The 576716-nt window shown below is 45.0% G+C and overlaps 1 protein-coding gene across 1 annotated transcript; it reads left to right on the top strand.

The window, feature by feature from the left end:
* The first annotated feature begins 101125 nt into the window (after positions 1 to 101125).
* On the top strand, positions 101126 to 466798 carry TAGAP (T cell activation RhoGTPase activating protein). Its single transcript, XM_073671362.1, has 14 exons — positions 101126 to 101282; positions 192652 to 192734; positions 318995 to 319165; positions 368511 to 368669; positions 454115 to 454156; positions 456101 to 456185; positions 456279 to 456332; positions 457856 to 457922; positions 458209 to 458369; positions 458909 to 459070; positions 459429 to 459538; positions 462394 to 462589; positions 463072 to 463186; positions 465174 to 466798. Exons 1-14 carry the CDS (start codon positions 101211 to 101213, stop codon positions 466430 to 466432), a joined length of 2736 nt encoding a protein of 911 aa, XP_073527463.1. The 5' UTR covers positions 101126 to 101210; the 3' UTR covers positions 466433 to 466798.
* Positions 466799 to 576716: the final 109918 nt, after the last annotated feature.

Genomic DNA, 576716 nt, shown 5'->3' with positions numbered 1-576716 from the left:
TTTTTCTTTACAGCAAAAAATGCAAAAAAGCAGGATAATACAGAGATTTGACCCGTGGAACTGCAAAACCACACTTGTATTTCTCGTGCCTACATCAGACTATTTTCAACAGATATATTTGTGTCTGAACAATCAGGAGACACTACTGTTTTTCTTTAAGGCAAAAAATGCAAAAAAGCAGGATAATACAGAGAATTGACCCGTGGAACTGCAAAACCACAGTTCTAGTAATCTGGCATACACCAGACTATCTTCAACAGATATATTTGTGTCTGAACAATCAGGAGACACTACTGTTTTTCTTTACGGCAAAAAATGCCAAAAGAAGGATAATACAGAGATTGGACCCGTACAACTGCAAAACCACAGTTGTAGAAATCTCGACTATACCAGACTATTTTCAACAGATATATTTGTGTCTGAACAATCAGGAGACACTACTATTTTTCTTTACGGCAAAAAATGCCAAAAGAAGGATAATACAGAGATTTGACCCGTGGAACTGCAAAACCACACTTGTATTTCTCGGGCCTACACCACACTATTTTCAACAGATATATTTGTGTCTGAACAGTCAGAAGACACTACTGTTTTTCTTTACGGCAAAAAATGCAAAAAAGCAGGATAACACAGAGATTTGACTCGTGGAACTGCAAAGCCACACTTGTATTTCTCGGGCCTACACCAGACTATTTTCAACAGATATATTTGTGTCTGAACAATCAGGAGACACTACTGTTTTTCTTTACAGCAAAAAATGCAAAAAAGCAGGATAATACAGAGATTTGACCCGTGGAACTGCAAAACCACACTTGTATTTCTCGCGCCTACACCATACTATTTTCAACAGATATTGTGTCTGAACAATCAGGAGACAGTACTGTTTGCTTTACGGCAAAAAATGCAAAAAAGCAGGATAATACAGAGATTTGACCCGTGGAACAGCAAAATCACACTTGTATTTCTCGGGCCTACACCAGACTATTTTCAACAGATATATTTGTGTCTGAACAATCAGGAGACACTACTGTTTTTCTTTACGGCAAAAAATGCAAAAAAGTAGGATAATACAGAGATTTGACCCGTGGAACTGCAAAACCACAGTTGTAGAAATCTCGCCTATACCAGACTATTTTCAACAGATATATTTGTGTCTGAACAATCAGGAGACACTACTATTTTTCTTTACGGCAAAAAATGCCAAAAGAAGGATAATACAGAGATTTGACCCGTGGAACTGCAAAACCACACTTGTATTTCTCGGGCCTACACCACACTATTTTCAACAGATATATTTGTGTCTGAACAGTCAGGAGACACTACTGTTTTTCTTTACGGCAAAAAATGCAAAAAAGCTGGATAATACAGAGATTTGACTCGTGAAACTGCAAAGCCACACTTGTATTTCTCGGGCCTACACCAGACTATTTTCAACAGATATATTTGTGTCTGAACAATCAGGAGACACTACTGTTTTTCTTTACGGAAAAAATGCAAAAAAGCAGGATAATACAGAGATTTGACCCGTGGAACTGCAAAACCACACTTGTATTTCTCGGACCTACACCAGACTGTTTTCAACAGATATATTTGTGTCTGAACAATCAGGAGACACTACTGTTTTTCTTTACGGCAAAAAATGCCAAAAGCAGGATAATACAGAGATTTGATCCATGGAACTGCAAAACCACAGTTCTGGTAATCTGGCCTACACCAGACTATTTTCAACAGATATATTTGTGTCTGAACAATCAGGAGATACTACTGTTTTTCTTTACGGCAGAAAATGCAAAAAAGCAGGATAATACAGAGATTTGACCCGTGGAATCTGCAAAACCACACTTGTATTTCTCGGGCCTACATCAGGCTATTTTCAACAGATATATTTGTGTCTGAACAATAAGGAGACACTACTGTTTTTCTATACAGCAAAAAATGCAAAAAAGCAGGATAATACAGAGAATTGACCCGAGGAACTGCAAATCACTCTTGTATTTCTCGTGCCTACACCAAACTATTTTCAACAGATATATTTGTGTCTGAACAATCACGTAACACTACTGTTTTTCTTTACGGCAAAAAATGCCAAAAGAAGGATAATACAGAGATTTGACCCGTGAACTGCAAAACCACAGTTCTAGTAATCTCGCCTACACCAGACTATTTTCAACAGATATATTTGAGTCTGAACAATCAGGAGACACTACTGTTTTTCTTTACGGCAAAAAATGGAAAAAAAGCAGGATAATACAGAGATTTGACCCGTGGAACTGCAAAACCACAGTTGTATTTCTCGGGCCTACACCAGACTATTTTCAACAGATATATTTGTGTCTGAACAAACAGGATACACTACAGTTTTTCTCTACGGCAAAAAATGCAAAAAAGCAGGATAATACAGAGATTTGACCCGTGGAACTGCAAAACCACACTTGTATTTCTCGCGCCTACATCAGACTATTTTCAACAGATATAATTGTGTCTGAACAATCAGGAGACACCACTGTTTTTCTTTACGGCAAGAAATGCCAAAAGAAGGATAATACAGAGATTTGACACGTGGAACTGCAAAACCACACTTGTATTTCTCGAGCCTACACCAGACTATTTTCAACAGATATATTTATGTCTGAATAATCAGGAGACACTACTGTTTTTCTTTGCGGCAAAAAATGCAAAAAAGCAGGATAATACAGAGATTTGACCTGTGGAACTGCAAAACCACAGTTCTAGTAATCTGGCAAACACCTGACTATTTTCAATAGATATATTTGTGTCTGAATAATCAGGAGACACTACTGTTTTTCTTTACAGCAAAAAAAGGCCAAAATAAGGATAATACAGAGATTGGAACCGTGGAACTGCAAAACCACAGTTCTAGAAATCTCGCCTACACCAGACTATTTTCAACAGATATATTTGTGTCTGAACAATCAGGAGACACTACTGTTTTCTTTACAGCAAAAAAGCAGGATAATACAGAGATTTGACCCGTGGAACTGCAAAACCACACTTGTATTTCTCGGGCCTACACCAGACTATTTCCAACAGATATATTTGTGTCTGAACAATCAGGAGACACTACTGTTTTTCTTTACGGCAAAAAATGACAAAAGAAGGATAATACAAAGATTTGACCCATGGAACTTCCAAACCACAGTTCTAGTAATCTGGCCTACACCAGACTATTTTCAACAGATATATTTGTGTCTGAACCATCAGGAGACACTACTGTTTTTCTTTACGGCAAAAAATGCAAAAAAGCAGGATAACACAGAGATTTGACCCGTGGAACTGCAAAACCACAGTTTTAGTAATCTGGCATACACCAGACTATTTTCAACAGATATATTTGTGTCTGAACAATCAGGAGACACTACTGTTTTTCTTTACGGCAAGAAATGCCAAAAGAAGGATAATACAGAGATTTGACACGTGGAACTGCAAAACCACACTTGTATTTCTCGGGCCTACACCAGATTATTTTCAACAGATATATTTTTGTCTGAACAATCAGGAGACACTACTGTTTTTCTTTTCGGCAAAAAATGCAAAAAAGCAGGATAATACAGAGATTTGACCCTTGGAACTGCAAAACCACAGTTCTAGTAATCTGGCATACACCAGACTATTTTCAACAGATATATTTGTGTCTGAACAATCAGGAGACACTACTGTTTCTCTTTACGGCAAAAAATGCCAAAAGAAGGATAATACAGAGATTTCACCCGTGGAACTGCAAAACCACAGTTCTAGAAATCTCGCCTATACCAGACTATTTTCAAAAGATATATTTGTGTCTGAACAATCAGGAGACACTACTATTTTTCTTTACGGCAAAAAATGCCAAAAGAAGGATAATACAGAGATTTGACCCGTGGAACTGCAAAACCACACTTGCATTTCTCGGGCCTACACCACACTATTTTCAACAGATATATTTGTGTCTGAACAGTCAGGAGACACTACTGTTTTTCTTTACGGCAAAAAATGCAAAAAAGCAGGATAATACAGAGATTTGACTCGTGGAACTGCAAAGCCACACTTGTATTTCTCGGGCCTACACCAGACTATTTTCAACAGATATATTTGTGTCTGAACAATCAGGAGACACTACTATTTTTCTTTACGGCAAAAAATGCAAAAAAGCAGGATAATACAGAGATTTGACCCGTGGAACTGCAAAACCACACTTGTATTTCTCGCGCCTACACTAGACTATTTTCAACAGATATTGTGTCTGAACAATCAGGAGACAGTACTGTTTTGCTTTACGGCAAAAAATGCAAAAAAGCAGGATAATACAGAGATTTGACCCGTGGAACAGCAAAATCACACTTGTATTTCTCGGGCCTACACCAGACTATTTTCAACAGATATATTTGTGTCTGAACATTCAGGAGACACTACTGTTTTTCTTTACGGCAAAAAATGCAAAAAAGCAGGATAATACAGAGATTTGACCCGTGGAACTGCAAAACCACACTTGTATTTCTCGGGCCTACACCAGACTATTTTCAACAGATATATTTGTGTCTGAACAATCAGGAGACACTACTGTTTTTCTTTACGGCAAAAAATGCCAAAAGCAGGATAATACAGAGATTTGATCCATGGAACTGCAAAACCACAGTTCTGGTAATCTGGCCTACACCAGACTATTTTCAACAGATATATTTGTGTCTGAACAATCAGGAGATACTACTGTATTTCTTTACGGCAGAAAATGCAAAAAAGCAGGATAATACAGAGATTTGACCCGTGGAATCTGCAGAAGCACACTTGTATTTCTCGGGCCTACATCAGGATATTTTCAACAGATATATTTGTGTCTGAACAATCAGGAGACACTACTGTTTTTCTATACAGCAAAAAATGCAAAAAAGCAGGATAATACAGAGAATTGACCCGAGGAACTGCAAATCACTCTTGTATTTCTCGTGCCTACACCAAACTATTTTCAACAGATATATTTGTGTCTGAACAATCAGGTAACACTACTGTTTTTCTTTACGGCAAAAAATGCCAAAAGAAGGATAATACAGAGATTTGTCCCGTGGAACTGCAAAACCACAGGTTAGTAATCTCGCCTACACCAGACTATTTTCAACAGATATATTTGAGTCTGAACAATCAGGAGACACTACTGTTTTTCTTTACGGCAAAAAATGCAAAAAAGCAGGATAATACAGAGATTTGACCCGTGGAACTGCAAAACCACAGTTGTATTTCTCGGGCCTACACCAGACTATTTTCAACAGATATATTTGTGTCTGAACAAACAGGAGACACTACAGTTTTTCTTTACGGCAAAAAATGCAAAAAAGCAGGATAATACAGAGATTTGACCCGTGGAACTGCAAAACCACACTTGTATTTCTCGAGCCTACATCAGACTATTTTCAACAGATATATTTGTGTCTGAAGAATCAGGAGACACCACTGTTTTTCTTTACGGCAAGAAACGCCAAAAGAAGGATAATACAGAGATTTGACACGTGGAACTGAAAAACCACACTTGTATTTCTCGGGCCTACACCAGACTATTTTCAACAGATATATTTATGTCTGAATAATCAGGAGACACTACTGTTTTTCTTTACGGCAAAAAATGCAAAAAAGCAGGATAATACAGAGATTGGACCCGTGGAACTGCAAAACCACAGTTCTAGAAATCTCGCCTATACCAGACTATTTTCAACAGATATATTTGTGTCTGAACAATCAGGAGACACTACTGTTTTCTTTACAGCAAAAAAGCAGGATAATACAGAGATTTGACCCGTGGAATTGCAAAACCACACTTGTATTTCTCGGGCCTGCACCAGACTATTTTCAACAGATATATTTGTGTCTGAACAATCAGGAGACACTACTGTTTTTCTTTACGGCAAAAAATGCAGAAAAGCAGGATAATACAGAGATTTGACCCATGGAACTGCAAAACCACAGTTCTAGTAATCTGCCATACACCAGACTATTTTCAACAGATATATTTGTGTCTGAACAATCAGGAGACACTACTGTTTTTCTTACGGCAAAAAATGCAAAAAAGCAGGATAATACAGAGATTTGACCCGTGGAACTGCAAAGCCACACTTGTATTTCTCGGGCCTACACCAGACTATTTTCAACAGATATATTTGTGTCTGAACAATCAGGAGACACTACTGTTTTTCTTTACGGCAAAAATGCAAAAAAGCAGGATAATACAGAGATTTGACCCGCGGAACTGCAAAACCACACTTGTATTTCTCGGGCCTACACCAGACTATTTTCAACAGATATATTTGTGTCTGAACAATCAGGAGACACTACTGCTTTTCTTTACGGCAAAAATTGCCAAAAGCAGGATAATACAGAGATCTGATCCGTGGAACTGCAAAACCACAGTTCTGGTAATATGGCCTACACCAGACGATTTTCAACAGATATATTTGTGTCTGAACAAGCAGGAGATACTACTGTTTTTCTATACAGCAAAAAATGCAAAAAAGCAGGATAATACAGAGAATTGACCCGTGGAATCTGCAAAACCACACTTGTATTTCTCGGGCCTACATCAGACTATTTTCAACAGATATATTTGTGTCTGAACAATAAGGAGACACTACTGTTTTTCTATACAGCAAAAAATGCAAAAAAGCAGGATAATACAGAGAATTGACCCATGGAACTGCAAATCAATCTTGTATTTCTCGTGCCTACACCAAACTATTTTCGACAGTTATATTTGTGTCTGAACAATCAGGTAACACTACTGTTTTTCTTTACGGCAAAAAGTGCCAAAAGCAGGATAATACAGAGATTTGATCCGTGGAACTGCAAAACCACAGTTCTGGTAATATGGCCTACACCAGACGATTTTCAACAGATATATTTGTGTCTGAACAATAAGGAGACACTACTGTTTTTCTATACAGCAAAAAATGCAAAAAAGCAGGATAATACAGAGAATTGACCCGTGGAACTGCAAATCACTCTTGTATTTCTCGTCCCTACACCAAACTATTTTCGACAGTTATATTTGTGTCTGAACAATCAGGTAACACTACTGTTTTTCTTTGCGGCAAAAAATGCCAAAAGCAGGATAACACAGAGATTTGACCCGTGGAACTGCAAAACCACAGTTCTAGTAATCTGGCCTACACCAGACCATTTTCAACAGATATATTTGTGTATGAACAATCAGGAGACACTACTGTTTTTCTTTACTGCAAAAAATGCCAAAAGAAGGATAATACAGAGATTTGACCCGTGGAACTGCAAAACCACACTTGTATTTCTCGGGCCTACACCAGACTATTTTCAACAGATATATTTGTGTCTGAAGAAACAGGAGACACTACAGTTTTTCTTTACGGCAAAAAATGCAAAAAATCAGGATAATACAGAGATTTGACCCGTGGAACTGCAAAACCACACTTTTATTTCTCGCGCCTACATCAGACTATTTTCAACAGATATAATTGTGTCTCAACAATCAGGAGACACTACTGTTCTTCTTTATGGCAAGAAATGACAAAAGAAGGATAATACAGAGATTTGACACGTGGAACTGCAAAACCACACTTGTATTGCTCGGGCCTACACCAGACTATTTTCAACAGATATATTTGTGTCTGAACAATCAGGAGACACTACTGTTTTTCTTTACGGCAAAATATGAAGAAAAGCAGGATAATACAGAGATTTGACCCGTGGAACTACAAAACCACAGTTCTAGTAATCTGCCATACACCAGACTATTTTCAACAGATATATTTTTGTCTGAACAATCAGGAGACACTACTGTTTTTCTTTACGGCAAAAAATGACAAAAGAAGGATAATACAAAGATTTGACCCATGGAACTTCAAAACCACAGTTCTAGTATTCTGGCCTACACCAGACTATTTTCAACAGATATATTTGTGTCTGAACAATCAGGACACACTACTGTTTTTCTTTACGGCAAAAAATGCAAAAAAAGCAGGATAATACAGAGATTTGACCCGTGGAACTGCAAAACCACACTTGTTTTTCTCGGACCTACACCAGACCATTTTCAACAGATATATTTGTGTCTGAACAATCAGGAGACACTACTGTTTTTCTTTACGGCAAAAAATGCAAAAAAGCAGGATAACACAGAGATTTGACCCGTGGAACTGCAAAACCACAGTTCTAGTAATCTGGCATACACCAGACTATTTTCAACAGATATATTTGTGTCTGAACAATCAGGAGACACTACTGTTTTTCTTTACGGCAAAAAATGCAAAAAAAGCAGGATAATACAGAGATTTGACCCGTGGAACTGCAAAACCACACTTGTATTTCTCGGACCTACACCAGACCATTTTCAACAGATATATTTGTGTCTGAACAATCAGGAGACACTACTGTTTTTCTTTACGGCAAAAAATGCCAAAAGCAATATAATACAGAGATTTGATCCATGGAACTGCAAAACCACAGTTCTGGTAATCTGGCCTACACCAGACTATTTTCAACAGATATATTTGTGTCTGAACAATCAGGAGATACTACTGTTTTTCTTTACGGCAGAAAATGCAAAAAAGCAGGATAATACAGAGATTTGACCCATGGAATCTGCAAAACCACACTTGTATTTCTTGGGCCTACATCAGGCTATTTTCAACAGATATATTTGTGTCTGAACAATAACGAGACACTACTGTTTTTCTATACAGCAAACAATGCAAAAAAGCAGGATAATACAGAGAATTGACCCGAGGAACTGCAAATCACTCTTGTATTTTTCGTGCCTACACCAAACTATTTTCAACAGATATATTTGTGTCTGAACAATCACGTAACACTACTGTTTTTCTTTACGGCAAAAAATGCCAAAAGAAGGATAATACAGAGATTTGACCCGTGAACTGCAAAACCACAGTTCTAGTAATCTCGCCTACACCAGACTATTTTCAACAGATATATTTGAGTCTGAACAATCAGGAGACACCACTGTTTTTCTTTACGGCAAAAAATGGAAAAAAAGCAGGATAATACAGAGATTTGACCCGTGGAACTGCAAAACCACAGTTGTATTTCTCGGGCCTACACCAGACTATTTTCAACAGATATATTTGTGTCTGAACAAACAGGAGACACTACAGTTTTTCTCTACGGCAAAAAATGCAAAAAAGCAGGATAATACAGAGATTTGACCCGTGGAACTGCAAAACCACACTTGTATTTCTCGCGCCTACATCAGACTATTTTCAACAGATATAATTGTGTCTGAACAATCAGGAGACACCACTGTTTTTCTTTACGGCAAGAAATGCCAAAAGAAGGATAATACAGAGATTTGACACGTGGAACTGCAAAACCACACTTGTATTTCTCGAGCCTACACCAGACTATTTTCAACAGATATATTTATGTCTGAATAATCAGGAGACACTACTGTTTTTCTTTGCGGCAAAAAATGCAAAAAAGCAGGATAATACAGAGATTTGACCTGTGGAACTGCAAAACCACAGTTCTAGTAATCTGGCATACACCTGACTATTTTCAACAGATATATTTGTGTCTGAACAATCAGGAGACACTACTGTTTTTCTTTACGGCAAAAAATGCCAAAAGAAGGATAATACAGAGATTGGAACCGTGGAACTGCAAAACCACAGTTCTAGAAATCTCGCCTACACCAGACTATTTTCAACAGATATATTTGTGTCTGAACAATCAGGAGACACTACTGTTTTCTTTACAGCAAAAAAGCAGGATAATACAGAGATTTGACCCGTGGAACTGCAAAACCACACTTGTATTTCTCGGGCCTACACCAGACTATTTCCAAGAGATATATTTGTGTCTGAACAATCAGGAGACACTACTGTTTTTCTTTACGGCAAAAAATGTAGAAAAGCAGGATAATACAGAGATTTGACCCATGGAACTGCAAAACCACAGTTCTAGTAATCTGGCCTACACCAGAATATTTTCAACAGATATATTTGTGTATGAACAATCAGGAGACACTACTGTTTTTCTTTACTGCAAAAAATGCCAAAAGAAGGATAATACAGAGATTTGACCCGTGGAAGTGCAAAACCACACTTGTATTTCTCGGGCCTACACCAGACTATTTTCAACAGATATATTTGTGTCTGAAGAAACAGGAGACACTACAGTTTTTCTTTACGGCAAAAAATGCAAAAAAGCAGGATAATACAGAGATTTGACCCGTGGAACTGCAAAACCACTCTTGTATTTCTCGCACCTACATCAGACTATTTTCAACAGATATATTTGTGTCTGAACAATAAGGAGACACTACTGTTTATCTATACAGCAAAAAATGCAAAAAAGCAGGATAATACAGAGAATTGACCCGTGGAACTGCAAATCACTCTTGTATTTCTCGTGCCTACACCAAACTATTTTCGACAGTTATATTTGTGTCTGAACAATCAGGTAACACTACTGTTTTTCTTTACGGCAAAAAGTGCCAAAAGCAGGATAATACAGAGATTTGATCCGTGGAACTGCAAAACCACAGTTCTGGTAATATGGCCTACACCAGACGATTTTCAACAGATATATTTGTGTCTGAACAAGCAGGAGATACTACTGTTTTTCTATACAGCAAAAAATGCAAAAAAGCAGGATAATACAGAAAATTGACCCGTGGAATCTGGAAAACCACACTTGTATTTCTCGGGCCTACATCAGACTACTTTCAACAGATATATTTGTGTCTGAACAATAAGGAGACACTACTGTTTTTCTATACAGCAAAAAATGCAAAAAAGCAGGATAATACAGAGAATTGACCCGTGGAACTGCAAATCACTCTTGTATTTCTCGTCCCTACACCAAACTATTTTCGACAGTTATATTTGTGTCTGAACAATCAGGTAACACTACTGTTTTTCTTTGCGGCAAAAAATGCCAAAAGCAGGATAACACAGAGATTTGACCCGTGGAACTGCAAAACCACAGTTCTAGTAATCTGGCCTACACCAGAATATTTTCAACAGATATATTTGTGTATGAACAATCAGGAGACACTACTGTTTTTCTTTACTGCAAAAAATGCCAAAAGAAGGATAATACAGAGATTTGACCCGTGGAACTGCAAAACCACACTTGTATTTCTCGGGCCTACACCAGACTATTTTCAACAGATATATTTGTGTCTGAAGAAACAGGAGACACCACAGTTTTTCTTTACGGCAAAAAATGCAAAAAATCAGGATAATACAGAGATTTGACCCGTGGAACTGCAAAACCACACTTTTATTTCTCGCGCCTACATCAGACTATTTTCAACAGATATAATTGTGTCTCAACAATCAGGAGACACTACTGTTTTTCTTTATGGCAAGAAATGACAAAAGAAGGATAATACAGAGATTTGACACGTGGAACTGCAAAACCACACTTGTATTGCTCGGGCCTACACCAGACTATTTTCAACAGATATATTTGTGTCTGAACAATCAGGAGACACTACTGTTTTTCTTTACGGCAAAATATGAAGAAAAGCAGGATAATACAGAGATTTGACCCGTGGAACTACAAAACCACAGTTCTAGTAATCTGCCATACACCAGACTATTTTCAACAGATATATTTTTGTCTGAACAATCAGGAGACACTACTGTTTTTCTTTACGGCAAAAAATGACAAAAGAAAGATAATACAAACATTTGACCCATGGAACTTCAAAACCACAGTTCTAGTATTCTGGCCTACACCAGACTATTTTCAACAGATATATTTGTGTCTGAACAATCAGGACACACTACTGTTTTTCTTTACGGCAAAAAATGCAAAAAAAGCAGGATAATACAGAGATTTGACCCGTGGAACTGCAAAACCACACTTGTATTTCTCGGACCTACACCAGACCATTTTCAACAGATATATTTGTGTCTGAACAATCAGGAGACACTACTGTTTTTCTTTACGGCAAAAAATGCAAAAAAGCAGGATAACACAGAGATTTGACCCGTGGAACTGCAAAACCACAGTTCTAGTAATCTGGCATACACCAGACTATTTTCAACAGATATATTTGTGTCTGAACAATCAGGAGACACTACTGTTTTTCTTTACAGCAAAAAATGCCAAAAGAAGGATAATACAGAGATTGGAACCGTGGAACTGCAAAACCACCTTTCTAGAAATCTCGCCTACACCAGACTATTTTCAACAGATATATTTGTGTCTGAACAATCAGGACACACTACTGTTTTTCTTTACGGCAAAAAATGCAAAAAAAGCAGGATAATACAGAGATTTGACCCGTGGAACTGCAAAACCACACTTGTATTTCTCGGACCTACACCAGACCATTTTCAACAGATATATTTGTGTCTGAACAATCAGGAGACACTACTGTTTTTCTTTACGGCAAAAAATGCCAAAAGCAATATAATACAGAGATTTGATCCATGGAACTGCAAAACCACAGTTCTGGTAATCTGGCCTACACCAGACTATTTTCAACAGATATATTTGTGTCTGAACAATCAGGAGATACTACTGTTTTTCTTTACGGCAGAAAATGCAAAAAAGCAGGATAATACAGAGATTTGACCCATGGAATCTGCAAAACCACACTTGTATTTCTTGGGCCTACATCAGGCTATTTTCAACAGATATATTTGTGTCTGAACAATAACGAGACACTACTGTTTTTCTATACAGCAAACAATGCAAAAAAGCAGGATAATACAGAGAATTGACCCGAGGAACTGCAAATCACTCTTGTATTTCTCGTGCCTACACCAAACTATTTTCAACAGATATATTTGTGTCTGAACAATCACGTAACACTACTGTTTTTCTTTACGGCAAAAAATGCCAAAAGAAGGATAATACAGAGATTTGACCCGTGAACTGCAAAACCACAGTTCTAGTAATCTCGCCTACACCAGACTATTTTCAACAGATATATTTGAGTCTGAACAATCAGGAGACACCACTGTTTTTCTTTACGGCAAAAAATGGAAAAAAAGCAGGATAATACAGAGATTTGACCCGTGGAACTGCAAAACCACAGTTGTATTTCTCGGGCCTACACCAGACTATTTTCAACAGATATATTTGTGTCTGAACAAACAGGAGACACTACAGTTTTTCTCTACGGCAAAAAATGCAAAAAAGCAGGATAATACAGAGATTTGACCCGTGGAACTGCAAAACCACACTTGTATTTCTCGCGCCTACATCAGACTATTTTCAACAGATATAATTGTGTCTGAACAATCAGGAGACACCACTGTTTTTCTTTACGGCAAGAAATGCCAAAAGAAGGATAATACAGAGATTTGACACGTGGAACTGCAAAACCACACTTGTATTTCTCGAGCCTACACCAGACTATTTTCAACAGATATATTTATGTCTGAATAATCAGGAGACACTACTGTTTTTCTTTGCGGCAAAAAATGCAAAAAAGCAGGATAATACAGAGATTTGACCTGTGGAACTGCAAAACCACAGTTCTAGTAATCTGGCATACACCTGACTATTTTCAACAGATATATTTGTGTCTGAACAATCAGGAGACACTACTGTTTTTCTTTACGGCAAAAAATGCCAAAAGAAGGATAATACAGAGATTGGAACCGTGGAACTGCAAAACCACAGTTCTAGAAATCTCGCCTACACCAGACTATTTTCAACAGATATATTTGTGTCTGAACAATCAGGAGACACTACTGTTTTCTTTACAGCAAAAAAGCAGGATAATACAGAGATTTGACCCGTGGAACTGCAAAACCACACTTGTATTTCTCGGGCCTACACCAGACTATTTCCAAGAGATATATTTGTGTCTGAACAATCAGGAGACACTACTGTTTTTCTTTACGGCAAAAAATGTAGAAAAGCAGGATAATACAGAGATTTGACCCATGGAACTGCAAAACCACAGTTCTAGTAATCTGGCCTACACCAGAATATTTTCAACAGATATATTTGTGTATGAACAATCAGGAGACACTACTGTTTTTCTTTACTGCAAAAAATGCCAAAAGAAGGATAATACAGAGATTTGACCCGTGGAACTGCAAAACCACACTTGTATTTCTCGGGCCTACACCAGACTATTTTCAACAGATATATTTGTGTCTGAAGAAACAGGAGACACTACAGTTTTTCTTTACGGCAAAAAATGCAAAAAAGCAGGATAATACAGAGATTTGACCCGTGGAACTGCAAAACCACTCTTGTATTTCTCGCACCTACATCAGACTATTTTCAACAGATATATTTGTGTCTGAACAATAAGGAGACACTACTGTTTTTCTATACAGCAAAAAATGCAAAAAAGCAGGATAATACAGAGAATTGACCCGTGGAACTGCAAATCACTCTTGTATTTCTCGTGCCTACACCAAACTATTTTCGACAGTTATATTTGTGTCTGAACAATCAGGTAACACTACTGTTTTTCTTTACGGCAAAAAGTGCCAAAAGCAGGATAATACAGAGATTTGATCCGTGGAACTGCAAAACCACAGTTCTGGTAATATGGCCTACACCAGACGATTTTCAACAGATATATTTGTGTCTGAACAAGCAGGAGATACTACTGTTTTTCTATACAGCAAAAAAAGCAGGATAATACAGAAAATTGACCCGTGGAATCTGGAAAACCAAACTTGTATTTCTCGGGCCTACATCAGACTATTTTCAACAGATATATTTGTGTCTGAACAATAAGGAGACACTACTGTTTTTCTATACAGCAAAAAATGCAAAAAAGCAGGATAATACAGAGAATTGACCCGTGGAACTGCAAATCACTCTTGTATTTCTCGTCCCTACACCAAACTATTTTCGACAGTTATATTTGTGTCTGAACAATCAGGTAACACTACTGTTTTTCTTTGCGGCAAAAAATGCCAAAAGCAGGATAACACAGAGATTTGACCCGTGGAACTGCAAAACCACAGTTCTAGTAATCTGGCCTACACCAGAATATTTTCAACAGATATATTTGTGTATGAACAATCAGGAGACACTACTGTTTTTCTTTACTGCAAAAAATGCCAAAAGAAGGATAATACAGAGATTTGACCCGTGGAACTGCAAAACCACACTTGTATTTCTCGGGCCTACACCAGACTATTTTCAACAGATATATTTGTGTCTGAAGAAACAGGAGACACTACAGTTTTTCTTTACGGCAAAAAATGCAAAAAATCAGGATAATACAGAGATTTGACCCGTGGAACTGCAAAACCACACTTTTATTTCTCGCGCCTACATCAGACTATTTTCAACAGATATAATTGTGTCTCAACAATCAGGAGACACTACTGTTTTTCTTTATGGCAAGAAATGACAAAAGAAGGATAATACAGAGATTTGACACGTGGAACTGCAAAACCACACTTGTATTGCTCGGGCCTACACCAGACTATTTTCAACAGATATATTTGTGTCTGAACAATCAGGAGACACTACTGTTTTTCTTTACGGCAAAATATGAAGAAAAGCAGGATAATACAGAGATTTGACCCGTGGAACTACAAAACCACAGTTCTAGTAATCTGCCATACACCAGACTATTTTCAACAGATATATTTTTGTCTGAACAATCAGGAGACACTACTGTTTTTCTTTACGGCAAAAAATGACAAAAGAAGGATAATACAAACATTTGACCCATGGAACTTCAAAACCACAGTTCTAGGATTCTGGCCTACACCAGACTATTTTCAACAGATATATTTGTGTCTGAACAATCAGGACACACTACTGTTTTTCTTTACGGCAAAAAATGCAAAAAAAGCAGGATAATACAGAGATTTGACCCGTGGAACTGCAAAACCACACTTGTATTTCTCGGACCTACACCAGACCATTTTCAACAGATATATTTGTGTCTGAACAATCAGGAGACACTACTGTTTTTCTTTACGGCAAAAAATGCAAAAAAGCAGGATAACACAGAGATTTGACCCGTGGAACTGCAAAACCACAGTTCTAGTAATCTGGCATACACCAGACTATTTTCAACAGATATATTTGTGTCTGAACAATCAGGAGACACTACTGTTTTTCTTTACAGCAAAAAATGCCAAAAGAAGGATAATACAGAGAATGGAACCGTGGAACTGCAAAACCACCTTTCTAGAAATCTCGCCTACACCAGACTATTTTCAACAGATATATTTGTGTCTGAACAATCAGGACACACTACTGTTTTTCTTTACGGCAAAAAATGCAAAAAAAGCAGGATAATACAGAGATTTGACCCGTGGAACTGCAAAACCACACTTGTATTTCTCGGACCTACACCAGACCATTTTCAACAGATATATTTGTGTCCGAACAATCAGGAGACACTACTGTTTTTCTTTACGGCAAAAAATGCCAAAAGCAATATAATACAGAGATTTGATCCATGGAACTGCAAAACCACAGTTCTGGTAATCTGGCCTACACCAGACTATTTTCAACAGATATATTTGTGTCTGAACAATCAGGAGATACTACTGTTTTTCTTTACGGCAGAAAATGCAAAAAAGCAGGATAATACAGAGATTTGACCCATGGAATCTGCAAAACCACACTTGTATTTCTTGGGCCTACATCAGGCTATTTTCAACAGATATATTTGTGTCTGAACAATAACGAGACACTACTGTTTTTCTATACAGCAAAAAATGCAAAAAAGCAGGATAATACAGAGAATTGACCCGAGGAACTGCAAATCACTCTTGTATTTCTCGTGCCTACACCAAACTATTTTCAACAGATATATTTGTGTCTGAACAATCACGTAACACTACTGTTTTTCTTTACGGCAAAAAATGCCAAAAGAAGGATAATACAGAGATTTGACCCGTGAACTGCAAAACCACAGTTCTAGTAATCTCGCCTACACCAGACTATTTTCAACAGATATATTTGAGTCTGAACAATCAGGAGACACCACTGTTTTTCTTTACGGCAAAAAATGGAAAAAAAGCAGGATAATACAGAGATTTGACCCGTGGAACTGCAAAACCACAGTTGTATTTCTCGGGCCTACACCAGACTATTTTCAACAGATATATTTGTGTCTGCACAAACAGGAGACACTACAGTTTTTCTCTACGGCAAAAAATGCAAAAAAGCAGGATAATACAGAGATTTGACCCGTGGAACTGCAAAACCACACTTGTTTTTCTCGCGCCTACATCAGACTATTTTCAACAGATATAATTGTGTCTGAACAATCAGGAGACACCACTGTTTTTCTTTACGGCAAGAAATGCCAAAAGAAGGATAATACAGAGATTGGAACCGTGGAACTGCAAAACCACAGTTCTAGAAATCTCGCCTACACCAGACTATTTTCAACAGATATATTTGTGTCTGAACAATCAGGAGACACTACTGTTTTCTTTACAGCAAAAAAGCAGGATAATACAGAGATTTGACCCGTGGAACTGCAAAACCACACTTGTATTTCTCGGGCCTACACCAGACTATTTCCAAGAGATATATTTGTGTCTGAACAATCAGGAGACACTACTGTTTTTCTTTACGGCAAAAAATGTAGAAAAGCAGGATAATACAGAGATTTGACCCATGGAACTGCAAAACCACAGTTCTAGTAATCTGGCCTACACCAGAATATTTTCAACAGATATATTTGTGTATGAACAATCAGGAGACACTACTGTTTTTCTTTACTGCAAAAAATGCCAAAAGAAGGATAATACAGAGATTTGACCCGTGGAACTGCAAAACCACACTTGTATTTCTCGGGCCTACACCAGACTATTTTCAACAGATATATTTGTGTCTGAAGAAACAGGAGACACTACAGTTTTTCTTTACGGCAAAAAATGCAAAAAAGCAGGATAATACAGAGATTTGACCCGTGGAACTGCAAAACCACTCTTGTATTTCTCGCACCTACATCAGACTATTTTCAAGAGATATATTTGTGTCTCAACAATCAGGAGACACTACTGTTTTTCTTTATGGCAAGAAATGCCAAAAGAAGGATAATACAGAGATTTGACACGTTGAACTGCAAAACCACACTTGTATTTCTCGGGCCTACACCAGACTATTTTCAACAGATATATTTGTGTCTGAACAATCAGGAGACACTACTGTTTTTCTTTTCGGCAAAAAATGAAGAAAATCAGGATAATACAGAGATTTGACCCGTGGAACTACAAAACCACAGTTCTAGTAATCTGCCATACACCAGACTATTTTCAACAGATATATTTGTGTCTGAACAATCAGGAGACACTACTGTTTTTCTTTACGGCAAAAAATGACAAAAGAAGGATAATACAAAGACTTGACCCATGGAACTTCAAAACCACAGTTCTAGTAATCTGGCCTACACCAGACTATTTTCAACAGATATATTTGTGTCTGAACAATCAGGAGACACTACTGTTTTTCTTTACGGCAAAAAATGCAAAAAAGCAGGATAATACAGAGATTTGACTCGTGGAACTGCAAAACCACACTTGTATTTCTCGGGCCTACACCAGACCATTTTCAACAGATATATTTGTGTCTGAACAATCAGTAGACACTACTGTTTTTCTTTACGGCAAAAAATGCAAAAAAGCAGGATAACACAGAGATTTGACCCGTGGAACTGCAAAACCACAGTTCTAGTAATCTGGCATACACCAGACTATTTTCAACAGATATATTTGTGTCTGAACAATGAGGAGACACTACTGTTTTTCTTTACGGCAAGAAATGCCAAAAGAAGGATAATACAGAGATTTGACACGTGGAACTGCAAAACCACACTTGTATTTCTCGGGCCTACACCAGATTATTTTCAACAGATATATTTGTGTCTGAACAATCAGGAGACACTACTGTTTTTCTTTACGGCAAAAAATGCAAAAAAGCAGGATAATACAGAGATTTGACCCTTGGAACTGCAAAACCACAGTTCTAGTAATCTGGCATACACCAGACTATTTTCAACAGATATATTTGTGTCTGAACAATCAGGAGACACTACTGTTTCTCTTTACGGCAAAAAATGCCAAAAGAAGGATAATACAGAGATTGGACCCGTGGAACTGCAAAACCACAGTTCTAGAAATCTCGCCTATACCAGACTATTTTCAATAGATATATTTGTGTCTGAACAATCAGGAGACACTACTATTTTTCTTAACGGCAAAAAATGCCAAAAGAAGGATAATACAGAGATTTGACCCGTGGAACTGCAAAACCACACTTGCATTTCTCGGGCCTACACCACACTATTTTCAACAGATATATTTGTGTCTGAACAGTCAGGAGACACTACTGTTTTTCTTTCCGGCAAAAAATGCAAAAAAGCAGGATAATACAGAGATTTGACTCGTGGAACTGCAAAGCCACACTTGTATTTCTCGGGCCTACACCAGACTATTTTCAACAGATATATTTGTGTCTGAACAATCAGGAGACACTACTGTTTTTCTTTACGGCAAAAAATGCAAAAAAGCAGGATAATACAGAGATTTGACCCGTGGAACTGCAAAACCACACTTGTATTTCTCGCGCCTACACCAGACTATTTTCAACAGATATTGTGTCTGAACAATCAGGAGACAGTACTGTTTTGCTTTACGGCAAAAAATGCAAAAAAGCAGGATAATACAGAGATTTGACCAGTGGAACAGCAAAATCACACTTGTATTTCTCGGGCCTACACCAGACTATTTTCAACAGATATATTTGTGTCTGAACATTCTGGAGACACTACTGTTTTTCTTTACGGCAAAAAATGCAAAAAAGCAGGATAATACAGAGATTTGACCCGTGGAACTGCAAAACCACACTTGTATTTCTCGGGCGTACACCAGACTATTTTCAACAGATATATTTGTGTCTGAACAATCAGGAGACACTACTGTTTTTCTTTACGGCAAAAAATGCCAAAAGCAGGATAATACAGAGATTTGATCCATAGAACTGCAAAACCACAGTTCTGGTAATCTGGCCTACACCAGACTATTTTCAACAGATATATTTGTGTCTGAACAATCAGGAGATACTACTGTATTTCTTTACGGCAGAAAATGCAAAAAAGCAGGATAATACAGAGATTTGACCCGTGGAATCTACAAAACCACACTTGTATTTCTCGGGCCTACATCAGGATATTTTCAACAGATATATTTGTGTCTGAACAATAAGGAGACACTACTGTTTTTCTATACAGCAAAAAATGCAAAAAAGCAGGATAATACAGAGAATTGACCCGAGGAACTGCAAATCACTCTTGTATTTCTCGTGCCTACACCAAACTATTTTCAACAGATATATTTGTGTCTGAACAATCAGGTAACACTACTGTTTTTCTTTACGGCAAAAAATGCCAAAAGAAGGATAATACAGAGATTTGACCCGTGGAACTGCAAAACCACAGTTTAGTAATCTCGCCTACACCAGACTATTTTCAACAGATATATTTGAGTCTGAACAATCAGGAGACACTACTGTTTTTCTTTACGGCAAAAAATGCAAAAAAGCAGGATAATACAGAGATTTGACCTTTGGAACTGCAAAACCACAGTTCTAGTAATCTGGCATACACCATACTATTTTCAACAGATATATTTGTGTCTGAACAATCAGGAGACACTACTGTTTCTCTTTACGGCAAAAAATGCCAAAAGAAGGATAATACAGAGATTGGACCCGTGGAACTGCAAAACCACAGTTCTAGAAATCTCGCCTATACCAGACTATTTTCAATAGATATATTTGTGTCTGAACAATCAGGAGACACTACTATTTTTCTTTACGGCAAAAAATGCCAAAAGAAGGATAATACAGAGATTTGACCCGTGGAACTGCAAAACCACACTTGTATTTCTCGGGCCTACACCACACTATTTTCAACAGATATATTTGTGTCTGAACAGTCAGGAGACACTACTGTTTTTCTTTACGGCAGAAAATGCAAAAAAGCAGGATAATACAGAGATTTGACTCGTGGAACTGCAAAGCCACACTTGTATTTCTCGGGCCTACACCAGACTATTTTCAACAGATATATTTGTGTCTGAACAATCAGGAGACACTACTGTTTTTCTTTACGGCAAAAAATGCAAAAAAGCAGGATAATACAGAGATTTGACCCGTGGAACTGCAAAACCACACTTGTATTTCTCGCGCCTACACCAGACTATTTTCAACAGATATATTTGTGTCTGAACAATCAGGAGACAGTACTGTTTTGCTTTACGGCAAAAAATGCAAAAAAGCAGGATAATACAGAGATTTGACCCGTGGAACAGCAAAATCACACTTGTATTTCTCGGGCCTACACCAGACTATTTTCAACAGATATATTTGTGTCTGAACATTCAGGAGACACTACTGTTTTTCTTTACGGCAAAAAATGCAAAAAAGCAAGATAATACAGAGATTTGACCCGTGGAACTGCAAAACCACACTTGTATTTCTCGGGCCTACACCAGACTATTTTCAACAGATATATTTGTGTCTGAACAATCAGGAGACACTACTGTTTTTCTTTATGGCAAAAAATGCCAAAAGCAGGATAATACAGAGATTTGATCCATAGAACTGCAAAACCACAGTTCTGGTAATCTGGCCTACACCAGACTATTTTCAACAGATATATTTGTGTCTGAACAATCAGGAGATACTACTGTATTTCTTTACGGCAGAAAATGCAAAAAAGCAGGATAATACAGAGATTTGACCCGTGGAATCTGCAAAACCACACTTGTATTTCTCGGGCCTACATCAGGATATTTTCAACAGATATATTTGTGTCTGAACAATAAGGAGACACTACTGTTTTTCTATACAGCAAAAAATGCAAAAAAGCAGGATAATACAGAGAATTGACCCGAGGAACTGCAAATCACTCTTGTATTTCTCGTGCCTACACCAAACTATTTTCAACAGATATATTTGTGTCTGAACAATGAGGTAACACTACTGTTTTTCTTTACGGCAAAAAATGCCAAAAGAAGGATAATACAGAGATTTGACCCGTGGAACTGCAAAACCACAGTTTAGTAATCTCGCCTACACCAGACTATTTTCAACAGATATATTTGAGTCTGAACAATCAGGAGACAATACTGTTTTTCTTTACGGCAAAAAATGCAAAAAAGCAGGATAATACAGAGATTTGACCCGTGGAACTGCAAAACCACAGTTGTATTTCTCGGGCCTACACCAGACTATTTTCAACAGATATATTTGTGTCTGAACAAACAGGAGACACTACAGTTTTTCTTTACGGCAAAAAATGCAAAAAAGCAGGATAATACAGAGATTTGACCCGTGAAACTGCAAAACCACACTTGTATTTATCGCGCCTACATCAGACTATTTTCAACAGATATATTTGTGTCTGAACAATCATGAGACACCACTGTTTTTCTTTACGGCAAGAAACGCCAAAAGAAGGATAATACAGAGATTTGACACGTGGAACTGAAAAACCACACTTGTATTTCTCGGGCCTACACCAGACTATTTTCAACAGATATATTTATGTCTGAATAATCATTAGACACTACTGTTTTTCTTTACGGCAAAAAATGCAAAAAAGCAGGATAATACAGAGATTGGACCTGTGGAACTGCAAAACCACAGTTCTAGAAATCTCGCCTATACCAGACTATTTTCAACAGATATATTTGTGTCTGAACAATCAGGAGACACTACTGTTTTCTTTACAGCAAAAAAGCAGGATAATACAGAGATTTGACCCGTGGAATTGCAAAACCACACTTGTATTTCTCGGGCCTGCACCAGACTATTTTCAACAGATATATTTGTGTCTGAACAATCAGGAGACACTACTGTTTTTCTTTACGGCAAAAAATGCAGAAAAGCAGGATAATACAGAGATTTGACCCATGGAACTGCAAAACCACAGTTCTAGTAATCTGCCATACACCAGACTATTTTCAACAGATATATTTGTGTCTGAACAATCAGGAGACACTACTTTTTTTCTTACGGCAAAAAATGCAAAAAAGCAGGATAACACAGAGATTTGACCTATGGAACTGCAAAGCCACACTTGTATTTCTCGGGCCTACACCAGACTATTTTCAACAGATATATTTGTGTCTGAACAATCAGGAGACACTACTGTTTTTCTTTACGGCAAAAAATGCAAAAAAGCAGGATAATACAGAGATTTGACCCGCTGAACTGCAAAACCACACTTGTATTTCTCGGGCCTACACCAGACTATTTTCAATACATATATTTGTGTCTGAACAATCCGGAGACACTACTGTTTTTCTTTACAGCAAAAAATGCAGAAAAGCAGGATAATACAGAGATTTGACCCGTGGAACTGCAAAACCACACTTGTATTTCTCGTTCCTACGCCAGACTATTTTCAACAGATATATTGTGTCTGGACAATCAGGAGGCACTACTGCTTTGCTTTACGGCAAAAAATGCAAAAAAGCAGGATCATGCCGAGATTTGACCCGTGGAACAGAAAAATCACACTTGTATTTCTCGGGCCTACACCAGACGATTTTCAACAGATATATTTGTGTCTGAACAATCAGGAGACACTACTGTTTCTCTTTACGGCAAAAAATGCAAAAAAGCAGGATAATACAGAGATTTGACCCGTGGAACTGCAAAACCACACTTGTATTTCTCGGGCCTACACCAGACTATTTTCAACAGATATATTTGTGTCTGAACAATCAGGAGACACTACTGCTTTTCTTTATGGCAAAAATTGCCAAAAGCAGGATAATACAGAGATCTGATCCGTGGAACTGCAAAACCACAGTTCTGGTAATATGGCCTACACCAGACGATTTTCAACAGATATATTTGTGTCTGAACAAGCAGGAGATACTACTGTTTTTCTATACAGCAAAAAATGCAAAAAAGCAGGATAATACAGAGAATTGACCCGTGGAATCTGCAAAACCACACTTGTATTTCTCGGGCCTACATCAGACTATTTTCAACAGATATAGTTGTGTCTGAACAATAAGGAGACACTACTGTTTTTCTATACAGCAAAAAATGCAAAAAAGCAGGATAATACAGAGAATTGACCCGTGGAACTGCAAATCACTCTTGTATTTCTCGTGCCTACACCAAACTATTTTCGACAGTTATATTTGTGTCTGAACAATCAGGTAACACTACTGTTTTTCTTTACGGCAAAAAGTGCCAAAAGCAGGATAATACAGAGATTTGATCCGTGGAACTGCAAAACCACAGTTCTGGTAATATGGCCTACACCAGACGATTTTCAACAGATATATTTGAGTCTGAACAATCAGGAGACACTACTGTTTCTCTTTACGGCAAAAAATGCAAAAAAGCAGGATAATACAGAGATTTGACCCGTGGAACTGCAAAACCACACTTGTATTTCTCGGGCCTACACCAGACTATTTTCAACAGATATATTTGTGTCTGAACAATCAGGAGACACTACTGCTTTTCCTTACGGCAAAAATTGCCAAAAGCAGGATAATACAGAGATCTGATCCGTGGAACTGCAAAACCACAGTTCTGGTAATATGGCCTACACCAGACGATTTTCAACAGATATATTTGTGTCTGAACAAGCAGGAGATACTACTGTTTTTCTATACAGCAAAAAATGCAAAAAAGCAGGATAATACAGAGAATTGACCCGTGGAATCTGCAAAACCACACTTGTATTTCTCGGGCCTACATCAGACTATTTTCAACAGATATATTTGTGTCTGAACAATAAGGAGACACTACTGTTTTTCTATACAGCAAAAAATGCAAAAAAGCAGGATAATACAGAGAATTGACCTGTGGAACTGCAAATCACTCTAGTATTTCTCGTGCCTACACCAAACTATTTTCGACAGTTATATTTGTGTCTGAACAATCAGGTAACACTACTGTTTTTCTTTACGGCAAAAAGTGCCAAAAGCAGGATAATACAGAGATTTGACCCGTGGAACTGCAAAACCACAGTTCTGGTAATATGGCCTACACCAGACTATTTTCAACAGATATATTTGTGTCTGAACAAGCAGGAGATACTACTGTTTTTCTATACAGCAAAAAATGCAAAAAAGCAGGATAATACAGAGATTTGACTCGTGGAACTGCAAAGTCACACTTGTATTTCTCGGGCCTACACCAGACTATTTTCAACAGATATATTTGTGTCTGAACAATCAGGAGACACTACTGTTTTTCTTTACGGCAAAAAATGCAAAAAAGCAGGATAATACAGAGATTTGACCCGTGGAACTGCAAAACCACACTTGTATTTCTCGCGCCTACACCAGACTATTTTCAACAGATATTGTGTCTGAACAATCAGGAGACAGTACTGTTTTGCTTTACGGCAAAAAATGCAAAAAAGCAGGATAATACAGAGATTTGACCCGTGGAACAGCAAAATCACACTTGTATTTCTCGGGCCTACACCAGACTATTTTCAACAGATATATTTGTGTCTGAACAATCAGGAGACACTACTGTTTTTCTTTACGGCAAAAAATGCCAAAAGCAGGATAATACAGAGATTTGATCCATGGAACTGCAAAACCAGAGTTCTGGTAATCTGGCCTACACCAGACTATTTTCAACAGATATATTTGTGTCTGAACAATCAGGAGATACTACTGTATTTCTTTACGGCAGAAAATGCAAAAAAGCAGGATAATACAGAGATTTGACCCGTGGAATCTGAAAACCACACTTGTTTTTCTCGGGCCTACATCAGGCTATTTTCAACAGATATATTTGTGTCTGAACAATAAGGAGACACTACTGTTTTTCTATACAGCAAAAAATGCAAAAAAGCAGGATAATACAGAGAATTGACCCATGGAACTGCAAATCACTCTTGTACTTCTCGTCCCTACACCAAACTATTTTCGACAGTTATATTTGTGTCTGAACAATCAGGTGACACTACTGTTTTTCTTTGCGGCAAAAAATGCCAAAAGCAGGATAATACAGAGATTTGACCCGTGGAACTGCAAAACCACAGTTCTAGTAATCTGGCCTACACCAGAATATTTTCAACAGATATATTTGTGTATGAACAATCAGGAGACACTACTGTTTTTCTTTACAGCAAAAAATGCCAAAAGAAGGATAATACAGAGATTGGAACCGTGGAACTGCAAAACCACCTTTCTAGAAATCTCGCCTACACCAGACTATTTTCAACAGATATATTTGTGTCTGAATAATCAGGAGACACTACTATTTTTCTTTACGGCAAAAAATGCCAAAAGAAGGATAATACAGAGATTTGACCCGTGGAACTGCAAAACCACACTTGTATTTCTCGGGCCTACACCACACTATTTTCAACAGATATATTTGTGTCTGAACAGTCAGGAGACACTACTGTTTTTCTTTACGGCAAAAAATGCAAAAAAGCAGGATAATACAGAGATTTGACTCGTGGAACTGCAAAGCCACACTTGTATTTCTCGGGCCTACACCAGACTATTTTCAACAGATATATTTGTGTCTGAACAATCAGGAGACACTACTGTTTTTCTTTACGGCAAAAAATGCAAAAAAGCAGGATAATACAGAGATTTGATCCGTGGAACTGCAAAACCACACTTGTATTTCTCGCGCCTACACCAGACTATTTTCAACAGATATTGTGTCTGAACAATCAGGAGACAGTACTGTTTTGCTTTACGGCAAAAAATGCAAAAAAGCAGGATAATACAGAGATTTGACCCGTGGAACAGCAAAATCACACTTGTATTTCTCGGGCCTACACCAGACTATTTTCAACAGATATATTTGTGTCTGAACAATCAGGAGACACTACTGTTTTTCTTTACGGCAAAAAATGCAAAAAAGCAGGATAATACAGAGATTTGACCCGTGGAACTGCAAAACCACACTTGTATTTCTCGGGCCTACACCAGACTATTTTCAACAGATATATTTGTGTCTGAACAATCAGGAGACACTACTGTTTTTCTTTACGGCAAAAAATGCCAAAAGCAGGATAATACAGAGATTTGATCCATGGAACTGCAAAACCACAGTTCTGGTAATCTGGCCTACACCAGACTATTTTCAACAGATATATTTGTGTCTGAACAATCAGGAGATACTACTGTATTTCTTTACGGCAGAAAATGCAAAAAAGCAGGATAATACAGAGATTTGACCCGTGGAATCTGAAAACCACACTTGTATTTCTCGGGCCTACATCAGGCTATTTTCAACAGATATATTTGTGTCTGAACAATAAGGAGACACTACTGTTTTTCTATACAGCAAAAAATGCAAAAAAGCAGGATAATACAGAGAATTGACCCGTGGAACTGCAAATCACTCTTGTATTTCTCGTCCCTACACCAAACTATTTTCGACAGTTATATTTGTGTCTGAACAATCAGGTAACACTACTGTTTTTCTTTGCGGCAAAAAATGCGAAAAGCAGGATAATACAGAGATTTAACCCGTGGAACTGCAAAACCACAGTTCTAGTAATCTGGCCTACACCAGAATATTTTCAACAGATATATTTGTGTATGAACAATCAGGAGACACTACTGTTTTTCTTTACTGCAAAAAATGCCAAAAGAAGGATAATACAGAGATTTGACCCGTGGAACTGCAAAACCACACTTGTATTTCTCGGGCCTACACCAGACTATTTTCAACAGATATATTTGTGTCTGAAGAAACAGGAGACACTACAGTTTTTCTTTACGGCAAAAAATGCAAAAAATCAGTATAATACAGAGATTTGACCCGTGGAACTGCAAAACCACACTTGTATTTCCCGCGCCTACATCAGACTATTTTCAACAGATATAATTGTGTCTCAACAATCAGGAGACACTACTGTTTTTCTTTATGGCAAGAAATGCCAAAAGAAGGATAATACAGAGATTTGACACGTGGAACTGCAAAACCACACTTGTATTTCTCGGGCCTACACCGGACTATTTTCAACAGATATATTTGTGTCTGAACAATCAGGAGACACTACTGTTTTTCTTTACGGCAAAATATGAAGAAAAGCAGGATAATACAGAGATTTGACCCGTGGAACTACGAAACCACAGTTCTAGTAATCTGCCATACACCAGACTATTTTCAACAGATATATTTTTGTCTGAACAATCAGGAGACACTACTGTTTTTCTTTACGGCAAAAAATGACAAAAGAAGGATAATACAAAGATTTGACCCATGGAACTTCAAAACCACAGTTCTAGTATTCTGGCCTACACCAGACTATTTTCAACAGATATATTTGTGTCTGAACAATCAGGACACACTACTGTTTTTCTTTACGGCAAAAAATGCAAAAAAAGCAGGATAATACAGAGATTTGACCCGTGGAACTGCAAAACCACACTTGTATTTCTCGGACCTACACCAGACCATTTTCAACAGATATATTTGTGTCTGAACAATCAGGAGACACTACTGTTTTTCTTTACGGCAAAAAATGCAAAAAAGCAGGATAACACAGAGATTTGACCCGTGGAACTGCAAAACCACAGTTCTAGTAATCTGGCATACACCAGACTATTTTCAACAGATATATTTGTGTCTGAACAATCAGGAGACACTACTGTTTTTCTTTACAGCAAAAAATGCCAAAAGAAGGATAATACAGAGATTGGAACCGTGGAACTGCAAAACCACCTTTCTAGAAATCTCGCCTACACCAGACTATTTTCAACAGATATATTTGTGTCTGAACAATCAGGAGACACTACTATTTTTCTTTACGGCAAAAAATGCCAAAAGAAGGATAATACAGAGATTTGACCCATGGAACTGTAAAACCACACTTGTATTTCTCGGGCCTACACCACACTATTTTCAACAGATATATTTGTGTCTGAAAAGTCAGGAGACACTACTGTTTTTCTTTACGGCAAAAAATGCAAAAAAGCAGGATAATACAGAGATTTGACTCGTGGAACTGCAAAGCCACACTTGTATTTCTCGGGCCTACACCAGACTATTTTCAACAGATATATTTGTGTCTGAACAATCAGGAGACACTACTGTTTTTCTTTACGGCAAAAAATGACAAAAGAAGGATAATACAAAGATTTGACCCATGGAACTTCAAAACCACAGTTCTAGTATTCTGGCCTACACCAGATTATTTTCAACAGATATATTTGTGTCTGAACAATCAGGACACACTACTGTTTTTCTTTACGGCAAAAAATGCAAAAAAAGCAGGATAATACAGAGATTTGACCCGTGGAACTGCAAAACCACACTTGTATTTCTCGGACCTACACCAGACCATTTTCAACAGATATATTTGTGTCTGAACAATCAGGAGACACTACTGTTTTTCTTTACGGCAAAAAATGCAAAAAAGCAGGATAACACAGAGATTTGACCCGTGGAACTGCAAAACCACAGTTCTAGTAATCTGGCATACACCAGACTATTTTCAACAGATATATTTGTGTCTGAACAATCAGGAGACACTACTGTTTTTCTTTACAGCAAAAAATGCCAAAAGAAGGATAATACAGAGATTGGAACCGTGGAACTGCAAAACCACCTTTCTAGAAATCTCGCCTACACCAGACTATTTTCAACAGATATATTTGTGTCTGAACAATCAGGAGACACTACTATTTTTCTTTACGGCAAAAAATGCCAAAAGAAGGATAATACAGAGATTTGACCCGTGGAACTACAAAACCACACTTGTATTTCTCGGGCCTACACCACACTATTTTCAACAGATATATTTGTGTCTGAACAGTCAGGAGACACTACTGTTTTTCTTTACGGCAAAAAATGCAAAAAAGTAGGATAATACAGAGATTTGACTCGTGGAACTGCTAAGTCACACTTGTATTTCTCGGGCCTACACCAGACTATTTTCAACAGATATATTTGTGTCTGAACAATCAGGAGACACTACTGTTTTTCTTTACGGCAAAAAATGCAAAAAAGCAGGATAATACAGAGATTTGACCCGTGGAACTGCAAAACCACACTTGTATTTCTCGCGCCTACACCAGACTATTTTCAACAGATATTGTGTCTGAACAATCAGGAGACAGTACTGTTTTGCTTTACGGCAAAAAATGCAAAAAAGCAGGATAATACAGAGATTTGACCCGTGGAACAGCAAAATCACACTTGTATTTTTCGGGCCTACACCAGACTATTTTCAACAGATATATTTGTGTCTGAACAATCAGGAGACACTACTGTTTTTCTTTACGGCAAAAAATGCCAAAAGCAGGATAATACAGAGATTTGATCCATGGAACTGCAAAACCACAGTTCTGGTAATCTGGCCTACACCAGACTATTTTCAACAGATATATTTGTGTCTGAACAATCAGGAGATACTACTGTATTTCTTTACGGCAGAAAATGCAAAAAAGCAGGATAATACAGAGATTTGACCCGTGGAATCTGAAAACCACACTTGTATTTCTCGGGCCTACATCAGGCTATTTTCAACAGATATATTTGTGTCTGAACAATAAGGAGACACTACTGTTTTTCTATACAGCAAAAAATGCAAAAAAGCAGGATAATACAGAGAATTGACCCGTGGAACTGCAAATCACTCTTGTATTTCTCGTCCCTACACCAAACTATTTTCGACAGTTATATTTGTGTCTGAACAATCAGGTAACACTACTGTTTTTCTTTGCGGCAAAAAATGCCAAAAGCAGGATAATACAGAGATTTGACCCGTGGAACTGCAAAACCACAGTTCTAGTAATCTGGCCTACACCAGAATATTTTCAACAGATATATTTGTGTATGAACAATCAGGAGACACTACTGTTTTTCTTTACTGCAAAAAATGCCAAAAGAAGGATAATACAGAGATTTGACCCGTGGAACTGCAAAACCACACTTGTATTTCTCGGGCCTACACCAGACTATTTTCAACAGATATATTTGTGTCTGAACAATCAGGAGACACTACTGTTTTTCTTTACGGCAAAATATGAAGAAAAGCAGGATAATACAGAGATTTGACCCGTGGAACTACGAAACCACAGTTCTAGTAATCTGCCATACACCAGACTATTTTCAACAGATATATTTTTGTCTGAACAATCAGGAGACACTACTGTTTTTCTTTACGGCAAAAAATGACAAAAGAAGGATAATACAAAGATTTGACCCATGGAACTTCAAAACCACAGTTCTAGTATTCTGGCCTACACCAGACTATTTTCAACAGATATATTTGTGTCTGAACAATCAGGACACACTACTGTTTTTCTTTACGGCAAAAAATGCAAAAAAAGCAGGATAATACAGAGATTTGACCCGTGGATCTGCAAAACCACACTTGTATTTCTCGGACCTACACCAGACCATTTTCAACAGATATATTTGTGTCTGAACAATCAGGAGACACTACTGTTTTTCTTTACGGCAAAAAATGCAAAAAAGCAGGATAACACAGAGATTTGACCCGTGGAACTGCAAAACCACAGTTCTAGTAATCTGGCATACACCAGACTATTTTCAACAGATATATTTGTGTCTGAACAATCAGGAGACACTACTGTTTTTCTTTACAGCAAAAAATGCCAAAAGAAGGATAATACAGAGATTGGAACCGTGGAACTGCAAAACCACCTTTCTAGAAATCTCGCCTACACCAGACTATTTTCAACAGATATATTTGTGTCTGAACAATCAGGAGACACTACTATTTTTCTTTACGGCAAAAAATGCCAAAAGAAGGATAATACAGAGATTTGACCCATGGAACTGCAAAACCACACTTGTATTTCTCGGGCCTACACCACACTATTTTCAACAGATATATTTGTGTCTGAACAGTCAGGAGACACTACTGTTTTTCTTTACGGCAAAAAATGCAAAAAAGCAGGATAATACAGAGATTTGACTCGTGGAACTGCAAAGTCACACTTGTATTTCTCGGGCCTACACCAGACTATTTTCAACAGATATATTTGTGTCTGAACAATCAGGAGACACTACTGTTTTTCTTTACGGCAAAAAATGCAAAAAAGCAGGATAATACAGAGATTTGACCCGTGGAACTGCAAAACCACACTTGTATTTCTCGCGCCTACACCAGACTATTTTCAACAGATATTGTGTCTGAACAATCAGGAGACAGTACTGTTTTGCTTTACGGCAAAAAATGCAAAAAAGCAGGAAAATACAGAGATTTGACCCGTGGAACAGCAAAATCACACTTGTATTTCTCGGGCCTACACCAGACTATTTTCAACAGATATCTTTGTGTCTGAACAATCAGGAGACACTACTGTTTTTCTTTACGGCAAAAAATGACAAAAGCAGGATAATACAGAGATTTGATCCATGGAACTGCAAAACCAGAGTTCTGGTAATCTGGCCTACACCAGACTATTTTCAACAGATATATTTGTGTCTGAACAATCAGGAGATACTACTGTATTTCTTTACGGCAGAAAATGCAAAAAAGCAGGATAATACAGAGATTTGACCCGTGGAATCTGAAAACCACACTTGTATTTCTCAGGCCTACACCAAACTATTTTCGACAGTTATATTTGTGTCTGAACAATCAGGTAACACTACTGTTTTTCTTTGTGGCAAAAAATGCCAAAAGCAGGATAATACAGAGATTTGACCCGTGGAACTGCAAAACCACAGTTCTAGTAATCTGGCCTACACCAGAATATTTTCAACAGATATATTTGTGTATGAACAATCAGGAGACACTACTGTTTTTCTTTACTGCAAAAAATGCCAAAAGAAGGATAATACAGAGATTTGACCCGTGGAACTGCAAAACCACACTTGTATTTCTCGGGCCTACACCAGACTATTTTCAACAGATATATTTGTGTCTGAAGAAACAGGAGACACTACTGTTTTTCTTTACGGCAAAAAATGCAAAAAATCAGGATAATACAGAGATTTGACCCGTGGAACTGCAAAACCACACTTGTATTTCCCGCGCCTACATCAGACTATTTTCAACAGATATAATTGTGTCTCAACAATCAGGAGACACTACTGTTTTTCTTTATGGCAAGAAATGCCAAAAGAAGGATAATACAGAGATTTGACACGTGGAACTGCAAAACCACACTTGTATTTCTCGGGCCTACACCAGACTATTTTCAACAGATATATTTGTGTCTGAACAATCAGGAGACACTACTGTTTTTCTTTACGGCAAAATATGAAGAAAAGCAGGATAATACAGAGATTTGACCCGTGGAACTACAAAACCACAGTTCTAGTAATCTGCCATACACCAGACTATTTTCAACAGATATATTTTTGTCTGAACAATCAGGAGACACTACTGTTTTTCTTTACGGCAAAAAATGACAAAAGAAGGATAATACAAAGATTTGACCCATGGAACTTCAGAACCACAGTTCTAGTATTCTGGCCTACACCAGACTATTTTCAACAGATATATTTGTGTCTGAACAATCAGGACACACTACTGTTTTTCTTTACGGCAAAAAATGCAAAAAAAGCAGGATAATACAGAGATTTGACCCGTGGAACTGCAAAACCACACTTGTATTTCTCGGACCTACACCAGACCATTTTCAACAGATATATTTGTGTCTGAACAATAAGGAGACACTACTGTTTTTCTTTACGGCAAAAAATGCAAAAAAGCAGGATAACACAGAGATTTGACCCGTGTAACTGCAAAACCACAGTTCTAGTAATCTGGCATACACCAGACTATTTTCAACAGATATATTTGTGTCTGAACAATCAGGAGACACTACTGTTTTTCTTTACAGCAAAAAATGCCAAAAGAAGGATAATACAGAGATTGGAACCGTGGAACTGCAAAACCACCTTTCTAGAAATCTCGCCTACACCAGACTATTTTCAACAGATATATTTGTGTCTGAACAATCAGGAGACACTACTATTTTTCTTTACGGCAAAAAATGCCAAAAGAAGGATAATACAGAGATTTGACCCGTGGAACTGCAAAACCACACTTGTATTTCTCGGGCCTACACCACACTATTTTCAACAGATATATTTGTGTCTGAACAGTCAGGAGACACTACTGTTTTTCTTTACGGCAAAAAATGCAAAAAAGCAGGATAATACAGAGATTTGACTCGTGGAACTGCAAAGCCACACTTGTATTTCTCGGGCCTACACCAGACTATTTTCAACAGATATATTTGTGTCTGAACAATCAGGAGACACTACTGTTTTTCTTTACGGCAAAAAATGCAAAAAAGCAGGATAATACAGAGATTTGATCCGTGGAACTGCAAAACCACACTTGTATTTCTCGCGCCTACACCAGACTATTTTCAACAGATATTGTGTCTGAACAATCAGGAGACAGTACTGTTTTGCTTTACGGCAAAAAATGCAAAAAAGCAGGATAATACAGAGATTTGACCCGTGGAACAGCAAAATCACACTTGTATTTCTCGGGCCTACACCAGACTATTTTCAACAGATATATTTGTGTCTGAACAATCAGGAGACACTACTGTTTTTCTTTACGGCAAAAAATGCAAAAAAGCAGGATAATACAGAGATTTGACCCGTGGAACTGCAAAACCACACTTGTATTTCTCGGGCCTACACCAGACTATTTTCAACAGATATATTTGTGTCTAAACAATCAGGAGACACTACTGTTTTTCTTTACGGCAAAAAATGCCAAAAGCAGGATAATACAGAGATTTGATCCATGGAACTGCAAAACCACAGTTCTGGTAATCTGGCCTACACCAGACTATTTTCAACAGATATATTTGTGTCTGAACAATCAGGAGATACTACTGTATTTCTTTACGGCAGAAAATGCAAAAAAGCAGGATAATACAGAGATTTGACCCGTGGAATCTGAAAACCACACTTGTATTTCTCGGGCCTACATCAGGCTATTTTCAACAGATATATTTGTGTCTGAAGAATAAGGAGACACTACTGTTTTTCTATACAGCAAAAAATGCAAAAAATCAGGATAATACAGAGAATTGACCCGTGGAACTGCAAATCACTCTTGTATTTCTCGTCCCTACACCAAACTATTTTCGACAGTTATATTTGTGTCTGAACAATCAGGTAACACTACTGTTTTTCTTTGCGGCAAAAAATGCCAAAAGCAGGATAATACAGAGATTTGACCCGTGGAACTGCAAAACCACAGTTCTAGTAATCTGGCCTACACCAGAATATTTTCAACAGATATATTTGTGTATGAACAATCAGGAGACACTACTGTTTTTCTTTACTGCAAAAAATGCCAAAAGAAGGATAATACAGAGATTTGACCCGTGGAACTGCAAAACCACACTTGTATTTCTCGGGCCTACACCAGACTATTTTCAACAGATATATTTGTGTCTGAAGAAACAGGAGACACTACAGTTTTTCTTTACGGCAAAAAATGCAAAAAATCAGTATAATACAGAGATTTGACCCGTGGAACTGCAAAACCACACTTGTATTTCCCGCGCCTACATCAGACTATTTTCAACAGATATAATTGTGTCTCAACAATCAGGAGACACTACTGTTTCTCTTTATGGCAAGAAATGCCAAAAGAAGGATAATACAGAGATTTGACACGTGGAACTGCAAAACCACACTTGTATTTCTCGGGCCTACACCAGACTATTTTCAACAGATATATTTGTGTCTGAACAATCAGGAGACACTACTGTTTTTCTTTACGGCAAAATATGAAGAAAAGCAGGATAATACAGAGATTTGACCCGTGGAACTACGAAACCACAGTTCTAGTAATCTGCCATACACCAGACTATTTTCAACAGATATATTTTTGTCTGAACAATCAGGAGACACTACTGTTTTTCTTTACGGCAAAAAATGACAAAAGAAGGATAATACAAAGATTTGACCCATGGAACTTCAAAACCACAGTTCTAGTATTCTGGCCTACACCAGACTATTTTCAACAGATATATTTGTGTCTGAACAATCAGGACACACTACTGTTTTTCTTTACGGCAAAAAATGCAAAAAAAGCAGGATAATACAGAGATTTGACCCGTGGAACTGCAAAACCACACTTGTATTTCTCGGACCTACACCAGACGATTTTCAACAGATATATTTGTGTCTGAACAATCAGGAGACACTACTGTTTTTCTTTACGGCAAAAAATGCAAAAAAGCAGGATAACACAGAGATTTGACCCGTGGAACTGCAAAACCACAGTTCTAGTAATCTGGCATACACCAGACTATTTTCAACAGATATATTTGTGTCTGAACAATCAGGAGACACTACTGTTTTTCTTTACAGCAAAAAATGCCAAAAGAAGGATAATACAGAGATTGGAACCGTGGAACTGCAAAACCACCTTTCTAGAAATCTCGCCTACACCAGACTATTTTCAACAGATATATTTGTGTCTGAACAATCAGGAGACACTACTATTTTTCTTTACGGCAAAAAATGCCAAAAGAAGGATAATACAGAGATTTGACCCGTGGAACTGCAAAACCACACTTGTATTTCTCGGGCCTACACCACACTATTTTCAACAGATATATTTGTGTCTGAACAGTCAGGAGACACTACTGTTTTTCTTTACGGCAAAAAATGCAAAAAAGCAGGATAATACAGAGATTTGACTCGTGGAACTGCAAAGCCACACTTGTATTTCTCGGGCCTACACCAGACTATTTTCAACAGATATATTTGTGTCTGAACAATCAGGAGACACTACTGTTTTTCTTTACGGCAAAAAATGCAAAAAAGCAGGATAATACAGAGATTTGACTCGTGGAACTGCAAAGCCACACTTGTATTTCTCGGGCCTACACCAGACTATTTTCAACTGATATATTTGTGTCTGAACAATCAGGAGACACTACTGTTTTTCTTTACGGCAAAAAATGCAAAAAAGCAGGATAATACAGAGATTTGATCCGTGGAACTGCAAAACCACACTTGTATTTCTCGCGCCTACACCAGACTATTTTCAACAGATATTGTGTCTGAACAATCAGGAGACAGTACTGTTTTGCTTTACGGCAAAAAATGCAAAAAAGCAGGATAATACAGAGATTTGACCCGTGGAACAGCAAAATCACACTTGTATTTCTCGGGCCTACACCAGACTATTTTCAACAGATATATTTGTGTCTGAACAATCAGGAGACACTACTGTTTTTCTTTACGGCAAAAAATGCAAAAAAGCAGGATAATACAGAGATTTGACCCGTGGAACTGCAAAACCACACTTGTATTTCTCGGGCCTACACCAGACTATTTTCAACAGATATATTTGTGTCTGAACAATCAGGAGACACTACTGTTTTTCTTTACGGCAAAAAATGCCAAAAGCAGGATAATACAGAGATTTGATCCATGGAACTGCAAAACCACAGTTCTGGTAATCTGGCCTACACCAGACTATTTTCAACAGATATATTTGTGTCTGAACAATCAGGAGATACTACTGTATTTCTTTACGGCAGAAAATGCAAAAAAGCAGGATAATACAGAGATTTGACTCGTGGAATCTGCAAAACCACACTTGTATTTCTCGGGCCTACATCAGGCTATTTTCAACAGATATATTTGTGTCTGAACAATCAGGAGACACTACTGTTTTTCTTTACGGCAAAAAATACAAAAAAGCAGGATAATACAGAGATTTGACCCGTGGAACTGCAAAACCACACTTGTATCTCTCGGGCCTACACCAGACTATTTTCAACAGATATATTTGTGTCTGAACAATCAGGAGACACTACTGTTTTTCTTTACGGCAAAAAATGCCAAAAGAAGGATAATAAAGAGATTGGAACCGTGGAACTGCAAAACCACAGTTCTAGAAATCTCGCCTACACCAGACTATTTTCAACAGATATATTTGTGTCTGAACAATCAGGAGACACTACTGTTTTTCTTTACAGCAAAAAATGCAAAAAAGCAGGATAATACAGAGATTTGACCCGTGGAACTGCAAAACCACACTTGTATTTCTCAGGCCTACACCAGACTATTTTCAACAGATATATTTGTGTCTGAAGAATCAGGAGACACTACTGTTTTCTTTACAGCAAAAAATCAGGATAATACAGAGATTTGACCCGTGGAACTGCAAAACCACACTTGTATTTCTCGGGCCTACACCAGACTATTTTCAACAGATATATTTGTGTCTGAACAATCAGGAGACACTACTGTTTTTCTTTACGGCAAAAAATGCAGAAAAGCAGGATAATACAGAGATTTGACCCGTGGAACTGCAAAACTACAGTTCTAGTAATCTGCCATACACCAGACTATTTTCAACAGATATATTTGTGTATGAGCAATCAGGAGACACTACTGTTTTTCTTACGGCAAAAATGCAAAAAAGCAGGATAATACAGAGATTTGACCCGTGGAACTGCAAAGCCACACTTGTATTTCTCGGGCCTACACCAGACTATTTTAAACAGATATATTTGTGTCTGAACAATCCGGAGACACTACTGTTTTTCTTTACAGCAAAAAATGCAGAAAAGCAGGATAATACAGAGATTTGACCCCTGGAACTGCAAAATCACACTTGTATTTCTCGCGCCTACATCAGACTATTTTCAACAGATATATTTGTGTCTGAACAATCAGGAGACACTACTGTTTTTCTTTACGGTAAGAAATGCCAAAAGAAGGATAATACAGAGATTTGACACATGGAACTGCAAAACCACACTTGTATTTCTCAGGCCTACACCAGACTATTTTCAACAGATATATTTATGTCTGAATAATCAGGAGACACTACTGTTTTTCTTTACGGCAAAAAATGCAAAAAAGCAGGATAATACAGAGATTTGAACCTTGGAACTGCAAAACCACAGTTCTAGTAATCTGGCATACACCTGACTATTTTCAACAGATATATTTGTGTCTGAACAATCAGGAGACACTACTGTTTTTCTTTACGGCAAAAAATGCCAAAAGAAGGATAATACAGAGATTGGAACCGTGGAACTGCAAAACCACAGTTCTAGAAATCTCGCCTACACCAAACTATTTTCAACAGATATATTTGTGTCTGAACAATCAGGAGACACTACTGTTTTTCTTTACAGCAAAAAATGCAAAAAAGCAGGATAATACAGAGATTTGACCCGTGGAACTGCAAAACCACACTTGTATTTCTCAGGCCTACACCAGACTATTTTCAACAGATATATTTGTGTCTGAACAATCAGGAGACACTACTGTTTTCTTTACAGCAAAAAAGCAGGATAATACAGAGATTTGACCGGTGGAACTGCAAAACCACACTTGTATTTCACGGGCCTACACCAGACTATTTTCATCAGATATATTTGTGTCTGAACAATCAGGAGACACTACTGTTTTTCTTTTTTACGGCAAAATATGCAGAAAAGCAGGATAATACAGAGATTTGACCCGTGGAATTGCAAAACCACAGTTCTAGTAATCTGCCATACACCAGACTATTTTCAACAGATATATTTGTGTCTGAACAATCAGGAGACACTACTGTTTTTCTTACGGCAAAAAATGCAGAAAAGCAGGATAATACAGAGATTTAACCCGTGGAACTTCAAAACCACACTTGTATTTCTCGCGCCTACATCAGACTATTTTCAACAGATATATTTGTGTCTGAACAATCAGGAGACACTACTGTTTTTCTTTACGGTAAGAAATGCCAAAAGAAGGATAATACAAAGATTTGACACCTGGAACTGCAAAACCACACTTGTATTTCTCGGGCCTACACCAGACTATTTTCAACAGATGTATTTATGTCTGAATAATCAGGAGACACTACTGTTTTTCTTTACGGCAAAAAATGCAAAAAAGCAGGATAATACAGAGATTTGACCCGTGCAACTGCAAAACCACAGTTCTAGTAATCTGGCATACACCTGACTATTTTCAACAGATATATTTGTGTCTGAACAATCAGGAGACACTACTGTTTTTCTTTACGGCAAAAAATGCCAAAAGAAGGATAATACAGAGATTGGAACCGTGGAACTGAAAAACCACAGTTCTAGAAATCTCACCTACACCAGACTATTTTCAACAGATATATTTGTGTCTGAACAATCAGGAGACACTACTGATTTTCTTTACAGCAAAAAATGCAAAAAAGCAGGATAATACAGAGATTTGACCCGTGGAACTGCAAAACCACACTTGTATTTCTCAGGCCTACAATAGACTATTTTCAACAGATATATTTGTGTCTGAACAATCAGGAGACACTACTGTTTTCTTTACAGCAAAAAAGTAGGATAATACAGAGATTTGACCCTTGGAACTGCAAAACCACACTTGTATTTCACAGGCCTACACCAGACTATTTTCATCAGATATATTTGTGTCTGAACAATCAGGAGACACTACTGTTTTTCTTTACGGCAAAAAATGCAGAAAAGCAGGATAATACAGAGATTTGACCCGTGGAACTGCAAAACCACAGTTCTAGTAATCTGCCATACACCAGACTATTTTCAACAGATATATTTGTGTCTGAACAATCAGGAGACACTACTGTTTTTCTTACGGCAAAAAATGCAAAAAAGCAGGATAATACAGAGATTTGACCCGTGGAACTGCAAAGCCACACTTGTATTTCTCGGGCCTACACCAGACTATTTTCAACAGATATATTTGTGTCTGAACAATCAGGAGACACTACTGTTTTTCTTTACGGCAAAAAATGCAAAAAAGCAGGATAATACAGAGATTTGACCCGCGGAACTGCGAAACCACACTTGTATTTCTCGGGCCTACACCAGACTATTTTCAACAGATATATTTGTGTCTGAACAATCCGGAGACACTACTGTTTCGCTTTACAGCAAAAAATGCAGAAAAGCAGGATAATACAGAGATTTGACCCGTGGAACTGCAAAACCACACTTGTATTTCTCGTTCCTACACCAGACTATTTTCAACAGCTATATTTGTGACTGAACTATCAGGAGACACTACTGTTTTTCTTTACAGCAAAAAATGCCAAAAGAAGGATAATACAGAGATTTGACCCGTGGAACTGCAAAACCTCACTTGTATTTCTCGGGCCTACACCAGACTATTTTCAACAGATATATTGTGTCTGGACAATCAGGAGGCACTACTGTTTTGCTTTACGGCAAAAAATGCAAAAAAGCAGGATCATGCCGAGATTTGACCAGTATAACAGCAAAATCACACTTGTATTTCTCGGGCCTACACCAGACGATTTTCAACAGATATATTTGTGTCTGAACAATCAGGAGACACTACTGTTTTTCTTTACGGCAAAAAATGCAAAAAAGCAGGATAATACAGAGATTTGACTCGTGGAACTGCAGAACCACACTTGTATTTCTCGGGCCTACACCAGACTATTTTCAACAGATATATTTGTGTCTGAACAATCAGGAGACACAACTGTTTTTCTTTACGGCAAAAAGTGCCAAAAGCAGGATAATACAGAGATTTGATCCGTGGAACTGCAAAACCACAGTTCTGGTAATATGGCCTACACCAGACGATTTTCAACAGATATATTTGTGTCTGAACAAGCAGGAGATACTACTGTTTTTCTATACAGCAAAAAATGCAAAAAAGCAGGATAATACAGAGAATTGACCCGTGGAATCTGCAAAACCACACTTGTATTTCTCGGGCCTACATCAGACTATTTTCAACAGATATATTTGTGTCTGAACAATAAGGAGACACTACTGTTTTTCTATACAGCAAAAAATGCAAAAAAGCAGGATAATACAGAGAATTGACCCGTGGAACTGCAAATCACTCTTGTATTTCTCGGTCCTACATCAGACTATTTTCAACAGATATATTTGTGTCTGAACAATAAGGAGACACTACTGTTTTTCTATACAGCAAAAAATGCAAAAAAGCAGGATAATACAGAGATTTGACCCGTGGAACTGCAAAACCACAGTTCTAGTAATCTGGCCTACACAGAAATATTTTCAACAGATATATTTGTGTATGAACAATCAGGAGACACTACTGTTTTTCTTTACTGCAAAAAATGCCAAAAGAAGGATAATACAGAGATTTGACCCGTGGAACTGCAAAACCACACTTGTATTTCTCGGGCCTACACCAGACTATTTTCAACAGATAAATTTGTGTCTGAAGAATCAATAGACACTACAGTTTTTCTTTACGGCAAAAAATGCAAAAAGCAGGATAATACAGAGATTTGACCCGTGGAACTGCAAAACCACACTTGTATTTCTCGCGCCTACATCAGACTATTTTCAACAGATATATTTGTGTCTCAACAATCAGGAGACACTACTGTTTTTCTTTATGGCAAGAAATGCCAAAAGAAGGATAATACAGAGATTTGACACGTGGAACTGCAAAACCACACTTGTATTTCTCGGGCCTACACCAGACTATTTTCAACAGATATATTTGTGTCTAAACAATCAGGAGACACTACTGTTTATCTTTACAGCAAAAAATGCAGAAAAGCAGGATAATACAGAGATTTGACCCGTGGAACTGCAAAACCACACTTGTATTTCTCGGGCCTACACCAGACTATTTTCAACAGATATATTTGTGTCTGAACAATCAGGAGACACTACTGTTTTTCTTTACAACAAAAAATGCAAAAAAAGCAGGATAATACAGAGATTTGACCCGTGGAATCTGCAAAACCACACTTGTATCTCTCGGGCCTACACCAGACTATTTTCAACAGATATATTTGTGTCTAAGCAATCAGGAGACACTACTGTTTTTCCTTACAGCAAAAAATGCAAAAAAGCAGGATAATACAGAGTTTTGACCCGCAGAACTTCAAATCACACTTGTATTTCTCGGGCCTACACCAGACTATTTTCAACAGATATATTTGTGTCTGAACAATCAGGAGACACTACTGTGTTTCTTTACGGCAAAAAATGCCAAAAGAAGGATAATACAGAGATTTGACCCGTGGAACTGCAAAACCACAATTCTAGTAATTTTCCCTACACCAGACTATTTTCAACAGATATATTTGTGTCTGAACAATCAGGAGACACTACTGTTTTTCTTTATGGCAAAAAATGCAAAAAAGCAGGATAATACAGAGATTTGACCCGTGGAACTGCAAAACCACACTTGTATTTCTCGGGCCTACATCAGACTATTTTCAACAGATATATTTGTGTCTGAACAACAAGGAGACACTACTGCTTTTCTATACAGCAAAAAATGCAAAAAAGCAGGATAATACAGAGATTTGACCCGTGGAACCGCAAATAACTCTTGTATTTCTCGGGCCTACATCAAACTTTTTTCAACAGATATATTTGTGTCTGAACAATCAGGAGACACTACTGTTTTTCTTTACGGCAAAAAATGCCAAAAGCAGGATAATACAGAGATTTGGAGCGTGGAACTGCAAAACCACAGTTCTAGTAATCTGCCATACACCAGACTATTTTCAACAGATATATTTTTGTCTGAACAATCAGGAGACACTACTGTTTTTCTTTACGGCAAAAAATGACAAAAGAAGGATAATACAAAGATTTGACCCATGGAACTTCAAAACCACAGTTCTAGTATTCTGGCCTACACCAGACTATTTTCAACAGATATATTTGTGTCTGAACAATCAGGACACACTACTGTTTTTCTTTACGGCAAAAAATGCAAAAAAAGCAGGATAATACAGAGATTTGACCCGTGGAACTGCAAAACCACACTTGTATTTCTCGGACCTACACCAGACCATTTTCAACAGATATATTTGTGTCTGAACAATCAGGAGACACTACTGTTTTTCTTTACGGCAAAAAATGCAAAAAAGCAGGATAACACAGAGATTTGACCCGTGAAACTGCAAAACCACAGTTCTAGTAATCTGGCATACACCAGACTATTTTTAACAGATATATTTGTGTCTGAACAATCAGGAGACACTACTGTTTTTCTTTACAGCAAAAAATGCCAAAAGAAGGATAATACAGAGATTGGAACCGTGGAACTGCAAAACCACCTTTCTAGAAATCTCGCCTACACCAGACTATTTTCAACAGATATATTTGTGTCTGAACAATCAGGAGACACTACTATTTTTCTTTACGGCAAAAAATGCCAAAAGAAGGATAATACAGAGATTTGACCGGTGGAACTGCAAAACCACACTTGTATTTCTCGGGCCTACACCACACTATTTTCAACAGATATATTTGTGTCTGAACAGTCAGGAGACACTACTGTTTTTCTTTACGGCAAAAAAATGCAAAAAAGCAGGATAATACAGAGATTTGACTCGTGGAACTGCAAAGCCACACTTGTATTTCTCGGGCCTACACCAGACTATTTTCAACAGATATATTTGTGTCTGAACAATCAGGAGACACTACTGTTTTTCTTTACGGCAAAAAATGCAAAAAAGCAGGATAATACAGAGATTTGATCCGTGGAACTGCAAAACCACACTTGTATTTCTCGCGCCTACACCAGACTATTTTCAACAGATATTGTGTCTGAACAATCAGGAGACAGTACTGTTTTGCTTTACGGCAAAAAATGCAAAAAAGCAGGATAATACAGAGATTTGACCCGTGGAACAGCAAAATCACACTTGTATTTCTCGGGCCTACACCAGACTATTTTCAACAGATATATTTGTGTCTGAACAATCAGGAGACACTACTGTTTTTCTTTACGGCAAAAAATGCAAAAAAGCAGGATAATACAGAGATTTGACCCGTGGAACTGCAAAACCACACTTGTATTTCTCGGGCCTACACCAGACTATTTTCAACAGATATATTTGTGTCTGAACAATCAGGAGACACTACTGTTTTTCTTTACGGCAAAAAATGCCAAAAGCAGGATAATACAGAGATTTGATCCATGGAACTGCAAAACCACAGTTCTGGTAATCTGGCCTACACCAGACTATTTTCAACAGATATATTTGTGTCTGAACAATCAGGAGATACTACTGTATTTCTTTACGGCAGAAAATGCAAAAAAGCAGGATAATACAGAGATTTGAATCGTGGAATCTGCAAAACCACACTTGTATTTCTCGGGCCTACATCAGGCTATTTTCAACAGATATATTTGTGTCTGAACAATCAGGAGACACTACTGTTTTTCTTTACGGCAAAAAATACAAAAAAGCAGGATAATACAGAGATTTGACCCGTGGAACTGCAAAACCACACTTGTATCTCTCGGGCCTACACCAGACTATTTTCAACAGATATATTTGTGTCTAAACAATCAGGAGACACTACTGTTTTTCTTTACAGCAAAAAAGCAGGATAATACAGAGATTTGACCTGTGGAACTGCAAAACCACACTTGTATTTCTTGGGCCTACACCAGACTATTTTCAACAGATATATTTGTGTCTGAACAATCAGGAGACACTACTGTTTTTCTTTACAGCAAAAAATGCAAAAAAGCAGGATAATACAGAGATTTGACCCGTGGAACGGCAAAACCACACTTGTATTTCTCAGGCCTACACCAGACTATTTTCAACAGATATATTTGTGTCTGAAGAATCAGGAGACACTACTGTTTTCTTTACAGCAAAAAATCAGGATAATACAGAGATTTGACCCGTGGAACTGCAAAACCACACTTGTATTTCTCGGGCCTACACCAGACTATTTTCAACAGATATATTTGTGTCTGAACAATCAGGAGACACTACTGTTTTTCTTTACGGCAAAAAATGCAGAAAAGCAGGATAATACAGAGATTTGACCCGTGGAACTGCAAAACCACAGTTCTAGTAATCTGCCATACACCAGACTATTTTCAACAGATATATTTGTGTCTGAACAATCAGGAGACACTACTGTTTTTCTTACGGCAAAAAATGCAAAAAAGCAGGATAATACAGAGATTTGACCCGTGGAACTGCAAAGCCACACTTGTATTTCTCGGGCCTACACCAGACTATTTTCAACAGATATATTTGTGTCTGAACAATCCGGAGACACTACTGTTTTTCTTTACAGCAAAAAATGCGGAAAAGCAGGATAATACAGAGATTTGACCCCTGGAACTGCAAAATCACACTTGTATTTCTCGCGCCTACATCAGACTATTTTCAACAGATATATTTGTGTCTGAACAATCAGGAGACACTACTGTTTTTCTTTACGGTAAGAAATGCCAAAAGAAGGATAATACAGAGATTTGACACGTGGAACTGCAAAACCACACTTGTATTTCTCAGGCCTACACCAGACTATTTTCAACAGATACATTTATGTCTGAATAATCAGGAGACACTACTGTTTTTCTTTACGGCAAAAAATGCAAAAAAGCAGGATAATACAGCGATTTGAACCTTGGAACTGCAAAACCACAGTTCTAGTAATCTGGCATACACCTGATTATTTTCAACAGATATATTTGTGTCTGAACAATCAGGAGACACTACTGTTTTTCTTTACGGCAAAAAATGCCAAAAGAAGGATAATACAGAGATTGGAACCGTGGAACTGCAAAACCACAGTTCTAGAAATCTCGCCTACACCAAACTATTTTCAACAGATATATTTGTGTCTGAACAATCAGGAGACACTACTGTTTTTCTTTACAGCAAAAAATGCAAAAAAGCAGGATAATACAGAGATTTGACCCGTGGAATTGCAAAACCACACTTGTATTTCTCAGGCCTACACCAGACTATTTTCAACAGATATATTTGTGTCTGAACAATCAGGAGACACTACTCTTTTCTTTACAGCAAAAAAGCAGGATAATACAGAGATTTGACCCGTGGAACTGCAAAACCACACTTGTATTTCACGGGCCTACACCAGACTATTTTCATCAGATATATTTGTGTCTGAACAATCAGGAGACACTACTGTTTTTCTTTTTTACGGCAAAATATGCAGAAAAGCAGGATAATACAGAGATTTGACCCGTGGAACTGCAAAACCACAGTTCTAGTAATCTGCCATACACCAGACTATTTTCAACAGATATATTTGTGTCTGAACAATCAGGAGACACTACTGTTTTTCTTACGGCAAAAAATGCAGAAAAGCAGGATAATACAGAGATTTAACCCGTGGAACTTCAAAACCACACTTGTATTTCTCGCGCCTACATCAGACTATTTTCAACAGAGATATTTGTGTCTGAACAATCAGGAGACACTACTGTTTTTCTTTACGGTAAGAAATGCCAAAAGAAGGAAAATACAAAGATTTGACACCTGGAACTGCAAAACCACACTTGTATTTCTCGGGCCTACACCAGACTATTTTCAACAGATGAATTTATGTCTGAATAATCAGGAGACACTACTGTTTTTCTTTACGGCAAAAAATGCAAAAAAGCAGGATAATACAGAGATTTGACCCGTGCAACTGCAAAACCACAGTTCTAGTAATCTGGCATACACCTGACTATTTTCAACAGATATATTTGTGTCTGAACAATCAGGAGACACTACTGTTTTTCTTTACGGCAAAAAATGCCAAAAGAAGGGTAATACAGAGATTGGAACCGTGGAACTGAAAAACCACAGTTCTAGAAATCTCACCTACACCAGAATATTTTCAATAGATATATTTGTGTCTGAACAATCAGGAGACACTACTGTTTTCTTTACAGCAAAAAAGTAGGATAATACAGAGATTTGACCCTTGGGACTGCAAAACCACACTTGTATTTCACGGGCCTACACCAGACTATTTTCATCAGATATATTTGTGTCTGAACAATCAGGAGACACTACTGTTTTTCTTTACGGCAAAAAATGCAGAAAAGCAGGATAATACAGAGATTTGACCCGTGGAACTGCAAAACCACAGTTCTAGTAATCTGCCATACACCAGACTATTTTCAACAGATATATTTGTGTCTGAACAATCAGGAGACACTACTGTTTTTCTTACGGCAAAAAATGCAAAAAAGCAGGATAATACAGAGATTTGACCCGTGGAACTGCAAAGCCACACTTGTATTTCTCGGGCCTACACCAGACTATTTTCAACAGATATATTTGTGTCTGAACAATCAGGAGACACTACTGTTTTTCTTTACGTCAAAAAATGCAAAAAAGCAGGATAATACAGAGATTTGACCCGCGGAACTGCGAAACCACACTTGTATTTCTCGGGCCTACACCAGAATATTTTCAACAGATATCCTGAACAATCCGGAGACACTACTGTTTCGCTTTACAGCAAAAAATGCAGAAAAGCAGGATAATACAGAGATTTGACCCGTGGAACTGCAAAACCACACTTGTATTTCTCGTTCCTACACCAGACTATTTTCAACAGATATATTTGTGTCTGAACAATCAGGAGACACAACTGTTTTTCTTTACGGCAAAAAGTGCCAAAAGCAGGATAATACAGAGATTTGATCCGTGGAACTGCAAAACCACAGTTCTGGTAATATGGCCTACACCAGACGATTTTCAACAGATATATTTGTGTCTGAACAAGCAGGAGATACTACTGTTTTTCTATACAGCAAAAAATGCAAAAAAGCAGGATAATACAGAGAATTGACCCGTGGAATCTGCAAAACCACACTTGTATTTCTCGGGCCTACATCAGACTATTTTCAACAGATATATTTGTGTCTGAACAATAAGGAGACACTACTGTTTTTCTATACAGCAAAAAATGCAAAAAAGCAGGATAATACAGAGAATTGACCCGTGGAACTGCAAATCACTCTTGTATTTCTCGGGCCTACATCAGACTATTTTCAACAGATATATTTGTGTCTGAACAATAAGGAGACACTACTGTTTTTCTATACAGCAAAAAATGCAAAAAAGCAGGATAATACAGAGATTTGACCCGTGGAACTGCAAAACCACAGTTCTAGTAATCTGGCCTACACAGGAATATTTTCAACAGATATATTTGTGTATGAACAATCAGGAGACACTACTGTTTTTCTTTACTGCAAAAAATGCCAAAAGAAGGATAATACAGAGATTTGACCCGTGGAACTGCAAAACCACACTTGTATTTCTCGGGCCTACACCAGACTATTTTCAACAGATAAATTTGTGTCTGAAGAATCAATAGACACTACAGTTTTTCTTTACGGCAAAAAATGCAAAAAGCAGGATAATACAGAGATTTGACCCGTGGAACTGCAAAACCACACTTGTATTTCTGGCGCCTACATCAGACTATTTTCAACAGATATATTTGTGTCTGAACAATCAGGAGACACTACTGTTTTTCTTTATGGCAAGAAATGCCAAAAGAAGGATAATACAGAGATTTGACACGTGGAACTGCAAAACCACACTTGTATTTCTCGGGCCTACACCAGACTATTTTCAACAGATATATTTGTGTCTAAACAATCAGGAGACACTACTGTTTTTCTTTACAGCAAAAAAGCAGGATAATACAGAGATTTAACCCGTGGAACTGCAAAACCACACTTTTATTTCTCGGGCCTACGCTAGACAATTTTCAACAGATATATTTGTGTCTGAACAATCAGGAGACACTACTGTTTATCTTTACAGCAAAAAATGCAGAAAAGCAGGATAATACAGAGATTTGACCCGTGAACTGCAAAACCACACTTGTATTTCTCGGGCCTACACCAGACTATTTTCAACAGATATATTTGTGTCTGAACAATCAGGAGACACTACTGTTTTTCTTTACAACAAAAAATGCAAAAAAAGCAGGATAATACAGAGATTTGACCCGTGGAACTGCAAAACCACACTTGTATCTCTCGGGCCTACACCAGACTATTTTCAACAGATATATTTGTGTCTAAACAATCAGGAGACACTACTGTTTTTCCTTACAGCAAAAAATGCAAAAAAGCAGGATAATACAGAGTTTTGACCCGCGGAACTTCAAATCACACTTGTATTTCTCGGGCCTACACCAGACTATTTTCAACAGATATATTTGTGTCTGAACAATCAGGAGACACTACTGTTTTTCTTTACGGTAAGAAATGCCAAAAGAAGGATAATACAAAGATTTGGAGCGTGGAACTGCAAAACCACACTTGTATCTCTCGGGCCTACACCAGACTATTTTCAACAGATATATTTGTGTCTGAACAATCAGGAGACACTACTGTTTTTCTTTACGGCAGAAAATGCAAAAAAGCAGGATAATACAGAGATTTGACCCGTGGAACTGCAAAACCACACTTATATTTCTCGGGCCTACACCAGACTATTTTCAACAGATATATTTGTGTCTGAACAATCAGGAGACACTACTGTTTTTCTTTACGACAAAAAATACAAAAAAGCAGGATAATACAGAGATTTGACCCGTGGAACTGCAAAACCACACTTGTATCTCTCAGGCCTACACCAGACTATTTTCAACAGATATATTTGTGTCTAAACAATCAGGAGACACTACTGTTTTTCTTTACAGCAAAAAATGCCAAAAAAAGCAGGATAATACAGAGATTTGACCCGTGGATCTTCAAATCACACTTGTATTTCTCAGGCCTACACCAGACTACTTTCAACAGATTTATTTGTGTCTGAACAATCAGGAGACACTACTGTTTTCTTTACGGCAAAAAATGCCAAAAGAAGGATAATAGAGAGATTTGACCCGTGGAACTGCAAAACCACAGATCTAGTAATCTCGCCTACACCAGACTATTTTCAACAGATATATTTGTGTCTGAACAATCAGGAGACACTACTGTTTTTCTTTACGGCAAAAAATGCCAAAAGAAGGATAATACAGAGATTTGACCCGTGGAACTGCAAAACCACACTTGTATCTCTCGGGCCTACACCAGACTATTTTCAACAGATATATTTGTGTCTGAACAATCAGGAGACACTACTCTTTTTCTTTACAGCAAAAAATGCAAAAAAGCAGGATAATACAGAGATTTGACCCGTGGAAATTCAAATCACACTTGTATTTCTCGGGCCTACACCAGACTATTTTCAACAGATATATTTGTGTCTGAACAATGAGGAGACACTACTGTTTTTCTTTACAGCAAAAAAGCAGGATAATGCAGAGGTTTGTCCCGTGGAACTGCAAAACCACACTTGTAATTGTCGGGCCTACACCAGACTATTTTCAACAGATATATTTGTGTGTGAACAATCAGGAGACACTACAATTTTTCTTTACAGCAAAAAATGCCAAAATAAGGATTATACAGAGATTTGACCCGTGGAACTGCAAAAGCACAGTTCTATTAATCTGGCATACACCAGACTATTTTCAACAGATATATTTGTGTCTGAACAATCAGGAGACACTACTGTTTTTCTTTACGGCAAAAATTGCCAAAAGAAGGATAATACAAAGATTTCACCCATGGAACTGCAAAACCACAGTTCTAGTAATCTGGCCTACACCAGTCTATTTTCAACAGATATATTTGTGTCTGAACAATCAGGAGACACTACTGTCTTTCTTTACGGCAGAAAATGCAAAAAAGCAGGATAATACAGAGATTTGACCCGTGGAACTGCAAAACCACACTTGCATTTCTCGTGCCTGCACCAGACTATTTTCAACAGATATATTTGTGTCTGAACAATCAGGAGACTCTACTGTTTTTCTTTACGACAAAAAATGCAAAAAAGCAGGATAATAGAGAGATTTGACCCGTGGAACGGCAAAACCACACTTATATTTCTCAGGCCTACACCAGACTATTTTCAACAGATATATTTGTGTCTGAACAATCAGGAGACACTACTGTTTTTCTTTACGGCAAAAAATACAAAAAAGCAGGATAATACAGAGATTTGACCCGTGGAACTGCAAAACCACACTTGTATCTCTCGGGCCTACACCAGACTATTTTCAACAAATATATTTGTGTCTAAACAATCAGGAGACACTACTGTTTTTCTTTACAGCAAAAAATGCAAAAAAGCAGGATAATACAGAGATTTGACCCGTGGAGCTTCAAATCACACTTGTATTTCTCAGGCCTACACCAGACTATTTTCAACAGATATATTTGTGTCTGAACAATCAGGAGACACTACTGTTTTTCTTTACGGCAAAAAATGCCAAAAGAAGGATAATAGAGAGATTTGACCCGTGGAACTGCAAAACCACAGTTCTAGTAATCTCGCCTACACCAGACTATTTTCAACAGATATATTTGTGTCTGAACAATCAGGAGACACTACTGTTTTTCTTTACGGCAAAAAATGCCAAAAGAAGGATAATACAGAGATTTGACCCGTGGAACTGTAAAACCACAGTTCTAGTAATCTCGCCTACACCAGACTATTTTCAACAGATATATTTGTGTCTGAACAATCAGGAGACACTACTGTTTTTCTTTACGGCAAAAAGTGCAAAAAAGCAGGATAATACAGAGATTTGACCCGTGGAACTGCAAAACCACACTTGTATTTCTCGGGCCTACACCAGACTATTTTCAACAGATATATTTGTGTCTGAACAATCAGGAGACACTACTGTTTTTCTTTACGGCAAAAAATGCCAAAAGAAGGATAATAAAGAGATTGGAACCGTGGAACTGCAAAACCACAGTTCTAGAAATCTCGCCTACACCAGACTATTTTCAACAGATATATTTGTGTCTGAACAATCAGGAGACACTACTGTTTTTCTTTACAGCAAAAAATGCAAAAAAGCAGGATAATACAGAGATTTGACCCGTGGAACTGCAAAACCACACTTGTATTTCTCAGGCCTACACCAGACTATTTTCAACAGATATATTTGTGTCTGAAGAATCAGGAGACACTACTGTTTTTTTACAGCAAAAAATCAGGATAATACAGAGATTTGACCCGTGGAACTGCAAAACCACACTTGTATTTCTCGGGCCTACACCAGACTATTTTCAACAGATATATTTGTGTCTGAACAATCAGGAGACACTACTGTTTTTCTTTACGGCAAAAAATGCAGAAAAGCAGGATAATACAGAGATTTGACCCGTGGAACTGCAAAACCACAGTTCTAGTAATCTGCCATACACCAGACTATTTTCAACAGATATATTTGTGTCTGAACAATCAGGAGACACTACTGTTTTTCTTACGGCAAAAAATGCAAAAAAGCAGGATAATACAGAGATTTGACCCGTGGAACTGCAAAGCCACACTTGTATTTCTCGGGCCTACACCAGACTATTTTCAACAGATATATTTGTGTCTGAACAATCCGGAGACACTACTGTTTTTCTTTACAGCAAAAAATGCAGAAAAGCAGGATAATACAGAGATTTGACCCCTGGAACTGCAAAATCACACTTGTATTTCTCGCGCCTACATCAGACTATTTTCAACAGATATATTTGTGTCTGAACAATCAGGAGACACTACTGTTTTCTTTACAGCAAAAAAGTAGGATAATACAGAGATTTGACCCTTGGAACTGCAAAACCACACTTGTATTTCACGGGCCTACACCAGACTATTTTCATCAGATATATTTGTGTCTGAACAATCAGGAGACACTACTGTTTTTCTTTACGGCAAAAAATGCAGAAAAGCAGGATAATACAGAGATTTGACCCGTGGAACTGCAAAACCACAGTTCTAGTAATCTGCCATACACCAGACTATTTTCAACAGATATATTTGTGTCTGAACAATCAGGAGACACTACTGTTTTTCTTACGGCAAAAAATGCAAAAATGCAGGATAATACAGAGATTTGACCCGTGGAACTGCAAAGCCACACTTGTATTTCTCGGGCCTACACCAGACTATTTTCAACAGATATATTTGTGTCTGAACAATCAGGAGACACTACTGTTTTTCTTTACGGCAAAAAATGCAAAAAAGCAGGATAATACAGAGATTTGACCCGCGGAACTGCGAAACCACACTTGTATTTCTCGGGCCTACACCAGACTATTTTCAACAGATATATTTGTGTCTGAACAATCCGGAGACACTACTGTTTCGCTTTACAGCAAAAAATGCAGAAAAGCAGGATAATACAGAGATTTGACCCGTGGAACTGCAAAACCACACTTGTATTTCTCGTTCCTACACCAGACTATTTTCAACAGCTATATTTGTGACTGAACTATCAGGAGACACTACTGTTTTTCTTTACAGCAAAAAATGCCAAAAGAAGGATAATACAGAGATTTGACCCGTGGAACTGCAAAACCTCACTTGTATTTCTCGGGCCTACACCAGACTATTTTCAACAGATATATTGTGTCTGGACAATCAGGAGGCACTACTGTTTTGCTTTACGGCAAAAAATGCAAAAAAGCAGGATCATGCCGAGATTTGACCCGTATAACAGCAAAATCACACTTGTATTTCTCGGGCCTACACCAGACGATTTTCAACAGATATATTTGTGTCTGAACAATCAGGAGACACTACTGTTTTTCTTTACGGCAAAAAATGCAAAAAAGCAGGATAATACAGAGATTTGACCCGTGGAACTGCAGAACCACACTTGTATTTCTCGGGCCTACACCAGACTATTTTCAACAGATATATTTGTGTCTGAACAATCAGGAGACACAACTGTTTTTCTTTACGGCAAAAAGTGCCAAAAGCAGGATAATACAGAGATTTGATCCGTGGAACTGCAAAACCACAGTTCTGGTAATATGGCCTACACCAGACGATTTTCAACAGATATATTTGTGTCTGAACAAGCAGGAGATACTACTGTTTTTCTATACAGCAAAAAATGCAAAAAAGCAGGATAATACAGAGAATTGACCCGTGGAATCTGCAAAACCACACTTGTATTTCTCGGGCCTACATCAGACTATTTTCAACAGATATATTTGTGTCTGAACAATAAGGAGACACTACTGTTTTTCTATACAGCAAAAAATGCAAAAAAGCAGGATAATACAGAGAATTGACCCGTGGAACTGCAAATCACTCTTGTATTTCTCGGGCCTACATCAGACTATTTTCAACAGATATATTTGTGTCTGAACAATAAGGAGACACTACTGTTTTTCTATACAGCAAAAAATGCAAAAAAGCAGGATAATACAGAGATTTGAGCCGTGGAACTGCAAAACCACAGTTCTAGTAATCTGGCCTACACAGGAATATTTTCAACAGATATATTTGTGTATGAACAATCAGGAGACACTACTGTTTTTCTTTACTGCAAAAAATGCCAATAGAAGGATAATACAGAGATTTGACCCGTGGAACTGCAAAACCACACTTGTATTTCTCGGGCCTACACCAGACTACTTTCAACAGATAAATTTGTGTCTGAAGAATCAATAGACACTACAGTTTTTTCTTTACGGCAAAAAATGCAAAAAGCAGGATAATACAGAGATTTGACCCGTGGAACTGCAAAACCACACTTGTATTTCTCGCGCCTACATCAGACTATTTTCAACAGATATATTTGTGTCTCAACAATCAGGAGACACTGCTGTTTTTCTTTATGGCAAGAAATGCCAAAAGAAGGATAATACAGAGATTTGACACGTGGAACTGCAAAACCACACTTGTATTTCTCGGGCCTACACCAGACTATTTTCAACAGATATATTTGTGTCTAAACAATCAGGAGACACTACTGTTTTTCTTTACAGCAAAAAAGCAGGATAATACAGAGATTTAACCCGTGGAACTGCAAAACCACACTTTTATTATTCGGGCCTACGCTAGACAATTTTCAACAGATATATTTGTGTCTGAACAATCAGGAGACACTACTGTTTATCTTTACAGCAAAAAATGCAGAAAAGCAGGATAATACAGAGATTTGACCCATGGAACTGCAAAACCAGACTTGTATTTCTCGGGCCTACACCAGACTATTTTCAACAGATATATTTGTGTCTGAACAATCAGGAGACACTACTGTTTTTCTTTACAACAAAAAATGCAAAAAAAGCAGGATAATACAGAGATTTGACCCGTGGAACTGCAAAACCACACTTGTATCTCTCGGGCCTACACCAGACTATTTTCAACAGATATATTTGTGTCTAAACAATCAGGAGACACTACTGTTTTTCCTTACAGCAAAAAATGCAAAAAAGCAGGATAATACAGAGTTTTGACCCGCGGAACTTCAAATCACACTTGTATTTCTCGGGCCTACACCAGACTATTTTCAACAGATATATTTGTGTCTGAACAATCAGGAGACACTACTGTGTTTCTTTACGGCAAAAAATGCCAAAAGAAGGATAATACAGAGATTTGACCCGTGGAACTGCAAAACCACAATTCTAGTAATTTCCCCTACACCAGACTATTTTCAACAGATATATTTGTGTCTGAACAATCAGGAGACACTACTGTTTTTCTTTATGGCAAAAAATGCAAAAAAGCAGGATAATACAGAGATTTGACCCGTGGAACTGCAAAACCACACTTGTATTTCTCGGGCCTACATCAGACTATTTTCAACAGATATATTTGTGTCTGAACAATAAGGAGACACTACTGCTTTTCTATACAGCAAAAAATGCAAAAAAGCAGGATAATACAGAGATTTGACCCGTGGAACCGCAAATAACTCTTGTATTTCTCGGGCCTACATCAAACTTTTTTCAACAGATATATTTGTGTCTGAACAATCAGGAGACACTACTGTTTTTCTTTACGGCAAAAAATGCCAAAAGCAGGATAATACAGAGATTTGGAGCGTGGAACTGCAAAACCACAGTTCTAGTAATCTGGCGTACACCAGAATATTTTCAACAGATATATTTGAGTCTGAACAATTAGGAGACACTACTGTTTTTCTTTACGGCAAAAATTGCCAAAAGAAGGATAATACAAAGATTTGGCCCGTGGAACTGCAAAACCACACTTGTATCTCTCGGGCCTACACCAGACTATTTTCAACAGATATATTTGTGTCTGAACATTCAGGAGACACTACTGTTTTTCTTTACGGCAGAAAATGCAAAAAAGCAGGATAATACAGAGATTTGATCCGGGGAACTGCAAAACCACATTGTATCTCTCAGGCCTACACCAGACTATTTTCAACAGATATATTTGTGTCTAAACAATCAGGAGACACTACTGTTTTTCTTTACAGCAAAAAATGCCAAAAAAAGCAGGATAATACAGAGATTTGACCCGTGGATCTTCAAATCACACTTGTATTTCTCAGGCCTACACCAGACTACTTTCAACAGATTTATTTGTGTCTGAACAATCAGGAGACACTACTGTTTTCTTTACGGCAAAAAATGCCAAAAGAAGGATAATAGAGAGATTTGACCCGTGGAACTGCAAAACCACAGATCTAGTAATCTCGCCTACACCAGACTATTTTCAACAGATATATTTGTGTCTGAACAATCAGGAGACACTACTGTTTTTCTTTACGGCAAAAAATGCCAAAAGAAGGATAATACAGAGATTTGACCCGTGGAACTGCAAAACCACACTTGTATCTCTCGGGCCTACACCAGACTATTTTCAACAGATATATTTGTGTCTGAACAATCAGGAGACACTACTCTTTTTCTTTACAGCAAAAAATGCAAAAAAGCAGGATAATACAGAGATTTGACCCGTGGAACTTCAAATCACACTTGTATTTCTCGGGCCTACACCAGACTATTTTCAACAGATATATTTGTGTCTGAACAATGAGGAGTCACTACTGTTTTTCTTTACAGCAAAAAAGCAGGATAATGCAGAGGTTTGTCCCGTGGAACTGCAAAACCACACTTGTAATTGTGGGGCCTACACCAGACTATTTTCAACAGATATATTTGTGTGTGAACAATCAGGAGACACTACAATTTTTCTTTACAGCAAAAAATGCCAAAATAAGGATTATACAGAGATTTGACCCGTGGAACTGCAAAAGCACAGTTCTATTAATCTGGCATACACCAGACTATTTTCAACAGATATATTTGTGTCTGAACAATCAGGAGACACTACTGTTTTTCTTTACGGCAAAAATTGCCAAAAGAAGGATAATACAAAGATTTCACCCATGGAACTGCAAAACCACAGTTCTAGTAATCTGGCCTACACCAGTCTATTTTCAACAGATATATTTGTGTCTGAACAATCAGGAGACACTACTGTCTTTCTTTACGGCAGAAAATGCAAAAAAGCAGGATAATACAGAGATTTGACCCGTGGAACTGCAAAACCACACTTGCATTTCTCGGGCCTGCACCAGACTATTTTCAACAGATATATTTGTGTCTGAACAATCAGGAGACTCTACTGTTTTTCTTTACGACAAAAAATGCAAAAAAGCAGGATAATAGAGAGATTTGACCCGTGGAACGGCAAAACCACACTTATATTTCTCAGGCCTACACCAGACTATTTTCAACAGATATATTTGTGTCTGAACAATCAGGAGACACTACTGTTTTTCTTTACGGCAAAAAATACAAAAAAGCAGGATAATACAGAGATTTGACCCGTGGAACTGCAAAACCACACTTGTATCTCTCGGGCCTACACCAGACTATTTTCAACAAATATATTTGTGTCTAAACAATCAGGAGACACTACTGTTTTTCTTTACAGCAAAAAATGCAAAAAAGCAGGATAATACAGAGATTTGACCCGTGGAGCTTGAAATCACACTTGTATTTCTCAGGCCTACACCAGACTATTTTCAACAGATATATATGTGTCTGAACAATCAGGAGACACTACTGTTTTTCTTTACGGCAAAAAATGCCAAAAGAAGGATAATAGAGAGATTTGACCCGTGGAACTGCAAAACCACAGTTCTAGTAATCTCGCCTACACCAGACTATTTTCAACAGATATATTTGTGTCTGAACAATCAGGAGACACTACTGTTTTTCTTTACGGCAAAAAATGCCAAAAGAAGGATAATACAGAGATTTGACCCGTGGAACTGTAAAACCACAGTTCTAGTAATCTCGCCTACACCAGACTATTTTCAACAGATATATTTGTGTCTGAGCAATCAGGAGACACTACTGTTTTTCTTTACGGCAAAAAGTGCAAAAAAGCAGGATAATACAGAGATTTGACCCGTGGAACTGCAAAACCACACTTGTATTTCTCGGGCCTACACCAGACTATTTTCAACAGATATATTTGTGTCTGAACAATCAGGAGACACTACTGTTTTTCTTTACGGCAAAAAATGCCAAAAGAAGGATAATAGAGAGATTTGACCCGTGGAACTGCAAAACCACAGTTCTAGTAATCTCGCCTACACCAGACTATTTTCAACAGATATATTTGTGTCTGAACAATCAGGAGACAGTACTGTTTTTCTTTACTGCAAAAAATGCCAAAAGAAGGATAATACAGAGATTTGACCCGTGGAACTGCAAAACCACAGTTCTAGTAATCTCGCCTACACCAGACTATTTTCAACAGATATATTTGTGTCTGAACAATCAGGAGACACTACTGTTTTTCTTTACAGCAAAAAATTCCAAAAGAAGGATAATACAGAGATTTGACCCGTGGAACTGCAAAACCACAGTTCTAGTAATCTCGCCTACACCAGACTATTTTCAACAGATATATTTGTGTCTGAACAATCAGGTGACACTACTGTTTTTCTTTACAGCAAAAAGTGCAAAAAAGCAGGATATTGCAGAGATTTGACCCGTGGAACTGCAAAACCACACTTGTATTTCTCGGGCCTACACCAGACTATTTTCAACAGATATATTTGTGTCTGAACAATCAGGAGACACTACTGTTTTTCTTTACAGTAAAAAATGCAAAATAGCAGGATAATGCAGAGGTTTGACCCTTGGAACTGCAAAACCACACTTGTAATTCTCGGGCCTATACCAGTCTATTTTCAACAGATATATTTGTGTCTGAACAATCAGGAGACACTACTGTTTTTCTTTACTGCAAAAAATGCCAAAAGAAGGATAATACAGAGATTTGACCCGTGGCACTGCAAAAGCACAGTTCTATTAATCTGGCATACACCAGACTATTTTCAACAGATATATTTGTGTCTGAACAATCAGGAGACACTACTGTTTTTCTTTACGGCAAAAATTGCCAAAAGAAGGATAATACAAAGATTTCACCCATGGAACTGCAAAACCACAGTTCTAGTAATCTGGCCTACACTAGACTATTTTCAACAGATATATTTGTGTCTTAACAATCAGGAGACACTACTGTTTTTCTTTTCGACAAAAAATGCAAAAAAGCAGGATAATACAGAGATTTGACCCGTGGAACTGCCGAACCACACTTGTATTTCTCGGGCCTACACCAGACTATTTTCAACAGATATATTTGTGTCTGAACAATCAGGAGACACTACTGTTTTTCTTTCCGACAAAAAATGCAAAAAAGCAGGATAATACAGAGATTTGACCCGTGGAACTGCAAAACCACACTTATATTTTTCGGGCCTACACCAGACTACTTTCAACAGATATATTTGTGTCTGAAAAATCAGGAGACACTACTGTTTTTCTTTACGGCAAAAAATACAAAAAAGCAGGATAATACAGAGATTTGACCCGTGGAACTGCAAAACCACACTTGTAATTCTCGGGCCTACACCAGACTATTTTCAACAGATATATTTGTGTCTGAACAATCAGGAGACACTACTGTTTTTCTTTACGGCAAAAAATGCCAAAAGAAGGATAATAGAGAGATTTGACCCGTGGAACGGCAAAACCACAGTTCTAGTAATCTCGCCTACAACAGACTATTTTCAACAGATATATTTGTGTCTGAACAATCAGGAGACACTACTGTTTTTCTTTACGGCAAAAAATGCCAAAAGAAGGATAATACAGAGAATTGACCAGTGGAACTGCAAAACCACACTTGTATTTCTCGGGCCTACACCAGACTATTTTCAACAGATATATTTGTGTCTGAACAATCAGGAGACACTACTGTTTTTCTTTCCGGCAAAAACTGCAAAAAAGCAGGATAATACAGAGATTTGACCCGTGGAACTGCAAAACCACAGTTCTAGTACTCTGGCATACACCAGACTATTTTCAACAGATATATTTGTGTCTGAAAAATCAGGAGACACTACTGTTTTTCTTTACGGCAAAAAATGCCAATAGAAGAATAATACAGAGATTGGACCCGTGGAACTGCAAAATCAGAGTTCTAGAAATCTCGTCTACACCAGAATATTTTCAACAGATATATTTGTGTCTGAACAATCAGGAGACACTACTGTTTTTCTTTACAGCAAAAAATGCCAAAACAAGGATAATACAGAGATTTGACCCGTGGAACTGCAAAAGCACAGTTCTATTAATCTGGCATACACCAGACTATTTTCAACAGATATATTTGTGTCTGAACAATCAGGAGACACTACTGTTTTTCTTTACGGCAAAAAATGCCAAAAGAAAGATAATACAGAGATTTGACCCGTGGAACTGTAAAACCACAGTTCTAGTAATCTCGCCTACACCAGACTATTTTCAACAGATATATTTGTGTCTGCGCAATCAGGAGACACTACTGTTTTTCTTTACGGCAAAAAGTGCAAAAAAGCAGGATAATACAGAGATTTGACCCGTGGAACTGCAAAACCACACTTGTATTTCTCGGGCCTACACCAGACTATTTTCAACAGATATATTTGTGTCTGAACAATCAGGAGACACTACTGTTTTTCTTTACTGCAAAAAATGCCAAAAGAAGGATAATAGAGAGATTTGACCCGTGGAACTGCAAAACCACAGTTCTAGTAATCTCGCCTACACCAGACTATTTTCAACAGATATATTTGTGTCTGAACAATCAGGAGACACTACTGTTTTTCTTTACAGCAAAAAATGCCAAAAGAAGGATAATACAGAGATTTGACCAGTGGATCTGCAAAACCACAGTTCTAGTAATCTCGCCTACACCAGACTATTTTCAACAGATATATTTGTGTCTGAACAATCAGGTGACACTACTGTTTTTCTTTACAGCAAAAAGTGCAAAAAGCAGGATAATGCAGAGATTTGACCTGTGAAACTATAAAACCACACTTGTATTTCTCGGGCCTACACCAGACTATTTTCAACAGATATATTTGTGTCTGAACAATCAGGAGACACTACTGTTTTTCTTTACAGTAAAAAATGCAAAATAGCAGGATAATGCAGAGGTTTGACCCTTGGAACTGCAAAACCACACTTGTAATTCTCGGCCTACACCAGTCTATTTTCAACAGATATATTTGTGTCTGAACAATCAGGAGAAACTACTGTTTTTCATTACTGCAAAAAATGCCAAAAGAAGGATAATACAGAGATTTGACCCGTGGAACTGCAAAAGCACAGTTCTATTAATCTGGCATACACCAGACTATTTTCAACAGATATATTCGTGTCTGAACAATCAGGAGACACTACTGTTTTTCTTTACGGCAAAAATTGCCAAAAGAAGGATAATACAAAGATTTCACCCATGGAACGGCAAAACCACAGTTCTAGTAATCTGGCCTACACCAGACTATTTTCAACAGATATATTTGTGTCTGAACAATCAGGAGACACTACTGTTTTTCTTTTCGACAAAAAATGAAAAAAAAACAGGATAATTCAGAGATTTGACCCGTGGAACTGCCGAACCACACTTGTATTTCTCGGGCCTACACCAGACTATTTTCAACAGATATATTTGTGTCTGAACAATCAGGAGACACTACTGTTTTTCTTTCCGACAAAAAATGCAAAAAAGCAGGATAATACAGAGATTTGACCCGTGGAACTGCAAAACCACACTTATATTTTTCGGGCCTACACCAGACTATTTTCAACAGATATATTTGTGTCTGAAAAATCAGGAGACACTACTGTTTTTCTTTACGGCAAAAAATACAAAAAAGCAGGATAATACAGAGATTTGACCCGTGGAACTGCAAAACCACACTTGTATCTCTCGGGCCTACACCAGACTATTTTCAACAGATATATTTGAGTCTAAACAATCAGGAGACACTACTGTTTTTCTTTACAGCAAAAAAACAAAAAAGCAGGATAATACAGAGATTTGACCCGTCGAACTTCAAATCACACTTATATTTCTCAGGCCTACACCAGACTATTTTCAACAGATATATTTGTGTCTGAACAATCAGGAGACACTACTGTTTTTCTTTACGGCAAAAAATGCCAAAAGAAGGATAATAGAGAGATTTGACCCGTGGAACTGCAAAACCACAGTTCTAGTAATCTCGCCTACACCAGACTATTTTCAACAGATATATTTGTGTCTGAACAATCAGGAGACACTACTGTTTTTCCTTACGGCAAAAAATGCCAACAGAAGGATAATACAGAGATTTGACCCGTGGAACTGTAAAACCACAGTTCTAGTAATCTCGCCTACACCAGAGTATTTTCAACAGATATATTTGTGTCTGAGCAATCAGGAGACACAACTGTTTTTCTTTACGGCAAAAAGTGCAAAAAAGCAGGATAATACAGAGATTTGACCCGTGGAACTGCAAAACCACACTTGTATTTCTCGGGCCTACACCAGACTATTTTCAACAGATATATTTGTGTCTGAACAATCAGGAGACACTACTGTTTTTCTTTATGGCAAAAAATGCCAAAAGAAGGATAATAGAGAGATTTGACCCGTGGAACTGCAAAACCACAGTTCTAGTAATCTCGCCTACACCAGACTATTTTCAACAGATATATTTGTGTCTGAACAATCAGGAGACAGTACTGTTTTTCTTTACTGCAAAAAATGCCAAAAGAAGGATAATACAGAGATTTGACCCGTGGAACTGCAAAACCACAGTTTTAGTAATCTCGCCTACACCAGACTATTTTCAACAGATATATTTGTGTCTGAACAATCAGGAGACACTACTGTTTTTCTTTACAGCAAAAAATGCCAAAAGAAGGATAATACAGAGATTTGACACGTGGAACTGCAAAAGCACAGTTCTATTAATCTGGCATACACCAGACTATTTTCAACAGATATATTTGTGTCTGAACAATCAGGAGACACTACTGTTTTTCTTTACGGCAAAAATTGCCAAAAGAAGGATAATACAAAGATTTCACCCATGGAACTGCAAAACCACAGTTCTAGTAATCTGGCCTACACCAGACTATTTTCAACAGATATATTTGTGTCTGAACAATCAGGAGACACTACTGTTTTTCTTTTCGACAAAAAATGCAAAAAAGCAGGATAATACAGAGATTTGACCCGTGGAACTGCCGAACCACACTTGTATTTCTCGGGCCTACACCAGACTATTTTCAACAGATATATTTGTGTCTGAACAATCAGGAGACACTACTGTTTATCTTTCCGACAAAAAATGCAAAAAAGCAGGATAATACAGAGATTTGACCCGTGGAACTGCAAAACCACACTTATATTTTTCGGGCCTACACCAGACTATTTTCAACAGATATATTTGTGTCTGAAAAATCAGGAGACACTACTGTTTTTCTTTACGGCAAAAAATACAAAAAAGCAGGATAATACAGAGATTTGACCCGTGGAACTGCAAAACCACACTTGTATCTCTCGGGCCTACACCAGACTATTTTCAACAGATATATTTGTGTCTGAACAATCAGGAGACACTACTGTTTTTCTTTACGGCAAAAAATGCCAAAAGAAGGATAATAGAGAGATTTGACACGTGGAACGGCAAAACCACAGTTCTAGTAATCTCGCCTACAACAGACTATTTTCAACAGATATATTTGTGTCTGAACAATCAGGAGACACTACTGTTTTTCTTTACGGCAAAAAATGCCAAAAGAAGGATAATATAGAGAATTGACCAGTGGAACTGCAAAACCACACTTTTATTTCTCGGGCCTACACCAGACTATTTTCAACAGATATATTTGTGTCTGAACAATCAGGAGACACTACTGTTTTTCTTTACGGCAAAAACTGCAAAAAAGCAGGATAATACAGAGATTTGACCCGTGGAACTGCAAAACCACAGTTCTAGTACTCTGGCATACACCAGACTATTTTCAACAGATATATTTGTGTCTGAAAAATCAGGAGACACTACTGTTTTTCTTTACGGCAAAAAATGCCAATAGAAGGATAATACAGAGATTGGACCCGTGGAACTGCAAAATCAGAGTTCTAGAAATCTCGTCTACACCAGAATATTTTCAACAGATATATTTGTGTCTGAACAATCAGGAGACACTACTGTTTTTCTTTACAGCAAAAAATGCCAAAAGAAGGATAATACAGAGATTTGACCCGTGGAACTGCAAAACCACACTTGTATTTCTCGGGCCTACACCAGACTATTTTCAACAGATATATTTGTGTCTGAACAATCAGGAGACACTACTGTTTTTCTTTACAGTAAAAAATACAAAAAAGCAGGATAATACAGAGATTTGACCCGTGGAACTGCAAAACCACACTTGTATTTCTCGGGCCTACACCAGACTATTTTCAAGAGATATATTTGTGTCTGAACAATCAGGAGACACTACTGTTTTTCTTTACGGCAAAAAATGCAAAAAAGCAGGATAACACAGAGATTTGACCCGTGGAACTGCAAAACCACACTTGTATTTCTCGGGCCTACACCAGACTATTTTCAACAGATATATTTGTGTCTGAACAATCAGGAGACACTACTGTTTTTCTTTATAGGAAAAAATGCAAAAAAGCAGGATAATACAGAGATTTGACCCGTGGAACTGCAAAACCACACTTGTAATTCTCGGGCCTACACCAGACTATTTTCAACAGATATATTTGTGTCTGAACAATCAGGAGACACTACTGTTTTTCTTTACGGCAAAAAATGCCAAAAGAAGGATAATACAGAGATTTGACCCGTGGAACTGCAAAACCACAGTTCTATTAATCTGGCATACAGAGGACTATTTTCAACAGATATATTTGTGTCTGAACAATCAGGAGACACTACTGTTTTACTTTACGGCAAAAATTGCCAAAAGAAGGATAATACAAAGATTTCACCCATGGAACTGCAAAACCACAGTTCTAGTAATCTGGCCTACACGAGACTATTTTCAACAGATATATTTGTGTCTGAACAATCAGGAGACACTACTGTTTTTCTTTTCGGCAAAAAATGCAAAAAAGCAGGATAATACAGGGATTTGACCCGTGGAACTGCATAACCACACTTGTATTTCTCGGGCCTACACCATACTATTTTCAACAGATATATTTGTGTCTGAACAATCAGGAGACACTACTGTTTTCTTTCCGACAAAAAATGCAAAAAAGCAGGATAATACAGAGATTTGACCCGTGGAACTGCAAAACCACACTTATATTTCTCGGGCCTACACCAGACTATTTTCAACAGATATATTTGTGTCTGAAAAATCAGGAGACACTACTGTTTTTCTTTACGGCTAAAAATACAAAAAAGCAGGATAATACAGAGATTTGACCCGTGGAACTGCAAAACAACACTTGTATCTCTCTGGCCTACACCAGACTATTTTCAACAGATATATTTGAGTCTAAACAATCAGGAGACACTACTGTTTTTCTTTACAGCAAAAAAAGCAAAAAAGGAGGATAATACAGAGATTTGACCGGCGGAACTTCAAATCACACTTGTATTTCTCGGGCCTACACCAGACTATTTTCAACAGATATATTTGTGTCTGAACAATCAGGAGACACTACTGTTTTTCCTTACGGCAAAAAATGCCAAAAGAAGGATAATACAGAGATTTGACCCGTGGAACTGCAAAACCACACTTGTATTTCTCGGGCCTACACCAGACTATTTTCAACAGATATATTTGTGTCTGAATAATCAAGAGATACTACTGTTTTCATTTACGGCAAAAAATACAAAAAAGCAGGATAATACAGAGATTTGACGCATGGAACTGCAAAACCACACTTGTATCTCTCGGGCCTACACCATACCATTTTCAACAGATATATTTGCGTCTAAACAATCAGGAGACACTACTGTTTTTCTTTACGGCAAAAAATGCAAAAAAGCAGGATAATACAGAGATTTGACCTGCGGAACTTCAAATCACACTTGTATTTCTCGGAAGTACACCACACTATTTTCAACAGATATATTTCTGTCTGAACAATCAGGAGACACTACTGTTTTTCTTTACGGCAAAAAATGCCAAAAGAAGGATAATACAGAGATTTGACCCGTGGAACTGCAAAACCACACTTGTATTTCTCGGGCCTACACCAGACTATTTTCAACAGATATATTTGTGTCTGAACAATCAGGAGACACTACTGTTTTTCTTTACGGCAAAAAATGCAAAAAAGCAGGATAATACAGAGATTTGACCAGTGGAACTGCAAAACCACACTTGTATTTCTCGGCCTACACCAGACTATTTTCAACAGATATATTTGTGTCTGAATAATCAAGAGATACTACTGTTTTCATTTACGGCAAAAAATGCAAAAAAGCAGGATAATACAGAGATTTGACCCGTGGAACTGCAAAACCACACTTGTATTTCTCGGGCCTACACCAGACTATTTTCAACAGATATATTTGTGTCTGAACAATCAGGAGACACTACTGTTTTTCTTTATGGCAAAAAATGCAAAAAAGCAGGATAATACAGAGATTTGACCCGTGGAACTGCAAAACCACACTTGTATTTCTCGGGCCTACACCAGACTATTTTCAACAGATATATTTGTGTCTGAACAATCAGGAGACACTACTGTTTTTCTTTACAGCAAATATGCAAAAAAGCAGGATAATACAGAGATTTGACCCGTGGAACTGCAAAACCACACTTGTATTTCTCAGGCCTACACCAGACTATTTTCAACAGATATATTTGTGTCTGAACAATCAGGAGACACTACTGTTTTTCTTTACGGCAAAAAATGCCAAAAGAAGGATAATACAGAGATTTGACCCGTGGAACTGCAAAACCACACTTGTATTTCTCGGGCCTACACCAGACTATTTTCAACAGATATATTTGTGTCTGAACAATCAGGAGACACTACTGTTTTTCTTTACGGCAAAAAATGCCAAAAGAAGGATAATACAGAGATTTGACCCGTGGAACTGCAAAACCACAGTTCTAGTAATCTGGCATACACCAGACTATTTTCAACAGATATATTTGTGTCTGAACAATCAGGAGACCCTACTGTTTTTCTTTACGGCAAAAATTGCCAAAAGAAGGAAAATACAAAGATTTGACCCGTGGAACTGCAAAACCACAGTTCTAGTAATCTGGCCTACACCAGACTATTTTCAACAGATATATTTGTGTCTGAACAATCATGAGACACTACGGTTTTTCTTTACGGCAAAAATGCAAAAAAGCAGGATAATACAGAGATTTGACCCATGGAACTGCAAAACCACACTTGTATTTCTGGAGCCTACACCAGACTATTTTCAACAGATATATTTGTGTCTGAACAAACAGGAGACACTACTGTTTTTCTTTACGACAAAAAAATCAAAAAAGCAGGATAATACAGGGATTTGACCCTTGGAACTGCAAAACCACACTTATATTTCTCGGGCCTACACCAGACTATTTTCAACAGATATATTCGTGTCTGAACAATGAGGAGACTCTACTGTTTTTCTTTACAGCAAAAAATACAAAAAAGCAGGATAATATAGAGATTTGACCCGTGGAACTGCAAAACCACACTTGTATCTCTCGGGCCTACACCAGACTATTTTCAACAGATATATTTGTGTCTAAACAATCAGGAGACACTACTGTTTTTCTTTACAGCAAAAAATGCAAAAAAGCAGGATAATACAAAGATTTGACCCGTGGAACTTCAAATCACACTTGTATTTCTCGGGCCTACACCAGACTATTTTCAACAGATATATTTGTGTCTGAAAAATCAGGAGACACTACTGTTTTTCTTAACGGCAAAAAATGCCAAAAGAAGGATAATACAGAGATTTGACCCGTGGAACTGCAAAACCACAGTTCTAGTAATCTCGCCTACACCAGACTATTTTCAACAGATATATTTGTGTCTGAACAATCAGGAGACACTACTGTTTTCTTTACAGAAAAAAATGCAAAAAAGCAGGATAATGCAGAGATTTGACCCGTGGAACTGCAAAACCTCACTTGTATTTCTCGGGCCTACACCAGACTATTTTCAACAGATATATTTGTGTCTGAACAATCAGGAGACACTACTGTTTTTCTTTACGGCAAAAAATGCCAAAAGAAGGATAATACAGAGATTTGACCTGTGGAACTGCAAAACCACAGTTCTAGTAATCTGGTATACACCAGACTATTTTCAACAGATATATTTGTGTCTGAACAATCAGGAGACACTACTGTCTTTCTTTACAGCAAAAAGTGCAAAAAAGCAGGAAAATACAGAGATTTGACCCGTGGAACTGCAAAACCACACTTATATTTCTCGGGCCTACACCAGACTATTTTCAACAGATATATTTGTATCTGAACAATCAGGAGACACTACTCTTTTTCTTTACGGCAAAATATACAAAAAAGCAGGATAATACAGAGATTTGACCCATGGAACTGCAAAACCACACTTGTATCTCTCGGGCCTACACCAGACCATTTTCAACAGATATATTTGCGTCGAAACAATCAGGAGACACTACTGTTTTTCTTTACGGCAAAAAATGCAAAAAAGCAGGATAATACAGAGATTTGACCCGCGGAACTTCAAATCACACTTGTATTTCTCGGACCTACACCACACTATTTTCAACAGATATATTTCTGTCTGAACAATCAGGAGACACTACTGTTTTTCTTTACGGCAAAAAATGCCAAAAGAAGGATAATACAGAGATTTGACCAGTGGAACTGCAAAACCACACTTGTATTTCTCGGGCCTACACCAGACTATTTTCAACAGATATATTTGTGTCTGAATAATCAAGAGATACTACTGTTTTCATTTACGGCAAAAAATGCAAAAAAGCAGGATAATACAGAGATTTGACCCGTGGAACTGCAAAACCACACTTGTATTTCTCGGGCCTACACCTGACTATTTTCAACAGATATATTTGTGTCTGAACAATCAGGAGACACTACTGTTTTTCTTTATGGCAAAAAATGCAAAAAAGCAGGATAATACAGAGATTTGACCCGTGGAACTGCAAAACCACACTTGTATTTCTCGGGCCTACACCAGACTATTTTCAACAGATATATTTGTGTCTGAACAATCAGGAGACACTACTGTTTTTCTTTACAGCAAATATGCAAAAAAGCAGGATAATACAGAGATTTGACCCGTGGAACTGCAAAACCACACTTGTATTTCTCGGGCCTACACCAGACTATTTTCAACAGATATATTTGTGTCTGAACAATCAGGAGACACTACTGTTTTTCTTTACGGCAAAAAATGCCAAAAGAAGGATAATACAGAGATTTGACCAGTGGAACTGTAAAACCACACTTGTATTTCTCGGGTCTACACCAGACTATTTTCAACAGATATATTTGTGTCTGAACAATCAGGAGACACTACTGTTTTTCTTTACGGCAAAAAATGCAAAAAAGCAGGATAATACAGAGATTTGACCCGTGGAACTGCAAAATCACACTTGTATTTCTCGGGCCTACACCAGACTATTTTCAACAGATATATTTGTGTCTGTACAATCAAAAGATACTACTGTTTTCATTTACGGCAAAAAATGCAAAAAAGCAGGATAATGCAGAGATTTGACCCGTGGAACTGCAAAACCACACTTGTATTTCTCGGGTCTACACCAGACTATTTTCAACAGATATATTTGTGTCTGAACAATCAGGAGACACTACTGTTTTTCTTTATGGCAAAAAATGCAAAAAAGCAGGATAATACAGAGATTTGACCCGTGGAACTGCAAAACCACACTTGTATTTCTCGGGCCTACACCAGACTATTTTCAACAGATATATTTGTGTCTGAACAATCAGGAGACACTACTGTTTTTCTTTACGGCAAAAATTGCCAAAAGAAGGATAATACAAAGATTTGACCCATGGAACTGCAAAACCACAGTTCTAGCAATCTGGCCTACACCAGACTATTTTCAACAGATATATTTGTGTCTGAACAATCAGGAGACACTACTGTTTTTCTTTACGACAAAAAATGCAGAAAAGCAGGATAATACAGAGATTTGACCCGTGGAACTGCAGAACCACACTTGTATTTCTCGGTCCTACACCAGACTATTTTCAACAGATATATTTGTGTCTGAAGAATCAGGAGACACTACTGTTTTTCTTTACGACAAAAAATGCAAAAAAGCAGGATAATACAGCGATTTGACCCGTGGAACTACAAAACCACACTTATATTTCTCGGACCTACACTAGACTATTTTCAACAGATATATTTGTGTCTGAACAATCAGGAGACACTACTCTTTTTCTTTACGGCAAATAATGCAAAAAAGCAGGATAATACAGAGATTTGACCCATGGAACTGCAAAACCACACTTGTATCTCTCGGGCCTACACCAGACCATTTTCAACAGATATATTTGCGTCTAAACAATCAGGAGACACTACTGTTTTTCTTTACAGCAAAAAATGCAAAAAAGCAGGATAATACAGAGATTTGACCCGCGGAACTTCAAATCACACTTGTATTTCTCGCGTCTACACCAGACTATTTTCAACAGATATATTTCTGTCTGAATAATCACGAGACACTACTGTTTTCATTACGGCAAAAAATGCCAAAAGAAGGATAATACAGAGATTTGACCAGTGGAACTGCAAAACCACACTTGTATTTCTCGGGTCTACACCAGACTATTTTCAACAGATATATTTGTGTCTGAACAATCAAGAGATACTACTGTTTTCATTTACGGCAAAAAGTGCAAAAAAGCAGGATAATGCAGAGATTTGACCCGTGGAACTGCAAAACCACACTTGTATTTCTCGGGCCTACACCAGACTATTTTCAACAGATATATTTGTGTCTGAACAATCAAGAGACACTACTGTTTTTCTTTACAGCAAAAAATGCAAAAAAGCAGGATAATACAGAGATTTGACCCGTGGAACTGCAAAACCACACTTATGTTTCTCGGGCCTACACCAGACTATTTTCAACAGATATATTTGTGTCTGAACAATCAGGAGACACTACTGTTTTTCTTTACGGCAAAAAATACAAAAAAGCAGGATAATACAGAGATTTGACCCATGGAACTGCAAAACCACACTTGTATCTCTCGGGCCTACACCAGTCCATTTTCAACAGATATATTTGCGTCTAAACAATCAGGAGACACTACTGTTTTTCTTTACAGCAAAAAATGCAAAAAAGCAGGATAATACAGAGATTTGACCCGCGGAACTTCAAATCACACTTGTATTTCTCGGGCCTACACCAGACTATTTTCAACAGATATATTTCTGTCTGAACAATCAGGAGACACTACTGTTTTTCTATATGGCAAAAAATGCCAAAAGAAGGATAATACAGAGATTTGACCAGTGGAACTGCAAAACCACACTTGCATTTCTCGGGCCTACACCAGACTATTTTCAACAGATATATTTGTGTCTGAACAATCAAGAGATACTACTGTTTTCATTTACGGCAAAAAATGCAAAAAAGCAGGATAATACAGAGATTTGACCCGTGGAACTGCAAAACCACACTTGTATTTCTCGGGCCTACACCAGACTATTTTCAACAGATATATTTATGTCTGAACAATCAGGAGACACTACTGTTTTTCTTTACAGCAAAAAATGCAAAAAAGCAGGATAATACAGAGATTTGACCCGCGGAACTTCAAATCACACTTGTATTTCTCGCTTCTACACCAGACTATTTTCAACAGATATATTTCTGTCTGAATAATCAGGAGACACTACTGTTTTTCTTTACGGCAAAAAATGCCAAAAGAAGGATAATACAGAGATTTGACCAGTGGAACTGCAAAACCACACTTGTATTTCTCGGGTCTATACCAGACTATTTTCAACAGATATATTTGTGTCTGAACAATCAAGAGATACTACTGTTTTCATTTACGGCAAAAAGTGCAAAAAAGCAGGATAATGCAGAGATTTGACCCGTGGAACTGCAAAACCACACTTGTATTTCTCGGGCCTACACCAGACTATTTTCAACAGATATATTTGTGTCTGAACAATCAGGAGACACTACTGTTTTTCTTTATGGCAAAAAATACAAAAAAGCAGGATAATACAGAGATTTGACCCATGGAACTGCAAAACCACACTTGTATCTCTCGGGCCTACACCAGACCATTTTCAACAGATATATTTGCGTCTAAACAATCAGGAGACACTACTGTTTTTCTTTACAGCAAAAAATGCAAAAAAGCAGGATAATACAGAGATTTGACCCGTGGAACTGCAAAACCACACTTGTATTTCTCGGGCCTACACCAGACTATTTTCAACAGATATATTTGTGTCTGAACAATCAGGAGACACTACTGTTTTTCTTTATGGCAAAAAATGCAAAAAAGCAGGATAATACAGAGATTTGACCCGTGGAACTGCAAAACCACACTTGTATTTCTCGGGCCTACACCAGACTATTTTCAACAGATATATTTGTGTCTGAACAATCAGGAGACACTACTGTTTTTCTTTACGGCAAAAAATGCAAAAAGAAGGATAATACAGAGATTTGACCCGTGGAACTGTAAAACCACACTTGTATTTCTCGGGTCTACACCAGACTATTTTCAACAGATATATTTGTGTCTGAACAATCAGGAGACACTACTGTTTTTCTTTACGGCAAAAAATGCAAAAAAGCAGGATAATACAGAGATTTGACCCGTGGAACTGCAAAACCACACTTGTATTTCTCGGGCCTACACCAGACTATTTTCAACAGATATATTTGTGTCTGAACAATCAGGAGACACTACTGTTTTTATTTATGGCAAAAAATGCAAAAAAGCAGGATAATACAGAGATTTGACCCGTGGAACTGCAAAACCACACTTGTATTTCTCGGGCCTACACCAGACTATTTCCAACAGATATATTTGTGTCTGAACAATCAGGAGACACTACTGTTTTTCTTTACAGCAAATATGCAAAAAAGCAGGATAATACAGAGATTTGACCCGTGGAACTGCAAAACCACACTTGTATTTCTCGGGCCTACACCAGACTATTTCCAACAGATATATTTGTGTCTGAGCAATCAGGAGACACTACTGTTTTTCTTTACAGCAAATATGCAAAAAAGCAGGATAATACAGAGATTTGACCCGTGGAACTGCAAAACCACACTTGAATTTCTCGGGCCTACACCAGACTATTTTCAACAGATATATTTGTGTCTGAACAATCAGGAGACACTACTGTTTTTCTTTACGGCAAAAAATGCCAAAAGAAGGATAATACAGAGATTTGACCCGTGGAACTGCAAAATCACACTTGTATTTCTCGGGCCTACACCAGACTATTTTCAACAGATATATTTGTGTCTGAACAATCAGGAGACACTACTGTTTTTCTTTACAGCAAAAAATGCAAAAAAGCAGGATAATACAGAGATTTGACCCGTGGAACTGCAAAACCACACTTATGTTTCTCGGGCCTACACCAGACTATTTTCAACAGATATATTTGTGTCTGAACAATCAGGAGACACTACTGTTTTTCTTTACGGCAAAAAATACAAAAAAGCAGGATAATACAGAGATTTGACCCATGGAACTGCAAAACCACACTTGTATCTCTCGGGCCTACACCAGTCCATTTTCAACAGATATATTTGCGTCTAAACAATCAGGAGACACTACTGTTTTTCTTTACAGCAAAAAATGCAAAAAAGCAGGATAATACAGAGATTTGACCCGCGGAACTTCAAATCACACTTGTATTTCTCGGGCCTACACCAGACTATTTTCAACAGATATATTTCTGTCTGAACAATCAGGAGACACTACTGTTTTTCTTTATGGCAAAAAATGCCAAAAGAAGGATGATACAGAGATTTGACCAGTGGAACTGCAAAACCACACTTGCATTTCTCGGGCCTACACCAGACTATTTTCAACAGATATATTTGTGTCTGAACAATCAAGAGATACTACTGTTTTCATTTACGGCAAAAAATGCAAAAAAGCAGGATAATACAGAGATTTGACCCGTGGAACTGCAAAACTACACTTGTATTTCTCGGGCCTACACCAGACTATTTTCAACAGATATATTTGTGTCTGAACAATCAGGAGACACTACTGTTTTTCTTTACAGCAAAAAATGCAAAAAAGCAGGATAATACAGAGATTTGACCCGCGGAACTTCAAATCACACTTGTATTTCTCGCGTCTACACCAGACTATTTTCAACAGATATATTTCTGTCTGAATAATCAGGAGACACTGCTGTTTTTCTTTACGGCAAAAAATGCCAAAAGAAGGATAATACAGAGATTTGACCAGTGGAACTGCAAAACCACACTTGTATTTCTCGGGTCTATACCAGACTATTTTCAACAGATATATTTGTGTCTGAACAATCAAGAGATACTACTGTTTTCATTTACGGCAAAAAGTGCAAAAAAGCAGGATAATGCAGAGATTTGACCCGTGGAACTGCAAAACCACACTTGTATTTCTCGGGCCTACACCAGACTATTTTCAACAGATATATTTGTGTCTGAACAATCAGGAGACACTACTGTTTTTCTTTATGGCAAAAAATACAAAAAAGCAGGATAATACAGAGATTTGACCCGTGGAACTGCAAAACCACACTTGTATCTCTCGGGCCTACACCAGACCATTTTCAACAGATATATTTGCGTCTAAACAATCAGGAGACGCTACTGTTTTTCTTTACAGCAAAAAATGCAAAAAAGCAGGATAATACAGAGATTTGACCCGTGGAACTGCAAAACCACACTTGTATTTCTCGGGCCTACACCAGACTATTTTCAACAGATATATTTGTGTCTGAACAATCAGGAGACACTACTGTTTTTCTTTATGGCAAAAAATGCAAAAAAGCAGGATAATACAGAGATTTGACCCGTGGAACTGCAAAACCACACTTGTATTTCTCGGGCCTACACCAGACTATTTTCAAGAGATATATTTGTGTCTGAACAATCAGGAGACACTACTGTTTTTCTTTACGGCAAAAAATGCCAAAAGAAGGATAATACAGAGATTTGACCCGTGGAACTGTAAAACCACACTTGTATTTCTCGGGTCTACACCAGACTATTTTCAACAGATATATTTGTGTCTGAACAATCAGGAGACACTACTGTTTTTCTTTACGGCAAAAAATGCAAAAAAGCAGGATAATACAGAGATTTGACCCGTGGAACTGCAAAACCACACTTGTATTTCTCGGGCCTACACCAGACTATTTTCAACAGATATATTTGTGTCTGAACAATCAGGAGACACTACTGTTTTTCTTTATGGCAAAAAATGCAAAAAAGCAGGATAATACAGAGATTTGACCCGTGGAACTGCAAAACCACACTTGTATTTCTCGGGCCTACACCAGACTATTTCCAACAGATATATTTGTGTCTGAACAATCAGGAGACACTACTGTTTTTCTTTACAGCAAATATGCAAAAAAGCAGGATAATACAGAGATTTGACCCGTGGAACTGCAAAACCACACTTGTATTTCTCGGGCCTACACCAGACTATTTCCAACAGATATATTTGTGTCTGAGCAATCAGGAGACACTACTGTTTTTCTTTACAGCAAATATGCAAAAAAGCAGGATAATACAGAGATTTGACCCGTGGAACTGCAAAACCACACTTGTATTTCTCGGGCCTACACCAGACTATTTTCAACAGATATATTTGTGTCTGAACAATCAGGAGACACTACTGTTTTTCTTTACGGCAAAAAATGCCAAAAGAAGGATAATACAGAGATTTGACCCGTGGAACTGCAAAACCACAGTTCTAGTAATCTGGCCTACACCAGACTATTTTCAACAGATATATTTGTGTCTGAAAAATCAGGGAGCGAATGTGTCCAAGATGGCGGGGCCCGTTTTAAATACTCGAGGTGACGCTGTGCGGCCAGCCAATCACTGTAATGCCCACAAACAACATGGCTGCGGCATTACAGTGACTGGCTGGCAATCCCTGCATGTTCATTGGCTCTGTAAAGAGCGCCAAACATGCAGGGCGTAGACCCGAGCTCCCTCCCAAGTAACCCGGAAATGCTCGGTGCTCGCCGAACATCCCGAGTAGCGTGATGCTCGGGCGAGTACTGAGCAGTGTCGAGCATGTTCACTCAACACTATTTCTGTGTGCTAACTAAGTAATGGAGAGCAGGATCCCTCTCTGTGTGCTTTTCTGTGTATGGGAGAAATCATATTAGGTAGTTTTCTCCCACCAACTCAGAGTAAATTGCAACGAACTGTGTCATACTGATGCGGCACACAGTTGCTACACATATGAAACACACGGACACGTGGACACAGGTATCTCCGATACTGCTTTTTCCAGTACCAGAAATATCAGGACGTGTGAAAGAGACCTAAGAGATAGAGCCTGCAAAAAACTGCTGAAAGTGCAGAATAAAAGTCATATAATGGCCAGAGCAAGTAGTATCCTCAGTAGATGCTCATTTACATTTTTACATTTTCTCCTGATATCTAAAAAATATAAAATATTAATATAAACACATCATTTAAAAATGTATGTTCATCAAAAAAGACACAACTATTTAAATAACTTAATGAGAAGAATACTATATAGAGATCAAACTCACATCTACAAAAAAAAAGTGCCAAATGGTGCCTAGTCATTATCTGAGGAAAATTACCTGTCTTGAATTGTCTGTACACAAGTAGGTGGGGAAAAATGTGTGAGGAACAAGCAATGACTACAAAGCAGCCGTATGGGTTTTAACTTGACATTACAAGACTACAGAATGAAAAACGAACCTGGTTACAGCGTAGATATAAATCGGTTGTCATATACTGCTGACCTATTTTCGGGATAGCTCATAAATATCAAATCATTATGGGTCTAAAACCCGGCACCCCCGCAATCAGCTGTTTTCTGGTCTCACAGCAGCTGGAAGTAAACCGCACATCTCCATACATTTGTGTAGTAACTGTTCTTGGGAAATTTTACCTTAGTGGGAATCTGTCAGTAGTATCAACCCTCCTAAATTGTCTATATGGACATGCAGGTCATAGGAAGCTGAATAAAATGATTCCTTGATATCTGTGATCTGATGTTTTATTCCAGAGAAATCCATGTTTTTCTTATATGTTAATGAGCTGTTCAGGGATATGGGCCAGACACTGATCTCCATGAGAATCTGCCTCCAGAGATCATTTTTAATAAAAGGGGGAGTTACCAGTGTGAGACATGCAACTAACACAAAACAGCGGAACTGAACTTTGTTTCATAACAAACATGTTAGCAGCTGCAGCTCTCACAACTCTGCCCTATTACAACCCTGTCTGCCTGTGAGATGGAAGCTGAATCCCTGAGAGGAACCTGCAGATGTGTCAGGTATAGTCACACACAGCTCTGCAGTGAGATCAGGAGAGCAGAGAGCGACCATTACACATCACACTGGTAACTCCACCTTATGTGTATAATAAGTTCTAGAGGCTGATTCTCAAGCAGATCAGTGTCCGGCCCATATTACTGAACAGCTCATTTACATATAAGAAAAACATGGATTTCTCTGGAATAAAACATCGGATTACAGATATCAAAATATCATTTTATTCAGCTTCCTATGTCCTACATGCTCATATAGACGGCTTAGGACCGTTGATCCTACTGATAGATTCCCTTTAATGGGAGCTGAGCACCCACTGTCTTTAATATAGGTCATCAATATCTAAGCCATGGACAAGCCCTTTAATGGTAGCTCTTTGGGCTGCAAACAATTGAAGTATTTAGCTTTATATTGTCAGTGGTATTTCCTGTGCATATAAACTTTCTATCCAAAAGTAATATTTCCACCAAGCATATTGGTATTAGCTTCCCAAAGTATCTATTTTATATAAAGTGGATATTTTTAAATGTAGACTGCGTCTAGATCTATGTGTAGATTTATCAGAATACAGTAGAGGAATCTGATTTGCAATAGATTAAATTGGTATGTAATAATATCAACAAAGATTGAGATTCATGTTAGTGTTCATGATCACTCCTCCTTAATTTATTCAAGTGACTTCTATTTAAAGGGAATTTGATTTTTGCTATGTAATCTGAGAGCACCATGATGTAGTGGTAGAGACCCTGATTCCAGCTATGTGTATTTTACTGGGCTGTGTTTTGCTGTTTCAATACAATCAGCAGGAGATTATTACTACAGGAGAAGCAGCCTCATGCCTGGTAGTCCATCCACACCCTCAGCACTAATTAACTTTCTGGCACTATACAATGTACAGAGAAAACTGCTAATCAGTGGTGTGGTTGGGGTTATACACAGCTCATTATTTCAAGCTCTGCTAGATCTACAGCACAGAAAACTGTGATTCTATCACAACTTTTGCACTCAGTAAATTAAGTGATACATTGCTGGAATCAGGGTCTCTGTCCCTACCTTATGGTGCTGTCAGATTACATACAAAACATACTGACAGATTCCCTTTAAAATTGTTAATCTAAGGCCATGGCCCCACTATCAGTATCTGGTCAGTATTCGATCAGTATTTTTTCTCAGGAGTGGGAGCCAAAACCAGGTGAGGAACAATCAGCGAAAAGGTATAATAGTGTGGCGCCCCTGAGGGTTCAGTCACCACAGAGGTACTGCACCTCACCCAGAGGTGTGGCATCTCCTTCTCTCAGGTAAGGAGGGAGTACTGCCCCGGGACCCCAACACCTACACTCAACACTACACTACTCCAGGCCGGCTGGAAGGGCATTATGCACTTCTTCTGCTGCCCTGTCCCTGGCTGGAGTCGGGGGAACCAAAGAGAGGGGGAACCAGTAGTGGGGGTGGGTGGAGGACGTAGAACAGGGGAGCACTTAGAGAATAGATATAAAAAGGGAAGCCATCTTAGTTAGGGAGTTCAGTTCAGTTCAGTCAGTGAGTAGTAAGGAGAGGAGAGGAGGGGAGCAGAGTCTCTTCAGGAGCTCTGCTCCATAGTGGGGCCTAGTAAGAGAGGTCCAGGAGTCAGAGGGGAGTCAGGGAGGAAGGGTCCGGTAACAGAAGGGATCCCAGGGGGTACGGTGAGTGCAGGACGGCACCCATACGCCCGAATTTGCCAAGAGTCAGAGGGATCAGGCCGCAAGAAGGGAACCAGTCCCTGGACCAGCCGTGTTACTCCAGGTCTCGGCTGGAAAAACCGGAGGCTTCTGCACTTCCATGGTGCAGTTGCCACAACCTCACCTTAGCCGCCGTGAAGGGCACCAAGTAGATCCGAGAACTCCAGGTTGCCCAGAGGGATCTCAGAGTACCCGATCGGGACTGTGTGTGGGGGAGCGCAGGGCAGGAGGGAGAAGACCCAGCACGGGAAGTCGGTCAAGGAAGGAACATAAAGAAAGGGGGTTCTGTTAAGTGCTTCTAATATACCTGAAGGAGTGCTGAACCCCTGCCTGGCAAACGCAGTGCGACGCGGGAGTCTGACACCTGGACAGTGTACCTAAGGAATTTTAAAGAACTGTGAGTAAACTCGGATGACTGCACTCCACTGTCTCTGTCAGTTATTTCCACCATGCTACCGCTCCTGCACTGCAACGCCCAGCATCACCATCTGCACCTACACTGCCCCGGGGGGGCTCGCTCCACCTGTGGGGAGCAGAAACATCCGAGCTGCCATCCCATCACCCACGGAGGTTTGCAGCAGCGCCGGTACTCATTACCGGGAACCACAGGTGGCGTCACGAGACAAAAACTGTTAACAAACCCCCTTTTAAAGAGTGACCCCAGAGGACGGGCCCGGGAGCCGACTGCCGTGACATCCTACAAAGAAGGTAAAGGCCCGGATACCGAGTCCCCCATATCCCCCTGGGCGAGTCAATAGAAACAAGTCACCAATTCTGCATTGATCACCCACTCCTGGTTTTGGCTCCCACTCCTGAGAAAAAATAGTGACCGAATACTGACCAAATTCTGATAGTGGGGCCATGGCCTAAAAGTGTTACACCATACCCCTATGTCTGCCTCCTTTTGTGCAAGTCCACACTGGCTTACTATGGCAATCAGGCGAGTATCTCTGATGTCATTAACCAAGGCCTTTTATGGCCAGTTTAAGCAGGTGTCTGCCTCCTGAGTATTGAAGTAGTATTGTACTCTGAAATCATATGTGTTCCTAGAGTCAAACTACACATTCCACTTGGTTCTGTTCAAGCCATGTGTCTGATCGGTTTAGCTTCTCCAGAATGCTTTCCAGCAACCAGCTTCTATTTCCAAGCTCAGTCCAGCTATTCTTGGTGCTGTTCACACCTTTAACTTAGTTGTTATCAAGGTACCTGATAAAAAACTCATCTCTGCTTCTTGATTCTGTTCACAACTTCAACTCTGTTGCAACAAAGCACCTGATAACAAACTGATTAGCAGCTATTTCTGGTGCTGCAGCATTTTCATTTCCCATGTATCGAGTTACCTAATAATAAACTTGTCTCAGATATCCTAGTGTAGTTGCATCTCCAACTGCAGTTCTTTGGTAGCTCACATATTTGGCTCTGCTGCATCTAGTGCTCCTTTTTTCACATATCCACCTGCTGTTCTGCATATCCATCTGTACTTGTCCTTGCTGTTCCACGTGCCCAGCGGCATACCGCCAATGGCGGCAGGCCACTCCACTGCTATGGGGCCCGTGAGCCGAGGGGCCCCGAAGCAGCGGGGGAACAAGGAGGATAGGACAGGAAGAGGATAGGTGAGTATTGGGGGGAGAGAGGTTGCGGCAGTGGAGTGGGGCACACGTAGTAGCGGCTGCTGCAGCTGCCACGTGTGCCCGCTGCTAAAGGAACATGAATATTCCCTCTCCTCTTCTCCCATGGGCGTACAGAAGAGGGAATATTCATTCTCTTTAATAGCTCCTGCTGTCAGTGCCCGCTACTAAAAAGAATGAATATTCACGCTTCTCTACACCCATAGTCCCTGTGTGGAGAAGAGTGAATGTGCCGGCAGCAGCAGCTCACCTCGGCGTCTGAGAGCGCACGCTGTTCAGATGCCGACATGAGCAGCTGGCAGACAGGACACAGCAGCGCTGGAGCAGAGGTGAGGAAGGAGGGTGAGTATAAGTGTTTATTTTTTTTTATGTGTAAAGTGATTGGGACACACATACCAAGATTGGGGGATGAGGAGGCCACACATACCAGGAATGGGGGATGAGGTGGCCATGCATACCAGGATTGGGGAATGAGGGGGGCCACACATACCAGGATTGGGGATGAAGGGGCCATGCATGCCAGGATTGGGGGATGACGGGGCATCACATACCAGGATTGGGGGATGAGGAGGCCATACATACCAGGATTGGGAGATGAGGGGGCCATGCATACCAGGATTGGGGGGATGAGGGGGCCATGCATACCAGGACTGGGGGGATGAGGGGGCCATGCATACCAGGATTGGGGGAGGAGGAGGCCATGCATACCAGGATTGGGGGGCTGAGGGGGACATGCATACCAGGATTGGGGTTGAGGGGGCCATTCATACCAGGATTTGGGATGAGGGGGCCATGCATACCAGGATTGTGGGATGAAGAGGCCATGCATACCAGGATTGGGGGATGAGGGGGCCATGCATACCAGGATTGGGGGAGGAGGAGGCCATGCATACCAGGATTGGGGGAAGAGGGGGCAAAGCATACCAGGATTAGGGATGAGGGGGCCATGCGTACCAGTATTGTGTGATGAGGGGGCCATGCATACCAGTATTGGGGATGAGGGGTGCCATGCGTACCAGGATTAGGGGATGAGAGGTGCCATACGTACCAGGATTGGGGGATGAGGGGTGCCATATATACCAGGATTGGTGGATGATGTGGCCATACGTAACAGGATTGGGGGATGAGGGATGCCATACGTACCAGGATTGGTGGATGAGGGGTACCATACATGCCCAAATGGGTAAATATACCAGTAGCTGCTGCATTTCCCACCCTAGGCTTATACTCGAGTCAATACGTTTTCCCAGTTTTTCTGTGGTAAAATTAGGGGCCTCAGCTTATACTTGGGTTGGCTTATTTAAAATATACGGTATGTTTAAATCAGTGAGTATGTGGTGCCCATAATACTGCAGGACTGTGGGGTGCATTATACTATATGGGGGCTGCATTTTACCCTATGGGGTGTGTAATATAATGTATGGAGCACTATGGGGAGTGCATTATATTCTATGGAAACCATGGGAAGTTCATTATAATATATGGAGGATTATGGAAGGTGCATTATACTATATGGAGGATTATGGGGGGCACATTATACTATATGGAGGATTATGGGTGGCGTATTATACCATATGGAAGGCTATGTGGGGCCATTATAATATTTTGAGGGCTATGTTGGGGGCCATTATACTGTATGAAAGCAATAATACAGTGTGAAGGTTTGTTTGGGGGCCATCATACTGTTTGGAGGGCTAGTGCGGGCCATTATACTGTATGGAGGGCTGTGTGCGAGTCACAGTTGGGGGATTATACTGTGTTAGGGTCACCATACTTTGCCTTGGGAGTTGAAGTGGGGTACAATAGGGTCATTATACTGTGGATGTGGGGGCTAATGTGGAGGAATGCACCATGGGGGTATCAAACTGTGTTTAGGGGGCACTTTTATTGGCATCATACTATATGGGGCAATGAAAGAGGAATCTAGGACTTCAGCAGGAGGAAAATTACTCTGTAAAGGCTGGAAAGTAGTGAGATCTGCTCCTCTGTGACACAAACAAATATTTTTTTTTTTATTTTTTTTTGGGGGGGGGGGGGCAATTCGAGCTTCTGCTATGGGGCCCCATGATTTCTATGTACGCCCCTGCACGTGCCGTTTGCGAAGTAAAACTTTTCAGCATTATTAGCTCTGGACTGTGCTGCTCACCCTGATTTATGGCTTAGAGAATCTCCTTAACCAGACAAGCTCATAACTAAAAGGCTGCAAAGGATTACATTTATATGAGAAATGTAACCATGAAAATGATTGAATCCTGATATAGCAACCTGTACCGTGTCCTCACTTGCTCCAAAAAAATCAGAAAGCAGAATTGTTTGTCATGCAGACATTCATCCAGATTTGTGGACACAATAAAGGACAGCATGCATGGCCAAATGAGATAATGAGGAGAGAGTAGGAACTGGCGAATAAAAGGACTGAGAACAAAGCTTGCAGCATTAACCCACTATATTCTTACAATGCACTAAAATGACATCTGTACAAAGACTTGTACCCAAAAGGTCCAGCAGTAACCCATCATGTACCGATTTTACTTTGTAGCCAATCACCAGCCACCAGGCCCATCATACTGTATATAGGGGACCTATACAGGGGGCACTCAGGTGATTATTAAATGTTAAGTGGGGATTTTTTGTCCTAGAATAGGGGTCTCAAACATGCGGCACGAGGGCCGCATGGTGCCCATGAGCCCGCAGGCATTGGAGCCCCCGTAATGATTGCAGCCTGGTCCTGAGGGCCGTCAAAGTCAGTGATTATTATCAGTTGAATGTTCTACAAGTTAGGGACCAGGGTGGGCCATTACTACAAGATGGGGACCAGGATTGGAACATTACTACAAGATGGGGACCAGGATGGGCCATTACTACAAGATGGGGACCAGGATGGGCACATTACTACAAGATGGGCACAAGGATGGGCACATTACTACAAGATGGGGACCAGGATGGGCACATTACTACAAGATGGGGACCAGGATGGGGCACATTACTACAAGATGGGGACCAGGATGGGCACATTACTACAAGATGGGGACCAGGATGGGCACATTACTACAAGATGGGGACCGGGATGGGCACGTTACTACAAGATGGGGACCAGGATGGGCACATTACTACATGATGGGGACCAAGATGGGGATCATTAGTACAAGATGGGGACCAGGATGGGCACATTACTACAAGATGGGGACCAGGATGGGCACATTACTACAAGAAGGGCACAAGGATGGGTACATTACTACAAGATGGGGTCCGGGATGGGCACATTACTACAAGATGGGGATCGGGATGGGCACGTTACTACAAGATGGGGACCGGGATGGGCACATTACTACATGATGGGGACCAAGATGGGGAACATTAGTACTAGATGGGGACCAGGATGGGCACATTACTACAAGATGGGGACCAGGATGGGCACATTACTATAAGATGGGGACCAGAATGGGAACATTACTACAAGATGGGGACCAGGATGGGCACATTACTACAAGATGGGCACCAGGATGGGCACATTACTACAAGATGGGGACCAGGATGGGAACATTACTACATTACTACAAGATGGGGACCAGGATGGGCACATTACTACAACATGGGGATCAGGATGGGCACATTACTACAAGATGGAGACCAGGATGGGAACATTACTACATTACTACAAGATGGGGACCAGGATGGGCACATTACTACAACATGGGGATCAGGATGGGCACATTACTACAAGATGGGGACCAGGATGGGCACATTACTACAAGGGACCAGGATGGGCACATTACTACAAGATGGGCACAGGATGGGCACATTACTACAAGATGGGGACCAGGATGGGAACATTACTACATTACTACAAGACGGGGACCAGGATGGGCACATTACTACAACATGGGGATCAGGATGGGCACATTACTACAAGATGGGGACCAGGATGGGCACTTTACTACAAGATGGGGACCAGGATTGGCACATTACTTCAAGATGGGGACCAGGATGGGCACATTACCATAAGATGGGGACCAGGATGGGCACATTACTACAAGATGGGGACCAAGATGGGTGACATTACTACAAGATGGGCACATTACTACAGGATGGGCACATTACTACAAGATGGGGACCAGGATTTGTGGACACAATAAACGACAGCATGCATGGCCAAATGAGATAATGAGGAGAGAGTAGGAACTGGCGAATAAAAGGACTGAGAACAAAGCTTGCAGCATTAACCCACTATATTCTTACAATGCACTAAAATGACATCTGTACAAAGACTTGTACCCAAAAGGTCCAGCAGTAACCCATCATGTACCGATTTTACTTTGTAGCCAATCACCAGCCACCAGGCCCATCATACTGTATATAGGGGACCTATACAGGGGGCACTCAGGTGATTATTAAATGTTAAGTGGGGATTTTTTGTCCTAGAATAGGGGTCTCAAACATGCGGCACGAGGGCCGCATGGTGCCCATGAGCCCGCAGGCATTGGAACCCCCGTAATGATTGCAGCCTGGTCCTGAGGGCCGTCAAAGTCAGTGATTATTATCAGTTGAATGTTCTACAAGTTAGGGACCAGGGTGGGCCATTACTACAAGATGGGGAACAGGATTGGAACATTACTACAAGATGGGGACCAGGATGGGCCATTACTACAAGATGGGGACCAGGATGGGCACATTACTACAAGATGGGCACAAGGATGGGTACATTACTACAAGATGGGGACCAGGATGGGCACATTACTACAAGATGGGGACCAGGATGGGGCACATTACTACAAGATGGGGACCAGGATGGGCACATTACTACAAGATGGGGACTAGGATGGGCACGTTACTACAAGATGGGGACCGGGATGGGCACATTACTACATGATGGGGAGCAAGATGGGGATCATTAGTACAAGATGGGGACCAGGATGGGCACATTACTACAAGATGGGCACAAGGATGGGTACATTACTACAAGATGGGGACCAGGATGGGCACATTACTACAAGATGGGGACCAGGATGGGCACGTTACTACAAGATGGGGACCGGGATGGCCACATTACTACAAGATGGGGACCGGGATGGGCACGTTACTACAAGATGGGGACCGGGATGGGCACATTACTACATGATGGGGACCAAGATGGGGATCATTAGTACAAGATGGGGACCAGGATGGGCACATTACTACAAGATGGGGACCAGGATGGGCACATTACTACAAGAAGGGCACAAGGATGGGTACATTACTACAAGATGGGGTCCGGGATGGGCACATTACTACAAGATGGGGACCGGGATGGGCACGTTACTACAAGATGGGGACCGGGATGGGCACATTACTACATGATGGGGACCAAGATGGGGAACATTCGTACTAGATGGGGACCAGGATGGGCACATTACTACAAGATGGGGACCAGGATGGGCACATTACTATAAGATGGGGACCAGAATGGGAACATTACTACAAGATGGGGACCAGGATGGGCACATTACTACAAGATGGGCACCAGGATGGGCACATTACTACAAGATGGGGACCAGGATAGGAACATTACTACATTACTACAAGATGGGGACCAGGATGGGCACATTACTACAACATGGGGATCAGGATGGGCACATTACTACAAGATGGGGACCAGGACGGGAACATTGCTACATTACTACAAGATGGTGACCAGGATGGGCACATTATTACAACATGGGGATCAGGATGGGCACATTACTACAAGATGGGAACCAGGATGGGCACATTACTACAAGATGGGGACCAGGATGGGCACATTACTACAACATGGGGATCAGGATGGGCACATTACTACAAGATGGGGACCAGGATGGGAACATTACTACATTACTACAAGATGGGGACCAGGATGGGCACATTACTACAACATGGGGATCAGGATGGGCACATTACTACAAGATGGGGACCAGGATGGGCACATTACTACAAGATGGGGACCAGGATGGGCACATTACTACAAGATGGGCACAGGATGGGCACATTACTACAAGATGGGGACCAGGATGGGAACATTACTACATTACTACAAGACGGGGACCAGGATGGGCACATTACTACAACATGGGGATCAGGATGGGCACATTACTGCAAGATGGGGACCAGGATGGGCACATTACTACAAGATGGGGACCAGGATGGGCACTTTACTACAAGATGGGGACCAGGATTGGCACATTACTTCAAGATGGGGACCAGGATGGGCACATTACTATAAGATGGGGACCAGGATGGGCACATTACTACAAGATGGGGACCAAGATGGGTGACATTACTACAAGATGGGCACATTACTACAGGATGGGCACATTACTACAAGATGGGGACCAGGATGGGCACATTACTACAAGATGGGGACAGGGATGGGCACATTACTACAAGATGGGGACTGGGATGGGCACATTACTAGAAGATGGGGACTGGGATGGGCACATTACTACAAAATGGGGACCGGGATGGGCACATTACTACATGATGGGGACCAAGATGGGGGACATTAGTACAAGATGGGGACCAGGATGGGCACATTACTATAAGATGGGGACCAGGATGGGAACATTACTACAAGATGGGGACCAGGATGGGCACATTATTACAAAATGGGGACCAGGATGGGTACATTGCTACAAGATAGGGACCAGAATGGGCACATTGCTACAAGATGGTGACCAGGATGGGCACTTTACTACAAGATGGGAACCAGGATGGGCACATTACTTCAAGACGGGGACCAGGATGGGCACATTAGTACAAGATGGAGACCAGGATGGGCACATTACTACAAGATGGGGATCTAGATGGGGGACATTACTACAAGATGGGGACATTACTACAAGATGAGGACCAGGATGGGCACATTACTACAAGATGGGGCCCAGGATGGGCACATTACTACAAGATGGAGACAGGAACGGGCACATTACTACAAGATGGGGACCGGGATGGGCACATTACTACAAAATGGGCACCAAGATGGGAGACATTACTACAAGATGGGGACATTACTATAACAAGTTGGTCAGAATTACTATATGGTGCTAATTGAAGAAAAAAATCACTGTTTGTGGCCAATTAGGGGACACAAAAAGGAAATAAAAATTTTAAAACTGTAATACTGTAAACTTTTAAAAACGATAAAACTGTACCATAGCCCATAAAATGAATGGCATTTAAAAGAATGAAATAAAAAAGCCACAAATGTTCAAACAAGGATCCCAAAGGTGTATAAGAAAAACAATATGGTATCATTAAAAATTTCATATCATCCTGCAAAGAATGCGGCCCTTTAAATTCACATTTTTCTATGTGTGGCCCATATACTTAGCTGAGTTTGAGACCCCTGCTCTACTGTATATAGTGTAATGCACTGCCCATAGGCAGACTCTATATAGTATAATGCACTGCCCATAGGCATTCTCTATATAGTATAATGCATTGCCCATAGGCAGACTCTATATAGTATAATGCACCCCCATAGGCAGACTCTATATAGTATAATGCACCCCCATAAAAAAAATTCAATACTCACCTCTCCTCCTCGTTCCCCCGCTGCTCCGTGTGCCAGCACATCTCAGGACAGTGGGCGCCAAGTGATGATGTCATCGCTCACGCTGACAGTGTCTGCGTTAGTGATATCAGATTGATGGGAGAGGGAGCATCACACTCTCTCTTTCATCATTGAACTTGCGGTGACGGGTTGGGGGCTCGGTGCAGGCACTGGGAGCCCCCTACCCTCCTGCTCAAGGGCCACATAGCAGTCGGGTGGCAGTGCAGGGACATCGGGTCTCCCTGCTTTGCCCCAGAGTGTAACTGTATCGGCGATATAACCCCCATATGGTGACAATATAGTAGTAGATACCAGTCCTGCAGAACATCTTAACAAATTACAGTGCTGTTATATATAGTGACTTACAGCTGATGTTCCTTTTGATGCAGTTCTTCACTTTTCCCATGTTCTCCATCTGGCTAAGACCGCCATGACAACTTCTTCCAGCAATGACTTGTCTGCAGAGTTTAAACATTTGGCTCACATTTCCAGTACCGTCTCCATCTATTCCCAACCTGCACAAACACCTCACCCTGCTGCCACTCCTATGCTAGGCCTGCTGCTGCCATATTTGTTTCAGTTAATGGACCTGTGCCCTTTAGATGTGTAAAATTGTAGCCTAAAAAATATCAATGCCCTGTGCAAGTGCTCTAGAAGACAGTAACAACATTTTGCCCCCTTGAAAGTAGTAATGTACCCTTGATGGTCACAATAAACTCAATGCCCCTATAGCAATAAAGCATATTAAATACCCATTTAACTTTAAATAATGTCTACTGAGTCCCCCATGTACAGTAATATTGACCTATGTGTCACACCATTTGCAGTAATAATGTCCCCTGAGTCCCCCCATGCACAGTTCCTCTATACACAGTATGATGGGCCTACAGCTCCCCTATACACAGTATAATGGACTCACAGCTATCCTATACACAGTATAATGTGCCCATAGCTGCACTCTACACAGTCTAATGCCCGGACAGCTCCTCTATACACAATATAATGGTCCCACAGCTCCCCTATACACTGTACTGTGTCCCTACAGCTTTCTTACAGACAGTATGATGGTCCCAAAGCTCCTTTATACACTATGTGATGGGCCCACAACTCCTGCCTATACAGTATGATGTCCCCACAGCTCCGTATTCACAGTATGAAGGGTCCACAGCTCCCCTATACACAGTGTGATGTCTCCACAGCTCTTCCATACACTGTATAATTGGCCCACAGCTCCATCAGTTTTTATGAGTTTCATCAGTTTTTCTTGTATACAAAAGAACCGCTGGAGGTTTTTCAGGCTTCTCCTGGCAAACAGTCAGTGAAAAACGGACAAGGTTAAGAGGCAAATCAGATCACGGACACATAGACTTGAATGTGCCATATTGATCTATGACTCAGATCAAAACTGGAAAACCTGTCAGTTTTTGATAATTGATAAAGATGCCAGTACAGCATTGAAACGCGTAGTGGATAACAAAGAACCTTCGAAGAATACAGCAGTAAGCAACTTATTTCCACCAGTGCAGCCAATTTTTAAATGTGTTTTTTTCCTGTTGTGGTAATTTGCATCTGGCGGATTGTTCCCCCTCCCATGGGACAGCGACAACTGGCTATTTGAACCTTTATAGGTCTTTATATGTCTTCTTCACACAACCACCCACAGTGAGAAGAGCTATTGATTTTATTATCTCTTTTATTAGAGTTTACCCTATTGTGCGCTTTTCGCTTCACAGTCACTGTTTCCTCAGATCCTAGCTGGATATGGTTGATTTTTTTTCTTACATTGAGGGTCCCAAAAACATGGACATGTGAACAACCCCATAGACTACAATGGGTACGGGTCTATCTGTGAAAAACAACTTGTTTTGCACTTAAAGAGTAACCGTGATGTTTATTTCCTAAATCAATAGTACACATGAAAAAAAGCAACTTTGTACTATATCTTATCAGAGAATTCTGCTTCTTTCTCTTTTAGGACTGATCAGTCATTTTCAAAATTCATAATTCACGGGTAAAATCTGTATTCAGTGAAGGCAGGCTTTCCCATTACTGAGACAGGAGATGGCAGCTGCTACTGATGAGATTTTATATGGATGGGAGGGGGAGGAGCCCTGACTCTAGCCCCTCCCTCTTCTGCCCCCTTCACCTCCTCCCCTCTAGATAGAATCTTATAATAGCAACCATCATCTCCTATCTCAGTGATGTAAAAATCTGTCTTCACTGAATACAGAATTTACTCATGAATTGAGAATTTTGAAAATGAATGATCAATCCAGGAGGAGAAAGAAACAGATTTCTCTCATATGCTATATTACAAAGTTGCTTATTTTCATGTGTACTATTGATTTAGGAAATAAAAATGTAAATGAAGTTTACTCTTTAATGCTAGGATCTTGTATGTAAAAATGCATGTTTTCTGCTACAAAATCTTTTTGAAAAAACCAATGGGAGCATGCCCTTATGGAACAAAAACAGATGCTGATTGTGAAAGTTTATAGAATAACTAAACTTTTAATGAGGTGTTATATTTTATAGGCACTTTCCATGTCTGCAGTTCGGTGCCAGTCCAAGTCCTAAGACCTCCACAGATAGGTAAAAAAATCGATAAAAATTGTGAAGCGGGGGCACACAGCCTCTGCTTCAGCGTGCACAGAGCGGAGTATGGATGCAATAAAAAGATGACTTTCTATTATATCTATACTCATGAGCTGCACACTTTTCATCCATATTTTGAGCGATCGGAGGTGATCACAAAAAGTGGACCCCCACAGATCTACAGACATGGAAAGTGCCTATAATTTATGAAAAAAAAAAATGTAATGTTTAGTTACTCTGTCTTTACCCATGGCAAATGTCATCTACCTAAGTTTAAGTGGAGGTCAGGTCTATCCCTTGCAGCCTCTCCAAAGCAACACACAATAAAAGAACATTATATAAGCTTGGTGAATTTGCCGCTTGAAATGTCTATGATGGACACTTTGGCTTATAATCTTTAACTGATCAAAGTGGATGGTTGACTTACCACTGAAATGGAATTCAAATAATTGAATATTAAATTGCTATAAATAGAAACTTAAACCAAGTCTCCTGCTTTACACCTTGCCATGGACACACAGAAGAACATAATGGACAGTAAATAATGTGTTATGTAAATATTTAATCAACAGCTCCTAAATATATTATTTTAGAATCTAAAGATGTTTAATTGTAAAGTAGAAGCAATTAAATGAATTCTTAATACATTTATGAACAATAAAAACTCTCAATGTAACTGACAAAATATATAATAGTTGTAACTATGGTTGCTATGACTAAGGACATAGCAAGATCCCTACTGAAATGTGGTTAAATTGTCCTTACTGGTAGACAGATTAACATGTCACTGCACCCAGCCCCAGTAAGCAGAATGAAAATCTCAACTGTATTATTATTTATAATGCATCATCAACGTTTATATTTGCACCTCCTCATAGCAATATATTAGGGTAACACATTGCATACATGTTTCTACTTTTATAGGTGGCAGTGCCCAGTATTGCAACTTATTGTCTTTCACTAGAAGAATACTTGCCTTGAAAACAATGAAAGGGGCATGTCACTCATTGAAATGCTGCAATCCTTTAAGATTAATTATAACAATACAGCCCAAGATACGGGTGATCCAAGGGTTAACAAAGTGATATATGCTAAAAATGTCTTAAAATTATTCATTTTATTCAAACAATTTTTTAAAAACAATTATTAAACATAAAATAGCAGGGAGAGTCCGTATCAACAAACCACATGCAAACCAATTCAAAAATATTGTAGTTATAGGCTATGGGTAATATCCCAGTACTATTTAGGCTAAGGTGCAATATGGCAGAGGTATATTTCAAATCAAATATGCAATCTTGATTTTAATAAACAAAGTGTCAATGTAAACCAAATAAAGTGCATAATGCTTTTGTAAACCTTAGTTCCAATTGTTAAATAAAGTATATACACCTTGATCCACCTCCACCCAATATATGGTTGATATCCAGGTAGGCATAAATAGATCTAATGAAAGCCGCTCAATGTAAAGTGCTTAGTACGGTTTTGCTGAGGCATTTATATTTATACCTCCTGATCCATGGCATAGCCCAAGGTCTAATAAACTTACTATTTAATGCTGGTTGGAGTCCATATATATGTAGAGAGATGACCCCGACAACGCTGTTTCGCCAGTGCTTTTTTTCAAGGGGCCTTTTTCCAACGCCCCTTGGAAAAAGTACTGGCGAAACGGAAGGGACTTGGTTACTGCGGAGTAAGAACACGCTGAATCAAGCTGCAACTGTGACCTCCTCTGTATTTGCTTTTCCCCTCTATGATGTGGTCATGTTTTGATTGATCAGTGTCGTAGAAGAGAAAAAGCAAACACCCACAGAGAAGTTCTGTGGTATACACCCAGTTTAAATTAAAAATCCACTAAATGGCCCTCTAAGTGTATGTTCACCTTTCTGTTTGGTGTGGAAAATCATTGTATGAGACCCAAGCAGAAAGTGTGAAATGAATTTGGAGGCAGCTTAGTAGCACGTGTCAGTTGGCATGTTAAAGTCAACCAAGATGATGGTGGCAATGTCTAAAGAGAGAAAGTGTAGCGGTCAAATATTAAAATGTCAACAGCGACTGGTAGTGAGTAGATGACATCCATTTGAAGAGTAAAGGGAGAATAAATGCGAACAGATTGTGCGTCAAAGGAAGGAGATTTAATAGAGGGTATAGTTAGAAAGATGCAATAGTGTTGAATAAGCACTTATCTGATAGACTAGTTATTCAACACCTCCCAAAAAGAATGCTCTATCTAAAACGATTGATTTACTCACATGAAGAAAGATATACCTAAAATGATTGATTTACTCACATGAAGAAAGATATGCCTAAAATGAATGATTTAAAAATAAACTTCATAACTGCTTGTAATAGTGCTCACACAATCGTAAAACATTTTGAGCCATAATTGCCATATTCTGAAGGGGGACAATTTATTATGTCTCCGTCTCGAAATATACAAGAATAACATATAGAAGGACCTCCACCCTTAAGAAACCACCTAGCCTTGAGTCAACTAAAACAACATAGAAACAGCGAACAAAAATAATAGAAGAAAACACACTTCTGAACCGGTTTGACATCTTGAAAAATGGAAATATGCTGGATGTAAGTTGAGGACATTAACCCCTGAATATCTAAATTAAACGTAGGAATTCGATATTCATAGGCTATGTTCACATGTTGTATTTTTGCTACGTTTTTTGCTTTTTAATGTAAATTAAAAGCTGTTTTTTACTGTACCATCAAAAGCTATGAGATTTTTCTCATGCACATGCTTGTTTTTTTTTCCTGAATGAATTGGAAAATTGCTACTTTCTTGAAAACGGCAGCATGTCAATTCTTTCAGCATTTTTGCAGCATTTTTTCACCCATGGAAAGCAATGAGTAAGTTAAAAAATGCAGCAAAAATGCTGCTAGCAGTTTTTACAGTGTTTTTGGTGAAAAAATGCAGGAAAACAGGATGTGAATCCAATTATTTTTGTGACTGAAGTTTAAACCATAATGTCTTGATATCCTCTCATGACAATTGATGTTAATATTAGTACAGTTTAATTAAATTAGTGATGTGTTAAAGTAAACAATGCCCAACCAATTCAATGCCCCACCAATGTAATAAGTGTTTGCAATGACACACAGCTCTGCTCTACTCTACTCACCTCTCTCTACACTAACTACAATGAGATGAGACTTGCAAGAACTGTATTCTTCCATCCCCTCCCCCACATTATGTCTCCTGCTTATGATTGATTAATGTCATGCAGAGAAAAAAGTAACTTCTTCCAGAGAAGAACTCTGCTTATACCCCCCCCCCTGGTCTTGGTTAAAATTACAGGAATTTGTATTCAGCTCCCTGATTTAGTGCTTTGTAGGACCCCCTTTTGCTGTATTTAGTGCTGTATCTCTTTTGAGGTATGTTTCTACCAGCTTTGCACATCTAGAGGTTGAAATCTCTGCCCATTCTATTTTGCAACCTAGCTCTAGCTCACAAAGTTCTCCTTTGGTCTCATCTGATCATAGTGTAAAAGTGGTGCACTGTACTATTATCTTACCACCCCTGAAGACACCAATTGCGCTTTACTGTGTATTACAATGTGAATAGTGTCATGTGGTTTTACATATATTTTGATATGTGAAGTGTGGTTTTAGGCATACCTAATGTGATATGGTAATGTGTAATGTATAGAGTGTGATAAGCATTGTTAGTATTGTAGGCATAGTGTGCAGCATGGCTATAGGGAATGTAAATTATAAGATAAGTAATATACTACTCTGGAGCTCTCTACCCCAACTTATCAGACTCTCGCCGACCATGGAAACCTTCAAAAGGAGCCTGAAGACCTACATCTTCTGACAAGCCTACAACCTGCAGTAACCCTCATTACAAACGAGAAGGTATACAAACCTCATAGAGGAGGTGATCATCATAGAAAGCTCCTCTATCGGGAATCCTGGTGGATTTACCTGCTCCAGACACAGAGACCACTTGGTATGAACGTGAATCATGACCTCACATATCACTACGTATAACTACTCAATGTTAGCTGGGTTATTCTATGTGTCTTTTCTTTATTAATGGACATTATAATCACGTGTGTACTTTTTTTTAGTGTGGGTGTCCCGTTTCTGACTTTTTAAATATGTGTTTCATGTGTTTTTATTGGATGTACTTACCTGTGATTTGATTGGCATAAACTTGTCAGATGTTCTTGACAGGAAGCACTATATAATAGCGACCTGTGGGCATTGTAAATAGCAATGATTAAGGACCGGACGGTTTGAAACGCGTCTGCCCAGTTCTCTCCCCACCTGGGGCTATGACAATTATGCTTATATCTATCATATTTTTTAAACATGTTTAAATAAATGTCTTCATTTCATGGTATTTCCAAAGCTGGATTTTTTTCCTGAAAAAATAAAAAAGTTACAGCTCTCAGAATATGGCGACGAAAAAAATGACTTTTTATTAAAAAAACATTTCTACTGTATTATAGCAGCAAAACATAAAAAAAACAATATAAATCTGGTATCACTGTAATTGCACCCGACCCGAAGAATAAATCCGTCTTATAACCTATACTGCACGGTGAACTGCAGAAATATAAAAATAAGAATTATTCTGGTACTGCTGTCTATTTGTTCATTCTACCTCCCAAAAATTGGAATAAGTCTCGGCTCACATTTATCATGCGCTCTCTGCTGAGCGCTAACGTCGGGTTTACCGTGTAAATTCCCCAAAACCACGATTCAGAGAAAAGTCCGGACGTAACCTCTCACTTAGAAGGCAGTTGGAGTCACTTTGGACTGGTCTGTGTTCCAGCGGTGTCCCATCATTTTAGGTGTTATTTTAGCGCACAAGTTTGGTCGACCACAGATCTGTGCACACCTAAAAAGATGAACACCACCGGAGCAGACACCAAACAAATTTCAAATAGTCTCCATCTGCCTCAATGTGGTGGGTGGTTCCATCGGGGGTTTCGTCTAAATTGCATTTTTGTGAAATTTATACAGAAACCCCGACGTAAGTGTTCAGCGTAGAACACAAGAAGGTGATTCAGCCTTATTCTGGAAGCGATCAAAATTATTATGTACCCCAAAATGTTACCAATAAAAACCCTAATTTATCCTGCACAAAACCAGCTCCCACTCAGGTCCATCATCTGTCACTGGAACAATAGGGGGTCACACATTACTGGTAGAACAAAGGCTTTGGAAAAACAACATGGCTCCCACCCTCTCAAATAAGATCAAGTGAATTCTGCTCTCCCAGAACCAAATGCCCCTCTCCTTCTGAGCCCCACTGTGCCTACACCACAGTACGTGGCCACATGTTTGGCATTATTTTAGTGGGGAGAGAGTGCTTAACAATTTACGGGGTGTCTGTCGGCAGAAGCACAAGCTTATATGGGGGTGTTTCAATATGCATGGGGGCACAATGTATGGGCAACAAGCTGGCATATTTGCAATTCTCCAGAAAAAAAACTGGCGTGGATGTTACATAATAGTCACTGCAGCCGTAGATGAATTCATTGAAATGTGTAATTTCTACAATGGGGTCACTTTTGGTGTTTTTCTGCTGTTCTGGCACCTTAGGGGCTCTGCAAATGTTGCCCTCAAACTATTGTACCAAAATCTATGCTCCTTCCTTCTCAGCCCTGACGTGTGGCCTAATAGTAATTTCTGACGACATATGGGGCATCACCACGTTCAGGAGAAATTGCACAATAAATTATGGGGTCCAGTTTCACTTATTAACCCTTGTGTACCTGATAAGTTTGCAGCAAATACAAAAATTACATTTTTATCACAAAAATGTCATATATCCACGTCTCAACGTTCACCTGGGCGTAGAACGGGTTCAATAGCTAGTATAATATAATGAGCTGACTACAATGTATAATTATAATGTGCAGTGCTATATAAAGGATGCAATTCACTGCAGCAATTACTGCCTTGCTTATCACTGTAGCTGACAATCAATAATAAGGTCCCCTACCTCTATGATATAAGGGACCTTGGCTAGAGTTTTCCTAAACCTATATAATACCCTGTTAACTGCATGTTGGGGCCTTAGTGGCTCAATTATATAGCAAATAATAAATGAATTACTGTAGCATGCAACAGTTATCCAATATACTATATATTCAATCTAAATATTGAATATATGATAAATAATTATAAGCACAATAATTCTCATTTTATATATTACAAATACAAGCTATATTGCATTCACATTCCCTCTTTCTTTTCCATATAATATACTTTTCTTTTAGTGGTGTACACTTATATGAATGAAACATCATTTCTGAGATTAGACTACCATAATAGGGATATCATTTTACACTAGGTAGCAGAGCTGGAAAACGATATATTTAAGGGTCTACCGCTTTGTAAAGAAACATGGTGAGTGACTGGTAAAAATGTATATATGGAACCATTAAGTTATCCATACCATCCTGACCATAGTGATGAATTTATCACTGTGTATAGTACATTTACAACTGTTTTAGAATACTTACTGTTATATTACGTGATGATTATGAACTTTGTGTTGTAGAAATGCATCTTTTGGTTGTAATTTGAATCCATTTAAGACTGTCATATCCATAAATATGTTTTCTTTTTTACTATGGGTGCATGCAATAGAAATATTGTTATCATATAAACCACAATGAATGATAAAATAATCCATGTCTGTAGTTTATATAAATTCATTAACAGGACTTACTGGGACATGTAAAATGAGAACTGCAATCACAATAACCTGCTGAAATACCTCATGGATGCATTAAGTTGTTTTTTTTCAAAGACATAAAAAAAAATGTCCTCTATTTTTACAGACTGTCCAGGGATTTATAGGAGATTGCCAACCCTGCATTAGGACTAGATGAAGGTCTCACAGAAGTTTTATTGTACGATAGGAAATGCACAGACACTTCTATCAATTTCAATTCTCCCTTTGTTTGTCATGGGAAATATTGATCAAACATACTTGAACTTGTCCGATCAATGAAATTCTTCACTTTGGAATGATCACTAATTCTTTGCGTATGGTATTATCAAGAGGTCCAAGTAACACATTTATTGGCTGTTAGTAGATGATAAACTCAGTTTTAGTTAAGTTTCCATTGAGTGTGCAAATAAAATCAATGTTGTCCATGTATGGTATGCCTGGCACTTAGAAATTATGCTGATGCAAATATTGAAGAATAACCAAATGGTCCAAAAGACTTTTCAGTGCAGTAATACCAGTTATCAGGTTCCTTCCATTATGTAAGATACTAAATCCGAGATCGGGATAAAAAAAGTAAGGACAAATGTCTATAACCAAATATTAACATGTCAGGGAACAAACAGAAATTTACAAACACAAAAGGCAATATAATTTACAGTTGAGTTAAAAGTTATATCTCCTGTTCTGCACTTCTGGACTGCTCAATTAGTTGCAGGACTTCATTTTTTATGAGCACACTTAAAGGGAATCTGCCAACAGGTTTTTGCTATCCTACCTGTGATCAGTATGACGTAGGGACAGAGATACTAATTCCAGAGATGTGTCACTTATTGGGCCTCTTGCTGCAGTTTTGATAAAATGACTGATTTATCAGCTTTAGAGCTTTCAGTTCTATGTATACCCTCCACGCCACTGATTGGCAGCTTTCTGTGTACAATACACATAGACAGAAAGCTGCTAATCAGTGATGGGAGCACAGTTAAAAAGAGCTCATGAATATGGAGGACTCCATGGCAGCAAGTTTTCTAGTCCTCCAGTGATAATGTCATGCTGATATAACTTTTTTTTTTTATCAAATCTATCACAAACAGCCCAGTAAGTGACATATATCTGCAATCATGATCTCTATCTCTACACAATACTAGTCTCCAATTAAGGGCTCAGGCAGATGTCTCTAGATCTCAGTCCAAGCACAGACTGCAATGCACAATTTCACTCATCTTACACACTGAAACCTGATCTAAGCTATCATGGGGGCAGGTTCTTCTTTCCTTTGATTGTTGCTGCTTGCTTATGATTGGTCAGCATCATACAAGGGAAAGCAAAGCGAAACGCGCGTCGAAGTGAGGGGAGGCAGCACAGAGAATCCACACACGGTCTATGTTTGATCAGACAGGTAAACACCTCTCTGTATCCATCATCTCGGGTATACAGCCAGGTTAGCTGCATGATATACACAAAGGCATATGGCTTATCAATTTGTTTTAGTAGCGTATGCGGCGGGTTTGATGATTTAGTGAGCCAGTATAGCTGCATTGACTTACATTATAGGCATTTGCCTGATTAACCATTTCACTGATTTATGCTACCAGTTTGTTGAATGCAGTGGGCAATTGTGGCCTTATTTGTTTCTCTTGCAGCACTATGTTAAGACTAATGGCACTGCGTTTTTTCAATAGGAGTTTGGGAACAAAAAATATTGGATAACTTTGAGTCAATCAAATATATATAGAGAATTTATATAAATATACCCTTTTGAGGGTTCACAGTCGCATAATTTGATTATTCACAGTTATATATTTGCTGTATGCTAATTAGATCTAATTATATCAATACTGTCAGACTGTATTTCCATTAGAATTTTGAATTATTTGATTTTATTATATTGATACATGACTCAGTTAGCTTTCTACACCATTGATTTATATCAGAAGAAAAACTTATTTTGAGGTTTCTTCTTAAAAAAAATACCATGTACAAATTCAGATAAGTATTTCATTATATTATTAATTAAGTCTTTCTCTCTCTGTTGGCTTCCCAGTTTGTTTGAATGGCGGCACCTTTTAATCTTTTTTTGCAGTTAATTATTTTAAAATATGTTATTTAATAAAGAATTAATTTTAATATTAAGCATTTCAATAGTTTTTCTGTGATTTAATTATTGTAAAACTGGTATGTTACAGGGGAAAGAAGTATATAGCCCCATTGAAAATTTTCTCGTGTTATCTCATTAGGTGCCAATAATATTTTGGTCTTCAATGAGTTCATTTGGAGATGCCCTGCGGCTGCCATCTATATGGAGTGATGTTTTGATTGTCTAACAATCAACATATAGTAACTGAATTTCTGACTGACAAATGTATCCTAGTGAACAGTAGGCTAGTTATTGAACACGTTCTTATAGCTGCCTGTTATTCTGATGTATTCTGTGGGAAACATGGAATTCAGAAAATTAGAGCGTATAAGGTGAAAATTAACATGTAGGAAATAAATATACTATCAGGCAAGGGGCATTAGAGGAATGTATCACACGTCTCAGCTGTTGAAGGCTGTGACCATCAGACCAGAACTTAGCCCCTCCTATGTGGGTTTGTATATAGGATTGGAATGGTTAATCAAGTGGCTCGGCTATTCAGTTTCTGCTTAGGCATGTGTTTGTAAAGCAAGCTCTTTACCCACTTGGATCACTATTGCCATGTCCCTTCCACACCCTTGGAACAAGGCGCGCAGAGGAAGCTATGATGGAATTTTACACAACAAAACCCAAGTGAGTACATCTAGTTTCTGTTATTTCTGACATATGTAGCTATTATGCTACACTGAGTTGAGCTGTTTCTTTTGCTAACTTGAGAGCTATTAGCTGAGATTGAATTCTGCCATAATATTTAGTCTCTGCACCATTTTATGTCTATATTATTAATCATGATAATAATAATTTTATTTATGTAGTGTCATTATATTTTGCAGCACTTTACAATTCTATTCTTTCTGTTCCATCATATATTACTTACAGTGGTACTCTGTACTTGCTCCAACATGTACCAAGTAGCAGAGAATCAGATGCTATTTGAGGTTTTAGCGCTTCCATTTTCTGGGCACCAGTGCTAGATACATTCATTACATTGCTGCTTTGATATTAAATAGGACTTGATCCTTTTCTTCAGTTCTATTCTTCATAATAAATGCACAGTGCAGCAATGCTTCAGGCTGTATTCTGTAATAGAGGCAATAAAATATATGTGACAACTTCAAGCAATACTTCATGTGCACACATTCATAGTTAATATTTAACTTACTAAGTAAAAAGTATTTTTTTAAAATATTGTATTTCTTAATATTTGACTTCTAACTGGCCACTAATGTATGAAAATAATTCTGTTAACAATTTTACTGCTGTTGAAAGTTAATGTGTTTTTTTTCTCATTATTCGACACAAGTTCACTTTCTCTAGACTCCCTTTCAGCTGTCTTTTATTCGTGAATTTGCAATACAGAACTGTTACAATGTACTTGGGATGTATCTTATATCTACTTGTGTAGATTTAAATAGTTACTAAAAATGTGGAATTGGATATAGCTTTAACTTTGTTGCATGCAAGTTGAAACATTATTAATTTTGAATAGGAAGACTCTCTGGGTCTTTTCTTTTTGAAAGGTTATTTAACAGAAATGAAGCGTTTCCCCCTGCACTGCATATTCTGTATTATTACAGTGCACAGTGAATATGTTTTATCTGACACTGTCAGTGACAACCTAGTGTTACTATTCCACCCCTCAGTGCTGAGCTGTCTGTGCAGTGATTGACAGCTCAGCTGTCCAGTCTGGTGCAGGGGTGTGCTGAGCTGTCTTTGTTTTTATTGACAGCTCAGCCTTCCAGTCTGACACTGGGAGGTACTGAGCTCTAGTTAAGTTCTCCCGGTTTCCTTGGTTTTTCAGCTATTTAACTGAGCTGGCAGTCCCAGATAGCTGTCAGTCGTAGCATCAGCTAACTGTGGTTGGTTTACTCTGTGCTTTGTATTCTGCTTCTTGATGTATCGCTATCTGACCTTGGACATTGTTCTGACCCTGAGTTTGTTTAACCCCTTTGCTCTGATCTGCTATCCTCCTGGTATTTTGACCTTGGACCGTTACCTGGCTACGACTGTCTCCTACCCTCCTAGCTATTGACTTTGGACTCCTCGATTATTCCGACTCAGGGCTTGTCCGTGAGAAGCGAATCAGCGTCACACCTAGTTTTGGAAGCGAACTGCAGGTTGAAGAAATTACCTATGTATGTGGGCACACTTGAATGTACTCACGCGTCAGTGCCATACATGTAAGCTTATGTGCTAATACCATTGTATGCAGAAAAATTAGATAAAAGCACTTACGCCTTTTAAACCGATTACTTTCCTGTTATCCATGTAAAGAAGGGAAACATAATCTTATGTAATTATGACAAACTATCATAAATGGTAGTTAAACAACTCATCTTACTTAGTTCTGATTAGACTGTATGCCATTTAATACAACCCCAATTCCCCAAAAGTTGGGACACTGTGTACGATGTAAGGAAAACAAGAATGTAATGATTTGGAAATCTCGTATAGCCATATTTGCTTCACAACAGAACATGGAACACATATCGCGACTTGAAAATTTGTAAGTTAGACATTTTTTTCTTTTCAATTAATAAAAATTAACACATTTAGAAATTGATGTTAGGAACACATCTCAGAAAAGTTGGGACTAGATCATATCTACTTTTGTTTTTTCTATTGGTGAATGGTCTTTACTCCAGGCAGCCAAGTTCATTCCCCAAACTCTTCTTCTGTGAAGCCATGTTGTTGTGATGGATGCAATATGTTGTTTCACATTGTTTTGCTGAAATATGCAAGGTCTTTCCTGAAATAGACATCTGGATGGAGTATATACTGTACTTAAACCTCTAAATAATGTTCAGCATTAATAGGGCCTTTCGATGTGTGAGCTGCCCATGTTATAGGTACTAACGCAACCCCATACCATCCATCAGAGTTTCAGGCTTTTGAACTTTTCGCTGATAACAAGCTGGATGGTTCCTCTCTTTCTCACGTTCTGACGCTTTGACTTACACTATATTAAAAACATTTAAATAGGTTTAGAAAACATAACATTTTGTGGGTGTGCTTCTGCACCTGCTTGTGATAATTCTTTTTCAACAATAAATCATACCACTCAACTTTAGAAGAACAGAAAGAGTGACAAATCATGCAGCATGCACAGCGCTGTGGCCCTTGCCACACCCCAAGTCACACCCATTTACTATTTCTTTCTAACCTGGCAGGAGATGTCAGATGGGGCAGTGGCAGTGAGGGACATTATGCAGATGCTCGTGATTGCAGGGCGCAGACCCAAATCTGGGACTTTCACACTGTATCCTGGACGGTTGGGACTAGAGATGAGTAGATCAATTCACAGGACTCTAGTCTAGTGTCCATGTCAGTGGTACTTGGCGGCTGGATGAGAGGCCTGAGAATCTCTTAAATTCCTGCGTCCCCGGTGAGGCTGTTGAGTAAACGTGATCTGGGCGTCATACTCATCTCTAGTTGAGATTAATTTTTTCTTCATTTATTCATAGTTGAAGCAGCTAGAACTTTCTCATTTTTATGTAAGCTTCACTCTGCAACATGTGGCTGTTATTGTGTCTGCAAGGCCATGTTCACACATTGCATAATACTGTGCAGGTTTCCTGCAGGAGTCTGCACCTAACTATGCAATAACAATCTTTGATTATGCTGCATTTTTTATGCCTTTTCCCCATCATTTTATGCATTTTTGGTTCAGATGAGAAGCGACATTTTTAAGTATTTTTTATAGTATATAAAAGTTTTGATTCTGCACTCAAAAATGTAACCTGGAGCAGGAATGAATGTGTCGCATGGAGTTATTTCTTTCTACCTCAATTAACCACTTCGCACCAGAGCCTGTTTTTGCCTTCGTGACTGGGCCAATTTTTTCAATTCTGACCACTGTCACTTTATGAAGTAATTACTCTGGAACGCTTCAACGGATCCCCCTGATTCTAAAATTGTTTTTTCGTGACATATTGTACTTCATGATAGTGGTAAAATTTCTTCGATATCATTTGCGTTTATTTGTGAAAAAATCGGAAATTTGGCAAAAATTTGGAAAATTTTGCAATTTTCAAACTTTGAATTTTCATGCCCTTAAATCAGAGAGATATGTCACACAAAAGAGTTAATAAATAACATTTCCCACATGTCTACTTTACATCAGCACAATTTTGGAACCAAAATTTTTTTTTGTTAGGGAGCTATAAAGGTTAAAAGGGACCACATCATATTTGAAGTCACTTTGAAGGGTCTTTATGACAGAAAATACCCAAAAGTGACACCATTCTAAAAACTGCACCCCTCAAGGTGCTCAAAATCACATTCAAGAACTTTATTAACCCTTCAGGTGCTTCACAGGATTTTTTGGAATGTGGAAGAAAAAAATTAACATTTAACTTTTTTCACAAAAATTGTTACTTTAGACCCAATTTTTTTTATTCTCACAGGGGTAACAGGAAAAAATGTACCCCAAATTTTTTGTGCAATTTCTCTTGAGTGCATTGATACCCCATATGTGAGGGAAAACCACTGTTTTGGCGCACTGCAGGGTTTGGAAGGGAAGGAGCGCCATTAGACTTTTTGAATGTAAAATCTGTCTGAATAATTAGCAGACGCCATGTTGCGTTTGGAGAGCCCCTGATGTTCCTAAACAGTGGAAACCCCCAACAAGTGACACCATTTTGGAAACTAGACACCTTAGGGAACTTATCTAGATGTGTGGTGAGCACCTTGAACCCCAAGGTGCTTCACAGAAGTTTATAATAATGAGCTGTAAAAATAAAATTTTCACATTTTTCCCACAAAAACGTTTTTCATCCCTTAATTTTGCATTATCATAAGGGTAATAGGATGAATTGCACCATGAAGTTTGTTGTGCAATTTCTCCTGAACACGCCGATACCCCATATGTGGAGGCAAACCACTGTTTGGGCACACGGCAGGGTTTGAAAGGGAAGGAGCGCCATTTGACTTTTTGAATGTAAAATTTGTTTGAATAATTAGCGGACACCATGTTGCATTTGGGGAGCCCTGATGTGCCTAAACAGTGGAAACCCCCCACAAGTGACACCATTTTGGAAACTAGACCCCTTAGGGAACTTATCTAGATGTGTGGTGAGCACCTTGAACCCCAAGGTGCTTCACAGAAGTTTATAATAATGAGCTGTAAAAATAAAAGTTTCACATTTTTCCCACAAAAAATGTTTTTCATTCCCTAATTTCGCATTATCATAAGGGTAACAGGATAAATTGCACCATGAAATTTGTTGTGCAATTTCTCCTGAGTACGCCGATACCGCATGTGTAGGGGAAAACCACTGCTTTGGTGTACGGCAGGGTTCGGAAAAGAAAGGAGCGCTATTTTGGCTGGGATAGGTTGCAGACACCATGTCACATTTGAAGAGTCGCTGACATGCCGAAACAGCAGAAACCCCCACAAGTGACCCCATTTTGTAAACTACACCTCTCAAGGAATTCATCTAGGGAAGTAGTGAGTATTTATTAATTTTTAAATTTATACCATTGGGCAGTGAAAAAAGCATAATTATATTTTTACCACAAAAAAATGTTTTACCCTCAGATTTTACATTTTCACACAGGGCAATGGGTTAAAAATGGTGCCGAAATGTGTCACACAATTTCTTCTAAAAGTTTCAATACCCCATATGTGGCTGTATTGTACCGCTCAGCCATACGGCGAGATCTGGGGGGGACGGAGCGCTATTTGACAATTGGAGAACAAATTATTGTAGAATAGGCATTTGAATTTGGGAGCACAACATTTTCTGAATTTCTTTTCGGGGGCAAGGGCTATTTCGCTTTTCCAGAGCCTTTCTGCTACCAGTAACTTGGAAGTCCCTTATATTTTTAACAGATGACGGACCTGAGTGGGGACTAGCTTTTTTTGAGGACTGAGTTGAAGCTTTTATTGGGAACATTTTACGTAACATTTATCCGGCGCTCTAGGCTGAGCACTTACATCGGGGTTTCTATCTAAATTTCCAAGTGATGTAATTCAGATGAAACCCCTGCAGGATCCATTCACTGTAATGAGGCAGCAGAGTTACTCTGGACTCCGTCTGGCCTCTGTTTAGCGGTGTCCTTTTTTTCAGAAGTGCACAAAACTGTGGCCAACCGCACTTTTATGCACGCCTAAAAAAACTGACACCGTGGGATCACAGGCCAGACGGCATCCACAGTGGCCTATATCTGCCTCATTACAGGGAATCTTCCGTCATGGGTTCTGGCTGAATCACATATTTCAGAGATTTACACGGAGCGCAGGATAAATGTGAGCAGAGCCTTACTGCGATCTTTGGGAGACATAATAAACAAATCAGTAGCAGGTGAAGAATTGGTTTTATTTATTTTTTATGCCGTTCCTCGTGTGATATAACTGATTAGATTACTTTATTCTTCGGGTCGGTGCGATTACAGAGATACCAGATTTATATCGGGTTTTTATGACTGACAGCTGTCACACACTAAGAGACGCTTTTTTTTGCAAAATCTAGTTTTTGCATCGCCATATTTTGAGAGCTATAATTTTTCCATATTTCAGCTGACAGAGTCATGTGATGGTTTATTTTTTGCGGGACGAGTTGACATTTTTATTGGTACCACTTTTGGGTATGTGACATTTTTTGATCGCTTTCTATTCCGTTTTTTGGGAGGTAAAATTAACAAAAACCAACAATTCAGGAATTGTTTTTTGAGGTTTTTTTTTATGCCGTTCTGCGTGTGGTAAAAGTGATCAGGCAGTGTTATTCTTCGGGTCAGTACGTTTACAGCGATACTACACTTACTGTATATTTTTTTTATGTTTTGGCGCTTTTACACAATAAAACAATTTTATAGAAAAAATATTTTTTTTGCATTGCTTTATTCTGAGCGCTATAACTTTTTAATTTTTCGGCTGATGGAGCTGTATGGTGGCTTTTTTTTTGCAGAACAAGATGACGTTTTCAGCGGTACCATTTTTATTTCCATTTTGCTTTTTGATCGCATTTTTTTCCACTTTTTGTTTGGCGATATGATGAAAAAGCATATTTTTTTTCTCCGTTTTTTATTTATTTTTATTACGGTGTGCACAGAAGGAGTTAATTAGTGTAACAGTTTTATAGATCAGGTTGTTTCGGACACGGCGATACCAAATATGTGTACTTTTTTTGGTTTTGCATAAATATACGGATTTATTGGTTTAATATTTTATTTATTTATTTTTATTTATTTTGTGATTTTTTTTAACAGTTTAAAAACATTTTTTTAAAACTTTTTTTTTACATTTTTACTTAGTCCCTGTATGGGACATTAATTTTTATTTTTCTGATCACTGATCTCATGTAATGTAATAGACATGTATTACATTACATGAGATCTTCGCTGACTGTTTCACAGTCAGTGTGTCCTGCCAGGCTTCAGCTGCAGGCTGAGCCAGGCAGGACACCATATATGGCAGATCTGGGGGCGGTCATGTGACCTCCAGCTGCCATAGCAACGCCAGGTCCTGGAAGGTATCAGGGGTCGTCGGAGGGGTAAGTAAGACGACCCCCTCTCCTCTGTCTATCTTCTATATGCCGCGATCACTATAGATCGCGGCATATAGAACATAGCAAAGGGTTAACATCATTGGGACCTGATCCAATCAGGTCCCGATGATGTCCCCTGTCAGAGCTAACGCTCTGCACCGGAATCGCAGCGCTTGCAGGACCCTGGGGGTCCTGAGCGCTGTGAGACCACCCACCGTTTTTAAACGTCGGCGCTGCACAGAGCCCAGCAAGCGCCGACGTTTATCTACAGTGGGCCGTCGCGAAGTGGTTAAGGTAGGGGTGGGGAACCTGCAGCCTGTGGGCTGTTTGCAGCCCACAATGACATTTTCACTGACCCCCAGGGCAGATTCCTGGGGACCGCGGTGCTTAGGTTGGCAGTCATGTTTTTACGGCCCTTTAATTACTTCTTGTACTGCAAGCATGCACACTCAGTGTTCACTACTGAAGGCTGCAGTACATGCATTCAAGGATTAGATACCAACACTGGCCAGCTCCACAGAAAAGACAGCAGCATCAGCCCTTTTGTCTCCTGGGATGTACATGCTGCAGCCCCAATGTCTCCTTGTCTCCTGTGATGTACATGCTCCAGCCCCACTGTCTCCTGGGATGTACATGCTCCAGCCCCACTGTCTCCTGTGATGTACATGCTCCAGCCCCATTGTCTCCTGTGATGTACATGCTGCAGCCCCACTGTCTCCTGTGATGTACATGCTCCAGCCCCACTGTCTCCTGTGATGTACATGCTCCAGCCCCACTGTCTCCTGTGATGTACATGCTCCAGCCCCATTGTCTCCTGTGATGTACATGCTCCAGCCCCACTGTCTCTTGTTGTATATACTCCAACCCCAGAGTGTCCTATTTAATGTTTTTGTCTCAGTTTCTCCTTTGTGATGTATATACTGCAGACCTCCCACTGCTTGCGTTCTAGAAATGTAAAGTGAGCAGTGATAAATTTCCCACTTTGAGGAGACCTGCAGTGTAATATATACTCTACAAAGCTTTAGAAAACTTATCATCACAAAGCATTGACTGTGCTTCAGACCAACACAAATCTGAAAAAGCAGTTGCAAATAGTAGCATGATCAATACCACCTAACATCACAGCCTCACCAAAGAGAAGCAGTTTCGGTCATCGAATTAGGAGTTAATTAATTAATTGTTTGATCAAGTATAGAAATTATATTGACAATTTTGTGCGGCCTCTGAATGATGTTATAAATATCCAAATGGCATATAAAAGATTCCCCACCCTTGAATTAAGGAATATGCTCTTCAGACCTTGTGGGGGCATTACAACCCTGGAGCAGACCTCAATCAGGGGACAATAAAACTTTCATGGTTCTTATATATGAACTGGTCCAATATTTACTGCCACAACTGTTTCTCCCTGCTCCACATTGATAGTTCTGCTTCACTTGTGTTTTTTACTGCACTATTCTATGTCCTGTTGTGTATAAATATGTGACTTCAGATTTTTGTGTTATATTATGCCTGATGAAGAGACCTGCATAGTCTCGAAAGTTTGCTATTTATTACCATCTTTTCAGTTAGCCATTAAAAGATATCAACCACTGAGGACTCTCCAATTGTAATATTTTTCGATCTGTTGGCTAACACGGTACAAAGATATATTTTTCCTGTAATTTCATAAAAACTCCTGCCCTTGGTATATATAAAGACGCTGTTGCACTGTGCATTTCTGTTTTTTTTTTTCTCTATAGGTTTTTATGTGGAGCTTGAAAAAAATTCATGTAAAATAAAAAACGCTGCATTTCTAGTGCAGAATCAAATCTTTTCTGTACTATTCAAAAAGCGTTAATGATGTAGGTTGTGATTTCAATTCCTTGGAAGACCAGATCTGAAGAAGAGAAAATGACAGTTTTGTATTAATTTTTCAGTAATTTTTCAAGGACAAAAAATCTGACTTTCTCTTTACCTCTAGAACATAGATACATATAAATACACTATTATGTACAGATGTATCTGTATGTGCCAGTATAATCTGTCTGTTAGCTCAGAGCTTCAAGTATTAGAAATAACATAAGTGATAGACCCAAAGGAGTAGAATTATTGAGTGAACATATAAATCCTTTAAAACCAATAATTTTATTAGATTTTTAAAAAACACCAAAACCCATGTGTTTTAAAAAATTAGATAGAGCTAACCATAAATGTTATATAACACATTCCATAATCGAATTATTAATATGAAGGACGGACTTAAATTACCCTGATAAGCCCTTCAAAGATCCTGCCTATCGTGGGGGTTGGCACCCTAATAAATGAATTTGGCGCCCCCACACCACGGTGGCTGTCCCTAACTATCCCTGTAATGCCCTACATACTGTAAGTGAGCTATTACAGAAGAATAAGGTGACTGCTTAATCTAATACAATGATTTTCCTGGCATAGGTATAATAAAGTATTACAATAAACCCAGATATATAGAGTAAATTGATAGGACTTATCTCTGATTATGCAATCGCCTTAAGCGATATATATACCTTACATTATAGTATACCTTTATGTATACCTTTAAGGATACAAAATCCTCCAATGCTTGTCAGTGTAGGCTGTCATTCATTTCTTTAGCTACTGTCTGCAGTGATAGAGGCTGTGTGTTATATTTCTGGGGAGACCCGATCACAAGAAAAATAGAAAATGTTTATTTAATTAATGAAAGTGTGTGCAGAGAGATGCTGATGTATTAGTGGTGAAGGAAGTAGCTTCCCTCTGGCACTAAAAGGGTTAAGAAGTATTTTCCCAACAGTTAGATCTCTCTGGGCTGCAGTTTGGTCCATTTAAGGGGTTAACTGTGATAATCCAGCCCAGTAGAAAGAGAGGGAACCCAGTGCTATGGCTGAGCACAGGATGTGAATAAATGCTTTGTTCCTGATGTGCTTCCTTGTGGGCTGTAGTATTAGTAACCAGTTACAAGATGCCACTGTCTAGAATACAGATGACAGGTGAAGTTTGCCAGTAGCATTGCAGGCATTTAGGGCAGTGAGAGAGTTAACTGTGTGTGAGGACAGCCCACAGAGGGTGGGCACTTTAGGAAATCTCTGGTTAGTTTTCCAGGAGCAGGAAGTGAACAGTTTAGTGTACAGTGCTTGAGAAGAGACAGGCTCCATATACTGGCTGCTAGGGTAAACATGGGCTCTGTATCTCAGACAGTGGATCACCAAAGAGAAGAGTCCCTCCACAAGGGTCCCCTTAGCCGGTCTGGGAACCTCGAGAGAGTCATTGAAGACCTGGGGGCACATTCTGTCTGCAGGCTGAAGAAGAAGTTAGAACTCTGTTAAATATTAATTATGGATATTCATTTTATTCTGAATTCTGAATTCTGTACCATACAGATTGCATCAGCCATCGTGTTAGGGTGTTTAGATGACATGCGCTATTTGTGTATTTTTGGTTCAGCACCATAATTAGAAGAACAGGTGCCATATGACCGGCCTATAAAAGCCCATGTTAGAGACAGGGGGGGGCTCTTGCCATTCCACAGGACACAGGACGAGGGTGTGTGTGTAAACTACTGCTGATGTAGGCCCAAGGAACACATGGTGTCATCCTGACACACGTGCTGGACACAGATAGATAATCTACCATCCAGGATCCCAGGGAAAGATGGGTGAATCTCAACAATTAAGCTAATTATGGACTAATGGACAATCACTTTGTGACTAATCATTGTATGTACCTTCTGCAATCATTCTTTTTAATGGATAACTCAATAATAAATAGATACATTTTTTTTATAAGAATATCTTGATATTGATACTTTGAGAAGTCTTCAATAGAGAAAAAAATACAGAAAGAAGTATTTTTTTTACAGACTCAAGTCTAGGATGTGGGGAGAACTAGGATCCGGATATATTGATGAAAGGTGCCCCAGCGAGGTAGTCGTGGGTGAGTTGTAGCCCCTGCTTTCTTTGACACCCTACAGACAATTTGTGTCCTCCCTCTGATGTGTGGCTGGGTATGTGACATTCTTCACTTACTTCAAACCATCCGATCATGGCTGTCTCCAGGCATTTCTCTTCTGGGACCAGGGCAGCAATAAATTCAGAGGACACAGAGTTCTTAACCATAACTGGGATTTTACTTAGGGGAGAGGAGTATATACAGTATTTACAGTCAGGTACATTTGATAAAGCCCAACAGGTTTTCATCTCCCATACAGGTGCTAGAAACATCTTTAGCCCTGGTGCCCTCTTTAGGTGAAGCATCTCTCTAACTCTATTCTCTAGCTGAAGAAAAGTTTCCTCACCAGCGGCAGTGTATCCAGATCCTACATCTCCCTCACGGCTTAGCCTGGAGTCCTATCTTCCTCTGCTACCTGCAGACTAGAAGTGCTTCGGGGTCCTCAATACCTCTGTTAAGTTTCTCCGGCCGGCTAATGGGACTCCTGCTTGAAGAGATATTTACACTGCTTATCCACTGTCTGAGGGTAGGGAGCCCATGTCTACCATAGCAGCCAATTTCCCTGACTGTCCTTCGGTAAGGCTTCCTGTCACAACTCTGATAGGACTCCAACTGACACTTTCTGGAAAATTCTCCAGACATTACCTAGGATGCCCCACCCCCTGTGGCAGTTAATTCCTCACTGCCATTCTAGTAGCAGGCTCTCACTAACAGCTGCGCCCGACAGTGGCATCTTGTGGCCGATTAAAAGTACTACAGCCCCACAAGGAAATATCAGGGACAAGCTTTATACACACTTTATGCTTGATCATGGCACTAAGTTCCCCCTCTACTCTACTGGCTGGATCATCACAGCTAACCCCTTAACTGGACCTAACGACAGCTCAGAGAGATCTAACTATAGGAACATTCTCTTTTAACCCTTTCAGTGCCAAATGAAGGCTCCTTCCTTTCTCACTACTACACTGTCACTGGTGAGGAAGATTCTCTACGGCTAGAGAACAAGGCAACAGAGATGCTTCATCTAAATTGGGAACCAGGGCTGAAGTTGTATCAAGTACCTGTGGGAAAGATGACAACCAGTTGGTCCTTATCCATTATATCTGCCTGTAAATATTGTAAATATTCCTACTTCCCAAGTAAAGTCCTAGTTATGGTTATGAACCTTGTGTCCTCTGAATTTATTGCTGCCCTGGTTCCAGAAGAGAAATGCCTGTAGACAGATGCGACCGGCTGGTCAGAAGTAAGTGGAAAGCACCACATACACCACAACACATCAGAGGGAGGACACATTTTGCCTGTAGGGCGTCAGAGCGAGTATGGGCTACAGCTCACCCACGACTACCTCGCTGGGGCACCTTACACTGGCCCCACCCCCAAGGACGAGGAGCTACAGAGCAATGAAGACGTTGCACAGAGAAAAGAGAGACTGGACATTGGGACAAAGCCCTGACCTGCCTGAATAGCTGGACTGACCACTCAAATTGGAACAGTCCCGCTGAATCTGAGAAGGCTGGGAGCTATGGATAAATGCGTTAAAGACAGGTGCTCTTTTAAAGCAGTCCATTGTGACATATCCTATAATGGACATCTCATTACTAATCTACTTTTAATTTCATACATCCAAACATGCCTTATTACATTGGTTTAAGTAACACATGCAATAATCAAAATCTAATACTTTTGATACTTAACCTTGTTGATAGACATTTGGAACTACAGCATTCGAACATGTGATTGTACTCTTTCGTACTACTTAATTTTACACTGTATTATTGTAAGTTAAGTCTGTTATTTTTCAGAAGTCTCATGACAGAATTTTAGTCAGTTTGCACTCATCCATCGTTTTCTGTGAAGTATAAATAATTTAGTCAGGTGGTTATAAATTCCAAAGGCTTAGAAGACTCTTCCAGCTTGATACATACTTATTTTTGCAATATTAGAATTGATTTATAGCCTAATGAGAGAGTTAATAGTATTCAAAATGTAAGTTTACACTTAAACAAATTACTTAAAAAATGTGGTCTAAGAACTGTAAAATATTACTATGCTTATTTTATTAATAACATTGTTTGAATTTTTTTTATCTTCATCTGTAGCATGTGTAAAGCTACTGAGAAAAAATAAATCCCAATATTATAGATGGGTCTGCATTTAGAACCTTAAAAATTTAAAGGGGTTGTCCCCCTTTCAGATAATGTTTGGCCCCAGCAGCAGTTTGGTAAAAAAAAAAAAAAAAAAACCTTGCTGTAATTACCTTTCTTGAATCCACCCCTGCTGTCTGTGTCTGGCACTGGCTGCAGCGCTGATGTCATGTCGACAGCCTGGTAGTCAATCATTGAGCTCAGCAATTCTGAAGGGAGCATTCCATCTACACTGGTAGAGCCGCTGAGCTAACTGATTAGCTGCCGCGCTTTCAATTTGATCTTAGTGCCAAAGTCAATGCCAGACACCAGAAGCAATTGCAGAGACTCGCAGTGACCGCAACCTCTACCCCCTGATGATGTCTACTTTGAGTATCCCAGCAAATGTAGCGCCCCGAGGGTTCGGTTGCTACAGGGGTATTGCACCTCACCCAGAGGTGTGATATTCCACTCCCAGGTAAGGATGGAGTGTGGACCAGGGCTCAGTTAGCTGCATACACACACTCACCCCATTTCCGGGGGACAGCTCGACAGTGCTCCCATTTATGCAGGCACAACTGACCATGTCCCTGGCTGGAGTGGGGAGGGGGGAGAGAACCCAGTGATGTAGGAGCAGAAGGGGACGGTTTCTGGAGCATAGGAAGGAGCTCATTGGGTGCAGGTCACCTGAGCTCAGACACAGAGAAGCAGATAAAAGGGGAGCCATCTTAGTCATGGAGTTCAGAAGAAGAGTAGTGAAGTACAGTCAGTGAGAGCTGACAGGGAGCCGAGGCTCAGCCTGAGCTCAGCTCCACGAGGCAGGCCTAGAGAGAAGGCCGGGGCCAGAGAGGAGAAGAGAAGGAAGGAAAGAGGAGAGACAGAGGAGTAGAAAGGCTCCAGAAACAGGAAGGCAGAAGGGACCCTAAGAGAGCAGAACGGACAGCAACCGTTGCAAACCCGAGTTATATCGGGTGAAGGGTCAGGCTGTGGAAGGGTACCGGATTCCCAAGTTGGTGGAGGTAAATCATCCCTCAGCCAAGAACCGGAGGTCGTGATCATTTATTGGTGTGACCGACCGCCAAACCTGCTAGGAAGGCACCATATAGGATAGCGGGAAGCGGAGGCCAACGCTTGCCCGACACGGTCCGTGGTAGCTGGACAGAAGTTTGGTCACTGGTGGGGCACGAGAGGCCAGAGAAAGGACAGAAAGGTGTCCTGTGCCATACTCCTGAATTGCCTGGGGGTTGACTGAGCTCCTCACCTGGTGGACGCAGCACGGCTTGGGCAGTCATTGCTGACAGAAGTGACATGGATAACAACTGTGAGTAAAAACCCTGGATTGCACCATTGGACTCTGTGTGATTTATGCTGCGCCTGCACCATCACCCCCAGCATCCACCTACACTGCCCTGAGGCTACACTCTTCCCGTGGGGCGTTATCCTAACCCTGTGCTGCACACCAACACCAGCCTCAGTGGTTTGCCTTGCAGCGGCGGTTATCCCTGACCGCAATCCACGGGTGGCGTAGTCGGACATTCATAACACTGATAAATAGACTGCCAGCATTTGGTCTGACCACCCTGAGCCACGGGATCGGGTTGCCACTACTACCCCCATCAGCACCGTACACCAGAAGGCCCGGTTCCGGGTACCCCACGGCCCAGGAGGTGAGTCACAAGCACTAGGGATTCTCAAACGAAATGTCATCAATCTGGAAGTAGGAAAAAAAACAATTAAGCAGTTAGAAAGAGTTAACAGGGAACGATAGGGACTTTTTCAATAAAGTATGTCAGAAAAGCTATTATATTATTACGTTAAATAGACATACATTTAGGATTAAAATCAATGTTAGTTTCGGAAGACCCCTTTAAGACTGGACAGAATTTTAAAGCTTAGGAGCTGGGGTGGCCAGTAAAGCAGTCACTTTTATTTTAGTGTTGCATCACTGACAACCTTAATAAAGACAACTCAAAAAATAATGAGAAACTGGGCAACTTCTTGAAGTAAAGAGACCAAACAAACATATTTCTCAGTTGTATACAGTACAGACCAAAAGTTTGGACACACCTTCTCATTTAAAGATTTTTCTGTATTTTCATGACTATGAAAATTGTACATTCACACTGAAGGCATCAAAACTATGAATTAACACATGTGGAATTATATACTTAACAAAAAAGTGTGAAACAACTGAAAATGTGTCTTATATTCTAGGTTCTTCAAAGTAGCCACCTTTTGCTTTGATGACTGCTTTGCACACTCTTGGCATTCTCCTGATGAGCTTCAAGAGGTAGTCACCGGAAATGGTCTTCCAACAATCTTGAAGGAGTTCCCAGAGATGCTTAGCACTTGTTGGCCCTTTTGCCTTCACTGTGCGGTACAGCTCACCCCAAACCATCTCGATTGGGTTCAGGTCTGGTGAATGTGGAGGCCAGGTCATCTGGCGTAGCACCCTATCACTCTCCTTCTTGGTCAAATAGCCCTTACACAGCCTGGAGGTGTGTTTGGGGTTATTGTCCTGTTGAAAAATAAATGATGGTCCAACTAAACGCAAACCGGATGGAATAGCATGCCGCTGCAAGATGCTGCGTGTTACGGATCCGGGTGGTGGAACCTCTGTGCTGCGGTGCAAGGAGAGGCCAGAGGGGCGTGACTAAGTATCAAATCGGTCCGACCAAGGTTACACGGCGGCTCAATCGACTCCGTGAACCAGGGAGGAACTGAGCAGAGGGACCAGGTGCCACTCTGGGACCAACCTTGTATGAGAGCAGGTGACTCCCACGGGTCAGAAGGCAGGAACTGACCGGTACAGCGGATGAGCTTCGGATGGAAGGCTGACGGGTGGTCCAGGTAGACAAGCAGGCTGATTAGGCAGATAGTCAGGCGAGTGTTCCGGGTAGGCAAGCTGGCGGCACAACCGGTAGCTGGCTGGTGCTTCCAGGTAAATGGGCAGGCAGGCACGGCAGGTAACAGGTGGGTGCTTCCAGGTAAGCAGGCAGGCAGAGTCCATAGACAGACTGTTGAACTGGACGGTAGACAGACTGTCGGGCAGAAGAGAAGTCAGGCTAGCGGACTGAGCAGAAGATCAGACTGGCGAACAGGACTGACTTGCAGAGGACCTGGGGGCTGAAGCAAAGTAAGAATCACAAAGCAACAACCTTGCACAGGCACCTCCATATTGGAGGAGGTGCCTCTTATAGGGAAAGCCCTCCGGTGATTGGCCGGGGACGTTTTACGACGGTGCGCGTGGCCCCTAAGTACAGAGCCAGGGAACCTGCGTGCACCAGCAGCAGCTGCATGGAGGCCGGAAGACGCTGGAGCAGGACCGCGACGGTAAGGGGGACGGTGTCTCTGCCTGGCAGGGGGCAGAGACGCCGATGCTACACTGTGGTAGCCATGCTGCTTCAGTATGCCTTCAATTTTGAATAAATCCCCAACAGTGTCACCAGCTAAGCACCCCCACACCATCACACCTCCTCCTCCATGCTTCACGGTGGGAACCAGGCATGTAGAGTCCAGCCGTTCACCTTTTCTGCATCGCACAAAGACACGGTGGTTGGAACCAAAGATCTCAAATTTGGACTCATCAGACCAAAGCACAGATTTCCACTGGTCTAATGTTCATTCCTTGTGTTCTTTAGCCCAAACAAGTCTCTTCTGCTTGTTGCCTGTCCTTAGCAGTGGTTTCCTAGCAGCTATTTTACCATGAAGGCCAGCTGCACAAAGTCTCCTCTTAACAGTTGTTGAAGAGATGTGTCTGCTGCTAGAACTCTGTGTGGCATTGACCTGGTCTCTAATCTGAGCTGCTGTTAACCCGCAATTTCTGAGGCTGGTGACTCGGATAAACTTATCCTCAGAAGCAGAGGCGACTCTTGGTCTTCCTTTCCTGGGGCGGTCCTCATGTGAGCCAGTTTCTTTGTAGCGCTTGATGGTTTTTGCAACTGCACTTGGGGACACTTTCAAAGTTTTCCCAATTTTTCGCACTGACTGACCTTCATTTCTTAAAGTAATGATGGCCACTCGTTTTTCTTTACTTAGCTGCTTTTTTCTTGCCATAATACAAATTCTAACAGTCGATTCAGTACGACTATCAGCTGTGTATCCACCAGACTTCTGCACAACACCACTGATGGTCCCAACCCCATTTATAAGGCAAGAAATCCCACTTATTAAACCTGACAGGGCACACCTGTGAAGTGAAAACCATTTCTGGTGACTACCTCTTGAAGCTCATAAAGAGAATGCCAAGAGTGTGCAAAGCAGTCATCAAAACAAAAGGTGGCTACTTTGAAGAACCTAGAATATAAGACATATTTTCAGTTGTTTCACACTTTTTTGTTAAGTATATAATTCCACATGTGTTAATTCATAGTTTTGATGCCTTCAGTGTGAATGTACAATTTTCATAGTCATGAAAATACAGAAAAATCTTTAAATGAGGTGTGTCCAAACTTTTGGTCTGTACTGTATATTTAAATCCCTCTATAATTTGGTGATTAAAGCTCTGACCCTTTGGCCAGTCTGGGATTGTCATCACTATTTTGACAGCTTTGCGAGACTTCCTTCTTCTGATCTGGGATCAGTGGCACACTAATAGAAGCAGACAACGTGAAAGGTGTGATTCCCGAATTGGGAGTCTGGTGCTGAAAAGCGCAGGGCCTTCCTTCTCATCCAGTGTCTCAATTGCAACAGCATCCTTTTATGGAACTCGTGGATTCGTTAGCGGCCTGTGGAAGCAGCATACTGTGTCGGTGCTATGGGGACTGTTATACTGTGTGGGAGTCATCATGCTGTGTTCAGAGCTCTGGGGGCTATCATAATTAGAAGGCCATCTTACTGTGTTGTAGTTTGTGGTGGCATCATATTGTGTGTGCATGAGGCAGTGGGGTGGGTTGTGGGTCTAAATCAAATTTTGTGTGGAGGTGGGGAGCTGTGGAGCCATCATACTGTGTGGAGGGGCTATGGTGATATCATACTGTGCGTGAGGCTTTGAGACCCATCATACTGTTTGGGGAATTATTCTGTGGGAAAGCCTTCATACTCTGTGGGTACTGTGGAGGCATTATACAGTGGTGGGGCCTGTGAGAGCATCATACTGTGTGGGGGGCTATGGGAACATCAAACTGTGTGAGCAGCTGTGGGGGCAATCATAGTTGGGGAGCCATCATACTGTGTGGGTGTTATGCGCTGTGCAGTGGGACCCACCAAGACTGACACCAAACCAGCAAAGGCGCAGCCACAGACGCACTTGTCACAAGCTGCCCAGCTAGGCGAGCCCTTGAGGGCTGGGAATACTTTTCACCTAGCTCCCAGTAAATGGAAGTGGGACTTTGACAGAGCCTTTCCCAGGCCCACTGTCACAGGACAGCTGGTGTCTGGTGACACGGCTGGTGCCCATCATACTGAGTGAGGGGCTGTGGGAGCCTTCATATTGTGAGTGGTGGCCAACATACTGTGTTGTAGTTTGTGGTGGCATCATTCTGTGTATGAGGCAGTGGGGCAGGTTGTGGGTCCAATCATACTATGTGTGGGGGTGGAGGTTATGGGGCCATCATACTGTAAGGAGGGTTGTGGGGCCATCATATTGTGTGGGGGGCTATGATGATATCATACTGTGTGTGAGTCTGTGAGACCCATCATAGCGTGTGGGAGTATCATTTTGTGAAAGAGCCATCAGACTGTGACAGGCCTGTGGGAGCATCAAACTTTGTGGGGGGCTGTGGGGTTATCATACTGTGTGTGTGAGGTGGGTGGCTGTGGGGACATCATAATGTATGAGGGGCTGTGAGGGCCATCATACCATGTAGGAGCCTTCATACTGTGTGAGGGGTTCATGAGAGCTTTCGTATGGCATGTGGTGGCATCATACTGGGTAGGAGGCAATGGGGTGGGTTGGTGGACTCATCATGGCAACATAGAACCCAACAACTTACTCTATATGTTAAGTAAATAATGCACTCAGATGTCAGTGGAGCAAAATAGCCATGGAGCTTTATTAAGGGTTATTTTATTTCCATTAAAATATGAATACCAAATATATTAAACTTTCTTTAATAAATAAATAAATAATAAATATCAACCATTCACTTATAACAAGATAACCTTAATTCGCTCATGACAAGAGCAATCTTGCCCAAACAGGTAGACATTAAGAATGTCTGCCCCCTCACCCCCAAACCTCCAAGACATTGCCCCACCAACGTCTGGAGCCTTCAGAAATGTCAGCTCGGCACGCAAAAAATAAGACCTCATCCGGCCCCAGATCCCGATAAATGGAGACGTTACTGGTCTCGGAGTAAAAAATAAAAATAAAAAAGAACCTATACATGTTTGGTATCTACAAACTCGTAATGACCTGGGAAATCATAATGGCAGGTCAGTTTTAGCATTTAGTGAGCATGATAAAAAACAAAAAACAGTTGTGGAATTGCACTTTTTTTACAATTTCACCGCACTTGGAATTTTTTTCCCATTTTCCAATGCAAGATATGGTAAAAGCAATGGTGGCATTCCAAAGTACAACTCATCCCGCAAAAAATAAGCCCTCACATGGCCATATTGATGGAAAAATAAAAAAGTTATTTCTCTGGGAAGAATGGGAGCAAAAAACGAAAACGCAAAAACAGAAAAACCCAAGGTGGTAAAGGGGTTAAAAGTTATATTTAGAGCATTTGATTGCTGACTAGATTCTCTAGGACCCTTGAAACATTGCATTTGGCATGCCTAAAAAGTAAATATTAATTTTTAAGCTGCAGTTTGAATAAGATAAAATGATGGAAAGTGTACTGCACCCAGGGTTATTCTAGTTAACAGAACAGTATGTACTTTTGTAATTCCTTCCCCAAAGATTCCTATTTTATGACACAAAATGCCTTTTTTTAATCTTGGTGACTAGGTATTAAACATTAAAGTATCAGGTAGCCGGTTTGCTGAAAGAACACTTTAGGTAATAACACTGAATTCATTTCAATGAAATAATGATTTTATTATTTCAGATACGGAGACAAAGAAATATGTAATCATCCTATTTAATGTAAGTTACCTTAAAACTACAAACCTGATCTAATATGGAGTTATATTAATAAAGGGTTATGAAGAAATGTGACACAATCAATATTAGGAACTATTAAAATTTTCTTTTAGCTTCATTTTCCTCAGTTCCCACATTGTGTTTTAAACATACAGTACAGACCAAAAGTTTGGACACACCTTCTCATTTAAAGATTTTTCTGCATTTTCATGACTATGAAAATTGTACATTCACACTGAAGGCATCAAAACTATGAATTAACACATGTGGAATTATATACTCAACAAAAAAGTGTGAAACAACTGAAAATATGTCTTATATTCTAGGTTCTTCAAAGTAGCCACCTTTTGCTTTGATGACTGCTTTGCACACTCTTGGCATTCTCCTGATGAGCTTCAAGAGGTAGTCACCGGAAATGGTTTTCACTTCACAGGTGTGCCCTGTCAGGTTTAATAAGTGGGATTTCTTGCCTTATAAATGGGGTTGGGACCATCAGTTGTGTTGTGCAGAAGTCTGGTGGATACACAGCTGATAGTCCTACTGAATCGACTGTTAGAATTTGTATTATGGCAAGAAAAAAGCAGCTAAGTAAAGAAAAACGAGTGGCCATCATTACTTTAAGAAATGAAGGTCAGTCAGTGCGAAAAATTGGGAAAACTTTGAAAGTGTCCCCAAGTGCAGTTGCAAAAACCATCAAGCGCTACAGAGAAACTGGCTCACATGAGGACCGCCCCAGAAAAGGAAGACCAAGAGTCACCTCTGCTTCTGAGGATAAGTTTATCCGAGTCACCAGCCTCAGAAATCGCAGGTTAACAGCAGCTCAGATTAGAGACCAGGTCAATGGCACACAGAGTTCTAGCAGCAGACACATCTCTACAACAACTGTTAAGAGGAGACTTTGTGCAGCAGGTCTTCATGGTAAAATAGCTGCTAGGAAACCACAGCATGCAACAACAGAAGAGACTTATTTGGGCTAAAGAACACAAGGAATGGACATTAGACCAGTGGAAATCTGTGCTTTGGTCTGATGAGTCCAAATTTGAGATCTTTGGTTCCAACCACCATGTGTTTGTGCGACGTAGAAAAGGTGAACGGATGGATTCTACATGCCTGGTTCCCACTGTGAAGCATGGAGGAGGAGGTGTGATGGTGTGGGGGTGCTTTGCTGGTGACACTGTTGGGGATTTATTCAAAATTGAAGGCATACTGAACCAGCATGGCTATCACAGCATCTTTCAGCGGCATGCTATTCCATCCGGTTTGTGTTTAGTTGAACCATCATTTATTTTTCAACAGGACAATGACCCCAAACACACCTCCAGGCTGTGTAAGGGCTATTTGACCAAGAGGGAGAGTGATGGGGTGCTATGCCAGATGACCTGGCCTCCACAGTCACCAGACCTGAACCCAATCGAGATGGTTTGTGGTGAGCTGGACCGCAGAGTGAAGGCAAAAGGGCCAACAAGTGCTAAGCAGCTCTGGGAACTCCTTCAAGATTGTTGGAAGACCATTTCCAGTGACTACCTCTTGAAGCTCATCAAGATAATGCCAAGAGTGTGCAAAGCAGTCATCAAAGCAAAAGGTGGCTCCTTTGAAGAACCTAGAATATAAGACATATTTTCAGTTGTTTCACACTTTTTTGTTAAGTATATAATTCCACATGTGTTAATTCATAGTTTTGATGCCTTCAGTGTGAATGTACAATTTTCATAGTCATGAAAAGACAGAAAAATCTTTAAATGTGAAGGTGTGTCCAAACTTTTGGTCTGTACTGTATATAACTTGATACACTGACTGATTTTCATGTCTCTTTAAAACATGAATATTAAAATGTTTGGTTATAATATAAATAATTAGTAAACTTTTATTTATTTTGCAGGAGGATATAATAAGGATTTAAAGAGAACATGTCATTATAATAATGTCCTAGCAGTATGAATTAGAGTCTGTCTGCACGATTGCAAATTGGTATGTCTAGCTTCAGATTAAAGGGGTTGTCCCGGCTTAACCTGCAAATCTGCAGTCACCCTACGTGACTACAGACTTGGGAATGCTCACATTGCGTGTACTTCTCACTTTGAGGTTTCTTCGTTGCCCGCGCTGGGAATGGAAAGTCATGTGACCGCAAGTATGCGATATGCATATTACCGGCCACATTCTGACTAGATGGGCAAATGTATTGCGCAAGGTCAGAAACAGTCTAGTCAGAATTATGCATATCGCATACTTGTAGTCACATGACCTCCTGCTCCTGGAGCCGGCAAAGGAGTATCCTCACAGTATGCAGTGCCAGGATGTGAGGATTCACAAGTCTACAGCCACATACTTGTTTTTAAGCATGTTTTACCTCACAGAAAGCAGCAGCAGTGAAACCATGCTGTTCTCTATATACTCTCTTTTTCTTCCTTTCCTGGCCAGGAGCTGTGGTATGACCAGACCATGTTCCTACATGGTGAGACACAGCCAGTACCCAGCACATACAGGTGCATCTTACTAAATTAGAATATCATCAAAAAGCTACCATAATTTATTTCAGTTCTTCAATACAAAAAGTGAAACTCATATATTATATAGAGTCATTACAAACAGAGTGATCCATTTCAAGTGTTTATTTCTGTTAATGTTGATGATTATGGCTTACAGCCAATGAAAACACAAAAGTCATTATCTCAGTAAATTAGAATACTTTATAACAACAGCTTGAAAATAGTTTTTAAAATCTGAAATGTTGGCCTACTGAAATGTATGTTCAGTAAATGTACTCAATACTTGGTTGGGGCTCCTTTTGCATTAATTATTACATCAATGCGGCGTGGCATGGAGGCGATCAGCTTGTGGCACTGCTGGCAGTGTGGACAGGTGCCAAGTCCTGCTGGAAAATGAAATTTCCATCTCCATAAAGATTGTTGGCAGAGGAAAGCATGAAGTGCTCTAAAATTTCCTTGTAGACGGCTGCGCTAACTTTGGTCTTGATAAAACATAGTGGACCTACACCAGCAGATGACATGTCTCCCCAAGCCATCACTGATTGTGGAAGCGTCACACTAGACCTCAAGCAGCTTGGATTGTAGCCTCTCCACTCTTCCTCCAGACTCTGGGACATTGATTTCAAAATGAAAATTGGAACTCTGGGACCTTGTGGAGTGTGCCAATGACTGCCTTCTGGACATCTGTCAAGTCAGCAGTCTTCCCCATGATTGTGGAGCCTACTGAAACAGACTAAGGGACCTTTTTAAATGCTTAGGAAACCTTTGCAGGTGTTTCTTGTTAATTATTTTAATTTACTGAGATAATGACTTTTGTGTTTTCATTGGCTGCAAGCCATAATCATCAACATTAACAGAAATAAACACTTGAAATAGATCACTCTGTTTGTAATGACTCTATATAATTGACGCGCCCCCTGGGGCCGTGGAGTACTCAGCGCCTGGCCGGTCGGTTCTTTTAGGATAGTCACGGTGGCGTGGCCCCGGGTTGTCAATAACAGAGGGGAATAAAGTTTTGGGGATAAAGTTTCGTGACGCCACCCGTGGTATGCGGCTATAGGTGGCCGCCGCTGCTGTTCAGATCCACTGGGGCCGTTGGTGCCGCAGCAGAGATGGTTCAGCTCTCCACGGGTAACAGCTAGGCCCCAGGGCAGTTAAAGAGGTAGCTTTGTTGTTTGTGTAGTGCAAGGCAGGTGACGCAGCAATTAATGCAAGGACACAGCGGGGTGCAGTCTTCAAGTTTTTACTCACAGTTCTTATGATGTTCCAGGTTACAACAGCCAGCAGGTTATAACAGCCCACCAAGTCCTGTGTCCTTCAGGGAAGTGATCCAGCCAACTCTCAGATAACTTGGGTGCACTTGATCAGGACCCCCTTCTTGTGTACCTTTCCCGGGTCGTCTCTCTCTGCGCTGGCTCTCGCCCTCCTGTCCTGCGCCTCACACACAGTGTCCCGAGCCAGTGGCCGCGGGCCTTGTCGGGCGACGTCCTCTCTGTGCCCTTGGTCCTATATGGCCACCTTTTCAGTGAATGTGTGTGGTTTTGGCTACGGAACTTAGAGACACCGCAGCCTCTGGTTTGCTAGCTGAGTCTTGCAGTCCTCCACTAGTCTGGGGCCGGTCCCCTACTGTGACCTGATCCCTTCTTCCGACTTCGGTCGGCGTGAATTCGGGCACACGGGTGGACTCCGCACTTCCTGTGCCACTAAGATCCCTTCTCTGTCTCTGGAGCCCTTCTCTGAATCCCGCGCTCCTCTCGTTCTCTCTCCTACTGGGCCAGTCTGACTGGGCCCTCACTCTGTCTGGACCCTACTCTTCAACTGTCCTCACTCACTGGGCCCCTCTGACTGGGCCCTCATTCTGTCTGGACCCTACTCCTCAACGGTCCTCACTCACTGGGCCCCACTGAATGGGTCCTCACTCTGTCTGGACCCTACTCTTCAATGGTCCTCACTCACTGGTCACTTCTAGATGTTTCTCCCTGTCTTTTTATACTGTCTGTCATGCGACCCACATCACTAACTGTCACTCTCTGCCTTCAGTCCTTCCTTGTGTGCTCCCCTAAACTACTTCCTCCACCCACCTCCTCTACCTAGTTCCCTTCTCCAGACAGGGACAGGGACTGTGCTCTCCCTCAGGATAAATCTCGCCCTTCCTTACTGGAGTGATGTGGTGTTGGATGTGGGTGTATGGGTCCCGGGTAGTGCTCCCTCTTTATCCGAGAGTGGGGTACCACACCTCTGGCTGAGATGCAGTTGTGGCACCCCAGGGGTCCGATTGCCACAGTGGCATTGCCTCCCTCACAGGGGGTGATGCCATACCTAGAAGCAAGGAGGGGTCCCCTAATCAGGTGTACAAGCATCCAACACTTTCCTGGCTCCAGACCAGATAGGGGAGCTCCTCCCCTTCAAACTGGAAATGTGGAGGCGGGGTTAGAAAGAGTTAATTGAAGGAGAGTTGGAGACAGGAGAGTGACGAGGAAGGACCTGGGGAAGGGAGCTGTGAAGAAGCTCGCCCCAGAGAGAAGCGCAAGGGAATCGGACACCGGAGTCCGTGGTTGTGCGGGAACTGAAGGCCTGGCAGCTAAATCCGGAGGGCAGGAGACTGCAGGACTCCTGGCCCCACCAGACACCCGGCGGCTCAGCAGCAGAACTGAAATAAATTCACTTTTTGATGATATTCTAATTTAGTGAGATGCACCTGTAGCAGGGGCACATTTATAAATTTTATCTCAACACAGGAATATTTTTTTTTAACACATCCAATTTTAGATCTTGTTTTTATTCCAAGATCTATTTATTAAATGTACTTTGTTTGTGGGAAAACTCATACCTCCCAACTATTGAAGAACAGAAAGAGAGACAAATCATGCAGCAAGTTTTAGTCACCCCTCGGGCCATACCCCAATCCCACTCACTTACCATTTCTTCCTCCACTAGCAGGAGGAGATGTCAGAGGGGTGGTGGCAGTGAGGGACATTCAGCAGACGCCCGAGACTGCAGGGCGTAGACCCAAGTCCGGGACTTTCCGCTGTATTCAGGGAACTCCAGTCCAGCGTCTAGGTCAGTGCTACCTGGAAGCTGGACAGGAGGCCGTGAATCTCTTACCTCCCAGCGTCCCCGGAGCAAGTTTTGATTAGCCAGGGCTGGTGTGACGTCTTCTGTGCTTCCTGCTCATCTCTAGTTGGGACCTGTTGATTTATGTTTTGTTCATTCAGTCAGAGCCGCCAGAACTTTCTTATCTTTATGTAGCCTCAATATATGACATCTGGCCTTTTTGTGTCTGTAAGGCCGTGTTCACACATTGCAGAAATACTGTGTTTTTTGTTCTCTGCAGAATCCGCACCAAACTACTCAATATTAATCTTCTCCCCCTTATTTGATGTGTTTCTTGTGCAGATGTGAAGCCGCCTTTTTAATGTGTTTTTTATAATACAGAAAAGCTTTGATTCTGCACTTAATAAAGTAACTGCAGTATTTTACATGTGTTTTTTTAGACTTCACATAGAAAAAAGAGAGAAAAAAAAACCCACCAAAATCAAACAGTTCAGCAGCATCTTTAGATGCACAGGGGGCGCAGTTCTCATGAAATCACATCCACTTTGTTTGGACAGTTAAACAGCAGAATTTCTGTGCAAAAAAAAAAGCAGCAGAAAATATGAAACATTTACGCTACATGTGAACAAGGTGTAAATTTTTAAGCAAATGTGATTTCATGAAATCTCCACCCTCTGTCCATGTTATTTGCTGATATGTGATGTTTAGTGGGTTTTTTTTAATTAATTTTTTTTTGATTAACAAGTGTTTTTCATTATTATTTTTTAGTAATTTTATAGGATGAAAAAATCTTATTCTCCCTCTAGAATAAAAATACATAGAAATCCACTGCTGTGTACAATATATCAGTATAATCTGCCTGTGGAGTCAGGGTCTGCAATATAGATCAAGTACACAAAATTCTCCATAGTGCTTCATCAGAGCTTGTGGCTCAGTAGCCTGCTTCTTTCTGTGACGATAAGTTTGTGGGTTCGAGACCTGGGGAGGCTTGTAAAAATAGAGAAAGTTATATTTTTGTAATGTCTTATTATTTTTACTACTTTTATAGGAACAAAAAAGATCTTTTTCTTCACCTCAGTATATAGGGACCATAGAAATTCATTGTTATATATGCAATGTATCTCTATGGACATGTATAATCTGCTTTTGGGTTGACTGCCTGAAATAGAGGTCAAGATTACCAAATTCTCTGTTGTGATTCATTATAAGCTGTAGCTCATTGGTAGAGCTGCAGTTTGTGAGCATAGAGACTGATGTTTAAGTCCTGGTGAGACCTGATTACAGGAGAAGCTGTAAATATTTAATTTATGCGGAGGAGTTATGGAGCGATGAAGATGTTGGAGATAGGTGAGTATCACATGTGGGGATTGGCTAACAAACAGGTAATCCCCACATGTGTTGCATTTGTCTACTGCTGGAAAACATACAGCTGCAGGGAGGCAAACATATTAGCCGAGCACTCCAAAAATACTTGGATAAGACCGAGCATGCATGCTTGGATAACACGTTATCCGAGTATGTTTGCTCAACACTGGTGAGAATTAAAAATTGGGACAAAAGCTAAGATGTGATGAGTTGTGTGACTGGGACCTCAAAGAGGGATACTCCTGCTGAATCTGGGATGGTTGGGAGCTATAGGAGAACTCCTTTGACAGTAAAAAAAGTATTTGTATCCAAGATCTCACGTGACAAGATGGTGCCAAATATTGGTAAATTGAAGACCACTAAACTATGTAAATTTGGTTCACTAGCTTGTTGTAGGACATTGTCTACAGGCACTATATCTAAAAGGTAAAATATAGGGATAAGTTGATTAGTATTGAGAGTCTGACCATGCAGTCTCTGGAGAAAAAAAAAAAAAAAAGCAACAAATGGAAGGCTTCAGAAGTCTTGGTGTCAGTCAGACTCTCAGACATTGATATGTATTTATTTATTTTACTCACTAATATAGCACCAACAATTTCACAGCACTCTACATTATCTGCACTGTCATCAATGGGGCTCATAATCTAGATTCCCTATCGGTATGTCTTTAAAGTGTGGGAGAAAACACATACAAACACAGAGAGAACATACAAACTCCTTGAGTGGGATTTGAACCCAGGACCCCAGCTCAGAAGAGCTGCAGTGCTAACCACTGAGCCACTGTGCTGCCCATGCTGCATCCTAGCAATATGCCATCAATGTCAATGGTGAGATAGTAAATAGATAGCAGGCTTTCGAGAAGCTGGTATTCCTATAGTGGCATGTAAAAGTTTGGGCACCCCTGGTTAAAATTATTGTTATTGTGAACAGTTAACCAAGTTGAAGATAATAATAATAAATAATAATATTTATAGTGCCAACATTCTGCAGCACTTTACAATTTTAGAGGGGACTTGAATAGGCAATACAGAATAATAATCTTTATTTTTATATAGTGCCAACATATTCCACAGTGCTTTACATAGATTATCATGGCTGTCCCCATTACAATCTAAACTTCCTATCAGTATGTTTTTGCAGTGTGGGAGGAAACTAGAGGAAACCCATGCAAACATGGGGAGAACATACAAACTCCTTGCAGATGTTGTCTTTGGTGGGATTTGAACCCAGGACCCCAGTGCTGCAAGGCTGCAGTGCTAACCACTGAGCCACCGTACTGCCCATAATAATAGGCATAACTCAAATATCAAAAATGAGTGAGGGCCCTGCTCACAAGCTTACAACCTATGAGGACGTAGGGGAGACACGAAAGGTAAAATGTGCTTATATTGTACAATATAGCCATAATATACTAAATAGGGTATGCATGACTCGCCCCCTGGGCCGTGGGGTACTTGGAACCGGGCCTTCTAGTGTACGGTGCTGATGGGGGTAGTAGTGGCAACCCGGTCCCGTGGCTCAGGGTGGTCAGACCAAATGCTGTGGCAGTCTATTTATATGGTTTGCAATGTCCGACTACACCACCCGTGGATTGCGGTCAGAGTGAACCGCCGCTGCAGGGCAGACCGCTGAGGCTGGTGTTGTGGGTGCAGCAGAGAATAGTGTAACTCCCCACGGGAGGAGTGTAGCCTCAGGGCAGCGAGCGTAGATGGTGGGGGTTGTGGTGCAGGGCGTCCCAGTACCGTTAGTGCTGGCGCGGTAAGAAACACAGAGACAACGTGTTGCAGTCCAGGGTCTTTTACTCACAGTTGTTATCCTAGTCACTTCTGCAGGGAATGACTGCCCAAGCCGTGCTGCGTCCACCAGGTGAGGAGCTCGGTCAACCCCCAGGCAATTCAGGAGTATGGCACAGGACCCCCTTCTGTCCTTTCTCCGGCCTCTTGTGCCCCACCAGTGACCACACTTCTGTCCAGCTGCCTCGGGCCTTCTCTTGGTGAAACCTGTCGCCGGTTTCCCTGACCCTATGTGGTGCTTTCCTAGTGGGTGTAGCAGGGGGTTGCACCAATAGATGATCACGACCTCCGGTCTATGGCTGAGGGATGATTTACCTCCACCAACTTGGGAATCCGGTACCCTTATTCTGCCCGACCCCTCACCTGTTATCTCGTGGGTTCTTAGGGTCCCTTCTGCCTTATTGTCTCTGGAGCCTTTCTACTCCTCTTTCTCTCCACCTTTCTTCCTTCTCCTCCTTCTCTCTTCCCTCAGGCTCCGGCCTCTGTGCTAGACCTGCCCAGGGAGCAGAGCCCATGCAGCTGCTCTGCTCCCTGCCTTCTCTTCTCACAGAACACTGAACTCCCTCCTAAGATGGCCCCCACCTTTTTATCTGCTTCACTGTGTCTGAGCTCAGGTGACCTGCAACCAATGAGCTCCTTCCTATGCTCCAGAAACCGTCCCCTTCTGCTCCTACATCACTGGGTTCTCTCCCCCCTCCCCACTCCAGCTAGGGACATGGTCAGTCGTGCCTGCATATATATACATGGAAGCACCGTCGAGCTGTCCCCCGGAAATGGGGTGTGTGTGGTGTGTGTAGCTAACTGAGCCCTGGCCCATACTCCATCCTTACCTGGGAGTGGAATATCACACCTCTGGTTGAGGTGCAATACCCCTGTAGCAACCGAACCCTTGGGACGCTACATGCACACAACGCTGCATGAACTGGTCATCAGCCAGTATGTGCACAGTACAGATATAGATGGTTATTAAGTGAATAGAGGGTGTGAACAGATGCTACGAGGGTCATGACTTTGAAGAAAAATTTGAATGGGATAGTTAGGTAAGTGAGGTGGGGCAATAGGCCAGTCTAAAGAAATGCATTTGTAGGCCACGCTTAAAACTGAGGGTATTGGGAATTAATCGAATTGTCCAGAGTAGAGCATGAAATGATCCCTGAGAGGCCTAAAGTTAAAGATGATAATTGCAAAAATGAAAATTATAAAAAGGAAAATGGTCAGATGCAAAAGTTTGGGCATCCTGCATGCTTAGTACCTAGTAGCACCCCCTTTTGAAAGTATCTCAGCTTGTTATCGCTTTTTGTGGCCAGTCAAGAGTCTTTCAAATCTTGCTTGAGGAATTTTCATCCATTCTTCCTTGGAAAATTCTTCCAGTTCTGTGAGATTTCTGGGTTGTCTTGCATGCACTGCTATTTTAAGGTCTATCCACAGATTTTCAATGATGTTCATGTGGCGCCCCTGCGGGTTCAGTCGCTACAGAGGTACTGCATCTCATCCAGAGGTGTGGTATCCCACTCTCAGGTAAGGATGGAGTACTGCCCGGAACCCACACACTTGCATCCATTACACTCCACTTCAGAGGGAAGGGTGAGATTGCTCCTAAGGGAGAGCACAGTCCCTGGTCCCTAGCTGGAGGGTGGAACCATGTAGTGGGTGTGGGTGGAGGAAGAAGCACAGGGGAGAACTTCAGTAGCAGTATATAAAGGGGAACCATCTTGGGAGAGTGGGTCCAGTCAGAGAAGACAGTCTGAGGAGAAGGAGTGGAAGCAGGAGCTCTGTAGGAGCTCTGCTCAGAGGAGCGGGCCTAGAGTGAGAGGCCCAGGAGGACTGGCAGGACGAGGAAGGGAGCAGAGGAAGGCTCCAGGAGTGAGGGGATCCCAGAGGCACGGCGAGTGCAGAAGCTACCCGTGCGCCCGAATCTGCAGGAACGTGGAGGGATCAGGCCGCAAAGGGGACCAGCCCCTAGCTAGTGGAGAACTACAAGGCTCAGCTAGAAGCCGGAGGCTTCTGTACTTTCAGGGTGCAGTTGCTCACAGCCGCAACTATATTTCCGAAAAGGTAGCCAAATAGGATTCAGGTTGCCCGCCAAGATCCGAGGTTACCGGCTTTGGACACTGGTAGCGAGGCGCAGGGCAGGAGGGTGAGAGCCAGCGCAGGAAGACGACCGAGGAAGGAACACAGAATGGGGTCCCATTATGTACTCCAGAAACACCTGGGAGTTTGCTGAACCCCTGCCTTGGTAAACACAGGACGACGTGGGAGGTTACCCTGGTCCTGGTAACCTGGAGTTCAACAACTGTGAGTAAAACTTAAAGACTGCACCCCACTGTGTCCTAGAGTTATTATCTGCACCATCACCTGCACTACACTGCACAGCAACATCTACCTCATCAATCACCACTGCACCGCCCTGGAGCTTAGCTCTACCTTTGGAGAACTGAACCAACTCTGCTGCATCACCATCAGCTCCAGAGGATCTGCACCGCAGTGGCGGCTCCATATAGCCGCATACCACAGGTGGCGTCACGAACATTAAACTATAAAAACTATAATCTCCTTTTATTGACCGCCCTGGGTCACTGACCGGGTCACTGCCACTGTGACATCCCCTGCACCGACTGGCCCGGCAACGAGTACTCCACGGCCCAGGGGGCGCGTCATTCAGATCAAGGGACTGTGTGAGGGCCATTGTAAAAACTTCAGCTTGCACCTTTTGAGGTAGTCTATTGTGGATTTTGACGTGTGTTTAGAATCATTATCCATTTGTAGAAACCATCATCTTTTCAACTTCAGATTTTTTTACAACTGTTGTTATGTTTGCATCAAGAATTGTTTGAAATTTTATTGAATCCATTCTTCCCTCCACTCGTGAAATGTTCCCAGTGTCATTGGTTTTCAACACAACCCAAAAGCATGATTGATCTACTCCATGCTTAATTGTTGGTGATATGTTCTTTTCCTGAAATTCTGTGCCCTTTTTCTCCACCCATACCTCTGATCATTGTGGCCAAAGAGTTCAATTTTAGCTTCATCGGTCCACAGGACTTGTTTCCAAAATGCATCAGGCTTGATTAGATGTTCTTTTGCATACTTCTGACGCTGAATTCTATGGTGAGGATGCAGGTGAGGTTTTCTTCAGATGACTCTTCCATGAAGGCCATATTTGTGCAAGAGTCTCTGAACAGTAGAAAAATGTAACACAACTCCAGAGTCTGCTAAATCTTTCTGAAGGTCTTTTGCAATCAATTGGGGGGGGTTCTGATTTGCCTCTCTAGCAATCCTATGAGCAGCTCTTACTGAAATTGTGCGTGGTCTTCCAGACCTTATCTTGAACTCCATTATTCCTGTTAACTACCATTTCTTAATTACATTTCGAACTGAGGAAAGGGCAACTTGAAAGCGCTTTGCTATCTTCTTATAGCCTTCTCCTGCTTTGTGGGCCTCCACCATTTTCAGAGTGCTAGGCAGCTGCTTAGAAGAACCCATAGCTGCTGTTTTTGCCACAAGGTTAGAGGAGACTGGGTATTTATAGAGCTGGGAAATTTGCATCACCTGGCCTTTTCTAACGATGATAGTGAACAAGCCATAACCCTAACAGGCTAATTAGGTCTGAAACCTTGGTCAAACTTACCTGAGAACACAAATCTCCAGGGGTGCACAAACTTTTGCATCCGCCCATTTTCCTCTTTGTAATTTTTAAAATGAAAAAAATTACAATATGTACCCTAAGAGGCACTTTTTTCCTCCAAAATTTTGGAGGAAAGTGGGGAGTGTGTCTTATAGTCCGAACATATGTTCTGTGGCTGTGGGTGGCGTGTGGGCTGGGGGGGGAGCGGTAGCGGCGGAGGAGCGGTGCACAGGAGGCAGCAGCCACCTGCTGCAGCCTACGCTATGCCCATGGGCGTGGAGAGCAATGAATATTAATTTTCCTTAATAGAGCGCACACTATAGCAGCAGTGTGGCTCTTGCTGCGGCCGGTGGTCTGTGTGCTCGCTATTAAAGCTCATGAATATTCGCTGTGACGCACCCCCTGGGCCATATTCTTTAGGGGAATACCCGGAGCCGGATCAGATGGGGGTTGTAGTCTCCGAGTGGCTGTGACCCGGTCCGTGCCCAGGGTGTCAAGCTCAGGGTACGTGGCAGTCCTACAGATGTTACAAAGTTCTTTATGTCGACTACGCCACCCGTTGGATTGCGGTCACTACGGCCGCCGCTGCAGCAGGGTCCGCTGAGGCTGATGGTATTGGTGCAGCTTTAGATAGTATAACCCCCAACGGGAGGGGTATGGCCTCAGGGGGTCAGGTGCAGAGGATGGGGGTTGTGGTGGTGCAGGGATGATGGTAATTAAAGACAGAGTCGGGTTGTGCAGTTCAGGGTGTTTACTTACTGCAGATATTCCGGTCACTCCGGCCTTGAGTGACCACCCGAGCCGTGCTGCGTCCACCAGGTCCTGGATTCAGCCAACCCCCAAGCAAGTCCGGAGCGTGTCCCTGAGCCCTCCTTCTTGTCCTTTCTTCTGGCCGTCCCCACCAGGGATCCACCTAGGTCCAGCTCCCTCGGGCCTTCTGTTGGGAGACCCTTGGCCTTGGGTTCCCTGACCCTACACGTGGTTTGCCTTCAGGGTGGATTTGGTGGGTGGCCGTGGCAGATCCTGCCCACGGCCTCCGGTCTCTGGCTGAGGTATGCTTTAGCCCCCACCAGTTTGGGATCCGGTACCCTGTTGCCAACTCTTCACCCTAGGGTTGTACTTGGGTTCTCAGAGTTCCTTCTGTCTCCCCCTCTCTGGGTCTTTCTTGCTCCACTCTCACTCTCTCTGGGGCTGCTCTGCTCTCTTCTGCTCTCTTCCTCTCCTCTGCAAAGACTGGCTGACTGACTGACCCTGATCTTAGATGGTGCCCACCTTATATACTCCCTCTATGTGTGAGCTCAGGTGACCAGCACCCAATGAGCTCCTATCTTTACCCAGGCTGCTCCCCCTATCTGCCCCTACACTACTGGGATGTACCACCCCCCTCCCACTCCAGCCAGGAACAGACTCGGTCGTACCTGCACATTTCTAAGTGGGAGTACCGTTGGTCTGTTCCTCGGAAATGGGATGTGTGTAGTGCATGCAGCTTTCTGAGCTCAGTTCCACACTCCATCCTTACCCGGGAGTGGTATATCACACCTCTGGTTGAGGTGCAATACCCCTGTAGCAGCCGAATCCTCAGGGTGCTACATTCCCCCCTGGTAAATCACAGCACGTCCTCGGGCTGTAAGATATAAAACATCATCCAAACATACAATTTTTGCATAAACATATAAAACCTCATATAAAACATTATATATATATATATATCAATAAAACTTTTCATATAAAACATTCTTGTTTCTGGTTCCTCCTCCGGACACTGTGCAACGTGTGCCCGGGAAAAGTGCAACAGTTTCTCTTAGAAAAAATGGTTTTCCTATAAAACCGGTAGGGGGCGCTTTAGGAAGCGCAACTATTTACAAGGGGTAGTAGGGCCGCTCTCAGTCCTCGGCCAGCTAATGGGAATAGGGATGACCGCTCTCAGTCCTCGGTCAGTGGGATTAAGGGAATAGGGACACACGGGGTTAACAGTTCAGTTCTCTGGTCCCAACGGGGACTTTATTTTAACTAGCAGCAGTAACAGTTCTTATACCCTGACGGGCAACTTTATACAGTCTCTTCACTACCGTACTCAACGACGGCGTCCTCCTGCTCTTTCTTTGTGGACAGTTTCAGTTTCAGACCCGTCCGGGCACGTATGCTGGGCAAATAGATCTTCTCCCAGATGCGGCACTCTTGGTTTTATGGGCGCGGTAGTGGTGGCGCCCGGGTTGCCCAGGCCTTGCGGCCAGGCCTGGGGCACCTGGAAAGTGAAGGGCACCGTAAGGACGGCGGCGCCCTGGGCTACTTGGCCCTGCGACCAGGCCGGTGGCTCCGCGGAGGTAGGGGGCGCTGTTGGTATTGCGGCGCCCGGGGGTACTAGGCCTTGCGACCAGGCCGATGGTACTTCCTGCTTGGTCACGCTCGGGGTCGAGACGTGTGACGTCACAGGGGTCGCGACTCCCGTTTGAGGCCTAGTCTGTGGCGGTGACGCTGCGGTTACGGGCACGGCAGGGGGTACTTTGGGCTCTGCGACGGAGAGCTGGGGCAGGTGCGCGGTTTCCCGGTTTGGGGTAGAGACGTCCCCTTTACCTGCCTCCTTTCGTTCGGCTCCCTTCTCGGCGCCGTCTCCGGCCTTCAGTCCTCCTGCGCCATCCTCAGAGGCGGTCTGTCTCCTCGTCTCGGGTGGCGTGCTCCGCTGACGGGTTCTTGTCTGCTGGGCCATCTCACGGCTCCACTCCGCCAACGTCTCTCGCTGCACCCGGGCCATCCTCCGTGCGAGGCCCTCCAGCGCAGTCTGTGCACACTCCCGATCTCGGGGGAGCTGTGCCAAGACCTCCACTAAGCCTAGTGGGGTCGTTGCTTCTAGCAGGCTCCTGACCAACGGGTCGGTGCTGCTCTGCTCTCCTCCCGTTGTCTCCAGCAGGCCTTCTGGAGTGGCGACCGGCAACAGGCTCCTGACCACTGGGTCGGTGCTGCCTGGAGTGGCGGCCCGCATCAGGCTCCTGACCGCTGGGTCGGTGCTGCCTGGCTCTCCCTCCAGACGTCTTGTCTCCGGGTGCGCTCTCTCCAGACTGCTCCAGGCGACACCCATCTTTGTTCTCTTGTTCTCAGTCCTCCCACTTCGAGGGCGGTTCCGGGGCCACTTGGTGATTGTCAGCTCCAGGGGCAGTTCTTTCACGCTGACAGACACCTCTAGCATCACAGTCTCTGTTGGTGGGGGCGGTTTCCACTTTTGGCGCCATTTTCGGTCCTGGCCCACGATGGGAGGTGGCCTCTTGCCACCCTCTGGCACGCCCATAATGGCGTCCGCTCCCCCAAGGCGGGAAATCTTCGGAAATGGCGGGAATCGTCTCCCAGTGGCGGGAAACTCTGCAGATGGCGGGAAAAAGCTGTTAATGGCGGACAACCGGCGGGAATCGATCTGTGATGGAGTCCGATGGCGGGGACCCTCCGGAACCGGCAGGAGACTTCTTTTTGAGGTAAACTCGTTCTTTTCTTCAGGCACGCAGTACCCGGGTGTTGCGGGCACGTTATCCTGCCGACTACGCCAAAGTTGACGCACCCCCTGGGCCATATTCTTTAGGGGAATACCCGGAGCCGGATCAGATGGGGGTTGTAGTCTCCGAGTGGCTGTGACCCGGTCCGTGCCCAGGGTGTCAAGCTCAGGGTACGTGGCAGTCCTACAGATGTTACAAAGTTCTTTATGTCGACTACGCCACCCGTTGGATTGCGGTCACTACGGCCGCCGCTGCAGCAGGGTCCGCTGAGGCTGATGGTGTTGGTGCAGCTTTAGATAGTATAACCCCCAACGGGAGGGGTATGGCCTCAGGGGGTCAGGTGCAGAGGATGGGGGTTGTGGTGGTGCAGGGATGATGGTAATTAAAGACAGAGTTGGGTTGTGCAGTTCAGGGTGTTTACTTACTGCAGATATTCCGGTCACTCCGGCCTTGAGTGACCACCCGAGCCGTGCTGCGTCCACCAGGTCCTGGATTCAGCCAACCCCCAAGCAAGTCCGGAGCGTGTCCCTGAGCCCTCCTTCTTGTCCTTTCTTCTGGCCGTCCCCACCAGGGATCCACCTAGGTCCAGCTCCCTCGGGCCTTCTGTTGGGAGACCCTTGGCCTTGGGTTCCCTGACCCTACACGTGGTTTGCCTTCAGGGTGGATTTGGTGGGTGGCCGTGGCAGATCCTGCCCACGGCCTCCGGTCTCTGGCTGAGGTATGCTTTAGCCCCCACCAGTTTGGGATCCGGTACCCTGTTGCCAACTCTTCACCCTAGGGTTGTACTTGGGTTCTCAGAGTTCCTTCTGTCTCCCCCTCTCTGGGTCTTTCTTGCTCCACTCTCACTCTCTCTGGGGCTGCTCTGCTCTCTTCTGCTCTCTTCCTCTCCTCTGCAAAGACTGGCTGACTGACTGACCCTGATCTTAGATGGTGCCCACCTTATATACTCCCTCTATGTGTGAGCTCAGGTGACCAGCACCCAATGAGCTCCTATCTTTACCCAGGCTGCTCCCCCTATCTGCCCCTACACTACTGGGATGTACCACCCCCCTCCCACTCCAGCCAGGAACAGACTCGGTCGTACCTGCACATTTCTAAGTGGGAGTACCGTTGGTCTGTTCCTCGGAAATGGGATGTGTGTAGTGCATGCAGCTTTCTGAGCTCAGTTCCACACTCCATCCTTACCCGGGAGTGGTATATCACACCTCTGGTTGAGGTGCAATACCCCTGTAGCAGCCGAATCCTCAGGGTGCTACAGCTGCAACCCACTCCCATGGGTTGTAGTGAATATTCATGGTCTTTAATAACGGACACACTGACCGCCGAGCGCAGCAGGAGCTGCCCTGCGGCTACAGTGTGCGCGCTATTGAAGAGAGTGAATGGTCACTGCTCCCCACACACACAGTCCCGGCATGGGGAGCAGTGACTATTCTGGCACAGAACTTCACTGTGTGAGGGCGCATGGCAGGGACGCGATGTGCGCCCCGCCATGCGCAGCTCACATAGAGTGTTGGCAGCAGAGCGGGACGCAGTGCTGGAGGAGGGAGGAGGTGAGTATGATTGTTAATTTTTTTTTGTGGGAAGCGTGATGGGGGCTCAAGGGGTGCCAAGCATACCAGGATGGAGGGGTGCCAAGCATACCAGAATCAAGGGGTGCCATGCATACCAGGATGGGGGGATCAAGGGGTGCCATGCATGCTAGGATGGGGGATCAAGGGGTGCCATGCATGCCAGGATGGGGGATCAAGCGGTGCCATGTATACCAAGATGGGGATGAGGGCCATGTATACCAGGATGGGGATGAGGGCCATGTATTCCAGGATAGGGATGAGGGCCATGTATACCAGGATGGGGATGAGAGCCACTTATACCAGGAAGGGGGGCCATACATACCAGGATGGAGGATATTAACAGAATTGGGGGATATTACCCCAATATCAGTGTCAGCAGCTTACCCCCTCCCCCATAACAGTGCATCATGACCACATTTTTTGCTTACATTTTTTTGTCTATTTTCCTCCTCTAAAACCTAGGTGCGTCTTATGGTCCGTTGCGTCTTATAGTCCGAAAAATAAGGTATATATTTTTTTGCCTAAAATGCAAAGGAAATGTGTAATCTTTAAATTTAAGCCTTTTAGAGATCATTTAATCTTCTACTTGATTAACTGTTAAATGTTAAACTTTTAAATGCCACTGTATGTTACCCATTACTGTTTCTTATATAGCACTAACGTGTTCGACTCATAACTCTCACATTGGCTCTCTTCCCAATTATCTTCCTTATTTTTGTTATTATTATTTATTACACATATATATATGCACCATTATGGTTTTTGAATATTTAAAAAAACAGAAACACCTAGAGGATGTTGTCATAGACTGCTGTGATCTGTCTGAAGAATATAGAGTCTTGATTTATTGGGGACCTCAGCATGTTCTTTTTATGGTTATTAACTTTCACAGAGTAATTACAGAAAATCTATAAGTTGTGTGAAATCAGAGCAACAGCTTTATTTGGCTTGGTGGTTCTATTGTTCCTACTTAGGCAGTCAATGGCTCCATTGTTGACATACTTCGTTTGTGACAGAGCAGAGATTGTAAGATGAGAAAAGCCTCATGCTCCAGTAGGCACATCAGGGGAAGGAAATTAACTTGTTGCCCCCAAATAAAAAACTTTTTTTTCCAGCCAAAGCTAGTCAAATCCTCTTAAAATTAGCTCTTGTCACTGTTCCCCTCTGATGATAGAATAAATGAGAGTGTAAAGCTAAGGATTACTTTTTACATTTCAATGTGACTCTTTATTAATTTCCTTGTTGGTGATGTGCCCTGCATTGCTATTGAATTTGTCAAGACAATGTAAGATTCATGTAATGGTCTCAGTCCATTTCTGTACAAAAAACAGGAATCTAGGGGTAATATTTCTCCTTGCAGAGAGCGACGTGCTAAGCACATCAGGTGAGGAGACTTTTAAAACAGCAATGATCCTCTGGGAAATATGCAAATTGTCTATTCAGAGAGGAAGAGGACTAGAACTCTAATGCCACCTACAGGAAGCAGCAATCCTAAAAGTCAATAGTGACCCTTTAACGAGCCTTATCATATGACTTAGGATAAAAGCCAAGAATCTTGACTTTTATCCTAAGTCATGTGATAAGGCTCGTTAAAGGGTCACTATTGCTTTTAGGATTGCTACTTCCTGCAGGTGGCATTAGAGTTCTAGTCCTCTTCCTCTCTGAATAGACAATTTGTACAAAAACATTCAGCATTTTTCAGTATCAGCAAAGTGAATGTGATTTCTGAAATCGCAGGCACATGCTGATTATTTCTTACTTATGAATTTAAATATTCAAAGCGTTTTTTTTTCAATTCTGAGACACATAAATACTTGCAGGATTTTTGCAGCGTGTTTTATTCCTTCAAATGAATTAGGAAAAAATGCATCACAAATTCATCAAAAGGCACAAATTTAATGCAGAGATTTCCCTGTTAACACTCTGAATTTTGCCGCAGAAAAATCTGCTGCAAATACTCAGCGTGTGCACAAGTCTTTACTGTGGATGGATAAAATCTGTGTATCCACATTCTTTTGAGGGATACATTGGAGTATACACGATTTTGTCAAGGGAGGAGTATCAAAGTTATGGTTCTTTAACCCCTTCATGACATTTGTGTACCTATACATCATGGTCGGATAGGGGATCCTGACCAATGATGTATACATGATGTATATATATGAGGTACGTCATGGTGATCGTACGTGACACAGGAGCTGTGCCAGAGTGGTTGCCGCCGGAAGCTCGGCTTACGTGATAGCCAAGACCTGGCTCCCACAACCAGGGGCGGTGCCCACAACGCCCCCGACGGTTAAACCCCCAAAATGCCGGGATCGATATAGATTGCAACATTTAGGAGGCTAGGAAAGGAAAAGGGCCTTCTGTACAGCTCTCCCACTACGTCATTGTGAGGGCCCGATGGTCATCATCGTTCAACGCAAGTTCGTCATGATGACCTCTGGGACTGCCAGCGACAGTGGCCTGCTTAGACGATGCCAGGAGCATAGTCTAAGAAGCTTCTGTCAGTGCAGCACTGGTGCATTGCAATGCACTATACCAGTTATCCAGTGAGTAATGAAAGTTAAAGTCCCATAGAGGGACTAACAAAAAAAAATAAAAATAAGTTAAAAAAAATTGTAAATATCTAAAAAAAAAAATAATCACAAAATACTAATATATATATATATATATATTATACCTATAAATACATATATTTATGTAAAAAAAAGTACACATATTTGATATGACCGCGTCTGGATCAACCTCATCTATAAAACTGTCACACTAGTCAATCCCTTCATTGATCAACGTAAAAAAAAAATTTAAAACGTGGCAAAAAATGCTTTTTCATTATATTACAGAACAAAAAGTGAAATTAAGCGATTTAACCAAATTATTATTTCAATAAAATAGTTTTTATTGTATAAAAGCGGCAAAACATTAAAAAAAGATATAAATGTGGTATTGCTGTAATCGTACTGACCCATTTTTTTTTAAACGTGCATGAAAGTGCTGTTGGGCCACAGTTTTGTGCGCCTCTGAAAAGAAGGACACCACTGAACAGGGGCCAGACAGAGTCCAGAGTAACTTTGCTGTCTCATTATAGTGAATGGATCCATTAGGGGTTTCATCTGAATCACATTTTTCAGACATTTAGATAGAAACCCCCATGCAAGTGCTCAGCGTAGAGCGCAGGATAAATGTGATCCAAAATGTAAAATGTTCCCAATAAAAGCCTCAACTCAATTCACAAAAAAATCAAGTCCCCATCAGGTCCGTCATCTGTCAATGGAAATATAGGGGGCTTCCATATTATTGGTAGCACAAAGGCTCTAGAAAAGCGCCAAAGAAATACAGCAATTTTTCACCCCCCAAATCCAAATGCCCCCCTCCCTTCTGAGCCCTAGTGTGCCTAAATCACATTTAGCGACCACATGTACGTATTGGGCAGTACAACGTTCATAGCACTTCAATGTAGTGGGAAATACAATGGCAGATTTGCAATTTTCACTTAGCAACATCCTTTGCTGCTGATTTCTGTAAAACACCCATAAAGTCAAAATCATCACTAGTCCTGTGGATAAATTCACTGAGGGGTGAAATTTCTAAAATGGGGTCACTTGAGGGGGGATGCTGCAGTTTTGGCACTTAGAGGCTCTTCAAACTATTGAAGGAAAATCTGTGCTCTAAAAGCCAAATAGAGCTCCGTCCCTCCCGAGTCTCGCCATGTAATACATAAGGGGTATTTCCACGTTCAGCAGAAATCTGACACATTTTAGTGCAATTTTTACCAATTTCCAAGTGTAAAAATGTAAAATCTGGGGCTAAAATTTTTTTTTGTGTTAAAAATTTAATTATTTTTTCTTCATTGTCCAATTGTATAAAATTCTGTGAAACACCTATGGTTACAATATGATCACTGCACCTGTTGATGAATTCATTGAGAGGTGTATTTTGTAAAATGGGGTCACTTACAGGGGATTTCTGCTGTTTGGGCACTTCAGGGGCTCTCCCAATGGGTCATGGCACCCGCAAACAATAACCTTAAAATCTGCACTATAATATGGCGCTCCTTCCCTACTGAGCTTTACACTGTGCTGAAAAAGTAGTTTCCGATTACATGTAGAGTATTGGTGCGCTTAGCAGAAATTGCACAACATAATATGAGGTCCATTTTTTCCTATTAGCCCTTATAAAAATTAAAAATTTGGGGCTAAAACAACATTTTAGTAGCAAAAATGGAATTATTCTTTCTTTACCACCCAATGGTATAAAATTATGTGAGGCACATGTGGTGTGAACATGCTCACTGCACCCCTAGATGAATTTATTGAGGGATGTATTTTATAAAATGGGGTCACTTCTGGGGGGTTCCACTGTTCTGGCACCTCAAGGGCTTTTCCAATGTGACATGGTACCCTCAAACCATTCTAGTAAAATTCGAACTTCAATATGGTGCTTCTTCCCTACTGAGCTTTGCACTGTGCCTCAAAAGTAGTTTTTGACCACATATGAGGTATCGGTGTACTCAGGAGAAATTCCACAAGACATTATATGGTCCATTTTCTCCTGTTACCCTTGTGAAAATACAAAATTTGGGGCTAAAACAACGTTTGTAGGAAAAAGTATGTTTCCATTGTTTAAACACATCATGTGCTCTGCAAACACAGATAGCGTCCGCTATCTATACCAGCCAATTTTGCATTCTAAAAGTCAAGCGGTGCTCCTTCCCTTCTGAGCCCTGCTGTATGCCCAAACAGTAGTTTTCCCCCACATATGGGGTATCAGTATACTCAGGAGAAATTCCACAACAAATTGTATGGTCCATTTGGGGCTAAAGCAACATATTTGTGGGAAAAAGTACAATTTTCATTTTTTCTTTCACCATGCTTTAATTCCTGTGAAGCACCTGAAGGCTTAATACATTTCTTGAATGTGGTTTTGAGCACTTTGACAGGTGCAGTTTTTAAAATGGTGTCATTTTGGAGTATTTTCTGTCATATAGGTGCCTCCAAGTCACCTCAAATGTGATGTGGTCCCTAAAAAAATTGGTTTGGTAAATTTTGCGAGAAAAATGAGAAATTGCTGATAAATTTTAACCCTTCTAGCTTCCTAATAAAAATGTTAAAAAAAATCTACTAATATAAAGTAGACATGCGGGAAATGTTATGTATTAACTACACTGCTCAAAAAATAAAGGGAACACTTAAACAACAGAATATAACTCCAAGTAAATCAAACTTCTGTGAAATGAAACTGTCCACTTAGGAAGCAACACTGATTGACAATCAATTTCACATGCTGTTGTGCAAATGGAACAGACAGTAGATGGAAATTATTGGCAATTATCAAGATACACTCAATAAAGGAGTGGTTCTGCAGGTGGGGACCACAGACCACATCTCAGTACCAATGCTTTCTGGCTGATGTTTTGGGCACTTTTAAATGTTGGTTGTGCTTTCACACTCGTGATAGCATGAGACGGACTCTACAACCCACAGAAGTTGCTCAGGTAGTGCAGATCATGCAGGATGGCACATCAATGCGAGCTGTGGCAAGAACGTTTGCTGTGTCTGTCAGCGTAGTGTCCAGAGGCTGGAGGCGCTACCAGGAGACAGGCCAGTACACCAGGAGACGTGGAGGGGGCCATAGGAGGGCAACAACCCAGCAGCAGGACCGCTACCTCCGCCTTTGTGCAAAGAGGAAGAGGAGGAGCACTGCCAGAGACCTGCAAAATGACCTCCAGCAGGCCATAAATGTGCATGTGTCTGCACAAACGGTTAGAAACCGACTCCATGAGGGTGGTATGAGGGCCCGACATCCACAGATGGGGGTTGTGCTCACAGCCCAACACTGTGCAGGATGCTTGGCATTTGCCACAGAACACCAGGATTGGCAAAGTCGCCACTGGCGCCCTGTACTCTTCACAGATGAAAGCAGGTTCACACTGAGCACATGTGACGGACATGACAGAGTCTGGTGACGCCGTGGAGAGCGATCTGCTGCCTGCAACATCCTTCAGCATGACCGGTTTGGCAGTGGGTCAGTAATGGTATGGGGTGGCATTTCTTTGGAGGGCTGCACAGCCCTTCATGTGCTCGCCAGAGGTAGCCTGACTGCCATTAGGTACCGAGATGAGATCCTCAGATCCCTGGTGCAGTTGGCCTTGGGTTCCTCCTAATGCAGGACAATGCCAGACCTCATGTGGCTGGAGTGTGTCAGCAGTTCCTACAAGATGAAGGCATTGAAGCTATGGACTTGCCCCCCCCGTTCCCCAGACCTGAATCCGATTGAGCACATCTGGGACATCATGTCTCGCTACATCCACCAACGTCACGTTGCACCACAGACTGTCCAGGAGTTGGCGGATGCTTTAGTCCAGGTCTGGGAGGAGATCCCACAAGAGACAATCCACAACCTAGGGGTTAAAAGAAAGATACATGAATGCCCACACTTTGTTGATAGTTCGTGCTCACTTTACAAAGTGAATAATTTCACCGTATAGCGTGTATGTAGATTATGTTGCTATACTGTAGAAATAATGCCACTATGGCACACTTAGATAACATACTAGTATGCCTGTAAATCTCGAGTAACGAGCTAATCAGTAATAGTAAGCCCTTGAGGGCAGAGTCCTCTCCTTTGTGTAGCTGTCTGATAGAAAGTTTACTTAAATTGTTTTTATATGTATGTAGCTGCTTTTCACATGTATAGCATCCTGGAATTAAGGATGCTTTAAAAATAATAATAATAATAATAATAATAATAATAATAATAATAAAGTAATACAGAATTAAATGTATATATACAAAATACTGAATTAACATGTGCTGTCAGCAGAGAGTCAGGAACATCCAGATAAAGTAAGGTGCATAAAATGTTTACTCTAGAACAACAAATTGCAAGTCCCCAGCCAGTCCAAAGCCTCTTCTGGTTCGGCAATCTCCACCCCCAGGTTTGCTCTTAATAAATTAACAATATCCATCGGGCGTATGCGCAAGCCAAATAAACGGATGGACAAGCTCTATTATTTTCCACAAGGAAAAAGGAAACTGATGGATATGCTCGTTTTATTACGAACTATCACTCTCGATGGCGTGAGATGACTGATGTTATCATTAAATATTGGCCTATTCTTCATCAAGATTCGGTTTTAGCTAAATTGTTACGGGGCCACCCCTTGATTACCGCCAAAAGCAGTAAAACTTTAGGTGATTTATTGGTACACAGCCATCATGTTTCTCCTAATTCCACATTGATCTTTGGTTCTAGGGGTCCCAAATGGGGTTAATGGAGCTGCGGAAATTGCAAGGCTTGCAGATATATTGAAAGAACTGATGTATTTTTTGACTCTGGGCATGGACACCAGTTTAAAATTCTACAGTTTATAAATTGTCGTACTTTCATGGTAATTTACTAAGCCACCTTCCTATGTGGATTATATTATGTGGGGATGACAACCCGTGAATTACGGGTCTGAACTCTGGAGCATATTAAGGGCATCAGAGCTGCATTCAAAATTTCAAATGATGATGTGGGCTCTTTATCCAAATTAAAACCCATGGCAAGACATTTTTGGCAGTACCATCCCAATCAGGGACATCTTTTGAGGATAAAAGGTATCGATCGGTTATATCCTGGCAATCCTGGCAATAGGAGGGGAGATTACAGAAAAAAACTTGCACAAGTCGAGTGCAAGTGGATTACCCTTCTTAAATGTATGACCCCTAGAGGTCTTAATGAGCAATGGGGTTTCTCAAGTTTTTTCAAAGAAATATAGCAACACAGCATCTTCTTCTGGTTATCTATATTTTAACTATTAAAAATTGCTCTTTTTTTCGGATTTGGGTCATATATACAGTACAGACCAAAGTTTGGACACACCTCATTTAAAGATTTTTCTGTATTTTCATAACTATGAAAATTGTACATTCACACTGAAGGCATCAAAACTATGAATTAACACATGTGGAATTATATACTTAACAAAAAAGTGTGAATCAACTGAAAATATGTCTTATATTCTAGATTCTTCAAAGAAGCCACCTTTTGCTTTGATGACTGCTTTGCACACTCTTGGCATTCTCTTGATGAGCTTCAAGAGGTAGTCACCGGAAATGGTCTTCCAACAATCTTGAAGGAGTTCCCAGAGATGCTTAGCACTTGTTGGCTCTTTTGCCTTCACTCTGCGGTCCAGCTTACCCCAAACCATCTCGATTGGGTTCAGGCCTGGTGACTGTGGAGGCCAGGTCATCTGGCGTAGCACCCCATCACTCTCTCTCACCATCAAACCCCCTCCTCCATGCTTCACGGTGGGAACCAGGCATGTAGAGTCCATCCGTTCACCTTTTCTGTGTCGCACAAAGACACAGTGGTTGGAACCAAAGATCTCAAATTTGGAATCATCAGACCAAAGCACAGATTTCCACTGGTCTAATGTCCATTCCTTGTGTTCTTTAGCCCAAACAAGTCTCTTCTGCTTGTTGCCTGTCCTTAGCAGTGGTTTCCTAGCAGCTATTTTACCATGAAGGCCTGCTGCACAAAATCTCCTCTTAACAGTTGTTGAAGAGATGTGTCTGCTGCTAGAACTCTGTGTGGCATTGACCTGGTCTCTAATCTGAGCTGCTGTTAACCTGCGATTTCTAAGGCTGGTGACTCAGATAAACTTATCCTCAGAAGCAGAGGTGACTCTTGGTCTTCCTTTCCTGGGGCGGTCCTTATGTGAGCCAGTTTCTTTGTAGCGCTTGATGGTTTTTGCAACTGCACTTGGGGACACTTTCAAAGTTTTCCCAATTTTTCACACTGACTGACCTTCATTTCTTAAAGTAATGATGGCCACTCGTTTTTCTTTACTTAGCTGCTTTTTTCTTGCCATAATACAAATTCTAACAGTCTATTCAGTAGGACTATCAGCTGTGTATCCACCAGACTTCTGCACAACAGAGCTGATGGTCCCAACCCCATTTATAAGGCAAGAAATCCCACTTATTAAACCTGACAGGGCACACCTGTGAAGTGAAAACCATTTCCGGTGACTGCCTCTTGAAGCTCATCAAGAGAATGCCAAGAGTGTGCAAAGCAGTCATCAAAGCAAAAGGTGGCTACTTTGAAGAACCTAGAATATAAGACATATTTTCAGTTGTTTCAAACTTTTTTGTTAAGTATATAATTCCACATGTGTTAATTCATAGTTTTGATGCCTTCAGTGTGAATGTACAATTTTCATAGTCATGAAAATACAGAAAAATCTTTAAATGAGGTGTGTCCAAACTTTTGGTCTGTACTGTATATTCATGGTTCATAGACGTATTTATGGTTACTAAAGCACTTTCTGTTATTTTATATTATCATGATTTAGCAATTAATTTATTATAATATTATGCATTGTTCATAAATATATTATATTGCATTTACTTTTGCACATTGCACTTTAATAAGTATTTATGTAATATCACTATGAGCTGGTTTTTGTGTGTTGGCCTATATTTTTGATATCATGGATACACCCAGATCTGCTCTTTTTATATTTTGTGTTTTTATCATTTGTGTTTTTATTTGTGTTGTGTAGTTCTATACTAAAAAACTGATTTCTTATCTATAATAGTTTGGTCTCAGAATACATTTTTTGGTGTCTTGCTCTTAATAAACCCTCACAGTTATATGATCAAATTTTGTCTGCCTGAAGCAACAACTTGAGTGTGCTCTATGAATTAATATGTAGTAAGTAGGTTTGGACCTGTTAATCCTCCGCCGAGCATCAAGCTTATTGTTACTGCTTAGGCTATGTGCCCACGATGCAGAAATGCTCCGGATTTTTCCTGAGCGTTTCTGCATCTCCCTGGCAGAAAAAACGCATGCGGATTGTACATGCGGATTGTACATGCGGATTGTACATGCGTTTTTCCTGCCAGGGACAAGCGGAAGTTAAGCGTTCTTCACATGCATTTCCGCATGCAGGTTGTCAAGCTCTTTCCAAGCGATTTTAGCATCACTTGGAAAGTGCTTAACAACTTGGTCACACTATATAAATCCATGCAAACGGCATGGATTTATATAATGTGACCGTAAAGAATGATAAAAAATAAAAAAATAAATATATACTTACCTTCTGAGTCTTTATCCGATGCGTCTCGACTTGCCGGCAGCTCGCGGTACACTAAAGGACCTGCCGACGTCAGTGGTCGCGTGACCCGTCACATGACTAAATTACGTCACGGCAGATCCTTTTCAGACCATCGCGAGTTGCCGGCAAGCCAGGACTCATCGCTAAGGACACCGGGGGCCATAAGAAGGTAAGTATAATATTTATTTTTTATTTATTCTTTTTTTTACAGGTACTATGGTACCCGGGTCCGGAGGAGAGTCTCCTCTTCTCCAGACCCGGGTATCATCCGCACATTGAAACGCATGGATTCCGCATGTACAGATGCAGTGATGCGGTCCAATGCAAGTCAAGGCGGCGAAAACGCCGCGTTTACGCAAAATAATTGGTAGTGCTTCGGATTTTTCTGCAGTGATAATCCACAGCGGAAATTTCTGCAGCATGTGCATAGCACATGTGGATTATCATTGGGGAACATGGCAGGCCTTCTACCAAGCGTTTTTTAAGCGTTTCTGCAGCGGAATTGCTGCTGCGAAACCGCTAAAAAAACGCATAGTGGGCACACAGCCTTAGGCTGCGTTCACATATTGCGTATTTTCGCGCGCCTTTTTGCGCGCGCTTTTTGAAAATACGCAATGTGCTTTGTGTCTGCCGGCAAAGTGAATGGGAAATTCACTTTGCCGTTCAGACACCGTGTAATTTTACACAGCGGGAAAGCGCAGCTGCGTAAAGAATTGGCATGTCAATTCTTTACGCAGCTGCGTCCTGCGCTTTCTCTCTATTGTGCCCGTTATAAGCGATGGAATTACGCCGCAGTGTTCACACACTGCGTAATTCCATTGCTTTTTTACGGAGGCGCAGGATGGATACTCACCTACTCCAATCCGGCGCTTCCAGCATCTGCCGGTGAGCCGATCAGCTGTTAGCTAACCGGCTTGTAACCGGCCGGTCAGCTGATTACAAGCCGGTCAGCTGACAGTCTGCTGATCGCTTCACGGCAGATGCTGCAAGCGCGGGACGGAGCAGATGCGTCTCTCATCCATCGGGTAGGTGTGTATCCATAGTCTGTACATACACTGCTAGGGACACAGACACGACACATAGACACACACGACACACAGACACAGACAGTACACATGTCACACTGAAATGAAGTGTGACATTACACATGTCGCCCTTCATTTTCACACTGCGTTTTTTGCTGCGCTTTTTTACGCAGTGTGTGAATGGAGGTGCCTTTTTTACCTGCTTAAAAAAAAACGCAGGCAAAAAAAGCAGGAAAATACGCAGCATAAATAAACGCAGGGAAATACGCAATGCGTGAACGCAGCCTTATTGAGATTTTATACTTTGAATACACCACGGCAGCAATATTGCCTATATGCATATATAAAGAACAACAAGAGAACTTTCCAGAACTTTCATATTTGTTGCAGATTGCCTCTGTGAAATACAAGAAGACATATGACACTTTTTTTAATTAGTTTTATTTTTAGTATTACTCTTGTGATTCTAATAATGGTATTACTAAAATCCCTATGCCTAAATCTGTTGATCCAGAAGAAGGCAAAAACCCCAGGACACCTTCAGCCAAATTGTGTCACAGGGGAAAAATTCCTTCTTGGCCACGAGAAAGTCCCTGATCAGTCCTAGAACCCTGGATCAAACCTAATTATATTACTAGTTATGTAATTACTATTTCCATACTAAATGTACTATTATAGTTGTAACATTTTGTCTAATTCAACTGTAACCCACAACGTTATGTGTATCAAGGAAATCATCCAGCCCTTTTTTGAAAGCTGTTTTAGTGTCTGCCATTACTACCTTTTGTGGTAGGGCATTCCACAGTCAGACTGCTCTGATTGTAAAGTACCCTTTCTTGTTTAGGTGCCAGAGTTGCCCTTTCTTCCACCCGTAATGAGTGCCCCCTGGTCCTTAGTATGGTCTTTGGAAGGAGTAAGTCATGTGCTAGTCCTTTGTACTGACCACACATATATTTATACATGTAAATGAGATCCCCTCTGAGGCGTCGTTTTTCTAAGCTAGACAAGCTCAACTTTTTCAACATCTCATCAGCCTTCCATCCCTTGTAATAATCTAGTTGCCTGCCTTTGAACTGACTCTAACTTCTGATTATCCTTTTTAAAATGTGGAGCCCAAAACTGGATCCCATATTCCAGATGTGGCCTAACCAGTGATTTATAAAGGGGCAATCGTACGTTGGGGTCGCAGAATTTTATTTCTCTTTTTATACATCCTAAAATCTTGTTTGCTTTTGCTGCTGCTGCTTGACATTGAGTACTGCTGCTCAGCTTACTTGTAACCAGAATACCCAAGTCCTTCTCCTGTTCTGTAGTCCCGAGTATACTCCCATTTAATGTATATGCAGCAATAGGATTACTCCATTTTAAGTGCATTACCCTACATTTATCTACATTGAACATCATCTGCCAAGTGTTTGCCCATTCAGTCATCTTATCCAGATCGTTCTGCAATACCATTATGTCAAAAGCAGATATTAATGTCCTACATAGTTTGGTGTCGTCAGCAAAGACTGACACTTTACTCTAAATCCCATCCCCAAGGTCATTAATAAAGAGGTTAAAAAGAATCAGTTCTAGCACAGATCCCTGCGGTACCCCACTGCTGACTATATCCCATTTATGATGACTCTTTGTTTCCTATCATTTAGCCAATTACAACATTTCTGCTGGTGGAGAGTGACATACCGGCTGTGGCATGCCAATGTAAGGAGGTTTATTCGGCGTGCAATGCTCCTCTGGGAAATTTAATGTGCATATTGCCTCTTCAGTGAGGAAGAGGACTTGTGTTCTATAGCACCACCTGTTGGATGTAGCAGTCCTCCACAAGGAGAAACGTTACCGATTAGCGACTACAATTTTTTTTTTCACATGCGGACTTTCCTCATTGATGCAACTCTAAGGGGAAAGTTCACATGCGGACCCGTAAGAGAAATTGACATGCTGCGGTCCTGAAAGACGCGCCGCATGTCAGTTTCCGCGGGTGCACAGAGATGCATAGTGGACATGGGATGTCCAGAAATCCCATCCACTATGCTGTAACATCTGGACATTGCGGGTTTGACGCTGCATAAACACGCAGCGCCAAACCCGCAACATTTCCTGATCGTGGGCACATACCCCTTAGACCTCAGTCCAGAGCCTCTCACCTAGCCAAATCTGTTCTCATCCATTGCACTGATGAGGGGCAATACCCCAAAACACTGTGTCTGAAAATTGAGATTCTGATTTGGCTTTTATCCTAAGTCATATGTTACACGCACTCCGCTAGGTTCAGATAGGGGCGAGACACTTCCTGTCTTATGTGCTTGTGTTACTGCTAATAATTGCTGAATGCTTTTAAAGCAACAGCACTACTTCTGCATGTCACACTCTTCCCTCCTTTTTGAATGTCGTCCTCGACATTCGTCTTAATTGGTCAATCTGACCAATTCTGAGACAGTGGTGAAAGTTGGATAGCTTTATATGCAAATTGGCATTGACAAATTGGTATAACGTTCAAAACATTGATAACAACCTATTCTTATGACCTTTTTCTTGTAGGACGCCTGTAAGAAATAAACAATTATCACAATTAAAACAATCAGCATCTCTTCAGCTGGCGCTTTTTGTACGTCTTCAACCAGCTATCTCTATCTATGCTTTAACAGTTCCTTTGCCCCGCACTGGCAACCTCCTGTCTTTTAACCCAAACGACCGTGACCATTGGCATTCCTTGGCATAATGTCATTCCTCACCACATCTTAGACAGTGGACACACACCGTACTCTGATTTGATGAATGGTATGCTTCACAAGTCGGGTATCTTCTGTTTTGGAACCCACTCCTGGGTCTGAGAGATACAAGTTCTGGCCTGGAACGAATCAACTTTTTCACCTCAATCAACTCAGCTCGCAGTTCTCCTATTACTTCCTCCCAGTCAGCGCTAGCGGTTCTCTCTTTTGTTGGAGATTTAAGGTTCCCTCTCGGAGGCGGCACGGGAGGGTCTCCGTGATGATCTTCAGACTGGCCACTGGGGGTCTCCAACTTCAGGTGACTCATTTTGATGATTTTAGGAGCAGAGCCTTTCTTTAACTTCTCTTTGCTCTCTGACTCCGAACTGACTGCCTCCTTCATTTTTTCAATTAGGACTTCGTCCAGAATGACAGGATCTTCTAGGTACTGTTTCAGCTGCAACTTGATGTCTTTGCTGATTAACCCTGTTCCCAATGATCTCAAGAACTTCTTCTGGACTAGTCCAGCATCAAACTTCTCTTCCACATCTCTGGATGCAAACAGTCTATCCTTCAGTTCTATTGCTCTGAGCAAGAAACTTTGGGGTGATTCATTATTTTTCTGTGAGAGGATAATGAGTCGGTGGAACAATTCTGAAGTACTCTCTTCTTTATAGTGCCCTTTTAAAATCATCTTCAGCTGTTGCAAGGTCAATTGACTCTTCATTTCTAGCATACTACAGAAGTTCAGTCCTGGGATGATCGCTTTCACTATCCCCTCAACAATCTCTTCTGGCTGGTAGCCTTTCTGTAAGCCTGCATCGATCCGGTGCAACACGTTCATATAAGACAGTCTCTCTTTCTGTTCACACTCTCCAATCTGTCCCAGGATCTTGAATTATTTCCTTATGGTGATTTGTGGTGTTAGAGAGGACTGTCTCCCTGATTTATCTAACCCAAGCAGGTTAAAGGTCCTGTCTGAGTCTGTCACCCGTCCAGAGGTTTTGGTTGATTCCTGCAGGGCTGTTGTTAGGGCTTTGAATTGTTCTTTCAATTCCTGTAGTTCAATCTGTGGACTGAGATTCCCGCTTTTGGAAATTGTTGTCGCCCCTGCATCCTCCAACTTCAAGCTGGTTAGAAACTGTGTTAGTTCTTGGATGAAAGTCCCCATGACATCGTCAGCTTCTTTCTCCCCCAGCTCATCCATTTTTGCATTAATGGCAGCTAACAGTTGCCTGCGGTTGTGTGCTTTAGAAATCTGTTCTTCTGACATCTTTATATGTTCTGCTACTGTTCTCAATTCTTCACAGGTTAACTGAAGAAGCAGCTCACTAATTCGGTCCATTTGTATTTTCATATCCATTGCTGCTAGTGAGTTTTCTTTAGGGCTGGCCCCTTTAACTGGTGTAGCAGAGTTGAGTTGAGGTGCTGTGCTGCTGTGTTTTTCCAGACACTTTTCCTCTTCTCCCTCTACACGCTAATTCCCGCTCAGGACTCTCAGTACGGGCCACCAATGTTACACGCATGCCACTAGGTTGAGATAGGGGTGAGACAGGTTACATGAATTCTTTGGAATCCTGGGGGAACCGTTACTCAGGGCGACCATAGACCATGTGCTACAGCTTCTCTCAGGCACACAGGGATATTGACCCTCAGGCACAGACATGTAGGTTATTTCACTTCCTGACCAGACACACTTGAAACGAGTACTCATAAACGGTAGAACAGTAGCATTTAATAAGAAGCCGCACAGCCAGTGCAAGTTAAGTCTTATGAGCAACAGGCTCCAGTGACAAACAGTACAGTTGTAAGGGGGAAGACCGGGGTGTAAGTGCTTTCAGAGCAAAGGATCCAGAACTGCCGGGGCCGTACCTCTTGTTGCAGGGGGAAGACAGACTGCAAGCAGAGGAGTCATGTGACAGGGAAGCAGGGGGTGTGTCGAGAGAGGGAGCTGGGAGGTCAGGTGAGAGAAAGACTCCTGGTGTGACTAGAGAGAGGAAGAGATGAGTATCAAAAGCTAGATCCAGATCAGCAGAGCAGTGTGAGAGGGTCCAGGCTCCTGGCTCCAGGACTGGGAGCAAGAGCCGAGTGCAGTGGACCGGAGGAGTCAAGCCGACTAGAGAAGAGACGCAGGGTCGGTGGAGCCGGGCACGTGAGGTGCCGTGTTATGGACTAGGGGCTCAGCGGGTAAAACCGGAGACCGCCCGCTGCCGCCAGAAGACAAAGTATTGTTTGGGCGGGGACGCCTGAAAAATCAACACCGGCCTCAGCGTGCATCTGCCTTGTGAGGAGCGAGAGTCAGCTAAGTGAAAAAAACTGTTGATTATGACCGGTTCGACTCTGCTAAATCCAGTTAAACTGTGAACTGTCAGTGATAGACTTTTACCTGCTTTTCCCTTGTCTTTCCCCCATATTTTCCCCTGATATTCCCTGCGTGGAGATTTACCCTGTTATTATAAACTTCCCCTGCTTATTAACCCCATATTGGCTGCTCTGTGTTTCTGTGTCGCTGCATCTAAAGTGCCCGTATTACACAGTTTCCTTAGCAGCACAGCAGTTCACAGTCTTCCCAGTAGTACAGGACAGCACAGTTCTAATGCAAAGGCACATTAATTAATACAGCATTCCTTACGGCACAGTGAGATGGAGGAGGGGGGGAGGGTTTTCTGATCCCTGTGACACCATTTCTTACAGTCCTTAACTTTCTGCTTGACAATACTCTGCACTGCTAGTTCAGGAACTTTACCTGACCCCTGCTTAGCTTCACTCCTGACTTGAATCCTTTTCACTTGCAGGGGCTTCTGTCAGATGCAGAACACACAAACCAACTTTCTCTGCTAAAACACTCCCCTTCTCCTGTAACTGTGTTAACTCGTCTAGTTGCTGGATGCTTCTGGAGCACAACACTTCCTGTCTCATGTGCTCATGTGCTTGTGTTACTGCTAATAGTTACTGAATGCTTTTAAAGCAACAGCACTACTTCTGCATGTCACACATATTGCAAGAATCGTTAAAGGGTTGATAATGACTTGTAGGATTGCTGCTTGCAACAGTTGGCACTATGGAGTTCAAATATCAAAACCAAAGAGGAAAATAAAAGGATAGCCTTGGAGGACTGTATGTACAAATAATGAACCAAATGGGAAAACCCATATAATTATCCCTCTCTAAACAGACTATAAAATTTAACTTTTAATCTTTATATTAAAATGTGAATGTAGAGGGTATTAAAATATTATCCCTAATCAGTCAAAATGATAAATAGACTAAAATCTATGACATTCTGATGGTACCGTGGGGTGTCATCACTAGAGCTGAAAGGGATAAATAAATCTCAGCACATGTTCCCCCTCCTCGCTATAGAGTTCAAGTCCTCTTCCTCTCTGAAGAGGCAATTTGCATATTAACCCCTTTACAGCTCAGGGCGTACTAATATGTACCTGCGCCCTGGGCTTTAAGAGTCAGGTATGTATTAGTACGCCCTATTGATTTCACCCGCACACACACTGTGAGGGGGGGATCACCTCCGGGTGTCAGCTGATTGTCACAGCTGATACCCGGTGCTATATGCAGGGAATGGTCCCGCACTGCTCCCGGCACATTAACCCCCGCAATTCTGCGATCGAAGTTGATCGCAGCATTGCATAGGTAAGCACTGCATACTCACCTCTTCCACGCCGTCCCTCGCTGTCTGAGGCCGGGTTCCGTGGTTGTCATGGAGGCCCAGATGTCGTCATGACAACATATGGATCACCAGACAGCAGGAAGATACTTTGGTCATGCGCAGTGCATGACCAAAGTATCTTCTGCCTCTGCAGCGCTGCCAGCCTGTATGGCACAGGATCAGAGTAAAAAAAAAGTGAAAGTCCCATAGTGGGACAAAGTCTAAAAGTAAAAAAAAGTGTTTAAAAAAAATAATTTTTTGTAAAAATATAAAAAAAAAATAAAAAAAATAATTCCCCCAAAATGAAAGTATAATATACCCATCAATAAATATTATTATGAAAAAAAAAACAAAACAATAAAAGTACACACATTTGGTATCGCCGCGCCCGGAACGACCTGACCTATAAAACTATCCCACTAGTTAACCCCTTTAGTGAACACGGTAAAAAAAAAAAAAAACAAGCAAAAAACGATGCTTTCTCATCGTACCGCCAAACAAAAAATGGAATAAAACGCGATCAAAAAGACGAATATAAATAAACTATACCGCTGAAAACGTCATCTGGTCCTGCAAAAAACAAGCTGCCAGAGAGCTCCATCAGCCGAAAAATAAAAAGTTACAGCTCTCAGAATAAAGCGACGCAAAAACATTATTTTTTTCTATAAAATAGCTTTTATTGTGTAAAAGCACCAAAACATAGAAAAACAATATAAATGTGGTACCGCTGTAAACGTACTGACCCAAAGAATAAAGCTGCCTTATCAATTTTATTACACGCGGAACGGCATAAATTTAAAAAAAAAAAAAACAATTCCTGAATCGTTGTTTTTTGTTTATTCTGCCTCCCAAAAATCGGAATAGAAAGCGATCAAAAATGTCACGTGCCTGAAAATGGTACCAATAAAAACATCAACTTGTCCCACAAAAAAACAAGCCGTCACATGACTCTGTCGGCCGAAATATGGAAAAATTATAGCTCTCAAAATATAGAGATGCAAAAACTAGTCTTTGCAAAAAAAGCCTCTTTTAGTGTGTGACAGCTGTCAATCATAAAAACCCGATATGAATCTGGCATCGCTGTAATCGCACCGACCCTAAGAATAAAGTCGTCTAATCACTTATACCACACGAGGAAAAATAAACTCTAGGGTTAGGGTTGTGCTAGGATTAGGGTTAGGGTTGTGCTAGGATTAGGGTTGTACTAGGGTTAGGGTTGTACTTGGGTTAGAGTTGTACTAGGGTTAGGGTTGTGCTAGGGTTAGGGTTGTGCTAGGATTAGGGTTAGGATTGTGCTACGATTAGGTTTAGGGTTGTGCTAGGGTTAGGGTTTTACTAGGGTTAGGGTTGTGCTAGGGTTAGGGTTAGGGCTGTGCTAGGATTAGGGTTGTGCCAGGGTTAGGGTTAGGGTTGTGCTAGGGTTAGGGTTGTGCTAGGATTAGGGTTAGGGTTGTGCTAGAATTAGGGTTGTGCTAGGGTAAAAAAAATGCATCTTTTAGTATGTGACAGCTGTCAATAATAAAAACCCGCTATAAATCTGGTTTCACATGACTCTGTCGGCCGAAATATGGAAAAATTATAGCTCTCAAAATATAGCGATGCAAAAACTAGTCTTTGCAAAAAAAGCCTCTTTTAGTGTGTGACAGCTGTCAATCATAAAAACCCAATATGAATCTGGCATCGCTGTAATCGCACCAACCCGAAGAATAAAGTCGTCTAATCACTTATACCACACGAGGAGAAATAAACTCTAGGGTTAGGGTTGTGCTAGGAATAGGGTTAGGGTTGTGCTAGGATTAGGGTTGTACTAGGGTTAGGGTTGTACTAGGGTTAGGGTTGTGCTAGGGTTAGGGTTGTGCTAGGATTAGGGTTAGGATTGTGCTGCGATTAGGTTTAGGGTTGTGCTAGGGTTAGGGTTTTACTAGGGTTAGGGTTGTGCTAGGGTTAGGGTTAGGGCTGTGCTAGGATTAGGGTTGTGCCAGGGTTAGGGTTAGGGTTGTGCTAGGGTTAGGGTTGTGCTAGGATTAGGGTTAGGGTTGTGCTAGGATTAGGGTTGTGCTAGGGTTAAAAAAATGCATCTTTTAGTATGTGACAGCTGTCAATAATAAAAAACCCCTATAAATCTGGTATCGCTGTAATCACACCAACGTGAAGAAAAAGTCGTCTAATCACTTATACCGCACAAGGAACGGCGTAAAAACTAAAGTCTAGGGTTAGGGTTGTGCTAGGGTTAGGATTAGGGTTGTGCTACGGTTAGGGTTGGGATTTTTTCAAAATTAAAAAAAAAATTAAGACAATATGGCGACTAGTGTTGAGCGCAAGTGCTCGCTACTTCAGTTTGCATCGGGTGCTCAGGTATGCACTGAGTATCGCAGGTGCTCAAGTGACATGCTCAAGTCTCCGCCCCATATGCTTCGCGGCCAAATAAACGGTGCGAGGATCCATGCATGCACGAGCGATCCCTGCATATTTTTTTTTGGGTGTCTAATATCCGTGAAACATGCGAGCAGGGACTCGAGCATGTCACTCAAGCACGCGCGATACATGGTGCATACCTGAGAACCCGATGCAAACTCAAGTAGCGAGCACTTACGCTCAAGACTAATGACAACTTATTCAATATGATGACCTAATGTTATCAATTTTTGTGTCGTACCTCTGGGTTCAAAATGTTCACTATACCCCTTGATAAAATTCTTGAGGGGTGTAGTTTTCAAAATGGGGTCACTTATGCGGGGTTTCCACTATTTAGGCACATCAGGGGCTCTCCAAACGCGACATGGTGTACGCTCTCAGTTCCAGCCAATTTTGCGTTCAAAAAGTCACACAGTGCTCCTTCCCTTCTGAACTCTGCTGTGCACCCAAACACTGTATTTTCCCCACATATGGGGTATTGGCATACTCAGAAGAAATTGCACAAAAGTTTTTGGGGTCCATTTTCTCCTCTTACCCTTGTGAAAATAAAAAAATTGGGGCTAAAACATAATTTTTGTGGAAAAAGTTTGATTTTTTATTTTCACGGCTCCATGTTATAAACTTCTGTAAAGCATCTGGGGGTTCAAGGTGCTCACTACACATCTAGATAAGTTCCCTGAGGGGTCTAGTTTCCAAAATGGTGTCACTTGTGGGGGGTTTCCACTGTTTAGGTGCATCAAGGGCTCCACAAACGCAACATGGTGTCTCATAATTATTCAAGCAAATTTTACATTCAAAAAGTCAAATGGCGCTCCTTTCCTTCCAAACCCTGCTGTGCGCTCAAACAGTGGTTTTCCGCCATATATGGGGTATCTGCTTTCTCAGGAGAAATTGCACAACAAACTGCATGGTGCAATTTCTCCTGTTACCCTTAGGAAAATGCAAAATTGGGGGCTGAAAAACATTTTTCAAATTTTTTTTTTATTTTTATGGCTCAATTTTATAAACTTCTGTGAAGCACCTGGGGGTTCAAGGTGCTCACCACACATCTAGATAAGTTCCCTGAGGGGTCTAGTTTCCAAAATGGTGTCACTTGTGGGGGGTTTCTACTGTTTAGGCACATCAGGGGCTCCCCAAATGCAACATGGCGTAATTATTCAAGCAAATTTTACAATCAAAAAGTCAAATGGCGCGCCTTCCCTTCCGAACCCTGCCGTGTGCCCAAACAGTGTTTTTTTCCCAAATATGGGGTATCTGCATGCTCAGGAGAAATTGCCCAGCAAATTTTGGGGTCCATTTTTCCTGTTTCCCCTGCCAAAATAAAAAATTTGGGGTCTAAAGTAACATTTTTGTGAAAAAAGTTAAATGTTAATTTTTTTCTTCCACATTCTAAAAATTCCTGTGAAGCACCTGAAGGGTTAATAAACTTCGTGAATGTGGTTTTGAGCAGCTTGAGGGGTGCATTTTTTAGAATGGTATCACATTTGGGTATTTTCTGTCATAAAGACCCCTCAAAGTGACTTCAAATGTGTTGTGGTCCCTAAAAAAATGGTTTTGTATATTTTGTTGGAAAAATGAGAAATCGCTGGTCAACTTTTAACCCTTATAGCTCCCTAATAAAAAAAAAAAATTTGGTTCCAAAATTGTGCTGATGTAAAGTAGACATGTGGGAAATGTTATTTATGAACTATTTTGTGTGACATATCTCTCTGATTTAAGGGCATAAAAATTAAACTTTTTAAAATTGCTAAATTTTCGCCAAATTTCAGTTTTTTTCACAAAAAAACGCAAATCATATCAAAGAAATTTTACCACTAAATGGGGTTAAATTTCCCAGGGTAGCATTGCACGGTGAATAAGCCTCCTTACATTGGCATGCCAGAGCCGGTATGTCACTCTCCATAAGGAGAAACTTTACCCCTTAGACCTCAGTCCAGAGCCTCTCACCTAGCAAGATCAGTTCTCATACTTTGCACTGATGGGGGCAATACCCTGGAACACCATGTTTGCAGAGTGAGATTCTGATTTGGCTTTTATCCTAAGTCCTATTGTAAGACTTGTTAAAGGGTTGATAATGACTTGTAGGATTGCTGCTTCCAACAGGTGTTGCTATAAAGTTCAAGTCATTTTCGTCTCTGAAGAGGCAATTTGCATATGGACACTGGTGACATCATGAGTTTGGAGAATTATTAAAATAGGTGTAGGAAAAAATAGCCATTGGTTCCAGCAAAGAATTTTCTTATGTAGAGATGAGCCCCAACGCTGAAATAGATATCATTTTTTGGGGCAGGGCTGGTCCCTCCTCTCCGCGTTCTCGCCTCATAATGTACACTCACTATATTGCCGGCTCGTCACTTCTCATTAGAGCTGGAGAAGAAGCACACTGTCACTGTGCATTGAAAGTAATATCGCACAGTAAGAAGGGAACTCATACTGAGCAAACAACAGCATTAACAACACGTGGTCAATAGAACTGGGACTAGCCCAGCCACTGAAACGAATGTCACTGTTGACTCTTTGTTTGAAGGTGATGACAGAGGCTGAGGCAGTGACCACAGTCTCTCCCCATGATGAAGTCTTGCTGAGTATTCCAGCATGCACTGGGGATTTTCAAACTGAATGTTATCAAACCGGAAGTACGGAAGTAGGTATAAAAAAAAAATAGTTAGAGAGTGTAGAATCAGACAAGCATATATAAACAATAAATATTTTATTGAAATACACCAAATTTTTTGGGGGAAAATTGATAATTAAAATCAAGAAACAATGAAAGTAAGGGGAGGCTGATAAAAGACACAAATAATGACGATAATATACAAAGTAACCACCAGATGGCACAATACCAAGATGTAATAATAATCACAGGTATGTATAATTAAAAATGTATATCCACAGAATTAATAGCAATATAATTCAAGAAATTAAACCTATGAAGATTGGTGCAATGTCATGCACACAATTAGAGCAATGTATTTTAAATATTTGAATAAATTGTGAGGAAATGCAGAGGCATTATAATAAGACATACCCATAAGTAAAAATGGAATGTGTCACCACATCGGCCTCCATCGCAGAACCCCTACACACGTTTGAGTACTACTTCATCTGGCAAACAAATAAAGTAGCACTCTGTAGCACTATAGTATGCAAACATGAAATATATGAAATTTGAATTGCATTACTGCTCTTGAAAATAGAAATAAATTAGAATTCTTAGCGCATAAATTGGCCAATTCATATGTACTCGGCAGCCACAGTAAGACAACTCTCATTACTGTGAACTTGCCTAGTGTGAATCCTCTTTTAGACTGAAGTCTCCATGTATATGGGAAGGTAGGATCCTGTTATAATTAAAAAAGCCTGAGGCTTAGGGGTGGAGTGCTCAGTCAGAAAACCTAAGTACACAAATATCAAAAGACTGACCGTCTCTTCCAAAACAGAAAACTGGTGTGTACAGGTGCTTACTAAGAGTAGCCATCTCCATATACAACTAGCAAATAAAGTAGTACTCTGTAGCGCTATACCATGGTTGCCGGGTACACATGAATTGTCCAATTTATGTGCTAAGAATTCTCATTCATTTCTATTTTCTAGAGCAGTAATGCAATTCAAATTTCCTATATTTCATGTTCACATACTTAGCATTGCACAGTGCTACTTTATTGTTGGTTATATATGGAGATGACTACTCTTAGTAAGCACCTGTACACACCAGTTTTCTATTTTGGAAATGAAGGTCAGTCTTTTGATATTTATTTTCTTCATCTAGCAGTCAGAGGTGGAGGGGTATAGTTGTCTTAAATAGTAGCGAGAATATGCCGATTAGTCAGACAAAAATGTACAATTACCCTGAGGCAGCTGAGTGGCGTCTAATCGGAAGACGCACATGACATGCACATGATCAAGTGATCACACACCTTATGTAATGCTGGGCGGCCTTTGAAAATAAAGCAAGCTTGCAAGGAAGTTGTCATATTGAAAAAGAAATAGTGGCTCTAAGAGAAAAGAATGAGGTACCGTATTTTTTGGGCTATAAGACACTCTTTTTTCCTCCAAAATTTTGGAGGAAAGTGGGGGGTGTATCTTATAGTCCGAACATATTTTGAGGCTGTGGGTGGTGGGGTGACTGGGGGGAGCGGCAGCGGAGGAGGAGCGGGGCACAGGTGGCAGCAGCTGCCTGCTGCAGCCTATGCTGTGCCCACTACTAAAGAAAATGAATATTCCTTGCTGCAGGGAAGCAGGGAATATTCATTTTCCTTAATAGCGCGCACACTGTAGCCGCAGCGCGGCTCCTGCTGCGGCCGGCGGTCTGTGTGCCCGCTATGAAAACTCATGAATATTCGCTACAACCCACTCCCATGGGTTGTAGTGAATATTCATGGTCTTTAATAGTGGGCACACTGACACCTGGCGTGAGGAGCAGTGACTATTCCGGCACAGCACTTCACTCACACAGTGACACGGCTCACACAGTGAGAGTGTCGGCAGCAGAGCGGGACAGCGCTGGAGGAGAGAGGAGGTGAGTATGATTGTTAATTTTTTTCTTTGCCATGCATACCAGGATGGTGGAATCAAGGGTTGCCATGCATACCAGGATGGAGGGGTGCCAAGCATACCAGGATCAAGGGGTGCCATGCATACCAGGATACGGGAATCAAGGGGTGTCATACATACTAGGATGGGGGATCAAGGGGTGCCATACATACGAGGATAGGATAGGGGATCAAACGGTGCCATGCATACCAGGATCAAGGGGTGCCATGCATACAAGGATCAAGGGGTGCCATGCATACCAGGATCAAGGGGTGCCATGCATAGCAGAATGGGGGATCACGGGGTGCCATGCATGCCAGGATCAAGGGGTGACATGCTTACCAGGATCAAGGGGTGCTAAGCATACCAGGATCAAGGGGTGCCATGCATACTAGAATCAAGGGGTGCCCTCCATACCAGGATGGGGGATCAAGGGGTGCCATGCATACCAGGATAGGGGATCAAGGGGTTCCATGCATGCCAGGATGGGGGATCAAGGCGCACCATGCATGCCAGGATGGGGGATCAAGGGGTGCCATGTATGCCAGGATGGCGGATCAAGCGGTGCCACACATACCAGGATGGGGATGAGGGCCACATATACCAGGATGGGGATGAGGGCCATGTACACCAGGATGGGGATGAGGGCCACGTATACCAGGATGGGGATGAGGGCCACGTATACCAGGATGGGGATGAGAGCCAAATATACCAGCATGAGGATGAGGGCCATGGATACCAGGGTGGGGATGAGGGCCACTTATACCAGGATGGGGATGAGGGCCACATATACCAGGAAGAAGGGGACATACATACCAGGATGGAGGATATCAACAGAATTGGGCGACATTACCCCAATACCAGTGTCAGCAGCAGACCCCTTCCCCCTTAACACTGCATCATGACCAGATTTTTTGCTTACATTTTTTTCTATTTTCCTCCTCTAAAACCTAGGTGCGTCTTATGGTCCAGTGCGTCTTATAGTCCAAAAAATACGGTAATTAACTCCTTCAAGCCATGGCCATTTTCCATTTTCTTTTTAGTTTTTTCCTCCCCTTCTTCCAAAAGCCATAACTTTTTTATTTTTTTGTTATTATAGCTGTATGAGGGCTTGTTTTTTGCCGGACAAGTTGTACTTTTGAATGACACCATTAATTTTATCATGTGCTATACTGGAAATTGTTAAAAGAATTCCAAGTGTATTGAAATTGCAAAAGAAGTGTAATTTGACAAATGATTTTATTTTTTTACCATGTTAAATATACATTGAAACCGACCTGGCAATATGATTCTCCAGGTCTATATGAGCATGCAGACACCAAAATTCAGTTTTTTTTAATTTAAGTGGTGAAAAAATCTGTGAAAAATAAAACCTTTTTTTGTGTCACCATTTTCCAAGATCCGTAACACTTTAAATTTTTGGGATATGGGGCTGTGAGAGGGCTTATTTTTTATGCCCTGAGTAGATGTTTTTACTGATACCATTTTGAGGTAGATACAATGTTGGATCGCTTTTTATTGCATTTATGAAATTAGAGAATTATCAAGAGATTTCAGAGCGCAATGTCCTACCCAGTGTAAGAAAACTTGGTTTGAGTAGAAGATCATAGGTCCTCCAGCAAGACAATGACCCAAAGCACACATCCAAAATGCATAATGTGCAATCCAAAATGGTTGAAAAAGAAAAAATGGACTGTTTTAAAATGGCCTGCAATAAGTCCTGACCTCAATCCCATTCAAAATCTTTGGGTTGAGCTGAAATCTGCCATTGGGAAAAGAAGCCTGCAAATGACGCGCCCAGGGGATGGGGACGACTCGGCGCCTGGGCCTTGCTGTTAGTTTTGGGGGATGCCGTGGTGGCTGGCTCCCGAGGCCGTACCCTGGGGTCACTCTTAAAAGCAAGGAATAATGGGGAAAAGGTGTATGGGAAAGGGGAAAGTTTGTGACGCCACCCGTGGTGTCTGGTGAGGATCACCAGAGCTGCTACAGTCCTCTGAGGTGGAGCGGGGCCTCAGGGCAGCGTAGGAAGAGGGATGCCGGACAGAGGGGACCCAGCCAGGTTGGAAGAAGAATAGGCACACTCACAACAGTTCACTTCAGTACCTTTACTGGTGGTGTTTCAGGCACAATCCAGGGCACTGTAGGGTGAAGGGTGCATTTCAGGACTCTCCCCAGTGAGCGGGTGTGGGGCCTCCTATTTCTTGCCTTTTCCTGATAAGTTTATGACCTGCCTGAAGCTAGGCCTAACTTGGTCTCTGTCTTGCACTGGCTGACCTGGTGGTAGGGCCTTCTGTTGGAGATCACTCTCCCTGGTCTCTTGGGCCTCTATAACTCCTGACCCTGGTATGACAGTCAGCTTTTGGTGTTCCTGGGACATGTAGTTCGCCAGGGGTTCCGGTTGTTTCTGCTGGTCCTAGAGATCCTAGCAGACACGGACCCGGTGTCTGGTATATGGTCTTGGGGTGAGCTGGCTAAGCTCCTCTGCCCCCTATGTAGCTCGCTTACTCCATTTGCCTTCGGCCACGCTCGGGGCCCTCACTAGGCTTCACACTGGCAGTTGGCCTCGCTACTCTTTACAGCTCTTATGGCGTCGGCACACCTTAGGCTCACTAACCTGAGCTCCCTGAGTCTGGGCTGGACTGACAACCTCTCTGGCTGCAGCAGACTGACTTTAGACTGTGTCTCCAGGCTGTATATTCCAGACTTAGACTGTAACTGAACTCTTTACAGATTTGACTTCCGACCAGACTGCTCCAGACTGCACTGCCTAGCTCCACCTTCCCTATTTATATCCCTATCCGGGCTCCCTCTGCTGGTCTGAGGTGGAAGGTGGAGGTGTGTCAATGGTATGAGGGCCTCTTGTGGAGGAATCCGTCCATGCACCCCTCTAGGATCCGTGGCACCAATGCGCAGCAGGGCGCCATACAAACATTCAAAAGCTTGAACAAACTGGAAAGGAAGAGTGAGTGAGAATTACAGCTGAGAAGTGCAAGAAGGTTATAGATGGCTACAAGAAACGTTTGGAGGCTGTCATGAATGCCAAAGGATGTGCAACCAAGCGTTAATTAGGGGTGCCTTTATTGCTGCACATTCTGTTAATTTTGTTTCTTTGAAATTGCAACACAGAAATTGAAAAACAATGTTTTATTGTTGTATTACTTTGGACCACTAATTAAAAATCCTGAGGATATAACTTTGGTACATTTCCATTTATTTCTGAAGTTATTGTATGAAAAAAAATGAAGGGGTGCCAATAATGGTGAGGAGTACTGTATCTAGTATGACTATCCTGCAATTGCCACAAGATTTAGTTAATCATCTATCACTGTGAAATGCTAATTCATACTGAAATTAGCATTGCACTATTGTACACACATAATAATAATGACAGTAAGAGCTAGTAATTACATTCAGCAGCAGTTACACATGTTTTGCTGCTACCTACGCTGCTAGGAACATTGTGTAGGTGACAAGCTTAATGCAAAGACCTAAGGAAGACACTCAGTCACTATCTGGTAATTTCTAATTAAAGATAATGGTAAATGTAAAACTGATGTGACCACTGACATCACTGCCTATTAACAACTTGTTTTAAAATTTTTCCCATGATTAATGATTACTGTAATTAAGAACTGGTAAACCAACATCTAATGGGAAGTGTCATTCAAAGAGCTGTTTCCGTAAAATCTGGACATCACCTGCAAATGAAAGTTATATGAATTAAGAGAAGCGCCCCTTTTAATGAATTTGACATAAGCCACTCTATTACCCTCTTCACTTTGAATGTGCCAGTTTTAGCAAATCTAGGCAATTGAGTTTGCTATTTCTGTCTATATTGATGCTTTCACTTTTGGAATAGAAGTTATAGTAACTACCCATATTCTAGTCATACAGAACAAGTAAATCCCCACTTTGACCCCTCAACGCAAAATCACGTACATGTACTGCAGGGGATGTGGTGCCTAACCTATTTATATAGACAGATCCATCACAGTTAAATAGACTGGTTTACTCTGCTTTTCTGGCTCTAGTTTTTTCTCTGTTGTCACAGAGAAGATCAGTGGTAGCTGTCATGTGACATGCAGAAGTAGCGCTGTTGCTTTAAAAGCATCCAGCAACTAGAGGGGTTAACACAGTCACAGGAGACAGGGAGGGTTTTAGCAGAGCCCCAGGGGGATTGTGGGAAAGTTGTTTACTGTCTGGCTGGAGCCGAAGAGAAAGGTGGTATGTGTGTTCTGTATCTCACAGAAGTGCACCCCTGCAAGTGAAAAGGATTCAAGTCAGGAGTGAAGCTAAGCACAGGTCAGATAGAGTTCCTGAACTAGCAGTGCAGAGTATTATCAGGCAGAAAGATAAGGACTGGATGAAATGGTGTCACAGGGATCATCTCCCTCAGCAAACCCTCCCCCCCTTCTCCATCTCACTGTGCTGTAAAGAGTGCCGTGTTCATTAAAGTGTCTTTGCTTCAGAACTGTGCTGTCCTGTACTACTGGGAAGACTGTGAACTGCTGTGCTGCTAAGGAAACAGTACCGTTTCTCACTGGAGCCTGTTGCTCATAAGACTTAACTTACACTGGCTGTGCGGCTTCTTATTAAATGCTACTGATCTACCGTTTATGAGGACTCTTGTCAAGTGTGTCTGGTCAGCAAGTGAAACAACCTACATGTCTGTGCCTGAGGGTCAATACCCCTGTGTACCTGAGAGAAGCTGCAGCACATGGTCTATGGTCGCCCTGAGTAATGGTTCCCCCAGGATTCCAAAGAATTCATGTAACCTGTCTCGCCACTATCTGAATCTAGCGGCGTGCGTGTAACAGTGAGATAATGCAGGATGGTGTTATGCACCCTCCTGGATCAGTCACGATTGGTTTTATCACTGATATTGGCCTTTTAACCTTTTGGATTCCACTGTCAATAGCGCCTGTGACATCTAGATGATTAACCCAATCAGTATCCTGCAATTGTAGGGTCTCAATGATTACCATGGCAACCTGAAGCCGGCTATGTTGGCTTAATATGTCTCTGCCATAAGCAGAATCTAACCGGCGAAGTGTCAGTGTAAAACTGACAGCTCTCATGCACTGCAGTACAGTTGTTCAACACTGTATCAGACCAGCAATCAACATGTACAGTATTCAAATCCCATACTAGGACTAAGTAAAAATGTAAAAAAAAATAGTTTGTAACAATGTAAAAAAGAGCACAAAAAAATAAAATAAAAATGTTTTGCCACTAATAACGCAGGTTTCATGTAAAAAAAAAATAAATAAAAAAAAATGTACACATAATAATGGTAATGGCAAAACAAAAAAGGTATGGCTCTCGTAATATGTAAAAAAAATTATTTTAGTGTGTAAAACATAAAAAAAAACTTATGCTTATCTTTTATCGTTGCATTTGTACTGACCCAAAGAATAAAGCTGCCCTATCAATTATACCGCACATTGAACAAGGTAAAATAATAAAAATAAAAAAAGTAGAAGCAATTCTTGAACTACTGTTTATATGTTCATTTTACCTCCCAAAAATCAGTATAAGGCTCAGTTCACATTTACTCTGTGCTCTCTGCTGAGTGCTTATGACGCGCCCCCTGGGCCGTGTACGCACGTGTGTGGGGTTACCCGGAGCTGGGTATATATGAGTCCCCACAGCCTCGGACTCTTGTGTCCGGTTCTTGGCGTCTTCTGCCAGGACGAACTCTGCTTAGCTCAAGTCCCAGGTCTTCAGCTCCTGCTCCTACAGAGCTCCTAGCTGTTTCTTTCCCTGTGTCTGGAACAAGCTCCAGGCTCTGACTCTCTCTCACAGCTCTAACCCCGCCCCAGATCCAGTTTATATAGGGCAGGTTCCTCCCCTATCTGGTCTGGGACAGGAGGTGTTGCATGTTCCAAGGCTCCTGACCAGGGAACCTCCCACTTGCTCTCAGACATAATATTTCTATCACTGTGGCAACCAGACCCCTGGGGTGCCACATTCTCCCCTAGTGAAATTTAGTACTCCGGGACTAAACACATTTTTAAGAAAAACACAAATACAAGGGTATAAACAATAACAGGAAAAAGTACATTTTGTCTTGATGGTCACGGCATTTCCGTAACCGGGTGTCCATATCACCCAAGGTGAAGTCTTAGAACAGAGTAGGGGACCTGTCCAAAGCAAACCCCAAACGTTGGCCCTGGGCGTGGCTGCAAGGCGAAGCGAACTACTTTGGACCACACGGGGCCACGCCAGACAGGTTTTCCTTCCGTGGCCGTATTCGCGAGTGGCACAAGGTGTAACTATTTACAATATAGTTCTGGTTACTCAGCGTCCATAACCTGTCAGTCCAAATAAACCTGCAGGGTAACTAGAGAAACATAATTAATAAACAGGCAACAAGAACATAAACCATTTTCAGCGTTGGCAATTTACAAGCAAATTCACATCACATCTTAGATTCTCCAGCGAGCGGGCATTTGTCCTCTAGTGCTCCTGGTGGACCTACGTAACCCACTATCTGGCTCTGCACTACAGGGTGTAGAAGGTGTTGCGGGTAGGCCTCGCAGCTTTCTGCGTAATCTTTGGCTTACTAAGGGCACGGCAGGCTCACTACTAGCAGAGGGTTGATTCTCCTGGGCTGCTGGTATGGATTCTTCTGCCTCCTGGGCCGGCTGCTCTTCTGACACTCCCTGTACTTCTGTAGGCCCTTGAGGGGCTGGCTGGAGAAAGGTGAAGATGGGTACCACGACTGCGTTGTTGATTTGAGTCCAGGACCGGGGAAAGTCTCCGAGTACGGTACTGATCATTTCTTCCCTTTCCTCTGCGGGTTGAGGGTTCTCTTGATCTTCGTCAGGGCTTTGCAGCTGCTCGTGACACTTTTTCAGGTGGTCTCTGGAGACAATGGCTGTGGTCTCTCCTCCATCCTTACTGATTACACAAACTTTTGGATTATCATGACTTGAAGGCAGTACTGTGTACGGGTCCTTCTCCCACTGGTCGTCCAACTTGTGGAGCCGCCTCTTTCTCTCCAGGTACCAGGGGAACAGCGGGAGCATGCTGGTTATAAGCCTTCTCTTGCCTTTCTCTTGCCTGAGACAGACTTTGCTCGACGCTCTCCTGTACTTTCCGATACTGCTGCTGCCGTTCTGTATCCCAGTCTGCCTCTGGCGAGGTGTCCTCAGGTGTCAGGACTCCCATATCCAGGTCAATAGGCAGCTTACCAGGTCTTGCTCTCATTAGGTAAGCCGGGGTACAGTTGGTGGAACCTACGGGGATGTGATTATACAAGTCCACCAGATGAGGCAGTTTTTCAGGCCACAGACTGCGTTCTTCCAGGGGCAACGTTTTCAGCAAGTCCATCACCACCTGGTTCATTTTCTCACATAGTCCGTTGGTCTGAGGGTGATAGGGTGTTGTTCTTATCTTCCTGCAGCCATACAGATTGCAGAACTCTTGGAAGACCTACGCTTCGAAGGCTGGTCCTTGGAGTAGTGATCTATGATGGTGAGGGCGTAGACGTACCTAGATTTGCTTGGAGCCAGTTTCACATGGTCCAGGGCTACCAGTTCCAGTGGCTGCCTGGTGATGATGGGCTGCAGGGGAGTCTTCTGGCTGGCACGGTCTCTTCTTCTTAGGCTGCACGGGCCACAGTCTCTGCACCACCTCTCGATGGCTCCTCTCATGCCTACCCAGTAGAACCGTCCACGCAACAAGAACTCCAGCTTCTTCCATCCGAAGTGTCCTGCTCCGTTGTGGTATGCCTCCAGAACCATAGCCGCGTCTCGTCTTGGGACCACTACCTGCCAGGTCAGCTCATGTGTTCTAGAGTTGACCATTCTCCGGCACAGCTTCTCCTAGTAAAGAAACAGTTTACTTTTCTCCTTCCACAGTTGCTTGGTCTCCTCCGGAGCGTCTGGGTCAAGATGGGCATCAGCCTGTGTCAGCATTTCCTTCACCAGACTGACTGCGGGATCACTGTATTGTGTCTCCACTCAGCTGTAGTGGGGTAAGGGATTGAACGTGGCAGAGCGCCTGTCCCTCACACGGTGGGAATACAGGGTAATCCCATGACGGTGGAACGCAGGGAGTTTGACTTCTTCCAGTTCTTCTGGATCTTCCCCAACGTCCGGTAAGTTTGGCATTCTGGACAGGGCATCCGCGTTGGCATTTGAGCGTCCCGCCCGGTATTTGATGGTGAATTCATAGTTGGACAGGCTGGCCATCCATCTCTGCTCCAGGGCACCAAGTTTTGCAGTGTCCAGGTGTGTCAACGGGTTGTTATCCGTGTACACGGTGAACTTGGAAGAGGCAAGGTAATGCTTGAAACGTTCGGTCACTGCCCACACCACTGCCAGGAACTCTAGCTTGAATGAGCTATAATTCTCAGGGTTTCTCTCTGTGGGCCGTAGTTTTCGGCTGGCTTAAGCGATTACCCGTTCTTTCCCCTGCTGGATCTGGGACAGTACGGCTCCTAGCCCGATGTTGCTCGCGTCCATGTGGAGGATAAAGGGCTGGCAGTAGTCAGGGTACGCCAGGATTTCATCCCCCGTGAGGGCCATCTTCAGCTGGCGGAAGGACTCTTCTTCCAGCTTTTCCCGCCTGAAGGGCGGCTTCTGGTTTTTGGCCTTCCTGGATTGACCTATCAGGAGGTCCTGCATAGGGGCTGCCATTCTGGTGAAACCGGGAATGAATCTTCGGTAGTAGCCTACCAACCCGAGGAACTGCCGCACTTCCTTTATGCTGGAGGGTCTTGGCCAGTCCTTAATCACGGTGATGTTATCGGGGTCGGGAGCCACTCCGTCAGCACTCACCACGTGTCCCAGGTACTGCACCTTTGGTTTCAGGAGGTGACACTTGGAGGGTTTCACCTTTAGGCCGTAGCTTTCCAGGGCGTCAAACACTTCTGCCAGGTGTTTCAGATGGTCCTCGTAGGTTTTGCAATAGACGATGATATCGTCCAGGTATAACAGGACCGTCTCGAAATTCCGGTGTCCCAGACAGCATTCCATCAACCGCTGGAAGGTTCCTGGGGCGTTGCAGAGCCCGAATGGCATACTGTTGAATTCGCTGAGACCCATCGGGGTGGTGAATGCAGTCTTCTCCTTGTCTGCCTCTGCTACAGGAACCTGCCAGTACCCGCTAGTAAGATCCAAAGTGGAGAAGAAGTTAGCAGATTTTAATGCAGCTAAAGATTCTTCTATTCTAGGTAACGGGTACGCATCTTTGTGTGTGATACGGTTGACCTTTCTGTAGTCTACACACATTCTCATTGTGTTGTCCTTCTTTTTCACTAGAACTAGTGGAGCTGCCCAGGGGCTACAGCTGTCCCTGATTACCCCAGCCTCCTTCATGTCCCGCAACATCCCCTTTGCATGCTGATAGTGTGCAGGGGGTAGAGGTCGGTATCTTTCCTTTATGGGTGGATGGTCTCCCGTGGGGATGTGATGTTCTACCCCCTTTACTCGCCCGAAGTCTAGCGGGTGTTTACTAAAGACTCTTTCGTACTCCTGAACCACCCGGTAGACTCCCTGTTTTTGGTGTGAGGGAGTGGAGTCAGTACCCAAATGCTGTTGCTGACACCAGTCCTCCATTTGTTTCTTAGAGCCGTTACCTTCCTCTGGTTGAGATGGAGGCAAGGGTTCCACAGCCCTTGCAGAATTTTGGTTTATGGTGAACAATTTGGCTAGCGTGGCATACCGGGGCAGGTATACTTCTCTCTCCCCGATATTTATGATGCGGACAGGTACCCTCCCATGGCGTACATCGACCACCCCCCGTGCTGTCAAAATGGTGGGCCTACTGTCTGAGTAAACGGGTTCCACCATTGTTTGGTAGTCTCTACCTCTTAGACCAATAGCTGCCCGGCACCAGATCATCATCTCACTTTTCGGGGGCATGGCAATAGGGAACGGGTCACACATTCTCACGCTACCAATCTCACCACCAGATAGTTCCACTTGTTGCCGTTTCATCAGTGCCCGGATCTCTTTTAGGAGAACGCGCTGCTGGCTGGAACTGGCGTTCTTGGCAACCTGCTGTAAAATGAGAATTACCTCTGCAAGACAATTTTCAATCACTTTAGTCCCCAAGGTTATTTTAGGGTGACTCTCATGACGGTCAATGTCCACAACAATCAGTCCTTGTGCCGCCAGTTAGACTTTACCGATCTTAATGGTTACCTCTTTGTATCCCACCTGCGGCACGGGCTGACCATTGCTGTCGATGATACTCAGGTCGTCATCTGGGTAGCGGGTTATGTCAGAGTCATTCCAATACCGCTTAAAGAGCACATAAGGGATGGTAGTTACCTGTGACCCGGTGTCTAGTAGGGCACTCATTGGAATGCCATCCAGTACCACAGGCAACACTGGACGTCCCCCTACATATTTATCATGCCAGTTTGAGGGGCCTGATGATCTTATGCCTGGGGGTTGGCCCTCTGCCCCAGGTTGTGCCCGTTTAAATGACAGTACCTTGCCATATGTCCGGTTGATTGCAGCGGCGGCAGATGGGTTGTCCGTCCTCGTATCTGTCGCTGGGTCTTCCTCTGGACATTGGGATCCTCCTCTGTCGGCACCACGGGACGTCCTCCGGTCCGGACGCCAGCTGGATCTTTCCTGGGGAAGAGACCTGTAAAGATTGCACAGTTCTGGTTAGCGCGGCTACGCTTTTAGTCAGCTCTTGGACCTGATGGTGCAGGTCTGTAGCCGGGTTGTTATCCAAAGCCTGCGCACCAGCTCCTACAGACTCTGTAGACAAGGGCGCCGCCTCCTGATGATAGGTAATAGCAGGGCGCCGGTGGGTTACAGCGCTACCCGGTGCCGGTTCTCGGAGCACCCAGATGGCCCTGTCTTTGAACTTTGCAAAGTCTAAATCAGGGTTCTGCAAGGCCATTGCACGTAACTGGGTTCAGTGGGAATTGGACAGCAGACCCTCAATGAATTGCTCAGTTAACAGTTCATCTGCATTCCGCACACTGTCAGGGTCTGCCTGTTTAATGGCTCCCAGGGCCTTTTGCAAACTCAGAGCATAGTCTCTTATACTGTCTTGGGCCCGCTGCTTGCACCCATAAAATCTCATTTTGATCTCGGCTGAGGTGCGGGTATCAAAAGTGTCCTTCATACGGGCCAAGATCTCTTTTACGGTCTCCTTGTCCCGGACTGACCAGGACTTTACTTCACGCTGGGCTGCGCCGGTTAACTGGCCTATCAATATGCTCACTTTCTGTCCCTCCGTCAGGGGGTATACTTTAAATAGGCTGTACAGTCTCTCTTTAAAGTTGCTTAGGGTATGCGACTCCCCTGAGTATTGGGGCAGCCAGGCCGCTCCGGGGATGTTTGGCATTGTGAATGGCATTACTGCGGCAGTGGCAACGCTGGTGGTAGAGGGTCCCTCCGTGTCCGTCATCTTCCTCCCCCCTAGTTAAGTGTGGCCCACCTTCCGTCGATCCTCTTCTGTAGGCCGTGGCTCCGCTGCTGCTGCTCCAGACGAGGACCTTGTGCCATGTCCTGATGACGTCAGCGTCACTCTCTCTCCCTTCCAGGACCTTGCGCAGCGTCGGTGCGTGGGGCGGAGCTTCGGGTCTCGCGCGGTTTGAACGTCCTCGCCCCTCTTCTTCCCGCGCGGCGTCCCGAAGATGGCGCCCGATGGCGGGAAAGCGGCCGAGGATGGCGGGAAACGGCTGAAGATGGCGGGAAACGACTGAAGATGGCGGGAAACGGCTCCAGACGGCAGGAAACTTCACTTAGGTAAGTGCAAAGTCTTTTTCAGGCATGCAATACCCGTTTGTGGCGGGTTGGCCACAATCCTGCCGACTACGCCAAAAAGCTGACGCGCCCCCTGGGCCGTGTACGCACGTGTGTGGGGTTACCCGGAGCCGGGTCTCTGAGGGTTGTAGTCTCCGTGGCGGTGACCCGGTCCCGTGGCTCAGGGTGGTCAAACTAGTGGCAGTCTCTTCCAGGGTTTTTATGGTTTAATGTCCGACTACGCCACCCGTGGATTGCGGTCAGGGTGTACTGCCGCTGCGAGGCAGACCGCTGAGGCTGGTGTGGTGTGCGCAGCAAAGGGATGGGATAACTCCCCACGGGAAGAGTATAGCCTCAGGGCAGGGAATGCGGATGATGGGAGTGATGATGCACGGGCGCAGCAGGAACGACTCAGAGTCTTTGCAGTGCAGTTCAGTGTCTTTACTGGTGATAATAAGGCAGACCCTCCCGGGAGTACTGGCTAGCATAAGAGGCCTGGTCAGTCTGTGAGCAAACAGGAGTTCCCCTGACCAGGTGGAGTTGTAGGCCTCCCCGTCTGACTGCACTCTTCCTGGCTACCTTGCTGTAAGCGAGTGGAAGTAGCCCACGTCCCTGAGTATACTGTGTGGTGCTCACCCGTATGGCTGGTGACTTGGGGCCTTCTCATAGCCCCCGCTCCTCGATGGCGGTGCTGGTCCCTTGCTCGTGACTGAGCCTCCGGGCTTCTATGGCCAGAGGACCTGAAATCCCCTGCCGGCGGGTTTCTGCTGCTGGGTATATATGAGTCCCCACAGCTTCGGACTCCTGTGTCCGGTTCTTGGCGTCTTCTGCCAGGACGAACTCTGCTTAGCTCAAGTCCCTGGTCTTCAGCTCCTGCTCCTACAGAGCTCCTAGCTGTTTGTTTCCCTGTGTCTGGAACAAGCTCTAGGCTCTGACTCTCTCTCACTGCTCTAACCCCGCCCCAGGTCCAGTTTATATAGGGCAGGATCCTCCCCTATCTGGTCTGGGACAGGAGGTGTTGCATGTTCCAAGGCTCCTGACCAGGGAACCTCCCACTTGCTCTCAGACGTAATATTTCTATCACTTTGGCAACCAGACCCCTGGGGTGCCACACTTACATCGAGGTTTTTGTCAAATTCCCTCCCAATATATGATTCAGAGCAAACCTACAACAAAAGAATTCACTATAATGAGGCAGTTGGAGTCATTTTATATTCCATTTGACCTATGTTTTGGTGGTGTCCCCTCATTTTAAGCAGTTTTTTAACACAAAAAAAGTGTGATCTAAAGCATTTTTGTGCACGACTGAAAAGAAGGGACACTGCTGGAACAGAGGCCCGACAGAGTCCAATGTAGCATCTGTCTCATTACACTAAATGACTCTGTGAGTGACTCTGTGAGACATGTCGTCTGAATCACGTTTTTTGGGGGATCTAGACTAAAACCCTGAAATAAAGGGGTTGGCGCTTTATCTTTACTTTATCAGATGTGTTGGGGACATGATTTTGAGTACAATTACTTAATTGTTTTTCTGTACTTAGCAGAGGTTTTGTAACGTGGCACAGGGCGGTAGTCATCATCCATACCTTGGCATGCTTGTTGAAAATTGGGGTCCTGGCTGGGTGTATGGACTTGTGTTACTTTGGTGATACGCCTCTGCAAAGCGCAAGGTCTGCTGTATTCGGCTGACCAGAACCAGCTGTTAAGGAATTAAGTGAGGGAGACCACTATTCAAAAATAAACTTCTTTTCACTGAAGAACAACATAGTAGAAACTATATACAGCAGATAGTAGGCATGAATCTCCATGGACGTTTCTTTCGTAACACATAACATTACACACATTTACATAACGTAAAACACAACATTCCCACTATCTTGGGAGCTTCCATTATCCTCAACGTCACAAAAGTCCAGGCAGTAAGACTCATAGACTCCATTCATTTGCAATGTGTCTCTCTTTCTTCGCAGGAGTGTGTGTGTCCCAATATGGCAACCACTTGGTATAGGCGCTTTGTAATTACAGCGTCGTATACATTTTCTTCCTTTTTCTCCCCTTCACTATATTCTCCCGTTGCCTCTCATCTCTAAGACTCCGCACCGTCCCGTTAGACTTTCTCCTCTAGGCCTCAGTCCGTGTTCTTTCTTTCTATTCTTGTCGAACCCCATGCCTGAAATGTGGTCTCTCACTGTTTATTTATTCTCCTCAGAATCTTACTATCTGTCTCTCTGGTCTCCCTCTTGCCAAACACCCAGTACATTCGGATTTGTCAACCTTCAGACCTGAGGTCTGCTACAGCTGCAAGCTATGCCCTGTCTATCTCACTACCAGGAAGTCATGTCCTGTGTCCCCATGTAGCCCTTCCCATTATGGAATAGTCTCAACTATTAACTTTGTCTATCCCTACTACCTGTTGCTGGGCAGTATACAATCACATGACAATGCAGATTACTAAACATGCAATACAATATATAAACTAAAGGGAAGACATTTTAAAATTATATATTTATTAAGATATAAAGTTAAAAACATACCAAACAATTGTGCAAAAAAAAACAAAACAACCCAACCGACAGACTAACAGACTAAATATTGTACCCTAATTACCAATCAAACAGAAAAAAAACCCAACCAATAACCTAGGTTATGATCATTGTTCAGCATCCCATCTGCTGTTAGTAGTTATATTGTCCGAGGTCAGCCTATACTCTCCCAGGTATACCTAAACAAGTAGTATATTGGTTAGATGATTTTCAGTATGACATATATCTATAACCATCCACTCAAAGGAAGATGCCTAGTACCCAATTTCAAATATAACTATCCATTGAGATGAAAAATGCATAATGCCCAAAAAATGCTTAATGCCCAACGCGTTTCGCCACCAACTGTCGTAGCGGCTCTTCAGGGGCAACACAAGTTAACAATTCAATATATGGTTATGTACAACACATTACAGATAACAGTTTCTGTTTACTCCACTCCACCATATATATATATATATATATATATATATATATATATATATATATATATATATATATATATACAGTACAGACCAAAAGTTTGGACACACCTTCTCATTTAAAGATTTTTCTGTATTTTTGTGACTATGAAAATTGTACATTCACACTAAAGGCATCAAAACTATGAATTAACACATGAAGAATTATATACTTAACAAAAAAGTGTGAAACAACTGAAAATATGTCTTATATTCTAGGTTCTTCAAAGTAGCCACCTTTTGCTTTGATGACTGCTTTGCACACTCTTTGCATTCTCTTGATGAGCTTCAAGAGGTAGTCACTGGAAATGGTCTTCCAACAATCTTGAAGGAGTTCCCAGAGATGCTTAGCACTTGTTGGCCCTTTTGCCTTCACTCTGCGGTCCAGCTCACCCCAAACCATCTCGATTGGGTTCAGGTCTAGTGACTGTGGAGACCAGGTCATCTGGCGTAGCACCCCATCACTCTCGTTCTTGGTCAAATAGCCCTTACACAGCCTGGAGGTGTGCTTGGGGTCATTGTCTTGTTGAAAAATAAATGATGGTCAAACTAAATGCAAACCGAATGGAATAGCATGCCGCTGCAAGATGCTGTGGTAGCCATGCTGGTTCAGTATGCCTTCAATTTTGAATAAATCCCCAACAGTGTCGCCAGCAAAGCACTCCCACACCATCACACCTTCTCCTCCATGCTTCATGGTGGGAACCAGGCATGTAGAGTCCATCCATTCACCTTTTCTGCGTCGCACAAAGACACAGTGGTTGGAACCAAAGATCTCAAATTTGGACTCATCAGACCAAAGCACAGATTTCCGCTGGTCTAATGTCCATTCCTTGTGTTCTTTAGCCCAAACAAGTCTCTTCTGCTTGTTGCCTGTCCTTAGCAGTGGTTTCCTAGCAGCTATTGTACCATGAAGGCCAGCTGCACAAAGTCTCCTCTTAACAGTTGTTGAAGAGATGTGTCTGCTGCTAGAACTCTGTGTGGCATTGACCAGGTCTCTAATCTGAGCTGATGTTAACCTGCAATTTCTGAGGCTGGTGACTCGGATAAACTTATCCTCAGAAGCAGAGGTGACTCTTGGCCTTCTTTTCCTGCGGCGGTCCTCATGTGAGCCAGTTTCTTTGTAGCGCTTGATGGTTTTTGCAACTGCACTTGGGGACACTTTCAAAGTTTTCCCAATTTTTCGCACTGACTGACCTTCATTTCTTAAAGTAATGATAGCCACTCATTTTTCTTTACTTAGCTGCTTTTTTCTTGCTATAATACAAATTCTAACAGTCTATTCAGTAGGACTATCAGCTGTGTTTCCACCAGACTTCTGCACAACACAACTGATGGTCCCAACCCCATTTATAAGGCAAGAAATCCCACTTATTAAACCTGACAGGGCACACGTGTGAAGTTAAAACCATTTCCAGTGACTACCACTTGAAGCTCATCAAGAGAATGCCAAGAGTGTGCAAAGCAGTCATCAAAGCAAAAGGTGGCTACTTTGAAGAACCTAGAATATAAGACATATTTTCAGTTGTTTCACACTTTTTTGTTAATTATATTATTCCACATGTGTTAATTCAAAGTTTTGATGCCTTCAGTGTGAATGTACAATTTTCATATTCATGAAAATACAGAAAAATCTTTAAATGAGAAGGTGTGTCCAAACTTTTGGTCTGTACTGTATATATAAATATATATATAATGTTTATCAATAAGTGTGCACAAAATCATGCCCCCGGCACATCTATAGAAATAATTATGCAGATTATGTGACCAACCACATCAACTGTGGCCAGCAATAGACAACAATAACACTGAGGCTATAGAGGGCAATTTTTTTTAAGCAAAAATGATTTATAGTCCCAATTGCATACATTTAAGTAAAAAGAAAAAATTGTCCCCAGATCCAAAGGTGGACAAACTAATTAAGTGCAAAACAAAGAACACAGGATACATATGAACATAGCCTTAATTGTAAATCAAATTGTTATGTACCCCAAAATTGATATGGACCCCATATAGACCTGACCCTCACTCAGGTCCATCATCTGTCAACACACAAATAGGGGTTTCACTGGTAGAATAAAGGCTATTGAAAAGAAACTTGACGCCTCACCCCCCCTGAAAAAAAAACGATCCAGCAGAATTTGAGCTTCCAAATCTAAATGCCTCCCTCCCCTTCCTGCTGAGCAGTACAATGTGTCTAAACCACAGTTAGCATCCATGTTTGTGATTACTGTAGCCAGAAGAACCCATTTAACAATTTATGGGGCACGTGTCTGTAAGGAGATAGACATATTGCCCTGTTCCCCCTTGAAGTCATCAGTGCTGTGTACAATGTAAAGTTTAATGTTTATAATGTCATGCATTATTGTGAGGATGATATGTAATGTGAATTGTGTTGTGATGCATTTTAGTGTTCTGCACTGTACTGTTAGGAAGCTTAGTTCTGCCCAGCAACAGACAGTGAGTAGGGTAAGACATAGTTAAGTGTTGGGACTGGCCCAGAAAGGGATGGGCTATGTAGCAGGATCAGAGAGGACTACCTAGTAGTGACCCAGACAGAGCCTAGTTGGCAGCTAGAGCAGACGTTTGGTTTGAGTATTCAGCAAGGCCGTTTGCAGTGGGTGTTTTGTGGCATGAGAGAAAGGAGATTGGGACAGAGGCAGCGTGATCCTGAGGGACAGACCAAGGCAGAGATAGAGTTACAGAGACGCAGAGAGAAGGCTCGTGCCAGCTCAGAGGACTGACCAGAGAGCAGAGTGACCAAGTGAAAAGGGTCCAGAGAAGGTACACCTAGCAGCAAGGACTTGAGTAGCTTACAGCTCTTAAAGGCAATGGGCCAGGACGGAATAGAACGTAAGTTGAAATCAGTATCCCGGGTGGGAGTTTCCTAAGCATCAGAGAGCTTGAAGGCAAGTCCGGCCATGTTGGTAAACGCTCTCCTGTATGAGGAGATTCAGAAGCGGAACCACGGGAAGGGCAAATTACTTTCACGGACTGTACTGTGGTGTTAAGCTGGGTGGTGGTAAAGGAACTGTGATCAGTGGAGGCAGGAATGTATCAGGCCAGGGAAGTAATGAGACTGTGTATTGAGATGTTCTGTATTAATGAAAAAATGTGCGAGAAGCTGTGTACCCGCTATTCTGTGTACATAGTTGCCCCACAATGGCTGTTTAGTAAAGTGACGCGCCCCCAGGGCAATGGGGTACTCGGCAGCCGGGCCTATGGATGCTGGTGGGGGGGGTATGTCACAGTGGCTGTGTAATAGTGGGGAAGGACATAGCCTTCCCTTGGCACTGAAGTAGTTAAAGGAAGTGTTCCTGTAGTTAGACCTCTCTGAACTGTTGGTAGGCCAAGCTAAGGGGTTAGCTTCAGTGGTTCAGTCAGTAGAGTAGAGGGGGAACTTAGAGCCCTGATCAGGCCTTGAGTGTTATAGAGCTTGTTCCTGGCATAATTCCTTGTGGGCTGCAGTACCTGTAATCAGCCACAAGATGCCACTGTCCTAGGTGCAGATGTCAGGTTGAGTCTGCTAGCAGTGTTCCAGATAGTGATGGGGTTAATGCTGTGTGATGGCAGCCCACAGAGGGTGGGCACTTTGGGAAAGTCCCTGCTTAGTTTCCAGAAGTAGGAAGTGATGAGTAGTAAGAGATAGGACAGTGAACTGTACGGGCAGCCTGACTATATGGTGGCTGCTAGGGTAGACGGGAGCTCCATACCCTCAGACAGTGTGATCACCAGTGTAAAAGTCTCCCTAAGCAAGAGTCCTGTTAGCCGGCCGGAGAAAGTCAACGGCGATATTGAGGACCCGGGGCACTTCTAGTCTGCAGGTAGCAGAGGAAGATAAATAGGACTCCAGGCTAAGACGTGGGGGAGATATCAGATCCGGAACACTGTTGGTATTGCAGAAGAGTCTCTTGGGCTAGAGATTAGAGTCACAGAGATGCTTCATTTAAAGAAGGAACCAGGGCTGAAGATGTTGCCAGCGCCTGTGAAGGAGATAATAGCCTGTCGGGCCTTATCCATTATATCTGCCTGTAAATACTGTACATATTCCTCTTCCCCAAGTAAAGTCCAAGTTATGGTTAAGAACCTCGTGTCCTCTGAATTTATTGCTGCCCTGGTCCCAGAAGAGAAATGCCTGGAGACAGCTGCGATCGGATGGTTTGAAGTAAGTGGAGAGCCCCACATACACAGCCACACATCAAAGGGAGGACATGAATTGTCTGTACGGTGCCAGAGCGAGAGGGGGCTACAACTCGCCCACGACTACCTCGCTGGGGCACCTTACAGCTGGCCCGGTCCGTGGCCCAGGGTGGTCAACCAAAAAGGGGAATTGTAACTTGGATAGAAAATAAAGATAAAGTAAATAGTTTGTGACGCCACCTGTGGTATCTGGTAAGGTTTACCAGCGCTGCTGCAGACCTCCGGGGGGTGATGGGATGGCAGCTGAGGTGTTTCTGCTCCCCACAGGTGGAGCGGGCCCCCGGGGCAGTGTGGAGTTTGGTGGGTGGTGATGCTGGGACTTGTAGTGCAGGCGGATGGTGCAGCAGGAGTAATTGACAGAGACAGGGGATTTGCTTCAATACCTTTACTGGTGCGGATGTCAGGTACGGTCCAGGGTACTCAGTAGGATGGGTGCACTTCAAGACTTCTCCCCAGTGAGCGGGTATAAGGCCTCTTGGTCTGTGTCTGCCTCTCTGTATGCTCCTAGCCAGCCTGCAACTGGGCCTAGCTTATGTGTCGTGCTGTTCCTTCACCTGTCGCTCGGTAGTAGGACCTTCTGCTGGCAACCACTATCCCTGGTAACGCTGGGGCCTTTGTGGTTCCTGGTCCTGTGTGGGTCTAGCTTCAGGTCTGCCAGGGACTTGTAGTCCTCCTGGAATGCCGGTGGTCCCTACTGGGTATAAAGGGACCCTGTAGGCGCGGACCCGGTGTCCGGTTTGTATACTGGGGTGAGCCTATGATGCTCCTCTGCCCCCTCAAATCCTCTCTCCTTTCTCCTCTCCTCCTTGCCGTCGGCACAACATGCGAGTACCTTACCCACAGCTACCGCCCTGCCCCACGTTACATGTCTCCAAAAGCACTAGGCTGGGCACAATGTGTAGGCACTAGGCACTAGGCTGGCCTAGTTGCAAGTTTCACTCTGACACATCGAATCCATGCATTTTTTCTGGAAAACATCATGAGACCAAAATCTATAGATGAGTTAATTGTAATTTACAAAATGGCATTACTTTGGGGCTTTTCTGCTGCTCATGGGGCTCTGCAAAGAGCACTCACAATCTATTCCAGCAAAATCTGCTCTCCAAAAGTCCGATAGTGCTCCTTCCCTTCTGAGCTCTGCTGTGTGGCAAACGGTAGTTTCTGACCACATATAAGGAATCACTGCAATCAGGAGATATTGAGTAGCCAATTGTGGTATCCATTTTTATGAAAATGAAAAATTGTTAACTACGTAATAATATATTTTAGTGGTAAAAATTTATTTTTTATATTTCCACGGCCCATTGTTATACAATTCTGTGAGGCATCTGTGAGTTCAAAATACTTACTACATACTTGGCTGAATTCCTTTATCGGCATAGTTTCTAAATGCTCTGCTCCCGCGACATGGTATCAGCAAACTATTCTATCCAAAATTGCACTTCAAAAGTCACACCTGCCGTGATGCCAAAAAGTAGTATCCAGCCACTTATGAGGGTATCACTGTGTACAGGAAAAATTGCATAACAAATTGCAGAGTCCACTTTTTCTAATTATCTCTTGTCAGGATGAAAAAATTAGACACAGCAAGAGGGAAAAAAACATAATTTTTAATTTTTATAAAATTCTGTGAAGTACCTGAGGGTTAAAAATGCTCATCACACCACAAGTTGAATTTTTTGAGGGTTTAGTTTCCAAAATGGGGTCACTTGTGGAGGGTTTATGCTGTTTTAGCACCTCAGGGGCTCTGCAAATGCGACATGTCCACAATTTATTCCAGCTAAACTATCTCTCCCAAAATCAAATGGCGCCCCTTCTCCTCCGAGGCATGCCATGTGACAATATCGTTTTTGACCCCATATGCCAAATTTTGGAGAAATTGCATAATACATTTTTGTGGTTCATTTTCTCCTATTACCCCTTGTGAAGATTAAACATTTAAGGCTAAAGCAATATTTTATTGAAAGAAGTATAATTTTTTTTATTCAACTTGTATTAATTCCTGCGAAGCACTTAAATGATTAATAAACGTTCTGCAGTTTTGAAAATAGCAGCACTTTTGGAGTTTTCCAATAAATAGGCCCCTTAAAGTCACTATAAACCTGAGCAAGTCCATATAAAAATAGGATTTGTAAGTTGCCTTGAAAAACATGTAAATTTGCTGCTAAATTTTAACTCTCCTAACATCCTAACAAAATAAACAAAATAAAAGATTGCCAGAAAAATAATGCTGCCGAAAAGTATATGACGCGCCCCTGGGGCCGTGGAGTACTCGGCGCCGGGCCGGTAGGTTCTTTTGGGATAGTCACAGTGGCGTGACCCGGTCCATGGCCCCGGGTGGTCAATAACAGAGGGGAATAAAGTTTTGGGTATAAAGTTTTGTGATGCCACCTGTATGCGGCTATAGGTGGCCACCACTGCTGTTCAGATCCACTGGGGCCTTTGATGACGCAGCAGAGATGGTTCAGCTCTCCACGAGTAGAGCTAGGCACCAGGGCAGTTAAAGAGGTAGCTTTGTTGTTGGTGTAGTGCAAGACAGATGACACAGAAATTAAATCAAGGACACAGCGGGGTGCAGTCTTCAAGTTTTTACTCACAGTTCTTATGATGTTCCAGGTTACAACTGCCAACAGGTTATAACAGCCCACCGAGTCCTGTGTCCTCCGGGGAAGTGATCCAGCCAACTCTCAGATAACTTGGGTGCACTTGTTCGGGACCCCCTTCTTGTGTACCTTTTCCAGGTCGTCGCTCTCTGTGCTGGCTCTCGCCCTCCTGCTCTGCGACTCACACACAGTGTCCCGAGTCAGTGGCCACGGGCCTTGTCGGGCGACGTCCTCTCTGTCCCCTTGGTCCTATATGGCCACCTTTTCAATGAATGTGTGTCGTTTTGGCTACGGCACTTAGAGATACCGCAGCCTCCGGTTTGCTAGCTGAGTCTTGCAGTCCTCCACTAGTCTGGGGCCGGTCCCCTACTGCGACCTGATCCCTTCTCCCGACTACAGTTGGTGTGAATTCAGGCGCACGGGTGGACTCCGAGCTACCCGTGCCCCTAGGATCCCTTCTCTGTTTCTGGAGCCCTTCTCTGACTCCCTCGCTCCTCTTGTTCTCTCTCCTACTGGGCCCCTCTGACTGGGCCCTCACTCTGTCTGGACCCTACTCCTCAACGGTCCTCACTCACTGGGCGCTTCTAGATGTTTCTACCTGTCTTTTTATACCGTCTGTCATGTGACCCACGTCACTAACTGTCACTCTACGTGGTCCCCTCTACCTTCAGTCCTTCCTTGTGTGCTCCCCTAAACTACTTCCTCCACCCACCTCCTCTACCTAGTTTCCTCCTCCAGACAGGGACAGGGACTGTGCTCTCCCTCAGGAGCAATCTCGCCCTTCCCTACTGGAGTGATGTGGTGTTGGATGTGGGTGTGTGGGTCCCGGGTAGTGCTCCCTCCTTACCTGAGAGTGGGGTTCCACACCTCTGGCTGAGATGCAGTACCTCTGTGGCGACTGCATCCGCAGGGACGCCACATATGCATGACAAGGAAGATCGTCTGCCTTTTCCTAGCGTGGTCAATAGTGACCTGACCACAGACAAGATAAAGATCCCCAGTTCACATCAGGACTACAAGATCCCAGGTACTTTCAGCAGCATCACATCTAATGTAGTGAACTTAATTATATGTACCAAATGTCCAACTGGGGGTCTGTATGTTGGGAAAACAGCTCAAAAACATAGAACAAGGATGAATTCTCATCGCCACACAATAAAAAAAAAAAGAAAAGATCTACCTGTGCCAAAACATTTTTGTTTCACTGATCACAGCATCAAGAACATGAAATTACTGGTATTAAAAGGTAATTTCAAATCTCAGACAGAAGAGTCTGGGAATATAAACTTATTACATCCTTTGACACACTCAATGCTGGCATGAATGTGTTGCATGGATTTATGTCATTCTACATCAACTAAGGAATGTGCGCTTCAGACCTGTGGGGTCATCACAAAACTTGACCAGACTTCATTCACAGAACAATATAACTTTCACACTCCTTATCTATGAACTGCTCCAATTTTTACAGCCATAACAGTTTATCCCTCTCCTATTTTCAAAGTTCTGTTTCACGTCACTTGACTCATCTATTGCATTATTTCTGTGCCTTATTGTGTATAAATATATGTGACTCTTCAGATTTCATGTTATACTATGCCTGATGAAGAGATCTGAGTAGTCTTGAAAGCTTGCAATTTGTTACCATCTTTTCAGTTAGCCATTAAAAGGTATCAACCACTGAGGACTCTCAAATCTAAATATTTTTCTATCCACTGGTTAACACGGTACAAAGATATATATTTTCCTTGCACGTAATTCACATAATTGAGGTGCTGATGCACGATGTATTGACCTTCCCAAGCCGCCTGAAGCTTGTTCTGGGTCATTGGGGCCAAGACCCACACCTTCTGATCCACTTCATACACCCGCTCCCAGGCTTTCCAATAGTACCACAGCTTCTGGCTGTTCTCATGCACCAGCAGCATCTACACTTGAATTTTGTCATGGAGCTGCATGACATGCTCAATAACAGAAACTTTAGACGTGTTCAGTTCCCCTTCCAAAGATTCCCTTACCAGGCCAAGGGGCCCCGGTACTTCTTTGCCATACAGGAGCTCGAACGGGGAGAACCCAATTAAGGCTTGTGGTACCTCTCAGCAGGTGTGGGAGGTACCGCTCCAAGTTGCACCCATGGGACTCCACCAGAATCTTAAGCATCTGATAAAGGGTACCATTGAATCATTCACACAAACCATTGGTCAGTAGGTGATAAGAGCTTAAGAGTGCCCTGATCTGTAGGCATCTCCCTGGGAAATCTTACTCAAGAAAATATGGCCCAAAGGGCATCTGCCACCTTATCTGCCTTAATTGAAGACTAAGTCACTGCCTCCGGGTACTGGGTAGCATAGTAAGGATGAAACGTTTTCTAGAGCTGCTTGGGATGGCCAGTGGCCCAACAATGTCCACAGCAACCCTCTGGAATGGCTTCTCTATCACTGGCAAAGGGATCAGGGGAGCTTTGGAAGCAGGCCCCGTTTGTCCCTTTCTTTGACATGTGATAGAGGAGCGGCAGTTGTCAGCAGCATCTGTCCCCATTTTGGGCCAATAGAAGTGATGGGACAGCCAGGCCTTGGATTTGTTGACCACCACGTGTCCAGCTAGCGGAATCTCATGGGTGATCCGCAGCAACTCCTCCCTAAACCTATAGGGCACGAACAGCTGTCTTTGTTACAGGGAACAGTCTCCCAGTACAACCTTCCCTGGTCCCAGAATACCCTCTCCTTGTTGGAGAAGGTGGGCTTCTTTCCGAACATTAATTCTTCCTCCTTTTAGGGGACACTCAGCAACATCACCCCACAGCGTGACATGGCTGAGATCTTCTGTACAACGGAACACATTATCATCATGCATAACATTGACATCCATATTATCAACTTTTGGATTACATGACTTACTGGATCTGGGAGGATTGTCAGGTACGTATTGAACGACCAACAATCCCAGATTGGTCCCCAATAAAACATTTGTTGGGAGGTTCTCAGGCACCCCCACTTCCATCAACCATTTTCCGGCACCCTAGTCTAGGAAAATCTGGGCCATGAGCAAAGGTCAGTGAACACTCCCAAACCCGGTGACAGTCCTGTTCTTCTCAGAGATAAGGTCTTTAGGGGACACTAATTCAGAGCGGATGAGGGTTCGTGCTGCGTCAGTCTTCTGGAGCTCCACAGTGATGGTGTCACCCACAGAAACTGGCGGTAAGTTGTCACAGGCCCTTCCAACCGCCAACAGCCCCACCCAAAAAATCCAGCTGCGTTGAGCCCCTGGGCCTAAGATCTAATATGTCCAGGTCAGTTGCAGGTATAGGACCGGCGAGAATCCAGATGCAGGCCGGGTGCTGGAAGATGGGTCAAGACCTCCCAAGGTTCGACTGACAAACTGACAAGGGCAGTGGTGGTAGTTGTGGGTTTACCCTCTTTCCAGCTGGCGATGGCTGACTTCAGCACCACAGGTGTATGGCTGGCCTCATAGGTATCAGCGATCTGTGCTGCCATGACTTACTTCTTTGGTACATCATGAACTGTCACACTTCCACATGGCAAAGATGCAGAAATTGGTCCTTCACCATTAGGTCCTTAAATACCTCGAAGGTGGCAATCGATAGTCTCTAGACTCACTGCTCAAAGTTGGCTCTGTGTCCATCCACCCCTTCACCGTAGCTGTTGTGAGGTCCATGTTGGGGCGTTCGGAACCTTTTGCAGTACACTTCAGGGGTCAGCTGATATTTCCTTATTAGGGCCTATTTGATAGCCTCAGAGTCTCCATCTTTTCTTAAGGGAGTGCAGTGAACACCTCCAGAGCTTTCTTCGTAACCCAGGGGTTAAGTCTACAGGCCTTTTCAAACCCCCTCAAAAATTTGTCCAGATCTTCGTCCTTTTTCATAATAGGAAAATGTTAAGGACGGGGTTTAAAAATATTGCCATTAATGGGCCCACTGCTCAGTGGGGTAGATTGTTCCCTTTGGAGTTGGACTAACTTCAGCTGGTGCTCTCTGTCAGCCTGTCGCACGCAGCCTGTCTCTCAGCTTGATGTTCTGTTCTCTATTGGAATTGCTGAATGAACCTCAGTTATCCCTCATGATCGCCTGCGTCAAGTTCCAGTAGGACCATCTGCAGGTGGGTGTCCACGCTATCCTGGTTGCTGATGTAGTTTGCATCCGTAGGTGGGACCTCTGCAGTACCACCATCCAGAACTTGGCTCACAATCCCTTCATCATTGCGTGGGTGACGGATTTGCTCCATATCCATTGCAACAGCTCAGCGATCAGTTGCTGCCCGTTTTTGCAAGTGGCATACCAGGATGGGGATGGGGGTGCCATGCATACTAGGATGGGGATGGGGACCAGGTATAACAGGAAGGGGGGGCATGTATATCAGGATGGGGGCATATATATACCAGGATGGGGGATATTAGTACAGAATTGGGGGACATTAGCCCTATAACAGTGTCAGCTGCTGACCCCCTCTACAATAACAGTGCATCATGACCACATTTTTTGCTTTAATTTTTTTTAATTTTCTTCCTCTAAAACCTAGGTGCGTCTTATGGTCCGGTGCATCTTATAGTCCGTAAAATACGGTATATACAGTGGGGAAATAAAGTATTTGATACTCTGTCAACTTTGCAAGTTTTCCCACCTAAAAAGTATGGAGAGATCTGTCATTTTTATTGTAGGTACACTTCAACTGTGAGTGACAGAATCTAAAAATAAAAAAACAGAAAATCACATTGTATGATTTTTAAATAATTAAATTGCATTTTGTTGCATGAAATAAGTATTTGATCACCTACCAACCAGCAAGACCTGTTAGTTTTTCATAGAGAAGCCCTCAAACTCTGCACTCATTACCTGTATTAATTGCACCTGTTTGAACCCATTACGTATATAATAGACGACTGTCCACACACTCAATCAATCACACTCCTACCTCTCCACTATGGCCCAAGACCAAAGAGCTCTCTAAGGACACAAAGGACAAAATTGTAGACCTGCACAAGGCTGGAATGGGCTACAGGACAATACACAATAAGCTTGGTGTGAAGGCAACAACTGTTGGCACAATTATTAGAAAATGGAAGAAACACAAGATGACTGTCAACCTTTCTCGGTCTGGGGCTCAATGCAAGATCTCTCCTCGTGGGGTAAGGATGATTCTGAGAAAGGTCATAAATCAGCCCAGAACTACTCAGGAGGATCTGATCAATGACTTAAAGAGAGCTGGGACCACAATCTCAAACATTAACGTTAGTAACACACTATGCGGTCATGGATTAAGGTCCCCCTGCTCATGCCAGCACATGTCCAGGCCCATTTGAAGTACGCCAATGACCATCTGGATGATACAGTGGAGGCATAGGAGAAGGTCATGTGCAAAGCAGTCATCAAAGCAAAAGGTGGCTACTTTGAAGAACCTAGAATATAAGACATATTTTCAGTTGATTCACACTTTTTTGTTAACTATATAATTCCACATGTGTTAATTCATAGTTTTGATGCCTTCAGTGTGAATGTACAATTTTCATACTCATGAAAATACAGAAAAATCTTTAAATGAGGTGTGTCCAAACTTTTGGTCTGTACTGTATGTAACAGGGAAACTGTCAGGTTGGATAATGCTATTAAACTACATATAGGGTCAATCTTCATGTTAATAGCGTAAGCAAGGTACCTGGCCACTTTACTAAAAGCATCGCTTTCCGTAGAAAATGAACTTTATTCCTCACAGGAGTCACTAACATTCAGTCATATAAGCATGGCTACAGTAGCCAAGCCCCAACTCTGCAATGCATCAGTGCATAGCCGGCTGTCTGTCAAAGTCCCGGGGTTTGCTTACAAAGTCATGCCTGTATGACTAAAATCCAGCAGCTCCTGGGAGGAATAAACTTAATTTTCTTCTAGGTGCTGTACTTTCATTACAGCAGCCAGGAACCTTCATTACGCTATTAACTTGAGGGTTAACCCAATTTCTGCAGGTAAATAGAGTTTTCTGACGTGACAGGATCCCTTTAAAAATCAAGTAATATACCAATTAATATGTATCCACATATCCTGAAGGTATCCCTATTAAGACTCTTCTCTCTATACTTTGCCCAGGGCATATTGAGACAAAGTTTAGATGTGCCTTGGTCTGAGGGCAGAGAGGAATGCTGAGGAGACAGGTAAGAGCAGATAGGAATTCTGAGAAGACAACCTGAGGGCAGAGAGGAATGCTGAGGAGAAGTACCAAGGGCCGAAATGAGCGCTGAGGAGACAGCCTGAGGGTAGAGCGGAACCTTGAGGAGACATCCTGAGAGCAGATAGGAATGCTGAGGAGACAGCCTAAGGGAAGAGTGGAACTCCCACATAATATAGTGTCTCCCATTTGTTCCCCTGTTAGCATACCTACTTAGTAAAATGCCCCTATTTGTGCTCTCACTTTTTAAAATTCCCCATATGCACCACCACTTAGTAATATTTAAGGTAAAATAGTTTAATAATTGTTTAACGAGTTAAATCAGACCTAGATCTAAACATAAACTTAAATTTAGCTCTGGCCAAGGCGAAAGTAAGCAGAATTATTCTAATTGCCATATATGTCAAAGTGCACCCCAGTTAGATAGGGCAAAACACAGATAAGCTATGCCAGCTATGCTATTTTAGTTCACTTCTGCTGCAAAATGTATTTACCATATTTATTTTCTTCATTTGTGTTCTAGCTGCTTTCTTTCAAATCGATCGCCCTTTCACATATTCTGTGAACTCTATCCACATCAGTCCCTCTCTCCATCCCTATCTCATTTACAGCTCAGATGCTCTTCTCACATTCTTAAAACACATACGTAAATCCATCCTCTCCAAATGTGCAACACAGGAGCCACACTTACAAATCACTGAATCATCTGCTCATACTCTTTATTCCACTCCTAGACTCAGGAGATATCTCCCTTAACCATGGCCCTTCTCCTACTATTAAATTCAACTCCTTTACTGCTGCACACAGAACTCTGCCTATTTCATGTCATCTCCTGTCTCCTTCCAATTTGGCATTCCTGTTGTCTGACCACGGCCCATTTCCTGACTATTCCTTTGCTTTGATTTTGCTCTTTGACTGCCCTCTGGGTTCTGACATGGCTACCTGACGACTCCTGCCAGGCTTTACCATTGGCCAGCAGTTGACTCCATGGTCTTAACCAGGGGTCCTTGTGCAAGCCCAGGAACCTGTACATGTGTTAAAGGCCAGAGCAATCCCATGGATCTGGTAAATGTACTGGCTTGCGATAAGTCTGTCTGTGGTAGCCATTTTTAGAGCGGCCAGGCAATCACAGAACACCATAACACCTCTCCTGTGACAACTTAACTTCAATACATTATATTAAAACGATGGAAAGTATCCTTGATGAAGTTGCAGCAACTACATGCAGAATGTCATCCGGCACAAATGACTGTCACCCTGGCATACGCTGCATACATGTCTTCTCCAGCGGTGCACCAGGTGTGCCGAAACTGTATGGAGAAAATTACTTTAGATAGTAGTTTCATCCATTATAGGTTTATGCTCAAAATATATAATTATGCTGTTCATCTTGCCGATCAAGTCTACTTCACCACCCTCTTCACCTCCTTATCCAACAATCTAAATCAACTTTTTGACATTTTTCACTCTCTCCTAAGTCCTAAAGTGTAGGCCCCTAATACCAACCTTAGTGCTGACAATCTGGCCACTTATTTATAAGATAAAATTTACCACATATAACAGAAAATTCTCTCCCAATCACCTAATAACATGGATCCACTTCCCTCCCGTACTTCATCAAGTTCACTTTTCACCTTTGAACCAGTCTCCAGTCACAGAAGAAGTTAACAAGCTCCTTGCTCCTTGCACTACTACCTGCATTAGTGACCGCATTTCCTCACACCTCCTTCAATCTCGCTTCCCTTGGACATGTGAATAGCACCATAGGCTATAATGGGTACATGTTCTATTCGTGGAAATCATAGATAGTACATTTATGTGAATGAGGCCTTTGATGTACTGCAACAACGTGCAACAGACTCATGTTTTTTTGTTTTTTTACTTTTAGCACAAGTCTCTGACTCAGCGAAGATGCTCAGCGCCTTCCCTTGTGTTTCCTAAGGCTCTCAGCAAACCATGGTCCACAGGAAGGTACATGTGATATGCTGTGTGTTGTGCCATAAGCCTTTATGTACTATGTTTTACTTTATTTAAATTATTTTCAATTTAAAAAGGAATCCCATTTTTTGTAGCATTAAAGGAGTTTTTCACTTTCAGCTAAGTGGCTCCAAATACTAGCAGGCATGTAGTAAAATAATAAAACCAGTTGATATTCACTCTCCTCCGCTCCATCACTGGTTCTCTGATGCTGCTTTGGTCCCTTTTATTTTGGCTGCAGCGATGACGTCACATCGACTGCGCCCATCATCACTGCAGCCAATCACTGAGCTCATCTACATAGGCACAGTCACTGAGCTCTGCAATGATGCTGCAGCTAAAACACAGTGCTCTGAAAGTGGAAAACCAAGAATTGCCCAGCAAATATCAGTTTTTGTAGGTTAGATTAAACTAGTACAGTATATGAAATAACTAATCGAAAAGAGGTCAGTTCTTTTTTTTACATAAGGAGCTGTTTAAGTTGAAGGAAGTGACAAATATGATTTCACAGTGATAAATATAAGGTTATGCACATGGAAGAGAAAATACATGCCATTATTACTTACTGCATCGGAAAACACTATGGAAAATTGCTTAAAGGGGTTGTCCATTACTGCAAACCCCTAATTAGCTCCACTGTGAAGTATAAAATGAAAACACTGTATACTTACCTCCCAGACCGGCATCGAGGAAGACCGCTCTGACGGTAGAGTGAAGGCAGATGCTGATTGGCTGATGTGGTCACTTGACATTTATAGGAGGATCGGATTTTGGGAGGTAAATATACAGTGTTTTTATTTTATATGGCAGAGTAGAGATATGAATAAAGGGTTGTCCAGTAGTGAGCACCCAGTTTAATGAAGGAATTTTACTTGACAGCAAACAGTCTATCTATTTATCTATCTATCTATCTATCTATCCATTTATCTATCTATCACAACAGCTCTACCACTTTAGAAAAAAAAATGGTCAGTCTACATATTAAAATTGCATACAGTTTTGGAATGATATACGGTAGTATAGCTTAAGTGGGTTCAAAGGTGGGCAATCAAAATAATGGGTGACTATAGTAATTTAGTAATTAGAGATATAATCCAAATTGGGGTTTATTTAATTTAGAGAAAAGACAGATGAGAAATAACCTAAAGATTATGTATAAATATATCCAAGGTCAATACAGAGAACTCTCTAATCCAACGCAGACACTGTCAGGACCCTATGAAGGGTGTTTGTTTGGTGCCCACTAGTAGTGATGAGCGAGTATGTTTTGTTAACCCTTTCGCCAAGTATGCTCGGGCGAGCACCGAGTAGTTACAGCTGCTCGGTGTTATGTTTGAATCACTCCTGTGTGCATGATTTGCGACTGTTTGACATCTTTAAAACATGTGAGGAATGTCTATTTCTTAACAGAACATACTCGCTCATCACTACCCACTAGTGATGAGAGAGCATGCTCGCTACTGCTCAGTGCTCGCCCCAGCATCTCACTGCACGAGATGCTCGGCGCTCGCCGAGTATTTCCGGGTTGCTCGGGTCCCCTCCCTGCATCTTTGGCGCTCTTTAGAGAGCTAATGAACATGCAGGGATTGCCTGCCATGCACTGTAATGCCGTAGCCATGTTGATTGTTGGCATTACAGTGATTGGCTGGCTGCACAGCGTCATCAGGTCTATATCAGACCTGGCGCCGCCATGCTCGTCACAGTCACTCCGGATCAGACAGTGTAGGGAGAGCTGCTGCTGTGTCAGGGAGAGATTTGATCGTGTATTAGGTAGTGTAGGGAGAAAAACGTACATTACACATACAGTACAGACCAAAAGTTTGGACACACCTTCTCATTTATAGATTTTTCTGTATTTTCATGATTATGAAAATTGTACATTCACACTGAAGGCATCAAAATTATGAATTAACACATGTGGAATTATATACTTAACAAAAAAGTGTGAAACAACTGAAAATATGTCTTATATTCTAGGTTCTTCAAAGTAGCCACCTTTTGCTTTGATGACTGCTTTGCACACTCTTGGCATTCTCTTGATGAGCTTCAAGAGGTAGTCACCAGAAATGGTCTTCCAACAATCTTGAAGGAGTTCCCAGAGATGCTTAGCACTTGTTGGCCCTTTTGCCTTCACTCTGCGGTCCAGCTCACCCCAAACCATCTGGATTGGGTTCAGGTCTGGTGACTGTGGAGGCCAGGTCATCTGGCGTAGCACCCCATCACTCTCTCCTTCTTGGTCAAATAGCCCTTACACAGCCTGGAGGTGTGTTTGGGGTCATTGTCCTGTTGAAAAATAAATGATGGTCCAGCTAAACGCAAACCGGATGGAATAGCATGCCGCTGCAAGACGCTGTGGTAGCCATGCTGGTTCAGTATGCCTTCAATTTTGAATAAATCCCCAACAGTGTCACCAGCAAAGCACCCCCACACCATCACACCTCCTCCTCCATTTTTCACGGTGGGAACCAGGCATGTAGAGTCCATTCGTTCACCTTTTCTGCGTTGCACAAAGACACGGTGGTTGGAACCAAAGATCTCAAATTTGGACTCATCAGACCAAAGCACAGATTTCCACTGGTCTAATGTCCATTCCTTGTGTTCTTTAGCCCAAACAAGTCTCTTCTGCTTGTTGCCTGTCCTTAGCAGTGGTTTCCTAGCAGCTATTTTACCCTGAAGGCCTGCTGCACAAAGTCTCCTCTTAACAGTTGTTGTAGAGATGTGTCTGCTGCTAGAACTCTGTGTGGCATTGACCTGGTCTCTAATCTGAGCTGCTGTTAACCTGCAATTTCTTAGGCTGGTGACTCGGATAAACTTATCCTCAGAAGCAGAGGTGACTCTTGGTCTTCCTTTCCTGGGGCGGTCCACATGTGAGCCAGTTTCTTTGTCACGCTTGAAGGTTTTTGCAACTGCACTTGGGGACACTTTCAAAGTTTGCCCAATTTTTCGGACTGACTGACCTTCATTTCTTAAAGTAATGATGGCCACTCGTTTTTCTTTACTTAGCTGCTTTTTTCTTGCCATAATACAAATTTTAACAGTCTATTCAGTAGGACTATCAGCTGTGTATCCACCTGACTTCTGCACAACACAACTGATGGTCCCAGCCCCATTTATAAGGCAAGAAATCCCACTTATTAAACCAGACAGGGCACACCTGTGAAGTGAAAACAATTTCTGGTGACTACCTCTTGAAGCTCATCAAGAGAATGCCAAGAGTGTGCAAAGCAGTCATCAAAGCAAAAGGTGGCTACTTTGAAGAACCTAGAATATAAGACATATTTTCAGTTGTTTCACACTTTTTTGTTAAGTATATAATTCCACATGTGTTAATTCATAGTTTTGATGCCTTCAGTGTGAATGTACAATTTTCATAGTCATGAAAATACAGAAAAATCTTTAAATGAGAAGGTGTGTCCAAACTTTTGGTCTGTACTGTATCCATCTTAACAAACAGTCCTTCTGCGGACTAATCCATCTGCAGAGATATCAGGCAGGCAGGGTGTATAGGCAGGCAGTGTATATTGCAGACTGCAGTGCATATAGCACAAGAGGCTCCATTCCAATTCTGCCTTCTGCTGCTGTTAGATATTTCTATACTAAGGCCCAGGTCTCAGGGGCCAGGAATACTTTTCTTTGGATCTTAATCCTCATTATTTGCTTAAAAAGCAATCCAGAGAACACAGTTTTTCTGCGCCATTTGCTTGTTTTGGGAGAGGTGCTGCTGCGTCAGGGACAGATTTGCTTGTGTATTAGGTAGTGTAGGGAGAAAAACCGTACATTACACATATCCATCTTAACAAACAGTCCTTCTGAGGACTAATCCATCTGCAGAGATATCAGACAGGCAGGGTGTATAGGCAGGCAGTGTATATAGCAGACTGCAGTACATATAGCACAAGAGGCTCCATTCCAATTCTGCCTTCTGCTGCTGTTAGATATTTCTATACAAAGGCCCAGGTCTCAGGGGCCAGGAATACTTTGCTTTGGATCTTAATCCTCATTATTTGCTTAAAAAGCAATCCAGAGAACACAGTTTTTCTGCGCCATTTGCTTGTTGGTACTGCAGAATACAGTCAGGTCCTTTCCATATTAGAGCACTAGAAATCCAGCTATTGAAAACGGTGTTTTCTCTCGTCAAACGGATTACATATATGTTGTCAGAAAATACTGCCATTTCTGGCCTCCATTAAAAATTCCCTTTAGTGTTTCATTGAAGCAATAAACCACAGTTTGCTTTTCAAACTACTTACCTATAGGCCAGGTATTGAAAACTCCGTTTTCTCCATCACACGGATCACATATACGTTGTCAGACAATACTGCCATTTCTGGCCTCCATTAAAAATTTCCTTTAGTGTGTCAGTGAAGCAATTCACCGCAGTTTTCTGTTCACACTACTTACCTACAGGCCAGGTATTTAAAACTCTGTTTTCTCCATCACACGGATCACATATACGTTGTCAGACAATACTGCCATTTCTGGCCTCCATTAAAAATTTCCTTTAGTGTGTCAGTGAAGCAATTCACCGCAGTTTTCTGTTCACACTACTTACCTACAGGCCAGGTATTTAAAACTCTGTTTTCTCCATCACACGGATCACATATAAGTTCGCTCCAAACTCAGTCATTTGTAGAGAGCGTGGAAGATACTGTCCTCTATTTAAAATGGGCAAGGCACGTGGCAAGGGACAGGGAACTGGACGTGATGCTAATGGTGCATGTGTAGCACCCCGAGGGCTCTGCTGCTACAGGGGTATTGCACCTCGACCCAGAGGTGTGATATTCCACTCCCGGATAAGGATGGTGTGTGGACTAGGGCTCGTTAGGCTGCATGCACCACACACACCCCATTTCCGAGGGACAGCTCAACGGTGCTCCCACAGAAGTGCAGGCACGACAGCTTCTGTCCCTGGCTGGAGTGGGGAGGGGGAGGAAAACCCAGTGGTGTAGGAGCAGATAGGGGAGGGTTTCTGGGCATAGGCAGGAGCCCATTGGTTGCTAGTCACATGGGCTCATGGCTAGAGGGAGGTATAAAAGGTGGGCACCATCTTAGATAGAGGAGTCTGTTCAGAGAGTTGAGAGAGGAGTGCAGTCCGAGGAGGAGTGACAAGGAGCAGAGCTGCTGCATGGGCTCTGCTCCCAAGGCAGGCCTTGTCAGGAGGCCGGGGCCTGAGAGAGAGAGAGAGAGAAGAAGGAACAGAAAGGAAAGTAAGAAAGGAACAAGAACATCAAGAAAGGCCCAGAGACACGAGGACAGAGGGAACCCTAAGGACCCAGGAGATTGCGGGTGACGGGTTGGCAGAGCAGGGTACCGGAACCCAAATTGGTGGAAGCAACAAATTCCTCAGCCAAAGACCGGAGGTTGCGACCACATCTTGGTGCGACCCCTCACTACATCCACCAGGAAAGCATACAATATAGGGTCAGGGAAACCGGAGATAGGTTTCGCCAATAGAAGGCCCGAGGAAGCTGGACAAAGGTGGGTCACTGGTGAGGACGGCCAGAGTAGGGAAGAGAAGGGAGCCCTGTGCCACGCTCTGGAATTGCCTGGGAGTTGGTCGAGTCCCCTGCCTGGTGGACGCAGCACGGCTTGGGCAGTCATCGCCTGCAGGATTGACACGAATAACAACTGTGAGTAAAGCATTGGAAACTGCAACCCCACGTCTCTGTGTTTCATCGCCGCACCAGCACCATCAGTACTGGGACGCTCACACCATCACTCCCATCATCTCCACACTAACTGCCCTGAGGCTATACTCCTCCCGTGGGGAGTCTTCCCATTCTAAGCTGCACACATAATACCAGCCTCAGCGATCTGCCCTGCAGCAGCGTTCCCCATTGACCGCAATCCACGGGTGGCGTAGTCGGACATTTGTTATTACACTAAGACTGCCACTGAATTGACCACCCTGGGCACGGACCGGGTCGCCGCCACACGGAGACTACCACCCCCAGCATCCCACCAGAGGCCCGGTTCCGGGTATCCCCTACACAACACTGGCCCAGGGGGCGCGTCACATGCAGAGGCCGAGGACAAAGCCGTGGGCAAGCCGAAATTGTGCCACAACAAACACCCACATCTTCTCGTCTGACCTTCCTGTCACAATTTCTAGGGGACCGCAGCACACCACTATTGAACCCAGAGCAGTGTCAAAAGGTTGTTGGTTGGATAGCGGATAATGCTTCCAGTCACTTAGCCACCACCACCACCCTGTCTTCCACACGGTAAAGTCTCAGTAGCCGTGAGTCTGGACCGCATATTCCTCACCCTGATCGAAGGCGACGGTGGGAAAGTGTCACAAGAGGTGGACGATGATGAGACACAATAGCCAGAAAGTCAGGAGGAGGACCAGGGTGTGGAAGTGGAAGACAAGGTGGTGGATGATATAGTAACTGACCCAACCTGGCAGGAGGATATGCAGAGCAAGGACAGCAGCACACAGGGGGAGGGAGGCAGAGCACTCTAACAGGCAGGAAGAAGAAGTGTGGTGACCGCAGATAGAAGGCAGGCAACCATTACCCGTAACACCAACACGAAGGAAGTTGCCAGTACAACTGTTAGGTCTTCCCGAGTCTGGTTGTTGTTTAAAGACTCTGCCGATAATCCCAAAAAGGCCATTTGCACCACCTGCCAGGCCAGCATCAGCAGGGGTGGTAAAACGACCAGCCTGACCACCACCAGCATGATCAGGCACATGGCAGCAAAGCACCCGACTTTGTGGGCCGAACCCCAGGGTCCAGGAACAGTGTCTGCAGGTGGCACCATTGCTTCTTCCGCTGTTGTGCATGCAAGCCAATCCCCTGTCCATGATGCATGCGAAGATGCCTCCTGCCCTGCAGCTGTCATTGTACACTCTCATGTAGCAGCATCAGGAAGCACGTCCATGTCCTTGTCCCAGTGCAGCGTTCAGTTGTCCATACCCCAGTCCTGGGAACGCAAGCGCAAATATGCAGCCAACGCCCCACAGGCCACACTACTAAATTCTCACATTTCACGACTGCTTGCGCTCAAAATGTTGCCTTTTAGGCTCGTGGAGATGGAAGCATTCCGCAACCTGATGGCGGCAGCCGTCCCTTGGTACTCGGTCCCCAGCCGCCACTATTTCTCCCGTTGTGCCGTCCCCGCATTACACAAGCACGTGTCCCAAAACATTAGCCGTGCTCTCAACAGCGCAGTTACCGGTAAAGTCCACCTAACCACGGACACGTGGACAAGTGCTTGTGGGCAGAGACGGTACATCTCGCTAACGGCACACTGAGTTAACATAGTGGAAGCCGGGACCCAGTCAGACCTTGGGACGGAACACGTCCGCCAAGGATTGCAGGCCCTAGGTCAATCAGGGTTGCCCCCATGGTCTACAGCTCCTGTACCTCATCCTCCTCAGCCTCCTCCTCCTCTTCAGTCTCCATCTCCAAAATGACCACATCAGTCACAAGCTGGAAGCACTGCAGCACTGCCTCGGCCAAGTGGCAACAGGCTGTGCTGAAGCTAATATGCTTAGGTGAAAAACCACACAATGCTGAACAGTTGTGGACAGCTCTAAAAGAACCTACAGGCAGGCATGGTCGTGTGTGACAATGGCCGGACCCTGGTGGCGGCTCTGAGGCGAGGCGAGCTCACACACGTACCATGCCTGGCCCATGTGCTTAACCTCGTGGTTCAGTGGTTTCTCAAATCCTACCCGGAGCTGCTGGATCTGCTTGTTAAAGTACGCCGCCTGTGTGCCCATTTTAGAAAGTCAGCTACAGCTTCCGCCCCATTTGCATTGTTTCAGCAGCGTTTGCAGCTTCCGGCTCACAGACTAGTGTGTGATGTCCCCACGCGTTGGATCTCTACACTGCAGATGTTGGGAAGGATTTGTGAGCAGAAGAGGGCAGTTGTTGAGTACCAGCATCAACAAGGCCGTCGGTATTCAGTTCAGACTCCACACATAAGACCTCAGGAGTGGACATGGATGTCAGACTTATGTACCGTCCTCCAAAACTTTGAGGACTCCACCAAGATGATGAGCGGCGATGACACCATAATTAGCGTCACCATCCCGTTTCTCTGTCTTCTGAAATGCTCTCTGCTCACAATCAAAGAGGATGCATTGCAGGCGGAGCACGATGAGATGGATCAAGGAGCCATACAGGGTGATTACAAACAGCCAAGCCTCATCTCATCCCAACGTGGATTGGGTGACAATGAGGAAGAGGAGGAAGGACAGGAGCTAGTTTCATGCACTATAGACGGTACTACCTGCACAGCTGTCATACCATCTGTTCAGCGTGGATGGCCAGAGGACAGAGAGGAGGACGAGAAGGAGAGCTTGGTCAGTCATCCTCTTTGTGAGGACACGCAAGTCTTGCCTGTTAGTAGTCTGCCACGCATGGCTAAGTTTATGTTATGCTGCCTTTCCCATGACCCTCGCGTTCTCAAAATTTTGGGTGACAGTCATTACTGGTTGGTGACACTTCTAGACCCACGCTACAAGGAGAACTTTATATCTCTTATTCCTGAGGCGGACAGGTGTACAAAAATGGGGCAGTACCAGAAGACCCTTGTTGCGGAACTATTAAAAAAATTCCCATCTGAAAACGCTGGCGGCAGAGGGCACACTTTGTTGGACAACCAAGGAGTACAGGCGAGAGAGATACAACTTCAATCCAGCAGAGGCAGGGGAACACTGTCAAAGTTCTGGGAGAGTTTTCTCAGACCCTCCCATAGCACAGGCCCTGAGGTGCGGGGTACTCTCACAAGGAGTGCAAAGTTTGGGAAGATGCTGAGGGAGTACCTTGCCAACCGTACCAAAGTCCTCCGTGATTCCTCTGTGCCTTATAATTATTGGGTATCCAAGCTGGATACGTGGAATGAACTGGTTTTCTATGCCTTGGAGGTCCTGGCCTGGCCTGCCACCAGCGTTTTATCAGAGCGGGTTTTTAGTGCCACTGGTGGAATTATAACTGATAAGCGCATCCGCCTGTCAACTGAAAATGCTGACAGGCTGACTCTTATAAAAATGAACAAGGGCTGGATTGGCCAGACTTCTCAACACCACCGAATGATAGCAGCGTAACATAAACTCAAATCCAGTGTCTTTTCTTGGGAGGTGTATTCCCATGCACCTTTTCACACCCACACATGGGTATACGCTTCCTGATTTTGTCTATTTGCTCTTGTCCTCCTGACTCGCCCCCTGGGCTGTGGGGCACTCGGATCTGGGCAATAGGGGAACGATGGGGGTAGTAGTGGCAACCCGGTTCCGTGGCTCAGGGTGGTCAGGCCAGTGGTAGTCTGCTAAGTGCTGTTGATTATGTCCGACTACGCCACCCGTGGATTGCGGCTATTAGGAACCGCCACTGCATGCAGACCGCTGGGGCTGATGAGGTGTGCAGCTAGGGTAGTGTGACTCCCCACGGGAAGAGTGCGGCCCCAGGGCAGTATAATGGATGGTGGGAGTGATGGTGGTGAGAGTCCCAGTGCTGATAGTGCTGGAGGAGCAAGGAGCACGCAGACAACAGGTTGCAGTCGAGGGTCTTTACTAGAACAGGTAAATTGACCCACAAACAGTCCCGGCTAGGAGGGGACCTGGATGTCTGAGAGCAACGGGGAAATTGGCCCTGGTCAGGGTGAGGGTGTAGGCCTACCGTGCTTTCTGTGCTCCTTCTGGCTATCTCCTCTTTATAGGGTAACAGCCCACATTTCCGAGCTCTCCGTGTATTCTCGCCTATATGGCCTGCGACGTGGGTTCCTTTCTGCTCCCAGCCTTGTACGGCTTTGCTGGTCCCTTCTGTTGTGGCAGGGCCTCCAGGCTTCTTAGGCCAAGGAATATACAGTCCCCTGCGGACTGGTTATCTGCTGTAGGATGTGGAATCCTCCCAGCTTCAGACACCAAAGTCTGGTAGATTAAGTCCTCTATCTGCCAAGATAGGAGGTACTGCATGCTAATGTTCCCCTAACTAGAGAACCTCCCCCTTGCTCTCAGACACAGCTTTATTACATTTTGTGGCATCCAGGCCAGGGTGACACACTCCTCCTTCTCCTGATCCTCCACCACCATATCACCAGGGTGACCGTGGTCCATGATGCAACACCCACATAATTTTTTTACAGGGTGTTTATGATGCCTGTAAAAAAAATTTTTTATGCTGTATGTTTTTGTATATCCCCCAGGGGTAAATGTTTGTCAGCCCGTACACTTAGTGCATGGCCATTACAAGTATAGGAGGCCCGCTCCTTTCTAATGGGAACATTTTTTATGAGGCCCTTCTGCACGTCTCTTCCAAGGGGCATTGAAGTGCCTCCAAATTTTTGGCAGCCCTTGCATTCACTGCACAGGCCAACACTATGGGAGACTCTCTCCTTTCTAATGGGAATTTGTCGTTACTGTGGCCCTGCTCAGTGTGTCTTTAAATTCTTAGTGGGGTTTTTCCTAAAATTGGTTAGCGGTTGGACTCACTGCATACCCTATAACTGCATAGCAGACCCTCTCCTTTCTAATGGGAACATGTTGTACCCTGTTACTGTGGCCCTGCTCCGTGTGTCTTTAAATTCTTAGTGGGGTTTTTACTAAAATTGGTCAGCCGTTGGACTCACTGCATACCCTATAACTGTATAGCAGACCCTCTCCTTTCTAATGGACTGTATAGCAGACCCTCTCCTTTCTATTGGGAACATGTCGCACTGTAGAGGACATATTGATACTCATGCTAGAGCAACTCCATTTTGTCTTCTCACTTTAAAATCATGTTATTATCACTTCTTGCATAACATACATTCTTTCTTTCTCTTCCCATAGAACTTCTCTCACACTAACTTTTTCTCAAGAGAACATTTTGTCAGACACTGTTGTCTAACTTGTTTAGGCTAGGTTTGACCTTGTAAAATTTCCATAGTGCTTCAAACTAACAATGATAATATGACCATATATGTGTTTTCCGTAATAATTATACTAACATCAGTTAGCCTATAGTATTGTAGTATGGCTGTAGAGTTGATTGGCTATTTGATATACTCAAAACAATATAAAATGCTAAGCAAAATAAACGGGATCAGAGATTCTTTGAATCCTCCCAATACAGAACATTGTTTCCGTTTGGTTTTCTGTGGATTGCAATCAACATAATAATTTAATAATTTGACACTCACTTGGTCAACCGTGAAGGGTTATTGCCCTCCCTTAACAGTACCTTGTTTCTGTGGTCCTGCTCTATGTGTGTTTAAATTCTTAGTGGTGTTTTTGCTAAAATTAGTCAGCCGTTGGACTCACTGCATACCCTATAACTGTATAGCAGACCCTCTCCTTTCTAATGGGAACATGTCGTACCTTGTTACTGTGGCCCTGCTCCGTGTGTCTTTAAATTCTTAGTGGGGTTTTTCCTAAAATTGGTCAGCCGTTGGACTCACTGCATACCCTATAACTGCATAGCAGACCCTCTCCTTTCTAATGGGAACATGTCGTATCTTGCTACTTTGGCCCTGCTCCATGTATCTTTAAATTTTTAGTGGGGTTTTTCCTAAAATTGGTCAGCCGTTGGACTCACCGCATACACTATAACTGTATAGCAGACCCTCTCCTTTCTGATGGGAACATGTCGTACCTTGTTACTGTGGCCCTGCTCTATGTGTCTTTAAATTCTTAGTGGTGTTTTTGCTAAAATTGGTCAGCCGTTGGACTCACTGCATACCCTATAACTGTATAGCAGACCCTCTCCTTTGTAATGGGAACATGTCGTACCTTGTTACTGTGACCCTGCTCCGTGTGTCTTTAAATTCTTAGTGGGGTTTTTCACAAATTTTGGCAGCCCTTGCAGTCACAGCATGGGCATTACCACTATAGGAGACCCGCTCCTTTATAATGGGAAGATTTTTTTTACTGAGACCCTCCTCTATGTCTCTTCAAAGGGGTATTGGGTTGCGTCCAAATTTTTGGCAGCCCTTGCAGTGACTGGATACACAATAATAGTATAGGAGACCCACTTGTTAATAATGTGAACAGCAAAGCATAGCCGGCCAATGGCTCTCTAACAATAGCTAAAGCCGACTGCTGGTCTTTTAAGAATAGTAAGGGCCGTCTGATGTCCCTATAAAAATAGGCGTTATGACTTTCAGAGTCCCTCCATCATAAATAAAAAAGTATGTGTCTGATGATGTGTCGCACACCACATTGCCAGATAAGGTTGTAAAATGTTAAAATGACAATTCCCTGTGAATGCATTTGCCTTAAAAAATAACGTAACAAAAACAAAACAATAGGATCTTTCTTTAGTATAAAAAACAGCATCACCAATTTAATCTCAATGTAATCACATTGTTCAGCTCATGCACCTCCTCCTCCATCTCCGAAATGACCACATCAGTCGCAAGCTGACAGCACTGCAGCACTGCCTTGGCCAAGTGGCAACCGGCTGTGCTGAAGATAACATGCTCAATGCTTAATTGAAAACCGCCCATCCCTGCAGAGTTGTTGAAAGCTGTAAGACAGCAGCCTGATCTGTGGCTCTCACCACTGAACATACAGCCAGGCATGGTTGTGTGTGACAATGGGCGGAACCTGGTGACGGAGAAATGACAGCCGGGGTAGATACGGTTTCCCTCTATGCCAGTCCTTTCACCGAGCTAAAGAATATGGCTGTGGTGAAATACAACTCCCACTGAGAAGCTGTTTCAGATTGAAAAACATTGTGCCCACCAGAGGATTTGATTCTGAGGGCTAACTTTTCTCACCCGCTCAAGAGCCCCATAGCAGCTGCAAAGTTAACGCTATCATGAACTCTCCTGAGGTAGAAGCCAAGGCACACAAGAGGATTCTCTGGTGGGACCGTCCAACCCTGCCGAGAAGCAGTCCTGGCTAAGAAAAGTGTGTGGGAAGGTTCCCGGACACTCTATGGCTGCTTTTTTTACAAGAAAACACGGGGAGAACATACAAAGTCCTTGCAGATGTTGTCCTTGCTGGGATTTGAACCCAGGATCCCAGCGCTGCAAGGCTTCAGTGCTAACCACTGATCCAATGTGCTGCCGTTCACCCTCTAATATCTAACAGGCTGGAGAAACTTGCACCTACTGCCAATCTATCTTCAGCTCCTTTGTGAGAAAATGTATTTGGGCAGCCACTGAGTCTACCAAATAAAATTCCTGAGAAGGAAATTGGGGATGGCTTTGCTACTGGTACTGGGGGCAGTGCTAATACCATGGCGTCGTACCATAGTTTGCTGGAAATATTCCAGGCTGGTAGGAGGCAAGCAAATTCCCACAGAAAAGTACCAGCAGTAATGTTCAGGCCACATTTCAAGTGCAAACAGCTTTAGTCAATTACATGACTTCCTGGGAGAAATGACACGCAGGGTAGATACAGTTTCCCTCTATGCCAGTCCTTTCACCGAGCTAAATACAACTCTTAGCAAAAAAAAGTTGTGGACTGGCTCCGTACCGTCCCTGGCCACATTCACCTGTCCACGTGTTTGTGGTTAGGCGGTCCTTCCCAGTAAGTGCACTGAGGAGGGCACGGGTAATGTTGTGGGACCCGTGCTTGTGGAAGGCGGAGGCAATGCTGGGAAATATAGTGGCGGCTGGGGACCGAGTATGGACACCCGGCCGCCGCCGGCATGAGGTTCTGAAAAGCTTCCGCCTCCACGAGCTTAAAAGGCCATATTTCAAGTGCAAAGAGCAGCCCAGAAATCTGGCAGTTTAGTGTTGCGGCCTGTGGGTGGGTGGCTGGCTGCATATTTGCTCTTGCATTCCAAGTAACAGAAAACTAAGCAGATGGTGGCCTCACCTCGGCACTATGAACTCTCCTGAAGGAGAAGCCAGGCCCCGCCGGAGGAGTCTCCGGTTCCCTGGTGGGCCTGTCCAACCCTGCCGAAAAGCAGCCCTGACTAAGAAAAGTGTGGGGGAAGGTTCCCGGACACTCTGTGGCTGCTTTTTTAATGTGGATCTGCCATGCTTATGCATATTATTTCTCAAAACGCATTACAGATCAGGCCATTGTCCAACTCTGTATTCAAGAAATTAAATGCGCAAAGAAAGATGTGTGTGTGTCAAAGCACCACCAACAAGTGCGAGTTGATGTTGGACGGGCTGCCATTGCTTCTGCAACAAGCTCAATTACAGGACTTCCTGGGAGAAATGACACGCAGGGTAGATACGGTTTCCCTCTATGCCAGTCCTTTCACCTAGCTAAATACAACTCTTAGCTAGTGTTGAGCGAGTATGTTCTGTTAACCCTTTCGGCGAGTATGATCGGGCCGAGCTCCGAGTATTTACAGCTGCTCGGTGATATGTTTGAATCACTCCCGTGTGCATGATTTGCAACTGTTTGACAGTTTTAATACATGTGAGGAATGTCTATTTCTTACACATTCCTCACATGTAATAAAGCTGTCAAACAGTTCCAAATCATGCACACGGGAGTGATTCAAACATATCACCGAGCAGCTGTAAATACTCGGTGCTCGCCTGTGCATACTCGGAACAGAACATACTGTACTCGCTCAACACTACTCTTAGCAAAAAAAAGTTGTGGACTGGCTCCGTACCATCCCTGGCCACATTTACCTGTCCACGTGTTTGTGGTTAAGCGGTCCTTCCCAGTAAGTGCACTGGGGAGGGCATGGGTAATGTTGTGGGACCCGTGCTTGTGGAAGGCGGAGGCGATACCAGAAATATAGTGGCGGCTGGGGACCGAGTATGGACACCCGGCCACCACCGGCATGAGGTTATGAAAAGCTTCCGCCTCCACGAGCTTAAAAGGCCACATTTCAAGTGCAAGCAGCTGTCAAAAATTTGGCAGTACAGTATTGCAGCCTGTGGGTGGGTGGCTGCCTGCATACTTGCGCTTGCATTCCAAGGAATGGGGTAGGGACAACTGAACGCTCACTGGGACAAGGACGTGGACGCAATGACCTGGGAGTCAGAGATGCTTCCAGACGTCTTCCCCATGCTGTTCCCATGTCTTTTCAGCACTGTATGCATGTGTCTGATGATGTGTCACACACCACATGGCCAGATAAGGTTGTAAAATGTTAAAATGACATTTCCTGGTGAATGCATTTGTCTTGGTTGAAAGCAATGCAAAAGTGCAAAAACGCATCAAAAACGCTACGTGTGAATGACGCGCCCCTGGGCCTGTGTCGCGCTGCGGTGCGCACGCGGGAGCTTACCCGGAGCCGGATCCGTGGAGGGTTGTAATCTCGTGGCGGTGACCCGGTCCGTGCCCAGGGAGTCAAACTAGACGGCAGTCTATTAGTAGTAAATAGTTGATGACTACGCCACCCGTTGAGTGCAGCCAGGAAGCTGCTGCTGCAGGGCAGACCGCTGAGGCCGGTGGTAGGATTGTGCAGCGTGATAGTATAACCCCCAACGGGAGGGGTATGGTCTCAGGGCAGCCGACGTGGATGATGGGGGTAGCAGGAACCACTCAGAGACGGTACGGTGTAGTTCAGGGTCTTTACTGGTAACAACGATAGACCCTCCCGGAGTACTTGCTAGCGAACGGGGCCTGGTCAGTCCTTGAGCAGATGGGATCTCCCCTGGCCAGGCGTAGTTGTAGGCCTCCCAAACTGACTGTACTCTTCTGGCTACCTTGCTAGAAGCTGATGTAAGTAGCCCACGTCCCTGAGTGTACCGTGTGGTGCTCACCCGTATGGCCGGTGACTCGGGGCCTTCTAATGGCTTCCGCTCCACGATGGTGGTGCTGGTCCCACGCGTGTGACCGTGCCTTCAGGCTTCTGGGCCAGAGGACCTGAAATCCCCTGCCCGACGGATTCTGCTGCTGGGTAGGATGTAGTCCCCACAGCCTCGGACTCCGGGTCCGGTAAAGAATCTTCTTAGTCAGGGCGAGCTCTGTAGCTGCCAGCCCCTGACTCCTTGTAACTCTGCTGTTTCCTATGCTGCTTCTCTTCTCCACTCTCCTTGTCTGACTCACCCTGCCTCAGCCCCGGGTTTTTACAGGGGAAGTTCTTCCCCTCCCAAGACTGGGCAGGAGGTGTGGCATGCACAGGATCCCTGACCAAAGGACCTCCCACCTGCTCTCAGACATAATATCTCTATCACTGTGGCAACCAGACCCCTGGGGTGTCACATTCCCCCCTAGTGAAATTTAGTACTCCGGGACTAAACACATTTAGAAAAACATAACAAAGTATAACAATAACAATACTATAAGAAAAACACATAAGATGGTTACGGCGTGTCCGCAACCGGATGCAGTCTTTGAAGAAAAGCAAAGGTGTCCATTTCACCAACACAGGGAGACGTAACCAGGTAGGGGTCTGTCCTACCCCGAGTCCTTAACAGTCTCTAGTCCATCCTGGGTTACGCTCCAACTATATACAAGGATTCCCGGTAAATCCACCAAGGTTTCCTAAAAATAACTAGAAACACAAAATTATACACAAGCAACAAGACACAGAAAAACATAGATAAAACAATTTATACACTTTAAATTCTCCAGCGTGCGGGTAACTGGCCTCTAGTGGCCCGAGTGGACCTACGGAGCTGACTGTCTGGCCCTGAACTACAGGGTGTAGGAGCTGTCAAGGGTAAACTGGGCAGCTGTCTACCGGCTCTTTGTCTCACTAGGGGTACGGCAGGCTCACTATAAGCAGAGGGTTGATTCTCCTGTTCTGCTTGTGTGGAGTCTTCTGCCTCCTGGACCGGCTGTTCTTCCAGCTCTACCCGTTGCTCCGTAGGTTCTTGGGATGATGGTTGGAGGAAGGTGAGTACGGGTACCACAACTGCACCATTGACTTGAGTCCAAGACTGAGGAAAGTCCCCGAGCACGGTACTAACCATATCTTCCCTTTCTTCCACGGGTCGATGGTCTTCTTGTTCCTCTTCAGGGTTCCTCAGTTGTTCGGGACACTTCTTCAGGTGGTCCCGGGATACAATGGCTGTGGTTTCCCCTCCGTCTTTACTGATGGTACAGACCTTCGGGTTCTCGTGGCTTGAGGGCAGTACGGTGTACGGGTCCTTCTCCCACTGGTCGTCCAACTTGTGGAGCCGTCTCTTCCTCTTCAAGACCTGCTCTCCGGGTACCAGGGGAACAGCGGGAGCATACTGGTTGTAAGTTTTCTCTTGTCTTTCCCTAGCCTGACAGAGACTTCGCTCCACGCTCTCCTGTACTCTCCGGTACTGCTGCTGCCTCTCTGTGTCCCAGTCTGTTTCTGGTGAAGTGTCCTCGGGGGTCAGGACTCCCATTTCCAGGTCAACAGGTAACTTACCAGGTCTTGCCCTCATTAGGTAAGCCGGGGTACAGTTGGTGGAACCTACCGGGATGTGGTTGTATAGGTCCACCAGATCGGGCAGCTTCTCAGGCCACAGACTGCGTTCTTCCAGGGGTAACGTTTTTAGAAGATCCATTACCACCTGGTTCATTTTTTCACAAAGTCCATTAGTCTGCGGATGGTAGGGTGTCGTCCTTATCTTCCGGCAGCCATACAGATTGCAGAATTCCTGAAAGACCTCCGCTTCAAAGGCAGGTCCCTGGTCCGTCAGCACTTGGTCCGGGTACCCGTGTGGACGGCAGAAGTGCTGCTGGAAGGCTCTAGCTGCTGTTTGAGCCGTTAAGTCCTTGACGGGGACGACAACCAAGAACCGGGAGTAATGATCCACGATGGTTAACACGTAGACGTAGCCACTTCTGCTTGGGGTCAGTTTTACATGATCCAAGGCTACCAGTTCCAACGGTTGCCGGGTGACGATGGACTGCAGGGGAGTCTTCTGGCTGGCTCGGTCCTTCCTTCTCAGGTTGCACGGGCCACAATCTCTGCACCACTTCTCGATGGTTCCCCTCATGCCTACCCAGTGGAACCGCTCGCGCAGCAGGAACTCCAGCTTTTTCCACCCAAAGTGTCCAGCTCCGTCGTGGTATGCCTCCATCACCATGGCTGCGTCTCTTCGTGGCACCACTACTTGCCAGAGTAATTCATGCGTCCGGGAGTTAACCATTCTGCGGCACAACTTCCCTTTGTAAAGGAACAGTCGACTCTTCTCTGCCCATAGTTGTTTGGCTTCCTCCGGAGCGTCTGGTTCAAGGCGAGCCTCCGGCCGAGTCAGCATCTCCTTCACCAGTCGGACGGCAGGGTCGCTGTCTTGCGTTTCCGCCCAGTTGTAGTGGGGTAAGGGGTTCAACGTAGCAGCCTGCTTACTCCTTACCCGGTGGGAATACTGAATAGTCCCATGACGGTGGAACGCAGGGAGTTCAACTTCTTCCAGTCCCTCCGGATCTTCTCCTCCGTCCGGCAGGTTGGGCATCCTGGACAGGGCGTCCGCGTTGGTATTGGAGCGTCCTGCCCGGTATTTAATTGTGAACTCGTAGTTGGACAGACGGGCCATCCACCTCTGCTCCAGGGCACCGAGTCTTGCCGTGTCCAGGTGTGTCAGCGGGTTGTTATCCGTGTACACGGTGAACCGGGAAGAAGCGAGGTAATGCTTAAAGCGCTCAGTGATTGCCCATACTACGGCCAGGAACTCTAACTTAAATGAGCTGTAATTCTCGGGGTTCCTTTCGGTGGGTCGCAGTTTTCGGCTGGCGTAGGCGATTACTCGTTCCTTCCCCTGCTGGATCTGGGACAGTACGGCTCCTAGCCCGATGTTACTGGCGTCGGTGTAGAGGATAAAGGGCTGGCTATAATCCGGGTATGCCAGGATTTCGTCCCCCGTGAGGGCCATCTTCAGCTGGCGGAAGGACTCTTCTTCCAGCTCTTCCCATTTGAAGGGCGGCTTCTGGTTCTTGGCCTTCCGGGACTGGCCTATCAGGAGGTCCTGCATAGGTGCTGCCTTTTTGGTGAAACCGGGAATAAACCTTCGGTAGTAGCCTACCAACCCGAGGAACTGCCGCACTTCTTTTACGCTGGAGGGGCTTGGCCATCCCTTAATTGCGGTGATCTTATCGGGGTCGGGAGCCACTCCGTCAGCGCTCACCACGTGTCCCAGGTACTGCACCTTTGGTTTCAGGAGGTGACACTTGGAGGGTTTCACCTTTAGGCCGTAACTCGCCAGAGCCTCGAACACTTCCGCCAGGTGTTTCAGGTGGTCCTCATACGTCTTGGAATATACGATGACATCGTCCAGGTACAACAGGACCGTCTCGAAGTTTCTGTGGCCCAGACAACACTCCATTAGGCGTTGGAAGGTTCCTGGTGCGTTGCAGAGTCCGAACGGCATGCAGGTGAACTCGCTAAGTCCCATCGGGGTGGTGAATGCGGTCTTCTCCCGGTCCGCCTCTGCTACAGGAACCTGCCAGTACCCGCTAGTGAGATCCAAGGTAGAGAAGAAGTTAGCAGATCTTAAAGCAGCCAATGACTCCTCTATCCTTGGTAAGGGGTACGCATCCTTGTGTGTGATACGGTTGATTTTCCGGTAATCTACACACATCCTCATGGTGTTGTCTTTCTTTTTGACTAAAACTAATGGGGCTGCCCAGGGGCTACAACTATCCCGGATTACCCCAGCCTCCTTCATATCTCTAAGCATCCCCTTGGCGTGTTGGTAATGTGCAGGGGGTACGGGTCGATACCTCTCTTTTATGGGAGGATGATCTCCCGTGGGGATGCGATGTTCTACCCCCTTGACTCGCCCGAAGTCTAACGGGTGTTTACTAAACACTCTCTCATACTCTTGAACCACCCGATAGACTCCTTGTTTCTGATGTGAGGGAGTGGAGTCAGTACCCAAATGTAGTTGCTGACACCAGTCCTCCATGTCTTTCTTAGAGCCGTTACCTTCCTCCGGGTGAGATGGAGGCAAGGGTTCCACAGATTGTATAGAACTTTGATTAGTGGTATATAATTTGGCTAGCGTGGCATACCGGGGCAGGTACACTTCCCTCTCCCCGATATTTATTATGCGAATGGGCACCCTCCCATGGCGTACATTGACCACCCCCCGTGCTGTCAAAATGGTGGGCCTACTGTCTGAGTAAACTGGTTCTACCATTGCCTGGTAATCTCTACCTCTCAGACCAATAGCTGCCCGGCACCAAATCATCATTTCACTTTTTGGGGGCATGGCAATAGGAAAAGGGTCACACATTCTTACGCTACCAATCTCACCGCCGGAGAGTTCCACTTGTTGCCGTTGCATCAGTGCCCGGATCTCTTTCTGGAGCACCCGCTGCTCGCCGGAGCTGGCATTCTTGGCAACCTGCTGTAAAAGGAAAATCACCTCTGCAAGACAATTTTCAATTACATTAGTTCCTAGAGTTATTTTTGGGTGACTCTCATGTTTATCGATATCTACAATGATCAGTCCCTGTGCGGCCAGTTCGACTCTACCAATTTTGATGGTCACCTCTTTAAATCCGATCTGTGGCACGGGCTGACCATTGCTGGCGATGATACTCAAGTCGTCGTCGGGGTAGCGGGTAATATCCGAGTCATTCCAGTACTGCTTGAAGAGCACGTACGGGATGGTGGTGACCTGTGACCCGGTGTCCAGTAGGGCACTCATGGGAATGCCATCCAGTACCACAGGCAAGACTGGACGTCCTCCCACATATCTGTCGCGCCAGTTCGATGGGCCTGGTGATCTTTTTCCTGGGGGTTGGCCCTCTACCCCAGGTTGTGCCCGTTTAAAGAACAGTACCTTGCCATATGTCCGGGTTGATTGCAGCGGCGGCAGATGGGTCGTCCGTCCTCACTGTATCGGTCACTGGGTCTTCCTCTGGCCGGTGGGGTCCTCCTTGGTCGACGCCACGGGATGTCCTCCGGTCCGGATGCCAGCTGGATCTTCCCTGGGGTGGAAACCTGTAAAGACTGCACAGTTCGGGTTAGCGCAGCAACGCTCTTAGCTAGCTCTTGGACCTGATGGTGTAGGTCTGGAGCCGAGTCATTGTCCAAAGCCTGCGCATCAGCTCCCACAGGCCCTGCTGACAAGGGCGCCGCCTCCTGGTAGTAAGTGGTAGTGGGGCGTCTGTGGGTCACAACGCCACCTGGTGCCGGTTCTCGGAGCACCCGGATGGCTCTGTCCTTGAACTGTGCAAAGTCCAGATGGGGATCCTGTAAGGCCATTGCCCGCAACTGGGTTCGGTGGGCATTGCAATATAAACCCTCTATAAATTGTTCAGTCAACAGCCTGTCCTCGTTTCCCACCCCATCAGGGTCGGTCTGCTTTATGGCCCTCAGGGCCTCTTGTAGGTTTAGTGCATAGTCCCTTATACTCTCATGCGCTCGCTGCTTGCACCCGTAGAATCTAAGCTTAATCTCGGCTGAGGTGCGGGTATCAAAGGTGTCCTTCAGCCGGGTTAGTATCCCTGCGACAGTCTTCCTCCCAGGTGGCCAGGATTTTACTTCCCTTTTGGCTGCCCCGGTTAGTTGGGCCACCAGGATGCTCACTTTTTGCTCTTCTGTGAGGGGGTACACCTGGAAGAGGCTATCCAGCTTTTCTCTAAAGTCATGCAGGGTATGTGACTCCCCTGAGTACTGGGGTAGCCAAGCTGCTCCCGGGATATAGGGCATGGTGAAGGGCATAACTGCAGCAGCGGTAGCGCTGGCGGGGGTTGAGGCAGTGAAGCTCTCCTCCGTATCCGACATCTTCCTCCCCCCTAGTGGACCGTGGCCTACCTTGCGATGATCCTCTTCCGTAGGCCGCAGCTCCGCAGTGGATCGTCAGGGTTGAGGACCTTCCGTCGCGCTCCTGTGACGTCGGCGTCTGCTGGGCTCCTTCCAGGACCTTACGCAACGTCCGGACGTGAGGCGGGGCTTCAGTTCTCGCGCGCTTTCGGAGTCCACGCCCCTCTTCTTCCCGCGCGGCGTCCTCAAGATGGCGTCCAATGGCGGGAAAACTCCACGGATGGCGGGAAGAAGGTCGAAGATGGCGCCGGATGGCGGGAAAACTTCACCACTGGTAAGTTTGAACAGTCTTTGCTTTTCAGGCACGCAGTACCCGGTGGTTGCGGGCACGAAATCCTGCCGACTACGCCAAAGTTGACGCGCCCCTGGGCCTGTGTCGCGCTGCGGTGCGCACGCGGGAGCTTACCCGGAGCCGGATCCGTGGAGGGTTGTAATCTCGTGGCGGTGACCCGGTCCGTGCCCAGGGAGTCAAACTAGACGGCAGTCTATTAGTAGTAAATAGTTGATGACTACGCCACCCGTTGAGTGCAGCCAGGAAGCTGCTGCTGCAGGGCAGACCGCTGAGGCCGGTGGTAGGATTGTGCAGCGTGATAGTATAACCCCCAACGGGAGGGGTATGGTCTCAGGGCAGCCGACGTGGATGATGGGGGTAGCAGGAACCACTCAGAGACGGTACGGTGTAGTTCAGGGTCTTTACTGGTAACAACGATAGACCCTCCCGGAGTACTTGCTAGCGAACGGGGCCTGGTCAGTCCTTGAGCAGATGGGATCTCCCCTGGCCAGGCGTAGTTGTAGGCCTCCCAAACTGACTGTACTCTTCTGGCTACCTTGCTAGAAGCTGATGTAAGTAGCCCACGTCCCTGAGTGTACCGTGTGGTGCTCACCCGTATGGCCGGTGACTCGGGGCCTTCTAATGGCTTCCGCTCCACGATGGCGGTGCTGGTCCCACGCGTGTGACCGTGCCTTCAGGCTTCTGGGCCAGAGGACCTGAAATCCCCTGCCCGACGGATTCTGCTGCTGGGTAGGATGTAGTCCCCACAGCCTCGGACTCCGGGTCCGGTAAAGAATCTTCTTAGTCAGGGCGAGCTCTGTAGCTGCCAGCCCCTGACTCCTTGTAACTCTGCTGTTTCCTATGCTGCTTCTCTTCTCCACTCTCCTTGTCTGACTCACCCTGCCTCAGCCCCGGGTTTTTACAGGGGAAGTTCTTCCCCTCCCAAGACTGGGCAGGAGGTGTGGCATGCACAGGATCCCTGACCAAAGGACCTCCCACCTGCTCTCAGACATAATATCTCTATCACTGTGGCAACCAGACCCCTGGGGTGTCACATGAACATAGCCCAAGGTGTGGAGGAGTATTTTTGTTTTTGGTTATTTATTTTGCCTTATATACAAGTCATTACCCTGGAAATGATGTTCCTTAACATATTTCCCAGGAAAATCCATTTTGTTTTCGTTTCTGTATGTTTTATTGTGAGTCCGTAAAAGTGGCGTAATACTCTGACAACGTTGTTGACAGCAGTGATCTGGGAGTCAGAGATGCTTCCAGGGGTCTTCCCCATGCTATTCCCATGTCATTTGAGCACAGTTCCCATCGATTTGGGCAATTTTTAGGCCCTCTGCAGACCGCCAGAGGGAGCCGCCTGAAAAATGCTTGAGTTTCCCATAGACTTACATTGGGCTTGTTGCTCGGGTCGAGCACCCGAGTATTCCAATTTGCTCGACCCGAGCAACAAGTACCCAAGCATTTTAGTTCTCGCTCATCACTAGTGCCCATCCCATCCACTTATACAAAAATGTGTACATTAATACATTTCACACACATTTACACATTACATATCCATATACATTGTACACTCATACATATAAGCATCTAAAAAATATGCACATACATATAACACATATAATGTGGAGAAATAAGTACATGTCACCAATGTTCTAAGTAAATATATTTCTAAAGGTGCCATTGACATGAAATTCTCGCCATATGTTGGCAACAACCCAAACAAACCACACAAGCAATGAAATCAAACCATAGATTTACATAAATTAAGTGTAATAATGAGAAATGACAGAGGGAAAAAGTATTGAACACCCTTACTGAAATTTATTTAATACCTCGTACAAAAGCATTTGTTGGTGATGACAGCTTCAAGACACCTTCTGTATGGAGAAACTCGTCACATGCATTGCTCAGGTGTGATTTTGTCCCATTCTTCCACACAAACACTCTTCAAATCCTGATGGTTCCATGGACTCCTATGAACTCTGAACTTTACTTCTTTCCATGCATTTTCTAGTAAATTCAGGTCAGGTGATTGGCTGGGCCATTCTAACAGCTTTATTTTCTTTCTTTGAAACCAATTGAGAGTTTCCTTGGCTGTGTGCTTGGGATCATTGTTGTGTTGAAATGTTTAATCTTCATCATCCTGGTAGATGGCTGCAGGATTTTATCAAGAATGTCTTGGTACATTTATCCATTCATCATTCCTTCAATCATATGAAGTTTGCCAGTGCCATATGCTGGAAAACAGCCCCACAGCATGATGTTCCCACTTCCAGACTTTACAGTTGGTATTGTGATTTTGGGGTGATATGCAGTGTCTTTTGGCCTCCAAACATGGTGTGTGTTATTGCATCCAAAGAGTTCAAATTGGAATCCATCTGACCAGACTATATTCTCTCAGTATTTCACAGACTTGTCTAAATGTTGTTAAACGCACTTGAACATGCTTTTTGTTCAGCAATGGATTACTGCATGGTGAGCATGCATACAGGCCATGGAGGTTGAGTGCATTACTTATAGTTTTCTTTGAAACATTTTAACTGCTGAATCCATGTCTTTCTGTAGCTCTTGACAGGTGGTCATTGGCTCCTGGATAACTTTTCTGATTGTTCTTTTAACTCCTCTTTCTGAAATCTTGTGGGGAGCACCTGGTCGTGGCCAGTTTATTGTGAAATAATGTTCTTCCCACTTCCGGATTAGTGCCCCAACAGTACTCATTGGAAACTTCATTAGTTTAAAAATCCTTCTGTAACAAATGCTATCAGTATGCTTTGCAACAATAAGGTTGCAAAGGTCTTGAGACAACTCACTAGTTTTATTAATCATGAGATGTTTCTTGTGTGGCATATTGGCAATGAGACACCTTTTTATAGGCCATCAGTTGAACCAGCTGATATTTTTTTCATTAAGTGGCAGGATTGTTTTCTAATCACTGATAGATTTCAGCTGGTGTCATGACTTTCCATGGCTTTTTGCACCTCTCTTTCTTCATGTGTTCAATATTTTTTCCTTGCATCATTTCTCATTATTACACAATAGCTTAATCTATGGACATCTTTGGTTTGATTTCTTTGCCTGTTTGGATTGGATAAGTTGTTACCAACAGCTGGTGAGAATTTCATGTCAATAGCACCTTTAGAAATATATTTACTTAGAAAATTGTTGACGTGTTCAATACTTATTTCACCTGCTGTGTATATATACAGTGGGGAAAATAAATATTTGATACACTGCAGATTTTGCAAGTTTTCCCACCTACAAAGAATGGAGAGGTCTGTAATTTTTATTGTAGGTGCACTTCAACGGTGAGAGACGGAATCTAAAAATAAACATTCAGAAAATAGCATTGTATGATTTTTACATAATTAAATAGCATTTTTTTGCGTGAAATAAGTATTTGATCACCTAACAACGAACAAGAATTCTGGCTTTAAAAGGCCTGTCAGTATTTCTTCTTGCACTCACTGCCTGTATTAATTGCACCTGTTTGAACTCATACCTGTATAAAAGACACCTGTCCACACACTCAATCAATCACACTCCAACCTCTCCACCATGGCCAAGACCAAAGAGGTGTCTAAGGACAGCAGGGACAAAGTTGTAGACCTGAACAAAGCTGGGAGGAGTGGGAAAAAATCCCTGCTGCAGTTTGTGCAAACTTGGTCAAGAACTACAGGAAATATCTAACCTCTGTAATTGCAAACAGAGGTATCTGTACCAAATATTAAGTTATGTTTTTCTATTGTATCAAATACTTATTTCATGCAATAAAGTGCAAATTAATTATGTAAACATCATGCAATGTGATTTTCTGGTTTTGATTTTTAGATTCTGTCTCTCACAGTTGAAGTGTACCTGCGATAAAAATTACAGATATCTCCATTCTTTGTAGGTGGGAAAACTTTCAAAACCGGCAATGTATCAAATGATTACTTTCCCCACTGTATATATATATTGTGAGGCAGTGACCGGGATCGTATACGAGGGACGTTGTATATCCCCCAGAATGTGTACAGAGACCTATTAAACCTGTTGGAGTGCATGGCAGTCACAGACACAGCAAAGGCTGCAATGCAGGAATGAAGGTGAGCATTGACCTGATCAGTCTATCTGGCTAAGGCAGATTAGTAAAACCCGGCAGGGCCTTAATTTCTTGGAGGAGACTACAGGAAGGCAGTGGGTCGGCCTCCTCCCTCCAACCCGGGTTTTCCAGTGGCTCTTGCCACAGGTCCTTTAAAAACCCTGCATTAAGGGTTAGTGTTGTTCAGTGTTGGGACTTGCTAGGGGCATAGCAGGAAAGCTTGGCGGACCTGTGAGTAGCTGAACCCACGCCTCGGAAGGATCTGCACCAGTCAGGCTCTGAGTGGCCCGGCGCGGCCATTGCCCTGGCAACCGTTGTTATGGACTTGTCTTAACCCGGCTGCAAACCGGAGGACTTTTCTGTTTACCCGTGAGTCTGCTGAATAAAAGCTGATTATGTTGGACTTACTTGGGTCACTGACTCAATTACTGCACGGTGTGAACACCGCCGACTTACAGCTTGGTGGAGAATGCAGGCTTTGTGACTGAGGCATACCCCACCGGAAGCTGCATGACCACAATCCGGCCTGCCACCTTTCAGCCCCACCTTGTGGACAAAATGGAGGAGCTGTTAAAACAGTTGGTACTAACCCAGCAACAGCAGCTGCAGTCTCAGTGGCAGCAGCAGGAGCGGGAACAGCAGCACAATCAGCAGCAGCTGCAGTCTCAGCGGCAACAGCAGGAGTGGGAGCAGCAGCACAATCAGCAGAAGCTACTGTACCAGCAGCAGCAAAAAACAAATGAACTGTTGCTGCAACAGATTGCTGCCCTGCGGGAAATGGCCACAACGCAGATTCCGGAACATCGAGAGACTCGGGACAAGGTTCGCTCAGCGTTGAGGAAGATGGGACCGGAGGACGATGTGGAAGCCTTCCTGACCATCTATGAACGCACAGCAGAGCGGGGGAACCTACCAGCCGGCCAGTGGGCAGAAGTGGTGGCTCTGTTTTTGGTCGGCGATGCCCAGAAGGCCTACTTCGACCTCAGTCGGGAGGACGCCCAGGACTACCAGAGGCTCAAAGGTGAGATCCTTGCCCGACTAGGGATCAATACATATGACGCGCCCCCTGGGCCGTGTGTGCACGTGTGTGGGATACCCGGAGCCGGGTCTCTGGGGGTTGTAGTCTCCGTGGCGGCGACCCGGTCCCGTTGCTCAGGGTGGTCAAACCAGTGGCAGTCTTTTAAAGGTTTTAGGTTAATTGTCCGACTACGACTTCTGATAGCCTCCGCTCCTCGATGGCGGTGCTGGTCCCTTGCTTGTGACTGAGCCTCCGGGCTTCTATGGCCAGAGGACCTGGAATCCCCTGCCGGCTGGTTTCTGCTGCTGGACTTAAAGATCCTTGCAGCCTCGGACTCCGGTGTCCGGTACTTAGATTCTTCTGCCAGGGCGAGCTCTGCTTAGCTCCAGCCCCTGGTCTTCAGCTCCTGCTCCTACAGAGCTCCTTGCTGTTACTGTCCCTGTGTCTGCTTGTTCTCTCCTAACCCCGTCCCAGACCCAGTTTATAAGGGCAGATTCCTCCCCTCCCAGGTCTGGGCAGGAGGTGTTGCATGCTTAAGGGCTCCTGACCAGGAAACCTCCCACTTGCTCTCAGACGTAATATTTCTATTACTGTGGTAACCAGACCCCTGGGGTGCCACATTCCCCGCTAGTGAAATTTAGTACTCTGGGACTAAACACATTTTTAAGAAAACACAAATACAGGGTATAACAGTAGCATAACATATGTACAAGGACATTTTGTCTTTAAGGTAACGGCACTTCCGTAACTGGGTGTCCATATCACCCAAGGTGAAGTCTTAGAGTAGGGGACCTGTCCAAAGCAAACCCCAAACGTTGGCCCTGGGCGTGGCTTCAATGCGAAGCTAACTATTTTGGACCACATAGGGCCACGCCAGACAGGTTTTTCTTCCGTGGCCGTCTTCGCAAGAGGCACCAAGTGCTACTATTTACAATGTAGTTCCGGTTATTCAGCGTCCATAACCTGTCAGTCTAAATAAACCTGAAGGGTAACTATAGAAACATAATTAATAAACAGGCAACAAACATAAACCATTTTCAACATTTGTAGTTTACAGGTAAATTCACGTTATAGTTTAAATTCTCCAGCGAGCGGGCATCTGTCCTCTAGTGCTCCTGGTGGACCTACGTAACCCACTATCTGATTCTGCACTACAGGGTGTAGGAGGTGTTGCGGGTAGGCCTGGCAGCTTTCTGCGTACTCTTTGGCTTACAAGGGGCACGGCAGGCTCACTACTAGCAGAGGGTTAATTCTCCTGGGCTGCTGGTATGGATTCTTCTGCCTCCTGGGCCGGCTGCTCTTCTGACACTACCTGTTCTTCTGTAGGCCCTTGAGGGGCTGGCTGGAGAAAGGTGAGGATGGGTACCACGACTGCGTTGTTGATTTGAGTCCAGGACCGGGGAAAGTCTCCGAGTACGGTACTGATCATTTCTTCCCTTTCCTCTGCGGGTTGAGGGTTCTCTTGATCTTCGTCAGGGCTTTGCAGCTGCTCGGGACACTTTTTCAGGTGGTCTCTGGAGACAATGACTGTGGTTTCTCCTCCATCCTTACTGATTATACAGACTTTTGGATTATCATGGCTTGAGGGCAGTACTGTGTACGGGTCCTTCTCCCACTGGTCGTCCAACTATTGGAGCCGCCTCTTTCTCTTCAAGACCTGCTCTTCAGGTACCAGGGGAACAGCGGGAGCAGGCTGGTTATAAGTGTTCTCTTGTCTTTCTCTTGCTTGAGACAGACTTCGCTCGACGCTCTCCTGTACTTTCCGATACTGCTGCTGCCGTTCTGTATCCCAGTCTGCCTCTGGCGAGGTGTCCTCAGGCGTCAGGACTCCCATATCCAGGTCAATAGGCAGCTTACCAGGTCTTGCTCTCATTAGGTAAGCCGGGGTACAGTTGGTGGAACCTACGGGGATGTGATTATACAAGTCCACCAGATCAGGCAGTTTTTCAGGCCACAGACTGCGTTCTTCCAGGGGCAACGTTTTTAGCAAGTCTATCACCACCTGGTTCATTTTCTCACATAGTCCGTTGGTCTGAGGGTGATAGGGCGTTGTTCTTATCTTCCAGCAGCCATACAGATTGCAGAACTCTTGGAAGACCTCCGCTTCGAAGGCTGGCCCTTGGTCAGTCAACACTTGCTCCGGATACCCGTGTGGATGGCAGAAGTGCTGCTGGAAGGCTCTAGCTTCTGTTTGAGCCGTTAAGTCCTTGACAGGGACCACCACCAGGAACCGGGAGTAGTGGTCTACGATGGTGAGGGCATAGACTTACCCAGATTTGCTTGTAGCCAGTTTCACATGGTCCAGGGCTACCAGTTCCAGTGGCTGCCTGGTGATGATGGGCTGCAGGGGAGTCTTCTGGCTGGCACGGTCTCTTCTTCTTAGGTTGCATGGGCCACATTCTCTGCACCACCTCTCGATGGCTCCTCTCATGCCTACCCAGTAGAACCGTCCACGCAACAAGAACTCCAGCTTCTTCCATCCGAAGTGTCCTGCTCCGTCGTGGTATGCCTCCAGAACCATAGCCGCGTCTCGTCTTGGGACCACTACCTGCCAGGTCAGCTCATGTGTTCTAGAGTTGACCATTCTCCGGCACAGCTTCTCCTTGTAAAGAAACAGTTTACTTTTCTCCTCCCACAGTTGCTTGGTCTCCTCCGGAGCGTCTGGGTCAAGACGGGCATCAGCCTATGTCAGCATTTCCTTCACCAGACGGACTGCGGGATCACTGTCTTGTGTCTCCGCCCAGCTGTAGTGGGGTAAGGGATTGAATGTAGCAGAGCGCCTGTCCCTTACACGGTGGGAATACAGGGTAATCCCATGACGGTGGAACGCAGGGAGTTCGACTTCTTCCAGTTCTTCTGGATCTTCCCCTACGTCCGGTAAGTTTGGCATTCTGGACAGGGCATCCGCGTTGGCATTTGAGCGTCCCACCCGGTATTTGATGGTGAATTCATAGTTGGACAGGCGGGCCATCCATCTCTGCTCCAGGGCGCCAAGCCTTGCAGTGTCCAGGTGTGTCAACGGGTTGTTATCCGTGTACACGGTGAACTTGGAAGAGGCAAGGTAATGCTTGAAACGTTCGGTCACTGCCCACACCACTGCCAGGAACTCTAGCTTGAATGAGCTATAATTCTCAGGGTTTCTCTCTGTGGGCCATAGTTTTCGGCTGGCGTAAGCGATTACCCGTTCTTTCCCCTGCTGGATCTGGGACAGTACGGCTCCTAGCCCGATGTTGCTCGCGTCCGTGTGGAGGATAAAGGGCTGGCAGTAGCCAGGGTACGCCAGGATTTCATCCCCCGTGAGGGCCATCTTCAACTGGTGGAAGGACTCCTCTCCCAGCTTTTCCCACCTGAAGGGCGGCTTCTGGTTTTTGGCCTTCCTGGATTGACCTATCAGGAGGTCCTGCATAGGAGCTGCCATTTTGGTGAAACCGGGAATGAATCTTCGGTAGTAGCCTACCAACCCGAGGAACTGCCACACTTCCTTTATGCTGGAGGGTCTTGGCCAGTCTTTAATCACTGTGATTTTATCGGGGTCGGGAGCCACTCCGTCAGCACTCACCACGTGTCCCAGGTACTGCACCTTTGGTTTCAGTAGATGACACTTGGAGGGTTTCACCTTTAGGCCGTAGCTTGCCAGGGCGTCAAACACTTCTGCCAGGTGTTTCAGATGGTCCTCGTAGGTTTTGGAATAAACGATGACATCGTCCAGGTATAACCGGACCGTCTCGAAATTCCGGTGTCCCAGACAGCATTCCATCAACCGCTGGAAGGTTCCTGGTGCGTTGCAGAGCCCGAACGGCATACAGTTGAATTCGCTGAGACTCATCGGGGTGGTGAATGCAGTCTTCTCCTTGTCTGCCTCTGCTACAGGAACCTGCCAGTACCCGCTAGTAAGATCCAAAGTGGAGAAGAAGTTAGCAGATTTTAATGCAGCTAAAGATTCTTCTATTCTAGGTAACGGGTACGCATCTTTGTGTGTGATACGGTTAACCTTTCTGTAGTCTACACACATTCTCATTGTGTTGTCCTTCTTTTTCACTAGAACTAGTGGAGCTGCCCAGGGGCTACAGCTGTCCCTGATTACCCCAGCCTCCTTCATATCCCGCAACATCCCCTTTGCATGCTGATAGTGTGCAGGGGGTACAGGTCGGTATCTTTCCTTTATGGGTGGATGGTCTCCTGTGGGGATGTGATGTTCTACCCCCTTTACCTGCCCGAAGTCTAGCGGGTGTTTACTAAAGACTCTTTCGTACTCCTGAACCACCCGGTAGACTCCCTGTTTTTGGTGTGAGGGAGTGGAGTCAGTTCCCAAATGCAGTTGCTGACACCAGTCCTCCATTTGTTTCTTAGAGCCGTTACCTTCCTCTGGTTGAGATGGAGGCAAGGGTTCTACGGCCTTTACAGAATTTTGGTTTATGGTGAACAATTTGGCCAGCGTGGCATGCCGGGGCAGGTGTACTTCTCTCTCCTCGATATTTACGATGCGGACAGGTACCCTCCCATGGCGTACATCGACCACTCCCCGTGCTGTCAAAATGGTGGGCCTACTGTCTGAGTAGACGGGCTCTACCATTGCTTGGTAGTCTCTACCTCTTAGACCAATAGCTGCCCGGCACCATATCATCATCTCACTTTTCGGGGGCATGGCATTAGGGAACGGGTCACACATTCTCACGCTACCAATCTCACCACCAGATAGTTCCACTTGTTGCCGTTTCATCAGTGCCCGGATCTCTTTTTGGAGAACACGCTGCTGGCTGGAACTGGCGTTCTTGGCAACCTGCTGTAAAATGAGAATTATCTCTGCAAGACAATTTTCAATCACGTTAGTTCCCAAGGTTATTTTAGGGTGACTGTAATACTATTGTAGGAACTCGAGGATTCTGGTAGTGTGGGGCAATGAACAATCAGAGACGGGTTTATTTAATGCAAATAGTGTATTTGTGCAACAGCAATAACACCCAAAAACAATATACAGATAACCCGTAGTGACATGCAATGAAATAAGTCCAGTGATATTAAGTCTTTGAAACCTATATAGTCGGCAAGGTTCTTACGACGGAGTCCTCACACAAAATGTGATCAAAAGGAAAGTCTGACATACTGGTGACGTGGCTTGATTCAAACACTGCTGGTGTAGTAAGAGTCAGATCCAGGTATGCAGTAGCCACAGGGAAGTCCAAAAACAAGTTCACAAGTAAATCCCAGTTGCGGCATAAATTCGGTGAAGTCCAGAAACAAGTTCACATTTAAGTATTATTCCAGTAATAGTTCCAACAGCCCTCACCAGAGGAAGTGAACGAAGGGTTAAACAGCAACACAGTTCAGAAACACGGTTCTTACCAGGTAGAGAGATCCAAGGGTTAAATTCCAAAGTCAACAGGTTAATGATAACACAGTGAGTGTAGCTTACATATGCAGAGAATGTCCAGAGCCATGGGTAGAAGCTCACTGCTGCTGAGAAACAAGTGAAGATTAACCTGGTAAATACACAAGGGATCTGGGAGATAATAGTAGGACAAGGCAGCTGGACTGAAGGGAAACGGAAGCAGAATACTCCAGCAAGGAAGCCAGCACCTGAGCCGGGTTTTAAACAAACAAACAGGAAGTAGGGCACACAAGAACAGCAAACTCCATTTTAACAAAGGGCAAAATCATTCACAAGGTTACCTAGAAAACCCGGAATACTGACAGTGACTCTCATGACGATCAATGTTCTCAATAATCAGTCCTTGTGCCGCCAGTTCGACTTTACCGATTTTAATGGTCACCTCTTTGAATCCCACCTGCGGCACGGGCTGACCATTGCTGGCGATGATACTCAGGTCGTCATCTGGGTAGCGGGTTATGTCCGAGTTATTCCAGTACCGCTTAAAGAGCACATAAGGGATGGTAGTTACCTGTGACCCAGTGTCTAGTAGGGCACTCATTGGAATGCCATCCAGTACCACAGGCAAGACTGGACGTCCCCCTACATATTTATCACGCCAGTTTGAAGGGCCTGATGATCTTATGCCTGGGGGTTGGCCCTCTGCCCCAGGTTGTGCCCGTTTAAATGACAGTACCTTGCCATATGTCCGGGTTGATTGCAGCGGCGGCAGATGGGTTGTCCGTCCTCGTTGTATCTGTCGCTGGGTCTTCCTCTGGACGATGGGATCCTCCTCTGTCGGTACCACGAGATGTCCTCCGGACTGGTGGCCAGCTTGATCCTTCCTGGAGGAGAGGCCTGTAAAGACTGCACAGTTCGAGTTAGCGCGGCTACGCTTTTAGTTAGCTCTTGGACCTGATGGTGCCGGTCTGTTGCCGGGTTGTTGTCCGAAGCCTGCGCACCAGCTCCTACAGACTCTGCAGACAAGGGCGCCACCTCCTGGTGATAGGTAATAGCAGGGCGCCGGTGGGTTACAGCGCTACCCGGTGCCGGTTCTCTGAGCACCCGGATGGCCCTGTCTTTGAACTTTGCAAAGTCTAAACCAGGGTTCTGCAAGGCCATTGCACGTAACTGGGTTCGGTGGGCGTTGGACAGCAGACCCTCAATGAATTGCTCAGTTAACAGTTCATCTGCGTTCCGCACACTGTCAGGGTCTGCCTGTTTAATGGCTCCCAGGGCCTCTTGCAAACTCAAAGCATAGTCTCTTATACTGTCTTGGGCCCGCTGCTTGCACCCATAAAATCTCATTTTGATCTCGGCTGAGGTGCGGGTATCAAAAGTGTCCTTCAGACGGGCTAAGATCTCCTTCACAGTCTCCTTGTCCCTGACTGACCAGGACTTTACTTCGCGTTGGGCTGCGCCGGTTAGCTGGCCTATCAATATGCTCACTTTCTGGCCCTCCGTCAGGGGGTATACCTTAAATAGGCTGTACAGTCTCTCTTTAAAATCGCTTAGGGTATGCGACTCCCCTGAGTATTGGGGCAGCCAGGCCGCTCCGGGGATGTAAGGCATTGTAAATGGCATTACTGCGGCAGTGGCCGCGCTGGTGGTAGAGGATCCCTCCGTGTCCGTCATCTTCCTCCCCCCTAGTTAAGGGTGGCCTACCTTCCGACGACCCTCTTCTGTAGGCCGCGGCTCCGCTTGTGCTGCTCCGGATGAGGACCTTGCGTCGCGTCCTGGTGACGTCAGCGTCGCTCTCTCTCCCTTCCAGGACCTTGCGCAGCGTCGGTGCGTAGGGCGGAGCTTCAGGTCTCGCGCGCTTTCGGCGTCCACGCCCCTCTTCTTCCCGCGCGGCGTCCCGAAGATGGCGCCCGATGGCGGGAAAACGACTGCAGATGGCGGGAAAACAGCTGCGGATGGCTGGAAAATGGCTGAAGATGGCGGGAAACGGCTCCGGATGGCGGGAGCCTTCACCACGGCAGGTATGACAGTCTTTTGAAGGCGCGCAGTACCCGGTGGTTGCGGGCACGAAATCCTGCCGACTGCGCCAAGGTTGACGCTCCCTCTGGGCCGAGTGTACACACGTGTGGGTTACCCGGAGCCGGGTCTCTGGGGGTTGTAGTCTCCGTGGCGGCGACCCGGTCCCGTGGCTCAGGGTGGTCAAACCAGTGGCAGTCCTTTATAGGTTTTAGGTTAATTGTCCGATTACGCCACCCGTGGATTGCGGTCAGGGTGTACCGCCGCTGCGAGGCAGACCGCTGAGGCTGGTGTTGTGTGCGCAGCAGAGAATGGGATAACTCCCCACGGGAGGAGTATAGCCTCAGGGCAGTGAATGTGGATGATGGGAGTGATGGTGCACGAGCGCAGCAGGAACGACTCAGAGTCTTTGCAGTGCAGTTCAGGGTATTTACTGATGATAATAAGACAGACCCTCCCGGGAGTACTGGCTAGCATAAGAGGCCTGGTCAGTCTGTGAGCAAATAGGACTTCCCCTGGCCAGGTGGAGTTGTAGGCCTCCCCGTCTGTCTGCACTCTTCCTGGCTACCTTGCTGTAAGCGAGTGGAAGTAGCCCACGTCCCTGAGTGTACCGTGTAGTGCTCACCCGTATGGCTGGTGACTTGGGGCCTTCTGATAGCCTCCGCTCCTCGATGGCGGTGCTGGTCCCTTGCTTGTGACTGAGCCTCCGGGCTTCTATGGCCGAGGACCTGGAATCCCCTGCCGGCTGGTTTCTGCTGCTGGACTTAAAGATCCTTGCAGCCTCGGACTCCGGTGTCCGGTTCTTAGATTCTTCTGCCAGGGCGAGCTCTGCTTAGCTCCAGCCCCTTGTCTTCAGCTCCTGTTCCTACAGAGCTCCTTGCTGTTACTGTCCCTGTGTCTGCTTGTTCTCTCCTAACCCCGTCCCAGACCCAGTTTATAAGGGCAGATTCCTCCCCTCCCAGGTCTGGGCAGGAGGTGTTGCATGCTTAAGGGCTCCTGACCAGGAAACCTCCCACTTGCTCTCAGACGTAATATTTCTATTACTGTGGTAACCAGACCCCTGGGGTGCCACATATACGTGAGGGCTCAACACGTATTTTCATGGGCCTATCTGGAGACCAGACTCACCCGGTCTCAGGCTTATGACCTTCTTCATCTGGTAAAGAGGTGGCTCCAGCCTGAGACTTTGACTCCAGCCCAGATGGTGGCAAGGGTGGTGGTTGACCAGCTGGGGAGGACTCTGCCGGCCGCTATCCAACATTGGGTGGGGCAAGGGGACCCCGGCACCCTCAACCAGGTAGTCAGCCTGATCAAGCGCTACTCGGCTACTCAGGACTTTATCCGGGACTCTGCCCCCTTGCTGCTGTGACGCCAATCCCTGCCAACCCAGGAACCGGGAAAGGGGTCACGTCCCTCTGCTAAGGACAGTCAGCACAGTACCCGTGCTGAAGGGGTACCCCGGAGTGAGAGTGGCGGGAGACCGCTTCCCTCCCAAACTGTCACAAGAACTAAGCGTGCCTCCACCATTAGGTACTGGCGGTGTCAGGGGCCGGGACATGTGGTTGCTAACTGCCCCCTGACTACAGAGCCCATGGACTGCGGGTATAACCGCAACATATACTTGTGTTCGTCGACTATGCCACCTGGTACCCGGAGGCTATACCGCTACGCCACACCTCGGCAAAACTGATTGCACGGGAGCTGTTTGCCCTGTTCTGTCGCCTTGGCCTACTTAAGGAGATCCTGACGGATCAAGGGGCCCCTTTTATGTCCAAGGTGACGAGGGAACTGTGCAAACTGCTAAAAATAAAACAATTGCATATCTCAGTGTACCACCCTCAAACCGACGAGCTAGTAGAACGGTTCAATAAAACCCTCAAGTCCATGTTAAAAAAGGTGGTTTCTAAGAGCGGAAGGGATTGGGACATGTTGCTACCCTATTTGATGTTCGCCATCCGTGAGGTACCCCAGGCCTCCACAGGGTTCTCTCCCTTTGAGTTATTGTACGGCAGACACCCTAGGGGTCTGTTGGACGTAGCCAAAGAGACGTGGGAACAAGAGCCGACTCCACATAGGAGTATAATTGAACACGTGGCTAGTATGCAGGACCGGATTGGGGCGGTCATGCCTATCGTGAAAGAACATCTTTTAGATGCCGAGGCAGCACAGAGGCGCACATGTAACAGAAAAGCCACGGTCAGGTCATTTAACAAGAGCTATCCGGTGTTAGTACTTGTACCCACAGCCAAGAGTAAGCTCATGACCAAGTGGCAACGGCCATATGAAGTTCGAGAAAAGGTGGGGGAGGTAAATTACTGGGTGTATCAGCCCGGAAGGAGGAAACTGGAGCAGCTTTATCATGTAAACCTGCTTAAACCTTGGAAAGATCGAGAGTGTTTAGTTACAGACGTCACTCCGGGCATACCGCCAGAGAGTTCTCTACCTTCAGCCAGGGATGCGGCCGGCCGGGGGAGTGGTCAGGATAAGTGATGCTCTCACTAAACAGCAGCAAAGGGGGGCTCACTCGCTGGTGCAGCAGAATACCGACGTGTTCTCAGAGCTACCGGGTAGGGCTACGGTTCTCCAAGATGACATTGTCACCGAACCTGGGGTAAAGGTACGAATGAGACCGTACCGGGTACCCGAAGCCCGGAGGCAAGCCATCTCAGCTGAGGTAAAACAAATGCTCTAGCTAGACGTCATCGAGGAATCACGGAGTGAGTGGGCTAACCCCATCATACTGATCCTGAAACCAGACGGATCGTTACGCCTCTGTAACGATTTCCGGAAATGAAATGATGTGTCGATGTTTGACCTTTATCCAATGCCCAGAGTGGATTAGCTGATTGAGAGACTGGGGCAGGCCCAGTACTTTACCACGCTTGATCTCACCAAGGGTTACTGGCAGGTACCGCTCACGGAATCGGCGAAGGAAAAGACAGCCTTCATAACTTCGGAGGGTATATATCACTATGTGGTCTTACCTTTTGGGTTACATGGGGCCCCAGCTACATTCCAGAGGCTGATAGACATAGTGCTCAAGCCCCATTAGGAGTATGCATCCACGTATCTAGATGATATTGTCATCTTTTGCACCGACTGGCATACGCACCTATCCCAGGTACAAGCGGTGCTGGATTCTCTCAGAGCCATGGGGTTAATGGCAAACCCCAAAAAATGTGCGATAGGGCTAGAGGAAGACCAATATTTGGGGTATGTGATTAGCCGAGGAGTTATCAAGCCCCAAATCAATAAAGCTGAGGCCATTAAAAACTGGCCTAAACCGTTAAGTACAAAACAGATGAGGGCATTCCTTGGCATCCTTGGGTATTACCACCGGTTTATACCCAATTTTGCTGGGAGAACCGCAGCCCTGACCGATCTCTTGAAAAGAAAAAAATCGGTAATGGTTCGGTGGAACCCTCAGGCAGAAGAAACCTTTCAATCCATGAAATTGGCCCTGTGTGGACAGCTAGTCCTCATCAGCCCCAACTTCAAGGAAACCTTCATTGTACAGACAGATGCCTCAGAGGTAGGCCTCGGGGCGGTATTGTCACAAAAAGTGAATCGTGAAGAGCACCCGGTCACCTACTTGAGTAGAAAGCTTATCCCGGCAGAGAAAAACTATAGCATGGTAGAGAAGGAGTGTTTGGCTATTAAGTGGGACTTGGAATCGCTACGTTATTATTTACTCGGGCGTCAGTTCCGCTTGGTGACGGACCACTCACCCTTGGTATGGAAGAAGAACGCCAAGGAAAGGAATGCGTGTGTCACCAGGTGGTTCCTGTCGCTGCAAAATTTCAGTTTCTCTGTAGAACATCGCCCTGGGGAGTCACAGGCAAACGCGGAAGCCCTGTCCCGGGCACCCTCTATGGTGACAAATGTTCAACCCCACAAGTTTGAACAGAGGGGGGGATATGTGAGGCAGTGACCGGGATCGTATACAAGGGACGTTATATATCCACCAGAATGTGTACAGAGACCTATTAAACCTGTTGGAGTGCATGGCAGTCACAGACACAGCTGTGGCTGCAATGCAGGAATGAAGGTGAGCATTGACCTGGTCAGGCTATCTGGCTAAGGCAGATTAAGTAAAACCTGGCAGGGCCTTCATTTCTTGGAGGAGGCTACAGGAAGACAGTGGGGCGGCCTGCTCCCTCCAACCCGGGATTTCCAGTGGTTCTTGCCACAGGTTCTTTAAAACCCTGCATTAAGGGTTAGCGTTGTTAAGTGTTGGGACCTGCTAGGAGCATAGCAGGAAAACTCGGCGGACCTGTGAGTAGCTGAACCCATGCATGGGAAGGCTCTGCACCCGTCAGGCTCTGAGCGGCCCGGCGCGGCCGTTGCCCCCGGCATCCGTTGTTATGGACTTGTGTTAACCCGGCTGCGAACCGTAGGACTTTTCTGTTTACCGGTGAGTCTGCTGAATAAAATCTGCTAATGTTGGACTTACTTGGGTCACTGCCTCAGTTACTGCCGCCTTACAATATATATATATACAGTACAGACCAAAAGTTTGGACACACCTTTTCATTTAAAGATTTTTCTGTATTTTCATGACTATGAAAATTGTACATTCACACTGAGGGCATTAAAACTATGAATTAACACATGTGGAATTATATACTTAACAAAAAAGTGTGAAACAACTGAAAATATGTCTTATATTCTAGGTTCTTCAAAGTAGCCACCTTTTGCTTTGATGACTGCTTTGCACACTCTTGGCATTCTCTTGATGAGCTTCAAGAGGTAGTCACCGGAAATGGTTTTCACTTCACAGGTGTGCCCTGTCAGGTTTAATAAGTGGTATTTCTTGCCTTATAAATGGGGTTGGGACCATCAGTTGTGTTAGAATGTGTATTATGCTAAGAAAAAAGCAGCTAAGTAAAGAAAAACAAGTGGCCATCATTACTTTAAGAAATGAAGGTCAGTCAGTCTGAAAAATTGGGCAAACTTTGAAAGTGTCCCCAAGTGCAGTTGCAAAAACCATCAAGCGCTGCAAAGAAACTGGCTCACATGAGGACCGCCCCAGGAAAGGAAGACCAAGAGTCACCTCTGCTTCTGAGGATAAGTTTATCCGAGTCACCAGCCTCAGAAATTGCAGGTTAACAGCAGCTCAGATTAGAGACCAGGTCAATGCCACACAGAGTTCTAGCAGCAGACACATCTCTACAACAACTGTTAAGAGGAGACTTTGTGCAGCAGGCCTTCATGGTAAAATAGCTGCTAGGAAACCACTGCTAAGGACAGGCAACAAGCAGAAGAGACTTGTTTGGGCTAAAGAACACAAGGAATGGACATTAGACCAGTGGAAATCTGTGCTTTGGTCTGATGGGTCCAAATTTGAGATCTTTGGTTTCAACCACCGTGTCTTTGTGCGACACAGAAAAGGTGAACGGATGGACTCTACATGCCTGGTTCCCACCGTGAAGCATGGAGGAGGAGGTGTGATGGTGTGGGGGTGCTTTGCTGTGACACTGTTGGGGATTTATTCAAAATTGAAGGCATACTGAACCAGCATGGCTACCACAGCATCTTGCAGCGGTATGCTATTCCATCCGGTTTGCGTTTAGTTTATTTTTCAACAGGACAATGACCCCAAACACACCTCCAGGCTGTGTAAGGGCTATTTGACCAAGAAGGAGAGTGATGGGGTGCTATGCCAGATGACCTGGCCTCCACAGTCACCAGACCTGAACCCAATCGAGATGGTTTGGGGTGAGCTGGACCGCAGAGTGAAGGCAAAATGGCCAACAAGTGCTAATCATCTCTGAGAACTCCTTCAAGATTGTTGGAAGACCATTTCCGGTGACTACCTCTTGAAATTCATCAAGAGAATGCCAAGAGTGTGCAAAGCAGTCGTCAAAGCAAAAGGTGGCTACTTTGAAGAACCTAGAATATAAGACACATTTTCAGTTGTTTCACACTTTTTTGTTAAGTATATAATTCCACATGTGTTAATTTATAGTTTTGATGCCTTCAGTGTGAATGTACAATTTTCATAGTCATGAAAATACAGAAAAATCTTTAAATGAGAAGGTGTGTCCAAACTTTTGGTCTGTACTGTATATATATATACGCTGCTCAAAAAAATAAAGGGAAAACTTAAACAACAGAATATAACTCCAAGTAAATCAAACTTCTGTGAAATCAAACTGTCCACTTAGTAAGCAACACTGATTGACAATCAATTTCACATGCTGTTGTGCAAATGGAATAGACAATAGATGGAAATTATTGGCAATTATCAAGACACCCTCAATAAAGGAGTGGTTCTGCAGGTGGGGACCACAGACCACATCTCAATACCAATGCTTTCTGGCTGATGTTTTGGTCACTTTTGAATGTTGGTTGTGCTTTCACACTCGTGGTAGCATGAGACGGACTTTAGAGCCCACATAAGTTGCTCAGGTAGTGCAGCTCATCCTGGATGGCACATCAATGCGAGCTGTGGCAAGAAGGTTTGCTGTGTCTGTCAGCGTAGTGTCCAGAGGCTGGACACGCTACCAGGAGACAGGCCAGTACACCAGGAGACGTGGAGGGGGCAGTAGGAGGGCAACAACACAGTAGCAGGACCGCTACCTCCCACTTTGTGCAAGGAGGAACAGGAGGAGCGCTGCCAGAGCCCAGCAAAATGACCTCCAGCAAGCCACAAATGTGCATGTGTCTGCACAAATGATTAGAAACCGACTCCATGAGGGTGGTATGAGGGCCTGACATCCACAGATGGGGGTTGTGCTCACAGCCCAACACCATGCAAGATGCTTGGCATTTACCACAGAACACCAGGATTGGCAAAGTCGCCGCTGGCGCCCTGTGCTCTTCACAGATGAAAGCAGGTTCACACTGAGCATGTGACAGACGTGACAGTGTCTGGAAATGCCGTGGAGAGCGATCTGCTGCCTGCAACATCCTTCAGCATGACCGGTTTGGCAGTGGGTCAGTAATGGTGTGGGGTGGCATTTCTTTGGAGGGCTGCACAGCCCTCCATGTGCTCGCCAGAGGTAGCCTGACGGCCATTAGGTACCGAGATGAGATCCTCGGTCCCCTTGTGAGACCATATGCTGGTGTGGTTGACCCTGGGTTCCTCCTAATGCAGGACAATGCCAGACCTAATGTGGCTGGAGTGTGTCAGCAGTTCCTGCAAGATGAAGGCATTGAAGCTATGGACTGGCCTGCCCGTTCCCCAGATCTGAATCCGATTGAGACATCATGTTATCATCCGGGACATCATATCTCGCTCCATACACCAACGTCACATTGCACCACAGACTGTCCAGGAGTTAGCGGATGCTTTAATCCAGGTCAGGGAGGAGATCCCACAATCTGCAGAAAGCCGCAACCTCATCAGGAGCATGCCCAGGCGTTGTAGGGAGGTCATACAGGCACGTGGAGGCCACACACAATACTGAGCCTCATTTTGACTTGTTTTAAGGACATTACATCAAAGTTGGATAAGCCTGTAGTGTGTTTTTCCACTTTAATTTTGGGGGTGACTCCAAATCCAGGCCTCCATTGGTTAATAAATTTGATTTCCATTGATGATTTTTGTGTGATTTTGTTGTCAGCACATTCAACTTTGTACAGAGCAAAGTATTCAATGAGAATATTTCATTCATTCAGATCTAGGATGTGTTATTTGAGTGTTCCCTTTATTTTTTTGAGCTGTGTATATACAATTGTGCTCAAAAGTTTACATACCCCGGCAGAATTCTTACTTTCTTGACCTTATTTCAGAGAATATGAATGATAACAAAAAAAACTTTTCCCCCACTCATGGTTATTGGGTGGGTGAAGACATTTATTGTCAAACTACTGTGTTTTCTCTTTTTAAATCTTAATGACAACCAAAAACATCCAAATCACCCTGATCAAAAGTTTACATACCCTGGTGATTTTGGCCTGATAACATGCACAGAATTTGACACAAATGGGTTTGAATGGCCACTAAAGGTAACATCCTCACCTGTGACCTGTTTGCTTGTAATCACTGTGTGTACATAAAAGCTGAGCGAGTTTCTGGGATCCAGACAGACTCTTGCATCTTTCATCTAGCCACTGACATTTCTGGATTGTGAGTCATGAGGAAAGCAAAAGAATTGTCAACGGATCTATGGGAAAAGGTGGTTGAACTGTATAACACAGGAATGGGATACAAAAAAATATCCAAGGAATTGATAATGCCAATCAGCAGCATTCAAACTGTGATTACCAAATGGAAAATCAGGGGCTCTGTAAAAACCAAACCACGGTCAGGGAGAACAACAAAAATTTCGGCTACAACTGCCAGGAAAATTGTTCAGGATGCAAAGAAAAACCAACAAATAACATCAGCTGAAATTCAGGCCTGTAACATACCTGGCGGCGTCCTTGCATGGTGGTCCATCTCCCACTGTGCAAGAGCGCGCACTTGATCTCCAGTCCAGAATGTCTCTCTGGCTTCCCTCCATGCTGTCTGTTTGTGTCTGTTTCTGCTGCTTAAGGGCGGCGCCCGATCACTTCCTGCTTTTTGTACCTGCTGTGGGTCACACCCCTTGTGCGTCCTCAGCCTATTGCTGTCTGTCAACTGGTGTATAGCTCAGCTGCTCCCATCTATCCCTGCCTGAGCATAGTGTTTCTTTCAGTGTGTGCTTGCACTCTGAAGGTGCCAGGTCCCGTTCTTTGTCTCCTGCTTTGCGGTATCAGTTCCCGTGTCTGAACTTAGTCCTGTCTGTGTTCTCTTGTCTGCCTATCCTGGAGGCTGTATTTCCAGGCCTGTCTGAACACGCTCCTAGCCTGTTCCTCCCGCCTTCTAGGGGCCGATTACCTAGACCTGTTCCTGTATCTTGTCTGTCCTGTCTGAACACGCTCCTAGCCTGTTCCTCCCGCCTTCTAGGGGCCGATTACCTAGACCTGTTCCTGTATCTTGTCTGTCCTGTCTGAACACGCTCCTAGCCTGTTCCTCCCGCCTTCTAGGGGCCGATTACCTAGACCTGTTCCTGTATCTTGTCTGTCCTGTCTGAACACGCTCCTAGCCTGTTCCTCCTGCCTTCTAGGGGCCGATTACCTAGACCTGTTCCTGTATCTTGTCTGTCCTGTCTGAACACGCTCCTAGCCTGTTCCTCCCGCCTTCTAGGGGCCGATTACCTAGACCTGTTCCTGTATCTTGTCTGTCCTGTCTGAACACGCTCCTTGCTTGTTCATCCCGCCTCTCTGGTGGCCATATTCCCAGACCCGCTCCTGTATCCCGCTGCAGTGTCGGTCTCCTCCGTACACTCAGTTCCAGTCTGAACTCTTTCCTACTCCTTTGTTCACCGCTCCGGCGGTTCTAGCCTGCTCTGACTCCTTTGCTCGCTGCTCCGGCAGCCTTGCTCCGCTCGGACCCTTTTGCTCACTGCTCCGGCAGTCTCGCTCCGCTCTTATCCTTTTGCTCACTGCTCCGGCAGTCTTGCTCCACTCTTGCTCACCGCTCCAGGCGGCCTCGTCCTGCTTTACTCTTGCTCACTGCTCCGGCAGTCTCGCTCAGCTCTGACCCTTTGTTCACCGCTCCTGGCGGCCTTGTCCTGCTCTACTCTTGCTCACCGCTCCAGGCGGCCTTGTCCTGCCCTGTTCTCGCTCACCTCTCTGGGCAGCCTCACTCTGCTGTGTTTGTCCGCCACATCTGTGGTTCTGTTCCTGAGTCCCAGTGTGTACTGGGTCCTATCCCGCCAGTGTCCCTACCTGCTAGTGCCTCCCTGTCTGCACACTAGCTGTGCTTGCCTGTACCCCTCTGCCTGTATTGTTCCTGAGTCCCAGTGTGTACTGGGTCCTATCCCGCCTGTGTTCCTACCTGCTAGTGCCTCCCTGTCTGCACTCTAGCTGTGCTTGCCTGTACCCCCCTGCCTGCATACCCGCCTGCCTGCATACCAGTCGTGCCTGCCTATACCCACCAGTCTGTGTGCCAGCCTACCAGTCTGTTCCTGTATTCCCCTGTGTGGGTCAACAGCCGTGTCCGGGGTCTGTCCTGGAGTAGCACCTGGTCCCTCTGCTCGGTTCCTCCTGGGTGCACTGGCGTCGTATGCCGTCGTGCGACCCTGGTCGGATCGGGTGAATACCTAGTTACGCCCCTCCAGGCATTCACTCTCCGGCACGGTCCAGTGGAATCACTACAATCACACGCACACGCCACTCAGCCCGGGCGTGTGCATTACAGCATGCTCAGGCCATGGTTCCCGTTGAGCCCCACGGCCTTCGCTCTCTGAGAAGTTTTCCAGCGAATACATGCATTAAAATAAATAAATAAATTTTTTTTCCTTAGCTGAGTTCCAGGCGAATTACGCACCGTCCAGATGGATCTATCAGCTCTCGTTCCTGCGGATCCGCCACGTTACTATGGGGATCCAAGACAGTGTCGTGCATTTGTGGAGCAATGCATGCTACACTTTAAGGCCTACCCTCTCTATTTTCCTTCCGATTGGGCTAAAGTGGCCTTTATGATTGACTACCTAGCGGGTGATGCCTTGAAATGGGTCACCCCCCTATGGGAAGCATGGGATCCTGTCGTCCTTGACCTGCAGGCCTTCCTGGTGGCCTTTCGTATGGTCTTCGAGGACCCTAACCCGGAGGCTCCTGCTGAAGCTTCACTTCCCAATATCCCGGAGCAGCCCCAATGGGTAATGTGTGTGGGTAACGCAATAGTCCTCCAGCCCAATGAGACTACTGCCCACCCAGAATCCTCACAGGGTGACTACGCTTTCTGGAATACTTCTCCCAACCTCAAGAGGCAGTCCAGACGTGCTAGACGTAGAGGCAAGCTGTCACGCCAGGGTCTGTCCTCCCTGAGACCTCCTGACCCCAACCTTGAAGTCCCTACTGAAGCTTCATCTCCCTGTATCCCGGAGAAGCCCCAATGGGTAATGTGCGTGGGTAGTGCACCAGTTCTCCTGCCCGAAGAGACTTCTGCCCATCCAGACTCCACACAGGAGAACTTCCTGCACCCGGCATCAGATGCTTCACCCACTTTAACCGGTGTGCATGTCCAAGGATGCTCCAAAGCTGTGGTTACCTCAGAGTCTGTGCACCTCTACTACCTGGCGGAGGACCCCCTGTTGCCTCCTGAATCCTCCGGGATACCACTCAATGACAAATGGAGAGAGACTTCTCTACACCCGGTACTCGATACTTTGTCCGCTTCGTCCTGTGAGCCTGACAATGGGTACCCCAAAGTGGTAGTTACCTCTGAGTCTCTACACCCCTCTGACCAGGCGGAGGACCTCCAGTTGTCTCCAGAACCCTTCGGGGTGCTACCTGGTAGCGAAAGGACAGAGACTCTCCTATACTCTGTACCTGATACCTCGCTCGCTTCGTCCAGTGAGTCCAACCTAGTGTACTCCGAAGCAGAGGTTACTCCCGAGTCTCTACACCCCTCCGACCAGGCGGAGGACCTCCAGTTGTCTCCAGAACCCTTCGGGGTGCCACCTGGTGGTGAATGGATAGAGACTTTCCTATATCCTGGATCTGATACCTCGCTTGCTTCGTCCAGTGAGTCCGACCTAGTGTACTCTGAAGCAGAGGTTACCCATAAGTCTCTACACCCCTCTGACCAGGCGGAGGACCTCCAGTTGTCTCCAGAACCCTTCGGGGTGCTACCTGGTAGCGAAAGGACAGAGACTCTCCTATACTCTGTACCTGATACCTCACTCTCTTCGTCCAGTGAGTCCAACCTAGTGTACTCCGAAGCAGAGGTTACTCCCGAGTCTCTACACCCCTCTGACCAGGCGGAGGACCTCCAGTTGTCTCCAGAACCCTTCGGGGTGCCACCTGGTGGTGAATGGACAGAGATTTTCCTATATCCTGGATCTGATACCTCGCTTGCTTCATCCAGTGAGTCCGACCTAGTATACTCCAAAGCAGAGGTTACCCATGAGTCTCTACACCCCTCTGATCAGGCGGAGGACCGCCAGTTGTCTCCAGAACCCTTCGGGGTGCCACCTGGTGGTAAACGGACAGAGACTTTCCTATACTCGGTACCCGATACCTCGCCTGCTTCGTCCAGTGAGTCCGACCTAGTGTACTCTGAAGCAGATGTTTTCTCTGAGCCTCTGCATTCTTCTGACCCGGCGGAGGACCTCCAGTTGTTTCCTGAATCCTCCGGGGTACCACCAGATAACAAAGAGACAGTGACTTTTCCTCATCCTGTACCTGATAACCCATCTATTTCTTCCTGTGAGCTTGACAAGATGTACCTCGAAGCAGAGATTACCCCCAAGTCTCTGTCCCCCTCCAACCCGGTGGAGGACTTCCAGTTGTCTCCTGTACCCTCTGGGGTGCCACCTGAAAGTATGTGGAGTGAGACTTCCTTGTGTGCTGTTCCTGGTACTCCACCCATTTCGTCTGTTGCTAAGGGTGGCTGGATGGGAGGTAGCATCCTAGCTACCCAGAGGAGACCAGTTTTTCCGGTGGACAGTGGAAGTGATCTCTTCGAAGTGAAGAATTGGCCCTCTAATTCCCTGCGGAAGATTCTGGCAGGCCTGAAGAAGAGGGGGCGTAAGGGGGGGGGTACTGTAACATACCTGGCGGCGTCCTTGCATGGTGGTCCATCTCCCACTGTGCAAGAGCGCGCACTTGATCTCCAGTCCAGAATGTCTCTCTGGCTACCCTCCATGCTGTCTGTTTGTGTCTGTTTCTGCTGCTTAAGGGCGGCGCCCGATCACTTCCTGCTTTTTGTACCTGCTGTGGGTCACACCCCTTGTGCGTCCTCAGCCTATTGCTGTCTGTCAACTGGTATATAGCTCAGCTGCTCCCATCTATCCCTGCCTGAGCATTAGTGTTTCTTTCAGTGTGTGCTTGCACTCTGAAGGTGCCAGGTCCCGTTCTTTGTCTCCTGCTTTGCGGTATCAGTTCCCGTGTCTGAACTTAGTCCTGTCTGTGTTCTCTTGTCTGCCTATCCTGGAGGCTGTATTTCCAGGCCTGTCTGAACACGCTCCTAGCCTGTTCCTCCCGCCTTCTAGGGGCCGATTACCTAGACCTGTTCCTGTATCTTGTCTGTCCTGTCTGAACACGCTCCTAGCCTGTTCCTCCCGCCTTCTAGGGGCCGATTACCTAGACCTGTTCCTGTATCTTGTCTGTCCTGTCTGAACACGCTCCTAGCCTGTTCCTCCCGCCTTCTAGGGGCCGATTACCTAGACCTGTTCCTGTATCTTGTCTGTCCTGTCTGAACACGCTCCTAGCCTGTTCCTCCTGCCTTCTAGGGGCCGATTACCTAGACCTGTTCCTGTATCTTGTCTGTCCTGTCTGAACACGCTCCTAGCCTGTTCCTCCCGCCTTCTAGGGGCCGATTACCTAGACCTGTTCCTGTATCTTGTCTGTCCTGTCTGAACACGCTCCTTGCTTGTTCGTCCCGCCTCTCTGGTGGCCATATTCCCAGACCCGCTCCTGTATCCCGCTGCAGTGTCGGTCTCCTCCGTACACTCAGTTCCAGTCTGAACTCTTTCCTACTCCTTTGTTCACCGCTCCGGCGGTTCTAGCCTGCTCTGTCTCCTTTGCTCACCGCTCCAGCGGTTCTAGCCTGCTCTGACTCCTTTGCTCGCTGCTCCGGCAGCCTTGCTCCGCTCGGACCCTTTTGCTCGCTGCTCCGGCAGTCTCGCTCCGCTCTTATCCTTTTGCTCACTGCTCCGGCAGTCTTGCTCCACTCTTGCTCACCGCTCCAGGCGGCCTCGTTCTGCTTTACTCTTGCTCACTGCTCCGGCAGTCTCGCTCAGCTCTGACCCTTTGTTCACCGCTCCTGGCGGCCTTGTCCTGCTCTACTCTTGCTCACCGCTCCAGGCGGCCTTGTCCTGCCCTGTTCTCGCTCACCTCTCTGGGCGGCCTCACTCTGCTGTGTTTGTCCGCCACATCTGTGGTTCTGTTCCTGAGTCCCAGTGTGTACTGGGTCCTATCCCGCCAGTGTCCCTACCTGCTAGTGCCTCCCTGTCTGCACACTAGCTGTGCTTGCCTGTACCCCTCTGCCTGTATTGTTCCTGAGTCCCAGTGTGTACTGGGTCCTATCCCGCCTGTGTTCCTACCTGCTAGTGCCTCCCTGTCTGCACTCTAGCTGTGCTTGCCTGTACCCCCCTGCCTGCATACCCGCCTGCCTGCATACCAGTCGTGCCTGCCTATACCCACCAGTCTGTGTGCCAGCCTACCAGTCTGTTCCTGTATTCCCCTGTGTGGGTCAACAGCCGTGTCCGGGGTCTGTCCTGGAGTAGCACCTGGTCCCTCTGCTCGGTTCCTCCTGGGTGCACTGGCGTCGTATGCCGTCGTGCGACCCTGGTCGGATCGGGTGAATACCTAGTTACGCCCCTCCAGGCATTCACTCTCCGGCACGGTCCAGTGGAATCACTACAATCACACGCACACGCCGCTCAGCCCGGGCGTGTGCATTACAAGGCCTCTCTGAAAACTAGAGGTGTGGCTGTTTCAAGATGCATAATAAGGAGGCAGTTGAAGAAAAATGGGCTGCATGGTCGAGTTGCCAGAAGAAAGCCATTACTGCGCAAATGCCACAAACTATATCACCTACAATACGCCAAGCAGCACAGGGACAAGCCTCAAAACTTCTGGAACAAGGTAATTTGGAGTGATGAGACCAAAATTGAACTTTTCGGCCACAACCATAAACGTTACATTTGAAGAGAGGTCAACAAGGCCTATGATGAAAGGAACACCATTCCTACAGTAAAGCGCGGAGGTGAATCGCTAATGTTTTGGGGATGTGTGAGCTACAAAGGCACAGGAAACTTGGTAACAGTTGAAGGAAAGATGAATGCAGCATGTTATCAGCAAATACTGGAGGCAAATTTGCACTCATCAGCCCGGAAGCTGCGCATGGGACGTACTTGGACGTTCCAACATGACAGCGATTCAAAACACAAGGCCAAGTCGACCTGTCATTGGCTACAGCAGAACAAAGTGAAGGTTCTGGAGTGGCCATCTCAGTCTCCTGACCTCAATATCATTGAGCCACTCTGGGGAGATCTCAAGCGCGCAGTTCATGCTAGGCAGCCCAGGAATTTACAGGAACTGGATGCTTTTTGCCAGGAAGAATGGGCATCTTTACCATCTGAGAAAATAAAGAACCTCATCCACAACTACCACAAAAGACTTCAAGCTGTCATTGATGTTAGAGGGGGCAATACGCGGTATTAAGAACTGGGGTATGTGAACTTTTGATCAAGGTCATTTGGATGTTTTTGGTTGTCATTAAGATTTAAAAAGAGAAAACACAGTAGTTTGACAATAAATGGCTTCATCCAACCAATAACCATGAGTGGAGAAAAAGTTTTTTTTGTTATCATTCATATTCTCTGAAACAAGGCCAAGGAAAAATTCTGCCGGGGTATGTAAACTGTTGAGCACAATTGTATACAGTGGCATGTAAAGATTTGGGCACCCCTGGTCAAAATTACTGTTATTATGAACAGTTAAGCAAGTTGATGTCACGCAAGGTGTGGGTAAGACTTAGTGCAACACAGAGGGAGGAGGGAAAGGGAGCCCACACATTAGGGAAAGGGGCGAGTGGAGACCTCCTAGTCTGGTCTAGTGTCATCCTGTCTCAACTACCGACCCTATATTGGCTCTTCACCAATTGACACACTTGTGCCTCGCCCTGACTTTTCCTGGCATATGGCTAAGGCTAGGAAAGGAAGGAAATGAGCACTAGTTGACCTCCACTAAACTCTATAGACAACAAGGGTAGACAAATGGGGAAATTACTTAGCTTTAGACGACTCCAAACAAATGCGCACATGGCCTCAAGCTCCAGAGAGGACAAAGTACTGCTCTTGCTAAAGCCTCACAAGTAGTAATGAATATTGCCGGCACCTCCCTCTCAGACACACCAGGTATTTATACACCCAGGCCAGGGAGCTAATTAGCCAGAGGGAGGTAGCCGCTGGGTCCTAGAGACAGCCAACCTCTAGGAAGATGTCTGTAATGCCAAACGTAGAGATCTCCTGCAACCAACTGCAGGGCGACCGTCTGTCACCTCTGACACACTCGTGACTGTTGAAGATGAAAAAGGTCTAAAGTTAATGATGACTCATTTCCTTTCTATTTTAGGCAAAAAATATATATATTTTCATGTTTTATATTTTAAAAATTACAAAAATAAAATGGGCCAATGCAAAAGTTTGGGCACCCTGCATGGTTATTGCCTAGTAGCACCCCCTTTTGAAAGTATCACAGCTTGTAAATGCTTTTTGTAGCCAGCCAAGTCTTGTTTGAGAGATTTTCATCCATTCTTCCTTGGGAAATTCTTCCAGTTCCGTGAGATACCTGGGTCGTCTTGCATGCACTGTTATTTTGAGGTCTAGCCACAGATTTTCAATGATGTTCAGATCAAGGGGCTGTGATGGCTAATGTAAAACCTTCAGCTTGTGCCTTTTGAGGTTGTCTATTGTGGATTTTGACGTGTCTTTAGGATCGTTATCCATTTGTAGAAGCCATCACCTTTTCAACTTCAGCTAATTGTTATGATAGGCTACAAGCACTAAGGAAAGACAGGAGATCTGTCCCTACAATAGAACTAAGCTAGATCCCTACGATGTAACGGTGAACCTGATCCTGCGATCAGACCCGCTAAAGTCCTCAGCTAGTCTGAACGAAGACCTATAGATGTGAGGAAGGGTTCCCTACAAGAACTAGGGACTGGGAGAAAGATGGACACGTCCTAGCAGAAATTGTAGCAGTAAAAAGACAAACACACAACATAGAACATAAAGGTCAAAAGACCTAGCTGAACTGACTGAGAAAGGTTACAAAACACCTGGCTAGCTTAAGAGTAGAAATTACAATGAAGTCCAGCATGGCCAGAAGGGCGGAGCAGGATTAAATAGGCAAAAAGGTCATGTGACCAGCAAAATAGAAAAAACCTAACAGGAGAGTTCTAACACTAATTTTCAGATGGTGTTATGTTTGCATCAAGAATTTGTTTTAATTTCATTGAATTCATTTTTCCCTCTACCTGTGAAATGTTCCCTGTGCCATTGGCTGCTACATTACCCCAAAGCATGATTGATCTACTCCCATGCTTAATAGTTGGCGAGATGTTCTTTTCCTGAAATTCTGTGCCCTTTTTTCTCCACACATACCTTTGTTCACTGTGGCCAAGGAGTTATATTTTAACCTCATCAGTCCACAGGATTTGTTTCCTCAATGCCTCAAGCTTATTTAGATGCTCTTTTACTTACTAATGCTGATTTTTATGGTGAGGATGCAGGAGAGGTTTTCTTCTGATGACTCTTCCATGAAGACTATATTTGTGCAGGTGTCTTTGAGCAACAGAATATACCACAACCCCAGAGTCTTGTAAGTCTTTCTGAAGAGCTTTTGCAGTGAAGCGAAATTTTGCTTGGTCTTCCAGACCTTATCTTGACCTCCACTGTTCCTGTTAACTGACATTTCTTAATAATTATTTTTTGCCTAAAATGCAAAGGAAATGTGTCATCTTTAACTTTAGGCCTTTTAGACATCATTTCATCTTCAAGTTGCTTAACTGTTCACAATAACAGTAATTGTGACCAGGGGTTCCTAAACTTTTATATGCCACTGTATATATACAAATATGCAATTGGCACAGATGAGTTAGTGGCACTGTGCAGCTACACCAGATGCAGCATACAGTATTTCTGCTCCTGGGGCTACATATAATCCTGTAGATGTTGGACTACTCCAAGTAGAGATGAGTGAAGCCGTGGATATTCGTGTTTGGTTGGTTCAAATGGACTTTTTTTAAAAGTCCGGTTCAGGTGGCGAGCTTGAGCCGAACTTGACCCCTTACCCGAAACCCCATATTAGTCAATAAGGACCCGAACTTCAGAGCTGTAAAATGGTTATAAAATGGTTGTAGTAAGGTCTAGGGGGCGGCAAAAGTAAGCAAATTGGGGGTAAGAACAGGACAATTGCCAAGCAAACAAATGTGGATAGGAAAATTACTTTTAGGGTTTTATTTCACCATAGCAATCATGGCATAATAGGAAGTAAATGAATAACATAAAAATTTTAACAGTGCCCCCACAGAGACTGAGGTTTTGCTACCTAAAAGTCCAGTTAAAAATTTCACCCACAGAGCATGAGGGGGAGTATCCCCACCGAAGCAGCATACGGATTTCACCCCTAGACCATGGGGTACAGTACCCCCACAGAAGCTGATTCAAGTTTCACCCACAGAGCATGGGGAACAATACCTCCATATAAGATTATTAAAAATTTCAGCCACAGAGCATGGGGAACAATACCCTCACATAGGATTTTCAAAAATTTCAGCCTAAGAGCATGGTGAATAATATCCCTACAGAAGATTTTAACAAATGTCAGCCTCAGAGAATGGCGAACAATACCCCCACAGATTTTAACAAATTTCAGCCTCAGAGCATGGGGAACAATACCCCCACAGATTCAAATTTCACCCCAAATGCACTCTCAGCCATCCAATCTAACACGGCCTCCACATGTTCTGTCCTCACCATTCGTTCTGCGGAACTTGGGCCTACTAAATAACGCCGAATCTTCTGCCTGTTTTTCCTCTTAAAGAAATACCTCGTCGGCAAAAGGCTGGATTCGGGCACTCTACTCAAGGCTATTATGCCACAGAGCAACAGGTTTTTATGGCAGTAGTAGATGTTTTTTTCCAAAGAGTACAAGCTTTTTATGTAACAGAGCAATAGGATTTTTTGCCACTGAGAAGGTTTATATGGCATAGAGCAATAGGATTTTTTGCCTCAGAATACAAGGTTTATATGGTACAGAGCAATAGGAATTTTTTGCCCCAGGGAACAAGGTTTTTATGCAACAGAGCAAAATAATTTTTTTGCCAGAGAACAAGGTTTTTATGCAATAGAGCAACATGATTTTTTGCCTCAGAATACAAGGTTTATATGTGTAACACCTGTATTGAAATCTGTGTGTACAGAGAATGGAATTGCCGGGATTACACAGACATTCACAGCAGCAAACACTGGTGAATCTTATGCTGCACTGTCTTGGACTACAACTCCCAGTGGACATTGCTCCTCTCTGCATCATAGGGGAGGAAGTGCAGCAGAAGAAGAGACTGATTGACGGAACAGGTTGGAGAAGAAAGGTAGCGCTAAGGGCAGTGAGAGAGAAGCCTAGAATCCACCATGTCAGACATGTGAGAGTCTGATCCTGGAGAACAGGGGACAGAAGCACAGAGTGCTAATCGTCCAGCCCCACAGTGTATGAAGGGAGAAGATGATCCTGCAGTTAATAGGAGAACTGTTGCTGAACTATTATGAGACTTGTTGTTCCACACACTTGAAGCTATAAAAGGACTACAGTGGTGGCCAAAAGTATTGGCACCGCTGCAATTCTGTCAGATAATACTCAGCTTCTTCCTGAAAATGATTGCAATCACAAATTCTTTGGTATTATTATCTTCATTTAATTTGTCTTCAATGAAAAAACACAAAAAGAATTGTCCTAAAGCCAAATTGGATACAATTCCACACCAAACCTAAAAAAGGGGGTGGACAAAAGTATTGGCACTGTTTGAAAAATCATGTGATGCTTCTCTAATTTGTGTAATTAACAGCACCTGTAACTTACCTGTGGCACCTAACAGGTGTTGGCAATAACTAAATCACACTTGCAGCCAGTTAACATAGATTAAAGTTGACTCAACCTCTGTCCTGTGTCCTTGTGTGTACCACATTGAGCATGGAGAAAAGAAAGAAGACCAAAGAACTGTCTGAGGACTTGAGAAACCAAATTGTGAGGAAGCATGAGCAATCTCAAGGCTACAAGTCCATCTCCAAAGACCTGAATGTTCCTGTGTCTTCCGTGCGCAGTGTCATCAAGAAGTTTAAAGCCCATGGCACTGTGGCTAACCTCCCTAGATGTGGACAGAAAATAAAAATTGACGAGAGATTTCAACGCAAGATTGTGCGGATGGTGGATAAAGAACCTCGACTAACATCCAAACAAGTTCAAGCTGCCCTGCCATCCGAGGGTACAACAGTGTCAACCCGTACTATCCGTCGGCATCTGAATGAAAAGGGACTGTATGGTAGGATACCCAGGAAGACCCCACTTCTTACCCCGAGACATAAAAAAGCCAGGCTGGAGTTTGCCAAAACTTACCTGAGAAAGCCTAAAACGTTTTGGAAGAATGTTCTCTGGTCAGATGAGACAAAAGTAAAGCTTTTTGGGAAAAAGCATCAACATAGAGTGTACAGGAAAAAAAAAGAGGCATTCAAAGAAAAGAACACGGTCCCTACAGTCAAACATGGCGGAGGTTCCCTGATGTTTTGGGGTTGCTTTGCTGCCTCTGGCACTGGACTGCTTGACCGTGTGCATGGCATTATGAAGTCTGAAGACTACCAACAAATTTTGCAGCATAATGTAGGGCCCAGTGTGAGAAAGCTGGGTCTCCCTCAGAGGTCATGGGTCTTCCAGCAGGACAATGACCCAAAGACTCTCTTGCATCCCACTACAACTCCCAGCAAGATTCAGGTGGAGGCACTGCGCTATATTGAGGTGAGAACTACCAAACACCCTGCCACAGAGGCAACTTAAAGGAGTGTCACAGTGGAGACACTGCTGAGATCGAACAAAACAGGTACCACCATTATTGGAATGTTAACTGCAGCACAAGTGTCCATGCAGTGTGGGGAGATGAGCGTGGCAACGGAACCCAGTTTTGCAATATGTGGTGAACTCTCTAGTGCATTGGATAAAGAAGTACTACAGGTTGTGAACCAACTTCAAGAAGTTGTTCAGCACAGAGTGGTTGGCAGGCAGAGTAATGAAGGGAGTCAATTACCAGCAGCCTTGATCACTACTGAAAAGGCCCTGGAGAAGAAGTACTTCCCATTAGTCATGGCTATGCCATTAAAACGTGGGCAAAAGTGGAAGATCGCCTGGCCTGAGAGGTCTGCAGCAGAGGAGTTGTCCCCAGAATCAAGCACAAAGCCTGTGAGGCATAGTTAATGTCCGCCTCCCACACCTGATTGTGACAGGCCTGAAGGAACTGCCACTACTGTGGACGTGGTGGTGGCAGCCATGGAGAAGTTAGTCGCCCAGTTTTCCAAATTGCAGCCTGAAGGGGCCTACTGTTGTCTGAGAATTGTTTCAGGTGTCACTCCCTTCCCAGAGGGTGAAGAAGAGTATGACACATGGAGGGATGTTGCTCTGCAGTATCTAGAAGAATGGCATTGCACCGATGCTGTAAAGAAACAGAGAATTGTGCAGAGTCTGAAAGGTCCTGCTATGATAGTGGTACAAGCTGTTTGGCGAAGCCAGCCACAAGAATTCTATCAAGACTATATGGTTGCCCTAGAAGATACTTTCGGCTCCCCAGAAGATACCATAGACCTCCTATATAAATTTCGCACCACCTACCAGAACTCTGGTGAGAAAATGTACCATTATCTTTATCGGCTGGACAGGCTGGTGCACAGGATAGTAGCCAAGGGCAGACTTGTGCCCGAATTAGTTGACCAGTGTCGTTTGGATCAAGTGCTACGAGGACCTCTGACCCAGGATCCCATTGCTCAATGGCTGAGGTGCTGTGATAAAGAACAGATACCCCATTCCTTCCATCAGTTGCTTAAAGAAGTGCGACAGGAGGAAGCTCTTCTAGCACCTAGAGAGCAGACGATCAAGCGAGTAGCCGCTGTTGCCTTAAATCCCATGCCAAGTGATCGAGAGGACCAGCTCTTGAAGATCATTGAGAAGCAAAGTGAGCAAATTGCGCAACTTCTAAATGCCAAGCCAGGGAAGTAGAGCGGCTAAAACTAATCGTTGAATCAGCCAATGAAAGACAACAGTCTTCAAGATGGATGAGTGTGTGACACCCCAGGGGTCTGGTTGCCACAGTAATAGAGATATTATGTCTGAGAGCAAGTGGGAGGTTTCTCTGGTCAGGAGCTCTAAGCATGCAACACTGCCCACCCAGACCTGGGAGGGGAGGAATCTGCCCTTATATACTGGGTCTGGGACGGGATTAAGTGAGTCAGAGCCTGGAGAGGGAAAGTGAGATCAGGAGCTCTGTAGGAGCAGAGGCAGAAGGCCAGGGGCTGTGAGCAGAGATATAGCTCGCCCTGGCTGAAGTTACTAAAACCGGACACAGGAGTCCGAGGCTGTGGGGACTGATATATACCCAGCAGCAGAAACCAGCTGCAGGGGATTCCAGGTCCTCTGGCCATAGAAGCCCGGAGGCTCAGTCACAAAGAAGGGACCAGCGCCGCCATCCAGGAGCGGAGGCTAACAGAAGGCCCCAAGTCACCAGCCATACGGGTGAGCACCACACGGTATACTCAGGGACGTGGGCTACTTGTAACCGCTGACAGCAAGGTAGCCAGGAAGAGTGCAGATAAACGGGGAGGCCTACAACTCCACCTGGCCAGGGGAACTCCTGCTTGCTCGCAGACTGACCAGGCCCCTTATACTAGCCAGTACTCCCGGGAGGGTCTGCCTTGTACCATCAGTAAAGACCCTGAACTGCACCTCACGTCTCTGTGATTCCTTGCCGCAACAGCACCATTAGCACTGGGACCCTCACGCCATCACTCCCATCATCTCTCACATTAGCTGCCCTGAGGCAATACTTCTCCCGTGGGGAGTTATCCCATACTCGGCTGCGCAAACAACATCAGCCTCAGCGGTCGGCAGCGCAGCGGCGGTCCCCACTGACCGCAATCCACGGGTGGCGTAGTCGGACATTTGCTATACATTAAGACTGCCACTGGTTTGACCACCCTGGGCACGGACCGGGTCACCGCCACACGGAGACTACAACCCCCAGCATTCTACAACAGGCCCGGTTCCGGGTTCCCCTGCACAACACAGGCCCAGGGGGCGCGTCAACTTTGGCGTAGTCGGCAGGATGGAGGAGAAACCACAGCCATTGTCTCCAGAGACCACCTGAAGAAGTGTCCCGAGCAGCTGCAAAGCCCTGAAGAAGATCAAGAAAACCCTCAACCCGCAGAGGAAAGGGAAGAAATGATCAGTACCGTACTCGGAGACTTCCCCCGGTCTTGGACACTAGTAAACGGCGCTGTCGTGGTACCCGTCCTCACCTTTCTCCAGCCAGCCCCGCAAGTGCCTACAGAGGAACCGGTAGAGCTGGAAGAGCAGCCGGCCCAAGAGGCAGAAGAGTCCACACCAGCAGTACAGGAGGATCAACCCTCTGCTAGTAGTGAGCCTGCCGTGCCCCTAGTGAGCCAAAGAGTGCGCAGACAGCTGCCCAGCTTACCCATAACACCTCCTACACCCTGTAGTGCAGAACCAGTTAGTGAGCTCCGTAGGTCCACTAGTGTCACTAGAGGTCAGATGCCCGCTCGCTGGAGAATCTAAACTAATGCACTATGAATTTATCTGCTAACTGTTTATGGTTTATGTTTGTTGCCTGTTATTAATTATGTTTCTCAGTTACCCTGCAGATTTTTATGGACTAACAGGTTATGGACGCTGGATAACCGGAACAGTTTTGTAGATAGTTGCACCTTGGTGCCTCTTGCGAAGACGGCCGCGGAAGAGAAAACCTGTCTGGCGTGGCCTCCTTGCGGCCCAAAGTAGTTAGTCTACCCTTGCAGCCACGCCCAAGGCCAACCCAAGGGGTTTGCTTTGAACAGGTCCACTACTTCGCTTAAAAACTTCACCTTGGGTGATATGGACACCCGGTTGCGGACACGTCGTGACCTTTAAAGAACTACAGCTTCTTGTAAATATGTTATCGTATTATTGTTTATACCCTGTTATTATGTTTTAAAAATGTGTTTAGTCCCGGAGTACTAAAATTTACTAGGGGGGAATGTGACACCCCAGGGGTCTGGTTGCCACAGTAATAGAGATATTATGTCTGAGAGCAAGTGGGAGGTTTCTCTGGTCAGGAGCCCTAAGCATGCAACACTGCCCACCCAGACCTGGGAGGGGAGGAATCTGCCCTTATAAACTGGGTCTGGGGCGGGATTAAGTGAGTCAGAGCCTGGAGAGGGAAAGTGAGATCAGGAGCTCTGTAGGAGCAGAGGCAGAAGGCCAGGGGCTGTGAGCAGAGATATAGCTCGCCCTGGCTGAAGTTACTAAAACCGGACACAGGAGTCCGAGGCTGTGGGGACTGATATATACCCAGCAGCAGAAACCAGCCGGCAGGGGATTCCAGGTCCTCTGGCCATAGAAGCCCGGAGGCTCAGTCACAAAGAAGGGACCAGCGCCGCCATCCAGGAGCGGAGGCTAACAGAAGGCCCCAAGTCACCAGCCATACGGGTGAGCACCACACGGTATACTCAGGGACGTGGGCTACTTGTAACCGCTGACAGCAAGGTAGCCAGGAAGAGTGCAGATAAACGGGGAGGCCTACAACTCCACCTGGCCAGGGGAACTCCTGCTTGCTCGCAGACTGACCAGGCCCCTTATACTAACCAGTACTCCCGGGAGGGTCTGCCTTGTACCATCAGTAAAGACCCTGAACTGCACCTCACGTCTCTGTGATTCCTTGCCGTACCAGTACCATTAGCACTGGGACCCTCACACCATCACTCCCATCATCTCTCACATTAGCTGCCCTGAGGCAATTCTTCTCCCGTGGGGAGTTATCCCATACTCGGCTGCGCAAACAACATCAGCCTCAGCGGTCGGCAGCGCAGCGGCGGTCCCCACTGACCGCAATCCACGGGTGGCGTAGTCGGACATTTGCTATACATTAAGACTGCCACTGGTTTGACCACCCTGGGCACGGACCGGGTCACCGCCACACGGAGGCTACAACCCCCAGCATTCTACAACAGGCCCGGTTCCGGGTTCCCCTGCACAACACAGGCCCAGGGGGCGCGTCAACTTACAGTCAGCTTTGGATCAGAGATGTGGAAGAAGAGGGATGCTTTGTCTGTGGGAATCCCAATCATATGGCTAATTAGTGCTCAAATCGGTAGGGTTTAACTTCCCCCTACCATGAGAAATGGTTGTCTGGAGATGAGTAGTCCTGTACTGAGCCCCCTTCTAAACCGGAGGTACCTAGCCTTGGAACTGAAGTCATGTGTCACCGGATCAAATGCAAGATTGTTCCATCATGGGATAGTGTTTAGCTTTCCGAAGTTTCAGAAAACCCTCTGCACATTTGTTCCACCAGTTGGCTAAGGTGAATGCTTTCTCTCTGTCACCACTGATGCGGACCCAGGTTGAGAAGTCTCAGCAGGCAGGAAGATCCTTCTATTGGAGTAGTTCAATGGTCTGTGAAAAAGGGGCGGAGCCCCGAGAGGAATGCCTTGAAAAGAGCAGAATCTGTTTTGCTAACTCGCCAGTTGGAGTCCCTATTTGAAAGAAATGGACTGCTATATCGGGAGGTTAAGCATCAAAGCTGAAGAGTTTGTAGACAATTGGTGCTTCCCACTCTGTTTTGGAAGATGGTCACATGAGTGCTGCATGATGACCATGAGCACCCGGGTACTAAGAAGACCTGGGTTGTATAGCAGATCGTTTCTACTGGCCAGGAATGAGAGCTGACATTAACCCCTTTAGAGCCCAAGATGTACTAATATGTATCTGCGTCCTGGGCTTTAAGAGCCTGATACGTATTAGTACGTCTTTGCGATCGCACCCACACACAGGCTGTGCGGGTGCGATCGCCGCGGGGTGTCAGCTGATTGCCACAGCTGACTCCCGGTGATATGTTCTGGGAGTGGTCCCGCACATTAACTTTGATTGCAGTATTGAGGGGGCAAGGGGAGGTGATCAGGATACTCACCTCCTCTCCCGGCTGTCTGCCGCGGCTTCCTAGATGTTGTCATGACGACCTGATGTAGTCATGACAACATCCAGGTCACCAGACAGCAGGAAGATATTTTTGTCATGCGCAGTGCATGACCAAAGTATCTTCTGCATCTGCAGCACTGACAGCCTGTATAGCACAGGGATGGTGCTCCATCCCTATGCTATACAGGCGATCAGGATAAAAAAAGTGAAAGTCCCATAGTGGGACAAGGTGTAAAAGAAAAATCAGAAAGTGAAAAAAAATAAAATAAAATTGTAAAAATATTCAAAAAAAAATCAAAAAAATAATCCACCAAAAATAAAAATATAACGTACCCATCAATAAATATTATTATGAAAAAAAACAATAAAAGTACACATATTTGGTTTCGCCACGTCCAGAACAACCTGACCTATAAAACTGTCCCACTAGTTAGCCCCTTCAGTGAACACGGTAAAAAAACAAAAGCAAAAACAAAGCAAAAAACAATGCTTTATCATCATACCGCCAAACAAAAAATGGAATAACACGCGATAAAAATGACGAATATAAATAAAAATGGTACTGCGGAAAACGTCATCTTGTCCTGCAAAAAACAAGCCGCCATACAGCTCCATCAGCTGAAAAATAAAAAAGTTATAGCTCTCAGAATAAAGCGATGCAAAAAAATATTTTTTTCTATAAAATAGCTTTTATTGTGTAAAAGCGCCAAAACATAGAAAAACGATATAAATGTGGTATCGCTGTAAACGTACTGACCCGGAGAATAAAGCTACCTTATCAATTTTACCACACGCGGAACAGCATAATTTTTTATTTTTTTTTTAAAAAAACAATTCCAGAATTGTTTGTTTTAGTTTATTCTGCCTCCCAAAAATTGGAATAGAAAGCGATCAAAAAATGTCACGTGCTTGAAAATGGCACCAGTAAAAACGTCAACTCATACCGCAAAAAACAAGCCATCACATGACTCTGTCGGCCAAAATATGGAAAAATTATAGCTCTCAAAATATGGTGATGCAAAAACGAGATTTTACAAAAAAATGCATCTTTTAGTGTGTGACAGCTGTCAATCATAAAAACCCAATATGATTCTGGTATCAGTGTAATCGGATTGACGCAAAGAATAAAGCCGTCTAATCACTTATACTGGATGAGGAACGGCGTAAAAAATAAACTTTCGAGTTAGGGTTGTGCTAGGGTTAGGGTTGGGGTTAGGGTTAGGGTTGTGGTTGGGGCTAGGGTTAGTCTTGGGCAAGGGTGGTGCTAGGGTTAGGGTAGGGGTTAGGGTTGGGCTAGGGTTGGGGTTAGGGTGGGGCTAGGGTTATGGTTGGGCTAGGGTTGGGGTTAGGGTTGGGCTAGGGTTAGGGTTGGACTAGGGTTGGGGTTGGGGTTAGGGTTGGGTTAGGGTTGGGCTAGAGTTGTGCTAGGGTTAGGGTTGTGCTAGGATTGGGGTTAGGGTTGGGGTTAGGGCTGGACTAGGCTTGGGGTTAGGGTTGGGCTAGGGTTAGGGTTGCGCTAGGGTTAGGGTTGGGGTTAGGGTTGGGCTAGGGTTAGGGTTGGGAATTTTTTCAAAAGTAAAAAAAAAAAAGATGACGATATGGCAACTAGTGTTGAGCGCAAGTGCTCGCTACTTGAGTTTGCATTGGGTGTGCACTGAGTATCGCGGGTGCTCAAGTGACATGCTCGAGTCTCCGCCCCATATGCTTCGTGGCCAAAAAATCCTCGGGGGTATTGCTTCCCATGCACGAGTGATCCCCGCATGTTTTTTTTGGGTGTCTAATAACCGTGAAACATGCGGGCGGGGACTCGAGCATGTCACTTGAACACCCACGATACATGGTGCATACCTGAGCACCCGATGCAAACTCAAGTAGCGAGGACGTGCGCTCAAGACTAATGACAACTTATTCAATATGATGACCTAATGTTATCAAATTCTGTGTCGTACCTCTGGGTTCAAAATGTTCACTATACCCCTTAATAAAATCCTTAAGGGGTGTAGTTTCCAAAATGGGGTCACTTGTGGGGGGTTTCCACTATTTAGGCACATCAGAGGCTATCCAAACACGACATAGAGTTCGCTTTCGATTCCAGCCAATTTTTGCATTCAAAATGTCATACAGTGCTCCTTCCCTTCTGAACTCTGCCATGCGCCCAAACACTGTATTTTCATAACATATGGGGTATTGGCATACTCAAGATAAATTGCACAAAAGTTTCTCTCCAGTCAGGGGAGAGTTCAGGGGATATGGAATTACAAAGAGAAGAGGTGACTGTTATGCAACCTGAGCCTGAAAGTCAAGAGTTGGGGGTCGCTGAGAGAGTCCCTGTCATACACACTCATCTCAAACAGGACACTAGGCCCCCTACAATGATAACATATGACCAGGTGGGTCACAATACTGAATTTTCCAGACTTCTCCTATTCAAATGGTATGTGGCCATATTTCCCCTCTGTACCCATAAGTCATGGGAGTAAAGTGCATGTGACTGATTGTGGTGTTAGCCAGGATGCTTTACCACAGGTTTCTATTTCAGGTGGTGAGTCGCCATTTTGTGCTTCGGGGCCTACAGCAACTCTTCAGGGGAGAATGTAACACCTGTAGTGAGATCTGTGTGTACAGAGAATTGAATTGCTGAGATTCACAGACATTCAAAGCAGTCGTCATTGTTGAATCTTATGCTGCACTGTCTTGGTCTACAACTCCCAGTGGACATTGCTCCTCTCGGCATAATAGGGGAGGAAGTGAAGCAGAAGAAGAGACTGATTGGCTGAACAGGTTGGAGAAGAAGGGTGGATCTAAGGGCAGTGAGAGAGAAGCCTGGAATCCACCATGTCAGACATGTGAGCGTGATCCTGGAGAACATAGGACAGAGGCAAAGAGTGAGTGATAATCGTCCAGCCCCACAGTGTGTGAAGGGAGAAGATGATCCTGCAGCTAAGCCACATCTACAGGTCAGTCAGCTTATCAGGAGATGTCCGTCGCCACCTGGCTTAACCAAGGGACTTGTGGTTCCACACACTTGAAGCTATAAAAGGACTATCTGTGAAGGATATTCTGCTTCTTCAGCATGTGCACCAACACAGTCTTCAAGAGCTCCAACATCTGCGGCAACCGGTCACCAACCGTGGACTGTGTTGCTTTCTTAGGCTGCAGCCATTTACAGTTTAGTAGTTTTAGCTAGGAGTGTGTTTGTTGATACTCAAAGGGAAAGTGCCATCCCTATCTTTCAGGATAACTGCAAAGCCTTAACTGATTCTTATATATGTAAATTGTGAATACTGTTTGTTCTATTGTTACTTGCCATCCCTATTACTATATTTACCAATTACCTTCCTAAACAATAAACCTGTTTAATTTTCAACCTCATCCCCTTTTGAGTGTATACGGAGTGTGTACAGAGGTTTCCCAAGTCGACCACTGGCAGAAGAGGAAGACCCTCTTGCATCCCACTACAACTCCCAGTAAGATTTGGGCGGAGGCACTGCGCTATATTGAGGTGAGAACTATCAAACACCTTGCCCACTGAGGCGGCTTAAAGGGGTGTCACATATGGCACAGAGCAATAGGATTTTTTTTGCCTCAGCGTACAAGGTTTATATAGCACAGAGCAACTGGATTTTATGCCACAGAGAAGGTTTTTATGCAACAGAGCAAAAGGTTGTTAGGGCAGTCTACACAATGCTGCTGTGGCACACAGGAACAGGTTTTTAGGGCAGTCTATACAACGCTTCTATGGCACACAAGAACAGACTTTTTGGGCACAGAGCACGAGGCTTATATAACACACAACATGAGGCTGATATGGCACAAAGAACCACACTGACAGCGCATGAGGAACAGAATAGCGGCACAACCCGTGGCCTGGCCTTTATACAGGCAGGGTCACATGGTGCACCGGCCATTCACAGCCATACCATTACTTGCCATGGCTGTGATGGCTCTGAAAGTGCCTACAGACTAAAAGCCTGTTGATTGGCTGCACCTTTCAACAAGCTTTATTCGGCTGGCGAACCTGAACATTATGACGGATTTCCAGGAAAAAGTCTGTGTTCATGGTCCATGATTGGATGCTTTGAGTCCGATACGAGCCCCAAACTTTACAGTTCGGGTTTGCTAATTACTAGCTGCAAGACAACTGTATTAAATATGCCACTATACCCAGTATTGCTAGTCTTGCCAGTGTGGCACTAGTCAAAAGGCTTTGTATGATTGATATTTTAGGACATTCAGTCATGAAATAATCATGTTTGTGACAACTGTTTTTAAGCTGTGATATTTAGCATAACTACAAATGATACCCCCACACTTACTTTCATGTTATTTTTAATCCAAAGGCTAACCACAAAAGTCAGACTTTTGCTATTAGATTGCCTACAGAGCCACATTAAATTGTTAAGCCAAATTTTATCTAAATGGTTCTAAGATATTTACGGAGAGTACCTGTGAGCAAGTGGACTTTCTCTTTAAACCCTTTACCCCCAAAGGTTGCTTGCATGTTAATGACCAGGCTAATTTTTACAATTCTGACCAGTGTCACTTTATGAGGTAATAATTCTGGAACGCTTCAACAGATCCCACTGATTCTGAGATTGTTTTTTGTGACATATTGTACTTCATGATAGTGGTAAAATCTATTTGATATGACTGACGTTTCTTTGGCGAAAATTTCACAATTTTGACATTTTTAATTTTCATGCTCTTAATTCAGAGAGATATGTCACGCAAGAGTTAATAAATAACATTGCCCACATGTCTACTTTACATCAGCACAATTTTGAAGTGACTTTGAGGGGCCTTTGTGTCAGAAAATACCTAAAAGTGACACCATTCTAATAACTGCACCTGTCAAGGTGCTCAAACCCACATTCAAGAAGTTTATTAAGCCTTCAGGTGCTTCACAGGAATTTTTGGAATGTGGAAGAAAACAATGAACATTTAACTTTTTTTCACAAAAATGTTGCTTTACCATTTTTTTTTCATTTTCGTAAGGGTAACAGGAAAAAATGGACCCAAAAATTTGAGGTGCAATTTCTCCTGAGCACACCAATACCCCATATGTTGGGAAAAAACACTGTTTGATTTTTTGACTGTAAAATTTGCTTGAATAATTAGCGGATGCCATATCGTGTTTGGGGAGTTCTTGATGTGCCTAAACAGTGGAAACCCCCAAAAGTGACATCATTTTGTAACTAGATACCTTAAGGAACTTATTTAGATGTGTGGTGAGCACTTTGAACCCCCAAGTGTTTCACAAAAGTTTGTAACGTAGAGCCGTGAAAATAAAAAAAAACACCTTTTTTCCACAAAAATGATCTTTTAGCCCCATTTTTTTATTTTCACAAGAGTAACAGGAGAAATTGGACTCCAAAAGTTGTTGCACAATTTCTCCCGAGCATGCAGATACCCCATATATGGTCGAAAACTTCTTTTGAGGCATAGTGCAAATCTCAGAAGGGAAGAAGCGCCATATTTGAGTTCATATTTTGCTGGTTTGGTTTGACGGTGCCATGTCACATTGGCAGAGCCCCTAAGGTTCCAGAACAGCAGAATCCCCCATAAGAGACCCCATTTTACAAACTACACTTTTCAATAAATTCATCTAGGCGTGCAGTGAGCATGTTGACACCACATGTACCTCACAGAATTTTACACCATTGGGCGGTGAGAAAGAATAATTACATTTTTACCACCAAAGTTTTGTTTTAGCCTCAGTACTGGAGATATCCGTGTCCGTGTGTGCATGTGGCAACCATGTGCCGCCTGTGTGCCGCATCAGTATCACACGTACCGGCGCCTGGGAATCAGCGGTACAGTTAGCGCTATTCCCAAGTGCCAGGTGCTGAAGGAATCTGTGATCAGCGTCAGCAGGGGACAATGTTGAAAGTAGTATTCTGCTCCCGTTGTGTCATTGTGTAAAAATGAGAATAAAATAAAAAAATCCTTATACTCACCTGTCTGAAGTGTCCCCCGCTGTTATCCACCTGACCACTCATGTCGAGGAGCTAGGGAGAATGACTTGCTGCAGTGAACGGACCCCTGTCCTCCGCTGAGTTCACCAAGCGATGTCCTATCACTCACTGAGCTCAGCACAGAGCAGGGGCCCACTCGCTGCCGCAAGTCATTCTCCCCGGCTCCTCGGCATGAGCGGTCAGATGGATTACAGTGGGGGACACTTCGGATAGGTGAGTATAAGGATTTTTTTTATTTTATTCTTATTTTTCCAGGTTTTGGACACAGCGGGAGCAGAATTCTACTCTCACATTTCAGCTTATAAATCTTTTGTGCTACTATTTTTGTCCAGCCAGGAATCCACATTTCAGAATCTAAATTCTTTGTGCTAATATCATGGTCCAGCCAGGAGTCCACATTTCATAATCTAAATCCGTTGTGCTAATAGTGTGGTCCAGCCACACTATCTCAGCAAATAAATACTGATTTTTAATTTAGTGACAGATGACTGACAGGTCTGGGCCTAGAGTTGTGAAACAGCTGTTTAAAAGAGGGTAAGGGTACATCCAACATGAGTGTGAAAAAGCGAGGTCGTGATAGAAGGGGGGATAGGCTTGGTGTTCAAGGTGAACATGAGAAAGGTGGTAATGTAACTGAAAGCTCTACTGAACAAACACCGTCTCGTCCTTTCCAAATACAACTTCTGTTACTGGATGGGCTACTCCACTCTACTTCTTTGGCAGTCGCACAGCGGTACGCCTTGTAGATGAGGGCCAGAAAGTGCATGTGCTCCAGTGTATGGCAAGCACTGCATCAAGTGGCCTCTCCTCCTCCTTAACATAACACACAGTACAGTACTCAGAGGTGGCAGCCCAATTACCCTTGTTTCAACCCCATGTCACAACTCTTCAACTGTCCAACTGACTGTGGAGAACCACAGATGGGCAAGTCTTCAGAGCTGATCACACATTCTAATCCATGGGCATCAGGGGTATTCTCTAAAGATTTCCAGACTCAAGAAGAGGAAAGAATCTGAACTGATGCCAACATTTTTTTCAGTTGGATCCAGGGCCGGACGAATTAGGGTCCAAGCAGGATCCAGACCCTCATCATCAGACTGTAAACCCCCGTGGGTGGAGGTGATTCTGATGAGACTCAGATACCGTTAGTTGCATGTGAACTGTACTGTGCTGTCAGGGCAGGGTGACACTCAGGGCAAGGCGTGGGATAACAGAGAGGATGACGATGAGGTTGTAGATCCTACTTGGTGGGAACCCAGAGGCACGCAGCTGAGAAGCTCAGCAGAGGAGGTGGAGGAGGAGGAAGACGAGGAGGTTAAGTTGCATCTTCCCGCACAGAAACGGAGTGATGCAACCACGACAAGCACTGCATCCTTAGCCACAATTCTGGCTGTGGCTAGCAGAGGTCGCGGGTTTGCAGTTCGCAGGGGCGGCATCGGTTGCCTAGCCTGGGCCTTTTTTGAGACCGCAAAGAATGTCCCAAATCATGTTATCTGCCAACTTTGTAAAAAACAATTCAGTAGAGGCAAAAATAGCAATAATTTGACTACTACATGCATGAACCAGCTTATGCGCGATCAGCATGTGTTAGTCTGGGAATCTCACTGCGCTAAAATGTGGACTAGCGGGCCTTGCCAACCACCGCCGCCCCATCAACCGCATCTATTGCTTCTTCCTCCTCTGTCACAGTGGCAAGTGTTCTCACACAGGTCTCTGGCCGCAGGAAAACTGCTATCTGGGTGGTAGTGGTATTTCAGCAACCAATCTCATTTTGTTCCTTTGTCAGAATTACCTGATGCAGAAACACTCTCTAGGTTGTTTATTTCTCATATTGTAAGGTTACATGGGTTAGGTTGTAAGATTACAAGGTTAACACTGTGTCTGATAGGGCAGTGCAATTTGTTTCTAAATTCTGGAGAGCTTTTTGTGGTAAACTCGGGACTGACTTGTCATTTTCATCTGCTTACCACCCTTGAAATGAAAGATATACATAATGACTGTCATTCCTCCTCGATCTGGGGTTCCATGCAACAAGTTGCCTAATGGGGTAGGGATGATTCTGAGAAAGGTCAGGAATCAGCCCAGAACTACATGGGAGGACCTGGTCAATGACCTGAAGAGAGCCGGGGAGGGGCGGGGAGTGTTTATTTCAATAAAGGTGTCTGTGTCATTATTTAAAATAAAGGAATTTATCCTGGGTGTTTTTTATTTTACAATATGACTATGGGGTTAATAATGGGGGCGTCTTGTAGATGCCTTTCCATTACTAACCCCTGGGCTTGATGTCAGCTGTTAATACAAAGCTAATACTATTACCCCACTTGCCAATGCCCTAGGTTAAGTGGGAAGAGCAGAGGTTAAGCGCCAGAATTGGCGCATCTTATGGATGCGCCATTTCTTGCGCGGCTGAGAGCTGATGCTCCAATATCCACAGCCCCTACCTAGGCTATTAATATCAGCCCACAGCTGTCCGCCTAGCTTTTGCTGGTGGTTAAAATAGGGGAGACTCCATGTCATTTTTTTGGGGGGGGGTCTACCATTTTAATAACAGGTAAAGGCTAAGTATACAGCTGTGAGCCGATATTAATAGCCTGGGAAACTATATACATATTACTCCCTTACCAGACTATAAGCATTAGCCCCCAGCTGTCTGCTTTCCCATAAGCTGGTTATTACAAATTTGGGGGAACACACGCCATTTTTTTATTAATTAATTTATTAATTAAATACATGTACAGTAAGCTACACACGCAAAGCACTGATTATACATCTCACTCACATATTTCTATCTATCAATTTATCTATCTATCATCTATCTATATATCTAGCTATATACTGAAGAATATTTATAGGAAAACTATCTTTAACTACATAATTATTCTATGTAAAAGCTCATGTTAAAATCGCACTGCACACAGATTGCATTTGCATGTTATTCGCATGTCATTCGGATACTAGGTGAGAAAAATCGCATTGTACTCGCATAAAACTCGCATGACACTTGCATGTCACTCTTCTGACTTTTCAGGAACAACATCAGACCAATTTTTTTACCGATGATAGGTATGAGCCCTTATTCTGTATATACACACGGCACAGTACCACTTCTCCTGTCCTGTATGCTGAGTGTAATTCTCAGTACCTTTATTACGCAGGGGTCACACGATCGTATATTCTCTCTGCGAGAGAATCGGATCGATTATGTTAATGACACTCTGCTCAAACTCTGCTCCGAGTTTGAACAGAGTGTCAACTTAGTGTGATACGATTCTCTCACTTGAGAAAATTAGCGTACAGGTGTGGAGAAGATGGAGAACTTATTTTCTTTATCTTGTCTGAGTCTGCGGAAATCGGAATGCACTCAGATGACATTCAAGTGCAGTCCGATGTTTTACACGCACCCAAAGACTTGTATGGGTGTGTCTTCTGATTTGCGGATCCTATGGTAGAATGCTATAATTTCTTTCTGATGCCGGAACGGCATGACATAAAAAATGCAGATCTGCACTGCCCCAGAGAATAACATTGGTCCTAGTGCTATCCGATAATACATTGGATAGCACACGTTCAAGTTATACGCTCATGTGAGTGAGTCGTTAATCTGTATGTGTGTAAGTCTCAATATCTGTATTATTCTGTATACATACATTGCACAGTACCACTTCTCCTGTCCTGTATACTGGATGTAATTCCCAGTATCTGTGTGAGGGGGTGGTTGAAGATTCACACTCCACTCCCCTCTAAAGCTGTTTTAGTAGATATGTATTACATGTATAAACATAAGAGATGTTATTGGTGTTTTGGCTATTAGATGGCACCGGTTGACACATTCATACTACTGTCACCTGTATGTCAGTTGGAAAACAGGGCGTTAACCAGTTTGCGTCGCGTACAGTGACAGGGACTGAAGGATTACTGGGAGTTGGGATTGGCCATCTTATGTGAGTTAGTAGTGAGTCTCAGAGAAGAGAGGAGACAGAGAGAGGATCTCAGAGGAGACACTTGTGCTAGATGAACTAGAAAAGAACAAGAGGAGATGGGTGTGTGTGTAGCATCTGACGCACCCCCGGGGCAATGGGGTACTCGGCAGCCGGGCCTATGGATGCTGGTGGGGGATATGTCACAGTGACTGGCCCGGTCCGCGGCCCAGGGCGGTCAAACAAAAAGGGAATTTGTAATTTGGATAGGAAAAATAAAATAAATAGTTCGTGATGCCACCTGTGGTACTTGGTAAGGTTTACCAGCGCTGCTGCAGACCTCCGGGGGGGTGATGGGATGGCAGCTGGGATGTTTCTGCTCCCCACAGGTGGAGCGGGCCCCCGGGGCAGCGTGGACTTTGATGGTGGTGATGCTGGGGCTTGTAGTGGAGGCGGGATGGCGCAGCAGGAGTAATTGACAGAGACAGGGGATTCGCTTCAATACCTTTACTGGTGTGGATGTCAGGTACGGTCCAGGGTACTCAGTAGGATGGGTGCACTTCAGGACTTCTCCCCAAAGGAGCGAGTATAAGGCCTCCTGGTCCGTGTCTGCCTCTTGGTATGCTCCTGGCCAGCCTGCAACTGGGCCTAACTTATGTGTTGTGCTGTTCCTTCACCTGTCGCTCGGTAGTAGGACCTTCTGCTGGTAACCACTCTCCCTGGACGCTGGGGCCTTGTGGTTCCTGGTCCTGTAATGGGTCTAGCTTCAGGTCGTCCAGGGACTTGTAGTCCTCCTGGAATGCCGGTGATCCCTACTGGGTATAAAGGGACCCTGTAGGCACGGACCCGGTGTCCGGTTTGTATACTGGGGTGAGCCTATGATGCTCCTCTCCCCCCTCAACTCCTCTCCTCTTTCTCCTCTTGCCTTCGGCCACACTCGGGGCCCTCAGAACTCAGCAGCAGACACGCTGCGTCTTCGCTGCTCTCAGCGTCAGCACGCTCTCAGACTCTCTCTCAGTCTGACTGAACAACAACTGACTGAGCTGCCTGGCTCCACCCTCCATATATATCCCTAACGGGCTCCCTCTGGTGGTGTGAGGTGGAAGGGTGGAGGTGTTTGTATGTAATGGGGGCCTCTTGTGGAGAAGTCCATCCATGCACCCTGGGTCATGTGGTACCTGTGCGCAGCAGGGTGCCACACATCAAATACAAGGGATCAGCAGCAACGGGGACAAGCAGGACAGTATACCTCAAATTAGCCAATTTGGGGACTCTACAAACATGCTGGGACTAGGACAGCCTGATCAGCAAAGTGGATCCACTCTGCAACTATTTTTATTGCATAAACTGTGTCTGTGTCCATGACCACTGGGAAAGTGCCATTGGCTGTATATGAATAAGGAAAATGTACTTCATGCCATACCCTGTATGTAAGTGTGTTTATAAGTAAAAAGGACTTTTCCATTTTCAAGTTAGCTCGGCTATCTCATTCTGGAAGCCGAAAGAATTGGCACCGTAGATGGTGAATCAGAAGTGAGTGTGCAAATGACTGTCACAGAAACACTGCTTCCCACACACACCCTGGGATTCACAGAGTCCCCTATATCTGTAGTGGGCCGGGGTGATGAAGCGGACGTGCCACTCGACCATGGCTGCCACCCTGCCCCCCGTTACAGCTGTATTATTCTGTACAAACAGCGGTCCAAAACATTATATAAAGAAATTGCTGAATGTCTAGTCAAAAAGTACCAGAACTAGCAAAACATGCCTACTCAAAGCAAGTTAAACACTTGAGAAGACAAGAGTATAAATGGCATAAAAGACAACTTTTATTAGTAGAAAAATTTGTACATATAAATCACAAATAATACATAATAATATCATATTTATGGGACAAAAGTGCAGTGTGCCAAGACACCACATAGCAAGTCAGCCTGAAGAATATCTGATTTGGCAGAAAGAAAAAGTAGATCATAAATGTAAAACCCGCATGTTCAAAGTATATGCGGGTTCAAAATGGGCCATACTGTAATCCTATAAGTGCAGCATATCATAAAAAGTGCTTACCAAAATCAGGACAAGATCGCCGTGGGGTGTCACAGGTAAAAGGTGTGACCACTTGAGGGGTGTATTTAAAGGTCCTACTGATGTGCTAGACACAAGCCTCTTGAGAAAGCTCAGTCGAGGCGTGCTTCTGCCACAGCCTTTTACCTGTGACACCCCACGGCGATCTTGGCCTGATCTTGGTAAGAACTCCTTTTGATATACTGCACTTATAGGATTACAATATGTCCTATTTTGAGCGCCCATATACTTTGAACATGCGTGTTTTACGTTTATGATCTACTTTTTCTTGCTGCCAAATCAGATATTCTTCAGGCTGACTTGCTATGTGGTGCTGCATGTCTTGGCACACTGCACTTTTGTCCCATAAATATGATATTGTCACGTATTTTTGTGATTTATATGTACAAATTTTTCGACTAATAAAAGTTGTCTTTTATGCCATTTATACTCTCGTCTTCTCCAGTGTTTAATCTGTATTATTCTGTATATTGTGGTAGGTCGGTTCACTCGGCTCCACATAGAGGTAGACACAGGAACGCTGTGAGAGTGTGAGGGGCATTACCAAGTAAAGCAAAATTCACTGATCTGGGGGGTGGGGAATGTTTTAATAGGTGGACTGGGGGAGGTTGGTGTGCCAGGGCTGCTTTTTTTTGTCCCAATCCAGTCCTGATAGCCAAACACCACAGATTGACTTCAACAGCATTCAAATAAACCCCATCCTGTCTCCAGAACTACTTTTCCCGGATTCCAATTCAGTATGATGCACTCTCATTCCTTGCAAAAACAAAAGTGGGACACCGCCCCATTTACATTAATCCTCACCTTCTCCAATCTTTCTACAGAGCCAGCCTCACAGATTCTTTTCTCAGACGAATATCCAATCACACCAAAACTACCCTTGGAAAATTTGCTCAAAGCTTCAATAAATTAAATGTAATGCTCCTCACTAGCTCCCTGAATGAATGCACCCCAAATCATTGACCTTCGACATGAAGCACCAATATATTTGGAGCTTTGCCCAACCTGGCGATGCATTAAAACTGACAGAAACTGATTCCCCACCATACTGCATTATGCTATCCATCGAAGCATCGCCTCCCCTCTCTTTAAACTGAGCTGTCGTCCTGCACGTCTCACAGATCCTATCAGTGCAGTCCAGAACACAAACAAATTTCCCATGACCCACAGTAAATGAGGAGCCGCATTTGTAGGAAATAAGGCAAAATGCCATACTGCAGCCACAAATAAACAATGGTGCAGCGGTCTCAGGGAGCGCCAAAGGAATACTGGACCCCACCTGATGAAGACGGCTTAGACCGTTGAAACGCGTTGTGGCAGTGGTATTGGAGGAAGAATAAAAGTCGGTTGCCATCTATTAAATTGTCCAGTATTCCTTTGGCGCTCCCTGAGACCGCTGCACCATTGTTTACTTGTGAAATATCTCCATACGGAGCCAAAGCGGCAGGAGCAGCCTGGTCTATTTGGATGTGTGAGGACCTGCGGTTATCCAGCCACCGGGTTAAACTACTGAGGACCTGCGGTGACGTGGTATCTGGTCCGGCAGGATAGTGTGACCACTTGAGGAGCACGGAGTTGCGAGGCAAACACCGACAGGACGGTACTACAAATAGAGGTGACCCGGAGCCTCATTAATCACACGCTTGATCTTGGTTGTGTAGACGTACACAACCATCACAGGTGAGTGTACTGGCACTTTTTAAATTATTTAAATAGCCCTGTGAGTCTACACATGCGCCCTTTCTTTTCTTTTCGCATACTGCAGCCACAAGACACCCAATAAAAGCACAATTACAGTGGACTCCCCCCATCCTTTTTTATTCCTTTTTCCTTTTCTTTTTTCCATACCCCACAACAAAGCTGACTGCACATAAGACTGAAATCTCCTTGACAATGGAAACCTTTTAATCCGTTTTGCCTCTGTAGCTAACCAAATTTTAAACAAGTATCCACTATAATGCAATGGAGCAATCCCACCAGATTCCACCTACCATTTAAAAATGATTAGTACCGAGACAAACACAAGCCATCTGCATGAACCAAAATAGGGGCAGTAGGCACTCATACAGTGCCCTCATGGATATTAGAGACAATAAAAATGACCACCCTATATACTCTCCCAATTTGTGATGTTTTAGATTTCCAAATCTGAATTTCTACCGTATTCTCATACAAATCCATGTCATCCCTCAATAAAGCCCCTTTTATTAACTTTAAAGGGCTAATCAGCTTGGCTAATCACAATGCCGCCCAAAAGGCCAAATGCAGAACTAACCTGCAATTCCCATTCACACCTGCATACTACTTCTACCTGCCTATCGAAAATCTGCAACAACTTATTATAGACCAGGTATCTAATATCCATCACCTTCTAGCCACTTCGCCATCTTTTCCCCTGCATGGATTTTGTCACAGACTCCATCCTCCTAACCTTAAATGGAAAAGCCAAATCAGTCATAAATGTGTTCATCTTGGGAATTTACCAACCTTCATTTCAACAATACCCAACTAACAGCAAAACGAAATCCTTGCCCGTTACCCATGGATGCTCTGCAATTCTCTCAGATACTCCCAGTATGGCTTTAAGGCTGCCTTGGTTCTGCCCACCAAAGAGGATTGAATTAGTCCTCTCGCCACTCAAGTGGTAGATCCCACAGCTCTTTTGGACATTCCAAATTCAGGTCTTCTGCAATGGATGCCAACTCTTGATTACTCCCATTGTGAACAAGAGATGGAGTCAGCATCAGATTCTCAATATCTGTAAAATTCTGTACCACAATCATAAATCCAAGGACATATACAGTAAAACTAAGCGCTGTAACACTCTAACCGCTGGTGGAGATGATGCCGATATTGAATTGATATTTAATACCAACCCCAGATTATCACAGCAACACTACCCTATTTATTCTGGAACCAATACTCCTAAATGGTCAACAATATCTCACTGTAAAAGAGCTTGAGTAGCACTAGGTTCCTAACCAAGCCTGCCTCTTTCCATACATTAGGTCTCCTCCGTAATCCTCTGGTACTAATCCCTGAAGCCATCAATACCCACAGCGTCCTTAAATGGATCCTACTCAGTTTCACTAGTAACCAGATATAACCACAATGATTTTCCATTGTACAACTCTAAAAACTCCAAAACAACAGCAACAATCACTGTACATTAGCATGATACGGCAAGCAATTTTCAACCTGCCAATCAAAGACTATAACTTCTTCAATCAATTTATCTTCTGGCAACTGACACTCCATAACTACTTTATTGATGACAATTCACAGAAAACTCCTCCAAAAGGACCCCAAACCTATTTGCCATCCCCTCCATTGTATCCAACAAAATCAAGTACTCATTTGAACCTGCCTGCCCAATAAAAAAAAATCATCCAAACCAAGTATAAAAGAATGCAAACTTGAAACAACTTTCACCACATAATTTAAAAATCTACTAATACATTCAAAATAAGCACTTGAAAACAAGAACCCAATTCGGAACAACAATCAATGATGAATGCCACATCTCAAAAAAAACAACAACAAATGAATACTATTCATATGCACGGACAACCAACAAAATGGTAGCTCTGTATCAGTTTTGACAGTAACACCCCATATCAAAACAACCAAGCCAATTTAATTGCCACATAGAAGGAAGTACAGACCACCAAGCCATCCCATCATTAACTGATGTACCCTTTGAATGATGAAATGATAAATTTATTTATTTATTCTACTCACTTATATAGTGCCATTAATTCCACAGCGCTTTACATACATTATCAGCACTATCCCCATTGGAGCTCACAATCTAAATTCCCTATCAGTATGTTTTTGGAGTGTGGAAGGAAACCGGAGAACACAACACTGGGGGAACATACAAACTCCTAGCAGATGTCGTCCTTGGTGGGATTTGAACCCAGGACTTCAGCGCTGCTAAATACTGAGCCACCATGCTGCCCCAAATTAACATAACTTTACTTGGCTCCTTCTTTCTCACCACCCCCAAAATTGATACCCTCAAATTTCCCAATGGCTGATCTACATAAGTCCCCACTATATGCAGGGCCGGCTCCAGGTTTTTAACACATACCACGCTTCATGATGCACAGATACCGCAGAGAAATATACACTGCTCAAAAAAATAAAGGGAACACTCAAATAACACATCCTAGATCTGAATGAATGAAATATTCTCATTGAATACTTTGCTCTGTACAAACTTGAATGTCCTGACAACAAAATCACACAAAAATCATCAATGGAAATCAAATTTATTAACCAATGGAGGCCTGGATTGGGAGTCGCCCCCAAAATTAAAGTGGAAAAACACACTACAGGCTGATCCAACTTTGATGTAATGTCCTTAAAACAAGTCAAAATGAGGCTCAGTATTGTGTGTGGCCTCCAAGTGCCTGTATGACCTCCCTACAATGCCTAGGCATGCTCCTGATGAGGTTGCGGATGGTCTCCTGTGGGATCTCCTCCCAGACCTGGACTAAAGTATACGCCAACTCCTGGACAGTCCGTGGTGCAACGTGACGTTGGTGGATGGAGCGAGACATGATGTCCCAGATGTGCTCAATCGGATTCAGGTCTGGGGAATAGGCGGGCCAGTCCATAGCTTCAATGCCTTCATCTTGCAGGAACTGCTGACACACTCCAGCCACATGAGGTCTGGCAGTGTCCTGCATTAGGAGGAACCCAGGGCCAACCGCACCAGCATATGGTCTCACAAGGGGTCTGAGGATCTCATCTCAGTACCTAATGGCAGTCAGGCTACCTCTGGCAAGCACATGGAGGGCTGTGCGGCCCTCCAAAGAAATGCCACCCCACACCATTACTGACCCACTGGTCATGCTGAAGGATGTTGCAGGCAGCAGATCGCTCTCCACAGCGTCTCCAGACTCTGTCACGTCTGTCACATGTGCTCAGTGTGAACCTGCTTTCATTTGTGAAGAGCGCAGGGCGCCAGTGGCGACTTTGCCAATCCTGGTGTTCTGTGGCAAATGCCAAGCGTCCTGCACGGTGTTGGGCTGTGAGCACAACCCCCATCTGTGGATGTCGGGCCCTCATACCACCCTCATGGAGTTGGTTCCTAACCATTTGTGCAGACACATGCACATTTGTGGCCTGCTGGAGGTCATTTTGCAGGGCTCTAGCAGTGCTCCTCCTGTTCCTCCTTGCACAAAGGAGGAGATACCGGACCTGCAGCTGGGTTGTTGCCCTTCTATGACTCCCTCCACATCTCCTGGTATCTGCATCATGCTCTGGAGACTGTGCTGACAGACACAGCTACCCTTCTTGCCACAGCTCGCACTGATGTGCCATCCTGGATGAACTGAACTACCTGAGCAACTTCTGTGGGTTCTACTGTAGAGACCGCCTCATGCTACTGTACCTCTAGGGGTGAGAGCAATGGCAAAATGAAAAAGTGACCAAAACAACAGCCAAAAAGGATGAGAACAGAGAAATGGTCTGTGGTCACCACCTGCAGAACCACTCCTTTATAGGGGGTATCTTGCTAATTGCCTATCATTTCTACCAGTTGTCTGTTCCATTTGCACAACAGCAGGAGAAATTGATTCACAATCAGTGTTGCTTCATAACTGGACAGGTAGATTTCACAGAAGTGTTATTGACTTGGAGTTACATTGTGTTGTTTAAGTGTTCCCTTTATTTTTTTGAGCAGTGTATATATAGTACAATGTCGAAGATTTCACTTCTTACATTACATGACAGATATCTATTGTAAATTCCACAATAGCTCAGAAACCAGCGAATCGCTCCATACAGGATACTGGCCCCCATATAAAGCTCCATGCAGGCTGTGCCCCACATAATGCTCCATGCAGGCTGGTCCCCCCACATAATGCCTCATGCAGGCTGTTCCCCCCATATAACGCCCCACGCAGGCTGTTCCCCCTTTATGATGCCCATGCAGGATGTCACCCCCCTTATAATGCCACATGCATTATGACACCCCTCCTTATAATGCCCCATGCAGGATGTCAGCCCCCCTTATAATGCCCCATGCAGGATGTCACCCCCTTATAATGCCCCATGCATTATGTTACCCCCCTTATAATGCCCCATGCAGGATGTCACCCCCACCCCCTTATAATGCCCCATGCAGGATGTCACTTGCCCCCCTATATAATGCCCCATGCAGGATGTCACTTCCCTTCCCATATAATGCCCCATTCAGGATGTCACTTCCTCCCCTTATAATGCCCCATGAAGGATGTCACTTCCCCCACCTTATAATGCCCCATGCAGGATATCACTCCCCCCTCCCCCTTTTAATGCCCCATGCAGGATGTCACCCCCCTCCCTTATAATGCCCCATGCAGGATGTCACACCCCCCCCACCCATATAATGCCCCATGCAGGGTATCACTCCCCCCCATATAATGCCCCATGCCTCCATACGTTAAAAAAAAAACAAATACTCACCTCACTTCTCACCTGCTGCCGCTGCTCCGGACTCCTCACCCGTGCCGGCTTCTTCCGGCTCAGGAGAGAGCGCGGTGTAATGACGTCACCGCGCCCTCTAACCTGAGACGTCACAGTCAGAGGACGCGGAAGATACTGGAGCTGCTGCAGAGGCATAGGGAGAGGTAAGTATTGTGCCGGCTTCCGGGGCCCTGAGCAGGCGGGGGATTGCGGGCGCTGACACCACTCTCCTCCGCTCACGGGTCCCATAGCACAGAGGGGTGCCCGACAGTGAGTGGGCCCCCCCTCCTGCTCAGGGCCCCGGCACTTGCCCGGGTGCACCGGGTGATGATGCCAGCCCTGGCTATATGCCTCAACGATACGAGTCATTAACCAATATCTCTGAAACCCACTCATTACACTGTAAGGTAGAATTTAAATGTTTTAATGACAATTTAATCACTATTAATATACAAAAAGCAAATTCATCTGCAGCACACCCAGAGCCCATACAAAGACAAAGTCCAAATGTGTATGAGAAGTCCACTAAGTAATAACACAAATATGATTTTTGAAGCAGCGCTCAGCAGGAAGAAAGTAGGAAATATCCTTTATTGCTCCATAAATGTAATAAAATACTGCAATGTTTCAACCCTAATGGTCCCAGACCATTGGGGTTGAAACATCATTGTTCTTTACTACATTTATGAAGCAATAAAGGATTTTTTCTACATTCTTCCTGATGAGTGCCTTTTTAAAAAAAATCTAATATATTCACTATGTCAATTAATTAGGATCATTTGTGCTTAAGTTTGAATCCTCTTCATTAAATAAGACACACAGCCATTGAGTGCCCCAACTCCCAGGGACTCCTGACATCTGGAAAGGATTAACCCCTTGCCTGGCCTACTTACAGCAGTCACCCATAGCCATGAGACAATGTCCTTATGTTCTCAGTGTATACAAGATAGAATTGCCTTACGCTAATGAAATCCTCATCATATTATAACCACACCTGCCCCCATAATATAATTAAGCCTCACCTATGACATCCAAATAACAGAACAGAATTATCTGGTACTTTTTCCCCAATCATGATCACCAATATTGTGAACACCTGTAGTTAATTTGAAAAGTATGTGGGATCAAGTGATATCACTTTTTCTCCTCATTCTCCATTTTACTATTGTATTTTTTTAATCTATCCAGGTAAACATGCTCAAAGGGTGAGGGAAAATATATCAACATATTCACCCTTCCAAATTTTTTCCCTCACATCTTGCTTCAAATGGGCCCCCAATAACCCTTTGAAGCACAAATTCAGTTCCTCCTTTTATGGAATTGTGTCACCCTGGCCTGGATGCCACAAATGTATAATAAAGCTGTGTCTGAGAGCAAGGAGGAGGTTCTCTGGTCAGGGACAATTAGCATGCAGCACCTCCTGTCCCAGGCCAGTAGGGGGAGCAGGCTGCCCCTATAAAAGCTGGAACTGGGGGCAGGGTTAGAGAGTTCTGGACGACCTGTCTCTGGAGTGAGAGGTGTCCCAGAGAAGGGAGAGCCAGTTCAGCTGAGGCTGAGGAGGACGTATGGCGGTAGAGGAGCCACGAGCCAGGGACGGAAGGCGAGGGGAGCCTGTCCAAGCTGAGAGAGAAACTGAACTACCGGACTTTGGTGTCCGAGGCTGTTAGGATTCCAAGTCCTACAGCAAATAACCAGTCCGCAGGGGATCGTATGTCCCTTGGCCTAAGAAGCCCGGAGGTTCCGCCACAGCAGAAGGGACCAGCGAAGCTGCACCAGGCCAAGAATAGAAAGGAACCCAAGTTGCAAGCCATGCGGGCGAGAAGACACGCCGAGCTCAGGAACGTGGGCTGTTACACCACCAGGAGGGAAATAGCCAGAAAGAGCGCAGAGAATACGGTAGGCCTTCACCCTCACCCTGACCAGGGCCAGCTTTCCACTTGTTCTCAGACATCCAGGCCCCCTCCTAGCCGGGACTGTTTTTGGGTCGTCTCACCTATTCTAATAAAGACCCTGAACTGTTTAAGAGGCCTCCATCTCCTGGCTATTGCGATCGGAATCATCCCCTCCATCATCCATCTATATCCTGCCCTGGGGCCACACTCCTCCCATGGGAAGTTATACTATTTAGTGCTGCACACCTACATCTGCCCCAGCGGTATGCATTGCAGCGGCGGTTAACCCTGACCGCAATCCACGGGTGGCGTAGTCGGACATTTAAAACCCTACAAATAGACTGCCACAGTATTTGGTCTGACCACCCTGAGCCACGGGATCGGGCTGCCACAACTACCCCCATCATTGCACAGAAGCCCGGTTCTGGGTACCCCACGGCCCAGGGGGCGAGTCAGCTTCATCTAGTGTAAGGGCATCCTCTTCCCTCTCCTGCCTTTATCAGATGTGTCAGTCAATAGGGACACTGATACCACTTTCCCAGATACCCTCAACTCCTCCGGCCTCCTGCCTTAAACCCTTACCCAGTGGACACTACACTGGACACCACTGAACCCACCCTATGGCCTGACTGGTCTGTCCATGCCACTACTGATGACATTCTCCCTGATCACCCCCAGACACCAATAGCACCGCTAATTCATACAACTCCCGCACCCAAGTCCCTGTGGGTGGAGATAAGGGGAGGGGGAAAAATAATAAATTACTGATAGGGGTTTGCTATAAGTCTCCAAAAATAATAGAAGAAGAGGAGAATATCCTCATAAAGCAAATAGATGAAGCAGCGACTCAAGGAGAAGTCATTATTATGGGGGACTTCAACTACCCTGAAATACATTGGGGAACAGAAACCTGTAGTTCAAGCAAAGGTAATAGGTTTTTAACAACTTTGAGAGACAATTACCTTTTACAACTGGATCAAGACCCAACAAGAAGGGGGGCACTGCTAGACCTAATATTAGCCAACAGGCCAGACCGCATATCAAATATACGAGTTGGGGGTCACTTGGGTAATAGTGATCACAAAATAATAAGTTTTCATTTATCCTTTAATAAGATGTGTAGTAGAGGGGTTGCAAGGACACTAAACTTCAGGAAGGCAAATTTCCAACGGTTGAGAGATGATCTTAGTGCAATAAACTGGGAGATATCCTGAGACATAAAACTACACAAAGCAAATGGGAGACATTTATTAGCATCCTGAATAGGACCTGTGCACAGTATATAACCTAAGGGAATAAACATGCTAGAAATAGGAGGAAACCACTATGGCTAAATAGAGCTGTAAGGGGTGCAATAAGTGACAAAAAGAAAGCATTTAGAGAACTAAAGCAAGTAGGTAGTGATGAGACATTAAATAAATAGAGAAAATTAAATAAATTCTGTAAAAACCAAATCAAGGCTGCAAAGATTGAGACAGAGAGACTCATTGCCAGAGAAAGTAAAAATAATGCCAAAATATTCTATAACTACATAAATAGTAAAAAACTAAAAAATGATAGTGTTGGCCCCCTTAAAAATAGTCTGGGTGAAATGGAGGATGAGGAAAAAGCCAATATGCTAAATGATTTTTTTTCAACAGTATTTATACGTACAAGAAAATGGCATGACAGAAAACAAGATTAGTGATGGCAAAAATTCTCCATTAAATGTCACTTGCTTAACCCAGCAGGAAGTACGGCGGCGTCTAAAAATCACTAAAGTTGACAAATCCCCGGGCCCGGATGGGATACACCCGCGAGTACTGCAGGAATTAATTAACGTCATAGATAGACCATTATTTTTAATCTTTAAAGATTCCATAATAACAGGATCTGTACCACAGGACTGGTGTATAGCAAATGTGGTGCCAATATTCAAAAAGGGGATAAAAACCAAACTTGGAAATTATAGGCCAGTAAGCTTAACCTCTACTGTGGGTAAAATCCTGGAGGGTTTCCAAAGAGATGCTATACTAGAGTATCTGAAGAAGAATAACCTCATGACCCAATATCAACATGGGTTTACGAGGGACCGTTCCTGTCAAACTAATCTGATTAGCTTTTATGAGGAGGCAAGTTCCGGACTGGACCAAGGAAATGCAGTGGATGTTGTGTAAATGGACTTTACAAAAGCTTTTGATACGGTTCCACATGAAAGGTTGATACATAAAATGAGAACAATGGGGATAGGGGAAAATATAAGCATGTGGGATAAGAACTGACTCAGTGATAGGAAACAAGGGGTGGTTATTAATGGAACATACTCAGACTGGGTCTCAGTTAACAGTGGGGTACCACAGGGGTCAGTATTGGGCCAGTTTCTTTTTAACATATTTATTAATGACCTTGTAGGGGGCATACAGAGTAGTATTTCAATATTTGCAGATGACACTAAACTCTGCAGGGTAATCAATACAGAGGAGGACAATTATATATTACAGGAGGATCTATGTAAACTAGAAGCTTGGGCTAATAAATGGGGATAAATGTGAGGTAATGCACTTGGGTAGAGGAAATAAAATGTATAATTATATGCTTAATTGTAAAACACTGGGCAAAACTGTCACTGAAAAAGACCTGGGTGTATTGGTGGACGACAAGTTTACGTTTGGTGGCCAGTGTCAGGCAGATGCTGCAAAGGCAAATAAAATAATAGGATGCATTAAAAGAGGCATAGATGCTCATGAGGAGAACATAATTTTACCTCTATACAAGTCACTAGTGCGACCACACTTAAAATACTGTGCTCAGTTCTGGTCTCCGGCATATAAGAAAGACATAGCTGAACTAGAGCGGGTGCAGAGAAGAGCAACCAAGGTTATTAGGCAACTGGGGGGGTCGGCAATACCAAGACAGGTTATTTCACTTGGGGTATATTTACTTTGGATAAACAAAGGCTTAGGGGTGATCTTATTACTATGTACAAGTATATGAGGGGACAGTACAAAGACCTTTCTACTGATCTTTTTACTCTGAGGCCTGAGACGAGGACAAGGGGGCATCTTCTACGTCTGGAGGAAAGAAGGTTTAATCATAATCACAGACGCGGATTCTTTACTGTAAGAGCAGTGAGACTATGGAACTCTCTGCCGCATGATGTTGTAATGAGTGATTCGCTACTAAAATTTAAGAAGGGCATGGATGCCTTTCTTGAAAAGTATATTACAGGTTATATATACTAGATTCCTTGATAGGGCGTTGATCCAGGGAACTAGTCTGATTGTCGTATGGAGTCAGGAAGGAATTTTTTTCCCCAATGTGGAGCTTGGTGTTTGCCACATGGGTTTTTTTTTTGCCTTCCTCTGGATCAACATGTTAGGCTATGGGTTGAACTAGATGGACTTAGTCTTCCTTCAACCCTAAAAACTATGTTACTATGTTACTATGTAACTCCTGTAGCAACTGTACCATGCCCTCACCAACACCCCATGGACTCCAAATATCACTATTCCCCTGGACAGGTAGCAGTGACCTAAAATCAGAAAGAGATGACACCAAGCTACCAGTGTGCTTCATTCCCAGTATACAGACATTACAGCAAGGGATCACAGCTGCTGCTTTCCGTGAGGAAAAACATTTCCTTGCCTGTGTTCAAGCATGTTTTACCTCAAATAATTAATTAGCTGGGATTCCATGCTGTCCTGCTTGTATAATTTTTTTTCATCCCCCACTGCCCAGTACCTGTGGTATGTGCAGACCGTGTTCCTGTATGGTCAGACACAGCCATTACACAGTACACAGCAGGGGCACATTTATAAGATTATCTCAGCACAGGAACATTTTTTAAACATTCAATTGTGGAACTTGTCATTATTCCAAGATCTATTGCTGAAAATGAACTTTGTTCGTGGGAATACCCCTTTAAGGCCTGAGATAAAGCTCCTTAGTAGCCAGTCCTCTTACACCCACATCCACGGGATTTGCTTGTTCTGCTAAAGCACCACTCCACTTTTTATTGCAGAGTTGGAGTAATGCTTCTAATCTAAGGCCCCTGCACCTACTCTCATACTTACCTGCTGCCATCTTCACCTTCTATCTCTACCGCTCCAGTCAGTCTCCAGTAGATTGTGACCAGCTGGGTCACCCTAGTGTTTGATGGAGCAAGCCGGAGATCACTTTTCAATGCAAGAGTATGAGAGCCTCATCGTTCTGGTTCTCATAGACTTGCATTGAGAGCTCATGACCGTTACTTCTGACTTCCGGACAGTCAGAAGTTGGGGTCACAAGATGGCGCCTTGGGAGAGGAGCAGTGCTGATACAAGGTTAAGACAGCGGCGGGCAAGTAGAAGACTAGGGAAAGAGACCTTAGGTTTGAAGCACCACTCCAGCGCTGAAAAGAAAAAAACTGCTGGAGTGATGCTTTAATAACCATGTGGTTATAGTATGTTTGAATCCTTTTTTTCAACAGGCTGGCAAAGTTCATTTTTAACCCTTTTACTTGCCCATGCAGTCCTATACATCTGGGCTGTAATGGGATTGTCTAAAACTCGAACATAAGGGTGCATACTATACATAAGTACATTTTTTTTAAATGAAGATAAAGTGGCCAGCTTCTTTAACACATTTTGGAGTGACCTGATTCTTGGGTATTTCCCTACCCCACATTAGTAATAAAATTTAGTTCTTCCTATTTGCTTTCAAACACGATTTAACACCTAAGACCTGTGGGAGGACTTTAAAGGTGAATGTTGTTATGAAGAAAGTACATCTCAATGAATATAAATCTGTGATTTTGTATTGTTTTTACGCCCAACCTCACTGATGTTTGCAAAAGAAATATCAGCTACCATGATACATATTTTAACGTAACCTGCAGCTGCTCCCAGAGAGAACTTATTGCCTAATTTGACCATTCATCTTGCATCATGCACCTACAAAATCATCTATCTTTCTTGCATGTGTTTTTGCAGAGGCTTACATTTCATTTCTTTCTGTCATTAATGTATGATGGTAAAGAACAACCTAGTTTTAAATGGAACCTGTGGTGCGATTCTCGGAAAAGCTGTGAGGTTAGGTAGTCAAGATGTCCAGGGTCAAATACCAAGAGGGCTCATCATATACAAAGGGGTAAGACAAAAGGCGTAGTCACGTTATAGTCCAGAGTCAGAATTCCAAGGTCAGTGTGTGTCAAGACAAAAGGGGTAATACAAATGGGTAGTCAATAGACAAATCCAGAGTCTGACAACAAAAGGTCAGAATGTCAGAATTTATAGCAAGGCACAGAGGACCAGTCACACAGAGCTTAAAGCTACAACTTGGCAGCTACAGTATCTGGGACAAACAGCTCAGTTAAGTAACTGGGCAATCAGCGGGAACAGGGAACACCTAAAGGAAGCCCAGCACCTCCCAGTCCCAGTTTGGATGGCAGAGTTGTCACTGAAAACACTGACAACTCAGCACACCCACGCACTAAATTGGACGGCTGAGTTGTCAATCAACATACTAACAGCTAAGCACGCCCCTGCACTAGATTGGACTACAGAACTGTCAGTCACTGCATCCAAGATACACTGAGTGGTGGAATCGTGAAAGTACCCCTTCTTCTAGGGGGGCCACCGGACCCCCAGCCTTCCCAGGAAATTTCAGATGGAAGGCTCTGACTAACCTATCGGCCTTCACATCTCGAGCGGAAACTCAAGATTTCTCCTCAGGTCCACATATTGAAGAGAATTTTGAACGCTATGAGAATCCACGATCCTCTGCACCTTATACTTCAAGCCACGATCAACCCAAACTGGAGGAGGTGGGGGATGAGTGAGACACGGCCGAAGGGACAAACTAAAGAACATTACAGCAAAGAAACCAGCCTTACCAACACCAGGTCAGATTACCAATGTACTAGCAGGATGCAGCAGACCCCCATGATAATGGCGGGGGCAACACAGGTGCAAAATACTGATGTGACAGCCACTCACAAAACCTGCCAATTCATGGAGGAAGTGGCCGTATAGTATTACAAATGCACACAGATAGGGCTTGCATAGGACGCCAGTCACACAGATACAAAGGGACAAACTGCTTCAATAGGGATTTATGAAACACGTTATGGATACGAAGGGATGGAGGATACTTTAATCTAAAAGCCACCGTATTGACCACCTCCAGAATCTCGGACCAATAAACTTTGAACCCGACTTCGCCGACAGCACTTTAAGTTTAATATTTCTAGATGACAACCAAACCCTATCACCAATTTTAAAGACAGGACCCACTGAACGTTTTATATTTGCCTTCCATTTCTGGCGAATCTGAGTGGCCCTCCCTCCAGACATCTCCAAGTCTCTGTATGGTGATCTCCACCCAAGGACATTCAAAACTAATCCTAGAAAATTCTCCAAAATGGGGATGAAAACCAATTACTGAAAAATGGTGAGGTTCCAATGGACTGATTGACCTGACTGTTAAAGGGGAACTCAGCAAGAGGTAAAAATGAAGACCAGTACTCCTGCTGAGCCTCCACAAAGCACCTAAAAATTTGTTCCAAAGATTGATTTGTCCTCTCAGTCTGACAGTTGGTTGGAGACAAATTGCACTCAAATATCAGACACAATGTTAAGAGAGATCCCATGCAACCTTACAATATGAGAAATAAACAACCTGGAGAGTATCTCAGCATTAGGTAATCTTAACAAAGGAACAAAATGAGCCTGTTTGCTGAATCAGTCAAACACCACCCAAATAGCAGTTTCCCGCCAGACAGAGGTAAATCTGTGATGAAATCCATGGACAAATGGTACATGGTCTCTCTGGAATTGGCAATGGAGCCAATTCTTCGGCTGGTAAGCTATGACAGACTTCAGATTTCACAAGTGGATACAAAATCTTTGCTATCATTTCGCATGGAAAGCCAACAAAAAGGTCTAACAATGCCTTTCCGCGTAGCTGTGACCCCAGGATGACCACTTGAGATGGAATCATGAAACTCCTGTAACAGACGCAATCTTAGGTACACATGTACAAATAATTTCGACCCTGGAGTAGCGGAAGGAGCCAACGACTGGACTTTACGGATCTCTGCTTCTAACTCTGAAGAAACCATGGAAACCATTAATACCCTAAGGAAGAATGGGAGGATGGAGGTTCTGGAGGCAAAACTGAATTGAGACTGTGAGATAATGCATCATCTTTCAAATTCTTAGACCCAGGCCTGAAAGTGATAGAATAATTAAACCTAGAGAAAAACAAGGACCATCTGGCTTGTCTGGGGGTTAATCGTTTAGCTGATTCAATGTAAGCAAGATTCTTATGATCAGTGACCACATTTACTTGATGAACCGCCCCTTTCAAAAAATGCTTCCATTCCTCAAAGGCCAATTTAACAGCAAACTCACGATTTCCAACATCACAATTTCTTCTCGCAGACGAGAATTTTCTTAGAAAAAAAACACATGGACACAGGTTAGTCAGAGTTTTGGACCCCTTCGATAAAACAGCCCCTACCCCAACTTCTGAAACATCCACCTCCACAATGAAAAGTTCTTGAAGATCGAGTTGGATAAGAACAGGAGCAGACACGAAACACTCTTTTAATTTTTCAAAAGCTCTAATAACATCTGGCAACCAAATCTTGAGCTCCGCCCCCTTTCGCGTGAGGCCCCTAAGAGATTTAGCAATCTGAGAAAAACCCTTGATACGTTTTCTATAATAGTTGGTAAATCCTAGAAATCATTGCAAAGCTTTAAGGTCATGAGATTGAACCCAATCAATTATGACCTGCACCTTCCCAGGATCCATCTTAAACCCTTCTGCTCACAAGACAAACCCCAAGAATGAAATTTCCTGAACAGAAAACACATTTCTTTAATTTCGCAAACAAAGCGTTCTCCCTCAATCTTTGTAATACTACATGAACATTTTCCTGGTGAGAGTTCAAATCAGTTGACAAAATTAGAATATCATGGAGGTAAATCACAACAAATCTTCCAATGCAATCAGAGAAAATATCATTCATAAAATTTTGAAAAACAGCAGGTGCATTGGATAACCTAAATAGCATAACAAGATTTTCAATTAAGCCCTTTGACAATAAAAATGCCATTTTCCAGTCATCACCAGTGGCGTACCGCCCATAGAGGCAGACCACGCGACTGCTATGGGGCCCCAGTGTTCAGGGGGCCCGGAGTCGGCTGCTCTGTCCATAGACACGCCCCTCTAGATCACTGTGCTGCGTGCACAGCAGAGAGGAGCTGAGCACCCGGAGCGTGGTGATCATTGGAGCCTGGCTAATGGAAACAGAGGGAGCCGTCCTGGATGCAGGGGTGACACTCAGCTGACACTGCAGGTTAGCAGGGCAGCGCAGGGCTCTCTGTGTGACTCAGTCAGATGAGTTTCCACCTGCATGCTGATTGTTGGATGTGCGGGTGTTACGGCAGGGGTAGGGGTCGTAAATAGAATTCTGCTAACTATTTACAGGTTTATGGGGAGGAGGGCTGTGATTGTGCACAAAGAGAGTCAGGAAGCCTCCTTCACACCGAGCTAGAGCTACTGTCACACTGTCCTGTGTCGGTCACCAAAAGGCTTGAGGAGGAACTTCTGGGACCAGAGGGGTTTACAGCTGAACATTAATAAATTGTATAAATTACTGCTTTACACACATTTATCTGCACAGCAGCTCATGCTCTCCTAGTCAGGACTTGTAAGGGTCTGTGGGGTCTTATACTGTGATGGGGACTTCTGAAAGGGGGTCATCATATGATGTGGGAGGCTTGTGGCAACCATCATACTGTGGGGGCCAATATTATTTATTTATTTTATTTTACTCACCGTATTTATCAGATTATAAGACACACTCCCCCCCCCCAATTTGGTAGGAAAAAGGGTGTGCGTCTTATAATGAAAAGTTATAGTTACTTGGGAGGCGGCGTTGGATAGGTGTCCCCAACACAGGAGGTTGGCGGCGGCTCTGGCAGTAGCGGGGCGATTCTTCGCCCCTGCCCTCAGAAGAAATGTCAGTGATTCAAGGCGGTGGTGGTGGTGGCGGGAGCTGGCCGAGTTCTCTAGAGATCTTGATCTGCGCATGCTCCGGCAGCCATTTTACAAAAGCACAGCGCAGGGCTATGTACAGGATAGGGAACCTCGCCTCCGCTCACCGCCAACTTCTGAGGGCGGGGCCGCAGCATCGCCCGTCTCCTGCCGCAGCCTCCTCTGCCGCCAGTCTCCGGTATGTGTGAGCCTGGCTCCTGTGACCCCCCCTCCACTACCACTGCCCCCAGGTAAAAAGGATTATAAGGCGCACCATTTTATTTAAAAAAAAACAACAAACATTTTTTTCCTATTTTGCACCCCAAAATTTGGGGTGCATCTTATAATCAGCAAAATACAGTATATATTTATTTTACTCACTTATATAGCGCCATTAATTCCACATCGCTTTACAGACATTATCGGCGCTGTCCCCATTGGGGCTCACAATCTACATTCACTATGAGTATGTCTTTGGAGTGTGGAAGGAAACTGGAGAACCCGGATAAAACCCACACAAACACAGGGAGAACATACAAACTCCTTGCAGATGTTGTCCTTCATGGGATTTGAACCCAGGACCCCAGCGTTGCAAGGCTGCAGTGCTAACCGCTGAGCCACTGTGCTGCTTTCTGTGTGTGGGGGAAATGTGCTGACCATCATACTGTGGGTACCTTCATCATATTGTTTGGAGGTACTGTGGAGGGCCTATGGGGCCATCAAACTGTGTGAGGATCATCATACAATGTGGGTCTGTGGGGATCATCATACTTTGGAGGGACCTTCATACTGTGTGAGGGGGGTTGCTGTGGGGTGTGTGTGTGGACCATCATACTGTGTTTGGGTGCTGTCAGAGCTATCATATTGTGTGGGTGGTTGTGTGGACATCATACTTTGCTGGGGGGACTATGGAGTCATCATACTGTGCATGTGGGGGTTACAGTAGGGGAATTTACTGTAGGGGTTATCATACAGTGTGTTGGATGCATTTTTGGGGGTATTTAAATCTATAGGGCGATAAAAGGGTTGAGAACACTAAAAGGCTTCAGTATAGGCACATTTACTATGTATATGCTACAAGACATGTCCATTTCCCTGTCTTCAAAAGTAGATAGCTATGTTCTTTTGTCACTGCGCCTATACACTGTGATTCCAGTTACGTAGCAGATTTTTTTTTTTACGGGGAAGGGGGGCCCAATTTGGACTTTTGCTATGGGGCCCCATGATTTCTATGTACGCCCCTGGTCATCACCCTTCTGGATGTGTATCAAATTGTAAGCCCCTCTAAGATCAAGTTTATATATAGATCGGGGATGAGTGGAAGTAGGTATTTTTAACTGTGATTTTGTATAGTTCTCGGAAATCGAGGCAGGGACAGAGACCCCCATCTTTCTTTTTTACAAAGAAAAATCCGGCAGCTACTATGGAGGAGGAAGCATGGATATGACCCTTCCGTAAACTTTCGTTAACATATTCTTTCATGGTGGTACGTTCTGTTATGACAATTGAGGCTCCATTTAACAATTTCCTTTTGACACCAATCAATAACCTGATTGTGATGAAGTATCCATGGAAGCCCCCGTATGAACCCAGCAGGTAAATTATCCAAAACAAAAGAGATGAGATGAGATGAACTCAGAGTCGCTCCCACTTGAAGCATAAAATCCACCATTACCCTCTTGACCAAATTCTGCTCTAACGGTGTGTTGTCAATGGCGAAAATTTGAATGGGTCTTTCTAAACTAACTGTTCCTAATCCTAACGTTAGAACCAGTCTCAAATCAATAAAGTTAGAAGGAGACCCATAGTCAATGAACGTCAGTGCTGATAACACCTGTTCTTGATGGATAACACCATATTAATCAGTACTTTATCAGAGGAAGAAAAAGATACCTGAGAGTCTGGGTGATCTTCTCAGTAATCACCCAAACTCAGATGTTCTACTGATGGTTTGCTTGCCTGAGGACAAGTTGGGCAATTCTTGAAAAATGTCCAGTGAGACCACAGTATTGACAGAGTCCAAGATCTTGTTTCCATTTTTTCTCCACAACACAAAAACTAGCAACTCTAACCTCCAATGGCTCCACCACAGGTAAATGGACCAACTTTAGGAAAATATAACAGTAAGCCTGCTGTTCACCACATATCTCACGGATTCTGTGGTCCATTTGTATAGCCTGGGTCATGGCCTCCACCAGAGAATACGGGGTGTCATGAAGGACCAGAGCAACTTTAAGAGTTTCAGAAAGACCTTTGCCAAACTGGTATCTGAAAGCTGCATTATTCCACAGAACTTCAGTGGACCAAGACTGGAACTCAGTGCAGTAGTCCTCAGATGTGCAGCTGCCCTGTGACAGGCTCATGATTCTTTCCTCAGTAACCTGGATCCTGTAGTGTTCATCATAACCCTAAAGCAACAAAAAAGGCGTCTACAGAAGATCATCCAGGGGCTTGTGGGGACAAAAAAATGCCTAGGTCTGAGGACGCCCTTGCAGTTGGGACATGATTATACCCACCCACTATAAGTCACCCCCTGACGACTCGGATCGCAGGGTAAAAAATAGCCTACAGGTCTCCCTGAATACCATAAACTGTTTTTTCTCTCCCAAAAATTTATCAGGGAGAGCCATTACAGATTCAGGAGAGACCAACTGTACTTCAGAATGTACCGATGTCACAGCCTCTCCCAGCAGTGGAGGGCTATAGGAGGATTTCATCAAACTAATCATCTGACATTGCAATGATGCGAGACTTTGGCATTCATTAACCAGACCTTGAGTCATCTGCATCAGATTCGCAACCTGGATACAGAGCGGGTGAACAAGATCCATACTGGTGGAAAAAAAAACACAATCATCAGTTGTAATGTGACGCTAGTCACTGGTCTCCGAAAAACCATTAGAAATGGGTAGTCAAGAGGTCCGGGGTCAAATACCAAGAGGATAAAAAGTCTGGCAAGCAGGGAGAGCGGGGAAGAAAAAAGAAGACAACAGCTGTTTCGCGTGAAGACTCTTCTACAGGTCTGTGTTACACAGCGTCTCACACTTGGTGGAAGGGGGTCCGACCTTGGCTCTTGACAGGCGGCGTCGGATCCCCGGAACTTACTCAGTGTGGGGCGCAGGTCCTGACTCTGACCAACATGCGCAGGGCTCAGGGGGGCTTCTGTGAAGAGTGCGTAACCTCTCAGGCTATGTCCAACTGTGGTGCAGCGCAGCCCTCTGGCTGAGGCCTGTTGCGCTGAGCTCTGCTGTCCCTCTGGAGCACATCTGTTCCACTCTGCAGCTTGCCATCAAAACTCTCTGGCTGCAGCGTCTCCTGCAGTGCACATCCGCACCCTGCGCTATCTTGGCACCAAAAAGCCGCTGCAATCTGGCACACAGGGCCTTTATACCCAGGAAACTCTCTGGGTCACATGATCAGGTCCAGCCACAAAGTCTCTCCCCACGCCCATCAGCCAGCAACATTTAGTTCCTGCTAGCACAATTCTATGTTTACTTTCACTTTCAGTTTGTTCCAGCAGAGGGTGGTGTTTTCTTACAGTTACTTCGTCTCTCTTGTCCAGGCACAGAGGACAAGCCTCACAGATCTTAAAGATACAACTGGCAGCTATCTGGAACATTCAGCTCAGTTAAGTAGCTGGGCAATCATCTGGAACAGGGAATACCTAAAGGAAGCTCAGCACCTTCCAGTCTCAGATAGGACAGGAGCAGTGTCATTCAAAACACTGACAGCTCAGCACACCCCCACACTAGATTCGACAACTGAGCTGTAAATCAATATAATAACAGCTCAGCATGCCCCTGAACTAGATTGGATGACCGAGCTGTCAGTCACTGCATCCAAGATACAGTGAGTGGTGGAATTGTGACAGTACCCCGTGTTCTAGGGGGGCACCGGACCCTCAGTCTTTCCAGGAAATTTCAGAGGGAAGGCCCTGACTAACCTATCGACCTTCACATCTTGAGCTGGAACTAAGGTTCGCATTCCCTCCAGTGGATGAGATATTGGAGAGAATTTCGAACGCTATGAGAACCCACAACCCTCTGCACCTTATACTCGATATACATCATCGACCAAAACTGGAGGAGAGTCAGAGGTGTTATCGTACAGAGCCTGTCAGCAGTTTCATGCTGCCCATTATCGTCTCACTGTAGTGAATTATCTTATGCTCTAAATCTGCAATAACACAGTTTGAGCAAGGGCCAGGCACAGTAAGAAGTGTGCAGCTTCCCTGTATGTCACACCCCCTTCTCTCTCAGTTCAGCTTGATTGACAGGTCTCTATCGATTCACAGATTTGGAAAGACTTGTCTACCTAGCCAAGCACTTTAGGTAGGTTGTACACAAAGCTAAGGGGTGTGTGGCATTTTTGCACTTGTTGTAATATTGCAAGCAAGACCCAACACGACTCCAGGTCTAATGATCTGCTATATACAGCAAGGCTGTGGCAGGGCTGTAAATAGCACAAGCAATCGACTGATCGCAGATTCAAATCCCTTAAGGGGACTAACAAATATAGTAAAAAGTAAAAAAAAATGTTTTAAAAATATGAAAAAATAAATATATAACAGTTCAAATCATACCCCTTTTCCCCCCCAATTAAAAATGAATAAATGAGAATTTAAAAAAAAAAAATACACATTTGATATTGCTGCGTTTTACATACACATTTACAACTGATGGTGGTTCTAGTGACGGTTGTTCTCATGCTGTATTCATGTAGTGATGATGATTCTGGTGATATATTCATCACTATAACCATCATCGTTATTACATGAATACGTAGCCAGAACCACCATCAGTACATGAATACGTCACCAGAACCACAATCAGTACATTAGTGCATCACTAGATCCACCATCAGTACATGAATACATCAACAGAACCACCATCAGTACTTGACTATGTCACCAGAACCATCATCAGTAAATTAATACATCGTCAGAACCACCATAAGTACATGAATACATGACCAGAACCAAGAGTACTTGAATACAAGAACTAAGCTTAGTACAACGATCAATTGTATGGCATGAACCTACAATTCCCAGTATGTCCTTAACAATGGTAAGTTGATACTGGGTATTGTTATTAACAGCCATCATCAGAATGCAGACTATACAAGAACCACATATGAGATGCAGGCAGTGTCACAAATAAACATTTACATCGAAGTACCTTATAGATTACATCTTCCCTGTAGTCGTCTCTTTCTTTTCATTTCCATGAGGTCTAGATGACATGGTGACTTTTCACATTAACAGCTCATCTCTGCAGACCTTCCTCTTCTCCGGTCTTTTGCAGCACATCCCCATACGGTACCTTTAAAAATAGGAGTGTTATTAAAATGCCCTCTGCATAATAATATCTGTTCATATTATGACCTAAATAAGCCTCCTATAGTATACGACCTCCACGCTGTCCATTATCAGCTATAACCACCTGCTCTTATGAACCACGGCCTATAACATGGCTTTCTCCTAATTTTCCATTACACTTTCTATATCTCCACACTGTCCCTTCTCATGCTAACCCCTCTCCATATTGTACTTCCATTTCCCGCTGTCTCCTCTCCATATCTATTCTGTGCACCCTCTCCACACTATGCCCTCATATTACCCACCACGCTGCCCTCTTCAAACTGTATTCACTCCTCAATCTGTCCCCCTACACAGTATGATGGTCACCACAGTCACCCATATGGTATTATATCCACAACAAGCCGCCAATATATGGTACTGTCACCAACACAGACAATACCATATAATACCGACAACACATAGTATGATGTACACTACAGCGCCTCATACTTTACTTTCATGCCCCTTTGCACAGCCCCTTAGTTTATCCCTACACTCTGCACAGCCCCACATTTTATTTCCCCAATCTGCACAGTCCCTCAGTTTATTATTATTAACCCTCCATCAACACAGCCCCAGAAGCGTATCCCCCCCATCAGCACAGCCAAATCAGTACAGCCCCATCAGCATATAACCCCCATCAGCACAGCCCCATCAGCGTATCCCCCCATCAGCACAGCCCCATCAACATATCAGCACAGCCCCATCAGCATATCCCCTCCATCTGCACAGCCCCATCAGCATATCCCCACCATCAGCACAGCCCCATCAGCATATGCCCCCATCAGCACAGCCCCATCAGCATATCCCCCTCATCAGCACAACCCCAGCAGCGTATCCCCCCATCAGCACAGCCAAATCAGCACAGCCCCATCAGTGTATCCCCCCATCAGCACAGTCAAATCAGCACAGCCCCATCAGCATATACCCCCATCAGCACAGCCCCAGCAGCGTATCCCCCTCATCAGCACAGCCAAATCAGCACAGCCCCATCAGCGTATCCCCCCCATCAGTACAGTCAAATCAGTACAGCCCCATCAGCGTATCCCCATCAGCACAGCCCCATCAGCGTATCTCCCCATCAGCACAGCCTAATCAGCATATCCCCCCATCAGCACAGCCCCTATCAGTGTATCCCCCTCATCAGCACAGCCCCTATCAGTGTATCCCCCTCATCAGCACAGCCCCCATCAGCGTATCCCCCCCATTAGCACAGCCCCATCAGCGTATCCCCCCATCAGCAAAGCCCCATCAGTGTATCCCCCTCCCCATCAGCGTAGCCCCCATCAGTATAGCCCTATCAGCGTATCCCCCTTATCAGCAAAGCCCCCATCATCGTATCCCCCCATTAACACAGCCCCATCAGTGTATCCCCCATCAGCGTATCCCCCTCCCCATCAGCGTATCCCCCATCAGTACAGCCCCATCAGCATATCCCCCCCATCAGCACAGCCCCATCAGCATATCCCCCTCATCAGCACAGCCCCAGCAGCGTATCTCCCCATCAGCACAGCCTAATCAGCATATCCCCCCATCAGCACAGCCCCTATCAGTGTATCCCCCTCATCAGCACAGCCCCTATCAGTGTATCCCCCTCATCAGCACAGCCCCCATCAGCGTATCCCCCCCATTAGCACAGCCCCATCAGCGTATCCCCCCATCAGCAAAGCCCCATCAGTGTATCCCCCTCCCCATCAGCGTAGCCCCCATCAGTATAGCCCTATCAGCGTATCCCCCTTATCAGCAAAGCCCCCATCATCGTATCCCCCCATTAACACAGCCCCATCAGTGTATCCCCCATCAGCGTATCCCCCTCCCCATCAGCGTATCCCCCATCAGTACAGCCCCATCAGCATATCCCCCCCATCAGCACAGCCCCATCAGCATATCCCCCTCATCAGCACAGCCCCAGCAGCGTATCCCCCCATCAGCACAGTCAAATCAGCACAGCCCTATCAGCATATCCTTCCCATCAGCACAGCCCCAGCAGCATATCCCCCCCATCAGCAAAGCCAAATCAGCACAGCCCCATTAGCGTATCCCTCTCATCAACACAGCCAAATCAGCACAGTCCCATCAGCATATCTCCCCATCAGCACAGCCCCATCTGCGCATCCCCCATCAGCACAGTCCCATCAGCATATCCCCCATCAGCACAGCCACATCAGCATATCTCCCCATCAGCACAGCCCCATCAGCGTATTTCCCCATCAGCACAGCCTCATCAGCGTATCTCCCCATCAGCACAGCCCCATCAGCGCATCCCCCTCATCAGCACAGCCCCATCAGAGTATCTCCCCATCTACACAGCCAAATCAGTACAGCCCCATCAGCATATCACCCCCATCAGCACAGCCCCATCAGCGTATCCCCCCATCAGCACAGCCCCATCAACATATCAGCACAGCCCCATCAGCATATCCCCTCCATTAGCACCGTCCCATCAGCATATCCCCACCATCAGCACAGCCCCATCAGCATATGCCCCCATCAGCACAGCCACATCAGCATATCCCCCTCATCAGCACAGCCCCAGCAGCGTATCCCCCATCAGCACAGCCAAATCAGCACAGCCCCATCAGCGTATCCCCCCATCAGCACAGTCAAATCAGCACAGCCCCATCAGCATATAACCCCATCAGCACAGCCCCAGCAGCGTTTTCCCCCCATCAGCACAGCCAAATCAGCACAGCCCCATCAGCGTATCCCCCCATCAGTACAGTCAAATCAGCACAGCCCCATCAGCGTATCCCCCCATCAGCACAGCTCCATCAGCGTATCCCCATCAGCACAGCCCCATCAGCGTATCTCCCCATCAGCACAGCCTAATCAGCATATCCCCCCATCAGCACAGCCCCTATCAGTGTATCCCCCTCATCAGCACAGCCCCCATCAGCGTATCCCCCCACTAGCACAGCCCCATCAGCGTATCCCCCCATCAGCGAAGCCCCATCAGTGTATCCCCCTCCCCATCAGCATATCCCCCCATCAGTACAGCCCTATCAGCATATCCCCCTAATCAGCACAGCCCCCATCAGCGTATCCCCCCATTAACGCAGCCCCATCAGCGTATACCCCCATCAGCACAGCCCCATCAGTGTATTCCCCATCAGCGTATCCCCCTCCCCATCAGGGTATCCCCCATCAGTACAGCCCCATCAGCATATCCCCCCATCAGTACAGCCCCATCAGTGTATCCCCCCATCAGCACAGCCCCATCTGTGTATCCCCCATCAGCACAGTCCCATCAGCATATCCCCCATCAGCACAGCCACATCAGCATATCCCCACCATCAGCACATCCCCATCAGCATATCCCCCCCATTAGCACAGCCCTATCAGCATATCCTTCCCATCAGCACAGCCCCAGCAGTATGTCCCCCCCATCAGCAAAGCCAAATCAGCACAGCCCCATTAGCGTATCCCCCTCATCAACACAGCCAAATCAGCACAGCCCCATCAGCATATCCCCCATCAGCACAGCCCCATCTGCGTATCCCCCATCAGCACAGTCCCATCAGCATATCCCCCATCAGCACAGCCCCATCAGCGTATTTCCCCATCAGCACAGCCCCATCAGCATATCCCTCTCATCGGCACAGCCCCATCAGAGTATCTCCCCATCAACACAGCCCCATCAGCGTATCCCCCATCAGCACAGCCCTATCAGCATATCCTCCCCCCATTCAGCACAGCCTCCATCAGCGTATCCCCCTCATCAGCACATCCCCCATCAGCGTATTCCCCCATTAGCACAGCCCCATCAGCATATTCCCCATCAGCACAGCCCCATCAGTGTATCCCCCCATCAGCACAGCCCCATCAATGTATCCCCCATCAGCGTATCCCCCTCCCCCATCAGTATATCCCCATCAGTAGAGCCCCATCAGAGCTTCCCCCATCAGTACAGCCCCATCAGCATATCCCCCCATCAGCACAGCCCCATCAGCGTATCCCCCCATCAGCACAGCCCAATTAGCGTATCCCCCCATCAGCACAGCCCCATCAGCATATCCCCCCATCAGCAAAGCCAAATCAGCACAGACCCATTAGCGTATCGCCCTCATCAACACAGCCAAATCAGCACAGCCCCATCAGCGTATCCCCCCATCAGCACAGCCCCATCTGCGTATCCCCCATCAGCACTGTCCCATCAGCATATCCCCCATCAGCACAGCCACATCAGCGTATCTCCCCATCAGCACAGCCCCATCAGTGTATTTCCCCATCAGCACAGCCCCATCAGCGTATTTCCCCATCAGCACAGCCCTATCAGCGTATCCCCCTCATCGGCACAGCCCCATCAGAGTATCTCCCCTTCAACACAGCCCCATCAGCGTATCCCCCATCAGCACAGCCCCATCAGCATATCCTCCCCCCATTCAGCACAGCCTCCATCAGCGTATCCCCCTCATCAGCACAGCCCCCATCAGCGTATCCCCCATTAGCACAGCCCCATCAGCATATTCCCCATCAGCACAGCCCCATCAGTGTATCCCCCCATCAGCACAGCCCCATCAATGTCTCCCCCATCAGCGTATCCCCCTCCCCCATCAGTATATCCCTATCAGTACAGCCCCATCAGAGCTTCCCCCATCAGTACAGCCCCATCAGCATATCCCCCCCATCAGCATATCCCCCCATCAGCACAGCCCCATCAGCGTATCCCCCCCATCAGCAAAGCCCCATCAGCGTATCCCCCCAATCATAAAAACCCCAAATTCATAATTTGCAAAGGAGGACAAAGTAACTTAAAGTAATCTGCTTCCCTTTCTGGTTGAGCTGAGACTAAAGATGAGTTATCTCCACCAGCCATAAATCAGTCGCCTTCCATATTCTTTTGTAAGCCTTGCCTGGAATTCATTTCTGTGATCCATCAGATACTCCACTCTAATTACCTGTTCACAGCAGAAGGATCACCCTGCAAAGTGGTCATCTGGAGTGTCTTAGCCTTGCTTCAATATTCACTATGAAACAATGAAATGGCTTATAGATTTTACAATTACATCTATGACAGATTATAACTAACACATCGGTGTCAAGTGTGGTCTCAGTGCTTCAGCTTCCAATTCACAGGCAGCCAGTGTTACAATACAGCAGAGCTGTGAGAGCTGCAGCTGCTAATGTATTTGTTATTAGACAAAGTTAATTTCTTCTGTTTTGTGTTACACTTCTCACACTGGTAACCCCCCCTTTTATTTAAAATTAGCTCTGGAGGCTTATTCTCATGTAGATCAGTGTCTGGCCCATAGTCCTTGAACAGCTCATTTACATATAAGAAAAACATGGATTTCTCTCGATTAAGGCATTGGATCACAGATATCAAGGTATCATTTTATTCAGCTTCCTATGACCTATATGCACAAATGCCCATGATAGCTTGGAGAGGTTCATCCCTCTGATAAATTCCCTTTAAAGAGAACTTGTTAGCACGATTCTGTAATGCAAAGACATGGCTGTAATGGCACTACATTGGTACCTTTGGTGAAGAAATCCACTTTGTTCTTCTAATAATCAGCATTTGAAGTTTTCTATTAATTAGTTCTTCTTTGATGAGAGATGAGGTCTTCTTTGAAATGAGCGAGCATGTTCGGAAAACGGTTGTTTTTTTTTTCAAATTCGGCATGAACATTGCACGTTCAGATTTGTGATCGGACCCACGAGCGTTTTTACTCAAAACACGTGGACGAGCAAGTATGGCCAGGGGCATTACATCTTGCTGACTGGGCACTGGGTGACTCTGGTGGCTGTGGGGGCAGGTGGGGAAGGGGCTGCTCCACAAGTCTTGGAATTCCCAAGGATTGTGGAACAGACCTCAGTATCTAACACTTACTCCACTGCAGCTGCCTTATCCACCTCCTCTAGGGCCTCCACTTGTGCCCTCAACCTGCTCTCAATATACCTTGGAGATCGCAGTCACACAGCTCAAGAGTTGTGGACAGCTATCCAGGCCGAGTTTGAGCAATGGCTCTCTCCACTGAACCTGGAGCCAGGGAAGGCCATGTGCAATAATGGTGCGAACCTGGTGGTGGCCCTACGCCGGGGCAACCTCACACACATGCCTTGCATGGCTCATGTCCTCAAACTGATGGTACAGCAGTTTCTCCACCACTATCCCAGCGTGGATATGCTGCTGCAGAAAGTACGGTCGCTGTGTGCTTACTTCTGCTATTCGCACCCCTCAGCTCATCGACTTGAATTGATACAGAGGTCTTTGGCCATACCGGTTAACCAGTTGATATGTGATGTGCCAGCATGGTGGAATTCCACTCTGCACATGTTGCATCGACTGTGGCAGTAGCGATGAGCCCTGACGCAGGATCTCATGTCATATAGCCTGGATTAATGCAGTACGGATGTGGTGCAAACCATGTTTGTGGAGTCGGCACAGATTAAGGACCTCTGCACCCTTTTGCACAGTTTTGAAATGGCTACTTAGATGGTTAGCTCTCACGATGCTGTCATTAGCATCAATATTCTGGTCATCTACATGCTAAAGCACACTTTGAATAGTCTGCGGCAGGAGGTGGTGGTCCAAGAGAAAGAGGAGGAAGCAAAGGAGGATGCAGAAGGAATAATAATGTCTCTAAATTCCACACTGCCCTCACACAGGCGGTTGCCAAGGCAGGGTGGATTACAGCAATCGAGGGGGCTCATGGTACCAGACAAACTGTTAGTGAGGGTGAAGGAGTCAAGGAACAAATGGAGAAGGATGAGGAGGAAGAAGTGATGGGTGAGCAACAGTCAGGAGATGAAGAGGATAATCATCCCCTCTCTGTTATCCATGGTTGGCGGGAGGGGACGGAGGAAGAAAGCATCAGTGTTACCCAGCCACCAACACACCATGGGTTTGGACCTCATTGAAGAGCCCGACACATGAGCGCTTTCTTGCTGCACATGATCCCCGTATTGTTAGGATTCAAAATAGTGCTGACTACTGGGTTGCCACTCAACACCATGGTACAGCAGTAAATTTTCCCAAATGCTTCCCGCTCTGGAAAGGGACTCGTGCATGGTGGAGTATCGAAACACACTTTTAGACAATCTTAAGAGAGGTTTTCCCCAAGACAGCAGTGAGGCACACATTGTGCCTCGCAGCTCTAGTCTTCCAACCCCGGGAACGTCAATTCGTCAATGCAAAAACATTAGCAGCAGCCTAAGTGGTAGAAGCAATTTCTATGAGTTGTTTCACACATTTTTTAGACCAGCTTGTGCACCAGCACAGCTGAGTACAAATCTGACACATAGTGAACGAATGGAGAGGATGGTGCAGGAGTATCTCGAGCTCAATATCAATACCATCAGGGAGGGTTTGGACCCTTTTATATTTTAGTCTTAAAAAATGGAAGACTGGTCTGAGCTCGCCTGTCATGCTTTGGAGGTTTTATCATGCCCGACAGCCAGCGTTCTCTCAGATCGTGTCTTCAGCCCTGCTGGTGGTGTCCTTATGGATAAGCACATCCGGCTGTCCCCTGAAAGTGTAGAGCACCTAACTTTCATAAAGATGAACAAGTCACGGATCTCCAAGGACTTTTGCATCCTAATCGCAGACTGTTAAGTCTAGGCGATGTTGTAGTTTTTAGTGCTCTGCATTGATCTTGCGTTATTGCAGTCTGTGACATCTTTGTTGTAGCTTCTGTGCCTGCTGTTGCTGCTGCTGCTGAGGTTACCAATAATTTTTGGAAATGTGGAGACTCCTGGTTGGGTTTCCATCTGGTGTGTTTTCTGTAGTGGAAAGGGTGTCGGTCCCCATTATACGATTTCTACTCTGGCGAAATTTATGCCACTTTTGTGGTGTCTGTCCCTAATTTTTTGAAATGTAGAGACTCCTGGTTGGGTCTCTATCTGATGGGTTGGCTATAGTGGAAAGGGTGTCAGTCCCTATTATATGATTTCTACTCTGGCAAAATTGATGCCACTTTTGTGGTGTCTGCCCCTAATTTTTTGAAATGTGGAGACTCCTGGTTGGGTCTCCATCTGATGTGTTTCCTTTAGTGAATGGAGTGTCAGTCCCCATTATACTATTTGTACTCTGGTGAAATTGATGCTACGTTTGTGGTGTATGGCAATAATTTTATGAAATGTGGAGACTCCAAGTTGGGTCTCCATCTGGTGTGTTTCCTCTAGTGGAAAGGGTGCCAGTTCCCATTATACTATTACTACTCTGGTGAAATTGATGCCACTTTGGTTGTGTCTGCCCCTAATTTTTTGAAATGTGGAGAATCCTGGTCGGGTCTCCATCTGGTGTGTTTCCTAAAGTGGAAGGGGTGTCAGTCCTCATTATACTAGTTCTACTCTAGTGAAACTTTAGTGGTGTATGCCAATAATTGTGGAGACTACAAGTTGGGTCTCCTTCATGTGTGTTGCCTGTAGCAATATGGCTTCCAGACAGGCAGACCTGCATTTACTTTTAGTAAACTACTTGTGTTACTATCTTTAAATTTTTCTAGCATTAGTAATCTACAAAACTTATATTTATGCCACCTTAGTGTGGCTGAGCAGAAAAGCAGTTTGAGCTGTTGCATGTGGTATCAGGGTTCCCAGCACAGCAGACCTGCACCGATCCCTCACCCACCTCGTCTTAATTTGAAGTTAAATTCAAAGCTGTAAATGCTGGATTAGACCCTGATGCCTCATGCATGGCCCATGGCTGACTGCTGCTGTCCCATTATAAAATTTGTACTTTGGGTCAATTAATGCCACTTTTCCTGGTGTCAGCCCCTAATTTTAGCTGTTTTGTCAGCTTTTGGGCCCCTTAGAAAGTATTATCTATGCATTTGGTTTTGCCTCCCATTGAATGCAATGGGATTCGGATATGTTCGACATCGGGAAGTTCACCGAACAGAAGTGAACCAAAACCTTGAAAGATTCGCTCATCTCTAGTCTTCTTCTCCCAGTCTGTGATTCCCCAGCCCCTTCGTCTGTCTCCGGTCTTTGAATGACAGGTCACTGAGGAGATTTCAAACAAAGGCTGGAGGAAGGCAGGTGGAAGGGCCAGAAAATCACAGACAGGGAATAGAAGACGATGTGCACTGCGTACCAAAATCTAATTAGCAGAAAACTTCAAATGGTTATGAAGAAAACTGCAAAGTTGATTTCTTCACCAAAGGTGTCAATTTTATCTGTGTTACAGCACCATTACAGCCATGTATTTACTTTACATTGCAAAATCATGCTGAAAGGTTCTCTTTAATAGCATAAAAAAAAACGGTGCTCTTGGAGCTTCATAATATGAATTTGCATGATTGAACAGCAGATGGCAAGTGTTACATCACCAAGCATAAGGCTAAGTGTTGGATAGTGTGGCGTAAAACACATCACTGGACTCTGGGTATGTTTTCTGTAGAGTAAAAAATCACACTTCTCTATCTGGCACTTTGATGGACAAGACTTGGTTTGGTGAATGCCAGGAGAAAATAACCAGCCTCCTCTCATTGTGCCAACTGGAAAGTTTGGTGGAAGAGGGATAATGCTATGGGGTTATTTTGATAAAGACAGTATAGTAGTATTACAACAGTTATATCATCCTAACAACAAAACGTTTAACTTGGAGGAAGAACCTGGCAAAGGATGCAGGAGAGAAAGGAAGGAAAGAAAGGCAGGAAAGGGAGAGATGAATGCAATGGGAAAATGGAAAATGAAAGGGAAAGATAAATGAGGAAAATCGGTAAAGGGAGGTGAAAATACAATAGATCATTAGAGTATAATCATTGTTATGGCATCACAGGATTCCAGGTTAATTATATTAAAATAATAAATGATCTGTATACTTTATGGCTAAAAGAAGATGTTATTTGTTTGGAGAGGTATTCTTATTCAGGGAAAAGTATGAGTTCCAGGAAGACCATATAGAATAGTATTTCTTAAGAGAGTTGTTTCTTAAAGCATTGGAATGTTGAAAAGAATTGTGAATAAACGTTTTATCTATAATTTCTGAGATAGTAGGAACATTAACTGACTTCCATTTAGATGCAATAAGTAACATTGCGGCTTTAAAAGTGACTTTTAGGATTGCTACTTCTTGTAGGTGGCACTAGCGTTCTGGTCCTCTTCCTCTCTGAAGAGATAATCTTCATAATTCCCAGAGGAGCATTGCGGCTTTAAAAGTCTCCTTACCTTGACATAATTAACATGTCGCTCTCCGCAAGGAGATATGTTATCCCTTAGATACCGGTCTGACGCCTCTCACCCAGCCAAACCAGAACTCACACTTTGCACTGACGAGAGGCATTATCCCGAAACACAGTGTCTGCAAATTGAGGTTCTGGTTCTGGCTTATATCCTAAGTCATGTGATAAGGCTCCTTAAAGAGTGGCTATTGACTTTTAGGATTGCTACTTCCTGTAGGTGGCACTAGCGTTCTGGTCCTCTTCCTCTCTGAAGAGACAAGATGAAATAAGTAGCTTTGTTATAGCAAATATATGAATGGAAATATGTTTTATCTTCCGTGGGAGTGTATTTGAGTCAAGAGATAGAAGGGCTAATTGTGGTGAAATTTTAACCGTAGAATTGTTGATTTTATTCAGCAATGTAAAGATCTCTTTCCATATTAACACAACTTTAGGACATGTCCAAAAGATATGAAATAAGTTGGCTTTTTGTCCGCAGTTTCTCCAACATGAATCAGAGTAATCCACAAAAGCTTTATTTAGTCTGGCTGGTGTAAAAAAACAGCGAGAACATTTTTTAAAGTAGTTTTCATGCAAATTAGCGTTTACATTAGAGCTATATGTTATTTCAATTGCTTTCTTCCACATTTCTGGGATGAAATGTGAGGTCAAATCTTTTTCCCATTTTATCATAGGTTTTGATTTTTCAAAATGTACGTTAGAATTAAAAAAAGCGTAAATATTCCTTGTGCTCCAGATATTATCATTAGTGAAATTTTCCAACATGGAAATATTAGCTCTCAGGAGAAGTATGGATATGTAGAGTTTCTTTATAATGTATTTCCTAAGCTCAAGAAAATTGTAGAATTCCTCTTCTGGAAGATTATGAAAAGTTTTTAGGGAGAGAAAGTTTTTTGGGCCGGTAAATAGAGCGGAGCAGTTTAAGATTCCAAATTTTTCCCAATTATCAAAAGGAAAATTAGGAAGGGCTGCATGAATTAGAGATAAGGAAAGTTTGTCCAATGGGTAGCTGATTTTATAATACTGTATAATTTCCTCCATAATATAATAGTGGATTTTAATATTATGTTATCTGGTAATTGAAGGGAATGATCTATGTGAAATGATAAGTATATCTAGAGGATAATTTCCGTTGTGTACAGTACTTTTTCCATTTCTGTACAGCTGGGTTTCCCCTTATCTATTAACCATTTTCTGCTTTGAATAATAATATTAGCTTCAGAATAAGCCTAGATATTTGATAGGGCTATTCCCCCTTTTCTTTTATTGTTTAGTAACGTTTTTTTTCAATTCTCTCAGCCTTTTTTTGCCATATATAATTTGACAGTTGTTTATGAAGGGATCTAATCCATATTTCTGGGACTTGAATCAGAATTGTTCTGAAAATATAGTGTAATTTAGTTTCAAAAGCGTCCAAAAATATATTGTTTAGCACTTCAACATTTCAAATGCTTATACACCATACTCATTGGGTACTACTATCCAATGAGTTCAAGAAGTGACACACATATGTTTCAATAAAATATACATTTTATTAATAAATTCTAAAACCATATATTAAAACAGATAGGAACTAAAAAGTACACTGGGGCACAATCATTAATGCATTCTATAGCATTGGGCACAATTGGACAATAGTCTAAAAGGGAGGTATAGATGTGCTTAAATAAAATTATATGTAAATATACCCGTCCTTCTACAATAGGAAATCACTGCATAAAGGGTAAATATCCTAGTTGTCACTGTTAGGAGTCTATACTGCAGATAATCACCATTGAGGGGAAAGGTCTCCACATATATAAATAAGAGCGATAATCAGATCACTAATACCATCAGTTCCTCATAAAGTACAAGACACAAGGTCTATATCCTGTATCAATTTAAGAAAAATTACTCTCTGTATTTATCAGCCATATCCTCATACCATAATAGTGAGCATAGTAATGAGCGCGGCTATCTCCTCGCACTGATAAGAGTAAATTGCTTATACAGAGGACCAAGGTCAAAATGCTATTTACAGTGGTGGCCAAAAGTATTGGCACCCCTGCAATTCTGTCAGATAATACTCAGTTTCTTCCTGAAAATGATTGCAATCACAAATGCTTTGGTATTATTATCTTCATTTAATTTGTCTTCAATGGAAAAACACAAAAAGAATTGTCCTAAAGCCAAATTGGATATAATTCCACACCAAACCTAAAAAAGGGGGTGGACAAAAGTATTGGCACTGTTTGAAAAATCATATGATGCTTCTCTAATTCGTGTAATTAACAGCACCTGTAACTTACCTGTGGCACCTAACAGGTGCTGGCAATAACTAAATCACACTTGCAGTCAGTTAACATGGATTAAAGTTGACTCAACCTCTGTCCTGTGTCCTTGTGTGTACCACATTGAGCATGGAGAAAAGAAAGAAGACCAAAGAACTGTCTGAGGACTTGAGAAACCAAATTGTGAGGAAGCATGAGCAATCTCAAGGCTACAAGTCCATCTCCAAAGACCTGAATGTTCCTGTGTCTTCCGTGCGCAGTGTCATCAAGAAGTTTAAAGCCCATGGCACTGTGGCTAACCTCCCTAGATGTGGACGGAAAATAAAAATTGACGAGAGATTTCAACGCAAGATTGTGCGGATGGTGGATAAACAACCTCGACTAACATCCAAACAAGTTCAAGCTGCCCTGCAGTCCGAGGGTACGACAGTGTCAACCTGTACTATCCATCGGCGTCTGAATGAAAAGGGACTGTATGGTATGATACCCAGGAAGACCCCACTTCTTACCCCGAGACATAAAAAAGCCAGGCTGGAGTTTGCCAAAACTTACCTGAGAAAGCCTAAAACGTTTTGGAAGAATGTTCTCTGGTCAGATGAGATAAAAGTAGAGCTTTTTGGGAAAAAGCATCAACATAGAGTGTACAGGAAAAAAAAAGAGGCATTCAAAGAAAAGAACACGGTCCCTACAGTCAAACATGGCGGAGGTTCCCTGATGTTTTGGGGTTGCTTTGCTACCTCTGGCACTGGACTGCTTGACCGTGTGCATGGCATTATGAAGTCTGAAGACTACCAACAAATTTTGCAGCATAATGTAGGGCCCAGTGTGAGAAAGCTGGGTCTCCCTCAGAGGTCATGGGTCTTCCAGCAGGACAATGACCCAAAACACACTTCCAAAAGCACTATAAAATGGTTTGAGAGAAAGCACTGGAGACTTCTAAGGTGGCCAGCAATGAGTCCAGACCTGAATCCCATAGAACACCTGTGGAGAGATCTCAAAATGGCAGTTTGGAGAAGGCACCCTTCAAATATCAGGGACCTGGAGCAGTTTGCCAAAGAAGAATGGTCTACAATTCCAGCAGAGCATTGTAAGAAACACATTGATGGTTACCGGAAGCGGCTGTTCGCAGTTATTTTGGCTAAAGGTTGTGCAACTAAGTATTAGGCTGAGGGTGCCAATACTTTTGTCTGGCCCATTTTTGGAGTTTTGTGTGAAATGATCCATGATTTGATTTTTGCTTCATTCTCTTTTGTGTTTTTTCCTTGCAAGCAAATTAAATGAAGATAATAATACCAAAGAATTTGTAATTGCAATCATTTTCAGGAAGAAACTGAGTATTATCTGACAGAATTGCAGGGGTGCCAATACTTTTGGCCACCACTGTACCTAGCGTAGTTGCTTAATGTAGATCTGCTCCTCAGTGTAGCCCCGACGCGCCCGTTTCGCCCTGTTTGCTTCTTCCGAGGGCGAAACGTGCACGTCGGGGCTACACTGAGGAGCAGATCTACATTAAGCAACTACACTAGATAAATAGCATTTTGACCTTGGTCCTCTGTATAAGCAATTTACTCTTATCAGTGCGAGGAGATAGCCGCGCTCATTACTATGCTCACCATTATGGTATGAGGATATAGCTGATAAATACAGAGAGTAATTTTTCTTAAATTGATACAGGATATAGACCTTGTGTCTTGTATTTATGAGGAACTGATGGTATTAGTGATCTAATTATCGCTCTTATTTATATATGTGGAGACCTTTCCCCTCAATGGTGATTATCTGCAGTATAGACTCCTAACAGTGACAACTAGGATATTTACCCTTTATGCAGTGATTTCCTATTGTAGAAGGACGGGTATATTTACATATAATTTTATGTAAGCACATCTATACCTCCCTTTTAGACTATTGTCCAATTGTGCCCAATGCTATAGAATGCATTAATGATTGTGCCCCAGTGTACTTTTTAGTTCCTTTCTGTTTTAATATATGGTTTTAGAATTTATTAATAAAATGTATATTTTATTGAAACATATGTGTGTCACTTCTTGAACTCATTGGATAGTAGTACCCAATGAGTATGGTGTATAAGCATAGTGTAATTTAGGTAGTATAATCATTTTGTAGTGGTTATTTTTAAAGCATTGTCAAAGCCCATTCAGTTCAAGTGAAGAGAAGTCTTAATGCTTCAGCATACCAAGACATGTTGGATAATTGTATGCCTCCACTAGTTTGGGCATAGTCCTTTTCTGTTCCAGCATGATGGTTCATACAGGCATGAGTTTGATGTAAAAAAAACTAGACTGGCCCACACAGAGAACACTGACCTTAAACACATTGGACATCTTTGGGATAAACTGGAGTGGAGATTGAAAACTTGTCCAACATCAGTGTCTAACCTCACAAATGCTCTACTGGATGACGGGGCAAAAATTCCCAGACACACTCTAAAATCTTGTAGAGCGCCTTTCCAAAAGTATGGAAGATGTTATAGTTGCAAAGGGGCGACCAACTCCATAATGTTACGTACGTGGTTGTGGAACCACTGTGCCAACATCTGGGGAGAACCTGGAGGGGCATAACTAAGTGACCACCTGGTTCTTCACTAGAGCCTGTGATGGTGTGGTTAGAATTGGACCCAGGTGGACGCCAGGTACCACTGCAGGACTGACCCCAGAGCCGCAGCAGATGATCCCCTAAGGGGTGTAGGGAAGCAGGGATGGACTCGGAGAGTCAGGATGGACAGAAACTGGATAGCAGGAGTATGGATACTGCATGACTGGTAGACAGGTTGGGAACTGGAACTCAGGAACAGATGAGGCGGGTTACAGGAACACAGGACAGACAGGTGTAGGCCCACAGGAACTGGTTCAGACTGGACGGATGAGATAGGTGGTAACAAGTACTGACCAGGTGCGTCAGGATCATTACTAGGTATAGGCAGGACGGGATCAGGAGCAGGTTTAGACGGGAACTACAGGATCAGGAACAGGGAGCATGAATACAAGGACTTTACAACTCAGAAGGACTTGTAAGACACTAAAGGACTAGCGTTGCTAAGGCACCTCCTTATAGGGGAGGGTGCCTTAAAAACCTCATGTATCTCAGCCATTGGCTGGGGATATTTTCAGAAGTGTGCGAGCTGCCACTCTAGGAAGCGGGGAGCTCGCGCACCCTAAGCACACTCTCAGGAGACATGCGTGCCATGCATAGGTCCTAGGGGGAAGCAGTTGCTGTGGGGACTGAAGCAGAGTGGGAGGGTAAATGATCACGCTGGCGTCCCTGCTGAGAGTAGGAAGGGAACTTGTGCAGGGGCATCGGCATAGTCCTAACACATAGTAATGCCTATGGATTTAGAATGGGATTTTCAGCTCAAGGGGGGCAAACACATTTGAATGGGTCTCTAACTTAGACAACCATTTTTACAACTAAGGAGGTGCACACTAATTCTAGTAGGTATAGTGGGCACCCAGCAGATGACAATGCTTTTATTAAATAAAATTTGATATACAAAGACCAAGACCAATAATACCATCATACAATGAACATATAGTGGTAGATACCAGTTCAGAAAACTATATAACAGTACAGTTATATAATGACAGTTGATATTCTTCCTGGTGGAAAATTTTCTCTTTTCCTATTTTTTCCATCAGCCACAGACTGCCATTAAGAATTCTTTCAGTTCCAACTCGTTTGAGTTTTCAATGCAGACAGATTTCACTTTTCATACTTTTGGCACCATACTCATGATCCATAAGTGCCAGACTAGTATTGTCCTGAGTGCCCCAAAAAAGAGGTAGTGCCCCTTGAGTGTGACCTTAATAATTAATAGTGAATCGCCCACAAATATGAATAATGACGAGTCCCAACCACAAAAAAATACTGCTCTGTATCCTGGCTAGTCCACCTTCCACCAGAGTTCAAGTGCAGGTGGAACAATACAGTGACATCGTTGTGCTGCCTGCGTTGGGACTCTGAGGCTCACAAAATGGAGAATGGTAGGACAACGAGATCAATGGGTCCCTGATCTACTGCAGGGTTCAACTGTATCAATGGCCCTTTGCACGCCGATACAGTGGAGAGTGGCAGTTGCTCTGTCTGGTCTCTACTGTGCATGTGGGATCGGAGTCATAGACAGCCCTGGACATCCGCTAGCTACGATACTAAGTGTACATTATTCTTATTTTGTATTTTGCGTTTTGCCTAATGATATGCAATTGGAAATGTATGAACAGCTGAAGAGATCAGCAAGGATGTGAATCTTAAGAGGTCACTAGTGTTTCAGTTAACGTCACAGACAGGAAGCTTATAAATAGTAATAGAAAGTTGAGACTGATCTCATGACTTGGAGTTCCCCTTCACTATACATGCTACAATAGTAAAATGTTTGTAGTATAGCAAGAAAATTACCCAAACTTTTAATGTCAAACTGTTATTCTGCTATGTACAACTTATAGCAAATTCACGGTTTTGGGTTTTTTTTGGTGCTGAAAAAATCTGTTGTAAATGTTATTGCCCACTCATAGAAGTCTTAAAACTTGTGTCACATACTATTAACTTCCCTGCGGACACAAACAAGTCATAATTGGGTCAGACGAAAATGTCAAGAATCATCCTATGGCACCCTTCACATGTCCTTGTTTGCAGTACATGTGGTATCCGTTTTTTAAATGGATGCCACACGTACTCATTATAACCTATGCTGCTGTGCACGCTTGTTATTTTATACGACCGTGTGTCTGTGTAAACCACGTGGAGACATGTCCGTTTTTACCGGCAGCACAGATGAAAAGGGCCAATACAAGTCTATGGGTCCATGTTAAACATGTACAGTACACAGATGGTATCCATGTGCCATTCGTGTTTAACACTGCAAAGTATAGGAGAAGCACACTGGCACACTGATCCAAAACACTGATGACTCAGGTACTGTTTTTTCTACTACCGGTTTTATACGAACGTGTGAAGAGGGCCTAACACACAGTCAAGCAACTTGCAAGCAAATACAACTCTGGTACTTCAATGAAGGCCAAATTCACACATTCCTGTATCACAGTTGATATGGACCACAATGCATAGACTGGCCATAGGTCTCCTGACCAAAACTTGAATGCCTCCTACAGTATAAGCTTATAAGGCTGATGAGTAGCCGTAGCCAGTAGTGTTGAGCCACCCCCGTAGTGTTCAGGTTCGGTTCGGACAGAAATACGACCCTGGTTGACGCATTCAAGAAGGATTGGAGAGGAGAAAGTTTGGTGAGAGGGAGACAAATCAGAAGAGAGTTGCTGTAGCCCGGACGAGAGTGAATAAGAGCGACAGTAAGAGTTTTAGCAATTTCAAAGGTGAGAAAGGTTGGATTCTGGAGATGTTTTTAAGATGCTGGTGGCAAGAGCGGGTGAGTGATTGGATGTAGGGAGGAAAGTTTAGTTTCGAATATGACCCCAAGGCAGCGGGTGTGCTGCTTGGGAGTTATAGTTGAACCCTCCAAGGTAATTTCAATGTTAGGTAGAGTTAGGTTAGTGTAACGTGGCCGGGAGGTGGAACCTCTGAGCTGCAATACAAAGGGGAAGTCCTTGTAAGGAAGCGGGTGACTCCCAGGGAAGGCAAGCAGGTAGCCACAGCAAGTGACGGGGACAGTCTCTGGGTAAGCAGGCAGGTGGTCACGGCAAGTGACGGGGACAGTCTCTAGGTAGACAGGCAGGTGGTCACGGCAAGTGACGGGGACAGTCTCTGGGTAGACAGGCAGGTGGTCACGGCAAGTGACAGGGACAGTCTCTGGGTAGACAGGCAGGTGGTCACGGCAAGTGACGGGGACAGTCTCTGGGTAGACAGGCAGGTGGTCACGGCAAGTGACGGGGACAGTCTCTGTGTAGACAGGCAGGTGGTCACGGCAAGTGACGGGGACAGTCTCTGGGTAGACAGGCAGGTGGTCACGGCAAGTGATGGCAGGATCTCCAGGCAGGCTGGCAGAAAGCGAGCAGGTGCTCCCAGGAGAGCGGGCAGACAGACGAGGCGGATACCTGACAGGTAACTGGTGGGCACTCCCAGGTGAGCGGGCTGACGGAGACAGCAGGTAACAGGCAGGTAACTGGTGGACGCTCACAGGTGAGCGGTCTGACAGACGAGGCAGGTGACAGGAAGGTAACTGGTGGATGCTCCCAGGTGAGCGGTCTGACAGACAAGGCAGGTAACAGACAGGTAACTGGCGGATAACAGGCTGGCAGGCAGGATGAGAAGTCAGGCTAGCAGCGGAACCTGAGGGCTGAAGCACAGGAAGACACAGTGCAAACAACTTTGCTCGGGCACCTCCATTTTGGAGGAGGTGCCTTATATATGGGAGATCCTCCGGCAATTGGCCGGGGACTCCTTAGGACGGCGTGCGCGGCCCTTTTAAGAGAGAGGGAGCGCGCGCGCGCCCTAAGCACAGTGACTGGGAAGCAGCGCGTGCTGCCATCAGCGCGGGAGGAGGACACCGAGCACGGAGCAGAGAGGTGAGGGGAACGGCGTCTCTGCCTAGCAGGGGGCAGAGACGCCAATGCTACAGTTAGTAGAGGGGAGAAACACAAGAAGTTCAGTTTTGGAGAGATTCAGTTTAAGATAGAGGGAGGACATGATGTTAGAGACAGAAGACAGACAATCCTTGGTAATTTGTATGAGGGTAGGGGTAATTTCAGGAGAGGAAGTGTATAATTGGGTGTCGTCAGCATAGAGATGGTACTAGAAACCAAATCTGCTGATTGTTTGTCCAATAGGGGCAGTGTATAGAGAGAAGAGGAGGGGGCCTAGGACTGAGCTATGTGGAACCCCGATATTAAGGGGACGAGGAGAGGAATAGGAGCCGGCAAAAGATACAGTGAAGGAGCGGTCAGAGAGATAGGAGGAGAACCAGGAGAGAACGGGATCCTTGAGGCCTAAAGAACAGAGCATAGTGAGGAGAAGCTGGTGATCCACAGTGTCAAATGCAGCAGAGAGATCCAGGAGAATTGTCAGGGAGCAATGACCTTTGGATTTAGCTGTTATTAGATCATTAGAGACTTTAGTGATGGCAGTTTCAGGGGAGTGTAAAGAGCGGAAACCAGATTGTAGAGGGTGGACCAGAGAGTTATCTGAGAGACAGCGGATTAGACGGGAGTGGACCAAGCGTTCCAGGAGTTTAGAGATGAATGGGAGATTAGAGACAGGTCTGTAGATAGCAGTGCAGTTCTGGTCCAGGGATGGCTTTTTAAGTAAAGGGGTTATGATGGCATGTTTAAATGAGGAGGGAAAGATACCTGAAGAAATAGAGGGTAAATATTTTAGTCAGGTGAGTGGTGACCACCAGTGAGAAGAACTGCAGGAGATATGAGGGAATGGGGTCACTGTTGCAGGTTGTAGGCAGAGAAGAAGCGAGGAGCTGGGTAACTTCTTCTGTGACAGGTTCAAAGAAGGCAAGTGAGCTTGAAGTGAAGCTGGGAAGGGGATCCAGGCACTGGGTAGATTCGGCTGAGATGTGGTTGATATTTTCTAGGAAAAAAGTGGCCAGATCTTCACCGCTGAGGTTGGTGATGGGGGCCTGTGCTTTAGGTTTCAAGAGGGAGTTTAAGGTTTCAAAAAGTCATTTTGGATAGTTGGACAATGAAGTGATGAGGGTGGTGAAGTAGGATTGTTTGGCTAGATAAAGGGCAGAATTATAGGTTTTGAGCATGAATTTATAGTGGATGAAGTCTTCTGCTAAAAGTGATTTTCTCCACTGATGCTCAGCACACCTTGAGCAACGCTGAAGAAAGCGTGTTTGCATCGTGTGCCAGGGCTGCCGTTGTCTGTGTCAGATCTTTCTGCGTATAGAAGGAGCCGCTTCGTCTAGGGCACTCTTCAATGTATTATTGTGGTATGACAATGCTAAGTCTGGACAGGAGAGGGAGGAGATGGGAGCTAAAGATGTGTGTAGATTGTCCATAAGCTGCTTGGTATTAATGGTACGTGTATTCCTATAAGTGTGGTAAGTGGGGGTGTCCCGGATGAGGAGACAGTTCTTGACAGAGAAGGAAAGAAGATTGTGGTCTGAGAGAGAGAGAGGGAAGTTAGTAAAATCATGCAGTGAGCAGAAACGGGAGAACACCAGGTCCAGAATATTCCCGTCTTCATGCGTAGGAGAGTTGGTAAACTGTGAGAGGCCGAATGAGGAGGTTAGAGAAAGTAGATGAGAGGCACATTGGGAGAGGGGATCATCGATGGGGATGTTAAAGTCTCCCATGATGAGGGGGGGATGTCACAGGATAGAAAGTGAGGAAGTCAGGTGGCAAAGTGATCCAGGAACTGGTGGGAGGAGCCTGGAGGGCGATACACAACCGCCACTCGCAGGGAGAAGGGTTTGAAGATTCTGACGGTGTGGACTTCAAAGGAAGGAAACATAAGTGAGGGAACTGGGGGGATGACCTGGAAAGCACATTGTGATGAAAGGAGCAAACCAACATCTCCACCCTGTCTGTTCTCAGGTCTGGCGGTATGCGAAGATTTCAGCCCAGCAAAAGAGAGAGCAGCAGCGGCAGTGGTGTCTGACTGCTGGATCCAGGTTTCTGTAATAGCCAGAAGGTTAAGGGAATTAGAGAGGAAAAAATCGTGAATGTAAGTTAGTTTGTTACACACAGATCGTGCGTTCCAGAGAGCGCAATGAAAAGCGATAGGAGAGGGCAAGCACTGAATGTTAATAAGATTAGCAGGGATTCTATATGCAGCTAGAGGAGAGTAGTGTATGCTGGTGGAGGGAGGCCCAGGGTTGGGGGAGATGTTGCCAGCGACTAGGAGAAGGAGGAAAAAAGAGAAACAGCAGGTGCAATGATTTGTATGAACATTTTGAGTGCTGTATGGAGGTAGTGAAGGGTTTGGAGTGGGTGAGAAATGTCAGTAGAGTCTCAGAGTTATACATGGGAGAGGGGAGAAGGGTGGGGTGGATATGGAGAGAGTTCACAGAATGTGTTAAAGGGTGGAAGAGTTGTGAGAAAGCAGAAGTTAAAACATATAAGAAGCAGAGTGATTTGACCAATACATAATGCAGCACAACTGACCAAGAAGCATGTTTGTTGGAATATCTTGTGCACCTTACCTGTCTCCTGCCCAACTGCAATGTATAACTGTTTATTAAAAAGCACTTTAAACTACTGCATGCGTGACTAGCACGCGTGCTACCCCTAGCCAGGACTGAAGATATATGAAATGAAATATCTGCTAGAGACTCCAGCACCAATTGGCCACATTGAGTAATTATTCAAGTAGCACAAGGCCAGAGCAGGCATTGCTATGCATGATAAACAAACCAGTGTAGAACAGATAGACCATAAAACAGTGAAGGAGATAGCTTTGAACACTTTAAAACAGAAAGAAAAAAAAGCAAAACACAGGAGTAATGAATCAATACCATGTAAAAAATCTTGCTAGAAAATATGGGTCTGTTCACACTTATCAGATAGCGTACACACGGAAGGATGAGTAAATACCATGTAAAAAATCTTGCTAGAAAATATGGGTTTGTTCACACTTATCAGATAGCACACACAAGGAAGGATGAGTAAATACCATGTAAAAAATCTTGCTAGAAAATATGGGTCTGTTCACACTTATCAGAGAGCACACACACGGGAGGATGAGTAAATACCATATAAAAAATTTTGCTAGAAAATATGGATCTGTTCACACTTATCATATAGCACACACACGGAAGGATGAGTAAATACCATATAAAAAATCTTGCTAGAAAATATGGGTCTATTCACACTTATCAGATAGCACACACACGGAAGGATGAGTAAATACCTGTGTGAAGAAGAGAGGAGAGGAGAGTATCAGCTTCATGTCATGTATAACTGCTTATTAAAAAGCACTTTAAACTATTGCACTTAAAATCTATTGCATGTGTGACTAGCCCGCGTGCTACCCCTAGCCAGGACTGAAGATATCATCAGATCACTTTAGCCACATTCCTAGAATGCATTGCTATAAAAACACTGTTTATTATAAAAGTTATGTAGAACTGAAAATGTATCATATAAATTAAAGGCTCTTTCTGGATTTAAGCAAACTGAATTTTTGAAGAATAAGCATTTTATGTAAAGTTTGTTGTTTTTTCATTTTAGGCACAGAAGGACTTCAAAATATCTTAGACTTAAAGAGGTTATCTACTACTTTCACACTGATGGCCTATCCTTAAGATAGGTCATCAACGTCTGATTGGCCATTTCCGACAACTGCCATGCAATCCCACCGATCAGCTGTTATCGTGTCGGTGGCTGTCGGCTGGAAGTACTCACTTGCCAAGCTGCTCCGTCTACATGTAGTGGCTGCCGCAGGGTACTACACATCTGCCTCCGGATATGCAAGTAGACTTAGCAGCTCGGCAAGTGCGTACTTCCGGCTAATCAGAAATTGATGACCTATCTATCCTACAGCCATCAATGTATTGTAGTGGACAGCCTCTTTAAATTACAGCTGTTGTTTGTTATACAGGAGTTTGAGACAAATGGATATTTAGAGTATTGGCCTTTCCTTTTAACATCATTCTTTTAGGATCCACTTCTGGCTTCATCAAAAAAAATGTATCAAAATGACTTATGAATTGCATGTGTAGCGCCCCGAGGGCTCGGTTGCTACAGGGGTATTGCACCTCACCCAGAGGTGTGATATTCCACTCCCAGGTAAGGATGGAGTGTGGACCAGGGCTCAGTTAGCTGCATGCACACACTCACCCCATTTCCGGGGGACAGCTCGACGGTGCTCCCATTTATGTAGGCACAACTGACCATGTCCCTGGCTGGAGTGGGGAGTGGGGAGAGAACCCAGTGATGTAGGAGCAGAAGGGGACGGTTTCTGGAGCACAGGAAGGAGCTCATTGGGTGCAGGTCACCTGAGCTCAGACACAGAGAAGCAGATAAATGGTGGGAGCCATCTTAGTCAGGTGGTGAAGTTCAGTTCAGTTCAGTCAGTCAGAGCAGAGTGAAGGAGTAGAGAGCTGACAGGGAGCCGAGGCTCAGCCTGAGCTCAGCTCCACGAGGCAGGCCTAGAGAGAAGGCCGGGGCCAGAGAGGAGAAGAGGAGAAGGAGAAGGAAGGAAGGAGAAGAGGCAGAGGAGTAGAAAGGCTCCAGAAACAAGAAGGCAGAAGGGACCCTAAGAGTGCAGAATGGACAGCAACCGTTGCAAACCCGCGTTATATCGGGTGAAGGGTCAGGCTGTGGAAGGGTATCGGATTCCCAAGTTGGTGGAGGTAAATTATCCCTCAGCCAAGAACCGGAGGTCGTGATCATTTATTGGTGCGACCCCCCGCCAAACCTGCTGGGAAGGCGCCATATAGGATAGCGGGAAGCGGAGGCCAGCGCTTACCCGACACGGTCTGCGGTAGCTGGACAGAAGTTTGGTCACTGGTGGGGCACGAGAGGCCAGAGAAAGGACAGAAGGGGGTGCTGTGCCATACTCCTGAATTGCCTGGGGGTTGACCGAGCCCCTCACCTGGTGGACGCAGCACGGCTTGGGCAGTCATTACTGACAGAAGTGACTTGGATAACAACTGTGAATAAAAACCCTGGACTGCACCATTGGACTCTGTGTGATTTCTGCTGCGCCTGCACCATCACCCCCAGCATCCACCTACACTGCCCTGAGGCTACACTCTTCCCTTGGGGAGTTATCCTACCCCTGTGCTGCAAACCAACACCAGCCTCAGCGGTCTGCCTTGCAGCGGCGATTATCCCTGACCGCAATCCACGGGTGGCGTAGTCGGACATTCAAAACACTGATAAATAGACTGCCACCATTTGGTCTGACCACCCTGAGCCACGGGACCGAGTTGCCACTACTACCCCGATCAGCACTGTACACCAGAAGGTCCGGTTCCGGGTACCCCACGGCCCAGGGGGCGAGTCACATGTACCTTGCTTCACCTCTGCCCTTTACTCTTTGACAGTCAAAAAGCTCCACATGAGAAGCAATGCACTGACTGCTCACATACACCTGACTGCTCACATACACCTGACTGCTCACATACACCTGACTGCTCTTCTTGCAGGAGATCGCTAGTTCACATACTTAATAATTGTGCCGCCAACACTGCACAAGAAATGCCCCGTCTCATGCTGCACATAACACATCTGCATCTCTGGCTGCTATGGGCATAAAAGGGGACAAACTTATGGTGTGGCCCCCATGCTCCGCTGACCTCAACCCCATTGAGAACCTCTGGAGCATCATCAAAAGGAGTGTCTATGATGTCGGGAGGCAGTTCACATCTAAGCAACAGCTCTGGGAGGGTATTCTGTCCTCATGCAAAACAATTGAAGCAGAAACCATCCAAAACCTGACATTCAATGGACGAGAGAGTTCAGAAGCTCCTTTCGAACAAGCGGTCCTATGTGCAAATGTAACATCACCTAGAATAAAGTTTTGAGTTGAAAACTGTTTGATTTCAGTTTGTAATAACCTGCTAATGCTTATAATTTCAAAAATGACCATTTTTTTGCTCTTTATTAAAATGAAAAGGTTGAAAACTCTGCTGTGCATAATAATTTGGAACATGCATTTTGAGTGCAGTTTGAGTTTTTATTTTTTTAAAAATATACTGTTATCATAGGCAGTTTGTACAAAAACCTTTCAATTGTACTCTAATAGTTATTTGACTGGAAAATTACAATGACTGCAATTCATATAGGTAATTTGGGAAAATCTGAGAAAATATTATTTGCATAATAATTTGGAACACAGTGTAAAGGGAACCTGACAGGTGACATAACCCCCCTAAATCACCAAAATACATAACAACCATTCCCTAAATTCTAACAAGCCATTTTATGTGGCTTAATGATTACAAAATTAATATAAAACTAATAACTTTGAAGCTACGCTCACTCTATACAAATTTGGGGTTGACTAATCGAAGGGTATTAATTACCCAGGAATAGTGATGAGCGAACGTACTCACCACTGCTCGGTACTCGCCCGAGCATCACTGTGCTCGACAAGCTCGGCGAGTATTTCCCGATGCATGTTTGGCGCTCTATAAAGAACCAATGAACGTGCAGGAATTACCTGCCACGCACTGTAATGCCATAGCGATGTTGGTTGTGGGCATTACAGTGATTGGCTGGCTGCACAGCATCATCAGGTATATAAGACCTGGCACGGCTATGCTCGTCACAGTGTACCCCAGAATCAGTCAGAGTAGGGAGAGGTGCTGCTGAGTCAGGGAGAGATTCACTTGTTTATAGTTAGTATAGGTATTCTACAACATATATACAGTGGGTACGGAAATTATTCAGACCCCTTTAAATTTTTCACTCTTTGTTTCATTGCAGCTCTTTGGTAAATTCTAAAAAGTTCATTTTTTTTCTTATTAAAGTACACTTTGCACCCCATCTTGACTGAAAAAAAAAGAAATGTAGAAATTTTTGCAAATTTATTGAAAAAGAAAAACTGAAATATGACATGGTCATAAGTATTCAGACCCTCTGCTCAGTATTGAATAGAAGCACCCTTTTGAGCTAGTACAGCCATGAGTCTTCTTGGGAATGATGCAACAAGTTTTTCACACCTGGATTTGGGGATCCTCTGCCATTTTTCCTAGTAGATCCTCTCCAGTTCTGTCAGGTTGGATGGTGAACGTTGGTGGACAGCCATTTTCAGGTCTCTCCAGAGATGCTCAATTGGGTTTAGGTCAGGGCTCTGGCTGGGCCAGTCAAGAATGGTCACAGAGTTGTTCTGAAGCCTCCCCTTTGTTATTTTAGCTGTGTGCTTAGGGTTATTCTCTTGTTGGAAGGTGAACCTTCGGCCAAGTCTGAGGTCCAGAGCACTCTGGAAGAGGTTTTCATCCAGGATATCTCTATACTTGGCAGCATTCATGTTTCCTTCAATTGCAACCAGTCATCCTGTCCCAGCAGCTGAAAAACACCCCCATAGCATGATGCTGCCACCACCATGTTTCACTGTTGGGATTGTATTGGGCAGGTGATGAGCAGTGCCTGGTTTTCTCCACACATACCGCTTAGAATTATCACCAAAAAGTTATATCTTCGTCTCATCAGACCAGAGAATCTTATTTCTCATAGTCTGGGAGTCTTTCATGTGTTTTTGAGCAAACTCTATGCGGGCTTTTATATGTCTTGCACTGAAGAGAGGCTTCCATCGGGCCATTCCGCCATAAAAGCCTGACTGGTGGAGGGCTGCAGTGATAGTTAACTTTGTGGAACTTTCTCCCGTCTCCCTATTGCATCTCTGGAGCTCAGCCACAGTGATCTTGGGGTTCTTCTTTACCTCTCTCATCAAGGCTCTTCTCCCACGATTGCTCAGCTTAGCTGGATGGCTAGGTCTAGGAAGATTTCTCGTGGTCCCAAACTTCTTCCATTTAAGGATTATGGAGGCCACTGTGCTCTTAGGAACCTTGAGTAATGCAGAAATTCTTTTGTAACCTTGGCCAGATCTGTGCCTTGCCACAATTCTGTCTCTGAGCTCCTTGGGCAGTTCCTTTGAGCTCATGATTCTCATTTGGTCTGACATGCACTGTGAGCTGTGAGTTCTTATAAAGACAGGTGTGTGCCTTTCCAAATCAAGTCCTATCAGTTTAATTAAACACAGCTGGACTTCAATGAAGGCGTAGAACCATTTCAAGGAAATTTCATTTGCAAGTGTGAAACAAATGCAATTAGGCAGGGGAACACTGTCAAAGTTCTGGGACAGTTTTCTCAGATCCTCCCATCACACTGGCCCTGAGGAGCGGGGTACTCTCCCAAGGAGGGAAAAGTTTTGGAAGATGGTGAGGGAGCAGCTTGCCAACCATACCAACGTCCTCTGTGAATCCTCTCTGCCTTATAATTATTGGGTATCCAAGCTGGACACATGGCATGAACTGGCTCTCTATGCCTTGGAGGTCCTGGCCTGCCCTACCGCTAGCATTTTGTCAGAGAGGGTTTTTAGTGCCACTGGTGGAATTATATCCGATACACGCATCCGCCTGTCAACTGAAAATGCTGACAGGCTGACTCTTATAAAAATGAACAAGGGCTGGATTGGACGAGACTTCTCAACACCAACAAATGATAGCAGCATAACATAAACTCAAATACAGTGTCTTTTTTGGGGAGGTCTAGCTCTATTCCCATGCACCTCTGTCTTCACAGCCAGACATGGGTATACGCTTCCTGATTTTGTCTATTTGCTCTTGTCCTCCTCCTTCTCCGCATCCTCATCCTCCACTACCATATCACCACCATATGTACCATATCAACATATCTACGTATCTTGCAAGGGACATTGGAGTTCCTCCAAATTTTTGGCAGCCATTGCTTCACTGCATAGGCAAACAGTATGGGAGACCCACTTCATAATAATGGGAACATTGTTTTCAGGAGGCCCTCCGATCTCTTCATCTCTTGCAAGGGGCATTGGAGTTCCTCCAAATTTTTGGCAGCTGTTGCTTCACTTCATAGGCAAACAGTATGGGAGACCCACTTCCTAATAATGGGAACATTGTTTTCAGGAGGCCTTCTGACCTCTACATCTCTTGCAAGGGGCATTGGAGTTCCTCCAAATTTTTGGCAGCCTTTACTGCAATGCACAGGCAAACAGTATGGGAGACCCACTTCCTAATAATGGGAACATTGTTTTCAGGAGGCCCTCTGACCTTTATATGTCTTGCAAGGGGCATTGGAGTTCCTCCAAATTTTTGGCAGCCTTTACTGCACTGCACAGGCAAACAGTATGGGAGACCCACTTCCTAATAATGAGAACATTGTTTTCAGGAGGCCCTTCGACCTTTACATCTCTTGCAAGGGGCTATGGAGTTGCTCAAAATTTTTGCCAGCCGTTGCTTCACTGCATAGGCAAACAGTATGGGAGACCCACTTCCTAATAATGGGAACATTGTTTTCAGGAGACCCTCCGATCTCTTCATCTCTTGCAAGGGCTATTGGAGTTCCTCCAAATTTTTGGCAGCCTTTACTGCACTGCACAGGCAAACAGTATGGGAGACCCACTTCCTAATAATGGGAACATTGTTTTCAGGAGGCCCTTCGACCTTTACGTCTCTTGCAAGGGACTATGGAGTTGCTCAAAAATTTTGGCAGCCATTGCTTCACTGCATAGGCAAACAGTATGGAGACCCAATTCCTAATAATGGGAACATTGTTTTCAGGAGGCCTTCCGACCTCTATGTCTCTTGCAAGTGGCATTGGAGTGCCTCCAAATTTTTAATACCCTTTGCAGTCATTGCATAGGTAAACAGTATGGGAGACCCTCTCCTTTCTAATGGGAATATGTCATTACTGAGGCCCACCTCATTGGGCTCATTACTAGGACCGAGCACGCGAGCATTCCAATTTGCTCGACTCGAAGAACGCGTACCCGAGCATTTTACTGCTCGCTCATCACTACCCAGTACCCACTGCCTCTGTAGGGATGAATGACATGATTTGCAAGAGCAACATCACCCTTTGCAACTATCACAAATGCACACTTTTCTCCGTATCTGGGAATTCGTAATGAAGCTGGGAGTACAAATGCCCATGCTTCATCGTCGCATTGTACATGTCTAGGGAGGCAGCAATGACGTCAGACTCTGACAGTCATGGAGGAGCTCCACATTTATGGGCCGAAAATGTATGGAATCTAGGGAAAGTTTGCTAATGCTATAAATGTTTGGTGGAGGTTTAGCGGGGGTAGGGCAGTTGTCAGTTTTCCCTTGTGAATGTGGCCTAAATCTTCCAGCAGCTGGAATAAATTGTTCCGTCTGATAATTTAAGATTATGATTAGATTGGGGACAATATGAGACAATGGGTCACTTTTTCAAAAATAGCATAATTTGTACCAAATATTTAGTGTATTCTTTCAATTTTGCAGCTCCATATTTATGAAATGTTGCAACTTAGTGGTAAATTGGGAGCAAATTACATCAACTTTTTAAGCATGATAGTACATTACTCAATGTTGATTACGAGTGGGATAACTTGTGTCAAATATCGCATATAATGTTGAATTTTGCGCAAATTGCAACTTTTTGTCACTTTAAAAATAAAGGCTGTAAGATGAATGTATTTGTCTCACGCTTTTATATAGACAGGAATGACCAATATATAATACAATATAGAATATGCAACTTTTTAGTGACTTTTATGTATTCATAAATATGCCATACTTCACTTTTTCTTCTCATTTTTAAGTTCTGGAGTAGGATGACTTAAAACATTGATAAATTTGACTCACATATTTAAGACAAGTAATTGTCGCAAACTGCCAAGATTTTGAGGTCATACAGAATGAGAAATGTTCCCTAATGTATTTAGCAAAAGGGTGATTTTTTTAAGAGAGGAAGAATGGGTTCTTGTGTTTTCACTTTCCTAGAATCAGAATGCTGTTGAAGGTGAAAATCACCCAATGCTGCAATCAGTCACATGGCCTTAACCACCAACCACATACACATGACATTAGAGATAAAATCTGTAGCAATGCATCATGTTGTCTTGTTTTTTATTTATTATTTAAGGTCAGAACTCTTGTCCCACAGTATATTGGCCCTCACTGAACTTTTTCTTGCCTTCTGACCCACCACTTGCTGGCCCTTTTAGGTGCCTCCTCATGTATGATGGCCCCACAAACCACACACACAGTGAAATGGTCTACACAACCCCCACCAGTATGATGTTCCCCCACACAGAATGATGGTCTCCACAGCCCCCTGCCCACAGTATGATAGTTCCACCACTACGGCTTTCACACAGTATGATGGTCGCAACAGCACCCACAAAGTATGACGGTCCCCCCACACAGTGTGATTGTCTCCACAACCCCCAACACAGTATGACGGTCCCCCTACATACCCACATACAGTATGATGTAGACATCCCATACAGTATGATGGTTTCCCCCCCCGCAGCATGATGATACTCCCCCCACAGCCGACCCTTCAGTATGATGTCCACCCCTCCACAGTTTGACGGTTACCACAGCCCACAAAAAACAAAAGAAAAAACTTCTACTTACGAAATTCAAGATCCCTCTCCTCCCCAGCCACCATCTCCTCTTTATCTTGTCTTGAACTGGATGTGGGAGGTGGGATGCAGTTACATGATAGCACCAATCGACGTCCTCTGCTGGGCTCCGGCCTCCCGTAGTCCACAGACTGTAAGTAGTTTGTATCCTGCTGGAATAAGTGATGGAGCACTGAGGACACCGATACTGTTAACAGTGTCACAATTGATGTGGCCTAATGGCCGGACCAGACCACCAGGCGTGTCCCCGATGGTCAGTCAGGCCCTGGGTACCGGATTGGGTCACTGCTTCTTGACGGTTCGGTGAACCAGCTGTGATTTTAACAACCGGTTTAACCAAACCTGTAATAATAACCAATTGAATCCCAATCTTCAACTCACCTATTCAAGTCTATGGGTGTGAAAAAATATCAGATCCCACATGTATCATTCGCATTGCATCTGATTATCACAGATACATTGCCATTATTAACGTATTTGGTCATGCACATTTTAAAAAGGAAATGTCTTATTACTTCTTATATTTCAAAAATGAATGTGTACACGTGAAAATAAGAAACTTTGTAATTTATTCTATTAGAGAATCTGTTTCTTTCTCCTCCCGGACTGATCATTCATTTTCAAAATCTTCAATTCAAGGGTAAAATCTGTCTTCAGTGAATAAGGATTCATTTCCATTACTGAGATAGGAGATGGCAGTTAGTGCTCATAAAGTTCTATGGAGAACTATAACTGCCATTTCAGGAAAACTTGCAAGGGAATGTCTGTGTCTGCCTCAAGCTCCTCCTTCATCCTCCACAGTCCATAGAATTTTAAAAGCACCAACTGTCATCTCCTTTCTCACTGATGGTTAAATCTGTCTTTACTGAACACAAATTTTCTCCTGAAGAAGGAGCTCCTCCCACCACTAGCAGCAAAGGACCTGCGGTCATGTAATCTTAGGTCCTTCCCCATTATAGGATCCTGTAATAGCATAAACACCTGACATACAGCAAATCATTAGCATCATCCATACAGGGGCCTCACAGAGTTCTGAAAATAAAACATGGTACTACAGTACAAAAAAATCATTAACATATATAGTTCCTGTAAAGCAGCGGTGTTCACTTCTCAGCAACATTTAAATAAAGACTTGTAGAAAATATTACATTTCTATTTAATTTGTTATGGTTTCTATCATTCTAGGGAGAACAGTGGCTGTTCCATATCAATTGAGCAGTGCCCCTTTGTTCTGGGACTATCGTCTGAAGACTGTGAGCTGATTTTGCATGAATGTGTACAGGTGACACAAGATTTCAAGACTAAAGAAAGATACCTTTTCCTCTTCAGTGATATGATCATAATTGCCAAACTGAAGTAAGATTTAAATCCTTAATTGCATTTATTGTTCTATTCATGGTTAAATTTCTAATCTCAAGCCTTATCAAAACTTTAGAAAACCTAGAATACTCTGGCCCCGATTCATCATTTGCAGGGGTCGTTTTTGTCAATTTTTTTTTTGTCTTGTGGTATTCATTACTGTTCCTGTGCGTCAAATTCTTCAAAATGCCACATGTGGTTCATGACTTTTGTACACAAAAATGTTTTTTATTTTTATCTTGAACCTTTTTTGCAACATTCTAGCGCAAATAGTTGCATGTTTTGTAAAATAATGCAAAACTTCTACAAAAATTATCTGGCGTAGAAACAAAAAGCAGTCACAAAACTAGACGAAAAACAGCGCAAAATCAATGATGACTTGGCCTCTATATGTTACACTAGCTTAATATCTTAGTAACTTTTCATAGCGGTATAGGAGTTAAAATGCAACATTCCTTCATACTACCCATAATGTATACTTTCAGAACTCCGCTTTCCCATTTTAAACAGCTCTGGTAAAGTGAGCGCTGCACTTTGATTATTTACTACGAGCAACAAAGTTTTTCTTTAAGACAGTTTTGATAAATCTCCCACATTGTCTATAACGAGATTCTCAAGCTAAATGCCATGTATGGTCCATAACAATAGCTGACCCCAGATCAGGAGCCTTGGCCATAGAAAGATCAAAGCACATCCTGCCATATGTATATCAGGCACTAGTCTCACCTTCATCCATTCAAAAAAAATAATATGAAATATATCACATTTATAGCATGTATAGTCAGACATCATTTCAATGGATTTTTCTCTAATGCCCACATATCTATTGATACATTTTAGTTATGTATTCAGTAAATTTACATCTAGATTCTCTGTAACATACTGTATTTTCAATAACTTTTTACCATTTTGCTTTTTATACAGTATACATACTAGACTGACAGCTAGTTTCATATCACTATAATTAATACTATCACTAACCTTAAAGGGGTTGTCCACTACCCGGAAAACCCCATCTCAATCAGCATGTTTCTCCCCAGTGAAATAACAACACTTATCCACACCTCTGGTGCCGATGCCCTTCCGGCGGTGTCAGCACTCGCTATCACGGGGCTGCCTGACACATGGTACAGTATAAGCGTTGTTATTTTACTGGAGGCAATCATATGGATTGAGAAGGGGTTGTTCGTGTAGTGGACAAACACTTTAATATGTCCAACAGTCTATTGAGGATAGTACTAACTTATGCTCTTAAAAGGCTTGTCTGGTCACTCTGTATGACTGCAGACTTTTGAATTCTCCCAACACTTCACTCCCTTCACTATTCTCTGCCCCGGGAATGGCGGTCAGGTATGTGATATGCATACTCCTGGGCAGTACCCGTCTAGTAGGTGCGGCCTCGCTCCATACACTTGTATGGAGCGAGACCTGTCACCAGGTCAAAAGTGGGCAGTTTTTGCTCTTACTTGATTCCCACTTCTCTCTTGAGTAGTCCATTTTTTTAAACACACTATAAGGTTCCTGATATATGGGATTTTATTTAGGGCAAATATTTACATTTTTATGATCTTTATCAAGGGGGTATGTCTCAGAGCATTCTCTGTGGGCTGCTCTGCATTGTTATAGCGTATCAGAGAGAAATATACTTGGCTGCCATTGTGCAACTAGAGGCTCTTGTTCATGTTGCTTGCAGTTTAAGCAGCATGAAAGAGCTGACAGGATCCCTTTAAGACTGCATAATCTGTGACTTCACATGAATGCTTGCTGCTACTAAATCTCTTCTTGCCTGGGTAAGATTGCCGAACCGTGTTCAGTGAGCCCCATATTTCCTATCCCCAGGGTTCTAGCTATAGTGTTTCAAGGGCAGGGAAGAGAGGCAGGCTGGGTAGGCACCTGCTTAAGGCACTACCACTTGCCTCACCAAGGGGGGTGCACTTTGAAAAGAAAAAATTGACATTGCTGAATGCCTGCGGTTGCACGGCACCTGCCTTTGGTCACTGGCATTCAGCACACTGACAGCTAGGGCGCAGGCACAGTTAGCAGTGTCAGTCACTGACACCACTCACCCCTCTCTCTGCCTGCATCACAGCCATTGCTCTGTCCCTGCACTCAATTATATTCATGTCTATAAGATACGAATACAATTGCTGTGGGCACCGCCTGGGACAGGAGCAGAGGAGCTTCCTGCTCTGCCAGGAACTCAATCAGAATGCAAGCCGCTTCTGGACTGTTACATATAGTTACATAGTTTATAAGGCTGAAAAAAGAGAAGCGTCCATCCAGTTCAGCCTATTTCTTGTGCACTGCAGCTATTCCGCAGCGTTGATCCAGGGGAAGGCAAAAAAAACCCATGCGGTATAGGCCAATTTACATCATTGAGGAAAAATTCACTTCCCGACTCCAATCTGGCAGTCAGATTAAATCCCTGGATTAATTAACTATCACTAAGCATAAGATGTAATTTTATTGTTCTCAAAAAAGGCGTCCAGGCCTCTCTTGAACTCATTAAGTGAGTTGGACATCACCACTTCCTCTCCCAGAGAGTTCCAGAGTCTCACGGCTCTGACCGTAAAGAATCCCCTTCTATGCTGGTGCAGGAACCTCCTTTCCTCCAGATGCATAGTGTGCCCCCTCGTCTTTGTCACCATCCTTGGTATAAACAGGTCATGGGAGAGATCTCTGTACTGCCCCCTGATGTATTTATACATGTTTATGAGGTCTCCCCTAAGCCTTCTCTTTTCCAATGTAAATAGGCCTAATTTTGACAACCTCTCTGGGTATTCTAGTCCCTCCATTCCCTTTATTACCTTAGTCGCCCTCCTTTGTACCCTCTCTAGCTCCAATATGTCTTTCCTGAGCACAATATTCTAAGTGCGGCCTTACCAGCACTTTATACAGAGGAAGAACAATGTTCTCATCATATGCCCCTATTCCTCTTCTGATGCATGCCATGACTCTATTTGCCTTCACAGCTGCTGCCTGACACTGGGCACTCCAATTTAATTTGCTGTTAACCAAGACGCCCAGGTCCTTCTCCATGTCAGATTTCCCCAACGGTTTCCCATTTAATATGTATGGGTGACTGCTGTTTTTCTTTCCCATGTACATGACCTTACATTTATCGGCATTGAACCCCATTTGCCACTCCCCAATTTATCTAAATCCTCCTGTAGCTGTGCCCTATCCTCATCTGTATTAACTATTTTACAAAGTTTAGTATCATCTGCAAATATTGCTATTTTACTATGCAACCCTTCCACTAGATCATTAATAAATATATTAAATAATATAGGGCCCAAGACAGAGCCTTGAGGCACCCCGCTAGTAACCCTGACACCCCCTGAGCTTACTCCATTGATAACCACCCTCTGCTTTCTATCACTCAGCCAGCTATTTACCCACTTGCACTCATTATCCCCCAGACCAAGCATTCTCATTTTATATACCAACCTTTTGTGTGGCACAGTATCAAACGCTTTGGAGAAGTCCAGGTATACAACATCCACTGACTCTCCCCGGTCCTGCTGTGAGCTCACCTCCTCGTAGAAGGCCATCAGGTTTGTTTGGCAGGAGCGATCCCTCATGAATCCATGTTGATATGGAGTTAGACAGTTATTATCATTAAGATATTCTACAATAGCATCTCTAAGAAATCCTTCAAACAATTTACCCACAACAGACGTTAAGCTTACTGGTCTATAGTTCCCAGGGTCACTTTTAGACCCCTTTTTGAATATTGGTACCACATTTGCTTGGCGCCAGTCTAGTGGGACAGTCCCTGTCCATAAAGAGTGCTTGAATATAAGATACAGCGGCCTGTCTATCACATTACTTAATTCTTTTAGTACCCGGGGGTGTATGCCATCTGGGCCTGGTGACTTGTCTATTTTGATATTATTTAGGCGTTTCTGAACTTCCTCCTGGGTTAGGTGGGTGATATTTAGCGGAGGGTTTACTTTATCACTCTGCATTTCCTCCGATAAATTGTTTTCTTTTGTGAAAACAGTGGAGAAGAAGCTATTGAGTAGGTTTGCTTTACCCTCATCGCCCTCTATGATTTTACCCAGGTTATTTTTCAATGGGCCAACTCCATCATTTTTAATCCTTTTACTGTTTATATAGTTAAAGAACAGTTTGGGATTCGTTTTAGTTTCCTTGGCAATTAGTCTCTCTGTCTCCTCTTTTGCTATTCTTATTTGTTTCTTACAGATTTTGTTTTTTTCCCTATAAGATATTAGCGCTTCCTCGCTGCCTTCTTGTTTAAGTTTACCGAAAGCCCTTTTTTTGTTTTTCATTGCCCTCTAGACTTCCTTATTTAGCCACATTGGCTTCCTCCTATTCCTAGCCCTTTTATTCCCATAAGGAATGTACCTTCTACAGTGACTATGTAGGACTGTTTTGAAAATTTCCCATTTTCTATCCGTGCTCCTATTACTGAAGATACTATCCCAATCTATAAGGTGAAGGGCATCTCTTAGCTGATCAAACTTTGCCCTCCTGAAGTTCAGTGTTTTTGTGACTCCCTTGCTGGGCACCCTACTGAAGCACATGTGGAATTGTATAATGTTGTGGTCACTATTTCCCAGGTGCCCCCCGACCTGCACCTCAGTTATTCTGTCTTGCCTGTTAGTTAATACTAAGTATAAAAGGGCCGTCCCTCTAGTTGGTTCCTGCACAAGTTGTGACAAATAATTGTCTTTGATAATTGACAGAAACCTGTTTCCTTTCTGAGATCTACAGCTTTCGGTTTCCCAGTTTATATCGGGGTAGTTGAAGTCCCCCATAATAATCACTTCGTTATTTTTTGCTACTTCGTCTATTTGTCTCATTAATAGACTTTCCGTGGCTTCTGCTATATTTGGTGGTTTATAACAGACTCCTATGATAATTTTATTATTGTTTTTTGCCCCATGTATCTCCACCCATAAGGACTCGACCTCCTCATTTCCCTCCCATACATCCTCCCGTATTGTAGGCTTTAGACACGTCTTTACATATAGACAGACTCCACCCCCTTTCCGATTTCTTCGATCCATTCTAAACAGACTGTAACCCTGTAAGTTAACTGCCCAGTCATAGCTTTCATCTAACCATGTCTCGGTTATTCCCACTATGTCATAGTTACCTGTAGATATTTCTGCTTCCAGTTCATCCATCTTGTTAGTCAGGCTTCTGGCATTTGCTAGCACGCAGTTTACACGATTTTGTTTTGTTCCAATCTTCTCCCTGTGGATTGTATTAGAAATTTTCTTACCTCCCTTCCAAGTATCTTGTCTTGGACCTTCTTTGTCGCACTTCATATCTTTCATTAGTATGTTCTCTGGTTTCATGTTCGTGTCCGGCGTTTTTCTTCCCATCCCCTCTTCTGCATCCTGTTGGAGATGGGCGCACACAGGGGTTGTCGGACAGCGCGATGCAGTGATGTCATCGTGCCGTTTAGTGTCCACTGCTGTACCAGAAAGAAGAGGAGACAGAGGCTATGCTGGATGGGGAGCCTGGATTAGGTGAGCATAAGCTTTTTTTTTTTTAAATATATTATTTGGCCACTAAATAGGAGCTGTAAGGGACATTATACTGGGGGCTGTGGTGACCATACTGGATAGGGGCTGTGGTGGATAACATAATGTGCGGGCTACTGTTGTGGACATTATACTGTATATAAGAGGCTGTGGAGGCCATTATACTGTATTGGGAACTGGGGGATCATTATACTGTATGAGGAACTCTGGGGCCCATAATACTGTATGGGGTTCTGTGGGGGGCATCACTTTAAATATGCAGGGCAGTGTTGGTGTCCATACTAAATAGGGAGGGCAGCATTGTGGGCAGTAGGAAGGCATAGTATGAAGAGGAGCACAGAATAGATATGGAGAGGAGCAACGTGAAATGGGGGCCCAATATGGAGAGAGGATAGCATGCGGGGGGTCAGTGTGGTAATATAGAGAGTAAGTGGAAAGGGGAGAGCCATGGTATAGGCTATGGTTCATGGTGTGGCAGTTATAGCTCATTAATGTGAATAGTGTGGTGGCTATAATTCATAAGAGCAGAAAGTGTGGAGGTCAAATACTATAGGAGACGTATTTAAGGCATAGTATGAACAGATATTTTTATGCAGAGGGCATTTTAATAACATTCTTATTTTTAAGGTGCTGCAGAAGAGGAGAAAAAGGAAGTCTGCAGAGAGGAGCAGTGGATGTGAAATGTAGTTTTCATAGCATCTGGACAAGATGGAGACGATACGAAAGAGATGACTCCAATCAGAGAAAATGTCACGTATAAGGCACCTGGATGTAAATGTTTATTTGTGATACTGACTACGTCTCAGCAGTATATTGGTTCCTGTGTGGTCCGCAGTCTGATAATGACTGATAACAACAACTCCCTGCATTTCCTTACCATTGTTAAGGACATAATGGGAGTTGTAGGTTCATGTGATACAATTGAATATAGGGCTGCCTTAACATTAAAATTGATCCCTGTACTTAGCTTGGTACTTGTATTCTAGTACCTATGGTAGTCCTGGTGATGTATCTATCCAAAACAGAAAACGGCACAACAGGTTGTTTTTCTTAAGAATTTATCCAAAAATATTTAATCCAGTATATATACAAATAATAGAAATAACTTTTCAGCATATTCACTACTGTGAACAAATCATCCAGACTTCAGTACACACCCAATATCTGTCTGCAAGTTGAAAGCTTGTTCAAGCCTGCACCACATTTTGGATGATTTGTTCACAGTTGTGAATATACTGCAAAGTTATTTATATTTGTATATATACTGGATGAAATATTATTGGATAAAGTATGAAGAAAAACCACCTGCTGTGCAGTTTTCTGTTTTGTAGGGATTATAGTCAGTTGGTGGGAGCAACTGCTATGCGACTATTATAGGTGTGGGACTTTGAAATAATGGCTAATTTAATACTAATTTTTGGAGTTCTGGTGATATATTCACCTATCAATGGTGGTTCTGGCAATAAATTCATGCACCGATGGTGGTTCTGGTGACGTAGTCATGTATTAATGGTGGTTCTAGTGACATAGTCATGTTCTGATGGTGGTTCTGGTTATGCATTCATGTATTAAAGGTGGTTCTGATGATGCATTAATGCACTGATGGTGGTTCTGGTGGCACATTCATGTACTGATGGTGATTCTGGTGATATATTCATGTACTGATGTTGTTTCGGGTGGCGTATTCATGTACTGATGGTGGTTCTGGTAATGTAGTCATGTACTGGTGGTGGTACTGGTAATGTAGTCATGTACTGATGTTGGTTCTGGTGTTCTATTTATGTAATGATGATGATTTTGGATTCATATGAATACATCACCAGAATCATTACATAAATAGATAAATATGAATCATCATCACTACATCACCAGAGTCATCAAAAGTACAGGAATACAACACCAGAACAACCATAAGTACATAAATATGTCTCTAGAACCGCCATCAGTACATGAATACATCCCCAGAACCACCACAAGTACATGAATACGCCACCAGAACCACCATCAGTTTGTGCAGCTGTATTTGTCACATGATGGACGCAAAAAACAACATACGTATCCCTTTATCTATAATGGGGTCAATTTAGTTTCCATTAGGATATCTACCAAATGCTGGATAGCTTAATTGAAACCAAATGGCCCCCATTAAAGTTAAGCTATCCTTGGGTCTGGCATATATAATATAGGAAGTCAGGGATGAATATCACAATCTGTCTCTTGCATTGTCTAAATGGTCCAAAAACAATGAATGATTCTATATCTAACTTTGAAATTGCACTCCTTGTTAAGCCTCACCCCTAAACTACACCAATTTTTTATTTTGCTGGTATTTTTTAGCTAAAAAAGGGTAACAATTCTAGTGGAAATAGCTTGTTACTTGACCTATCATGAAAGGGAGGGGAGAGTTCATTAGGGGTCCTGTTACCTTAGTCTCTAACCCATTCATTTACATCAGGGTGAGGGTAAAGAAGGGGGGAGTCACTACCTTCATCTGCCTAGGGCACCAAATTACCTTTGTCCCGGTCCTGGTTCCAGGGGTTGCAGTCGCAACTATTAAAGAGCTATAAGAATTGGAGGCCCTGTTGGAAATTTTGCTAAAGAGCCAGGGATGAACTGGAACTAAAATTCAGCCCTAACATTTGATATTGTTAATAGTGTTGCAGTTTATTGCAGACCACAGCCATACCAGCACATCTGGCATTTGCCAGATTTGTCCCAAGGTACAAGTTACGCCACTGGTCATCCCCATTATGCAGTCTAGTGTGGACATAATGTAAACGTGGTTCTTCTTTCCAGCGAGGGAGGTCAGGTTGTGTTAGTCTAGCAATTATTTTTATTTTTTTTCATGAGAAACTGTTGTGCAAAAGAAAGATGAATAACCTTTATGATGAAAAGTTAATGACTTCCAAGTTCCTTATTGTAACTGACAGATTTTGTAATAGCTGTTAAGGGAAACCAATACTAACTGGAAATCGAAACTAGCAGAGTAAAACAGAACGACCAGGCTGTGTTAGGTCACTTACGTTAACATCTTGTTCGCTACACCAAAGTTACCATATGTTATTGTCTAGCTGTCTTCTGTCAAACTACTAAGTTCTCTACTTATTTACTGTATATTTAGATCTGTGACCACTTCTATGACCATCAATAAGTTGTTGTTATGTATTTTAGGATAAAAGATATTCTTAAATTTAGTCAGTTTTGATATTGGGGTGATTTTCCCTCTAAATGTATATGCCTAGGAAATGGATGGATAGTAATATTTAAGGACATACAGTAGATTGACTGACCCAGTTGCCAAAGTGTTGACATTGTCATATATACTGTATGTCATGATAATGCTGTTATGCTCTGCTATAGTATATTGTGCTGCATACAGCCAGTAAAGTAGTATTATGTCCAGATAGTCAGACAAGCTACAAAATTCTGTTTTAATAAGTGACTAATATAACTTTTTTTCTTCCTACCCCTCATTCATAGTCCATTTGATTCGATTAAATGTCCATTCTTCATAAAAATGCACATTATTTTAGAAAGATCAATATTCTGGTCATAAGAATAATGGTCACCCCTGTTAAAATGCTAGGTTTTTATCACGTAAAAAAATCACAGCAAGAATAATCATTTTAGAACTTTTCCACCTTTAATGTCACCCATAATCTGTACAAATCCTTTAAGAAACAAACATAAATCATTTTGATGGGAAAAATAGTGGTCAACACACAACCATTATCATTTAAAGTGATTCTGATGAAACCCATATAAAATTTAGCTGTGCTAGCAGGATTTTCCTGAAAATGTTGCATTTTTCAGCAAAAATCATCGTCCAAAGACATCTTACAACACAGCAAAGGGATCTCATTGTTGATAATTATTATCAGTCAGGAGATGGGTACAAAAAAATTTCTAAGCCATACCCAAAGTGAAGCATGCTGGAGGAAGTATGATTCTTTGGCACTGTTTTCAGCAGCTGCACCTGGGGCTAGAATCAAGATGAGGGAAATGTGAACCGTAGAGATGAGCGAACCTTAAAATGTTCGGTTCGTCCCGGCTCGGCGAACTTCCCGATGTTCACCGAATACTACGTCGAACGGTTCAACGAACATACCGAACCCCATTGAATTCAATGGGAGGCAAAACCAAACGCATACACAACACCTTCAAATGGGCCCAAAAGCTGCCAATACAGCTCAAATTAGTGGCAGACACAGGAAAAGTGGCATCAATTGACCCACAGTATAAATTTTATAATGATAAATTTAACTTCAAATTAAGATGAGGTAGGTGAGGGATTGGTGTAGGCCTGCTATGCTGGGAGCCCTGATACCACATGTAACAGCTCACGCTGCTTTTCTGCTCAGCCACACTCAGATGGCAGAAGAACAGTTTCATAGAGTATTATTGGTACAAAAATGTAAGGATAGTAACACAGGTAGCTGACTGAAAGTAAGTGGAGGCCTACCGGTCTGTGAGGCCTACTGCTACAGGCACTACACGTAAAGGAGACCCAACAAGGAGTCTACCCATTTCTAAAAAATAGGGGCTGATATCACCAAAGTGGCATCAATTTCACCAGAGTAGAAATAGTATAATGGGGACCGACACCTATTCCACTACAGCCAACCCAGCAGATGGAGACTCAACCAGGAGTCTTTACATTTCAAAAAATTAGGGGCAGGCACCACCAAAGAGGCATCAATTCCAGTAGAGTAGAACTAGTATAATGGGGACCAACACCTCTTCCACTACAGCCAACCCAGCAGACGGAGACCCAATCAGGAGTCTTGAAATTTAAAAAAAATCAGGGCAGACACCATCAAAGTGGCATCAATTTCACTAGTGTAGAAATAGTATAATGGGGACTGATACCTCTTCCACTACTGTCAACTCAGCAGATGAAGTCCCAATCAGGAGTCTTCAAATTTAAAAAAATTCAGGGCAGACACCATCAAAGTGGCATCAATTTCAGTAGAGTAGAAATAGTATAATGGGGACTGATACCTCTTCCACTACAGCCAACCCAGCATATGGAGTCCCAATCAGGAGTCTTCAAATTAAAAAAAACTCGGGGCAGACACCACCAAAGTGGCATCAATTTCACTAGAGTAGAAATAGTATAATTGGGACTGACACCTCTTCCACTACAGCCAACCTAGTAGATGGAGACCCAACCAGGAGTTTCCACATTTCCAAAAATTAGGGGCTGACACAACCAAAGCAGCGTCAATTTCAAGAGAGTAGAAAGAGTACAATGGGGACCGACACCTCTTCTACTACATCCAACCCAGCAGATGGAGACCCAATCAGGAGTCATCACATTTCCAAAAATGATTGTTAACATCTGCAGCAGTAGGCATAGAAGCCACGACAAAGATATCACAGACTGCAATTGACGTGCTGTGGGGTACTCGGCAGCCGGGCCGGTCGGTGCTGGGTGAAATGTCACAGTGGCGGTGACCCGGTCCGTGACCCAGGGCGGTCAATAAAAGGGGATTTATAGAAAAGGATTATAGTTTTTATGTATTTAATGTTCGTGACACCACCTGTGGAATGCGGCTAACGGGAGCCTCCACTGCGGAGCAGGTCCTCTGGAGCTGTTGTTAATGCAGCAGAGTTGGTTTAGCTCTCCACTGGAAGAGCTTAGCTCCAGGGCAGTGTAGATGTTGTAGATGTTGAGGTAGCGGTTGTGGTGCAGTGTAGTGCAGGGGGTGATGGGGCAGCAGTAATAATTCACAGAGACAGTGGGGTGCAGTCTTCTGGATTTACTCACAGTTCTCACTTTGCTCCTGGTTACAACTGCAGATAATAACTTCCCACGTCGTGCTGCGTTCACCGGGCAGGGGTTCAGCAATCCCTCAGATATTTCAAGAGTGCCTGACAGGACGCCGTCCTATATGCCCTTCTCAGCCGTCTTCCTGCGCTGTCTCTCACCCGTCTTGCCCTGCGCCTCGCAAACAGTGTCCCAAGCCGGTATCCTCGGATCTTTCTGGGCAACCTGGTGTTCCCTGGATCCTATGTGGTTACCTTTTTAGCGACTTGAGTGCGGATGTGGCAACTGCACCCTGAAAGTACAGAAGCCTCCTGTTTCTAGTTGAACTTTGTAATTCTCACTAGTTAGGGGCCGGTCCCCTCTGCGGCTCGATCCCTCCACCGCCTGGAATATTCGGGCGTACGGGTGGCCTCTAGCATTGCCCGTACCCCTGGGATCCCTTCTTCACTCCGGGAGCCTTCCTTTCTGTTCCTCTCCTCGGCTCAGTCAGTCTCACCTCCTGGGCCTCTCACTAGGCCCGCTCCACCTGAGCAGAGCTCCTGCAGAGCTCCTGCTCCCACTCACTGTCCTCCTCTGACTCGAACACTTTTAGATGGTTCCATCCCTTTTTATACACCTACTGAAGTGCTCCCCTGACCTCCTTCCTCCACCCACACCCACTACATGGTTCCCCCTCTCTTGGTTCACCTCACTCCAGCCAGGGACAGGGCTCAACAGCGCAGCAATGCATCTTGCCCTTCCTGCTGGTCTGGAGTAGTGTAGTGTTGGATGCAGGTGTTTGGGTCCCGGGCAGTACTCCATCCTTACCTGAGAGTGAGATACCACACCTCTGGGTGAGATGCAGTACCTCTGTAGCGACTGAACCCGCGGGGGCGCCACATACCCCCCTGGTAAAACACAGCAAGTCCGTGGGCTGGAACAGAGTAAAAACACAAAGTATTTTAAAGACATGCAATTTTTAGAATACATTCACATATAAGAACTTTCACACAACTGTTTCTTCCCTTTATGGGAGGGGCATTACTTGAACGTTACATATTTCTTATCAAGACTTTTTAAAACATTCTAAAACTTTCTTCAGGTATATAAAACATTCTCATATCAAACATTTTTAGCAGGCTACAGCGCGATCTGTAACCGGGTGCCAATTCCACTGAACAAGGTGCAATTCTGATGAACATGAGGGACCCGTCCGAAAACCCTCAACGTAGGCCCTGGGCGTGGCTGCAGGGCATAGGTGATCCGGTCGTTGGACCATGTCTTCGGCCACGCCAAACGGGTTTTTGTTCTGCGGTCTATTTATATAAAACCAATAAGAGGCACTTTAAGAAGTGCAAACTATTTACATTGAAAGTTTTTGGCTGCTCACAGTCCTCAGCCTACAAGTTTTTGGTACCCTTACCGGGTAGTTAAGTAAACACACACAAACATTTTTTTTTTTTATAGGTCAACACAAACAATGCTGTACCCTTCCGGGTAACTATATATAGTATATTTTTAAACAGGGAGGTCAATGGTGGTGCTCCCTCCTGAGAAACACCTGGCTGCTGCAGGCTGACCCAGCCGGGTCATCAGCCTCAACCTGCAGGGGCATATCCTCCTCTACACGGTGCACACGGAGAGCGTACCAGCCCCGTTCCCCTCTGTGCCTGGTGTAGGCGACCTTGTCACCAAGGTCGGTGTTGAAAGCGCCCGGGGAAGGAGGTTCCTGCAGGGGGACCAGGAACGGATCAGCGCCAGCAGCGTCCGGGACAGGGATATCGCTCCTACCTGCTCCCGCGATAGCTTCAGCTCGGCCCGACACCTCCTGGTCCAGGAGCAGCTCCGCTGGGACTGGGGTGCTGCCGGTCACTTGCAGCGCCAACTGCTGCCGGTCATCATCTTCTCCACGAGCTCCGCTCTCCAGGCAGCAATTGCAGCTTGCTGGGCCTCCTCCATTCTCCTGAGCAGCTCCTGCACCTCATCTCGGGGAATCCAGTATCCTCCAGGGACAGCTTCAACAGCATTCCCTCCAAGGTGAGGGGTGATGCATGTTATGTTCTGCTACCAGAGCTAAGGAAAGAGAGGAGATCTGACCCTACGATAGAACTCAGCTGAATCCCTACGATGTAACAGGGAACCTGATCCTGCGATCAGACCTGCTAAAGTCCTAAGCTAGTCTGTACGGAGACCTATAGATGTGGGGAAGGAATCCCTACAAGTACTAAGGACTGGGAGGAAAATGGGACACCTCCTAACAGAAATAGTAGCAGACAGACGAACAAACAAAATATATAGAACATAGAGGTCCGTAGACCAAGCAAACTAACAGAGTTAGATACAGAGCACAGGCTAGCTAGAAAGTAGTTATACAATGAAGTCCAGCAAAGCCAGAAGGGCGGAGCAGGATTAAATAGGCCAACAAGGTCATGTGACCAGCAAAGGAAAAAACCTAAGAGCAAGGTTCTAACAGTACCCCCCCTTCTAAGAGGATCCTCCGGATCCCCTAGGACCAGGCTTATCAGGAAATCTCCTGTGAAACGCTCTGATAAGTCTGGACGCGGAAACATCATCTGACCTCACCCAAGAGTTATCCTCGGGTCCGAAACCTTTCCAGGCCACAAGATACTGCAAACTACCTCTATACCGTCTAGAGTTAAGGATGCGAGAAATTTCATATTCCCTGTCCTCCACCACCGGAGGAACAGAGGCAGAGGCGTCACCATCCGACACAACAGCTTTTTTTAACAGAGAGACATGAAATACCGGATTAATTCTCCAGGAGGTAGGAACCTCCAACCTAACAGCAGATTGGTTGACAAACCATGTCACCAACAGCGAACAAAACCTCCTGTCATTTCCTATCAAAGTAGTCTTTAGATTTTCTGTTGGCCTCCTGAAGATTACCACGCACATCCGTCCAAACTCTCTCCAAATCACCGGAAAAATTCTCCTCCTCAGGCACGGCAGATCCCAACTTGGAGAACGACCCAAACGATGGATGTCTCCCAGAACAACAAAAAAAAGGCGAACAACCAGCAGAAGAAGATGTATGATTGTTCAGAGCAAATTCAGCAAGTGGCAGAAACTCAGACCACCCCTCTTGATTGTCTGCCACAAAACAACGCAAGAACTGCTCAACATCCTGGTTTTTCCTTTCTGTCTGGCCATTAGATTCAGGATGATATCCGGACGAGAGCGACAAATGAACTCCCAACCTGTCACAAAAGGCACGCCAAAAACGAGCCACGAACTGAGGACCCCTATCAGAAACAATGTCAGTAGGAACGCCATGAAGTCTGACAATTTCCTTGACAAAGGCCTTAGCGAGAGTTTTAGCGCAGGGCAGTTTGACGAAGGGAACCAAGTGACACATCTTGCTAAAACGGTCCACGACCACCCAGATGACAGTAAAACCCTCAGAGGGGGGAAGGTCAGTTATAAAGTCCATAGCCAAATGTGTCCAAGGAGCACTGGGAACCTCCAAAGGACAAAGCAATCCCGCAGCAGGAGTATGTGAGGACTTAGATCTAGCACATATAGTACATTGACGCACCCACTTAATGACTTCCTTCTGCCATCCAGGCCACCAAAAACTGCGACCCACCAGTCTCTTGGTCTCAGAGATTCCGGGATGACCTGCCAACCGAGATTCGTGACACTCAACAAACAAATCTCTCCTAAAGGTCCCAGGCACAAACAACCTCCCATGAGGAGTGTTAGATGGGGCATTCTCCTGTGCTTTAAGAATCTCATCTTCCAAAACGGAGTCCAAAGCAGCTATCACAACACCTTCTTGTAAAATGTTCTCCTCTTTCTCAGCACCGACTATGGGAGAAAAACTGCGAGACAAGGCATCCGCCTTTACATTCTTAGTACCAGGGATGTAAGTAACGGAGAAATTAAACCGCGAGAAAAACAGTGCCCACCTAGCCTGACGGGCATTCAGGCGCTTGGCAGCATCAAGATATATCAGATTTTTATGATCCGTAAGAACCTGAACGGGAAATTCCGCACCTTCCAAGAAGTGGCGCCAGTGTTCAAATGCGAGTTTAATAGCCAATAATTCCCGATTACCAATATCGTAATTCAGTTCAGTCTCCGAAAATTTTTTTGAAAAAAAGGCACAGGGATGTAATCCATCCCCGTTATCCTGAGACAATACTGCGCCAACCCCCACAGAGGAAGCATCAACCTCAACCAAAAACGGCTTAGTCACATCAGGCTGCATAAGGATGGGAGCAGAGGTGAACCTCTCCTTGAGATACACAAAAGCTTCAATGGCCTCAGAAGACCACTGAACCACATCAGCACCTTTCCTGGTGAGATCGGTCAGAGGTTTGACAATACTAGAAAAATTTTTTATGAATTTTCTGTAATAATTGGCGAAACCTAAAAACCTCTGTATCGATTTCAAACCAATAGGCCTAGGCCATTCCTGTACAGCTTGAACTTTAACCGGGTCCATCTCAAAACCTTCGCTGGAGATAATGTAACCCAAAAAACTAATTCTCTGTACAGCGAACTCACATTTCTCCAGCTTAGCAAAAAGCGAATTGTCCATTAATAACTGTAATACCTCACGTACGCTCCGCCAATGAGACTCCAGATCCGGCGAATAAATCAAAATGTCATCCAAATACACAACCACATTTTTGCCGATCAAAGGTCTAAGGATGTCATTAATAAGATTCTGAAAAAATGCAGGAGCATTAGTAAGACCAAAAGGCATAACCAGATTCTCAAAATGACCCACAGGAGTGTTAAAAGCAGTCTTCCATTCGTCACCCTCCTTCATGCGCAACAGATTGTATGCCCCCTTAAGGTCAATTTTAGAGAACCACTTGGCCCCCATTAACTGGTTAAACAGATCAGGAATCAATGGCAGTGGGTAAGGATTGCGTACAGTAATTTTGTTAATCTCACGAAAATCCAGACAAGGACGTAAACCGCCGTCCTTTTTTTTTACAAAAAAAAATCCAACCGCCACAGGAGACTTAGAGGGCCTAATGTGACCAGCGGCCAAACTTGTCTGTATGTATTCCTCCAAAGCCTTCCTCTCAGGAATAGTAAGGTTAAATAAACGACTTTTAGGAAGAGTCGCTCCAGGGACAAATTCAATAGAACAATCATAGTCTCTATGGGGAGGCAAAACCTGCGATTCCTTCTCAGAAAAAACTCTCCAAAAATCCTGAATAGGAACAGGCAATTCTCCCCTATCCAAAGCTGCAATACGCCCGTTACAACACTTGTCATAACATTTATGGCTCCAGGATTTAATTTCACTGGTAGACCAATCCAGTACAGGATTGTGAAATTTTAACCAGGGCAATCCCAATATTACTGGAGAAGGCAAGTTATTCAAAACTACCAAATCCAATTTCTCATGGTGAACACCATTAATAGTGAGAGGAAATTCACAGACCTTGAGAGTAATATTCTTCAAAGGGGAACCATCCACAGAAACCACAGCAATGGGGGATGATAAAGGTTCGGGTTTTAAATTGAGTCTTTCCAAGAATCCCCCATCAATTACATTCAGAGTAGACCCACAATCAACAAACACCCGAAATTCCATTAATTTTTCCTGAGCAATAGTGGAAGCAGCTAAAAATACACCCTTGGAATTTAAACAGGCAATACGGGCATGACTGACCATTTTTTTTTCTTTCTTCATACGAAGCTCACAGCCTTTAATCAAATGACCAGATTTTCCGCAATAGAAACACAAGCCTTCAGAAAATCTACGGTCTTTTTCTTGAGAGCGAGGTGCCACCGATCCAATCTCCATTGGTTCACCACTGTTAGTACACACATTCTCATAACCAGAAACTGACATAGCAGAGGATTTGCTCTCATTAACCCTTGCACGCAGTCTCCTATCCACCCGTATAGCTAATTGCATAGCCTGTTGCAAATCTTCAGGTGTAGGATAAGCAATTAGCAGGTCTTTAACCCTTTCATTGAGCCCAGCAAGAAATAGACTTTTCAGAGCAGAATCGTTCCACCCTGTTTGAGTAGACCAACGACGGAAATGAGTACAATATTTTTCCACATTACCTGATCCCTGTTTCAAACGTCTCAACTCAGTCTCAGCTGATGCGACACGGTCAGGATCATCATATAATAGTCCCAAAGCAGAAAAAAAACTATCCACTGATCTGAAGCATGTATCACTAGGTTGCAAAGAAAAGGCCCACTCCTGAGGCTCTTTGCGCAAAAGTGACATTATGAACCCTATGCGCTGGGATTCATCCCCAGAGGACTTGGGTCTCAAACGAAAATACAATAAGCAAGCATTTTTAAATGAAAAAAATTCTCGGTGTTCACCAAAAAATAAATCCGGCAAACATACCTTAGGCTCCAAGAAATGTGCTCCAGGACAGTTACTCACGTGCTGATGGAGCTCGGCCACCTCCAGAGAGAGTCCCTGCAGGCGTTTAGCCAAATCCAGAACCGACACCATGATGGAACAGAAAAATCTTTCCTTAGAGAATTTGCAGGCTGGACTTACTGTTATGTTCTGCTACCAGAGCTAAGGAAAGAGAGGAGATCTGACCCTACGATAGAACTCAGCTGAATCCCTACGATGTAACAGGGAACCTGATCCTGCGATCAGACCTGCTAAAGTCCTAAGCTAGTCTGTACGGAGACCTATAGATGTGGGGAAGGAATCCCTACAAGTACTAAGGACTGGGAGGAAAATGGGACACCTCCTAACAGAAATAGTAGCAGACAGACGAACAAACAAAATATATAGAACATAGAGGTCCATAGACCAAGCAAACTAACAGAGTTAGATACAGAGCACAGGCTAGCTAGAAAGTAGTTATACAATGAAGTCCAGCAAAGCCAGAAGGGCGGAGCAGGATTAAATAGGCCAACAAGGTCATGTGACCAGCAAAGGAAAAAACCTAAGAGCAAGGTTCTAACAATGCACTCCTTTGCAGGCCACAAGACAGAGCTTCAGGCTGACCTCTCTCCATCTTGCCTGCCGGGTGTTACGGATCCAGGTGGTGGAACCTCTGTGCTGCGGTGCAAGGAGGGACCCAGAGGGGCGTAATTAGATATCAACTTGGACCGACCAGGGTCGTACGGCGGCTCAATCGACTCCGTGACCAGGGAGGGACCGAGCAGAGGGACCAGGTGCTACTCTGGGGATGACCTTGTAAGAGAGCAGGTGACTCCCACGGATCAGATGGTAAGGACTGACCGATTCAGCAGATGAGCACGGCAAGCAGGCTGACGGGTGGTCCGGACAGACGGACTGGCAGACACGGCAGGAACAAGCAGGAGCCTCCAGGTAGGCTGACAGGTAGGCACGGCAGGTAACAGGCGGGAGCCTCTAGGTAGGCTGTCAGGCAGGCAAGGCAAGTAACGAGCAGGAGCCTCTAGGTAGGCAGTCAGGTGGTCACGGCAAGTGACAGGCAGGAGCCTCTAGGTAGGCTGTCAGGTGGTCACGGCAAGTGACAGGCGGGAGCCTCTAGGTAGGCTGTCAGGTGGTCACGGCAAGTGACAGACGGGAGCCTCAGGTAAGCAGGTGGATGGAGCAGATAGACAGACTGGACTGTAGACAGACTGTCAGGCTGGAGAGTAGACAAGCAGACGGACTGGACTAATAGTCAGGCTGGCGGGCTGGACTAGTAGTCAGGCTAGCAGCGGGACCTGAGGGCTGAAGCAGAGTATCAAACACAAAGCTACAACCTTGCACGGGCACCTCCATATAGGAGGAGGTTCCTTTTATAGGGGAAGTCTTCCGGCCATTGGCCGGGGACTTTTTAGGACGGCGCGTGCGGCCCCTTTAAGAGGGAGGGAGTGCGCGCCCTAAGCACAGAGCTGGGGAAGCTGCGTGCACCAGCAGCAACTGCAGGGAGGCCAGAAGACGCCGGAGCAGGACCGCGGTGGTAAGGGGGATGGCGTCTCTGCCAGGCAGGAGGCAGAGACGCTGATGCTATACCGGGTGCGGTCTGTCTAGGCTGCTGGAGACTCCGCCCTGTCTCCCAGGTTTCTTCTCTCCTCTCCCCTTTCTAGGGCGGTCCTATGGCCACTTGTTGTTGGCCACACCCGGAGGCGGCTTCCCCAGACTGATGGACAGATCCAAGTATATGGCCACAGACGCTTGGGGCGGGTTGCGCTTTTGGCACCATTCTGGGACCCGATCCACGATGGGAGGCTCTTTGTTGTCCTTGATAACGCACATAATGGCGCTCGTTCTTCTGGGGCGGGCGCCACATTCAGTATAGAACACAGTCTCTAGGCGCACAATACCTGGTGATAACGGGTGAGTTCATATCCTGTTCGTGACGCCAAATATGACGCGCCCCCTGGGCCGTGAGGTACTCGGCAGCCGGGCCGGTTGGTGCTGGGGGAAATGTCACAGTGGCGGTGACCCGGTTCATGACCCAGGGTGGTTAATAAAAGGGGAGTTATAGAAAAGGATTATAGTTTTTATGTATTTAATGTTCGTGACGCCACCTGTGGTATGTGGCTAAAGGGAGCCTCCGCTGCGGAGCAGATCCTCTGGAGATGTTGTTAATGCAGCAGAGTTGGTTTAGCTCTCCACAGGAAGAGCTTAGCTCCAGGGCAGTGTAGATGTTGTAGATGTTGAGGTAGCGATTGTGGTGCAGTGTAGTGCTGGGGGTGATGGGGCAGCAGTAATAATTCACAGAGACAGTGGGGTGCAGTCTTCTGGATTTACTCACAGTTCTCACTTTGCTCCTGGTTACAGCTGCAGATCATAACTTCCCACATCGTGCTGCGTTCACCGGGCAGGGGTTCAGCAATCCGTCAGGTATTTCAAGAGTGCCTGACAGGACCCCGTCCTATATGCCCTTCTCAGCCGTCTTCCTGCGCTGGCATTCACCCTTCTTGCCCTGCGCCTCGCAGTGTCCCAAGCCGGTATCCTCGGATCTTTCTGGGCAACCAGGAGTTCCCTGGATCCTATGTGGTTACCTTTTTGGCGACTTGAGTGCGGATGTGGCAACAAAACCCTGAAAGTACAGAAGCCTCCGGTTTCTAGTTGAACTTTGTAATTCTCACTAGTTAGGGGTCGGTCCCCTCTGTGGCTCGAGCCCTCCACCGCCTGGTAGATTCGGGCGTACGGGTGGCCTCCAGCACTGCCCGTACCCCTGGGATCCCTTCTTCACTCCTGGAGCCTTCCTTTCTGTTCCTCTCCTCTCCTCAGTCAGTCTCACCTCCTGGGCCTCTCACTAGGCCCGCTCCGCCTGAGCAGAGCTCCTGCTTCCACTCACTGTCCTCCTCTGACTCGAACCCTTCTAGATGGTTCCATCCCTTTTTATACACCTACTGAAGTGCTCCCCTGACCTCCTTCCTCCACCCACACCCACTACATGGTTCCCCCTCTCTTGGTTCCCCCCACTCCAGCCAGGGACAGGGCTCAGCAGCGCAGCAATGCATCTTGCCCCTCCTGCTGGTCTGGAGTAGTGTAGTGTTGGATGCAGGTGTTTGGGTCCCGGGCAGTACTCCATCCTTACATCAGAGTGAGATACCACACCTCTGGGTGAGATGCAGTACCTCTGTGATGACTGAACCCGCAGGGGCGCCACACAATTATGTTAAATAAATGCAGCACACTAGAAACTACAACATCGCCTAGTCTGCACAGTCTGCGATTGGGGTGCAAAAGTCCTTGGAGATCCATGTGTAGCACCCTGAGGATTCGGCTGCTACAGGGGTATTGCACCTCAACCCAGAGGTGTGATATTCCACTCCCGGGTAAGGATGGAGTGTGGAACTGAGCTCAGATAGACTGCATGCACTACATACATCCCATTTCAGAGGAGCAGGCCGACGGTACTCCCACTTAGAAATGTGCAGGTACAACCGAGCCTGTTCCTGGCTGGAGTGGGAGGGGGGTGGTACATCCCATGTAGTGTAGGGGCAGATAGGGGGAGCAGTCTGGGTAGTGATAGGAGCTCATTGGGTGCTGGTCACCTGAGCTCACACATAGAGGGATATATAAGGAGGGCACCAGCTTAGATCAGGGTCAGACGCTGAGAACAAGTCAGTTGGAGAGAGAGAAGGAAACAGCAGCCCTGGAGAGAGAGAGAGTGGAGCAGAGAAAGACCCAGAGGGGGAAGACTGAAGGGACCCAAGAACCCAAATTAGAGCACCGGGTGAGGAGTCAGCAAGAGGGTACCGGAACCCAAGCTGGTGGGGGCAAAGACATTCCCCAGCCAGAGACCGGAGACCGTGGGCAGTGTCTGTCACGGTCACCCACCACATTCACCCCGAAGGCACACCACATGAAGGGTCAGGGAACCCAGGGCCAAGGGTGTCCCAAAAGAAGGCCCGAGGGAGCTGGACCTAGGTGAATCACTGGTGGGGACGGCTGAAGAAAGGACAGAGGGAGAGCTCAGGGCCACGCTCCGGACTTGTTTGGGGGTTGGCTGGATCCAGGACCTGGTGGACGCAGCACGGCTCGGGTGGTCACTAGCAGCTGGAGTGACCAGTACAACATCAGCAGTAAGTAAACACCCTTAACTGCACAACCCGAGTCTGTCTTCATTGCCGGCTGCACCGCACCACCACAACCCCCATCCTCTGCGCCTGTCCCCTCTGAGGCTATACCCCTCCCGTTGGGGGTTATCCCACCAAGCTGCACATCCACCATCAGCCTCAGCGGACCCTGCTGCAGCGGCGGCCACAGTGACCGCATCACAACGGGTGGCGTAGTCGACATAAAAGAACTTTAATAACATCTGTAGGACTGCCACATAACACTTAGCTTGACGCCCTGGGCACGGGACCGGGTCACAGCCGCTCGGAGACTACAACCCCCCCCCATCTGATCCGGTGCCGGGTATTCCCCTCAAAAAGGAATATGTCCCAGGGGGCGCGTCAACTTTGGCGTAGTCGGCAGGATTACGTGCCCGCAACACCCGGGTACTGCGTGCCTGAAGAAAAGTGCAAGTTTACCTCAGAAAGAAGTCTCCCGCCGGTTCCGGAGGGTCCACGCCATCGGACTCCATCACCAGTCGTTTCCCGCCGATTGTCCGCCATTTCCAGCTTGTTCCCGCCATCTGCAGAGTTTCCCGCCACTGGGAAGCGATTCCCGCCAAAACCGCAGATTTCCCGCCTTGGAAGAGCAGCGGACGCCATTATGGGCGTGCCAAAGGAGGGCAGGAGGCCACCTCCCATCGTGGGCCAGGACAGAAAATGGCGCCAAAAGTGGAAACCGCCCCCACCAACAGAGACTGTGATGCTGGAGGTGTCTGTCAGCGTGAAAGAACTCCCCCTGGAGCTGACAGTCACCGAGTTGCCCCGGGACCGCCCTCGAAGTGGGAGGAGACGAAAGAGGAGAGAAAAGATGGGTGTCGCTTGGAGCAGTCTGGAGCGAGCGCACCCGGAGGCAGGAAGCCTGGAAAGGAGCAGCAGAAAAGCTCACCCGGAGATGGAAAGAGAGCAGAACAGCACCGGCCCGCTGGCCAGGAGTCTGCTAGAGACCGAGGAAGGAGGGCAGAGCAGCACCGGCCCGCTGGCCAGGAGCCTGCCGGAAGCAGAGCAGAGCAGCACCGACCCGATGGTCAGGAGCCTGCTAGAGTCCACAACCCCGCTAGGTCTAGCGGAGATCCTAGCGCAGCTCCCCCGAGACCGGGAGTGTGCACAAACAGCCCTGGAGGGCCTCGCAAGGAGGATGGCCCGGGTACAGCGCGAGATACTGGCGGAGTGGAGCCGGGAGATGGCCCAGCAAGCAGAGACCAGTCAACGGAGCACGCTACCCTGGAAGAGGAAGCAGACCGCCTCTGAGGATGGCGCGGGAGGACCCAAGGCCGGAGACGGCGCCGAGGAGGGAGCCGAACGCATGGAGGCAGGTAAAGGGGACGCCTATACCCCAAGCCGTGACACCGCTTACCTGCCCCAGCTCCCCGTCGCAGAGCCCGAAAGTCCCCCTGCTGTGCCCGTAACCGCCAGGTCACCGCCATGGACTAGGCCCCGACCGGAAGCCGCCGCAGCGACCCCTGTGACGTCACGCGCCCCGACCCGGAGCGTGACAAAGCAGGAAGGACCACCAGCCTGGTCGCAAGGCCTAGTACCCCCGGGCGCCGCACCACCAACAGCGCCCCCTACCTCCGCGGAGCCTCCGGCCTGGCCGCAAGGCCAGGTAGCCCAGGGCGCCGCCGTCCTAACGGTGCCCTTCACCTTCCAGGTGCCCCAGGCCTGGCCGCAAGGCCTGGGCAACCCGGGCGCCACCACCACTGCGCCCGCGCCCGCAATACCTAGGGTGCCACACCTGGGGGAGGACCTCTTCGGCCAGCTCACATGGCCGGACGGGCGGCCCTTCATCTGGCCCGAAGGGTACCCTGAGCTGGAGCGGCAGCAAAGACTAGGGCCCTTGTGTGAGCCCCTAATCCCGGCTCCGAAGCCCGTGGCTCGGGTCTCGCCTCCTCTAGCAGAAGCCCAATTCGTGTGGGACCCCACGGGAGAAGATTTGATGGGGTTCACCGGAGAAACTCGGGCAGCCGCAGCTGAACGTACAGAGTGTTGCCGTCAACAGCTGGCAGAGTTTAAGAGAGAACGGGAGGAGAGGCGGGTCAGAGAACAACAGGCCCAAATCCAGAGCGCGGAGCAGAAGAGCCGGACTAGGAGGAACCCCCGTGCAGCGCATTGTCCCCGCACCATCGGGACAGTGATAAAGTTCAACCCGCAGCATGGGTGGGGCTTTATTCGGGACCCTAACAACCGCGGTGACGTTTTTGTGACTCGCAGAGACGTCGAGTCCCACCTGCCGGAAGGTCACAAAGGCCGTGACCTCTACGTCGGAGACGAGGTCACTTTCAGCCGGCACAAGTGTGCCAAAGGACCTTACGCCCTCCACGTACACCGCTTGACGGAGGAGGAGTTGCGGTACGGAGAGGAGGAGCCAGAGGACCCGGACGGGTCTGAAGCAACACCATATCAAGAAAAAGCAGGAGGGAGCCGTCGTTGAGGACGGGAGTAGAGACTGTATATAGTTGCCCGTCGGGGCACAGTGAACCGTTAGAGCTAAAATAGTCCCCGTTGGGACCAGTGAACTGTTTACCCGTTAACCCCTTTATCCTACAGGCTGAGGACTGTGAGCAGCCATTCCCTTCCCTCTACCTGGCCGAGGACTGAGAGCGGCCAACTTCCAACTTCTCCCTGTATATAGTTGCGCTTCCTAAAGCGCCCCCTACCGGTTTTATAGAAAACCAGTTTTTCTAAGAGACTGTCGCACTTTTCCCGGACACACGTTGCACAGTGTCCGGAGGAGGAACCAGAGACAAGAGAAGTCTACGAGAATGTTTATATAAAAAAGTTTTATATATATAATGTTTTATATGTTTTATATGTTTATATGAAAAAAAAAAAAAAATTGCATGTTTTGGTGTTTTATGTCTTTACAGCCCGAGGACGTGCTGTGATTTACCAGGGGGGAATGTAGCACCCTGAGGATTCGGCTGCTACAGGGGTATTGCACCTCAACCCAGAGGTGTGATATTCCACTCCCGGGTAAGGATGGAGTGTGGAACTGAGCTCAGATAGACTGCATGCACTACATACATCCCATTTCAGAGGAGCAGGCCGACGGTACTCCCACTTAGAAATGTGCAGGTACAACCGAGCCTGTTCCTGGCTGGAGTGGGAGGGGGGTGGTACATCCCATGTAGTGTAGGGGCAGATAGGGGGAGCAGTCTGGGTAGTGATAGGAGCTCATTGGGTGCTGGTCACCTGAGCTCACACATAGAGGGATATATAAGGAGGGCACCAGCTTAGATCAGGGTCAGACGCTGAGAACAAGTCAGTTGGAGAGAGAGAAGGAAACAGCAGCCCTGGAGAGAGAGAGAGTGGAGCAGAGAAAGACCCAGAGGGGGAAGACTGAAGGGACCCAAGAACCCAAATTAGAGCACCGGGTGAGGAGTCAGCAAGAGGGTACCGGAACCCAAGCTGGTGGGGGCAAAGACATTCCCCAGCCAGAGACCGGAGACCGTGGGCAGTGTCTGTCACGGTCACCCACCACATTCACCCCGAAGGCACACCACATGAAGGGTCAGGGAACCCAGGGCCAAGGGTGTCCCAAAAGAAGGCCCGAGGGAGCTGGACCTAGGTGAATCACTGGTGGGGACGGCTGAAGAAAGGACAGAGGGAGAGCTCAGGGCCACGCTCCGGACTTGTTTGGGGGTTGGCTGGATCCAGGACCTGGTGGACGCAGCACGGCTCGGGTGGTCACTAGCAGCTGGAGTGACCAGTACAACATCAGCAGTAAGTAAACACCCTTAACTGCACAACCCGAGTCTGTCTTCATTGCCGGCTGCACCGCACCACCACAACCCCCATCCTCTGCGCCTGTCCCCTCTGAGGCTATACCCCTCCCGTTGGGGGTTATCCCACCAAGCTGCACATCCACCATCAGCCTCAGCGGACCCTGCTGCAGCGGCGGCCACAGTGACCGCATCACAACGGGTGGCGTAGTCGACATAAAAGAACTTTAATAACATCTGTAGGACTGCCACATAACACTTAGCTTGACGCCCTGGGCACGGGACCGGGTCACAGCCGCTCGGAGACTACAACCCCCCCCCATCTGATCCGGTGCCGGGTATTCCCCTCAAAAAGGAATATGTCCCAGGGGGCGCGTCACATGACTTGTTCATCTTGATGAAAGTTAGGCAGTCTACTTTCAGGTGACAACCATCAGGCCACCACCAGCAGCGCTGAAGACACGTTCTGAGAGAACGCTGGCTGCTAGGCATGATAAAGCCTCCAAGGCGTGACAGGCAAGCTCAGGCCACTCTTCCATTTTTGAAGACCAAAATGTAAAAGGGTCCAAACACTCCAAGTTGGTATTAATATTGAGCTCAGGAAACTCCTGCCCTATCCTCTTAAGTCATTCACCACATGTCAGACATGTACTCTGCTGTGCTGGTGCACGAGCTGGTCTAAAAAATGTGCAAAAGGACTCACAGAAATTGCTTCTGCCACTTACACTGCTGCTGCTGCTAATGTTTTTGCGTTGACTTATTGATGTTCCTGAAGTTGGAAGTCTAGAGCTGCGATGCACACTGTGTGCCTCACTGCTGTCTTGGGGAAAGCCTCTCTTAACCCTGCTGTTCTGTTCAGGTCTACTATACACTTATAATGGTCTGGTCATTTTTGACCGGACCTATTAAAGTCTTGATTTTTAGCTAATTTAAGTGTTTTATTTGAATGCCTGTTGCATTAGTATACCGTATGTGAACATGGTTGTTCATAAACAAATGAAAAATGAAATCAAAAACTTAATTTTAATTTTTTTGTATCAAAAAATGTTACATGGCCTTATTGCAATTTTCATGCATATTGCACATTTGCACATAGAAAAAAACATTCTTTATATAATTGTAAACTATAAATAATAACATCAAACTGTATGTAAATATTTTTTTTTTTTCAAAAAAATAAAAAAAATAAAAAGTTCATTTTTTTTCTATATAAAATGGTAAATAAGGTTCATAGTGCTAAATTTACTGTTTGCATTCGCCACAAGTATAATCTACATGTCTTTTGCATAAGTACTTTGCACAACTGCAACATATCACATTTGTTTTGTGATTACTTGATTTTGGACAGAAGGCACATTGTTTCCATTTTAGGCTGGTTGCGTTGCTGGTGGAGGCTGTGGGAATTGTAGCAATGCTGGTGGAAGCCATTGGTTCGCTTTCTTTAGCATGCTGTTGGATCCTGTGGATGATGGCTGCCGCTCCATCATCTCTGGGTGTTACTTTTCTTTCTTCGATATATGGGCTAACCAGTAAGTTTCCCAACACAGTAATAGAACCAGCTAAAACAAGGAAAATAAGAAAATCTTTTCATTTACAATGTGAAATGTTGACAATTGAATTGAACTATTTCTACATGAACAGCAGGGTAAATAAGATACAGTGAAAAAAAATTGTACATAACTATATTGGAAGCGAATCCATCTGCTGTATTGTAATTTGAAAATGTATGTATGTGTAAATCTGCATCGACCAAAAGGACCTAGATAAATTGATAAATAGTAGTATATGCAATATATAGTCCAAAATGAGATTATAACTCCTTTATTTTACTCAAAAATGGCTGGAGATTAGTATAAAAGGCTATCAGTCATTTTTGACCGAACAGTACAAGTGTAAAAAAGAACGTGGAGCAAAAAGTAAACAAAAAATAAAAAAATACTCATAGTAAGAGGGAAAGTCAATTAACCACAAGTTTCAGAACCACATAATGAATATTTTAAAAAATATGAAATTTTAAATTTGGTCATTTTTGACCGAACAGAACAGCAGGGTTAAGGTTGTGTAATAGCGTATTTCGATACTCCAGCATGTGCTTGTCCCTTTCCAGAGCGGGAATCATCTGGTAAAATTTACTCTTATAATGTGGATCTAACAAAGTGGCAACCCAGTAGTCAGCACTATTTTGAATCCTAACTATACGGGGATCATGTTGCATATGTGACGCCCTCCCTGAGCGGTGGGGTCACTCGGAGCCGGGCCAGTGTAGATGTTGCGGGGATGCAGTCGTGGTCTCGACCCGGTCCGTGCCCAGGGCTGTCACATGAAAATAATGGTATAGATAGATTGTGGTCAAATTCGGGTGCCAGGAACTGGATAAATACGACTGGAAGGATATTTAAAAGAAAACGAACCTCTTTATTCGACAATGTTATGCCCACAACGCGTTTCTGCAGCGATCTGCTGCCTTCATCAGGTGGAATTACCACCTGATGAAGGCAGCAGATTGCTGCAGAAACGCGTTGTGGGCATAACATTGTCGAATAAAGAGGTTAGTTTTCTTTTAAATATCCTTCCAGTCGTATTTATTCAGTTCCTGGCGCCCGAATTTGACCACAATCTATCTATACTATTTCTGCATTCCCCGAGGGGATTTGTGGCTCGGAGCTGCAGGGAACTGTATGTGCTCGCTGGAACCAGGACCTTGATGATGTCACCATCACGTGATTCATAGCCGGTACCACGTGACTGGCAGCAGACAGCGGTCATCAGAAACCACGCACCATAAGCGGCAGCTACCACCTTGTATACCAGAGGCTTTCACACCTGGGTTGTGCGGTTTGCACAACCCCCCTAAGGTGAGCAGCCTACCATTATTTGCACAGCCAGTTCATTATCTATCAGGTTCACACAGGCACAGCGCTTCTCCCCCCCACCCTTTTTTTGTTTTACATGAAAATAATGGGCTTTTTGGATGAGTGGTTGTTCGACTACGCCACCTGTGGATTCTGGTGAAGGCCACCAGTGCTGCTACAGTCCTCTGAGGCTGATGTTCTGGCAGCTTGGTTGGTACTACTCCCCACTGGCGGAGTAGGCCTCAGGGCAGTGAATGATGAGCAGTGTGGAGGGATGGTGGGTGCAGTGCCGCGCAGGAATAAACAAGCGGAGGCGGTGAATGAAGTCATCCGGGTCTTTACTCACTTTAGATGAACTTTCAGCCGCAAAGCTTCTCTCTGCTACACACGGCGTACTGCGGCCACCAGGAAGGGGGTTCAGCACTTCCCAGGTAGATCAGGAGCACCTGTCAAGACCCCGTCAGTGTGTTCCTCTCCTTCTCCTCCCGCTTGTGTTCCTCCCTGGGATCCACTAAGCCGCCGGGCTTTTCCAACAGTGATGTGAAGTACACAGTCAGATATCGGGGGCCGGTCCCACCTCTTGCAGCAGGAATCCCTCTGGCTAGGCCAGAGTGAAGAATACCGGTGGCGACTCCGCTCCGTCCGTATCCCCCTGGGATCCTTTTGCCTGTGGAGCCTATCTCCTCTACTCCCCTCCTAGGCCTTCTTAGAACGGGACCCTGACCGGGCAGAGACACTGGTTAACTCTGACCCGCTCCTCGTCTCAAGGCCTGAGAACGAGGACCGTGAATCTTAAGCCAGCTACAGACTCTTGCTGGACCCTGACAGAAGACCACAATCAAAAGACCTTGAAATAAAGATGCCCGTAGATTATATAAGAATCAATAAGTGCTTCCTGTAAGTGTTTCCTCCACCCTCACCCATTACTTGGTTCCCCCTATCTTTGGTTCCCCCCATCTCCTCTATCCCGGGCTGGGGCAGCACACTGGTGCATTTAAGCCCCCTACAGGACAGGAGTGGTGTAGTGTTGAGTGTGAAGTAGGGTCCTGAGTGATGCTCCATCCTTACCTGGAAGAGGAGATACCTCACCTAATCTGAGGTGCAGTACCCCTGTGGCGACTGAACCCTCAGGGGCGCCACACATAGAGTGCAGCAAAAAGGTCCAAGCCCATGGTGTGTTGAATAACACAGATGCTTGTTTCTTCTATCCACTCCCGCCAACCACGAACAACAGGGGATGATTATTCTCTTCATCTCCTGACTGTTGCTCGCCCATCACCTCTTCCTCCTCCATTTGTTCCTCGGCTCCTGCACCTTCACTAACAGTTTTTCTGGTATCACCAGCCCCCCTCGATCGCTGTAATCCACTCTCCCTTGGCACCCGCCTGTGTGTCGACAGTCTGGAACTTAGAGCCATTGTTATCCCTTCCGCATCCTCCTATGCTTCCTCCTCTTCCTCTGGGACCAACACATCCTCCCACAGGCTATTCAAAGTCTGTTCCCGCATGTAGATCACCAGAATAGTGATGCTGATGATGGCATTGTCAGTGCTAACCATCTTAGTAACCATTTCAAAACTGTGCAGAAGGGTGCAGAGGTCCTTAATCTATTGCCTCTCCACAAACGTGATTTGCCCCATGTCCGTACTGCGTTGGCCCAGGCCATACGACATGAGATACTGCTTCAGGATTCGTTGCTGTTGTCACAGTCACTGCAACATGTGCAGAGTGGAATTCCACCATGTCGGCACATTGCATATCAACCGGTTAACTGGCATGAACAAAGACCTCTGTATCAATTCAAGTTGATAAACTGAGGGGTGCGAACAGTGGAAGTGAGCACACAGCTTCCGTGCTTTCTGCAGCAGCGCTTCCATGTCAGGAAAGTGGCGAAGAAATTGCAGTACCACAAGTTTGAGGACGTGAGCCATGCAATTCTAGTGAGTGAGGATCCCCCACCAGATTCACACCATTATCAGACACGGCCTTCCTTGGCTCCAGGTTCAACAGAGACAGCTATTGCTCAAACTCGGCTTGGATAGCTGTCCACAACTCTTCAAGCAGTATGACTGCAATCTCCAAGGCATATTAATTTCAAGACTGCCTGATTGCGAAAAGCCCTGGCTGTGCAGTATGGAGGTGGGGGGGATTCTCTATGCACTGTTGGAACGCGTGTCTCATTAAGGCAGAGGTTGAGGGCGCAGATGGAGGCCCTAGAGGAGGTGGAGGAGGCAGAAGCAGTGGAGTAAGTGTTAAATACAGAGGCTTATCCCACAAGTCTTGGGGATTCCAAGACTTGTGGAGCAGCCCCTTCCCTGCCTGCCACCAGAGTCACCCAGTGCCCAGTCTGCCAGATGTAATGCCCCTGGCCATGCTTACTCGTCCAGGTGTCTGTGGTGAAATACACCCTGGCAAACATAGATTTAGACAAGGAACAGGTGATGTTGTGTGTTATATACTGTTGTAGTGCAGGCACAGTTTCTTAGAGAAGTAATGGCGACTGGGCAACTGATACTGGGGGACTGCGACAGCCATCAGCTTTCGAAAACCGTCTGTATCCACCAGGCGGAAAGGCAGCATTTCCGTGGCCAATAGATTGGAGATGGTAACGTTCAACCTCTTAGCTTTGTCATGTGTGGGAGGAAGCAATCTTTTATGTGACCACAACTGCGGGACCGAGGGCAGGCTGCAGTGCTGAGAGAGGGCAGAGTAGGGTGAACCTGACAAACTGCTGGACCATGAGTGAGGTGCAGGCAGAGATGTTTCGGTGGATTGAGAAAGATGTGGTGTGCTCAGTGAAACAAACACAGTAGGCATGTTTCACGGGTCTCTACAGGTAAATAAGTAGAGGTTCTGTGGTTGGAGACCTGCGTAGCAACACATAGCACGGTGGCAGAGGAGGAGGTACAAGCAGCAGATGCGGTTGATGGGGCAGCCGATGGTTGGTGAGGCCCACTGGTCCCCATTTTTTCGCAGTGAGATTGCCAAAGTAACACATGTTGATCGTGCATGTGACGGTCCATGCATATAGTAGTCAAATTATTGCATTTTTTCTCTCTTTTTTTGCAAAGTTGGCAGATAACGTGAGTTGGCTCATACTTTACGGTGTCAAAAAAAGGCCCAGGCTAGGCAACCCTTGCTGCTCCTGCGAGCTGCAGACCTGCGTCCGCTGCTGGCCACAGCCACAGTTGTGGCTAAGGATGCAGTGCTCATCGTGGTTGCATCACTCCGTGTCTGTGACATAGGCCGCAACATTACCTCCTCGTCTTCCTCCTCCTCCACCTCCTCAGATGAGCTACTCAGCTGCTTGCCTCGGGGTTCACAGTAAGTGGGATCTATAACCTCTTCATCATCCTCTTTGTTCTCTCATTCCTCGCCCTGAGAGTCACCCTCCTTCTCTTCCTGCCCTGACAGCACAGTACAGTCCACGTGAGCCTCAGGTATCTGAGTCTCATCAGGACCACCTATCCCCCGTGGGTTAACATCTGATGACGAGGGTCAGAATTCTGCTCGGACCCTACTTTGTCCTGCCCCGGATCCAACCTAAAAAATTTAATTTGAGCATCAGTGCAGATGCTTTCCTCCTCTTGAGTTTGTGAATCTTTGGAGCTGACTTCTGATGCCCATGGCATAGAATGTGTGACCAACTCTGCAGACTCACCCATCTGTGGTTCCCTGCAGTCAGTCGGGTGGTTGGAAAGTTGTGACATGGGGGGACACAAGGGTAATTAGGATGCCAACTCTGAGGAATGTTCTGTGTGTGATGTTGATGTGGAGAAAAAGGAGGAGAGGCTACTTGATAAAGCACTTGCCATCCACTGGAGCACATGCTCTTTCTGGCCCTCATCTACAAGGCGTACCGCTGTGCAGCTGCCAAAGAAAGGAAGTGGAGTAGCTAATCCAGTAACGGAAGTTGTCAGTCGTGTTTGGATAGGACGTGACGGTGTTGGTTCATTAGAGCTTTCACTAACATTACCACCTACCCCATGTATATCTTGAACACCAAACCTATGACCTCGCTTTTTCCCACTCATGTTGCTCAGATAGTGTGGTTGGAGCACGCTTTTAGCAACAAAAAATTAGATTTTTTTACTTTGGATGAGCCCTGTATAAAATAGAATATATGCTCTAAACAACTTCAAACTGAGATCTGGCCTGCTGTATCAACTTAATAACAGAAGAAATGTTTGTTTTTTTTACTGTGGATGAGGCCTGTATGCAATAGAATATATGCTCCAAAAAAATGTAAACTGAGATCTCCCCTGCTGTACCACGTTAGTAACAGAAGAAATTATTTTTTTAACTGTGGATGAGGCCTGTATAAAATAGAATATATGCTCCAAACTATTTCAAACTGAAAGGAGGCAAGGAAGCCCCTCTGCTCTGCCCCCCGTGATTACATGACGATGACCCGATCTTTACCATAACGACATCCGGGTCAACAGAGCTAGCAAACTTGCTAGATCATGATCAGTGCATGATCTAACAAGTTCGCCTGTAGCACTGACAGTTTGTAAGGCATAGGAATGCTCCTGCATCCTTATGCTTTATAAGCGGTCAGGCTGAAAAAAGTGAAAGTACCATAGTGGGACAAAGTAAAAAGTAAAAAAAAGTGAAAAAAATATTGTAAAAATATAAAAAAAAAAAAAAAAAGGAAAATAATAAATAGAAAATATATATATTGTACCCATAAATAAATATTTTTATGAAAAAAAAGTACACATATTTGATATAGCCACGTCTGGAATGACCTGACCTATAAAACTGTCCCATTAGTTAGCCCCTTCAGTGAACACCGTAAAAAAAACACAAGGTAAAAAAAGTGGAATAAAACGCAATCAAAAAAGTGAATGTAAATAAATGTGGTACCTCTGAAAATGTCATCTTGTCCCGCAACAAACAAGCTGTCATATATACATACAACTCCATCAGCGGAAAAATAAAAAAGTTATAGCTCTCAGAATAAAGCGATGCAAAATAATTTTTTTTTCCAATAAAACAATTTTTATTTTGTAAAAGCGCCAAAACATAAAAAAAACAATATAAATGTGGTGTTGTTGCAATCGTACCAACCGGAAGAATAAATCCACCTCATCAATTTTACCACATGAGGAACTGCATAAAAAAAAACAAAAAACAATTCCTGAATTGCTGGTTTTTGTTCATTCTGCCTCCCAATAATCGGAATAGAAAGTGATCCCACAAAAAAAAAGCCATCACATGACTCTGTCAGTAGAAATATGGAAAAATTATAGCTCTCAAAATATGGCGATGCCAAAACTAGTTTTTGCAATAAAAAGTGTCTTTTAGTGTGTGACAGTAGTCAAACATAAAAAAAAACCCATATAAATCTGATATCACTGTAATCGCACCGACCAGAAGAATAAAGTCGTCTAATCATTTATACCGCACAAGAAATGATGTAAAAAAATATATAAAAACAATTCTCCACCTGCTGTCGATTTGTTCATTCTGCTTCCCAAAGATTGCAGTAAGGCTCGGCTCACATTTATCCTGCGCTCTGTGCAGAGCGCTTACCCTGAGGTTTCCGTGTAAATCTCTGAAATACGTGATTCAAACTTAACCTCCGGTGGAAGATTTCCTACAATGAGGCAGATGGAGGCACTGTGGACGCCATTTGGCCTGTGATCCGGTGGTGTCCGTCTTTTTAGGCGTGCATAAAAGCACGGTTCGCCACAGTTTTTTGCACATCTGAAAAGAAGGACACCACTGAACAGAGGCCAGATGGAATCCAAAGTAACTCTGCTGCCTCATTATAGAGAATGGATCCTTTGGGCATTTCATCTGAATCATGTCACTCGGAGATTTAGATGGAAACCTCGATGTAAGTGCTCAGCGTAGAGCGCCGGATAAATGTGATCCCAAATGTTGCTTAAAATGTTCCTAACAAAAGCTTCAAATCAATGCACAAAAAAGTTAGTCGCCATTCAGGTCTTTCATTTGTCAATGGAAACATAGGGTGTTTCCACGTTACTGGTAACACAAACACAAATCCAAATGCCCCTCTCTCTTCATGTTTGGCATTCCTGTAGAGTTGAGAGTCCACCTAATTTACGGGTGCATGGACACAACGTACTGGTCACTACAACATACTGGTCACTTCAACGTACTGGTCACTACAACGGCAGCTTACAATTTTCACTCAGCAAGATCTGCTGCTTGTTACTGGAAAGCAAATATGAGTAAGTCCAAGTTCGTATCCCTGCACTCCATGTTGGCTTTGGTGCTGTGCCTGCATGTTTTCCGGCACATGACAGCTGATCTGTACAGCTGACATGGGCCCCTTACAGCTGCGGGTGGAATTGCGATCCACCTGAGGCTGTTAACATGTTAAATGCCGATGTTAATCTTTAACAGCGGCATTTAACATGGTCGTGCAGGAAGTGCGACACTAATTCCGCCCATCGGCGCCCGTGCCATATGTCTGCGGGTCACCAATGGTTTGACATGACAATCCGGGTTCTGCAGGAGACCCCTGTGGTTGTCATTGCTGGGATGCTATGAGCGCTACCCAGAAGTTGGAGCTCATAGCAAGTGAGCATTTTTGCTACACACAACAGTGCTTAAACCGATGATAATAGCTTCTTGTCTCCCATGTGGACTATTGAAATATGTGAAAAGTTAAAAAAAAAAGTTTTTAAAAATATGAAAAAAATATAAAAGTTCAAATCACCCCCCTTCAAAATAAAGCAATAAAAAAATATCAAATATACACATATTTGATATCGCAGTGTTCAGAAACACCTGATCTATCAATATATAAAAATAATTAATCCAATCGGTAAACGGTGTAATGAGAAAATAAATCAAAACGCCAGAATTATGTTTGTTTGGTCACCGCAACATTGCAATAAAATGCAATAACAGGCTATCAAAACATCGTATCTACCCCAAAATGGTATCAATAAAAATTTCAGCTCTGCGTGCAAAAAATAAGCCTTCAACCAGCCCCAGAACCCAAAAAATAGAGACGCCACGGGTCTTGCAAAATGCCGCCTTTTTTTTTTTTTTAACAAACTTTGGATTTTTTTTCACTACATACATAAAAAAGAACCTATACATGTTTGGCACCCACAAACTCGTAATGACCTTGGGAATTATAATGGCAGGTCAGTTTTAGCATTTAGTGAACATGGTAAAAAATAAATAAATTGTGGAATTTCACTTTTTTTGCAATTTCAAAGCACTGAATTTTTTTCCCATTTTCCAGTACATGATATGGTAAAACCAATAGTGTCGTTCAAAAGTACAACTCGTCCCGCAAAAAAACAAGCCCTCACGTGGCCATATTGACCGAAAAATAAAAAGTTATGGCTCTGGAAATAAGAGGAACAAAAAACGAAAAACGCAACAACGGAAAAACTCAAGGTCGCAAATGGGTTAATATTGCCTATGTGTTACAGACTGTGATGCCATGATTGTGACATGTAGACAACAATAATTCACAAAGTAATCAAGCGAGCTACTACAGGAAAATGTTGCCATTGAGAGGAGTTGTGATAGGCATAAAAAGTGTGAACCGAGTTGCTGAGATAGTAACTCAAAGACTGTTGCATAGTGATGGAGGTGCTGCTGGGGAAAATGCCAGCAGATTGTTACAAGTGTTAGTGAATTGTTACCAGTGTAATCGAATTGTCACAAATTTCAACCTATTGTTGCAAGAGCCTACTTTTTTCTTTGTGTTCCAATCAACCTGTTACCTCATGTAACACTTTGTAACTATCAAGTTTGGTGTCTCAAATAAGACTGTGAAACAATCGTCAGGGTACGCCTGCATCGTTTTGCCATTCCTGAGTGGAAACCATTATACCCCCAAAAGCCAACACATCTTAATTATGTAAGAAGGGTCCATGAGGACTGGGCTCCAGCATAAATGGGAAAATGTTGAAACATAGCTTTTACTGTGCAATTGAAAACATGGTGACAAAAAGCAATACGATAAAAAAGATTAAGGAGCCATAATCGTTTATGCATTTCGGTTTAGCAACCCTTATTCATGAGCTATGAATAAGGGATGCTAAATCCAAATGGGTAAGCTTAAGGATACTTGATATTTTTTATTTTATTGCTTTTTCTCACCATATTTTCTAAATACATCAATGAAAGGCTGAGATATTAAACAGGCATTTTCATCTATGTTCACCAACGAACTGTCTTTTCCAGGGATCTTCCAGCAGGGCAAAAATCAAAGTTCACCACCTGATATAACTATTTTAACACAAAAAGAAGTACACCTGCGTCCGAGCAAATTTCGCATTGACAAATCCCCTGACCCTGGTGGCATTCATCCACGGATACTGAGGAAATTGAGCTCAGTAGTTGGCAGACAGCTGTATCTTATATTCTTAGACTCTCTTGTAACAGGGTTAGTGCCACAGGATTGCAGGATGGCTGATGTGGTATTGATATTCAACAAAGGTAAGAAGGTGGATCCAGGTAACTACCGTCCGGTAAGTCTGACATCAGTGGTGTGCAAAGTTTTTGAGGGCATCATAAGAGATTACTTGCAGAGTTATATCGCAGAGAATAATATAATAAATGATAACTAGCACGGATTCATGAAAGATAAGTCGTTACTAACCAATATGTTGGGTTTCTGTGAGGAGGTACGTGCAAATCTGGATGTTGGTAATGCGGCTGATGTGATTTATCTGGACTTTGCAAAGGCATTTGATACTGTGCCACATAACAGCCTCATACTGAAGCTACAGAAGGAAGGACTTGGGGGAACTATATGTAGATGGTTAAGGAATTGGCTAAATGATAGGAAACAAAGAGTCATCATAAATGGTACCTTCTCTAAATGGGATATAGTCAGCAATGGGGTACCACAAGGATCTGTGCTAGGACCGATTCTTTTTAACCTCTTTATTAATGACCTTGGGGATGGGTTTGAGAGTAAAATGTCAGTATTTGCTGATGACACCAAACTATGTAGGATATTAAAATCTGATCTTAACATTACGATATTCCAGAACGATCTGGATAAGATGACTGAATGGGCAAACAATTAGCAGATGAGGTTTAATGTAAATAAATATAGAGAAATTGTTACGCAAGATGTGGGAAAGACTTAGTGCAACACAGAGGGAAAAGAGGGAAAGGGAGCCCAAAGACTAGGGAAAGGGGGGAGTGGAGACCTCCTAGTCTGCTCTAGTGTCACCCTGTCTGAACTACCATCTCTATATTGGCTCTTCACCAATTGTCGCACGCGTGCCTCACCCTGACTTTCCCTGGCATATGGCTAAGACTAGGGAAAGAAGGAGATGAGCACTAGTCGATCTCCACTAAACTCTATAGACAACAAGTGTAGACAAAAAGGGGGGAATTTCTTAGATTTAGACGACTCCAAACGAATGCGCACATGGCCTCAAGCTAAAGAGTGGACGAAGTACTGCTCTTGCAAAAGCCTCACAAGTAGTAATGAATATCGCCAGCACCTCCCTCTCAGATACACCAGGTATTTATACACCCAGGCCAGGGAGCTAATTAGCCAGAGGGAGGCAGCCGCTGGGTTCCAGAGACAGCCAGCCTCTAAGAACATGTCTGTAATGCCAAACGTAGAGATCTCCTGCAACCAACTGCAGGGCGACTTTCTGTCACCTCTGACACACCCGTGACAGTAATGCACCTAGGGCAGAGTAGTCCTATTGCTGCATACAGATTAAACGGTAGTATACTCGGGACTACAGAACAGGAGAAGAACTTGGGTATTCTGGTTACAAGTAAGCTGAGCAGCAGCACTCAATGTCAAGCAGCAGCCACAAAAGCAAAAAGATTTTAGGATGTATAAAAAGAGAAATAAAATCCTGCAATCCCAACGTACTATTACCCCTTTAACAATCAATGTTGAGGCCACCAATAAATAGAATATGGGATCCAGTTATGGCCTCCACATTTTAAAAAGGATATTAAGAAGTTAGAGTCAGTTAAAAAGCAGGCAACCAGCGATGGAATGCCTCTCATATGATGAGAGGTTGAAAAAGTTGAGCTTGTTTAGCTTAGAAAAACGAGGCCTCAGAGCGGATCTCATTTACATGTATAAATATATGTGTGGTCAATACAAAGGACTAGCACATGATTTATTCCTTTCAAAGACTATACTAAGGACAAGGGGGCACTCATTATGGGTGGAAGAAAGGTGATTCCGGCACCTAAACAGGAAAGGGTTCTTTACAGTCAGAGCAGTCAGACTGTTGAATGCCCTACCACAAAAGGTAGTAATCACAGACACTATAACAACATTCAAGAAAAATAGGATGACTTTCTCGATACAAATAACATTGTGCGTTACAGTTAAATTAGACAAAATGTACAATTGGGGGAGGAAGGTTGAACTTGATGGACCTAGGTGTTTATTCAACCTATGTTACTATATTACTATGTTTTTAATTGCACAGTAAAAGCTATGGTTCAACATTTTCCCACTGGTGCTGGAGCCCAGTCCTCATGGATCCTACGTCCATTTCTGACCTGGATACAAGCCTGGTGTCTTGCTACACTCCTTGCACCACGCCCTGACCAAATTAGGTCTATCAGGGTTCCTATGTGAACACAAGTGATTTTCACACTGAATTGTCATGCATGGATGTTGAGCTGATTACCTTTTTTCCTTTCCTTCAATTACACTTAAAGGAGCACACAATCATATATCTCATCTTATCAAAGGCTTAAAGGGATATTCCCATCTCTAAGATTCTATCCCAACATGTAGTAGGTGTAATAATTATAATATTAACAAAAATGTCCAATTAGAAATGTCATATAGTTTTTCTGATTCGCTATGCTTCTCTCCTCATGTGCAGACATTGCAGGACCTTAGGTATCCATGGTTACGGCCACTAGAAACTAGCAAACTGTCACTATATCAGTGGTTGTAACCATGGATGCCTAAGGTCCTGCAATGCCTGCACATGAGGAAAGAGACATGACAAATCAGAAAACTTATTCTACATTACTAATTGGAGGTATTTGCTAATATTATTACAGCTACTACATATTGGGATAGGATCTTGAAGATGGTGGAGCATAAGCAATTAATAAAGGTCTGTCACCATATAATTTTCAATACTGTCCTGAATCCTCTATTGACTTTAGCGCTCCTATAGACCGCTTTTTTCTTTCTTCAGGATCTTGAAGATGGGAATACCCCTTTAAGCTCCTCCCACCTCACTGAATCCCTTTACAAGTGAAGTTCATACTTTAATGGACAGATTTGCTTTAGACATTTCTGCTACTCTCACAGAAATCCATGCACATGCTGCAGAAATAATCCCATTCAGATGTATGAAATAGATTTCCAGTAACAGAAATTTCTGCAACTAATCTGCTGTTTGAACATACCCTAATATACTCGGTAACAGATCACAGCTACAGTGGTGGCCAAAAGTATTGGCACCCCTGCAATTCTGTCAGATAATACTCAGTTTCTTCCTGAAAATGACTGCAATCACAAATTCTTTGGTATTATTATCTTCATTTAATTTGCTTGCAAGGGAAAAACACAAAAGAGAATGAAGCAAAAATCAAATCATTGATCATTTCACACAAAACTCCAAAAATGGGCCAGACAAAAGTATTGGCACCCTCAGCCTAATACTTAGTTGCACAACCTTTAGCCAAAATAACTGCGAACAGCCTCTTCCGGTAACCATCAATGTGTTTCTTACAATGCTCTGCTGGAATTGTAGACCATTCTTCTTTGGCAAACTGCTCCAGGTCCCTGATATTTGAAGGGTGCCTTCTCCAAACTGCCATTTTGAGATCTCTCCACAGGTGTTCTATGGGATTCAGGTCTGGACTCATTGCTGCCCACCTTAGAAGTCTCCAGTGCTTTCTCTCAAACCATTTTATAGTGCTTTTGGAAGTGTGTTTTGGGTCATTGTCCTGCTGGAAGACCCATGACCTCTGAGGGAGACCCAGCTTTCTCACACTGGGCCCTACATTATGCTGCAAAATTTGTTGGTAGTCTTCAGACTTCATAATTCCATGCACACGGTCAAGCAGTCCAGTGCCAGAGGCAGCAAAGCAACCCCAAAACATCAGGGAACCTCCGCCATGTTTGACTGTAGGGACCGTGTTCTTTTCTTTGAATGCCTCTTTTTTTTCCTGTGCACTCTATGTTGATGCTTTTTCCCAAAAAGCTCTACTTTTGTCTCATCTGACCAGAGAACATTCTTCCAAAACGTTTTAGGCTTTCTCAGGTAAGTTTTGGCAAACTCCAGCCTGGCTTTTTTATGTCTCGGGGTAAGAAGTGGAGTCTTCCTGGGTATCCTACCATACAGTCCCTTTTCATTCAGATGCCGACGGATAGTACGGGTTGACACTGTTGTACCCTCGGACTGCAGGGCAGCTTGAACTTGTTTGGATGTTAGTCGAGGTTCTTTATCCACCATCCGCACAATCTTGCGTTGAAATCTCTCGTCAAATTTTCTTTTCCGTCCACATCTAGGGAGGTTAGCCACAGTACCATGGGCTTTAAACTTCTTGATGACACTGCGCACGGAAGACACAGGAACATTCAGGTCTTTGGAGATGGACTTGTAGCCTTGAGATTGCTCATGCTTCCTCACAATTTGGTTTCTCAAGTCCTCAGACAGTTCTTTGGTCTTCTTTCTTTTCTCCATGCTCAATGTGGTACACACAAGGACACAGGACAGAGGTTGAGTCAACTTTAATCCATGTAAACTGGCTGCAAGTGTGATTTAGTTATTGCCAACACCTGTTAGGTGCCACAGGTAAGTTACAGGTGCTGTTAATTACACGAATTAGAGAAGCATCACATGATTGTTTAAACAGTGCCAATACTTTTGTCCACCCCCTTTTTTAGGTTTGGTGTGGAATTATTTCCAATTTGGCTTTAGGACAATTCTTTTTGTGTTTTTTCATTGAAGACAAATTAAATGAAGATAATAATACCAAAGAATTTGTGATTGCAATCATTTTCAGGAAGAAACTGAGTATTATCTGACAGAATTACAGGGGTGCCAATACTTTTGGCCAACACTGTATATAGGATTTGTTCTTGCAGAACAAGCGGTAATAATAATAAACTCAATTTATCACCTTGAATGTCAGTAAAATCTTTATTATTAGAAAAGAGTAAATGTCAGAGAACGAGCTGTCACCCACCACACTCAGTGCATGATAGTTGACTTTCTCACTTTCCTCCTACTTATACCCAGCACAGTGGGTGGTCTGCTCCAGAGTCACAGTGGCCCCTGATTATTCACACTTCACTATCAAAATGACAGGGTGGAAAGTACAGTGTGAGTTAAGTAACCTTAATAATACTTGAAAAATAAATCATTTTATGTGACTAAAGTAGCTGTTCTCAAATGAGACATTACTGTACAGTAAAGCCATTCATCGAAATATGACTGTTGGAATGTGAAAATTAATAAATAAAAAAGGTTGTACTTTACAGATTAGTAATGTTCAGTGCATAGGAACTGGAATAAGTATCTACTGTAAATCTATATGACTGATTTGTTATCTTTCTTGTCAGCTGTATAGCCCTCCTTTAACCCATTCACGCCGTGGCCATTTTCTGTTTTTTCATTTTCATTTTTTCCTCCCCTTCTTCCAAGAACCATACCTTTTTTATTTTTCCATCAATATACCCGTATGAAGGCTTGTTTTTTGTGGTACAAGTTTTACTTTTTAATTACACCATTCAATACCACCACATAATGTACTGAAAAAATGGGAAAAAATTCCAAATACATTGAAATTGCAAAAGAAAGTGCAATTTTACATTACGCAGATACCAATCGTACATATATATATATTTTAACAATAAATTTTATTAAAATTTTAAAAACTTGAACATACGAACAATGAAAGTGGGAGCTTACAATCATTTAGATTATCTTTTACACTTATTTTCTTATATCACAATAATGACAAACAATAACAGAAACAAAAAGAATCCCCAAAATTACTTCCCTTCCTCCTCAGATAAGAAAACAAGTATTAGCAATACTAACGTACACATGGTCTTCCTTTTCTTCTCTATTCCTAACCCAATAATGCATATTTGTCACAATAACTCAATAACAGTGTCATAATTTCAGTAACTTCTTCATTAGTATGATACTTGAGCAAAAAGCATCTCCACTTTATCCTAAGTGCCCTTATACTATTTTCTTTATTACGTTCATCCTCGAGCCATTCCAAGTGAAATTGCTCGTTCAATTGATTTATCACAACTTTTTTATTAGTGGTATTCTCACTTAGCCACAGCCTCAAGATGTTTCTTTTCTTTAATAGACAAATTGTGTAGAATTATGGAGCCAAGGCACCCTCTCTTTTCTTTTTTTTGTAAAGGGTCACCACTATCTCCACTTCCTCCCCAAACATGAAAAAGATAGGGGAGAGGATGTAACGTAATTTTCCCCATGCTCATATCACTTAGCCAACTTTTTATATCCTTCCAGACAATTTGTATTTTTGGGCAATTCCACAACTCATGTAGTAAGTTTGCATTTTTGAGCGAACATTTTTGGCAGTGCGTCAACCTATCTCTCATTTTATCTGAGGGTGGAATATTAAATGCAATTATGGCACTATGCATAATTCTAAAGTGTGTGTCTCTCTAGACTTCACTCAAGACATTTTTCCTAACCTCTCGCCATCCAATCAATATTTTTTCCCCAATTTCCTCACCTTCGATCTTATTCGACCAGTTTTTAAATAATTACGAATTATTGTAGCACCAGCTCACTAGTTTTAGCCCTTTATATAAGTTGGATATGTTTTGTGTGCCATTCCCAGTAAAAATCAATTTATCCATTGAATTTCTCTTTGTTTCTTCTCTAACTATTATTAATTGAGACATGACCAGCCCCTTAATTTGCCCATATTGCAGAGACTGGTGTTTCCGTAGGACATAGGACATCCACCTATCTTCTACATCATCTAACAGGTTAGCAACTCTATGAATACCCTTGGATTTCCATTCCTGGAATAAAGAGTTTTCGTTAAGAATTTGAAAAGCTGGATTATCCCACAATGATAGATCTTTTGAGATTCTCCGGGATAATTTTAGTTTCCTTCTTAGTTCTTTCCAAGTGGCTATCGTGTCACGATAGACTATAGAATTTTTTTACATTTTTTTGGGCATTAGGCCCAAGGGAGTATGTAGAAGGGCTACCAAGTTCCAGGGATGAGCATATGTTTTTTTCCATCAATGTGTCCGAGTATCTACTGGTGTCTCTATACCAATCTATAATATGTCGTAGGATATACAGTATGCCAAGTTATAACCCCTTATATGAGGTAGGTTAACCCCACCTCATCTCTTGACGCCATTAGTGTACTCAGTCTAATACGAGGCTTTTTATTTTTCCAGATAAATTTTCTAATTTTTTTAATTTCTAGATGCTTTAGCAGCACATGAATAGTCTGTAAGGGGTACATTAATTTTGAAATGCTCATCATTTTTAGTAAACAGATCCTGCCCAGGAGGCTCAAAGGAAGGTTTTGCCATCTCTCTACCTCTTGTTGAATTTTTAATATGACTGCCCCAAAGTTTCCCATCTCCCACCTTCGTTCTATCCTCTGTCAGTAGGAGGATTTCACATATACTTTTGTTTAGGGTGAAACCCGAAAGACCACCGAACATTTCCATGAGGTTCAAAACTTTTGGCATATCTCTCTTTACACTTGCCATATATAATATCATCAGCGAAATATGAAGCTGAGAGTTTTGTATCACCTATTGAGATCCCTTCAAACATTTCATTTTGTTCTAAATAACGGGAACATAGGTTCTAGCCCCAAGTCAAATATAAGTAGGGAAAGGGAACATCCCTGACGAGTTCCCTTCTCAAGTGAAAACCTTTTTGATAGATGCCCTGCGGTTTGGATCCTAGCCAATGGGGTGGTATATAATGCGTTTATAAAATTTCTTAAATTACCCGCCAATCCCACTTTATTGAAAACTTTACCTACCAACTTCCATTTTACCTTGTCGTACGCCTTCTCTGCAGCTAACGTTACCAGCGCGGGGTTTTCATTCTTGTCCTGAGCACTATGCACTGCATCTAACACTAGCAACGTTCTCCTGACGTTTGTGACTGCACTCCTTCTCTTAATAAATCCCACCTGTGAGGTTGTTACCAACTCTGGTAGTATTTTTGCCAATCTATTAGCCATGAGTTTAGAGACTATTTTAATAACTTGATTTATGAGGGAAATCGGCCTGTATGATGCCGGATCTTCCATAGGATTGAGCTTATTTCTAGTGGATTATCTGTCACTGTTCCATCACTATTTTTAAGTTTAAGTATACTTTTTTTTTTTTTAATCTCCCCTTCTCCAGGTTTGCCAATAATTTACCTGCTTTATCCCCAAACCTTCTTAGTTCAATTTCCATTTGTGATCTCCTAAATAATTATTTTTTCTCCATCCATTCATCAAATTCCCTTTTAGCCTTTTTCCACTCCTCTCTGATTTTTTTAGTATTTTGTTGTAAAAAGTCCAAATAGCTCTTTCTTAGCTGTTTGCCCAATTTTTTGTATTTAATATTAGTTTTTTTTCCTTAATGTATGGACAAAGGCTATCAGTTTACCCCTTATCACCGTCTTTCCTGCTTCCCAATACACTTGCAGTTTTACATCATCTGCCTGGTAAAAGTAAGCATATGCCTCCCACCATTCCTGCATTTTCAGTTTATATTTTTGGTCCCTAAGGAGAAAAGATGGGAACCTCCACAAGTAGTCTGTACCTTTTGGAAATTATTCCAATAAATTTAGAGAAACAGGTGCATGATCGCATATTACCATTTCCTCAATTTTGGCGTCCTTGCTCCTGTCTATTAGCTCCCTATTTATCAGTAAATAATCAACCCTGGACCAAGTTTGATGGGGCTGAGAGAAATGCGTAAATTCACTTTCGTTAGGGAAATCTATCCTCCAAATATCACCTACCGTATTTTTCGGACCATAACACGCACCTAGGTTTTAGAGGAGGAAAATAGAAAAAAAATATTTAAGATAACAATGTGGTCATAGATGCCCTGTTAAGGGGGAGGGGGTCTGCTTCTGACACTGTTATAGGGGTAATGTTCCCCAATTCTGTTAATATCCCCCATCCTGGTATATATGGCCCCCTCCTTCCTGTTATACGTGGCCCTCATCCCCATCCTGACATGCATGGCACACCAATCCAACATCCTGGTATACATGGTACCCAATCCCCCATCCTGGTATGCATGGCCCCCTCATCCCTCTTCCTAGTATGTATGGCACCCTTATCCCTGTTATGTATGGCCCCCCTCACACCCATCCTGGTATGTATGGCACCTTCATTCCTCTTCCTGGTATGTATGGCACTCTTCATCCCTGTATGTATGGCCTCCCTCATCCTGGTTTGTATAGCCCCCTTCATCCCTGTATGTATAGCCCCCCTCATCCTTCATCCCTGTATGTATGGCCCCCCTCATCCTGGTCTGTATGGCCCCCTTCATCCCTGTATGCATGACCCCCTTCATCCCTGTATGTATGGCCCCCTTCAGGCCTCATCCCTGTATGTATGGCCCTAGTAGCGCTGATGCTGTAGCCGCAGTGCGGCTCCTGCTGCGCTCGGCGGTCAGCGTGCCCGCTATTAAAGGCCATGAATATTCACCAAACCCATGGCAGTGGTGAATATTCATGTCCTTTAATAGTGGCAAGCGCTTTTAGGGAGATGAATGGTCACTGCTCCCCACGCACACAGTCCCAGCATGGGGAGCACTGACTATTCCGGCACATACACAGAACTGGACACAGCGCTGGAGGAGAGAGGAGGTGAGTATGAAAGTTTCTTTTTTTTCTGTGCAGCGTGACGGGAATCAGGGGGTGCCAAGCATATCTGGATGAGGGGGGCAATACATACAGGGATGAAGGGTGCCATACATACCGGGATGAGGGGGGCCATTAATACAGGGATGAAGGGTGCCATACATACCAGGAGCCATGCTGCAGGCACAGTGTGCCGGTTATTAAGGAAAATTACTGTTTTCCCCTATGGACGTGGGGAGCAGTGAATATTCATTTTCTTTAGTAGTGGGCAAAGTGTAGGCTGCGGCAGGCGGCTGCTGTCTCCTGTGCCCCGCTATTCCGCCACTGTCACTTCCCTCACATCCCCCACACCCACAGCCACAGTATTTATGCATATCGGACTATAAGACGCACCCCCCACTTTCCTCCAAAATTTTGGTGGAAAAAAAGTGTGCCTTATAGTCTGAAAAATACGGTAAGTTTACATCCTGAATTAAGGCTGCCAGAACAGTTGTTATTTCCTTATTTTTCCCTTTAGTCCCTCCTATATTATGTCTGTCTTCTGCTGTTACATGGACATTATTGAAATCTCCTCCTACTTTCATTTTCCTTACTGTGATTTAGAGTAAATTATCCCGCAGTTTTTCAAAGAAAGGTTTTTGGTCTGAATTAGGTGCATAAACATTAATTATGCTAAAGTCTCAATCTCTCCCCTCCAATTTTAACATAATATATCTACCTTCAGTGTCTCTTTCTACCTGTTTGACCATGTAGGGCATATTTTTATGTAACAGTACTAAAACCCCTGCCTTCCTACCCTCCCCCTCTGAACCGTACACCTCTCCCACCCATAATTTCGTCATTCTGAACAGATCCTCAGATTTTAAATGCGTTTCCTCCAATAGAGCGATATCCGCTTTCAGCTTTTTTAAATGTCTTAGTGCCATCATTTGTTTAGTAGGCGCCCTGAGACCCTTTACATTCCAAGATACAATATGCATACTAAGATACTTTCATTTTAACGTTATGTGATTTGCGTACCTTAAATCTTTCGCTATTAGTTTTCTTGTGCTTATCTTGGTTTATCTGCATATCCCCCATTTACCTGAAAACCTTAACCAAACTAAGAACAATTTTAACACTTTTCACCTTTCACGTCAAAAGCAATAATTTTCTTTCTTTTTACTCTCTTTTTTCTGACTCCTCTTACCCATGAACAACTTCCCCCTGCAATAACTGTAATATTAAAGGTCTTCTAAATGTTCACCCCCTTTAGTGAGTCCAAATCGTGAGTCTCTTGAGTCATTTAGTTTATCATCACGACTCAATCCTGAGCCACGCATCTCCCTTCAAGTTAACTTTTCTGAGCCAACACCGTCCATTTGGTCTTTCCTGTTGCCACATGGGGTTCTAAGTCTTTGGTCTAAAGGGCCGGCTTTTGTTTTTTCGAGTCCTCGTGTTTCTCCGAATTCTGTTCCAAGTTTTTCTCCCGGCGTTGTTCCTCTAGGTCGCCACCTCCCAGTATCTTTAGCACAAAGTCCTTAGCCTCTGATGGATTTTGAAAGCTCTTCATTGTACCATCCTCCTGTCGTATCTTCAGTATAGCCGGATACAGAAGTTGGAACTGAATTTGGTTTTTAAACAGTTTGGAGCAACAGTCACTAAACAATGTGTGTCTTTTGTTAACTTCCACAGAATAGTCATTAAATAAGATAATCTTGTGGCCCTGGAAAGGTAACGGTTCTTTAAGGCACTTAAAGGCTCGCAATATAGCCAGGTATTTGGCTATTGCTTGTCTCGGTCCCTGGTTGTCGGCATTTTCATTTTTTTCCTTCTGCGGACCAATTCTGTGTGCCCTTTCAACCAGCCTCTTAGTGGCTACTCCTGGGGCCTCTGGCAAATCCTCCTCAAAAATCTTCTGTAATTGTCCGAGCGATCTGTTTTCCAGATCCTCAATGCAGTCTGCCAAAATGTGAACACTGTTTTGCAGAAAGTAAATGTCCTTGTTTGTTTGGAACGACGCATGCCCCTGCTGGTGCCTGTTAAATGCTTCTGTTAGAGATTGACAGCGGGATATAACAGGTTAACAGCCACGGGCAGAGCTCCACTCTACCAACAGCAGTTAGAGGCACATAATGGCTGATTAAATCATCCACCATGTGCTGGGAAAGATGTGGGCTTGGCTTGCGAGCCCGCATCAAAGTCAGGGACACGACGTATGACGTAAGTTTACGTTATGTCATGAATGGGTTAAAATTTAGATTCCTTTGAGCCTGACTCTTCCATACACAGGAGCACTGCCTCAGTGGAGAACAAAAGGATCACCAGTCTGAAAGCTGGACAAGCCAGATCCTTATCCTTCCCAGCATCGTCTGTTGGGGGCCCCCATGCACAGTAGAATGTCAACTGAACCCATTGATATTGGAGGATCTGTTGACACTAGTCTAATATCTATGGGGGGCTGATTTCCAAATAACTATTACTAAATATTCTGTATAAATTATATATTTTTTTCAGATAGTTAATTTTATGTTCGAGTCATAACAGGTTTCAAACAAAATAAATCTTTCTTCATAACTACGCCTTTCAGTTTCTATATATCGTGTCTATTAGGAAAATTACAAAATGTATTATTATAAGTCACCACCATGCAAATATCATTGCTGATCCTGAGTCACTAGTTAAGAAGGATTATGATAAATTAACTTCAGTACTATGTACTAAACTATCCCAGAGAGCTACTGTATCTTGTGACATTCTGTATGGAAGCGCTATAAAGAATGCTATAGTTATGACACAGATCAAAATCTGTATACATAAGGATTTCTGGTTGTCACAAACTACTGTCACGTACTCTGAGCTTGATTTTTAATAATGATGGAACTTCAAGGTCATCATGCACAATTGTCTACCGTCAGATATGTCCCACCAAGGTCTCTACACATGAAGGAGACCCATGTACCTGTTTAGTAACCAAGGAATAGCAACCATCTAGAGCAAGCATTGAAAAAATATTACAAATTAAAATTGTGTCCTGATTATTCCATTACTCAACTCATTGAGCACAAAAATACTTCTGTGAGAAGCATACAATTTATGTAAAGCTACATTGTGTGTCTAAAAATCTACCGTAAATGAAAGCAATGCATAGAATAAACCCTTCTCAACACTGCATATTATAACCTGATTTTCTTTCTCAGGTCAGGCACCAGCTTTAGACTAAAACACAGAGTGAATCTCTCTCAGATGAAAGCGTTGTCATGTGATGAAGATGAGGAAGATATATGTGCTTTCCATAGTTCACCAAAGAATGCCCTAATATTGATATGGCCTTATAATGGCTGTATTGCATCTTTTCGGTAAGTGGGACTAAAACAATTTAATTTAATGAAAATTGTGATCTTCAAGTATGTCTCCATTGATTTGAGTAAACAGTGGAGAAAAAGACTTGTGCTGCTAGGGTCCAGCCTCCAATCTGGTCCTCCATGACAGCCAGATCAAGGCAGTCTTCTCTTCTGTGCCTGGCATCTGAGGTAAAACCATCCTAGGAGCTTGTTCTACTTACTAGACTCCTCGACGTCCTGACGCTAGGTCTCAAGTGACATTATGACATGCGTCACACCACAACTTCATGATATTAAGGAACCTGGTAAACTAAGAGGTGCTGAGGATGCTGGGCCCAGAAGTGGAGGCTGCCCTGTTCTGGCTGCCACAGAGGTCCATCATGTAGTCTGGGAGAATTTTTTGCTCAGCTCTAATGTCTGCCAGTTGTCACCATGGTCTTAATCTGTTCTCTGAATTTAATAGAACAAGTTCTAGAAATTTTAGAGAAAAATTACTTAGTGATAAGAATAACATCGTCATTTAATGTTTTACATGAAGACCAGTTAAATATTCAATTATTGGCAATTAAATACTAATTCAATATCAGATAATGTGGTCAATATAATGTTGGTGGTAATGTTGAATAATAATTCAGACGCTTGTAAATCCAAGTGTCATTTTACAGTGTGAAGAAAGTTATAATTTATGTTACATTGCTTTATTACTCTTGAACTCATCATAAATTTCTTCCTGTAATTATAACCCAAATATTCTGCAAATTGTTGGAAACGGTCAGCAACATAGCCAACGTCTTGTACACATCCCAAAAAGCATACATGAAAACACTATTGTGCAAAGTCTATAGTGCATTTCATTCAGGAAGAGTTATTCAATTTTTTTCATTCCTGTTGCAAAGACTACTCTTCACAGAATACAAACCAGCAGAGCAAGCTCTTTCTAGATGCAGGGAATTCTGACGCATTTCAGCTCAGAATAGATGAATGCTGTATCTAAAAATCAGTATAAAGTAGGTAAAATACTAATTTTATCAGTATGTAAACTCTTAATGAAATAACCTCTTTCCTTGACACACTGCTTACGAAATATTTAGATTACCAGTTGTCTGAAGCAGATGACCAGCTTTGATTGTAAAGGAACGTTGGTAGAATTGTTTGCTTAAAAGGATTTATTTTTGGCTGTAAAATTTTGGACCATTTGACTTCTGCTGCCTCTACGTTCTACAGTAATGGTTAAATCTGTCAGAGAGTCTGTGGTCATGGCACCTTGTAAGTTAATTTATGAGGTTGAACTTTGAACTTGGATATAAATCAGCATAAGGCCTTATCCAGACATAAGTTTTTCACATTTGAGTTTTATCTGTATTTTTCACAGACTGAACTTGTACCTATTGTTCACATATCCTTTTCTTGCAGGCTCAGTGGTGTGCACCAAAACACAGAGACATCTCGAAATTTGATCTAAATCACGGCTCAAACTCACTAAGTCTATGAGTGTGTGAAACAAAAACCGTCCGTCCGTGTGTTGTCTGACTTTCATGTTAGTCTCAAAGAAGCTTGAGTGACGGTGGCATTTGAGGAGCTAATTGAGCCACTGCAAAGCACTGTGTCTGTGCTAGTAAGTGCTATTAGTCAGAAGGAGCCCAGGGAGCACAATCGTGTCTGGGGGGGATTTCCTGCATCTTCACATCCCAGTGTAAAAAGACAGCACTGTGATGAGAGAGATGTGCTTTAATCAGATTTTTATGTTAAATATATATATATATTGTTACTTTTTATGCTCCATGTTCTGTATGATGATTATTCCGCATTCTCATTATCATAATAATAGGATTATCATGAAACGTAAAGCTGGCCATACACATAAGATAACTCTCACCTGAATAGTCATATGGCAAACAGCTATCTCTCCTGACTCCACCATACACCGTAAGGCTTGGCTGAACATTCATGTATTTTCAACAAGGAGAGAGATCAAAGTCACTGGCAGACTGTTCTGGCAGCAGCTTATCTCCCCTGAAAACAAAAGGACCGACTGTTTAAATTCTAACAGCCTAATCTTCTCTCCCCCGACATCATCTGTCAGGGAAAAGTTGGGAGGTCCCAAATCATATCAGGTAGTTTACCAGAAGATTCGATCGACTTTCATTTGATGTGTATAGGTGCTTTCATAAGCACAGTAAACCCGTCTAAACAGACTATTAATACAATGCTGATTGGCAAGCATGTGGTAAACTAGTGGTCGTTTTCAGATGTAGATCATACTGTATAGTGTAAACAGGCGCTTACAGGAAATCCAAGATATTATGAATGACTTTAATCACATGTCCTCACATGCTTTTCAGAATTGTACCAACTGTACAATTAATCATTCAAAGGCATATGATGTATAATGCATATATTTTCACTACTTCTCCTCATCTGATTCACTTTGAAGTAACATTGTGTCATCTTCCTTCTAACCAACGGCTATAAATGTTTCATAACATTATTTCCCAACCAGAAAATCATCTAACAAGTAACTGTATACTTGTATCATTCACATACATTATCTGTATAATCTGTACATATACTGTACATATGACGCGCCCCTGGGCCTGTGTCGCGCTGCGTTGCGCACGCGGGAGCTTACCCGGAGCCGGATCTCTTGAGGGTTGTAGTCTCGTGGCGGTGACCCGGTCCGTGCCCAGGGAGTCAAACTGAGCGGCGATGTAACAGCGGTAGATGCAGGACGACTACGCCACCCGTTGAATGCAGCTATGGAGCTGCCGCTGCAGGACAGTCCGCTGAGGCCGGTGGATGGATGGTGCAGCGTAGATGGTATAACCCCCAACGGGATGGGTATGGCCTCAGGGCAGCAGATGTGGATGATGGGGGTAGCAGGAACCACTCAGAGACGGTGCGGTGTAATTCAGGGTCTTTACTGGTAACAACGATAGACCCTCCCGGAGTACTTGCTAGTGAACGGGGCCTGGTCAGTCCTTGAGCAGATGGGATCTCCCCTGGCCAGGCGGAGTTGTAGGCCTCCCAAACTGACTGTACTCTTCTGGCTACCTTGCTAGAAGCGGATATAAGTAGCCCACATCCCTGAGTGTACCGTGTGGTGCTCACCCGTATGGCCGGTGACTCGGGGCCTTCTAATGGCTTCTGCTCCACGATGGCGGTGCTGGTCCCACGCGTGTGACCGTGCCTTCGGGTTTCTGGGCCTGAGGACCTGAAATCCCCTGCCGGTCGGCTTCTGCTGCTGGGTAAGAGTTAGTCCCCACAGCCTCGGACGCCGGGTCCGGTAAGAAAGCTTCTCAGTCAGGGCGAGCTCTGCAGCTGCCAGCCCCTGACTTGTAGTAGTATTGCTCCCACTGAGCTTCTGCTGTTTCTTCCTGTGACTGTTTCTTGTCTCTACTCTCCTTGACTGACTAACCCTGCCTCAGCCCAGGGTTTATACAGGGGAAGTTCTTCCCCTCCCAAGACTGGGCAGGAGGTGTGGCATGCACAGGATCCCTGACCAAAGGACCTCCCACCTGCTCTCAGACATAATATCTCTATCACTGTGGCAACCAGACCCCTGGGGTGTCACATTCCCCCCTAGTGAAATTTAGTACTCCGGGACTAAACATATTTTAGAAAAACATAACAAGATATAACAATAACAATACAATAAGAAACACATAAAGGTGGTCACGGCATGTCCGTAACCGGGTGCAGTCTTTGAAGAAAGCAAGGTGTCCATTTCACCAAAACAGGGAGACGTAACCAGGTAGGGGTCTGTCCTACCCCGAGTCCTTAACAGTCTCTAGTCCATCCTGGGTTACGCTCCAACTATGTACAAGGATTCCCGGTAAATCCACCAAGGATTCCTAAAAATAACTGGAAACACAAAATTATACACAAGCAACAATACACAGATAAACATAAATAAAACAATTTATACACTTCAAATCCTCCAGCGTGCGGGTAACTGGCCTCTAGTGGCCCTAGTGGACCTACGGAGCTGACTGTCTGGCCCTGAACTACAGGGTGTAGGAGCTGTCAAGGGTAAACTGGGCAGCTGTCTACTGGCTCTTTGTCTCACTAGGGGTACGGCAGGCTCACTATAAGCAGAGGGTTGATCCTCCTGTTCTGCTTGTGTGGAGTCTTCTGCCTCCTGGACCGGCTGTTCTTCCAGCTCTACCTGTTGCTCCGTAGGTGCTTGGGATGCTGGTTGGAGGAAGGTGAGTACGGGTACCACAACTGCACCATTGACTTGAGTCCAAGACCGAGGGAAGTCCCCGAGCACAGTACTAACCATATCTTCCCTTTCCTCTACGGGTCGATGGTCTTCTTGTTCCTCTTCAGGGTTCCTCAGTTGTTCGGGACACTTCTTCAGGTGGTCCCGGGATACAATGGCTGTGGTTTCCCCTCCGTCTTTACTGATGGTACAAACCTTCGGGTTCTCGTGGCTTGAGGGCAGTACGGTGTACGGGTCCTTCTCCCACTGGTCATCCAACTTGTGGAGCCATCTCTTCCTCTTCAAGACCTGCTCTCCGGGTACCAGGGGAACAGCGGGAGCATACTGGTTGTAAGTTTTCTCTTGTCTTTCCCTAGCCTGACAGAGACTTCGCTCCACGCTCTCCTGTACTCTCCGGTACTGCTGCTGCCTCTCTGTGTCCCAGTCTGTTTCTGGTGAAGTGTCCTCGGGTGTCAGGACTCCCATTTCCAGGTCAACAGGTAACTTACCAGGTCTTGCCCTCATTAGGTAAGCCGGGGTACAGTTGGTGGAACCTACCGGGATGTGGTTGTATAGGTCCACCAGATCGGGCAACTTCTCAGGCCACAGACTGCGTTCTTCCAGGGGCAACGTTTTTAGAAGATCCATTACCACCTGGTTCATTTTCTCACAAAGTCCATTAGTTTGCGGATGGTAGGGTGTCGTCCTTATCTTCCGGCAGCCATACAGATTGCAGAATTCCTGGAAGACCTCCGCTTCAAAGGCAGGTCCCTGGTCCGTCAGCACTTGGTCCGGGTACCCGTGTGGACGGCAAAAGTGCTGCTGGAAGGCTCTAGCTGCTGTTTGAGCCGTTAAGTCCTTGACGGGGACGACAACCAGAAACCGGGAGTAATGATCCACGATGGTTAACGCGTAGATGTAGCCACTTCTGCTTGGGGTCAGTTTTACATGATCCAAGGCTACCAGTTCCAACGGTTGCCGGGTGACGATGGACTGCAGGGGAGTCTTCTGGCTGGCACGGTCCTTCCTTCTCAGGTTGCACGGGCCACAGTCTCTGCACCACTTCTCAATGGTTCCCCTCATGCCTACCCAGTGGAACCGCTCGCGCAGCAGGAACTCCAGCTTCTTCCACCCGAAGTGCCCAGCTCCGTCGTGGTATGCCTCCATCACCATGGCTGCGTCCCTTCGTGGCACCACTACTTGCCAGAGTAATTCATGCGTCCGGGAGTTAACCATTCTGCGGCACAACTTCCCTTTGTAAAGGAACAGTCGACTCTTCTCTGCCCATAGTTGTTTGGCTTCCTCCGGAGCGTCTGGTTCAAGGCGAGCCTCCGGCCGAGTCAGCATCTCCTTCACCAGTCGGACGGCAGGGTCGCTGTCTTGCGTTTCCGCCCAGTTGTAGTGGGGTAAGGGGTTCAACGTAGCAGTCTGCTTACTCCTTACCTGGTGGGAATACTGAATAGTCCCATGACGGTGGAACGCAGGGAGTTCAACTTCTTCCAGTCCCTCCGGATCTTCTCCTCCGTCCGGCAGGTTGGGCATCCTGGACAGGGCGTCCGCGTTGGTATTGGAGCGTCCTGCCCGGTATTTGATTGTGAACTCGTAGTTGGACAGACGGGCCATCCACCTCTGCTCCAGGGCACCGAGTCTTGCCGTGTCCAGGTGTGTCAACGGGTTGTTATCCGTGTACACGGTGAACCGGGAAGAAGCGAGGTAATGCTTAAAGCGCTCGGTGACTGCCCATACTACGGCCAGGAACTCTAGCTTAAATGAGCTGTAATTCTCGGGGTTCCTTTCGGTGGGTCGCAGTTTTCGGCTGGCGTAGGCGATTACTCGTTCCTTCCCCTGCTGGATCTGGGACAGTACAGCTCCTAGCCCGATGTTACTGGCGTCGGTGTAGAGGATAAAGGGCTGGCTATAATCCGGGTACGCCAGGATTTCGTCCCCCGTGAGGGCCATCTTCAGCTGGCGGAAGGACTCTTCTTCCAGCTCCTCCCATTTGAAGGGCGACTTCTGACTCTTGGCCTTCCGGGACTGGCCTATCAGGAGGTCCTGCATAGGTGCTGCCTTTTTGGTGAAACCGGGGATGAATCTGCGGTAATAGCCTACCAACCCGAGGAACTGCCGCACTTCCTTTACACTGGAGGGTCTTGGCCATTCCTTAATTGCGGTGATCTTATCAGGGTCGGGAGCCACTCCGTCAGCGCTCACCACGTGTCCCAGGTACTGCACCTTTGGCTTCAGGAGGTGACACTTAGAGGGCTTCACCTTCAGGCCGTAACTTGCCAGGGCTTCGAACACTTCCGCCAGATGTTTCAGGTGGTCCTCATAAGTCTTGGAATATACGATGACATCGTCCAGGTACAACAGGACCGTCTCGAAGTTTTTGTGTCCCAGACAGCACTCCATTAATCGTTGGAAGGTTCCTGGTGCGTTACAAAGTCCAAACGGCATGCAGGTAAACTCACTAAGTCCCATCGGGGTGGTGAATGCGGTCTTCTCCCGGTCCGCCTCTGCTACAGGAACCTGCCAGTACCCGCTAGTGAGATCCAAGGTGGAGAAGAAGTTAGCAGATCTTAAAGCAGCCAAAGACTCCTCTATCCTTGGTAAAGGGTACGCATCCTTGTGTGTGATACGGTTGATTTTCCGGTAATCTACACACATCCTCATAGTGTTGTCTTTCTTTTTGACTAAAACTAGTGGGGCTGCCCAGGGGCTACAGCTATCCCGGATTACCCCAGCCTCCTTCATGTCTCTAAGCATCCCCTTGGCGTGTTGGTAATGTGCAGGGGGTACGGGTCGATACCTCTCTTTTATGGGAGGATGATCTCCCGTGGGGATGCGGTGTTCTACCCCCTTGACTCGCCCGAAGTCTAACGGGTGTTTACTAAACACTCTCTCATACTCTTGAACCACCCGGTAGACTCCCTGTTTCTGGTGGGAGGGAGTGGAGTCAGTTCCCAAGTGTAGTTGCTGACACCAATCCTCCATTACTTTCTTAGAGCCGTTACCTTCCTCCGGGTGAGATGGAGGCAAGGGTTCCACAGACTGTATAGAGTTTTGGTTGATGGTATATAATTTGGCTAGCGTGGCATACCGGGGCAGGTACACTTCCCTCTCCCCGATATTGATTATGCGAACGGGCACCCTCCCATGGCGTACATTGACCACCCCCCGTGCTGTCAAAATGGTGGGCCTACTGTCTGAGTAAACTGGTTCTACCATTGCCTGGTAATCTCTACCTCTCAGACCAATAGCTGCCCGGCACCAAATCATCATTTCACTTTTTGGGGGCATGGCAATAGGAAAAGGGTCACACATTCTTACGCTACCAATCTCACCGCCGGAGAGTTCCACCTGTTGCCGTCGCATCAGTGACCGGATCTCTTTCTGGAGCACCCGCTGCTCGCCGGAGCTGGCGTTCTTGGCAACCTGCTGTAAAAGGAAAATCACCTCTGCAAGACAATTTTCAATTACATTAGTTCCTAGAGTTATTTTTGGGTGACTCTCATGTTTGTCAATATCTACAATGATCAGTCCCTGTGCTGCCAGTTCGACTCTACCGATTTTGATGGTCACCTCTTTAAATCCGATCTGTGGCACGGGCTGGCCATTGCTGGCGATGATACTCAAGTCGTCGTCAGGGTAGCGGGTAATATCCGAGTCATTCCAGTACTGCTTAAAGAGCACGTACGGGATGGTGGTGACCTGTGACCCGGTGTCCAGTAGGGCACTCATGGGAATGCCATCCAGTACCACAGGCAAGACTGGACGTCCTCCCACATATCTGTCGCGCCAGTTCGATGGGCCTGGTGATCTTTTTCCTGGGGGTTGGCCCTCTACCCCAGGTTGTGCCCGTTTAAAGAACAGTACCTTGCCATATGTCCAGGTTGATTGCAGCGGCGGCAGATGGGTCGTCCGTCCTCGCTGTATCGGTCACTGGGTCTTCCTCTGGCCGGTGGGGTCCTCCTTGGTCGACGCCACGGGATGTCCTCCGGTCCGGATGCCAGCTGGATCTTCCCTGGGGTGGAAGCCTGTAAAGACTGCACAGTTCGGGTTAGCGCAGCAACGCTCTTAGCTAGCTCTTGGACCTGATGGTGTAGGTCTGGAGCCGGGTCATTGTCCAAAGCCTGCGCATCAGCTCCCACAGGCCCTGCCGACAAGGGCGCCGCCTCCTGGTAGTAAGTGATAGCAGGGCGCTTGTGGGTCACAACGCCACCCGGTGCCGGTTCTCGGAGCACCCGGATGGCTCTGTCCTTGAACTGTGCAAAGCCCAGATGGGGATCCTGTAAGGCCATTGCCCGCAACTGGGTTCGGTGGGTATTACAATACAGTCCCTCTATAAACTGTTCGGTCAACAGCCTGTCCTCGTTTCCCACTCCATCAGGGTCGGTCTGCTTAATGGCCCTCAGGGCCTCTTGTAGGTTTAGTGCATAGTCCCTTATACTCTCATGCGCTCGCTGCTTGCACCCGTAGAATCTAAGCTTAATCTCGGCTGAGGTGCGGGTATCAAAGGTGTCCTTCAGCCGGGTGAGTATCCCTGCGACAGTCTTCCTCCCAGGTGGCCAGGATTTTACTTCCCTTTTGGCTGCCCCGGTTAGTTGGGCCACCAGGATGCTCACTTTTTGCTCTTCTGTGAGGGGGTACACCTGGAAGAGGCTATCCAGCTTTTCTCTAAAGTCATGCAGGGTATGTGACTCCCCTGAGTACTGGGGTAGCCAAGCTGCTCCCGGGATATAGGGCATGGTGAAGGGCATAACTGCAGCAGCGGTAGCGCTGGCGGGGGTTGAGGCAGTGAAGCTCTCCTCCGTATCCGACATCTTCCTCCCCCCTAGTGGACCGTGGCCTACCTTGCGATGATCCTGTTCCGTAGGCCGCGGCTCCGCAGTGGATCGTCAGGGTTGAGGACCTTCCGTCGCGCTCCTGTGACGTCGGCGTCTGCTGGGCTCCTTCCAGGACCTTACGCAACGTCCGGACGTGAGGCGGGGCTTCAGTTCTCGCGCGCTTTCGGAGTCCACGCCCCTCTTTTTCCCGCGCGGCGTCCTCAAGATGGCGTCCAATGGCGGGAAAACTCCACGGATGGCGGGAAGAAGGCAGAAGATGGCGCCGGATGGCGGGAAACTTCACCGATGGCGGGAAGAAGGCTGAAGATGGCGCCGGATGGCGGGAATCTTCACCACAGGTAAGTTTGAAAAGTCTCTTTTTCATGCACGCAGTACCCGGTGGTTGCGGGCACGAAATCCTGCCGACTACGCCAAAGTTGACGCGCCCCTGGGCCTGTGTCGCGCTGCGTTGCGCACGCGGGAGCTTACCCGGAGCCGGATCTCTTGAGGGTTGTAGTCTCGTGGCGGTGACCCGGTCCGTGCCCAGGGAGTCAAACTGAGCGGCGATGTAACAGCGGTAGATGCAGGACGACTACGCCACCCGTTGAATGCAGCTATGGAGCTGCCGCTGCAGGACAGTCCGCTGAGGCCGGTGGATGGATGGTGCAGCGTAGATGGTATAACCCCCAACGGGATGGGTATGGCCTCAGGGCAGCAGATGTGGATGATGGGGGTAGCAGGAACCACTCAGAGACGGTGCGGTGTAATTCAGGGTCTTTACTGGTAACAACGATAGACCCTCCCGGAGTACTTGCTAGTGAACGGGGCCTGGTCAGTCCTTGAGCAGATGGGATCTCCCCTGGCCAGGCGGAGTTGTAGGCCTCCCAAACTGACTGTACTCTTCTGGCTACCTTGCTAGAAGCGGATATAAGTAGCCCACGTCCCTGAGTGTACCGTGTGGTGCTCACCCGTATGGCCGGTGACTCGGGGCCTTCTAATGGCTTCCGCTCCACGATGGCGGTGCTGGTCCCACGCGTGTGACCGTGCCTTCGGGTTTCTGGGCCTGAGGACCTGAAATCCCCTGCCGGTCGGCTTCTGCTGCTGGGTAAGAGTTAGTCCCCACAGCCTCGGACGCCGGGTCCGGTAAGAAAGCTTCTCAGTCAGGGCGAGCTCTGCAGCTGCCAGCCCCTGACTTGTAGTAGTATTGCTCCCACTGAGCTTCTGCTGTTTCTTCCTGTGACTGCTTCTTGTCTCTACTCTCCTTGACTGACTAACCCTGCCTCAGCCCAGGGTTTATACAGGGGAAGTTCTTCCCCTCCCAAGACTGGGCAGGAGGTGTGGCATGCACAGGATCCCTGACCAAAGGACCTCCCACCTGCTCTCAGACATAATATCTCTATCACTGTGGCAACCAGACCCCTGGGGTGTCACACATATCTATGCACATATGTGGTATTTATATATATATATATATATATATATATATATATATATATACATATACTGTGTATATATATATATATGTTGATCACCATCTACAACCTTTAGTCCCCAACCTCCCTTCTCATTTAAAAGATAGCAAACACACTATCCAAATACTAAATAACATCCACTGGGAAAACCACTACATCATCGGCACCATGGATATAACATCATTATACACCAATATTCCACACAACAAGGGTTGCGAAGCCGCCCTCCACTTTCTTAACCAGAAAACACCACCAGAACAAAATGAATTTATTCGAGACTGCATGCTATTTATATTAAAGCACAATTACTTCCTACACGAGGGGGACTATTACTCCCAACAATGGGGCACCGCCATGGGGACCAGGTTTGCACCAAGTTATGCTAACCTCTACGTGGGCCGATGGGAAGCCTTAGCTATACACCCTGAGGGCCTTCTACACGCGAACCTGGTCCTATGGCGACGATTTATTGATGACATCTTATTCATCTGGTCGGGTGACCAACCGTCACTGAATAAATTCCTAGAAGAAATCAATGAGAATGAATTCTTTCTGGAATTCACCTCCACCACCAGTACCACCACAGTCAATTTCCTAGATCTGACCATCTATATTGAGGACAATCGCATTTTAACACGCACTTACCACAAACCTACGGATGCCAATGGCTACATCGCACTAGATAGCTGCCATCTTCCCAACTGGCTACTTAACGTCCCCCGTAGCCAGTATGTACGAATACATCGGAATTGTTCCAAACCCCAAGAATTCGACATGGAAGCACAACTTCTCACCGCCAAATTCCTAGAAAAAGGCTATAATGCACAATTCCTTATGAATACAATAAACAAAGTAGCCGAAATACCACGAAACACTCTGCTAAATGAGTCTGGTACCACTAAATCAGAAAAAGATCACCATAGATTTATCCCCATCATTACACCCTATTCCGCAAATACCCATCTTTTCAAAAAAATTGTCAACAAACATTGGCACATATTACAGGATGACAAAATAATTGGGGATCAGATACCAAATCAGCCCACGTTCATCTTCAAAAAAGCACGTAATTTAGGATCCATAATAGCCCCCACTGTTAGATACAATACTATCTCTAAACAGCCACAAACCCCATTTCAACAAAAACTCAAAGGTTTTTTTCCTTGTAAAAAATGTAAACTATGCAAAATATTAAAAACACAAAAACAGTACACCATCAGTCACCAAGGAGAAACGTACCCGATTACAGACTTTGTAACGTGTAACACTACAGGAGTCATCTATGGGCTTTCATGTCCATGTAAAAAACTGTACATAGGGAGAACCAAAAGAACGCTGAATACCAGAATTAATGAACATATGCGCAATATTAAAAACAAATACCTAGGCCACCCTCTTTCCAAACACTTTGCAGAAAACCATAGCGGATCCACTAAAGGAATCCAAATAACTGGTATTCAAATAGTACATAAACACTGGAGACAGGGAAACTTTATTAAACACATGTCCAGAAAGGAGAGCGAATGGATATTTAAATTAAATACTTTAAAACCACGGGGATTAAACAGTGAGATCGAACTATTTGCATTCCAGGACTGACAATCATGACGTCACTGCCCCCTAGATATATAAGGACACATGAGACTGGGTCATGACATCCCTGATGAAGACAGCCGTAGCTGTCGAAACGCGTAGGATTGCCCTTTGACCCAGCACAGGAGGCACCAACCAGGCCTCCGTAGCATCAGTACGCTGCGTACCACGTGACTGTTCGTCACGTCGCTTCTCTCGCGCGCTTTCTCCTGGAGCGTGCCCTTTCCTCTCTCCTCCTCTCCCCCTCCCGCTACCCGGAACAGCGAACACGCGGCAGTCACCGGCCGGGACTCCGCTTTCGCCCCGGACCACTGACACCACCTGACATCGCGGGACAACGTACTGTAAGTAGATTCGGGCCACGGCCCCACCTCACACCACAGCCTTACAGTGACCACAATCCATCTCCTCCCAGCAGCACCTTCAGTTCCACTCTAACCCCTAGCAATCGGACAAAGTACTATCAACCACAGCCTCCTGCTGAACCACCCTGCTGCCATCCAGACCATTTTCTAGGTACTAAAACTATACAACAACGACTAATGACCAACTTGTCAGCTCTATTTACCTTTTTGCTGATCTTATCTAGTCCGCTAGACGCTGACCACCCTTAGCTCAGCCAGTGCCTCTTGATGCAGCTGTAACCCCGTACCTTACCTATCTCAGGCTAACAGTATCAGAAACTTTGACCTACTTGAGACATCACTCAGACCAGTCACCACATTCTATACTAGCTACCTGGCAGGTAATTATAACTTTATACCATTATATAAAGCATCCACTGTGTTAAACTTGGTTTAACTGCCAAGACTGACACTACTAATCACTTACTTACCGCTAACTTATTTTTAGAACCAGAGCCTCCTGCTATATGGTAGTCTACTAGACACTGACCTGTCTGGCCCATCCAGAGCCTCCTGGTGCAACCAGTTACTGAACCCATCTAAGAGGACAATATTTTCAAGTCAAACTTAACTTTTCCTGAATTCCCTCTGGGAGATTCTTTGGACACTTCCTGCCATTTTCCGGCATTACAGGTACCTACAGGACTACCTTTTGAAGCTCATCAAGAGAATGCCAAGAGTGTGCAAAGCAGTCATCAAAGCAAAAGGTGGCTACTTTGAAGAACCTAGAATATAAGACATATTTTCAGTTGTTTCACACTTTTTTGTTAAGTATATAATTCCGCATGTGTTAATTCATAGTTTTGATGTCTTCAGTGTGAATGTACCATTTTCAAAGTCATGAAAATACAGAAAAATCTTGAAATGAGAAGGTGTGTCCAAACTTTTGGTCTGTACTGTGTATATATATATATATATGTATATATATATATATATATATATATACATACAGTTGGGGAAATAAGTATTTGATACGCTGCCGATTTTGCAAGTTTTCCCACCTACGAAGAATGGAGAACTTAATATTTGGTACAGAAACCTTTGTTTGCAATTACAGAGGTTAGACGTTTCCTGTAGTTCTTAACCAAGTTTGCACACACTGCAGCAGGGATTTTGGCCCACTCCTCCACACAGATCTTCTCCAGATCTTTCAGGTTTTGGGGCTGTCACTGGTAACATTGAGTTTCAGCTCCCTCCAAAGATTTTCTGTTGGGCTCAGGTCTGGACACTGGCTAGGCCACTCAAGGAACTTGAAATGCTTCTTGCGGAGCCACTCCTTAGTTGCCCTGGCTGTGTGTTTCGGGTCATTGTCATGCTGAAAGACCCAGCCACGACTCATCTTCAATGCTCTTACTGAGGGAAGGAGGTTGTTGGCCAAAATCTTGCAATACATGACCCCATCCATCCTCCCTTCAATACAATGCAGTCATCCTGTCCCCTTTGCAGAAAAGTACCCCCAAAATATAATGTTTTCCCCACCATGCTTCACGGCTGGGACAATGTTCTTTTGATTGTACTCACCCTTCTTCTTCCTCCAAACACGGCAAGTAGAGTTGATACCAGAAAGTTCTATTTTTGTCTCATCTGACCACATGACCTTCTCCCATGCCTCTGCTGGATCATCCAGATGTTCATTGATGAACTACAAATGGGTCTGGACATGTGCTGGCATGAGCAGGGTCACCTTTCGTGCTCTGCAGGATTTTAATCAATGACGGCATAGTGTGTTACTAATGTTTGAGACTGTGGTACCTTCTCTCTTGAGGTCATTGAGCAGTTCCTCCCGTGTAGTTCTGGACTGATTCCTGACCTTTTTCAGAATCATCCTTACCCCACGAGGCGTGATCTTGCACAGAGCCCCAGACCGAGGAAGACTGACAGTCAACTTGTGTTTCTTCCATTTCTAATAATTGTGTCAACAGTTGTGACCTTCTCACCAAGCTGCTTGCCTACTGTTCTGTAGCCCATGCCAGCATTTGCACATCTACAATTTTGTCCCTGGTATCCTCAGACAGCTCCTTGCTCTTGGCCATGGTGGAGAGGTTGGAGTGTGATTGATTAAGTGTGTGGACAGGTGTCTTTTATACAGGTAACAAGTTCAAACAGGTGTAATTAATGCAGCTAATGAGTGCAGAGTAGGAGGGCTTCTTAAAGAAAAACTAACAGGCCTGTGAGAGCCAGAATTCTTTCTGGTTGGTAGGTGATCAAATACTTGTTTCATGCAATAAAATGCAATTTAATTATTTAAAAATCATACAATGTGATTTTCTGTTTTTTATTTTTCTTTTATACAAAGAATGGAGAGGTCTGTAATTTTTATTGTAGGTACTAGTGATGAACGAGTATGTTCCGTTAACCCTTTCGGCGAGCATGCTCGGGTGCTCGCCGAGTATCTTCAAAGGTGCTTGATGTTATGTTTTCGTCACTCAGTGCTCATGTTTTGCGACTGTTTGACAGCTTTAATACATGTGAGGAATGCCTAAGAAACAGGCATTCCTCACATGTATTAAAGCTGTCAAAAAAGGCACAAATCATGAGTACGGAGTGCTGATGATACTCGGCGAGGTCACTAGTACCTACAATAAAAATTACAGACCTCTCCATTGTTTGTAGGAGGGAAAATTTGCAAAATTCGCAGTGTATCAAATACTTTTTTTCCCCACTGTATATACTATATATAGCATTATATACCGTATTTTTCGGACTATAAGACGCACCGGACCATAAGACGCACCTAGGTTTTACAGGAGGAAAAAAAAAAATGTAAGCAAAAAATGTGGTCATGATGCACTTTTAAGGGGGAGGGGGTCTTCTGCTGACACTGGTATAGGGATAATGTCCCCCAATTCTGACAATATCCCCCATCCTGGTATATATGCCCCCGCCCCTTTCTTTTATAAGTGGTCCCCATCCCCATCCTGGTATGCCTGGCATCCCTCCATCCTGGTATGCATGGAACCCCTCCATCCTGGTATGCATGGCACCCCTCATCCCTATCTTGGTATGCATGGCACCCCTCATCCCTATCCTGGTTTGCATGGCACCCCTCATCCCTGTCCTGGTATACATGGCACCCCTCATCCCTGTCCTAGTATGCATGGCACCCCTCATCCCTGTTCTGGTATGCATGGCACCCCTCATCCCTGTCCTGGTATGCATGGCACCCCTAATCCCTATCCTGATATGCATGGCACCCCTCATCCCTGTCCTGGTATGCATGGCACCCCTCATCCCTTTCCTGGTATGTATGGCCCCACATCCCTATCCTGGTATGCATGGCACCCCTAATCCCTATCCTGGTATGTATGGCCCCCTCATCCTTACACTGGTATTTATGGCCCCCTCATCCTTACTCTGGTATGTATGGCCCCCTCATCCTTATCCTAGTATGCATGGTCCCCCTAATCCCCATCATGCTGCACATAAAAAAAAAATAAACACTCCTACTCACCTTTCTTCTCTCTCCTCCAGCGCTGCGTCCTGTCTGCTCACACTGATCTCTCCATGTGAGCCGCGCATGATGTCACTGCCATGCGCGACTCACATGGAGAGATCAGCTGCTGGAAGTCACTGCTCCCCATGCCGGGACTGTGTGCAGTGACTTCACTCTCCTTCATAGCCGGCACACAGCGAAGCCGCGCTGTGGCACCTGCTGCTGCCGGGCTATCTCGTGTGCCCGCTTATTGAAGGGCATGAATATTCACCCCCTCCCCATGCCCATGGGCGTGGGGAGGGGTTGAATATTCATACCTTTTAACAGCGGGCACAGGCGATTCCGGCAGCAGCAGGAGCCGCAGTGCGGCTACACTGTATGCCGCTATTAAGGAGCATGAATATTCAGTGCTCCCCACGTCCCATGGGCGTGGGGAGCAGTGAATATTCATTTTCTTTAGCAGCGGGGACAGTGTAGGCTGCAGCAGGCGGCTGCTGCCTCCTGTGCCCCGCTCCTCCATCGCTACCGCTCCCCCCACACCCCACATATATATACACCCCCCCAACATTCGGACTATAAGACGCACCCCCCATTTTCCTCCAAAATTTTGGAGGAAAAAAGTGCGTCTTATAGTCCGAAAAATACGGTACATACCTCTTTCAGATTGTTACATGCACGCCGCTAGGTTCAGATAGGGCGAGACGGGTTTCATGAATTCTTTGGAATCCTGGTTGAACTGTTACTCAGGGCAACCATAGGCTGCAGCTTCTCTCAGGCACACGATAGATTCAATTGCTGTCCAGACACATCTGACAAGAGTCTTTTTCATTGATACACCATACTCATTGGGTACTAATCTTCCCCGCTGAGTTTAAGAAGTGACACACATATCCTTCAATAAAATATACATTTTATTATTAAATTTTAAAAGAACAATAAAACAGAAAAGGAAGCTAAAATATGCACTGGGGCACAATCATATATTCAGTCTATACGATTATTAACAGACACAATGGCTTAATACTCTGACAAGGATCCTCTCATAATCAACTTTCAAAGTGGTAGAAAAATTATTATCATGAGTACACATATGTATATATTAGATCAAAAAAGTTTCAAAATCACTAGATGACAAATGTGAATACAAGGATCTTTATACCACAGAACACCATACAAGGGTATATATACATATACGTTTCCAATACTTATACAAGATAGAAATTTTCCTCCTGTACTTGAGAATTACTATGCACATTCATAGTCAAAAAAGTAATTAGTTTCTAGTACAACCACTTCTCCAAATATGCATAGTGCAAAATATATAACCATATCTATTCAAAAGGAAATTTCTCCCTGTATCTAAATATTATTGTGTACATTGGAAAGATAATCACTTTCTATTACCACTGTGTTTGGACACACCTTCTCATTTAAAGACTTTTCTGTATTTTCATGACTTTGAAAATTGTACATTCACACCGAAGGCATCAAAATTATGAATTAACACATGTGGAATTATATACTTATCAAAAAAGTGTGAAACAACTGAAAATATGTCTTATATTCTAGGTTCTTCAAAGTAGCCACCTTTTGCTTTGATGACTGCTTTGCACACTCTTGGCATTCTCTTGATGAGATTCAAAAGGTAGTCACCGGAAATGGTCTTCCAACAATCTTGAAGGAGTTCCCAGAGATGCTTAGCACTTGTTGGCTCTTTTGCCTTCACTCTGCGGTCCAGCTCACCCCAAACCATCTTGATTGGGTTCAGGTCTGGTGACTGTGGAGACCAGGTCATCTGGCATAGCACCCCATCACTCTCCTTCTCGGTCAAATAGCCCTTACACAGCCTGCCTGGAGGTGTGTTTGGGGTCATTGTCCTGTTGAAAAATAAATGATTGTCCAACTAAACACAAACCAGATGGAATAGCATGCACTGCAAGATGCTGTAGTAGCCATGCTGGTTCAGTATGCCTTCAATTTTGAATAAATCCCCAACAGTGTCACCAGCAAAGCACCCCCACACCATCACACCTTCTCCTCCATGCTTCACAGTGGGAACCAGGCATGTAGAGTCCATCCGTTCACCTTTTCTGCGTCGCACAAAGACATGGTGGTTGGAACCAAAGATCTCAAATTTGGACTCATCAGACCAAAGCACAGATTTCCACTGGTCTAATGTCCATTCTTTGTGTTCTTTAGCCCAAACAAGTCTCTTCTGCTTGTTGCCTGTCCTTAGCAGTGGTTTCCTAGCAGCTATTTTACCATGAAGGCCTGCTGCACAAAATCTCCTCGTAACAGTTGTTGTAGAGATGTGTCTGCTGCTAGAACTCTGTGTGGCATTGACCTGGTCTCTAATCTGAGCTGCTGTTAACCTGCGATTTCTGAGGGTGGTGACTCGGATAAACTTATCCTCAGAAGCAGAGGTGACTCTTGGTCTTCCTTTCTTGGGGCGGTCCTTATGTGAGCCAGTTTCTTTGTAGCACTTGATGGTTTTTGCAACTGCACTTGGGGACACTTTCAAAGTTTGCCCAATTTTTCGGACTGACTGACCTTCATTTCTTAAAGTAATGATGGCCACTCCTTTTTCTTTACTTAGCTGCTTTTTTCCTTGCCATAATACAAATTCTAACAGTCTATTCAGTACGACTATCAGCTGTGCATCCACCTGACTTCTGCACAACACAACTAATGGTCCCAACCCCATTTATAAGGCAAGAAATCCCACTTATTAAACCTGACAGGGCACACCTGTGAAGTGAAAACCATTTCCGGTGACTACCTCTTGAAGCTCATCAAGAGAATGCCAAGAGTGTGCAAAGCAGTCATCAAAGCAAAAGGTGGCTAATTTGAAGAACCTAGAGTATAAGACATATTTTCAGTTGTTTCACACTTTTTTGTTAAGTATATAATTCCACATGTGTTAATTCATAGTTTTGATGCCTTCAGTGTGAATATACAATTTTTAAAGTCATGAAAATACAGAAAAATCTTTCAATGAGAAGGTGTGTCCAAACGTTTGGTCTGTACTGTATGTGTATATACCCTTGTATGGTGTTCTGTGGTATAAAGATCCTTGTATTCACATTTGTCATCTAGTGATTTTGAAACTTTTTTGATCTAATATATACATATGTGTACTCATGATAATAATTTTTCTACCACTTTGAAAGTTGATTATGAGAGGATCCTTGTCAGAGTATTAAGCCATTGTGTCTGTTAATAATCGTATAGACTGAATATATGATTGTGCCCCAGTGCATATTTTAGTTTCCTTTTCTGTTTTATTGTTCTTTTAAAATTTAATAATAAAATGTATATTTTATTGAAGGATATGTGTGTCACTTCTTAAACTCAGCGGGGAAGATTAGTACCCAATGAGTATGGTGTATCAATATTATAATTTTGAAGTGCTAAATAATATATTTTGGACGTTTCTTGATAGTAAATTAAGAGTCTTTTTCAACAGTTTAACAGTGGAATTTCATCTGAAGCACGGCCAGTGCAACTCAGGGATATTACAGCAACAATCTTCATTACAGTACAGGCTGAGTTTCTTGAGCAACCGGCTCCAGTAACAATACAGTAGTTTCTTCACATGGCACAGTATTACAGTCTCTTCAGTAGCACAATTCAGCATAGATTAGATCTCTTAGCAGCACACTTCTATGCAAACACAACCACAGGCTTTTCCTTCACAAGGACACAATAGTACACAGCATTCTTTATCCTGCAAGGAGATGGAGGGGGGGGAGGGTTTGATGAGGGAGTTGATCCCTGTGACACAATTCCTTCCAGTCCTTATCTTCCTGCTCAATAATACTCTGCACTGTTAGTTCATGTAGTTTATCTGACCTGTGTTTAGCTTCTCTCCTGATCTGAATCCTGTTCAGTTGCCTTTTGTCAAATACAGATAACACACTACCTTTCTCTTTGGCTTCAGCCAGACTACCATAACAAGTTCCCAACAATCCCCCTGGGGCTCTGCTAAAACACTCCCTGTCTCCTGTGACTGTGTTAACCCTTCTAGTTACTGGATGATTCTGGAGCACAACACTTCCTGTCTCCTGTGCTTGTGTTACTTCTAATAGTTTCTGGATGCTTTTGTTGCAACAGCACTACTTCTGCATGTCACACTCTTCCCTCCTTTTTGAATGTCGTCCCCAACATTCGTCTTAATTGGTCAATCTGACCAATTCTGAGACAGTGGTGAAAGTTGAGTAACTTTATATACAAATAGGCATTGTCAAATTGGCATAACATTTATAAACATTTATAACAACCTATTCTACGACCTTTTTCTTGTAGTACTCCGGTAAGAAATAAACAATTAACACAATCAGCATCTCTTCAGCTGGAGCTTTTCGTAAGTCTTCAACCAGCTCTCTCTCTCACTAGGCCTTAAGATTTCTTTGTTTCTACAATGCTTTTAAGGAAAATCAAAGCATGAAAACAAGTCTTTCCACCAGGCAACATCTTCTACACTGCCTCTCAGTGGTGAAAACCACTCCAGTGGGCTTACCTGGTCCATAGGCAGAGATACCTGTTTCAATTTCAAGTTGACAGTCCTTGGCACTTGACTCGGTTCACCAAGTATCTCATACGTCAGCATCACGGGCCTCCTCACTTCTCGAGTCAACATCCTCCTGGTGGGTTGTTCCTCAGATACCACGGGTTCTTTGGTCACAGGAGCTTCTTCCACCACACTCATTTCCCGTGCTTCCTCAGATGCTCCTGAAACTGCCTCTGTAAGTTCCTGTAATTCTCCGGAATTGGAGAAGTTCCGAACAGAAGTACGATAGTAGGAGAGGAATCCTAAGAGCTGCCTCAACTCCCCGAGAGTAGAGGGCTGCTTGTCTTTTAAGGCCAGTACCTTAACGATTTCTGCTGGGTCCATTGTATATCTTTCTCTGGACACAATTTTTTCTAGAAATTGGACTTGCTTTTTGAACAGTTCACACTTCTTTGGGGCCAACTTAACTCCGTGTTGTTGATACCGCTGTAATACGGTCCTCAAGTGTTCAACATGCTCCCTGAAGGTTATGCTGTGTACCACATTGTCATCCAATTACGGCTGGCAGATATCGTCCCTCAATCCTTACAAACAGGTCTCCATGCTACTCTGAAATTCTGCTGCAGCTGAACTGAGCCCAAACGGTATGCGGATCCACTCATATAACCCCCACGGTGTGATGAATGCTGTCAAGGGTCTACAGGACTCTTCAACAAACCCTTGATGGTATGCTTTACCCTGATCTAAGACAGAGAACCAGGTACTTCCTGATAGGCTATCCAGCATATCTTGAATCTCTGGTATCAGGTGTCAATCAGGTACTGACTTTCGGTTTAGTTCCTGGTAATCACAGCAGAATCTCAACGTACCGTCCTTCTTCCTAACACAAACAATAGGAGATGAATAAGACCCAACCTCTGTTGATTAGATCTTGTAAAGACATGTAACTTCTGGTTACTGGGGTTGTGTCTCTCAAATTGATTTTCAATTGCAACGACGGGATACAGCCTATATCAGAGTTATCTTTAGAGAATGCATGACACTCTTCTCTCAGCATCTGTTTTGCTATCGCTATATCTTCAGCACACAAGTGTTCCAGGGGTACTGCGGAATCCCAGGACCCTGAGGTGGGTTGTGCAATTTCCTCCCCTGGGCAACTCATGTTCCTTGGTGGGGAGACTGAATTTACGGTACACCCACTGGCTGGATATACCATTTTAACGGTTTCAATGTGACCTAACATAGTCTATGGATATAGTCTAATTTCATGTTTCATAGTATTCATCACCGGTACTGTCACTTGAGTAAATCCACCAGTAGGAATCGTAAGCACAGTCTCACCTTGACCTAGGCCTTCCGGAAGTTCTGAGGAGTTTTTTGGCACGAACAGTCTTTTCTGGACTTTTCTTCCAGGTTCTACCCGGACTCCACACCTCACCCCCACCATTTGGTTTGCAGGGATGATGGTTGGGCACCAGCCTACCTTGACTTCTATTAGGTCCATTGTATTCTGTGCTTTCTTTACTCTATGAATCATATTTTCCGCCACGGCGTTGAGTATGGCAAGTGATGTGACAATTGCATCCACCACCAGCGTCCCTCACTTGTGTTTCATGATGATGACCTCACTGATTACATTATAACCCAGGATAGGATCCTCTGCCACATTCTGATCACTGGTCATGAGAAAAGGTATCAAAAGCTCAATGGTGTTGCTGTTCTTCGTGGCCCTCAGTTGGAAAGTCACTTCCACCCAGCCTATGAAAGGGATTTCAGTCTGGTTGACAGCTTTGCCGTGGAGTTCCACTGGTCCTAAGAGTTCTTTTAGTGACCAAAGGCAGGTATGTGGCCGGTAGAGCCTTCTCCATTCTTCATTTAAAAGGCTTGCTTGGGCTCCTGTGTCCCACAGTGCTTTTCACCAGGAGTCCATCTAGCTGGCACTGTATAAAGCACCTTTCACCGATTAGGCTATCTTTACTGACAGAGGAATTCTCCTCCCAGGAGTACATCATTTGACCTCTGCACTGGGCTTTAAGTAACTGATGCCCCTGTCTCTCTTGCAGCTGTTGTAGATGGGAACACACTTGCGAATAGTACTGATGCAGCCGTTTAACCTCATGCGCTGTTCTGGGGTTCAGTGAGATTTGGATTTGCTTCTGGGGCCTCCTCCGTGCCGCGGTTACCAATCGCCCTGCACTGGCAACCTCCTGTCTTTTAACCCAAACAACCATGACAATTGGCATTCCTTGGCATAATGTCCTTTCTCACCACATCTTAGACAGTGGACACACACCGTACTTTTATTTGATGAACGGCATGCTTCACAAGCTGGGTATCATCTGTTTTGGAACCCACTCCTGGGTCTGAGGGATACAGGTGCTGGCCTGGAACGAATCAACTTTTTCACCTCAATCAACTCGACTCGAAGTTCTCCTATTACTTCCTCCCAGTCAGAGCTAGCAGTCCACTCTTTGATTGGTTATTTAAGGTTCCCTCTCGGAGGTGGCACAGGAGGGTCTCCATGATGATCTTTGGACTGGCCACCGGGGGTCTCCAACTTCAGCTGACTCATTTTGGTGATTTTAGGAGCAGAGCCTTTCTTTAACTTCTGTTCGCTCTCTGACTCCAAACTAGCTGCTTCATTCATTTTTTCAATTAGGACTTCGCCCGGAATGCCAGGATATTCTAGGTACTGCTTCAGCTACAACTTGATGTCTTTGCTGATTAACCCCGTTCCCAGTGATCTCAAGAATTTCTTCTCGACTAATCCAGCATCAAACTTTTCCTCCACTTCTACATCTCTGGATGCAAACAACAGTCTATCCTTCAGTTCAATTGCTCTGAACAAGAAACTTTGGGGTGATTCATTATTTTTCTGTGAGAGGTTAATGAGTCTGTGGAACAATTCTGAAATTCTCTCTTCTTTATAGTGCCCTTTTCAAATCACCTTCAGCTGTTGCAAGGTCAATTGATTCTTCATTTCAAGCATACTACGGAGGTTCAGTCTTGGGCTGATCACTTTCACCACCCCCTCAACGATCTCATCTGGCTGGTAGCCTTTCTGTAAGCCTGCATCGATCTGGTGCAACAAGTTCATATAAGACAGTTTCTCTTTCTGTTCACACTCTCCAATCTGTCCAAGGATCTTGAATTCTTTCCTTATGGTGATTTGTGGTGTTGGAGAGGACTGTCTTCCTGATTTATCTAACCAGAGTAGGTTAAAGGTTCTGTCTGAGTCTATCACCCGTTCAGAGGTTTTGGTGGATTCCTGCAGGGCTGTTGTTAGGGCTTTGAATTGTTCTTTCAATTCTTGTAGTTCTGTCTGCGGACGGAGATTCCCGCTTTTGGTAATTGGTGCCGACCCTCCATCCTCCAACTTCAACCTAGTTAGAAACTGTTAGCTCCTGGAGGAACGTCCCCATGAAGTCTTCAGCTTCTTTCTCCCCCAGCTCATCCATTTTTGCATTAATGGCAGCTAACAGTTGCCTGCGGTTGTGTGCTTTGGAAATCTGTTCTACTGACATCTTTATATGTTCTGCTACTGTTCTCAATTCTTCACAGGTTAACTGAAGAAGCAGCTCACGAATTCTGTCCATTTTTTTTTCCACATCTAGTGCTGCTAGTGAGGTTTTCTTTAGGGCTGGTCCCCTTTAACTGGTGTAGCAGAGTTGACACTTTTCCTCTTCTCCCTCTAGACGCTAATTCACGCTCAGGACTTCCTGTACAGGCCACCAATGTTACACGCACGCCGCTAGATTCAGATAGGGTGAGACAGGTTTCATGAATTCTTTGGAATCCTGGGGGAACCGTTACTCAGGGTGACCATAGCCTGCAGCTTCTCTCAGTCACATGATAGATTAAATTGCTGACCAGACACATCTGACAAGAGTCTTTTTCAACAGTTTAACAGTGGAATTTAATCTGAAGCTCAGCCAGTGCAATTCAGGAATATTACAGCAACAATCTTCATTACAGTACAGTCTGAGTTTCTTGAGCATCCGGCTCCAGTAACAATACAGTAATTCCTTCACAAGACACAGTATTACAGTCTCTTCAGTAGCATAATTCAGCATAGATTAGATCTTTTAGCAGCACACTTCTATGCATACACAACCACAGGCTTTTCCTTCACAAGGACACAACAGTACACAGCATTCTTTATCTTGCATGGAAATGGAGGGAAGAGGGTTTGATGAGGGAGATGATCCCTGTGACACAATTCTTTCCAGTCCTTATCTTCCTGCCTGATAATACTCTGCACTGTTAGTTCAGGGAGTTTATCTGACCTGTGTTTAGTTTCTCTCCTGAGCAGAATCCTGTTCAGTTGCCTTCTGTCAGATACAGATAACACACTACCTTTCTCTTCGGCTTCAGCCAGACTACCATAACAAGTTTCCCACAATCCCCCTGGGGCTCTGCTAAAACACTGCTTGTCTCCTGTGACTGTGTTAACCCTTCTAGTCACTGGATGCTTCTGCAACACAACATTTCCTGTCTCCTGTGCTTGTGTTACTTCTAATAGTTGCTGGATGCTTTTGAAGCAACAGCACTACTTCTGCATGCCACACTCTTCCCTCCTTTTTGAATGTCGTCCCCGACATTCATCTTAATTTGTCAATCTGACCAATTCTGAGACAGCGGTGAAAGTTGAGTAACTTTATATACAAATAGGCATTGTCAAATTGGCATAACATTTATAAAAATTTATAACAACCAATGCACAGAAATGTCTCTTACAGTTATGTCACAGAACAAGGCTGATATATCCAAATATATCCTCAAAGATAGTGACATAATAATAAACACCTAGTCTAATTGTGTCTTTTGTATCCATTGTAATTGTTCTCCTGAGGGCAAGAAAAACTCTAATACCTGCCATACACATTAGATGGCTATAGGCCAAAAGATCGTTTGCCCGATCGTTTTACTGGCAGCTATCTTGCTCAAGTCTGCTTTCCTCAGGATTGCATTCAGCCCAGTGCTCCATTGCTCTCCATTAGAGAGCCTCCCCCAGATATGACTGGCTGTGGCCTATCTCCGAAAGAACAAAGGGTATGACAGTCAGAAATTAGACATGCCGGTTCCTTAACAATTAATCAATTATCTGGGGCCTCTATGCATATTAGATTGTCGCTCGAACCTGTCAATATCTTAGGATTTGACTGACTTTAGTCTAATATGTATAGGGGGCTTAAGGAGAACCTGTCAGCATGATTTTGTAATGTAGAGTAAAGACATGCCTGCAATGGCATTGTAATACAGATGAAGTTGATACCTTTGGTGAAGAAATTCACTTTGTTCTTCTTTAATCACCATTTGAAGTTTTCTGCTAATTAGATTTCGATGCACAGGGGCCGGACTGTGCATTAGGTCTTCTCCTCCCTGTCTGTGATTTCTCGACCTCTCCGCATGCTTCCGGCCTTTGAATGACCTTCCACCTCTGTTTGAAATATCAGCAGTGACCTGTGAGTCACAGACTGGAGACAGGCATCAGAATCACAGACAGGAAGGAGAAGATCTAGTGTACAGTCCGGCCCCTGTGCACCGAAATCTAAGCAGCAGAAAACGTCAAATGGTGATTAAAGGAGAACAACAAAGCGGATTTCTTCACCAAAGGTATCAATGTAATCTGTATTAGAGCGTCATTACAGCCGTCTCTTTACTGTACATTACATAACAGGTTCTCTTTAAGACGCACGCCACAAAAATACAATAAGGTGGGTCAAAAAATAAAATGGAAGTATTGTAAATTATGGCAGAACTGTAGAAAACAGACATGGACTGCACATTTAAAAATCATACAATGATCTAATGACGCTAGGCAAAAATGTACAAAACTGAACACGAGGTTCTTAGTTTAACATTCTGATCAGACTGTATGAAGCCCACTGCCACTACCATTGTAAAATATGGAAAGTAAAGAGACAATTCAAATGAAAGTGGCAAGTGGAAGTAATTACGTAAATGAGCAGTCAGAAGGACGTGCTTACCACAAGTGAAAATAAAACATGGGTTTGTCAATGATATATCATATGGCAAGAAAGAGCCCTCTTCATGTAGCCAATTATCGTAAGCACAACGTGAAGCGTGTTCTGAAGCAGCAGCAAGCTATTACCCACAGCAAGGGAAGGAAAACCTGTGGTCAAACCCATAGTCATAGATCATGCTATTTTTTTTTCTTCTAGAAATTACCTAAATCTGTGGACCAAACATTTTCTAAATGCTGTTTATAAAGAATGCAATAACCTAAGGATACAAGATAAGTTGTAAATCAGCAGAAAGGACTGGCGATAATGCAACATTCTTATGAAATTGAGCAGATCATGCTGGTTAAAGGGAATCTGTCTTCGTGTTTTTGCTGCTTCATCTGAGAGCAGCATGATGTAGGGAAAGAGTCCTTGATTCTAGCAATGTATCACTTACCGTGCTGCTTGCTGTGCTTTTGATAAAATCACTGTTTTTATTTGTATAAGGTCTAAAAGTTTTCTGAACGCTGAGCTCTGTGTAAGCCCACCCACAGCACTTACTGCTTATTGTGTACACTTTGCATAGGCAGAAAGCTGCCAATCAGTGGTGAGGGTGGGGTTATACAAAGCTCATGTTTCTGGAGGACTACATGGATTTACTAGTCATCTAGTGATAATCTCCTACTATTATATCACTGATTTTAGAAAAAATACAACAGGCAATGCAGTAAGTGACACATCACTGGAATCAGGATCTCAGTCTCCATATCATGCTGCTTTCAGACTAGGTGGCAAAAATCTGGTGACAGCTTTCCTTTAATATGGATGACTAAACTGTTTTATTCATCTAAATAGAAAAGATGAACATCTAACAGCAGTGAGTTTTTTTGCTATAGACCAGGGTTCCCCAACTCCAGCTTTTAAGGCCCACCAACAGGTCACGTTTTCAGGATTTCCTTACTATTACACAGGTGATGGAATTATTGCCTGTGCAAGTGATGTAATTATCACCCGAGCAATACTAAGGAAATCCTGAAAACATGACCTGTTGGTGGGCCTTGAGGACTGAAGTTGGGGAACCCTGTTTGATAAGTTTGATTTAACAGACAGGTTACATTGTGGATTGCTTACCAATAAATGGAAGTATTGCACTTGACAACCCTCTTTGTTATATGGGATAGGACCCTATTCAAAAACTTGGATGTTGCGAAGAGTGGCATTTTGCCTTTCTGTTGGTGTCCAAGATTACACACATCAATACTTAGAGAGTAGGAGAGATATTACTTTGCTAATAATAACAATAATTTTATTTATATAGCCCCAACATATTCTGCAACACTTCACAATAAATCGGGGGCATGTGCAGACAATAAAGACATCACAAAGTAACACTTAGTTCAATAGTTTCGAGAGAAGAGAGGGCCCTGCTTGCAAACTAACAATCTATAAGGACATACGGGGACAATAGGTGTCATGACACAGCTGTCAAGGGACCAGGGGCTCCTACCCTGTTCCTAACACTAGGAGGTGCCCTAGCTTGCCCTATTCCCCGGGATACCTCTGAAGGTGAGGATGCCGGAGCCTCCACCCTCACCCTAACTCCTGAGTAAGCACTCCGTCTGTTCGCTCCTCCCACCCAGAGAAGGGGACGCTACTGTGCACCGTAGTACACCAACACAATAAACAGGGTTAAACAGACAGGGGTAACCAGAAAACTCCAGGCACACTAAATATTCACTCACATATAACAGAGGAAAGCACCGGGGTGTGAAGGTAGGGGAATAAACTAAAAATGGAGAAGGATAAGGAATTACCACGCGTACAAACCAGACTACAGTCACAAATAATTCCTTCAACACTCCTTCTCATAAGAACTCCTCTCCCTCCGTTAGCCATGTAGCAAAAGTTAGCTCTGACAAGGATATGTATCAGAGCCCAAATTATAAAGGGAAAAGGAGTGGCTAACCGAGCTGAGCTGTGAGCACAGGGAATTCCAACACGGCCGCTTAACCCCTGTTCTGCTGGAAGAAATAAACACACATTTCAAATTACGGAGAAGTGCTTCTTCTTGGAGCTGGAGTAGGATCCATCCCAAGCTCAGGTCTTCTGGCTCCAAAATGTTGTGGTAACCCTGTGACAGTACCCCCTCTTCTACGAGGGACCTCCGGAACCTCAGGACCAGGCCTATCAGGGCGAGCCGCCTGAAAAGCCCGGACCAGTCTGGCCGCATGAACCTCAGATGCTGGTACCCACATTCTCTCCTCCAATGTACCAGATACTGAAGTGACAGCCGAACAAGACGAGAATCCAAGATATTAGCAATCTAAAACTCCAAATTACCGTTGACAATGACAGGTGATGGAGGTAGAGGTGATGGTACAGAAGATGCAACGTATTTATTGAGGAGCGAACGGTGAAAAACATTATGGATCCTAAAAGGTAGGTGGTAGAGCATGTGGAAACCCTAGTGGATTGACAACGGCTATGATTTTATAAGGACCGATAAACCTGGGACCCAGTTTCCATGATGGAACTTTCAACTTAATGTTCCTAGAGGACAGCCACACCAAGTCACCCACACACAGGTCCGGACCCACCAAACGTCTCCGATCAGCCACACTCTCATACTTGAATCCCATCTTCCTCAAATTATTAGTAACCCCCTACCAAATGGTAAAAATAGAAGATGAAAACCATTCCTCCTCCGGTAATCCAAAAGGCGATTATCAATAAAAGAACTAAACTGAGGACAGAACCCATATGCCCCGAAAAATGGGGACTTACCAGTCGATTCCTGACAATGATTATTTACAGCGAATTCGGCTAACAGCAAATACGTAACCCAGTCCTCCTGACTTTCAGATACAAAACACCTGAGGTGCATCTCCAGATTCTGGTTAACCCGCTCCGTCTGGCCATTAGACTGCGGGTGAAACGTGGAAGCAAATGATAAATGGATCCCCAAACGGGTGCAAAATGCCCTCCAAAACTTGGAGACAAAATGCACCCCGCGATCAGAAACAATGTCGGTCGGGATCCCATGTAACCTAATTATTTCCCTGATAAAAACTTGCGCCATGGTTTTGGCATTCAGTAAAGCTGGTAATGTGACAAGATCAGACATTTTACTGAATCTATCAACCATTACAAGGATTACAGTATTCCCCACCGGAGCATTATACTATAGACTCTGCCTATGGGGGGAGAATTATACTACTGACTATGCCTATGGGGGGGGCATTATAGTACAGACTCTGCCTATGGGAGGGGGAGCATTACAGTACAGACTCTGCCTATGGGAGGTGGGGGCATTATAGTACAGACTCTGCCTATGGGGGGAAGCATTATACTACAGACTCTGCCTATGGGGGAGCATTATACTGCAGACTCTGCCTATGGAGGGGGAGCATTATGCTACAGACTCTGCCTATGGGGGGGCATTATACCACAGACTCTATCTATGGGGGGCATCATACTACAGACTCTGCCTATGGGGGGAAACATTATACTACATTATACTACAGACTCTGCCTATGGGGGAGCATTATACCACAGACTCTGCCTATGGGGGGAACATTATACTACAGACTCTGCCTATGGGGGGGAGCATTATACTACAGACTCTGCCTATGGGGGGTGCATTATACTACAGACTCTGCCTATGGGAGGGGTGCATTATGCTATATAGAGGCCTATGGAGAGTGCATTATACTATATTGAGGACTATCTGGTGCATTATACTATATGTAGGCTATTTATACAGTGTGGGGGTTACAGTTAGGGTCATAGGGTCATACAGTGTGGGAGATAATGTGGGGTCTTTGCACAGTGTGGGAGCCATCATACAGTGTGGGAGATAATGTGGGGTCTTTGTACAATGTGGGGGCCATCATACAGTGTTGGAGCCAGAGGCACAACTAGGGGTTTGGGCCAGGGGGCGTGAAACTTCTGAATGGGCCCCTTGCCAGGTAATCCTTATTACAGCTATGGTGGCGCACCCTAAGGCCACGCCCCACTATCAGTATTTGGTCAATATTTGGTCAGTATTTTTTCTCAGGAGTGGGAGTTAGTGATGAGCGAACATACTCGCAAGTACTCGGTACTCGCCGGAGCATCTCAGTACTCGAGATGCTCGGAGCTCGCTGAGTACTTGCGAGATGCTCGGGCAGATGCCCGGGTCCCCTCCCTGCATGTTTGGCGCTCTTTAGAGCAGGGATTGCCTGCCACTCATTGTAATGCCGCAGCCATGGTGGTTGTGGCACTACGGTGATTGGCTGGCCACACAGCGTCATCAGGTCTATATCAGACCTAGAGCCGCTGTGCTCGTCACAGTCACTCCGGAATCAGACAGTGTAGGGAGAGCTGCTGCTGTGTCAGGGAGAGATTTGCTTGTGTATTAGGTAGTGTAGGGAGAAAAACCGTACATTACACATATCCATCTTAACAAACAGTCCTTCTGAAGACTAATCCATCTGCACAGATATCAGGCAGGCAGTGTTTATAGGCAGGCAGTGTATATAGCAGACTGCAGTGCATATATCACAAGAGGCTCCATTCCAATTCTGCCTTCTGCTGCTGATAGATATTTCTATACAAAGGCCCATGCCATTTGCTTGTTGGCACTGTAGAATACAGCCAGGTCCTTTCCATATTACAGCGCTAGAAATCCAGCTATTCAAAACTGTGTTTTCTCCGCCACATGGATCGTATATACGTTTTCAGAAAATACTGCCATTTTTGGCCTCCATTCCATTTTTTTTTCACTGTGTCAGCGAAGTTTTTGACACCGGTTTGCTGTTCAAACTAGTTACCTACAGGTGAGGTATTTAAAACTCTGTTTTCTCCGTCACACGGATCACGTATACGTTGTAAGAAAATACTGCCATTTCTGGCCTCCATTAAAAATTTGTTTCAGTGTGTCAGTGAAGCAATTCACACCAGTTTGCTGTTCAAACTAGTTACCTACAGACCAGGTATTTAAAACTCTGTTTTCTCCGTCACACGGATCACATATACGTTGTCAGAAAATACTGCCATTTCTGGCCACCATTAAAAATTTATTTCAGTGTGTCAGTGAAGCAATTGACACAGGTTTGCTGTTCAAACTAGTTACCTACAGGCCAGGTATTTAAAACTCTGTTTTCTCCGTCACACGGATCACATATACGTTGTCAAAAAATACTGCTATTTCTGGCCTCCATTAAAAATTTGTTTCAGTGTGTCAGTGAAGCAATTCACACGAGTTTGCTGTTCAAACTAGTTACCTACAGACCAGATATTTAAAACTCTGTTTTCTCAGTCACACGGATCACATATACGTTGTCAGAAAATACTGCCATTTGTGGGCACCATTAAAAATTTATTTCAGTGTGTCAGTGAAGAAATTGACACCGGTTTGCTGTTCAAACTAGTTACCTACAGGCCAGGTATTTAAAACTCTGTTTTCTCCATCTCACGGATCACATATAAGTTTGTTCCAAACTCACTCATTTGTAGTGAGGGTGGAAGATACTGTCCTCCATTTAAAAAGGGCAAGGCACATGGCAAGGGACGGGGAGCTGGACGAGATGGTGATGGTGCATGCAGAGGCCAAGGACAAGGCCGTGGGCAAGCTGAAATTGTGCCACAACAAACACCCACATCTTCTCGCCCAACCTTCCTGTCCCAATTCCTAGGGGACCGCAGCACACCACCCAGAGCAGTGTCAAAAGGTTGTTGGTTGGATAGCGGATAATGCTTCCAGTCACTTAGCCACCACCCTGTCTTCCACACGGTCAAGTCTCAGTAGCCGTGAGTCTGGACCGCATATTCCTCACCCAGATCCTCCTTCCTCCCACCATGCCGAGTGCCCAGAGACCACTGATCCCACACTTGAACACTCTGAAGAGTTGAACACTTTTCCATATATAGATTTGGGCCTCTCGCCCGGTCCACTTGAAGCGGGGCAAGAGGAGATCGCATGTAGCGATGCCCAAATATTTGAGCAGCCACGATCACATGAAGGCGACGGTGGGAAAGTGTCACAAGATGTGGACGATGATGAGACATAATTGCAAGAAAGTCAGGAGGAGGACCAGGGTGCGGAAGTGGAAGACGAGGTGGTGGATGATATAGTAACTGACCTAACCTGGCAGGAGGACATGCAGAGTGAGGACAGCAGCACACAGGGGGAGGGAGGCAGAGCACCCCAACAGGCAGGAAGAAGCAGTGTGGTGGCTGCATACAGAAGGCAGGCAACCGTTCCCCGTAACACCAACACGAAGGAAGTTGCCAGTACAACTGTTAGGTCTTCCCAAGTCTGGTTGTTTTTTAAAGACTCTGCCGATAATCACAAAAAGGCCATTTGCACCACCTACCAGGTCAGCATCGGCAGGGGTGGCTAAACAACCAGCCTGATGACCACCAGCATGATCAGGCACATGGCAACAAAGCACCCGACTTTGTGGGCCGAACCCCAGGGTCCAGGAACAGTGTCTGCAGGTGGCACCATTCCTTCTTCGCTGTTGTGCATGCAAGCCAATCCCCTGTCCATGGTGCATGTGAAGATGCCTCCTGCCCTGCACCTGTCGTTGCACACTCTCAAGTAGCAGCATCAGGAAGCACGTCCTTGGAACACAAGCGCAAATATGCAGCCAATGCCCCACAGGTCACACTACTAAATTCTCACATTTCACGACTGCTTGCGCTCGAAATGTTGTGTGCCATCCCCGTATTACACAAGCACGTGTCCCAAAACATTAGCCGTGCCCTCAACAACACAGTTACCGGGAAAGTCCACCTAACCACGGACACGTGGGCAAGTGCTTGTGGGCAGGGACGGTACATCTCGCTGACGGCACACTGGGTTAACATGGTGGGAGTCGGACCTTGGGATGGAACACGTCCTCCCGACGCCAAGGATTGCAGGCCCTAGGTCAATCAGGGTTTCCCCCACGGTCTACAGCTCCTGCACCTCATCATCCTCAGCCTCCTCCTCCTATTCAGCCTCCATCTCCGAAATGACCACCTCAGTCACAAGCTGGAAGCACTGCAGCACTGCCTCGGCCAAACAGCAACAGGCTGTGCTGAAGCTGATATGCTTAGATGACAAACCGCACAATTCTGAAGAGTTGTGGACAGCTCTGAAAGAGCAGGCAGATATGTGGCTCACACCACTGAACCTAAAGCCAGGCATGGTCGTGTGTGATAATGGCCGGAACCTGGTGGCGGCTCTGAGGCGAGGCGAGCTCACACACGTACCATGCCTGACCCATGTGCTTAACCTTGTGGTTCAGCGGTTTCTCAAATCCTACCCGGAGCTGCCGGATCTGCTTCTTAAAGTACGCCGCCTGTGTGCCCATTTTAGAAAGTCACCTACAGCTTCCGCCGCCCTTGCCGTGTTTCAGCAGCGTTTGCAGCTTACCGCTCACAGACTGGTATGTGATGTCCCCACGCGTTGGAACTCTACCCTGCAGATGTTGGGAAGGATTTGTGAGCAGAAGAGGGAAGTTGTTGACTACCAGCATCAACAAGGCCTTCGGTATCCAGTTCAGACTCCACCCATAAGACCTCAGGAGTAGAGATGAGCGTTGTTCTACTCGAACTGTTCGCCAATCTCAAATTCGAGCTGTTTTGGGCGGTGTTCGAGCCGTTCGGCGAACACGAACAATTTGATAAAAATTCGGCTGTTCGAGGTTATGTTCGATAACTGTTCGTGCACCAAAATCATAACTGGATTTTTTCTCAGTAATGATGAAAATTAATGTTAATACGCAGTTTGAGTGTACAGCGGGGTGGGGGGAGGGGCAGGGGATGGATCTCTGCAGGAACAATGAAGATCTCCATTTTTTTTTCTCTTTCCCGCATTTGCAGTGGGGAGGTGCAATCTGTCAGCCTATCAGCAGCGCACACACGGAGCGAAGTGCTTTTTTTCACACAAGCAAGGGCATGTGTCATTGGCAGTGTATGTCACATGTCCTTGCCCTATAAGACCAAGCCATTTTCCCCGTCGCCACCATTTTCTCACTGCTGTTAGCTGCATGTTAGACGGCACCGCTGTTGCTGTGTGCGCTATACCTTGTTAATTTCAAGCCAATTTTCGCACAAATATACAGATAGCTTGGGAGTAGGGAATAGTTGTGATTGCAGTCCTTTTAAGGACTAGGTTACAGCATTTCCTACGACTTTTATCAGGGAGGTCTGTGCTCTTAAATAGATAGGTTGTGGGAGTAAAGACTAATTGTAATTGGAGTCCTTTTCAGGACTAGGTTACATCAGTTCCTATCAATTTTTGCCAGGCAGGTCTGTGCCAGTGCTGTGCAAGTTTTTTTCACAGCATTTGGCTGAATCTAGCAAAGCTAATCCTTTTTGGCCTATTGCAGAGTGTGTTAGTCAGTGGAGTAGCCTATCTGTGCTGCAAGATATACTACCTGTGTATAGAATACCAATTTTTTTACTGCACCTAGTGAAGTAAAATCTTTTGGGCATAGCATCATTCTATTAGTCCATCTATACTGACCTCCATCAGGTTGCAAATTAAAACTAATTTTTATCTGCATCTACAGTACCTCTGAAAAAATATTTGGGCTTCTAGCTGTGTGTGGGACTTGTTGTATTAGTCCATCTATACTGACCTCCATCAGGTTGCAAACTGAATATATTTTTTTCGGCATCTACCTCTGAAAAAATATTTGGGCTTCTAGCTGTGTGTGGGTCTTGTTCTATTAATCCATCTATACTGACCTCCATCAGGTTGCAAACTGAATATAATTTTTTTCTGCATCTAGCTCTGAAAAAATATTTGGCCTTCTAGCAGTGTGTCGGACTTTCTCTATTAGTCCATCTATACTGACCTCCATCAGGTTGCAAATTAAAAATAATTTGTATCTGCATCTACAGTACCTCTGAAAAAATATTTGGGCTTCTAGCTGTGTGTGGGACTTGTTGTATTAGTCCATCTATACTGACCTCCATCAGGTTGCAAATTAAAAATAATTTTTATCTGCATCTACAGTACCTCTGAAAAAATATTTGGGCTTCTAGCTGTGTGTGGGACTTGTTGTATTAGTCCATCTATACTGACCTCCATCAGGTTGCAAACTGAATATATTTTTTTCTGCATCTACCTCTGAAAAAATATTGGGCTTCTAGCTGTGTGTGGGTCTTGTTCTATTAATCCATCTATACTGACCTCCATCAGGTTGCAAACTGAATATAATTTTTTTCTGCATCTAGCTCTGAAAAAATATTTGGCCTTCTAGCAGTGTGTCAGACTTTCTCTATTAGTCCATCTATACTGACCTCCATCAGGTTGCAAATTAAAAATAATTTTTATCTGCATCTACAGTACCTCTGAAAAAATATTTGGGCTTCTAGCTGTGTGTGGGACTTGTTGTATTAGTCCATCTATACTGACCTCCATCAGGTTGCAAATTAAAAATAATTTGTATCTGCATCTACAGTACCTCTGAAAAAATATTTGGGCTTCTAGCTGTGTGTGGGACTTGTTGTATTAGTCCATCTATACTGACCTCCATCAGGTTGCAAACTGAATATATTTTTTTCTGCATCTAACCCAGCCAATAGTTTTGGCCTAATACCACAGTTTGGCCACTCAGCTCTGCTCGGTTACCATCCATTGTTTTTTTGTGCAAACAACTCCAGAGTTGTGAATTAGTTAACCACCAAAATGAGTGGAAAAAGGCCTGCTGCTGGTGGAAAGGGGAATAGGCGTGTTGGGAAGGGGAAAAAAGGTTGTGTCCGTGGGGTAGGTGTTAAAGCAACAGTAACATCTGCAGAAGAAAGACCATCTTCCAGCCAAACTAAAATGTCTACTTCTTTTAGCGGACAATGTGATAAGATCCCTTTCTTACGGCCACGCCAATCGCTACAAATTCCAGATGAGGCACAAAAACAGCAGGTGCTTCAACGAATATCAAGTGCTCCTTTAAGTGGGCTCTCCTCCACATCAACTTCAACATCACAAATACTCCAGTCCTCAAAGGTGTCACCCAAATCGCACTTGCTTCCTCACAGCTCCCAAATCTCCAGCTGCCCGTCTGAGTATGAGGTAGAACAGATGGTTGAGTCTGCAGAGCTGTTTACTCATACTATAGCCTGGGAATCAGAGGTCGACTCCAGCGCTTCTGTGAATCCAGACGAGGAAATGATCTGCACTGATGCCCAGAATCTTTATGAGTCGGATCCAGGACCAGACGCAGAAGGTTCTGACCATAATGTAGACCCTCATTCCCAAACTGTAACTCCTGTTGGTGGAGACAATGAGGAAGACGATGATAAGACTCAAATACCTGATTGGAGCGACAACTTTAGTTTTTTGTCAGGGCAGGAACAGGTTGGCTCTGAGGACGACGGGTGTGATAACACACAGGGTGATGATGATGAGGTTGGAGATCCCACTTACTGTCAACCCACAGTCAGCCAAGAGATGAGGTCAGCAGAGGAGGTGGAGGAAGATGCTAGTGACGACGAGGTCAGGTTGCGCCTTCCTGGACAGAGACGTAGTACTGGAAGCACGTCAACAACTGCATCCTCAAACACAACTCTGCCCCTCACCACAAGTCGTGGTGGCTCTTCAGGTCGCATGGGTGCTAAGCCTTGCATAGCCTGGGCATTTTTTCAGATCGATAAAGATGACCCAACTCGTGTTATCTGTAACATTTGTCAGCAAAAGCTAAGTAGAGGCCAAAAAATACATAGTTTGAGTACTTCATGCATGAACCGGCACATGGACATGAAGCATAAGTTGCAGTGGGAAGCTCAGTGTGCTACAATGCGGCCTAGCCGGCCGGGCCAACCACCGTCTGCCATATCTTGTGCATCCGCGGCCTCTTCATCCTCTGTGACTGGGGGGACAGCAGTCACACCTGTTTTGGGGCGCAGACCTGCCACCTCTTTACCCGCAACAGCCAGCGTGATTGGCAGGTCATCATTTTCTTTGGAGGTGGTAACAGCAGCTGGTGTTGAGCGCTGTCCGACATCGATAGCACCACCTTTGGATCAAGGCAACCTAACATGTCCGCCTGCATCTTCCTCACAGACCGGCAGTTTGCCGGGGACACCCTTATCAACCCCGTCTAAGCACAATAGCCAGCCCTCGGTCCCTCAGATGTGGACAAGTAAAAGACCATTTCCTCCTAGCCATGAGAAAGCTAAGAGGTTGAATTTCACCATCTGCAAGCTCTTGGCTACAGAAATGCTGCCTTTCCGCCTGGTGGACACAGAGGATTTTCGAGACCTTATGTCCGTCGCAGTGCCCCAGTACCAGATGCCCAGTCGGCACTACTTCTCAAAGAAAGGTGTGCCTGCGCTCCTCCAGCATGTCGCACACAACATCACCGCTTCTTTGAGAAACTCTGTGTGTGACAGGGTGCATTTCACCACAGACACTTGGACGAGTAGGCATGGACAGGGGCGTTACATGTCGCTGACTGGGCACTGGGTAACTATGGTGACAGCAGGACAAGGGGCTGCTGTCCAAGTCTTGCCGTCCCCACGAGTTGTGCGTCAATCCTCTTTATGTCAAAGTTCCTCCACTGCTTCTGCCTCCTCAACCTCCTCTCGGTCTTCCACCTGCACCCAAAGCCTGTCTGGTCATGCCACAAGCTTTCTAACTGCGCAGAAGGGATCCTGCACACCTCCTTACTATGCTGGCAGTAGGGCTCAACGTCATCAGGCGGTTTTTACATTGAAATGTCTGGGAAATGTGAGTCACACAGCTGAGGAGTTGTGGTCAGCTCTGGAGAACCAATTTCATGAATGGTTGTCTCCACTGGACCTGAAACCAGGGAAGGCCGTGTGCGACAATGCTGCAAACCTGGGTGCGGCCCTTCGCCGGGGCAATGTCACACACGTGCCTTGTATGGCTCACGTGTTGAACCTGGTTGTCCAGCAATTTTTAGCCCACTATCCCAGACTAGATGGCCTTCTGCAGAGGGCACGGTCGCTGTGTGCTCACTTCCGCCGTTCGCATCCCGCAGCTCAGCGACTTACATCTCTACAGAAGTCGTTGGGCCTGCCACTTCACCGGCTAAAATGCGATGTGCCTACCCGGTGGAATTCAACTCTGCACATGTTGCAGCGACTGTGGCAGCACCGACAAGCCCTGGTGCAATACGTTCTGACGTATAGCCTGGGCCAACGAGATTCAGAGGTGGGGCAAATCACGCTGGAGGAGTGGTCTCAGATCAGGGACCTATGCACCCTTCTGCACAGTTTTGAAATGGCGACGAAGATGTTTAGTGCTGACGATGCCATTATCAGCATGACTATTCCGGTGATTTACATGCTGGAGCACATGTTAAACAGAATTCGGAGTCAGGTGGTGGCACAAGAGGAGGTGGAGGAAGTAGAGGAGGAGGAGTTGTATGCGGAAGGGCTAACATCTGCAAGGTCCAGACGGTCGGCAGCACCAAGGCGGCAGGCATGTGAGGGTGGGGGAGATGGTTTTACCAGGGTGCATGGTAGCAGCCAAACTAGTGAGGAAGGTGCAGGAGCCCAGGAAGAAGTGGAGGACGAACTGATGGAAGACTCATCAGATGAGGGAGACCTTGATCACATTTCTGTTGTGCGAGGTTGGGGGGAGAGGACAGAGGAAGGAAGCATGATTGTTACCTCGCCACCAACACAACAGGGACTTGGTGCTCCTGGATGCGCAACACACATGAGTGCCTTCTTGCTGCACTACCTGCAACATGACCCTCGAATTGTGAGAATTAGAAATAATCCTGACTACTGGGTTGCCACACTGTTAGATCCCCGGTACAAAAGTAAATTTGCAGAAATTATTCCTGCCATAGAAAGGGATGCACGCATGCAGGAGTATCAGCAGAGACTGTTGCAGAATCTTACATGTGCTTTTCCACAAAATACCAGTGGTGCACGTAGTGAATCTCACAGTTCCAACTTGCCAACCGTGGGACCGTCAAGTGTTCAGCACTCAAACCGTAACAGAACCACAGTATCTGGTGGTAACATCAATTTTGCGGAATCATTTCACCACTTTTTTAGCCCATCCTTTGCAAGGCCACAGGAGACAAGAAGTCTGACACATAGTCAACGCCTAGAGACGATGGTACAGGAGTATCTCCAAGTAAACATTGAAGCCACGACTGTGTCACTGGACCCTTGCTCTTTTTGGGCTTCCAATCTGGATAAATGGCCGGAGCTAGCCACTTACGCCTTGGAGATCTTGTCATGCCCCGCAGCCAGCGTTCTGTCTGAACGTGTGTTCAGCGCTGCTGGTGGTGTGCTGACAGATAAGCGCACGCGGCTCTCCACTGATAATGTAGACAGACTCACGTTCATAAAGATGAACAAATCATGGATCCGAAACGACTTTTCTACCCCTGTGTCATCCTGGGGAGAGTAAAAGCTTGATGATTGTTTAAAATCACCCTACCAACCGTTTTAAGCTTTCAAATTACTAATCATGTTTATCTGTATCTTGACTGGAAAATAATTTGGGCTTTGTAGCAGTGTGCAGCACTGATCCTATTAGGCCATCTATAATAAGCTCCACCAGATTTAAAATTAAAAATAATTTTTAGCTGCATCTAGCCCGGAAAATAATTTTGGGGCTCCGAGATGCGCAAGACACATAAGTGCCTTCTTGCTGCACTACCTGCAGCATGACCCTCATATTGTCAGAATTCGAAGTAATCATGACTACTGGGTTGCCACACTCTTAGATCCCCCAAACTTTTCGATCAACCTTTTCATTTTAATAAAGACCAAAAAAATGGTCATTTTTGAAATTATAAGCATTAGCAGGTTGTTAGAAACTGAAATCAAACAGTTTTCAACTCAAAACTTTATTCTAGGTGATGTTACATTTTCACATAGGACCCCTTGTTCGAAAGGAGCTTCTGAACTCTCTCGTCCATTGAATTTGTCAGGTTTTGGATGGTTTCTGCTTCAATTGTTTTGCATGAGGACAGAATACCCTCCCAGAGCTGTTGCTTAGATGTGAACTGCCTCCCGCCATCATAGACACTCCTTTTAATGATGCTCCAAAGGTTCTGAATGGGGTAGAGGTCAGGGGAGCATGGGGGTCACACCATAAGTTTGTCCCCTTTTATGCCCATATCAGCCAGAGATGCAGATGTTTTATGTGCAGCATGAGATGGTGCATTATCATGCAGAAAAATGATCTTGCTGTGAAATACACGGTTCTTCTTCTTGAACCATGGCAGGAAGTGCTGTTTGAGAAAATCCACATACATTATGGAGTTCATCTTTAGCGCCTTCAGGGATCCTAAAGGGGCCGACAATCTCTCTCCCCATGATTCCAGCCCAAAACATTACTCCACCTCCTCCTTGTTGGCGCTGTAGCCGTGTTTGCGTGGGGTGTCCATCAACCAGCCATCCTCCACTCCATCCATCTGGACCATCGAGCGCTGCACGGCACTCATCCGTGAACAAAACAGTTTTGAAATCAGTCTTCATGTAATGTTTGGCCCACTGGAGCCGTTTCTGCTTGTGTGAAGTGGATAGAGGAGGTCGACAGGATGGCGTATGCACAGCTGCAAACCTCTGAAGGACCCTGCATCTTGTTGCTCGGGGGACGTTGGAGGCACCAGCAGCTTCAAAAACTTGTCTGCTGCTATGACAAGGCTTTTTTGCCGCTGCTCTTTCAGCCTGACGTAATTGCCTGTAGGAAAGAGTCCTCAATTTGCCCTTATCAGCATGCACACGTGTGTACTGTGAATCAGCTACATACTTCTTGATTGCCAAGACACTTCATCCTGATCATCGCACAATGTTGATTGTAGTCATGCCTTGACCTAAACACTCCACAATTTGTTGCTTCTCAGCAGCCGACACATCCTTTTTCTTTCCCATTTTGGCAGAAAATGTAGGCTGCTTAATAATGTGAGACAGCCTTCTTAAGTAGTCTTGCCTTTCATTGGACACACCTGCCAAACTAATTAGCACAGGTGTCTGCAATTGCTTACAGTGATATAAAGAGCCCTGACACACATCACCATCAATGAGTTTAACTGACAAACAAACAAATTCTTCCCTTATCACTCCTAAACACTTTTTGCATAATAATTTGGAACACAGTGTACATGTGCTTTTCCACAAAACACCAGTGGTTCACGTAGTGAATCTTACAGTTCTAACTTGCCAACCGTGGTCTGTATGGAGTTGTTCAATAAAGGGCCCAAAATTAAGATAACATAGATGGGAGAGGTCTCTATGAATAGGAATTCCTAAGTATTTGATACCCTGTGAGGGCCAGGCAAAGGGAAAGTTGGACTGGATGGAATCCTATATGGATTTGGGGAGGGAGACATCGAGGGCCTCAGACTTCGCTGCATTGATTTTAAAATTTGACCATGTAACAAAGTGATCTATTTCAGCCATAACAGCATGGATGGATATATGTGATTGAGTGATATATACTAGGACATCATCAGCAAATAGAGAGCACTTGTACTCGGTGCCTCCCACCTCAATCCACCTAATATTGGGGTTATGGCGAATTGATGAGAGCAGGTGCTCCGTCACTAGGATGTATAAGAGAGGGGACAGAGAACATCCCTGCCTTGTCCCATTGGTGATTGTGAAAGGTGATGAAAATGTTCTGACGCGCCCCCTGGGCCTTGGGACACCCGGAGCCGGACCCTTTTTGGTGGATGCTGGTGGTTGTAGTCTCCGTGGCGGCAACCCGGTTCCGTGGCTCAGGGCGGTCAAACCAGTGGCGGAACTATTTATGTGGTTTTGATGTTTAAATGTCCAACTACGCCACCCGTGGATTGCGGTCAGAGTGAACCGCCGCTCCAGGGCAGACCGCTGAGGCTGGTGTTGTGGGTGCAGCAGAGCGTAGCATAACTCCCCACGGGAGGAGTATAGCCTCAGGGCAGTGTATGCGGAGGATGGGGGTGATGGTGCAGGGCAGCAGCAGTAATGACACGGAGTCAGTGATGCAGTCCAGGGCCTTTACTCACAGTTCTTATTATCCAGACCACGTCTGCAGGTAACGGCTGCCCACGTCGTACTGTGCTCACCAGGTGAGGGGCTCAGACAACTCCCAGATAACTTTGGAGCGCTTCACAGGACCCCCTTTGTGTGTCCTTTGTCTGGCCTTTCTTACCAACCCTTCTGTCCGGCTGCCTCGGGCCTCCTCTTGGTAAACTTGGCGCCAGTTTCCCTGACCCTATGTGGTGCCTTCCTAGCGGGTGTAGCGAGGGGCTGCGCCACATAAAATGTCACAGCCTCCTGTTTCTAGCTGAGGGTCGTTTCCTGCCTCCACTAGTTTCGGGGACCGGTCTCCCCCTTTGGCCTGACCCCTCCACGCAGGTGGATTCTGGCGTGCGGTGGCGACTCGCCCGTCCGCACCCCTGAGATCCCTTCGTTCCTCGTTCCTGGAGTCTTCTCCGCTCCTCTTCCTTCCTTCTCCCTCTTCCAGGCCTGGGCCTCTGTTACTAGGCCCGCCTCCGGAGCAGAGCTCATGCAGAGCCCCTGCTCCCTGCCACTTCTGCTCAGACTTCTCTGCACTGAACTAAGATGGTGCCCACCTTTTATACTCCCTTCTCAATGCACCCAGGAACTGCTTCCTCCCTGCTCCTGCACTACAGGGTTCCCCTTCCTCAGTGTTCCCTCCCCCCACTCCAGCCAGGGACAGGGACTGTCGTGCCCATCTCAGGGGCATATTGGTCGCCCTGCCCCACGGCAATGTGGTGTAATGCATGCAGGTGTCGGGTCCTGATCCACACTACATCCTTACCTGAGAGTGAGATATCACACCTCTGGGTGAGGTGCAATACCTCTGTAGCAACCGAGCCCTCAGGGTGCTACAGTTCCATTTATCTTCAGCCTAGGTGACGTATTGCGATACAGGGCCGTGATTTTGGCTATAAAAGGGTCCCCTAGACCCCTACCCCAAGCTTTTTAAGAGAATCATATATGGCGTGCCAGGAGACTCTATGGAATGCTTTCTCAGCATCCAACGAGAGTATCTAATTACAAATTTTTAACTGCATCTAGCCCAGGAAATACTTTGTGCCTAGTAGCAGGGTCTGCTAGTCAGCGGATTATCCCGGCTGTTAAGCAAGCTACACCACCTGTAGTTTGGACACTTCATTTTTTCAAAGGAAATGCTTCGGGACCACGGGATACTCAGTGAAGAGCATCAGGAGGCACCCCAAGGCATAGGGGCTGGGACTTGCAGTAGGATGCCTTGCGGTGGACAGCCGAGCTCGATCCTTATAAAAGCTTTTTAACTGCAGCAGCTTTAGTGGACGCTACTGGAGCTGGAATTACGCGGCTGCTGGCATGAGACTTGCCCTCCAATAGATCCTTGTAAATGGATTTAAAGTGTATTCATTCAAATTAGAGAGACAATTTAAATTAAAAAGCTTAGAGCTGCCTCCACCATAGGGGGGCTCGCTCGACCCACCAGCGGACAGGCACCAGTATTGGGAGAGGGGGGCTGGCCATCAGGGTTCACCGCGGCTCTGGCACAAACCCGGCGACACGGAGGTGGCACGGGCAGGAGCGGACTGGCCGTGTCGGCTTCTCACTTTTTGGATTTTAGAAGGGCATGACATGCCTATATCTGTGTCTCCCCCTCCTTTTACTCCTCCACCTCTTTTATTTTCGCATGACTATATGTACTTGTCACTTTTCCATGTGTTAGTTATGTCTTCTGAGCAGTTTGTCAGCTTTTGGACACCTTTGAAGGTGTTTTCTATGTGTTTCTATGTGTTTTTGTTTGCCTGCCATTGGTTTTAACGGTGTTCGAAGGTGTTCGTCGAACAGTTCGACGAACAGTTCGGCGAACACACGGGTGTTCGACGAACCGAACCAAACTCGAACACTACGGGGGTGGCTCAACACTACTCAGGAGTGGACATGGATGTCAGACATATGTACCATCCTCCAAAACTTTGAGGACTCCACCAAGATGGTGAGCGGCGATGACATAATTAGCGTCACCATCCCACTTCTCTGTCTTCTGAAACGCTCTCTGCTCACAATCAAAGAGGATGCATTGCAGGCGGAGCACGATGAGATGGAGCAAGGAACCATACAGGTGATTACACACAGCTCAGCCTTATCTCATCCCAACGTGAATTGGGTGACAATGAAGAAGAGGAAGAGGAGAAGGAAGGACAAGAGCTAGTTTCATGTGCTATAGACGGTACTACCTGCACAGCTGTGACCCTCGAGTTCTCAAAATTTTGGGTGACAGTCATTACTGGTTGGTGATACTTCTAGACCCACGCTACAAGGCGAACTTTATATCTCTTATTCCTGAGGCGGACAGGTCTACAAAAGTGGGGCTGTACCAGAAGGCCCTTGTTGCAGAACTATTAAAAAAATTCCCATCTGAAAATGCTGGCGGCAGAGGGCACACTTCGTTGGACAACCAAGCAGTACAGGCGACAGAGACACAACTTCAATCCAGCAGAGGCAGGGTAACACTGTCAAAGTTCTGGGAGAGTTTTCTCAGCCCCTCCCATCACACAGTCCCTGAGGCGCGGGGTACTCTCACAAGGAGTGCAAAGTTTGGGAAGATGCTGAGGGAGTACCTTTCCGACCGTACCAACGTCCTCCTTGATTCCTCTGTACCTTATAATTATTGGGTATCCAAGCTGGATACGTGGAATGGACTGGCTCTCTATGCCTTGGAGGTCCTGGCCTGCCCTGCCGTCAGCGTTTTATCAGAGCGCGTTTTTAGTGCCGCTGGTGCAATTATAACTGATAAGAGCATCCACCTGTCAACTGAAAATGCTGACAGGCTGACTCTTATAAAAATGAACAAGGGCTGGATTGGGCCAGACTTCTCAATACCACCGAATGATAGCAGCGTAACATAAACTCAAATCCAGTGTCTTTTCTTGGAAGGTGTATTCCCATGCACCTTTTCACACCAAGACATGGGTATATGCTTCCTGATTTTGGCTATTTGCTCTTGTCCTCCTCCTTCTCCTCATCCTCCACCACCATATCACCAGGGTGACCATGGTCCGTGATGCAACACCCACATCATTTTTTAAATGGTGTTTATGATGCCCGTAAAAAAATTTTTTTATACAGTATGTTCATGTATACCCCCCAGGGGTAAATGTTTGTCAGCCCATACACTTAGTGCATGAGCATTACAAGTATAGAAGGCCCGCTCCTTTCTAATGGGAACATTTTTTTATGAGGCCCTCCTCCACATCTCTTCCATGGGGCATTGGAGTGCCTCCAAATTTTTGGCATCACTTGCATTCACTGCATAGGTCAACACTGTGGGAGACCCACTTCCTAATAATGGGAACATTGTTTTGAGGAGGCCCTCTGACCTCCATGTCTCTTCCTAGGGGCATTGAAGTGCCTCCAAATTTTTGGCAACCCTTGCATTCACTGCATAGGCCAGTACTATGGGAGACCCACTTCCTAATAATGGGAACATTGTTTTGATGCGGCCCTCTGACCTCCATGTCTTTTCCAAGGGGCATTGAAGTGCCTCCAAATTTTTAGCAACCCTTGCATTCACTGTATAGGTCAACACTATGGGAGACGCACTTCCTAATAAGGGGAACATTGTTTTGAGGAGGCCCTCTGACCTCCATGTCTCTTCCAAGGGGCATTGAAATGCCTCCAAATTTTTGGCAACCCTTGCATTCACTGCATAGGTCAACACTATGGGAGACCCACTTCCTAATAATGGGAACATTGTTTTGAGGAGGCCCTCTGACCTCCATGTCTCTTCCAAGGGGCATTGAACTGCCTCCAAATTTTTGGCAACCCTTGCATTCACTGCATAGGCAAACACAATGGGAGACCTACTTCCTAATAATGGGAACATTGTTTTCAGGAGGCCCTCCTCTAAGTCTCTTCAAAGGGGTATTGGTGTGCATCCAAATTTTCAAAGTGGTATTGGGGTGCGTCCAAATTTTTTCGCAGCCCTGGAACTCACTGCACACGCAATAACAGTATAGGAGAACCACTCTTTAGTAATGGGAACAATAAAACATAGCCGGCTGATGGCTCTCTAAGAATAGTGAGGGCTGACTGCTGGTCCTTTAAGAATAGTAAAGGCCGCCTGATGGCCCTATAAAAATAGGCTTTGTGACTTTCAGAGTCCCTCCTTCATAAATGAAACACGATGTGTCTGATGATATCTCACACACCACATGGCCAGGTAAGGTTGTAAAATGTTAAAATGACATTTCCTGCTGAATGCATTTGTCACGGTTGAAAGCAATGCAACAGTGAAATAATGCATCAAAAACGCTACGTGTGAACATAGCCCAAGGTGTGGAGGAGCATTTTTGTTTTTGGTTATTTATTTTGCTTTATATACAAATCATTACCCTGGAAAGGATGTTCCTTAACATATTTCCCAGGAAAATCCATTTTGGTTTCGTTTTGGTATGTTTTATTGTGAATCCATAAAAGTGGCGTATTACCACTGACAACATTGTTTATAGAAGTGACCTGGGAGTCAGAAATGCTTCCAGGGGTCTTCCCCATGTTGTCCCATGTCATTTGAGCACTGTTCCCATCGATTTGGGCAATTTTTAGGCCCCCTGCAGACTGCTGGGGGGAGCCGCCTGAAAAATGCTTGATACTCGGACCAAGCACTCGAGCATTCCAATTTGCTCGACTCGAACAACGCGTACCAGAGCATTTTACTGCTCGCTCATCACTACCCAGGTACCCGCTGCCTCTGTAGGGATGAATGACATGATTTGCAAGAGCAACATCACCCTTTGCAACTATCGCAAATGCACACATGTCCCATGTCATTTGAGCACTGTTCCCATCGATTTGGGCAATTTTTAGGCCCTCTACAGACCGCCGGGGGGAGCCGCCTGAAAAATGCTCGAGTTTCCCATAGATTTACATGGGGCTCTTTGCTCGGGTCAAGCACCCCAGTATTCCAATGTGCTCGACCCGAGCATCAAGCACCCGAGCATTTTAGTGCTCGCTCATCACTAGTGGGAGCCTAAACCAGGAGTGGGTGAAAAATGCAGAGTTGGTGACTTGTTTCTATTATACCTTTTCTCTGATTGTCCCTCACCTGGTTTTGGCTCCCACTCCTGAGAAAAAATACTGACCGAATACTGACCAAATACTGATAGTGGGGCCATGGCCTAATAGTGGATGCAGGAGAAGCTCAGCAGATGAAAGTGCTGTTACTAAAGTAAATCTCTATACAAAGACCAACACTGATATTACCACCATATAGTGACATATAGTGGTAGATACCAGTCCTGTAGAACATGTAAGCGATCACAGTACAGTTATTGATGGTGACTTACAGATGACGATCTTTCTGGTGGAGTTATTCACTTTTCCCGTTTTTTCCATCTGGCCCAGACTGACATGGCAACTTTTTCCAGCCAGGACTTGGCTGCAAAGATTGCAACAAAGACACATATGACTTCTCACATTTCAGGCACCATTATCTCCAACGTGCACAAAACGCCTTATCCTGCTGATACCCCAATACTGATCTGCTGCTGCCACATGTGTCCCTATTACTGCATGTACTGTGCGCCTTCTAATTTTCCTCCTACTGGAGCCTTAGATTCCCCTTTCATTGCATTCATAAAGTATATGGCCCTACTGTACCCCACCCCTCAACTGCCCCGGAAAAGTATAGTGACCCCAACACAGCATGATCCCATAACTGTGACCCCCACACAGCCCTCCATGCAGTATAATGGGCCTACATACAATATAATGGCCCAACACCTCTACACACAGCAGGATGGACCCCACACAAGGCTTCATACTGTATAATTGCTTGCATATAGTTTAATGACCCCCGCATAGTCTTCCATACAGCATAATGCACCCTACAGCCCATACACTATAATGCACCCTATTGCCCATGCAGCATAATGCATCCCATAGCCCATACAGCATAATTCACCCCATAGCCCGTTCAGTACAATGCACCCCCGTTCAGTACAATGCACCCCCATTCGTATAATGCACCCCATATAGTATAATGCACCCCCATTCAGTATAATGCACCCCCATTCAGTATAATGCACAACTTATAGTATTATGCACCCCTGTTCAGTACAATGCACCCCGTCCAGTACAATGTACCCCCGTTCAGTATAATGCACCCCACATGGTATTATGCACCCCATATAGTATAATGCACTCCCATTGAGTATAATGCACCCCCGTTGAGTATTATGCACCCCCATAGTACTCAACAATACCGATACAGTTGAACTTGTGGAGTACCCCCAGCTCATAGTCCCCATAGCGGCAGTGCAGGGAGATCATGTCTCCCTGCTTTGCCGCAGAGTTTAACTGTGTCGGCGCATGCTGATACAGGTAAATATAGCATAGCTCCAGGTGGGCCCCTCAGAGCGCGGGGCCCGGGGCGGCTGCAAGCTCTGACCCCCCGGTGGCTTCACTACTGCTGGTATCCATGGCCCCCTCATCCTAGTACACATGGCGCCCCTCATCCTGGTATGCATGGCACCCCTCATCCTGGTAAGGATTGGCACCCCCAGCCTGGTATGCATGGCACCCATATCCTGGTATGCATGGCACCCTCATCCTGGTATGCATGTAACTCCCATACCCATCACAGTGCACACACAAAAAAAAAAGATGAGCTGCCGGAATAGTCACGGCCCTCCATGCCGGGACAATGGACGTGGGGAGCAGTGACTATTCACTCTCCTTAATAGCGCGAACAGTGTCAGCCCAGCCGCCGGCTTCCTGCAGAGGCCGGGCGATCACGTGTGCCCGCTATTAAAGAGCAAGAATATTCACTACTCCCCATGCCCATGGGAGTGGGGAGTAGTGAATATTTATGCGCTTTAATAGCGGGCATATGTGACCGCCGAGCCGCGGCAGGAAGCGGTGGCTGGGCTGACACTGTGCGCGCTATTAAGGAAAATGAATATTCAGTGCTCCACACGCCCATGGGTGTGGGGAGCAGTGAATATTCATTTTCTTTTAACAGCGGGCACACACAAGAGCTGCAGCCGCCGGCTCTTGCCTCCTGTGCCCCGATCCTCCACCGCTGCCGCTCCCCCATCATTCACAGCCACAGCAACAAGTTTACATTCGGACTATGAGACACACACCCCCATTTTCCTCACAAAATTTTGGAGGAAAAAAGAGCGTCTTATAGTCTGAAAAATATGGTTTTACTCACTTGTATAGCGCCATTAATTCCACAGTGATTTACAAACATTAACAGGCACTGTCCCCATCGGAGTTCACAATCTGAATTCCCTATCAGTAAGTCTCTGGAGTGTAGAAGGAAACTGGAGCACCCGGAGGAAACCCCCGCAAATACGGGGAGAATATACAAACTCTTTGCAGATGTTGTCCTTGGTGGGATTTGAACCCAGGACCCCAGTGCTGCAAGGCTGCAGTGCTAACCACTGAGCAATCAGGATGTAACTATTAATTTACTATTTACTAATAAAACTTTTTGTTAAAACGGACATCATTGTAACTGAGACCATATAAATTACAGTATCAACTTTGGTCAGCACAGTGGCTCAGTGGTTAGTACTTTTGCTTTGTAGTGCTGGAGTCCCGGTTTCAAACCCACCAAAGACATCTGCAAGTAGACTGTGTGTTTGCCATGGGTTTCCTCCCATACTCCAGAGACATAGTGATAGGGAATGTAGATTGTGAGCCCCGATGGGGACAATGATGACCATATCTGTAGAGTGCTGCGGAATATGATGGCGCTATGTAAGCAAAGCATAATAAATATTAGGATAACTTGCTGAAAAATTGGCGAAGTCAATATAGTTCAGACTGAAAGTACATCAAATACAGAGATGAAATTTTGGTGGGATCGATAGACCATGTAATAGGTATGGCTTTTCCATATTGAACATAGGAACATCCTCTGTATGAGGGGAGTCAGGAGCAGATATGTGCCTATGGTGGCGCACCCAGATAGTGGATGTAGGAGAACCTCAGCAGATGACAGCGCTGTTACTGAAAATAATCTTTATACAAAGAGCATCTGTTGGAATAATGCATATTAATCTGTATGTGTATTGCAACAACTACTGTGTGCTGTTTCATATGTTGTGCATATTGTGAGGTTGTTAACAAAGTTGTGTTCTAAAAAAAAAAAAAAAAAACTCACACAGACAGGATGCCCCCTCCTTCTCTTCCTGTATTGTTGATATATGTTTTGTTTTTCCTCATGCTGCTGTAACACCAGACTCCATGCTGTGCCTATGCTGGATATGAATAAACCTACATTCTGTGTTCTAAACTCTGGATGTCACGCGGATTAATCCTCTGCTAACAGGTTTTGGGCCCAGATGTACCAGAGTCCCCAGAGTCACAGATCCCCAGAACACAGAGGAAAGAAAAGAAAGAAAGACAGCAAACTGAGAAGAAGCAAAGATGGCCACCAGCAGCAGCAGCTCCATGAAATTTACAGTGCCAAGTCTCACTAACCAGAATTATCAATCCTGGAAATTCAAAGTGAAAATGCTGCTGATAAGAGAAGGTACGTGGAAATACACACAGGAGCCTAAACCTGACCCAGTGCCACAGGAGTGTACAGAGATGGATCAGAAAGCACAAAGTACCATATCACTCAGTATAGATGATGACCAGATTGTGCATGTGTGTAAATGTAATACTGCAAAGGAAATGTGGGAGCAGTTGCAAAAGGTACATGAGAGGATAAATTTAAGCAATAAGCTCTATCTCATGAGAAAGCTGTACCAGTCTAAGCTACGGAAAGGTCAGGATATGCAGGATTACATAAGAAGTGTTCTGGAAGTTGTAGAACGCCTGAGAGGCATTGGGGAAGATCTAAAGGACTTTCATGTGGCCGCATTACTGCTTAGTGGCCTTCCAGAGAACTATGATACGCTTGTAACCGCACTAGATGCGCGTCCAGATGATGAGCTTACACTGGAGTATGTCAGGGGGAAGCTCATAGATGAATATAAGCGAAAGGCAGAAGGTATAAACAGTAGGATATGCAACACAGAATCTGCTTTACAGACACAAAACCTAACTGACAACAGGAAGCACATAAAAGAAACACGTGAATGTTTTGTTTGCAAGAAATCAGGACATTTGAAAGCTGACTGCAGAGTCTGGAAAGCTAGAATGAATCAGCTGAAAAAGCAAAGCAGTCATCAAAGGGTTAAAAGTGCTGTATCTGGAGAAAATGATTCTGTGAATACTGAAACTGCATTTACTGTCAGTGCAAATACATCAAAGCATGCATAGTTTATAGACTCTGGAGCAACTAGTCACATGACTAATAACAGAGACTTCTTTTCTAAGCTTGACCAAAGTAAATCAGAGAAAGTGATTATGGCTAATGGTCAGTACATGACTTCAGAAGGCATAGGAGATGGTTATATTGATTGTCAAATCTCACCAAAACAAAGCAGGAAGATCCCAGTAAAGGATGTGCTGTATGTGCCTAGTCTTGAAAGTAATCTACTATCTGTGAAGAAACTCACAAAACAAGGAAATGAAGTTACATTTAAGCATGATAGCTGCATCATCTCAAAGGAAGGTCACACACTAGCAGAGGGAAACATCACAGATGAACTTTATCAGCTGAAATCCAAAGAGTGTGTGTATACAGCGCAACAAGAAGAGCATAAAAACTGTATTCATGTGTGGCATAGGCATCTGGCACACAGAGACCCAGAAGCAATAAGAAAGTTAGTCCAAAAGCAACTAGCTGAGGATATTACAATTGATCTATGTAACCAGACAATGAAGTGTACTAGCTGCATCAAAGGGAAAATGTCTAGGAAAGCTTTTCCTAAGAGAATTAGTACAAGAACAGCACAGCCACTAGATTTAATACACACAGATGTCTGTGGTCCAATGAGCACTCTGACTCCAGGGAAGAAGAGATATTTTCTCACATTTATTGATGATCATTCAAGATATACAGTTGTCCACCTGCTTCACAGCAAGAAGGAAGTTCCAGAGAAACTTGAAATATACCTAGCTGAAGTATATAATAAATTTGGAAGAATGCCAAAGATTCTACGTGCAGATAATGGGACTGAATATACAAGTAATGAGACACAGAGCATTTTAAAGAAAAATGGAATCCTATTTCAGACCACTGTACCGTACAACCCAGAGCAAAATGGTGTCGCGGAAAGAAGGAACCGAACACTATGTGAAAGTGGAAGAAGCATGTTATTTGATGCAAATCTGCCCACAGCATATTGGGGTGAAGCAATCATGACAGCTTGCTATCTTCAGAACAGACTAGCAGGTAAAGCTACAGAGAAAACTCCATTTGAGCAATGGAATAGCAGAAAGCCAAAACTACATCACATAAGAATATTCGGAAGTAAAGCATTTGTACATGTTCCCAAAGAAAAGCGAACTAAGTGGGAAGCTCACGCTAAGGAAGGTATCCTGGTAGGCTACAGCGAAACCCAGAAAGGTTATAGGATTCTACACCCAGAAACAAATAAGGTCACAATAAGTAGAGATGTAGTGATTGATGAGAACTTTGTATCACCTAAGTTTTGTGACATCACGCCAGTAGTCCAGCTGAAGTCACAATTACAAGACAGCAACAAAGAGGATGTAGAGGTCTGGCTGGATTCTTCAACTAATGAAGGAACAACAGAAAAATCAGGTGAATCTGAAATCAGGAGATCGTCAAGATCAAACAAAGGTATACCAGCTAAACGTCTATCCTACATTGTCAAGACACTACCTGAATCAGAGCCGCAGTCATGGGATGAAATGCAAGCACTACCTGTCCATGAAAGAACAAAGTGGATCGATGCCGCTAATGAGGAAATCAAATCGCTTCATCAACTCCAAACTTGGAAACTCACCAAGCTACCACAGGGCAAAAAGGCAATCAAGTGCAAGTGGGTCTTCAAAACCAAATATGACTCTGAAGGTAAAGTCCACAGATTCAAAGCAAGGTTGGTCGCAAAAGGATATTCTCAAAAGTATGGCGAAGATTACGATGCTACATTTGCTCCAGTCACTAAACAGACCACGTTCAGAGCTTTGTTAGCTGTAGCTGCTGTACAAAAGATGTATGTCAGACATTTGGATATAAAAACTGCCTTTTTAAATGGTGACATTGAGGAGGACTTATACATGACTCAACCTGAAGGTTATGTAAAAGGAGGTGAAGAGAATCTTGTTTGCAAACTACAAAAATCTCTCTATGGTCTTAAGCAATCAGCAAGAGCATGGAACACCAAGATGAATAAAGTCTTGTTGGAAGAAGGATTTAAAAGAGGTCAAGCAGATCCGTGCTTATACACAAAATATACAGATGGGAAGTGGATGTATATTCTCTTATATGTGGACGACGTGATTGTTGTTCATCAAGACGACGCAGAAATTGGAAAAATGACTGAAATTCTGAATCAGCACTTTGAAACAAAAGACCTTGGAAGTGTGACATATTATCTAGGAATCCAAATCCAGAGAGAGGAAGATGGAAGTTTTCTTCTAAACCAAAGTGCAAAAATTTATTTGATTCTGAATCAGTTTAAAATGTCAGAGGCCAAGGGTATATCAACCCCAATGGAACCATCCTACCTGAAGCTGGAAGGAGAAGATGACCTGTTGCCTAACAATGAGAAATATCGTCAGGCAGTGGGGGCACTTCTATACATATCAACTATGACTCGACCGGATATCACAACAACAGTTGGAATCCTTTGCAGATATGTGGAAAAACCGCGCCAAAGAGACTGGAATGCTGTTAAGAGACTTCTACGATATTTGAAAGAAACGCAAGATGTAAATTTAAAACTATCTGCAGTAGGAGATCTAGAACTTACCGGCTATGTAGATGCGGATTGGGCTGGTGATTCGCGTGATCGTAAATCCACAAGTGGATACTTGTTTAAAGTTGGAGAAAGTTCAATCTCCTGGTCTAGTAGGAAACAAGTGTCTGTTGCCTTGTCATCTACAGAAGCGGAGTATGTGTCCGCAGCCTATGCAAGCCAGGAGGTTGTTTGGCTAAGACAATTGATGGACGATCTTGGCAAACCGTCAACTCAGCCGACGGTAATTTATGAGGACAACCAAGGATGCATTAAACTTGCATGCAGTGAAAAGATCAGTGCTAGAACCAAGCACATTGACGTCAGACATCATCATCTACGTGATTTGATAGATCGTGGCATAATTCAGTTTGTCTATTGTGAAACTGATAAGATGGTAGCTGACATTATAACAAAGCCATTGCCACGAGCTAGGTTCCAAGAATTGAGAACCACAATGGGACTAAGAGGATAAGTAGTTGTTGAGTGGGGGTGTTGGAATAATGCATATTAATCTGTATGTGTATTGCAACAACTACTATGCTGTTTCATATGTTGTGCATATTGTGAGGTTGTTAACAAAGTTGTGTTCTAAAAAAAAAAAAAACTCACACAGACAGGATGCCCCCTCCTTCTCTTCCTGTATTGTTGATATATGTTTTGTTTTTCCTCATGCTGCTGTAACACCAGACTCCATGCTGTGCCTATGCTGGATATGAATAAACCTACATTCTGTGTTCTAAACTCTGGATGTCACGCGGATTAATCCTCTGCTAACAGGTTTTGGGCCCAGATGTACCAGAGTCCCCAGAGTCACAGATCCCCAGAACACAGAGGAAAGAAAAGAAAGAAAGACAGCAAACTGAGAAGAAGCAAAGATGGCCACCAGCAGCAGCAGCTTATTGAAATTTACAGTGCCAAGTCTCACTAACCAGAATTATCAATCCTGGAAATTCAAAGTGAAAATGCTGCTGATAAGAGAAGGTACGTGGAAATACACACAGGAGCCTAAACCTGACCCAGTGCCACAGGAGTGGACAGAGATGGATCAGAAAGCACAAAGTACCATATCACTCAGTATAGATGATGACCAGATTGTGCATGTGTGTAAATGTAATACTGCAAAGGAAATGTGGGAGCAGTTGCAAAAGGTACATGAGAGGATAAATTTAAGCAATAAGCTCTATCTCATGAGAAAGCTGTACCAGTCTAAGCTACGGAAAGGTCAGGATATGCAGGATTACATAAGAAGTGTTCTGGAAGTTGTAGAACGCCTGAGAGGCATTGGGGAAGATCTAAAGGACTTTCATGTGGCCGCATTACTGCTTAGTGGCCTTCCAGAGAACTATGATACGCTTGTAACCGCACTAGATGCGCGTCCAGATGATGAGCTTACACTGGAGTATGTCAGGGGGAAGCTCATAGATGAATATAAGCGAAAGGCAGAAGGTATAAACAGTAGGATATGCAACACAGAATCTGCTTTACAGACACAAAACCTAACTGACAACAGGAAGCACATAAAAGAAACACGTGAATGTTTTGTTTGCAAGAAATCAGGACATTTGAAAGCTGACTGCAGAGTCTGGAAAGCTAGAATGAATCAGCTGAAAAAGCAAAGCAGTCATCAAAGGGTTAAAAGTGCTGTATCTGGAGAAAATGATTCTGTGAATACTGAAACTGCATTTACTGTCAGTGCAAATACATCAAAGCATGCATAGTTTATAGACTCTGGAGCAACTAGTCACATGACTAATAACAGAGACTTCTTTTCTAAGCTTGACCAAAGTAAATCAGAGAAAGTGATTATGGCTAATGGTCAGTACATGACTTCAGAAGGCATAGGAGATGGTTATATTGATTGTCAAATCTCACCAAAACAAAGCAGGAAGATCCCAGTAAAGGATGTGCTGTATGTGCCTAGTCTTGAAAGTAATCTACTATCTGTGAAGAAACTCACAAAACAAGGAAATGAAGTTACATTTAAGCATGATAGCTGCATCATCTCAAAGGAAGGTCACACACTAGCAGAGGGAAACATCACAGATGAACTTTATCAGCTGAAATCCAAAGAGTGTGTGTATACAGCGCAACAAGAAGAGCATAAAAACTGTATTCATGTGTGGCATAGGCATCTGGCACACAGAGACCCAGAAGCAATAAGAAAGTTAGTCCAAAAGCAACTAGCTGAGGATATTACAATTGATCTATGTAACCAGACAATGAAGTGTACTAGCTGCATCAAAGGGAAAATGTCTAGGAAAGCTTTTCCTAAGAGAATTAGTACAAGAACAGCACAGCCACTAGATTTAATACACACAGATGTCTGTGGTCCAATGAGCACTCTGACTCCAGGGAAGAAGAGATATTTTCTCACATTTATTGATGATCATTCAAGATATACAGTTGTCCACCTGCTTCACAGCAAGAAGGAAGTTCCAGAGAAACTTGAAATATACCTAGCTGAAGTATATAATAAATTTGGAAGAATGCCAAAGATTCTACGTGCAGATAATGGGACTGAATATACAAGTAATGAGACACAGAGCATTTTAAAGAAAAATGGAATCCTATTTCAGACCACTGTACCGTACAACCCAGAGCAAAATGGTGTCGCGGAAAGAAGGAACCGAACACTATGTGAAAGTGGAAGAAGCATGTTATTTGATGCAAATCTGCCCACAGCATATTGGGGTGAAGCAATCATGACAGCTTGCTATCTTCAGAACAGACTAGCAGGTAAAGCTACAGAGAAAACTCCATTTGAGCAATGGAATAGCAGAAAGCCAAAACTACATCACATAAGAATATTCGGAAGTAAAGCATTTGTACATGTTCCCAAAGAAAAGCGAACTAAGTGGGAAGCTCACGCTAAGGAAGGTATCCTGGTAGGCTACAGCGAAACCCAGAAAGGTTATAGGATTCTACACCCAGAAACAAATAAGGTCACAATAAGTAGAGATGTAGTGATTGATGAGAACTTTGTATCACCTAAGTTTTGTGACATCACGCCAGTAGTCCAGCTGAAGTCACAATTACAAGACAGCAACAAAGAGGATGTAGAGGTCTGGCTGGATTCTTCAACTAATGAAGGAACAACAGAAAAATCAGGTGAATCTGAAATCAGGAGATCGTCAAGATCAAACAAAGGTATACCAGCTAAACGTCTATCCTACATTGTCAAGACACTACCTGAATCAGAGCCGCAGTCATGGGATGAAATGCAAGCACTACCTGTCCATGAAAGAACAAAGTGGATCGATGCCGCTAATGAGGAAATCAAATCGCTTCATCAACTCCAAACTTGGAAACTCACCAAGCTACCACAGGGCAAAAAGGCAATCAAGTGCAAGTGGGTCTTCAAAACCAAATATGACTCTGAAGGTAAAGTCCACAGATTCAAAGCAAGGTTGGTCGCAAAAGGATATTCTCAAAAGTATGGCGAAGATTACGATGCTACATTTGCTCCAGTCACTAAACAGACCACGTTCAGAGCTTTGTTAGCTGTAGCTGCTGTACAAAAGATGTATGTCAGACATTTGGATATAAAAACTGCCTTTTTAAATGGTGACATTGAGGAGGACTTATACATGACTCAACCTGAAGGTTATGTAAAAGGAGGTGAAGAGAATCTTGTTTGCAAACTACAAAAATCTCTCTATGGTCTTAAGCAATCAGCAAGAGCATGGAACACCAAGATGAATAAAGTCTTGTTGGAAGAAGGATTTAAAAGAGGTCAAGCAGATCCGTGCTTATACACAAAATATACAGATGGGAAGTGGATGTATATTCTCTTATATGTGGACGACGTGATTGTTGTTCATCAAGACGACGCAGAAATTGGAAAAATGACTGAAATTCTGAATCAGCACTTTGAAACAAAAGACCTTGGAAGTGTGACATATTATCTAGGAATCCAAATCCAGAGAGAGGAAGATGGAAGTTTTCTTCTAAACCAAAGTGCAAAAATTTATTTGATTCTGAATCAGTTTAAAATGTCAGAGGCCAAGGGTATATCAACCCCAATGGAACCATCCTACCTGAAGCTGGAAGGAGAAGATGACCTGTTGCCTAACAATGAGAAATATCGTCAGGCAGTGGGGGCACTTCTATACATATCAACTATGACTCGACCGGATATCACAACAACAGTTGGAATCCTTTGCAGATATGTGGAAAAACCGCGCCAAAGAGACTAGAATGCTGTTAAGAGACTTCTACGATATTTGAAAGAAACGCAAGATGTAAATTTAAAACTATCTGCAGTAGGAGATCTAGAACTTACCGGCTATGTAGATGCGGATTGGGCTGGTGATTCGCGTGATCGTAAATCCACAAGTGGATACTTGTTTAAAGTTGGAGAAAGTTCAATCTCCTGGTCTAGTAGGAAACAAGTGTCTGTTGCCTTGTCATCTACAGAAGCGGAGTATGTGTCCGCAGCCTATGCAAGCCAGGAGGTTGTTTGGCTAAGACAATTGATGGACGATCTTGGCAAACCGTCAACTCAGCCGACGGTAATTTATGAGGACAACCAAGGATGCATTAAACTTGCATGCAGTGAAAAGATCAGTGCTAGAACCAAGCACATTGACGTCAGACATCATCATCTACGTGATTTGATAGATCGTGGCATAATTCAGTTTGTCTATTGTGAAACTGATAAGATGGTAGCTGACATTATAACAAAGCCATTGCCACGAGCTAGGTTCCAAGAATTGAGAACCACAATGGGACTAAGAGGATAAGTAGTTGTTGAGTGGGGGTGTTGGAATAATGCATATTAATCTGTATGTGTATTGCAACAACTACTATGCTGTTTCATATGTTGTGCATATTGTGAGGTTGTTAACAAAGTTGTGTTCTAAAAAAAAAAAAAACTCACACAGACAGGATGCCCCCTCCTTCTCTTCCTGTATTGTTGATATATGTTTTGTTTTTCCTCATGCTGCTGTAACACCAGACTCCATGCTGTGCCTATGCTGGATATGAATAAACCTACATTCTATGTTCTAAACTCTGGATGTCACGCGGATTAATCCTCTGCTAACAGCATCACTGATATTACCGCCATATGGTGACATATATTGATAGATGCCAGTCCTGCAGAACATGTAAGAGATCACAGTATAGTTATATATAGTACCTTACAGGTGACGTTCTTTCTGATTAAATGGTTCACTTTTCCCGTCTTTTCCATCTGACTGACACGACAACTACTCCACCCAGGACTCAGAGTCTCAGGTCTGCAGAGATCACAGCAAAGACACATTTGACTCCTTACATTTCAGGCCCCGTCCCCATCTATTCCCAATCTGCACAAACTCCTCATCCTGCTGATACCCCAAAACTGAGCCTCTGCTGCTGTATGTGTCCCTATTACTGCACCTACTGTGTGGTACTGTGTGCCCTCTAGATGGCAAAAACATCTCTAGAATATAGTAATGCCCTGTTTAAGTGCCCTAGAAAACATTGCCAACATTTTGCCCCCTAGAAAGTAATAATTCCCTCTGTGTGCCCCTCTGACAGTCACAATAACCTGAGTTTCCCTATAACGATAAGTGGCCACTTAAGATTTAATAATGTCCTGAATCCCCCCCTGTACAGCTCCCTTCTACACACTATGATGCTCTCCTATACACAGTATAATGCCCCCTAACTGTATAGTACCCCCCACATGCTGTATACTGACCCCTTAGTAGCCTCCAAACTGATGGCTCCAACCAGTAGCTGCAGTAATAGGGACACATACAGCAATAGAGGCTCAGTATTGGTTTATCAGCAGGATGAGGAGTTTGTGCAGACTGGGAATATATGTGGTCGGTGCCTGAAATGTAAGGAGTCAAATGTGTCTTTGTTGTGATCTCTGCAGACCTGAGACTCTGAGTCCTGGCTGGAGAAGTTGTCGTGTCAGTTTGGGCCAGATGGAAAAGACGGGAAAAGTGAACAATTTAATCAGAAAGAACGTCAGCTGTAAGTTACTATATATAACTGTACTATAATCTCTTATATGTTCTGCAGGACTGGTATCTATCAATATATGTCACCATATATATGGCGGTAATATCAGTGCTGGTCTTTGTATAAAGATTATTTTCAGTAACAGCTCGGTCACCTGCTGAGGTTCTCCTATGTTTTCTATTAGGGTTTGCCACCATAGTTATAATCAGGGTTACCTGGTTAGGGGCCCACTCAGAAGTTTCTCCCCCCTTGAACCAAAACCCTAGCTACGCCTCTGACTCTCGGACATCCTTATGAGCAACTGGCCACCAAAAACACAGAGTAAGCAGATCCATGGTGGCTTTATTACCAGGATGTCCAGCCAACACCGAATTGTGATGTATGCTGAAGACTCTAAGATGGAGATTTACAGGAACAAACAATTTACCAAGAGGACAGGCAGCAGGGGCGTCCCCCTGAGCGTCAACAACCTCTCTTTCCATATAGGAGCATTTAAACGCCATAACCACCCCCTTTTGAAGAATAAGTACCGGTACACACTTATCTCCTACCCGAGGAAAGCAATGGGATAAGGCATATGCCTTAATGTTTTTGCTCCCTAGCCTATTTGTGACAAAGAAATTAAACCTGGTAAAAAACAATGCCCATCTAGCCTGACGAGGTGTTAGACGTTTTGCCGATTCCAAGTATACCAGATTCTTATGATCCATGACTACCATCACAGGGTGGACCGCCCCCTCCAAAAAATGATGCTCATTTATGATCCTCAAAAGCCCATTTGATAGCTAAGAGTTCCCTTTTACCAATGTCATAATTTCTCTCGGCAGGTGACAGTTTTTTAGAGAAATAAGCACATGGTTGCCATTTACCGGGAGACGCCCCCTGCAACAACACAGCCCCCACTCCCACCTCAGATGCATCGACCTCAATGATAAAAGGCTGAGAGACGTCAGGCTGTATAAGAATTGGCGCAGAAGAAAAACACTTTTTCAACGTATCAAATGCCTCCCTGGCAGGATTGGACCACCTGGAGAAGTCCGTCCGCTTCCTGGTCATATCTATAAGCGGTTTGGCTACTACCGAAAAATTCTTTATGAACTTGCGGTAGTACTTGGCGAAACCTAAAAACTTTTGTAACGCCTTCAAATTCTCCGAACGATCCCAATCCAATTCCGCCCACACTTTTGCTGGATCCATGCGAAAACCGGTGGAAGACAACACGTATCCTAGGAACATACACTTTTCAGGTTTGACATATAATTTATTGTCTCGAAGAATATGTAATGCCTGCCTGATGATGTGTACCTGGTGCAGCTCAATGTCAGGAGACTAAATTAGTATGTCATCCAGGTAGATCACCACAAACCTGCCTATCAGATGGCTAAATATGTCATTTATAAAGCGTTGAAAGATGGCGGGCGCGTTCGTCAACTCAAAAGACATCATAAGATTCTCATAGTGTCCTTCAGGAGTATTAAACGTGATCTTCCACTCATCTCCCTCTTTAATGCGTATGAGATTATACACATTATACTTCCATCTTAGAGAACCATTTAGCCCCGACAATTTGGTTAAAGAGGTCTGGAATGAGCGGAAGTTCATGGAAATCCAGGCAAGTGCATAACCCCCCATCTTTCTTTCTAACACAGAAAACCCAGTGGCAACGGGGGAAGAGGAAGGTCTGATATGACCCTTAGCCAGGTTTTCCGTGATGTAATCCCTCATGGCCTGTCTGCTCTTGGGCAGCTTGGCCCCAGGCACGAGATTTATGGCGCAATCATAGGGACGATGGGAAGGAAGTTTTTGGCACCCCTGCTCCGAGAAAACATCCCCAATATTCGACAGGTAACTAGGCACAGACCGGGTATCCACCCTAGCCAACTGGGTACCCAAGCAGTGTCTTTGGCAATACCCACTCCATTTTACTACCTCCTGAGTCTGGCAATCTACCACTGGATTGTGCAGAGTGAGCCAAGGGAGACCAAGTAACACGGGTGAGGGCAGACCCTCTAGCACATAACAGTATAACACCTCGGTGTGTATGGCCCCCACCTGAAGATGAAAGCCACAGACGGCGTGAGTAAAGTGCCCCTGTCTCAAGGGGGTGAAGTCGATGGCTATTATAGGTATAGGTCTGGACAGGGTATATGGGCTGAGGCCTTGGGCCTGGATGAACCTAGAGTCGATTAAATGAAACCCTGCTCCACTGTCCAGAAAGGCCGACACCTCCACTTTAACTCCCCCTACATGAACTACGGCTGGCAGGAAGAACTGTTTCCTACCTACAGAGGACTTAGTACACCCGAGTTGCTAATCTCCCCGCAACCCGGGCCATCTAGTTTTCTGGCGGTTGCTTACTATGAGGACAGGAAGAACACGTACCCAAGAAATGGCCCTTTTTTCCACAAAAGAAACACACTCCCTCCTTACGCCGGACTACCGGCAATTTCCTCAAGAAAGAAGTTGCACCCAACTGCGTGGGTTCCTCAGGTGACTCAACGTTGAACTCCCTGGACCCTTGACCCCCCACACATGGGGCCGACTTCCGATGTCTCTAGCGAAGATGGAGATCAACTCGAATCGCCAGAGACATGGCGGTCTCAAGGGAGTCAGGAGTCTCATACAGGGCCAAGGTGTCCTTCACCCTTAAAGTAAGCCCCTCACAAAACAGACTACGCAGTGCGGGGTCATTCCACTTGGTATCCATGGCCCACCTCCTGAATTTGGAGCAATATTCCTCTGCTGGCCGGTCTTCCTGCTGAAGTTGGCGCAATGTGACCTCGGTCATCATATATAAGGCCGAGAGCCCAAAAAAAACCCTCCACTGTCTGAAGCGATTGTGAGTCAGACGGGAGAGAAAATGCCCATGCTTGGGGATCCCCCTGAAGGAGCGAGATTACTATTCCCACACGTTGCTTGTCTGTGCCTGAGGAAATCGGACGTAACCTGAAGTACAGTTTACAGGCCACTCTGAAAACCACAATCCCTTCCCGCCCCCCAGAAAACCTGTCAGGCAACACGACTTTGGGCTCCACTACAGTTTGACTGAGAGCTGAAACTCCCACACCAGCTGTATTAGGGGACTGCAAAACCACGGTGCATAAATCCGCCACCTCCAGACTGAGCTGCTGAAATTGCCTTGTCAGAGCAGTAATACGATCCATCATGAATCAGAAGGTCAAAGCTAATGTCACGACACAACTGTCGGGTGACCAGGGACCAGGGGCTCCTACCCTGTCCCTAACACTAAGGAGTGCCCTAGCTTGCCCTATTCCCCAGGATACCTCTGAAGGTGAGGATGCCGGGGTCTCCACCCTTTCCCTAACTCCTGAGTAAGCCCTCTGTCTGTTTGCTCTCCCCACCCAGAGAAGGGGACGCTACTGTGCATTGTAGTACACCAACCCGACAAACAGAATTACACAGACAGGGGTAAACAGAAAACTCCAGGCACAGAAAATATTCACTCACATATAGCAGAGGAAAGCACCGGGGTGTGAAGGTAGGGGAATAAACCAAAAATGGAGAAGGAATTACCATGCGTATAAACCAGACTACAGTCACAAATAATTCCTTCAACACTCCTTCTCATAAGAACTCCTATCCCTCCGTTAGCCATGCAGCAAAAGCTAGCTCTGACAAGGATTTGTATCAGAGCCCAGATTATAAAGGGAAAAGGAGTGGCTAACGGAGCTCAGCTGTGAGCACAGGGAATTCCAACATGGCCACTTAACCCCTGTTCTGCTGGAAGAAATAAACACACATTTAAAATGACAGAGAAGTGCTTCTTCTCGGAGCTGGAGTAGGAGCCATCTGATGCTGAGGTCTTCTGGCTCCAAACTGTCACGGTAACCCCTTTACAATAGGTAAGAGGTGCTAATCATCTATGGTCTGGCCATCATTATAATAAATAGGGTACTTCAAATAATCCTGCATGGACCAATTATCAGCCAGCATATGTCTAAGTACAGTTACCAGTGATATTGGGTACATAGAGGATGCTTAGACAGATGACTGGGAGGGACCAGATTCTGAGGAAAATTTAGAAAGAAGGAACAGGGGAGAGTTAGATTAGTGAAGTGAAGTTATAAGCCTGTCTGAAGAGATGTGATGTAGGAATCCGCTGTCAGGTCCCTTATCTTGTGGCAAAAAAACATTGGAAGCCTCATACGTTACATGGTGTCACTGCTCTCTGTTGATGACATGTAATGGTTTACTGTGGAAATAAAAGCCATTCTATCAATTTAATGCAAGGATAGCAGCTGAAGTGTATTGCGATGTTCTGCAGCAGCTGAGGAATATTATGAGGGAGGTTCTGCAGCAGCTGAGGTATATTCTGATGGAGGTTCTGCAGCAGTTGAAGTGTATATTATGATATTTGGTAGTAGCTGAGGTGTTTATTATGAATTTCTGCAGCAGCTGAGTTATATATTATGAGGTTTTGCTGCAGCTGAGGTGTATATTATGATATCTGGCAGCAGCTGCCGTGTATATTATGAGGTTCTGCACCAGCTGAGGTGTATATTAGCAGGTTTTGCAGTAGTTGAGGTGTTTATTATGAGGTTCTGCCAGGTTTGCCAACTGTCCAGAAATTTCTAGATAGTCCATAAAAATAGAGCACTTTCACTTTTGTGAAAACTGCAGATGTGCAGCTGATAACATGATATGTATGAGGACAGATTGATCTATTAGTGATTGTTCTGTCCACATAATTCTTCCTCAGTCTGAGTAGAGAGGCTGGGAAACAAACGTTGAACGACTTCAATATTCGATCACGCTCATTTAGTGGCCTTAACTCAACTGAATATAAATGCAATCAAAATGTTTGTGTGTGATGGTGCAATATGTCAGCATTTAGAGCCCCTTTTAAACTTTTGCTTTGGGCCCCACTTTGTCTTAAACCGGCCCTGCAGGAGAGAGCTGTGCCAAACAGTATCAACTAAAAAGCCCCTGAGCACAACATTGGAGTGTGATGGAAAATATTATATTTGACACAAATCAGTTCTTAGAGATGCATGTGACTCGCCCCCTGGGCCGTGGGGCACTCGGATCCGGGCAGTAGGGGAACGATGGGAGTAGTAGTGGCAACCCGGTTCCGTGGCTCAGGGTGGTCAGGCCAGTGGTAGTCCGTTATGTGTTGTTGATTATGTCCGACTATGCCACCCGTGGATTGCGGTTATTAGGAACCGCCGCTGCATGCAGACCGCTGGGGCTGATGAGGTGTGCAGCTAGGGTAGTGTGACTCCCCACGGGAAGAGTGCGACCCCAGGGCAGTATGATGGATGGTGGGAGTGATGGTGGTGAGAGTCCCAGTACCGGTAGTGCTGGAGGAGCAAGGAGCACGCAGACAACAGGTTGCAGTCCAGGGTCTTTACTAGAACAGGTAAATTGACCCACAAACAGTCCCAGCTAGGAGGGGACCTGGATGTCTGAGAGCAACGGGGAAATTAGCCCTGGTCAAGGTGAGGGTGTATGCCTACCGTGCTTTCTGCGCTCCTTCTGGCTATCTCCTCGTTATAGGGTAACAGCCCACGTTTCCGAGCTTTCCGTGTATTCTCGCCTGTATGGCCTGCGACGTGGGTTCCTTTCTGCTCCCAGCCTTGTACGGCTTTACTGGTCCCTTCGGTTGTGGCAGGGCCTCCAGGCTTCTTAGGCCAAGGAATATACAGTCCCTTGCGGACTGGTTATCTGCTGGAGAATGTGGAATCCTCCCAGCCTCAGACACCAAAGTCTGGTAAAGTAAGTCTTTTATCTGCCAAGACAGGCTCACTTCGCCTCTTGTCTCTGGCTTGTGGCTCTCCTCCTGCCACACTTCCTCTTAGGTGCAATACAAAACTGTCTGTCCCTGCTCTGCTCTGGGACAAGTCTCAGTCCTGAGACAGGCCTTCAAGTTCTCCCTAACCCTGCCCCCAGCACCAGCTTTTATAGGGGCAGCCTGCTCCCCCTACTGGCCTGAGACAGGAGGCATTGCATGCTAATGTTCCCCTGACCAGAGAACCTCCCCCTTGCTCTCAGACACAGCTTTAATTACACTTGTGGCATCCAGGCCAGGGTGACACATTACACCCTAGTGAAATTTAGTACTCCGGGACTAAACAGTAAACAAAGACAATATGCATAACCATAAAACATTAATAGACAGACGACGCACAAATTGAGTTCTTAAGGTCACAGTGTGGCCTGTGACCGGGTGTCCATATCACCAGCACAACGGGGAGCCTTAACCAGGTGGGGGTCTGTCCTACCCCAAGTCCTTTACAGTCTTAGTTCATTCCTGGGTTAGGCTCCGAATGCAGTCCATACAAGGTCCCGGTTATAAAAAGTCCATAACCTTGGAGTCCTTACGGTAGCTGCAAGAAACTGAAACACAGAATTACCAAACAAGCATGTAACTAGGCAAACATTTCAACAGTTGGTAACAGGGTTATTTACAATCTTAGTACACTCTATATTTTCCAGCGAGCGGGTATCTGCCCCTTTGTGCTCCTGGTTGACCTCCTTAACCCACTGTCTGGTGGTGGACCAACCTGGCATTCCCCACTAGCGTTAGGGGTACAGCTACCAGCTGGGTGTACAGGTAGGGCAGGCAGCTGTCTGCGGGTCCTTTGGCTTACCGCAGGCATGGCAATGGGGAACGGGTCACTCATTCTTACGCTACCGATCTCACCACCAGACAGTTCTACCTGCTGCCGTCTCATCAGGGCTTTTATCTCCTTGTTGAGGACTCTCTGTTGGCTGGAACTAGCATTCACCGCCACCTGTTGTAGAATTACAATTACTTCTGAAAGACAATTTTCGATCACATTAGTACCCACAGTTATTTTAGGGTGACTTTCACGACGGTCAATGTCCACAATAATCACTCCCTGTGCCGGTAGTTCAACTTTACCAATTTTAATGGTCATCTCCTTGAACCCCATCTGCGGCACGGGTAAGCCATTACTGGCGATGATGCTCAAGTTACTGTCTGGATACCGTGTGATATCAGCATCAGTCCAATACTGCTTAAAAAGTACATAAGGGATAGTGGTTACTTGCGACCCAGTATCCAGCAAGGCTCTTATGGGGATACCGTCCAGCACCACGGGTAAAACCGGGCGCCCCCCAACGTACTTATCGCGCCAATTATAAGGGCCTGCTGATCTTATGCCTGGGGGTTGGCCCTCTGCCCCAGGTTGGACCCGTTTAAATTACAGTACCTGGAAATGTGTCCGGGCTGGTTGCATCGACGGCAAATGGGCTGTCCATCCTCTGCGTAGCGGTCTGTGGGCCTCCCTCGGAACGACGGGATCCTCCTCTGTCGACGCCACGGGACATCCTCCGGACTTGAAGCCAGCTCGATGGGTCTTGACGGGTCCACTTGCAACGCCTGGACGGTCCTGGTCAACGCCACGACGCTCCTGGTCAGCTCCTGGACTTGGTGGTGCAAGTCTTTTGACGGGGCTTGGTTCAGGGCCTGTGCATCAGCCGCCACGGGGTCCATAGAGGAGGGTGCCGCCTCCTGGTGGTAGGTGAGAGCAGGGCGCCGGGGGTTTATAGCGCCACTGGTTGCAGATTCACGGAGCACCCTTATGGCCCTGTCCTTAAATTGGGCAAAGGTCAGGTCGGGGTTCTGAAAGAACATGAGGCGCAGTTGGGCCCTGTGGGCGCTAGACAGCAGACCTTCTATGAATTGTTCTGTTAGCAGCTTATCCGTTTCCTGCACACTGCCAGGGTCAGTTTGTTGAATAGCCCTCAAGGCTTCCTGCAGATTTAGGGCATAGTCTCTGATGCTGTCCTGTGCCCGCTGCTTACATCCATAGAACCTCATTTTAATCTCAGCGGAGGTACGTGTGTCAAAGGTACCCCGCAGCCGGGCCAGAATACCCTTCACAGTCCTTTTCTCCTAAGTGGGCCATGATTTTACCTCCCTTTGGGCTGCGCCAGTTAACTGCCCTGTTAGTATGCTGACCTTCTGTTCCTCTGTCAGGGGGTAGACTTGGAACAAACTGTACAGCCTTTCCTTAAAGTCAGTTAGGGCATGGGGCTCCCCTGAGTACTTGGGCAGCCAGGCCGCTCCAGGGATGTAGGGCAGGGAAAAGGGCATCACCGCTGCTGCAGCTGCATTGGTGGTAGTGGGCGCCTCTGTGTCCGACATCTTCCTCCCCCCTAGTTAAGCGTGGACTACCTTCCGACAATCCTCTTCTGTAGGCCGCGGCTCCGCTGCTGCTGCTCTGGACGAGGACCTTGCGTCGCGTCCTGATGACGTCAGCGTCGCTCTCTCTCCCTTCCAGGACCATGCGCAGCGTCGGTGCGTGGGGCGGAGCTTCGGATCTCGCGCGGTTTGGACGTCCACGCCCCTCTTCTTCCCGCGCGGCGTCCTGAAGATGGCGTCCGACGGCGGGAAAACGACTTCGGATGGCGGGAAAACAGCTGAAGATGGCGGGAACCGATGGCGGGAGACGTCTGGAAATGGCGGGAACCGGCTCCGGATGGCGGGAAACCTCTTTTCAGGTAAGTGCAAAGTCTCTTTCAGGCACGCAATACCCGTTTGTGGCGGGTTGGTTGCAATCCTGCCGACTACGCCAAAGCTGACTCGCCCCCTGGGCCGTGGGGCACTCGGATCCGGCAGTAGGGGAACGATGGGAGTAGTAGTGGCAACCCGGTTCCGTGGCTCAGGGTGGTCAGGCCAGTGGTAGTCCGTTATGTGTTGCTGATTATGTCCGACTACGCGACCCGTGGATTGCGGTTATTAGGAACCGCCGCTGCATGCAGACCGCTGGGGCTGATGAGGTGTGCAGCTAGGGTAGTGTGACTCCCCACGGGAAGAGTGCGACCCCAGGGCAGTATGATGGATGGTGGGAGTGATGGTGGTGAGAGTCCCAGTACCGGTAGTGCTGGAGGAGCAAGGAGCACGCAGACAGCAGGCTGCAGTCCAGGGTCTTTACTAGAACAGGTAAATTGACCCACAAACAGTCCCAGCTAGGAGGGGACTTGGATGTCTGAGAGCAACGGGGAAATTGGCCCTGGTCAGGGTGAGGGTGTAGGCCTACCGTGCTTTCTGCGCTCCTTCTGGCTATCTCCTCGTTATAGGGTAACAGCCCACGTTTCCGAGCTTTCCGTGTATTCTCGCCTGTATGGCCTGCGACGTGGGTTCCTTTCTGCTCCCAGCCTTGTACTGCTTTACTGGTCCCTTCGGTTGTGGCAGGGCCTCCAGGCTTCTTAGGCCAAGGAATATACAGTCCCTTGTGGACTGGTTATCTGCTGGAGAATGTGGTATCCTCCCAGCCTCAGACACCAAAGTCTGGTAAAGTAAGTCTTTTATCTGCCAAGACAGGCTCACTTCGCCTCTTGTCTCTGGCTTGTGGCTCTCCTCCTGCCACACTTCCTCATAGGTGCAATACAAAACTGTCTGTCCCTGCTCTGCTCTGGGACAAGTCTCAGTCCTGAGACAGGCCTTCAAGTTCTCCCTAACCCTGCCCCCAGCACCAGCTTTTATAGGGGCAGCCTGCTCCCCCTACTGGCCTGAGACAGGAGGCATTGCATGCTAATGTTCCCCTGACCAGAGAACCTCCCCCTTGCTCTCAGACACAGCTTTAATTACACTTGTGGCATCCAGGCCAGGGTGACACACATGTTTCAAGATTAAGGTTTTCTGTTATTCTGTGGGTGGCGCAAATACAGATTTGGTGTCAAACGTTTTATGGGCTGCATGCTGGCTCAGTGGTTAGCACTGTTGCTTTGCAGCACCAAGGACAACATGTGACATGCAGAAGTAGTGCTGTTGCAGAGTGTGACATGCAGAAGTAGGGTTGTTGCTTTAAAAGCATTCAGCAACTATTAGAAGTAACACAAGCACAAGAGACAGGAAGTGTTGTGCTCCAGAAGCATTCAGCCACTAGAGGGGTTTACACAGTCACAGGAGAAGGGGAGTGTTTTAGCAGAGCCCCAGGGGGATTGTGGGGAAGTTGTTTACTATTCTGGCTGCAGCCAAAGGGAGAAGTGGTGTGTGATCTGTATCTCACAGAAGTGCAGGAAAGAGAACAGGATTCAAGTCCAGGGTGAAGCTCAACACAGATCAGATACCCTGCAGTGTTAGTTCAGGAAGTCTATCATCGGGCAGAAAGATAAGGACTGGAAGGAATTGTGTCACAGGAATCATCTCCCTCATCAAACCCTCCCTCCTCCTCCATCTCACTGTGCTGTAAAGAATGCTGTGTTTATTAATGTGCCTTTGCATTAGAACTGTGCTGTCCTGTACTACTGAGAAGACTGTGAACTGCTGTGCTGCTAAAGAAACTGTACTGTTTGTCACTGGAGCCTGTTGCTCATAAGACTTAACTTGCACTGACTGTGCGGCTTCTTAGTAAATGCTACTGTTCTACCGTTTATGAGGACTCTTGTCAAGTGTGTCTGGTCAGCAAGTGAAATAACCTATGTGTCTGTGCCTGAGAGTCAATACCCCTGTGTGCCTGAGAGAAGCTGCAGCACATGGTCTATGGTCGCCCTGAGGATTTCAATGAATTCATGTAACCTGTCTCGCCCCTAACTCAACCTAGCGGCATGCGTGTAACATTGGTGGCCCGTACAGAGAGTCCTGAGCGGGAATTAGCGTGTAGAGGGAGAAGAGGAAAAGTGTCTGGAAAAACACAGCAGCACAGCACCTCAACTCAACTCTGCTACACCAGTTAAAGGGGACCAGCCCTAAAGAAAAACTCACTAGCAGCAATGGATGTGGAAATACAAATGGACAGAATTAGTGAGCTGCTTCTTCAATTAACCTGTGAAGAATTGAGAACAGTAGCAGAACATAAAAAGATGTCAGTAGAACAGATTTCCAAACCACACAACCGCAGGCAACTGTTAGCTGCCATTAATGCAAAAATGGATGAGCTGGAGGAGAAAGAAGCTGAAGACGTCATGGGGACATTCCTCCAGGAACTAACACAGTTTCTAACCAAGTTGAAGTTGAAGGATGGAGGGGCGGCACCAATTACTAAGAGCGGGAATCTCCGTCCACAGACTGAACTACAGGAATTGAAAGAACAATTCAAAGCCCTAACAACAGCCCTGCAGGAATTGACCAAAACCTCTGAACGGGTGATAGACTCAGATAGGACCTTTAACCTGCTTGGGTTAGATAAATCAGGGAGACAGTCCTCTCTAACATCACAAATCACCATAAGGAAAGAATTCAAGATCCTAGGACAGATTGGAGAGTGAACAGAAAGAGAGACTGTCTTATAGGAACTTGTTGCACCAGATCGATGCAGGCTTACAGAAAGGCTACCAGCCAGACGAGATCGTTGAGGGGGTGGTGAAAGCGATCAGCCCATGACTGAACCTCCGTAGTATGCTAAAAATGAAAAGTCAATTGACCTTGCAACATCTGAACCTAGCGGCGTGCGTATAACAAACATCTGCATGGAGTTTGTATTTTTCCCCATGTTTGTGTGGGTTTCATCCGAGTTCTCCAGTTTCCTCCCACAATCCATACTGATAGGGAATCTAGATTGTGAGCCCAATGGGGACAGTGATGATGATGTCTGTAAATGCTGTGGAATTAATGGTGCTGTATAACTGAGTAAAATAAATAAATGTTTATATTTTGTAATATATTTGCAATGTAAGGTACTGTAGACCTAGAATGTTATAGTATTTTTATATATTATACTGTGAATCAGTAGTGCTTTCACTTGTTAATCTAATTGTACCTACCTCAGATAAAGGGCAAGTAAAGCATTAAAATATTGTAATTTATTTCTTCACAGTTTTCATGATTTTTACTTGATATCATTAAGTTGAAACCTCCATTGTCTATTTCAAGAGGTTGAACAATTTCCTGGCCATATGAGTCATTTGGCTTATTAACACGTGGAGGATACTCTTCATAATTTCCATTCAGATTTGAAGTAGCTGTAAAATATATGAGATTTTAGCGATTTTAAGAAATATCACCCACACTCTCCAAACAAATCAGAGCAGATATTGACATAGATTTTAAATCTGCAGCATGTCAACTACTTTCTGCAGATTTTTACCTCATTTACTGAATGCTGTAAAAACAATATCTAAAAATAATGTTGGAAATGTGTCTTTTCACAATTTCATTGTAATTTTTTTCTCTCTTTTTTTATTATTTTTTTTGTAAAGTGATAGTCATTTGATAATATACCGACGAATCAAAGCATTTCCTATCTAACATCAGGAAATATAACTCATGCTTCCAAATGACGTCGTTCGGCGCTGAAATTGTAACAGCTCAATTCATGCCTACTTTCAAAGTGAAAGGACAAATTTATCATAAAGCCGGCTCCCTGCTTCCGTTCCCAGATGGTCAACATAAATTCCTGCAAATGTATGTCATTGTATGGCAATGATGAATTGAATGCACGCTGCGGAATTTCTATCAGAATAAAAATGTCCATCGTTTCCCAACTGCAAGAACTTCTTCACGAAAAAAATAATTTAGTGCGTTTGTTCAAAGCAGCAATTGACATGATGCCATCTGATACACACAAGATTGTTATTCATGCTGACAAAACGCCTGCTGGAGAACATGCGTGAAGATTCAATGCTCAAACTACAGATGAAGTGGCAATTGTTATAGTTGGAGATAAATTCCAACCTAGAGATATTGTTCTTCATCGGAGAAACGATCAATTGACAAAAGTTGCAGAAAATCATCGATACTACGATGCCCTGCAATATCCAATAATTTTTTGGGACGGTGCAGATGGATATCACTTCAACATTAAGATGATAAATCCAGTCAGTGGCGAAGAAACAAATAAGAAATACAGCGTAATGAACTATTATTCATACCGATTAACGATTCGAGAGAATGAAGACAATCACATTTTGAAATGCTGATAATTGTTTCACCAATACATGGTATGCAAAAATCGAAACAGAACATTTGATATTCATCCGTTTGAATCAGACCAAGCTTTGCTCTGAAGAATACGTTCATTTGCGAGATGCAGATGTAAATGACGGTAATACAACTAACGTTGGAAGACTAACGATTTTGCCATCTTCATATACAGGCAGTCCACGGCATATACATGAGTACGCTCAAGATGCAATTGCGTATGTTCGTCACTACGGGCGTCCAGACCTATTCATTACATTCACATGCAATCCAGCTTGGGAAGATATACAACAGCTCTTACTTCCTGGGCAATCGCCGGTGGATAGGCATGACATCACAGCACATTTTCAGACAGAAGCTGAAATTGCAGATGGATTTCAAGGTAAATTATGAAGTGTTTGAGTCTGTGCACTGCTGGATGTACTCAGTGGAAAGGCAAAAGAGTGGATTGCCACATGCACATATACTAATCTGGCTTTATAACAGCATCACTTCAAACAAATGCGCTGAAATACTCAATGCCGATAAGGATTTGTATAAAGTTATGACGAAGAAAATGATACATGGACCTTGCGGTATACTGACTCCAAATCCACCTTGCATGATAGACGGAAAATGCTCTAAGCGATATCCTCGAGCATTAGTATCCAACACAGTTACAGGAAACGATGGATATCCTTTATACAGAAGACGATCAGCAGAAGATGCCATCACCGAATCTATCTGCTGCTGCTTCGTTCGATGTAGAATTGCGTCGTGAACAAAATTACAACACGGATGATCTTTGCCGTATGTGCAATCAAATATTCCTAAGCTAACGCTGAGCAAAAACGCATTTAAGATCAAATAATGCAGACTATCAATAACGGAGCTGGAGAAATCTTCTTCTTAGATGCGCCAGGAGGAACTCGTAAATGTTTCAAATTAGATTGATTCTGGCATTAATTCGATCCCAAAATGACATAGCCTTAGCTCTTGCGTCATCCGGAATAGCTGCAATAGCTGCAACATTGCTACCAGGTGGAAGAACTGCTCATTCCACTTTGAAATTGCCATTGAACATGCAATTCATTGAAACTCCAACGTGCAACATTTCCAAAGCATCCGGCATGGGTAAAGTATTACGGAAATGCAAACTTATTGCTTGGGATGAATGCAAGTCCGTCGACACTGTTGTGGAAGCAGATGAAGCGGTTAATTAGCCAACAGAATTTTTGAATTCACTCGATCTGCCAGGGATGCCACCGAACGTACTGCAATTGAAAATCGGCGTGCAAATTATCATGTTGCGAAATATCAACCTACCAAAGCTTTGCAACGACACGTGGCTTGCACTAAAACAATTGATGAGCAACATTAATTAATGAGCATCGTTGAAGCAATAATCTTGACAGAACCTTTCAAAGGTGAAGATGTCCTCATTACTCACATTCCTATGATTCCAATGGATATGCCATTTCAATTTAAGAGATTGCAATTCCCAATTCGATTGGCGTTTGCAATCACCATCAACAAAGCTCAGGGCCAATCTTTAGAATTATGCGGTTTAAATCTAGACACGGATTGCTTCTCACATGGACAATTATATGTTACGTGTTCTAGAGTCGGCAAACCAGACAATCTCTATATCTACACAGACAATGTGTAGCGTCGGCGTCCCTGCCTCCTGCTAGGCAGGGACGCTGTTCCCCTCACCTCTCCGCTCCGTGCCTGGCGTCTTCCTCCCGCTCTGCTGGCAGCGCGCGCTGCTTCCCGGCCACTGTGCTTAGGGCGCGCTCGCGCTCCCCCTCTCTTAAAGGGGCCGCGCGCACCGTCCTAAGGAGTCCCCGGCCAATGGCCGGAGGACCTCACCATATATAAGGCACCTCCTCCAAAATGGAGGTGCCCGAGCAATGTTGTTGCATAGTCTATCACTCTGCTTCAGCCCTCAGGTCCCGTTACCAGATACCTGCCAGTAACCTGCCAGTTACCTGCCAGATTCCTGCTTGATACCTGCCTGATACTTGTCTATCTACTTGCATTCCTGCGGTCCGACAGTCTGCCTACCAGCCCTGCCAGTCTGTCTATGGATCTGATTGCCCGCTCACCTGGGAGCGCTCATCTGCTACCTGCCTGCTAGCCTACCTGGAGGCTCTGCCGTCACGTGCTGTGAGCACCTGCCTGTCCAGAGACTCTTACCCGCTCACCTGGGAGCGCTCATCTGCTACCTGCCTGCTAGCCTACCTGGAGGCTCTGCCGTCACGTGCTGTGACCACCTGCCTGTCCAGAGACTCTTACCCGCTCACCTGGGAGCGTCCGCCTGCTACCTGCCTGTTAGCCTACCTGGAGGCTCTGCCGTCACCTGCTGTGACCACCTGCCTGTCCAGGGACTCTTGCCCGCTTACCTGGGAGCGTCCACCTGCTACCTGCCTGCTAGTCTACCTGGAGGCTTAGCCATCACTTGCTGTGACCACCTGCCTGTCCAGAGACTCTTGCCCGCTCACCTGGGAGCGTCTACCTGCTACCCGCCTGCTAGCATATCTGGAGGCTTAGCCGTCACTTGCCGTGACCACCCGCCTGTCAAGAGACTGTTCCCATCACTTGCCGTGACCTCCTGCCCTTCTACCCAGAGACTGTCCCCATCACTTGCCGTGACCTCCTGCCCTTCTACCCAGAGACTGTCCCCGTCACTTGCCGTGACCTCCTGCCCTTCTACCCAGAGACTGTCCCCGTCACTTGCCGTGACTACCTGCCCGCCTACCCTGGGAGCCACCCGCTTCCTTACAAGGACTGCCCCTTTGTATCGTTGCTCAGAGGTTCCACCTCCCAGACCCATTACAGTTTGCTCGGGCCATGGAACCCGGTGGCACCCAAGCTCCCTCGCTCTCGGACTTGTGTCATGAACTTTCCCGTCAGAGGTCCCAACAGGAGTCCATCCTGAGTCATCTGCGTAGTGTTAACTCCCGCCTGGACACATTGTCTACCTCTTCGGGAGCTGCCTCCACACGCACACTTACTACCCCGGCACCGCCGCAGCCCATCAACACCATGGCATCTCTTCCCGGTCCCCGCCTCTCCACTCCTCCTCATTTTGGCGGAGATCCCAGCCAGGCACGGGACTTCATTAACCAGTGCACTCTGCACTTCGAACTGTTAGCACACCAGTTTTCCACCGACCGAGCCAAAGTAGCCTTCATCATGTCCCATCTCACGGGAGAGGCACTGGCTTGGCTAAATCCTCTATGGGAGAGAGGAGACCTCCTGGTGTCCAACCTGCCAGCCTTTCTCACGGCTTTCCGGAAAGTCTTCGACGAACCAGGACGGAAGACCTCATCCGCATCATCTCTGCTACGCCTCCGTCAAGGAAATCTCACCGTGGGCCAATATGCCATACGGTTTCGTACCCTTGCTTCGGAGCTGGCCTGGGATAACGACGCCCTGGTGTCTGTCTTTTGGGAGGGTCTGTCCGTCCGTATTAAAGATGAACTCGCCGGTCGGGACATTCCTACCACTCTCGACGACTGAATAACTCTTGCCACCCGGATAGACATCCGGTTCCAGGAGCGTGCCAAAGAGGTCACCCGTGAGAGGAGGTTTCCATGTCTAGCCCCTACCTTCCAGAAACCCGTCACTTCTCCCGTTACTCCCCAGAGCCTATGCAGGTCGACCAGACCAAGATGGTCAAGACCCGTGAAGAGTTACGCCGAGCCGAGGGGAGCTGCTTCTACTGTGGCAGTAAGGAGCACCGGATCCGTTCCTGCCCGGAGAGGTCGGGAAACGCCTGTGTCTAGGATCGCTCAGAGAGGTCGTCCTAGAAAAGAGTAAACCCTCTCCATCTCTGTTGCTGTCGGTCTCTATCATCTGCGGGGAGAACCATTATTTTGAACTAGCCCAACTTGACTCTGGAGCTGCCGGAAATCTCATTTCTCAGTCCCTGGTAGAGAAATACCGCATTCCCACCAAACCTCTAGCTGTACCCTTGTCTGTCGCTGCCATAGATGGGGGCCTCTTACCACATCCCATCCAACTCATCACCGAATCCATAACCCTGCAGGTGGGAATGCTGCACTCAGAGAGCATCTTCTTTCATGTTCTGCCTGGACTCTCTCACGCCCTCTTGCTAGGCCTACCTTGGCTTCAGAAACATGCACCCATGCTTGATTGGCAGACCGGAGAAGTCCTTCGCTGGGGACAGGACTGCCATAAGACTTGTTTAGTTCCCGTCCATCCTGTCCATCCTTCTCCTACCCCAGCCAATCTACCTGGTCTTCCGGTTCCCTATTGGTCTTATGCGGACGTCTTTAATAAAAAGGAGGCAGAGACATTACCCCCTCATAGACCATACGACTGCCCAATCGACCTGATGCCCGGCGCTACTCCTCCCCGTGGGCGTATTTACCCTTTGTCCGCTGCTGAGACCCGGTCCATGTCTGAATATATTGAGGAGAATCTGGCCCGGGGATTTATCCGGAAATCGACCTCCCCGGCGGGAGCAGGCTTCTTCTTCGTCAAAAAGAAGGACGGCTCACTCCGTCCCTGTATAGACTATAGAGGCCTTAACCAGATCACGGTGAAGAATAAATACCCCCTTCCGCTCATTCCGGAATTATTTGACCGTCTGAGGGGGGCTAGAATCTTCACCAAGCTGGACCTCCGTGGGGCGTATAACCTGGTCCGTATCTGTCAGGGGGATGAATGGAAGACGGCATTCAACACCCGGGACGGCCACTATGAATACCTGGTAATGCCCTTCGGTCTCTGTAACGCTCCCGCCGTCTTTCAAGAGTTGGTCAATGACATCTTCCGGGACCTTCTCTACTCCTGCGTAGTGGTGTACCTGGACGACATCTTGGTCTTCTCTCCGGATCTTCTCACTCACCGGAGGGATGTTCGTCAGGTCCTGCTCAGGCTCAGGCAGAACCACCTCTACGCTAAATATGAGAAGTGCCTCTTTGAGCAGACCTCGCTTCCGTTTTTGGGCTACATAATCTCTCAGACCGGCCTACGAATGTATCCTGAGAAACTGTCTGCCATCCAGAAGTGGCCTCGACCAGAGGGGTTGAAGGCTATTCAGCGGTTCCTGGGCTTCGCCAACTACTACCGCCTCTTCATACCGCACTTCTCTTCCCGGACTGCCCCAATCTCTGCGCTCACCCGTAAGGGCACTAATCCCAGAGAATGGCCGCCCGAAGCAGAGGAAGCCTTTCTTTCCTTAAAACAGGCTTTCTCTTCCGCCCCGGTGCTGCATCGTCCGGACGGCAACAAACAATTCTTCCAGGAAGTGGACGCCTCCTCCTCTGGAGCCGGAGCAGTACTTACCCAAAAGTCGTCTTCCGGAAGAATGGTAACTTGCGGCTTCTTCTCCAAACTCTTCTCCCCTTCTGAGCGCAATTATTCTATAGGAGACCGAGAGTTATTGGCCATTAAGCTGGCACTGGAGGAGTGGCGTTACCTGCTCGAGGGGGCTCTTCACCCGGTAATTATTTACACGGACCACAAGAACTTGGCTTACCTCCAGAGCTCCCAGAGACTTAACCCGCGCCAAGCCCGGTGGTCCTTGTTTTTTGCCCGCTTTGATTTCGTTCTTCATTTTCGCCCGGCAGACAAAAACATCAAAGCTGACGCCTTGTCCCGATCCTTCCTGGTGTCTGATCTAGAGGAGGAGCCTAAGCACATCATTGATCCCGCCAGAGTAATGCAGGTGGCCCCCGTGAATCTAAATTGTCTCCCTCCCGGTAAGACGTTCGTAACTGTACCTGATCAGAAGAAGATCCTACAATGGGGTCACTCGTCTAAGCTAGCTGGCCACGCCGGTCAGAAAAAGACCCTCCAGCTTATTGCCCGGCATTACTGGTGGCCTACCCTGCACAAGGACGTAATAGACTTTGTTTCAGCCTGTGAGTCCTGCGCCCTCAACAAGGTTCCGAGACATCTGCCAGCCGGTCGCCTCCTTCCTCTTCCAGTACCTGCTGCCCCGTGGCAGCATATAGCTATGGACTTTATAACGGATCTCCCTGTCTCTGCTGGTTGTACGGTCATTTGGGTGGTCGCTGACAGCTTTTCCAAGATGGCTCACTTCATTCCCCTGCCGGGCCTCCCGTCTGCACCCGAGCTGGCTAAAGACTTTATCCGCCACATCTTCCGTCTCCATGGCCTGCCCCTCGACATCGTGTCGGATCGTGGGGTTCAGTTCACCTCACGCTTCTGGAGATCCACATGTAGGCTGCTGGACGTCACCCTGGACTTCTCCTCCGCCTACCACCCACAGTCCAATGGTCAAGTGGAGTGGATCAATCAGAACCTGACCAGTTACCTCCGGCACTTCGTTAATGCCCACCATTCGGACTGGGTGGATCTCCTACCATGGGCCGAGTTCTCTTACAATAATCACAAGAGCGAATCTTCCTCCAAATCCACGTTTTTTGTAGTCTTCGGTCAGCATCCTCGGATCCCATTTCCCGTCTCCACCTCGGTGGACAATCCGGCTGCGGAATCTCTCGTTAGCGAATTCTCCTCCATTTGGGAGAGTACCCGATCCGCACTCCTTCAGTCGTCCGAGCGGATGAAAAGACACACTGACAGAAAACGCCTGGATCCTCCACAATTCCGTCCTGGAGATAAAGTCTGGCTCTCGTCCAAGTATGTCCGGCTCAAGATTCCTTCCTACAAGTTAGGGCCTCGGTTCATCGGCCCACTGGAAGTTATCAAACAAATCAACCCAGTGGCCTATAAATTGAAACTCCCGGCCAACTTGCGGATCCCTAACTCCTTCCATGTATCTCTCCTCAAACCCGTGGTACTTAACTCTTTTTCCAAGTCTACAGGTACGCCTCCTGCTCCGGTTTCCGCTGAAAACGAGTTTGAGGTAGAGAACATTCTGGCGACCAAAAGGGTAAGAGGAAAGACCTTTTTTCTAGTGGATTGGAAGGGGTTTGGTCCTGAGGAGAGAACGTGGGAGCCCCGGGAGAACATCCATGCCCCTCTCATCCTTGATAAATTTCTGTCTGGCCTAAAAAAGGGGGGCCTAAAGGGGGGGTACTGTAGCGTCGGCGTTCCTGCCACCTGCTAGGCAGGGACGCTGTTCCCCTCACCTCTCCGCTCCGTGCTCGGCTTCTTCCTCCTGCTCTGCTGGCAGCGCGCGCTGCTTCCCGGACACTGTGCTTAGGGCGCGCGCGCGCACGCTCCCCCTCTCTTAAAGGGGCCGCGCGCGCCGTCCTAAGGAGTCCCCGGCCGATGGCCGGAGGACCTCACCATATATAAGGCACCTCCTCCAAAATGGAGGTGCCCGAGCAATGTTGTTGCATAGTCTATCACTCTGCTTCAGCCCTCAGGTCCCGTTACCAGATACCTGCCAGTTACCTGCCAGATTCCTGCTTGATACCTGCCTGATACTTGTCTATCTACTTGCATTCCTGCGGTCCGACAGTCTGCCTACCAGCCCTGCCAGTCTGTCTATGGATCTGATTGCCTGCTCACCTGGGAGCGCTCATCTGCTACCTGCCTGCTAGCCTACCTGGAGGCTCTGCCGTCACGTGCTGTGACCACCTGCCTGTCCAGAGACTCTTACCCGCTCACCTGGGAGCGCTCATCTGCTACCTGCCTGCTAGCCTACCTGGAGGCTCTGCCGTCACGCGCTGTGACCACCTGCCTGTCCAGAGACTCTTACCCACTCACCTGGGAGCGTCCACCTGCTACCTGCCTGTTAGCCTACCTGGAGGCTCTGCCGTCACCTGCTGTGACCACCTGCCTGTCCAGAGACTCTTGCCCGCTTACCTGGGAGCGTCCACCTGCTACCTGCCTGCTAGTCTACCTGGAGGCTTAGCCATCACTTGCTGTGACCACCTGCCTGTCCAGAGACTCTTGCCCGCTCACCTGGGAGCGTCCACCTGCTACCCGCCTGCTAGCATATCTGGAGGCTTAGCCGTCACTTGCCGTGACCACCCGCCTGTCAAGAGACTGTTCCCGTCACTTGCCGTGACCTCCTGCCCTTCTACCCAGAGACTGTCCCCGTCACTTGCCGTGACCTCCTGCCCTTCTACCCAGAGACTGTCCCCGTCACTTGCCGTGACCTCCTGCCCTTCTACCCAGAGACTGTCCCCGTCACTTGCCGTGACTACCTGCCCGCCTACCCTGGGAGCCACCCGCTTCCTTACAAGGACTGCCCCTTTGTATCGTTGCTCAGAGGTTCCACCTCCCAGACCCGTTACACAATGTAACAACAAAAAATATTCTATACCCACAAGCGTTGTGAAATTAAATATTTTAGAAACGTGCGCTTTCTCTTTTATTTCTTTTCCATTTAACAGACTGAGCCACAGCAACGCGTGGCCAGGTACAGCTAGTAGAAAATAAAAAAAAGTTATAATTCTGGTAAGAAGAGGAAAAAAAAGGAAATCTGGCTGCGTTGGGAAGAGATTAATAATGACAAATAGAATACACAAAGTATTATAATTTTGCGTTATTTTGCACAGTATCGTAAATATGCTTTATTTGCTGAAATCTGAATACCTTTTTACTATACCAAGCTTCATGATCTTGGGTGTAACGACAGACAGGGCCGGCGTCAGCCCTGAGCAGGCGGGGGGGAGCTCACTCGCGGTCACACCCTGCCGGGCTATGGGCAGAGGAGAACGGTGCCAGGGCCAGCCCTTCTCCTGCGCTTGCTCAGGGCTCCGGCAGCCGGATACTTACCTCTCCCCGTGCCTCCGCAGATCCACTGTCTTCCTGCTCTGCGCTCCCTGTGACGTCTCAGGTCAGAGGGTGCGGTGACGTCTTTCCACCATGCCCTCACCTGAGCCGTCACAGGCAGCGCAGAGCAGGACGACGCCGGCGACGCTGGAGTCCGGACCTGAGCATCGGCAGCAGGTGAGGAGGAGTGAGGTGAGTATTTGATTTTTTTTTAATGTATGGAGGCATGGAGCATTATATGGGGGGGGGTGACATCCTGCATGGGGCATTATATTGGGGGTGACATCCTGCATGGGGCATTATATGGGGTGGGTGACATCCTGCATGGGGCATTATAAAGAGGGGGAGTGACATCCTGCATGGAGCTTTTTAAAGAGAGGGGGGTGATATCCTGCATGGGGCATTATAAAGAGGGGGGGTGACATCCTGCATGGGGCATTATATGGTGGGGGAAAGGGACATCCTGCATGGGGCATTATATGGGGGGGGAAAGGCACATCCTGCATGGGGCATTATATGGAGGGGGGAAGTGACATCCTGCATTGGGCATTATATGGGCTGAAGAAGTGATATCCTGCATGGGGTATTATATGGGGGGGAAGGGACATCCTGCATAGGGCATTATATGGGGGGGAGAAGTGATATCCTGCATGGGGCATTATATGGGGGGGAGTGACATCCTGCATGGGGAATTATATGAGGGGTGACATCCTGCATGAGGCATTATATGGGGGGAAGGGACATCCTGCATGGGGCATTATATGGGGGGAACATCCTGCATGGGGCATTATATGGGGGGGTGACATCCTGCATGGGGCATTATATGGGGGGTGACATCCTGCATGGGGCATTATAAAGAGGGGGGGTGACATCCTGCATGGGGCATTGTATGGGGGGGAAAGGCACATCCTGCATGGGGCATTATATGGAGGGGGGAAGTGACATCCTGCATTGGGCATTATATGGGCTGAAGAAGTGATATCCTGCATGGGGTATTATATGGGGGGAAGGGACATCCTGCATAGGGCATTATATGGGGGGGAGAAGTGATATCCTGCATGGGGCATTATATGGGGGGGAGTGACATCCTGCATGGGGAATTATATGAGGGGTGACATCCTGCATAAGGCATTATATGGGGGGAAGGGACATCCTGCATGGGGCATTATATGGGGGGAACATCCTGCATGGGGCATTATATGGGGGGGTGACATCCTGCATGGGGCATTTTATGGGGGGTGACATCCTGCATGGGGCATTATAAAGAGGGGGGGTGACATCCTGCATGGGGCATTTTAAAGAGAGGGGGTGACATCCTGCATGGGGCATTATAAAGAGGGGGGGTGACATCCTGCATGGGGCATTATATGGTGGGGGAAAGGGACATCCTGCATGTGGCATTATATGGGGAGTGACATCCTGCATGGGGCATTATATGGGGGGTGACATCCTGCATGGGGCATCATAAGGGGGGAACAGCCTGCATGGGGCATTATAAGGGAGGAATAGCCTGCATAGGCCATTATGTGGGGGGAACAGCCTGCATGGAGCATTATATTGGGGCCAGAATCCTGTATGGAGCATTATAAGGGGACCAGTATCCTGTACGGAGCGTTATATGGGGGCCAGTATCCTGTACGGAGCATTTTATGGGGGCCAGTATTCTGTATGGAGCATTATATGGGGGCCAGTGTTCTGTATGGAGCGCTATATGGGGGCCAGTATTCCGTATGGAGTGTTATATGGGGGCCAGTATTCTGTATGGAGCATTTTATGGGGGCCAGTATACTGTGTGGAACGATTCGCCGATTTCTGAGCTATTGTGGAATTTACAATAGATATCACTCATGTAATGTAAGAAGTGAAATCTTTGCATTGTACTATACCTGTATTTCTCTGTGGTATCTATGCATCATGAATCGTGGTATGTGTTAAAGGGGCCCTCTGAGACTCTTTCGTCCGGGGCCCAGAAAAACTTGGAGCTGGCCCTGGCGACAGACACAACATTGGTGCAACCTATGCAGTCGCACAAGGGACCAAGGGTCCACTTTTACCTCCAAAGCAGGTGGAATTGTACATTATGATGAGCTGTTGGACTTCACAGGGCCTATGTAGTGTTCTTGCACAGGGGCTCTCATCTGTGTGTGTCCGCTCCTGCTTGGGTGCATTGCTGTATGGATGCATATCAAAGGCGTACAGACCATATGGCTGCTATAGGCCCATAGGGCCTCTCTCTCTCTCCTCACATGATTAAAATGAGCTTCTTAGGGTATGTGCACACAGTCGGTATTGGGAGCGCTCTGAACACAGCATACTTTATACTGCATCCAAAGCACTGCACGCAAGTGAATCTGTATGTGTTCATTGAATTGAACCATGCGGATTCACCGCAATCAATATATTGTATTGATCTAATTTCGCTAGTCTCCGCAAGAGAAATTGACATGCTGCGGTCTGGAAAGACGCGCCGCATGTCCGTGTCTGTGGATGATCCGCAGGTGAACAAAGACGCACAGTGGGCATTGGATTCCTTGAAATCACATCCACTATGCTGTACCATCTGGCCGCTGCGGATTGCATGCTGTGCAAATGCGCTGTGTGCAATCCGCAGCGATTACTGATCGTGTGCACGTACCCTAAGGGGACTTGATCACCACGTGATACTTGGCACTCCTCGACACTCGATCAAGCACCCTGATGCTCAATCGAGTATTGAGTAGTGCCATAAACGCTCGCCCATCACTAATTATTAGTAGTACTTATGAAAAAAATAAACTTTGAAATACAGTATATTTGTATCAGAGAAATCTGTTTCATTTTCCTCCCGGACTGATCGTTCATTCTCAATTCACAGTTAAAATCTGTCTTCATTGAATACAGAAGATAAAATAGGTGATGACAGCTGGTGCTCATGAAATTTTATGGCGAACTGAACCTGTCATTTCAGAACAACTTGCAGCAGAATATCTGCATCAGCCTCTAGTTTCTCCTTCCTCCCTCCTCCTCCATAAAATTTTATAAAGACCAACTGTCATCTCCTATCTCAGTGATGGAAAATCTTCACCGGATACAGATTTTACGCATTAATTGAGAGTGAAAGATCAGTCAGGGAGGAGAAAGAAGCAGATTTTTCTGATAAGATATATTACAAAGTTGCTTATTTTCATGTGTACTATTGATTTATGAAATAAAAATGAATACTACAGTTACTCTTTTAGGTCTTCTGACCCAAGTATTAAAACATGGCGCCAAAATATTAACCCATTTCTTCAGTTTCAGCTTGTTAGAATGAATTTTGGATACAAGTATGTATGTTGGTCAATAGGAACCCGTTTAGCTCTTATGTTAATTGACCACACCAGGAAAACCCCTTTAACTGATGTTTTGTCATTTGTGATTTTAGCTGTCGACATTTTTGCTCCCACTACCATTGACGACATTCAGTACAGAATTTATTTTATTATTCATCGTTATTATGTCTAATGATAATAATGCTTATTAAGTTAAAGACGACTTTTCATGCTAGGATATAATGCTGTGGGTGTACGCAGACTGTGATGTCATGGGTGCTTATACCTGCGTACGGTCATGGTTTCCATTAGTAGAATTACCTTTAAGCAGTAGTCCCCTGTTTGAGGAAACAGGCGTGTTTTGTAAAGCAGTGACTTTGGCAGAGCGACCCATGATGATGCTTCTTCCTGTCTCCGTGACTCTTATGAATTTCCACCTGCCCCCTACACAAGATAGGAAAGCGTGGAGAACACTTTAGCCTTTAGTACACGCTCGGCTTCTTGGCGCAGGATGGTCGTGAGCCTTGTCTCTTCTTTCTTACAGTTCCTGTGAAGTGAAGGAACTCTGGCTGGACACACTTGTGTGGTAAGTGGATATATAATATATGGAAATATGGAAAGTGCTGAAGGGGATAATATATACATTAATATGGCAAAAATTGACAGCAAAGCTTTGTCCAAATGATAGATTTTCAAGTAGACCAGTGATTATTATTGTGATTATTATTAGAGATTATTGTTTATACTGTTTACATGTCACCTACATATTCCATGGTGCCGTATGCATGAACATTTAATTATCTCTAGCTAAGTACAGCAGTATGTCTAGTCATATTATTAACACCTTATACTCGAATATTTCCATTTTCCTTCCATATCTCATACTTATCTATGTTAGTTGTCGCTTACAGTGAGAAAGTAACAGTATCTGCTAATCAGAATATATGACGTATATCGGTCTATCATATAGCCCTGTATTTTACAGATACGTTTGATCTGGGGCTTAATGATCGCTAATTAGAATGACTGTTTCTGCGATTTGTTTCTGTAGGGCGTTCTTGTATCACTCTGCATCAATGACTATAGATCTGGGTGCACCGCTGTTATGGTTGCATCTGATAAGCAGATGTAACAGAACAAAGTGTGCCCCCCAGTCTAACGCGCCAAACTTTGTTTTGTAGATCTGTTATTATGATTGTGGTTGTCACCATGGGAGTTGCTTTGCAGTTGAAATAATTCACAACAGCTCCGTTCACCTGCAGCCATTCAAGTGGCACCTGGTAGAAAACATGTTTTTTTAGATTATAGTTAATACTCTAAAAGAAAATAGTAAAAAAAGGAGAGTATCACAGCACAAATAAATCCTTCCATGAGATAGACTAATTAACTTATTCCAATGGATAGATGAAAGCAGGACTCCAACATATTCTCAAAAATTAGTGATTGATTCACCCACAATAGCAGTGGTCCGACATACGGGAGAATAAATCACTTGTTTTTGACAATCTGTTGCAGCTTTCTTCTATCATGTTGTCGGTAAGTTGCATTGTACACTCTGAATCCTAATAAGCTACAGAAACTGCTTGAAAGAATTAAGAACCTTACAAATAATAATAATCTTTTTATTTATATAGCGCCAACATATTCCGCAGCACTTTACAATTCAGACAATTTACAGACATTATCGGCACTGTCCCCATTGGGGCTCACAATCTAGATACCTATATGTATGTAATGCACCGCATAATGATGGTTTATAGAAAACGCAGGGAGCAAAAATATATTAATGTTCCAGACGTCAGTTTTTTACATGTATGAGAAAGATGGTCCCAGTTTCATCAGTGATTTTGTTTGTAGTTTTATCAGATTTTCATCAGAGTTTCAGCAGAGAGTTGTCATCAGATGGAAAAAGAAAAAGAAGGTTTCTCCACCTTCTCCTATCTAACGGTCCATAAAAAACGGACAGCACTCAGATGGCATCCAAGAGTTGTCTGATTTTTTTTCACTGACCCATAGACTTGCATTGCCGATTTTGATATGACATTCGGATCATTATCAGACAAATCTCTGTGATTTTACGTGGGTAACTCGGTCTGATAAAAAAATCAGACGTATAAACAGCCCAACACACTGTACTAGGTAGGAGTTTGATCTGTGAAAATCACTTTTACGTCTGAATGGGGCCTTAGTAAATGTGTTTTTATTTTTTTATGACAAAACTTTATAAGCTGTTCTGAGAATCACCTCTTTCACAAAACTGTAGACATTTAGTACCAACTATAACCACCAGGTGGCAGAAGATGGGGAATTTTCAATGAATACATCGTACCATATATTACATATATAGGAAACATTTACCATAACATGGGTAGAATAGTGTTTGCTCTTTTCAATTTGCAATTCCCCTTTTTTCATAATCCATGGTAAACATTTTTTGTGATTGTTTTACATATAATGCAAAGACGCAGGTTAACTGTCTCCTCTACTGAGCAGTCACTGTAACAGCTAACCACAGGATTTCTGCTCACAGGCAGATAAGAGAAGTTGGTGGCATTGCGGGTACGAACGCCCCTGGTGCAGGATTACTAATGAAGGTTCTAACAGGCTGCAATGCTGTGAGTATATGGCCTCTTTCCATATCTGACATTAATGTATAGTTCAGACACAGACATCATCCTTACATAATTCCTATTTTATTTCCATTGTAGTCTAAGGCTCTTGTTGCCAACAACATGGATACCCTAATTGAAAGTCACACAGAGGTGAGTCATTGACGTATGTTATGTATGTGTTGTGAATGGAGGAAGCAACAATTAATACTTCCTTTTAAAAGTAAAAGAGGCACAGCCAGCAGGAATATCTCATTTATTCATATACTGTACAGAGGTGGGCTAAAAAGCCATCAGACAGCCAAGAACATAAAGTGACACCGCTGGAGGGGGAGATTAGGATTATAAATTATGCACAGGATTGTCCATTCAGTGCAAGACAAAACATTCATCTCAATATCAGTCTTTCCCTGAATTACTGGATTAGCCATATTAAGATGTAAGGAATATATCACTCGAATTTAAATAACTTTCATTTTTTTTGTATAATAAAACTTCCTGACATTCTTTGTGGATAAACTCTTCCCACTTTGTAAGATCTCTGCTTGCTATCAATGTATGGAAACATTTTCTGGTTGTTGAAAATCATTGTCTTGTTTATTAAAAGAAATAGCCCAGTCTTTCGATGCAAATGAGAAAGTTTACATTTATTGACAGCAAACAGAGATCCTGGAAATGGTGAACTGATACCCAATTTATAATGCTTGATAATAATTCTAGAATACGCTTCTGACATCCTGCAAACTGTAAAAAAGAAACACAGTGGGTGTTACGATACTGGCTTAGCACTACTGGACACCAGTGGCCAAAGGAGCATGAATAGAACAGTAAGCGGTAGAAGAAGTTCTTGGAATTAGCAAGGAGTTGTAGGAAACAATCCGTAGATGAATAAGAACAGTCTGGGTAAGAATGTTCAAGAGTTGGAGACTGGAACTAGGCTAACAGCTAGACACAATACTCAAGCAATGAGTGAGAGATCCATGTGGCTTTAAAGAGGCCCAAACAGGAAACAAGATGGATTCCACAGGTTCAGAATCTGCCATATTAGTAAAAGGCAATTGCAGGACACAACAGCAGCCTGCAGTGGTAAGGAGTGAAATTGCAGCACAATTATTAAGGTGAACAATAGCAGCCACTAGTGGTCAAACTGTAGAAAGACAACAGGAATCCTTACAGAGGGTAAATGAAAATGATGCCAGATTATATGTTATTATGGGCTGTTTAACCTTACTATATAGCTATTATTAGTATTAAGTCGTCTGTTCTTTTATTACTTTTTAAAATGTTTTCCAGTCTTTACTTTAAAAGTCTAAATTAAAGCGAACCTGTCAAATTGAAAATTCAGTTCAATCTGCTGGTAGCAGGGTATAAAGCAGGAGCAATGGAGCAGACTGATGTATTGGGATTAGTGGTTGCTCATTCTTTATTGAGGAGTCCAATAATTGCTTTTGTCCAGTGATTAATAGCAATCTACGTACTCACCCTTATACAAGGATAACTGTCAATCACTGATTAGGATTGTTTTCCCATAAAAAAAAAATCTCTACCTATATCTGTCTTTCTATCCAGCCCAGCTTCTGCTGCTCATAGATCTGTATATGTAATGGACCGGTTTCCCTTTAGTTGTCTGAACAGTATTTACTCATATCTTATATTTTCTTCATTCTCTTTCCCAGGCGGATGCCAAGAAATTCCAATTATTGGCAGACATGATGAGTGAGGAGGGTATCTGCCATGTTATTGGTGAGTAATATCAGCCCTTTCAGGATTAATTCACGCTGAATATAATTTAACGATTTAGTACAACAATCCAACATCTTTAGAATGAGCGATACATATGCAAAAGAAAGTTTATGTGAAACAAGCAGTTAAAGAAAATGAAGAAAATGATAATGATTGGCACATTGTCAGAGTAGGTAGGGTACCCAACTCTGGAAAACCATATAACCGGATTTTCTGGTATAATAAGTTTAAGCAGAATATTTCTCCTGTGGATTCATTGGTGTCTTTTCTCTCTTGAACTGTCCAGAAAGCAACAAGAAAAGAAAAGCCGTCATCTCCTGGCCCTTCACTTTCAGACGCAGTTCTACACTCTCAGATTCTTCAAGTCCTCCAGAACTGAACATGACTTTATTTGACCAACCCTTGTCCATTATCTGCGAGGAGGACAACCTTCCTAAAGCAATACTTGTAAGTAAGAAAGGGGTTGTATGAAATAGCACGACTCTTGTTTGTAAGCTGTGTCTGGTAATGCAATCCTTTACAAAACTCCTGACAGTAATTGTTTCATATGTAGAAACCTAATGTGCCCCCCATTTAAAAAAAAATAAAATTTTAACATTTGATGTCTTGATGAAATGCATTTATATATAGGCATTCCCACAGTTGGCCCATGCAACACAACTGATATGGTAAACCATAAAAATTAGTTTGTCCGGTAAAAAGAAGGACAATGTAATAATACTGGCCATGCTACACACAAAAAGGGTATATTATGTTTGATGATATTTGGAGAGGCGTTTCTTAATGTTCCTGAGCCAAGCACCCCCTTACATTTAATCAAAGTGCCCCGAGGCTATGGTCATATGTTAAAATCGTAGCACGAGCACAGTGGATTACCATCCCCCTGGGCTGAGAACGTAGGGTATAGAAGGAAAATGGATGATTGGGGCAATTATACCCAAGTCTTTACATGCAAATCAATAACTTTTTATGTGATTTCCCTTTAGGACATATTAACAATCCTGAGAGTGCAAGGTCCACAGACGGAGGGCATTTTTCGCAAAGCGGCCAATGAAAGAGCTCGCAAGGAACTCAAAGACAACCTGAACTATGGAAGAGACTTGGACTTGAATAATAAACCTGTGCACTTACTCGCTGTTGTGTTTAAGGTAAACCTGACTAGTCTGCATGTTACCATTTCTTCCTTTGTGAAGCCTAAAATTATTGCTAATGCTTCCTGTAGAAACATACAGTTATGTCATCTTGTTAGAATTATTCTCCATTAGGGAGCAAGGTTCTAAATTATCTAAACACCCTGACCAAAGCTGAGTGATTTTCTGGCACGCCACTATTGTACCTAGCACCTCGGGCACCTCATGCCCTTGCTATACAAAACCCCTAGTCTCTATAGAAGTACTAGGATAGTATAGAAGCTACTTCAGTATCCTGCTTTGTTCATGATAAATCTATTTGCCCATTTTAATGTTGTTATTTATTTTAGCTAAAAAAATATTCTCTTATTATCAGGATTTCTTAAGAGGTATCCCAAACCAGCTCCTGTCATCAGAACTGTACAACAAATGGATAAGTGCATTGGAGAAGGTGAACTTGGAAGAGAAAATTGAGGAGATGAAATGGTGAGTAAACTTTGTTTGCCACAATATTTGCCTAGCATACTGGAGCCCCCACTTATGGCCTGATTCATCATCATTAGCATATTTTATTCAAATCACTGTTCTTTTTTTGTCTTGTATTCAGAGACATTTCTTGTGCCAGATTCTTCAAAATGTCACCCACGATTTCATGAATTTTCAGCGAAATAAAAAATACTCTTGATTTTTATCTTCAACCCTTTTAGCACAAAAAGTCGCATGTTCCGCTACATGTGGCAAAATTTGTTCACAGATTTCAGGAGTAGATAAAATCACTCTATAAGGGATGGGGGGACAGGATTATATCTTCGCAAAAATTTGACAAGTTTTTAAAAAGTCGTAAATGATGAATCAGCCGGAAACTTCTGGAAACTCCAAACCCTGACCCCATAATGAATATGATAAAACAGGCAAACTAAAAAAAGAGACTTTAACAAAGATGAATAAGCCAATGTTCACATATTCAGGATTTGCAGCAGAATTTTTTTTTACTGCAAATCCTGATGTGTTGGCACAAAGAACGCGACATAAAATACGTACATTTTTACCTCGTCTTTGTTGTATATTTTTCCCCACTCATTAGTATGCGTGAAATACACTGCATGTATGCCGCATTGACATGCTGCAGATTTGCTGGTACTGCTGGTGTGTACACATGCGGAAAAAAACACAAGAAAAAAATGCAACATGTGCACATACTCCAAAGTGCAAATGAAAAAAACCAACAAACTAGACAAAAAAGACATAGAAACAACAATGAATTGAGCCCATAGAGTGTAATTTTTCATTGTGCTTCTGACAATGGTCAACAATTGCAACTTAAAAATATTAGGGCCTGAGCCCTTAACACTATGGAGATATACTACTTGGTTCTCAGGTATCTACAATAACTTCACACTACCGCCATGTTATCAGATTTATAATGGGCCCATCAGGTTTCTCTATTTTTGATGGCAAGAAAAACACTTAATGCTACTCATCTTTAACATCTGTGGCACCAACAGTTTCCGTCACAACTGCAGACATTGAATTGAGCATCAGGTTACACGGATGACCACCATTTCATTCAAAGGCATCTTCATTGCATGATCACAATTCCAGAGTTGGGTGTTTTGCACCCTCATTCTAGTGATCGCTGGGTGTCTCAGTGTTTCTGGGTTGTAAATCTCCACTGTAACACTGCTTCCTTAGGCACCAGGAATTCTTTTTCTATACAATAAACTTTTTTCTTACAGTTTCTTCTTCAGAAACTTTACCATGAGATCATTTGATAGCTTTAAAAGGGTTTTCCCACGAACGAAAGTTGAATTTAATCAATAGATGTTGGAATAATAATAATTTCCCCAATTGAATGTGTTTAAATAAAATGTTCCTGTGCTGAGATATACTTATAAATGTTCCCTTGTGTAATGGCTGTGTCTGATCATACAGGAACATGGTCTGATCACACCACATCTCCTGGGCAGGGGAGGAAGCAAAAGACTATACAGACATTACAGCAGGGGATCACAGCTGATTCTTTTGTGAGATAAAAAATTTCACTGCCTGTTTTTCAACAATGTTTTACTTCAAAGAAAGAAAGAATCCTCTGTGATCTCTTGCTGTAATGTCTGTACACTCTTTTGCTTCCTCCCCTGCCCAGGAGATGTGGTATGATCAGACCATGTTCCGTACATGGTCAGAAACAGCCATTGATTAAAATGAACTTTTGTTCGTGGGAAGACCCCTTTAATATCATACTACAATATTGCTTTACTGCAGTGTATTATGTCAGAATAAAATTTTAATATTAATGGCAAACCTCATGGCTTTAAAGACCCCCTTGGCTCTTATGGCAACTTATTGGTAACCTATGATCCTGCCAGGATGAACCAAAGGGCTTACACACGGTACCCACTCCCTCTTTAAAAACACATAGGAGCAACAGTAGCCGCATCTAATGGGTTAAGCAGATGTGATTTACAATTTTGTCCATTAGGGTAGTAGCTTGTCTGTCAAATGACCTGCTCCAGCCAGAATGGGATACCAAGGTAGCAGTTATTGTAGACTACATAGCTCTCTAGAAAAAGGTACTCTATAATTTGAGGTGGGTTGGTGCTCTTCAATAGGTTACAACCATTTTCCCCCAATGTGGAGCGCTGATGGACTGTTCACTGACCAATCAGACATATTTTACCATTGAAAAATATATTTCGATCTGAAGCTCCCTTCCAATTACATTAGCTGGAGACTGGCACTGTCTATGGCAGCATAGATTGATTATGGTTGTGATTGCCAAGACAAGGCCATTATGAATTGGAACCTGAATGTTGACTACATATTTAATGCATTTATAAGCTTTTTCAGCATCTACATTAGTTTAACATTTCCAGACATATTGCTTTTATTTTTTGCTTACCCGCTTTGGGTCTATGCTGTTGAACTTACAAACTAGGAAAGCATATATTAAACCTCTAATAGATGCCATACAGTGGTATCCGTCACTAATTAGGTCACATTGTTAAAAAAAAATGTCTTTTCATCTCTGTCTGACTAATGAAGCCTTTGTGGACACGCTGAACATGTATGTCGGTAGCTTTTCCCATATTATAGAATAAACAGAAGCCAAAAATGTAATGTGAACCCTTCCCTATGCTTTTTTACCATAGCTTCAGCTAGCTCACACTGGAAATACCAGACCGTTTGAGCTTGAATGGGAGTTTTTGATGAAAATTTTTTAATTCTAGTTCCTCTTTCGTAAGGAAGTTTCTGTAGTTTCACGTTTGACGTGGAAGTTTTCAGAATGGCTGAGCTAAGATTGCGCAAATCTTGACCTCTTTCTGTTTCTCTTTTTTTTGCAGGGCTGCAGAGAAATTACCAAAACCGAATCTTATTTTGCTGCGACACTTGATCTGTGTTCTCCATCATATTAGTAAAGCTTCAGACATAAACAAGATGGACTCTAGGAACCTAGCTGTCTGCATTGCGCCAACCATGCTTATCCCTCAGGTTGATAAGAACCTTCCCTTAGAAACTCAAATGGAGTTAAATGAGAAGGTAAAAGAACACTACAATGAATGTATAAAGTATAGTAGTCCAGAAAAGGAGTGGCACCATTGTATAGATCAACAGGAGCTGTGATAGTGACATGACTGCCACTTACATCACAAAATCAGTCAACTGCATAAAAAAGCAATTGTTGTATTTCAATCTGCAACTTTAGCCAGTTTCCAGCTATCTAATCCTAAAGCAGGATTACTGGGTATAACTGGGATAGCTAGTGTATATGAATCTCCCCAGCTGCTCTTTCCTGCTTCTTAATTTGCCCAGTGGCAATTACTTCAGAGCCAAATTGCTTATTCTAGCTTTCGACAACTTATTCTCCCCCTCGCCCAAGAGCTTGGGGTATGTGTAAAAGTGTCTGTGCTGCAGCTGATGCTTAGCAATAAACACCATGAGGACAGTTTTAATCACCAAACAACTTCTTTATCTGTATCGACACCCTTTAAGCTTACTTTTATATGCCTTTATTTTAATAGGTCACAGCTCTAGTTGAGTTCTTCATAGAACACTGCTTTGAAGTGTTTGGTGAAAACATATCGCAGTTAATCAGCACTTTCGAAGACGATTCCCTAGAAAACATTCATAGTCCAGGTGGGTAAATATTGCAATCTAAAATTATACATGTGTAATGTGTAAAGTTGAGCAAAAAAAAATTGCATGATCCTGGTCTGGCATACACTTTGGTACTCTGTGAAAGCTGGACCAGGAAAACTGGAACTTTTTCAGCTGGCACTTCAATGCTGGCATCACAGCCCCCGCGATATAATGGTAATGCAAATCTTTTTTTCTCTTCTCTACTAATATGTAATATTTATTATTCAGATGTCAGTGATTTTCCTCACATGCAAAAATAGGTCTGAGTTTCATCAGTGTTTTGATCAAATGGCATCAGAGTTTGGTCAGTGTGTCAGTTTTTACCATCATAGTTTGATAAGTAAAAAAATTGATGGTGATTTCTCAAGTTTCTCTTATTAAACAGTCCGGGAAACATGGACAGCACACAGATGGCGTCCAAGTGCAGTCCAATTTATTTTCACAGAGCATAGACTTGGATTGGTGTCATGCTGGTGGGTTGTGGACCCACTGTGCCAGGGGCCGGCTAGGCAGCTACCTAGTTTTCACTAGTGCTTCTGATGCTGGAGTTAGTCTTCAGCTGCAGATAGAAAACCAGATACTACTCCAGGACAGTCCCCGATACTGCAACAGCTGACCCCAAGGGTTAAGAATGCAGGTACGGACTCGGAGACAAGGCAGGAACGGATACTGATGCTGGTTCAGACAGTGCGATTTCTGGAACACTTGACAGAATGAACACTGGTGCTGGTTCAGACAGCGCAGATCCTGGAACACTTGACAGGATGGACACTGGTACAGGCTCAGACAGTGCGGTTTCTGTAACACCTGACAGGATGGACACTGGTGCTGATTCAGACAGTGCTGATTCTGATGCTTGACAGGATGGGTAACAAGTTCAGGTGCTGGTTCTGGAACATTTAACAAGAAAGCGAACAGGTTCAGGTGCTGGTTCAGATTAGACAGGTTCTGGTTCAAGTATTCAGGTTCAGGAACAGACAGGACTGATTCAGGTTCAGGAGGAACAGGTTCAGGTTCCGCCAGGATATATTCAGGTTCAGGTATTCAGGTTCAGAAACAGACTGGACGAATCCAGGTTCAGGAATAGACAAGGCGGTTTCAAGCTCAGGTGCCAACTGGGTGGTTTCAGGTTGAGGTATCCACAACACGGTTTCAGTTTCAGAGACCTACAAGGTGGTTTCAGGTTCAGGGACCGACAGAGTGGATTCAGGTTCAGAGACCGACAAAGCGGTTTCAGGCTCAGGGACCAACAAGGCGTTTTCAGGGTCAGGTACCGACAAGGCTGTGTCAGGTTCAAGTACTGACAAGGCTGTTTTAGGTTCAGGGACTGGCAAGGCGGTTTCAGATTCAGGGACCGACAAGGCGTTTTCAGGTTCAAGCTAGATGGGTACGGGACGACAGAACTGGAACATGGACCTGATAATGGCTTAGCAGGTTGCAGACTAACTAAACACTGATATTGCACAGGCATCTCCTACAGGGGAAGGTACCTTAAATATTTCAGTGCCTCTCAGCCATTGGTTGAGGACACATCAGAAGTGTGCACGCTATCCCTTTAAGAGACAGGGAGAGTGCGCTCCCTAAGCATGCTGACAGGAGACCTGCATGGCATGCACAGGTTCTGGGACATGGGAGCCGGAGCAGAGGACAAAGCTGGGCGGTCGAGGCGGTGAGAATGTCGGCATCCCTGCTGGGAGAAGGGGGAGGAACCATGCAGGGACGCCGGCATTTGGTGTTACAATTGGCGAGTTTGATCCATAACTCGAATCAATATTGGACATGACTCTGTGATTTTTTGTGGACCACTTGGTCCACAAAAATACACAGACATGTGAACAGCCCCATAGACTATAATATAGGTATGAGTTCTATCCACACAGATGGAACGGAACTCAGATATGAAATACTGACATATCACTGAGACCTAAGAAATTATAATTATGCATATATGAAAACTAAGAAAACTCATTTTGTCTTATTGCAGAATTGTCTCTTCACCAGAATGACTCAGCCTATGACAGCACCGGCCCGGACCATGAATGTCAAGCTAGCACTTTCACTCGATACCACTGTGGACAGCAAATACACAGCAAAAGTGAAAATAAGGAGGCTAATATACACCATGATATGCCCCTCTCAGTTTTGCCTATAACCCACTTTAAAAATGAAGTCAGCAACATGGACAGAAGGTCCTCTGAGCCATTCATTTATCGTTCAGAGAATGATATGTCAGTGACAGAAAAAAAGCTAACCAGAAGTCATGATGATGTGACCATCAGGGAACAATACCTGCGTTGTAATGATAAGCTGCCCTCTATTTCCCCTGAGAAATACTGTGATCGAGCTTTATATAAGAGGAATATGCCAAAGTGTCTGACAATTGATAGCAGCTATGACCCAAATATCATTGATGACTCTTTGGTGAATGCATGCTCAAGCTGTTCCCTTGACAGCTCTTGCTCGGACTGCTCTGTTTTTACAAGCTCTCCACTTGTATCCCCCTTACACCCAAAGAAAAATGATTTGCTGAGGCACAAATCTTTATCCATAAAGTGCAATGTCATAAATGATATGTTTAAACATGGGCGAGAAATCAAGAAACACTCAAATTCTTTTTGCTATGTAAATCACAAAAGATTGATAACCAAAACACAAAGCTGGGGCCCTGACGGAGATAATGCTGAGGTATTACAACGAAGTGGATTCAGCAAGAGTTTTCGATATAGGAGCCAAGCGGATTGTACTGATTCCCATGTCACAAGTTTCCAACAACCACAAGTCATAAGAAAAAGATCTCCTCCTGCTCGGAAAATATCTGTAGATGAAGTGTTCAGGATGGTAGACCAAAGAAATCCTGGAAAACCTCCCTCGTATGAAGAGGCAGTCTATAAAAGTATAACCCCTTACAGGCAAAGCATGACTGTCCAAACCATGAGAAACAGCGCGTCAAATAATGGCTGTCTGACACCAGACATTACTAATGGACCTTCAACAGATTCCATCAATATAGAGAACCCATCTCATAAAGACAATACTCCAAGATCTGATAACCACCTAAAAACTCAAAGTGCATGTGAACTAATTCAGCCAAATTCTCAGACTGAGAGGGTAAAATCAGGACTTATCAGAACCAAGTCAGAATCCAGACAGAGGAACAAACATGAAAGTATAAGTCGAAGGTGCAGTCAGCCCATCTTTGAGATTTATGATCAGATACAATATGCTAAGGAGTCCTATGTTTAGTCTGTCTAATTGGTATAATTGGTATTTTGTCAATACTGTAAAGTAGCACGTACTGTAAAAAACATCATGCTTTTCAGATTTCTGTGTGGGGTGCCTGTTATGTTTATTAATTAAATTGGTGGAAGAAATTTTTTTTTCAAAAAATTACTGATTTCTTGTTTTGCGACTTTGTGAGAAGAAATGTTGGACAAGAGGTAATTTCTAAATGTTTATTTTAGAACTAGTACGGCTAGATAGATGTAAATGTCTTTTCTCTTCATTCACTTTTGTTACAATGTTCTCAAGCTAAAATGTCATGATGATATTTATATGTTTGTGTGTCCATGTTTAGTACTATACACCTTATCATATTCACAGTACCACATTAGATTGTAATGTGCCTTTTTAGATAAAAGTCAAACTATGGTTTGATGTACTGACACTACATTAAAGCACTTTTTTACTGTTTTCTGAATTTTCTTTTATTGTCGTTTTATCTAAATGTATTAAATGGTGAATTATACAGCGCCTTTTTGGACCTTCCACTTAAAGAGGACCTTTCACCAGTTTTAGCATGTTGAACTGGCTTCATCACAGAATAGTGGCTACAGATATGAGTAAAACATTGTTTTTATCTTTTAATTTCTCATATTTGTTGTGGAGATTTTAGCTTGCAATTTATGATAAGTTCAAGGGATGTTACCAGAAATTCTTCTGTGGGGGCGTGAATTTCTCTCCCTGCATGAGGATGACCAATTATAATCAGGAGGTATCATGCAAAGGAAAAATTAACACGCCCCCAGAAAGTGAGAAGAACATGCCTTCTCTTGTGGAATGTAGTAGTAGACAGCACTTCTCTCAGTCCCAATCTCTGCAGCAACTGGATAGAAAGCAAAAGCAATGAACTGGAATGTAAGTTGGTGTGAATAGGGTCACTGTGACGTGGTGGGATGCTGCATGCACACCAACGTACATTCCAGTTCATTGCTTTTACTTTCTGTTTCAATCTTTTAAAAAGTGTCCATTAGTCAGGGCCTCGGTCCTTCTCAGCCCTTATTCTCACAAACATCATTAGACACATGGTAAGGTTTTAATACTAGAGATTAGGACCACCCCGAATAGGGTCACCGTGATGTGGTGGGATGGCTTTTGTTTTTTTTCATCAAAAATATGTTAACCAAGTACTGTATGTTATTTTCATGCCCTGTTGCTATTTATTTATTTATTGCAGGGTATTTTGTTTTTCTCCTGAGCTACTGGATAGAGTAGAGCAGAGTTGAATGTCATTACAAGCCCCTCTTGTAGCTTTCATCTTACAACAGTGATGTGTGGGGAAAGTGGGTGTAAAGATTATCTGAGTGTGATTACAAAACCTCTGAAGCTGCAGTTCTTATCTCATACATCTCTACTTTATCCCCCTCATCCCACACTGAGAGAGAGAGATAGCGAGAGAGAAATAGAGAGAGGGTAATCGTGTTTTGTGCTCTTATGGGTCCCATGGATCTTTGATCCCAGGGATGTTAAGGAAGTAGAGGAAGCTAAGGAAATTGAAGCTCCTAAAACTGCTGTCCAAAGGTGGTATGTGGATACAAAGAGCACAGTGCACAAATCACAGTGAAGGCTAGTGAATCAAATCGTAAAGTGTTCAAATACACATGGAACCGCAAATTTCAGGAAATTTGAATCAAAGTCGATCCTTTGTGAATTGATGTGCTTATCGTCAAAGGGAAATTATAATCTGCAGGTAAACAGCATTTAAATCATGTATAAACCTTTTAATAAGGGTTCGCTCACATCTACGTATATTAAGTAGCTGAGATTCTCAGCCAGAAAAGTTGGAGAGTGTCAGGCAAGTGTCATATGTTTTTTTTTTCTCACCTAACATCTGTATGTCATGCGAGTACTATGCGAGTGTGTTTTTTCCTCACCTAGCATCCGTATGACATGCGTATGCAATCCGTATGCAAGGCGTTTTTAACATCAGCTTTTACATACAGTAATTCTCTATGTCATTTCAATCTAGTTTTCTAACTAATAAAGCAATCTTATATACAGATATACTGTAGATAGATAAATGATAGATAGAATCACAGAATCATAGAATTTTACAGTTAGAAGGGACCTCCAGGGCCATCTTGCCCAACCCCCTGCTCAATGCAGGATTCACTAAACCATTTCAGACTCTGTTTGAAGTCTCTGTTTGAAGACTTCCATTGAAGGAGAACTCACCACCTCTCGTGGCAGCCTGTTCCACTCATTGATCACCCTTACTGGCAAAATGTTTTTTCTAATATCTAATCTGTATCTTCTCCATTTCAGTTTCATTCCATTGCTTCTTGTGTTTCCATGCAAGTGAGAATAAAGATGATCCCTCTATACTGTGACATCCGTTCAGATATTTGTAAATAGCTATTAAGTCTTCTCTTAGCCTTCTTTTTTTAAACTAAACATTCCCAGATAGTTTAACCGTTCCTCGTAGGACATACTTTGCAGTCCCCTAACTATCCTGGTAGCTCTTCTCAGAACATGCTACCAGGACGGTGATAGATAGATATATTGATCTGCTAGATAGATAGAAATAAATATGTCAGTGATATATCCCTCTTATTTTTCTTAACCAGCTGAGGGAAAGCAGATAGCTGAAAGCTAGTCTCAGTAGCTTGGGAGTGGGGCAATAAATATGGAGCCTCCGAGGCTATTAACCTCTTTACAACCCAAGGTGGTTTGCACGTTAATGACCAGGCCAATTTTTACAATTCTGACCATTGTCACTTTATGAGGTAATTTCCCACATGTCTACTTTACATCAGCACAATTTTGGAACCAAATTTTTTTTTTTATTAGGGAGCTATAAGGGTTAAAAGTTGACCAGCGATTTCTCATTTTTCTAACAAAATTTACAAAACCTTTTTTTTAGGGACCACATCATATTTGAAGTCACTTTGAGGGGTCTTTATGACAGAAAATACCCAAAAGTGACACCATTCTAAAAACTGCACCCCACAAGGTGCTCAAAACCACATTCAAGAACTTTATTAACCCTTCAGGTGCTTCACAAAAATTTTTGGAATGTGGAAGAAAAAAATTAACATTTAACTTTTTTCACAAAAATGTTACTTTAGACCCAATTTTTTTTTATTTTTGCAGGGGTAACAGGAAAAAATGGACCCCAAAATTTGTTGTGCAATTTCCCCTGGGCATGCAGATACCCCATATGTGGGGAAAAACCACTGTTTGGGCACACGGCAGGGTTCGGAAGGGAAGGAGCGCCATTTGACTTTTTGAATGTAAAATTTGCTTGAGAGCCCCTGACAGTGGAAACCACCCACAAGTGACACTATTTTGGAAACTAGACCCCTCAGGGAACTTATCTAGATGTGTGGTGAGCACCTTGAACCCCCAGGTGCTTCACAGAAGTTTATAGCATTGAGCCGTAAAAATAAAATTTTCACATTTTTCCCACAAAAATGTTTTTCAGCCCCCACTTTTGCATTTTCATAAGGGTAACAGGAGAAATTGCACCATGCAATTTATTGAGCAATTTCTCCTGAGTAAGCAGATACCCCATATGTGGGGGAAAACCACTGTTTGGGTGCACGGCAGGGTTTGGAAGGGAAGGCGCGCCATTTGACTTTTTGATTGTAAAATTTGCTTGAATAATTAGCGGACGCCATGTTGCGTTTGGAGAGCCCCTGATGTGCCTAAACAGTGGAAACCCCCCACAAGTGACACCATTCTAGAAACTAGACCCCTCAGGGAACTTATCTAGATGTGTGGTGAGCACCTTGAACCCCCAGGTGCTTCACAGAAGTTTATAACATTGAGCCGTAAAAATAACATTTTCATATTTTTCCCACAAAAATGTTTTTCAGCCCCCACTTTTGCATTTTCATAAGGGTAACAGGAGAAATTGCAGCATGCAATTTGTTGTGCAATTTCTCCTGAGTAAGCAGATACCCCATATGTGGGGGAAAACCACTGCTTGGGCATACGGCATAGTTCGGAAGGGAAGGAGCACCATTTGACTTTATGAATGTAAAATTTGCTTGAATAATTAGCGGATGTGCCCCTGATGTGCCTAAATAGTGGAAACCCCCCACAAGTGACACGATTTTGGAAACTAGACCCCTCAGGGAACTTATTTAGCTGTGTGGTGAGCACCCTGAACCCCAAAGTCATTTGCAGAAGTTTATAACATGGAGCAGTGAAAACAAAAAAATCAAACTTTTTCCACAAAAATTATCTTTTAGCCCCAATTTTTTTATTTTCACAAGGGTAAGAGGAGAAAATGGACCCCAAAAACTTTTGTGCAATTTCTCCTGAGTACGCCAATACCCAATATGTAGGGAAAATACAGTGTTTGGGCGCACGGCAGAGTTCAGAAGCTAAGGAGCACTGTGTGACTTTTTGAACGCAAAATCGGCTTGAATCGAGAGCGGACGCCATGTCGCGTTTAGAGAGCCCCTGATGTGCCTAAATAGTGGAAAACCCCCACAAATTACCTCATTTTGGAAACTACACCCCTCAAGGATTTTATCAAGGGGTATAGTGAACATTTTGAACCCAGAGGTACGACACAGAATTTGATAACACTAGGTCATCATATTGAATAAGTAGTCATTAGTCTTGAGCGCAAGTGCTCGTTTCTTGAGTTTGCATCGGGTACTCAGGTATGGACCATGTATCAAGGGTGCTCGAGTGACATGCTCGAGTCCCCGCCCGCATGTTTCACGGTTATTAGACACCCCAAAAAAAACATGCGGGGATCGCTGGTGCATGGCAGCCAATCCCCGTGAGGTTTTTTTGGCCGTGAAGCATATGGGGCGGAGACTCAAGCATGTCACTTGAGCACCTACGATACTCAATGCATACCCGAGCACCCGATGCAAACTCAAGTAGCGAGCACTTGCGCTCAACACTAGTTGCCATATCGTCATCTTTTTTTTTTTTTACTTTTGAAAAAAATTCCAACCCTAACCCTAGCTCAACCCTAACCCTAGCCCAACCCTAACCCCAACCCTAGCCCAACCCAAGCCCAACCCTAACCCCAACCCTAACCCCAACCCTAACCCCAACCCTAGCCCTAATCCCAACCCCAACCCTAATCCTAACCCTAGCCCAACCCTAACCCTAGCACAACCCTAACCCCAACCCTAATCCTAGCACAACCCTAACTCGAGAGTTTATTTTTTACGCCATTCCTCGTGTGGTATAAGTGATTAGACGACTTTATTCTTTGGGTCGGTGCGACTACAGAGATACCAGAATCATATCAGGTTTTTATGATTAACAGCTGTCACACACTAAAAGACGCATTTTTTTTGTAAAATCTAGTTTTTGCATCGCCATATTTTGAGAGCTATAATTTTTCCATATTTTGGCCGACAGAGTCATGTGACAGCTTGTTTTTTGCGGGATGAGTTGATGTTTTTATTGGTGCCATTTTCAGGCATGTGACATTATTTGATCGCTTTCTATTCCGATTTTTGGGAGGCAGAATAAACAAAAACCAACAATTCAGGAATTGTTTTTTTTTATTTTTTTTATTCTGCTCCGCGTGTGGTAAAATTGATAAGGTAGCTTTATTCTTCGGGTCAGTACATTTACAGCGGTACCGCATTTATATAGTTTTTCTATGTTTTGGCGCTTTTACATAATAAAAGCAATTTTATAGAAAAAATTATTTTCTTGCATCGCTTTATTCTGAGAGCTATAACTTTTTTATTATCGGATGATGGAGCTGTATGGCGGCTTTTTTTTGCGGGGCGAGATGATGTTTTCAGCGGTACCATTTTTATTTATATTCGTCTTTTTGATCGCATGTTATTCCATTTTTTGTTTGGCTGTATGATGATAAAGCATTGTTTTTGCTTCGTTTTTTTTTTTTTTTTACCGTGTTCACTGAAGGGGTTAACTAGTGGGACAATTTTATAGGTCAGGTCGTTTCAGATGCGGCGATACCAAATATATGTACTTTTATTGTTTGTTTGTTTGTTTTTTTATTCATAATAATATTTATTGATGGGTACATTATATTTTTATTTTTGGTGGATTATTTTTTTTTTTTTACAAAAAAAAATGTTTTTTTTTTTTTCACTTTCTGACAGTTTTTTTTACTCTTATACTTTGTCCCACTATGGGACTTTCACTTTTTTTTTGCCTGCATAGCACAGAAATGCAGCACCATGCATTGCACATGACCAAAAAATCTTCCTGCTGTCTGGTGATCCGGATGTTGTCATGACGACATCGGGTCGTCATAGCAACATCCGGGAAGCCGCGGCAGACAGCGCTGGAGGCTGGAAGAGGAGGTGAGTATTGCGATCACCTCCCCTTAGCCACCGCAATGCTGCGATCGACTTCGGGACCGCTCCCAGCACATAGCACCGGGTGTCAGCTGTGACAATCAGCTGACACCCGGCGGCGATCGCGCCCACACAGCCTGCGATCGCAATGACGTATTAATACGGGTCAGGCTCTTAAAGCCCAGGGCACAGACACGTATTAATACGCCTTGGGCTTTAAAGGGGTTAATATCAGCTCACAGCTGTCTACTTAGCCTTTACTGATTATTAAAAAGGGGGACCCCCTGAAAACTGACGCGCGGTCTCCCCTATTTTTAATAACCAGCAAAGGCTAAGCAGATAGCTGTGGGCTAATATTAATAAGCTGGGAAGGGGCTATGGATATTGGCATCCTCCCAGACTAATAACACCAGCCCTTTGCTGCCCCAGAAATGGCACATCCAATTCTGGCGCTTAGCCTTGGCTCTTCCCGACTGCCCTGATGCGTTGGCAATCAGGGTGATAGTTTTAGGGTTGATGTCAGCTGTCTAATTTCCGCTGACATCAAGCCAGGGATTCAGGGATTAGTAATGAAAAGGTATCAGACACCCCCATTACTAACCCCATATTTAAAAGAAATTAACACACAGATAGAGAAAAGTCCTTTAATTGTAAAAATCACTCCTTGACCCTCTTTTACCCATTTATTACCTTTAAAAAATAAAATAATCCAAAGGGGTCCTTTGTAAATCCATAATCAGAACGTCCCACAACGATCCCGTACTCTGCTACATCTGGATGCTGTGTTGAGCGGTGACATCAGAAATGTGACTGCTCACCACAGCAGCTGGTACACACGGAGAGTAGTGTGTGAATCCGGTTGCTGTGACGAGCGGTGATGTCAGTAAGGTTATCACAGTTCATAGCCGATGAACTGCGGCCACCTTACTGACGTTACCACTTGCAGCTTGAGAAATTTCTGCTCGCATTGCACTAATTATATATCTCACTGACATTCTGACAGGTCACGCTGTGAATCTACTGTACTGATAAAATGCTGGGTTTCCCTTGGAGATGGGTGCATAAAAATTGGATGGCACACACATGGTTGATGTGCTTTGCAATTTTTTCTCGCACCCATTGACTTGCATTGGTGAGTCTTGGCCATTTTTCACGGCCATATCACGTGACAATTAAGTGCCTCAGAATAAAATGCCTGTATATTTTTAGTGGGATGTCGCAGTCATGGAGAAGGACATGCGCAGCAGTCAGGTCAGTCACAAGAGCAGTGAACCTTCGTATCACCGATTGTATGTTGTACCCAAAAAGGAGTGATTAGTATGCTTGACCAAAAAATGTGTAGAAGATCCCCTTCCTCACTACCATATCTCCAACACAGGGATTCATCTCTGCGAAAATGGAATGTAGTCAAGATGGGACGCTACACCATCGAGACAGCAATTTATAACTGGTCTCCTGGAAACGAGAACAAATCGACGCTTTATGCATTAAAGTAAAAATTCGCCTCCATGGGTCTTTTGATAGAGAAAGGCCTAGATCCCTTTCCCACTGTGTCTGAAACCTGGAAACCAGGAGGTCTGGTGGGTTAATCAATAGAGATTAGGTGTGCCTCAGAGGTACTGCACTTGAGCAAGCTGTCTCGAATGTCGTTTTCTCACTTTTAAAGAAAGCTCTAGGAGGGAGCGACTGAAAAAAATGCAACAGCTGACCTACTCTCCATGCATCTGGGGTGGATGGTGAAGAAATACCAAGGTGATGATCCATTAAAAAAAGGCCAAAAGTGTCCTGCTCCAAAATGACAAATTCTGAAATGGTCTCTGTTTATCCAAACGCGGAAAACACTATCATTCCCGGGGGGAAAAGTGGATTGCCCAAAATGGGAAACATGTAAGAGTATTGCGGAATGATGCGGTCATGTACTACAAGAAGGGAACAGCAAGTCAGAGTAGCCCCAATTGTGGGATGTGTTTTAAGCGATTTGAGCAAAGGGGGCTGATATGAAAGGGATATTTGTAAAGCTTTGCTCAATACCGACTATTGCTTTTCCAGGGGCATTTCTACACCAATTCAATATCCTAGACAGTTGGGAGGCAATATAGTAAGATCTCAAGTCAGGTAGCGCTATCCCCCCTGAAGATTTGGAGCAATGTAGTTTTACAGTTCTTCTAAGAGGTAGTAATAGCCGACACTATAACAGCTTTCAAAAAAGGGCTGGATGATTTCCTCGATACACATAACATTGTGGGTTGCAGTTAAATTAGACAAAATGTTACACCTATAGTAGTACATTTAGTACGGTAATAGTAATTACATAACTAGTATTATGATTAGGTTTGATCCAGGGTTCTTGGACTGATTGCCTTTTCTCGGAGACAAGAAGGAATTTTTCCCTGTGATGCAAATTGGCTGAATGTGTCCTGGGGATTTGCCTTCTTCTGGATCAACAGATTTAGGCACAGGGATTTTAGTAATACCATTATTAGAATCACAAAAGTAATACAAAAGATAAAACTAACTAAAAAAATTATGAACAAGTACATTTTTAATTGTAATAGTGCAGCAATAATAAAAGTGGTAATAATAAAACATTTGTGAGACCTAGTCCCAGTAAGTTAGTGTAGTGCTAGTGTAGGGAGTACAATTGTGGGAGAAAGGTTGAACTTGATGGACCTAGGTTTTTATTCAACCTACGTTACTATGTTACTATGTAATGCGAGGAGGTTTGCCGGCCCAAATAAAGTTGGTTTGCACTGATGTTAATCTCCTGAAAAAGGATGAGGGAATCCTAATAGGGAGAGCTGGTATGACATATAAAATTTGGGGTAAAATGTTCATTTTGAAAATGGCACTTCTCCCGAACCATATAAAGGCATTTCTCATCCATCTTGAGCAGTTCTCTCTTACCGATTGCAGCAATTTAGGGAAACTAAAAGAGTATGTCAAATCTATGTCACTTGGTAGGAAGATTCCCAAATATTTTAAAGCTAAATTAGCCCACTTAACGCTAAAAGTTTCTTTCAAGGGTGCTACCATAGAGGAAGGGATATTAATATTCAGGATTTCCAACTTGGAAAAATTGATTTTGAAATTAGATAAGGTAGTGTATAAATGGAATTCTGCCATCAGACTCCACAAAGAAATGAGCGGGTTGTTAATTTAAAAAAAAATCAGATCAGCTGCGTAAGCTGCAATCTTGATAGGAGCACCGCAGATATTAGGTACCATAATGTTAGTGTTAGCTCAAACCCTTCGAAGAAAAGGCTCCATAGTAAGTATAAAAATTAAAGGCGAGAGCGGGCACCCCTGCGTGTACTATTGCATATGCTGAAGTCCTGTGACAGAACTCCATTTACTTTTACACTGGCGGTGTGCATACTATATAGGGCAGAAATCCATCTTAACATATTGGACTTTAAACCTATTCCACAGTGTCTCATCTATGAAGGACCAGTTCACTCTATCAAAGGCCTTTTTTGCATCTGTAGAAAGTAACATAAAACTTTGGGACTTTATTCTAGTTCTATGTATAATATTCAATGCCTTTGTGGTATGTCCCTAGCCTCTCTCCCCCTCATGAAACTCGCTTTGTCTGCGTGAATGATATCCATAAGTAAATGGGATAATCTAAACGCGATAATTTTCACAAATAATTTAATATCCACATTAAGGAGAGAGGTTGGCCTATAACTTGCACACTGGGAAGGATCTTTCCCTTCTTTATGGATAACGGAGTTGTCTTTCAATGATGCTCTCAAAGAGTCTTTCGGAAAGGAGGAGCTTTTAGAGATTACGTTAAAGTTGGATAACATATGAGGGGCTAAGGGCACCAGGAAATGTCTATAGTAGTCCAAAGAGAGACCATCTGGGCACGGGGCTTTCACAGATTTAGACTCTTTAACTCCTCCTCACTAAATGGCAGTTCCAAGGCTTCTATGTCTACTTCCGACAAAGTGGGTATTACAGTCTCTCTAATGTAAGTCTGAATGTGGGACTTAAAGTCTGCATTTTGTGTTTCAGGTTTGCTAGAGTCTACCGAATATAATGAGGAATAGAAGGCTTTAAACGTGTCAGCAATGTCAGGTAATATATGGTTGCATTTCTGTGATTGGTCCAAAATGAAGGGAACATAGGTGTTGGTTCTCTGTATTCGTAAGACCCTAGCTAAAGATTTACCGCTTTTGTTTCCATGTTCGTAGTAATGACGACGGCTCCTGGTAAAGTCTGCCTTTGCTTTATGTAGGAGTAAAGAACGGAGAGATTCACATTTAATTATTAGAGATTTCCTTACATCATCAGTGGGAGCTTGTTTATGCGATCTGCCATTATGTTATGCACACGCCCGGACTGACTGGCGTGTGCGGGAGAAGTGGTTCCACTGGACCATGAACCGGAGAGTGCCTGGAGGGGCGTGACTAAGTATCTGGCCGATCCGACCAAGATGGCACGACGGCATACGACGCCAGTGCACCAGGGAGAAACCGGGCAGAGGGACCAGGTGCTACTCCAGGTCAAACTCCGGACACGGGGGTTGACCCACACAGGGATTACTGGAACAGGCAGGTTAGGCTGGCACAGACTGGTGGATATAAGCGAACACGGCAGGTATGCAGACGGGTGGATACAGGCGAATATGCAGGCAGGGAGGTACTGGCCGAAAGGACGGGCTGGAGCACAGAGAGGACAAGACCCAGTACAGACTGGGTCACAGAAACAGAACCGCAGATGCGGTAGCCAAACACAGCAGAGAGGGAACGTCCGAAGCGGTGGGCAAGAGCAGAGCAGGACGGGACTGCCGGAGCAGCGAGCACAAGCAGAGCAGGACAGGACTGCCGGAGCAGCCAGCAGATGCAGAGCAGGACGGGGCTGCCGGAGCAGCGAGCAGATGCAGAGCAGAAACCGCAGGAGCGGCAAGCAAGGCAAGAGCAGAGTGGAAACCGCAAGAGCGGTAAACGAGGCAGGAGCAGAGCGGAAACCGCAGAGCGGCTAAGAAGGCCGCAGCAGAGCGGAGACCGCAGAGCGGCAAACAAGGCAGGAGCAGAGCGGAAACCGCAGAGCGGTAAACAAGGCAGGAGCAGAGCGGAAACCGCAGAGCGGCTAAGAAGGCCGCAGCAGAGCGGAAACCGCAGAGCGGCAAACAAGGCAGGAGCAGAGCGGAAACCGCAGAGCGGTAAACAAGGCAGGAGCAGAGCGGAAACCGCAGAGCGGTTAACAAGGCAGGAGCAGAGCGGAAACCGCAGAGCGGCTAAGAAGGCAGGAGCAGAGCGGAAACCGCAGAGCGGCAAACAAGGCAGGAGCAGAGCAGAAACCGCAAGAGCGGCAAACAAGGCAGGAGCAGAGCAGAAACCGCAAGAGCAGCAAGCTAAGCAGGAGCAGAGCGGTAAACAAGGCAGGAGCAGAGCGGAAACCGCAGAGCGGTTAACAAGGCAGGAGCAGAGCGGAAACCGCAGAGCGGCAAACAAGGCAGGAGCAGAGCAGAAACCGCAAGGGCGGCAAACAAAGCAGGAGCAGAACAGAAACTGCAAGAGCGGCAAGCTAAGCAGGAGCAGAGCGGAAACCGCAGAGCGGTAAACAAGGCAGGAGCAGAGCGGAAACCGCAGAGCGGTAGGCGAGGCAGAAGCAGAGCGGAAACCGCAGAGCGGCTAGAACCGCCGGAGCGGCGAACGAGACAAGGCAAGGGGATAGGACTCTGTTCACAAAGAACAGACGGAGAAGGAAAGGCAGAACCAGAAGCACACAAAGTACTTACAAAGAAGTAGCGAGCGTACACTAAATTCACAACAGAGGTACAGAGACGACAAGAAGGAATTTAGGAGCAAGTTCAGACTCTGCAGAAAGACGCAGAAAACAGACATAGAGGGAAAAGGGAGAAAAGGCTAAAGTAGAAACGAGGCACAGACAACTAGGAACCGAGGAACGGGAACAAATACAGCAAGGCTGGGACACAAACAGGACTCTGTTCAGACGGGAACAGATACCGCTAGGCACAGACAGGCAGATCTAGGAATACAGCCCCTAGAAGGCGAAAGAACAGGCTAGAAGCGTGTTCACAAGAACAGACCACAGTTCAGACACAGAACTGGAGAACAGGCAGGAAAACAGGATAGGACCTGGCACGTCAGAGACAAAAAGCCGACTGACAGGACACAATGCTCAGGCGCCATCTTGAGGAAGAAGGTGGTATAAATACCCAAAGATGGACAGCAATAGGCTGAAGGTGCAACAGGGGCGTGTCCGCAGCAGGTACAAGAAACAGGAAGTTCAGCGGGCGTCGCCCTATGCAGCCAAAACAGACAAACAGACAGCAAGGAGGGAAGCCAGAGAGACATTCTGGACTGGAGATCAAGTGCGCGCTCTTGCACAGTGGGAGATGGACCACCATGCAAGGACGCCGCCAGGTATGTTACAGTACCCCCCCCCTTACGCCCCCTCTTCTTCAGGCCTGCCAGAATCTTCCGCAGGGAATTCGAGGACCAGTCGTTCACTTCAAGGAGATCACTTCCACTGTCCACAGGAAAAATTGATCTCATCTGTTTAGCTAGGATGCTACCTCCTATCCAGCCATCCTTAGCAACAGACGAAACGGGTGGAGTACCAGGAACAGCACACAAGGAAGTCTCTCTCCACATATTTTCAGGTGGCACCCCAGAGGGTACAGGAGACAACTGGAAGTCCTTCACCGGGTTGGAGGGGGACAGAGACTTGGGGGTAATCTCTGCTTCGAGGTACATCTTGTCAAGCTCACAGGAAGAAATAGACGGGTTATCAGGTACATAATGAGGAAAAGTCACTGTCTCTTTGTTATCTGGTGGTACCCCGGAGAATTCAGGAAACAACTGGAGGTCCTCCGCCAGGTCAGAAGAGTGCAGAGGCTCAGAGAAAACATCTGCTTCAGAGTACACTAGGTCGGACTCACTGGAGGAAGCAGGCGAGGTATCGGGTACCGAGTATAGGAAAGTCTCTGTCCATTCACCACCAGGTGGCACCCCGAAGGGTTCTGGAGACAACTGGAGGTCCTCCGCCTGGTCAGAGGGGTGTAGAGACTGAAGGGTAACCTCTGCTTCAGAGTACACAAGGTCGGACTCACTGGACGAAGCAAGCGAGGTATCAGATCCAGGATATAGGAAAGTCTCTGTCCATTCACCACCAGGTGGCACCCCGAAGGGTTCTGGAGACAACTGGAGGTCCTCCGCCTGGTCGGAGGGGTGTAGAGACTCGGGAGTAACCTCTGCTTTGGAGTACACTAGGTTGGACTCACTGGACGAAGCGAGCGAGGTATCAGGTACAGAGTATAGGAGAGTCTCTGTCCTTTCGCTACCAGGTAGCACCCCGTAGGGTTCTGGAGACAACTGGAAGTCCTCCGCCTGGTCGGAGGGGTGTAGAGACTCGGGAGTAACCTCTGCTTCGGAGTACACTAGGTTGAACTCACTGGACGAAGCGAGCGAGGTATCAGGTACAGAGTATAGGAGAGTCTCTGTCCTTTCGCTACCAGGTAGCACTCCGAAGGGTTCTGGAGACAACTGGAGGTCCTCCGCCTGGTCGGAGGGGTGTAGAGACTCGGGGGTAACTACCACTTTGGGATACCGATTGTCAGGCTCACAGGACGAAGCGGACAAAGTATCGAGTACCGAGTGTAGAGAAGTCTCTCTCGATTTGTCATCGAGTGGTATCCCGGAGGATTCAGGAGGCAACAGGGGGTCCTCCGCCAGGTAGTAGAGGTGCACAGACTCAGAGGTAACCACAGCTTTGGAGCATCCTTGGACATGCACACCGGTTAAAGTGGGTGAAGCATCTGATGCCGGGTGCAGGAAGTTCTCCTGTGTGGAGTCTGGATGGGCAGAAGTCTCTTCGGGCAGGAGAACCGGAGCACTACCCACGCACATTACCCGTTGGGGCTTCTCCGGGATACAGGTAGATGAAGCTTCAGTAGGGACTTCAAGGTTGGGGTCAGGAGGTCTCAGGGAGGACAGACCCTGGCGTGACGGCTTGCCTCTACGTCTAGCACGTCTGGACTGCCTCTTGAGGTTGGGAGAAGTATTCCGGAAAGCGTAGTCACCCTGTGAGGATTCTGGGTGGGCAGTAGTCTCATTGGGCTGGAGGACTATTGCGCTACCCACACACATTACCCATCGGGGCTGCTCCGGGATATTGGGAGGTGAAGCTTCAGCAGGAGCCTCCGGGTTAGGATCGTCGAAGACCATTAGAAAGGCCACCAGGAAGGCCATTAGGTCCAGGAGGATCGGATCCTGTGTTTCATATAGGGGGTTGATCCATTCCAAGGCATCACCCGCCAGGTAAGACATAATGAATGCCACCTTAACCCGATCGGTGGGAAAACATAGAGGGTAGAACTTGAAGTGTAGCATGCATTGCTCCACAAATGCACGACTTTGTCTTGGATCCCCATAGTAACGTGGCGGTAAACAAGGCAGGAGCAGAGCGGAAACCGCAGAGCGGCTAAGAAGGCCGCAGCAGAGCGGAAACCGCAGAGCGGCAAACAAGGCAGGAGCAGAGCAGAAACCGCAGAGCGGTAAACAAGGCAGGAGCAGAGCGGAAACCGCAGAGCGGTTAACAAGGCAGGAGCAGAGCGGAAACCGCAGAGCGGCTAAGAAGGCAGGAGCAGAGCGGAAACCGCAGAGCGGCAAACAAGGCAGGAGCAGAGCAGAAACCGCAAGAGCGGCAAACAAGGCAGGAGCAGAGCAGAAACCGCAAGAGCGGCAAGCTAAGCAGGAGCAGAGCGGAAACCGCAGAGCGGTAAACAAGGCAGGAGCAGAGCGGAAACCGCAGAGCGGTAGGCGAGGCAGAAGCAGAGCAGAAACCGCAGAGCGGCTAGAACCGCCGGAGCGGCGAACGAGACAAGGCAAGGGGATAGGACTCTGTTCCCAAAGAACAGACGGAGAAGGAAAGGCAGAACCAGAAGCACACAAAGTACTTACAAAGAAGTAGCGAGCGTACACTAAATTCACAACAGAGGTACAGAGACGACGAGAAGGAATTTAGGAGCAAGTTCAGACTCTGCAGAAAGACGCAGAAAACAGACATAGAGGGAAAAGGGAGAAAAGGCTAAAGTAGAAACGAGGCACAGACAACTAGGAACCGAGGAACGGGAACAAATACAGCAAGGCTGGGACACAAACAGGAATCTGTTCAGACGGGAACAGATACCGCTAGGCACAGACAGGCAGATCTAGGAATACAGCCCCTAGAAGGCGAAAGAACAGGCTAGAAGCGTGTTCACAAGAACAGACCACAGTTCAGACACAGAACTGGAGAACAGGCAGGAAAACAGGATAGGACCTGGCACGTCAGAGACAAAAAGCCGACTGACAGGACACAATGCTCAGGCGCCATCTTGAGGAAGAAGGTGGTATAAATACCCAAAGATGGACAGCAATAGGCTGAAGGTGCAACAGGGGCGTGTCCGCAACAGGTACAAGAAACAGGAAGTTCAGCGGGCGTCGCCCTATGCAGCCAAAACAGACAAACAGACAGCAAGGAGGGAAGCCAGAGAGACATTCTGGACTGGAGATCAAGTGCGCGCTCTTGCACAGTGGGAGATGGACCACCATGCAAGGACGCCGCCAGGTATGTTACACATTAGTCTCTCCCAGCAAACTCAGCGCCTCATGAGCACGTTCACGTTTTGTTGTAACAAGAGGAAAGGAAAACTTAGGTCAGGGAAAAGAGCTGAGGGAAGTAAAGAGAAGCTTAAAAGGAGGAAACAGAAGAGTAAAGCTAGCGCTAACCGCTCGAGATGTGAACCCGGGCAACCGGCAATCTCTTGGAGTTTAGGAGGACAAAAATAGCACAGCACAAAATGCTATATAGTACGAGACACCCTATAATTTAAAGAACAGCATCCCCCCCATCCAAAAAAGGAAGGGCGGAGGTGTACCTTCTGAAAAAGCAAACAAACTGATAACCTGTTATTTATACTGTTATACATTCAACAAGATAACTTAGAAATCTGAAAACGAGAAAACAATTCAACATTGAATATCAAGTATCCATTACTTCCGGGGACAGGGAGACATTTCCAAATATAACTACAAACAAGGTATCCAAAGACCCTTCCTGCTCCACGATTCCCCTTTCACCCTCCTTCTGCCCCCCCTTGAGGACCAAGTCAATGTTAAAGTCAAAGTCCACCCCGACTGTAACATATACTGTAAATGTCAATATCCATGCATACCAGTCCACAGGGCATTAATACCTAAGGATATAGCTTGATTGAGTGATCCATCTTGTTCCAAGGATTGCCAGGGTTAGGCGTGTGTTGGAGGGAAGCTGTCGGAAGAGAAGGGGGTAGTCTACCAAAGGGTAGAAAGACCCACACAATTGCGGATCAGCATCCAGTGTTTAAGCCATCTCAGTCGTTGTAGCCAAGGAGGATGAAGATCAGTTTGGCTGTCTGGGACACTGCTGTAAAGGAGGGTACCCTCCACCAAGAGCCAATTAGAAATAGTTATAGGGTCTATACCCAAGAGTTCGAACAGAACAGGCAGGTCTTTGTGTCTTTTAAGAAAGAAGGTAGAACTCCCCTTTTTAAAGGTGAGATGGAAAGGATGTCCCCATCTGTAAGATGCGCCAACCTCTGTTCTTTGCCAGAAGCGGTTGCAGTAGATGTCTCGTGTATAAAGTGCGACCAGAAACATCAGAAAACAACTTCACCACTACTCCGTCCATAGATATAGGTTTAGACGACCAGGCACAAAGAAGAATTTCTTCCTTGTCCGTGCAGTAATGGAGCCTGCATAAAACATCTCTCTGGTTGGATGGTTCAAGGGGACCCTATGCACTCTTTGAATGACATAAGGGGAATCTGAGGTTCTCTGGGTGACTTTATTAAATAAAGAAATGATCGGAGGCTTAAGGTCTTCCTAGCCCATGGTCTCTGGGATCCCCTTTATATGAATATTATTTCTCCGTCCTGTTGTCTTCATCGTCAAGTAAAAGGGTTAAGTACTGTATCTGGGAATTTATATTTTCATGTTTTTTCTCAAGGGATTGAAATCTGTTGGAAAGATCTTGCACTCACTAATTCTATACGCAGATGTGAGCAAACCCTAAGGCTGAGCACCACAGAAAATGTTGGTTGCTTTGGGAACCTTCTAGTATATTCACATGCAATGTGTATGCGACTTTAGGCAGTTCCAATGTATTTCTATTTGTTGGAGCATGTGAACCTGTGCATGTGGAGTAAATCATGTCTGGCATGCTTACAGGATCAATGGCTAAGGGAGATAATGAAGCTTACAGCGCACTCACAGTATAGTGAGTGGTGACAGTAATAGCTCCCTGCACTGCCCCAATGACTGGAAGAGAGTGGCTTCAGGGAGTACAAGTACTTCTCACTAAATTAGAATATCATCAAAAGGTTAATTTTGTTTAAGTTCTTCAATACAAAAAGTGAAACTCATATATTATATAGAGTTACAAAAAGAGTGATCTATTTCAAGTGTTTATTTCAGTTAATGTTGATGACCTTTTGTGGCTTACCCTCCTTGTGAAGTGTTTCAATGACTGCCTTCTGGACATCTGTCAAGTCAGCAGTCATCCCCATGATTGTGGAGCCTACTGAAACAGACTAAGGGACCTTTTTAAACGCTTAGGAAGCCTTTGCAGATTTTGTTTGTTAATTATTCTAATTTAAATTTACTGAGATAATGACTTTTCATTGGCTGTAAGCCATAACCATCAACACTGACAGAAATAAACACTTGAAATAGATCACTCTGTTTGTAATGAATTTATATAATAATCAAGTCGGCATGGACTACTTAAAGAAGAAAAGGAAAAATAATGTGTACTGTGAGTCATGGATTTTAAAAAAGACCTCTTAACTAGTGTTGAGCCACCCCCGTAGTGTTCGAGTTCGGTTCGGTTCGTCGAACACCCGTGTGTTCGCCGAACTGTTCGTCGAACTGTTCGACGAACACCTTCGAACACCGTTAAAACCAATGGCAGGCAAACAAAAACACATAGAAACACATAGAAAACACCTTCAAAGGTGTCCAAAAGCTGACAAACTGCTCAGAAGACATAACTAACACATGGAAAAGTGACAAGTACATATAGTCATGCGAAAATAAAAGAGGTGGAGGAGTAAAAGGAGGGGGAGACACAGATATAGGCATGTCATGCCCTTCTAAAATCCAAAAAGTGAGAAGCCGACACGGCCAGTCCGCTCCTGCCCGTGCCACCTCCGTGTCGCCGGGTTTGTGCCAGAGCTGCGGTGAACCCTGATGGCCAGCCCCCCTCTCCCAATACTGGTGCCTGTCCGCTGGTGGGTCGAGCGAGCCCCCCTGTGGTGGAGGCAGCTCTAAGCTTTTTAATTTAAATTGTCTCTCTAATTTGAATGAATACACTTTAAATCCATTTACAAGGATCTATTGGAGGGCAAGTCTCATGCCAGCAGCCGCGTAATTCCAGCTCCAGTAGCGTCCACTAAAGCTGCTGCAGTTAAAAAGCTTTTATAAGGATCGAGCTCGGCTGTCCACCGCAAGGCATCCTACTGCCAGTCCCAGCCCCTATGCCTTGGGGTGCCTCCTGATGCTCTTCACTGAGTATCCCGTGGTCCCGAAGCATTTCCTTTGAAAAAATGAAGTGTCCAAACTACAGGTGGTGTAGCTTGCTTAACAGCCGGGATAATCCGCTGACTAGCAGACCCTGCTACTAGGCACAAAGTATTTCCTGGGCTAGATGCAGTTAAAAATTTGTAATTAGATACTCTCGTTGGATGCTGAGAAAGCATTCCATAGAGTCTCCTGGCACGCCATATATGATTCTCTTAAAAAGCTTGGGGTAGGGGTCTAGGGGACCCTTTTATAGCCAAAATCACGGCCCTGTATCGCAATACGTCACCTAGGCTGAAGATAAATGGAACTGTAGCACCCTGAGGGCTCAGTTGCTACAGAGGTATTGCACCTCACCCAGAGGTGTGATATCTCACTCTCAGGTAAGGATGTAGTGTGGATCAGGACCCGACACCTGCATGCATTACACCACATTGCCGTGGGGCAGGGCGACCAATATGCCCCTGAGATGGGCACGACAGTCCCTGTCCCTGGCTGGAGTGGGGGGAGGGAACACTGAGGAAGGGGAACCCTGTAGTGCAGGAGCAGGGAGGAAGCAGTTCCTGGGTGCATTGAGAAGGGAGTATAAAAGGTGGGCACCATCTTAGTTCAGTGCAGAGAAGTCTGAGCAGAAGTGGCAGGGAGCAGGGGCTCTGCATGAGCTCTGCTCCGGAGGCGGGCCTAGTAACAGAGGCCCAGGCCTGGAAGAGGGAGAAGGAAGGAAGAGGAGCGGAGAAGGCTCCAGGAACGAGGAACGAAGGGATCTCAGGGGTGCGGACGGGCGAGTCGCCACCGCACGCCAGAATCCACCTGCGTGGAGGGGTCAGGCCAAAGGGGGAGACCGGTCCCCGAAACTAGTGGAGGCAGGAAACGACCCTCAGCTAGAAACAGGAGGCTGTGACATTTTATGTGGCGCAGCCCCTCGCTACACCCGCTAGGAAGGCACCACATAGGGTCAGGGAAACTGGCGCCAAGTTTACCAAGAGGAGGCCCGAGGCAGCCGGACAGAAGGGTTGGTAAGAAAGGCCAGACAAAGGACACACAAAGGGGGTCCTGTGAAGCACTCCAAAGTTATCTGGGAGTTGTCTGAGCCCCTCACCTGGTGAGCACAGTACGACGTGGGCAGCCGTTACCTGCAGACGTGGTCTGGATAATAAGAACTGTGAGTAAAGGCCCTGGACTGCATCACTGACTCCGTGTCATTACTGCTGCTGCCCTGCACCATCACCCCCATCCTCCGCATACACTGCCCTGAGGCTATACTCCTCCCGTGGGGAGTTATGCTACGCTCTGCTGCACCCACAACACCAGCCTCAGCGGTCTGTCCTGGAGCGGCGGTTCACTCTGACCGCAATCCACGGGTGGCGTAGTCGGACATTTAAACATCAAAACCACATAAATAGTTCCGCCACTGGTTTGACCGCCCTGAGCCACGGAACCGGGTTGCCGCCACGGAGACTACAACCACCAGCATCCACCAAAAAGGGTCCGGCTCCGGGTGTCCCAAGGCCCAGGGGGCGCGTCAGAACATTTTCATCACCTTTCACAATCACCAATGGGACAAGGCAGGGATGTTCTCTGTCCCCTCTCTTATACATCCTAGTGATGGAGCACCTGCTCTCATCAATTCGCCATAACCCCAATATTAGGTGGATTGAGGTGGGAGGCACCGAGTACAAGTGCTCTCTATTTGCTGATGATGTCCTAGTATATATCACTCAATCACATATATCCATCCATGCTGTTATGGCTGAAATAGATCACTTTGTTACATGGTCAAATTTTAAAATCAATGCAGCGAAGTCTGAGGCCCTCGATGTCTCCCTCCCCAAATCCATATAGGATTCCATCCAGTCCAACTTTCCCTTTGCCTGGCCCTCACAGGGTATCAAATACTTAGGAATTCCTATTCATAGAGACCTCTCCCATCTATGTTATCTTAATTTTGGGCCCTTTATTGAACAACTCCATACAGACCACGGTTGGCAAGTTAGAACTGTAAGATTCACTACGTGAACCACTGGTGTTTTGTGGAAAAGCACATGTACACTGTGTTCCAAATTATTATGCAAAAAGTGTTTAGGAGTGATAAGGGAAGAATTTGTTTGTTTGTCAGTTAAACTCATTGATGGTGATGTGTGTCAGGGCTCTTTATATCACTGTAAGCAATTGCAGACACCAGTGCTAATTAGTTTGTCAGGTGTGTCCAATGAAAGGCAAGACTACTTAAGAAGGCTCTCTCACATTATTCAGCAGCCTACATTTTCTGCCAAAATGGGAAAGAAAAAGGATGTGTTGGCTGCTGAGAAGCAACAAATTGTGGAGTGTTTAGGTCAAGGCATGACTACAATCAACATTGTGCGATGATCAGGATGAAGTGTCTTGGCAATCAAGAAGTATGTAGCTGATTCACAGTACACACGTGTGCGTGCTGATAAGGGCAAATTGAGGACTCTTTCCTACAGGCAATTACGTCAGGTTGAAAGAGCAGCGGCAAAAAAGCCTTGTCATAGCAGCAGACAAGTTTTTGAAGCTGCTTGTGCCTCCAACGTCCCCCGAACAACAAGATGCAGGGTCCTTCAGAGGTTTGCAGCTGTGCATACGCCATCCTGTCGACCTCCTCTATCCACTTCACACAAGCAGAAACGGCTCCAGTGGGCCAAACATTACATGAAGACTGATTTCAAAACTGTTTTGTTCACGGATGAGTGCCGTGCAGCGCTCGATGGTCCAGATGGATGGAGTGGAGGATGGCTGGTTGATGGACACCCCACGCAAACACGGCTACAGCGCCAACAAGGAGGAGGTGGAGTAATGTTTTGGGCTGGAATCATGGGGAGAGAGATTGTCGGCCCCTTTAGGATCCCTGAAGGCGCTAAAGATGAACTCCATAATGTATGTGGATTTTCTCAAACAGCACTTCCTGCCATGGTTCAAGAAGAAGAACCGTGTATTTCACAGCAAGATCATTTTTCTGCATGATAATGCACCATCTCATGCTGCACATAAAACATCTGCATCTCTGGCTGATATGGGCATAAAAGGGGACAAACTTATGGTGTGACCCCCATGCTCCCCTGACCTCTACCCCATTCAGAACCTTTGGAGCATCATTAAAAGGAGTGTCTATGATGGCGGGAGGCAGTTCACATCTAAGCAACAGCTCTGGGAGGGTATTCTGTCCTCATGCAAAACAATTGAAGCAGAAACCATCCAAAACCTGACAAATTCAATGGACGAGAGAGTTCAGAAGCTCCTTTCGAACAAGGGGTCCTATGTGAAAATGTAACATCACCTAGAATAAAGTTTTGAGTTGAAAACTGTTTGATTTCAGTTTCTAACAACCTGCTAATGCTTATAATTTCAAAAATGACCATTTTTTTGGTCTTTATTAAAATGAAAAGGTTGATCGAAAAGTTTGGGGGATCTAAGAGTGTGGCAACCCAGTAGTCATGATTACTTCGAATTCTGACAATATGAGGGTCATGCTGCAGGTAGTGCAGCAAGAAGGCACTTATGTGTCTTGCGCATCTCGGAGCCCCAAAATTATTTTCCAGGCTAGATGCAGCTAAAAATTATTTTTAATTTTAAATCTGGTGGAGCTTATTATAGATGGCCTAATAGGATCAGTGCTGCACACTGCTACAAAGCCCAAATTATTTTCCAGTCAAGATACAGATAAACATGATTAGTAATTTGAAAGCTTAAAACGGTTGGTAGGGTGATTTTAAACAATCATCAAGCTTTTACTCTCCCCAGGATGACACAGGGGTAGAAAAGTCATTTCGGATCCATGATTTGTTCATCTTTATGAACGTGAGTCTGTCTACATTATCAGTGGAGAGCTGCGTGCGCTTATCTGTCAGCACACCACCAGCAGCGCTGAACACACGTTCAGACAGAACGCTGGCCGGGGCATGACAAGATCTCCAAGGCGTAAGTGGCTAGCTCCGGCCATTTATCCAGATTGGAAGCCCAAAAAGAGCAAGGGTCCAGTGACACAGTCGTGGCTTCAATGTTTACTTGGAGATACTCCTGTACCATCGTCTCTAGGCGTTGACTATGTGTCAGACTTCTTGTCTCCTGTGGCCTTGCAAAGGATGGGCTAAAAAAGTGGTGAAATGATTCCGCAAAATTGATGTTACCACCAGATACTGTGGTTCTGTTACGGTTTGAGTGCTGAACACTTGACGGTCCCACGGTTGGCAAGTTGGAACTGTGAGATTCACTACGTGCACCACTGGTATTTTGTGGAAAAGCACATGTAAGATTCTGCAACAGTCTCTGCTGATACTCCTGCATGCGTGCATCCCTTTCTATGGCAGGAATAATTTCTGCAAATTTACTTTTGTACCGGGGATCTAACAGTGTGGCAACCCAGTAGTCAGGATTATTTCTAATTCTCACAATTCGAGGGTCATGTTGCAGGTAGTGCAGCAAGAAGGCACTCGTGTGTTGCGCATCCAGGAGCACCAAGTCCCTGTTGTGTTGGTGGCGAGGTAACAATCATGCTTCCTTCCTCTGTCCTCTCCCTCCAACCTCGCACAACAGAAATGTGATCAAGGTCTCCCTCATCTGATGAGTCTTCCATCAGTTCGTCCTCCACTTCTTCCTGGGCTCCTGCACCTTCCTCACTAGTTTGGCTGCTACCATGCGCCCTGGTAAAACCATCTCCCCCACCCTCACATGCCTGCCGCCTTGGTGCTGCCGACCGTCTGGACCTTGCAGATGTTAGCCCTTCCGCATACAACTCCTCCTCCTCTACTTCCTCCACCTCCTCTTGTGCCACCACCTGACTCCGAATTCTGTTTAACATGTGCTCCAGCATGTAAATCACCGGAATAGTCATGCTGATAATGGCATCGTCAGCACTAAACATCTTCGTCGCCATTTCAAAACTGTGCAGAAGGGTGCATAGGTCCCTGATCTGAGACCACTCAGTCGCTGCAACATGTGCAGAGTTGAATTCCACCGGGTAGGCACATCGCATTTTAGCCGGTGAAGTGGCAGGCCCAACGACTTCTGTAGAGATGTAAGTCGCTGAGCTGCGGGATGCGAACGGCGGAAGTGAGCACACAGCGACCGTGCCCTCTGCAGAAGGCCATCTAGTCTGGGATAGTGGGCTAAAAATTGCTGGACAACCAGGTTCAACACGTGAGCCATACAAGGCACGTGTGTGACATTGCCCCGGCGAAGGGCCGCACCCAGGTTTGCAGCATTGTCGCACACGGCCTTCCCTGGTTTCAGGTCCAGTGGAGACAACCATTCATGATATTGGTTCTCCAGAGCTGACCACAACTCCTCAGCTGTGTGACTCACATTTCCCAGACATTTCAATGTAAAAACCGCCTGATGACGTTGAGCCCTACTGACAGCATAGTAAGGAGGTGTGCAGGATCCCTTCTGCGCAGTTAGAAAGCTTGTGGCATGACCAGACAGGCTTTGGGTGCAGGTGGAAGACCGAGAGGAGGTTGAGGAGGCAGAAGCAGTGGAGGAACTTTGACATAAAGAGGATTGACGCACAACTCGTGGGGACGGCAAGACTTGGACAGCAGCCCCTTGTCCTGCTGTCACCATAGTTACCCAGTGCCCAGTCAGCGACATGTAACGCCCCTGTCCATGCCTACTCGTCCAAGTGTCTGTGGTGAAATGCACCCTGTCACACACAGAGTTTCTCAAAGAAGCGGTGATGTTGTGTGCGACATGCTGGTGGAGCGCAGGCACACCTTTCTTTGAGAAGTAGTGCCGACTGGGCATCTGGTACTGGGGCACTGCGACGGACATAAGGTCTCGAAAATCCTCTGTGTCCACCAGGCGGAAAGGCAGCATTTCTGTAGCCAAGAGCTTGCAGATGGTGAAATTCAACTTCTTAGCTTTCTCATGGCTAGGAGGAAATGGTCTTTTACTTGTCCACATCTGAGGGACCGAGGGCTGGCTATTGTGCTTAGACGGGGTTGATAAGGGTGTCCCCGGCAAACTGCCGGTCTGTGAGGAAGATGCAGGCGGACATGTTAGGTTGCCTTGATCCAAAGGTGGTGCTATCGATGTCGGACAGCGCTCAACACCAGCTGCTGTTACCACCTCCAAAGAAAATGATGACCTGCCAATCACGCTGGCTGTTGCGGGTAAAGAGGTGGCAGGTCTGCGCCCCAAAACAGGTGTAACTGCTGTCCCCCCAGTCACAGAGGATGAAGAGGCCGCGGATGCACAAGATATGGCAGACGGTGGTTGGCCCGGCCGGCTAGGCCGCATTGTAGCACACTGAGCTTCCCACTGCAACTTATGCTTCATGTCCATGTGCCGGTTCATGCATGAAGTACTCAAACTATGTATTTTTTGGCCTCTACTTAGCTTTTGCTGACAAATGTTACAGATAACACGAGTTGGGTCATCTTTATCGATCTGAAAAAATGCCCAGGCTATGCAAGGCTTAGCACCCATGCGACCTGAAGAGCCACCACGACTTGTGGTGAGAGGCAGAGTTGTGTTTGAGGATGCAGTTGTTGACGTGCTTCCAGTACTACGTCTCTGTCCAGGAAGGCGCAACCTGACCTCGTCGTCACTAGCATCTTCCTCCACCTCCTCTGCTGACCTCATCTCTTGGCTGACTGTGGGTTGACAGTAAGTGGGATCTCCAACCTCATCATCATCACCCTGTGTGTTATCACACCCGTCGTCCTCAGAGCCAACCTGTTCCTGCCCTGACAAAAAACTAAAGTTGTCGCTCCAATCAGGTATTTGAGTCTTATCATCGTCTTCCTCATTGTCTCCACCAACAGGAGTTACAGTTTGGGAATGAGGGTCTACATTATGGTCAGAACCTTCTGCGTCTGGTCCTGGATCCGACTCATAAAGATTCTGGGCATCAGTGCAGATCATTTCCTCGTCTGGATTCACAGAAGCGCTGGAGTCGACCTCTGATTCCCAGGCTATAGTATGAGTAAACAGCTCTGCAGACTCAACCATCTGTTCTACCTCATACTCAGACGGGCAGCTGGAGATTTGGGAGCTGTGAGGAAGCAAGTGCGATTTGGGTGACACCTTTGAGGACTGGAGTATTTGTGATGTTGAAGTTGATGTGGAGGAGAGCCCACTTAAAGGAGCACTTGATATCCGTTGAAGCACCTGCTGTTTTTGTGCCTCATCTGGAATTTGTAGCGATTGGCGTGGCCGTAAGAAAGGGATCTTATCACATTGTCCGCTAAAAGAAGTAGACATTTTAGTTTGGCTGGAAGATGGTCTTTCTTCTGCAGATGTTACTGTTGCTTTAACACCTACCCCACGGACACAACCTTTTTTCCCCTTCCCAACACGCCTATTCCCCTTTCCACCAGCAGCAGGCCTTTTTCCACTCATTTTGGTGGTTAACTAATTCACAACTCTGGAGTTGTTTGCACAAAAAAACAATGGATGGTAACCGAGCAGAGCTGAGTGGCCAAACTGTGGTATTAGGCCAAAACTATTGGCTGGGTTAGATGCAGAAAAAAATATATTCAGTTTGCAACCTGATGGAGGTCAGTATAGATGGACTAATAGAGAAAGTCCGACACACTGCTACAAGGCCAAATATTTTTTCAGAGGTAGATGCAGAAAAAAATTATATTCAGTTTGCAACCTGATGGAGGTCTGTATAGATGGATTAATAGAACAAGACCCACACACAGCTAGAAGCCCAATATTTTTTCAGAGGTAGATGCAGAAAAAAATATATTCAGTTTGCAACCTGATGGAGGTCAGTATAGATGGACTATTACAACAAGTCCCACACACAGCTAGAAGCCCAAATATTTTTTCAGAGGTACTGTAGATGCAGATAAAAATTATTTTTAATTTGCAACCTGATGGAGGTCAGTATAGATGGACTAATAGAGAAAGTCCGACACACTGCTAGAAGGCCAAATATTTTTTCAGAGCTAGATGCAGAAAAAAATTATATTCAGTTTGCAACCTGATGGAGGTCAGTATAGATGGATTAATAGAACAAGACCCACACACAGCTAGAAGCCCAATATTTTTTCAGAGGTAGATGCAGAAAAAAATATATTCAGTTTGCAACCTGATGGAGGTCAGTATAGATGGACTAATACAACAAGTCCCACACACAGCTAGAAGCCCAAATATTTTTTCAGAGGTACTGTAGATGCAGATAAAAATTATTTTTAATTTGCAACCTGATGGAGGTCAGTATAGATGGACTAATACAACAAGTCCCACACACAGCTAGAAGCCCAAATATTTTTTCAGAGGTACTGTAGATGCAGATACAAATTATTTTTAATTTGCAACCTGATGGAGGTCAGTATAGATGGACTAATACAACAAGTCCCACACACAGCTAGAAGCCCAAATATTTTTTCAGAGGTAGATGCAGAAAAAAATATATTCAGTTTGCAACCTGATGGAGGTCAGTATAGATGGACTAATACAACAAGTCCCACACACAGCTAGAAGCCCAAATATTTTTTCAGAGGTACTGTAGATGCAGATAAAAATTAGTTTTAATTTGCAACCTGATGGAGGTCAGTATAGATGGACTAATAGAATGATGCTATGCCCAAAAGATTTTACTTCACTAGGTGTAGTAAAAAAATTGGTATTCTATACACAGGTGGTATATCTTGCAACACAGATAGGCTACTCCACTGACTAACACACTCTGCAATAGGCCAAAAAGGATTAGCTTTGCTAGATTCAGCCAAATGCTGTGAAAAAAACTTGCACAGCACTGGCACAGACCTGCCTGGCAAAAACTGATAGGAACTGATGTAACCTAGTCCTGAAAAGGACTCCAATTACAATTAGTCTTTACTCCCACAACCTATCTATTTAAGAGCACAGACCTCCCTGATAAAAGTCGTAGGAAATGCTGTAACCTAGTCCTTAAAAGGACTGCAATCACAACTATTCCCTACTCCCAAGCTATCTGTAGATTTGTGCGAAAATTGGCTTGAAATTAACAAGGTATAGCGCACACAGCAACAGCGGTGCCGTCTAACACGCAGCTGCAGCAGTGAGAAAATGGTGGCGACGTGGAAAATGGCTTGGTCTTATAGGGCAAGGACATGTGACATACACTGCCAATGACACATGCCCTTGCTTGTGTGAAAAAAAGCACTTCGCTCCGTGTGTGCGCTGCTGATAGGCTGACAGATTGCACCTCCCCACTGCAAATGCGGGAAAGAGAAAAAAAAATGGAGATCTTCATTGTTCCTGCAGAGATCCATCCCCTGCCCCTCCCCCCACCCCGCTGTACACTCAAACTGCGTATTAACATTGATTATCAGCATTACTGAGAAAAAATCCAGTTATGATTTTGGTGCACGAACAGTTATCGAACATAACCTCGAACAGCCGAATTTTTCTCAAATTGTTCGTGTTCGCCGACCGGCTCGAACACCGCCCAAAACAGCTCGAATTTGAGATTGGCGAACAGTTCGAGTAGAACAACGCTCATCTCTACTCTTAACGTGACACTTGTAGTAAGTACTTCTTTTGTCCATAATTCTGGAGTAACTTGGAGTTAGCATCAAAAACTCATCTCTGTACGAAAAACTGAGATTTTTTTTTTGCAATTTTAGGTTATTATTGCTATTTTTGCAATGTGGGTGGGAAAGTGTATGTGGTAAGCTAGGCAAGTAGGTCTAAGCCAGATTTAGGAATTGTGACTTTTTAAAGGAAGCCTGTCATTAGATTCATGCGGCCTGAGCTATGGGCAGCATGAATCAGACAATGGCTGCATTATTTCAGATTTTTATTCTGAAACTCTACTCTTTTCTGAAACTTTATGCAATTTCTAAACCTATTTTGAAAAGGCAATATATTATGGATAAACTCACTCTACTACAATAGGTAAGGTTCGTGCTCAGATGAAAGACATTTGTCTTAAAATCTCAAAGATGCAATCTGTGCAATTTGATGTTTTATCGGATAGCACTCGAACCAATGTTATTCTATGGGGCAGTGCTGATCAGCATTGTTTTTTTCTCATACCAATTCAGCATGAGAAAATAAAGTTGCAGCATGCTGCGATTTGCAGAGAAAATTGGATGGCATGCACCCATTAAAGTCTAGATGTGCGTGGAAATCATCAGACTGCATTAGGATGACATCCGAGTGCAGTCCGTTTTCTGCACACTCACAGAATGGAGAAGATGGAGAAATGTTGTTCTCCATCTTCTCTTCACCTGTGCTACAATGCTCTCATCCAAGAAAATCAGGTCACTCTAAGTTGAAGCTATGATCAAACTGGGATCAGAGTTTGACTGGAGCGTCAGTAACATAATTAATCCAATTCTTTGACATGAGAGAATCTACGCTCGTGTGGGTGAGCCCTAAGTCAAATTGCTGCTTAAGCAACATTTATTCAATTTGAGATTTATATACAGGTATAAAATCCAATGTTTCAACCTTATGCATATTGTAGATTTGTTTGATTTAAGAAGAAGTAAACGCAATCAGACATTTATGGGAGAAACCATAGTTTACTTGTAATATACATGAACTGTCCAAATCATTAACAGAGAGGAAAAACGAGACTCATCCTAAGATGGCTGCTATACCAGGGAGTGGAAGTGACAGTTTAAACAACAGAAACAGTTAGATACACTACATATTATTAAGCATCAACAGATACAACAGCGCCATCTGCTGACACCGCAATGTAACTTCTCCAACGTATAATAAGTCTTTAGCTTGTTGCATGTATTTCAACACCCTTTTTCAACAGCAAAGACTAAGGGTATGTGTACACGGTCGGTATTGGCAGGGCTTTGAATGCAGTATACTTTATGCTGCGTCCAAAGCGCTGCACGCAGGTGAATCCATCTGTGTTCATTGAACCATGCGGATTTACAGCATCCTATACATTGCACTGACATAATTTCTCTTGCGGAGACCAGCGTCTCCACAAGAGAAATTAATGTGCTGTGGTCTGGAGAGATGCGCCACATGTCCGTGTCAGTGGGTGATCCGCAGTTGCACGGAGACGCATAGTGGGCATGGGATTTACAAATCCCATCCACTATGCTGTAACATCTGGCCGCTGTGGATTGCACCCCTCGCAAGTGCGCTGTGTCCAATCCGCAGCGATTACTGATCGTGTGCACGTACCCATATTCGATCAGTCCTAACTTCTTTATCAGCCTTTGATGCCTTCCAGCAGTTAGGGCCTTTGTAAATATATCTGCGGGCATGTCGTCAATTTGGAAAGTTTCTGTTAATGTCAAAGTTCTTGAATCATGCATAGATTTCATTTCTGATTCTGCTGCCTTTATCCATTTACTGGCTTCCTTTTCTCAGTCGAGATACATCCTCCCATGATGTGGGTTCATATGCACTAGTTGTGCTCACTTTATAGGAGAAACGTACTGGTGGTTTACCTCTGTTGTAACTTATTGAATGATGTCTTGGTTCTGTATCTGTGTGCTGTAGTATTTGTTCACCTTGTGTATTTGGGTTTGCAGTTATTTCAACCATTTGCTCAATGGGTATTACCGGAATTTCTTCATTATTGGTTACGCCATTCTGTTCAGGTGTGTATGGGACTTTTCTTTGATGTTCTATTCTATTCTGTCTTAAATAGTCTTCTATTTGATGTCCTGTGAATTCACCTCCATTATCACTTTGAGTACTAATTGGCTTTCTCTGAAACTTGTTACTTGACTTTGTTATATAATATTCTAGTTTACTGAAAACTTCACTTATTCTTTATTAGATAGGTGACTGTATATCCTGGATAGTCATCTATCAAAGTCACCATATACAGTGGCGTGTATATAATTACTGTTATTGTGCACAGTTAAGAAAGTTGAAGATTAAATGATTTCTAAAAGGCCTAAAGTTAAAGTTGACACATTTCCTTTCGACTTTAGGCAAATATATATATATATACAGGGTGGTCCAAAAGTAGGTGGCCAGAAAATAATAACATTTATTTTGATTTATATATAAAATTATATTTACTAACACAAGCATAACATTGACAATTCAATTTTATTCTGAACAATAATACAAAAGCCCTTAAATTTTATCAACGCAGGTGCTCAAACTGTTTTCCATTACAATTTGCACAGCTTTGAAGTCTCTTACTGTTCGACGAACTTTTTTGCACAAGTCTCTTTGGTTATTACCTTGTTTCTATCCAGGATAATACATTCATCATCTTTGAATATTACAGTGAGTCCTTTAGCTGTCATGCATTTTACGGATAGCAGTCCTCCTTCTATCCTCCTTGGAACATCCTTTACTGGTATGGTTAAGTTTTGCCCATTTTTATCATTCTCTGAAGAGTCCTGCACAAGTTCCTTTCTTATCTGATATTCATCTGTTAGTCTGTTGTTTACAAACTCTAGTGTCAGGTCTATCTCAGGTCTTGTCTCCATTGCAATAATGAGGGCAGTATATGAATCTGGTAAACTACATAACATCATGGCTGCTACATGCCCGTCTTTAACATCTTGACCGACTGACCTCAGCTTTGCAATCACTTCTAGCATTACATTTATATGCTCTTGTATGTCCATATGTGACACCCCAGGGGTCTGGTTGCCACAGTAATAGAGATATTATGTCTGAGAGCAAGTGGGAGGTTTCTCTGGTCAGGATCCCTAAGCATGCAACACGGTCCGCCCAGACCTGGGAGGGGAGGAATCTGCCCTTATAAACTGGGTCTGGGGCGGGATTAGACAGTTCAGTTCCAGACACAGGGAAAGGAAGAACTAGGAGCTCTGTAGGAGCAGAGGCAGAAGGCCAGGGGCTGTGAGCAGAGATATAGCTCGCCCTGGCTGAGGACACTAAAACCGGACACAGGAGTCCGAGGCTGTGGGGACTGATATACACCCAGCAGCAGAAACCAGCCGGCAGGGGATTCCAGGTCCTCTGGCCATAGAAGCCCGGAGGCTCAGTCACAAAGAAGGGACCAGCGCCGTCATCCAGGAGCGGAGGCTAACAGAAGGCCCCAAGTCACCAGCCATACGGGTGAGCACCACACGGTATACTCAGGGACGTGGGCTACTTGTAACCGCTGACAGCAAGGTAGCCAGGAAGAGTGCAGATAAACGGGGAGGCCTACAACTCCACCTGGCCAGGGGAACTCCTGCTTGCTCGCAGACTGACCAGGCCCCTTATACTAGCCAGTACTCCCGGGAGGGTCTGCCTTGTACCATCAGTAAAGACCCTGAACTGCACCACACGTCTCTGTGATTCCTTGCCGCACCAGCACCATTAGTACTGGGACCCTCACACCATCACTCCCATCATCTTCCACCTTAGCTGCCCTGAGGCAATACTTCTCCCGTGGGGAGTCATCCCATACTCGGCTGCGCAAACAACATCAGCCTCAGCGGTCTGCAGCGCAGCGGCGGTCCCCACTGACCGCAATCCACGGGTGGCGTAGTCGGACACTTATTACAATACAAATAGACTGCCACTGGTTTGACCACCCTGGGCACGGACCGGGTCACCGCCACACGGAGACTACAACCCCCAGCATCTCAGCGATCCGGCTCCGGGTATTCCCCTGCACAGCACAGGCCCAGGGGGCGCGTCAACTTTGGCGTAGTCGGCAGGATTTCGTGCCCGCAACCACCGGGTACTGCGTGCCTGAAAAAGAGACTTTTATACTTACCTGTGGTGAAGTTTCCCGCCGTCCGGAGTCGTTTCCCGCCATCCGGAGCCGATTCCCGCCATCAGACGCCATCTTGGACCGTTTCCCGCCGTCTTCTGCCTTCTTCCCGCCATCCGCAGCTGCTTCCCGCCTTCGGACGCCATCTTCGGGACGCCGCACGGGAAGAAGAGGGGCGTGGACGCCGAAAGCGCGCGAGATCCGAAGCTCCGCCCCACGCTCCGCCCCACGCTCTGACGCTGCGCAAGGTCCTGGAAGGGAGCGCGACGCCAGGTCCTCAACTCCGACGATCGACTGCGGAGCCGCGGCCTACGGAAGAAGAGCATCGCAAGGTAGGCCACGGTCCACTAGGGGGGAGGAGGATGCCAGATACCGAGGGGAGCTCCACTGCCACAGCCACCGCCAGCGCAACCGCTGCAGCAGTCATGCCATTCACCATGCCCTATATCCCGGGGGCAGCCTGGCTACCCCAGTACTCAGGGGAGTCACATACCCTAAATGACTTTAGAGAAAGACTGGATAGCCTCTTCCAGGTGTACCCCCTCACAGAAGAGCAAAAAGTGAGCATCCTGGTGGCCCAATTAATCGGGGCAGCCCAAAGGGAGGTAAAGTCCTGGCCACCTGGGAGGAAGAGGACTGTCAGAGACATACTAACCCGGCTGAAAGACACATTTGACACCCGCACCTCAGCCGAAATAAAGCTCAGATTTTACGGGTGCAAACAGCGAGCACATGAGAGTATAAGAGACTATGCTCTAAACCTACAAGAGGCCCTGAGAGCCATTAAGCAGGCAGAAATGAGCGTGGGAAATGAAGATAAGCTGTTGACTGAACAATTTATTGAGGGTCTACTGTGCAATGCCCATCGAACCCAGTTGCGGGCAATGGCCTTACAGGACCCTGACCTGGACTTTGCACAGTTCAAGGACAGAGCCATCCGGGTGCTCCGAGAACCGGCACCAGGTGGCGCTGTGACCCACAGGCGCCCTGCTATCACTTACCACCAGGAGACGGCGCCCTTGTCTGCAGGGCCTGTGGGAGCTGATGCGCAGGCTTTAAGCAGTGACCCGGCTACAGACCTGCACCATCAGGTCCAAGAGCTGACTAAGAGCGTTGCCGCGCTAACCAGAACTGTGCAGTCTTTACAGGTCTCTTCTCCAGGAAAGATCCAGCTGGCATCCGGACCGGAGGACGTCCCGTGGCGCCGACTGAGGAGGACCCCACCGACCAGAGGAAGACCCAGCGACAGATACAACGAGGACGGACGACCCATCTGCCGCCGCTGCAATCAACCCGGACATGTAGCAAGGTACTGTCATTTAAACGGGCACAACCTGGGGTAGAGGGCCAACCCCCAGGCATAAGACCATCAGGCCCATCAAACTGGCGTGATAAATACGTAGGGGGACGTCCAATCTTGCCTGTGGTACTGGATGGCATTCCTATGAGTGCCCTACTAGACACCGGGTCACAGGTCACCACCATCCCGTACATGCTCTTCAAGCAGTACTGGAATGACTCGGACATAACCCGCTACCCAGATGACGACCTGAGTATCATCGCCAGCAATGGTCAGCCCGTGCCGCAGGTGGGATTCAAAGAGGTGACCATTAAGATCGGTAAAGTCGAACTGGCGGCACAAGGACTGATAATAGTGGACATTGACCGTCATGAGAGTCACCCTAGAATAACCTTGGGAACTAATGTGATTGAAAATTGTCTTGCAGAGGTGATTCTCATTTTACAGCAGGTTGCCAAGAACGCCAGTTCCGGCCAGCAGCGTGTGCTCCAAAAAGAGATCTGGGCACTGATGAAGCGGCAACAGGTGGAACTATCTGGTGGTGAGATAGGTAGCGTGAGAATGTGTGACCCGTTCCCTATTGCCATGCCCCCAAAAAGTGAGATGATGATTTGGTGCCGGGCAGCTATTGATCTAAGAGGTAGAGACTACCAAGCAATGGTAGAACCCGTCTACTCAGACAGTAGGCCCACCATTTTGACAGCACGGGGGGTGGTCGATGTACGCCATGGGAGGGTGCCCGTTCGCATCATAAATATCGGGGAGAGAGAAGTACACCTGCCCCGGTATGCCACGCTAGCCAAATTGTTCACCATAAACCAGAATTCTGTACAGGCCGTGGAACCCTTGCCTCCATCTCAACCGGAGGAAGGTAACGGCTCTAAGAAACCAATGGAGGACTGGTGTCAGCAACTGCATTTGGGTACTGACTCCACTCCCTCACACCAGAAACAGGGAGTCTATCGGGTGGTTCAAGAGTACGAGTGAGTGTTTAGTAAACACCCGCTAGACTTCGGGCGAGTAAAGGGGGTAGAACACCACATCCCCACGGTAGACCATCCTCCCATAAAGGAGAGATACCGACCCGTACCCCCGGCACACTACCAACACGCCAAGGGGATGCTTAGAGACATGAAGGAGGCTGGGGTAATCAGGGACAGCTGTAGCCCCTGGGCAGCTCCACTAGTCTTAGTGAAAAAGAAAGACAACACTATGAGAATGTGTGTAGACTACAGGAAGGTCAACCGTATCACACACAAAGATGCGTACCCGTTACCAAGGATAGAAGAGTCCTTAGCTGCATTAAAATCTGCTAACTTCTTCTCTACTTTGGATCTCACTAGCGGGTACTGGCAGGTTCCTGTAGCAGAGGCGGACCGGGAGAAGACCGCATTCACCACCCCGATGGGTCTCAGCGAATTTAACTGTATGCCGTTCGGGCTCTGCAACGCACCAGGAACCTTCCAACGGTTGATGGAATGCTGTCTGGGACACCGGAACTTCGAGACGGTCCTGTTATACCTGGACGATGTCATCGTCTATTCCAAGACCTACGAGGACCACCTGAAACACCTGGCAGAAGTGTTCGAAGCTCTGGCAAACTACGGCCTAAAGGTGAAACCCTCCAAGTGTCACCTCCTAAAACCAAAGGTGCAGTACCCGGGACACGTGGTGAGTGCTGACGGAGTGGCTCCCGACCCTGATAAGATCACTGTGATTAAGGACTGGCCAAGACCCTCCAGCATAAAGGAAGTGCGGCAGTTCATCGGGTTGGTAGGCTACTAGCGAAGATTCATTCCCGGTTTCACCAAAATGGCAGCCCCTATGCAGGACCTCCTGATAGGTCAATCTCGGAAAGCCAAAAACCAGAAGCCGCCCTTCAGGTGGGAAAAGCTGGAAGAGGAGTCCTTCTGCCAGCTGAAGATGGCCCTCACGGGGGATGAAATCCTGGCATATCCAGACTACAGCCAGCCCTTTATCCTCCACACGGACGCAAGCAACATCGGGCTAGGAGCCGTACTGTCCCAGATCCAGCAAGGGAAAGAACGGGTAATCGCTTACCCCAGCCGAAAGCTACGGCCCACGGAGAGGAACCCTGAGAATTATAGCTCATTCAAGCTGGAGTTCCTGGCAGTAGTGTGGGCAGTGATCGAACGTTTCAAGCATTACCTTGCCTCCTCCAAATTCACCGTGTACACGGATAACAACCCGTTGACACACCTGGACACTGCAAGGCTCGGTGCCCTGGAACAGAGATGGATGGCCCGCCTGTCCAATTTTGAATTCACCATCAAATACCGAGCAGGACGCTCAAATGCCAACGCGGATGCCCTGTCTAGAATGCCGAACTTACCGGACGTAGGGGAAGATCCAGAAGATCTGGAAGAAGTTGAGCTCCCTGCGTTCCACCGTCATGGGATTACCCTGTATTCCCACCGTGTGAAGGACAGGCGCTCCGTGACGTTCAATCCCTTGCCCCACTACAACTGGGCGGAGACGCAAGACAGTGATCCCGCAGTCCATTTGGTGAACTAAATGCTGACCCAAGCCGATGCCTGTCTTGACCCAGACGCTCGGGAGGAGGCCAAGCAACTGTGGAAGGAGAAAAGTAAGCTGTTCCTCTACAGGGAGAAGCTGTGCCGGAGAATGGTTAACTCTCGAACACATGAGTTGACCTGGCAGGTAGTGGTGGAGGCATACCACAACGGAGCAGGGCATTTCGGATGGAAGAAGCTGGAGTTCTTGTTGCGTGAACGGTTCTACTGGGTAGGCATGAGAGGAGCCATCGAGAGGTGGTGCCCGTGCCACCTGAGAAGAAAAGACTGAGCCAGCCAGAAGACTCCCCTGCAGCCCATCATCACCAGACAGCCACTGGAACTGGTAGCCCTGGACCATGTGAAACTGGCTCCAAGCAGATATGGGTATGTCTACGCCCTCACAATCGTAGATCATTACTCCCGGTTCCTGGTGGTGGTCCCGGTCAAGGACTTAACGGCTCAAACAGCAGCTAGAGCCTTCCAGCAGCACTTCTGCCGTCCACACGGGTACCCGGACCAAGTGTTGACAGACCAAGGACCAGCCTTCGAAGCGGAGGTCTTCCAGGAGTTCTGCAACCTGTATGGCTGCAAGAAGATAAGAACAACGCCCTATCACCCTCAAACCAATGGACTCTGCGAGAAGATGAACCAGGTGGTGATAGATCTGCTAAAAACATTGCCCCTGGAAGAACGCAGTCTGTGGCCTGAGAAACTGCCCGATCTGGTGGACCTGTATAACCACATCCCTGTAGGTTCCACCAACTGTACCCCGGCTTACCTAATGAGAGCAAGACCTGGTAAGCTGCCTATTGACCTGGATATGGGAGTCCTGACGCCTGAGGACACCTCGCCAGAGGCAGACTGGGATACAGAACGGCAGCAGCAGTATCGGAAAGTGCAGGAGAGCGTCGAGCGAAGTCTGTCTCAAGCTAGAGAAAGGCAAGAGAAGGCTTATAACCAGTATGCTCCCGCTGTTCCCCTGGTACCTGGAGAGCAGGTCTTGAAGAGGAAGAGGCGGCTCCACAAGTTGGACGACCAGTGGGAGAAGGACCCGTACACCGTACTGCCATCAAGCCATGAGAACCCAAAAATCTGCGTAATCAGTAAGGATGGAGGAGAAACCACAGCCATTGTCTCCAGAGACCACCTGAAGAAGTGTCCCGAGCAGCTGCAAAGCCCTGAAGAAGATCAAGAAAACCCTCAACCCGCAGAGGAAAGGGAAGAAATGATCAGTACCGTACTCGGAGACTTCCCCCGGTCTTGGACACAAGTAAATGGCGCTGTCGTGGTACCCGTCCTCACCTTTCTCCAGCCAGCCCCGCAAGTGCCTACAGAGGAACCGGTAGAGCTGGAAGAGCAGCCGGCCCAAGAGACAGAAGAGTCCACACCAGCAGTACAGGAGGATCAACCCTCTGCTAGTAGTGAGCCTGCCGTGCCCCTAGTGAGCCAAAGAGTGCGCAGAAAGCTGCCCAGCTTGCCCATAACACCTCCTACACCCTGTAGTGCAGAACCAGTTAGTGAGCTCCGTAGGTCCACTAGAGTCACTAGAGGTCAGATGCCCGCTCGCTGGAGAATCTAAACCAATGCACTGTAAAGTTGACTGTTTATAGAAAAATGTTTATGGTTTATGTTTGTTGCCTGTTACTAATTATGTTTCTCAGTTACCCTGCAGATTTATTTGGACTAACAGGTTATGGACACTGGATAACCGGAACAGTTTTGTAGATAGTTGCACCTTGGTGCCTCTTGCGAAGATGGTCGCAGAAGAGAAAACCTGTCTGGCGTGGCCTCCTTGCGGCCCAAAGTAGTTAGTCTACCCTTACAGCCACGCCCAAGGACAACGCAAGGGGTTTGCTTTGGACAGGTCCCCTATTCTGTGCCAAGACTTCGCCTTGTTGGGTGACATGGACATCCCCTTTGTTTCATAAACTTCACCTTGGGTGATATGGACACCCGGTCACGGAAACGCCGTGACCTCTACAGACTAAAGTTTCTTGTAAATATGTTGTCTTGTTATTGTTATACCTTGTATTTATGTTTCTTTAAAAAAATGTGTTTAGTCCCGGAGTACTAAAATTTACTAGGGGGGAATGTGACACCCCTGGGGTCTGGTTGCCACAGTAATAGAGATATTATGTCTGAGAGCAAGTGGGAGGTTTCTCTGGTCAGGATCCCTAAACATGCAACACGGTCCGCCCAGACCTGGGAGGGGAGGAATCTGCCCTTATAAACTGGGTCTGGGGCGGGATTAGACAGTTCAGTTCCAGACACAGGGAAAGGAAGAACTAGGATCTCTGTAGGAGCAGAGGCAGAAGGCCAGGGGCTGTGAGCAGAGATATAGCTCGCCCTGGCTGAGGACACTAAAACCGGACACAGGAGTCCGAGGCTGTGGGGACTGATATACACCCAGCAGCAGAAACCAGCCGGCAGGGGATTCCAGGTCCTCTGGCCATAGAAGCCCGGAGGCTCAGTCACAAAGAAGGGACCAGCGCCGTCATCCAGGAGCGGAGGCTAACAGAAGGCCCCAAGTCACCAGCCATACGGGTGAGCACCACACGGTATACTCAGGGACGTGGGCTACTTGTAACCGCTGACAGCAAGGTAGCCAGGAAGAGTGCAGATAAACGGGGAGGCCTACAACTCCACCTGGCCAGGGGAACTCCTGCTTGCTCGCAGACTGACCAGGCCCCTTATACTAGCCAGTACTCCCGGGAGGGCCTGCCTTGTACCATCAGTAAAGACCCTGAACTGCACCACACGTCTCTGTGATTCCTTGCCGCACCAGCACCATTAGTACTGGGACCCTCACACCATCACTCCCATCATCTTCCACCTTAGCTGCCCTGAGGCAATACTTCTCCCGTGGGGAGTCATCCCATACTCGGCTGCGCAAACAACATCAGCCTCAGCGGTCTGCAGCGCAGCGGCGGTCCCCACTGACCGCAATCCACGGGTGGCGTAGTCGGACACTTATTACAATACAAATAGACTGCCACTGGTTTGACCACCCTGGGCACGGACCGGGTCACCGCCACACGGAGACTACAACCCCCAGCATCTCAGCGATCCGGCTCCGGGTATTCCCTGCACAGCACAGGCCCAGGGGGCGCGTCACATACATTTGCTAAATCTCATTTTATACAGTTTCCTTAGCAATAATAGCTTGCTGTTTAAGCTGGATCTTTCATGCAGCCTTTTCAGCGCCTCTCACACTCCTTTCGCCGTGCTTTCACATCTTATGTGGAATACCTGGTCATCTTCCACTAGTAAGCTGATAATCGCCCTTGCCTGTCTGTTTTTCTTCTCCCATGCCTGATCATTTCCCTGTAGTCTTTCTGTAGTAATCACCTCCCACAAGTCATCTTTGGATAGTAACATCTCTACTTTAAACCTCCATAGCTGGTAGTTATCGTTATTCAGTTTGGCCAGTGTAAATTTCAACTCTGAACTGCCAGCTATATTCCCTTGGGTACCTATACCTGTTTTTGAAGAGATGCACTTTTCTGAATGGTTCCTTGTATTCACCAAGTCCTGCTGTCTTCTATACCTGGGCCCATAACCTGTTGCAGATTATTTTGACTTCAGCAGAAGTAACAGCAATCAGACATTTGTTGGAGAAACCATAGTTTACTTGTAATATGTATGAACTGTACAAATCATCAACAGAGAGGAAAAATGAGACTCACCCAAAGGCCACGGCCCCACTATCAGTATTTGGTCAGTATTCGGTCCGTATTTTTTCTCAGGAGTGGGAGCCAAAACCAGGAGTGGGTGATAAATGCAGAATTGGTGACTTGTTTCTATTATACCTTTTCTCTGATTGTTCCTCATCTGGTTTTGGCTCCCACTCCTGAGAAAAAATACTGATCGAATACTGACCAAATACTTACCAAATACAGATAGTGGGGCCATGGCTTAAGATGGCTTCTATACCAGAAAGTGACAGTTTAAACAACAGAAACAGTTAGATACACTACATATTATTAAAGGGGTATTCCCATCTCCAAGATCCTATCCCAATATGTAGTAGGTGTAATAATAAAAATAATATTAGCAAATACCTCCAATTAGAAATGTAGTATAGTATTTTTGATTCGCTATGTCTCTATCCTCATGTGCAGGCATTGCAGGACCTTAGGTATCCGCTTTTACAACCACTAGCACCTAGCTAACTAACTGTCACTTAGTCAGTGGTCGTAACCATGGATACTTAAGGTCCTGCAACACCTGCACATGAGGATAGAGACATAGCAAATCAGAAAACTATACTACATTTCTAATTGAAGATATTTGCTAATATTATTATTATTACACCTACTACATATTGGTATAGGATCTTGGAGCCATCTGCTGACACTGCAATGTAACTCCTCCAACGTATAATTAGTCTGTAGCTTGTTGCATGTGTAGCGCCCCGAGGGCTCGGTTGCTACAGGGGTATTGCACCTCACCCAGAGGTGTGATGTTCCACTCCCAGGTAAGGATGGAGTGTGGACCAGGGCTCAGTTAGCTGCACACACATACACTCCCCATTTCCGGGGGACAGCTTAACGGTGCTCCCAGCTGCGGGCACAACTGACCATGTCCCTGGCTGGAGTGGGGAGGGGGGAGAGAACCCAGTGATGTAGGAGCAGAAAGGGGGCCGTTTCTGGAGCACAGGAAGGAGCTCATTGGGTGCAGGTCACCTGAGCTCAGACACAGAGAAGCAGATAAAAGGTGGGAGCCATCTTAGTCGAGAGTAGTTCAGTCAGAGCAGAAGGGAGAGAGAGCTGACAGGGAGCCGCGGCTCAGGCTGAGCTCAGCTCCACGAGGCAGGCCTAGAGAAAAGGACGGGGCCAGAGAGGAGAAGAGAAGAAGGAGAAGAAAGGAAGGAGAAGAGACAGAGGAGTGGAAGTGTGGCACCCCAGGGGTCTGGTTTCCACAGTAATAGCAGTATTACGTCTGTGAGCAGGTGGGAGGTCTCCTGGGCAGGAATCCTAAGCATGCCACACCTCCTGCCCAGTCCTGGGAGGGGAAGAACTTCCCCTATATAAACTGGGGCTGAGGCAGGGTTAGAGAGAGGAGTTCCAGACAGAGACGGAGTCTGGTCTGGACACGCAGAAACAGGGATAGATAGACCTCAGGAGCTCTGTAGGAGCCAAGGAGAAGCGCAGGGGCTGGAGCTGTGCAGAGCTCGCCCTGGGAGAAGGTACTAAAACCGGACACAGGAGTCCGAGGCTGTGGGGACTAAGATATACCCAGCAGCAGAATCCATCCGGCAGGGGATTCCAGGTCCTCTGGCCATAAAAGCCCGGAGGCTCAGTCACAACGAAGGGACCAGCACCGCCATCCCAGAGCGGAGGCTAACAGGAGGCCCCAGGTCACCAGCCATACGGGTGAGCACCACACGGTATACCCAGGGACGTGGGCTACTTGTAACCGCCGAAAGCAGGGTAGCCAGGAAGGGTACAGACTAACAGGAAGGCCTACAACTCCACCTGGCCAGGGGAACTCTGGCTTACTCGCAGACTAACCAGGCCCCAACTACTAGCCAGTACTCCCGGGGGAATTTGCCTTGTACCATCAGTAAAGGCCCTGAACTGTACCCTCGCGTTTCCGTGCTTCCTTGTCACACCGTTAGTGCTGGGACATCCACACCATCACTCCCAACATCATCCACATCCGCTCCCCTGAGGCCATACCTCTCCCGTTGGGGGTTATATCAACATTGCTGCACACCTATACCACCGGCCTCAGCGGTCTGCCCTGCAGCGGCAGTTTCATAACCGCATTCAACGGGTGGCGTAGTCGGACACTAATACCATCATACCAATAACTGCCACTAAGTTTGACCACCCTGGGCGCGGACCGGGTCACCGCCACATGAAGACTACTACCCCCATCGGATCCGGCTCCGGGTATCCCCCGCGCGCACGTGCGCCGCACTACAGCACTGGCCCAGGGGGTGAGTCAATTTTGGCGTAGTCGGCAGGATTACGTGCCCGCAACCACCAGGTACTGCGTGCCTGAAAAAAAGAGACTTTTATACTTACCTGTGGTGAAGTTTCCCGCCGTCCGGAGTCGTTTCCCGCCATCTGGAGCCGATTCCCGCCATCCGACGCCATCTTCTGCCTTCTTCCCGCCATCCGTGGAGTTTTCCCGCCATTGGACGCCATCTTGAGGGCGCCGCGTGGGAAGAAGAGGGGCGTGGACTCCGAAAGCCCGCGAGAACTGAAGCCCCGCCTCACGTCCGGACGTTGCGTAAGGTCCTGGAAGGAGCCCAGCAGACGCCGACGTCACAGGAGCGCGACGGAAGGTCCTCAACCCTGACGATCCACTGCGGAGCCGCGGCCTACGGAAGAGGATCATCGCAAGGTAGGCCATGGTCCACTAGGGGGGAGGAGGATGTCGGATACGGAGGAGAGCTTCACCGCCACAGCTGCCGCCAGCGCCACCGCTGCTGCGGTCATGCCTTTCACCATGCCCTATATCCCGGGGGCAGCCTGGCTACCCCAGTACTCAGGGGAGTCACATACCCTAAATGACTTCAGAGAAAGGCTGGATAGCCTCTTCCAGGTGTATCCCCTCACGGAGGCGAAAAAAGTGAGCATCCTGGTGGCCCAATTAATCGGGGCAGCCCAAAGGGAGGTAAAGTCCTGGCCACCTGGGAGGAAGAGGACTGTCCGAGACATACTAACCCGGCTGAAAGACACATTAGACACCCGCACCTCAGCCGAAATAAAACTAAGATTTTATTGGTGCAAACAACGGGCACATGAGAGTATAAGAGACTATGCTCTAAACCTACAAGAGGCCCTGAGAGCCATTAAGCAGGCAGACCCTGACAGCGTGGGAAATGAAGATAAGCTGTTGACTGAACAATTCATTGAGGGTCTACTGTGCAATGCCCACCGAACCCAGTTGCGGGCAATGGCCTTACAGGACCCTGACCTGGACTTTGCACAGTTCAAGGACAGAGCCATCCGGGTGCTCCGAGAACCGGCACCAGGTGGCGCTGTGACCCACAGGCGCCCTGCTATCACTTATCACCAGGAGACGGCGCCCTTGTCTGCAGGGCCTGTGGGAGCTGATGCGCAGGCTTTAAACAGTGACCCGGCTACAGACCTGCACCATCAGGTCCAAGAGCTAACTAAAAGCGTTGCCGCGCTAACCCGAACTGTGCAGTCTTTACAGGTTTCTACTGCAGGGAAGATCGAGCTGGCATCCGGACCGGAGGACATCCCGTGGCGCCGACCAAGGAGGACCCCACCGGCCAGAGGAAGACCCAGCGATCGATACAACGAGGACGGACGACCTATTTGCCGCCGCTGCAATCAACCCGGACATGTGGCAAGGTACTGTCATTTAAACGGGCACAACCTGGGGTAGAGGGCCAACCCCCAGGCATAAGACCATCAGGCCCATCAAACTGGCGTGATAAATACGTAGGGGGACGTCCAATCTTGCCTGTGGTACTGGATGGCATTCCTATGAGTGCCCTACTAGACACTGGGTCACAGGTCACCACCATCCCGTACGTGCTCTTCAAGCAGTACTGGAATGATTCGGACATAACCCGCTACCCAGACGATGACCTGAGTATCATCGCCAGCAATGGTCAGCCCGTGCCGCAGGTGGGATTCAAGGAGGTGACCATTAAAATCGGTAAAGTCGAACTGGCGGCACAAGGACTGATTATAGTGGACATAGACCGTCATGAGAGTCACCCTAGAATCACCCTGGGAACCAATGTAATTGAAAATTGTCTTGCAGAGGTGATTCTCATTTTACAGCAGGTTGCCAAGAACGCCAGTTCCGGCCAGCAGCGTGTGCTCCAAAAAGAGATCCGGGCACTGATAAAGCGGCAACAGGTGGAACTATCTGGTGGTGAGATAGGTAGCGTGAGAATGTGTGACCCGTTCCCTATTGCCATGCCCCCAAAAAGTGAGATGATGATTTGGTGCCGGGCAGCTATTGGTCTAAGAGGTAGAGACTACCAAGCAATGGTAGAACCCGTCTACTCAGACAGTAGGCCCACCATTTTGACAGCACGGGGGGTGGTCGATGTACGCCATGGGAGGGTGCCCGTTCGCATCATAAATATCGGTGAGAGAGAAGTACACCTGCCCCGGTATGCCACGCTAGCTAAATTGTTCACCATAAACCAGAATTCTGTACAGGCCGTGGAACCCTTGCCTCCATCTCAACCAGAGGAAGGTAACGGCTCTAAGAAACCAGTGGGGGACTGGTGTCAGCAACTACATCTGGGTACCGACTCCACTCCCTCACACCAGAAACAAGGAGTCTATCGGGTGGTTCAAGAGTACGAGAGAGTGTTTAGTAAACACCCGTTAGACTTCGGGCGAGTAAAGGGGGTAGAACACCACATCCCCACGGGAGACCATCCTCCCATAAAGGAGAGATACCGACCCGTACCCCCTGCACACTACCAACACGCCAAGGGGATGCTTAGAGACATGAAGGAGGCTGGGGTAATCAGAGACAGCTGTAGCCCCTGGGCAGCTCCACTAGTCTGAGTGAAAAAGAAGGACAACACTATGAGAATGTGTGTAGACTACAGGAAGGTCAACCGTATCACACACAAAGATGCGTACCCGTTACCAAGGATAGAAGAGTCCTTAGCTGCATTAAAATCTGCTAACTTCTTCTCTACTTTGGATCTCACTAGCGGGTACTGGCAGGTTCCTGTAGCAGAGGCAGACCGGGAGAAGACCGCATTCACCACCCCGATGGGTCTCAGCGAATTTAACTGTATGCCGTTCGGGCTCTGCAACGCACCAGGAACCTTCCAACGGTTGATGGAATGCTGTCTGGGACACCGGAACTTCGAGACGGTCCTGTTATACCTGGACGATGTCATCATCTATTCCAAGACCTACGAGGATCACCTGAAACACCTGGCGGAAGTGTTTGAAGCTCTGGCAAACTACGGCCTAAAGGTGAAACCCTCCAAGTGTCACCTCCTGAAACCAAAGGTGCAATACCTGGGACACGTGGTGAGTGCTGACGGAGTGGCTCCCGACCCTGATAAGATCACCGTAATTAAGGACTGGCCAAGACCCTCCAGCATAAAGGAAGTGTGGCAGTTCCTCGGGTTGGTAGGCTACTAGCGAAGATTCATTCCCGGTTTCACCAAAATGGCAGCCCCTATGCAGGACCTCCTGATAGGTCAATCTCGGAAAGCCAAAAACCAGAAGCCGCCCTTCAGGTGGGAAAAGCTGGAAGAGGAGTCCTTCTGCCAGCTGAAGATGGCCCTCACGGGGGATGAAATCCTGGCATATCCAGACTACAGCCAGCCCTTTATCCTCCACACGGACGCAAGCAACATCGGGCTAGGAGCCGTACTGTCCCAGATCCAGCAGGGGAAAGAACGGGTAATCGCTTACGCCAGCCGAAAGCTACGGCCCACGGAGAGGAACCCTGAGAATTATAGCTCATTTAAGCTGGAGTTCCTGGCAGTAGTGTGGGCAGTGACCGAACGTTTCAAGCATTACCTTGCCTCCTCCAAATTCACTGTGTACACGGATAACAACCCGTTGACACACCTGGACACTGCAAGGCTCGGTGCCCTGGAACAGAGATGGATGGCCCGCCTGTCCAATTTTGAATTCACCATCAAATACCGGGCAGGACTCTCAAATGCCAACGCGGATGCCCTGTCTAGAATGCCGAACTTACCGGACGTAGGGGAAGATCCAGAAGATCTGGAAGAAGTTGAGCTCCCTGCGTTCCACCGTCATGGGATCACCCTGTATTCCAACCGTGTGAAGGACAGGCGCTCTGCGACGTTCAATCCCTTGCCCCACTACAACTGGGCGGAGACGCAAGACAGTGATCCTGCAGTCCGCCTGGTGAAGGAAATGCTGACCCAAGCCGATGCCAGTCTGGACCCAGACGCCCCAGAGGAGACTAAGCAACTGTGGAAGGAGAAAAGTAGGCTGTTCCTCTACAGGGAGAAGTTGTGCCGGAGAATGGTTAACTCTCGAACGCATGAGTTGACCTGGCAGGTAGTGGTCCCCAGACGAGACGCGGCTATGATTCTGGAGGCGTACCACAACGGAGCAGGACATTTCGGGTGGAAGAAGCTGGAGTTCTTATTGCGTGAACGGTTCTACTGGGTAGGCATGAGAGGAGCCATCGAGAGGTGGTGCAGAGACTGTGGACCGTGCCACCTAAGAAGGAAGGACCGTGCCAGCCAGAAGACTCCCTTGCAGCCCATCATCACCCGACAGCCACTGGAACTGGTAGCCCTGGACCATGTGAAACTGGCTCCAAGCAGATCTGGGTATGTCTACGCCCTCACAATCGTAGATCATTACTCCCGGTTCCTGGTGGTGGTCCCGGTCAAGGACTTAACGGCTCAAACAGCAGCTAGAGCCTTCCAGCAGCACTTCTGCCGTCCACACGGGTACCCGGACCAAGTGCTGACAGACCAAGGGCCAGCCTTCGAAGCGGAAGTCTTCCAGGAGTTCTGCAACCTGTATGGCTGCACGAAGATAAGAACAACGCCCTATCACCCACAAACTAATAGACTCTGCGAGAAGATGAACCAGGTGGTAATAGACCTCCTGAAAACATTGCCCCTGGAAGAACGCAGTATGTGGCCTGAGAAGCTGCCTGATCTGGTGGACCTATACAACCACATCCCTGTAGGTTCTACCAACTGTACCCCGGCTTACCTAATGAGAGCGAGACCTGGTAAGCTGCCTATCGACCTGGATATGGGAGTCCTGACGCCCGAGGACACCTCGCCAGTGGCAGACTGGGATACAGGGCGGCAGCAGCAGTATCAGAAAGTGTAGGAGAGCGTGGAGCGAAGTCTGTCTCAAGCTAGAGAAAGGAAGAGAGGGCTTATAATCAGTATGCTCCCGCTGTTCCCCTGGTACCTGGAGAGCAGGTCTTGAAGAGGAAAAGACGGCTCCACAAGTTGGACGACCAGTGGGAGAAGGACCCGTACACCGTACTGCCATCAAGCCATGAGAGCCCAAAGATTTGCGTGATCAGTAAGGATGGAGGAGAAACCACAGCCGTTGTCTCCAGAGACCACCTGAAGAAGTGTCCCGAGCAGCTGCAAAGCCCTGAAGAAGAAGATCAAGAAAACCCTCGACCCGCAGAGGAAAGGGAAGAAATGATCAGGACTGTACTCGGAGACTTCCCCCGGTCTTGGACACAAGTAAACGGTGCTGTCGTGGTACCCGTCCTCACCTTTCTCCAGCCAGCCCCGCAAGTGCCTACAGAAGAACCAGTAGAGCTGGAAGAGCAGCCGGCCCAAGAGGCAGAAGAGTCCACACCAGCAGTACAGGAGGATCAACCCTCTGCTAGTAGTGAGCCTGCCGTGCCCCTAGTGAGCCAAAGAGTGCGCAGAAAGCTGCCCAGCCTGCCATAACACCTCCTACACCCTGTAGTGCAGGACCAGTTAGTGAGCTCCGTAGGTCCACTAGGGTTACCAGAGGCCAGATGCCCGTACGTTGGAGAATCTAAGTTGGCTAGTTGCTTTAACTATTTTATGTTTACCTGTTTTGTTGTAGCCGTTGCTAATTATGTTTTTCAGTTACAGGTTTCTTTATATGGACTGACAGGTTATGGACAGTGAGTAACCGGAACTCTGTTGTAAATATGTTTGGAGCGTAACCCAGGAATGAACTACAGACTGTTAAAGACTCGGGGCAGGACAGACCCCTACCTGGTTACGGCTCCCTGTTCTTTGGTGAAATGGACACCCTTATTGCTTCCCGGTTACGTACACGCCGTGACCATCTCATGTATTTAATTGTTATTGTTTATACCCTGTTATGTTTAGTCCGGGAGTACTAAATTTCACTAGGGGGGAATGTGGCACCCCAGCGGTCTGGTTTCCACAGTAATAGCAGTATTACGTCTGTGAGCAGGTGGGAGGTCTCCTGGGCAGGAATCCTAAGCATGCCACACCTCCTGCCCAGTCCTGGGAGGGGAAGAACTTCCCCTATATAAACTGGGGCTGAGGCAGGGTTAGAGAGAGGAGTTCCAGACAGAGACGGAGTCTGGTCTGGACACGCAGAAACAGGGACAGATAGACCTCAGGAGCTCTGTAGGAGCCAAGGAGAAGCGCAGGGGCTGGAGCTGTGCAGAGCTCGCCCTGGGAGAAGGTACTAAAACCGGACACAGGAGTCCGAGGCTGTGGGGACTAAGATATACCCAGCAGCAGAATCCATCCGGCAGGGGATTCCAGGTCCTCTGGCCATAAAAGCCCGGAGGCTCAGTCACAACGAAGGGACCAGCACCGCCATCCCAGAGCGGAGGCTAACAGGAGGCCCCAGGTCACCAGCCATACGGGTGAGCACCACACGGTATACCCAGGGACGTGGGCTACTTGTAACCGCCGAAAGCAGGGTAGCCAGGAAGGGTACAGACTAACAGGAAGGCCTACAACTCCACCTGGCCAGGGGAACTCCGGCTTACTCGCAGACTAACCAGGCCCCAACTACTAGCCAGTACTCCCGGGGGAATTTGCCTTGTACCATCAGTAAAGGCCCTGAACTGTACCCTCGCGTTTCCGTGCTTCCTTGTCGCACCGTTAGTGCTGGGACATCCACACCATCACTCCCAACTTCATCCACATCCGCTGCCCTGAGGCCATACCTCTCCCGTTGGGGGTTATATCAATATTGCTGCACACCTATACCACCGGCCTCAGCGGTCTGCCCTGCAGCGGCGGTTTCATAACCGCATTCAACGGGTGGCGTAGTCGGACACTAATACCATCATACCAATAACCGCCACTAAGTTTGACCACCCTGGGCGCGGACCGGGTCACCGCCACACGAAGACTACTACCCCCATCGGATCCGGCTCTGGGTATCCCCCGCGCGCACGCGCGCCGCACTACAGCACTGGCCCAGGGGGTGAGTCAGAAGGGCTCCAGAAACAAGATGGCAGAAGGGACCCTAAGAGTGCAGAACGGCCAGCAGCCGTTGCATACCCCATTATATCGGGTGGAAGGGTCAGGCTGTGGAAAGGTACCGGATCCCTAAGTTGGTGGAGGCGAATCTACCCGCAGCCAAGAACCGGAGGTTGTGACCATTTATTGGTGCGACCCCCCGCTAAACCTGCTAGGAAGGCACCATATAGGATAGCGGGAAGTGAAGGCCAACGCTTACCCGACACGGTCCGCGGTAGCCGGACAGAAGTCAGGACACTGGTGGGGTATGAGAGGCCAGAGAAAGGACAGAAGGGGGTCCTGTGCCATACTTCTGAATTGCCTGGGGGTTGACCGAGCTCCTCACCTGGTGGACGCAGCGCGGCTCGGGTAGTCCTTGCTGACAGAAGTGACTTGGATAACAACTGTGAGTAAAAGACCCTGGACTGCATCATTGGACTCTGCTGCGCCGGCACCATCACCCCCAGCATCCACCTACACTGCCCTGAGGCTACACTCTTCCCGTGGGGAGTTATCCTACCCCTGTGCTGCACCCCAACACCAGCCTCAGCGATCTGCCTCGCAGCGGCGGTTATCTCTGACCGCAATCCACGGGTGGCGTAGTCGGACATTCACAAATCTATAAATAGACTGCCACAATTTGGTCTGACCACCCTGAGCCATGGGACCGGGTTGCCACTACTACCCCCAGCATCGTACAGAAGCCCGGTTCGGAGTACCCCACGGCCCAGGGGGCGAGTCACATGTATTTCAATAATGCAGTCATTGTCAAGGTTATCTGTGTATTTGAGGATGTCAGCACCTTGTGGAGAGCGGAGCTAGTCACAATGTAAAGGTCATCTGTCATTAGATTCATGCTGCGTGAACCACTGGCAGCATGAATTAGGCACTGGCAGCAGGAATGCAGATTTATATTCTGAAACTCTACTTGGAAACTCTACACTGTTTCCAAACATAATCTGAAAAGATATCTTGGACAAAAGGGAAAGACCTGACTAGATCGATGTGGTTCCCAGCTGGCTTCTCCTTCTCCTCTCCAGTTGATGTACAGGTCTCTCCCATGTGTGTACATAGGGAGAGATTTGTCAGTCAACTAGAGCAGTGCTGGGAGAAGCCATGGCAGCAAAAAACACATCTGGCTGCAAAGCAACCAGGCTCCGATTCATGCTATCCTTTGTTTGGGCAGCATGAATCTAATGACAGGTTCCCGTTAAAAAGTAGCAAAAAGTTGCCATTCCAATAAAGGGGGTGGGGTTACATAAAAACTAAAGAAATGTCTCTAGACACAAGTGTTACATTAAGTCCTTTTCGAGACATCTGTTTTTCAAGTATATATTCTATACTTATTTTTCATAGAGAGAACACTTACCCATTACAGTCTTTGGTACTGTTCACATGCCAATGTTTTTTCGCATATTCCATCCACATGCAATCCTTGTGCTGTTCATTTTTAACTTATAGGCAGGAAGAGAATTGGCATTTTTATTTTTTTGCATATGAGAAACTGACAAAACACTGATACAAATCTCATCCAGCAAAAGAATGAAAACCAGTCTGTTTTTTTTCAAGCATGAGAAAAAAAAATGAATTACTGAATGAGGCCTTAAAGATGAGCCAAATTTATCAAACATCTTGCTTCACTTTGATTTTGCAGAATTGCCAGCCTCCAGCACTACTGATATTAAAAAGTCTGTTAATGATAAATCTCCTCTTTCGTGTTTTGTTATTTCTCTATAAACTCTCTGGTGAATATATAAATAAGTCCTTGCCTAGAAAGTCTTATTTTGTAGCACAACTACAAGCTGCAGCTGTAATAGAAGAAGCTGCGGCTACATTACAAAATACAAGTTGTATACAGTTGACTCAAGCTATTACTGGGCAGTGGAGCTATGTATAAAAACGTCTCTGTTTGCTGTAGCATTTTTTGGGCATCATACTCTATGGGGGTGGAGAAAGGGGTATCATAGTGGGTGAAAACATTAAGGGGCTTCAGTAAGGGTAAAATAATTGTGTATATGCTGCAATGCATATCAAATATCCTAAAGGGAACCTATCACCAGGTTTGACTGATATAAGATACAGCCACCACCTTTCAGCCCTCATACACAGATATTCTATAATGCTGTATATAAGCCCCCGATCCGACCTGCAAGACAAGAAAAAAAGCTTTTATTATTCTCACCTGGGGGGCAGTCCGGTCTGAGGGGAGTCGCTCATCTTGGTCCGGCAGCTCCCTTCTTCTTGTGATGCCGTCCTTATTGCTTCATGTGGATGACACATCCCTACGTAATCCGCACTGTCTACCCGCTCCTGTCGGACCTGACCGCACCCCAGGTGGGTATAATAAAAGCTCTTTTTCTTGTCTTTTCAGGTTGGATCGGGCGCTTATATATGTGGCGCCCCTGAGGGTTCAGTCGCCACAGAGGTACTGCACCTCACCCAGAGGTGTGGTATCCCCTTCTCTCAGGTAAGGAGGGAGTGCTGCCCAGAACCCCAACACCTGCATCCAACACTACACAGCTCCAGGCCGGCTGGAGAAGCAACATGCATGCGCAGAGCTGAGCCCTGACCCTGGCTGGAGTGGGGGGAACCCAAAGGTAGGGGGAACCAGTAGTGGGTGTGGGTGGAGGAAGCAGTTTAGGGAGCACTATAGAAGGAGGTATAAATAGGGAAGCCATCTTAGGGTGGCAGTTCAGTTCAGAAGAACAGTTCAGGAAGATAGTCAGGGAGCAGAGTCTCTTTAGGAGCTCTGCTCCACAGGAGGGCCCAGTCTTAGAGGCCCAGGAGGGGAGCAGAGGAGTATGCTCCGATCTAAAGAAGGGATCCTAGGGGGTACGGCGAGTGCGGGACAGCACCCGTACGCCCCAAATCTGTCAGAAGACAGAGGGATCGTAGGCCGCAAGAAGGGGACCGGCCCCTGGTCCAGCCGTGTTACTCCAGGTCTCGGCTGGGAAAACCGGAGGCTTCTGGCTTATATAGTCAGTTGCCGAAGCCTCATTCTAATCCCCGTGAGGGTCAAGTAGGTCCGGGAACTCCGACAAGACAGGAGGGACTTCAGAGCACCCGAGCGGGATTGAGAGTGGGAAGCGCAGGGCAGGAGGGAGAAAGACCCAGCGTGAAGACGGTCTAGCTAGGAACACAAGAAAGTGGGGTTCTGTCAGGTGCTCCTAATCTGCCTGAGGAAGTGCTGAACCCCTGCCTGGTGAACGCAGTGCGACGTGGGAGACTGACACCTGTACAGTGCACCAGTGGAACTGTCATAAGAACTGTGAGTAAAGACTCGGATGACTGCACCGTACTGCCTCCGTCCATTATTTAAGCTGCGCCATCTTTCCCTCCCTGCACTACAACGCCGAGCACAACCTACACTACTTACACTGCCCTGGAGTTAGCTCTACCTGTGGGAGAGCCACACCATCCCTGCTGCCGTAACACCAGCTCCAGAGGACTGCTCTGCAGCGGTGGCTCCCCTTAGCCGCATTCCACAGGTGGCGTCATGAACTTTCCAAATCCCCTTTCATTAATCATTCCCCTTTTTGGGTGGCTGCCGTGGGCCACGGACTGGGCCAGCCACCGTGATATCCCCGCCATACCGGTATCCATAGGCCCGGCTGCCGAGTACCCCACTGCCCTGGGGGCGCGTCATATACAACATTATAGAATATCTGTGTATTAGGGATGAAAGGTGGTGGCTGTATCTCATATCAGTCAAACCTGGTGATAGATTCCCTTTAAGATATTTGATATGCATTGCAGCATATACACAATTATTTTACCCTTACTGAAGCCCCTTAATGTTTTCAGGGATTACAAATGGCATCTGTAATTGCTATTGGATGTATGTTTTTTAATACAGGTGAAGTAATGAATTAACTTTGTGAGGCCAACCAATTAGTAAGATTGTCAATACGGATAGTAAATTTTAAAGCCTTTTCAATATTTTTTTCTTTCTGGCATCTTTGGCAGCCCAATTTTTGTGTTTTTTTCCCTAAATTCTCAATTTGGATCTCCTACGGAGGTTTTGAGGGCGTAGCTGCAGACGTGGAGGATCATTTTTGCAGATACCAGGGTTGTGCCTGCTGCTGCACAACCGATCCAGGTGAATCGAAGTCATTCACTACCCTCAGAAATATGTGTTGATCTGCTCAAGGAGCGCTTTCTATCTGTGTTTTTCACTGTTAGGCCAGAGCCCCACTATCAGTATTTGGTCAGTATTCGGTCAGTATTTTTTCTCAGGAGTGGGAGCCAAAACCAGGTGAGGAACAATCAGAGAAAAGGTGGAATAGAAACAAGTCACCAATTCTGCATTTATCACCCACTCCTGGTTTTGGCTCCCACTCCTGAGAAAAAATACTGACCGAATACTGATAGTGGGGCCGTGGCCTTAGTCTGGAAACAAGATCTATGAAATGATGCTGAGAAATTGTAATTTTATAAAAAATGCAACATTTACTAAAATAGACAAGTCAGGAGTGGTAGGTTTTCTTTAAAGGTAACCTAACAGCTAATGGGTAGCATGTATCAGACACTGGCTGTACTGTATGATTTCAGCCATGTATGTTTGACTCTGAAATGCTGCTGCATTTCAGAGAAAAACATAGTTTAACACTTTCACGACATACAACATAAACTTACGTCATATTTCGTGTCCCTGACTTTGATTCTGGCTCCCACGCTGAGCCCGCATGTTTACCCACAAATGATAGCTGATTGAATCAGTCATCATGTGCCTCTAACAGCCGCCCAAGGCTGTTAACCTGTTAAATCCCACTATCAATCTCTGACAGTGACATTTAACACATGCCGGCAGAGGGGTGCATCGTTCCACGCTTCAATCGTTGCGCTTCTGACGTGATCGCGGGATGCCAATGGGTTGTTATGACAAACGGGGCTCTGCTGATGACTCTGGTATCTGTCATTACAATTCTCCTGTGAAAGCCAGCCCTTAGGAGATAACTTAGTGATTTCCGCTATGCATAGCAGTGTTAATGCACTGCTATGTATAGCACAAGCGATGAGACTATCGCAGCTTCAAGTCACCTATGGTGACTAACAAATAAAGTAAAAAGTGAAGTCATTAAGGTTATCTCAGTTTACAGAGGCCAGTTCTCATAAGGGCTGCGCGAGTGCCGGACTGATGAGTGCCGTTGTACCGAGTGCCGGACTCTCGGTCGCTCATTAGTCCGGAACTCGCCCTCATGAGAACCGGCCGCAGTGAACTGAGGTAACCTTACTGAGGTCACTTCAGTTCACAGCAGCCAGTTCTCACGAGGGCAGCCTGAGTACCGGACTTATGAACGACCGCTCATTAGTCTGGCACTCGCACTGCCATCATGAGAACCGGCACCTGTGAACTAAGATAACCTTAATGACATCACCTCAGTTCACAGCTCTGGGAGAACTCAGCAGTGGCTGCTGCTCCATAAGACTGGATGAAGACGACTAGGATCATCGTACGACCTCCATTTGGACTATGGCAGACTGGTATGTATTTTATTTATATTTTATATTTGATTTTTTTAAATAAATGGGGGAAAGAGGGAAATTGTTGGAGTTGTTTTCAAATAAAGAATTTTTGCTGTGTTTTTTTCAAATAAAGATTTTTTTCCTGTGTGTTTTTTTCTCTTTTTACTTACTAAGCTAGAAATGGGGGTATCTGATAGATGCAACCCCATTACTAACCTCTGGCTTGATGATAGCGAACATTACACAGCTGACATCAACCCCAAAATATTACCCTGCTTGCCAACGTACCAGGGCAAGCAGGAAGAGCTGGTGACTAGCCCAGGGGATGGGGGCGACTCGGTACCCGGGCCTTTTGCCTGGCCTTTGGGGATGTCGCGGTGGTCGGCTCCCGGACCCGTACCCTGGGGTCAGCTTCAAAAAGCGGAATTGTATACTGGGATAATAGGTTTGTTAGTTTTATGAAAGTTCGTGACGCCACCTGTGGTTTCTGGTGAGAATCACCAGCGCTGCGCAGTCCACTGAGGCCAGTGATAAGGCAGCTTGATGATATAGCTCCCCACAGGTGGAGCTGGGCCTCAGGGCAGCGTACGGAGAGGGGGATGCAGGACAGGTGAGACCCAGCCGGGTCAGAGCAAGAACGGGGACGGACACAATAGTCACTTCAGTACCTTTCACTGGTGGAAAATCAGGCACATCCCGGAGCACTGTAGGGTGAAGGGTGCATATCAGGATCTTTCCCAATGAGCGGGTATAGGGCCTCCTGTTTCTTGCCTCTGCGTAGTAAGTTTCTGACCTGCCTGGAGCTAGGCCTAACTTTGTTTCTGTCCTGCGCTGGCTGACCTTGTGGTAGGGCCTTCTCTTGGAATACACACTCCTCAGCTTGCGGGGCCTATGTGTCTCCCGGGTCTGCTACGTATCAGCACTTTAGCGATCCTGGGACCTGTAGTTCTCCAGGGATTCCGGTTATACCTTACTGGGTCATAGAGATCCCGGTAAGCTCGGTCCCAGTGTCCGGTAACTGCTTCGGGGTGAGCTGGGTAAGCTCCTCTGCCCCCTATGTACTAACTCTCCACTCGCCTTCGGTCTACTCGGGCCCTCACTAGGCTATACACACTAATGGCAGCTTGCCGCGCTTCACCGATCTTATGGCGCCGGCACACCTAAAGCTCTAACTGAGCTTCCGGAATCTAGCTAGCAGGAGCCTCGTGCTCCACTGCTGAACTATTAGCTGAGTTCTCTAAACTAGACTGAGCTCCACTGCAGACTGACCTCTCTCAGGCTTCTCTACTGCAGGAACTCTTCAGAGGAACTGAACTGCCTGGCTCCACCTTCCCTATTTATATCCCTAACGGGCTCCCTCTGCTGGTCTGAGGTGGAAGGTGGAGATGTGTGAATGTTTATGGGGGCCTCTTGTGGAGGAATCCATCAATGCACTCTTGTTGGATCTGTGATACCAAGCGCAGCTGGGCGTCACACTGGGAAAAGGGACAGATTTGTCGCATCTAATGGATGCGCCTTTTCTGGAGCAGTTGTGGGCTGCTATTTATAGGCTGGGGAAGGCCAAATATCCAAGGGCCTTCTTTGCCTGAGAATACCAGCCCCCAGATGACTGCTTTAGCTTGGCTGGTTATCAAAAATGGTTGACCCCATGCCGTTTTTAAAATTATTTATTTAAACAATTTAAAAAAATGGCATAGGGACCCCGCTATTTTTGATAACCAGCCAAGATAAACCAGACAGCTGAGGGATGCAGCCCGCAGCTGTCTGTTTTACCTATGCTTGTTATCAAAAATAGAGTGGCTCCCATGTCTTTTTTTTATTATTATTTATTTTTATTTTTTTTAACATGGCTTGCCAGTCAATCTCAGCCATGCCAATAATGACATGGCTGTGATGGGCCCGGAAGTGCCCGCACAGGAAAAGCTTGTTGATTGGCTGTGCTGCAGCCTTTCAACAAACTTTGTTCGGGTTGTTTGCTAAACCCGAACAATAACACAGACTTCCGTGAGAAGTCCTTGTTCGGAGTCTGTGCACGGACCCTGAAACTTTACCGTTCAGGCTCGCCCACCCACACTCATGAGCATGGCAGATCCTAGTATAGAAGTTTGTACAGCAGCCAATGAAATCAATCCATGTGCCACTGTATGATGTTTTGTGCAGCTCTATTTTGAAATACTACTTCCAATGTAAAATGTAATTTCTTTTTTTTTCAACATATGAATGACACCTGTGTAGGGCTCTGTATTGGTGCATGTTATTTCTGATTCAGTTCTACCTTTAGGGAATATAAAATCTAATTTTTGTTTATTAAACATTTTTTGTCATATATTTTGACTCAATATTAATAATTCATTGTATTCTAAATTAGTGGAACAAAATGTTCTCTCTGCAAGAGGAAGGAAAACCACAGTGATGACTAAATGACTATTTTGAACCCAGAGTTTTCCTTTATTTGAAAGTAAATGTTATTTAATACATTATGTACAGTATTCACTTTGTTTTGTCCTCCAGATCTATAAAGATGTTGTAGTTGATTACATGAGTTGTGTAAAAGGCGCTGGCATAGTGTGGGTTGCCAAAGTCTAGGGGAAGGTGATTATTTTGCACTCAAAATGAGTAGAAAAGAGATCCAAGTGACATTGTTAAAATATCTTCACATGCATCTGTAGTCCATAAAATAAAATATTAAAACAATAATGTGTGTCTGGTGCCCTCTGCACCCTTACTTTGGATCAGAGGCATAGCTAGGGGCTCAGCTCAGGGGTCAAAACTTCTGAGTGGGCCCCTAACCAGGTAACCATGTTTACAACTATGGACGCACACCCTAATTTTTGGGTGTTGGGGAACATCAGCAGATGACCATGTTGTTACTGAAAATAAATCACTATACAAAGATCAACAATGATATTACCGCTCTGCCACCATGTAGTGGTAGATACTAGGGATGAGCGAGCACTTAAATGCTCAGATGCTCGTTTTGAGTAATGAGTATAATGGGAGTCAATGGGAAATTCAAGCCTTTTTTTGGCAGGCCCTACAAGGAGGTCTGGGGGGTAGTGAAAATGTTGAAATGGATGGAAAAAGTGCTGAATGGAAGTAGAACAGCACGTGGAAGACCCCTGGAACTATCTCTGACTCCCAGATCGCTGCTGAGAACAATGGTGTCACACTTTTACTCCACTGAAGGACTATCAATAAAACATTCAAAATCTAACAGAAATTGGAGTTTACAGGAAAAAAATGTTAGAAAACACTCTTTCTGGTATAATGACTTGTATAAAAGGCAAAATTAAAAAAAATAATTTAAAGGAGTTGTCTAGTACTTTTTAGTATGACCCAAATATCCCCCAATGTATTTACCCTCTTCAGATAAGGGTTTTTGTAAATACCTCTCTTTGTCTTTCTTGTCTGTGAGCGGCGCTACCGCTGGCCGCTCACAGGCATCACGTGACCCCCGGCTGCAGCCTCCTCAGATGTCACGTCAAGTGAGATGTGACATCAGTGACACAGTCCTCCGCCAAGCGCCTTCCCAATGAATGAGGAGAGGGAAAACGCGCTGTGGATGCTGGGTGTGACATGCAGGCAGCACGGTGGCTCAGTGGTTAGCACTGCAGCCTTGCAGTGCTGGGGTCCTTGGTTCAAATCCCACCAAGGGCAACATCTGCAAGGAGTTTGTATGTTCTCTCCATGTTTGCGTGGGTTTCCTCCCACAAAATCCAAAGACATACTGATAGGGAATGTAGATTGTGAGCCCAATGGGGACAGTGCTGTAAAGCGCTGTGGAATTAATGGCGCTATATAAGTGAGTAAAATAAATAACCCCACCCACAGCCCATCACTCACCATGGAACGCAGCACGGAGTCACGCCCTGCTGCAGCCAGAACTTGACGTGACGTCAGCAGATGCCAGAGCCGGCTGCAGCGGGGGGTCACATGATGCATGAGATACACAAATACACAACATCCATCAAATCTGTTACATAGATAGGTAAGAGTGCCCGTACACAGACTGGGCCTATAACAACTCTATTCACATATTTAATTGGTATAACAGATATAGCTTTATTCACAGATCAAAATCAAAGCTAGAATTCTTCAAAATGTAACTAATGATTGAATAATTGAGTACATACAAAAAAATAAAAAATTAAATAAAACCAGCAAAATGAATTAGTTGACAGTGCATGAAAAACATTAAAAAAAGCCATCCGGCAATTCATGAGCGGCATACACCAGTACCCGACAATTTAGAACAGAAAGAATAGAGCATCACCCATAGATTAGATAGATAGAAACATGTCAGTCACATATATAATAAGTACAGTGACAGTGTTGGTTACTGTATTTGTCATTTAGTGTTAAAATAAAGGATTTATTAAAAAAAAAATTGGCGTGTGATCCCCCGTAATTTTAGTGTCTAGCGGAGGTTAAGCAGACGGCTGGGGCAGATGTTTGAAGCCTGGGAAGGGGTAATACCCATGGAGCTTCCCAGGCTACTAATATCAGCTCCCAGCTAAATACCTAGCCTTCACTAGCTATTAAAATGGCGGACCCCCAAAAAACATGACATGGGGTCCCCCTATTTTAATAGCTAGCACAGGCTAGGCAGACAGCTGGGGGCAGATATTAATAGCCCAGGAAGGGTGCCATGAATATTGGCCCCCTCCCAGGCTAGAAATGCCAGTCCTCAGCCGCCCCAGAAATGGCGCATCCATAGGATGGGCCAATTCTGGCATTTAGCCTCGCTCTTCCCACTGCCCTGTAGCGGTGGTAGTGGGGTAATAGGGCTGCGGTTGATGTCAGTTTATCATGCCAGCTGACATCAAGCCCAGGTTAGTAATGGAGAGGCACAGCTACCTGTCCCAATAGGAAACCGATGCAGGACAGGACCAAAGGCCGCGTAAGAGGTTAGAGTGTGGATGTTGGCATTTGGGACACGCTATTAGACTATTAGAAAGTGGGTCTTTTTTGGTAGGTTAAAGGTGTATATCGCACCATGCATGATTTTGAACTGAGTTTCTCTCCACGACTCATTTATAATATGTTTCCTGAATAACCTCCAACCCATTGTAATCTTCTCGGGGATATCTACATCATCAAATTGTTGTTTCCAGTACTTAAAAAAGGTATGTAGGTGTGTTGCCACAAGGTTAGGTTTCATTAATGAGTGTAGTGTAGATATTGAGGGGTACCCATTGGAGATGACAGGATATTATCCAGCTCGTTTCGGTAACATCCGTTAAGCTAGCCATGACGGAGAGTTTGATCTGTTCATATTGGAAATAGTGGGGGTAGTTCATATTTTCCCAAAGTTTCTGTAGCCTGGGCATTTTTTGACACCGCAAAGGATGAGCCAACTCACGTTATCAGCCCACTTTGCAAGAAAAAACTCACTAAAGGGAAAAAGTGCAATAATTTGACTACTACATGCATGAACCTTCACATGCGCAATCAACATACGTTACTCTGGCAATTCCACTGCAATAAAATGCGGACCAGCAGACCTCAACAACCATCGGCCGCCCCATTAACCGCATCTGCTACTTCTTCCTCCTCTGTTACCATACCAAGTATTGTCACACAGGTCTCCGTCTGCAAAACCTCCAGTTCTTTACCCCTTCCAGTCAGGCTGAGTGAGAGCCTGTCAGCTGTAACGGATGTGGACATGCCTGTTGTTTTTGGCTAATCTCAAAGAACGAGCACACTGCAACTTTATCAATCCACCGTAACATCTCTGCCTGCACCTAACTTATGGTCCAGCAGTTTGTCCGATTCACCATACTCTGCCCTCTGTCAGCACTGCAGCCAGCCCTTGGTCCAGCAGTTGTGGTCATGTAAAAGATTGTCTCCTCCTACACTTGATAAAGCTAAGATGTTGAACTCCATCATCTCCAATCTGTTGGCCACGGAAATGCTGCCTTTCTGCCTGGCAGATACAGATGGTCTCCAAAAGCTGATGGCCATCGCAGTCCCCCAGTACCAGTTGCACAGTTGCCATTACATTTCTAAGAAAGCTGTGCCTGCGCTGCACCAGCATGTCGCAGACAACATCACCCGTTCCTTGACTACATCTATGTCTGCCTTGGTGCATTGGTTGTGTTAGCATGTGGTGAAGGGACTGCTCCAAAAGTCTTGGAATCCCCAAGGCTTGCAGGACAAATCTCTGTATTTCACACTTCCTCCACTGCTTCTGCCTCCTCCCTCTTCTCTAAGGCCTTCACTTGCATCCTCAAACTCTGCCTTAATGAGACACGCGTTCCAATAGTGCGGAGCGAATCCCCACCATCCCCGTACTGTGCAGCCAGGGCTCATCGCAATCAGACAGTCTTAAAATTAATATGCCTTGGAAATCGCAGTCACACAGGTGAAGAGTTGTGGACAGCTCTCCAGGCCAAGTTTGAGCAATGGCTGTCTCTGCTGAACCTGGATGTCTGATAACGGTGTGAACCTGTTGGTGGCCCTATGCCAAGGCAAGCTCACACACGTGCCTTGCATGGCTCACATCCTCAATCTGGTGGTACAGCGATTTCGCCGGTACTATCATGGCCTGGATAAGCTGCTGCAGAGAGCACGGAATCTGTGTGCTCACTTGCGCCATTCGCACTCCTCAGGTCATCAAATTGTATCGATACAGAGGTCTGTCAATGCCAGTTAACAGGTTGATATGCGATGTGCCGACATGGTGGAATTCCACTCTGCACATGTTGCAGCGACTGTGGCAGCAGCAACAAGCCCTGATGCAGTATGTCATGACGTATGTCCTGGGCAGTAGGGACGTGGGGCATATGACATTTACGCAGTGGGCACAGATTAAGGACCTCTGCACCCTTCTGCACAGTTTTGAAATGGCTAAGACTAAGATGGTTAGCGCTGACGATGCTGTCATCAGCATCACTATTCCGGTCATCTACATGCTGGAGCGGACTTTGAATAGCCTGCGGGAGTAGGTGGTGGTCTCAGAGGAAGAGGAGGATCTGGAAGGGATAACAATGTCTCAAAGTTCCAGACTGTCGTAACAGGCTGGTGCCAAGGGAGGGTGGATTACTGCGGTCAAGGGGAGCTGGTGATACCAGACAAACTGTTAGTGAAGGTGCAAGAGCAGAGGAACAAATGGAGGTGGAAGAGGTGATGGGCAAGCAACTGTCAGGAGATGAAAAGGATAATCATTCCCTCTCTGTTGTTCGTGGTTGGCGGGAGGGGAAGGAGGAAACAAGCATCAGTGTTACCCAGCCACAAACACAGCATGGGCTTGGACCTCATGGAAGAGCCCGACATATGAGTGCCTTCTTGCTGCACTATCTGCAACATGATCCCCAAATAGTTATGATTCGAAATAGTGCTGGGTTGCCACTATGTTAGATCCACATTATAAGAATAAATTTTGCCAGATGCTTTCCGCCCTGGAAAGGGACCAGCGAATGCTGGAGTATCGAAATATTCTTTTACACAACCTTAAGAGAGGTTTTCCCCAAGACAGCAGTGAAGCACACAGTGTGCATCGCAGCTCTAGACTTCCATCCTCCGACACATCAATTCATTAATGCCAAAATATTAGCAGCAGCAGTGTAAGTGGCAGAAGCAATTTCTGTGAGTCCTTTCACACATTTTTTAGACCAGCTCGTGTACCAGCACAACAGAGTGCAAGTCTGACATGTGGTGAATAACTGGAGAGGATAGTGCAGGAGTATCTAGAACTCAATATCAATACCATCAGGGAATGTTTAGACCCTTTGAAATTTTGGTCTTCAAAAATGGATAAATGGCCTGAGCTCGCCTGTCACGCCTTGGAGGTTTTATCATGGCCGGCAGCCAGCGTTCTCTCAGAATGTGTCTGCAGAGCTGCTGGTGGTGTCCTGATGGATAAGCGGAGCCGGCTGTCCTCTGAAAGTGTAGACTGGCTAACTTTCATCAAGATGAACAAGTCATGGATCTCCAAGGACTTTTGCAACCCAATCGAAGACTGTACAGACTAGGCGATGTTATAGTTTTTAGTGTGCTGCATTGATTTTGCATAATTCCAGTCTGTGATATCTTTAGTGTGGCTTCTGTGCCTGCAGTTGCTGCTGCTGCAGATGTTAACACAAATTTTTGGAAATGTGAACACCCCTGGTTGAGTCTCCATCTGCCGGGTTGGCTGTATTGGAAGAGGTGTCGGTCCCCATTATATTAGTTCTACTCTACTGAAATTGATGCTACTTCTGTGGTGTCAGCCCCTAATTCAGTGAAATGTGAACACTCCTGATTGGGTTTCCATCTGCTGGGCTGACTTTAGTGGAAGAGGTGTCGGTCCTAGTTATACTATTTCTACGCTATTGAAATGGATGCGACTTTGGTGGTATCAGCCCCTAATTCAGTGAAATGTGAACACTCCTGATTGGGTCTCCATCTGCTGGGTTGGCTGTAGTGGAAGAGATGTCGGTCCCCATTATACTAGTTCTACTCTACTGAATTTGATGCCACTTTGGTGGTGTCAGGCCCTAATTTAGGGAAATGTGAACACTCCTGGTTGGGTCTCCATCTGCTGGGTTGGCTGTAGTGGAAGAGGTGTCGGTCCCTATTATACTAGTTCTACTCTACTGAAATTGATGCCACTTCAGTGGTGTCAGACCCTAATTTAGGGAAATGTGAAAACTCCTGATTGGGTCTCCATCTGCTAGGTTGGCTGTAGTGGAAGAGGTGTCAGTCCTAATTATAATATTTCTACTCTGGTGAAATTGATGCCTCTTTGGTGGTGTCAGCCTTTAATTGTTGGAAATGGGAAAACTCCTGGTTGGGGTTCCTTCATGTGTATTGCATGTAGAAGTAGGCCTCCCAGACGGGCAGGCCTCCACTTACTTTCAGTCAACTACCTGTGTCACTATCCTTAAATTTTTGTACCAATACTAATCTATAAAACTGATTTTTCTGCCATCTGAGTGTGGCTGAGCATAAAACCAGGTTGAGCTGTTGTATGTGGTATCAGGGCTCCCAGCACAGCAGACCTGCACCGATCCCTCGCCCACCTCGTCTTAATTTGAAGTTCATTTCAAAGATGTAAATGCTGGCTCAGACCCTGATATCTCATGCATGGCCCATGGCTGATTGCTGCTGTGGCATCATAAAATTTGTACTGTGGGTCAATTGAGGCCACTTTCCTAGTGTCTGCCCCTAATTTGATCTGTTTTGGCAGCTTTTGGGTCCGTTTGAAGGTATTGTGTATGCGTTTGGTTTTTTCCTCCCTTTGAATCCAATGGTGTTCAACGAATATTCGGCAAATAAATCAGCAAATATTGCAAATTCGGCGATCGGAATCTGAACCGAACATTGAAATATTCGCTCATCTCTAGTCACGATGTGTTCCACGTTGTCAGAAGTGCATCATTTTGGCAACGGGGGGCATGTGATTACTTATGTTCCATATAAGATGCCAATGGGAGCGCTACCCGAATCACATAATTGAAGGCGCATAAGGTCAATCCCCAATAGGTGTCTCCATATATCAAGACAGGCTCCTCCCAATCTAGATGTGCAATCTACAGTTTTCAGAGATTCAAATGCCTGGAAAATCAACAATATGGGCACATAGCTTCATGTATGATAAGTAACCAGTGCAGAATAAAGTTATATTAAAGGGACATGACATTGGTGGATTCTTATATATTAGTAACAAAAAGTTATAGCTCCTAGATAGGAGTAGATGATTATTAACAAGACACCTACACCCATTAGGAGCAATGCGTCATGGTCACATGTTTCAATTGGATAGATATCTATGGAGGCGAGGTTATACATAGCAGACAAAATGTAACTGTTCATTCAGTCCCTTAGGCTGAACGAAACCCATCCTATATATCCATCTAAGTTTCTTCTGAAGAATAATGAAGGTGATGAAGGCTTTGTTAAGCCAAAACGCGTTGTGAGTTATCACCTTTAAACAATTTTACTTTTAAAAAAAAATAAAATAATTGTCATCGCCCATCAGGACATCTTGTTGATTTACCATGATCTATCTTGCAGATTCCTTCTGAAACGGAAGCGCCTGCCAGAATTTTATACTTTTTCGCATACATCATCGTGGTAAGGAATTGTTTGGGAAGGAATAATTGCCTCCACGATCCACTGGAACAGCAGCATACCGATGAAGGAACCCATGTTGCATTTAAATGAAGTCTACAGTTGTGCCTATTCGCTCAACTCTTACAGGGGAGTATGAGATAAAAGGAGTCATCTTTCCTAGCACCTGTACTCACTACGCTTAGATAGCGTCTTCTCCTTTTTTTCCATTACTTTATCCTTTCCAGAATCTCAGTGGCCTCCCTGATTTTCGCAATCTTTCTCTCTGGGGTCTCCTGTTACGAATGAAAGTGTTTTGTCAACCCCCCTAGTTAAACCCCCTCGGTCATTATCGGATACCTTTAGGTTCGAAGAGGAATTGTCCGTGCTGCTCCCACCTCTTTTTAGGGGTTGGTCTTCCTTTATAAAATTGAAGACTCTGTTTTCCCTAAAATCCGTACTGTATCTCTGAAACTGTTTTTGCTTCCTTTCTTTGATTTCTGTTTGAAACCTATCTATGCTGGTTTGTAGGATGGACTCTCATCTTGCAAAATCAGGGTCATTGTTGAACTTAGATTCAGATAATTTTTTGTTTGTTCTCTCAAACGTGGTCCTTTCCTTAGTCAGGAGTATCTGCATAAATCTGATTGAACTGTCAATGAGTTCCTTCTGCCACTTTTGGAGTAGCTCAGGGGTCCTAGTTCTTTATGCTGGGTACAATATTCAGTCTTAATCCCCTAGGGATGATTCTATTCTTTATATAGTTTTCTAGGGACTGAGTCTCCCACCACGACTTTATATTGTCCTTATAACAATTGGTTAGTTAAAAAAAATGATTTTTTAAGGTCTATTGATTTCAAAGATTCACTTGCATTACACTGTTCTGAAAAAGCATCCTTCACATCTAAAACCCTTGATTCTCGATTTATGGGACCTGTTAGAAAACCTGCAATTTAACTAAATTTGTCAGAGTAACTCACAGTTTATTTAGGTACTCAAGTACACACTATCTAGACCCAACTAACTGCAGTTGCTGTACTTTTGAAAAGATATTAAAATATAATCTTTAATTTGTAATTTAAAATATGCACAAATAAATATGCAAGGAAAACCCTGATAATATTGTAAGACCTATGGAGACATAGTCTTATACCTGTTTAGTCTCTCAATCTTTCTCCTGCCTTGCAGGGGAGGTTGGCACTCTAGACCTGTGCAAATGGCGCCCCCACTCACCGGTGGCTGATCCTTCTTTCCCTGTTGTGTCCTGTCAAGGGGAGGTATCAAAAATGTTGGTCCTAAAGGGCTAGTTCCACTACAAAGAAAAACCATATGTGCCCAATTGGTGTCAAGGAGAGGAACAATCAAATATGACATGTACTTAAAGGCAGAAAAACGGCAATGCCGTATCGTATAACAACAGCCCTCTCATTGACATATAGTAAATATCAATAAACAGAAAATCATACCCTGTTGGTATGAAATATAACAGACCACACATTATCTCAATGGAAAAGCAGTAGCTGGGTACACAGGATTAGGTCAGTCTGAGGACATAGTCTTATCCCTGTTACATCTCTCAATCTTTCTTCTACCTTACAGCAGAGGTTGGCACCTTAGACCTGTGCAGATGGTGCCCTCACTCACCAGTCGGTGATTCTTCTTTCCCTGTTGTACCCTATTAGGGGGAGGGATCAGAGGTATTGGGCAAAATGTGCTAGTGCTGCTGCAGATAAATGTCATACAGTGAGGGAAATAAGTATTTGATCCCTTGCTGTTTTTGTAAATTTGCCCACTGACAAAGATATGAACAGTCTATAATTTTAGGGGTAGGTTAATTTTAACATTGAGAGGTAGAATATCCCAAAAAAAATCAAGAAAATCATAGTGTATAAATTAGATAATTTTTTTGCATTTTGCAGTGAAAAATAAGTATTTGATCCCCAACAAACCATTATGAGTTCTGGCTCCTACAGACCAGTTAGACACTCCTAATCAACTCGTTACCTGTATTAAAGACAGCTGTCTTACATAGTCACCTGTTTAAAAGACTCCTGTCCACAGACTCAATCAGCCAGACTCTAACCTCTTCAACATGGGCAAGACCAAAGAGCTTTCTAATGATGTCAGGGACAGGATCATAGACCTGCAGAAAGCTGGAATGGGCTACAAAACCATAAGTAAGACGCTGGGTGAGAAGGAGACAACTGTTGGAGCAATAGTAAGAAAATGGAAGAAATGCAAAATGACTGTCAATCGAAATCGATCTGGGGCACCATGCAAGATCTCACCTCGTGGGGTATCCTTGATCATGAGGAAGGTGAGAGATCAGCCTAAAACTACAGAGGGGGAACTTGTTAATGATCTCAAGGCAGCTGGGACCACAGTCACCAAGAAAACCATTGGTAACACATTACGCCTTAAAGGTTTAAAATCCTGCAGTGCCCGCAAGGTCCCCCTGCTCAAGAAGGCACATGTGCAGGCCCGTCTGAAGTTTGCCAATGAACACCTGGATTATTCTTTGAGTTATTGGGAGACCGTGCTGTGGTCAGATGAGACAAAAATTGAGCTCTTTGGCATTAACTCAACTCGCTGTGTTTGGAGGAAGAAGAAGGATGAGTACAACCCTAAGAACATTGTCCCAACCGTAAAGCATGGTGGGGGAAACATTATACTTTGGGGGTGCTTTTCTGCAAAGGGGACATGACGACTGTACCGTACTGAAGGGAAGATGGATGGGGTCATGTATCATGAGATTTTGGCCAAAAGCCTCCTTCCCTCAGTAAGAGCATTGAAGATGGGTCGTAGCTGGGTCTTCCAGCAAGACAATGACCCAAAACATACAGCCAAGGCAACAAAGGAGTGGCTAAAAAAGAAGCACAGTAAGGTCATGGAGTGGCCTAGCCAGTCTCCAGACCTTAACCCCATAGAAAACTTCCTATAATCCTATCTCTCAATGTTAAAATTAACCTTCCCTTAAAATTATAGACTGTTCATGTCTTTGTCAGTGGGCAAACTTACAAAAACAGCAAGGGATCAAATAATTATTTCCCCCACTGTATGTGTCAGCCAATGTTAAGGAGAAGATAAAATATGTATTTACACAAAACAATACAATTTCGTTTGAGAGAAACCTCCTCATTAATATAACAACCAAAAAAAGAAAGGAAGGGAGAAAACCCAAGAAGTAAAATACAGCAATTTTTATTGAGCAAATGTTTTAAAAAAACAAAAAAATTTTATATTAAGGGGAGGGGGGAGAAATTCAAGAGCAGAATAAAGCCCAATCCAAGCACAATTACAATGGATAGTATACAAATGTTTGAGCTACTTCATCATTTGTGGATTTAACTGAATCAAAGATAAATTGCCATAGTATAATGAGTCCATCTAGTGGGCAAATAGTTTAATGGCAAGATAGTATTCAGAGAGATATAATACTGAAAGTATATAGCATATCAAAGTTAATTAAAATTGAGGTATGAACCACAATAATATATCTCAATGAAAAGATACTCCTATTAAGAATGTATCATAATGCCAATGCAGCTTCAGACCAGGTGGAATGGTAGATGTACAATGTACAGGAATGGATATTAATTAGTGATGAGCGAGCACTAAAATGATTGGGTACACATTGCTCGAGTCGAGAAAATTGAACCCGAGCAACGAGCCCAATGTAAGTCTATGGGAAACTCAAGCATTTTTACGGCGGCCCCCCCGGAGGTCTGCAGGGGGCCTAGAAATTGCCGAAATCGATGGAAACAGTGCTCAAATTACATGGGAACAGCATGGGGAAGACCCCTGGAAGCATCTCTGACTCCCAGGTCACTGCTAACATCCTTTCCAGGGTAATGACTTGTGTATATAAGGCAAAATAAATAACCAAAAGCAAAAATGCTCTTCCACACCTTGGGCTATGTTCACATGTAGCATTTTTGATGTGTTTTTGCACTTTTGCAATGCTTTCAACGGTGAAAAATATGTTTACCGGTAAATGTAATCTTAACCTTTTACTACCTTATCTTCCCATGTGGTGTGCAAGACATGATCAGACACATCCTGTTTCATTTATGAAGGCGAGACTCTGAAAGTCACAAAGCCTATATTTATAGGGCCATCAGACGCCCCTTACCATTCTTAAAGGGCCAGCAGTCGGCCCTCGCTATTGTTAGAGAGCACATCAGCCGGCTATGCTTTGTTGTTGCCATTATTAAAGAGTGGGTCTCATATACTGTTATGGTGTATGCAGTGACTGCAAGGGCTGCCAATACCCCTTTGAAGAGACATAGAGGAGGACCTCAGTAAAAAAAATGTTCCCATTATAAAGGAGTAGGTCTCCTATAGTGGTAATGCCCATGCAATGACTGCAAGGGCTGTCTAAATTAGGGAAATACCCAAATACCAATTTGAAGACACATTGAGGTGGACCTCAGTAACGACATGTTCCCATTAGAAAGGAACGGTTCTGCTATACAGTTATTGCGTATGCAGTGACTACAACAGCTGTCTAAATTTGGGAAATACCCCAATACCAATTTAAAGACACATAGAGGAGGGCCTCCATAACAACATGTTCCCATTAGAAAGGAGCAGTTCTGTAATGACCCAAAAGGGACCATTACAAACATTTCTACATTCATAGGAGTCTATACAAGAAACTGCAACAAATCCCTGGCATGTACACTCCCTGACAGAAGTTATGTCGCTTATCCATGTTATGTAAATAAAAGCTTATAACCTGACATTAAATTCATCCATTGTTTTTATAAATTACTCTTTTGAAAGCTGAAACCCTCCCAAATTTGGTTTAGGTTAAGAAAATAAATTGGCATCAATGCTGAAATATTGATCATTTAATGAACACAGAATGGTCCTATTTTGGCAAGACAAAAGTTTTGTCGCCCACAGAAAGTAATGTGATATTCAAACAAATAATTATCTTAAAATATAAATATATCTTGCATAACATTGGTGAATGAAGTTGTGGTGCTATTAGAGTCATATTTAATATTTTGTGTGACTTCCATGAGCTTGAACTGCATCCATGCGGTTCAACAATGATTCATACAATGTATTAATGAAGTCATCAGGAATAGCAAAGAATGCAGTCTTACATGCCTCCCAGAGTTCATCTAGATTCTTTTGTTTTGTCTTCCAAGCTTCCTCTTTCATCCTACCCCAAACATGCTCAATGATTTTCATGTCTGGGGACTGGGCTGGCCAGTCCTTGAGCACCTTGATCTTTTTAGCCTGGAGGAACTTTGTTGTAGAGATGGATGTATGAGATGGAGCACCATCCTGCTGCAGAATTTGACCCCTTTTATGATTTGGAATGTAAGAGGTAGCTAATACTTCTTGATATTTTAGGCTAATGATATTGCCTTCCACCTTGCAAATGTTTCGCACACCCCCATACTAAATGTAACCCCAGACCATGATCTTTCCACCACCAAATGTAACTGTTTTCTGGGTGTATTTTGGATCCATACGGGCTCCAGTAGGTCTCCTGCAGTATTTGCGGCGGCTGCGGTGTAATACTACTGAAGATTCATTATAGAAATCCACCTTCTGCCACGTTTCCAGCGTCCATCTGTTTAGCAGGCTGTGGGACTTTGCAAATGCCACAAGGTTTTTTATTTGGCTTTTGTTTAGTGCTGGCTTCTGGCCACTGATTCGACCATGGAGGCCATTTCGAGACAGAATCCTACAAACTGTTCTAGTTGACACAGGGACTAGAGGTGACCAGGCCTGTTGGAGCTCTGCTGCAGTGGAAGAGGGGCTTGCTTTGGATTTTCTAACCAACAAATGCTCCTCCTGAGCAGTTGTCTTGCGGGGTCTGCCGGACCTGGGCTTGTCAAACACATCTCCAGTCTCTTCAAATCTTTTTTTAATTCCTTGTACTTGGCGCTGAGACACATTAAAGGTGCCAGCCACCTCTGCAGTGGATCTGGTCTTCAGCCTCTTGATAATGAAGGCTTTGGTCGCAGGGTGGATGTTTGGCATGTTGTCAGAGCTCAAGTTGCAGTTCAAGTGAAGGTCTGGGGTGCTGGGTTTCTTTTTATACACACCCACTAATTAGCCGATCATTTACTGAGCACTGGTGAGGATGTAAACTAGGATTGGGTGCATTATATGATCAGGCGACAAAACTTTTGTCTTGCCAAAATCTGACCATTCTGCGTTCATTAAATGATCAATATTTCAGCATTGATGTCAATTTATTTTCTTTACCTAAACCAAATTTGGGAAGGTTTCAGCTTTCAAAAGAGTAATTTATAAAACCAATGGATGAATTTAACGTCAGGTTATAAGCTTTTATTTACATAATGTAACATACCTGGCGGCGTCCTTGCATGGTGGTCCATCTCCCACTGTGCAAGAGCGCGCACTTGATCTCCAGTCCAGAATGTCTCTCTGGCTTCCCTCCTTGCTGTCTGTTTGTCTGTTTTGGCTGCATAGGGCGACGCCCGCTGAACTTCCTGTTTCTTGTACCTGCTGTGGACACGCCCCTGTTGCACCTTCAGCCTATTGCTGTCCATCTTTGGGTATTTATACCACCTTCTTCCTCAAGATGGCGCCTGAGCATTGTGTCCTGTCAGTCGGCTTTTTTTTTGTCTCTGACATGCCAGGTCCTATCCTGTTTTCCTGCCTGTTTTCCAGTTCTGTGTCTGAACTGTGGTCTGTTCTTGTGAACACGCTTCTTGCCTGTTCTTTCGCCTTCTAGGGGCCGTATTCCTAGATCTGCCTGTCTGTGCCTTGCGGTATCTGTTCCCGTCTGAACAGAGTCCTGTTTGTGTCCCTGCCTTGCGGTATCTGTTCCTGTCTGAACTGAGTCCTGTCTATTTCTCCTGTCTTGCAGTATCTGTTCCCGTGTCTGAACTGAGTCCTGTCTATGTCTCCTGCCTTGCGGTATCAGTTCCCGTGTCTGAACTGAGTCCTGTCTGTGTACTCTTGCCTGCTGCCTTTCCTGGAGGCTGTATTTCCAGGCCTGTCTGAACACGCTCCTAGCCTGTTCCTCCCGCCTTCTAGGGGCCGATTACCTAGATCCGTTCCTGTATCTTGTCTGTCCTGTCTGAACACGCTCCTTGCCTGTTCGTCCCGCCTCTCTGGGGGCCGTATTCCCAGACCCGCTCCTGTATCCCGCTGCAGTGTCGGTCTCTTCCGTACACTCAGTTCCAGTCTGAACTCTCTCCTATCCTTTACCTGTTTTGCCTCTATGTCCGTTCCTTTCCTTTTTCTGCAGAGTCTGAACTCGTACCTAACTCCTGCTTGTTGTCTCTGTACTCCCGTTTGTGAGTTTGTGGTCCCCTCGCCACTTCACTGCAAGTACCCTGTGGGTGTCTGGCTCTGCCTTTCCCTTCCTGTCTGTTCCGTGTGAACAGAGCCCTGTCCCCCCTACTCAGCCTAGCCTGCTCTGACTCCTTTGCTCACCGCTCTGGCGGTTCTAGCCTGCTCTGACTCCTTTGCTCACCGCTCCGGCGGTTCTAGCCTGCTCTGTCTCCTTTGCTTACCGCTCCGGCGGTTCTAGCCTGCTCTGACTCCTTGCTCACTGCTCCGGCAGCCTTGCTCCGCTCTGACCCTTTTGCTCACTGCTCCGGCAGCCTTGCTCCGCTCTGACCCATTTGCTCACTGCTCCGGCAGTCCTGTCCTGCCCTGCTTCTGCCCGCTGCTCCGGCAGTCCTGTCCTGCCCTGCTTCTGCCCGCTGCTCCGGCAGTCCTGTCCTGCCCTGCTTCTGCCCGCTGCTCCGGCAGTCCTGTCCTGCCCTGCTTCTGCCCGCTGCTCCGGCAGTCCTGTCCTGCCCTGCTTCTGCCCGCTGCTCCGGCAGTCCTGTCCTGCCCTGCTTGTGCTCGCTGCTCCTGCAGCCCCGTCCTGCTCTGTTCTTGCCCACCGCTTTGGGCGTTCCCTCTCTGCTGTGGTTGTCTACCGCATCTGCGGTTCTGTGACCCAGTCTGTACTGGGTCTTAACCTTTCTGTGCTCCAGCCCGTCCTTTCGGCCAGTACCTCCCTGCCTGCATACTCGCCTGTATCCACCCATCTGCATACCTGCCGTGTTTGCTTACATCCACCAGTCTGTGCCAGCCTAACTTGCCTGTTCCTGAGTCCCAGTGTGTACTGGGTCCTATCCCGCCTGTGTTCCTACCTGCTAGTGCCTCCCTGTCTGCACTCTAGCTGTGCTTGCCTGTACCCCTCTGCCTGTATTGTTCCTGAGTCCCAGTGTGTACTGGGTCCTATCCCGCCTGTGTTCCTACCTGCTAGTGCCTCCCTGTCTGCGCTCTAGCTGCGCTTGCCTTTACCCGCCTGCCTGCATACCAGTCGTGCCTGCCTATACCCTCCAGTCCGTGCGCCAGCCTAACCAGCCTGTTCCAGTAATCCCTGTGTGGGTCAACCCCCGTGTCCGGAGTTTGACCTGGAGTAGCACCTGGTCCCTCTGCCCGGTTTCTCCCTGGTGCACTGGCGTCGTATGCCGTCGTGCCATCTTGGTCGGATCGGCCAGATACTTAGTCACACCCCTCCAGGCACTCTCCGGTTCATGGTCCAGTGGAACCACAACACCCACACACGCCAGTCAGTCCGGGCGTGTGCATAACAGCATGCTCAGGCCATGGTTCCCGTTGAGCCCCACGGCCTTCGCTCTCTGAGAAGTTTTCCAGCGAATACATGCATTAAAAATAAATAAATAAAATTTATTTTTTTTTTTCTCAGCTGAGTTCCAGGCGAATTACGCACCCGTCCAGATGGATCTATCTGCTCTCGTTCCTGCGGATCCGCCACGTTACTATGGGGATCCAAGACAAAGTCGTGCATTTGTGGAGCAATGCATGCTACACTTCAAGTTCTACCCTCTATGTTTTCCCACCGATCGGGTTAAGGTGGCATTCATTATGTCTTACCTGGCGGGTGATGCCTTGGAATGGATCAACCCCCTATATGAAACACAGGATCCGATCCTCCTGGACCTAATGGCCTTCCTGGTGGCCTTTCTAATGGTCTTCGATGATCCTAACCCGGAGGCTCCTGCTGAAGCTTCACCTCCCAATATCCCGGAGCAGCCCCGATGGGTCATGTGTGTGGGTAGCGCAATAGTCCTCCAGCCCAATGAGACTACTGTCCACCCAGAATCTTCACAGGGTGACTACGCTTTCCGGAATACATCTCCCAACCTCAAGAGGCAGTCCAGACGTGCTAGACGTAGAGGCAAGCCGTCACGCCAGGGTCTGTCCTCCCTGAGACCTCCTGACCCCAACCTTGAAGTGCCTACTGAAGCTTCATCTCCCTGTATCCCGGAGAAGCCCCAACGGGTAATGTGCGTGGGTAGTGCTCCGGTTCTCCTGCCCGAAGAGACTTCTGCCCATCCAGACTCCACACAGGAGAACTTACTGCACCCGGCATCAGATGCTTCACCCACTTTAACCGGTGTGCATGTCCAAGGATGCTCCAAAGCTGTGGTTACCTCTGAGTCTGTGCACCTCTACTACCTGGCGGAGGACCCCCTGTTGCCTCCTGAATCCTCCGGGATACCACTCGATGACAAATGGAGAGAGACTTCTCTACACTCGGTACTCGATACTTTGTCCGCTTCGTCCTGTGAGCCTGACAATCGGTACCCCAAAGTGGTAGTTACCCCCGAGTCTCTACACCCCTCCGACCAGGCGGAGGACCTCCAGTTGTCTCCAGAACCCTTCGGGGTGCTACCTGGTAGCGAAAGGACAGAGACTCTCCTATACTCTGTACCTGATACCTCGCTCGCTTCGTCCAGTGAGTCCAACCTAGTGTACTCCGAAGCAGAGGTTACTCCCGAGTCTCTACACCCCTCCGACCAGGCGGAGGACCTCCAGTTGTCTCCAGAACCCTTCGGGGTGCTACCTGGTAGCGAAAGGACAGAGACTCTCCTTTACTCTGTACCTGATACCTCGCTCGCTTCGTCCAGTGAGTCCAACCTAGTGTACTCTGAAGCAGAGGTTACCCGTGAGTCTCTACACCCTTCTGACCAGGCGGAGGACCGCCAGTTGTCTCCAGAACCCTTCGGGGTGCCACCTGGTGGTGAATCGACAGAGACTTTCCTATACTCGGTACCCGATACCTCGCCTGCTTCGTCCAGTGAGTCCGACCTAGTGTACTCTGAAGCAGATGTTTTCTCTGAGCCTCTGCACTCTTCTGACCCGGCGGAGGACCTCCAGTTGTTTCCTGAATCCTCCGGGGTACCACCAGATAAAAAAGAGACAGTGACTTTTCCTCATTATGTACCTGATAACCCGTCTATTTCTTCCTGTGAGCTTGACAAGATGTACCTCGAAGCAGAGATTACCCCCAAGTCTCTGTCCCCCTCCAACCCGGTGAAGGACTTCCAGTTGTCTCCTGTACCCTCTGGGGTGCCACCTGAAAATATGTGGAGAGAGACTTCCTTGTGTGCTCTTCCTGGTACTCCACCCGTTTCGTCTGTTGCTAGGGATGGCTGGATAGGAGGTAGCATCCTAGCTAACCAGATGAGATCAATTTTTCCTGTGGACAGTGGAAGTGATCTCCTTGAAGTGAACGACTGGTCCTCGAATTCCCTGCGGAAGATTCTGGCAGGCCTGAAGAAGAGGGGGCGTAAGGGGGGGGTACTGTAACATACCTGGCGGCGTCCTTGCATGGTGGTCCATCTCCCACTGTGCAAGAGCGCGCACTTGATCTCCAGTCCAGAATGTCTCTCTGGCTTCCCTCCTTGCTGTCTGTTTGTCTGTTTTGGCTGCATAGGGCGACGCCCGCTGAACTTCCTGTTTCTTGTACCTGCTGCGGACACGCCCCTGTTGCACCTTCAGCCTATTGCTGTTCATCTTTGGGTATTTATACCACCTTCTTCCTCAAGATCGCGCCTGAGCATTGTGTCCTGTCAGTCGGCTTTTTTTTTGTCTCTGACATGCCAGGTCCTATCCTGTTTTCCTGCCTGTTTTCCAGTTCTGTGTCTGAACTGTGGTCTGTTCTTGTGAACACGCTTCTTGCCTGTTCTTTCGCCTTCTAGGGGCCGTATTCCTAGATCTGCCTGTCTGTGCCTTGCGGTATCTGTTCCCGTCTGAACAGAGTCCTGTTTGTGTCCCTGCCTTGCGGTATCTGTTCCTGTCTGAACTGAGTCCTGTCTATTTCTCCTGTCTTGCAGTATCTGTTCCCGTGTCTGAACTGAGTCCTGTCTATGTCTCCTGCCTTGCGGTATCAGTTCCCGTGTCTGAACTGAGTCCTGTCTGTGTACTCTTGCCTGCTGCCTTTCCTGGAGGCTGTATTTCCAGGCCTGTCTGAACACGCTCCTAACCTGTTCCTCCCGCCTTCTAGGGGCCGATTACCTAGATCCGTTCCTGTATCTTGTCTGTCCTGTCTGAACACGCTCCTTGCCTGTTCGTCCCGCCTCTCTGGGGGCCGTATTCCCAGACCCGCTCCTGTATCCCGCTGCAGTGTCGGTCTCTTCCGTACACTCAGTTCCAGTCTGAACTCTCTCCTATCCTTTACCTGTTTTGCCTCTATGTCCGTTCCTTTCCTTTTTCTGCAGAGTCTGAACTCGTACCTAACTCCTGCTTGTTGTCTCTGTACTCCCGTTTGTGAGTTTGTGGTCCCCTCGCTACTTCACTGCAAGTACCCTGTGGGTGTCTGGCTCTGCCTTTCCCTTCCTGTCTGTTCCGTGTGAACAGAGCCCTGTCCCCCCTACTCAGCCTAGCCTGCTCTGACTCCTTTGCTCACCGCTCTGGCGGTTCTAGCCTGCTCTGACTCCTTTGCTCACCGCTCCGGCGGTTCTAGCCTACTCTGTCTCCTTTGCTTACCGCTCCGGCGGTTCTAGCCTGCTCTGACTCCTTGCTCACTGCTCCGGCAGCCTTGCTCCGCTCTGACCCTTTTGCTCACTGCTCCGGCAGCCTTGCTCCGCTCTGACCCATTTGCTCACTGCTCCGGCAGTCCTGTCCTGCCCTGCTTCTGCCCGCTGCTCCGGCAGTCCTGTCCTGCCCTGCTTCTGCCCGCTGCTCCGGCAGTCCTGTCCTGCCCTGCTTCTGCCCGCTGCTCCGGCAGTCCTGTCCTGCCCTGCTTGTGCTCGCTGCTCCTGCAGCCCCGTCCTGCTCTGTTCTTGCCCACCGCTTCGGGCGTTCCCTCTCTGCTGTGGTTGTCTACCGCATCTGCGGTTCTGTGACCCAGTCTGTACTGGGTCTTAACCTTTCTGTGCTCCAGCCCGTCCTTTCGGCCAGTACCTCCCTGCCTGCATACTCGCCTGTATCCACCCATCTGCATACCTGCCGTGTTTGCTTACATCCACCAGTCTGTGCCAGCCTAACTTGCCTGTTCCTGAGTCCCAGTGTGTACTGGGTCCTATCCCGCCTGTGTTCCTACCTGCTAGTGCCTCCCTGTCTGCACTCTAGCTGTGCTTGCCTGTACCCCTCTGCCTGTATTGTTCCTGAGTCCCAGTGTGTACTGGGTCCTATCCCGCCTGTGTTCCTACCTGCTAGTGCCTCCCTGTCTGCGCTCTAGCTGCGCTTGCCTTTACCCGCCTGCCTGCATACCAGTCATGCCTGCCTATACCCTCCAGTCCGTGCGCCAGCCTAACCAGCCTGTTCCAGTAATCCCTGTGTGGGTCAACCCCCGTGTCCGTGTTTGACCTGGAGTAGCACCTGGTCCCTCTGCCCGGTTTCTCCCTGGTGCACTGGCGTCGTATGCCGTCGTGCCATCTTGGTCGGATCGGCCAGATACTTAGTCACGCCCCTCCAGGCACTCTCCGGTTCATGGTCCAGTGGAACCACAACACCCGCACACGCCAGTCGGTCCGGGCGTGTGCATAACACATAACATGGATAAGCGACATAACTTCCTTCAGGGAGTGTAGACGATCCAGATCCTGGACCTCGTCTTCAGCAACGCCAAACGGGCTTTTGTTCTGAGATCTATGGTTGTATATATAAAACCAGTAAAGAGCACTTCAACAGGCGCAACTATTTACAGGTGTAAGTCTTTGGCTGCTCACAGTCCTCAGCCTGTCAGTCTTTATACCCTTACGGGTAACTAAATGAACACATTATTTTCAGTTCACACCATAAATAACAGTAACAATACCCAACTGGGTAACTATTTACAATGTAGGCATTCTGTATTTATTCCCTATACCTGACAGGGATTTGGCCTTGCGTGCTGCGTGTGGACCTTCGTAGCATTGGGGTGTTACTGGTGTCTGTGCATGTACTCTCTGTTGACTGCCTCAATCTCTCTATGGGACTGGCAAGTACACTGTTTACTAGGCCTTCTGGCTCTGCCTCAATGGGTGATCCTCCTCTTACTGTGGACTCTTCCTGTTCCTGAGCAGGTTCTTCTTGTGGTGGAGGCTCTTCTGGTGGTTGACAGAAGTGTATTACTGGTATAATAACTGCTCCATCAAGTTGAGGCCAGTCCGCTGGGAAGTCTCCTAGAACTGTATGAAGTACATCTTCCTTGGGTTTTTCCGGTATTACAAGAGGTACTTCTTCCTCCAGTGTCTTCAGTAGACCTGGGCACAACTTCAAGTGGTCTCTCGAGACTGTTGCAGTCATCTTACCTCCATCCTTGCTGATCAGGCAGGTTTTGGTGTTGTCAAATTTGGAATTTAACACTGTGTAGGGCTCTCTTTCCCATTGGTCATCAAGCTTGTGACCTCTTCTTTTCCGCTTGAGCACTATTTCTCCTGGTGCGAAGGGTTCTGCTGGTGCATGTTTGTTATACTGCTCTTCTTGTCTTTCCCTCACCTTGTTTAGACTGTCTTCGACACAGGCCTGTACTTTCCTGTACTGCTCTTGCCGACTTGTGTCCCAATCTTCAGTGGACGTATCTGCAGCAGGTTCTACCACTCCGAGCTCTAGGTCCATGGCAATTTTCCAGGTCTTGCTCTCATGAGGTACTCTGGGGTACAGTTAGTAGAACTCACGGGTATGTGGTTATATGCAGTACAGACTAAAAGTTTGGACACACCTTCTCATTTAAAGATTTTTCTGTATTTTCATGACTTTGAAAATTGTACATTCACACTGAAGGCATCAAAACTATGAATTAACACATGTGGAATTATATACTTAACAAAAAAGTGTGAAACAACTGAAAATATGTCTTATATTCTAGGTTCTTCAAAGTAGCCACCTTTTGCTTTGATGACTGCTTTGCACACTCTTGGCATTCTCTTGATGAGCTTCAAGAGGTAGTCACCAGAAATGGTTTTCACTTCACAGGTGTGCCCTGTCAGGTTTAATAAGTGGGATTTCTTGCCTTATAAATGGGGTTGGGACTATCAGTTGTGCTGTGCAGAAGTCTGGTGGATACACAGCTGATAGTCCTACTGAATAGACTGTTAGAATTTGTATTATGGCAAGAAAAAAGCAGCTAAGTAAAGAAAAATGAGTGGTCATCATTACTTTAAGAAATGAAGGTTAGTCAGTCCGAAAAATTGGGAAAACTTTGAAAGTGTCCCCAAGTGCAGTTGCAAAAACCATCAAGCGCTACAAAGAAACTGGCTCACATGAGGACCGCCCCAGGAAAGGAAGACCAAGAGTCACCTCTGCTTCTGAGGATATGTTTATCCGAGTCACCAGCCTCAGAAATCGCAGGTTAATAGCAGCTCAGATTAGAGACCAGGTCAATGCCACACAGAGTTCTAGCAGCAGACACATCTCTACAACAACTGTTAAGAGGAGACTTTGTGCAGCAGGCCTTCATAGTAAAATAGCTGTTAGGAAACCACTGCTAAGGACAGGCAACAAGCAAAAGAGACTTGTTTGGGCTAAAGAACACAAGGAATGGACATTAGACCAGTGGAAATCTGTGCTTTCGTCTGATGAGTCCATATTTGAGATCTTTGGTTCCAACCACTGTGTCTTTGTGCGACGCAGAAAAGGTGAACTGATGGACTCTACATGCCTGGTTCCCACCGTGAAGCATGAAGGAGGAGGTGTGATGGTGTGGGGTGCTTTGCTGGTGACACTGTTGGGGATTTATTCAAAATTGAAGGCATACTGAACCAGCATGGCTACCACAGCATCTTGAAGCGGCATGCTATTCCATCCGGTTTGCGTTTAGTTGGACCATCATTTATTTTTCAACAGGATAATGACCCCAAACACACCTCCAGGCTGTGTAAGGGCTATTTGACCAAGGAGGAGAGTGATGGGGAGCTGCGCAAGATTACCTGGCCTCCACAGTCACCAGACCTGAACCCAATCGAGATGGTTTGGGTGAGCTGGACCGCAGAGTGAAGGCAAAAGGGCCAACAAGTGCTAAGCATCTCTGGGAACTCCTTCAAGATTGTTGGAAGACCATTTCTGGTGACTACCTCTTGAAGCTCATCAAGAGAATGCCAAGAGTGTGCAAAGCAGTCATCAAAGCAAAAGGTGGCTACTTTGAATAACCTAGAATATAAGACATATTTTCAGTTGTTTCACACTTTTTTGTTAAGTATATAATTCCACATGTGTTAATTGATAGTTTTGATGCCTTCAGTGTGAATGTACAATTTTCAAAGTCATGAAAATACAGAAAAATCTTTAAATGAGAAGGTGTGTCCAAACTTTTGGTCTGTACTGTAGGTCCACTAGGTCAGGTAGCTTTTCTGGCCACTGGTTCCTTTCTTCCAAAGGTAGGGTTTTCAACAGGTCTATAACGATGTTGTTCATTTTCTCGCACATACGGTTGGTTTGCAGATGATATGGCGTAGTCCGGATCTTCTTGCATCCATACAGGTGACAGAATTCCTTGAATAGCTCAGCTTCAAAAGCAGGGCCTTGATCTGTTATCACCTTGTCCGTATATCGATGGGGTCTGCAGAAGTAGGCTTGGAACGTTCTTGCTGCAGTTTCTGCTGTCAGATCCTTGACAGGGGCTACCACCAGGAACTGGGAATAGTGATCCACCATGGTCAGGGCATAGGAATAGCCTGATCTGCTGGGCGACAGTTTGACTTGATCCAGAGCGACAATCTCCAGGGGTTGGGTTGTTTTGATGGATTGCAAGGGTGCCGTAGTCTTTCCTTCTGAGGCTACAGGGCCCACAATTCCGGCACCACCTTCCTATGGAACTCCGCATTCCAACCCAATAGAATCGGTCCTTCAGCAGGGTTTCCAGCTTCTTCCAGCCAAAGTGACCTGCTTGGTCGTGGTAGGCTTCTAACACCATCTGGATATCCGTCCTGGGTGCAACAATCTGCCCCACCATTTCATGGGTTCTGGGGTTGACATACCTTCTGCAGGGCTTTTCTCCAGCTTCTCTCATTCCACAGGTGTTTGGCTTGTGGAGGAGCATCCTTCTCCAGGTGAGAACCTTTTTGGGTTATCAGTCTTTTGATGAGGCTGACAACCGGTCACTGTCCTGGGTCTCCTTCCAGCTGTGATGAGGTAAAGGATTCAGCGTCCTACCATGACGTCTTCTGGAGGCATGTTGCTCGTGGACCACTCCGCTTCTGTGGAAAGTAGGTAATTCAATTTCTTCTAGGTCATCCACTTCATCCTCGGTGTCCGAGTGGTGGGGCATTCTTGACAGGGCATCTGCATTGGTGTTCTTGTGACCTGCCCGGTACTTGATTGTGAACTGATAATTCGACAACCTGGCTACCCAACGCTGTTCCATGGCTCCCAACCAGGCTGTCTCCAGGTGTGTCAAGGGGTTATTGTCGGCAAAGGCTGTGAATTTAGTTGAGGCTAGGTAAAGCTTGAATATTTCAGTGATAGCCCAGACCAAGGCCAGGAACTCCAGCTTGAAGGAACTGTAATTCTCCGGGTTCCTCTCAGTAGGGCGAAGCTTCCTACTGGCATAGGCAATTACCTTCTCTCTGCCGTTTTGCTTCTGGGACAACACAGCTCCCAGTCCCTCATTGCTGGCATCTGTGTACAACAGGAAAGGTTGGCTGTAGTCGGGGTAAGCCAGGATTTCCTCACCGGTTAGGACTTCCTTCATTGATGCAAAGGAATCAATCTGCTCTTTGCCCCACTGGAATGGGGTACTTTTACCTCTTTTGGACTGTCTTACTAGGAGATCTTGTAAAGGTGCGGCCATTTTGGTATAGTCCTTAATGAACCTCCTGTAGTACCCGACCAGTCCCAGGAATTGACGTACTTCTTTGATGTTCCTTGGTTCAGGCCACTTCTGGATGGCAGTGACCTTTCCCGGGTCTGGTGCTACTCCCTCTGAGCTGACTACATGTCCCAGGTACTGAACCTTCTGTTTGAGCAGGTGGCACTTGGAAGGTTTTAGTTTCATCCCATACCGGGACAATGCCTCAAATACCTCCACCAGGTGCTTTAGATGGTCTTCATACGTCCTCGAGTACACGATAACGTCATCCAGGTATAGCAGCACTGTCTCAAAGTTACGGTGTCCCAAGCAACACTCCATCAACCTCTGGAACGATCCGGGTGCGTTGCAGAGTCCAAATGGCATGCTGTTGAACTCGCATAATCCCATCGGGGTGGTGAAGGCTGTCTTCTCCCGGTCTTCCTCAGCAACAGAGACCAGTACCCGCTAGTGAGATCCAATGTAGAGAAATAATTGGCAGATTTCAGTGCAGCCAGGGATTCCTCTATACGGGGCAATGGGTATGCATCTTTATGTGTTATTCGATTAATTTGTCTGTAATCTACACACATCCTCATGCTACCGTCCTTTTTCCTGACCAGGACCAGGGGAGCTGCCCAGGGGCTACAGCTATCCCTTACTACCCCTGCTTTTTTCATATCATGCAACATTTCCTTGGCTTTTTGGTAATGTGCTGGTGGTATGGGTCTGTAACGCTCCTTAATGGGTGGATGGTTACCGGTGGGTATGTGGTGTTGTACCCCTTTAACCCTTCCAAAATCAAGTGGGTGTTTACTAAACACCTGTTCATATTCCTGAACCACTCTGTAAACACACTGTGTTTCTGATGGACAGGAGTGGCGTCAGTCCCAACATGGAGCTGTTGACACCATTCCTCCAGCTTAGCTTCAGAGTCATTGTTCTCCACTGTATCCGGTGGGGTCAAGGATTCCACTGTGTGTATGGCATCATTATTCACAGTATACAGTCTGGCAACAGTGGCGTATCATGGAAATTTAACTTCCTCCTCCCCGCAATTTAGGAGACGTACGGGCACCCTTCCATTGCGCACATCAACTACCCCTCTAGCAGTTAGGAGTGTAGGTCTATGTTCTAAGTTGATGGGCTCTACTACCGCCTGGTAGTTCTGTCCCTTGAGACCTATTGCTGCCCTACGCCAAATCAGCATTTCACTCATTGGGAGAATCGCAATGGGTATCGGGTCTGTCACCTGTACATTACCAATCTCACCACCTGTTAGTTTTACCTGCTGCTGGTACAGGAGGGCACGAATTTCCTTCTGGAGTACCTTCCTCTGCCCTGGTCTGGCAGTGTCAGCAATCTGTTGGAGTAAAAACAACACTTCTCTCAAACAGTTACCAACAATATTTGTACCAAGTATCATATACGGATTGGTATCACCAGGGTTAGATTCTATCACAATCAGTCCTTGGTCCTTTAGTTCCCCTCTCCCCACCTTCACTGTCACGTCCTTAACCCCTACTAGGTTAAGAGGGAGGCCATTGGAGGCATACACAGAGAGATTTTGGGCTGGCGGGTGGAGTTCGTCTATGGACCAGTACCTTTTGTAGAGGACATCAGGTATGATGGTTACCTGTGAGCCGGTGTCCAGTAGTGCAGGTGTTGCTATGCCATCCAGCACGATGGACAGGAAAGGCCTTCCTCCTACAAACCGGTCGTACCAGCTTGATGGGCCTGGTTGATCTACTCCTGGGTGTCGGCCCTTGGCCCCAGGGTTTGCCCATTTAAAGGACAGATCCGTGTGGCCTGCCTTGTGGCAATGGTAGCAGATGAGTTCTCCTGGTGGGCGACGTTGGTCGTTGGTCCTCCCACGGGGTGGCGTTGTCCTCCTTCTTCTCCTCATCCAGGGGACATCCTCAGGACTGTCGGCGAGTAGGATCCTTCCATCCGGCTCGGGCTCCGTCTGTAGCTGCAGGGCGCTCAGGACAGTGGTCAGGGTTTTACTTAGCTGACGCACTTCAGAGCTCAGGCTGTCCAGCTGGCTAGGGGGCGCTGTTTGCACTTTTGTCTCAGCCGCTAATGAAGGGGCAGTGAGTGCTGTGGGCACTGGGGTGGCCCCACCCTGGTAACGCTGGGTAGCAGTATCTGATGTTTCCAGGGGCTGAAGGCCCTTAATAGCCATGTCCTTCAAGGTGTCAAAGGTGGCATTTGGATGATCTAAGGCCCACCACCGTACAGTTCTGCTCTCCTCCTGGGACCTCAACCCCCGGATGAATGGTTCTGTCAGCATTTTGTTCTCATCATGTATGATGGCTGCACTAACCTGTTTCAGGACCCGCAGTGCCTCTTGTAGATGCCAGGCATAGTCCCGGATACTGTCCTCAGGTTTCTGGGTACAGTGGTAGAACCTCATCCGAAGATCTGTCTCAATGCGGTTTTCAAAGACAATTTGCAGCCTCTTAAATATGATAGATACTGATTCCTGGTCTGCAGCTGGCCAGGTTTCAACTTCCCGCTCTGCGGCACCAGTCAATTGTCCCAGCACAACAGCGGCTCTCTGTTTACCAGTCATTGAGTACATATCCAGTACACCGCATATTTTCCTTTTGAATCCAGACAGGGTGTCCGGTTTGCCGTCATATTGGGGAAGCCATTTCACTTCGGGGATATACGGCAGGGCCATGGGTATTAATGGAGTCACGACCCCTGCTGGTGGGGCAGCCGCTCCGGCCTGAGCAGCGCCGGGCGCGAGTTGAACATCAGGAGCGTTAACCGGTGCTCCGGCGTTTTGCTGGTCGTCGGCCATGGTTGCGCCCCCCCTAGTAAACCGTAGCCTACCTTCTTTTCTTGTATCAGGTAGGCCGCAGCTCCGCAGATCACGGTCTCCTTCTAGGACCGGACGCTTCCTGGTGCTGCGTCAGAGCGCGAGGCAGGGCTTGAGTTTCGCGCTCTACCAACAGTCACGCCTCTCTGATTCCCGCGGATACGCCTCTCTTCTTCCTGCGCGGTGGCGCGGTAATGGCGGCTATGTTCACCACAGTTTAAACACAGTTCAGTTACGGCACACAGTACCCGGTGGCAACGGGCACGAAATCCTGTTTGTGACGCCAGGAAGAGCTGACTCGCCCAGGGGGATATATGGGGGAGACTCGGTACCCGGGCTTTGACCTTCTGTGGGGTGTCACGGCAGTTGGCTCCCGGGCCCGTCGTCTGGGGTCACTCTTTAAAAGGGGTTTTAATGTTTTTAGTTTGTTTCATGACGCCACCTGTGGTTTCCGGTAATGGTTACCGGCGCTGCTGCAGACCTCCGGGGGTGATGGGATGGCAGCTGGGATGTTTCTGCTCCCCACAGGCAGAGCGGGCCCCCGGGGAAGGGTTGATTGATGGGATGCAGGTGAGAGATGGCCCGGTCGGGTCTGGGGGAATGACGGACACGCACACAGGGGATTCGCTTCAGTACCTTTACTGGTGTAATGGCAGGTATGGTCCAGGGTACTTGCTAGGAAGGGTGCACTTCAGGACTCTCCCCAGTGAGTGGGTATAAGGCCTCCTGATCCGTGTCTCCCTCTCTCTAAGTTTCTGGCCAGCCTGGAACTTGGCCTGGCTTCTATGTTGCGTTGCTCTCTCACCTGACCGCTTGGTGGTAGGACTTTTCTTTGGCAACCACTATCCCTGGACACCGGGGCCTTCGTGGTTCCTAGTTCTGTATTTGATGGTAGCTTCAGGATGACCAGGGGTCTGGAAGCCTCCTGGTATGCCGGTTGTCCCTACTGGGTGTAGAGAACCCTGTAGGCGTGGACCCGGTGTCTGGATTGTGTCTTGGGGTGAGCCTGTGATGCTCCTCTGCCCCCTTAACTCCTCTCTCCTCTCTCTTCACCTCGGCCGCACTCAGGGCCCTCAACACAGCAGCAGACGTGCTGCTCTCAGACTGCTCTCTGACTGAACAAAACTACTACTCCTCAACTACCTGACTCCACCCTCCATATATATATCCCTAACAGGGCTTCCTCTGGTGGTATGAGGTGGAAGGGTGGAGGTGTTTGTTTGTAAGGAGGGCCTCTTGTGGAGAAGTCCATCCATGCACCCTTTTGGGTCCTGTGGTACCTGTGGTCGCATGCGTCGCATTCTGGCACGTGTGTTACACAACAACAAGACAAATCATGGTAATGTTACTGTAACTAGAAATATTAAAGACCCTGAATGTGCTACAAGAGCAATCCGCATAGAGATTTCTAGGTCTGACTTGGACCAAGTCTTCTCTGGTGACAGAACAGTGTCAGATGATCTTACTCAGAACACTCTTGACATGGAAAATGTAATGTTTACTTGTAATTTAAAGGAGATTTTACAAAAGTCGTCGAAAGAAAAGTACACATATGGACCTCGTTTTCAGACTATGTTCGAATCCAGGAGAATTCCTAGCTGTTCATATTCTACAATGAAGTGTAGAAATCCTCTGCTTATCATTGCGCGTTGCCCATACCACAGGACAGACTTTTGGAAACCTGACAACAGACACTCAAGCACATACAATACTTCACTCTACTGTGAGGATGAATTATGGGATGAACCGGTTACCTGTTCAAGGACTATAAGAAAAGTTAGAACTCAAAGATATTCTCCCTTTCACTTCAGTCGATTAAGGTATGAAACTCTATCGGACAAATCAAATTCTAACATCTCTGTCATCCTAAATGAGTGTGTACAATCCAATCACTTAAAGTTGAGTAGCGTTGGCTTAGGTTACACTGCAGTACATAGAACTTCAGCCAGTCAGCTAGCAGAGGAGGGTGGCCAGCAGGCAAGAACATCTGTACCAGTTTCCTCCAAGAACCAATCTTTTAACCCTTTTACAACCCAAGGTGGTTTGCACGTTAATGACCAGGCCAATTTTTACAATTCTGACCACTGTCACTTTATGAGGTAATTACTATGGAAAGCATAGATCCCCCTGATTCTGAGATTGTTTTTTCGTGATATATTGTACTTCATGATTGTGGTAAAATTTCTTCGATATCACTTGCGTTTATTTGTGAAAAAAATGGAAATTTGGCAAAAATTGTGAAAATTTTGCAATTTTTAAAATTTGAATTTTTATGCCCTTTTATGTCACACAAAATAGTTAATAAATAACATTTCCAAAAAGTTGACAAGCGATTTCTCATTTTTCCAACAAAATTTACAAAACCATTTTTTTAGGGACCACATCACATTTGAAGTCACTTTGAGGGGTCTTTATACAGAAAATGCCCAAAAGTGACACCATTCTTAAAACTGCACCCCTCAACATGCTCAAAACCACATGCAAGAACTTTATTAACCCTTCAAGTGCTTCACAGGAATTTTTGGAATATGGAAGAAAAAAAATGAACATTTAACTTTTTTCACAAAAATGTTACTTTAGACCCAATTTTTTTTATTTTCGCAGGAGTAACAGGAAAAAATGGACCCCAAAATTTGTTGTGCAATTTCCCCTGAGCACGCAGATACCCCATATGTGGGGAAAAACCACTGTTTGGGCGCACAGCAGGTTTCGGAAGGGAAGGAGCACCATTTGACTTTTTGAATGTAAAATTTGCTTGAATAATTAGCGGACGCCATGTTGCGTTTGGGGAGCCCCTGATGTGCCTAAACAATGGAAACCCCTCACAAGTGACACCACCTTGGAAACTAGACCTCTCAGGGAACTTATATAGATGTGTGGTGAGCACCTTGAACCCCCAGGTGCTTTACAGAAGTTTATAACATTGAGCCGTAAAAATAAAATTTTCACATTTTTCCCACAAAAATGTTTTTCAGCCCCAATTTAGCATTTTCATAAGGATAACAGGAGAAATTGCACCATGCAGTTTATTGTGCAATTTCTCCTGAGTAAGCAGATAACCCATATGTGGGGGAAATCCACTGTTTGGGCGCACGGCCGGGTTCGGAAGGCGAGGAGCGCCATTTGACTTTTTGAATGTAAAATTTGCTTGAATAATTAGCGGACGCCATGTTGCGTTTGGAGAGCCCCTGATGTGCCTAAATAGTGGAAACCCCCCATAAGTGACACCATTTTTTGAAACTAGACCCCTCACGGAACTTATCTAGATGTGTGGTGAGCACCTTGAACCCCCTGGTGCTTCACAGAAGTTTATAACATTGAGCAATAAAAATAAAATTTTCACATTTTTCCCACAAAAATGTTTTTCAGCCCCCAATTTTGCATTTTCATAAGGGTAACAGGAGAAATTGCACCATGTAGTTTGTTGTGCAATTTCTCCTGAGTAAGCAGATACCCCATATGTTGGGGAAAACCACTGCTTGGGCATACAGCAGGGTTTGGAAGGGAAGGAGCACCATTTGACTTTTTGAATGTAAAATTTGCTTGAGTAATTAGCGGATGTGCCCCTGATGAGCCTAAACAGTGGAAACCCCCCACAAGTGACACCATTTTGGAAACTAGACCCCTCAGGGAACTTACCTAGATGTGTGGTTAGCACCCTGAACCCCCAAAATCAAACTTTTTCCACAAAAATGATGTTTTAGCCCCAATTTTTTTTATTTTCACAAGGGTAAAAGGAGAAAATGGACCCCAAAAACTTTTGTGCAATTTCTCCTGAGTACGCCAGTACCCCATATGTGGGGAAAATACAGTGTTTGGGCGCACGGCAGAGTTCAGAAGGGAAGGAGGACTATGTGACTTTTTGAACGCAAAATTGGTTGGAATCGAGAGCGGACGCCATGTCGCGTTTGGAGTGCCCCTGATGTGCCTAAATAGTGGAAACCCCCACAAGTGACCCCATTTTGGAAACTAGACCCCTCAAGGATTTTATCAAGGGGTATAGTGAACATTTTGAACCCAGAGGTACGACACAGAATTTGATAACATTAGGTCATCATATTGAATAAGTTGTCATCAATCTTGAACGCAAGTGCTCGCTACTTGAGTTTGCATCGGGTACTCGGGTATGCACCATTTATCGCGGGTGCTCAAGTGACATGCTCAAGTTCCCGCCCGCATGTTTCACGGTTATTAGACACCCAAAAAAAACATGCGAGGATTGCTCGTGCATGGCAGGCAATCCCCGCAAGGTTTTTTTGGCCGCGAAGCATATGGCGCAGAGACTTGAGCATGTCACTCGAGCACCCGCGAAACTCAGTGCATACCCAAGCACCCGATGCAAACTCAAGTAGCAAGCACTTGCGCTCAACACTAGTCGCCATATCGTCATCTTTTTTTTTTACTTTTGAAAAAATCCCACCACTAACCCTAGCCCAACCCTAACCCTAGCCCAACCCTAACACCAATCCCAGCCCTAACCCTAGCCTAACCCTAACCCTAGCCCAACACAAACCCCAGCCCCAACCCTAGCCCAACTCTAACCCCAACCCTAACCCCAACCCTAACCCTAAACCCAACCCTAACCCTAAAGCTAGCACAACCCTAGGGCAACCCTAACCCTAGCCCAACCCTAACCCCAACCCTAGCCCTAGCACAACCCTAGCCCAACCCTAACCCTAGCCCAACCCTAACCCCAACCCTAACCCTAATCCTAACCTCAACCGTAACCCTAGCACAACCCTAACCCTAACCCTAGAGTTTATTTTTTACGTCGTTCCTCGTGAGGTATAAGTGATTAGACAACTTTATTCTTCAGGTCTGTGTGATTACCGCGATACCAGAATCATATCGGGTTTTTATGATTGACAGCTGTCACACACTAAAAGACGCATTTTTTTGTAAAATCTAGTTTTTGCATCACCATATTTTGAGAGCTATAATTTTTCCATATTTTGGCCGACAGAGTCATGTGATGGCTTGTTTTTGAGGGATGAGTTGACGCTTTTATTGGTGCCATTTTCAGGCACATGACATTTTTTGATCGCTTTCTATTCCGATTTTTGGGAGGCAGAATAAACAAAAACCAACAATTCAGGAATTGTTTTTTTGTTTAATTTTTTCATGCTGTTCCACGTGTGGTAAAATTGATAAGGTAGCTTTACTCTTTGGGTCAGTACGTTTACAGTGGTACCACATTTATATAATTTTTCTATGTTTTGATGCTTTTACACAATAAAAGCTATTTTATAGAAAAAAATATTTTTTTGCATCGCTTTATTCTGAGAGCTGTAACCTTTTTATTTTTCGGCTGATGGAGTTGTATGGCAGCTTGTTTTTTGCAGGACAAGATGACATTTTCAGCAGTACCATTTTTATTTATATTCGTCTTTTTGATCTCGTGTTATTCCATTTTTTGTTTGGCAGTATGATGATAAATCATTGTTTTTTGCTTCATTTTTTATTTTTATTTTTTACCGTGTTCATTGAAGGCGCTAACTAGTGGGACAGTTTTATAGGTCAGGTCGTTCCGGACGTGGCGATACCAAATATTTGTACTTTTATTGTTTTTGGGTTTTTTTCAGAATAATATTTATTGATGGGTACATTATATTTTTATTTTTGGTGGATTATTATTATTTTTTTTTTTTTTCACTTTCTGACACTTTTTTTACTTTTATTATTTGTCCCACTATGGGACTTTCACTTTTTTTATTCTGATCGCCTGTATAGCATAGGGATGGAACACCATCCCTGTGCTATAGAGGCTCTCAGCGCTGCAGATGCAGAAAATACTTTGGTCATGCACTGCGCATGACCAAAATTTCTTCCTGCTGTCTGGTGACCCGGATGTTGTCATGACGACATCGGGTCATCATGGCAACATCCGGGAAGCCGCGGCAGACATCACTCGACGTCGGCAGGAGAGGTGAGTATCCCGATCACCTCCCCTTGCGGGACCACTCCCTGCACATAGCACCGGGTGTCAGCTGTGACAATCAGCTGACACCCGACGGCGATCGCGCCCGCACAGCCTGTGTGCGGGCGCGATCGCAAAGACGTACTAATACGTATCAGGCTCTTAAGTCCCAGGGCGCAGATGCGTATTAGTACGTCTTTAAAGGGGTTAAGAACATTATATCAGATCTGTGTACGAGTCTGCACTCAAAGTTACAGAATGTTGCAAGAGAGACTGAGCAAAAAACGTCCTTTTACATGTACAGTTATTGCCTATGCAGTGACTGCAATGGCTGCCTAAATGTAGGGAAACCCCAATACCAATTTATAGACACATAGAGGAGGGCCTCCGTGACAACATGTTCCCATTAGAAAGGAGCGGTTCCGCTATACAGTTATTGCCTATGCAGTGACTACAATGTCTGCCTAAATTTTGTAAATACCCCAATACCAATTTAAAGACACATACAGGTGGGCCTCAGTAACAAAATGTTCCCATTATAAAGGAACAGGTCTCCTATACTGTTCTTGCGTATGAAGTGACTGCAAGGGCTGCCAAAAATTTGGATGCACTCCAATGCCCCTTGGAAGAGACATAGAGGAGGGCCTTATTAAAAAAAAAAATTCCCATTATTTGGAAGTGGGTCTCCCATACTGTTATTACCTATGAAGTGAATGCAAGGGCTGTCAAAAATTTGGAGGCACTCCAATGCCCCTTGCAAGAGACGTAAAGGAGGGCCTCATGAAAAAAATGTTCCCATTATCAGGAAGTGGGTCTCCCATAATGTTATTGCCTATGCAGTGAATGCAAGGGCTGCCAAAAATTTGTAGGCACTCCAATGCCACTTGCAAGAGACGTAGAGGAGGGCCTCATGAAAAAAATGTTCCCATTATTAGGAAGTGGGTCTCCCATAATGTTATTGCCTATGCAGTGAATGCAAGGGCTGCCAAAAATTTGGAGGCACTCCAATGCCCCTTGCAAGAGACATAGAGGAGGGCCTCATGAAAAAAATGTTCCCATTATTAGGAAGTGGGTCTCCCATACTGTTATTGCCGCCTAAGCAGGGAATGCAAGGGCTACCAAAAATTTGGAGACACTCCAATGCCCCTTGCAAGAGACGTAGAGGAGGGCTTCATGAAAAAATGTTCCCATTATTAGGAAGTGGTTCCCCCATACTGTTATTGCCTAAGCAGTGAATGCAAGGGCTGCCAAAAACTTGGAGACACTCCAATGCCCCTTGGAAGGGACGTAGAGGAGGGCCTCATGAAAAAAATGTTCCCATTATTAGGAAGTGGGTCTCCCATACTGTTATTGCCTATGCAGTGAAAGCAAGGGCTGCCAAAAATTTGGAGACACTCCAATGCCCCTTTCAAAAGACGTAGAGGAGGGCCTAATGAACAAAATGTTCCCATTATTGGGAAGTGGGTCTCCCATAATGTTATTGCCTATGAGGGGAATGCAAGGGCTGCCAAAAATTTGGAGGCACTCCAATGCCCCTTGGAAGAAACGTAGATTTGGTGATATGTTAGATATGGTGGTGAAGAATGAGGATGAGGAGAAGGAGGAGGACAACAGCAAATAGACAAAATCAGGAAGAGTATACCCATGTCTGGGTGTGAAGAGTTGCATGGGAATAGACCTCCCAAAAAAAAGACAATGGATTTGAGTTTATGTAACCCTGCTATCATTTGGTGGTGTTGAGAGGTCTGGCCCAATCCAGCCCTTGTTCATTTTTATAAGAGTCAGCCTGTCAGAATTAGGCCTGTGCAATGGGAGGGTCTGAGAAAACTCTCCCAGACCTTTGACAGTGTTCCCCTGCCTCTGCTGGATCTCTCGGTTGTACTCCTTGGTTGTCCAATGAACTGTGACCTCTGCTGCTAGGATTTTCAGATGGGAATTTTTTTAATAATTCCACAACAAGGATCTTCTCATACTGCCCCATTGTAGTAGACCTGTCCGCCGCGGGAATAAGAGGTTGAAAGTTCTCCTTGTAGTGTGGGTCTAGAAGTGTCACCAACCAGTAATTACTGTCACCCAAAATTTGGAGAATGCGAGGCTCGTGAGAAAGGCAGCGTAACATAAACTCAGCCATGTGTGTCAGACTGCTAACAGGCAAGACTTCCGTGTCCTCACCAAGAGGACGACTGACCATGCTCTCCTCCCCATCCTCCTCCTCCTTCCTCTCCTCAGGCCATCCACGCTGAACAGACGGTATTACAGTTGTGCGGGTAGTACTGTCTATAGCAGAGGAAACTAGCTTCTGTTCTTCATCCTATTCCTCCTCTCCCTCATTGTCACCCAATCCACGTTGGGATGAGATGAGGCTAGGCTGTGTGGAATCCCCCTGTATATTTCCTTGCTCCATCTCATCGTGCTCCACCGGCAATGACTCCTCTTTAATTGTGAGCAGCGATCGTTTCAGAAGACAGAGAAGCGGGATGGTGATGCAAATTATGGCGTCATCACTGCTCACCATCTTGGTGGAGTCCTCAAAGTTTTGGAGGACATCACAAATATCTGACATCCATGCCCACTCCTCAGCTCTTATGTGCGGAGGCTGACCTGAATACCGATGGACGTTTTGAATCTGGTACTGAACAACTGCCCTGTGCTGCTCACAAGTCCTTCCCAACATCTGCAAGGGTGAGTTCCAATGCGTGGGGACATCGCATACCAGTCGTTGAGCTAGAAGCTGCAAATGCTGCTGAATCACAGCAACGGCGGAGGAAGTTGGAGCTGACTTTCTAAAATGGGCACACACGCGGCGTACTTTGACAAGCAGATCCAGCAGATCTGGGTAAGTTTTGAGAAACCACTGAACCATGAGGTTAAGCACAAGGGCCAGGAATGGTACGTGTGTGAGCCCACCTTGCTTCAGAGCGACCACCAGGATCCAGCCATTGTCACACACTTGACCGTGCCTGGCTGTAGGTTCAGCGGTGACAGCCACAGATCTGTCTGCTCTTTCAGAGCTGCCCACAACTCTTCAGCGGTGTGCAGTTTGTCACCTAAGCATATTAGCTTCAGCACAGCCTGTTGCCGCTTGACCGAGGCAGTGCTGCAGTGTTTCCAGCTTCTAACTGATGTGGGCATTTCAGAGATGGAGGCTGAAGAGGAGGTAGAGGTGCAGCAGCTGTAGAATGTGGGGGCAACCCTGATTGACCCAGGACCCACAATCCTCGGCGTCGGGAGGATGTGTTCCATCCCAAGGTCCGACTGGGTCTTGACTTCCATTATATTAACCCAGTGTGCCGTCAGCGAGATGTACCGTCCCTGCCCACAAGCACTTGTCCACGTGTTCGTGGTTGTTAGAATCTTTGTTGTTTTACTTTTCGGCCATCTTTTTGTGGTTTTCTGGTTTCTAGTGTTTTCCTCTGGTGCTGGGTGTCTTGGTCACGTGATCTCCTCACTCTTTATTACTCAGCACCTGTCTCCCATTCCTCACTGAACATCAGTGTTGTTACGCTTGTGCTCTGGCTAAGTTGCCTTGTTTAGTTCTTTGTGCTTAGGACAATTTATATCCTGGGACTTCTTGTTCCACCAGTTTTGTTTCCTTTTATCTTTGTTTCTGCAGCTAACTTCTTTTTTAGGCGGTCACCTGTTTTTGCTCCCAGTCCTAAGATCTTTCAGGGACACCCTTTCCCATTTCTTCAGGTCTTCGTTTGAGTTCAGTGCAGGATTGTCAGTGGGGTTATTTAAGCGGAGTCTCAGTGCAGGGACAGCTTTTCCCTCCTATTCCTTAGTTCTTAGTTGCAGAACATAACAGTGGTTAGGTGGACCTTCCCAGTAACTGCGTTGTTGAGGGCACGGCTTGTGTAATGTGGGGACGGCAAACAGGTAGAAATAGTGGTGGCAGGGGACCGATTACCGAGGGATGGCCACCGCCATGAGGTTGTGGAAAGCTTCCGTCTCCACAAGCCTAAAAGGCAACATTTAGAGCGTAAGAATTTAATAGTGTGGCCAGCGCATTTGCGCTTGTGTTCCAAGGACTAGGGTAGGGACAACTGAACGCTGCGGTGAGACGAGGACGTGGACGTGGTTGCTGATGGTGCTAGTTGAGAGTGTGCAACAACAGGTGCAGGGCAGGAGGTATCTTCGCATGCTCCAGCGACAGGGGATTGGCGTGCACGCACAACAGCAGAACAAGCAGTGGTGTCACCGGCAGACACTGTTTCTGGACCCTGGCATTCCACCCACTTAGTCGGATGCTTTGCCGTCATGTGCCTGATCATGCTGGTGGTGGTCAGACTGTTAGTTTTGCTACCCCTGCTGATGCTAGCCTGGCAGATGGTGCAAATGGCCTTTTTTGGGTAATCTGCAGAGTCTTTAAAAAAGAACCAGACTCGGAGAAGACCTAACAGTTGTACTGGCAACTTCCGCCTCGTTGGTGGTCCGGGGAACGGTTGTCCGCCTTGCGTCTGTGGCCACCACACTGCTTGTTCCTGCCTGTTGTGGTGCTATGCCTCCCTCCCCCTGTGTGTTGCTGTCCTCGCTCTGCATGTCGATGTCACCTTGCCAAGTTGTGTCAGTGATTTCATCGTTCACCACCTCGTCTTCCACTTCAGCACCCTGGTCCTCCTCCTGACTTTCCTTCAATTGTGTCTCATCATTATCATCTACCTCTTGCGACAGTAATTGCACTTTCCTACAGTCGCCTTCTTGTGACCATGTCTGCTCAAATATTTGGGAATCGCTACACGCGTTCATCTCTTGCCCTGCTTGAAGCTGTCCAGGCGACAGGCCTGAATCTATGAATGAAAAAGTGAAAAGCTCTTCGGAGTGTCCAAGAGTGGGATCAGTTGTCTCCAGGCACTTGGCATGCTGGGAAGAAGGAGGATCAGAGTGAGGAATATGCGGTCCAAACTCACGGCTACTGAGACTTGACCGTGTGGAAGACAGGGTGGTGGTGGCAAAGTAACTGGAAGCATTATCTGCTATCCAATTAATAACCTTTTGACACTGATTTGGGTTCAATAATGGTGTGCTGTGGTCCCCTAGCAGGCAGAAATAAAAGATCTACGACTTGAAGTGTCCTATATGCAAATGAGGTTGGTCCAACCTCTGAAGACAGCTCCAGCTCCCCGAGATCCTCCATCTGTCCCGACACGAGTGCACAGGCCAAATGTAGGAAACACGTCTGGTGCTCAGAGACTCAGGAGGCCCTTCTGTAAAAATTGTCGTCGATTTGGCCACCTTGCCAGAGATTGCGACGTCGGTACTGACTTCAGGATGACGGTGCCAGCCTTAAACTACCAACCACTGCAGTAGCTGGGCGCCCTGCAGCGGCCCCCGATTTGCGAAGCCCACAACATGGAGAACATGATTTGTACTCATAAAGTCCAGGGCTAGAGGCTGATTTTGAAGGACAGAAGGTGAGGTGTTTGGTGGATACCGGGTCTGAATGCACCATTATGCCCCTAGAGATCTTCGAGAGCTTTTTCGGCCATATGATGAAACCAAAAGACGGGAGCTTTATTCGTCTTACAGCAGCAAACAAAGGCCAGCTGCTCGTGAAGGGAATTGTGTTGGTGAGAGTGAAGATATGTGGTCAAGACATCGGTACGAAAGGAGTGGTCCTACTGGATCATCCCCCTAGGAGAGAAATGGACGTAAGCTTGGGTATGAACATATTGCGACATGTGGATCACCACCTGTTTGCTAAGGAAGGACCGCAGTACTGGCAACGCACTACAACCCACCGGCCGACCCAGAAGTTCCTTAGACAGATGGTGAGAAGTTGTTGCTTTCAGAAGAGTGCAACGTCTGGTTGACCCATAGGTCTCATCAAGGTTTCCTCCCATACACCAGTGGTGATCGCACCTAACAGAGAACAACTTCTGATGCTGCCTGTGGGAACCTCGTGGAGGCTGAATGGTCTGGAAGTGCTGATTGAACCAATGTTCAAGGAATCGTCCCAGACGAAACCCTTGTGGCCCGTGCACTAGCGATGGTGAAAGATGGCTGTGTGCCCATCCGTTTCATTAACGTGCTGGATAGCGAAGTTACTATACCCGGGGGTATGTTGCTGGCCGAAGTCTATGCATCTGATGGAGAGATACTCCGAAGAACAGGGTTTAACTTCCGTCCCTATAGGAGGTCAGCCTGGACTTATGCTGTTGAACTGACAAGGAAAGAAGACCCGACTACTGAGTGGAATGGCCGAATCATAATGGATCGGATGGGAGTGGATCGGAGGACCCTGACTCTTGCACAATAGAGGCTCCTGGAAGATACCCTATGGAAATTCCAGGAGGCTTTCTCCTGTCATGGCGAAGATTGTGGGTGTTCCTCTACCATCGATCATGAGATTCCAACTGGGGACACGCCCCCAATTCGGGAATGTTATCGACAGATCCCTCCGAAGGTGTATCAAGAAGTAAAGAACATGATAGCCAACATGCTGGACAAACAGGTAATAGGAGAGACCAGAGTCCATGGGCAGCGTCAGTGGTCTTGGTACATAAAAAAGACGGGTCCCTTCGATTCTGTGTCGATTACCGAAAATTGAATGCTCACACTGTACGGGACACCTACTCTCTCACAGATTGAAGAATCGCTATCAGCCCTGGATCGGGCTAATTAATTTTCTACTCTTGACTTGGCCAGCAGATACTGGCAAGTCCCGGTGGCTGAGAAAGACAAGGCAAAGACGGCGTTCATCCTACCCATGGGACTCTATGAATTTAACAGGATGCCGTTTGGTGTTTCCAATGTGCCTGGAACCTTTCAGCGACTAATGGGTGACCTCAAATTTGAGTCTGTGTTGATCTACCTGGATGATGTGGTGGTGTTCGGAACATCGTTTGAGGATCATCTTCAGAAGCTTCAGCAGTTTCTGCAGCGACGTCGTGACCATGGGCTGAAAATCAAGCCTCAGAAATGCCAATTGTTTCAAGATCATATAGAATACCTGGGTCATGTGGTGACTCCCGAAGAAATACAAACAGCTGCCAGTAAGATTGAGGCTGTCCAGAAGTGGTCTTAGCCGAGAACGTTGTGAGAGGTGAGAGCCTTTTTGGGACTAGCGGGATATTACCGACGGTTTGTCCCTAAGTTCGCTCATCTGGTTGGTACCTTGAATGAACTCCTGAGAGGCACAACTCGAGAACCCAAGAACCGCCCCATTCAGTGGAGCTCTCAGGAACAGAAGGCCTTTGAGAAGGTGCAAGCCGCCCTAACCAGCGCACCGATTCTGGCTTACGCATGGTTTGATACTCTGTTCCTGCTGTACACAGATGTAAGTCTGCATGGTTTGGGAGCAGTGTTGTAGCAGGTACAAGATGGCCGGGAGCGAGTGATCGCATATGGAAGCCGTTCCTTAAGAGAGACAAAATGTAACCCCGCAAATTATAGTTCTTTCAGGCTAGAACTGCTGGCCTTGGTTTGGGCGATGACCGAACGATTTGCGGAGTACTTAATGGGGATTGAAGTGGTAGTCATGATGGATAACAATCCACAGGCCCACCTGGAGAACGCCAAACTGTGGGCGCCTGAGCAGAGGTGGATGGCACGACTGACTAAGTTGAACTACCATATCAAGTTCCGATCAGGAAGGGAGAATGGAAACACAGACGCTCTCTCTTGAGTTCCGATAGGACCACCAGCGGGGAGTATCGATGATGAACTGGAGGACACTGAGACACCTGACCTAGGCCGACTGCCTGTCTTCCGGAGTGTGGTACATTCAAGTGAGGTGGCCTCTGGAATACCTACAGTGCTTGGAAAAACTACTGCAGATTGGGAGCAGGCCCAGGATGAGAAAAGAGATGTAATATGTGTGAAACGCTGAGTCAAGGCTAATATATGGCCCCGGCCAGAGGAGCGGGAGAGATTGTCCCTGGAAGGTGAAAAACTGCTGCGTCAATGGGATAAGCTGAATTTGATGCAAGGTCTCTTATATCGTAAGATTTACCTACCCTCACAGTTGCAGCACCGCCAACAGGGGTGATTCCCATGATGTTGGGTCCAGTTGTAGCTCGAGAGGCCCATGAGAGAGGGGCTTATTTCGGGAGTGTGAAGACTTATAAGTGGCTACAGAGAATGGTATATTGCCCAGACCTAGAGAAGATGATAGCTGAAGCTTGTCAAAAATGCCGAGTGTGTGGGCTGAGCAAGAGTCTGGAAGAGCAAGCTCCCGTTCAGACCATCTGTACGTCTACTCATGATAGACCATGTACAAATAGTGTACTCCAGTTCGGGACACTCGTATCGTTTGGTGATGGCGGATCATTTCACTAAATACGCAGTGATGGTACCTACCAGGACCAGACCACAGAATCAGCCGCAGAGGCAGTATGCTGCCACTTCATTCAAGTGTTCGGGTGTCCAAGGCAGATTCATTCTGATCAGGGAGCATGCTTCCAGGGCGCCTTAATGAAGGAATTGTATAACCTTTATGGTATTGAACAGTCTAGGACAACGCCCTATCATCTGCAAGACAACGGAGCATGTGAACGTGTCAACCACACCCTCCTGCAAATGCTGTGGACCCTGGAGAATGATGAAAAAGAGCGCTGGCCTGCGTACTTACCGGAACTGATGTGGGTTTATAACAATCGGGTCCACAACACGACAGGGTACTCGCCCCACATGCTGATGTTTGGGAAGGCAGGCAGGGAGATTGAAGATCTACACATGCCTGATCCCATGGGGGACCCTCCTTGGTCCACCACAGCCTTGGCTCAGGAGCATCGGCGGCGCCTGAGAATAGTATAAAGGGTGGTGGGTGAACGGTTGAGACAGGTGACCCATCATGATCCAAGACCGGTGCAGCAGGAAGTGTTTGCCCCAGGGGAAAGAGCGCTGGTCCGAGTGAAAAAACGGTCTGGAAAGTTAGATGATCTGTGGGAGGCGGTGCCGTATGTGATAAAAAGGAGAGTAGGTGCCAATATCCTTGTGTATGAGGTGGAACCGGTGGGAACGGGGGGCCTATGAGAAATCTCCATCGCAACATGTTGCGACGGTGTCAGTTCAGATAACCGACTATTGCGAATGAGACTCCTGAACCTGAGCCGAGGGAAGTGGACCCGCCCATAGATGCTGATTGATGAGCTGTACCCGCTCCCTTGCAGACGGGAGCCCCTTCTGTTGTGATAATGCCGTCCAGAGAGACTTTTTCACAACATGTGGTTCCCCCCAGAGACAACATGCAGGAAGAAATGACTGCCCCAGCTCAACCTTTGGCTGCCCCCAGCATTAATGCACCAGGGGAGTCGACATCTCCAGTCCTGCGAAGGATCACTCGGACTACCACAGACATATCCCCACAACCTTATGCGCAGGACGACTTCATCTGGGAAGGTGTGTCGAGGACGCCAACCTGTAGGGGGGTGGCATGTGAGAAGGAGATGTGTGGACATGGCTGCGATATCAGCCTCCAGCCACAAGAGGTCTATGTTGCCTGTGAAAGGGACTCTGTGGTGAACTTGATGGTGTTTTAGTCAGAAAAGAGGAGGAAGTAATGAGAGGAGGAAGATCATGCTGCTGCATCCAAAGCTCTGTGTATGTAGTATGCTGGGAGCTGAGCAGGGCTTTGAGTAAAGGTGAAACTATGCCTTTGACTCCTGCCAGAGAGGAAGAATCAGGATTCTCTCCTTGGTCTCCCAGCTAAGTGACCGGTCGGATGATCAAACAGCTTCTTCAGAGATCAGTTAATGGCCGGTAAGTCCTGAGCTCAGGCCCCACCACATGGATCCTGGTGGGTGTGTGTACACAAACTATAGAGAGAGTTTGGCACCAAACACAGGTACTCAGTTAGAGACAATGTTTGCTAACAGGCCTGGGTGAACCTTAGCTAGCTTCTCCCCTCAGTGGGTGAGCATGTGTATAGATAGAAAATCAGCATTGTAATACCTAGAGCATTGTTACATTTGTGAACTTTTGCACTACACCACTGCAGGGGCCTCCTCTTTGCATCCATCTGATTACATCCTTGTTCTGGGTAACACTCGGTTACCACATTAGGCGGAACCACCATTTAGGCAAATTATAGTTCATCTTGTAGTACATCCTGGTCCTGTCAGTTGTGCAGCGCAGGGGTCCCAGCTGTCCAGAGCTGGGTGTGTGTGAAGTTTATCTGTGTTCTCTTCTTGCAACCCAGTTTTTGTACTTAGTAAAAAGGTGTTCCCTAACAAATTGTCAGCTAGTATCCTTTGTCCTCGGCTCACTGTATTCTGAAAAAGACCTTCCCAGTACGCAGTCTACATTTCCTCTTCTTGCCAGCATGCACGTACATGCTGATGACACAGCCAGCATGATGACATTATCTCGCCGGGCCGCATCATAGAAAATGCGACGTTGGCTTCCTGTATGCAGGTAGTCCGTGTCTCTCTATTGCTGGCAGTGGAGGCTGGAAGAACAGAAGAGCGCTCTCTGCCGGCGATAAGTGGCAAAGCGCCGAAGGTAGCACAAAAAACATTTGTATAAGGGCAAACTGGGCATGGCCCCACCTGGAGCCATGGGGAACCCCTGGGGCCTTGGGCCCCGGGCTGTAACCCAGATTGCCCTCATTTTAATCCGTCTATGTGGGAGTCGATCCTGCCAAAGGGGGTCTTTTAACTTAGATACCACTGTTGCGATTGACAGCTTTATTTAAAGAGTTAATGGGCCCTGATCGGTTTCAAAACTGGCCAGGGCTGATACCGCAGGGTGTCAGCTATCCTGTACAGCTGTCATCTGTGGGAATTTTAGTTGCAGTATGGCACTTTTCAAATATTCCTCAGCGCTGTTAAAAAGTGGCACTCGGGAATAAGGCCCCTTTATTGCTGCCATTAAAAGGCATATTGGCAGTCATTAAGACGTTAATGGCCTGTTTAGAGAGACTGAGAGCACTTTCATACGCTCCGAACAATCATTGTACAATTGTTCTGTGTGCATAGAATATCATCATTCTCTGCAGCTCATGTTCTGTTTACACAGGATGATGTGCTGCTGAGAATGATGATTGTTAAGGCATCTTAAAAATAATTTCACTTGACAAATGATCGTTTTGACATTGTGGGTTGATTTCTGGTCTAGGAATGCTTGTATGATTGTATCCTGATTATGCACCATTGTAAATGCATCCTATTCCTAAGGCAACCTTTTAGCATGTATTGAAATCATACTTAATAAGTCATAGCTTAATACATAATTTAAGGTCACCTTAAGAACATTCTCAGTCACCTTTTTATCAGTGAAAGTCACTTGTTGACATTTCATTCTTTCCCACGTCATTTAATGAGATTAAAACTATTTTGGACACCGCCCTAAGTAGCAACAGAGGAAATCTATGGCTTCCAGCAGCACTTTAAAGTACTTCTGGCTTTGCTGTAATTCTTAATGGATGTTAGTCTTGTGGCAGTGCTCATGAGTTTGTTTGCTATTCAATAACCTGTCTCAATCTTTTTTAATAATTTTCTTTTTTTTGTAACTTTTGCATTCACATTTTACTAAAACGATTGATAAATCATACACTCCATATTAAAGGATGAAAGAGTCCAGAAGAATTAAAGGGGTTTCTTATGCTGGAGTAACACTAGCATAAAAAAATCAGTCTGATGTTTATCCAGAAAAGTAGGATGAGTGTCATGTGAGTAGAGTGAGATTTTTCTCACCTAGCTTCAGTATGAGCTCCATATAACATGCGTATATAATGCGTTTTTAGGCTGCGTGCCCTCTATGTGTTTTCAAGCATTTTGCCGCTGAATTTCCGCAGCGAAAACGCTTAAAAAACGCTTGGTAATATGTGCCCCATGGTCCCCAATGATAATCCGCATGTGCTGTGCACATGCTGCGGAAATTTCCGCTGCGGATTATCATTGCAGAAAAATACGCAGCATGTCCATTAATTTTGCGGACACGCAGCATAATTGCCGCCATTGACTTGCATTGAATCGCTTAATATCCGCATGACTACATGTGCACATGCGGATATTAAGCGATTCAATGTGCGGATGGTACCTGGGTCTGGAGAAGAGGAGACTCTCCTCCAGACCCGGGTACCATGGTACCTGTTAAAAGAAAGAATTTAAAATAAAAAATAAAGATTATACTTACCTTCCGATGGCCCCCGGTCTCCTCAGCGATGCGTCCGGTCTCTTGTATGGCTCGCGATGGTCTAAAAGGACCTTCCATGACATCATTTAGTCATGTGACAGTCATTTCACACCACCGCGAGCCGTACAAGAGACTGGACGCAGCGGAGAAAAGACCAGAGGCCCTCAGAAGGTGAGTATAATCTTTATTTTTTATTTTTTACCATTTTTATTCTTTTTTTAACTAGTAACTTGGTCACACTACATAAATCCATGCCGGTTGCATGGATTTATATAGTGTGACCAAGTTGTCAAGCACTTTTCCAAGTGATGCTAAAATCATTTGGAAAAGCGCTTGATAACCCGCATGCATGTAAAATCCACATGCATTTTTCCTGCCCGGGAGATGCGGAAAAAATATGCAGCATTTCTGCATCGTGGGCACTTAGCCTTAGCGTCAGCTTTTGCATATTGTAATTCTCTGCCATTTAAAGCTAGTATACAAACTAATAAAGCAATTTTATATACAGATATAGATATAACAGATAGAATAAATGAAGCAGAGTCAAGGATCATCGTGGGTCGTCCATAATATGGGTAACACAGGATCCTGTGGATTTTTTTTTTTTGCTAAGGGTAATTGTCAAGGAGTGTTTTTTACAATTAAAGGACTTTTGTATGTGACGCGCCCCCTGGGCCTGAGCTGTGCAGGGGATACCTGGAGCCGGATCGCTGGGGGTTGTAGTCTCAGTGTGGCGGTGACCCGGTCCGTGCCCAGGGCGGTCAAACCAGTGGCAGTCTTAGGTAATAACAATGTCCGACTACGCACCCGTGGATTGCGGTCAGTGGGGACCGCCGCTGCGCTGCAGACCGCTGAGGCTGATGTTGTTTGCGCAGCCGAGTATGGGATAACTCCCCACGGGAGAAGTATTGCCTCAGGGCAGCTAGTGTGGATGATGGGAGTGATGGTGTGAGCATCCCAGTACTGATGGTGCTGGTGCGGCAATGAAACACAGAGACGTGTGGTGCAGTTCAGGGTCTTTACTGATGGTATAACGCAGACCCTCCCCGGAGTACTGGTTAGCAGTAGGGGCCTGGTCAGTCTGTAAGCAAGTAGGATCTCCCCTGGCCAGGTGGAGTTGTAGGCCTCCCCGACTATCTGCACTCTTTCCTGGCTACCTTGCTCTATGCGGGTAGAAGCAGCCCATGTCCCTGAGTATACCGTGTGGTGCTCACCCGTATGGCCGGTGACTTGGGGCCTTCCGTTAGCCTCCGCTTCACGATGGCAGTGCTGGTCCCTTGCTTGTGACCGTGCCTCCGGGCTTCTGAGGACAAGGAATCCCCTGCCGGTTGGATTCTGCTGCTGGACCTGGATGTCTCCACAGCCTCGGACCCCGTGTCCGGGTTTAGTGTCTTCAGCCAAGGCGAGCTTTCTAGCTTCCAGCCTCTGGCACTCGCTCCTGCTCCTACAGAGCTCCTAGTTCTTGCTTTCCCTCTGTCTGCTGTCCTCCAGACCAGACTGCGTCTCTGTCTGGGACTTCACTCACTAATCCCGCCCCAGACCCAGTTTATAAGGGCAGATTCCTCCCCTCCCAGGTCTGGGTGGGCCGTGTTGCATGCTTAGGGCTCTGACCAGAGAAACCTCCCACTTGCTCTCAGACATAATATTTCTATTACTGTGGCAACCAGACCCCTGGGGTGCCACATTTGTGTGTGTGTTTATTTGTTTTGACTACGGGGTTAGTAATTGGGGTGTCTGACAGACATTGCACAGCTGAGATCAACCCCAAAACCATGACCCTGATTTCCACCACACCAGGGCAATCAGGAACAGCTGAGGCTAAGTGCCAGAATTGGCGCATCTAATGCATGCGCCATTTCTGGGGTGGCTGAGGGCTGGTGTTATTAGTCTGAGAAGGGGTCAATATCCATGGCCCTTCCCAGCCTAGTAATATAAGCCTGCAGCTGTCTGCTTAGCCTTTGCTGTTTAATAAAAAATAAGGGTGACTCCACGTCATTTTTTTTGGGTCCCTCCTTTTTGATACGCAGTAAAGGCTACACAGACTGCTGTGAGCTGATATTAATAGGCTGGGAAGCTCCATGAATATTGGCCCCTTCCCAGAATAATAACACCAACTCACAGCTGTCTGCTTTCCCTCATCTGGTTTTTAAAAATAAGGGGGACCACACGCCATTTTTTTTTCATTTATTTATTTATTAGCTAAATACCAGTACAGAAAACTACATCCGCAAAGCACTGATTATACATCTCACTGACATATTTCTAGCTATTCTATCTATTCTATTCTCACAGTTCGGGCTGTGAATTTATTGTACTTAGCTTTATTAGCTAAATACCAGTACAGAAAACTACATCCGCAAAGCACTGATTATACAGCTCACTGACATATTTCTAGCTATTCTATCTATTCTATTCTCACAGTTTAGGCTGTGAATTTACTGTACTTGGCTGATGAAATGTTGGGTTTCCTTTAGAGATGCATGCGTAAAAATCGCATGGTCCGTGTTCTGTGCGATTTATTTTCTTGCACCCTTTGCATTGGCGAGTGCAATCCGATCCTTGCAGACAATCGCAGCATGCTGTGATTTTTTACTCAGTGGTTATCTGTGAGTTTTGTCTCAGCTTGGATCGGGCTGACTCATTTACTAACATTGGTCAGAGTGCAATGCGATATTTTCTTGCATTGCAGTCGTCCGATTTATACGGCAGTGTGAGCGATCTCTTATTCTGCATTTACCTATAAATAGTGGAACTGCAAAATAAAGCCTGCTAATGACTGACATAAAATGTGCATCAAGAAGCTCTGGAGAGTGCACACAAAATAGGGCAATACCGTCTGGCAAGGGATAGGTATAATTGATGATAGCACTCACGTAAGCACTCATAAATGCATGAAAAGCCACTGCTGATGCCCCGTGGCTGAAGGAAAGGGTTCATCCAGAGGTATATGGCAAAAATGGAAGTTTGCACGTTTAGGTGGGCTGTGCTGCGGGAATGAAGAGTCTTGGGATTCCAAAATGGTTTTTATTAATACCAACACGTTTCGGCGCAGGTTGGAAGGTCCTGGTTTTTATACCTTGAGATAGGCGCCGGTCCGGCGCAGAAACGTGTTGGTATTATTAAAAATTGCTTTGGTGTCCCAAGGCTCTACATTCCTGTAGCCCAGCCCACCTAAACATGTCAGCTTCCATTTTTGCCATCAAAGGTGTATCGGCAGTCATTAAGGGCTCTGTAATTGAAATGCATGTCTGATGTCGTGGGTGTTATGGAGGTGTCCCTGCCAGACACATTTTTATACTTTTCTGTGCACTTGAGCATTAGTTTGATATTGCTGCATCCTTTAATATGTATTTGGAAACTAATATTTGATTATTTGATTATGGACAATTTCTTACTTGCATGATGTTATGATATGCTGGTATAGACCATTCTACTTACACAGTCCTACAGATTAATTATGTTTTTTTGCTATTCTTTTGTATTTAAACATATTTGATTACTATTATCATACATAAGTGAAACAAATTAAATAATTATCAATTTGAGATATGTGGATCGATTCATGGAGGACTGAGTTCGAATCGAATTTCCAGAAATTCGCAGTTCCGCGGGAATTCGAAGCACTCTGCAATTCAATTTGCAAGGATTGGCACAGATATACTGTATATAGATTTGTATATATCTATATACAGTGAAGGAAATTATTTGATCTCTTGCTGTTTTTGTAAGTTTGCCCACTGACAAAGATATGAACAGTATATAATTTTAAGGGTATGTTAATTTTAACATTGAGAGATAGAATACCCCCCCCCCCCCAAAAAAAAAAACAAGAAAATCACATTGTATAAATTAGATACATTTTTTTGCATTTTGCAGTGAGAAATAAGTATTTCATCCCCTACAAACCATTATGAGTTCTGGCTCCTACAGACCAGTTAGACGCTCCTAATCAACTCCTTACCTGTATTAAAGACAGCTGTCTTACATAGTCACCTGTATAAAAGACTCCTGTCCACAGACTCAATTACTCAGTCAGACTCTAACATCTGCAACATGGGCAAGACCAAAGAGCTTTCGAATGATGTCAGGGACAAGATCATAGACCTGCACAAAGCTGGAATGGGCTACAAAACCATAAGTAAGACGCTGGGTGAGAAAGAGACTACCGTTGGTGCAATAGTAAGAAAATGGAAGAAATACAAAATGACTGTCAATCGACATCGATCTGGAGTACCATGCAAAATCTCACCTCGTGGGGTATCCTGGATCATGAGGAAGGTGAGAGATCATCCTAAAACTACACAGGGGGGACTTGTTAATGATCTTAAGGCAGCTGGGACCACAGTCACCAAGAAAATCATTGGTAACACATTGCACCTTAAAGGTTTAAAATCCTGCAGTGCCCGCAAGGTGCCCCTGCTCAAGAAGGTACATGTGCAGGCCCATCTGAAGTTTGCCAATGAACACCTGGATGATTCTTTGAGTTATTGGGAGAAGGTGCTGTGGTCAGATGAGACAAAAATTGAGCTCTTTGGCATTAACTCAACTCGCTGTGTTTGGAGGAAGAAGAAGGATGAGTACAACCCTAAGAACATCGTCCCAACCGTGAAGCATGGAGGGGGAAACATTATACTTTGAGGGTGATTTTCTGCAAAGGGGACATGACGACTGCACCGTACTGAAGGCAAGATGGATGGGGTCATGTATCGCGAGATTTTGGCCAACAACCTCCTTCCCTCAGTAAGAGCATTGAAGATGGGTCATGACTGGGTCTTCCAGCAAGACAATGACCCAAAATATACAGCCAAGGCAACAAAGGAGTGGCTCAAAAAGAAGCACAGTAAGGTCATGCAGTGGCCTAGCTAGTCTCCAGACCATAATCCCATAGAAAACTTATGGAGGGAGTTGAAGCTCCGAGTTGCCAAGTGACAGCCTCAAAATCTTAATGATTTAGAGATGATCTGCAAAGAGGAGAGGACCAAAATTCCTCCTGACGAGCGCAAACCTCATCATCAACTACAAACAACGTCTGACTGCTGTGCTTGCCAACAAGGGTTTTGCCACCAAGTATTAAGTGTTGTTTGCCAAAGAAATCAAATAGTTATTTCTCACTGAAAAATGCAAAAAAATTTATCTAATTTATACAATGTGATTTTCTTGATTTTTTTTTTGATATTCTACATTCAATGTTAAAATTCACCTACCCTTAAAATTATAGACTGTTCATGCAGTCTGTTCAGCAAGGGATCAAATAATTATTTCCTTCACTGTATATATATGCCTGGCGCCATTTCACAGACTGCTGAAATCTCAGTGAGCATGCAAATGCATCAGATGTGGCCATGCGGACTTTCCAGCCAATCAAGGTGGGATATCTACAGTTTTCTGCCACAAATTAGGTATCGGCATACTTAGGAAAAATTGCACAACAAATTTTGGGGTTCATTTTCTCCTGTTACCCTTGTGAAAATGCTAAATTTGGGGCTAAATTTGAGGGAAAAATTAAAATTTTCATTTTTTCCTTCCACATTGCTTTAATTCCTGTGAAGCACTTGAATGGTTAATAAACTTCTCTAATGTGATTGTGAGAACTTTGAGTGGTGCAGTTTTTAAAATGGTGTCAATTTTAGGTATTTTCTGTCATATAAGCCTCTCATAGTCACTGATCTGGTCCCATAAAAAATTGGTTTTGTAAATTTTGTTAGGAAAATGAAAGATTGCTGCTAAAATTTTAACCCTTTTAATTTCGTAACAAAAAAAATATGTTTCAAAAATCATGCTGATGTAAAGTAGACATGTGGCAAATGTTATTTATTAACTATTTTGTGTGATATAACAATCTAGCTTAAAGGCATAAAAATAAAAAAATTGAAAATTGCGAAATTTTTGCCAATATTTTCTCAAATACGCTCAAAAAATATCTACCTAAATTTACCACTAAGAAGAAGTTCAGTTTGTCATGAAAAAAAATCTCCGAATCACTGGGATACGTTGAAGCGTTGCAGAGTTATTACCTCATAGAGTGACACTGGTAAAAATTTTAAAATTTGGCTTTGTTAGGAAGGTGAAACCAAGCTGGGGGTGTTGAAGGGGTTAAATACAGAAAAAAAGTGGAAGATAAAAAGTTTTTAAAAAATATGGAAAAAAAATTAAAAAACACAAGTTCAAATCACCCCCCTATTGCCCCATTAAAATTTTAATAATTAAAAAAAAAAAAAATACACATATTTGGTATCGCTGATTTTGTAAAAGTCCTATCTATCAAGATATAAATTAAATTAATCCAATTGGTAAACAGTAAAGATGAACGGACTTGTTCAGAAAATGTTCGCCAATCTCAAAGTCAGCACAAACATTACACATTCGGATTCGTGTTCGGATTCTAGAACATTTTCCTCAAAATCGGCAAAATTCATCCAAAGATCGGTAAATGATCGAGTTTCCACTAATGCTTTTGCTAGGACTTTGGCTAGGATAGTTGTGCTGTATGATGAGCGGGGGGCGTGTTTGATGAGGGGAGGGGTTGGGGAGAGGTCAGAGGAGCAGCAGGCTGTTATTTTATTTCTTATTAACTTAATGTGTGGAGATTCTGGCAGCCAATCAGGGCGCAGAAGCCACCCACAAGGTCCAGACACAAGGGTTTGTGTCATTTTCTGCTGAAGTTACATGTCCCTCTCCATATAAAAAGCGGACATGTTGTTTTGGCACCATTTTGTCAGTGTAACAGTGCAGAGAGGCTCCTTCAAGTAGTCAGATAGTTAGCTAGGCGGTTTATTGTCAGCTAGTTCAGATAGATAGAATCTGGTGTCAAATCGACCTTCCAGCATCTAAATCGTTTGTCCTAATTGTGTGGTCCAGCCAGGAGTCCACATTTCAGAATCTAAATCGTTTCTGCTAATAGTGTGATCCAGCCACACTATCTCAGCAAATAAATACTGATTGATAATTTAGTGACAGGTGACTGACAGTTCTGGACCTAGGGTTGTGAAACAACTGGTTAAAAGAAGGGAAGGGTACATCCAACATGAGTGGGAAAAGGCAAGGTCGTGGATGTATGGCCAGGGTCGTTACATCTCGCTGACTTGGCACTGGGTGACTCTGGTGCATGTGGAGGCAGGCGAAGAAGGGGCTGCTCCACAAGTCTTGGAACTCCCAAGCTTGCGGGACAAACCTCTGTATCTAACACTTCCTCACTGATTCTGCCTCCTCCACCTCCTCTAGGGCCTCCACCTGCACCCTCAACCCCTCCCTTAATAAGACATGCATTCTAACAGTGCAGAGAGAATCCCCCAGTAAGCACAGTCGCTGTGTGCTCACTTCCGCCAGTCGCACCCCACAGGTAATCGACTTGCATCGCTACAGAGGTCTTTCGGCTTAACATCTAACTGGTTGATATATGATGTGCCGACATGGTGGAATTCGACTCTGCACATGTTCCAGTGACTTTGGCAGCAGCGATGAGCCCTGGTGCAGTATATCATTTTGCATTGCCTGGGCCATGTGCAGATGTGGTGCAAATCACGCTTGCAGAGTGGGCACAGATGAAGGACCTCTGCACTGTTTTGAAATAGCTACTAAGATGGTTAGCGTTGATGAGGCCATCATCAGCATCACTATTCCGGTCATCTAAATGCTGGAACACACTTTGAATATTCTACAGGGGGAGGTAGTGGTCCCAGAGGAAGAGGAGGAAGCAGAGGAAAATGCGGATGGGATAACAATATCT

This window comes from Phyllobates terribilis, unplaced genomic scaffold, assembly GCF_046119375.1.
Source record: "Phyllobates terribilis strain yellow unplaced genomic scaffold, ASM4611937v1 Scaffold_3__8_contigs__length_932513732, whole genome shotgun sequence".
NCBI lineage: Eukaryota > Metazoa > Chordata > Amphibia > Anura > Dendrobatidae > Phyllobates > Phyllobates terribilis.
This window is presented reverse-complemented; position numbering and strand designations above follow the sequence as displayed.

Excerpts from the sequence above, each read along its gene's own strand:
- TAGAP (XM_073671362.1), top strand. The coding sequence starts at position 101,211 with ATGTCCCTTCCACACCCTTGGAACAAGGCGCGCAGAGGAAGCTATGAT. Across the intron at positions 101,283-192,651 it reads TTTTACACAACAAAACCCAA|CACAAGTCTCTGACTCAGCG; the intron begins GTGAGTACATCT and ends TTTTACTTTTAG. Across the intron at positions 459,539-462,393 it reads AAAATTGAGGAGATGAAATG|GGCTGCAGAGAAATTACCAA; the intron begins GTGAGTAAACTT and ends TTTTTTTTGCAG.